Source organism: Coloeus monedula, assembly GCF_965178545.1.
Source record: "Coloeus monedula genome assembly, chromosome: 7".
In the NCBI taxonomy this organism is placed as follows: Eukaryota; Metazoa; Chordata; class Aves; order Passeriformes; family Corvidae; genus Coloeus; species Coloeus monedula.
In genome coordinates this window covers 34,556,361-35,133,076 of record NC_138787.1, presented here as the reverse complement: position 1 = coordinate 35,133,076, position 576,716 = coordinate 34,556,361, and the positions used below count along the sequence as shown (strand labels likewise).

The 576,716-nt window shown below is 41.6% G+C and overlaps 5 protein-coding genes across 9 annotated transcripts; 1 reads left to right on the top strand and 4 right to left on the bottom strand.

The window, feature by feature from the left end:
* Positions 1–11,739: 11,739 nt before the first annotated feature.
* NXPH2 (neurexophilin 2) lies at positions 11,740–47,165 on the top strand. Its single transcript, XM_082285463.1, has 2 exons — positions 11,740–12,034; positions 44,374–47,165. The coding sequence occupies exons 1-2, from the start codon at positions 11,981–11,983 to the stop codon at positions 45,115–45,117; spliced, it is 798 nt and encodes a 265-aa protein (XP_082141589.1). The 5' UTR covers positions 11,740–11,980; the 3' UTR covers positions 45,118–47,165.
* A 12,741-nt stretch (positions 47,166–59,906) lies between these two features.
* Positions 59,907–93,253, bottom strand: SPOPL (speckle type BTB/POZ protein like). 4 transcript variants are annotated; one of them, XM_082285212.1, is made up of 11 exons: positions 93,041–93,253; positions 78,074–78,208; positions 77,773–77,894; positions 77,352–77,503; positions 73,679–73,806; positions 69,488–69,665; positions 69,338–69,393; positions 67,671–67,793; positions 66,335–66,477; positions 66,197–66,250; positions 59,907–64,149 (listed from the first exon to the last, which is right to left on the bottom strand). In XM_082285212.1, the coding sequence occupies exons 2-11, from the start codon at positions 78,149–78,151 to the stop codon at positions 64,005–64,007; spliced, it is 1,179 nt and encodes a 392-aa protein (XP_082141338.1). In that variant the 5' UTR covers positions 78,152–78,208; positions 93,041–93,253; the 3' UTR covers positions 59,907–64,004. The 4 variants fall into 4 exon arrangements, 3 of the variants coding, with proteins under 3 accessions (XP_082141338.1, XP_082141339.1, XP_082141340.1); XR_014226580.1 differs by having other exon boundaries at positions 64,028–64,149; positions 66,092–66,250; XM_082285213.1 differs by lacking the exon at positions 59,907–64,149 and adding an exon at positions 64,164–64,460.
* A 129,929-nt stretch (positions 93,254–223,182) lies between these two features.
* On the bottom strand, positions 223,183–239,165 carry LOC309575042 (histamine N-methyltransferase-like). Its single transcript, XM_082285198.1, has 7 exons — positions 239,029–239,165; positions 235,344–235,540; positions 234,382–234,434; positions 230,889–230,996; positions 227,354–227,484; positions 226,713–226,806; positions 223,183–224,441 (listed from the first exon to the last, which is right to left on the bottom strand). Exons 2-7 carry the CDS (start codon positions 235,478–235,480, stop codon positions 224,086–224,088), a joined length of 879 nt encoding a protein of 292 aa, XP_082141324.1. The 5' UTR covers positions 235,481–235,540; positions 239,029–239,165; the 3' UTR covers positions 223,183–224,085.
* Positions 239,166–261,501: 22,336 nt separating this feature from the next.
* Positions 261,502–272,724, bottom strand: LOC309575187 (carnosine N-methyltransferase 2; the record flags this gene model as incomplete). 2 transcript variants are annotated; one of them, XM_082285478.1, is made up of 8 exons in its annotated part: positions 261,502–262,532; positions 263,527–263,620; positions 263,920–264,050; positions 264,158–264,265; positions 267,336–267,388; positions 268,933–269,071; positions 270,426–270,487; positions 272,527–272,724. In XM_082285478.1, 8 exons carry the CDS (start codon positions 272,550–272,552, stop codon positions 262,177–262,179), a joined length of 969 nt encoding a protein of 322 aa, XP_082141604.1. In that variant the 3' UTR covers positions 261,502–262,176. The 2 variants fall into 2 exon arrangements, with proteins under 2 accessions (XP_082141604.1, XP_082141603.1); XM_082285477.1 differs by lacking the exon at positions 272,527–272,724 and having other exon boundaries at positions 270,426–270,546.
* Positions 272,725–294,121: 21,397 nt separating this feature from the next.
* On the bottom strand, positions 294,122–537,093 carry THSD7B (thrombospondin type 1 domain containing 7B; the record flags this gene model as incomplete). The annotated part of the gene is made up of 28 exons (XM_082285365.1): positions 294,122–294,203; positions 295,943–296,030; positions 299,387–299,579; positions 300,541–300,646; positions 301,210–301,315; positions 301,708–301,803; positions 301,893–302,066; positions 302,408–302,567; positions 307,546–307,691; positions 314,079–314,196; positions 314,678–314,793; positions 316,186–316,327; positions 325,349–325,502; positions 326,156–326,289; positions 369,783–369,961; positions 385,105–385,368; positions 389,486–389,680; positions 416,796–416,899; positions 417,915–418,047; positions 423,614–423,729; positions 425,435–425,669; positions 429,108–429,299; positions 457,889–458,086; positions 459,681–459,836; positions 471,242–471,411; positions 477,484–477,735; positions 486,468–487,263; positions 536,955–537,093. 28 exons carry the CDS (start codon positions 537,091–537,093, stop codon positions 294,122–294,124), a joined length of 4,944 nt encoding a protein of 1,647 aa, XP_082141491.1.
* Positions 537,094–576,716: the final 39,623 nt, after the last annotated feature.

Sequence of the window (576,716 nt, the reverse complement as noted above, 5' to 3'; positions counted from 1 at the left end):
ATTTTCTGTATGGACAAACTATGATACCATCAAAATAAGCAGAATTTGGCATAAATTTGAATGGGAACCCCTAATGGGGAAATAGTTCTGGACCTAGAAACACGCAAGAAATTAAGGCACAATCTAGCAGAGGCAATAAGATAATTGTGCTGTCTCCAGTTAAAAGAACAGCCATTGAGTTACAGGTAATGATATCTGATCTGGACAGTTTCAAATGTTTAGGTTAATTGTCACCTAAATGCAGCTAGAAAACAACAGATCAAAATTTATGAGGAGTCACATTCTCACTCTCTGACCTCACTGTTAAGAAGCAAAAACAGGATCTACAAATTAGAAAGAGAATGAATTTCTAGAGAAGTATGTGAATAGGAAGAATCTGTATTTTAATTTTGGCAATGTTCATATGGATGTGCAACTTCTAGTGTCTGAAATCAGCTTTTTTAGGCTACTATATGTAACATTTTTCTGCGTCTGTGTCTGGAAAGGATTTAGTCTTGTCTTGGATAACCTTCTGGGACAAAATCTCTGGCAGCCTGCTGTGCCTGTATCTCGCAGTTTTCCTTCAGACCTCCAGCAAAAGAAGCTTGATACCATTAAAAAGTTCTCTTAAATTCTACTCAGACCAGCTGGTATTTAGTTAGGGCTTTTTTCACCCAAGAGGCATTATATGACTGCTCCCTTATAAGCATCCTTTAGCTCCACAGTCCTCACAATTTGTTTAGGTTAATAACATATACAGTGTACCAGACCTTCAGCAAGCTTCCACAGTTGTGCCAGATGCCATCCGTGGAAGATTTTGGCAATGAAGCACCTTCAGTTCAGCAGTCCAACCAGACCCAGTACTGAGTGCTGTCCTGATGAAGTCTCTGTTACAGACACAGAAACCTCAGGCAAGATTCAACTTTGGAAAATTGTTGGAAACCTGCTTTTTGTGGCAGTGCTGGAGGTGGAAATGCACTTTATACACCATATAATCAACATTACCACAGCTAGAAGGTTAGAACTGTTTCACATCAAGAACAAAATACTTCACTCTTCTGTTTAAGCCTTCCTAATTTTACTGTTAAATAAAATGTCTCAGGTTTCATCCAGCCTTTCACAGTGTACTATCTGACACCGCCTGCATTAGGCAGCCCTTGTCCTTATGCAAGTTCTTGTACCTACAAAACTATTTCATTTAACTGTTCATAAAGCAACTTCTCAGTCCTGACACTGCCAGAAGTTTCAAATAAGGCATCTGTCCCTCTTGTACTTTCCCTGCATTCACCAATGCTTTGGAAATGAAGCCACACCTCAAAAATCAGGCCTGGATTACAAAGAGGCAGCGCAGATGCAGAAGCCAGCAGTGATGCACCGAGCTTCAAAACCACAAAAGGTCTGAAGATTGTTTTTAATAACCTGGCTTCATCCTGAAGGAGAAGTAGGAATTAAAAAGGAGGAAAAAAGATGAGGCATGAGATAATCAGCTTAGATAAACCAAAGGCATGATTTGATTCAGTTTGCTCTGCAGTCAAATTATTGGGTACATAACGCACTCTGGGTCACTTTAGGCAACTTCTAACGGGCACAAAGAGATTTGGGAAGCAGGGGACACACCATGTAAAAGTACAAACCAGTTCCTTATTGTCTGATACACAAAAATGATTGCTAGGATTAATGAGCTACCAATCCAAGGCTTGAGAATCCAAGCCAGAGATGGCTTCAGATGTCTGCTGCAAGCAACATTTGCCAGCCAGGTAGATCATGTGAGGAGGCTTTTCTCTGTCCTTGGGACAGGTTGAACCTTGGTGCTGCAGAGCTGCCATCTTAGGTGTCCTTGTTTTCTTCTTAGAACTGTGTGGTTTTCCATGTTTTTTTTCTTTTGAATCCTTGAGCTGCCAATTATGCCCTTCTCACCAACCTTATCTCTGCAGTTTCACCTGTGTTTCCTTGCACAGCTCTATGCTGTGTAGGCTTTTCCAGCTCTTGCCATCAGGTCAGCAGGTTTCTCAGAAGTCTGAACTGGGGCTGCCCAAACATTGCTGTGTGCATGCTGGATCTTGGATCACAGACAGCTGAACCACTTGGAGGAGGGTTACAAGGACAACAGGCTATTCTGGAAAACTATTGACATTCTCTTATGAAGAGCCATCACTTTTATTGTCAGATCCCGTTGCTGCGAGGGAGCAGAGAGCAGCAACACACACTTAATAAAATAAAAGAACCTCTTTGCATCTCATTCAACTCTGACACAGCAGTGAGAGCAGCAGAGGATTCACTGCTTGGGAGCAGTGATCACACAAAAGCAGACTGAAGCATGTAACAGACCTCTCCATTTGCACTAAGAAGTTAAGCAACAATAAGCCTACTTAGGCCTGCAGATGGTTCAGTGCCTATAATGCCTGGCTTGGGTTTTAATGCAGAAATATCAAAAGCTGTTAGTGGCAATGCTGAATGACCTCCTGCCTACAGTCAGTGATTCGCTTTTAATACTGAACACGATCTACAGAGTGGCTGATCATATTTTGAGTCTCATTAGGTAGTCACAAATGGAAGGGAAGAGGCACTAGCTAACTCTCTCTGCCCTGGTGAGCAATTGCAGGATAAACCACTGCCAGCCCTCATGGATAAGAACCTGCACACTCTGAGAATGCAGCAGCAAGAAAAGTTTTGTGTGTGCAAACAGCCTAGGCAACATGTGCCAGATGTGACACTGCAGGAAAAGCACAGGAAATAAAAAAGTCATCATGGATATAACAACCTTATGTGTGACACTCTGTCTCTCTTGTGGGATGAAGAAATTTCCCTATCCTACCATGTAATCACATCTAACTGCATGACCCCACTGCTTTGTTCAGTTGCACAGCTAAAAAATTGTTTTCCACCTTTTCTCGGATGGAAAGCTCTAAAAATGTTCCAATATTTCAACACAGTAAATGTAAGCTAACTTCTAAATATAACTTCTATGTTATCCCAGCTATTCTTCTTGACCCCTGAAAAGAAATACATAAACCTCTGGACAACAGGTCAGACAAACAGAGCAGACATAAGCCTCCTCACCAAAACTATTTTTTCTCTTTTTAATGTCCCAGCACCCATCTACTCCTTACTGTAAAGTTTGTCTTGCAAAACCTATTCTGTTAAGCACTTGTATCAATTGATTTCATCCTGAATATTGGTTGCCACAGAAAATTAATTATGGCAAGTGTTTCTAGAAAACTGTCACAAACGCTGTCAGCTTGTGGAAATTGCAATTACTAAACAAGGATCCCTGGTAACTTCAAAGCTTTCTGACATAACCTTGAGGAAGTCGGTGTATGTCAGATTCCACCTGTCTATATTTATGTCCACTATTGCTCTGAAATGACTGGAGCATCACTACTGATGAGAAAGAACAGAGCACTACCTGTTTATACCAATGGGTTTGACTCCTATAAGGAATTTTGAAAACACTATTGAAAATTTCCACTTGCTACACCTAAATATTTGCAATCTGGCTACAAAGTGCTTTCTGTGATGTGAGAATAAGGAGGGAATTGCATGATTGCAAGAAATCCCAATCCTTTATAAATAATTTAATCCCACAAAGTTTATTTCCCTTAATCCATTACTTTATTGATGACATTTGCTGGCTGAAAAGTTACAGTAGCTCTTGGCTCCACTAATCATCAGATCAAAGATGGATGTTAGGGTTTTAATTTTGGTAACACTTCTGAAGATTGTCTTTTGATTTGAACCTAACTTTTCTCATCCACCTAGATATTTTCTTGTCTTCTTCCCTCCTGATTCCACTCTCAAAAGAAAAGAAAAATTGATCTGTCAAATCTTTCTTTCTATAACTCTGAAACTTTTAAAATTGGCAGAGGCTTTCATAGGTCTTTTCAACTTAGTTTTACAACCATAAAAAATTGACAGATCTCTGCAAAAAAATGAGAGCATGATAGATTTGTCAAAGATTCAGTGGATAAAAATGAATGCAACAAGACATATATATGCCTCTTTCTGCTGTAAGTGAAAGAAAAGCTCTTCAGAGTCACCAGCAGGAACACTCTGTTCCTCATCCCCCAGTCACACCAAGTTTACAGCTTTGTCTCCAGTGAGCAGAGGGAGGATATGTCCTGTTCAGTCCAGCAGCATCAGGCCTGATGATATTGATGATACCCCACGATGCAATTTTGGACGCCTGTAACCTCGAGGCCATCCTAGGCTGATTTCTACCACACTTTCCAGAACTGGGGAAACTTACTCTGCTCCAGTTCTCTCTCAGGTTATGTAACATTCCCTGCTGTATTAGAATTTTCATACAGGTTGTCTGTGCCCTCAGCTGGATGGTGAAGTCTGAGATCAACACAGAACTTCAGTGTGACCTTATACAGGAATTCCACAGGTCCCTCATAAATCACTGCTGTTTTCCTGAGAAACCCAGCTGGTCTCACTGTAACATTTTTAGAGATCTTGCCCTTATTGAGATGAGTTTCAGAGCAAAAGGCAAAGCAAAACAGCACTGACTGGAATATGGAATATGTGCCAAACTTTACTGCAAACCCACGGGCCTGCCCTGAGTTTCTGGTCAAATAAGAAACCAAAACAATTTCTCCAAGCCAGGTTTCCTTAAACCCCCATTTTTTTTTAATTTCAACCACCTAGTCTGCAGAGATCACAGACTTCTTAAAAAATATCCCAGCAAATGAAAACCAAAAAAACAACAATATAAACTACCTTGTTTCAGGGAAGACTCCAGAGGCCCTCTGATTTATTCCAATGCTGAACAAACCTTTGCAGCATCTCTGCCAGTTCTCCAAAACAACTGTGCCAGAAACTAAAGTCTGCCTTTCTCGCACTCTTCATCCCTAGAGGGAAGCAGTTTCTCCAGAGGGTCAAAGCATTGCTTCATCCAAAGATCCTCAGTGGTTCTGCTCTGGATTCTAAACAAAAAGAGGCTTGTATTGGATTCCCCACTCCTGAACAAACCTTCCAGAGTTCCCTCCTCCCCCAACAGCTCTGATCCCACCCAGGCCACAACTGAAAGGGAAGGTGGAAGGAATTGTGCTGACTCTCCACCTCAGCTGCCTAGACTACAGGCAGGATCTGGGAAACACAAATTCCTTCAAAGTGGCCTGACATGAGGAAATCTCAAAAAATTCCCTGTTTCTCCGGCATACAAAAAATGTCTTGTGAATAATTGCTTTGGCTTTGTGGAAGATGATAAGGAAAATAAAGAATTTGTGTCAATTTTCAAAAATAACCAATTATGTACTTAGCCTAAGAGCTCCTGCATTTGTCAACCTGCTCTAATTGTTCTGATAACAGAAGGCACGTTTTGGATGTTTTATGAACAATTTTATCTCTCGAGGCACGAAAGGCCACTGGGACATGTGCTGTGCTCTAGCCTGGGTAGGTTTAGAACAATAAAAAAAGAGTAACACAATCTGACATCTGCTGATAAACAGTGTGAAAATAGATGCAGAACACAACGTCTTCATCGGTGATCCAAGTCACTTATGTTGGAAATTATGTAAATAAAGGCATTCCTATTTTGGCCAATTTGGTTTAAAAACCACATGGGGTCTCTTTAAAGCATAATGTGGTATGTTTTTCTCTATCTTTGAAAAAAGTTAGTTGGGCATCTTATCATCCCTTTAAGCTATTTCTATCCCTTGCACAAATTATGTTAAAAATAGTATGTTTGAGTTGTCTTTTATAACGAGCCAGTGTTCACCTTGATATAAGTAATTGTACATGTTTTATATCAATATTTTCTTATCACTCCTTATATGAAAGGTGCCAATAAAAAAAAGCATCTTTTTATATAGAGATTATGACTTAGAAATGTAATAAAAATGAAAGGGAAGTGGATTTGGAAGCATCTACTGAAGAGTATTTTTTTCAGTACTAAATGAATGCAATAGCAAATTCAATCTCTCAAGTCACAGACAAAATTTTAGCACAGCTCTGAGACTTTTTTCCCCCATATTATAAAGCTGTATTTTTTTTTTAATAGAATTACACAGCAAATATTTTTGTCATAATGCAGATTTGCATCCTTGATCTGTTGGGTTAAATATAAAACACATGGTACAGGTTTATGGTTTATACATATTCTATGGGAAAAGAAATAGTTAAAAAATTAGATTCTCAAAAAAACCCTGAAAACAAAAACAAAACTTCAAAACTAAAGCAATTTTAGAACTTAGAACCTTAGAGATAAACTAAACAGGGTAGCCACAGCATAAATGAATCTCACATGAGGGTTCATTCTAAATGAGAAAATGTTCCTGTGCAAGAAATTAACTGATTAAATAATGTATCAATTTCTGATGAGCAAAACATATTAAAAATTTTGAAGGTAGAGAAAAAGCCCTAAGGGTGTTAATGCAGTCACCCTGCCCTCAAATGCTGTGATAGCTTTCTGTGAATATTTAGCAATGCAATAACTCTAGCTAGTATGACTTTTAAAAACTATTTTATTTAATAGTTCTCTTTAACCAGTTACAGACAACCCATTCTCCGTGAAAGCAGATTTTTCATCATTACTTCTTCTCTTTAATGTACCTTCCAAAATCTTTCCCATTTTCCTGTTCTGACATTTCTAGAATAGTTTATAAAACTTTGGAAGTTTAATTTGGGTTCTTAATGTCTCAGTGCCAAGTGCACTGGGCATAACTAGATAAAAAATAGCTTAGCATTTAAAGATAAGCACAGACCACCAAAGTAAGACAAAATATTGACAATCAAAGTTAATGGATTTATTAGAGGTCAGAAAGTGTAATAAACTAAGAGTCATAAAAAATCACATGAAAAAGCAGCCAGGACTCTTCAACCTCATCCAAAAGTACATGAAAAGGGAAAAACCCAAGGCATTCTCTCTTTGGAAGGAAATCAATCTCCCTCAAATTAATCTCCAACTTTAGTTTTCAATGTGAGTGAATATCCTGAATCTTAGGGCAAATATTACTAATCAAAGAGCAGGAGAAAATGGAAGTTACAACCCCCAGGTAAAATGGAATTCCAAAGGCTGATGTGCTCAGACAAGCAGAGATGTGGAAGTGGACAATCCTCACTCCTGAACTCTGAAATAACCAACGTAGGCATCTGCAAGTCCGACAGAGGAGATCAGTAATAAAGCTATGAAATCAGGAATGGTATAAATGTAGAACAGCAAATGCAAATCTAATCCCTAAGAATATGAGGAGAAACACAGTATCAGCAAACATGAGCTTTAGAAATATGCAAAGCTGTTGAAAGAAACCTGAAGGAGAAAAAAAGGCTTGGAAACACAGAAATAGAATATGGGATAGATTCATCTGGGTTTTGGGTTGTTTTAAGGGTGTTTTTTCAGAAAGGAAGATTATTCTAGGATCACAAATATTTCATTACCTGCCTTTGATTAGGTTACTAATTTTATAGACAAAAGAAATAGAGTCATTTATCAGCACTTCAATCAAAACATGATTGGATGTCATGAAGGGAAACAGATAGGCTGGAGAGAGGGTGATTAGGAAAAATTGTGAAGAGAGTAAGGTATGGTTTAACAGGTTGTGTTCGAGGTCTGGAAGGAAACAACTAATAGGGTTCTTCAAAGATTGTTCTTTGGGACCACTGCTATTCAATAAATTAATTAGCTATTCAATAAATTCATTAGCAATTCCAGAATAAATGGTAGGACCTTGCTATTGAAATATGCTACTCACACAGAGGCAGCAGGCAGGCAGTAGTGTGAAGTAGAATGGATAACACATTGGAACAACTTGAATAATCAAGAGAAAATAAGATGGGGATGCATTCTAGACAAGGAAAATACAGCCACACCATGTATCAAACATTCTCTTTCCAACACAGAAAAATGAGGCATTAACGATGTTCCACAAGACTCCAGCATCTAAATTTGGATGCTCACCCACAACTAACACAGGAAATGGAGTGCTATTGCCTGAGAGAGACTGCCTGGCTCACATGATTAATAAAATTTGAGAGGGATTCTATACCTTATAAATTTTTTGGGTTACACATTGTCATAAGGAGGAAGAGGAGCTCATTAACATAAAGTCATTGACTGCGAGAGGAGACAGATATCAAACACAATATATTTGAAAACTAAAGGTTAGAAAAAGGTTTTCAAATGCCAGAGGTGTTAAATTTTTGGAGCATGAAACTCCCCTACTCCTAACTAGCTAATTTAGAGGCTGATCTTAAAGAGTTTCCAAAAAACCCCACACTTCACTGTCTGCCATTAAGGAAGATGGACTGAATGACACAGGCAGCTCTTTCCAGTCCACTGTTCCCAATCGCTGGAAACAGAGTGAGGAGTCTTAGGACTAAGAGAAGTAAAATTTGATGTCAATGGTTTAAATTAACTCAGAGGAATGAGATCTGAGACTTGAATTGAGGTTGAAAACAGATGGGTTTGATGCTAACTAGAGGTTTAACTTGTTTGTGCAGACAAATTACTTCATAAAGGAATAAAAATTACTACTGACTTTTTGCACAAGCATTAGAGATCATGTGTTAATCAGATATTTCTCAATGTCTTGTAGCAGCCAAGATGGTTTAGCAAGATCCTGAGCTTGTCATTTATTTTTTCCACAGCTGGCTCATCAATCCATTTCTAGAGAGGTTAGGATTACTTCCTGCAGTATGCAACTATTATTTCCTGAGATGAAACAACTATCAGTTATTGTGCCTTAAAATTAGACCAGAAAATTTGTCCATCCCCATTTAAATGATATTTGAAGATCATGCTAACACGGCAAAGCAGTAAATGCAAAGCACAGGCCTTACATTCTCTTCTTAGCCAGACTACTGTGACTTTTCTGCAAAGTAATGCAAATAACAATAATACTTAGCACTTACTGTGCATGATGCTTCTCATCTTCAAAGCGCTTTACAATTATTTATTGCTAGTTAATCTGGAAAAAGTATGATTTCAGGCCGGCTTCTGGTAGCTTGTGTGACAAAGTTAATGTCATTTGAATCGACTCCGTTTGTATTTAATAGGATATAACTGCAGTACTTTAGTTTAAACGCTATTGTTCCATTAAAAGCCAATTACAGAAACTCAGCTTTCCCTGAATTTATAGAGCGCAGATTTTCTTTTTTTTTTTTTTTTTTTTTTTCAAAGACGAGATCTATCTAAATACTTCATCCGAATTCAGCCTTCACAATCCTGACTAATGGCTTAGGAGCCTTTTGAGCCGCTGCACAAAGCGATTCGCCACGAGCGGGGCCGCGGTACCGCCTGCGGGCGGCAGAGGGCGCCCGAGATGTGTCCATTCGCCACAGGACGCCGGGATCGAGTGCGAAAAACGCCAATTTCGGCGCCACAGAAAAGTACCATTTCTCAGTGTTAAACATACGCTTAGCAGCGGTTTTATATTCTATACGGGTAAATCCTAACATGTCTTATTCTGATCAGTATGTATTAAACAGGATATCGAATGGTGGCACAACAGATCGAAGACCGCTAAAATAACCTCGGGGCAACCCCACGCACAGGTACAGGCTGGGCGGAGAAAGGACCGAAAGCAGCCCCAAGGAGAAGGACTGGGGGGCGTTGGTTGATGCAAAGCTCAACATGACCCAGCAATGTGCTCTGGCAGCCCAGAAATTCTCCCGTGTCCTGTGCTGCCTCAAGAGCAGCGTGGGCAGCAGGTCGAGCGAGGGGATCCTCCCCCCTTCCACCCTGGTGACACCTCACCTGCAGTATCACATCGGCTCTGTGTTCAAAGGTACAAAGGACACGGACCTGTTAGAGCAAGTCCAGAGAAGGCCACAAAGATGCTCTGAGGACTGGAGCAGCGCTGCTCTGGAACCAGGCTGGGCGAGCTGAGGGTGCACGGTCTGGGGAAAAGAAGGTTCTGGGGAGACCTCAGAGCCCCTTTCAGTGCCTAAAGGGGCTCCAGGAGAGCTGGAGGGGGACTGGGGACAAGGGTCTGGAGTGACAGGACAAGGGGGAATGGCTTCAAACTAACAGAGAGCAGAGTTAGAGTAGAGATTAGGAATAAATTCTTCCCTGTGAGGGTGGTGAGGTCCTGGCACAGGGTGCCAAGAGAAAATGTGGCTGCCCCATTCCTGGAAGTGTTCAAGGCCAGGTTGGACGGGGCTTGGAGCAACCTGGAGTAGTGGGACATGTCCCTGCCTGTGGCAGGGGATGGAACAAGATGAACTTTAAGGTGCTGTCAAACCCAAACCATCCTGAGAGTCTATAATTCTATGAAAACAAACTTTTGAATACTGCTACAAAAAGTAACTACATTAATTCCATTATAATACATTGACTTGTGACCACAACTATTTCAGTTTTCACTAAATCTTTGAATCTACTGCAAATGAACTCATTTGAAGTTGTTCCCTTTATAGGTAGATTCCTTTGCTATAGATAAAGCATCTTGTCTAAACCCAAATGAGTGATTGTGACTTGTGGCTCAATCACACCCACATGATACATTTTACAAGACACTTCGCAGCAGAGCTAAGAAGGGAACCAGTGGGATATAACCAAACAACCACAATCACTATCTGGTAAAATCATGGCTGCTCTCAAGTGCCACAAGAGGGATTGCACAGCTGTTTCCACTGACAAGGATTTTAGCAGTTGAAAATACAAGGGTTGTCAAAATGTAACCTGAACACAGACCTAGTAAGATGAGGTTGAGAATTAAGACGAAAGTAATCTGCAAATGACAGGCAGGGTTTGGAAACTGAAACCACTACCTGCACTTCAGCCCAGCGGCAGAGAGCTCACATATCACATCATGGAATTACTGACAAGCAAACAGGGCACTGCCAGACCTGACACAGGTGTACCTGCTGTGGTGGCACTGCTTCAGTCCAGGCTGTGTGCGTGGCACGTGTTCCAAACCTGCCTGGGGTCACCATCCCACCCAGCCTCCTGCGCCCAAAACTTTATTTCCCCTTTCGAGGTTGCCACCTTACAAGGTTGTCATTCCTGCAGCTCAAAAACACAGGGCCAAGTGCTTCAGCCTGCTCATGGCTATCTCAACAATGGATCTGGCGAATATTCATTAAATTATGTTATTAAATGGAAGTAACCTCAGTGACTTCTCTGGAGATGGGTCCTGCAGCCCTCTGGGCTCCCCGCAAGCTCAGACACCATTACCCAGACCCCGCGGCCCTGCAGAACGAGCCCATTTGACCACGACCCTGTGCCCGCTCGAGGGAACGCCGGTCCCAGGTGACAGGTGTGTGCTGTCCCTAGGGCGGGCTCAGTGCCCCCAGGACAGCTTCAGTGTCCCCGGGGCAGCCTGAGTGTCCCCAGGCCGTCCCGCCGTGTTTACTCACATCTGGAAAGCAAGAACACGTCTGGCTTCCCCACAAGGACCGTGGCTGCCCAGCCGCCTGTGGGTGCCGGGGGGCAGATCCCTACAGAGGAAGGAGCTGTGACAGGGGTGCACTATAAAGCCGGGACCGGGGGTGGCCGTCGAGTGTCTCTTCAGCTGTGTCTGCTTCCCTACAGCGGCGGGGCCGGGCAGCTCAGGGCGGCTCCCAGAGGCGCACCCAGGCTCGGCTGGGCGGCCGCGGGCGGAGGAGGGGCCGCCGCCTCTTTAAACTTGCCGTGAGGGCCGGGCCGCCCCGCCCGGGGCAGCGGGGTCCGCTCGGGCGCCCCCCCCCCCACCCCGGCACCGCTCCCCTCAGCTGCGGCCCGGGCGGGCGGGTCCCTCCCGCATGGAGGGCGGCGGGGCGGCGGGGCCCGGCCGCTGGCTGTGAGGGGGCCCCGCCGTGCCCCGCGGGGGGAGCCGGGCAGCGCCGCCGCCTCCCGCCCGCCTCATCCCGCCTCCCGCCCGCCATGGCCGCCCGCGGAGCCGAGCAGCGCCGAGCCGAGCGCCGCGGCAGTGCCGGGGTCTGGCCGCTGCCTGGCAGCGCCCCGTGAGTGGGGACAGCGGGCGGCGTGTCCCTGCGCTCGGTCCTGCCCCCCGTCCTCCTCCCGGAGCGGCGATGAGCGAGACCCGCGCCGGGGGAGTCGCCGCCTAGACCGGCAGCCAGGATGGTGCCCCTGCAGCCCCTGCCCCTCGTCGTGGTCCAGGGCGTCCTCCAGCTCGTAAGTCTCTATCCCCGCGGTCCCCGACTCTCACGGGGGGCTTGGGGGACACCGGTGCTTTCCGCCGGGGAGCGCGGCGGGCGCGGTCCCCTCTGGAGCCCGGTTCCGAGCAGGCCCCCCCCCAGACCTGCCTCCCACAGCCCCTAACATATTCTTGGTTTTCTCTTTATTTTTCCTTCCTTTCCTTCTTAAAAAAAAAAAAAAAAAAATCTTATTTTATTTTAATTAAACGGGTTTGCTTTTGTTCGCCCCGTTTTGGGATGCGGGACATTCTCGTGCCCGAGCACTGCGCGGCCCCGGGGCCGGGATGCGCTGGGAGCCGCAGCGGCGCGGGATAATACCGCGGGCAGGGATGGGAGGGATGTGTGTGTGCCGAGCATCGCCGAGACTGCCCGCTCCCGAAAAGTTTTCTGCTGGCCTCAAGCGCCTTTTTTTCGTGTGCAAGACATAGCTGGGTGTGCAGGTAGAGTCACCTGCGCTCGGGAAGCTCCCCCGTTACTTTCGGCTTGCTGCAGCGCACCCCAGGCGTTTCCTTAGTTTTTATCATAAACTGTGGGACTTGCTGGTGTTATGCTGAATATTCCTCTGCATGCGGTGGGGGAATGCGGGGACTGACGTGGCGGCAAGGTGAGATGCAGACTGAAAAATTTGGAGATCTAAAGGGAGGGAGGCAAAGCAAGGTGCGTGGCTGGAGACGGGCGAGGAGCTCAACTTCTCCTACGCCAGCGCAATGCCTCTCGTTCGTGGGGCACTGATGGTAGGAGACAAATGGATTGATGCTCGTGTTCATGAGGCGGGAGAGATCAAAAAGAGAAAAAAACGTATTTGCAAAAGAGTTTGGCCATCTTCACTTTTATTTCGAAAAGACATTTTAACTGCACTTGCTGTTTTGAGGGGAGTTTTGGTGTTACTCTCGTAAATACCTTTGCTGCAAAAGTTATGCCTTTCTTCTCCAGCTGCCTTGGAAGCGAAAGTTTGTCACGAAGTAGTCAATAGGGAGTGTGTAATAAACCTTGACGGGATTAAACACCCTCCTTTAAGAACTGGAGTCTAGTATTACAGCGTGAGGTGATTGATTAGTTTTTGAGGAAGCTTATGTCAAATTCTAATCCGGTTTTGGATTGTGCTTGTCGTGTAATGTTTTTTGCTCCAGCACTTTATCATAGCAATGAAGTAGCGAGCTGCAGCCCTGCGATAAGGCGCACATTTCTTTCACACTCCCATCCTTTTGGACAGTAAAAGGCTGTTTACATTCTTCAGATTCTTGCAGCCCCGTTTCCAACTAAACAACACGCAGGGGTGAGAGATGGGAAAGGAGAGCAGCAAATGGATTACAAAGTTGCTGAGCAGAAGGGAACTAAATAAAAACTCCTTCCTCACACCTACCACCTCTCTCACTCACTCGCACCCTCCTTTTATCTTTTTTTTTTTTTTTTTTTTTTTTTTTTAAGAGCTATCAAAGGGATCAATTGAAACTTGTACCATCAGGGATCGGGTTTGTTATGCAACGTTTTATGGATGATGTTGGGAAGTTGCTTGCTGTGGTTTTACAAGCTGTGAGTGAAGGCTGACTGAAATAAGCAAAGTTGCTGCCTTGAATCAAACAAAAATCATAAATAGCCACTGCAGGTTCTCAGGTGAACGTGGCACTCAGCTCACCCAGAAGGATTCATTTTTTTCTGCATTCTTTAGATACAAACCAACAAGGCTTTGGAGTAAATTAGTTTTATAGTTTATATAAGTTAGTTTAAATGATAAAGTAAAGTAAAATGAGAATGTGTGAGATTTTTGAGGCATTTTAGGTGTACCTTTTAATGCTAACCTACTACTGAAAAGTTGTGTAAATGCATTTTGGCATGGTCTTGCCAGAATATCTGGTTAAAGTTAGAGCTTATTATAAATTAAGAAATATTTGATGTTGGTGGTAATGCACTGAATGCAAGTCTGTGCTATTCTTTGTTCTCTGGCCAGAATTTGGAGGTACTGGTGGCTTCCTGGAATCTGATTAGCAGGTTTAGAAAGGAGGCATTGGTTATTACTGATTCTTGACTTTTTCTTTTTTTTTTAACCAAAAATCAATATGGATGATATTAATACTACAGTGAAGGCTCAGCATTTCAGCCAAGAAAAAAAAAAATCCCAGATTTCAGTGTTGCAATACAGCAGCATTTCAGTAAGCCAGAAATGCTACCATCAAACCCTTCCTGATGGGGCAATCTAATTTTTTATAAAATCAGAGGTGTTGGAATGGGAAATATTTTGGCACTGCATTTCAGTGAAGGGAGAAGTGCTTTTTATTTTAATACATTGAACTTCAAATGCTTGCCTTTCAAATACTGAAGTGTGCTGTCTACTTAACTGCTTCTTAAAGATGTATAAATTTGGATGAAATCCATATGAAGCCTCACAAATTTGAGGAGATTGTCAGAGTGTCTCACTGAATTTCTGAAAGCAATGTTAGTGATTCTTTGTATGTTGTATCTAATGTTCAGTCAGAAGTTCATGTTTAGTACTTTTAATACAGCATAGATGTACTTTTGTAGGATGCTTCTAGATTATTATTTTGATCATTAGATGGGGTACCAGAATGCATGCAACAATAGCACATACATATTTCCTAAAATATTTTGCATATCTAGATATATTAAGCAGTAAGGAAAGCTGCTGTTGAGTCAGGTTAAGATGCTAACTTGCTCCTGTATAAATACATCCATTTTTAAAGTCAGGTTTACCTTATGTTGACAATATGGAGCAAAACAACAATTTGCAATGCACAGTCAATGCATGTCTGGGCTGTTATTGATAAGAAGATGAAAAATTGCTGTGTTGTGTTATCATTAATAGGTACTCTTGCTTTACTATTAATTTTCAGTAAGCTTTTCCAATTGTCACATAATTGCTGAATGCCCTGTTAGTTATCTTTTCGGAAGTAATGGAGTTCTACATGTTGAGAATTGAAGTGAGTGAAGCATTAGGATAGTGCAGTTTATAAAATGCCTGCTAGTGTTTTGTTAAGTCAGCTTTAAATACCTCTAAGGAAGGGGGGCTGCTTCTATTTCCCTGGGAATATTACTTGTCATTTAAAACAATTCTTGTTGGGAAAAAAAAAAGCTGTCGCTATCCCTGTGTCTAGGCAAGGTGTAGTTACAGACACACACACTCCCAGGCAGGACCTGTGGTTCTGTAGGGTAATCAGGCACTGTAACTATTGGTTTATTCTTGCTTCTCTGTGGTCTGAAATTAAGAAAGGATCACAGCAGCATTTTCCAGTACCTATAATCAAAGTTGCTTCAGCATTCTATCAATAAACTCTATTCTAACATTAGTGTTGGGCAGAGTTGTTGCTGCATTAGAAACCTAGGAATCAATCATTTTACAAACCTTTCAATGCAGTTGATTTTTTTTTTCCCCAACAGATGAGAAATAATTAGGAAAAAAAAAAAAAAACACAAAGGTTGTTAATTTAGGATTTTTCTCCCCAGGTTTGAAGTATAGCATTTGACATGAGTGAAATTGAATGACAGGTTGTTTGCCTTGGAATTTCAAGGGCTGAAATTAACTATAACCAAAACAGTTTTTGACAGTGAAACAAAATTTTTGCAGAGTTCTGTTGGGTTTTTTTTTAACAGAATTTAAGGTTCTGCTACAACTTGAGCTGAAAGAATATTTGCTATAGTACAAGATACCACTTCATAAGAAGAAATATCTTAAAAGCTGAGCTAAAGCTGCCTTTGCATTTAAAATAGGTGTACCCTGTGAGGTGTAGAAACACAGAGATATGTTCCTTCTGGCTACTTTAATTTTGTCTCCACAACCTTGCAAATGTGGTCCAGGTAGCATGCCCTTGCAGTGAGAATCAGAAATAGGCACCATGCAAGACTCTCAGCTCCATTTCAGAAAGGTAAATGCTTCCCTCTGGTCATCTTGAAATGCACAGATGAAATTCCATGCCCCCTTAATTTCAGGGAGAACTTTGTCATAAAATGTATTGGACCCAACCTTTCATTTGGCTTACTTTGGTAATTTTTTTTGGTGCTGTAGGCATTGTAAGCCTATGTCTCTTTCTTGGGTAATAAAGTAATGTGGGTAACTCAAGAATTGCGGGTAATTTGCAGCTGGAGACAGATCAACAATTGCTGGTTTCAGCATATTGGGAATTTATTATCCTGAACGAGGAGTTGTGTCTTAAGGTGGATGGGGCCAGGTTTAGTTTACATAGGAGTTTCACAAGTCAACCTGTCCTTACATCACATCTTTTGACCTAGTTCTGTAAAACTGGTAACTGATATTTTTCAGTTTGTTTGTAGGTTGACCGGGGCACAGGAAAATTACAGATCCTGTGTAAAATCTGTACAGCAAGACTTGTTTGACTCATGTCCAGTAGGCCACAGGATACCCCAGACTTCCCCAGCACAGGGCTCATAAAATCCAAGTCTCAATCTTTCCATCTGTAACACGCAAGGAATTTTTCTGCCATTGTAAAGCACTTTGAGAGATATCAGAGCTGTGTTGTAAGTGTAACAGACAGGGAAGTGAAACGGAAAGATTGGTGAAGCCCCAGTGCTAAAATAGGATGCTCTCATCACTCCCACCTTTCTGGTTTTCCTCCTGCACTTTGGTTTCTGCAAGAAGGGAACTCAGGAATGGGAGGTGAAAGGGGGCAGCAGAAACCAGTCGCTGACCTGGATATTAAGAGCATCAGAGAAGTGCAACTCTGTCCCAGGTACACCGAATTCCTCCTGCACTGTTAAAATTTTTACCCTTAATCAACACTTTGCAAACAAAACTGTACAAGAAGAAGCAAGAGCTGCTCCACATGACACGGGAAATTTGCACTGGGGTGCCAGCAAGTTGTTTGGGGTCTGCGGGTGAGGTGTTGACCTTTATTTGGTCCAAGTGTTGAATAAGGCGTGGTAATTCTTGGGCGCTTCTGGTAAAGAGCTGCAGTAAGGGAAGATCAGTGCTACTCTGTGCTGAATGGTTTCAGGACAAAAGCTGTGATTCCATAGGTGGGGATTGCGTCTTGGTCAGAAACAGAGTGAGCTGTTCTGGTGCTCAGGGAAGCCTGTCGCTTTGGATCGTTCACACCTACTTCTTTCTCAATGTATCAAAACCAGAGGCAGTGGCAAAAAAAGGAAGGGGGTTTTTGGGGTTTGTGCTCCGCCCTTCACACGACAGTGCATTTGCTCTGCTAATCTGTCTTCTTGTCCTGATTTTTGCCCACGTTAACACACCACTTCACTGTAGCCGTTATAAAGCACAAACACCGGCTGTAAAATCTTCCCTAGATCGTATCTTGGAGAACTGGATCAAATCTAGCAGAATTGGAAAACAGGAAGGTGAAAGTTCCCATTCACATGGCTGTTATAAATTCATCCTGAACGTGACTTACAAACACCCTATTTTGAGGCAGCTTTGGCCTTTCACTTCGAATCTTAAATATGTTTGTTTATTTCCCCAACCCCATTCATCGTTCCCATTATGTTTCCATTTGCTCAATTTCCCCCTGTGTTTGTAGCTATAGTTTGTGTAGTGTGTTTAGGTACTTAATGAATCAGAATTAAAGAAAATAAGGGGCAGACCTGCTAGGCAGTTTTAGCTTCCAGCAGAGCATCACTACTGTGTATTAAGTCCACTCTGCAGGTCAGGACTTGGAAAACAATGCTAATTCCTTTCCTGTAGGGAATCTCTTTGCGGGCTGGAGTTCTGTGTCGGCTGGAAGCTCAGTTGCACCTAACAAAGAGATTCAAGGAAAAAAGTTAGGAGTGGGGAGGAAATGAACAGCTATGAAGTTGGGTCAGCAGTTAAGACTGAGTTGTTTTGTCTTTGCAGCAGGGATTTCAGTGCTGGTGTGATGCTCTGCTCTCCCTGGAATGGCTTACTGTAAATATAGAATTGGAACGAGTGATTATAATTTAAGGTAGATTTAAAGAGCTGTAAGAGCTGTAGTTCTTGAGATAGGTTTTCTCTTTGTTCCAAATGACTGGTAGTAATAGAAGCTATTACTAGCTGGGAAGTGAAAATGAAAGAATAGGGAGAAATAAAAAAATAAAGCAAAGAATCTAATGTCTCTAAAATCAGGTTTTATGTGCATTGGGGCCAATTATGGTTATTGTATCATTACAGTGCAGATTTGAGGCTACTCCAAAAGCCCTCATTCTGCTTCTCCAGATCCAGCATGTTTGGTTTATGTTTATGATCAGTTGCGAATTTCTTGACCTTTTAGTACTTGTTTTAGGTGATGACCAGATATTTCTAATATCATCAATCACCACTATAAACACAACCTTAATTTCATCTTACTTCACCCATTATCTAGGAAAATAAAACACTGTGCATAGAAGTGCTTCTGTATTTGTTCTGCTATTAAGTAGATTTAAGAGGTTTTAATGGAGAAGGAGCTGGCTGTGCTTGAGGCTGACCTGGGGGGAAAAACGCCCTGGGACTTTGCTGGGGGAATAAGAGGTGAATGTGAGAGAGAAAGATGATGAATGTAAAAGAGCCCTGTGGGCAGGTGGAGTGAGCCTGAGAAGTTACTGCAGGGTGAGAAGGACAGACAGACTGACAGTAACCAGGAATATTCCCACAATAGCAGAGAGTGTGTGAAACCCAGGAGGGTGAAATATGGGACCTTGAAGTTTTTTGTCCTTTAATGCTGCCTGTTTCTCTTTTCCTTCAAGCACCTGCTGGTTGATTCTGTTGTTCATAACATGTGTTTACAAAGTTGGAGTTCCTGTTCCCAGTGGGAATTTCAGGGTCTCATTGCCAGTGGTTTGTTCTCAATCCTGTAGCTGTAGCTGTTACTAGTGAGTGTATTTCTCTGCCATTGGGAGCCTAAACCCAGACAAGGTGTTCCCAAGTTGAATTTTTTCCTTACTTCAGGCAGTTGGGTGGTTCCTAGAAGAAAACCTATGAAATTGTACTACAGGAATAGGCACATAACTAACTTTATAGTGCAATGTAATGTTCATGGCACTTTACAGTCAAGATGTGTTACATGTCTGTCATCATTGTTTTGGGAAACCAAAGAAACAAAATCGACCCTAGAGGAAAATTTCTTAATCTTCACCCCAGTAGACCAGAAGAATATTTGCATACCGACTCTGTCCTTCCCTGGCCCATCTCGGTACAAAGGCAAAGAGCTGCTGAATCTGATCTTAGCTCGCTGACAACAGGAGCATTTTTGGAGTGACACAACGTGGGTCAAGGCAGGAGTGAAGCCCAGTCCTTCAGTTTCTGGACCAACAGAAACTGTGTGGCAGGGAGAGGGCTAAAGCCTGTGTTGTTTTCTGCTCATTAACAAAATGCTAATCAGCTTTGTGGAAAGATTCGCAGTAGATAATGTTACTGTGGCACCACTGACTTACCGGGTGTGTTAGCCTGGGGCACTTTAGATTAGGTGATTGAAACATCTGACTCTTTTGAAACCAATTCAGTTTTGCCCATTGACTACTTTCAATTCTGTCACCATTTAAGGCAAGGAAAAGAGCGATGCTAACTCCTTGTGGGGCTGGGACAAATCCTGTGGTACAGCCGCTGCTGTGTGCCAGCCTCTGCTGCCTCCCTCTGCTGAGCCGCTGTGTCGATTTCCAGGCATCGAATTAGTCTTCCAGTGCTGGAAACATCCATTTTTGAGTTACTTCTGAATCAAACTGCACTGTCTTCTGTGCTGAATGACAAATCCATCAGTCTTCTTCGCATTCCCCTGGCTTGGGTCTGCTCACTGCTGTGAAGAAGTTTCTGGCCCTCCAGGGAGCTTTTCTAAGCTGCATTCTGCTGTGAGCTGCCTGCTTGCTCCCTCTGTTTCTCTCTCCCTCCGCGCTCCATCTTCCCAAAGTTTTTTTTCCGTGCAGAGGATGCTCAGTTCCTCTGGGAGAACCAGCAGCTTCCTTGCTTTCCTTTTCCTCCTGGAGATTGCCCCCTGATCCAAAGTACAGCAGCCCAGGAGCAGGTAGAAAGACTGCCTTCCTTTCTACTACTCACCTTCAAGTTTTTAAAATTTAAATATTTTTTAAAATATATTTTAAAACATTTTATTTAATTTTTTTTGCAGGAAACAAGTAGTTAGAGCTACCTTTCCAGAATCAATTAGTGGTCATCCGTTCACCCCTCGCTGATGGCTTCTGTCCAAGCTCTCTGGTAGCAGATCAATCCAAAGGTGTATCAGCTTTGGGTCCTAGGTTGTATAATGTATTTCCAGAGTGTTTCCATTTCAAATTGCTCATTTTTTAACTCATTTATCGTGATTCCAAGTCTGAGTGGATATCCACTTTTAAAGCACATGACTGGAATATGATGTGGGGATTGGTTTTTAAGGAGCAAGTTTTATAGAACTGTAGATGTTGTAGATTCTGCCCTAAGAAGCCTTTGTCTCTAAAGGGCATATTTTTCCCCTCTGTGTAGGGACGCCCTCTCCCTGTGAAGGTCATCTTGTGACAGTGAGCTGTGGTGTGTAGAGCTTAGATCCAGACCAAGAGATGCAACAAACTGCATTTCTACCACATTACCATCGTGGGGGCACAGAAGGTTTTTTGTTTCTTTATGCTTTTTCTTCTTCCCTCTAGAACCCATAATCCCTGATTTTTTTTTTATTTTTTTTTTTTTTTTAACATCAGTTTTGGTGAAATCACAGTTAAAGCATTTCCTTAAAGCTCTTAAAGAGTGGGAAAGCCGTTCTCATCCATCTCACTCTTCAAGTCTCTTCTTGTTTTTCTTCTCACTAGAATTCAACGTCCTGTTCCTGGCACCAAGCTAGGATAGCTTAAAATAATACCAATGTGTTGAGTGTCTGACAGGAGAATAAATGCATTGTTGAGTTAGGACCTATTTGATTTAAATTAAATAAAATGCCTCTAAATGTAAGAATGAAAAAACATGACATACCTCATTCTCAGATCCGTTTTATGGTGTTCACCCCATAATCCTTTTATTCAGACACGCGTGACATATGCGTTATCAGCAATGGGCAGCCTAACGCTGCAGTAACCAGGGAATTTAAACTCCATATTTTATTTAACAAAACCTTTTTGTGGGTGTTGGATGGGATCTGTTACTCTGCTTGCTTAGACTGAGGTTTCAGTGTTGCTGTTTTTAATATTTTATGTTGAACAATGAGGGAAGGAATGAATTTAAAGCAGCAAACTTTGTATTTATGATGACTAAGGGCACCATTCTGCAGAAATTTGCCTTCTGGTGAGTTTGCAATGTTCTTTTAATGAACAGCACAGTTATATTTTTTGTGGAATAATAAGATTAATATGGGGACAAATACAAATATAATGGTTATTGTATCTTCCTTGTGTTTTGATGGGTTGGATTATCCTGTCCAGTCCAGAGTAACTACTAGATTTATTTTTAATTTTTTTCAATAATGCTGGTAACTGTGAGGGAGCTGGAACTTTGTTCTGTTTAGATGTTGAAACTGTAGTCCCGATAATACAACTCAGTAGTCATTGAGTGACTTGTCCCACACCAGTGATATCCTTCCATGCTTTCAGGGAGTGTTGAGATTAAACTCAGTCTGTGATCAGTTATTAATAAAGCCTGCTGAACATGTGCCCTATGTCCCTATTTCTGACTCATCCACTACAATTATTTAACAGAAATTTAATTATCCTTGGATCGTCAGCTCTGATCCAACCGAAGTGTGCAGAATGGTTGAACAGTTATTTCAGTGATGGGCAACAGCATCACAGGAAGCTTGATTTTCCTAGGAAGTGGGCTAAAATATTTAAAATAGAAACAAGTCTGAAAGCCAAAATATACCTCCATTGCAATCAGAAGTTCACCAGGACTTCCTGGGGTGGCCACATTTTGGTGTTTCGGGCAGACATGTAGAGGCTGCAAAAGAGCTTTTAATCTTTCCTTGGCTGTAATGGAAACACAGGCTGTTGTATAATTCATTTGGTTCAGACTCCTCCTCAAAATACTCACCTCAAAAAGGAGCGGTGATCAATTTTAGTGGGGCAAAGAAAACCTACATAAATTAAGTTGGTTTGGGTTCTTTTCCTTGTTTCTTCAATTTGAGAATAACATCTTTAATAAATGTGGTCAGGAGTTTTCTACACACGCTTCTGGAAAATTCAGTCATTAAAAGATAACACAGAGGTTATCGATATCATGACTTTGAATTAAACACCTGCAGTTTGTGTATGGTGCCGGAGAATGAAATTCAGCCAGCTCCCCACAAAGAAGGAAAGGTCCAGAACGTGGATTGGAGGGATGCCTGCTTTCACTTGGACTAGCAGACTTTTTAAAGGTAGTTGGGTGGCTTAAGATAGAACAGCTTTTAATGACTAATGAATAAACAGGTGGTATCTCCATTCTCTCTGTGCAAATAAGTCGGTGCTCATCCCCTAATTAGGATGGCAGAAGGGAAAGTGAGCCTGGATGTCTCAAGACAGTATCAAATTTATCAGGAGAGACAGTATTGTACAGCAGGTGCTCAGTCCCTGCCCTCAACAGAACTGAAACCTGCTTGGATCTACCTTTTGAAAAGACACAATAGGTACAAATTTGTTCATTTGTTTTGGTGGGAGGTGGAATATTTACAAATTCAGTAAGAGCAGGAAAGTGACTTTTCCTCACCTACCTGAGGATGTTCTTGCTCCTGCAAAGAGACACTAGAAAATAAAATGTGGTGGGAGCATCACTGCAAGCGTTTTTGTCCTCATTTTGCAACCTTAGCCAAAAGTGTGTGAAAACCACATCCTGGATTGGATTCTTCAACAGAAATCGAGGAAGGAATGCCTGGGCTTGTGTCCTGGGAGAACCCATACATGGATTAGAAGCTTGGGTGCTTGGTGAGGTCTGCCCTTAAACCAAAGGGAATTTACAGTCTTAAAATGTAAGGACTACTTGGGTCATGTGTCTTACTGTGTGATTTTAGAGATTATAGATTTAGGCACCAGTTATGAAACTGGGGAGGAGCTGCATCTGCTGTCTGTCAAACTCTCCCTGCTTTTGTTGTTCTCCTTATCAGATGGATACCTGGAAAAGCTACCCAGTATCTTCCTGTGATGTAGGATTGCTGATCGTGAACACTTCCTAGTATTCTTTCTTAGTGTTTTTTTTAGAAGGTCCCATGATAATTCCTAGGAAATATTACAGCTGATGGTATCATATTGTTTAGTTTTTCCTAATACTATGCACCAAGTTTTCTTAGTTCCTTCCCTTTATGCTTAGCTATCTTCTTTTCTGTCACTCTTGAGGCACTTTGTTCAGGCTGCATTATTTGCCTGTTCCTGGGGACCTTTTCCTCAAAGAACTGCAACATTAGCACTGTGAGTCACCGCAAGTTTTGCCTCTTTATTGATCTTTTCTACTGATTCTGACTGTTTGGAGTAATTTACTTTTTTTTTTTCTTCTTGCCTCTTTACTGTTGATTTTCACAGAATATCTTACTGGAAAGATATGTGCTGACCCAATTTGCTTAGACAGTATCTTTTAACCCTAACACAGAAGAGTCTTGGAGATTTGGCAATTTCTCAGGTTAAGAAAATGGGCTAGATTCAGGAGGAAGGCATTATATTCTGACTAATTCTCTTGGAATATTTTTTCTACTTCAAATTGTGATGCTTTTACTGCCAAATTTTTTTTTTATGGGCCTGTGATGTGCACAGGTTGGATTTTTCCTGGACATCTGCAGCCAGCCCATGAGAATGGGACACGGTGTGTGCTCTCTGGATATTCTGAAGATGTGAACTACGTGACTGTATTAGCACCATGCATGAGCTCACAAGCACAAGCCCAAAAAGCAGGATGAATACAGCTGGGAGGTTTTGGTCAGCTCAGAGCTCAGGGACAACATTACCAGTCTCTCCAATGAATTATTTCCATTGCAAGCTCTTCAGGGGTATCAGTGCTCTGAGTAAAATTGATGGTGTCTGAAAAGAAAAATAACAGCAGGAAATGCAGATAAACAGACTGTACACCTAAATGTTTTGCTCAGTCTCTAATTTCCTATTAAAGAAATACCCCACATATTCCCAAGGGAGACGTTTCTTTGCAAGCAGTGACAACCTTTGTAGCTGTCAGTGTGTAAGAAAAGCTGTTGAAATATGCTATTAAAGAATCACATGTTCTGTTGATATAAACCTGATATTGCTTCAAATTTCCTATTACTGAAAGAAATACATTTAGAGTAGTCTGTAAAATAGTGCTTTTGCCTGGAACCACCACCTTTTCTCATATAAGTCATCATCTTTAATAGATAAGCTTTCCATTAAGAGCTGGAGAAGGTGCTAGTTTTTCTTTCAGCAGTTAGAAATAAGAACAATAAATGTGTGGGGGAAGTGCACCAATTTGGTTAGGAACATCAAAGTGTGTTCCTATCTGAAATATAGACAAATCAGTTCAGAGAAGGCTCCAAGTATAGAATTATTGACCCTGGAGGATAAGATACAGAATAACCTTCCTAGGCTGTACTTAGTCAATTTTAAGTAGTGTTTGCAAGGTGAGTGGTTGAACAGTCTCATCTCCCTCAGCAAAATATTAATAGTAGATTGCATCACAGCTTTTCCTAAAAGTTTTTTTTCCCCTTTATAAATTACAGTGCTGTAAAAGTATATTAATGTTCTATATATCTATTAATCTTTTGTAAGACAATATTAATACATCCAGATGATTGATGTAATTCATAAAAGCCCATAATTGTCTCTCTTTTTCTGATCTGGTTGCTAATTTTGTGATGTGGTCTCAGTTCTGGGGCCAACTGGTTGAGCCCTATCTTTGGTGTGTCATAATCCTGGAAGCAATGAGGTCTGCACGTGCTACATCCAAGTGTAGAAAGATTAACCCAGGAGATGACAGGGTTAAAATAATTTTTAATCTTTTAAAATATAAATATAAATACAAATCTCATAAGTTAACCTTTGAGATTCAATTCTTCTTTCACATGGTGCTAATTGTATGTCTGCTCTGTGACATTTTGAAACCTACCAGGCAAGAAAATATTCTGTTTTATTCAAAATGCTTTTGAGCCATCTATTCCAGAAGTGCACTGTCCTCCTGACAACTCCAATAGGAAGCAGTCCTGGCTGTGTTGCCAAGCAAGGAAGAACATCTCATCCTGTGACATATTCAGTATGTATATGTAGGACACATCCTGGGAAGTTAGCAGGTGAACACTGTCCTTTAAATTTACCACGCAGTACAGGTATGACTTGTGTCAAGGAATGTGTACATTAGAAACAAGGGGAAAAAATTGCTAAATTCAATTATATGCTGGCAGTCAAAGCCTATAGTTCATATAATCACCTTTGGTCCTACATCAACAACTGTCAACAATATATTTTGAAAATAACTTCTTAACGAAATCGGAAGCAAACAAGATTGTTTAAATCTTCTTTGGGAAGATTAGTTTCCAGGGGGAGTTATTCTGTTGTACTGTGATTTCCAGTAACTACGTCAAATCTTTTCAGTAGTGATAGTGATTATGAGCAGCGATTCAAAGTCCCATCTGTGAATTCAGTCCGCAGCCTTACAGAAGAACTGGACCCCCTTTCCTCCTGATGTCTGCTTAGAGTGTGACTCATTAACCACTGCCTTCTGAGCCTCAGGCCAGCTGCTTTTCACTCAGTCATCCCCTCATGAAGGCAGCAACATCCCAACTTGACGGCAGAAGTGCTTAGGAGGCTGTGTCAAAAACCCAGACAAAGTAGGCGACATTCCTCTGCTCTCTCCTCATCCACAGATTTTTTGATAAATATTTGGCAACCAGTTTAGTCAATCACAGTAAATTTAGTAAATCTGTGGTAAATCTATGCTGTTTATTCCCAGTCATCATCTTCCCCTTTCTTACCACATAGGACTTTAGAAAGGATGTGCTCCATGATTTCCCACGGGGCTGAAGCGAGTCTGAGCAGCTGGTAATCTCCCTGATTGTTTTTAGCCTTTTTGAAAACAGTCACATTTGGGGTCTTTCCTGGCTGTCAGGGCCCTCTCCCAGACTTCAAAAACCTTTCAAACCTGATAGCGAACAGCCCCACAATCACATCAACTGGTTCTTTGGGCACATTTGAATGACACCCAGCCATCCCTCCCTGCCATGTTTGGGTTCAGATTGCTCAGGGGACCCCAATTCCCTGCTCTCTCTGATAGTAAGAATCGCATAGGGAATAGAATAAAACTTCAGAGGACTTGAATTAGTTGTGCAAGAGCCAAATGGATTCCTTGGAGTTCAATATGATATCACTGAGACAGGCGCCGTTGGTTTTGTTTAGTAATGGATGCTAAATGATCATCAAGCCAAAATTTAAATAATCGTATGCAAAGGAATAGTTTTCATTCAAAATTTTGTCTCTAATTTAGCTAGAAGGACATGGATGGTTCACTTCAGGTCTCTTTAGGAAATTTGAGCTTTACTTAGAGAGTAGGTCTTGAGTTTGGTCTTCCAATATCAACAGGGAATTGCCCCACAGAGGCAGAAGGAAATGTTCCTCGTGGACAAGGGTGCCCAGGGTGGGGCAGCAATGTGCACTTGCTTGATGACTCTGGGGTCGTGCTGTAAGAGCTGCTTCATTCCCCACCTTTCTCTACAGTTTGAATGTGGGATACTGTTCTATGTTAGCAGTGTATAAGCTTCAACAAACATTTCAAGAACAGCGTTAGTGTGGGTTAGCCCCATTTTTTTTTCTGAGTAAAAACTCAAGAATGGTTTTCTTAAAATATTGATTATTAAACCCTTTTCTATGTTACATTTTAGCAGTGCCCACAGATAAAGAAATAATATATGCGTAAGGCAGACCTGGGAAGAAGATTTGTAATTCTTTGTAATTCACATCCTTCTGAATTCACTCAGAGTTTTATGGAGAGCAAGCACAGAGGTAAAACTCCAGCCTGTTCTTCGACTCAGACTAACAACTTTTGCTCCTGCAAAAATGATTCACATTTTTAGTCTGTTAGTTTGTGTCTTACACATTGAGGGCTTGTAGAAAAATAATTTGAGATGAACCTCAAAGCAGTTACAACATCTGAAAACTTATCAAATGTAGGGATATTTTTCAGCTATGGAAAGAAATTATCTTTAACCACGTCATTGAGCGCTTGCAGTTTTCTGCCATACAGGAACTTTGTTCTCCCCTCAGTCTGTGAGCTGATGTAGTGACAAGCTGCAGAGAGATGACAGATTTTGCTAAGGATTTGGAGTCTGAACACCTGTGCAGTGTCATGCATTTAAAAATAGAATGTGACAGCAAAACACATCAACCTTCTAATGTCCAAATGGAAACCACGGGGGTTTTTTCTTCAGCTTTTATCCAGAGAAATCACTTTCAATCATCACTGGCCAAGTGAAAATACCAAGCAAGGCTGTTTTGTTGTGGTCCAAAATAAACAGGAACAAATCAGAATGGTAAGCACAGGTGCACAGAAGATATTCAGTAATCCCCATTTCTTTCCCCTCAGTGCTGTTGTGCATCTCTGAGGGGGCAGGTTATTAATGGTCCAGAGCAATTTCTTCAGGAAACCCTCAGAGGCGGGTTAAGAGAGGGCTGCCACCAAAGCTGCTTTGCATACCTTGACTTCTGTGTGACTCACTCAACCCTCCAATGAATGTATCAGAAAAACAACCAACACTTTTTTTTTTTGTTTCCTATAATCTCTCTGGGAGAAAAAGAAGCATTAACCAAGGGCAAAAAGATAAAAAGAGGCTTGCTTGATTACCAGGTTGGATGTGTGCATTCTGCTCTCCTCAGGAGGAGCCTGCATCACTGGCAGTGTTGGAAGGGAACATCTCTGCTGCCCGTCTCTCTTAATAGTATCCTTGAAACGTTAATCAAATCAAAAGCACATAATCTTTTTTTTTTTTTTTTTTTTTTTTTTTTTAACAGAGGGAGTGAGATTTCCCAGTCTGCCAGAGCCTCTGAGCCCTCTGCCAGGCTGCTCTGCTCTGTTCTGCTCTAAGGTTGAACGTAATTACTGGGCAGCACCATGGGCTTCCCAGGAACCCAATCCATCCCTTTTTTCCCATTACACAGTGCTAATGTTTCAGCAAGTGCTCTTTCTTCAGCAAAACCTTTGTTTTCAGAGATCAGATGTTTTTTCTTCATGTTGGGTGCAATGATTTTGAGAAGTGGTTTTGGCCTCTTTTCTATCGCAGTTCTATTAGCTGTGTTTAAAAGGACATTTATTCAGTGTTTTGGGACAAGATTTTTATGTGATTGTATGAGGGTTAATTAAAGAGGGTCCATATTTAGCTCTTCTGTGCTCTCATTTATGGATGAGAAAGACAGAAATACACTTTAAACTCAGACAAGAATTAGCATTTTGGATGACAAAAGCTATCACACATGAATGGGTTGCTTCTTAAAATCAACAAAATAAATTAGACTCCCTGTTTAGGAGCATCTGGCACCCTTAAAACCTAGTTCATATAATGATGTCTCTGTTTGTTAAAAAGAATTATGTAACAATATGGTTGATTTATTTCAAGATGATTGGCTTAGCAACTTAATTGGACTATGCAGTATACCAGAGCACAAAAAAAAAAAAAAATTTAATTAGCTTATTTGTTTGTGGATGACTGCAAGCACTGCGTGTCAGGCTCGGCTCCCTTAGAGGTGAGCAGCCATCTGATCCTGTGAGGAACCAAATCTTGTCAGATACCACAGAAGCCACGCTCGCACCCAGGGAACAACTGCACCATGCTGCTGTTCAGGTGTTGTCAAAGCCCACAGAAACCTTTCTTGGAATCCAAAGAGTGCCCTGTGACTCCTGGCAGACGCAGGAACCTTTCTGGAGAAACAGCAAGGCAAAAATGTCCCTTGAAGAAAAAAACTCATTTTCTCCCTCTGTGGCCTCTCTTTTCCCTTGGGCTGATATTCCACCTTCCAGCTCCCAAATCCTATTAACATCCCAGAAAATTAGCATGCTGGATCCAGGTCTTGTATTCACCCTGGTGCAAAGTTTTATGTCTTTTATTTCCAGGATGGCTACTCATACATGAAAAACGTGCATTTGCAACAGCATTTGACTCCATCATGAGGTCATCACCTCTCAGCTGAGACAGAACAGTATCATTATTATCATTGTCATTATGATATTATTTGTTATGTCATCATGATATTTTTGTTATTATAATAATACAATAAACTTCTTAGTACCATAAGAGTAACATTTATTGTAATTACTTAATATCCAAGTAGTATTTTCAGAATAGTGCTTGACAGTAGTTCAAATATCTGTCAAGATCTCTTCATTTTATTTCAGTTCCAGATGCAGCTTGTGTCAGCCAAGGGACTGCTGACTTGTGGGCAAATTCCACTTAAGTGGAATTAATCACAACAGCTTAAGTTGTTTCTATACTCTAATTTTACACCAATTTAAATAAAATTAGAGGTGTGGATGTTGATTTTCTTGTGTTGTTGGGTTAAAATACTCTGAGTCCCATGTGCTTCCTTTTTCCATTTCTATAACTGAACATCAAACTCCCCACTTCTCTCCCACCCCACAAAGCACACAAAAAACAAGAAAACCTAAATTAAAATCAGTATAAGGATTTGACTTAAAACATAAAAGAAGAAATAGGGCTGAAATTCCGTACTTATCACACCCTGTACTTCCTAGATACAAGTGCACATCTGGTGTGTGAGATAATGTGCTGTTTAGAGACCATGGTAGAACACAGAAAATTGGAAATGAGTCTCAAGTCTTAACACTACATTCTTCACCACTGGGAGCAAGTAAGGCCCTGCTTTCCACTCTTTATGTAGGTTGTGTGATTTGATTCCCTCTGGTTTTTTGCTCTGTAAATAATATAGGCATGAAGGGAATCAGGAAAGGAATGGTTCTGTAAGAAGTATTTTGTGGGGAACAGCTGAGAAGGTTTTTTTATCAATTCTCAGACCATATACCAAAGTTAATTGTAATATTAGCCACAGGATAAAAAAAAAAGAAGAGATGCTCTGTTGGAGCCATAAGTAGAGCAATAAAAACATGTATCTTGTTCATTCACTTATCACATGTTATAAACCATTAAAGCCAAAGGCAGTGGTTGCCATTCTCTGCAACAGAGGATATTCTCTCAGGCCTCCCTGGTGCTACAATTCACTTTTGCCACATCCACACCCCTCAGTTATTTGTGTGTTCCTAACCTGTAGCTGTCAGACAGGGGAAGTTAAACCTGCAGCCGCTGTGCTTCCCTGTTACTTCCTACTGAAACTCATGGGTGTCTTCACGGGTCTGACTTCTGGTAGGGAATATTTTCCTTGTACAGTCATGCAAAATGCAAGACTTTTTTTACAGAAGAATGACATGGGTATAGTGTGTTTAGCTTTGGACTTATTGTACAGGAAATTAACTACTTCTCTAAATGTAGACCATCAGACCTGATCTGACCTTTTAGTACTTCCACACTTCCACACAGTGGTGGGAGCATCACAGCCTGGCTACGAGGCCAGGGAAGTGGCATCCCGAACCAGAGAGAGGAGCAAACCAGCAGCGTAGTGACTCTTCCTCCCCACTCCAACCTGTTTATCCCATGTACTGACCATGGAGATGAGAAAAAGCAGCCAAGTGAAGCATGTTGTTGTCACTCCAGAGAAGACATCTCGTCACAAGCATTGAGCAGCAATGAACTGCACATCAGAAGGTTTTGGACATTTTGATCCATATGCAGCTGTCTGAAATTTTGCAGAATTTCAAGCAAAGTGGAACCAGAGCTCATCTTATAGGACATACAACTTATCTGCACTAATGAGGTGTTGCACTTTGCTGGCTGGAAGGAGATCTGCTGAGATCCTTTCCTGGACCAGGATCTGGAAATACTAACTCTGTTCAGTGAAGTAACATAATCGAGCTCCTTGTTCCCTGAAGGTAGGTGATAGCAATCCTCGTTTCTCACTGAGCACAGCCATCCTGCTCTCCTCCACACATGGCTTGTGGACAGGAGAAGCTGCAACGCCTCAAACAGGAGCTGGAACATTCCCAGCCTCAAACCCAGCTAAGTAGAACAGGGAAACCAATATTTACCAATTTCTGAGCCAAAATCTGTAGCAGACTACTTTGCTTATACTCTGGTGAATTTGATGGTGGTGACTGGTCCAGATTAGGTTTGCACCAGTGGCTGATCCAGGCACACAGGGAAGTGGCACAGGGCTGTGCTCCATTTATCCTTATCCCTGCAGCATTGCAGGCAGGTAGGACAGACAAACAAGCCCTTCCTGAAGTGGTTCATCACAAGAACTGGCACTTCTGTAGCTATCAGAAGGTGCAATGTAATTTGATGTAACAAGTTTATTGGCCTGATCATGGAGACTCAGAGACTTATAAAATCACATTTTTATTACTGATTCAGTCACGCACATACATATTTATAGCTTTGTAATTGATCACATAGGGCAACACATTAAATTTTAATACAGGGAATTACCTCCTGTCCCTGTAGAACCACCTTTTGTATCCACAGGAGACAGTTTAAAACATTTACAGCAGAGTTGCTTTTATGTCTGTCATACACTTATTACCAGCTTTGGTCTAGGCAGTTACATTTAGATTTGTTTCCTTCTTTGATCTCCACAATCTGTGGGAAAACACACATTAGACACAGGAAGGATTGCGTGACTTTTGAAGCCTGGCATCACTTACACATCACCAGTTCTTGTAGCTTCTCTTTATCAGCTCACATCTCACATCTCTCGTTCTAAAACCTGCTCTTCCTAACCCCTGTATGTTTGGGGTTTGAGATTACTCAGGGCACTTGTTAACACTCATTCCCAAACCTATGCATGACCAGTGCTTTGGTTTCTTATACAGACTCAGAATGTGACAATTTAGTGAAAAAAACACCTCGCCTTGTCCTGTTCAGTCAATGTGTGAATTAAGCGGTTACCATAAGTCTTATTAGCAATTATGGGTCCTTCTGAACTGGTTTATTCAGCTTTTTAAATAGTAGTGAGAACTGACTACTACAGAGAGGTAGTTTTCCGAGTAAATCTTAAATTAGCAAAGTCTGTTTTGGAAGCAAATTCATTATTTGCCAGGGAGGGCAAGACTGTGGTCAACTGAAAAAAAGAATAGCTGCAAAAGAAAGGAACACTTTGGTTTTGTGCATGGTCAAGTCCTGGAGCAGGGAACAGTCAAAGGGGTTGTTAGGGAATGTGGACAGGAGTATCCATGGAACCTTCCTGGCTGAAGGTGTCCCTGCCCATGGCAGGGGGTTGGAACAAGATGATCTTTAACCAATCCCTTCCAATCCAAACCATTTTGTGATTCTATGATTAGCTAAACTTTTGGGGGAAAAAAAGTCTGCTGTAAGTGAAGCTAAACAAGCCAACAGAGCTGAGATTTCTCACTTGAGTGCTTACCTAAACTGACCTCAGGTTCAGCCCTTTGGGGATTTTTCAAGTTTGGGATCCAGCTGGCTGGATCCACTGATATTTGCATTCCAGTTTGCGTTATTTGTGCTAACACAGGGAAGACTTTCTCAGGTTATGCTTTTATACAGCCTTTCCTGTAAAACACCTTAGTGTGCCTCCGAAGAGAACACTTCCTCCTGCCCTGTTTCTGGGGCTGTACATTTTTGGGGGTGTATGTTTCAGACACGAGTGCTGTAAAAGCAACATGCTAAAGTGTCATTGCCCTCGCCCCCAGCCCCCCCAGATGATTTATCTGCTGTCAGGGCTTGTTTCACCAACTGCCAGCACCCTGCTAGTGCAGTTCTTTTACACAACCTGGAAATGTTATTCTTTATATGCCGATTGGAATACATCAAATGCGTCATGGAATGAGACCAAATTAATACTTGGGGTTATGTGCAATGTAATTCACAGTGAAAGATTGGAAGATGTAAAGATGTGTTGAATGTGCTCCCTTCTTGTTTGATACAGATGTGGAGCAAATAGGTTTGAAATTATATTTTTGCATGCAAATTACAGCAATTTGTATTAACTCCTATTGTGCTAGAATATAACATTTTCATCTGATCTAAGCCCTTCTGTCTTCAGATCCTCTTTGTGTTCTTACAGTGCATTTACAAAGATCTTAGATATTAATTATCTTCGTAAATTCCTGCAAGGGAACAAACCAGGCACATGTTGTGACATTCTTCCAGGCGAACTAGGTGTCAAACTCATCTCCCTTTGTTAAACACAACTCATGGATTTATTGTATCAGGGCAGATGACTGACCAACTTCTAATTAAGCCCTGTTAAAACTTACATGGTGACTGGATTTCAGATTTGAACCTTGTCATTTTCAAAGTGTCTCAAACCTGTCATTTTGTTTTTTCCGAAAAGGAATTCTGATTTTCCTCTTCTTGTGGACAAAAAAAAAAAATGGCTGAATGAATTAAAAAGGATTAAAATTGTGTTTCAATAGGACCTTACAGTATGAAGTCACTGTTATGAAGAACACAATGGCTGCAGGCGTGGCTGGCTCCTGCCAGGCAAAAGCTAATATTGTTTCACCTTAAAACTTAATAATCGGGCAGCCTCGGTCAATGATTTTCTCTTCTTTAAGAGAGTAATTCATTTAGGAAAGCAGCATGCATGCGTGTGTGTAGGCAGCAGTGAAATACCTCCAAGTGCCCCAGTGTGCTACCTCATGCTAAGTGGTTTGAAAAGGAAAAAGAATTTTAATTTAATTTAGAAAACTGCTGTGGCCTTCCATGCATTCAGTGGGGAGGACACAAGCTGTGAGCAGGCGTGGAAACAGGCAGCTCCAGCACAGCTCCAGCTTCCACACTGGCTGCGTGGTGGGCAGGAGGACAACCCTCAGCCTGGTCTTCATCCCAAACTTGTGCTGCCGTCCGGAGCAGGTGGGGGAAGGCTTGCCCAGCAAGGGTTTTGGTGCAGTCCTGGGGTGGTGCTCACCTCCAGGCTTTTCCTGGGCCTCCATCTTACTGAAAAGATGTGGAGGAGCTTCTCCCCCGTGTGTGACCCTCGCACTCCTGGGCTGCATTTCCAAAGCAGCCTTGGCCCCGTGGTTTGCCCTGCTGCGCGCCCTGGGCAGCCTGATCCACAACACCAGGCGCTGTTTGAGCAGCAGTGGGTCTCCCTGTTCCTCTGTGTCAGTACCAATCCAGCCTGCTCCTGCACTTCCCACGTGTTTCTGTCACAAAGCTTTTAAGCAGAAATATTTTTCTTAGGGAGATGCCATGAATGCACAGAGCAGCTCCCAGAGAGCTCAGGTCTGACTGTGCCACTCAGGGTGCATTAACGAAAGCACACGTGGGCAGCAGGATTTCCAGGAAGGAACATCATCCCTGAAGAAAAGAACAAAAGTGTTCTCTGGAAGAGAGCTTTTAACCTGAGACTATTAGTCAATCTCCTCTGCTCAGCTGATGGACTCTTGGATACACCCACACACTTCCTTCAAACAGCAGGACTCAGGAGGAATTCAAGAGTCACTGGATAACCCCTGTTAACTGGTTCTTTAGCAGGAGCTTGCCCAGGAACTTGGGGTGACCACAGCTTTCCTGGGATGTCAGTGCTGAAAGCACTTAGGGCAGCTCTTTTCCACTGGGAGCTTTCCATGCTGGGCTCTGTGGTGACCCTGCCTGAGCCAAGAGTGGTGCCAGAAAAATACCTTTTCATGCTTTAAACAGAGCATTTCCTCCCTAACCGTCAGCGAGGAAATGCACCCTCCGACAATACACACTGTGAAAGCTGAGGCAAAGGCCAGAAACTTGAGATTTGTTTCTGGTCACTCTCCCCTGGCTACAGTCGTCTCTCTTTAAAGGCAGTGGAGTTTGGAAGCACACAGGCTGTTCTCCAGGAATGGGATCTTTATCTCCATCATGTCACTGGCAGGTTGTTAGAAAATGCAGCCTGCAGTGAAGCAACACAAAAATCTTGTGCTTGATTTAAATAATGGTGTTCATTACCTATTAAAATGTAACTTCTTGCTTTCTTGCTTTAAAAAAAGATTAATTAAAATGTACAAAAATGCCATTCAGTTACATTTTATGCTTCATCACTCATTCCCAGAAGTAGTATTCAGAGAAGCACGGCATTCTCAGTTCTGCCATTAAAAGCACAAATGACTATCAAACCTGTTCTTTTCAAAAGCCTGGCTCAAGTATCACCATTGTTAGATTTTTCATAACATATTAATTTGGTCATTACTGTTTTGCAAGATAATTGTATCAGTGATCTAACTTTTGACAGAATCCGAAGTGGCTGAAAATAGTTCACTGCAGCACCTTTGTCTTTTAAAGGCCATTTGGGGCTTGTTATTTTAATCCTTGTGCAGCCTGATTTATCACTTCAAACATCTGTCAGCTGTGCTTTGTCTTGAAATTGATAGTGATAGTGTTACTGATTTTTCAAGAGCAGCTGGTAGAGGTTCATTAGTTAAGCTCTCAAAGGGAGTAGATAACTGTAATATTTTTCTTTGTTAATCATCTCTTACGCGTTGTAATAATGCAGAGCTTGAAATCTGTTAGAAATGCACAGCTTCTCTCTGTTTCTAACTCGTCAGAAGCATCCTTTCATTCTTTTAATCTGGCTCGATTATTAAAACTCTCCTCTTCATAATGCAGTAAAAAATTGAATAATGGCACATGAGTGGGGAGAGAGAAAAAACAGCCTTTGCTGTGTCGCATTTAGCACTGAGGGAGGTCATCGGGGTCTCAGAGTTCGCATCCAAACATGAATCAACTCCAGAGAGGAGATTAAGGGCTCTTCCATAATTGATTTTTAATTTAAACTTTACAAGGCATACAAAATCTCATGACAACTTCAGTAAAGTCAGGTTCATTTCTAACAGATACAGCAGTTTTCTGTTCACGCACTTGCCCTGCCACGCAAAACAGCCTTCAGAGTTAACTATAATTCTTAAAACATTTCCCCCTGCCAAAATCCCTGCCAGCCAGCCTCCAGCTGAGCACCACGGTGACTCCTGCCCGGAGCTTCCAGGGACCTGAGCATCTGTGAAGTCTCCTGCAGCTGAGAGCGTATCAGCGCTAGCAGCGGTTCCACCAGCAGCGCTCGCACACAGATAATTACCGCTTGAAATTAGTATTTTAATGAACTGATCCCGGCAAACATAAAGCGAAATCTCCCAGGCATTAAGGAAATAAGCAGGAGGGAAATTATTAACTGTAAAGTTCAGCAGACGGCTGGTGGGCAGGTGCTGGCTTGGCAGAGGGGCTGAGTGTTCCTGCTTCCCTTTGTGGGAAGAGGAGGCTGGGTTGGGGTTTGGTCCTGCAAGCTCACCTGGTTTTTAGGGACAGGGTTTAGTGGGACTTGGCAGTGCTGAATCAATGGTTGGACTAGATGATCTTTACAGTCTTTTCCAACCTAAATGACTCCGTGAGCTGCACCTGCAAGCAGCACAACTTCAGTGTAGATTGAAAACACCTGGCCCATCTCACAGGGTTTCCAGGTGAATAGGATCATCTTTTAAATGTCTGCTAAAAATAACTAAATGCCAGATCTCCCCCTTAAAAGCACAAGTCTCAGCCCCATAAGAAAATACACGTGGCCATAGCACCAGTGAAGCTCAGTGTGAAATAGATTATGAGAATTCAGCCTGAATTTCAAGAAAATGCCCAGAGTGACTGAAAAAAACCACTTGAGAATCAGCGGGGTTATATGGTGCTAATATAATAATAATCTAAGCTTTATCTACTGTATCTCAAGGAGATATTTTTATACAAGACTTTTTCAGACCCTTCACAGAAAGGTTTACATTTCTGTTACCTCCCCACCCTTCAAGAATGGATGCTTCATATGTAGTGAAGAACTAAAACTATTCAGTGATATTTAAGAAAAAACTTTAAGCGTTGTTCCCCTACAAACGTACAAATAAGAGACCTAATTTTTATCTCAAAGATCTCTAATTTAGATTTAATGGGGGGAAAAAACACAGAGTTGAAGTCTTCAAGATGAGAATTGCTGCACATTTTTTGGCAAGAAACATTTCTCAGAACAAATTTTCTGTTCTCTCAGCAAAAAGGTAGATCAATTCAATGCATGGATGTAATTTAAAAGCTATCTATGCTCTAAGCAATTTATCCAATTGCGGCTGGAGGGAACACTTCAGATAACCTAGAACTACTTGTCAGGGTTGTGAAAAAGGCATATTTTTGAAATAGGAAATCTTTGCAGGCTTTATTTTTAATTTTCACTCTTTTCTTCTGCTGCTTCTTCCTCCCAGTTTTGTTTCTTTACCAAAGTGCTGTTATAGTAAAACACTATTTTTGTTTGCTTGCACAAATTGGAGAATTTTAAAGTGGGGATTTTTTTCCCTGTAAAATATGATATACTGAGTTTGAAGTATCAATTTTGTTTAAAAAGCAGGCAATGAAATTGTATCAGGTATTGAAAATTTCTCCCAACATACCCCTTTTAGTTTTGTATTTTTGTCTGTGGGTTATTTGGATGTTATCCTCTCATATTCTCATTCAACTAAAGATTTCTACCTGTACCTTCCCTGGCCTTTAGGTAGATGCAGGTGTAGACGGAGACCTTTCTCCCTCAGATGGTTTGAGGAGGAATAGCAAAGCACCTTTCAGTGGTCCTGTCTGGCTGAACATGACTCCAGGTGTGTCCAGGTGGCCAATGGCACCTGGCATGTGACAGGAATGGTGTGGCCAGCAGGACCAGGGCAGTGCTTCTGCCTCTGGACTGGGCACTGGTGAGGCCAGACCTTGAGTGCTGTGTCCATTTCTGGGCCACTCAATTCAGGAAGGACAGTGAGGGGCTGGAGTGTGTCCAGGGAAGGGAACAGAGCTACAGAAAAGGAGGCTCTGGGGGTCGGGCTCTGCTCCCTGGGAACAAGGGACAGGACAAGAGGACACAGTCTTAAGCTGTGCCCGGGGAGGTTAAGGTTGGACATTTGGAGGAATTTCTTCACAGAAAGGGTGATTAGACACTGGAATGGGCTGCCCAGAGAGGTGATGGAGTCACCATCCTTGGAGGTGTTTAAGGAAAGCCTGGACGTGGCACTCAGTGCCATGGTCTGGTTGACAAGGTGATGTTCGGTCATAGGTTGTACTCAATGATCTCAGAGGTCTTTTCCAGCCTTAATGATTCAATGATTCTATTTACAAGCAGAAAATGTAATGGGGCTGCAAGGTTCAGTCATGAAGGCTTTCTTTCCTGCTGAAACGTCTTATCATTGTAGTTTTAACTACACAAGGCAGGGTAAAATTGTTAAAATCATCCAAGTCTATTAGTTATTGAACAGGGGATTTCTGACCACCTTGTACAAGTGAAAAAAAGTTGCAATAGCCTTTAAAACTTTTCCCCCTAACTTGTCTGGGGGACTTTGAGCAGTCTGAGTACTCTGCCACTGCCCAGCTAGAGATCAGTATCCCCGACTCCCTGCTCTACATTTTCCCCCCATAATGGATATCATTGCTAGATTTGGCATGCTGAACTCCACAGTCCCTCTTTCTCATCTGTTTCAAAATGAGAAATGAGACTTAATTTCATCTTTGCACCATAGTGTTTTAAAGAGTCAATCATTGCCCCAGGAGAGAGAAAACCAGGCACAAGAACCTGCTGGTGTTTATTTATTTACAGTTTAGCAGGATGTAGAACCTAGAAAGGCATTTTGGGTGCCTGAGGAGTGAGGGCACCCTCAGTTACAAGGTTCAGCCTCTCTTCTGGATATTCACATCCCACCACTCACCAGCAGCTCAGTGCTCTGTGGATTATAGAATCACAGAAGGGTTTGGGTTGGAAGGGACCTTAAAGCTCATCTCGTTCCAACCCCCTGCCATGGATGGGCAGGGATGCCTTCCACCAGACCAGATTGCTCCAAGCCACATCCAACTTGACCTTTTTGCTTCATTGCAAAGCAACTCCACAACATCCTGGAAAATAAGGCTGTGCCTGGATGGAACAAACATGGCACTCTTTTACAGTCCTGCTGAAAAATGTTGCTTAACTCCCAAATTCCTCGCAGCATTCCTGACAGCAATCACATCTGTAGCCATAAAACCCTCCACAGCCTCTATCTTTGAAAAAAAAATTTAATAATCAGTAAAGTTCAAGTTCAGCTTGTTGTGATGAATTATTAGAACTTATCATCATTTTCTTGGGGGAAAAAAAGACTAAAAGACTATAATGGAATACAATTTTATGGGTTTTTTTCCATTTAATTGATGATGGGCTGAGTTTTTATTAATATTTCTGGGCTCCAGTGTAAGATGCTGAAAAAGCTAATATGAGATCATTGTATCTGGTTAATGTGTGTGCTTTGCAAAATTGATAAGCCTTGTCAAGACATAAATTATTTAAAATGTGATAAATGTGTTGAAATCACTGAATTTTCAAACAGAAAAAGCAGAGTTATTTCTCTTCCCCACCACACACCCCCCTCCAAACTGGGGCTTTTGTGCAGCCACTCAATGAGGCCACGTTATCTCACAGCCTGTGAGGTTCCCACATCAGCACAGGAAACCCAGAAAACTGTCCTGTGCTGCTGCAGAGGGGGCACAAGTGTAAACACATGGGACACAAGTGTAAACACATGGGACACTTGGGCATGGAAGCAGCAGAGAATGAGGAGACCACTGGAATCCTCCCCCAGTATGAGTTTTTCACTGGTAAAACTGGAGGCTAGAGGAGTGATGGTACCCCTCCTCTCCAGCAGTGGGATAAAAAGCTCCCAGTGAGCAGCAGAATGGTGCTTCACAGTTGTTTATTCCAACAGACCAATTCATCCCAGCTAATTGCTGAGAGTTTTTAAATGATTCCTGGCAGGGGTGAAGCTAAAGGAATGATTGCTGGTGATTGATGAATAACCTGGATAAAATTCCCAAAGCACCAGAACTATTAACTCTTGCATGGGGACACCTGCTTTTATTTAGTGCCTTGCGCACAGAGAAAAGCACGGGAGTGAGTTCCAAATGAACCCAAATTTGGGCAAATGAAGAAAATAGAGCATTTACTGATACCAGTGTCTCATCAGTGTAAGCTCATTTCTCAGAAGTAGCTCACAGGGAATGTTATTTAACCCTGTGCTGCTCTGCCATGGTCAGGATCGTGCATGGAAGGGGGAGATTTTGAAGAGCAATCACCATCTGTCAGAGGAGGGCACAGGAAGAACCGAGGGTTTGAAGTTTAGAACTCCATAAATATAAACCACACCGCACCGATTGGAGCTGTTCTCGCCGTTTACGCAGCGAAACAAAACAGCAAGATGCTGTGGATGGGGCCAAGGTTGTGTTTCTTCCTGGAAAATATCTACAGGCTAATTTTAGGGTAAAACTGGGTGCCATTTTACAGCCTCAGTAACAGGGAAAAAGGTTAGGTGATTTCTGTCTGGAAATTGATGGTTTGGAGGGAATGGGAAAACACCGGTGCAGCGAAGGAGAACTCCAGCAATAGCCATCTGTTTAAATGGATACACTAGCTTCCCTAAGCTGGTGTTTTTCAAATACCCTACCAGCAGTATTTTTCACTATAAAGATGCATTATAGTGAAATGGAAAGATGCTGAGGAAGTAGTTTTTTCCAGCATGTGCTGCATTCTTTTAATACAGATTTTTTATTGCCCGGAAATTGCTAAGCAATGTGAATAAACAGCTGAACAAAGCCATCGGCCCTTCCTCACTAATGGCAAAATGCAGCCAGCAAGGGAAGGGCGTTGGGAAAACCAAGTGTTGGAGTTGGGTTCTCTTATATTGCAGAAAGCTTTGTTCAAAAGAGGAAAAAAATCTGCGTGCCACAAAGGTTTTACATTACAAAAGCACCAATATTATTCACATCTCTGAACAATGCCCCCTCGCTCCTGCTGCTGCAGCAGGCACTGAGCAGAAGCAGGCAGTTCTTTGTTAAACACCTTTTTAGTGAATATTTGCAAAACACAACCAATTTACGACCCTGAGCCACGAGGTCCCTTCCCCGCAGCCGAGGTCCCTTCCCCGCAGCCGTCTGAGCTGATAGCTCTGTCAGCTCCTGAATCTTGCCCCTGTATTGAAATCAGTGAAACAAGGCAGCACTAGGATGGAGCAGAGTCAAGAATTAAGGCTGTGCAAGACTGGAGAATCCCACAGCCTTGCAAAATACTTCAAAAAAAGAGGTGGAAAAAAATACTCAAGCAAAGTGTAAGGTACAGCTGTCTGCAGTGCCTAGGGATTGCTGTCTGGGCGTTAAACAGGAGTATTGCATCCTTATAATTCAATTTATCAATGATTTCACGTTCCTGTGTTATGAAAGCTGTTTTGTTGCCACATGAAATAGCCCAGGTCACTGTAGCTTCAGCGTTGTATTTCATTATCCCATGAGTAAACCTCATTTGGTGTAACACATACATAAATAAAAGTAGCAGTAGTCTAGCAAGGTGCAACTCTGCGATTTCACCATCATAGCCTTGAAATACTCATGCCCTGATACGTTACTGATGTGGCAAACCCTCCTGGCTTTAGCATGTGTAATGTTTCCCACCCTTCAGCCATCCCCAACCTTATACCCGCATATTTTTTCTTTTTCTATCAGAGCCTTCAGCAAGGCGCCGCTGGGAAAGCAGCGCTCTGCCATCTCATCTGGTGTGAGAGCCCCCAGAAGAGACATACACTGAGCACATGACTCAATGTCCCCTAGATCTCTTTGTAAAAGGCGAGGGGAGAAAAGCCAAAGTGCCATTGCACAGATTTCAATAAACATTGCAGAAGACAAGTAGCCCAGGAGGACAATTGAGGGTGTTCCTGTGCCCTTGCCAGAGGACAGTCAGAGCTGGGTGCAGACACCAGCAAAGCCAGAATCTCCTGTGAACCAAGCAGCTTCCTTTCTATGTATTTCACCTTAAAATTTCCAACCACTTTTCCCTCTGAGTCAGTTACTAACAGCAATACCAGCTGTAGGTACCCATGGTTTGAGTGGTTATTAGCATTTTAAACAGCACTTCATTTAGTCATGCAAATGAGGAAAGTTTCTGGTATTCCAGCACTGCCAGGCCCCTGGGCCCAGCTGTAATCTAGAAAGGCAGCAGAAAAGCCTCTTTTTGGTGCTTCTTAAGGCCTCAGGTCAGATTTGGGGTGGGTGACCGTATGCAGCACCTCTTGCTTCATGTGAGCAGTCACTTCTCTGCAGCAAGGGAGTGATTTCCCTGGTAGTGGGGATGTCCAGCGTTCTCAGCATCACACAGCTGATCCTGGGCTGGTGACAGGCTTAAGAGTGGCTGAAGAACCACACATAAACATGACAGAGCTTCACCAGGAGCTTTCCATCACAGCAGAAGTGATGTTTCCCCCAGCATCATTATGACAGCGCAATTTGGGCTGGTACAGATCAGCATCTGTCACTGTTTCCATTAGAATCTCCTATTTCCCCGGGTTCGTAGCTCAGCCATAAAAAAAATATAAGATAGAGGCAGGAAGTTGACATACAAGGTCTCTGGCTGAGAGTGATCACTGTTGTCTTTTCTTCCCCCGCTTTTAATCTGAAGAATGAAATAAGGTATTTCTGCAGAGACACACCTGGCCACTGCTTTTCCACACAGCCATGGATTTATTTATAGTGAAAAATAAGGGATGAGACAAGTGGAATGGCCTTAAGCTGAAGGAGGGCAGGTTTAGATTAGTTATTGGGAAGAAATTCTTTACTGTGAGGGCAATGAGGCACTGGAACAGGTTCCTGGGAGTGTTCAGGTCCAGGCTGGAAGGTGTCCCTGCCCATGGCAGGGGATTTGGAACTGGATGATCTTGAAGATCCCTTACAACCCAAACCATTCTGTGATTTTGTGATTTAGCAATTGTGATGGTCACCTTTCAACATTCAAGCTGTGAATGTTGCTACTGTTCCACATTTCATCTTAATTACTGCATTGGGGGTGATCAGGAAGGGCACGTGGCTGTGGATTGGGGCTCTAGTTTGGAGCCTATTGCTGCAGAACAGGCCCCAGTGAAGATTAAGGGCTTTGGAGTTTCTAATCTTCGCCAGATGATGAAATGAAAAATTGCAATTTATAGAAATAACTACTGAATATTGTAAAAACAGAACCCTGTGAGGAACCAGAGGCATAGGAGACCCTTTGGGATCAGGAGCAGAGGGAAAAGCAAGCCCAGCATTGCGGTTTTCCCTCATGAGACAGGAAGCACAAAATCCCACCCCACGCATTCCATGTCTGCACTCCATGTTTTGGCTGCTTTAGGCAAACTTCCACCCTGTAATGTTGCTGCTGGAGAGTGGAAACCCCATCCCTGCATTAGTTATACTGGGATCCACCACCTGGATCCTGGCACTGTAGGATCGGTGATGAAGTGAGAGCAGCATTTTGCCAGGAGGAAGGGCCAGCAGCCGTTTGTCACCGGGGACACAGGCAGGACAACAGCGTTCTTTCTTCTTCCCGTTTGAAGCATCTCTTCGTTCTCTTCACACACTTTGTAGGAATAGTTGCAGCTGAAAAAGTTTTTCTTTTGTACGTTAGGGTGATGGTGTAAGGCAGTCCTGAGCAGAACAAACCCTGAAAATGCATTCTCCAAAGCTTCTACTCAAGATTTAAAGGACCTGAAAAGTCAGATGATCATTTCTAGCCTGTTGAAACACAGATCTTGCTTCTGATCTCTGGATCATACCCTCGGGTTCTGCATTTCCAGCAGGACTTCTCTGGCAGAAAGAACACACCAGGGAAATGTGTGTCTACACTGAGTTGGGAATTTTTCTGAGACCTGTGTATTTGACTCTGAAATCTTAAGGCCATTCTGTCACTACCAAAAGGAGGTTTTGCTTTCTGATTGCAGACTCAGCTTGGCCTTGTCATGGATCTTAAAACTGAGCTGTGCTGTGTGGCTGGGAGTGCTCAGCACTTCTGGAAGGCTGGGCCTTGCTTAGCACAGGCAGCTGAGCAGCTGAAACCAGCACACCAAAAATAGGGCCATGTTCATTGAGTCAAACTACGGGCACACACATGCAGACTTAAGTTTGGATCAAATGGAAAAAGCAACGCCAGGAAAGAAAAATGTACTATGAACAGTTTAGGACACAATTACACCAACAGAACAGGATTTTAAGCCTAAATCAGCCGGAAGGTTAAGTGGGGAGAAAAAGAAAGGGACTGGAAAATCATCCTGTTCTATTTCACTCCATCTTTTAGCAGAGGGGCCACTTTGGTCTTTGGGGTTTCCACATTCCTCAGTCATGTTTTCATCTAACAAATCTGTGAATATGGGGCACCTGCCTGCTCTTGCACATCACAGCCATCAGCCTGTCCAGAAGTTTATCCATTTGTCCTTGTGGATGGCTCTTACTGAGATTTTTTGCATCTTCCATAAGCTATTTTGTGTAAAATCCTTGAGCTTCCATAGGGCAGTAGAAATTACTCATTACAGTGGTCCAGGCGACTGATTCAGACCCTGATGGTATAAAAATAAATATTAATGGCTCCTTCTGTGTCTTGGCCATTTTATTTCCACCCTTTACACAGCTCTCCCTTTCTGTTTTGGAGCAGGTGTTCTGTGACGCCACTCGGGTTGTACAAGCCGCGGATGTGCTGGACTGGGAAGACAAGGATGCTGCAGAGACACTGGTTGACAACGTGGTCCATTCCAGGATCATCAACCCTCTACGCCTCTTTGTTAAGCCATCTCCAGTGCTGAAACACGGCCAGGTGTCCTACTCGGACAGCATAGAAAACTTCTGGGATTGGTTGTCCAACATCACGGAGGTTCAGGAATCTCTGGCACGAACTAAACGCAGACCTATAGTAAAAACTGGGAAATTCAAGAAAATGTTTGGATGGGGGGACTTCCACTCCAACATCAAAACTGTAAAGCTGAACCTCCTGATCACGGGGAAAATCGTCGATCACGGCAATGGGACCTTCAGCGTTTATTTCCGACATAACTCCACGGGTCTGGGGAATGTTTCTGTCAGCCTGGTGCCACCTTCCAAAGTGGTTGAGTTTGAACCATCTCCTCAGTCCACGCTGGAGACCAAGGAGTCCAAGTCCTTCAACTGCCGCATCGAGTACGAGAAAACAGACCGCGCTAAAAAAACTGCCTTGTGCAACTTTGACCCTTCCAAGATCTGCTACCAAGAGCAGACCCAAAGCCATGTCTCCTGGTTGTGTTCCAAACCCTTCAAAGTCATCTGCATTTACATCGCTTTCTACAGCGTCGATTACAAACTGGTGCAGAAGGTCTGTCCCGACTACAACTACCACAGCGAGACGCCGTACCTGTCCTCCGGCTGATCCAGCCTGCGGCTGGGGGAGCACTGATAAAAACGAGCGTTCCCATTAACCTTTTGGAGAAGAATATGTTTTCCTATCAGGTTAAAAAGTCTCTAAAAACTGTAGCTGTGTTTGTGCTGTATCGTAACTAATCCGGCTGTTTATGTAACAATCGTTTTCGTTCGAGACCGTTGCATTTTAGCTCTCTCATCATTCGTAAGGGAACTGCGAGGCAGGCACGTGACAAAAATCAAACAAAATTATGTTTTTACTGAACATTGATCTTGAAAATCACTTTTTTAAATGACTCCGTGGCAGAGAGGTTGTCTTCTGCTTGCACTGGACAGCACATAGCAGGTCCTGTTTCTCATTGGGAACTTTAGGTGACAATAGAAAAAACAAATGATGAAGCAGCCTCAAAGCTGCTCATACTCAAACTCCAAATAAACAGCTCTCCCACTGATTTCATAAAGAATGTTACACAGAGGGCTCAAGTAGTAAAGTCCAAATACTAAGAGGAAGTGCTAATTCTATGAAAAAAAAGGAAAGAAATCTGCATTTTTATGAGTTGTAGCAGCTGTAGGTGTTCATTGAAGTGAAGAGTGAGCAGTTCTTCCTTCAGACTTCCTACCCATGGATATGCAATGATGTAATTAGACCTCAATGAGCTTTAGTTTATTAGACCCCACAGGTGTGCACATGTGGTGTACAATCCTTCCTCCCATGCCCACCAGTGGGTTTGATTCCTCTCACACATTCACACACACTCCCCAGTATTAGTTTTACAGCAACGGAGAATATATAAATACCCTGGAAAAAGATAATCTCTGGTTAGGTTAGCCTGGTCTAGTGGAAGGTGTCCCTGCCCATGGCAGGGGTTGGAGCTAGATGATCTTTAAGATTCCAACCCAGATCATTCTGTGATTCTCTGAAGTCTGAACTGTTAACAGGAGCTGGCTTTCAGCCAAAGGAAACAACTATTTTGCTATCCAGCCTCTGAGCATTAAAGTGCAGCAAGGAAAACACATCACAGCACAAGGATGATACCTGAACAAGCAGCTTTCTCCCTCTTGGCACCAGTTGTTCCCTTAGCACTGCACTGCACACCTTAAGTCAAAGTATCAGCCATGACAAAGAGAGAGAACAACAAAAATCTATGCACCTTCACCTCATAAAGCAGGTTTGAAACTGTTTAATATAAACACTCAGCCAGGCTTTCCCCTCATGCAGAACCAGCTCCCTACACTGTAGTTAGAGCAAGGGAGGCTCCAGCTGTGGTTGTGCGTCACCAGGTGTTGTCCCACCACAGTCAGGAGTGGTTGGCTCTGGCCACGCAGCTTCCAGCATCATCCCCTGTGCTTTCGCTGGGTATTGATCTGCTGCTGCCAATTTGCTCCCCTGGTCCTTTGTGACAGTTCGATATCACAGGTCCTCCAATCAGCCTCACATACAGGGTTCAAGAAGTTACACACAGCTCAAATAAAGCACTACTGAAATACTCTGTTTGGTGATGTGCACACAGATAAGTGACTAGGGCAGCTCGGAAGGACTCACTCATGAGATTAATTCTGATTTCCTTGGTAAAGACTCACACAAAAAAATTACTCTGTTAAAAATATACCAGTAACTGGGTGATTTGTTTTTCTCTTTAGGTGACAAATTTAAATGTGTGGTTTAGTTTGATCAATAATCTAAATGTTTTCCTTCACCTTATTTCATACAGTCTCTCCTGGTCTATAATGATGTTTTTAGTTTGCCTATTCCTGTCAATTCCTACAAGTTGGTCTACTTTGTATTCTGTATAGCGTGTCCTTGCCCCAGCTGTACATAAGCTTGGATTTATTGCTACGAGTTCAGTGGTTGGTGCTTTTGTAACTTAGCTGTAAGCCATGATTTTATTGCCATGTATTTTTACTCAGCACTGTAGGCAATTAAAAGAAAACCCTACATGCTATTTATTGTAGAGTATGTGGAAACCATGTATGTATATACACTTAAATATGTGCACATATACAGAACATATGTGTACATGTATTTGTATGTAAATAAAGGAAGTTTATTAAATCTGGCACTTGCTTGTGGCCTATTTGATTTTTGGTTTTAAATGTTGCATGTATGAAGACACAAAGTAAAACTAAGGCACAGCAACATGTCACTGAACATTTTTGCCCAGCTGGAGTTTGGTTTTCTAGGAGATATTTAAATGTGTGCTGTAGTGAGCAGTGTACAAGCCTAGGCAGAGTAGGGTCAGCAGCATTCTATGATACTTGAGAAAAGAAGTGCATGTTTTGACGAAGACTGTCATTAACTGTTTAATAATTGCACAAGGTACATTAAAAGTGGAGGAGAAAGTTAAAATTGGACAACATTCCCAAGCAGGAACACGCTGGCAGAGAGGGCAGCTCGCTGCTGATTCAGCCCTTGCTCAGTTCCTCATCAAAAGGGGAGCTGGATTTTCCTCCTCCCTGGCTGTGGCACCTCCCAGGCTGAGGTTTCCAGGCCTCAGGAAGACAAACCATGGGAGAAACCTGCCCCACTCTCCTCCCAGCCAGCCTGGCACAAGGAGGCAGCCTGGCAGCTGGAGCACCAGGAGAGGGAGGGAGATAATACCAAACTCCATCACACCCAAGAGGTCCTCACCACTTTTCTGCCAACCACAATACTTTACGAATGCGCTTAAAAAAGCAGGTGGCTGTTTTTTCTTTCAGATCAATTTTGAAAACATCAAAGCAAAAAAAAGCACTTACATTCTTATTGCAGTCAAAGTCTGATTAAGAAGAAATTATTTACACCCAGCAGGGTAAGCAAAATACAATGCAAGGATGACAGCCTTGATTAGGTTAAATGTCACGCTGCCCATGTAAACAAAACTAAATGTGACTTCATTTCACATGGAACAGGCCGAATTTTTAAAAACATTTTCCTGTGTAACAGGTGACTATTTCAGTCATGGCTCTTATTCAAAGGATTTTAAAACAAAAACTTGAATGATTAAATACCATTTTTAAAAAGTGTCTTGAGTGGGCAATGACAACTTACGACTGCAGTAAATTAACCCAGAAGTTTTTAATATATAGTCTTTATTTAATCCCAATCTCCACAGGATACTTTTGCACACATTTCTATCAATACAAATGTCATAGAATCATGGAATATCCTGAGGTGGAAGGGCCCCAGAGGGATCATGGGGTCCAGCTCCTGGCCCTGCACAGGACAGCCCCAAGAATCACACCCTGTGCCTGAAGCACTTCCTGAGCTCTGGCAGGTTTGGGGCCATGACCACTTCCCTGGGGAGTTCATATTAAATATATAAACTTCCTGCTACATACATTTCCTATTGTTCGCCAATCCAATGGATATACATTAAAAAATTCCAATAAAAAGCTCATTCATGACAAACATATAAAGCCTCAGCTCTTTTCTTTAGCCCACACTCTCTGTAGAGCTGCAGGAACCGTACACATCCAGAGTTTTTTTAATCATTCCCACTTGAAGAAGGAAGTAACAATTTGGGGTTTTTCTTTTTTTCCCCCTGAAGAATTTTGACCTCTGGACCTTCAGATTCCTAATCTCCCTGTAGCCCTCACCAGTGGTCACATCCCCCTGTGAGTTCTTCGGTGTCATCTTCAGCTCCCCAGTGCCTGGGGACCACGTGGCAGTGCCTGGCCCTCACAAGGAGCAGCTGTGCCACAGGGACCAGCAGTGCACAGAACAGCAGGGAGCTGAGCATGGTGTCCCAGAAAGCTCCCTGGGGTTGCACATGTGCTTTTTAGGGTGAATTTACCAAGTAATGGCAAATGAGCAAATCCCTGGATGATCCTGAGGCAACTGGAAAAACTCTCACAGCAACCAAGCAAGGGTGTTCCATGCAAAAAAGCATCCTGTGCTGCTTTTCTTTTTAAATTGTAATTCAAGGACATTAGAATTTGCTATTTGTTTTATGCTCTGTTGACCAGCATAATCAGGATAATGTTTTATTTATAGTATAATAATGATTCGTCATTAGTACTGTCTCTATTCAAATTTGCACAGTCGAAAAGACAATAACAAGCTGCACTACACTAAGTAGCTCAATGAAACACACATCAATCAAGCAGATTTTTAGCTGTAGGGTGTCTAGTTTGAAAAACCAGACTTTGCCATTCCCATCTCTCCCTTGTGAGCACCTCCTGCATGCGTCCGTCAGGAGCAGCGCCCTTCTTTGTTAAAGAACTGGCAAATAAAGTGGGTTTACAGAAGAGTTGCATTATCATGAAATATCCTACCTCATGCCAAACCACACCTCCCTTGGGGGGTTGTTGAGCTTGGGGCTGCAAAACCTGTTCAGATCTGCAGCCAGGAGTGATGGGAACTGAACAGAGTCCGCTGGACACAGCCGAGTCTGCTGCCACCAGCTCCATGGCACAGCTCTCCAGCCCCAAGTACTGGGGGTTGTCAGTCAGAAGCAAGGCCAGAGCTGTTGGTACTCTCAAGCAAGATCCCCAGCCATCCTGACTGAATTTTAAAAGGAAAGAAAAAAAAAAAAACAAACAAAAAAATGCTTTTCCAAACATGTAATTCAGTCTCCAACTCAGCACAAATCCAGCACCAGCTGCAGCCCAATTAAAAAGCAATCACAGTCAAGGGAAAACAGTTTAGTCAGAGAAGAAAAAATCCTACCTACATAAACAGTGGTGGGACTCAAAAACAGATGCCAAAAGAAATATCAGTACCTTCCTATTCAACAATAATGGAACAGCCACCCTCGTCAAACAGAGTCTCTTGCACAGCTCTCTCAAGCCCGAACAGAGGAAGAAAAGCACTCCACTGCTTCAAGGACTTTTTAAATGTATTTTTTTCATTTTCTGGAAAACGCACACTAAGAGCAGCTCAGTTGGTCAGAGCACGGTGCTCTGATAACACCAAGGTTGTGGGTTAGACCCCTTATGGGCCATCCACTTAGGAGTTGGTCTCAATGATCCTTCTGGCTCCCTTCCAACTCAGAATGTCCTGTGGTTCCTCACTCGGACATGAGAAGCTGAGCTCTAGTGAGTGTTCAGAGGTGATGAGCATTCCCTTGCAAGTCAAGAGCTCAACCACCTTTCCCAGCTACCAGGAAAGGAGCAATGTGGGAAGCACAGAGCTGGCACATGGGGAGACCATGGTCTCTTTTGGCTTGTCAGGAGGCCAGACTGGGAGTTCCCATCCAGAGCTGGGCCATGGGAGTAGGGCAGGGGCACCCCAGCACATGGCCTGATAGCAGGAGTCGAGCACGGCCACGATGGAGGAGCCACCGTGCAACAGCTGCCCCTGGAACACCTCCTCAGACACCCCAGTGCTTTCCTTGCCTCTCACGTTAGCCATCCTTGGAAAAAAAGGCAAGCTTTTTTGCCAGCCTGATGGCAGACCAGCACCTCACACTCAGTCCCCTCATCCTGCTCATCTGCCCTTGGCAGCCCTACATTTCAGCCCCCTCAGATGCAAATCCCATTTTGTTCTCTTGCCTCATTCCCAGACAGTTTGTGGCTCTTTCATCCTTACGAGCCAATTAAGCCTTGGCTACCTTATCTTAACAGCTCCAAATAAGCTGCTGATCTTCCTGAAAGGTGATCCATTATAATCGGTTCCAAACTGGCAGGAAAGAGAACAGTGACACATGAGACTTGGAGGTTATTTGAATTAGCCCTGAAATTTAAAATGGCCAAAAAAGACACCCCCACCTAAAGCTATCAAGGTGTTTGCTTTGAACTTCTAGTCAGTGTTGCTTCCCGGGAAACAAGATTTGGCATCTTTTGTGCTAGAGATTCTGCTTGGAGCAACCTGGTCTAGGGCAGGTGTCCCTGCCCATGGCAGGGGGTGGAATGAAAGGGTTTTGAAGGTCCCTTCCAACCCAAACCGTTCTATGACTGAAATGATAAACACCTAAACAGCCATGAGAGAAACATCCCAATTATGAGGTTGTAGATGGGTGCACAGCACTTACACCCCACCCTTCCACCCACATTTCAAAAGCCCCTGGTGAAATGCAACTCACCCCGAGCTGTTCTAGGGAATGACAGAAGTATCTCTTTAAAAAAATCAGTTCAGGTTTTCAAAACACATCAAGCTCATTTAACTTGGGCATAAGAACATGTTCTGGCTTAGCAGGAGAACTGCTCTGAGAGCAGCTGTCAGTCTCTTCTAAGCCAGTAGTTCTCCTTAGAAGAAGAGGTGGTGGAAGAGTGCGTCTGAAGCAGGTGATGCTGAGCACTGCTAACCTGGGAGCACAGAATATTTAACACGGATTTCTGAGCAGGTAAACTAAAGGATTAAAAACCATTTCAAGTTGCCATATTGAAGATGATAAGCAAGCCTATTTATTATATAGTACTTAGAGCTACTTAATTCCAATCCACTTCTCGTGTCAGATATATTTAACTGAGGCATTTCTGACTTCAATCATGGAAGATTTGGATTAGCCAAAGTACCCGGGGAAAACAAGATGCCTGCTCACCCCAGCTTCTTGAAGGCAATGCCACACAGGGAGATTGATCTGCCCCGAGGGAATAACCTCTCTCTTCCACTTCCATCACTTGGTTTTAAAGTAAAAACACTACAAATACCAGGCCCACAGTCTTTTGTCACAGCCAAGCACAACCTGACTGCTCCAAGCAAAAGCAGCAGCACAGATGAATGGTGTGCAAGGCTGCTCAGGCTCGAGGCCAGCCAGGCTCATCAGTGTCCAGACATTAAAGGGATACTTATACTTGGCAAAAAGAGGGGAGAGAGAAATCTTATTTTGATTCACCACCCCAGTTATCTTTAAAACAAGCACAGTCCCTTATTTAAGATACGAGTATTGAATTGTGTTGCCAGAAGCAGATTAATTGCAGCTTCCAGGAAAAAACTCTGAGCTTATTTCACACTGACTTTATTCCCACTTGAATTAAGTTCCTTATGCTACACCAACTCATTTGAATTTTTTGAATTGGTTTTGCATAGTATCATTTACTGATGTACTATCTTTAATTACATAACACACATACACTCTCCAACTGCATTATTAATGAAAGTGTTTTTAATTAAATGGCTCTCAGCATAATATTCAGTCATTAATTTCACATGCTCAGGATGTGGAGAGATTCTGTTCTGATGGTCTGGGGAAGCTCTGTACTTTAGATGAGGGATACTTGCAAAGCAATAGTTTTTGGGAGAAATTGGAATCATTATAGCACAGAATTACCTCCTCAGCAGCTGCTGCTGCAGTTCTGCTCTGCTGGGCATTATCTGTTCTTCAGCTCAAGTGCTGCTTTTGCTCTGCCACGCTTCACCACTGGTAATTTGAAAATGCCTCTCCCTGGATTTCAGGAAGATTCCAGGGTGAATAATCTCAAGAGTCATCTTTTAGGAACAATTTACACTTAGACAATGGCACTAAGTCTGCACCCACTGCAATAAAAAGTTTTGCACCCTCCTCCCTAATTATGGTCGCCCACCTGTCTCCACTCTTAACCTTTCAGTGCTCTCAGAAGTGACAAAGAGCATTCACACTCCTGGGCCTGGGACTTTTTTTTTGCCCGTCCACCACATGGAGACGCAGGCACACACATGGGCACATCCCACAGTCACTGCTGTGAGTGTCCTTAGTGCTCACCTGCTGCAGAAGTTGCCAGTTATGGCCAAGAGGCACAAGAACAGCATTTCTGCAGACTAGCACAAATTTACCATTGCTTCATGCAGAGATGGCAGAAGACCTCTTTTCCAGTCCAGCTTGGAAAAGAAAGCCCACCAAGGCAGTCCTGTACAAGTTTTTCTCTTCCTCAAAGTCTGTAGGAAGGATTAATTTTCACCTCGGTTTATGCTGTATATTTATTGATGAAAAGGAAATTCCATTTAAAAGAAAAATAATTTCTAGGATGGCATTTGTGATTATTTTTTCTTTTTTTAGAAGAACTCAAAGGGACTTCAGAGGAACAAGGCACACTATAGTACCTGTTTGATCCATGAATTTTTGGTGAGATTGTCCATCTTCCCCAAAGGCAACCGCATATAAAACTGGTTTTGAGTAGGATTCTTCCTGGGACTAGTGTAGATAGTCCTGGACTTTTGTTTTTGAGTAACAAAGTCCTTCTCTTAAAAAATCCTCTAATTTCTTAGGCTTAAAAGCCTTTTCCTCAGTGCTAATGCACGTGAGGAGGGGAGCAGCTCTTGCCCATCCCATTCTCCCAAGAGAAGAACATCCTGGATTACATCTCACTCACCAGTGCCCCTCTGCTTCAGCTGCATCTCCTGCTGTCAGTCACACTCTGGACTACTCTCTCAGCTATGCTGCCCTACAGCCCTGCCCTCCCCGAGCTCCAGGGTGGCCCTTCCAGCCCTGCTCCTTCAAAAGAAAAAGGGGTGAACACAAAAAACTTTATTAAAGATCTACTCAGTCAAAAAGATACCAAACATGGACCTCCAGCACATTTACAGTGGATTTTTGAGAAGAGAAATTACTAATATTTTTATATGACAAGATTAATGATAATATATGCCCACATTGCCAGCACTTCATGTCTACATAAAACATTGTGCCATAATGAAGATAATTGAAAGTATGACTTCCATCAATATTTAATTAGCATTTGGTGCTAACTCATTATTTCAGTGCAATTAATTTGACATCTTGCTGTATGGCCTGCACAGATTTCCTCCTAGAGGGTTGTTTTATTGGTGGGACATAAGTAACGTAAGACATGTGCACCTTCCCTGGGGATTTGAGGGGACTGTGAAATATGGAGACTATGACTGACATTTCAATCTACTGCAGGATACAAAAGCACATTAAAGCTCACAATATGCACAATATTTGGCTAAGGCATTTCTGCAATAAGGGCAATATTCTGCTAAACCAACACTTTCAGAAAACAAACTGCACCATCATCACACCAGGCTCTTCCACGTGTCTTTGTTCAAATCCCTTTTCCAGGCTGCAGAAGGACACCCATCATGTCAGCACACAGCTCTGGGGGCAAGGACCAAAGAAAGATCCTGTTCCCTTCCAAATTACTTCTGCAGTTCTTCCCAGGAGCAGTGAGAGTAGCTCTGCCACCCACCCACTCAGGAACAGGTTACTGAGCCCAGCACCCACAGCACAGCCAGCAGCTCTTTCTCACTGTTGTTTCCCTTCACCTACTCCCAGTAGCTGATACCCAGGAGGGGGGGACAAAATTAATTCCCCAAGGTAAGAATGGGAAGGAATGCTTGGCCTACTATGTGAAAGGGGCATCAAGTCCCTCCAGCCCAAATTCACTGGAAATAAAAGCACTCATCACCCTCTGCTTATCGATTATTAAATGAATCTTCTGTTCTGAATATTTGACAAAGACTTAAAAAAAAGAAATCACAACATAAGCAAACTGCAATTTCCCCATTTTTCCTCTGGCTGCTCAACTGCTCGTTCCTGCTGCCCTGCCAGGAGGGCACTGGTGTGGGAAACACAAGTGCCCTCCTTCACTTCACTCCCAGCTTCACTATTTAAGCCCAACTTGCTGAATAAAGAGCTTTTGACAAGCACAAACACAAATACCAGCTGTGGGCAGGTGAGCAGTGGTGCCTCAGCTCAGCCCTTTGCCTCCCTCCAAGGCAGCATTTCCCTCCCAGCTGTGTAAACCCTGTGTAGCTGCAGGAATAGAAGCCAATTCTCACCACGTTTAGCCCTACAAGAAGTAAAGATTACAAAACTATGACAGCACTACTGATGGTTCTGTGGTAAGAATCTCTACATACAGCTAAATAAGCTTATTTTTATTACTGATGCTGTCCCAGTACAGCATCATTGCTGAGCCAGCCCCAGGTTTCATTCTTGCTTCTAAAGAATGAAGACTATTCAGGCTGGGAAAAACTTCTTTCCATCTTTGAAATTCATGCACAAACACAAACCAGGTTTATTGTTAAAGACAATCTCAGTGCAACAGCACCTTCCCCTACATATTTTTATCCAGAGGAATCAGGAACAAATGTTTCGTTTGCTCTCTGCAAGCAAGCAACAAGGAAAGATTTGGATTCTTTTGACAGCACTGACAAAGTAAATACAGCAACTCCTCATAGCATGACTATGATCAAGAGCGTATATGTGAGTATTTGTTACACAAAATGGGCCCAACCTGAAAATGCTTTTAGTTTTATACCACATGGAGGACCCTCTACAGCTGATTATTAAAAAAAACCTGGCCCTTTAAACCTTTCTCCTTTAAAGTCATAAAATACCTGCACCTTTTACCTCTGCTTCTTTTTCTAACTGCCCAGAATATTCCAATACCTTATTGGAAAACTGCAGCTCCCTGCTAAGTGTGTACCTTGGTTACCAAATCAACACATTCTGAACACCCATACTATTTTTTTTCAGGATAATTCTTCCATAAAGCCAGTTTTTATACTCTGCTTAAGTACTTCAATTACAATTTGTACAGAATATTCAGCGGTGAATCTAACTGGGGCACACTGCCCCAGTAAACACCACATATTTAACTGAGTGGCAAAACAACTGCAATGAAGTATTTATTGATTTAAAAAGTAGCTGAAACTGTCAACACTCCATGTCTTTGATGTATATCTAAAGAAAAAGGATTTCTAGAGCTACCCAAAGAGATGATAATTCCAGACACAGAGACCCTGCCACTCTTGCAGGCTCCCAGGGCTGGGGCAGGTTTTGGGTTTTTTTAAATGAGTCAAACATTGGATACCTGCAGAGCAGCATTGAAAAGCTTGATCTCCTATGCAAACAAAAAAACCCAGTGACTTTCAAAATCTCGTGCTACTGATTTTAAACACAAAATTCGTATGATTATACATTCGGATAAATCCCTCCATGTGCCTGTGTCAGGGGTAGAACAAAACTTAATGACAACGTAAAGGAGGAGGCATATAGAGGCTCTAAAAATAAAATAAAATAAAATAAACACAAACCGACCTCAGAAGAGCAGATGCCCTCCAGGATTTACCCAGTTTTGCCAAATTGCAGATGTAAATATTTCCCAAAGCTGATGCAGACTCAAGGATGAGTTGAGCTCCTGCCAATGCACCCCTACATTCCCTACCTATCCACTAAAGAGAGAACATCTTTACAGGAAGGATTGAAGACCTGGGTTAAGCCCAAATTATTTATGTGGCAAGACCACATTAAACTCCCTAATGCATCCACAATAGTCTCCCTGTTCAACTGGAAATACAAAGCTGAAAATCTGAAAAACCCCAGCGCCCCAAAGTAGTAACAGACAAACCAGCCTCACCCACATACACAAATCTGTATTTTTTTAGAAACACTGGAGATTGAATATGCAAATTATAAGAATGCATTAATTATCATTAATCATTCTTTCACAAAGACTAGAACTAATTGGAGAAATAATTTGAGAAAATTGAAGTACATGACAGAAAGCATTAAGATTCATTAAGTTTCAATTCTCTGGTCTGTCAGCTTGTCAGAAGTAGATGCCTGCTATTCTAGCACTACTGGTAAAATACTGCATATTTTCCTAACCTAGTACACAATTTAACCCCTGTTATAGTTTGTCCTGAGAGTAACTACATCTGACACCACACATTTTTTGCTAAAAGGCACTGTCACAAGGAAATTTGCATCTCCATTTCTTTAAATCAGCAAAATTGAACTTGCTGGAATTTCACTATAAAGCACTTGCAGGTCCACCAGATATCTTGTATTTATTTACATTAGTTGAGAGGTGCCAGCATACATTCAAAAAACCCACAAGAGATGAACAGCAAGGCATTCGAAGGAAAAGCTGCATTCAAAAAATATCCACCCTGCTCCATACCTACACCTCAAATTCATCTTGACCAGAACAGCCAATAAATATGCAAATCCTTTATGTCCCTTTATTTGTGGTCCTGGAATAATCTTCCCCCATTTGAGTTGAGTTGGTACAAACTCTTGACCCAGCACGATAACCCCCAGTCCTGCTGTGAGGGAGGAATGAGGGCTTGGTGGTGTAAGAACTCCCTCATGTGTGTGTCTGACAAGAGCAGCCCATCTGCAAGAGGTGACAGGGACAAGTTCCACCATTCAATTGACATTTTTTTCTCCATTTAAAAACATATGGTGTGGGCTTTACAAAGACCACCACAGCTCTTAATCTGGGGATGGCACAACTACCAGAGGCAAGATTAAGTCTTTGCTGGCCACAGAAGGCAAACATTTTAGCTGTACACTTCAGTAGCAAGTAGGTGGTTTGTTTTAAAATTTCAAGACTCAACAAACACAGCTGGGTTAGAAAATTGTATACATAATACATAAAATTAATTTCAAAGCTTACAGAAAAGTCACCAACTTAAAAATATGGAAAATATGAATAGTTTATGTGGCAATTAAGGTTACAGGTCAGCCTGGAGTTCAAGCTTCTATGCTTACAGATTTCACCCTATTAGAATGTTTTTGCACACGCTTCAAAATTTACCTTTTTTAACTGAAATGGCTCAGTCAACTGCAGGGAGAAACGTGGGAAGTCAAAAACTGTAACTGCTTAAAATGCAGCACCAGTTGCCTCCATTCTGATCAGCAGCACCAAGTCTGACATGGTATAATTTATTTTCTGCATGACTATCACTGCCAACGCATGAAACATGCATAAGTTGGGCAAAGCAGAGATTTCCACTCATTATACACCTACCCCTGATTGAAACACAGCACCTGCACGAAAATATTGTTATGCTCCAAACTCTGCTAAGAATGCAAGACAAAAATGTTGGTGTCAAGTAACATTTTCAAAGAAGCCCCTGCTCCCTGCCTGACGGGATGATGATCACCAGGTATTGCTGCAGCTCTGAGGCTGCTTCAGAACACTTTAACCAAGAGCTCAAAACACTCCTGCTACTTTCTCTATAAGCCAAGGCCAAGCAAATTCTGCAAAGTTGTTTTTCCCTCCTGAGTTTCAAAACCACAAGCTCATTTCTGCTCTTTATACATGACTCATGAGAAACCTAGTTTTACACTTAGAGCACCAGCTTCACATACTGTTTAAAATATAACTTATTGACACCCCCTGGAATGCCATTCCAAAGCACTCAAGAATTCTCACTGAGCTGGGCCTGGGTCGGGTTTTTTTCCCTTGGTGCAGTGCTGGAAATGGAAAAAGCAACTCCTTTGCATCACACATCTGAGCTTCACTCAACTCCTTGTATTTTTTCCAACTTTCTCTGAGAGTACAAAGAAGGAATCTTCAAAACTGACAATAAAAAACACGTTCTTCTAGTGGAAAATTGCCAAGAAGTTTGCAGAAAAATAAACTGTTCAAGACTAATTTTAAGTGGCAATTAAGAGCATTTCCTCTGTTAGCACACTATCACAATGTTAAGAGCAAAGTTATTTGTGTGTAATGGAAGCAGCTGGATCTTTAATCCAATTTACTTAATAAACCTGGCAAGTAAAATTTGTAGTGGAATGGGTAATATTCCACCTTGAATAGTAATTGTAACTGAAGTCACCAGAACACAGAAAACCATTAATACTATGAAGTTTGGAATATGGCACAAAGACTCACTTTAATCAACTTTAATTTCTCACCTGACTGCTCAGGCTGCACTCTGAAATACTTCAACATAAAAGCACCTCTTCAGCACGTGGCAGGACAGGCAATTCTGTACAGCAAGAGATGGTTTTTATGCTATCAGCCTCTATCACCACTTGAGATTCAATATTTGAACTTTTCCCTTTCAAAGAAAGAGAAGGACATACACAGGACTGGGCCAACACTGTAAAATACTTTCAACAATATTCAACTAAAAGGAGAAAAAGCTTTTTATACGTGCTCAGTCTCCACACAAAAAACTGGAATTCACTATAGAAAGAAAACAGGTGGTTTTTTTAAATCAATGCTCATTGAATCAATTTTGCTGAATAACAAAGAAAACTTTTGTATGATGCAAGATAAACAACTCTGAAGAAAATCATCTTCAGAAAGGATAAAAATATAGCCTTCTAAAAAGAGAAATAATGGAGTTTCATATTCTTTTTTTACCTGGAATTTGAAGCTCAGATCAAACATTTGGATTGCATAAATAATTCTGATACCACTCACAGTGGTAGCCAGTCCTGTTCCCCTCAGAGGTTACTGAGCTGCCTGTGGGTGTGAGTTATGCCACTGTTGATATAAACCCCAGGAGGAATCTCAGACTGGATCATTTAAGTCAATTAAGTGATGTATGTTTTAAGCACACCTGGAGAATTTTGCATGGACCTACCCAGCCACACACTTTTCATGAAATAACTTACCTTGACATCAGCATTTTCAGGAGTTCAGCGTGTCCACAGTCACATCCACAGAGCAGCCTATCAATAGTCCCACATACCACTGGCAAGGTATTTATAACCATATTAAACCCCTGAGCTCCCCATACAGATTACTCTTACATACCACTCCTCCTGTAACAAATGCCAGCAGCATTCCTGCTGGAAGTGCTCATCAGCAGCCTGTGCTCTTTGGCAGGACAAAGGATGACGGGTTTTGACGGCAGGTGGAAGAAGAAAGCAGATTTCAAACCCACCAAGCCCATCTTCATCACCACAGCAGCAACTCTTCTTCCCACCAGTCCTGTCAGAGTCTGTGTAAAGGAAGACACTTCTCAGGTAGGCAAGTTAAGATGTTCAGAGCTTTAAGGCGTCAAAACAGAAAAATAACCAAGTTAATGGAGATCAGAGCAAGACTGCAAGATGATCCTCCCCAAAAGAGGCTTCCAAAAGCACAGCAGCATATTTTACACTAGACTGACAGTGCAGGTAAAATACCTTTCTCAAAGCAAAGGCAGCCATTGGGAACAAATGCAGATACACACAACAAATAAAGACAGACACATTCTGTATAAGTAACAACTTTATTGTAACTTGATGTGCTGAAACGCAAAAATATTTTCAGCAACAAGGTACAAAAAGTATTTCACCATTAACATCAGCTGATAAAAAAAGGCTGGATGGTTTGATACAACTGTTTACATATCTGAATTCTCTTTATCATTTCCACCCCAAAACAGGTCCAAGTCATTTCACTGGTTTAACTTCTAAAATAGGACTCATTGATCTTAAGCCTTCAAAAACCAGGTTACAAATACAGTGAAGTTCCTTGCAAAACACTTGAAATAGTGAATTCCCTTTACAAACATAGTCCATTTACTGTAAGCAGAAGCCAAGATACGAGACTAAGTGTCCTGGCTTAGCTAAGGAGCTGAGCTCTGCACTAAATATGCTATCGACACCAGACAAAGAGGACAGGTAACATTCCATTTGTCAATTACAAAAAAAAAAAAAAAAAAAAAAAAATCAATTAAGCTTAGGAATTTTAACCAACTGTAAAATTCGACAAAATTTGACAACATTTCAGGTAGCAGTACCTCACATTTGCAATTCACTGCCTTCTATGAAACACAGTTTCAAATACTGCACATGGCTTTTATTCTCCCAAGGGAGAAGCCTTGCCATGAGGATTTAAAAGGAATACAATCTCCATGTAGGTCTTCTACTGATCTCCTGTGCAAAGGTGAATTTTATACTAAATACTCAATGTTTAAAAAAACATCAGAACTAGAGTAACTTTGTATCCATGATTATCACGTTTTGACATATACTTATCTTGTAACAGCAATTACCACAATTTCACAAAAATATACCATTACTCAACTTGTATCTGTAATACTTATTCCACTTGTTTGTGTAGTTTGTACCTCGGTGAAATTGAATTTAGGAAGCAAGAATCAACATGCAACAGAGGTCAAATGCAACTTGTAACTTTTCCATCTCAATTGTGTACCAAAGAGCATTCTTCTTCACCTTTAAAAATATGTTTTACAAAGACCTTGCACCCTGTTAAATCTTCCCTTCATTGCCACAGTTTCCTAAAAAGGCACAATGTGTTCATACTTCTGCATGCAGTAAATGGACTAGGAAATAAGGATTATTTATTGAAGCAACTTCCACCCAAAGCATCTCCTTAGGAGAGGTTTGAATGGAGAAAAAAAAAAAAATATATATATATAATACATAATAGCATTTTAACAGCAAATTGAGTCCTTATTTTTAGAAAGTCACCCTTGACAAAAAACACCACACAGTCACACACACACACACACAGTCACACACACACACACAGGACACATGCAGGGTTCTCCCCAGAAAAGCATGGAAGTGGTGGTTCACATCTATCTGAGAGAGTAGTGTTGGCAAGCCAAAACATGGCACCTTCATACGGCATATTCCTAACCTGGAGGGAAAACTAGGAAAAACCCCCAAGACTTCAGCCTGGAAAAACCTGACCATTGATTATCAGATTGTTCCTGATCTGCTGCACTTCCAAGTGAGGCTGTAAGGGCAAGTTCTTGAGGAGTGGGGAATGAAACCGAGCTACTGAATCAGAAGGGGAAGGTTGTAATTACCAATGTCCCATTCCAGTGAGAACACTGCATGTGGGTAATTAAAGAGGTGAATAATTAGTGCACTCACTTAAGAATACAGCAACTGCTTTACCTTTTTCTCAAGATCGGACAGAACTTGAAAACATAAATAAATAAAGTCCAATCTAAACAGATGGATCAGCAGAGGGCTCTTTCCTGTTAGGGTAGCACATGGTTCACACTGCCTGGCTTGAGGAGGGGACACTCTCTGATGCAGATGATATCACAGCACAGTGTCTGACATTTTTTTGGTACAAAGTGTGCTATTAGGCTTTAAACAAAAATAATTTCTAGAAATCCTTAAGCTTTCCATCTGATTACTGTAAGTTGTTACTTTAGAACAGGCTGACCTGGGCAATCATTACAGCATTAAATCTTCAAGTCACTTTGCACGTGAGAGCTGTGAGTTTTACAGTGATGAGGATGAGGAGCTGTAGTCCCAACACATTATACAGTGCAGCAAAAACATCATAATTTTGGAATAAACACCTTCACCTCCTGTTGTGGAGAATGCTTATGAGACTTTATCTTAGATAAGTATTTAAAAATTGATAAATCTCTCTAAATATATAATGTGATGCCTTGTGTATGATTAAAATTTCTGATTTTACACTTTAGCCATCATAAAGATTTAGTTAGAGGGTAAGAAAAAAATTCATATTTAGAGGTTTTAGTCTTCAAAATGGGACTGGGCATTTTTTTTTTTTTCCAATTTACCTTTATAAGTGGTTTACTAGATGCCAAAGTATAAAATTATATATTCTTTCCTCTAAAAGTTTAATTCAGGGCAAGTCAGATGAATCTCAATGAAATGAGGATGGAGAAACAATCTGAAATTCTTCCTCTCTCCTCCCTGCATGACTTTTTTTAATAGGCAAACTCAAACCCTTATGCAAAGAGGTTTATAAGCTAGGTGAGATCTCCCATTCCCCACTGCAAAACCCAAGTCTTCCCCCCCAAAAAAAAGAAATACAGCATATTATCACTATTACAGTAAACTCAATGCAAGAACTCAGGGAACATTTAGAGTGTGCACTACTGCAGACTTTTCCTCCCAATTGTAAACAAAGCTATCAAACACTGAGGATGTTGATATTAAAGCTAAGGTTCATATAATAAAGAACTGGCCCGTGACAAGCAGTTTACAAATGTTTCATCTTTTTCACATTATGCAGAATTTCAATACCATCCACAATGCTAGTACAATAACTGAAATGCAAGACTGAGCAAGTCTCTGCTTGCAGATACCATCTGACATTTCAGGGAAATACTCCTCGATGTGTGCACAGCCTCCCCAGGTGTTCGTGGATGCTGTGCACATACGTCAAGATGGGAAAAATCCCTTCAAAGTTTTCACCATTCACATGCCTTTTTCAAATAAGCAAAAATATTCTGTTACTTAAATATGAAAGCTTGCAATAGCCACCTTCAATTGAGTCTTAAAAAGACATGCCTTTCTTTTCTAACAAAACTAAATCCCATGTGGCTGTGGGCATCTTAAAATGTATCTAAAAAGTTAAGCCACAATTACCTGTACCTCATTAATTCATCAAAAGCAAAATATATATGTACCACACAACATACAAAAGTTACACATTAAAAGTGCATATTCAGAATCCATTTGGCCCATTTCCTCAATTTACATTTGGTCATTCTACGCATCCTTGACTTTTCTATGCAACCACACACTGGGATATATTTATTCCATATACAACACCACTATTCCTTTTCACATTGAACTCTTTTACCTCTCGTTCAGTTCTGCATTAAATGTAAACTAATGATGGACCGGAAAGAAACACAAGCAAGAGGTTTATTCTGTGTTTCTTTTCACCGCTGGGACAGCTTTGACACACACACAAGAAGCATTACAAACTGTAATGAAAATACATTTTTGGGCCAAACCATTGCATATTTGCCCCCACAATGAAAAATAAATTATGTTCAAAGCAGTATATTGCCATAAATAGCCTGTAGGCATTTGCTGAAGGTAAACAGGCTCTCCCTATATTTAGCACTTGGCCTAGGGTACATGATGTGCCTCTGGTTCAAGTGCTTTTAATGAGAGGCCAGTCAAAACCTTCCAGTTAGCACAGGACCAAACTATAATCTTTTTTTTTTTTCTTCTGAAAATAATGGAAGATCCCTTTCAAAAATTAATCTTCAGTTATCAACTTTACTGCATTATGGAGCTAGTGCAATCCTGCAGAGCCTAGTCAAAAAGACAAGGCACATTAAAAAATAATAATAAAAAAATCAAGATACATTAGACTATATGGACTAGAGAGTCATTGAAGATAATTTAAGGCCTTTCAGTGAATTAGAGTAATCAGTCTAATTTAAAGCTGAGGATTAAACCATAAATTATCCATCTGAAAAGCAAACAATAGGCTTTTTCAGCTCCTGTTCTGTGGACACGGATAACAAAAACTCTTGTTATGGTTTGTGAAAACACCTCTGGACAAGGAGGAGTGGAGTCAGTCCAATTTCTCTAGAGTTCATGGAAGATTTCAGGACTGTTTTAGCCGTTTGCGTGGAATGCCAAACTGTGGACACTGTGCAGACGCCAGAGCGCGAAAGGCCTCGGCTACTAAGTGAGGGTGGGAGTGGATCATGGACTTCCAGCCTGCTGTTTCCATTATGTCTGTTGCTTGGCTGAAAACAGAAGCATTAACAACAGTCACACAATTTTACAAACCAAATGCACAGTGGAGAAGAGCAGGCAAGGCAGAAGTGCTGCAGAAGGGCAGTCAAATATTGCGGAACACACTGTGGGTGCTAGTGAGGATGCCAACAGAGAGAAGCAGCCATTTGCAATTTGGGTATAGAAATATAATCAGACATGGGACAAAAGGTTTTGCTCTACTCAGTAGCAGCCAGAGCTCAGCTAGAGAACTGTGTCAGAACAACCACCTTGAAATTGCTCAGGAAAAACAATAAAGAGGAAAACTGGAAGAAAATGAGGTCTAGTGCAGAGACAAAAAACAAGGGAAGACACGATAATCTCATTACATAAAAGGGCATGTTCAATTTGGGGAGAGAGAAGGATGACAAGTGGAATCAGCTGTAACTGCAGCAAAAAGGATGTAGTTCATCTCCTAGAAAGAGCCATGAAGGCAGATTAGCTGGCTGGCTCCAGACCCCTTCACCAGGAGCCTGCACGCTCAGTACCAGTGGAGCACGCTGAGAATATTCACTCGTTTTTCAGTGCAGATGATGGGCCACATTCAACAAAATGGCTTTCAATGGCCACTTGATTTTTAACTAACACAAAAGCAACAACAGATTTCAGCAAGTATCACACTGACACCCAGGAGATTAAAAAATATGTATTTACTCAGTGTATTTACTTTTTGGTGAAATAATATAGAAAAAAGGCAAAAAATTCACTTTGCACATGAAAAATAATACACTGGTTGGAATGCATGCCACACTGACAGAGGATAAATTTGTAATTTGGAACTAATATCTTGTGCATCAATCCCAAGTTCTTATTGCTCTGCATTTTCAAAAGCCTTCCATGAGCACCCCCATGCTGTTTCAGGAACATTATCAAGCATAAAGTTATCAGCTGACCTCTACACCACATGATCTCTAAAACACCTTTGGCAGATTTCTAATGCAAGCCTTTAATCTGCTACTGCAAGTCAGTGAAGGTAAGGGCATTGAGAAACAATACCAAAGTTCAGACTCCCTGGTGCCCAGAGTCAGTAAATTAAGCCAGGCCCTCTCATATTATTTCCCTGAATTACTGCAGATGTTTCAGCTGAAGCAAAGATGACCAGCATGTTAACTAGCAAACATTCAAGACAGAAGTCAGCTCAGGAACTTCCAAATCACTTGAGAAGAAATACATCAAGTAGTTACATAGTTATCATCCTGACTTATCTCTATTACTGGTATTTTACTTTTTACCTTTCACCCCCACTTCTTTTCCACATCATGATCAATCATTATGCCTGAGAAGCCTTTTTTATTTCAAGGAGAAACAATAATTTCAACGAAGTGGTACAATACAGCCTTTAAGTTCTCTGGAGACTCTCTGATGGTAAGAAATAAGTGCTCCACTGCCCTTATACTGTTTGAACCTACTACTGGCTATCCTGAAGCTGGCTGTCTTCCACTCTGTGATTCACTTGAGCTGCTGCAATCAGTGCCAGAGCCTGAGCCACACAGTCTCAACCTATTTCCAGTGTAGGCAGGAGCCCTTAGAATCAGAGGGACCTGACTGACGAGTTGTGTGGCCTCCAAAGCACTTGTGCTGGCATGTGGGAAGGTGCACAAACACGTCCCCGAAGGCAGAGAGAGCAACTGCCCTCCTTTCTGTGGAAATACTGCAGGCTCAGACTGACCCAAGCAAGTCTCAAAACCACACTGGGGTTATCACTCCTCCAGGTACAAACCTGGGTACTCAAGAGAATGGTTTTCTCTATAAAGGCTGCTTCCATCATCTCACAGCACTATGCCCCTAGGAGAGGGAATGAAAACCAGCTATTGTTAGGATCTCACACTGGAGGGCAGTTAACATTCCCTATCATTTAAAAGGGGAGTCACAATCATAACTGGGGTACCATCTGCTGAATCCTACTTTACTTACAGTCAGTGACAGGCCTCAGTAGTGTGGAAATGAAGCAACAGTTCTTAAGATCTGCAGTCTACTTAGCAGTGTTTGTACAGAACATCGTGGGGCAGGGAAACTTACTTGCTATTCCAGTTTTTCCCATCTTTACACCCAAGTTGTCTAAGAACACTGCACCTGCAAGAGAGAATTGTGCTAATATTGAAAAAGTACACCAAGCATGAACATAAATATATTTAGAGACTCATAAGCATTACTTGCCTGTTAATAAAGTCTATTGCTTGTGCTTTTAGCTGTTCAGCGCTGTGCAAATCTGCGAGGATAAGAATGTCAGCAACATTTTCTACCGAGAGGTTACTACAGAGTGCTTCCTCACACATCACCTTCAGCCGTTCCAGTGCATACTGGAGAGAGAGAAAAACTGCACTAATCATTCCTCAAACTCGTTCCTTCTGTCCTCATCCCTACAGTTCCTAAGACAGTTCCAGCCAGGCTTGGTGCCTCCCAAGCTTAACATCAAATCACTTCCCCACAGGTACTGCAAAGCACACTGTGCTGCACTGAAGAGTCCCCGGGTGTAACACAAGCATTAGGCTTGACACAAACTAATTAAAGACCTTGCTGACAAAATTTTTAATAAAACAACAAAAATAACTCATTTGGAAGTTTTTGTTTCACTTCTGCTTGGTAAGGGAGGAGGAGCAAGGAACCAAATCAGCCCCGAGCAGGTTCACATCTCTAAGTGAGGGGAAAGAAATGATACAATGGAGTTTCATCAAACTACATTGTTTAAAACAAATTTTAGTCCCAACTCATCTCTGAATTTCTTGATTTCCCTCATACCTTTGATACAGCCTACAAAAAATCTGATGTAAAATAACTGCATTCCCACATTATGTTTTGCACAAAAAACTGTGCTTCCTTTTTGAAGGATGTCACAGTCTGAAGAGGTTTCATTTTTATTTTCTGATATTGCAGACAATCATATAACTCTACCTTATAATGGTCTCTACATTTATCAGTTACACCCTAAATCAAGGCCAGCATTCAAAAAATAACCTTAATTGCTGAGCTGCTGTAAATCCCTTCATCTCAAAAAGCACAGCAGAAAAAGTATTTCAAAGAGCAACAATTTTAAGAGTAGACAAGATCCCAACACAGAAGAGATGAAAGATTAGAACTATTACATTTGTAAGGAAGACAAAAAGATGAAAGTTCTAAAGTAGCAGTACTTTAGGGAAACACAGTTAATTCAAGAACTTGGATAAAACTTCTTGAAGAATACAAAAAACTAATATACTTTTTATTCAAAAACCGATTTTCCAAATCACATTAATGGTCTCCAATTTATAAAAAAATATGATACTAAATAAATATCTGAAACACTTCTCTTTAAAAAAAAGATTTATCAGCCTTCTACTGCTAAAAAAAGTCTGTTCTTTACCATCTTCCTTCATTTCTGATGAGAACTGCTTCTCATGTTTTAAAAAAGCAAAATATATATCAAACAATCTGAAAATAAGATTTTTTTTTTTTTTTAAGATCAACATTCCCCAAGCAAACACCAGGTATGGGAACTTTGGAGTCAATTACTTACTTTGTCTGCAGCTGCCAACAAATTGTCAGCCATTTTTTCAAGGTTTGGTGCTTTTCCTGTGTAAATGAATCTCATCATTTCTTTAAAAACTTCAGGGTCTACATCATTTATTTCTACACGATTCTGGTAAAGAAGAAGAATCAATAAAAGTCTTTGGAATTTAGCTACAATTTCCAAGTGAATATCAAGTATCATCTGCATGCACACTGCAAGTCTTCATTCACCATCCATACAAAATCCTTACTAATTTAAGGTAACATTCAACAATGTTAAGCTGAATCAATGTTAAGCAATCAAAAAAGCTCTTAAAAGTTAGGTAGAAACCAGCTGGAAAAGCTTCAGCAATTCAAAGTAATTGCAATTTTTTTCCTAGAAATGCATAATTCTGGAGTCTATCACACAGACTGTACATAAAAATCAAGACACACTTTCAGGAATATTTAAAAACACTTCTGAGTTTCCAACCAAACAACAATGTATTTGGAATATCTGAGGTCAGAGAAGCAGACAGAACAAATTGAGCCATTCTTGGCTAGACTTAAACTGAGTCAACACAGCCCAGGTTTTGTTCTGAGAATCCAAAGAGCAAACAAAGCAGCACATTGAACAGCCACCACACAGCTGAAGATTGCCCTAACAGGGCCACTGCAGGCTTGACCTATCCTGTAACAGTATCCCCTATGAGCAACTAATGAAGTAGGAAATGATGTCAAAGATGTAGAAGCAAGAGCCAGAGTATAAAAATCCCAGGCACAGGGCATGTACATGGTCTGGTTTCCTATCAGTATGCAGGTGTAGGGCTGCACTGGAGATCCACTGCTAGCATGAAGGCAAGGGCCTGGCATGGCACATTATTCAAGCTGCAACATGCTTGGATTTCTTTCAGTCCAGGACCCTCAATAAAATGCTCCAATTCCAGCTGCGAAAGTTTCCAAACTGGAGAGGTTCAGTGAAGAGAAGTGACCCTCAGCTGTACCACAGCACCACATTCACCTGATGTACTTGTGCACACAAGTGGCATCTTGCAGCTTTCAAGACCAAATAATGATCACCTATCATAACCCTTCAGTGAGGTGATCAATTCCTCCCCTTTTCATGGATTCTGCCTATAACCAACCCATCTTTGATAATGCTTCTTCAAGAAAGACACAAACAGCTCCTCGCTGTGGGAGACATCAAGTGCATAAAAGCAGAGGCAGCGCTCTGCTGATTAGGTAACTACCCATCCAAAACACTTACACAGGTCAAGTGCCTGCAGAAGCTGCGAATGAAAAGAAGTGTTCCACTGCTTCAGGGCTTAACTCCAGTCATAATTCACCCCTTGTTTCTTGGTTACCATAAAAAAACACTTTAATACTCTACAGCAAAACCTTAGTCAAGTCAATCAGCTGAGGCAAAAAGGGGGCAGAGATTATCAGGTCAATTGCACCAGTAGCTAATGTTTAAAAACATTATCTAGGGCAGACACAAGCACCTGAAAAAATCCAAATCCTCCAGCACCTATCCACTCTTTCTACACAAATTTCCTCAGAATTCACCAGGAGAGGTTCATGAGTTGTCTCTCCTGCCCTCATCCTCCTCAATCTGCACTACCTCAAGTTTTCTGCAATGTTTTCCACTTCCACAACGTACAAATATTTACAGGTAACATTTTCAGTAATGCTTACCTTTTTGCTTTCCTCCATTTCATGTTCAAACATTGCATTAAAAACTGGAGATCGTGCTGCAGCAAGAAAAGTGACTATTAAATATAATCAAATGTTAAACTTACAGCAATTGAAATTACAAAATAATAGCAATACAAAAGTAGAAAGTACCTGCAAGGACAGACTTATGAGCTTTGAATTCTTGTCCTCCTACATAAAAACTGCAATCTGTAAATCTTGTTGTTTCCCAGAGATTCCCTAAATCTTCTGCTAGTCGACATTCAGGTACCTTCAAAGTGTTTGTATTAGACTGTCCTGATATATTTACTGAGTCTTGGACCACGCTTACCTAACAGAAAATCACAGCAAGACAACTCCTTCATAACTGAATGCCAACAATAATTAAATCACAGTACCTATTGCTAGAATTCCAACAATTCCAAAGCAAAGCAAAAAACAGTGAAGCTTCTGGCATTAGGCCAGAACCATAAGCTAATGCTTTACAGTTTACTTTTAAGTAACATTTAAACAAACAGGGCTTCACTTAGAGACTCTAATATTGTGTACTTATCCAACCAAAACAAAAAGAAAGAGCACAATACCACATACCACCTGACAGAAATGCCAAAGTAAGTAAGGACAGATAGGGTTCTTAGAAAACCAGTGGGAACAAAAAAAAGTTAATGCTGTTTCAGAGTTAACAGTTCAACACTTCACACATATCCGAGCAAAATATACACAATATAAATTTTTATACAGACCATCAGGATCACATGGTCACAGAATAGTTTCATAAGAACAACCCACAGATTTTTTAATAAGATATCCCTATTGTACTGACAGTTACGTTTATGTATTACCTGCAGTGTGATAATGCAAACCAAGTGCAAGTAACAGCTCCTTCATTTTTGTCATTTTACTTAGTCCAGGTGAGGCCTGAATCACAAGTAATTGTTTTCCAAACAAGATTAAAAGCCGTTACTTTCAAAATACAAGATGTAGTAGGTAACTTCAATAATGAAATGCATGCTCACAGGATGTAGCTTCTGTACAGAACCAGTTCAGAAAACTGAAATATGTGCTTTTGAAGTGAATATTCTGCCATTATTCCTCATGTTTAAGTCTTTCATATAGGAAGTAAACAGGACAGCAGCACTCCCTGCTGCTTTTTCAGTTGTATTCACATACTATGTCCTTTTAATCAGTGTGCTGGGGAAACAGAAGAGCTAAGCAGGTTTTGCTTCTCTTGTCTGAGAGCACAACCTGAGAATAAAACCTTTGTAAAGAGCCATACTACAACATCTTGATCACTTCATCTCCCAAATACAGAAAATTAGGATTACATATTAAGAGAAAATGCTGATACTGCTAGGATCAGGGCTTTGGTTGATTTCCAAAGGCATCTGGAATAAATCTGGGATAAAGCAAAAACAGCCCAGCTAAGCTTCACAGAAAGTTTGAGCACTGCAAACCAAACTCCAGACCAGAAGAGGAGGAGGATGATCCAATTATGACAGCAGCTTGGGGATATGAATCACTGCCTAATTCCCTGTATCGTCTCATACCCCCTTGTGAATACAAGAAATTCCTTTACATTCTTCCACCTTAAAAAAAAAAAAAAAAACAGAAGAAACCCAAAGCACAGCAAAATTTCCCTTTCACAGTAAGACTGTACATTTATAACAGCAAAAAATCTATAGAGCTATTTCCCAGTTTCCATACACAGTGATTTCAGGACATATTCATACACACAAAAGAAGTTTTAGCTTAGCCAAGCTCATCTTCTGTTGCCAGAGGAGAGTTATGTTTTTCCAGAGCCTTGACTCAATGTTCATGATCCCAGCTGTCCACACAGCATCATTTTGTTAGCTACAGACAGTGTCTAGGGAAAGTCACCTACACACTCTTTAAGTGCACTTAAACTGATTTCTGACCTTCCAAACTTCTGGTTTAGAATAGTTTCTACTATTCATTGAGAGATGTGCAACACAAGCATTTATTACAAATCATCTTCTTAAGATATATAACCCATGCAAGGTTTTAATTCAAGTCTCTCCCATCCAAGTGGCCTGGCATGTATTGTCTTTTAAAGATTAATCTTACTATTTATAGTTAATTTAAATAAAGCTGAAATCCAACTAAGTTAATCCCATATAACTACCGAAAACTTGTCAACTCAAACAAGTTCTGTGTGATCACAGTTAACAAGGATAATGTCCGTGATTTTCTTGATTTTGAATCTGTGGTAATCCAATAGTAAGGGTGATATAAGTGATTCCTGAGACTACTAAGCCAGGTAAGAGATCTGTGATAGCAGAGAATATGCTATTCCATTAGCAAATGGAACATCTGCAAGGCTTCAGTACTTTTGGATTATATGGGAAGGGAGAATTCAGTCAAACAGAGAACAGTGTGTCTAAAACACTGAGGTTGTATTTCATCACTAGGTCACTTGCTGGTGGCAGCACCAGACTTCACAAAGTATTAAACTTATCAGCCCTTCAGGTTCCAATCCAAGGGCATATCCAGATGATCTTGAAAACCTCTGGCAACACAGAATGAGTATCTTTGCTGCCAAAGAGAACCAAATAATCTTCCTGCAACCCAACAGGAAGAAGGGCCAACCAACACAGTCAGTGATCAGTTACCTTCACTGAATACCTGCTACATCTGACAAGTTTTATCAAGCCAAGTGCAGTATAGGCTTAAGAAGTGGTAAGCCAGTTTTCCAAACAGGAAACAAGTAGGAAGGCAAACATGGAAATTGGAATTTAACAGTTAAGTTGTGAAAGGACAAAAACTTCAGGCTTGTCTATAGAAACAGGTGCTTCAAACAACACCTGTCATTTCTAAGGACAGCTGAAGAGCTGGTATCACACATCCAAAGAAAGAAATTCTTAAAATATTTGGATTTCCAAGTTTTTCCTTCACCCTGAAACAAGCCAGAAGTTATTTTAACACACTTGCTGTGAACAACTAAATGTTTTACTTCATTCCACATTTATAATCACAGTAGGTCCAACATTTCACAAAAACTACTCACATTAAAACATCAAGACATTTTGTCAGTGATTAGCATCAGAATTTAAGTAACAGTGTTCTCTGTGGAAAATTCAGTATTTCTTCTACTTACATTTCTTAAACAAACTTAATCTCTAAAATTAGAGTGATCTATTCCAAAACCAAATGCTACTTTTAAGAGCTGCTCATTTACATCAAAGTGTTCATTAAGAGGACAACTTAAGAAGAGAAAATACTCAAAAGTATCTTTACAGAACCATAAAACACTTGTTATATCTGCTTTTATCACCCAAATAATTGTATTCAAAACAAATTTATCATGCAGCTAATTTAACTTGTCTAAGTGAAAATAAGATGCACTATATTTGCAGTATCTAGTCTCAAGGGCCACATTTCAATTATTCTTCCTACCCAGCATAATGACATATAATTAAATTGTAATCTTGCCAAGACAATTTTACACATTTCCTGTAAATACACAGATCAAAGCAAACTTATTAGCAGTTAGAGCATCTATCATCCTCCTAAGTCACTAATCACTTTATGGCAGCCCAGATAACCAGCCAATGTATATTCAACATACAGTCCACTTACACTGCTACTTTCTCTACTTTCCATTTCTAACACTAAGCTTTTTACTGAAATTTAATATGAAAATTTAGGTTATGAACATAAATGATATTACAGAAGAACGGACCCACAATACACCATGAAGTTAAATTCATACCACAGCTCTCAATATTAATTTTCAGTATCAAACACACCTTCTAGAAGATACTTGCATTTGCTCAGAAAACAAAATGTAACAATTAGCCCAAAAATAAAGTGTTTAATTTACTGGAAAGACATGTTCATTGGTTAAAGCCATCAATTAGGATATTACAGGAATAGAGATTCTGACAATTAGCAGGGTTTTCTTTTATAATGTGAACCAGTATGTGAACATTTCCTTCTGCTTATCCAGTGAAAACCAATCCTCTAATTCCAAACACAACTTCTTTAAATAAAAGTGACCTCAGTAAAACAGCATTTCTGTAGATAGCACACACTAGCTACCTTTGGCATAAATAATTCTACAGTTGATTCTGATGTAACTGTGACAAGTTCATGGAGAAGTCCAGCAGTTTACAAGTGATCGAGTCAACATTCTACACCTCAGTGTACAAGCACCAAAAAACAGAACAAAATGCAATGCAGACAAAGCAATGTATATTTTACCAAGCTTCTAGATTTCAGAAGACAATTTTAGAGCATGTTACTGCTTAAATAAACATAAATCTCTACTTATTAGAGCAGAAAACATTTTATTTAAAATTTTATTACTTAAAAATGAATACCCACCTCACAAAATAATGTAAGCTTGTCATCTGGTAGAAGACCATTAGCTTCATCTAGTAAAAAATCTCTTCGGATAAATTTCTTAAACCCCCAGTCCTTGCCTTGCACAAATCGATACGCTCTTTGGCTTTCTGATAAAAAATTGTGTACAAATACAGCAAGTTAAAGGAAAATATTAACAAATAACACCTCATTCCACATCAAGGCTAAGTGTTAATAAAAAAATGAATCAATTTCACACATTTGGATCACATGTCACGTTTCTAGAAAACACAGAACGGATTAAAACCTTTTTAATATTGTAATAGTGTTATTTTATAAAATACTTGATAGAACTTAGTAGAGCACAATTTGCAATTCAAACCATATCATCTCCTTAGATCTCTCTGGCACCATCCAGCACAAGGAGTTTTTTCAGTGAGTGTTTAAGAAAGCCAATGTGTCAAAACAGGAATTGTTCAGAGGGAAGCACCATTACAATGAATTTGTCACCACAAACCCATCCTGACAACGCTCTGCAGTTGTCATAACAATGTGGTTTGACTTCTTCCTGAAACGGAAAATCTTGTTTCACAGGTTGAAATCAGTTTAAAATACAGTAAAAGCATTAAAATAGCAAAACAGAAATAAAAGATTTCAAGTAGTAAACTCTTTTTTGTCATTAAAAGATATTACTTGTATTTACCTTTTAGCCCTAGTTACAAGAATTTTTTTTTAATCCATCAGATTTGCTGTGACCACACAACTTTTTTTTTCCCAGTTCTAATGTTCACAGCCAAAAAAGAATTCCCACAGTCATCTCAGTGCAAACACATGTAAATTCAGTAAAATCGCACATTTTACATGGCAGGTTCACTGAAAAGTGGCCACTTGATCCACAAATTAGCCAAAGGAAAGAGCACCACATACTTTAGCTCAAATAGGAGAAAGAGGTTATTTGGAAATGGCTTTGAGAATCTAAGTAGAATAAAGCACATTCTGAATTATATTTAGAAAGATTGTTCAAAATTAAGACAGCAAAAATACTTCTGAAATAAGACCATAGGGGGAAGTGGGGAGGGATCTCATGAAGAGTTCTTTAAGAAAGAACTTTCCTTTGATTCCAAGAAAGCTGGGCAAAAAACATGTCACCATCTCATTTGCTGTATGCAGAGATGCTTCAGCCTTCCAAAAAGCAATTTAAAAGTTTAAGTCAGAAGTTTGTAATAAAAGCAACACGTTTTTCATGACAGAATCTGTTAAAATATCATTCCTTCTACAACCTCCATCAGCAAAGCCAGACTTCCCTGTACTATTGACCTTGGCAGCATCACTGGAACACACTTGACCACGTACCACAGAAAACACACACGTGTCACACACTGCCCTCACCACCAAGAGCTGGAAAAATTACATTCACAACAGCTCTTCACTAGGATTGCATCAAGCAAAATATCCTATCGAGATTTTCACTGTATTTTCAGAATACAAACCACCTGGGAGCTGACACTGCAGGAGGTGTGAGGTCTCTACCACTGCCACTTCATCACACTCCCAGTTCAACAACCCCCCTGTTCACACAGAGCACAGAAGCAGAGGAAAATGCACTTACTGAAGTGCAGTGTGGGCTTTGAGGGTGACACAACAAACACACAACACTGTTCACATCTGAAAATCTGTATACCAAAGAAGAAAATCACATTTTAAAAAAATATTGTCTAGGCTTTTTTTTTGGCATCTGGATTAGTGTTTTCACATTTTCACCAACTTTTAACCTCATTAAACTGAGTGAAAAAGATTCAGAAACTCACGTTCCAAAAGGATTCAAAAATTTCTTTTTTAGATTCAGCCCACTTCTTTATTCTGCAGACTTAGATTTCACTCTTAGCAGCAACAACCAGTGTTAACCCCCAAAATTAAGAGCAAAAATAGAGCAGCATAAAAGTGCAAATGTATTTTTCTTCTAATAAAGTTAAAATGTTAGCTTGCTCTCTGTTTCATACACAGCTTCACCCCTTGAAGCAGCAGCCTATGCATGAATTATCAATTTACAAGGGACATTGGAAGTGGGGCATCATTTCCCTGTCTCAGTAAATACACAGCATCTACAGAAGCAGATGGCAAATGGCTGGAGAGTCCAAGAAATAAGACTTCTGTTGGTAATTTCCCAAAGTGAAAAGATATTTATAACTCCTGTGGTGCCAAACACAGCACAGATACTATTGCAGAAGCTGAAGACACACCCACTCATAGGATTTTTAGCACTGCAGGGGATGATGAACCAACAGAGAGCTGATGGGCCAGGATTTGGGTGTTTGCTGCAGCCCTACTGTCAGGAACAATCAGGTCACTGGATATGGGGGTCCTGTGTACAACAAATCAACAAGAACCCACAATGAACCCCATAAGGCAAAAAAGGACAAGCAGGACACAGCTAAAGACTAGAACAGGCTGCCCAGATAAGCTGTGGAGTCTCCATCCTTGGAGCTCTCAAAGCACCACAGGTCCAAGCAAACTGCTCAGGCTGACCCTGCTTTCACCAGGGGTTTGGGGCCAGCCAGCCTCCAGAGCTCCTGTGCAAACTCAACAATTCTGCACTTCTGTCATTATCTCCAAATAGTTTTTGATGCAGTTTCACATTTTATTACAAACACCAATCCACTTCCGGACTGTGTCAAGTCCAAATGTATACATTCTCCAAATGTACACAAGTGTAGCTTTGCTCCAGAAGCAGGAAGCTTGCAGAGACTGAAGAAACCACCTCCATCAGTGTAAGAGGATTAATAGAGTGAAACATGCATGTGAAACATATATATTTACCTTCCTTCCAAAGAGTCCAATAATTTAATTTTAACATTTGAACTCAGTTCTATGGATTTAATTTAGAGATTACAAGTGGGCCTAGTTACATAAGGAGAAATAGCGTGAACTTTGGCTATAAACACTGCAGAACTATAGACTTGCAGAACTTGCAACAAAACAGGGCCTGAAACATCTCTTAAGTCCTGGAGTAGAAGGGAAGAAAAGAAGAGATATTCTTCACAGACAGGAGTTGAAGCAGCACAAATTCAGTGCAGATCAGCATTAAATTATTCATTTTCACAAGAATCCCAGCTTTCCCAAAAAGCATTTCCAATGAAGGTTGTGCTCACAAGTTTGAAACTAAGAGCTTTCCATACATTTTTCATATCAACACAACAATTAAATCAAATCACCAGTTATTTCAAAGTCTTCTAATTCCCTGGGTACATGGCTCATGTTTTTAAACTGATTACAGTGCAAATCAGCTGAAATAGACCAAAATATTGTAAAGGATGTCTAAAAAAAACAGCCACGTATGCTTATCCTAATGAACTATAGAAATCAAACACTTCCACTGGAGCTACGAACAAGCAAATACACCTCTACTAACAGGAAGCAAGAATAATCTGCTGGAAAAACTAAGTGACAAGGACCTGGAATAACAGCAGTTGGCAACGTGCTGTAATTTATACCGCTCAGGATAGAATTAACACAGCTCAGTGATCAGAAACATGTGAAACATGAACAGGATTTTATAATTACGTTTCTAAAAGGAAATGAAAAAAGGTATTTTTAAATTTTATCTCAGTATTAAATTCTGCTCTCAACTGAAAAAAAATTACATTGCTGATGTTCTTCAGGATGCTCTTACAAAACCACATTAATATCCCCTTACCCATTGCTTTCGTTTCTTCTCTTTTAGCATTCAGCAGGGAAAATTTGAATTTTGCTCTGACTTCACTTTTTGGACAACTGACTAAAAGCAAATACAATGACAAATAGTCTTTGCTTTCATCATCTAATCCCTTTGGATTCACTCTCAGGCACCTGAAAAAAAAAAGAAGAAATAGTAATTTTTAAATGGTACCCAGAATAAATTCAGAAATACTTTTACAAGACACAGTAATAAATGCTACTGAAATAAAGATTTCCCTTGTGATTGCCGACACTCTGAAATTAGAACCAATCCATACCTACAGTAAAACTCCAAGAAGTGTCCAAGTTTTAACATTTATTTGTAATTTAACTTCACTTTTTTTGTGAGTAAAAAAAAACCCAGAAAAAAACCAAAGCACTTGCTCAGATAAAAACCTTACCACTTCATTTTGTCATTTGGCCCTGATGAAAATGTAGAACTCTTTAAAACTTCACCCATTTCTTCACGGCAAAAACTGAAGTTATTAATGGTCCACATGTACGAAAATTTTACTACTTTAACCTGAACAAAAGATCAGAAAATGTTAAGAAAATTTAACTTGCATACCAAGCATTAACTATGAGAACTACTTAGGCTGTCAGCTATAATTTTTCGATATGTCAATAACTTTAATTTGGTTTTTCTTAACAATTATTATGACAATAAAAGAAAATAAAGCCATTGGAATTTATGTAGATTACCTGTGTGTAACACCAGCTTTCAGCCACAGGTCCACTGGACATCTCCCCAGGAGGAGGTGGGGTGGGAACCCTTGACATTGCCACTTATTGCAGGTTTATAGTATCAAGAGAGCAATCCAAACTTCAGCAATTCTCCTAAAAAAAGTAATTCATACATTTTGTTCATCCTTTTTGAGGTGTGGGAAACACAAAAACTCCTATTACTGTGTTTACTAAATGATGCATCTGAAAATTAAACCTGAAAAGAGGACAATGGCTCTGCTGGGTGTCACACATTAACAACCACTGGAGCTCAAAACCTGCAGGCTGAGCCCTCACACAGTAATTTATAAAAATAAGCACCTCTGCATCACACACCACCACTAATGACATTATTGACACCCCCTTTGCAAATTACCACTTTGCCCACTCCAGAAGTGTTATAACTTTCTTCAGGCTCTTCTCCTTTGATTTGCAGAGTACCCAGAGCACTCAGTTATTAGTACAGTGCCTTAGTTTTCCACCCAGACATAATACAGAAGAACACTCAGCCACCTGGGAGTAGAATAGGTTCACGCAACCCTGAGATTTCTGAATGGAGGGTAAGAAATTAAACCTGCCCTTCAAGTAGTATTTTCTTTCACAGGTGCCTTCTATCTTTAACACCAACAGACACAGCTGAAGAACTATAATCAACCATGTGCTCGTTCCCTCTCAAAGGACAAAGCTGGAAAACAGCTTCAGTCAACTACCCAGCCCTGCAGAACTTTCCAACAACAAATAAAGTGATTTGGTTATGGACTACCACCACCTAACAGAGCACTACAACTCCTTCTGCCCATCAGGAACTGAGTCACTTGCCCAGATCCCTCACAGCTGGCTACAGAGCAGTCATTGGGCCTGGCTCATGAAAGAAGGTGGGCCCATGAGAGGGCAGCTCTGGCTTCCTGGCTGGCTCTCCTTCAAGGGAGGGTTTGCTCTCAGCTGTAGACAGCTTCCTGTCACAAGCACAGCCTCTCACTTAAGCTGCTCCATTAAACTGCTAAGAAGTGAAATGAACCCTAATCAAACCAGAAGATAGTCAATTATTTCTGCCACAAAACATTTTCTCTTAGTACAGAAAGTTTCTTTAAACACACCCTGCTATCACTTAAAAGCAACCATCTTTCTGCAACATTTGACTGCTTCACTGTATAGCTCTTTTTTGCTGTGACAGAACAGCATTCATTGTCTTCCTCAAAAGATGTGATTGCACATCACTAATCATGATGGAACTCTCCAGGGACAGAGCAACACTTAGAAACAAGGTTTTATGCAAACATTGGTAAAAAGACACTGCGAGAGCACATACAATTCAGTCATGATGTGAACAAGTTTATTATTCCTACAGGAAGAATTCTGTTGTGTGAATTGCTATGATCCTCACTGGATGTTTTCCCACCTGCCTTTTCTGGTACTGCTTCTCACTCACAGTATGAAGTAGCCTTTCCACATCAAAGCCTGCTGACAGGGGATTGCTCTGAATCACGTAAGTATAAGACCTTGAAAAGAAAGCTAATTCTCAGTTTTCACCAGATGAGGAAGCAGATGCTTTATAATCATATCCCTTAACGAATCTCTACCAACAGATCTGCTATGACAGGGTGAAAACAAAATATTGAATAGGTCTCCTGCAAGATATGGATCCCTGAGACATTGAAAACTAATCATAAATACAATTCAGCTGTCTTTAATAAATGAGTTTTCCCCAAATAAGGCTTGTATTTGTGGCAGCATTCAGTACTTCATTAGTACTTTCCGTAAATGAAAAACAAGCAGCATCCCTAAATTTAAGATAACTGAGCTTGTTTGCCTCATATTTTTTTAAGCAGGAAACACATATATTGTGCATGTTGTGTTTATAGAGTTTTTACTTACATGTTTACAATTGGTTTTGATTCTCTGTACAGAACCACCCAGAGTACAATTCCTGGGAAGGATACATAACCACTTCTGCTTTTGTAAAGCAAATATTAGCACTTATATTACCCTTATTTCTGGAAGCACATCCTAATCAGTGGTAACAACTGAAGCTGTTCCCCAAACGCAACAGATTTGACATAAAACCATATCCTGAAAGGGTTAGAACAGCTTACCTCAGCCTTACTGAACCCGCTTGCTGCTCCTCAATTCTCCAAAGCTAAAAGCAGGAAGAAATACAGCCCATTCCTTATTCTGTCATTTGCATGAGATGCACAGGACTGTCTCGTCTCTCATCTGTACCTCAATTCTTCAGTCCATTAGACCAGTCAGCTTCCAGTAACCATGAAGGAACAGCAGATCTGAGCCAAATTTGCTCTGAAGTGGTTTCTAAATTGGAAAAGCCTGAAAATAACTGCTGTACACAATCTCTTTTAAGAAAGTGTTTGGTGACCTTGGGCCAGCTACCACTAGTTATCTGCCCACTCCTGTCTCACAGCTAAATCATCTTGATTCACTGAGAATTTAATTCCAAGCAAAGGTAGTTATTTGCAATTATTTTCAGGTCCATCTGTTGCCTTGTCTCTGTACCTGATCTACCCAGGGCATCTGTACTTCAGAGGCTGCTTCCACCTGCTGCAGGGCCTTTATTTAAGGAAGACCTGATTTTACCTAAGTACACTTCCCAGGTCCTTTTGAATAGCCTCAGCTTTTTGTAAAGTTTCCCCTTTACAGTACTAGAACCAGACAACTGATTTTCATGACCTTCTGGTACATCTCTTAGGATCAGATTTCCACCTCACTTTTTTTGCAAGGATTTACTATGCCAATCACATTTTTAGACTGAGAAAACTGGCAGAAAGCAGTAACTTTAAATCCTTGATGCTGGGAGTCTGTGCTGAGGAGCTGTCTGTATTTTTTAGTACGCCTGGGCACACAACTTAAAAAAAACAAGGGACCAACCAAGACAAACTGAATAATGGAGAAGGAATAAACAGAGCATCTGATGCTCTGTTAACGTGTACCAAAACACAGGCAGAAGGATGGAAATGGTTTAGCAGCACTGCAGATCTGCCCCTCACTTTACTTAATCAGTTAATTGGGATTTGGGTGAGGTCATAGGGACATTTTTCAGAACTTCAAGGTGAGAAAGAACACAAGGTTTAAAGATGCTGTCCTGAAGTGCAGAGATGTTTTGAGAAGGACTTTTGCAGTCCTCAGACTGACAGTCAGACCATGCTGAGTGGCCACCAGTGGTCACCAGGGCAAAGGAGACCCTGAAGGTGAAAACAGAGATGCAAATACACACTCACCCTTTGCCCTACTGTGCTCTGCATGGGGAGGAGACTAAATACTACTTTGAAGACATTGTTTATGAATCATTGATTAGCCACTGTCATCAGCCCTGACAAAATGGTTCTTCCAAGTACCAACCCCTCATCACAGCCTATTAGACCAAATGGTTGGGAACAGAGAGAGCTGCAGTTCACAAAACCAGTCGGAGAATGACTGGGAGGAATTAAATCAGTGAAGGGCAGGAAGACAGGTCTGCTATCTGCAGGATGAAACAACTTAGAGGGACAATTTTCATGCTAGAACCTGCATTTATTACTCTGCAGGCCATCATGAACAAAGCAGCAGAAATGATGGAACATTATCAGACAATAGCTCCAAGAGTTTTCAGGCAGTGCTGTGCCTGTCTGGACAGGGCTCAACAAACCAGTCCGTGTGGCCATTCTGCCAGGCTGAAATGTCTGACCATCAGGGAAAACATACACTGGGAACAGGAAAATGAGCTTTAATGGATGGGGTAAATGAAGTTTCTGGCTTTCAAAAGGAAAATAAGATATATTCTTAAAGGGTGTCAAGTTCCTTTGTTTGGGTTTTTTCTAATGAAGTGATATATTCATACTGAATGTTGTACAGAAGTCAGTGATGATTTAATTCAGGGTTTGTGTTCACTGTCCTACTTAAAAAAAAGTAGAAAAGGTCAAAGGTTCTTTGCTTGTGCTTCCAGACCCCAAACACGATGGGCTTATCACTTCTTCTACTGGTCTGTTAAGGAAGGTACTGGCTTCACCTGATAATCGTTCTGCAAATAGACCAGATTCTGTTAACTCGGGATCTTTGAGGAGCTGATCCTCCTACAGTGAGCAGTAGGCAGAAATAAGATAAAAAAGGGGGATTTCTCAAAGCACATTTTATTTAGGAATTAGCTGAAGAGCTCTCCTAGTCAAACAAATACTTGTGCTAAATTTAAAGCCATCTCAAATTGATTATTGTTAATTAATTACCTGCACACAGAGTGTAAAGAAAGCACAGGCTACCTTCCAAAAAATGTACTTACAAAGATTTTCATCACAAGCTGGATCAGCTCTCTACTTTCCTAACTTTTAAAATGAGATCTTAAGATTCAAAGTGACTTCCTACATCAATAACATGACTTTCAAAAACATTGTGTTGTTTCCTTCTCTAAAATTGAGTATTTATCAACATTCTAAACGAAGTTACTTTTCAACCTCTCAGAGCTAGACAAGAGCACATTCCCAGTCTCTTACATCTTGTGCTGGAATTATCTCAACTTTTTCACTGAAAAAAGTGACTAGCTCATTAAGAAAGCACCACATACATAGGAAGACACAAAGAAGAATTTTCTACACCCCCAATAATAAGCCCACAAAACACTTCATAAACCTGTTTCAAGAACAGCCCTGTTAAGAGGATGTTGGGCCAGCTCTCTCACTAGGAGCAGCTCAGTGCAACAAGCAGATCCCAGGAGTTGTGTCAGGGCAGTCACAGTGGAGCAGGTGCACACGAGGTGTTGCACATTAACCACTGACCATAGCAATGGTTTATCTTGGTATTTCAGTGAGGGATTGCAGCCAGCAAATTGCTGGTAGCAATGGCTAAACAAACTGTCTTCTGCAGAGTACCCAACACACCCCGAAAGTCAAATCCAGCCTGCCAGAACCCAACCCACAGATAGTTCTCCAAGCAAATCAGTGACCCTGTCCTGCTCCCTCAAGAGCGAGAAGAAAAGCACATTGTGAACTGGGTGATCAGTTCCTGCTGAGCCTCTTCCTTCCAGCATCCCCCTTCTTCCCAGGGCTCGAGCCTCCAGGATCAAAGTGGTTCCCTCCTGGGTCACACCAACAAATTAAACATGCATGTACTGCATATTCCATTTGGATGGTGACAGTCTTTTCCTGAGCAGGGCAGAACACTGCACAAAACACAAAGCTGTTATGAATTAACTCTTTGTCCCTTCTCTGGAAATACTGATATTTTATCACTGGCTGAAATAAAGATCACCTTCTGAAGCTGAACTGACAAATAACACTCCATTCCTCCAAGTTTTTATTCCTAGTAAATACATAATTCAGAAACCAAATACAGTTTGTGAAATTTTCAGGGCTTGGTTTTTTGGGAAAAAAAAAAAAATCTGAAGTAAGTCTTTCATTCAGTAAAAATCCACTCAAAATAAACGGTTACAGAGATACTAGTCTAGTTACAGAGATACTTATTTCATTTCCTCTCATAAAATGATCACCAGAAAATAAAGTATTACATAGTATAATATCATTAACATGTAAGTGTTACATGTAAAACTATCTATCAGTATTTGTTCAGGGAATCAGTTTTGTTTTTCAAATTACAGAGAAGGCAAATTCTTGGGAAAAACACCATCATCACTTCTTGGCTGAGAAAGAGTACATTTATGAATATAAAAATGAAGGAAACAAACAAAGCCAATCAAAATAGTTATGTCTGAAGTGGACATTCCAAGGCCCAAGACAAAGTTACTCCTGCAGTCTACCATGTGAAGCAATATTCCAGCTGGATGACACAGTTTAAGGTAGCATCAGCTTATGAAGGCCAAACTATTTAAGAGTGAAAAAAGCCATGTCCCTTTCTCATTGATCACAGAAGGATTTGTGTAACAGCCACCCACTACCTGGCTCACACTTATTCAGTGGCATGAAATGCCTGTGGCTTGAAATTTTTTTTTTTTCTGTTTAAAAGTTTGTCTTATAAGCCAATTATGCTTACATAAATTCCTAAGATTTTTACTAGTAGTAGAAAAAAAAATGAACTTTGCAAAAAATAGGATTGTTTTTTTAATTAGGAGGATTTGTATCCCTTCACAATTGATCTTTTTGAAAGAACTGCTGTTGTATTTCCTAAACAGCTAACTATTAAACTAAGTTTCCTGCTGGATGATCCACAACACAGTAACAGATGTCTGAAAGGTCTATTAAACTCAAGCAGTTTTGCAATTTGTTCAGTTATTATCTTCTCTGAAAACAGACTCAAGATATACCTAAGAAAATTTAAATACTGTGTTTAGCATTTATTGATTTTAATCCCCATCTATCACTGCATCATTTGAGCGAACAGAATTACTCATCCTTACACAATTGCGATCACATATATACATCCCTAAGTTAGAAAACCTATAGGTTAAGGATGTACTACACTTCACATTATCTGTAGTACTTCTAACATGAAGAATTTCTCCTTTTTGGGGCAAAAGATGGGAACAGCAGTTGGACTACACACAGGAAAACCCTAAGACACTTACTGAAGAGGCAGCCCATAACAGTCACAAAGGTTTGAGGCTTTTTTAGAACATGATATTAAAAAAATGCTTATTTAAGTACATGTTTGCTCTGGAACCATGCAATAGCAACCAAGTTTACACAAACCCAAGCTCTGGGGCTTAAATCAGAAGCTCTGGCTGCTCCTGTGCGCTTCATGCTTAACATCTCACCCCTGCCATCCCACAGCTCTGCTGGAAGCCTGTGCTCTGCCAGGAGACACAACCAGCAGCCACACCACGAGCCAGTTCATGACTCTCTCCACACTGTTCCAGTGAGAAAAAAATACTACCATGGACTGGACTGTGACAGCTGAGAAACTCCACATACACCCTGTCACCCCTGCCCAGGGACAGTAAACTCCAGCAAAGAGAGGGCAGGCAGCTGGGGTCACAGACATCTCAAAATAGCTGCAACTAAGACTCTGGAATCTAAAAGCACATCCCCGTGGTGGTTCCAGCAGAAAAGCCCCAGCAAGGCAAAACCCAGCACACGGGAAATGCCCAACTTTTCAGGAGGGTGGTGGTGTAGCTATGACTGACAACACTGAAGTCAGCAGCTCAAAATTAGCAAGATAGTACCTATTAGTTGTACAAACTGAAAAGTTAAGTACACACCATTTTCAGGCTTTTCTCTAAATTTTCTTTCCCACCCTAAGCCTTTGAAAAATAAAGTTGAATTTTACCTCAGCTGAGAGAAAGCCCAAGTGCTCAGCAGAGCTAGAGCTATAACTGTCTAGTTTACATCAGCCAAGCCTACTGATAAAAATCCCCCAGCATTAGCCTTGCATTATTGTTCTGTAATACAGGAAACCCAGTGTGCTCTGTATTAGATATCCCAGACCATTCCCTACAGCAGTCATCCATACATTTCCCTGGAGAAGAAATGCAAGATTATTTCTTACAGCATTTTTCATTTTCATTGCCCAGTCTAGTTTTACTGGACCCAAAATAGGGGTATTTCCACCACGATTCCTCTTGGGAAACTATTCTATTCTATTCAAATAATCTATTGCTGTTGGGGTTTGTTTCCTGGTATACAGCCAAACTGATCTTTTCCCCTCCTTAGTTTCACTCCATTACTCTTACTCCAGCAAATCATTGGCACGTGAAAGTATATTAAGTGAAGACATTTTTACCCTAAATGCTTTAGTTACACACAATTAAGAGTTCACCAAATTGAAAATGCTAATCTTAACTTTCTTCTTTGCACTTGGAACAGAAGTCTGTATCAGCCAACAGAATGTTGATTTCAACCAAACAAGAAAGTATCTTTCCCTAGGAGATTCACAGCTAGTCTGGGGTGGTTTGGGTTGTTTTGGTTTTCTTTACTTCTAAAACTTGTAAGGTTTGCCAGAAGCACTGCCCTACACTCTTTGGAGACAGGTGTTTTCATTTGCTGCAAAGGAGCTGTACAGAGCAGCACGATGTTCTCCTCATTAACCTCTGCAGACTGGCAGCACCTGCAAAGCTCACATCGAATTGCTACAACTGCTTTCAGCAGGCAAAAGCTCACACTCACAGATGTTGTCAGGAGGGGGGCTGATCATCCATTTGTTGCCCTGTTACCTCTCACGGCAAACCAGTGGTCACATTTGTGCACACAGCTGCATCTTGGAGATTCTCAGAGTCACAGCTCATTTCAGGTCTGCTCTATGCCCGAGTGTCAGACCTTGAGAAAAAAACAACTGATACTTTTAAGCTAGGAAATCGAGAAAAAAAAGCCCAAAACTCAATTCTGCCAGAGGACCAAACTGCATTTGATGCTAATTTGCCCAAACAGTCTTGAAATTGAACTAATCCACAACAGCTGATTAGATACATCCTAAGAAAGACAAGAGGTAGAGCTGCACACACACTTGCTTTGGTGAATATGAAGCAGGAATCTCTAAAAGCCATCAATGCAAGCAAAACTTGACCTCTCAGAATTGGACTGCAGCTAAACTGGTTTAGACCCACAGAGATAAAGAAAATCCTAAAAGTTCATAGAATATCTTGAGTTGGAAGGACGAGTCCAGCTCATAAATTAGTCCAACAGAAACTGGCTTCTGAATTTCAAAGACAAGTACACCATTGTACAACTTCTACCATTCTATTGTTCAAAAAACACCCAGGCACTGTTTTGCTTATACTTTAGGATTTAAGAACCATTCAGATATAATCTGTTTAAGATCCCTTTTTCCACAACAAAAGCAATTCAAAGCTTGGCAGTTCCCTGTAAGTTTCCCCACGTACAGCACAGTCTTAGTTGCTCAAGACAGAAGAAAATTTCCCAAGTAAATAGCAAGGCAAAGAGACTGGCACAGGCCTGTTGGGGTGGCTTGGCTGTGGAGTAAATAGATTTGGTTTCATCTTGAGTGCTGTCAAACAAGGCAGACCAGAAGCAGATCTGAGTCTGCTGCTCTTTGCCTCCATCCACAGAAGACACAACCCTGCTGTGAATCATCCCAACGAGGCCATCTCATCACACACAGAGCAGTGCCTGCAGTGCCGCCACAGAAAAGTGCTCTCCCAGAGCACTAAAACAAACAGAAGGAAAAAAATGCAATTTACTATCAGGAAATCAAGAAGTCAGCCAACACCAAGTGCCGAGCCTCTCTCTACAAGTGACTCTGGAAACCTCTGAAAGCTCAGACACTGTAATTTATTAGTAACCCAGACTAACACTTGATGATGTTACTGCCATATATCTTTCCCCTCAGCACTCAGTGAGCAGAGTCTCACACTCGTTGGAGGGGATGGCACATTTCCAAACACAACTGCTATTTAAATCATTAAAAATTACGCCTGGCCTGTAAAACAATATTCAAAACCCCTGACTACAGAATAAAGGTGGATTTTACTTGATGATCTTATTAATATAACTAATCATAGCAACTAACTCTGGATATAAAGTTTGCCACACACAAATTTTGAGCATTACTGCCTATGGAAGATTTTCTTTCACTTCCATCATGCTTTCCTTCTCCCTCCCTCTGTTGTTTTTTTTTTTTTAAGGGAAAACCAACACTTCAGGAGAATGTTACTAAAAAGGGGGTTTTTTGTCATAAGCAAGACAGGAACTCCCCTAATCACAAGGCTCTCATGAGATGCAACAGTATTAATTCAAATCTTTTGGATCTATTTACTGTATTTTTTCCCCTGGATCAACCACCTGCCCAGTGGATTTTGCAAAACTCACAAAAAATGTATTTATGCAAACTTCTTCAGTATAAGAAGTTTCAGTTTCTTAGCAGCTATATCACCCATCGCAATTATTCTGCTGCCATTTTTTATTTAAAATTGTTTGCTATATGCACGTAAGGAAACAGAAAAAATCTACCTTGACATACTCTGCAGAGATCAGAAAAACACACTGAAAATAGATTTCATACATATTATTCCTCTGAAACCATCATATGCCAAGTGCAGTGCCAGACCCAAGAGTGAGATCACACCCACTTGGACAGTCAGGACAGCAATGCATTACATTAACCTGCAACCACACACATCAGCCAGAGATTTCAGACAACTTCGTCTCCAGAATAACATTTTCAGAACTGAAATAATATGACTTTAAATAAGCTCATACAGACTCTGCGTGGAACTTTCCAAATGCATGAAAAAACACCTAAAAATAGGAATAAATCCAGATGTACACAAATAATTTTGCTGCAATTAACTTTGCACACAGCACAGACACGTTAGTTAAAATGACTATTTTGTCCTGTTACAGCAACAGTTATTTGATTTGATATGCAAATATCAATGTGCCACTGGTACACCTGATACTTATAAAAAGGAGCTAAAGTTCAATATTTTCTTTATATATTGCTCCATCCCTGAAGCTGAAGCAAACTATATTAACCACCTGTTATCTATATGCGTTTCAAAACTGTTCTGGTTTTATCTTCAAGAGTTTAGATTACAAACAAGTAACTCTGAAATTAAACTCAATTAACAAGGAATCTATCTGCCTTAAAATTTAAGAAAAACTGCCACTAAAGAGTGCTGGTTTTGTTGCTGAGGTAATGTCTACAGATGAAGTAATTCAGAGCCCTATTGTGTTCTGTGCTGAAGACAGTAAACATGTGTCTCCTCTAAAGAATTTAAAGAAATTATTAGCTAATCTGAATAATTAGATTAATATATTAAGTGCTTGAAGCAACAAATTACTTGTATTTAGATTTCATTTCAACTTAACCCAGTGATTTTTAACTTAAACTCTGTGTATTGAAATCATCTGTCCTTCAGAGGCTACAGGCCATGTTAATGGAGAAACCAGATTCATCAATTAGAAACTGAATATGAATAAAGAAAGCCAGGAAAATGAAAACTTTTGTGAAGTTTTCCAAAGAAAAAGTCAACATGGAACAGAGAGCTAGAAAGTAGGACACCAGAGGAGAAAGTTACACCAGCTATTCCTCAGGCCAGAGGAGTTCTGCACCTACACCTAATTTCAGTTGTTCAGGAAACAACCACTGATGGCAATCACCCCAAACCCTTTTAGAGACACCCAAGTCTAATTAATTTGCTGAACATTCAGTACACAAGAAAACAAGGCATTTGAAAGACATCAAGTACAAGTCATAGCCCCCCCCATTTCCTTCATCTCCACTCACAGCCCTACTCATGAATCGATTTTGCAAAAGACTTGACCAACTGGTAAGTGAGCTCTTGGGAGAGGACAAACATTAAAGGAACAACCAGGAAGGAGGCCAAGAGAAAGCTTGGCTCCCAAGTTTCACCCAGTGATCCTTTCCACTGCACAACAATAAGAGGTTCCCACCCCATGAACTTTGGAAGTTTCCCAACTGCTGGAGACATTTACTCCACCAGCAGCAGCACTGCCTACGCCAAGAGCTACTCTGTTGCATTCTTCCTGGCACACAATTGCTTTTTCTTCCTATAAAGCAGCCAGGTAAATTACACATCAAATGATACTTCACCTTTGAACTACTTAAGAATTCAAGTCACAATATAGTGCAAAGAGCAAATGTCATGAGAACCGCGGTGGATGAGCTGACACAAACTGTTACAATTAAAAGTAGCATGTGTAATATTTTTCACCAAAAAATGAAGTGATAAATGGTTTCTGGGAGATGCAAGGCAGTATCAAGGATAAGTAATCTAATTCAGGGAATTTGGACATGTGAGCTCTCTGGGTTATTCCATGCCAATGACTTTCTGAAACAGCTGAAAGAGTATCTCACTTTCCACTACATTTCCCAAACGCTATATGCAAACACTCATCACAACAACGTTGACAGATGCATGCATGGTTGCAAAGTGATTCCTTGTACAAAACATAAAAAACCTTGTAGCTGATAAAGAATAATTTTAAACCAGGCTACCAAAAACCACACTGGAAAGCTATTAAACTTGGATAAAATAAAACCAACAGAGTTGAGGTTTATAGCTGAGGGATTTTAGGTTAAGCTCTTTCCAACACTGAACATACACTTCTGCCAAAATTCCACCACACAAGTTGAATAGCTAAAACATTACCAAACCCCCACATTTATGCACTCTCCGTAACACAGTTACACACACTTCTTAAGAAAAACACTGAACTAAAGCAAGCAACCATCTTCTCTCAGTTAAGAACATCTAAATTACCACCACTAAAATACCTCACAGAGTTGCAACAAATCTCCTCTAAGTACCGAGCACAAACCGAATGAGAGATTTCCTACTTCCATTTGAAGGGACAATTCCAATAGGAAGCCTTTTGATGTGAGTGGGACAAGAAGCAACAGAATGCCACAGGAACATGAACTGGAAAGTTTCTCAAGAAATCAAAGGAAGGAAGGTCTCCTGTGAATATGCATGTATTTTGTAGAGGGGAAAGGGCATCGTGGAATGACGGGATGGTCTGGGTTTGAAGGAAACTTGAAGATCATTTCATTCCAACACCCCCCTGCCATGGGCAGGGACACCTTCCACTGTCCCAGGTTCCTCCAAGCCCCATCCAACATGGCCTTGGACACTTCCAGGAATAGGGCAGCCACAGCTGCTCTGGGCAACCTGTGCCAAGAGCCAAGGTACAAGAGCCTCTTGGAGAGCACAGATAGGCATTAACCAAGCACTGAGGGAAGTGTCTTCTATTTCATCCTAAAAATGCAGGGCCCAGGACATACACAACAAAATGCATGGTCTTCATGCTTTGATTGGGAATACAGTATTTTGAAGATCCCAGGATTTTATGACTACAAGTATCAGGTTGCTGCTTCTGGGAAGTGTAACAATCTCACTTTAGACTTCCATAGTCTCAACCAGGTTTTGCTAAATACACAGGAAGCAGACTGCTTTTGACAAGGAGACAGAAATGCTCATAAGGAACATATGAACCTGTCACAAAAACTGTGAGAAAAAAACACCAAAAATATCCACTTGTCAACAACAGGAAAATATAACAGAAAAAAGCAGGCTGAGGTAGTTTTGTAAGGCAAGACACACAGAAGCCTACGCTGTGGGCCTGGAAACATTCAACAGCACAAATTCCTAATTACCACCACTTCTACAAGGGGGTGAGATGCAAGGAGAAAAAACGTGACCAGATACGAAGAGACTGTATATGAAAGGCTGGAAAAACAACAAATTCAGACAGAAAACCTGGGAGGAACAAATGAAGAGAAAAGTCAATGAGACCTAAGTGCAAGTCAACTGTTACCTATTGCTGTCCTCAGCTATTTCTTCTCCACTCTAACTTACGCTGATAATGACAACTGGTGTCATTCTCTCCTGTATATTTATGTTTAGGTGCTTTCAAAGGCACAAAAATCAACAGCAAAACACAACCGATAGAAAAAAAAAGGAAAAAAAGTAGTTTTAGAATATGTGATTTCAGTTGAACATGCAAAACTGTAAACAGCAGGCACTGACAGTTGAAACCAGTGACTAGGGCCAGGAAAAAAACTTGGTGGCTTTTCAAATTCATTTTATATTTGTCTATAGCATATACAAGTTTTTAATAGCAACAAGTAGCTTGCGCCGCCTATGTAAGTACAGAATGTAATTCTTTATTTTCACTGACAGTTTAAAAGCAGACTGCAAAGTACCAAAGTTAAAAGTTTGGCAGAAAGCTGTTTCAAGGGAATATAACACCAAGGATATTTCTGGATATTTAAAATCTCAGATTTCCAGAAGAGAGTTAAACGCGGTTTCTGCTGATGTACCAAAGCCTGACAAGTTTGCAGCTTTATATACAAAAGGCATATTGTTTAAAAGTTATTTTCCCTTTCCTGAGTAAATATCCCCTTACAGAGTGAGGGGGAAATACCATGCAACAGACACACACTGGAAATCCTTCACAAACATTTATGGTTGTCCTGGCCACACATCCCAGAAGGCCCAGAGAGAGAAGCCAGGTAAAATACTTTCAGAAGTGACAGTAACTGCTAAGTGCCCCTCTAAAAAGGGATATTTGTTTCCAGAAATAATAAAACTTCTAGTAAAAACAGAAAAAGGGACTTTTTTTTTTTTTAAAACCTTTTTTTCTAGTGGTTAAAACAAAATGCCTTGGCAGTCATACAAATGGTTTAGCTCAGAACCACTGTGGTAAAAATTCCTGTAACCATATGGGATATCTATCAAAATAATGCTTTCTGCAGAGCTGATAAGAATAAGGAAGGACCCAGCTTGACTCTGTCACAGATTGTTCTTCCTGGCAGGAGGTTCGAAACAATCCTTTTTGTTCAAATACTATTTTTATAACTCTTAACATCTCTTTAGAAAAGAACTGAAGAGTATTAAAACTGATTGCTGATTTCAGTACCCTACAGTTAAAAAAAATACCGAGAGCTCATCGATATCACCCATGCTGCTTCCTTTGTTTTGCTGCTTTCCATTCTTCACGGTCTTTCTCACCTACTCGTGCCCTCGAACAGCCTCAGTGTGATGCAAATTCCCCCGGACTCCCGGGAATTTCAGCAGACGACATCATCAGGTGAAACCCAGCCTGAGTCAACTTCACTTCCTGACCACGTCTAAGATGGTGCGCGCAGCCCGGTGAATCGAGGGGAGCTCTGCTCACACACCATTCACTCCCTGCCACAGCGTCCCTCAAACTTTGCCGCAGCCCAAAGACGGCAAACAACCTTCCAACCAGCCCCCCCATACACACACACCTTTTTTTTTCTTTCTTACAAGACGCGAACTTCCCAAAACAAACTGCACCGGGGGGTAATGAGGGCACGGGCGGAAAACACCGCGCTGTTCCGCGGGGCTCTCCGCGGCCGAGCGGCGGGCAGCGCTCACCCCGGGCCTGCAGGAGCCCGAGGCAGCGATCGCCGGATCCCTGGATCGCCGGATCCCCGGACCCCGCAGAGCCGACACCGCCCGCCCCGGCGGCCGCGGCCCAGCCCGGCCCTCCCGGAGCACCTCCCGGCGCTGCCCCGGGCCCGAGGGCACGACAGAAGCTTTTCCCCCCGCAGCCCCGGCCCGGCACGTACCGGATCGCGGTGCTGGCGGGGCGGCGCGGCGGGGCTCATTCCGCCGGGGCGGGGACGCTGTGACGGTCACCGGCGCCCGGCGGGAGGCGAAGGCGGCGAGCCCGGGCGGCGGCGGAGCCGCATCGTTGCCCGCGCCGAGTCCCGCTGCTCCCGGCCGTGCCCGCCCCGCGCTCGGCACCTCCCGGCTCCCGCACGGCTCCGCTCCCGCCGCACTTCCGGGAGGGAGCGGTCACGCGGCCGCGGGACGCGCCGCTTCCATCCGGGAACGCGCGCGGGGCGGGGCGGGGGCGGGCGGGGAGGGGGCCGGGCCGCCCGCGGGCTGTGGGTGAGCGCTCCCGGGATGCTGGGGACCGCAGCGGGCCATCGGGGCACTCAGGGCCATCCCAGCGCTCAGGGCCATCCCAGAGCACGTGGCGCAGGATTGCGTCCGGATGGGTCTGGAATATCTCCGCTGAGGGAGACTCCGCACCCTCTCCGGGCAGTCTGTTCCAGAAAGGTGTTCTTCCTCGTGCTCAGGTGGAGCTTCCTGCGCCTTCTCGTGGCCTCGTGTCCTCTTGCCCGTCCGGAAGGATGGAGCACCTCTCCTGAGGGGCTGAGACAAGGGGATTGTTCAGCCGGGAAGAGAGAAGCTTTGGGGTGACCCTGCAGTACTTGAAGGGAACTTACTGGGAAGTCAGGAGGACTATTTACAAGAGCAGGTAGTGACAGGACGAGGGAGAGTGGGTTCAGATGGAAAGAGTAGGTTTAGACCAGATATTAGGGAAAAAAATTTATTTTGAAGGAGGTGAGGCCCTGGCAGAGGTTGCCCAGAGAAGCTCTGGCTGCCCCATCCCTGCAGGTGTCCAAGGCCAGGCTGGGTAGGACATGGAGCAACTTGGTCTAGGGGAAGGTGTCCCTGCCCATGGCAGGGGGGTGGAACAAGATGATCATCGAGGTCACCTCCCAACCCAAACCATTCCATGCTTCTGTTTCTTGGCACTACCAAGAAGACCCTGGCATCATCTTCTTGGTACCCCCCTTTAGGTATTTATACACATCAGTGAGGTCCCCTCTCAGCTATTGCTTCTCAAGCTTAACAGGCCCAGCTCCCTCAGCCTTTCCTTCTAAGAGAAATGTTCCAGTCCCCCAATCATCCTCATTGCCCTCCTCTGGACCTCTGCTCTGAGGGGTCAGCAGGCTCCTCTGAGGACTCCTTATTTACTTATTTATTTCTTGTTTTGTTTTTCAGATGAAGTTGACCTGAAATTGAGACTCAGAACTTCCATCTGCTCCCCAGTATTGGAGCTGGAGCAGAGCCAGTCCTCAGTGACTGCTCCCCCATGTACAGGGCTGGTGTTGGGCTCTCAGCTTCTCACCCTGCCCACAGATCTGTTCCTGGCTGGCACAGGCATGGGCTTCAAGCCCTTCAGTCCACAGCCCCTGACCAGGACTTTTCTGTTCCCTCCGCACATTCATGTTCACATGTTCAACCACCCAGCAGTTCTGAGAGCTGCTGGTCAGATCTGTTTCCTTTAGAACCAGGTGAATTTCTCTACATCATTGAAGTAGTTGCTTCTAAAAATAAATGGTGCGATAATTTGTAAATTACATACACAGAACCGCAAAATTCCCTGTGGAGGGTTGAAAATAAAACTTAAGCAGTATGTTTTGCTTTGTTTTTCAAACAAACAGGGCTTTAAAGAAAACATCCTCTATAGAGACAATTAAGACCCAGTGACACCTTAATTGCTTCTCTTGAGAATGAGCACTAAGAATACACACACAGAGCATTGTGCTGTGTAAGGATACCCAGGCCAGTGAGGTTTCAAAATCGATATAACTGCATTAGTGAGGCTCAGAGCCCTGGATAATTCATCCTTCAGAGAAAACCTGCACTGACAGGGCCATACTGCTTTTGGTAGTACTAGTTCTCTCAAAACCATTTCAGGAACCTGTTCAGCACTGCACTGTATTTTCAGATGTCTCAGCGGTTTTTGTTTATTTGGAGTCTTTCACACCAGGCCTTGTAGGAAATAGCTTTACATCCGCAGTCAGGACTTACTCCATTCAGTGAGCAGGATTCTTGCAGGGAGACCAGGCTGTTTTCATGCGGCCCACTGCTTAGAAGAAAACACAGTAAACACTCGTCATTTGTGAGAAACACAAATAGAACACAGAGTATCAGGATGTTTGGGGTTGTGAACTGAACAGTTCAGTGATTGGAGACACTGTTGCAACTGGGAAGTGAAAGATGTCCATTCTTTCACAGGGCAGAATCCAGTCACTTACTGGAAATCAGGGATGCATTCCTAGTTGTAACTGAAGAGTCTGCAATGGGAATCTTAGGATTTAAATAGAGTAACTTAGCACATAAGAAAAACAGTGAGTCAAGCGAATCTTTGTATCTAGTAACCATCATCTCCCTTAAATCCCACTCCAGAGAAAGTCTGCAAAGATGAATCATTAACAGAAGTTGTGGAAAACATGCATATTTGCCAGCAGTCAAAAGGTGAGATTACATCTCACGCATCCCTTGGGCTGAAAAGTTCCTTTGCTCACCCTCAGATATACAATATTGTGGGGGTGTGGGCACATGCCACAGCAGGGTGTGTAAATTGTGACCAAGCAGAGCCACTACCACCTTCCAGATCTGGAGTATCCACTTGGATTTAGCAGAAGTTTAACTTATTTTCCTGTGCTTTTCACCCACTGCTTAGTCCTGTTCCCTGCTATTCCCCCGCAGATTCCCATTTTTGCACCCTCTCAGTGCTAAATTGAAGTGCCACATGTAGCATTGGTCTCTTGTGTAACATTAAGGTGGAATTCTGTCACATCAGGAGGCATCAGTGTGATTTGCATTTTGGCACCACTTAGTGGGTCAATTGAGATAAGTGACCCTTCATGCCAGACATTTTACCAAAACCAGAGTTTGTAATCTAATTAGGACAGAAAATGGTAGAGAAAAACAAGGCAGGGTGATGTGATTAAGCACACCTCCAGAAAAAAAGGTTTTGGCAGAGACTGGAGTGAAGACAAAACTTTCCTGGGTCCAGAGTGAATGCCCTGGTCATGCTTCCTCAGGCCAGGCAGGAGGACCCACAGGAATATATTCTTACAATATACACCATTTTCTGGCAGGACCTTGGTGGTATTTATACTTTCCAAAGCTTTTCATAGAACAATGCCATGTTAGTTTATTGTCCTAAATAAAACCTAACACTAAATGTATTTCGTTTCCAAATTACAGCCTGGGAAACTATTTCTAAAGAAATCTGAACAAGGCACCATGGCTGTTGTAGTTGCTTTTAGTTGCACACACAGCCAGCAGTGCTGACTCCTCTATTTAGACTGCCCATCACTTCTCATTATGAAAAAAATTCTCATTGCACATATTTGTGTGTGGGGAAGGGTTTTTTAATGTGAAAGACCTCTAAAATAATTGTACTTAAGAATTCTCCTAGAAAGATTAAGAAAGCATGTTCACATACAGCTATAAAAGGATTAGTATTTGGAGATTTTAAGTGCTCTAGTCTGGGCAGGCAACAGGGTGTGATCAAGTTTCAGGCTGTTGGGACTTTCACCTTAGATAAACCCTTCAAAATACAAATTCCATCTGCTGTAATATTAAACATCATATTTCCTGTGCTTCTATGTGAAATAGAGAATTTATTCTAGGCTATTGATGAGATTTCTTCACCCTTGCTTTGTGATACGAGGTGAGCTGAATTCAGCTGCTGCACATGGTGATGTTAACTCTCAGGGCCTGTAAATAGATTGTTTTTAGTATTACTCCCACAGATTTAAGGGAAGTACTCACATATGTAAACATGAATTGAAATTATTTGCAAAATGCAGTTGTGAGTGGAAGTCATTTTCTACCCAATAAGTAGTCACATTTCAATGGTGGAATTATATATCCTAATTACAGATTCATTATAAATCTCTTTGAGATATTTCTGGTGAAAGGAGCCATTTATACACATGCGTGTAAGCACATTGCTGCAATAGGTTTTTAAGATCCACAACAGGATTGTGTCACTAAAATAACATTTTTGAAAAAATTAAAGATGGGAATATTGATTTAATCTATTTTCTCAATCAGTATAATTATTTTATTAGCGTATTCTAGAAGAATTAATGGCAAATAACCCAAGAGAGGGCTATATCACATGCTTTCTGTTTTCTTTTCCAGCCAGTTGTCCAAATGTGAGCACTTTCTGGAGGAACCATGATAAATCCATAGCATCTTATTTCAACCAACCCAATTTATTTACTTTTAACAGAGCCAGCAGACAACACTGCAAATGTACTGCCAAGATGTATGGGTGACTTTGCATTAAGTAAATGCAAAGGCAGATCTAGCTGATATAAATCACAATTTTATGGGCAGTTTTAAAAGACTGAAAAATTTCAGCAGGAAAGTGTTTAGTCTTTTTATAATATAGTGGCTTCAGAATTTGAATTGCTTTTTGGAATTTAAAATTCCAGGGCATTAAGATGTCACTTAATTTAGAGTGACTTTTCCACCTTAAACTGTTTTGATATTTTCCTGGACTTCCTTTCTGAAAAAGAAAAGTAAAGAATAAAACTGCTAAGCCACAACAAACAACTGATTTCCTACAAGGTAGTGATACAGCTCTGAAATTATTCACTAATGTTTCAACAGAATAGGTCTTCACTTGAAAAGGTCAGTGTTTTGAAGCCAGTACTCTTCACTGTGAAATATATGCTAGTTGTAGCAGGAAGGTTTTAGCAAAGATGCAGTTTCTCCTGAGAGAGGAGGGTGGCATTGGAGGAGTGAAGTGCTCCTGCCAGTGGAACAGAGCCTGGCAGTGGGGGATGAGTCACAGGCAAGTCTCTGTTTTTCCTGATTCAGTGTGAATTTTGATCTTCTATCTTTGACCGCAGATAAAAACCACCAAGCTACTGTAACCACCAAGTCTTCTCTGTTTATACTTTGTATAAACAAACACTGGTTTTAGCAGAGACTTGAATTTGGGACTTCCAAACTTCGCCTGAGCTCAGCAGCTGCTGGGTGTGAGCTTCCCTTTCTTCTTCCATTAAAAACAAATAAATAGACACTGAAAATATTTTCGTGCAAAATATGAAAACATTTCAGTTTTCTAACTTCCATAAGACAGTAAAATGTCTCCCAAATAGTTTTAGTCAGTTTTTCAAAATATTTTATTTCATGAGGTGCTTATATGTTAATTAGTGTTAAAAAAAGAATTATTAAATAGAATTTGCTTTGTGTTGTCATGTTCTTTTCCCTCAGTTTCTCTTTCTGTTTGCTCTATTCACTGTTATGCCTTAAAATAAAAAATAAGGACTTCAAAGCAGGTATCCTATCTTCCTGTGGATATTTCTTTAATTCATAATGGCAGAAAACTTACTGGAAACTGGTTGCAGCACTGCATGACAATAATTTTTCTGCAGAATGATGAGCTGCAAGTCACTGATCATCTTTGTTTTATTCCTCCTCAGTATTTTCTAATGTGCTATCACCAGTTTCTTGTCAAAAAAACCCCCATATTCCTTTAAGTCATGCACACCAACAAATATTCTTATTTTGTACTTAGTTTTTCTTCATTCATATCTGCCTGAACTCCACAACCATGATGGCTGTGTAACCATGTGCTGTGTCCCAGGTTTTTTCCCCTTTACTCTCCCTTCACTGCCATTGCAGGGTCACTGAGGGTCACAAGTGAGATGGCAAACCAGGGGTATTATTTGATGTGCTCAGTAAGTCACAAATCTGACATCCACAACTGGACGTGGTAACACTTTTTAATATAGTTTCTTCAGGGAAAGATGATTTTTTTTTATTGCTTTGTAAAATTAATAGACTCTTTTTAGGTCTTGCTAAAGGATGAGAAAACCTCTTTAAAATTCTTTGCAAATAAGCATTCCTCTCCTTTCAAAAAAAAAAAAAAAAGTAAAATCAAACCCCATGGTTTTAAATGTTATGCCAGATTTGTCCTCCTCCACTTCCTTCTGCTCTCCAAACAGCGCTGAAACACAAAGGGTCTTCCCTTCTACAGACTTCAGAGAGTGAGGAAACTTCTTTTTGTACCAGAAAGCAACAATAAAGAGCAAATTTTGCTTTGTGGCTTATACATTTGGTAATGAAGCCAAATGCAGTCTTTTCCTTATTTCAATACTAAGTAGCTTTTAAAATGGCTTTAAAAGTAACTTTCATAGAGAGAAGGACAAGAAGTTCTGAATTTTATGAAAGCCCCAAACATCATCATTTATAAATGGAGATATGCCCAGCATCTGAACACAATTCAGTTGGCTCAGAGAGCCTATGAACAGACTCTCAGAAGAATCAACAGATTCTTCACTGAATGAAGATCAAGCTGCTAAGGCACATTTAGAGGAAAAGCCACACCTCAGTTCAGTTCTGTCAGGAAGACAAGTTGTTTTGAACTTTATCACCCTTTTTGGTTGTGAGATTCTGTGGTGTTGCCTCTCGAAACAGCCTCCTGCTTCCCAGCTGATAAACAAAGTCCTTAATTATGCTGCTCACAAGAGCACATTTCAATATTAATATTCCCCAAATTCTCTCGAGTTTCATGACAGGACTTGGCTTAATTGGCTCTGTGCATGGTAAAAAACCCTATATTCCTTCTAATGTAGCATTTTATAGGACTGAGCTCTTCTGCCATACTTTGCAAACCAAACATTTTTAGCATGGAGCACTAAGTACATAACTTTTAATAATAACTAAAATAAAGCAGCATTGTCAGTTCAGTAAATGCCTATTTTTAGACCTGTGAAATATGCATAACAGGCAACTGGATATTTACTGATTGTTGCACAATAATTTACCCGTGAATTTATGAGTTACACATTAAATTGCCTATTTTGTTCAGTTCTTATTCCACCAAAGCATCCTGTATTTTCTTATTCTTTTTGTCCTTATTGCACAATTTTTTGGGTAGGAAATCATACATATGGGAGAAATATTAAATTTAAAGCTCATGCCTTCATATTTTGCACATGGCTTGGCCTCTGTTATTTCAGGAAGTTAATTAATCTCTAATGAAACAGGATTTTACTGTGTATCATTTTCATTTGACCATAAATTGTTTTTCATATTTATTTTCTGAGAAATGAAAGCATTCTAATGGCTATTTTTTCTAATTTTTCAGTTTCACCATCCCCACAAAAGTAATAATTTACACAGCTTGATTCATCACCACTATCTATAATTAATCTGGTCATATGGTTTTAATAAAGTTAAATAGTTAAAGTGTAAGACTGTGACTATCTTCCAAAAAAATGTTAATTTTAAAGAGTGCTGGACCATGTACACTAGATAATAAGCAATATTAGATGTATATGTGTATAACAATATCTTTAATTGTCAAAATAACATAACCTGTGCAATAAGTTTGAGTTTCTGTAGGAAAATCTCCTAAGCAGAATGATTCCTGAATTTTAGTGCAAATATATGGGCTCACTGAATTTCATCTCTAAGAAATATTGGAGATGTGCATTAGAGATTCCCCATTCCTTGTGAATAGATGTAAGGACAAATGGCAGATTCTGAACACCAGAAAAAAAACCAAACAACTTTCAGGATTATTGGAAGGATCCCAATGCAAATGCTAAACCCCAAGCTGGGGACACAGAACAGCCCTGTGGTTAATTCCTAACAGAATTCTGCTAGATATTTGAAATTTTGATGAAGAAAACTTTTTTATTTTAAGACAACACAGGTTTTTCTTTTTTTTTTTTTTTTTTATTTCTTTTGGCATCTATTTAGATTTAACACCTTTTTACATATCTATGTGTGCTGTAAGTGCTGTAGTTCTCCTTAGCACAGATTTTGCACTGTTGGTGTTTTCATCCAGTTCATTTCTCCTTGCTGGCAAGTATTTAGTGTCTCTAGACATATTATGATTCATAAGATGAATAGCTTCCCCTTGTTCTGGGATTCAAGAGACCAGCATGGAAGTATCCTATTCCTAGAGCAAAATCTCAGATGAATAATGTAGTATGACAAGTGTATTACTCACTGATGGAGATCTGCTGGAGTCTCTTCAGCAGCTTAAAACTGCTGGTCAGGAAGAGGGAGGTTAGGGCAGACAGTGGTCTTCTGAATCAGATCATGTAGTGGAAAACAGTGTTAAAATCCTTTTGCAATACTGTAATTGGATGCAAACTTCATTTGAGATTTCAGCTTTCAACTGCTTTACCAAATTTACATAACACAAATGCTAATTAGTGATGAATATTTGAATATTATACAGCAAACTCCCATGCACATTATGCTTAGGTCAAAATCCCACTTATATCAAAAGGTGAAAGTAGCTTCTTTTTTAAAAAAAAAAAGTTTATTGGCACTGTTGATTTGGAAAGATGTGATATTTTTGTATTTACATGTGGGTTCATTTTGCATCTCTTCATTAAAAAAGAATTTGCCATAGTTTCCCCAAGCATATATTAAAAGCCAAACTTTCTTGTAACTCAAAATTCAGGTGCCTAATTGCTCTCAACTTTTTCTTCTTTCATACTTTGAATACTTTAAATTAAATACTTGATGTTTAGAATCAGATATTTTAATGTGATTGTTTTATGCCTGAGCATCTCTCTATTGAATTCAACAGAATTATTCATATAGAAGGTGACTCAGTAATGGTCATATCAAAAAAGCAGGAATTCCCTGTGGAACAATTGCAAGATATTGTGTTCAAATTCAGAAGACGTAAGTAATAGCTCCCTAGTGAGTCCCGGTGAAAAAGACCAGGTAGGTACCAATCCAGAGAGATATCTTGCATTTCAGTTGCTCAGTAATGAAATACTGGAATGCCCTTTGAATTTTAGTATTTCAAGGTATTATGAGGTAGATAATTAAAAAGGAAGAAGTCAAATATGATCATCCTGTATAACTAGCTTGGACTCTCTTTATTATCTCAAATTCATTGACAGTCATTGACAGTCATGGCTGCAACTCTAAAAAATATCTTCTAAGAACACAAGGATCAGATTTGTCATCTAAACCACCTGTTTGGCCCTGCAAGTTCTAAGAGAAGAGAAGATGACAGCAGCATCTCCTCAAAATGAAGAGACTCACGGGGAGCTGTGATCTCATGAGTGTGGAATAGCTTGAGGCTTTTCTCTGAGTCGTCTCTGCCTAATGGCAATTTTAAGGTCACTCCTGAAAATGGACAGTTTATTCTGGAGACAAGAAACAATACTTGGCAAGAAAGAAGCAGAGATCAATTGGCACAATACATGACTGTAGTCCAGTTAATCAAAGTGCCTTTGAAATACTTTTAATTTGCTGCTTTGGTACTGTGTTGTTCTAGAAATCAGTTCTAATTTTTCATCCAGCACTTTAGGAAGGAGTCTGAATTCCATAACATCTGGATAGAGAATAATTTCGTTTTAGTGCTTTGATCAGTCTTCATTGACAAAGCTTCATCAACCATTACTGAGATTGATTTTTTAGTTTTTATTTCAAAATATTTATGCAAGGAAGACCTTTCACAAATATTAATTCCTTGGAATTACAGCTAACTCAGAACCCAAAACAGAGAGGGAAATTTCCAGCTGTTGGTCTCAGTTAACATCACCTCACACTTGTTTCTAGTTCTTTGGCTGCTCATTTGCAAGGAGGTGGATAGCTCTTATCTCTTAACTGTGGGCACCTTGTCTTGAATGTTTTTACCAAAGCTTGGGAATTTGGCTCTTTTCTACCTAAATGAACAATCACAAGAGGAGCTTAAAGAACTGATTCATGAGAGCTCCTCATCAGTGCCAAACATATTTACTTTTGAGAAATGTGGATGGTGGTATTGTGTTTCTGTTCTTATTTAAAAGGGTAAGTCTATCAATACTCTCCTTTGAAATAAATGGAAAGCTGTTTTCCATTCAGCTGGCCTCTTTATCAGAGAATTAGTTATTGAATGGTCAACGTTGCTCGTTCGTCTCCCCGTGCACTGGGTAACAGAGTGCAGATACACACACAGCAGGGCTTTCAGAGCAATGCAAGAAGAGAGAGGGTTTGTGCAAACTCATTTATACAGATAAGGGAAGCCTCTGAGGACTTGGGCCCAGGGCTTCATAGCACAGAACTGCCAGGATGGGTCCTGGGGCTGGTTAGGGACAATGCTGAAAAAGGAAGAACTTGTGCTCCTGACATTACACAGTTTATTCATAGCAAATTTGCAGTTATATAGCATGGCATGCTGATTAAAAAAGCCTTAATTAGCTCTTCTGAGTCCCAAACAACCTTAGAGGTGCAGGCCCTGCTTGTAACTATTGCTAACCGTGCTCACCCAAAAGAAAGAAATTATGAGTGGTGTTAGTGCTACCCATGAAGCACTAATACCACTCATAATTTATATAATAAAATAAAAAAGGCTGAAGTTGAGCAGGAATTATGGCTGAAAACCTACAACATTTGAAGCTTTTTCGACTCCTGTGCTGTAAGGAGTCTTTCATGTAAATTGGATGGCATTTAGATGAGGAGTACAAGTTGAAAGACAGAAGAGTGTAGACCAGACAGTACAAATCTAAATGCACGGCTCAGACGTTTGCCACAGTTCTGGGATTTCTGTAAGTAGCAGATAAAGAACAACTCTGTTGTAAAGCTTGAGCTGTTACTGTTCAGCATTCCCAAGATGAAATTTGATGTCACTGAGCAGATTTATGGCATCCACAACATGGCAGGAAATACAATTAACAAGGCAGAACTGCAACACCTACAGAAATTGGGGATGGAAAAACAAATGAAGATAAAATTGCTTTTCTTTTTCATTTTTCTTATTCTTTTATTTCTGTGCTTTCCCACTGTGAAGCAAGGACATAAAATGATTGACACTGCTACTAGGCATAATGCCTGAAATACAGAAGTATTTAGTGTCTGGTGAGAACTGTGACCTAAGATAGAAAGAGGCTTCAGAGTGAAAAGGATCAAAACCTTAATAGCCATTAATGCAGAACAATCACAAAAGTTCAAGGTAAGGGAACAGGGAAGCACAGTAGGCAGGCACTGTCTGAGAGAGCAGACACTGACTCTTAAGGCAGAGAAAACACACAAAAAGCAGGAGCTAAAACACTCAGCCCAAAATATTACTTAGTGTTGTGTGGGCAGAGGAAATACCCCAGTGTTTGTTCCCTAAAGAAAATGGAAGCTGAAGCACGTGCAAGTACCCTCAGAGGCTACCAAGAAACACAAGTTGCGTGACTAGATTCTCGAAATGGACACTTCTTACCCAGAAAATAACATCCTGGGTGTTATTTTGCCACTTTGCTTTAAGACCAGTAACAACCTGGGTTCTGGCTGAGCAGCAGAGCTGCAATCTTGTTCCAGCAACACTGATAAGCCACTGACACATGACCACCAGAAGAGAACTTCAGCATTGCAGGATCAATGGACTGGCCATCAAAACATTCATCACAAGATGATGTATTGTTGTCTGAACTTTTTGACAACTGTCACAGAAATACCCTATCTTCCAGGAAAACTGCTTCCCAGAACAGCTGAGTAAATCTCAGATGAGCCATTAACTTGATCTACCACAGAAATGTGCCACTTTTTTTCTAAAATCAAGTTGAGTTAAATTTTTTCTGCTTTTTTCATTTACTTTAAAGTGACTTCTAAAATGTTTCCTAATGAAAAACCAAAATGAAATAATTATGTAACCTAGACACAGAATATTTCTTACAAAACATGTTGACTTCTCTCATTCCCTGATATTTTTGACTAATACCTAGACAAAATGTAACTCAAAACAACAAATAACTCAGTTCTCTTCAGTGTTTTGGCAAATAAAATATTTGGCCAAGGGAATCAAGGAACATGTGCCACAATAATGAAAAATTGTGCCTTAATATTGAGTAGCAGGCAGAATTCACTGCTCTGGAATAAGGAGCTGGTTCCACTTTCCACATGAGAGACAGGCCAAAGCCTGAGTTGCCAAAGCTGTCCAGGAGAACCAGAGGGCTTCCCAAACGTCCTCTGTTTGGGAACTTTGTGAATACAAAGCTCTCTGTGAATTCCTGTGTTACGTTCACCCTGACATTTTTACAAACCCCAGTCTTTGTTCTAACAGAATCTCACAAGTGACACAATTACAGAAGTGGACTAACAAACATTAAAACTGACAGAACATAAAATGTTCTCAGTTCAGTGGCTTGGATATAAGCTAAAAGCAAAGAAGACAGCACATGTTTCTTCACTTGAAAAGCTTCCCCCAGAATCTTCTTTCAGGGACAGATTGAAGAGACAAATTGTACTGGAGTTCTCCAATCTGTCACAGTAGAGGAAAGCTTCTGAGCTGTAGAGACATGCCTTCAAATTAAAAATATATCATTTCATCCAAGAATTTATAAACCTTTCTAGTTCAGTTGGGTTTTTTCTCTCCCTTTGAATATCAGAAATGCACCTTCTAACTCTTATACAGGTACAAACTACCCAGACAACAGTATCAATCCAAACCAAGCGTTGCAGCGTTGACTTTTTAGCATATTTTTAATGCTAGTTCTTTCTTCAAAATTTAAAGGTCAATGTAGTGCAAAGTGAGGGTGTGTTTTAATGGGAGCTCCAGGCTGAAGATGATCATCCATACCACAGGGAGCTGGAATCCAGGCTCAGTGATCTCACTGAAAAAAAACCGGTACAAGTGAGAAGTTATTGTCTCTCATGCAAGGAGAGAAATTTTGTGTAAGACCCTACAAAACAGGTTAATTTTAAGGGTAATGAAAAACTCAACCAATCTCTGACTTAAAGTATGTGGATTTATTTATCCTGGGAGATTTTTCTTTTTACGAGGAACCTGCATCAGTGCACAAGAATTGGTAGAATCTCATCATGGTCTGATATGATGCACATAAAATTGAAGAAGAACACTGTGTTTTCTGATCAAGTGATTCCTGTAAACACAACTTCCTTGGTGGCTGCCTATTCAGTGCTCATCTATGGTCATCTGTAGAGTTATACTTTCATATGAACTCTGTTCTAGCATGATGTCATGGGTCATAACCTTTACAGTTTGGTAAAGATCTTAAAAATTATCATTTACAACTCATTTTCTTCTTGTAATTCTTCTTGTTGGGAAATAAGTCAACTGCAGGTTTTATTTTCTTTTCCTCAGGGAAGGTTCATATATATTTTTCAGTTAAGCATTTTGATTAAGTGAATCACTGAGGCTTTCTGTGAAGTCAGTCACGATATTCATGTTTTACAAATGGGGAAGATACAGAACAGAGAAGGAAAGTGACTTTCATTGTGACACTGTAAGTGGCAAGGCTGGGAATAGAAACTGGAGATCTTTACTGCCAGATCCACTCTAGTAGATGGAGACCATTCCCTATGACTCCTTATTTTTCCATGATTTGCTTTTTAAAAGTCATTATCCTTGTGGGTTTGCAAATAGTATGATAAATGATGTATTAAATCACCTTTACCAATTTCATGCAATTTTATTGCAAAATAGTAGAAGGCGATACTCTGGCAGTGTTTTGTAGAAAATTAAAACAGAAAAAAACACCCAAAAACCAGATTTTAATTCTGGCTCTTTAGAATTTTCAAAAATTCTAAGAGAGTTCAAGGAGTGGGAATGTAAATTTCAGGAAATTAGCAAAAGCATTCAAAGAAATTGTTGTAAAAGTGAGAGTGTAGAAAGCCTGTAATGCCTCGAGGAAAAGGAAATGCGTAGTGGGACGTAACTCAACACCTTTCATTTGGGGCAATGATTTGAGGGTGTAGTAAATTAGGATTTTGAACTCCTGTTGCCCAATCAGAAAAGTCTTGTGTTCCCTCTGCAAACCATCATCTCACATAGATTGCATTTGCCGGTTAAGATGCTCTGTCTTCATGTCATGGTAGAAAACCTTTCTAAGCATCCTCATTGGTCTGGATAATTCAACAGGAGTGCAGTTTGCATCTGTGGCTGGTGTGGAACAGATTTATATTGCAAAGTGGTTTGATCCTGCAGAGATTTGGTTTTGCTGTTTGCAGTCACAGCCTGAGCCAGAATGAACAGTAATGACCAATCTGGAAAGAATCCCAAAGTCATCACTCCTTTTACCATGGTAAAAGTCTCAACCAGACATGATTCTGCTTCCATTCTCTCTCTGGCTACTTTTTTTGACCTGTCCCTGAACAGGGTCATTCTCTGATTGAGTTTAAAGATTTAGATAGAAGAACGACTTCCTGAGCCCTTACCCCATCTGCTCTTGGAGAGACCCAGTGGTTTCTTTTAAAAATGCACTCTTGCAAACTTTACACCTGAGCTTGCTGACCCCTTACCAGCAGATTATGTTGAGGAACCCCCATAGCACCTTCTGTTATTCTTAGGGGGTGGGAGGTAAGCTGGGTTGTGCAGAAAAGCTGCATGAAACAAACTCAGACCCTAAATAACAAGTTTCAGCCTAGAGTAAGATTTTGTGACTGAATTATGAGCCTCCTGTAATAGAAACTGTAAGGGAAATTCAAACAGGCTATTAATTGTAGCAGTGACAATATATTAAGATGAGTAAGATTTTCTAAAGGTATATACTAAGCAATTTCAGTTCTTTTTACTTGCTTCATTAGGAGGAAATTCTTTGCACATGCATTTCCAATAAATGTGTGTGCTGATTTAAGAGCTCCTGTATTGGAGTCAGTCACCTCTGCCAAGGCTCAGAAAACACCACGTTCCTAAAGCCATCAGGGTTGTACTGCAGTTACATGCTCCTCTCTGCCTTTGGCTTTCTCTAATCTTCATCTGACCTGTGGTAAATTCACGCTGACTGTTCTCACCCTCAAGGAAATGAAATAAGATTAAGGTTTCTAAGAGTATAAAGTTCTGAAAATAAATATCATGGTCCTGAAGCCTCTTGGCTGTTTTAGGAAATGGTACAAGTCCACTGGTCATGGTATTTTGTTCAGTTGACAGAACTGTTTTGTGGAAAGGCTGAAACTTCTCCTTTGAGAAGGCCACTTTTGGTTATTCTTGGTCAATGAAGGATTCCCTGAAATTCTGCCTGGAATTTCAAACCCAGAGAGAGAGAATCAACCCAGAATTATCCATGGCATGGTGGCTCTGTCACACAGCAAGAGAAGAAAGCTTAAGTCCCTTCTCTGCCTGATTCAGGTCAAGGATTTGAGTCTCAGTTGAGATCTTTTGTCATAGCACTCACTTCACCTGGTCCAATTTTTTTTTTAATATTTACATGCACTGGAACAGTTCTTTGGAAAGACACTGTAAAAAAGGAAACAAGGTTTGCCTTCTAATTAAAAAAAGAAATTCTGTGAGTCAGAACTCTTTTATCCAGATCTCATTCTTCAGGAGTGGATTGTGTGAAGTTCACAATATATGTGCATAAATATGTTAGCCACAAATCAATGTGAAAACTAGTGAAACTTTAACTTAGAAGTGATAACACTAAGCACAGAGTTCTACACTGAAGTAAGAACTGCATCTACAAAAGCAATTCTTGTCATTGAAAGAAGAGAACAATTTTGTTTCCATAAAGAATCATCTGCATTGGGCTCCTTCTAGCTGTGCATGAGATAAAAAGGTTATTTTATTTCCTTACTGATCCTCTTCTGTTCTTCATGTCCCAAACCTCTGTGCATGCTACTGTGAACACAAATTTGTGTTACATCACTGTAGAAGTGCTTGCCTTTGTGTGTCTGGATGCTTAGGTGTATTTGGGGAACAGGCACCTCTGCCAGAAACAACTGAGTAAAAAAATATGTATCAGCATAAATGGTGTCTGTTTTTCCTGAGTATTCATAGTCTCATGGGAAGTATTTCCACAGACTTCCTTTAAAAGAATGAAGTGTTTGGAAAGCCTAAAGGGACAAAAAATCATTTCCTCTGACTAAGCATCCCTAAAATGTTAAACATAATTTTCAGAATACACAAAAATATACGTTACTTCATTTGACTTGCTCCAGAAAAATTGGTTTTCTGCCAACCTCTTCTTCCCTTAGCTTCTCTTGTAAAGATATTTCCATTCTGAGACCAGTTGCAAAAAAAATAAGGAATCTCATCAATGGAATAAAATCAACTTTATAACAGATGAAACTGGACTATCACAAAAGAAAGAAAATTATTTCTTTTTCATGTTCTTCAGCATTTGATTTATGTTGTTATTGAAGTAAATCCAGAAAAAATTCTTATTTCTGTCTGTCCAGGAGCACATACAAGACAGTAACTCCTCACTGTTTTCAGCGGCAAGGTACCTTCAGTAGCACTTTGAACTCCAGGTGGCCCAGGAGACCTAAAGACTGAGAAATAAAAACTGTTATTAAATAACAGTTTTTATGTTATTTAATGACTGTTAATAAAAACTGATACCAGGCTGCCAGAACCAGTGAGGCTGTTCCAATATACACAAGCTGAAGCTCTGGCCTGTGAGAGGCAGTGGTGTCCATCACTACCAGAGCGCTGTCAGGAGGGTTTTACACTGGCACCAGTATAAAGCACCTCTGGGTTTTTATCTCTGCTCTGAAATCATGGAACTCCTTTTCTTAACTGCTTTTCATTACAGTTCTCTCTGGAAAAATACCAGTAATTTAAAGGTTAATAGAATGCTGATGTCACTGTAATTAGAGCAGAGGAAAAGCATTTTTATAATTACTGCTAATGCTTTCCTGCTGTTCAGCCAGTAAGATATGGCCCCAAATCTGAGATGGAAGGTGGGTGTAGAGATCTCTGTGTGAGCGAGAACTTGTGACAGGGTGATCAGACTAGTGCAGAAGTGATGCCTGAGTCACTGGGAGCATGTTGGAAATTGGTCATTAAGAAACCCACCTGGCAAAAACAGAAGTCAAAATGTCAAGGATGAGGATGTCATAAAAATGCAGTTTATGGCACTGGTTAGCTAAAAAAATTCAGGACATGGACAATCAAAAGTCATGTTTTGATTTCACTACACAGCATTACAAGTAATCCCATTAGAGTAGGAGTTTTACATTTTCAAAAATAGCTGTGATGCTGCAGAGCTGACCACGCACAGGAGCCTGTGGGAGTGACCTCTGGGACAGGGCTGGCAGTCGGTCACACCCGGATCATTATCCCTAAAGTTCTGTGCCTGGTCACTTCCCGTGGAGTGAGTTGGTGCCTTGAAGTGCACAGTGAGGTCTCTGCTCTGCCTCCCCAGATGGGAAATAGCATTTCAGAGCTCAGTGGAATAGCTGGGAGCACAGAGAAGCTCAGCTTGGGAGGTTTTCTGTTCCACTGATGGGAGGCCTCTCAAACTTAAATTTATAGTTATACAAATTTCTGTATTGTCAAAAGACCATAAAAAGAGAATAATTGCTGCATTGTAGTTGTTTCAAGAAATGTCAATTCCTTTCCCCATTTTCCAACAGAAGTTCAATATTAGTGGGTTTTTACTAGAAAAAGCATTTGTTTGCCTGCACCTAAGACCTTAAGAAAAAACTCTCTACAAATAAGGCTACCTTTAATGGAATTGCATTTGCTCAATTGCTACTGAAATTCCACTCTGATGGATGCTCTGATGAAGACACACTAACTTCCTTCTCTGACCCTCCTGGCACAGCACTGGGCTCAGGCACATTAGCTCTGTCCCTCAGAGCTGCTCCATCCAGCAGTAGCTCAGGCATCCTGTGTGCTGTAGTATTTTACAGTGCAGAAATGCCCCAAAAAACTCATCAATGAAGAATAAATTTTACTGTTGTTCTTTCTACTATCACATATTTCCCAGATTCCCTTTGGCAGCCCTGTCCTTAGTCGCCTCATGGTTTCCACGTGTCACAGGGGATGTGGATTGTAAGAAAAAAAAAGAGTTTACAAAAAAGCAGCTACATGTTTCAGTGCAGAGCTGGCATCCCCTGGAGGAGCTTGGGATGAGAGAAGCGGCATGTGCAGGTGAAGGTCAGAAACACCGAGAGGAGTTGGAGAATGTGATAATAGACAGGAGCAGATAACAGGAAGAGTTTCACTGCACGGGGAACAAGCAGGGCAGATTAGGAGGAAGATAAATAGGCCTTTGAAACTTCAAGTCTTCCCCTTTCCAATTTAACATATGAAAGTGAATTATATCTATATGCTTATAGTGATCTAAAACTGAGAAATAGCCAAGGCTCTTTTCTGACTTCTTTTCAGTGTTCCAGCAGCTCAGATTTCACTTTGAAACACAAGTGGCAAGCAAAATGCTCCGAATGGGAGCTGTACAGTTCTGAAAGGCATGGCCTCCAGAGATGATCACTACAGCAGCAAGTGTTCCTTTCTTGTATCATCTCTGCTGTGGTCAGGACTCTTGTACAGACTCTGAGTGTTGTACCAAAGTGCCCCTAAGTGATTTGAATGATTTGAAATTGCAAATAAGTTATAGTTCAGCTGCACCAACTCAAATGTAATACTGAAACTGCATCCTCAGGTATCTATTTCGGTACTACTTTTAAGTGAACTAAACTATTTGACTTTTAACTTGTGCTGTGGATGTAGTCTGCATTAACTTGTCATCATGGCTGAGAATCTGAGAGACCTGAGATCTTCATGGTCTCAGGCTTAGGACAGGCTTTTTTCCTACAGGCCAAATTGATTAGTAAGAATTAACACCCAAAGGCTTAGCATAAATTTATTATCTCTAATTCTTTTCAAGCTGTTTTGACTGAGCTGTTTTGACATAGAGTATGGACCAAATAAGTTAGACATTTCAAACAAAACCAGAAATTGGAGGAATGGTACCTCTTTTATAGACCCAAGAGCTCTTGACAACTCAGGTAATAAATACATAGGAGAATGAAGGATACCATTTATATATTGGCTCTTCAGAAAACAGGAATCCTCCCCCTCAGTAACTGTAATTGCTGTGATTCTATGCAAACATTAAATTAATTGCTTTAATATAGTGGGAAGATCACTGTTCGAGAGGTGGCTCATCCCCTCACTTCTAGGTTCAGTTTCCAGCTTTCCTAGCTGTCACTTCTGTTTAGACTGTATCAGGCTAAAATGAAGCTAATCACAGACATGCAGCGTGGCAAATCTGCTTGACCAGAAATTTTTCTTCACTCTTCTGGCAGGATTAGATCCTAACATTGTGTTAATTCAGCCAGGCTTTTCCTCTGATCAACAGAGTGACTAATGGTCCTGACTGTGGTGTTTGTCTCAAGGGCAAAGCAGACCGTGGCAGCCAGGAACTGGAGCTGTCATGTTGGGCAGTCAGCAGTGTTTGCATTGCTATAAAACTTAGCAAAGCTGTGGCCATGCAGAGATGCTGCTGGAGGGGAGCATTTGCAGGGGACCTGACATTTGCTCAGGCTCATGGAAAGGAGTTGTCTTCTTCAAGCTCCAGGGGAGCAACCCTTGGACACGGAGAAAGCTTATTTAGATTGTAAGGGACAGTTTGCCAGTGAGGTGGAAGCCATGCTATGGGTGTCAAAGAGCTCTCAGGCCTATCTGAATCCTTTTTTACATGTGTTCCTTCTCCTCTTCTTACTTCTGTCGTCCTCTGCTCCTTGTTCCCCTTGCTCCCATGACCTGAGATTGGTGAAGAAATGGTGATAATACACAGCAAACAGTTCTTTGTCAGAAAAGCATGTGCACAGATCTTGTCCTCTTCACCAGATATTTAATTTTAATTTGTTACAGTACAGAAAACAGTGGTGTATGGAAACCATATTGACTGACATAAGCTTCTCAAAGGAAAATCTGATATGCATTTCATGCACATATTGATGGAAAAGAGCATCTCATTTTCTCAGATAGCTAATGGCATAGAACTCTCAAGGACATTTAAAACAATGAGATTGTTTTGTGAAAAAAAAAAAAACCCGTGTGAGTTAGTTCACCAAATACCTTTAAAACCAATATGTGCTCACTATTGCTGGTCCTGGTTTTGGCTGGGAGAGAGTTCATTTTTTTCATTGCTCATAATATGAATCTGCAAATAACATTTTTACTTCATTTTTAAATGCCCACACTGTACTGCATGGCTATTTCAGCATCTTCGTGTGCAGTTTTTTTATTGAGGGCAGTTTGCCCACAGCAGCTTTGGCACTTTCAAGGTGAGTAAGCATAGTAATAAGGTAATGGTTTTGCTACTGCAATTAAAGGTGAAAATTATTTCTTTTAAATTTGAAAATACTTTCAGTGGATACTGGACATATACTCACAACTATATAATCAGTCCAAGAATCTACACTAACTTTCAAAGGTCAAAGCACTAGCATAAAGAAGGAAAATGAGATGTAATGTACCAGTTTCTGTGATTCCTACTTTCCTAAGTTTGCTATCAACAGCTATTGCAATAATGTAGTAATGAGGACCATTGTCAGCATAGGCAAAAAGATTCTGTACCTTTCATTGTAATATGAAACTCATCTTCCTAAGTATCTTTACATGCACACTTGCTAAATGCAATAGTCAATCCAGTAGAAACGGTTTTCTCCTTTACCTTTTCCCTTACATCTAAGCACCTAAGCAAAAATGTGGTTTTGATTGTTTCTGTCTTAGCACAATAGTTACACAGTATTTTTCATGACAGAAGCTCACAAAGCTCTTAGCAATCTATTAAAAAAACCCCAAAACCACAACAAACCATGAATGTAACACAAAGAAGAGAACAAATTAGCAAAAGCCATGGGATAAGAACCTGTTAATAATATTTCTGCTATTAAGTGACTCCTTCTGTGCCTTTAAACTTGCACTGTGTCCTTTGCCAAATGGCTGCTCGTTATGCATGTACTGGCTTTTACCTCTCTAGATAAAAAAATACTGCTGTGGTAGTATTAATAGTGCAGGCAAATGGTTTAATCACAGGAAGGGACAAGAAGTTTTCTTGTAATCGGATGAGTATCTTTCCCTGGTTGAAAATTTAGTTTGTGGCCATTTATAACCTTTCCATTTTCAGCTGAAACCTGAACCCTTGTTCTTTACATGGAGAATGCTGCTTTCTGATAATGTTCCCCTATAACTGAGAGGAGGGGTTGAGTGTTGAGCGTGCATTTACGGGTCAATATTAGGCCTCTAAATTTCTCAGGGAAACATTCCCTTCTGTCAAATTTTTTGCTGCAAAGTATGCAGCTCTACAGATCCCCTGACTTGACTTAGCTGGCTAACAGTGATCCACAGACCACACTTCAGGCACCACTATCCAAAACCAAAGAACAGTATGAAAGGCAAACAGTAGTAGGGATCTCTATCACAGCTGTGTTACGTTGTTCAGCTCTGTAGTGTCATGCTGTTTCTTGATCCCAGTTTGAGAGAATTTTCTTATCTATAAAATAGTAGTAGAGATGTCAAGTACAACCACTGTACTTGGAAGAACTGTTTTACTCCATGCCATGAGTGTTACACTGGGAAAAAAAAGGTGAAGGGCCATTTCATATTTCTCTAGGCACCAGTGAATATTTGTTTCCACACTTTCCACTGCAGAAAAATGGGTTTTTTCCTGGCATACATGGGCTTGTATCTGATTATTACAAAATATTTTTTGAATTTATGTTCCTTGTGTGCTTATTTATTATATAAGAAATGTTCAGTCTATGTCACAAAATTGCAGCCTCTTTGTCTCCTCAGTTTAGTGCAGCTAAGAAGAGGCAATTAGTCTGAGAAAATAAATGTGTGTTTCACATGAAACTGCAGCAGCTTGGAGTGCCCTCTGCTCACAGTCCCTTAACTAAGAATTTTTAATTTAGGGAGGTTGTATTAGGTGCACAGCATGAGCCTATATCATACTGAAGTGTCCTTGTATGTACAGGTTGTGTAGATATTCTTCAGTTTTAAGATGGGGACAAAAGTATCAGCCTGTGATCAGATCCTGTTAAATGGATCATGTTATTTAAGGCACAGGGAATGTAGCTAGTTACAGATTTTGATATTTGCAGTGCATTGTCTGTATTTTGCCTGTGGCACAGCATGCAGTAAGAGAGCTTATTGCAGGACCTAAGTATGGTACACGTGAAACTTGTCTGGGCCTTAATTTTAGTAGTGGTTCTGTCATTACTTTTCCTGTGCAAAGTTGTACTCCTTTGGCCAAATGAGTTTTAACCCGAATTGAAGCTCTTTCTCAGGAACAGATTTGCTTTAACCATCACTTTCATTCTTACTTGTGTGTGTTGGGCTGTGTTTTTTTTCAATGGCACCTGACTACCTCTCTCACTTGGCATTTAACCTTTTTTTTTTTTTTTGATAATAGATGTGTGAGAAGGCCTTCTGTGAGCTTCCAGAGCTTGCTTTCAAAACTCAATGAGTTCCCAGTCATACGAGCCCTCTGCAAGATTAATTCAAGCCAATAGAGGATTTAAAAGTGAAAGGGGAGAAAAATCAGGTCAGCAAGAAATATGAATAGACTGCTTAAATCAGTGGGAAATGCTGTGGTAAAAGACAGAGGATTCCAATTCCATTTATTATAAACTGGGAGGCTGAGATGCTTAATAGCAAGGAAGGACAGTATTGCTTGAGAATTGGATTGAATTGGCAGAGTACATCCAAACATTCTCCTTCCAACAGAATGATTGAATATGTAATATAACTTGGTACCAGTGCTTGGTCTCTGCTTTTTAGTAGGAAGACTGGGAACATAACTCTTGAGGAAAAGATCAGTGGTGTTTCCTTCCACCAAAGGGATGAACTATCTAAGAATGCATTGGATACTGTGTGTTTTTGTGATTTCTGTTTTAAAATAGTGGTGACAAAACCAAGGTGGACCTAGTTCATCACATTCTATTCTGAAAGGCCAAGATGAATTCCTGATCCAGTGATCAGTTCCAGAGTCCTAATTGCTGGTTACATACAGCTATCAATACATTCCAGAGTATGGTTTGTTTTCCGTTAAGTCCTAGATTCTACTGTAGTAAAAACATTCCCCACTGCACTGGAAATTGATACAGGCAGGAAGGAGTGTGACTAGGATACTCCAGGAAGAGTTAAATTTGAAACAAAAATCCTGGCTTCCCTTAAAACCTATTTATAAGAGACGTATCCAGTGTTGATAAAATGTGCTGTCATGTGGCTTTTGGATCATGAGAAGCAGATGTTCCCTGGGGTTTTGTCATCTCCAAATGAGATAAGTAATTTAGGCTTGTGATTGACTTGTTACAGACATGCAAAAATCACAAACACAACAGAACCCCAAACTTCATTGGGGAATCCAGTGACTTGTTCTGTATAAATATTCAGTGGTAGGAGATGAGACAGAATTTCTCGCTATGGCATTATGCATGCACCCAGCATGATGGCATTTTAATTCTCTTCTTAGATGGTACAGTGCTGTCACCCCATAGAAACTAGAAATTAAAAAGTCTGTGCCAGCCTGCACATTCCCCATGCTACATGGAAGAAAAGCTATCTGAAGCCTCAGAGGTGGCAGAGAATGTCTGGATTAAAGTTTGATGACAAAGGTACACATACCCTGAAGATCTGGCTGTTATCATTGCCATCTGACACTTGAGAGTGCTGCTCAGCAGAGTGTGAATTGATGACATGCTGTTTGTTTCTCCTCATGCTAACTCCCTGTGTGGGCATGGCTTGTGTGTGTGTATATATATATATATATATATATGTATGTATATATGTTAAAGTGGACTCAGCTATCATCATTACCTGGAAGTGGACGTAGAGCCATTGGAGATTCAGAAACTTGGAGCCCAGGTTTGTGTACAACTTATTTATGTGGAGAGACCCTCCCTAGGCAAGTTAAAGTCACTGATTATAAGTGTCCATGGAGAGGTTTCACAAAGTTAAATAAACTGTAGTAAACTTTGTTAAGTTTCCCATTTGTCCCTCAGTAGGTGAGTTCTAAATGTCTTCACCATGTTTTCTAACAGCCTTCCCAAATCCTTCCTGAGTCCAATTTCTTGATGTCAGAACAGGACTGGGATCTGAAACCACATCAAAGTTAACTTATGGGATTTTGCTTTGCTTTCCATAGTTATGGATGCTAAGCTTCAGTAATGTGCTTAGTGCTGTAAGAGGCAGCAAAACTGACACTTGGTGGCCCAAGGAGTGCACAGTCTAACAACAGACAGACAGTGCCGAGCGTGCTGGGAGACCTGGGGAACACACTTCTGAGAGAAGTGGTGCTTTTTGAAATGATGGTTGGGTGCCTGACAACATTTACATTAGCACTGGTGAGTATTCACAGCTTCAAGAATGATGAGAGTTTGGGGAAGGGATTTGACTCCAGCAGATTTTATTCTGCCACATGCAGAGGGATCGGATCAGTCGACCATTGATGGTGTAGTCATGTACGCTCCTTCCTTGCTTTCTTTTTTTTCCATGTGGTGTTTAAGCCTGCTTTTTGATCTGTGCCCCTTACATTCTGCACTCTGACTAACAGGCTGCTCACAAATGCAGAGGGGTTTGCGTCCTGCCAAATGTGTAATTACTGCAGTACTCCAGGCACCTCACTGCATACTAAGGAAGTTTTGCTGGCCTTACACTGATGTCAGATATTGCTGTACCAAAAAATCATCTTCAAGAAAATAAGCTTCTTTAGTCTATGATTTTTAGTAAGTCCTTCAAAGTAAAATTGATATATTTGGGCCCTTACTTCCTTTTCCTTAGTTATGTGGATATGTGTAGGATTAAAACTTCTTTCTCTATTAGTGATCTCTCTTCTAGTTAAATAAGTGTATTTATTGAAGGGACAATTCTATTAGTAGCAAAAAGTGTCTAAAGACAAAAAGTGAGAAATTTTCAAGCATACTAACAATGCGAATTGCTAAGCTGTTTTGGGGCTGACTTTAGAACAGAATACACATGAGGAAATAATTTGTCATATGCTTAACTTGTATTTGGAATAGATTAATGAGCATGGTATCTAAAATCTGGGTCATGCAGTAAAAGTGAAAAAAACTGACACACAGCCCAAGTGAAGTCAATGAAATTCTCAAGTTAGGAACTGGAATAGGCCTTAAGAGAAAACAAGAGATCTTTAGGGTAAAGCTGATGAATATGACACACTTCCTTTTGCTCTGATTCTTTTGCCCTGCTTGAGCTTTTGTTCCAGGTACAGATCCCAGGCTTGCCTGTGTTTTAGCCTTCTGTTTCTAGAAGTAGCTGAAGGCTCATTGTTTCCCATTGCAGATGTGTGAGAAATCAGTTCTCAGCACACAGTAACTGTTTGTTAATTGTGATTACTTTAAAGCAAATGGGTCTCCCTCTCAGAGTAGTGATGCAGTCCTCTACTAAGCCTGACAGGACTCATCCAGTGCAGGCTCTAACAAAGGAATGTATTGTTGTGTAAGGGGCAAATTAGTAGATCTATAGCTTTACTCAGAAGGCAGCAATTACTGTAGTCATGATTTGTCACTTAGTTTGTGAATATTAATTATCAGCTTCTCAATCTATTTCCTCTGAAATAGGCACTAACCACTGGAGATGACCAATTTCTATGGACTGGTTTGGGTTACCACTTTTTCTTGTGTTTCTGCCATTGCCTCGGGCCTCATCTGCACTGGGTGGCTTCAACAGAAACACTCTTGCTCTTTCGAAAGAGCTGCTGTAACTCATCTGTTCTTGGTTGAGAGTCCTCACAGAGACTGGTTTTACCTGCAGATGCTGTGCAGTGTTATAAATGAGTGTTTTGTTGCCTCCTCTGCAATGATTGAGTGGGAGTTCATTTACAGTGCTCCGCGGGATGCCTCCCTGGGATTGTGAAATCCTTAACATCAATGCACTTAGTCCTCTGCACCCCATCAAACTTTGTTTCACAAACTTGGTGATTGCTTTAGACTTGTGTATTGGTTTCTCTTTAAAAGAAAAAAGCAGTGGCTGTACAGTTGTCTTTTTGTTTTGTATGCTAAGCTACACTCTTTTGTGATTTTTGACTTGCTTTTTAGCAGAAATGGTGATTCCTGGGAGGCTGTGTTTCTACTTAGCTCTAGAAGCAGCGAGTTGATTTAAGTAGAGGTGAGTGTGATCTGGTGATGTGACGGGAAGGCTTTTCCCAGCACCACCGACAGCACAACTTCCCCAGCTCTGAAATGGGATGGGCAGCAGATCAGGGCATCCTTTTGCCCCAACATCCACATGCCTCATCTTGTTGCATTTCACCTTGTTGTGCTTGTAAGTGTCTCAGCTGGGTTTGCAGGTGGGGACTTGTTGAAGCTCTCCCTGTGCTCAGACAGCACCGGCTGCTCCGCAGATTTCCCATGGATTCCACAGCCCTGGACATCCAGCACCAGCAGCCCCTTTGTCAGCAAAGGCCAGAGAGAAAATACCACTACAAGGTGGGAACAGAGCAGGTGGCTCAGCTGTACAGGAATGAATCACCAAGTTCAGCCCCTGGCAGGGGCTGTGAGGGCTGATAAGGCGGCATCCTCAGCTGGAGCAAACGTGCCTCATTTCACTGTATCTCAGCTGCTCTCCAGAGTGAGGCACATCCAGCTTCCCGTGACTGGATTGCTGATTCACTATGAGAGTTCTGTGGGTTATGTGGAAAGAGGAAGTCCGAGGCTGTCAGGAGAAAAGGAGGAATCTTCATTTTTGGAAAGTGGCAGGGAGGACGGATTTTGAGATGTGGTAATAGAAAATAGAAGGAAAAAACATTGTTGTGACAGAATGTGGATCTGCACTGTTCTCCATTTGTGAGCCTTCATTTGAGAACAAATTGAGAGATGGGATTTGCAAAGTGGCTTATATACAGGTTGTGGTTTTACTAAATATATACTATTGTTGACCAAGCTTTCTTATTTCATCAGAAAAAATAAACAAATTTCAATCTCTAACAAGCCAAATTCAACATGAGATCAGATCACTGCAGCTGCTACAACTTTGCCACGTATATCCACAGAGTCAAGAGCTAGTGCTTTAAAAAAATGCATATTTTGCAGTTTTCTTTCATCTTGAAAATCAACAGGATAAAGATAGCAAGCATTTTTCTTTAGTAATTGTTAAGTGTCACAGAGGCAGTTAGGCATTCTGTAATTAGCTAGAGAAACACATATATCCTTATGCACTGACTCTTTAAAGTGTTTTATTACAGTTTGACAATCATTTTGGGATACTGAGTAAAGGTGCTTACACCCTCAGCCCTCATGGCCACGCCAAAGCAGGAACCAGCAGGAGGTTCAAGATCTTACAGTGTTGCAAGTAAAGGCAAGTAGTTTACAGCTGAGTTGTTTGTTGCTGTGAACATTTTATTTTCCTTGATTCCGAGACCATAAAATGGTACAGCAGATAAAGTATTTGATGTATATAAAAGATAAAGTCGGAGACTGCAGGGTGGGTCAGTCTGAAACATATGGACAAAAAAGGGCATGGTTGGTTGTGGCAGTAATCATTTTTTCTTCTCTGATTCAGGTGATCCTTACAAACTTGCCTGGACATTTTGTGGGAGAGAAAAGAGCTGTGTTGATGTGAAACCTCTACAGTCATGTCTCAGAGCTTCCCAGATCACCTAGATTTGTAGTGGGTAATGGGTTGTTATCTTCTCCTCTCCCTTGTCTTTGACTTGCAGCCTCTGCCTGTCTCTAGTGAAAACACCAACCTCACAGTCTCAGTTTGCTCTTTACTCACCCCAGAGTGGCTGCAGTGAAACAAAGTGGTCAGTGCAAGTTGTTACCTGGGCGTGCTTTGTTTTAACCTGTTGGCATTAGAGGAGTTTCAAACAACCCAGTAAATCTTCCAGCAGACCACCCCTCATAGTTCAAGGAATCCCATTGAAATGATTCCTAAGCTACCACCATTATTCTGGTTTCCAGCAACAAGTAGGCAGAACTGCTAGTGTGGCTGCTGTTCCATCACTTGTCCTGCTGGGCAGCTGGTCCCTGAAATTTTTGGAGACCGTGCAGATGGAACCAGAGAAGTTGGAACAGCTCTGTGCCCAGAGGAGCAGCCAAACTTTAGATGTCCAAAACCTCTCTGTCCCCACCATTAAATTTCTGCAGTGGTTTCCAGAATCCCAAATTGAACACTCAGGCTCTCTGCTTCATAGCTGTCTCCACTGAAAATCCAGCTGATGCTGGAAAGTGCATGTGTGCGTGTGCCATGTGCTATCTACCTGAAAGAAATGTGTCTGTAAGAGAGATGTAAGATTTGCCTTTTGAAAAGCCATTATCTGGAGAAATGAAGGGTGCTGATTTTACAGCACTAAGAGATCCTGCTGAATGGAGGGAAAGCAGCATGGCACAAACCTGTGAAAAGCTGGAAAGTTTACAAAGGACTGATCCCACAGCTCCTAGCGACAGCAGCTGTGCTGTGACATACAGAGTGATGTACCAGTTGTCTGATCCATAGGTTTCACTTCTAGGACTATTATTTCTTGGCAGCCAACCTAACGTAATTACGTATGTTTTCCTGCAACAAGTAAACACTTTATGTGGCTGAGGAAACAGCTGCACTACACTGAAGAGCTCATTTGCATAAATATGAAAGTATAGTCGCAGAATTGCAAAATTACATCTTGTGTAGGGTTAATGTCAAGGATTATAAATACCAATAGGGATTATAAATACCTATAATGCCCCTTTATTTAAAAGGAATTAATATTTAGCCATTTTGAACATTGAAAGACAGTTTGTCATCTGACTATTTAAAAATGTGACTATCTAGTCTAAAAATAACTTTGAATGTGACTCTGAACTGGAGATCTTTGCATCTTTCCTTATTTTCTGATTTGAGCTACTCTTCAGAGAGTGGAGAGGCAGAGAGACACCTTCAAAAAGGATTGCCAAGCCAGATAAAATTTGCCTCATTTTCTTTGAATTTAAACTAGGCTTCTTGTTTGTAAATTCATAGAGGAGTTTCTGAAGGAACCTGGTAAAACTTCTTGTGTGCGAACTACGTAATACAGGAACTAAACTCCAGGCTGCAAGTAACGTGACCTGGGGTACTCACTGAGTCATAACACAAAGTGCTTCCAGAAAAGACCTAGTGACAACACAAGTGCTTGTGCAAATATGTGTCTAAAGGAAGAGATTTGGTGGAGAAAAACTTAAAAGGTTTGTTTCAGTCCCTCACCTGCTTCACTAAGTGACCATACAAACACTTGTGAGGTACAAGATGTACAAACCAGAAAAGAAAGGCTAAAAACGTGGAGGATATGGACAGCACCAGCCCATACTTCCCTAAATGATACGTGGATTTACAGCATCACACTGGGACAGCTGAGTTCCTGCTCTGCGCAGGGGCAGCTTGGCAGGGAGACCTTGCGAAGAGGGCGCAGCTTAGGTGGTGTTTAGCCCAGTGCTTTAAAAGAGATTTGTCACTCATTCTGTGTCACCACAAGGCAGGGAGGCTGTAAACTGCACACACTTCTGTAGAGGGGACAGAAACCCCTGAGAACAGAGCTCCATGGGCTGCTGGGGCCATCTAAGCCCTCTCTGCCTCTGCCCCCAGAGCCTTTGTGCTCACAGCACAGTCAGCACACTGCAGTGCTGACACAGTGCAATGGGTCCAGCCAAAGCTCTTGGTGCTGGCCCCAGAGTGATGTGTTGTTTTGATTTCTTGAGTGGTTTTATGCAGATTTGATTGACGTGGTTGGTTTCAGCTGACAGATTCAGTTGTGAAATTTGTTCAGCTTTTAATGAAGTAAGAGCAGAAAAATGCTCCAAGTGTCATGACAGCATGGTGAGATGAGCTCTAACTCATCTTCTCATGATATTTCAAAATATGTTGCCACATTTTTCCTCCAGCTGTTTGTTCTGCCCATCTGCTGGATGCTGCCTTTCTTGTTGGCAATAGAAAATCCAGTCGCAGTGCCCAGAGGGTGATGAGGTTTTTTCTGAGTTGGTTTTTGCTCACAGTTTTAAGTCTTGGCGCTAAAGCAGCTCAAGAGCATGAACATGGACTGTTGAATGATACTGCATTTCCCCAGAACCTGCTGCATTTCTCAGAGCCTGCTCCTCTCCAAGAGGAAGTCCTGCTTGGTTTCATCCTTTTCCTTCCACCAGCCTTTGTGAACAGATCAAACATTAACCAGAAAGAAAATTAACCTTATTTTGGCCAAATCAGCATGGGCTCAGTGGCTTGAGAGCACTGTGAGAAGCAAAGGAAGAAGGAGAAAGAGAGAAGGTACCAGCCCTCCCATGGACAAGCTGTCAAATTTGCCTGTTTAGATTACTGATTCCACAACATGACCCCACTGTCACCTCCAGCAAGAAGATGGTAACCCAAATCCAGAGGGTGGAGGTGCCTAATGCTCTCAGGGCCATCTTTAGCTTTTCTGGCAGCAGATTGTTGTAGCTATTGAGTGACTGCTTTGCATCAGCACTTTGGGCCTGGAGAAGATAAACTGTTAACGCTGTAGCCAAAACAACCTTGTTACCTTGGGAAGAAGGCATTGGACTGTTACCAAAAATTTGGTAAAAATAAAAAACTCCTTAACACCAATGTAGCAGGCATTCTTTGTTTGTTCCGGATGCATGAGGGGATATCTCCTGTGAAATACCATAGAAACATTCATAGAATGCCTGTCCTCTCTAATATCCTTCTCTGAGCACAGAAACCACACAGCTGGAACACACATAACAGAGGTTCAGGAATGCATGGGATGGGGGGAGTAATAGGAACTTTTTAAACTGGCTTTGCTATTAAGGGTAAGGGTGAACATCCACATCAACTTGCATTCATCAGCTGCTGGCCATGCCCTCCCACCCATATATTCCTTGCCTCTTTCATCACCAGTGATGCACAGGAAGCTGATTCATCTAAAATTTCCTGTGACAAAAAAAAAGAAGAGCTTAAGGTGTGATGGAGACGCTCCCTTATTAGCATGCAAGTACGTGATGAGGAAATATTTCCTCTAAACACTGCTGATACCTCTGAGACAACAGCAGTCAGATGAGACAATCCATGGGACTTTTGACTATTCCCTTGGACCCAAACTGATTTTCTCACCATGTGGTTTAGAATGGGAGGTTATTGGGATGGTTTGGAAACCTGCAAAGCATCCAGGTTTGGTTTTGTGCTGAAGCAGACACACTGGAACCAGTGTGTATTTATAATAAGCTCAAAAGAGCTGTTGTGGCAAAATAAGAGACCAGTAAGAAGATGTGGAATTAAAGAAGAGAACAGGTGATAAATACGAGAAATGTGAGTTGGAGTCACATGTATGGAAGGTATACAAAGTAGCACTACTTAGCACGATGCCAGTAAGTTAGTGTAGACTAATCAAATGTACATATCATGAGGAAAGATGAGTGAAGTCATAGCAATTTTCTTGTTCCTCAAAAAGGGGAGCAGAAATCTGTATCAATCTGCCTCCTGGGTACTCTTACAGCTCTTACAAGCTGCAGGAAAGCGTATCCAGCTTCAGAAGAGGATGTTTGTGCTTTTCAGGTGATCTTGCCAAGACGAATAAACAAACAGGGCCAGGAAATGGTCTTTTTTGAATATAAACAGGTGTATTACTCAGTATGGGAAGACTGTCTGAGAATTGATGGAACCCTGTGGACTTGCTATGAAGCCTGGATGATGAAAGAATGATAACATATGTGAGAACTGAAGCTGGAAAAGCATGTCAGTTAAAAGTGAGGCTGGAAATGCAACAGGACTCTGTCTTGTTCTCCCAGTTGTTTGAAATTCTCAGGCATAAGCCTCTTAACACTTGCTGGAAGAAGACATGCTAAAGATTACCAGCCTGGAGGTATTAGGCTATGCGAGGCATTAGGAATGGTAATTACCATGACCTCATACATAAATAATCATTTAATAACACAGCTGATTTCTGGAGATGTAACAAGGTGCTGTCAGTGTAGAAAACACAAAAAGGAAATTTCTTGAAGAAGGAAATGCCTTCAGTCTAAGAACTATAAAGGAAAGAAACTTTGAAGAACAAAAAAGCAAGCAGTATCGTGTTCCATAAAAAGGCAGTGAAGCTGAGCAAGAGATGCTGCACAAGAACCTGTCGGCAGGTTTTCAGACTTTGTGAAATGCTAATGGTAAGCTCCTAAACAGGCAGGCCAGGGCTGGCTGGTACTGCAAAGTATCAGCTCCCACTAGACCAGCATCTTTTTGATACCTTTTCAGATCAGCTGTTTTCCAGTTAGCTGAAATACAAACATAAGGTCTAATTTTAGATATATTTGTGTTTGAAAAGTGGGACTTTATCCATGCAATTACTTAAAATGTCTGGTTTGTTATCTTGTTTATTACTCTGTTGTCCGAAATCTCATCAATTTTATGGTTAGCATCAACTCTGGCAGTGTTTCCAGAGCCAAATAAACTTCACAACAACTTTCTGGTGTAAGATGTGTAATAACTTGTAATTCATTGTGCAGTTTGACAATATTTATTCATAGCTTTAACATTTGCAACTTGATAGCCTATTTTAACAATACTGCTGAAAATGTTCTCAAACAAACATTTCTGTAACTAAGCAATCCTAATAAATTTACATCATGTATGGTAAGTGCATTTAATTTTTAATTTAAATTTAACTCCAGTTGGAATACCTCTGAAATCATTAATGGAAAGTCAACGAAAAGTCATGAATGTTATTAATTGTGAGTAGAAGACTATTTTTAGTCCCTGTTCCCTATGATCACAGAAGACTTGTTCTTAAAAAAACTTGGTTTTGAGAATGAGTCCTAGATCTGTGCTGCAGATTTCTGCAGGGAGAGGTATTTTTAAATTGGCAAATCATATCCAGTTAAGACAACAATTGAATATAAAACTTTAATACTTAATTGTGATATGTAGATTTTGCTGTTTAATATATAATTTTTTTCAGTTACATAGGAAGAGTTAAATGATGAACTATTGATTACTACAGATATTTACATTCCTGCACTAAATTTTTTCCCCTTTTCTCACCCAGCATTTAAGAAGTGTCCTTCTGAGGGCAGTACTTAGCTAGGAATGAACTATCCAAAGCTGTGGGTTAGTTTGTGGGGAGAGCTGCTTTTGTTATTTAGATGAAAGACAAGGTCTGTATAAACACATTCTCACACTATCCTGGGAGGATTTGCAATTAAGTGAAGTTAGTTAGATACAGAATTATGACATTTGGGCCAAATCTAGTGTTAATAGTTTCAGAATTTGTTTCCATAAACTCTTAACTGAGAAGCCACTGGGAGGGTTGGTGACTCTGCTGTTTAAATTATTTTGTTTCAGAACTCAAGCCATTCATGTCTGTTTAACACTGTGTGTGAATTCCCCTGAGTTTCCTTGCAGAAGAGTGAGGTTTTTGAGGAGTTTACATCATACTGTAGGAGTATTTTTTATTTTTTTCTAAGGACACGATTTTGTGTTGAAATGTAACTTCTTTATAGTTCCTATTGTTCACTGAATTTTCCAATTAGTGTCCACAGCAGCTGAAGCCTGTGAGAATTCCCTGTGGATTACAACATCGTGTTGAACTGCAGCAGATATGAAGGTGCTGTGTCAGAAAATATGGAACACTTTTCCCAAGTACACATCTGCAATTGAATTTATTTTAAAACTTGAAAGAGAAGTTGAAAATTAGGTTTTCTTACAGCTTTTTCTAATCTGTGTTTTTCAATCTCCCTCTTTTTGCCTGAGGATCGATAATATGTACTCTGCCCAGAAGGTACATTTGTTTGTTATAGAACATCTCACGAGCCATCATTTCCAAGCTGCTGGACTGCAAAGCCAAGCTGAGTGGATTCTTAATTTTCTTTTTAAATGTCACTGACTTCATTTCAGGTTTGTAGAGGCTTTTTCCCTACTACCTTGACAGCTAGCTTTCTCTTTGTAAGTGTCTCTTTATTCTTTTACTATTTCAGTATAACTTACAGTTGTCCACATAAAAATTGAAGGGCTATACTCCTCTCACTCCTTCCAGATAGAGGATTCCTGTGCTGTGATTCAGAGTACTAGGAGGTAGGCTGTTAAATAAATGACTGGTGGGGCTGGATGACTTTGGATGTGTTCAGTGGCTTATGAGTGACTCCAAAAACCTGATCATTGCTTCAACTCCCACCGGCTTAATGGAGGCTGGGTCAGAGCCTGCATAAAGCAGCAGGATGAGGTCTCTGCACTCCTCCAGTATGTGGCAGGACCACCACTGTAACCATCCAGTAGAAAGTGGGCAGTTGGACATGGTCTTCACTGTCCTCAGAACCCAAGTGACAGGTGGAAAACCTTGAGGTGAGGAAGACTCAGCTTTGCCTGATTGCATGCAAGCCTTTCTCTTCAGGATAACTGAGACACCTTAAAGGAGGACAGAGGGGTCCCTAAGGAGGCCGTCAAAAGTCCCTGGAATTTCTGCAGCCCTGTTTAGATGAGTCACACCGAATAGTTCCCAAATCTGGTACCTCATTCAGATGGCTCACCTTTCTCTGCAGATTGCATATCGTGATAGTGCAACTTTATTCACCGTTACACCTGCTTCTTTATCCTGTGTTTCACTGGGGCAGAAATAGATTAGAGGCAACCTACAAGTCACAGAGAGCAGCAGAGGGAGTTCCAGCCCCTTTTAGAAAAGATCAGAAGGCCTCTTCTTCTTCTGCCGCCTCCTCCTCCTCCTCCTCCTCCACCAAGCATCAGGCACAGTACAAGAACTCTTGAAATGGTATTTGATGGTTGTTACTACTAAATAAGTCACCACTAACATTTAATCAGTTTCTAAAGTCATGAATGAGACTAATGACATCAATAATAGATCATTCATTCATTTCAGAAGTGCTAAATCAATTTTTCTGGTATTAAGCCTGCAGAGGGGAAAATGCTAAATCAGCTGTAAAATACATCACTACAAAGTGTCAACTGGAATTCTAACTAGGACCCTTTGTCTTAACTTCTATTAGTAATTGATAACAGGGAAACATTAGTAGCACTCTTGACTCTAATGCTAATTCTCCTCAATTCAAGATGGCTGTATGATCTGACACAGCTGGGAGAGGAAGGGAAGAAGTGATAAAGGTGGGAAACTCCAACAGCTGATCTGTTCCTGCCAGGTTTTTGTTTTGTCAGATGTGTTTTAGAAGGTCCTGTCCCCTGCTCTTTGCATGGGGCTGTTCTCACCATGAGGGGCAGAATCCTTCACCAGTGGGTGAAGGGGGAAGGAAAGGCTTCTGACAGTGAGAAGTTCTTGCAATGCTAATACAAAGCTCAACTGATCCTTGTACTGAAAATAGTAAAAGAGTCAATACACAAACCCTGACTTTTATCCTTTCCATCCTGGATAATGGATCCTTTTTTGAGAAATATCTTAACTTTGAATCCTGCTTAATTTAAACAGCAAGCTGTATTAAACCTTTCTAAAATACCACTCAAGGCAGCTGGATTTTGTTGGTGGGTGAGGGAAAAGAGAGTTGCTTATCTGAAGACACATTCTAAGTACAAAGTGCTGTTTGAGTGAAGCAAGTGGAGCTGAGTAGATCTCGCTTTAGAAGCAAGTCTAGTTATCAATTTCCTGTACCACTTATTTACCCCAAGAGCACTCTTGTATTCTTGCATTCCACCCTGAAATCACAGTAACAGTTTGACACCTGGTACAGAACTCAGATGATAATTCCCAGAGGCTGGAAAACCTCTTCTCTTTATAAACAGAGTGATTGCTGAAATAGTTGATACACTCCCTTTGGCACCTGAACTTGAATTCCTACAGCATCCATTGACAGCAGACTAAGACTGTGGAGTTCACTCCAGTCAGGCCTTGGACTACAGTGTAAAAAAATGTTTCATTTTAAAATTGAGTTTGTGTTTAAAAGGCAGAAAATCACAATTGAATACTTGCATTCAGGCTTCTCCAGTTAAGTGCTTTCTAATATCTATATATCATATTTGCTGTATTTATAGTATTTATCCATTTCTGAACTTGGAATCCCACATAGTTCTATTTCTTCTAAGTTCAAATATTATTTGAGATACTGTAATAGCATTTTGCCTCTTTTCTTATTTTAAATAGGAACAGTTGCTGAGAAAACATCCAAAATCAGACAAGCAAAAAAAGATTTTGTTAGCTATCAACATCATTTCAATTTAAGGTGATATTTGAGCAATATCACTTGTGATTGTGACCTGTTTAAATAGAAATAACAGCAAACTAAGAGATATGGTAATTTTATTCAGTGAATTTTTTTTGATATTTGGAAAAAAAGATATTGAAGCAAACAGGATTATCTCTGTGCTTTGATAACTTCTGTGGAAATGATGTAAAACTACTTTCGGATATTTAGTATTTAGGAGACTTTTTAGTCTTGTAGGAATGTTAAAAATACAGCCAGTTTCATGCTCCTGTTTGGCAAGTTTTTGACCTCTATGTGTTAATTAGATGCAAAAACTCTTCTGTAATCTTGCATCTGAAACAGTTTTCTTTCAAACATGTGTTGCAGTGTAACAACCCAAGAGTAAGAGAGGAGGGAGCAAGATAAGCAAGAAATTAATTTCTTGGAATGGTCATAGAATAACCTAAATAATTAGCTAGGTAGAAAAATTACTATTGATTTGGGCAAGTCTGGCTTTGGACATATGTAGGCAGCTGCCTGGGGAAGAAAATCCCAGCTTTGAGCTGCAGAAATGAATTTTGCTCTAGGCCTGACTTGGATTGGCTCAAAGGTGGTAGAAGGACAGCTCCTTGTATTGGGTTTGCCTGGCAAGGTTTTGGAACTGAGGGGCTACAGGAATGGCTTCTGTGAGAAGCTGCCAGAAGCTTCTCCCATGTCTGATGGAGCCAATGCCACCAGCTCCAGGATGGACCAGCCTCTGTCCCAGGCTGAGGCCATCAGCAACAGCAGTAGTGCCTCGGGATAGTGCATTCAGGGAGGGGGAAAAACGGTGTGCAGCTGCAGCCAGAAGGAGAGGAGCAAGAGCAATCCTTTCCTTAAACAAATGCACATGCTGCCTCTTGACTCATCTGTCTCTTCTTACAGTCAGATCACAAGTTTTGGTGAGGGCCTCAAAGAAATACCCGTTCTTTACAGTTGTTTGGCCTTAAGGAAACCCTTCCTTGATGCTATACAGAAAGCCCACCCAAGATAAGGTTTGAGAGTACAAACCCCTTGGTATCCACGAGTGAGAAGCCTGCTCACCATGAATCAGGGTAGGGATTTTAAGCCTGGATCTGTTTTGTTGCAGGTCTGTTTTTATAGCTAAGCTCGCAGAGAGAACTTGACACAGTAGATCATTCTCTCTGTTAACATCTCAAGCCTTGTTCTGTTGTACACAAGACTTCATAACACAAAACTGCTCTTTTTTATTATTGTAGGTGAGGAATGAAATAACTTCACATCGGAGGTGTTCTTTCATCTCTCTCTTTTGACTCTCCAAGATGAGCTGGAGGACTCTGACTATACTTAAATCAGATCTGCTGTTGTGAGTGCATTTGGACCATCCATTAGAGATGAAGACTCCACAAAGGAGGCTGACAAACTAGCCAGGCACCTGATTAGGCACAGAATTATTTCAATGGCTAATCAAACGAATGAATCCTTACTTGATTACACTTCAGTTTTGTATCAGCTAATCATGAAACCAGAAAATACACTAATGGATGCTGGTTTCTGACAGCACCTGTTCACAGGTACAATTGCTGTAATTTGGGAAGAGGAAGGGAGGGGGCAGCACTAATTTCCTAATCAAGAGCTGAGACAAATATCAAGCTCTAATAGTTTTAAGCAATAGTTTGTTTTTCTCTAGGAAAAAACGGGAGCTTTTCCAGGACTTGGAGATAAGTCAGCAGTAAAATGCTGGGATCAATCTCCCACATTCCCCAGGGCACATTCTTTTACATGTATATGTAAATCTTCTCTATAACATGGTGAAAAGAGACTTTCTCGAGACATTCTTAAGAAAATGAGACAATACAACCTTTCCTTCACCACTCAGGTTTCTTTTCATACAGGCTGCTCAGCAGATATTAGCAGGGACAAGGAAGATCCCTGCAGAAAAACAGAAAAAGTTCATTGTATCTGTAGGTTTGCCCATGTTCATTTTCTTTTTGGTCCTCCTGGTGTCTCAGGAGATTTGGTCTCAGATACAAAGGCCACAAGCTGTCATATGGGGGAGATACCTCTGAATTCTCTCCACCAAGGTCTCTGACTGAAAATATATTAAAAACCATAGGAACTATTACTTGGAGGAAATCCCATTGTGCTGTGTGGTAGTAGAGAAAGCAGCAGTCCCTGGCTCAGCAAGCCCACTGTATAAAAGTGTATGTTTTCCTTTCACATAAAAAGGTAACAAAAGTGGAATATTGGAGCAAGAAGGGGGATAAGGAGCATTGGGTTCTGCTTTTAATATAGCCTGGACCTGTCAGTTCTTTGTTGTATGCAGAGAAGACTTTTGGTACCAAGTTATGAACAAGATCTGTCATCTACTCTCACAATGAATCCCACAAAGCAAAGCCATTCTTGAAGCTTTTAATGTCACACTTCCTCTGGTGAGGTATCTCATGAGAAACAGAGTGAAAATAAGGCTGAGCCCTGAATCCTGATAACTGGGTCTTGCCTTACAAAAGTCACCCTTCAGTTGCTGTGCAGCCTCAGTGTCACCAGTGCCAGGAGAGCTCCAGGACTTGGGGCTTGTATGCATCAGGCTGAAACTATTGCTAACAGAGCACAGTCCTTGCAGGAATGGCTTTAAAACATCTGCCAATCAATACTGTCCAGCTCTTTGAAGTACTCTTAGTTTAATGCTGCTTACCTACACAGTAAATGTCTCTGAAGTCTAAGCAGAGAAAATAGAGAGACCAAGGACAGCTGGATTAGCAGCATTAAGCCACGGTCAATCTACTGCCTGCATTTTAATAGCTTTTGCAAAAGTGGAATGCTAGATTTGCTGCTGTGTGAATCAGTGTAGATCCACTGAAATTGCCAGAACTCTGCTGATTTTTACAGGCTGAGGACTGCTCTCAAGATTTCCAGCAACAGCTGTTTCAGATAGTTGTGTTTGATCTGCCTTTTGAAATACTAAACCAGCAGAAAGATTGCATCTAAATTATCAGTGCTGGTTAATACATGAGATACGTAACAAATATCTCTTAAACAGCTCTCAGCTTCATTTCCTCATTGACTTAAAATACCCTCATCCTGGATCTTCTTTAACTTTTCATACAAGATCCTATGTTGTAAAAAAAAGTCTTGGAAAAGTCAAACATAGATAAACACTTCATTGCATAGGTATGGTGTTACCATTTATCATTTCATTGCTCATATGATATCTGTATCTGAAAATAATAATATTAATAATAGTAATTATAATAATAATCCTGAATAAAGAACAAAAAATGCACCATCTGAAGTGCTTAAAGTTATTTGAGGGTAAAAACTGAGTTGCTAGAATAACATCTGGTGCTGTATTTAGGATTTTTTCCTACGCTTCAGTTTAAAAGTGAGGAATAAAGGGTCCATCCTACAGTGTAATGAGTGCTTTTTCAGACCTGTTAAGTAAACCTCTGGCCCGTTTCAGAGGCATTAAAGATTTCCAGGTACCTCAGAGTAGATACTTGGTGTTTCTCAGGATCTCTGCACTGTATGAGCAGAACAATAGCTGTGTTCACCATCACAAACAGGGGCTTTTTATTTGTGACGTGACTTAGAGGTTAAGAAAACATGGACAATTTTTCCTGTAAAAACAGTAGTGATGTTCTGGAAGCATTTCAGAGGTCTAGGAAAGAAAATGTTTCTTTTCAAGCTGTCATAACTCATAGTCCTCCCTTCATATTCCTGGCCTAGTTATTCTTCAGGTGTGGCCTTTTGGCTCTTTTCTCACCTGAGGGAACAAGATGTTCTGTTCTGGGCAGATCATGGCCTCATGCACCCTGAACACCAAGTTTCCTCCCTGCTCTTCTCCCTGCCCTTTCATCTCTGGATGTCTCTTGGCATGGTGCTCTGGCCACTGTGCTAACACCAATCATCCAGTTTCTTCCAGAACTTCCTCATCCTCCATCAATACCAGGCATGACGTTCGAGGTCATTGCTGTCTCTGTTTCATTTAATCTCCTCCATTTATTTCAGGAGGAACTGGAGAAATAATTTTTCGGTTGGTTTTCCTAGAGATTCCTGAAACAAGGAAAGAAAGCAGAAAGGCAACAGATAAATATTAATTGACACTGTTTGCCTTCTCTCTCCTTCACCTTCTTGTCCATTAACAGAGAAATGGGAAGCAACAGGAGAAGGGAATGACTGCTAGTTGCAGATTCAAAAGGAATATGAAGTCCATGAGCACCCTCTGTTCCATACTTGCTCCATGCAGAGCAAATAGTCCACTGGCATGCTGACTGAATAATTAGCTTTACACAGTACCTAGCAAATGGTGGTCATGGACCAAACCCCCTGTGCTCACTGCTCTGTTAACAGAAGGAAAATAAAAGAATTAGAAGACAGTCACCACTACCAGAGCTTAAATCCAAGCTATAAGACAGGAGACACCAGATGGAGATGGACAGATGGTGAAGTGCAAAGCACCTCCTAAACAGTTGATAAGCATGAAGGCAAACAGTATCAGCACACCAGCTGTCTTACATTTGTCCATTAGAGATGTCAAGCCAAGGAATGGGATAAGAATGGTTCTGAAGGATAATGGGAGAGCTCTGTGCATGCTTGGGGGAAAAAAATATCCCAAGTGGAGATGGCAGCAGGGAATAGTTTGCCTGGAATCCCTGCTAACATCCAGAGGAGGCAGGAGTTGTTGTTTCCAGTGAGGGGTAGGCTGTGAAGGGCATGAGAGTGAGAATGAGCATTTCACCAAGAACTGAGACCTGTGAAGGAGCAAAAGAGAGGGGTACCAGGGTCACAGTGAGAAATTTGAAGACTTTTTGTGTAGATAAAAATGAGGCAAAAGTTGCACTTGCCGTACCAAAAAAAAAAAAAAAAAATTGCTGAAAACTGCAAGTCTGCATGATTTTTAGCATCTTTTTAGAAAGAAAAGGCAGTTTCACAGTTCTTGTGTAGAAAGGAACAAGGCTTTGGCATACCTCAGGCTCCCTTTCAGTGCTTGAGTGACAGGCAAAATACATCACAAGAGGCAGGAAAAGGAGTAGCAGGGTCACATGTAGTGGAGTAAGGAGGCTAACAGCTATATTTTAGTCATCTTTATTGTGACATAATAGCTAAATATTTGCAAGGAGATGCCAGGGAGAAAGGCCAAGATGGTATTTTGGGCTGTTAGAGACAAGCACAAGCTGGAGAGGTGCATATCTGTGCTATGTGGATGGCAGCCCACATAAAGACATCATTTGAGTCTTGCTCACAGATCTAAGTACCCAAGGAGAAGGGGACCTAGGTTGGGTGTTGGGCAACCCTTTGAAAATTTTGGAGTCCCAAGAAGCAGGACCCTTTAAAGAGTACCCTGAGTGACCACAAGGCAGTGATGGAGGTTGGGGCAGGGCAAGATTTCATGAAATGAGGTAACTTCCACTGTAATTGGCTAAAAAGTCAGGGAACTCCCTTGATGCTTAAATGACTCCACTGGGAGAACCTGGCCTTTCATAGATGATGTGGGTTGGTTTTTGTCATTTTTTTAATCCTCCATGGCATTTTCCCTTTTTTATGAGTGACTGCATAGCAGTTAGTCCATTTAACTGCAGCTGCTCACCCTTCTCCAAGGTGTTTTGAGAGCAGAATAGATTAGGGATTTAAACACAGGTGATAGCAGCATTGCTTGGAATGAGCAGAAATGTAATATTTACAACACAAGCATATTGGTCTTTGGGTGGATAAGTGGTTCATAAAATTCAGTGCAGCATGATGCGAAGTAATGTAGCCAATTACTAAAAGAATAAGCACAAAGATTGCAGCCTAAATAGGGAAACAACAAGGAATTCATTGAAAGAAAAGAACCCAGAACGGACTGCAGATAATAGAGTAAACCATTAGCACTCCTTCCTGGTAGCAATAACAGAAATGAAGAAGAGCAAGCAAGTTTTTAAAATATACTCTGGCAGTGTGGTGTATAAAGCTGCAGGAATTATTCCGGCCTGCTGCTGGTCTCATTAGAAAACAGTGCTCAGCTTCAGCCACTTGGTTACAGGGAGATGTTGAGGAGGTGCTGCAGGGCCAATCTGAGATGATTTAGTAACTAAGGCATGATTTATTAAGAAAGTTTCTACTTATTTCTCCTCTGAACCTAAGGGAAGGGAGAATTCTTATGCAAGCAGGCAAGATCCTGAACAAATGGGAGTGGGTCAATGCTAAAGTACAGGGGGCATACACAAACTTTAAATAAGAGATCTTCAATTATTGTTAGGGAAGAAAATACAAGCAGATTTTCAAACAGAAGACAGAGCTTTATGCAAATGGTGAGAAAGAAAATAACTCTATCTCAGGTCACACGAAAAATATTTGTGGAACTGACTACAAATGTGTAGAAGGGATTAATAAAATTCTTCCTCTTATTTTTCAAAAGAATAAATCCTGAGCCAAGTATTAGTTCTTGTATTTGTCACATGCTGATGAAGAAACCCTCATACAGTAGAGAGAGACAAAGAGATCTCTGTCAGCTGAGCTCCTAAGACAGCAATTTCATAGGGACAGTTTTGCTCTCAGCTACCTAAAACAAAAAAAAAAATAGTTGGCCTATCTCTCAAAGGAGAAAAGAATGTAAAAATCTACAACAAAATATCAGGTTCCAAATTTGTTACAGCTATACAGTGTTCCAGTATAAGCACCTGGAATTCCTTATATGGATTCCTCTTCTGAAAATTAATCAGAATGGAGCTCTTCTTTTGAGATGTAATAGGGAAAATTGTCCAGAATACAGAACCTGAAGAGCTGAATAAATTTAAATATACATGGCACCTCTGATCATCAAAATGTCATTTCTTTAGTTTATTCCCTCAGGTAATACTCACTGGTAGGCTTGTACAAATACCTTCGGCTGACCAGATGAATTAGATTTTATTTGTTTCCAGGCCTGCACTTTGCTCAGATTACCTTCTTTATTGGTTTACATTGGACCTGAACATCCTCTGGCAACACAAAAGAGCAGAAGATTGTATGTATGGACACCTTTTCCATATTGAGGAATGGTGCAGTTCCATCCATACGGTTTCTCTACCTCTGCCCCCAGCCCAGCTCGGAGCTTTATCTCTAATTAAGTAAATTCAGTGGAGGACAGAGAAAGGTGTACTGAAAAGGTGCAGGAGAGTGTTGGAGGTGGTGTGTACCACCTCAGAGTTTCCAGTGGAACCAGTCAGGCTTCCCTATTTTCCTTCAGCAATGGGATGGCTGGCTCTCCTTCCTTCTGGGCAAAGGTACTTCTAGGTAAATACAGCAACAAACCAGTGACTGACAGATCCCACCATGAGTGAGGAGAGAAAAGCCAGTGGTATGAATAAATCTTAGGAGAAATTATACAATACCATTTTGAGTAAAATGTGTAACAGCGATTGAATAGTTTTAAAAGGACAGTGTTTGGCAGAAGAATATCAAGATATTCTAGATTTTAACTTAATAAGCTGGTATCAAAGGTCTACACATGGATGGTTTGCATCCATTGAAGTGAATTAAGGGTGAATATAAGAAAATCAAAAGTATTGCTCTGTAGTGAATCCACCAGAGAGGACCCCCCACTAACTCTGTGAACTCTTCCTATGTGATATATCCCATTCACTTCAGTGGGAGCCTCATGAAGAAAGGTCTGAAGGAATCATCCTGACAGAATTCCTTAAATGCTCTCAAGCTTTTCCTCTCCAGCTGGTAAAAGTTTTGTTTGAGTCGCCGACTACGTTATTTAGTCTGGGGGTTTAGATGCAGCAAAAGAAAAATTACTGCTTGTATTAGAATTATGGTGAAATGTGTGTTTGCTCATCAACCCTGAGACATTATAGCATGGGACTGCGTTGTGTGCACTCAGTGTTTTCCAAAGATAGTTGTGGGGACAGTGAACTTGCTTGGGAATACTTGGAATGCCTGTGCACAAGTCTCCACAGCAGTCTCATGGGCTTGAAACCTGTTGCCATTCATTTTTCTGCTAATGGGGCAGACAACTTTTTCTGGGAACAGGAATGGTTACTAAAGATTAAAAATTATATTAAGATGCATTATTTAAAAAAGCAAACTGAGAATCTCTATTTATGGAAGAAAAATGTTGGGTAGGTTTTGGCAGCTCTGTGTCTGGATTTTTGTTTGGTTGTCTGGATTTGGACTGTAATGTCTGCAGAACAGCAGCAGATCACGCATGAGGGGATACTCCAACCACATGCACAAAGGTCAGGCTTTAAATGAAACTACAGCTCTCTAAATATTTTTGTTGCATGGAAGTACCACCATTAATTTTTTATTTAATTTTTTAAAACCCATAAGCCCCTTTTGCTACTGTTGGCAGCTGCAGAAGCCTACTTGCAAGTGAAATACAACATTTCAGCCTTTGGCTTCTCCTCAGCCCTGAATAGCTGTCTTACAATCTTCTCCTCTCTGTCGGCGCTGCCAGAATGGGACCATTTACACGGATCTTTTGTTTGCTTGGAGTGGCTGCATTTCCCAGCCAAGCGCTTCCAGGGGCAGCCGAGTGAAGCTCCGGCTGTTGAGGGAAGCTCCCTTCTCTCCCCGGCAGGAATGATGCCTGGATCTAGCTCCAGGAGCGGGGCACACATCCTGGCTGTGCGTGATCGCAGAGGATTGCCAGGGAAGCAGGTGCTGCCTGTGGTGGCTGAGGCTTGCACGGACAAGGCTGCTGAGTTCCCTTTTCCCTTGGGATCGGGATCTTGACATGGATGCTCAGCACTCAGCACTGGTACAAAGCCTTTGTGACACCGGGCAGGTCGAGCGAATTTTCAGTGTGATTATTCATCAACTACATACATCACTCGCTTTTTCTTAAGTACTTCTACGGATTTATATTTAAAAAAATCTTCGTCATTTTGGGGGGGTGTTCATTACAAAAGAGCTGTGATATTCTGTGTACTCATAAATATGGCACTTTTATATTCTCCAGGTCTTTTAACAGCTTTATGACGGATATGGACAGCTTAATGAAATATGAAATATACACTAAAACTATTTCTTCCCATGCAGTAAGATAATAAGATGTTACATTACTCACAGGTCCAATTTTAAATTTAAATATAACTTCATTTAATTTTACTTTGCAATCAGGTAAATTAATGAGAGAGAATCAAAACAATATGCTGTAATTACATTCGAAAATTACTCCTTCTGTCCTTCAAGAGTGTTCTTTCTGTTTAAGATATTGAAATTTGGTGTCTAAATATAAAATGCAGTAACATCTGGTTCTAATTGCTGGTTTAAATAATATAGACATTTAGACAGATATTTCATGCTTTTGAAAGGAGGCTTTTAGTAGGATATTCTGAGTCAAAGGTTAGAAAAAATTTCATGCCACTAAAAATAGCTAATATTGCATTTGTGTTCTAGATCTAAAGGATCTTTTACATAAAAGATTTTTTTGGCTAAAATATAGTTGGTTTAACTTATTTTGTTTGGAAAGAACAACAGTTTGTATGCCTTTTACATCTGTTCTTCACTGGTGCATGTGAACATAGTGCAGAAAAATGTTGGAACAGTTTATTTCTAGACCCAAATATTGTTACATCGTCCTCAAGATCTCTGATTTTCAGCACAGAATCTTACTCTTCTAAAATTGTGTATTTGAAGTCTTCTATTTGCTTGTACTTTGCTGCTCATCTTCCCAAGGAAAGAAGTTAGGAATATCGCCATCAATGCTAAAGTGATTTTGGAGTCAAGCCACAAAATCTTATTGACTGCGAAGGTGCTTTAATTGGGGTTTAACACAGAAATTAATTTAAGCATATGCAGAACTCTTAAAATGTCGAGAACCACCCCAAGTTTGCAAACTCTCAAGACTGAATTAATCTCATCTGTAGAACTACTTTTCCTACTTTTAGTATGGCAGGGCTTGGCTGAAAAAGTGGGTTTCTTTTGTTGTGGAGGGATTGAGTTTTGTGGCCATTCTGACCTTTCCCAGGCCTGTGTTTGCTTCCAATCTGCTCAGCCACCTGGATAAAAGACCTACAAATTCAACTTCATAGAGCACACACGACCTACAAATGATTCATTGTCCCAGGCAGCAACATTTATTAATATTCTTGAAAGAATCTCCTCCCTCCCCATCCCACTGACCCCAGGCCACCTTCATGCAAGCCTGCACTTCATTTATTGTCAGAAATCCTGAGGAACAAATCTAAGCAAAACAAGTTATGACCTGATCTCTCCCTGCTGCATAACTTTTCCACTTAGGCAGAGGGACAAATTGGAAAACTAGAGGAATTATGGAATGCAGTAGTAGTGCCTCATGCACTAAAAAGTCATAAGCTGATCAAAGGCTGAAAATATTGGAGTCCTGGTAAGGAAATAAATGCACTGATCCAGATGCTACATGTACTTTGGCACACTGTCCATAGACACTGTGAGATTTCTCACTCCCTACTACTAAAAACTCTCCCAGGCCTCTCTGGCAGCAGCTCAGATCAAGTATAATTTTTCTTTTCATAGCCAAAATGTAACATCTGAAATCTACACGTTGGGCATTCAAGGGAGAAGCTTATCCTGTCCAGCATGCAAACACTGACAGGATACATCAACACCTTTCCTATCTGGGCCATCCATGCTCCAATTCTGTGTAGGGTTTACCATTCAGGAAACTCCTCTTTTCCCTGTTGCGTGGAAGAAGGGGTTGCAGATGGCTCTGGACTTGTAATTCCATCTGCAGATCCACCAGTCATTGTGGTGTTGGTGCTGATTGCTAAGAAACCCCTGTCAGAATCTGTAATTGTAACAATTGTAATTGAACTTTAATACAGCGTGGATGCACAAGGAAAGATCTTGTGGGGGAATCAGAACAATTTGCATGTCTTACTGTTACCTCTAGATGGTTTCTCACAGAATTTTCCAAAGGCTGTCACTCACCAGGCCAAGCACCTTCAGAGGACTGCAGTTCTAGTGAGGGTCTTTCACATCTTAGGGCTTCAGAGTAAAACCTGGATTATTAGAGGCAACAGAAAAAAAACCCCAAACTCGTCCCTCTTTTGCTTCCACAACATTCCACTCATGTTAAATGGGACACTGGCTGGTGTATGATAGTTTTGCATCTTCCTTTAAAATAGAAAAGAATTCTAGCCAGAAGCAAGACCAAGAGATTCAAGAATAAGTACTCCGTTCCATTAATGTGGGCCATTTCTCTGCCATGGTTGTCTAAATTCAGAGACATGAGATGGCCCCTTTTTAGGAGATATGAAATCATTATGCTTTCTGCCTTGCTAAACTTCATGAGGAAGCTGGTAAATTATATATTTACCTTCTTCTGTTACTTCTAGTAAAATAAAACATTACTTTGAAATAAGAGAAGAAATAATAAATTGCGGGCAGCAGTTAACAACTAAATAAATAAATAAAATCAATTTTAAATACTCAGTCACCTCTTCCAATGTTTGTTTCTAATTCACTTTCTTTGAAATCTAATTGCTTAGACAGTCTTACTCCTGCAATTTTTATTAGTTACCTAACAATCATTCACATCCTTTATTTTTAATGCTTGTTGTGTTACACTCTGCTAATACTTTATTGTTTCAATTGTGGGGTTTTTTCCTACTTCTGCACAGGGAATACAGATTATTTTATTGCTTCACTGGGTACTAGAAAGGTCTGTCTTTTATGATTGCTGAAAATCTGTGTACAGAGCAGAAAATGGCACTGCATGTTTCAAACCAGTGATTTCAGTCGCTGAGGCTGTGGTAATGAATGTTGGTGTTTGAGTGCTCTGATAAAGATAACATCACTGCTGCAGGATGCACAACTCATCGTGTATTCCCATGCAGCAGCACGAAGGAAGCAGCCAGTGTTTTTCTGGGTTTTTATTTCTGCTTTGTTTGCTTGAGAAAAGTACAGAGAATCCTGTACTTAATGGCCATATTGGTTTAGATCCCTAGAACCTTGACAGCAGCAAAATTAAGTGCTTCAACCACACTAAAGCCACTGAAATCTAAGCTCATGCCTTACTTCACTGCACTAATGTCTTGGATTGGTGACTTTGTGAATAATTTGGAGATGCTTAAATTTACACTCAGTTGTCCATTTCCTTCTCGCTGCCTTGAGCTTTCTGTGCTAATATTTTAGTTCTTCATATGACCCACTCCAATTTTCTTGACATCCAAGCCTGTGTGAAGACCTAGACATCATTTAGGGAGGTATTTTAGGACACATTTAAGTTCATTCTTTCATAAGTCATTTAAGCTCCAGTGTAATTTTTACTAAATGCTTCCATCCCATTGAACACAGTGCAACTTTAAGCACACAGTTAAGTTAAGCAGTTTTGGTTTATGCTTTCCTGAGCTGGGGATTTAGGTGGTGGATAAGTTCTTCTGGGAGTAGCTTCTGTCGCTTACCATTTCTGGATCCTGGTGGCACACCCCTTCCTCTTCTCTATTTACCACCATCCATCCATCAGAGGAGAAGGTGGGTGCATTTCTCTATCTAGTTTAAGTCCAAGGCATTTGACTGCTTTGTTAAGCAGTTTAAATATTGGCTAATTCACTTGCTTTGATGGAAACGAAGGCAGAAAAGCTTTTAGAAGTGTTTAAATGCACCTGTTTGCAATGAGGAATTGGCTAATCTTGCCCAAATTAGAAGCTGATGATCAGTTTTCTTTCATTTTGATAAGTATGTTTCAACAACAGAAAAAATGGTTATTGCTTGAACACCTTGTGCATGTCCAGGCAAGGATCTTGGAAGGTGATGACCTCGGACAGGGAGGTGATGGTGCAGGTTGGGATCAGCACAGGCTGCACAGCTGTGCCTGGAAGGAGATGTAAGGTCAACATTTCAGAGCGTTCTACCTTGCAAAGAGTAGTAAATGCTTTGATGCTGGCTGATCAGTACTGTCAGTGCTTTGGGGACTGAAAGCAGATCTGTACTTTGTATTTCCAAGAGACTAAGTGCAGGATGCCAGGTTTCTATCTGGTTGGTTTCTGGAGAACTGTGCCTGAAATGAAGCCTTAGCAAGCTTCCCTGCACTCTGAAGACATGTTTGGATCTAAGGATTTCAACGTAATTAAGATCTGAGCACCATGTGAGTTTCTTGCCAGCAGGAGCTTTTATTAGCTGCTTTGAGTAGGTCAAGATTCAAATACCGCTTTTCATGTTATTTCATATATTTGACCTTCCACAACTCATGTTCTAAAGAAATGTCTTTCCAAATACATCTTTCAAGTGTAGCAATGTTTGTATCAAATTAATCTGAAACTTCTGTTGCCCTGAAGGCTGACTGAAATGTGGGTCAAGTCTGACATCAAGTGGTCAGATGCACTCCATTCCCAATGGGACTATTAACACAGGGCTGCTCCTGATGTCTTGCAAGAGCCTCCAGCTCCACTCTTTTTCTCCATGTTTTTTCTTCTGTTAACAGGATTTCTCAGTGCTCTCTTCCTTCTCCGCTTTCCACCAAGGTCATGGAGTGTCACTGCTGACAGACACATGAGGAATCACATTAGTCTTGCATTAGACATTGCAGCTGCTGTGTCTGTCAGCAGAATGATGGGATCGTGTAAATAAAGCCTTGTTGGCTTGGCACTGCAAATAAGACCTTTATTCACTCTGCCTTGTTTAACCAATATATTCTAACAGGATCTAGGTCTTTTAAAAAGCAGTCCCAGCTCTTGAGGCACCAACTCCTCCACCTGTGCAGACTGTCAGTCTTGTCAATAACTGCAAGAGCATTCATCACTCACACACCTCTTCTTGTTGTTTAAACACATTGAAAATACTAATTCCATTCATTTCTCATGACTCTGAAGAAGCTTAATAAAATTATTCATGCCATGATATAGGAGAGGAAGTGGGGATAAAGACCAGAGAGAATTCAAATCTTTGACTTGAGACCTTTAAGTTTTCCCAGTTGCAGGTCTTGGGTTCAGTCCCCTGGTGTACTGAGTTGGGACCTCCATGTTTTAGTGGTGTTTGTACCCACACTGACCCAGGAATACAAGATTCAAGTTCAGCTCCTTGTGCTCCCTTCCTCCAGGGTGAGAAGTTATCCTTCAGTAGCCGGAGGGACATTTTTCACCTCCATTCTCAGAGATCAGGAGACTTGCTTTTGTCTTTTCAAACAACAAACGACAGGCCATAAGCTGTACAATATAAACTTTTTATCTGCACAATTGATTCATTTGTAGCTGGAACGTTGGTGTGTTTCTATACCCTCTGCATAAAACAAACATCACAAAGGTCAGCGGTTTTTATACCTTGTAACTGAGTCAGCAATGCAAATAGGAACTTTCCATTTCTCCCATAAATGCCACAGCTTGATAAGATAAAACACCGTGTTTGTGCCTCTGGGCCTCTCAACTACCAGTTTGCACCTGGACACCTTTGTTTAAATTAATCTCAGAGGTAAAGTCTTCACTTCGGTGTCTTTTTTTTTCTGCTGCAAATTAGGCTTTTTAGTCTGGAGCAGAAGTTTCACAGGGATGTTAAGCTGCCATAGACCAGCTAAAAAATACAGCCCTTCCCCTGGTTCAGCATGGTTGTTTTTGCAGCTCCACAGTGTCCTGGACTGGGGAATTGTTACAGAAAAACAAAACAAAACAAAACTAAGCAAACTCAAAAACCCCACAAACAAAACCCCCTGCCAAGATTTCTGCACATCTCATTCAGAGATCCACTGTAATTTAATTCAGCTCTTAATGGTGGGTTTATCCTCTGTGAGCAGAGCTCCCTGTTTGAACTGGTTTTTATGATAAAAAGTTTTTGTGTGAGGTAAATGATCACCTTTCATGTTCCCAGCATTATCCTGGCAGCCCAGGTCACTGAGGAGAAGGGCTAGGTGATATCTAAGGTTTAAAAGGCCGAAAGTGTCCTTATCTGGGAAGAGTTCAGAAATGAAATGAACTAAGTGATTGAGCTCTGTGCTTAAAAAGCAGTGCTGTAACTTTTTTTTTCTCAATAACCTCTATTTTTATGTATTTGGATATGTTTCAGTTGCCATGAATCTAATTTTGAGTTCATTATCTTAAGTCTTCTATAGTTTCACTGACTAGATAAAATGATGTTGAATATGGTAAAAGTTAAATGCATGCTTGAACATTCATGGATTCATCCTAGTAAAAATTAATGTCTATAATAATTACTATAATTTAGAATAGTTTCTGCTTACACAGTGTGTAGTTTGTACTAAATCACACTATCATGAAGTCCCAAATCACACTGAGTAGTCCTAGCATTAGTCTTAGGATCCATACAACAGTCAGAAGATGGAAGCCTTTGCTCCAAAGAGCTGGCATTTTAGAGAAAATGGAGAGGATGCAGGATTCAAACAAATGACCACAGAAGACAGACTTCAAAATATCTCCACAAACACATTTTCAGATCAGTTTCTAAGTCTGAAGCCACAAGGGACATGAATGTCACAGCTGCACATTCAGTTCTGGGTAAAAATCTGTTCAGAGTAAACCTTTCTTTTACATCTCTATTATGGCTTCTAATTCTGATAAAATATTTCTACTGAGTCACGCAATAGGCATTTTAACCAGAGTTTTTCTGTTGAGTAAAGCTTAGTCTCTGCAGCAAATGCACTGAATGGTACTGTGGAGCATTCAAAAGGACATTTTTGCCAACCACCTATTGATGCTAAACTGATGGGTGCATGGAGGGTCACCACAGAAAATCAGCTCAGTGCCAAATGGCAGAGCTATGGCAAGCTACATCTTACAGGCTTTGCAAGGAGTTTTGGCTAGAGTTCACAATTGTAGAGTTTATTGCAGCTCAGACAAAATGTTCAGCAATTTTAGACAAATCTGGGCATTTTTATACTGAACAGACTATTCAGCATAAGTGTGTGAATCTTTTAGCAAAACAAATCATTCCCTTGTTTAAAAACAAAAGCAAAATGCTACATATGTTACAGAACTATACTTGCCATTCTTTATTTTAAAGTCATACACAAATAGCTTGTTCTGCTCTGATTAGCTTATTAGTTAATGTTGGATATGAAAGGCAGTTTTGGGGCATTGTCTGTCAACTTAGTGGAAATTAGGACAGTGAGTGCCTTCAATAGTCTTTGTTCATTAAACCATATCTCTGCAGATGTTCAGTGGTTTTTATTACTTTTGCTGTTCAGAAGCATTCTCATTTTTTTCAGCTAATGAGAAATGTTTGACTTTGTATATTGTTCATGGAGCCAAGGTTCAAAAGAGTGAGGTTTGTTCCTCAAAGACTGACACTTTTCCTCTGAATTTATTATACCCATAGGTGTTAGTGCGCATTTACAAGCCCTCTAAGAGTAAGATGAGCGAGTTAAACAATCTGTAGAAATTTTTGCTCTCAGGAGAGCCCTGAGAGCACCTTCCTGCAAACCAAGAAATTATTAGCCCCATGGGGAATTCAGCTGTAGCCAGCTGTACTTTTTGTGTGAAGAAGGGTTCATATGTGGGTTCCCTCTGCCAGATTTTAGCTTGAATTATTATAGGTGTTCACCAAAGTTAGCACGTCCCGTGTCTGCAGACAACTATTGAAAGGGCAGGTTATGGTTGTTGGCTTAAACCTCTGACATTCAGAGTCAGAGCTAACTGAATGGCAACTGGATGCTGTTTGTAAATGAAAAGAGTTCTCCTGGTGGGGAAATCTACAGCTGGCTCTGGCTGACACTGTGCTCTCATCACTGGCAGAAATGCTGTATTTATTTAGAAATTACAGCAAAGGCAGTTGTATGTATTTCAAATGTAGTTTGGAGTAATGGCCTGGCTGGGGATGACAAATGAGAGCTCTGTTTGATTAGCCAAGGAATTATACTTTATCTGCTTCTTTTTCACGAGCTTCCTGTTGAATTGATCAACAAGGTGCTAGTGCTGCTCCTGAAGACTAATTTCTTCTTCAAATCGTGCACATCGTTAGTCAGCAGGATGGATGGAAAGGCAGTGAGGTAGTTGTTTGTGCATCTAAATAGATATTCATTATGCATGTAACTCTATTTTGTTAGGATTCTTGATCTCCTTCAAACTCCAGGTTGTGTTTTTTTACTTAAGCAACTTTCAATTTGGTTAGAAATTTGCATATGTGTAGGTATCACTGTTCTTTCCGGATAATATAATCTGCAAATGTGTATGAAATTTAGAAGTCCATTTTCATCAGCCTAATCCATTTTGAACCAGTCTTATCTTGAAAGTACAGATAATAACCAACAAGAAAAGGAATAAAAATATAATACCTTTGAAATATGTTGCTGTTTATGAAAGGAAGGCTCATGTTTTTATCTTGCTGAGTGCTATCCTGTATTGTCTGTACTTACACATAACAAGGTATTGCAGTGAAAATTAAGATAACACTACAATGTGTGAAAATATTAGTTAGTAGTAATACAACTGGCTGCTGGTACAATATGCTCTTTGTGGAAACATAAAATAGACATGGGTTGATAGTACAAAGAAAGGGGCAGTTGCAGTAGCTCAGTATATTAAAAATGATAGCATATCAGATATGGCAATTACACTAGCCATCAATCTTCAATAGTTTGTGAAGAATGCTGCTAAAATGCAGTGAAGCTTTATAAGATTTGTGATCACAGAGTGTAAAATATAACAGATGCTACAATATTTAGATGCCTGCTGGCATTTACTTTTACCCTACACAGCTCATTTCAGTTATATGAAAATTTTATGTGCTCTGTAACCTCACTGAAATAGGTACATATTTATAAAGCAACTATAATGGAACAGAGCATTTTCAATATATACACAACTTGATCTGTTTAATAAGATAAAAAAGGGCAAAAATTGCCACTTAAATTAAATTACTATTAGTTTATTATTAAATTACTGCTAATGCAGCAGTTTTGATACATGTGATGCCTTCGGATCTGGACTCTCTGCCAGGGATGTGTCACTCAGAACTGGTTGGAGACTCCGTGCAGCCATTGCTCAGCGTGGGCTGGAGTCTTGTGGGGGTGATCACTGCAAGTCAAAGCTAATGAAATGAGACAGGAAAAGAAAGTTCTTGCAGCTTTCAGCTGGGAAGCACAGTGGACAGCTTCCTTTGTGAAATGTGAATCTTACGTAAGAGCTGCCAAGGCTGCTGCAATCTCTTGCAAGACTGAATATTACTGGAGGACTATGAAATCAGGGCCTAGATACACTTGCTAATTAATACTGCCTCTTGGAAGGGTGCCCAGCAGCACCTCCTGGTATCAAGCTGTGGAAGTTGCCATGCTTCTGCTCCTGTGGATGACTGTGTTTCATCACATCTCTGCGTTATTTACCTTTTCCTAGCTTCCCCGGAGGCAGCTGTGCTAGGAGCATTTAATAGCTGAGTATGTCTGATGTAATTCTGCTAATCAGTGAACTTGCTGTGCTAAAAAACAAATGCATTAACTCGAGGAGTGCTCCCAAGGCTTGACCTTGTAGATGTCTGACACAGTATTTGAGCAGGAGGAAGAATTCACTCAACCCAGACTTCCAAAGGAACACCAAGCCTCGCAAAAGCATTTGAACTGGCAGTTTGTCCATATGGCATTTGGCTTGGTTCCTTTGCAGTTTAGGGTTTCATGAACTGGTTTGCCATGTGGTAACCTGGCAAGTCTACAAGTGTTGAGCCTGTAGGACACCAAGAGGCTTTGGCTGTTTGTCAGGGAGGGATTATAATACAGCCCAGGTTAAAAAAGGCACAGTAACTCCTGTGTAGCAGTAAATTGCTCCTTTTTATCAAGAGAATTTTGATATTGTCAAGAGGAGTCTGGCTCTTTCTGAGGTTAGTGTCTGAAATGTTTCCTAATCCAAAAATTTGACCCTTCATCGGCACTGCTTATGACATTTAGACCATTTCTATTTTATCTTTTGCAGCAGCTTACTCTTTATGGTTCCTGTTTACAAATCAGATCCCTTGTCACACTTGGAACCAAAATATCCTTTCTTCCTCTAGCAGCCCATAAAATCTAATACAGCAGAGAGCTCATCACTCGGGGTGAGTCGCCTGGAAACAAGACACACTTGGGCCACGGGGAATATTTCTCCTGTGAGCTCGAGTTCCTTGAGCTTTAAAGAGCCACATCAGACTCTTCCCTCCTGCACCAGTGTGAGGTACTTTACTGCAACGTGACAACACACACGGTAACCAAGCTACACAATTGCTATTTGTTCAGGCTGTGTGTTCTGTGAATCAAAGCAGGATCTTGGAGTGGTGTCTCAAAAGAGGTGAAAAGCAATTTTGTGGTCAAACTTCCTATCTATCTCCCCTGCTCTTCCCATACAAACAGCACAAGCATTTAGCCATACCTGTATCTACAACATCTAAGGTCTGGCTTTTCTTCTGCAAAGCAAACAGCTGTTTTCTAGCCTCAAAAACCATCTTAGGAAGTTAGCAAGTGCTATAATTCCATTTTGGGCTTCTGCAAACTCACACAAATCGTGTCCAGATCAAACTCAGAAAGTTGATCGATTTTCCTTTGAGGAGACTTAAGTTGGTTCTGTACATGTCAGACAATATTGCACAGTATTCATTAGAGCAATTTTGAAATGTAATCTAAGCTTATTTGAAAATACAGGTATTTAACAGCTGTTTGTGGCTCATAAATATCAGATTTAGCACTGAAATTTGTGAAGTGTTTGATGTAAATGAACATGGAGTGTAGATAAGCAAACCAACTCAGAGAAGTTTCATCTGTACTATTTCTTGATGAATTAAAAGTATTCTCAAGTTATATGAAATACATGCAAATGTGGGTGTTTTTAATAGCCCAAGAATCAAAGTCAATATCTGAACTCATTTTGTCTCAGCTGGCTTATGAAAAATACAATTATGCACAGAGCTATAACATAGGTCAGAGCTGTCAAATGTCACTCAGCCACCTCTGGTGGCTGCAATGTGTGTGATGGCTGTGGTGCACCTCGTCGGAGTGGGAACAGCTCTGCCTGTGGTTTCTAGGGGCCACTGTGGCTTCTGGCTTGTGGGATGTCATCTCTGCCCTTCCCAAGGCTGCTGTCCCTGGTGCTCCATCTGAGCAGTGATTTGGCCAGGTGGCGCTGGCAGCAGCAGCAGATGGCATGGCAGGTGCTGGGCACAGAAGCTGGAGAAGCATTTGATTTCCTTCCGAGGTGCCCCAGTTCCTTCACCAGAGCTTTGTCCAGTAGAGGTGGAGGGGGGCTTGATCCTTGCCATCTACACTATCCCAGCTCCAGGGGAATTCTCCCTCCCAGGAAGCAAGTGATGTCCCTGCCATCCTGACCCACCTATCTCCTGCCTGCTCAAAGTACCACACACAACTCATTCATCCCATCAGTTTCCTTACTGCAACCAGCTACGACTAGTTGTATGTCTAGTAACTATTAGTAGTTGATGTATGGATAACTGGCTGTAACATATGAGCCTCATTACTACTCAGTTTTAGGATCTCTCAGTCTGATGAGTGAGATATCCATCTCCCCAGTCCTTGGGCTTCTTCCATGTCCCCAGTCCAGCCCCAAAGCCTCAGGATCTCACTCAACTCAGCCATTTCCTCACCTCTGCAAACCTCTGCCTTCGCAGCTGTGCCCCAGCACAGTAGAGCTGTCAGGGAGCTAATGCAGTGTGTAGTGCTCTTCTTCTGCATCTGCCAGGCTGGTCCCCTGAGCACCTTCCCTTTGACATCCATGGGTTTCATATGAGGCCTTTATTCAGATAATATGCTGCAGTAAATTTGTTCCTCAGAGGTCATGTCCCAGGAGGCACAGTTTGCCCTGCTTCACATTCCATGACAAATCCATTCTGAATCCTTTTATTATTAATAATAGACAGCAAATTCTGATCTCAGGGTTCCTGAGGTAGAGTCAGTGATATCTGTGTAATTTAAATCAAACCTGCTCTCGCAGGTCTAAGTGAGTTCTAAAGATTGTATCAATGTAATTTCCCTGTGCAGCTGGGCAAGCCAGAGCGTAATTAGAGATAAGAGCCAAGAGCCTTACAAGTGCAAGAGGTGTAACTAACCTTTGCTAATGAAGGATATCATGCAAATAGTATTTGATATTTGTGTGTATCTGACGCTACAACTGAACAAGGAGTAGTTGCCTGGTGTTTAATGATGGCTTCTGTGATGGCACAGACATTTCTTATTGAAAACGTGATTGTGATGAGTATTGCACAGATTCAAGGGAAAAAAGACTCTGCCTGTTGAATAACAGCAAACCTGCCTTCTCTTTAAATTAGCTCAAACCTTCCCACTCAAAAAGTGGGATAATATGTAGAATAATAACCACTTCCTCCACAGAGTGGTGGAATGGAGAATCTTGTTCTTTTTATAAGTTTCTTATGAGGCTCTGCATGCTCCCAAAATGCAAGTCAATGGAAATTAGCAATTGTTTCCTAAAGACAATTTTATCCTGAAGTCCCTCGTTGACCCCCTGTGTCTGCCATTGCTCAAAACCCGCTCTATGCTGCAGCAACTCCAGTAATTTGAAAACTTCAAAATCTGCATACAATTCCTGTAATTCTTTTTAAAGCTTTTCAAAGGGAGCACAAAGACTAATGCAAGTCTGCCTTAGGAGGGTTTGCTACTAGTAGGAAAGCTAACTTTAGTAAGGTTGGACTGTGTTAGTGCCAAGGATTTTGATAAGATTGTTAATGGCATCCCTGTGAGTCCAAAGGTTTTTGTAAAATCATCGTAACTCTCATCATACTGTAGATGTGGGCGTGATATGCATGAGTAAATGTGTACTTGAAGGTGTAAGGTACCCTGGGTGTATTGCACATATAGTTTGAACCATCAGCAGGCTCTGAAGCATTCCCCAAGATCGTATCTTCCAGTGACTATTGGTAGGATGGTGGTGTGCTAGACCAAGGAGGATGTATAAATCGCTATCGAGCTGCTAGACACTGTTTCTGAGTGTTTTATAAGAGTAATTCAGGTTGGAAAGGACCTCAGGAGATCTCCAAACTCCTGCTCAAAGTGGGATTAGCTCTGGGGTCAGATCAGTCTGCCCAGGGCTTGACCCAGCTGTTGACCAAGACCCCCAGGCCTGGTCCCCAGCCAATATTGTGTCTGGGGATTATTTGTGCTGGTCTTTGTTGAATTTCATAAGGTTTCCATTGGCATCTTCCTCTGGTTTATCTTATTCCTGAATGGTGGTGCTGCTGTGTATGCTCTGAATTTTTCTTGTCGTTTTTATAGATATCTTTTAATTTATCTATTTCCCTTTTACTTTGCTAATTTTAAAGAAGAAATCAAGTCATTGTTCTCAGAATGTTTCATTTCAGCCCACAGTTATGGGTTGTGGCCTGAAATGTGGGCATCTGATGAAGTTCTGGAGAAGTGTTGGGTCCATATGAGCAGCAGACTCAGGCAGACCCTCAAAACTGTCCTTGTGTGGCTGGATACAAATGTGTTCTTTGCACATTTCTTAGCTTTCCTGATTGCTGTCAAAAAGTAAGCTTCAATTTAAGTCCACCAAAATAAAGAGAAGTGAATTAATGACAAAGTAGCTAATGAGAAATGCCAGAGTTTCTAATAAATGTTAACAGAGAGGTTTAGTTTGATTTATTTTCTGATTTTTATTGTAACATTCATATAATCAAAGAAGACTGGTTAAATCCACTGTGCTTTTTGTGTATCACCAGTGGAATTGTTAGCAGACATCTACCTGCTGCATCATTAACTCTGTGTGTGGAGAAATAACCCTCAACCACCCCACACAACCTCCACCACAGCAGTGCTTTAGGCACCAAAAAAATGGAAAGTCAGAAGATCCCACTCCAACCTTTCGTCTTTCTCATCCATGGATGCACAAGTAATAGCAGGCTGAAGAATCCAACCAGAGATAATTGCATTGATTGGTGTTTCTAACCATTTCCAGCGGCCCTAAAATATTTGGACTTTTGTCTTCTACATGTGCCAGCCACCATGTTCCACACCAACAATGCTACAGCCTCAACATGTCAAGCAGTCCAACATAGCCAGCAGCAAATTATTAAAAAACCTTTCCTCGGCCCCTCTTTTGGATTGGGGGCACATCTGTGCACTGTCACTTGGCCTTTTGAGGCCAAAGAAGCACAACCTAACCAAGAGAAAAGGAGGCCGAGTAAAGTCTGTTGTGAATGACTCAATCTTGCATTATGAATCTCTGGGTTTTTTCCTCAGCCCTGGCAGACCTGAGTAGTTCTGGAAGCTGTACTCTCACATACTACAGAAGTACTATTTCAGTAGCAGAGTTGTTTGCCACTGCGAAAATTGTTGTTAAGAAATCATATAACAACCACTGCTGATCCCTAAAGGGGATTGCTTCTCCCACTAGCTATTATCTAAATTGAATGTTTTCTGGAAAGACGAGCTGAATAAATAAAATAACGCCAGTAAGACTGGAGTGCCAAGGATGCAAAGATTCAGACTCCTCCATTCTAATGTTAGTGGAACTTCACTGAACTCAGTAGAGTTATTCTGGCTTTAAACCTAAATGCTGGGGCCCAAAATGCTGCAGGGAAAGAAGCTGTCTGCTCCCATTTGAACAAGGGGAGGGCCACAGTGTGACTTCATTTACATAAACTGCCTACCAGATGGAAACACTTGGGAAAGGCAGGCACTCCCTGCCCCATCCCTCCTGAAATGTAGGACATGGGAGAAGGTTCCATTTGATAAAAGCATCCACCTGATTTCTTCCTGTAGCACCTTGGCAGTCACTGTATGGATTTTGATATTGCTTGCTTAGTGGAAGTAAATTGTCTAAGAGGGGAATGACGTTTCAGACCAGAGGACATAACCCCAGTGGCTCAAAGACTCTGTGCACTGCTGGGCCTGTACTGAGGACCCTTTTGCATTAGAAGGATTTCATGATGGAAAGAGCAGAGGTAGAGCAAGGTCCAGCCCTCTGGCTGCTCCATGTATTGAAGCCACGTGAGATCCCAGCTTGGTCAGGGCACAGAGTGTGAGAGCTGGCCTGGAATGGGACAGGCTGTCTGGGGGTGCCCCAGCCCCTGCCCTGGGAGTCAGCAGGAGAGGCAGTGAGGAGAAAGCTCCATGCTCAGTTTTGGGTTCTTCCCTGCAAGGAAGATGTTGAGGTGCTGGAGTGTGTCCAGAGGAGGGAATGCAGCTGGGAGAGGGTCCAGAGCACAAGGCTCATGAGGAGTGGCTGAGGGAGCTGGGGGGGCTCAGTCTGGAGAAAAGGAGGCTCAGGGGAGACCTTCTCACTCTCTATAACTCCCTGACAACTACAGGCTGTAGTGAGGTGGGTGTCAGCATCTTCTCCCAAGGAACAAGTGACAGGATGAGAGGAAATGGACTGAAGTTGCACCAGATGAGGTTTAGATCAGTTATTAGGAATTTTTTTTTCATGGAATGGGTTGTAAAGTATTGGAACAAGCTGCCCAGTGAAGTGGTGGGGTCACCATCCCTGAAAGTGTTCAAAAAATGTGTAGATATGGTTCTTGAGGACATGGTTTAATGGCAAACATGGTGGTGGAGCTGGGTTTGACAGCTGGGCTGGATGATCCCAAAGGTCTTTTCCAACATTAACACTTCTATGACTCTACTCTGAAGTTTTCAGAGCTGCAGTTCTGGTGCTTCACCCCCACAGCCTGAAGGCTTTGAGTTTGGGATCAGGGTAATGCATGGCTCTTGCAGCTGCCTGACCACATTTCCCTTGCTCTTGCTCCCACAACAGCTTCAGCAGAGGTCAGCAGAGAATTTGATATCTGATACAAATGTGGCTGCTTACTGCACTGTAAAAGTGTTAGGGGGTTTATTTCTATTTGGTTTTCTTCCCATCAACTCATCTGTCTGGGATCTCCATTTCTGGAAAGAGGCAGAGTGAAGAATTTAGTCTAATACACCATTTAAATTCCATAAACAAGACAAAAATCTAGTAGCGGACCTGAGAATATATATTGCAGCAATAAAACTTCCCTGAAAGAATTGCAGCAGCAGCTAGGGAATGCTAATAAAGGTTTCTTTGCCTGTGAAGCAACACTCACAGGCCTAGGTTGGCTTGATTTTCATTTAATAAAAACACTACATTAATATAATCATGATTATATTGTGAAGAGGAAACACTTTGGAAACTTTTTGATTCTCTTCATTAATTACTTCTGTCTCCAGCAGTACCACTGCACCAAAGAGATAAAAGGAGAGTGACTGATATTGAGTTTCATTTTTAAAGAACAAAGTGCATTTTTAATTGGTTTTAATATGTCAGCTTGCAGGTAAAAGATGAACTAAAAATATTTCTGAATTTTAAAAGAAAAGCAATTGCAAACTGCTGCCTTCTAATCAGGCCTGTCCCAAACCATACGTAGACCACCTGCAACGTGCAATTAACTGACTTGCTAATTGCACAGAGCAGTTTGAGGTGCTCAGAGAAGTGCTTGAGATGGACAGTGCTCTCCAGTCTGTGTATCCTGGCCAGGTTTTCAGCTGGCATTTAGCTTTCAGAGATAGGATCTAAAAATTGTTTTCAAAAATGGGATCTTTTATGTCTGTGAGTTCAGAATGTATAGGTTTTTATGGAGCATAGGAGTAATGTCAGCTCCTGCCTGGGGCTCCAGAGATCACAAAGGCTACGATGTAGGGCTAAAGCCAGCTGCAAATGTAGGGATAGCCAGAATTTTAGTTTTACTTTCCAGCTATGTGGTGCAACAAAATTCATTGCAAAGATCACGTAGAAGCTGCAGAGCCAGCTCTGAAAGCAGCACACCTAGAGAAAAATGAAAGGGAAAAAAGGAAGTTCTTCAGCATGAAAAAGGCTTTTCCCTACACTCTTCATGGAGCACTTTGTAGCTGAGGAAATGTGGAATGCAGCACGGGAAACCCTTGGAGGTCCAGCTGAGGTGATCAGGATGTGGATGTGCACCATTCATGGAGTGGGCTGGTGGAAGAGGCTGCACAGGCAGACAGTCATTTACCTTCACCGTTGTAATCCACTGCTGGCACTGTCCTGTCAGCCTCACGTGCTGCACTCTGTGAGTGGAAACTGCATCCCAATGAGGGCAGGGAGAGCAAAAGCTGGCCTGGATGTTCTGCTGCACCTCTGACACCTTCTGCTCTGGGCCAGGCTGCAGCTTCACATGGGCAGGAGGCTGAGCTGTGCCCCAGGTCACAGCAGCAGCATCTGCCTTCAGGCACAGGTATCTGCTAGAATTTCTGAGTTCTTTGTGTCTTGGAAATGAGGAAACACAAAGAGGTTACTCAGGAAACAGGACTAAACACATGCCAGGAATTCATGCTGGTAATATAAAATAACTGTCTTGCATTCCATTGCTTCAATGTTATTCAAAAAGAGAAGTTGTGGAAAAAAAAAGGGTATTAAAAGCACAACAAATATGAGGAACTTAATGTTTCCTTCAATGAGCCTGATATTGATGTTACATGCCTTGCTCCAGTTAAAGTCAATAGGAGTAGCTCACCAAAATGATTTATCTTCTCTTCATTTTATATTTCAAGTTGTTGATGTATGTAGTATTAATTTTGGTAAGTTAGCAGAGAGAAACAAGCTAATCCATGTGAGAAGATTGCTTCCTTTTGGTTCCCTGTCTGCCTGCCTACTGGCAGTTTCATGCTTAAGCCACTGATTCATTTTTTACCTCTCTCTTGCCAGCAATTATATTTCATTGGTGACTGTTGTGGTCTAGAGTTGGAGGCGAGGGCTGCTGCTTTATCCGAGAAGCAATATTTCATACAGTATATCACTTCTCAATGTATAGAATCTGGAAAACTAGTATTTTCTCATTTAATTTCCAGCATAATTTACTATGCTGGAGGAATAGTGCTGACAGCTTCTGCTGAGAATGGTATGTGGTATGTTTTGTATCTGAAGGCTCACCTTGTTACTGTGCCCTCTCTCAAGTAAGGCAAACGCATATTACATTTCTGAGCCAGCTCTGTAGTTCTTGGTCACTTCATTTTGTGGCTTTGCCAAAGTAGCAATGACTTACTGTTTACCAGGAAAAAAAATAAAAGTAAGCACAGAGCAGTGTAGCTGGTATCAATACAAATCCATAGTTTTGGGGGCTTTAAAGTCACTGAAACAGAACACTAAAATTGATGTCTGCAAAAATACTCTCAGTTTGGCTCTTTGTCAGCAAACTTAAAACTACCAGTTGCTATAGGTGATAGTAGCTGATATGTTACATGGTACTGGCACCATATAACACGTCTGTGCCATGAAGTGGTGTTGCTCAAGTTAAGCTGGATTTGCTTCATAGTAGGAATTTACTCCTTTACAAAGAAGGAGTAAAACTTGCAGATAAACTTGCGAAATAAGTGGTTAAAGATTACAGAGTTTTGAGATTGCTCTGGGTTTGTTAGAACAGCTGAAATATGCAGCAGTGCTGAAACCTTGGCTGACCTGGAGATCTGCTAACCAAAACCCTTTGTGAATTGGGAATGGTACTGCAAAACTTTTCTGACTAAACAATCTGTATTTATGTTTGTACACACTGTGTTCATGACACATTGATCAGCTTCTCTGCTTAGCTCCTCTCAACCTCTCTCACTGTTTAGAGACAAGCAATGTCTCTAAAGATTAAAAATCCTGTTATTGAATGCAATTTTTAGATCCCATCTCTGACAATTGAAAAACTGGCTGAGATACAAAGACTAGATAGTGCTGCTCACTGGCATTAGAAGCCCATTTTATTTAGAACAGGTTTTCATTGCCCTTCTCTTCCCCCCTCCAGCAACTGGAAGCTTGTTTGGAAATCTGTAATTGTTTTGGCTTAAGACAGATTTTGTGCAATGCGCCAGGCTTGGGACCCTGCTCAAAACTAAGCAAAGTGCTGAATTATATGTGTCTTTGTGATAATAAGGTATTAATCCCCAAACTCCCTTGCTGCAAGCTGAACATCTCAGGATCCAGCCTGCAGGGCGTGATGTGATGTGCAGCCTTGTGCACCCAGCACAGGAGGCAGCAGCTGGTGGCTGTTAAACATTGTTCATATCTTTGAATCTTGGCACTCCACTCTCTCCTGAAGGAGAAGGTGTCCATGGTTTTTCAGTGCCTTTTAGCTGACACATTTCAGTGTATTTTGGGATGTTTTCCAGCCCATGGAAGCACATCTCTTGCTGCAGCAAGTGTCCTTATCCACCTAAGTGATCCAAGCCTCCAGGGCTTTGCTCACTGTCCATCCTGTTCAGGGAAGCATTGCAGATAAGAGCAGGACTGAGGTCTGGGGAATTGCCATCACAGTCATTTTTTTCAGGAGAAAATTCACTTGCCATAAAATTAGAACATCCCAGATGAAAGTGTAACAGAGATTTTTCCCTATCCATCCTCCCTTCACTTCTAGGAAGCAGACTTCATGGCTTCTTGGCATTGTTGGAGCCTGCTAGGCAAATTTCTCTTACTGGGACACTAGAGACTGACCCAGGACTGATATATTTCCTGACCCTGGGGTATTTTGGGAAGCCCCACATTTCTGGTTCAGAGGTTCTGGTTTCTGGCATCTGGTTCTGCTGTGGTTTAGGAGATTTTAAGGGCTTTTGAAAACATTTGGAAACATTGAAACAATGTGAGGTTTTGATGGTTGCAAGATGAAATTTCTGAATTTTAATTTCTTGTATAGTGGTACCTCTCACTCCCTTCCTCACACAGAGTGAGTTGTTGCTTCTTTGTCTTGAGGCCAGGGAGTCTGGAAGCAGTGTCAAGGCAGAGTCATTTCTCAGGCTTTGCCAAAGTTGCAGCACCATATTTTCCCCAACTCAGTTGAATTTTAATTAATGTACTGCCTTTCTTCTCATGCTGCCATTATTTGCATAGAAATTAACTTTATGTTCAAGCATCCACAGTACAAAAATGCCCGCACCAGACCCTGTGAGGACCCTCCTAAATCTGTTATGTAATGTAAAAACCCCAAGTTAATGACCCCAAGAAGCCCTGAAAGCAGAGTTCAGCTTCTCAGTAACCACTGCTGTGAGCAAGGCACACAGCTCTGGCCCTCTTTACTCCCAAAATATCGAGGCACACAACAGCAAAAATCCCACCAGGCAGCCAGATTCTTACTGGCACCCCGGTCTCCGTGTCTGCCCTGTGGTAGCACTGGTCCCTCTTCAGCCAGTACAGAAGCACAAGGCAAATAAAAGCAGATTTTCTTCCAGGGATGAGCTAAGTTTGTAATAAGCACAGCTTTGCTCTCTTTGGCACGTCAGCAGTTTGTTGTGGTGATTTTAATATTGTGCCCTTCACTTCCCTGTTAAGCTGATGTAACGTAGCCTTGATTATTGTGAGAAATGTCCTTTTGCCTGCTGGTGCAATTAAGACCAAGACTCATTGCTGGGTAGATTTGGCCTTTTCTGTCAGTGGCTGTGATTTGTACTTGTCATATATTCCACTTTTTGTGATGGAAAGACACAGCCTGTAGCATTTAGAGAAATAAATTGGAACCTGTGTTTCCTGTATGTGAAAAACCAGAATAACCCAGCTCTTGATTTTTCTCTGTGGGAGATGGAGGAATGGCCATAGGAACTGCACATCTGAACTCCCAGGAATCTCCCTCGTGCATGTGTGCAGTGTGGAGGCACAGAGCATGGCTGGGGATGAAGGGGCATTCCCTGGCTCATTTTGCACTTCCCAGATCTTGCCCTGGGAATACTCAGGCACTGCGGCAGCAAATACACTGAGTAATTCAGGAGATGGATGGTGAGGCAGTAAGCAAATTGCTGCAGTTACATGTACACTGGCTTCAAAGCATCCTGAGTGGTCTATTAGATGTAAAAGTGCATTAGAGAGAGCAATTAAAATGGTAAACCTGCAAGGAAGAGTTGTATATTGTCGCTTTAAAACTAGAATTGACCACTTGAACACTATGTGTGGGCCACATCTCTTGCCTTTTATTGAGCCTTGAGGAATTTTAAAATATTTCATTAGCATTAAACCTGATAGATTCTTTCCATTAAGCAAAGTGAAGCAAGTATAATGCAACATAGCTGGTAGCATTAGAGTGGTGTGAATGCTAAAATATATAAGATGCTTCAGCTGGGGGCCCATTGTGCCCAGTTCATATTTTGAAAAGGTTTGGAAGCTTCTCATTAAAGATAATGAGAGTTTCCAGGTGTCCAGCAGCTCATGAAATGAAGGACTGAGTCCAAATTATTTCAGTGATATCTTGTTAATGGATTTCTGTTGTTCTTTGCACACATTTCCAGTAGATAAACTAATACTGGTTAATCAGATCTCTGATACTGTGAGCCATATATTTGAGTAAACTCAGATATGTGGAATAATACATTAAATGCAACTATATTTACTATGAATATGCTACAGTTCATACAGGGGAGAGTTACGATCTTTTAAAGTTTACTGGATGAGAACAGATTTTTATCTCCCAATTAATGGCTCTTACACATGAATTTCATCTGAACACTAAATCTAAATTAGCTGTTGTTTGAGGTGATTACATGGTTTGATTTTTTTTTGTTTCAACTGGACCATGCATTTCCCAGCAGCTTAGTTTGCTGATGTTTGATTTGTGGTGATACAGATCATATACAAGCTGGCTTGTTGTTTTTAATGAACTGGATGTGTTGTATAATGGAATTGCTAGGTTTGTGTTAAATTGCAGCTTTGGGACTCATTATTGTGAGATGTTATCTGCTTTGAACTGGCTTATTTTATCACAAAGAAAGAAATTGAATTTGCTTAAGATGGCAAATGCAGGAATGGATGGGTTGGTTGGTGAGTGTTTTGGGGCACCCTGTTGAGCTGATATGTATTTTATCAGATCTAATTCACATTCTGCCCAGAAGATGCATACACACCCCCACATATGTTGGAGTCCATATAAAAAAAAGCCTAAAACAAACAACAAGCACAATGTGCTGCTGGATGGTTAAATGCTGCTTTTTAGCCATTGGTTTTTGACCATTTCAACTGTAAAATCATGGGATCTTTTCCTTAGGGCTTTTTTGTTCCAATTTTCTGTACTGTGCATGCAGAAGCTAATGACACATTTCTGCCTGCACGTATTTAGCTTTTGCATGCACATATTTCAGCACTTGCACAGAAACACTTTGCAGGCATTGAAGTTTAAGTGTATGCAGCAGGATTAATTGTGTAAAACCCAGAAAATTGTGTTTCCTTTGACAACTGCAGGTTTGGGAGATTGAAGCCTCTGTGTGTCATTCTTGGCGTTTCCATTCCTTTGCAAAACACGTTGAGCTTTCAGCCTAATGTAAGGATGATATATGGGAAAATTAAATCGTTTTCTTTACTGTGGTAATTTTAGCTGTTCTCTGCAACAATGCATAAAAACACTGATTTGCATTGACAGAAACTATAGGCACACTAAAAACACATCCACTCAGTTTAAATAAATGAAAAAAAGGAGTTCAGTTCTGAGGTGATTTTAAGGGAATACTGAAGGAACGTAAACTGGTTATAAACTGGGGTGGCACAACTTTCATTTGGTTCTGCTGAGCTGCCTGTTAGAGCAGTGCCAGCTTCACTGAGTTTGGTGTTGGGTGTATGAGATGTTAACATGTTATAAATATGTGATGCCTGTGCTGTGGAGGGGCTGCTGATGTTCCCTTGCTGTGCCTGCACATCTACCCAGAGCACCTGTCCCTGCTTCTGGGACCACTGCCATGGCAATTGCAATTTTTTGTGTAGAGGCGTTTGACTCACTGCAGTTAGAGTTTTATGATAAATGAGGGGTTTTTTGATAGATATGGGGACTCAGATGTAAAATCTCACATCAAAGGTTGTTCTTTGCAATGCAGCAGAACTATCTTCTCTCCAAAAGAAAGCCAATTAGCAGCAATAAATATATTTTTTTCATAGTGGGCTTAGTAGCTCATATTAAATGGTTCTTCCAAACTCTCTGTGATCCAGCATTGCATGCTGTAGAGGTGGAAGAATTACTAGCAATTTGCAGTTTGCATTAATGTTTAGGGTGGATTGTAATGACAAAGCAGATATTGAACTCTGCAGTTAATTTGCTTTTGTTGAAATAACCTTTAAATTATTCTTCCCTTAAACAGATGGGTTTTTGCATACTGATGAGTGCTCTGTCCCATTCCTACCCTGTATACTGCTTTACGTCCTTTCTCACTTCATCTTGACCGCCATTATTTAACAGATGGGACAGTATATATCATGCAATATGCTTTTTTTTCCTTGCTTTCTTCTCCTGGCTTTAGAAAGTTCAATTTCTGCATGACCTTGGTTCTGGAGGCCTTGATTTACATTACATTAACAGCTTTATGGAGTCGCTTTATAGTTTGCTCTATTGCTGAAAAACAGGACACTTTTACTGACAGAATTTACTGTTCATTTTTTCCCAATTGTTTTTGGCATATGCTCATGTTTTGGTTTTTACATCACTGTTACTAGTAATTACCTTGCTTCCATTATTTTTCTTTAATAGAGGATAAATGAGTGTGTGGTATTTTTCCTTAGGAGAGCCTCAGTGTATTGGAGATATCTCTTACGATGGGGAGAATACCTCAGGCATGATTAATGGCATCATCATTGTAACATAATTTAGTTAGGAGGACTTATACAACTGATAAAGTGTCATGTACTTCCACTAAACTGCAATCTAAGTGAACTGTATTTCAGGGTTTAATATCCTCATTTCTGTCTTCTGTAAAGATATTACTGTAAGATTCATACAAGTGTCTTTATAGGCTCACGCTGTAAGCAGTGAAAGTTCAATCAGTTCTTCTCGCAGGAATCATAGTTTCTATAAAAAATGAGTAATTATAACTCAAAAAAAAGCATAAATTAGTTCACTAGATGCATTCATTGCAGGCTGAAATTGTGACTAGATGAGGTCTTTTGCAGAATAAAGACAGATTTAGTTTAAAATGAAGATATCTGTCCTTGAAAGATGAGAGAGAAATCAAGTGTTTACAGCACAGTGCCTATAAAAACTTGCACTGTAAGTACTCCATAGACCACATTTATAAATTAATCAGAGAAAATCAATATATAAGTTGGAGACTAATAAAGGACCCTTCCTTTGTAATTAGAAACATCTCTGTCTCCATCTACTTAATCCAGCTCCTTGGGCCAGTTGAAATACTGCGTTTTCATTTCTAACCTCTATGTGCTTTTATATGAAATTACCAAATTTTTATTAAATCTTTTCAAAACTTATTCACATAAAAAGGACATTTCTCTTGGTTTTCACTGATCACTACTCTTTTTTCTGGTGGACCTTTTTTCTTTGTTAGCTGAACTTCCCATTTGAGCCTTGCACATTGCAGGAGGGGTTTGTATTTAATTTCACCTTTCTTTATGGCTGAACTTATGGTTGAACCTATGTCTCTTCCCTCAGCAAAGGCAAGTTTCGCACTGGAGTCCCTTTCCAGGACTCAAGATGAACTCAGGATGAGCCCAGCACTACTTTTCCCCATCTCCATCAGCTAGTACTTCTTATTTTCTTATCACCCCACCCTCTGTTTTGTCTAATTTAGATCACTTCCCCTTTTTCTGAGCTGGCTATGTGCATTATTTTCCCTTTCCTTGTCTGTCCATGGTCAGCTGTGCTTGTAGACTCTCATATTTCAGATGGAGCTGTTTTGCCCAATGTGTAGCATGGTGGGGCCTCAGTCTTTGTGACAGCCTTTATGGGCAGCAAAAATAAACAGTAAATAGAGTCTCCACTAAATTATTGATTTTCATTACAGATTCTCATCTTGGTGCTCCAAGCAGCGTGCTTGTGCAGAAATATTTATTGTGCATATTAATTAGGGAGGAATGAACAAAAATGAAGAATAAATGATCACTGTGTAGACCCAGATACTCGTGCAGGATATTATCTGATCATTTCTGTACAGAAGCAGCACTGTGAAAGCTGTGGTTCATACTATTTCATCATCCTTCCACTGAAAATTTGAATGGGCTTAAAATTAAGATCCCCTTACATAATGGAAGTCGTAATGAAGGATATGGTTCATAAATTTCAATTGTTAAATTGTCTCAGTGGGAAAGGTGACTTGACATTCCCATATTTTAAGGATTTAAAACCCACATTCAACAATAATGGTAAAGGGTTTAATTATCAGCTTATATTAAGACTTGAATATGAGAGACATTTCAACTGCTCTCAGCTTTCAACTGAAGATTTCTCTTACCTTTCAAGACCCAGATTCTGCTGGTATTTTTATGGGGTGCCTGTTTGTTAATACTACATCTTATGGATAAACTTAGCCTCAAAAATCAAATAAAGAAGAAAATATGGAGCTTGATTTCATATTTCTCTTAATGTTCACATATACACAAAATAACTCCCAGGACCATGATGCATGTCAGTCCTTCTGAAGTACTTAAGGAGGCCACTTAATGGCCATTAGGCAAAGTAACCAGTAGTGCTCAGAGCAGGGCCACTTTTCCCTTTCCACTCCAACAGAAGGAGCTTTCTGTGGTGCCTCAGAGCTCAGTGAGTTAAAGATGGAAACATCCATAATGGAACAAATGTTGCACTTTCCTGTTACTCAACACAAGGCTGTTGAAGTTTGTATTTATCTCTGCTGTCTAGATTTGAAAGTCCTACTGTGCTAAAAATCTCCCCGTATGGCTCTTCTGCTTTTGGAAGATGGGGTCTGTGGTTTTCCCTAGGTTTGAAAAGCACTGATCACCTCAGTGCTGTTATTGTAATAAAAATAAATAGTAATGACAATAATAAAAGAAAAGTGATATTGTGTTTGTAACCACTGCTGTAACAGAGGTAGTGAATGATGGCCGTGTTTAGCCAGACTGCTGATGCAGGAATACAGAAACTGGAAAGATATCAACCAGACTGATTTAAGACCTGGAGAGAGCACAGAGCTGCGAGATTGATAGCACAGAAAGGAATCTCTTGGTTGAGGTCCATGGCCTGCATCAGAGCTTTTGGGATTGATAGCACACGGCACTATCAATCTCACAACAGCAAATGGGATGACTATGCTCCATGAAGAATGGGCCATATTAAACACCCTGACATCCATTAGATTGAGAACTGCAAAATGAGTAAGGAAGAGTACATGTTTGTGGAGATAATACAGTGCTGATTTTTGTGCAGTTTGTTTTGCTGCAGAAACAGCCTCACTGGCTATTGCAAGCTCAGCCCCTGGAAGTTGCAAGTCATGCTGGAAATAATAATAACAAGCATTAAAAAGCACAGGGAGTAGCAAATATGTAAGGGAGAGTGACTTCTTAAAATTTAGGGCCTGGTATAATGGGGCTTTGAGAAACCTTGTCTAGAGGAAGGTGTCCCTGCCCAGGGCAGGGGGTTGGAACAGGATGATCTGTGAGGTCCCTTCCAACACAAACCATTCTAGGCTTGTATGATTCTATGAAAACTAAAGTGCAAAAACTAAGCAACATAGCTCATTGTGGTCTGTTTAATACTTTTGATTTGTGTTTCACTGAATATTTTGTACAGTACATCCTGGCCATTTTCATGCTGAATCTTCTGTCCGTAAACTGGTGGCAAAAGAATTCCTTTGGTGTAACTTGTGCTCTGATTCTCCTTGTGTTATGAAGCTCATGAGACTGAAAGCTTTAGGTAGACATGTCTTGCTTCAGGTCTATGGTATTATCTGCATGAATTGGCTTGCATTTTTTATTTAACATTTTTATTTTAATACAGCCATGTAACCTCCTTCAAGAATCCCATCCTATATCACATTATTCCATCAGAAAAGTGTCATTTACTCACTCTAGCATTTCAAGGGATGTGGAAACTGCTTTTTTTCCCCATGTGGACACAGCTCCCTTAGCAAACATTGCTGCCCAGAACACTGGCAAACACACTGCTAAGTGAAAATAACCATCTCCTCTGTGAAATGATTCTGATAGCAGCAATCCACAGACAAAGACATTAAAGGACACAACAGAGGCAGTAAAAGCTGTTGTTGCCTTCCAACAGTAGAGAAATTAATGAATAGTAGAGGATTATCCCTGAAATTTGGAGGTGATTTGCTCCTCTAAATCCTTAAACTTTTCCAATATATTTAGATGTTCAGCATAAAATTAGGGAAGTAGTATCCAACCTCTGTAAAACAAAATTATTTTTAAAAGTTTTGTTTAGAAATCTGTGGAGAAAAAAAAATACTTTAACTTAAATTTATTTTCTGTAGTGTCTGGAGGAAAATAGAAATATTAATATAGAGAATGAAGTACCCAATTGTACTTGCTGGAGGGAATTTCCATCTTTGAATGATGTGGTACTAGATTTTAGTGTTCATGTGTGACATTACTTCTGTCCCCCTTTTTGCACTCTAACTATTTTACTTTTTTAGTAATTTCCTCAAGTTTTACTTTAGAAAGCTGCAGAATTGCTTATCTTATAGGTTTGTTGGGCTTGACTTTGATGGTAGGAGTCTTCTCTTAAACACTTCTGGAAGATAAGAGGGATTTAAAAAATGGTGCACCTGAATCAAGGAAAATTCTCATTTTCAGTGATTCACAGAAGCACTAAAATTAAAGTATGGTCTTTACAGACTATCTCTTTTGTCTGAGAAACCAGGATTTCCAGCAGGACTGATAAGCATTCTTAGATCACGCTAAATAAATCGGTTTGTTGTTTGCGCTTACTGTATTAGACAGATAGAGTTCTGGCTCGAAAAAGTATTTTAAAAAATATTCCATTTTATATGTTTTGCAACATTTGAATGATTTTTATAGGCTTGCTGATAGCTAGATGCAATTTTAAGCATGCCCACGTCCATGAAATAGTCGTGTTTCCCCCAGGGAAAAGTTTCTGGGGAGGGCTAACTGCAGCTCTAACCGTTCAATAAGAAAAATAAACTGTTGCTCTCCTGGTCCTTAAGGAAGACTTAGAGGTAATCACACTTAGGTTCTTAGAGGACTTTTCATAAAGGTCCAGAAGGGATTTCAAAGTCAAAAGTGAAAACTAAATATAACTGGAGTAATTCTAGTGCTTGTGTGTCACAGACTTGAGTAGGAATGTTGTGGCCGGGCTTATGCCAAAACACAGAAATTGCATTAGTGTCAGACTGTGACAGATTGAAATGATAGTCCTGTGCAGGCAAAGGCTGAGCTGGCATGGCAGAATATCCTCTTAATCTGCACTGAATTTCCAAGCAGTAACACCAACTAACAGCAAATGAGTGTGCAAAGTCCCACCTGAGCAGCACAGCTCGTTTAGGAAAACATCGACACGAGGGGACCTACCAATGACTAATGAAATTCAGCCCAGGTAAATGAATAAATAATGAAACCAAAAGCCATTCATAAACTGGAAAACGTGCTGATATCTAGACAAATAAAGCAATCTGGGTGTTTCTGCGTTAAAATAATCCCTAAAGTATTCATCCCAATGTGTACTGACAATGAAAAACAAATCAAGCAGTGGAGTGAATTGAATTACCCGTCTTGTGCGCTACAAATCATAAGAAAATCCAAGCACTTTTATTGCTCCATATGGTAGAGTTGGACATTGTCTAGAGTACTGTTCATAACACTGCTCACATCAAAGCAGGAAAGTTAAAATTGCTGGAGAAGGTGGATCCAAAACAACCCAGAAAAAGAAAACTGTTAACCTAATCATAAACAGAGAAAAATAGAATGACATTCAAGTTCACAACAGACAAAAGGAAACAAACAAAATGGAATCAAATTAATTCTAGGATCTGAAGGAAATTTGTGATTGAAAATACAGGTAGGGAATGGAAAACTGGGTGGATGTTTAGGCAAAATTCCATATCCAAACAAAATGCACATCTAGTCATATGTGTTATTCCAGACAGACATGTGCTAATGGAATTAGCACTACCTGGAGCTCTCATGCATGCCCAAATCACGTCACAGAGGAGGATGGTTATTGGATGAGCCGGGGAGCTGGGGTGGGTATAATGCTGACTCCAACATCAGTGCTGCTAGAGAGATTATCAGATCACAATCACCATAACTGATACTGCAAGAGTTATGAATAAATGCAATTAGAACAGGGTATTTTGTGAAATTAATGCTGATTTTGTCTTTAATATAAAATTCTACTTCTGCCTCTTGGGTTTCTTCACAGCAATACCCAACTTTACACCATATGTTCGCACAGCCCTGGAAACTGGAGGTGGTTGGATTGGCGGTGGGCATGGAGCTGGATCTGCTGCCTGCTGCTGCTGCTTCCCATGTTTATAATTCCAGGGATCCTCTCTCCCAGGCACAGCCCTTGTCTGCGTGGGGAGCAGTGCAGAGCACGTCCCGACCCATTCACCTTTCTACCTTTAAACTGGCAGGTGGCATCTGCCTTAAAAGAGTCTCCAGGCATCCGCTGCTTGGCTTTCTCTATGGTTCAGCTCTGTGCCTGAGGGAGGCACAGCTGATAGAGTTTGCTGATTGCAACTTGCCTCAAGACTGCTGAGTTTGCCTTTTTGAAGTTATAACCTCAGATTTAGGAACTCATGGACTAAAATAGCTCATCAAAATATGCAGATGGGAAAGAGATTACCCTCCCTTCCTGCTGCATGGAATGAAATTTGTAGAGTCTCCAGTTTTCTTTTTATGGAAGCATTTGGCTTATATACGTCTGTTAGAACTGGAATGAATTTTAAACATGTTTCCACTGAGCATAATTAAACATATTAGAGCTTCAATGAACTGCATTGTCCCATGCCAAACTAAAGACTGCAAGGAATAAAAGGAATTAAAATGGATGTCAGAGTGAAATGAAGTTAACATTGAACACCACCATTAAGATCAATAAAAAATTTGTTGTTGTTCAGTGTATTTAAAAAGGTTCTGGAGATGCAAAATGAAGAGTCTCATTGGTTAAAATTAAAACAGTGAAATGCTGCTAGGAGATCCCAGGTAATATAGCTACCTGAGGATATATCACAATTCTAGCAGCAGCCTGATAATTAAACTTTTGTCTCAAGTGCAAAACCTCTTCCATGTAACAGGATACTGCAGCTTGTGTAGGTGAAATGATGAATGGAAGCAGATATTTTAATTCTTTATTTTTAGACATTTTGCTAAAGAAACCAACATTAAGGGTCAATTCAGTGTATTCCTGTTTATTCCCAAAAGTAATATCTGTTTGGTTTTGCATCAATAAACACATTAATCAGAAGCAGAAAAATAGAAAACATTAGTCAATGATCCAATAAAATCCTATCATATGAACATAGTAATGAATAAAAGTTGATAGATGAATGAAGATAGTGATAACTGATAGAAAATGTAGCCTTCCAGTACACTGCTTATGGTGTTTGAATGAGTTTCAGAATTTAAGTATGAAAAATTATTCTAACCTATCTTATTTTTAAGGGTCCTCTGGAACTCTTACCATATAAATTTATAGCACAGTACTTAAATATTAGATGGTTTTATACAATTTTTTCCTGACATGAGGGAAAACCCCTGAGCAAAACAATGCACTGTACATCTGGGAGAAGCATGGGAATTTTTCCCCACCTTTATTAAAGATTCCAGGGATCCTTTTGCAACACAACATAACTGAAATTATCATATTAAGTGTTATTTGTCATTATAAAGGTGCTAATTTCCTCTTTGACTTCTTCTCATGTACCTTGCTGACTCGATTTTGCTATGTATTCTCCTCAGATATTTTAATTCCACATAAAAGCGAGAGGTGTTAACAGGAGTATTTAATTCTAGGGACGGATTTACCAAACTTTTTTGCTTGCCTAAACTGCATAAAGTTGTAATGAAGATGGAACTGCAACCAAGAAATCAGAATATTTATGGTTTAAAACACGAAAACTAACACCTGATTTGCTTTAATGTTTGAGGGAAACCTTCATGTGAACTCTGGGGTGTCAAGCTGTGCAACAGGCTGGATTGCACTGTGCTGGAAGTGCGTGTTTCCTTGCATCTAGGTGGTTTTTCATGTGTCCACCTGTCTGCTGTTATTCAGTGATATTTTAGTTTAATCCTGGGAAAAAAGGAAGCCTGGTGCCATCTCACTGTTTCAGTGCACACCTGCTGGCAACTTTTGAACGCGCTGTCCAACCAAAGCTGGCAAAATAATCGGTGATTGCTCGTTTGTGAAAATTGGTGGGTGAGAAAAGAAGGGAGACCCACTCACTCTGAAAAGAGGTTTGACTGTTAAGACATTGAAATGCTTGCACTGGATCACACAACTGTCCCAGTTACAGGAAGACTTTTGGAGTAAATCCGAAATAAAAATGCACACATGGCCAGGCTTTCTTATTTCTGATGACAATGATGCGTTTTGTGCTCATAGAGACTTATCTTGGCTTTTCCTTTGTACCCATGCACATCTAACAATATGCAATCTCTTTATATTCAAGCAAACAAGACACTGTGGTGTGCTAGGGAGAATAAAATCTGCCTTGTAAGATAGAGTTATAAACTGAAACCTGTTTTACATTTTCTGAGTTAAAATAACAACAAAATCTCTTCAAATCAAACCAGCTCACTTTAAATTAAAGATGCTGATCCAGTTCCTCCATCTCCTGTAAAACCTGACATGCACACACCTCTTATTTTAAATTATGACAAGTATTTGGTAAGCATGACTTTTTAGACTACTGGAGCATAAGATCTTCTGGTGGATTTTGTCACCAACACATGTTCTCCTAAAACTGTACTGATCCTGAAAAGCTGATGCAATGAATTTACACTTCCTAGAACAATCAAGTGAAAAATTTTCTTGATTGTATTCAGTGCAACTCCATTGACTTCCTGGGTTTTCTGTTGATTTATGTGAGTATGAATGAAATGAGAAAGGGCCCAGTAGAATAAGTTGTAGTTTACACAAAAAAGATTTATTGCAAGGACTCATCAAAAGAATTTTTCAATGTAATTTATAAACTGTTTACTGACTATAGCTGACCTTCAAAATTGCTATTAAATATTCACTCTAAGGACTACTCTGTATACTTAAATAAAACCTCAGTTTAGAAAGGTTGCCAGCACATTTCTACCTCGTGTCATTGTTTTCCTCCCAATTCCAATGTAAGACAAAATTAATAGCTAGAAAAGGCACGTCTTTTCCATTTGGAATTGACAACAAGAAGTCCAATATTTTTTGATGAATAGTCTTATTTTATGACTCTAAATGTCCACCAGTATCAGTGTGTTGGATTAGGAATATTTCATTCTTCCCCATTTCTATGATGTCTGTCTCCTGTCTCTAGGAATTTGTCCTGCCTACATTTATTGAAGTATGTAAGGCACTGTTAGTTGTGTACCACTTGTATGTCTGAGGTCCTCACCTTCTTGCATGTGCTAGAGTAGAATATCTTCTCTGCAGTGTTATTGGCAAAAAGTTTCCATGTTCCAGCCAGAATGTGATACTGCTGTGCTTTTGTAGGGTACAAACACCCTTGGAAACAATGCTAGGAGGTGTTAGCTAATCCTTTTCAATGATGTCTTTTTACAGCCTAATCGAGATAAACCCCAGGAGGGAAAGAGAGGTTTGCAAGATGGATCTGTGCCCCGTGTGGTTTTTCAAATAGATTAAAAGTCCATTTTATTAACAGAGTGCAGTGTAGTATGAAATAAACCTGAAAGCATATGGGCTTGCCCTGCCGGAGAGCCATAGGTTGGAGCTCTGCTGTGATTTTCCCAGTCCCAGCCTCCCTCTGCCAGGAGACCTCAGCAGCACTGGGCCAGCATCTGAACCTCTCCTGCTGTCCTCAGGTAGCAGCAAGGTGTTTGGGACAGTGATGCCTGAGCCCAAACTGGTTATCCAAAGCTGGAAAGGGTGAGGTCGGGAGCACTTCACTGGAGGTGGGATATGGGTTTGGGGGAGCCCGAGTCTTTACAGGTGGCCATTTCCTCTCTCTGCTGGGAAAAAGTGAGCTCACTTGGATATTTGGTTTTCTTCAGGTCCTGCTCTGTGATGGCTGTGGATGATCCTTGGGTGGAGTGCACCAGTTATCTGCAAATTAACCTCTATTAGGGGAAAATTTTTGTATGTTTTTCCCCCGTTAATAGAATGCTTTCTCTCTTGAAGAAAAAAATCAGTTTGACCTCAAGAGCTGCAAATGCATCTGAAGATAAGGATAAGTTCTGTTTGAAGCACCAGGATCCTGGGACATTCTCTGGCACTCAGCCTTTCTCTTGAGCCTCTGATCTTTCCTTGGCAGCTGCCAGGACCACGAGGGATAGGTTTTGCTTTCTGTGAATTGAATTGCCAAAACACGGCTCCTACAAAAGCCAGCCAACACCATCTTCTACCCAGACCAGGGGAGTGCTGATGTGAGCACCCATTCCAGCTCTTCAAAACATCTTGCCCATGCTGCAAACAGCCAAAGATTTCTTCACATGCCTGGATTTCTGTTGTATTTCTTAATACTTCCTCCAAGAGCTTAAAAAACGTTTTAAATTAAGTCAGTTGCAGCTGCTCTGTCAGGAATTCACTAAGCACTGCAGCCACTGAAGCAATTAAAAAAATGGCACAGAAGGTAATTAAAAGCCTTACTGGTTCTTGCTATTAGACTGACACTTTAAATGCCTCTAGATGTTTTATTGTGCCAATAACCTATTTCCCTAGTCTCGAAGAGAAATACAACTGACATCAGTAATTTAGTAAAGTATTCTACAGGTATCATAATGTTCCAACCAGAAATCTATATTAAATCACTGCGGTTTTCCGTTCTGCACAGTCCTCACCGCTCAGCTTAATGAAAGAGTGGTTATTTGTTAATGAGTATTAGAGCTTAGTCCCTCATTCTCGTTCCCTGTAGTGAGCTGTGTAATATTTGTATTACTTCTGCACAAAGAGATGTTTTCTGGTTATCATGAGTGTGCGGGCTGCAGGGAGTCGGGCAGAGATTGTCCTTTCTCTGAGCAACAGCAGAGCAGACATCCCGGTTTGTTGTACAGTGCCCTTCTCCTGCCCCAGGGAGCTTCACTAATGAGTAGTGCTGAGCAGTTTGTGACTGGCTGCTGTCCACAAGCTCTGCAAGGACAGAGTGGGGCTTCTCAGTCCTTCTCTGTCCTCAAGTCCTGTGTTTGCAGATTAATAGAAGGAGGTCCCTCCTAGACACTTGTGTCAGTCCCCACGGCCACAAAAGTCAGGCTGCCTTAGTACAATCCTTAGAGTAACCCCACCCCTACTACAGCCCCTTGTCTGTCGAGCAAGGGAAGCTGGTAGGATATTAAGCATTTTTCTAGCTTTCAACTCAAGGTCCAAGCAGACACTTTAATTGGATGCAGAGAAAATATTTCATTATAAAATTTTCCGTGATAGCCTCAAAATGTGAGCATGAGAATCCTTTTCCTTGTGCCAATGGACTACTTTTATTCATCCCTGATAGGATGTTACAGGAAAAACACATGACAGAGAGGAAGGTAACTGGAGGTTGCTTAATTTTTTCACCTTGATTTATTTTGTAGATCCCACTGGAACATAAAATCAGACCAGAATTCAAGCATATTACACTTATCTGTAAAGCATAGAGAAGTTAGACTGTAGCAAACAGCATTGTTTTATAGGTGTAATTATGTCTCAGGGTTTGACAGAAATTATTCTGATATGTAAGCACGAGGAGCAGCATTAATGCTGAGCTTTCAGCTTTTATTCCATTTTTTGTCTCCTGGGTCACCCTAATGCTGTGTAAACAGGGGTGCTTTGGAAGGGATTTCAGCAATAAACAAACCCACACATATCCCTGTGACTCGGGAGAAAGCCCACACCGCCTTGCTCACAGTGACCTCTGTGGAGCCTTCTGATTGAAACCCTGCTGATCCACGCTACACACCCCTACAGTCTGCATCAGCAGGAGTGTAAAATGGCAAAACTCTCTTGGCACTAATCTCCAAAGCCACGTCTAATTCTCGTTTTTAATGAGGCATTGAATTATTCCGTGCAGTGAGATGCCTGTCAGTTCGCAGCACAGCTCCGTGTGTGCTGTTGTGCCACCAGAGATAAACAATCAGTAGGACTGATCAGGCAGGCAATCACTTAAACAAATCCGAGGAGGGAAAATAACCTGCACATGCACTGCTCAGGATGAAACAGATATTTCGATTAAGCTGCATGTTGAAAATATCTGATAGGTGAATCCAGTGACTGGCAGTAACTAATTAACAGTGAGTTAGCTTTTGCATAAATGATGTACTTTCTAGAGTTGCAGTGTGAGGAAGGTCTAAGAACCAGAACATGGTCAGTTCCTCATTTTGCCACAGGTTTAGACCTGGTGTCCATGTTGTAAGAAGGCTTCAAAGGCACATCACAAACCACAACCCCACTGCAGCTTCCCTGTTCCCACTGCCAAGCCATCCTGCCTGTATTTGCCATCACAACCATGAGCACCACAACAAAACAGAGAGTAGATGTTTGCTTGTGCCCCCAGGAAATGGCTCAAGCATTGTTGGGGGTGTCTGGATTGCCGTGTAGATATCTTTGCCATGATCTCATACCAGTAACCCAGTAGTGATTCAAGCACTTTGGTCACTCAGATCTGCTCCATTGTTCTTTAAGTCAGTGGGTTTCTATTGAGTTTGAAGGGCAGCAAATAAACAAATCAGACAATTTATCACCTGTTTTCACTGCATCCTGGTTTAACTGCCGTTATTTAAGGCCATGTGATGGAAATATTGGTTTCTGCATCTACCTACATCCCAGCCAACCCATCATTTTCTTTGTATTTTTTAATATTCAAAGGAGTTCTCATCTGCTTTACAAAATATTTTTTTTTTTTTAAGAAATCAGCTGTCACAAAAAATTTCCTTAAATATCAACATTTCATTTAAAAAACCCCAATCCTTGTCTTCTACTTGGGTTACAGTGTATTGAGTGTCTTTTAACAAGACAGAGAGGGTTCTTTCTGGCAAAACCCTGCTGAGCTGGACTCCTGTGCTGTCATCTTTGTGTACAGAAAAGATCACTCTGAGAAATTCTGATTCTGTTTGAGCTCCATGCCGTGCCAGAACAGCACATCTGAAGTCACTGCCCAGCTGCTTGTGATGACTCTTGGTGCCAGAAGTTGCTCCCCTTCAGCCTCCTGGCTGAGCTGCTCGTGGGATTCCTCCAAATGAATCATTTAGCATGGGCAGCCTCAGCAATGACAGGTTCTCATCAAGCCAGAGGTGCAGCAGGGTGGGAGCAGCAGAGAACACATGTCCACAGCTCAAGGGAATGTGGCTTTACAGGGAGCAAAAACCTCTGGAGTTGCAAAGCTCTTGGACAGGTTTCTCTAACATGGAAGTGTGGTGTAAAGTCTGGTGCTCTAAAGCATAAGAATATTTTAATTAGGAAACACCTAGATGGCTAAGTTTAACTGAGTAGTAACTGAAGAGTGTTTGGGTGGGAAATGTTCAGGTGGTACTGTAAAGTGGTGAGGTAGTTCACTGGCATGCAGTGCAATTTGTGATTAAGGTTATCTGCAGTATCTAACCTTTCAGTAAATGCCAGCTGCATAATGGCTGTCAGTTTTCTCTCTCAGATATTAGGTTGCAGAAGGTTCTATCTGACCATAAGAGTCTATTTAATAAGACTCTAATGGGAAATGACCAGTATCTGAGTATTACAGATTAGAAGTGACAATGCTAATTGACTGCAGAGGTATCTACATGAAGAGGGACCAGAAAAATCATTTAAGTCTAAATGAAATTGGACTGATTTGATATTTGAAAAAGCATTACATTCCTCTTGTGTTTGGCAGTGTGGATTAATTGCTCCCTGTGTCAGGTTCCTATGTAGCAATAGGCTGAGATTGGTGGGGAGGAAAGAACACGAACTTGGGGGATTTAGAAATACATTAGTTTACTAAAATTAGAAGTACATGGGGAGGTCTGTATTGTATGTAATTTTTATGGTGAGGACTGAAATTATATCTTGCATCTGCAGTTTGTGATTGCTGGTGAAACAAACTGGGTGCGCAACCACATCTCTGTTCTGAGGATGCAAATTTAATTACCTTTTTTTCTTAGCTTTTCAAAAAGCATTTTGCAAATAGATAGAACAGGGAAATAGAAAATCACAGTTTTATTTTGTGAGGAGAAATTGATAGGAATCATAACAACAGGAAAATGATCATATGTGGCATATATTTATCTCAAAAATGGCTTAAAATCATTAGGTATCAGGAAATGCATGTGCTTAATTTCTGTATAGTTTGCTGTGCACAAAGCTTTACTTTCAATCAGAGGCTGCAGTACAAATCCATTTCTCTGTATGATATTTTACAGCTCTAAGAAGGGAATAAAACACACAGCATTGATTCCAAATAACATGTTATATTCATGGAAAAAGCAGCATTTTTATGTGCAGGTACATAAAGTGTTTTTGGAAAAAAGACATTAGACACCCTTTAAAAGTCCCAAGACACTGAGTAAAATTCCCTTCTAGTGTGGCTCTATGTGCTTTAGAATAGAATGGGAGAATAGCTGTAAAGATAAAGAAAAGACTTAGAGGTTCAGTACATTCTGTCACTGCCTCTATCCAAAAATTAATCAAGTTAAATGTTTTGTTTCATAAAGCAGCATATGAGCCACGTTGACAGATTTTTTTTTTTAATTTTTTATATAAAAATGAGTGGTTTGGTTCTCGGCTTGTTTTTAAAACCTACAAGAACTCAGGGAAAACCGCTCATGAATTCCATACAGAATTCAGAGAGTTAATAGAGAAAACAGTTAAGTATGTGCTTAAATTCAGTGTGTGAGCAATTCTGTTGAAGTTGGAGGAACATGTGGCATGGTTCAAACTTAATGAATCCATAAGTCTTTGCAAAATCATCTGCTTAGTGTCTCTGGTGGAAGATAAAGAAGGAGAGAAGCATGGTAATTTTACAGGAATATGCACTGAAATATGCTCTGCTTTTCACTGACCCTGCTGTATCCCCAGCTTATACCTGAGAATGTATGCAATGTGCTCTGTGGGACATTGTGCCAGTGCTAGGAGGAATATAAAGATGGGAAACAAACAAGCAAAAATAATTCTAAATTCTTTGAAATACGGTAATTGGGTTATTGTGCAATTTTCAGATTAAAGTCCAGGTAATTTATTTTTAAGGGTTTTTTTTTTTTTTATGTTCTGCTTATATAATGCATAGGATTAAGGCAAAAATGAAGGCTATTCTTAAAGTTCAGAATACAGGTTATGTTTACTTTGATGCAAGAATTGATAACCCATTCCTATAGCTGCTGCAATGTAAAATAATCATCCACAACTGGGTCATCCACTGCACGGAGCTGGGAAACACAGCTACAAAATCAGCATGAAGGTGAACCATAGAATGTGCTGAATGTAAATATATGGCCTAATTCTCCCTTTGTGCCAGTTTTAGGCCAATATAGCTGTTGCAGTATAAATAAAAACACAGCAGTAATTTCAGTGATTCCAGTGCAGCTGGTCCTTAGATAAGTGAAAATGTTTAGGCTTTCATTCTGTGATTCTTAGTTTGAAATGAAGTGTACACTGTGTTTCTTGGCTTTGTTTTTTTTCAATTAAAAGTGAATCAGGGTGGTGCTAAAGAAAAAAAAAAAGTGTGAATATTTATATAAATACTGTAACTTTGGTCAAATTTGATCATAATAGCCTTTGAGGTCTTTCTGTTCCACTCAGAGCTTCTTGAAGCTGGTCTGCATAATTCATTTGAATATGGATATCATATAGCTGCATATTTATGTTTGTTATTCAACACCCACGTTTGAAGCCATATCACTGCACTCAGCTCACTGGTAACTAGGCTGAGCTCAGCTTAAATATCAAACCTCCGTGTCAGGCTTCTCATGAGGAACCTGTGAACTGCCACTTGCTCACTCTTGATTTGGGGGGAAGCATCTTTGCAACCTGGCTGGGCTAACAAGGGATAGAATTGATACATACATGTTCTGCAAAGGTCAGAATTGACCATATTTTGTTACAGAGTAATGCACTCGTTCACTGGTGGATAACTTGGTGGACAAAGCCGTTTGGGTTTCTGTCTCCAAGTGCTCTGTTGCTATAACACAGTTTCTTTACCCTGTCATTAAATTCTGGCTTGCACAGGGATGTAACCATAAATTGTGTTCCCTGTGACATTTTATGGTGAGCAGCAGCCTGCAGAGGTACTGCAGAACAAAAATTGAGGCCCTCATCTCTATGCTCTGGTTAACTTTAGGACCCTAACACCAATTTGGATCAAAACAAACATTTCCCCACCTGCACACTCTCCCCTGCTCTTTGCTGGACAAGATGCCACACATCTGGAATCAGCTGGGCAAGTCTGCTCCCCTCCCAGGTAATCCCCAAGCTAAATCCTGGATGTTTCCCTGTCTCAGTTTAAAGCAGAGATAAGTGGTTCTTGCATGTCTTGCTAAGCTTTTGTGTTAGCACAAGATATGTTTGTAAAGACAAGAATAGACCAGCACAAGAGGGAGATCCACACGGAAGTGCAAGGCAGGGTTCCTCAAATTTGTATATATTAAGTATTGCAGAGACTTTTTAAAAAATGGCAGAGAAAAATCTTGAAATATTTTGCTTTCAAGAGTTTCAGTAATTTTTAAAAGCAATCTCTTCAACTCAATGTAAATCAGAGACGATATTTTATATTTGTCACTCTTCACATAGTGAAGGGGCAAGGAGAGGATGAATGCAAAGGTAAGAGAAGCTGCTTTTTCTGGAGATCACCACTATGGAGAGGAAATTATGTCTGCACATATTGCACAATTAGGTCCAGCAGTCAGCATATAGATAAATACTTTTTAGTACCACAAAACACAATAAAAAACAGCTCTCATGGGTTTTCTCCTGCTTTATTTTACTCAGTTTTGATAAGAAAAATGTACATATCCATTAAAAATATCGTCTACTTTTTATTTTTTGAGCATCAATATTTTGCCAGAATCATTTTTAACCTAACTGTAGAATCCATCACTGTTGATAGATATAAGAATGGCTTCAACTTTTTTTTTTTTCCCAACAACTTACCATTTTGACATGTAAAGAAGAGTCATTTCATAAAATTCTAAACTTTTACAAAGGTGAGAAATGGCAAAATAATAACAACATTTGTCTTCTGTCAAGAAATATTGACATGGTATTACTACAGCAAAATTGGTTTGTGTTGTGAAGTGTGTCTCACAGATAAATCAGATTTGAGACTTTTTTTAAGCTAACTAAATTGTACTTTGGTGGTGATATATTTAAGAATATCAAGACACATGATAGTGACTTTTCTCACCAAAGTGGGCTAAGAGCAGTTCAGTTAAAAAAAAAACAAAACAAAACATTTCCTGCTCTTTATCTGCCTTCACTTCTTTCACACTTCACTCTAACAGGATCCGATATGTCAGTAAGTGGGCAGTGCATGCCTCAGCCTCAGACAGGAGCAAGCAGAGCTGAGGTGACTCATACACAGATTTATGGAAAGATGCCTTTTCCCTGTCAGATTAAATAGATATCACTCCAGCATTCCAGGATAAACAAATTTATATTTCCACAAGATTCCAGTATGTGTGAGACGCAGGGTCTGTAAAACCTTTCCAGGCTCAGGATGTTCAGCAGGCTGAGCTGGAAACCTCTGCACTCGTTGTACAGCTTGGTGAAGGACTCGCAGAAGATTTGGGGAGTGCTGCTCCTCGTGGCTGTGCTTTGCTGGGAGCTGTTAAGCTGACATCTGGCAGAGCATCTTCTTGCCTCAGGGCATCCTCCACGCCGTCAGAGGAGGTGCTGGGCCACTTTGCCAAATGCGTGGCTTGAACTGGTTTCTTCGTGCCTTGCTCTGCAGAACACCAATGGCTTTCCCCCATGAACTCGAGAGGAACAGCAGCAAACAATTAGCAGTTCTTCAGTCCTAGAAAATATCCATCTGCTCTTGGCACAACTGTTTGTCAACATATAAATAGCTACACTGCCAGCAAATTGAGCAATTTTCTGCATCTGGCTCATGCTCCCTTTTCTCCCTGTGCAAGTGGCATTTGCATTTCAGTAATAGAATTAATATTTTCACAAAAACATCAGTTCTGACTGCATTATTTGAAAGGAATAATTTGAGAAAATTTATGGGAACACGGAGATTCCTTGAAATTTTTTTTGTCTTGTTTTTTTCTGGCACTGGAGTACCCTTTCATACTCTAAGAGGGGTAAAGGACATATCTGATGGGCTGTGTTTGATTTTGCATTGTGTAATTAGTTACCTGCTGGAGTTTCTCACAGCTTTCCCATTTGCTCCTATAAGGGCTAATCCTAAGAAAGAAAGAAATGAGTCATTCTGTGGCCAGTGGAACTTATGAAGCTTCGTTTCCAGCAGCTCCCTCCCATGTGGTTTCTCTAGTGTCTAATAGCTTGGTTGAGTTCACGCTGCAGGTTCTCCCACAGTAAGATACCCAGATTAGTTCCCTTTCATTTGACTTCCAATTTTCACAGAGCAAGTAGAAATTTACTTTAGAATTTACATAATGTGAAAATATGTCTCATTTCTTAAAAAAAAAAAAAAAAAAAAAAGAAATCGAAACACTGGCTTTAGAGCAGCCACCAAACTGCATTTTACTTTTTCCCAGTTAGCCAGTGATCACAAATGCTGTCAGCTGTGTAATGGACACAGTGGTGGTGTTTACATATCTGGAGCTGCCTTTGATCCCACCCCTGGGCTTTCTGAAACACTGCAGTATTTTTGAGTATTTGGAAGAGGCAAATAATTCATAATTTCCTCAAATATCAACAGATGCTGAGTGGGAAAACTACCATTTTCTCTAGAACCTTTGCTGTTTAGGTTGTATGTTCTCAGTGTGTGCTGCAGAGGATGCTTGGAATTCCAAGTCAAGGTATGGAAGCTGTCATACCTGTGACAGGTAAGGCAGGCATCCAGCCTAGATCACTTTGGGGGAAAGTTTGGGGTGGCCCAGGTTCCACCAGTGAAGGCAGGGCTGGCTGATGCACTTCCATCTGGCATCCTCCTTTCCTTCCAGAACCCTGTTCAACAGAGGGACCATGCAAGTGAAAGCTACTCTGTTGAGTGCTGGATCAATGATCCCTGAGGCTCATAATCTAATCAATATAAAACACAGCAAGTGACTGGCAGGTCTGGTTTACTGAGCTCAGTGCTTCTAACATGTTTGGCCTCTTGAAGAGTTTAACCTGTGGGGTTTGATCTTCTGCAACAGAGCTGAGTCTGGTTTTGATTTACTTTGTTTAAATCCACCTAAACTTCCTGGCTCCCTGTTTTCCAGTGCTCAAAGTGCATTTGGGAGAGCAGACAGAGCGTGTAGCTTTGTTTTGACTTGATTTTTAACACACTTATTAAACGTACCCCTGGAAGTCTTCAAGGCCATGTTGGATGAGTAACCTGGTCTAGTGGAAGGTTCCCTGCCTATGAGGGGAGGGTGGGAAGAGTTGATTTTAAGACCCCTCCTAACCCAAACCATCCTGGGATTCTGTGATATCTGTACTACTGATTTATTGATGGCAAACTCTTGCAGAAATAGAAGTGACAAGGCTCCAGGGGGTTCTCAGACTCCCATCCAGGCTAAACTGGAATTCTCTGTTGAGCAGTCAGGTGTTCTTGCATAAATGTTGACATATCCCAGCTGGCCAAACTCTGATCTCACACCAGTTTCATTCACTTTCAAACCCACTGGCTTCTGTGTTTCCTCTATTTTGAATTGGCATTGCTTAGACATTCCCATCTTAAGAATGAAATGTTCTTGTAAAGCAGTTTGGGAACTGAATGTTTCTTCCTCATGTGATGGTGTCAGAGATGTCTAGGATTCTGAGGAAAATTCCAGTACTGGACATGGTCATGTTGGTATCCTCAGAGTCAAAATTGCACCCTGAGGCTTCAGATTGAAGATTACCAGCTCCTGGTCCAAGGAGCACAGGACAGATGCACTGCCACTACCTTAACAAAGGAAGCTGTGCAAAAATAGAAATAAAAACGAACAAACAGAAGAAGAAGAAGAAGCATTTACTGCCTGATAATGACATTTTCCATTAGTCACTAAGAGCTTAGTGCCTTGAAATACCATGCCCTGGCTTTGCTTCTAGAAGTTGAGGCACATATAAATAGCACAGCAAATCATGCTGGCATGATGGGTACTCAGAGCTGTTGTTTAAGATTTCTCAGGTGTTGTCATTAGTTTCCTTTCAGGGGGTTATAAGTAGCATGAATTAAATAGATTTTTTGTACTCTTTCCACTTTTTAAATTTCCGTATGACAACTCCCTTTTAATTTCTCATTCAGGCCAGCAAAGCACAGTGCAGTTACTGTGCCTATGCTGTGAACAAGCTACAAACACACACACACACACAATTCTGTCTGTACAAACCAGACAGAACGCTACAGACAACATCATTAGCAAACAATACCAAACAAAAATTACAATATTTTTAAAGCTAAATAGTGTGGGTTTAAGGGATTTTTAATTTACTACGTTTTATTTCTTTTTGGTGGACTTTCCTCAGGGATCTTTAGGATTTACAGAGAACAAATGGTAATATTGTGTGCATTCTGAAACAAAAATCTCTTGTGCTCTGCTGAGAGAATAGACCTAGCTCTGTATGTGTACCTTCCAGAATAAACAAAAACCCCATAGAGTTTCGTTAATAGACTAGGTCTAAATCTGAGCTTGGTGAAAACTTCTGGAGTTATGGAATGCTCAGAACCAGGCAGACTCAAACCAGCTACAGCCCTGGAGCTCTGTCCGGCCCCAGCACAATCCCTGTCTGCTGGGGACTGGTGTGACAATGTCGTGGCTCTCGTGCCAGGAGATTGCAGTTCCAGTGTGTGGACACAGTGATGACATGGATCCTTTTCTACTAAAACCCTGTGCTAGAATCTAAGCCCAGAGTAATTCAGCAATTGTTAACCTAAATATGCCATCTCATGTTTCATTCAGGCTTACTCCAGCGTGGATGTCTCTCACTGATTGCAGCTGAAATGAAGACAAATCAGGCTTATTATAGTTAAGGGTTGTGAATATTTTTATTTTTGGGTTTTCAGTGGGCCTGATTCTAAAGTGGTAGCCATTTCCACCTGAGTAAATTGGGAGCAATCACCTTGCTCCTCGTCATCATTCACCCTGCAGTTAAACCAGACTCTCATTCACTGGAGCAAAAGGTGCCTGAGCTCTGAGCAATCAGCACAACATGGTGAAGTATTCAGCAGAACAGGGACTGAAACACAAGTCCATCGTTCCCCTAAGTGCCCCAACAGGAGCCTGCAGAAAGTGGCTGCTGTCACTTCTTGCTTTCTCTCTCTTCTCCTGTTTATATAAAACCTGAACCAGGGCGAGAGTTTCACTTCACCCAGGAAACAAAATTGGTGTCAAGTCACCATAAAATGGGAGATTTGTGGTTTAATCCCACTGGAGAGATCAGGCGTTGAACCAGATACCTGTGATCCGAATGAGTTAAGCTGCTGGAAAGGCTTTTCTTCACAAAGCAGGCAAGCTGGAGCTATTCAACTTGAAAAATGTGTGATGGGGATATGACAAAACTCTGTAAAATCACCACTGGCAGTGAGAGGGTGAGCAGCCACTTTCCAGTCCCCCTTCCAAAACAAGGGCAGATTTTAAACAAACTAAAGGAGATTTATTTTTTTTCCCCCCCACCAAACCCATGATTTAAATTTGGAGCTCATTGCCAGAAGAGGCTGTGGATGTTGAGGGTTTAAGAGAGTTTGGGGAAAACCTGACAACTGCATGGAAGCGAAAACTATTAAGGAGTAGGGAATATGGAGAATTCGTCCTTTGCACAGGAAATGCAGAAGTCACAGATTGGTGGAAGCTGCAGTCATGTTCAGGGGAGGGGATGGATGCTCCTACCAGAGCAATGAGCTGCACAGACAGAACTCCTCTGCTCCTGCTGGTGCCAGGGCTGCTGCCAGAGGCAGAGCAGGGAGCTGAAACACCTTTAGCCTCAGCACTACAGTGAGCTTTGCATGGATAAGGGGCCTGCGATGCTGGGATGGAAAATCCTCCCGGTTACGCACAGAGAGAGCTGCCACGTGCCAGGCAAACATGAAGTCTCATGTACTTCTCTGCTGTTCACAAGCAAAACTTGCCACATCTGCACATCCCACACCACCTGCAAGCCTGAAGGTAGAAGAAGGGTTTGCAAGCCTGGGATACCCTCAGCTATAGGCAACAAGTTTAGACCTGACCACCTATGTCCTTTATAGATCCATCCCTAGAAAACACTCCAAGGTAATCCAAAAATGCCAGAATAAAAGATGATGGCTGAACCTGTCTTACCCACTGGAACCATCCTACTCTGACAATTATTGGCTAAATGTTTTAATTTTTAGAAAGATTCAGAAGCATTTAGAAAGGATAGGTTTACCTTTGGTAACACGTGGGGTTTTATTTATGAAGTTCCTAGCATAAATAAATTCTGCCAAACACAAGACTTTAAAGATATTTGTGTCAGATCATGGTAAGAACAACCTTGATATGGTTTGCCAAGCTTTGAATTATAATGTATGTCATCAGTAACCTAAGTTGTTATAATTTACTTCTGACATTAAGATCTTGCTTTTGGGCATATAGTTGCAAATGTATCCTATTCACTTCCTTACTTTCTAAATGCCCTTCATGTTTCAGTAAGACAATCCAATCAAAACTAAAGACCAAATGCACTGTAAAACAAATCAAGCATACAAACAATTCTTAAGCCTTCCTCTTACACATTCGCTGGCTTGCCCAAGGCTTCTAAACTTCATAAGCTGTGTAATCATGAAGTACACAAAAGTTTTCAAAGGAAACATTTATACTATTTATTTTGTATGTTGCTCAGGTTGGAATTTGTAAAAAGAGAATCACAGAGATAAGAATTTATCATAAATCTAACCATCCTGGTCTAAGACTCACTGCTACTGAACACTCTCACTCAAAATGGCTCGGTCTGTTCCAATTTTCTTAAGTTACAATTCAAAATGCTAAGTTTTATGACGACAGCACTTTTGGGGTGACTAATTGTGCTAAGACATGTTTGAGCCCTGATGAAATAAAAGTCCCCCACAAGGAGAGATACTTTAATTTAATGATGGTCATAATGCCAATTTTCAAAGCTATAAAAGTCACTGGTTCTCTGTCTTTAGCCTTAGGCTGAATCCCTTATTCTGCACGTGCTTTCCATCAAAACCATTTCATGTTTTGCTCATAAGGGCAGCGCATGTGTGGTTTGGCCTTTTCCCACTTGGTAGAACAAACATAAAAGTTTTTTAGCAAGGACCCATGAAAAGCACTTAGAAATCTATGGCAGGAGTTTGGTCTTTATTAAAATTCAGTATTAACCTGTGCTCCAGAGGCACTGGGGCCACATCCCCTTTGCAGCACCGTGGCACTGTGAAGGCACAGTCGGTCCCTGGTTTGGCAGTGGCTGCCTGGGGTTGCAGAGTATCCAAATAACCCCATTCATTTCATCTGGCAACTGAAACAACCTCTGGGGATACTTGCAATCCCACCCTTAATGACTTTGTTGCCGACTTAAGCATGGCAAGGAGCAGCAGCGTAGAGATTTCCAGGACGGGGTCTGTATTCGGGGAGTCTGTGGACATCTGCTTGCAAAACCCTTCTAAATCTCTGGTAGAAATCATCCCCATTAAAAAAACACCAAAAAGGAGGGTCACGCACAGACAAACATAGCAGGGGGTGGGGCTGAGGGAAGCACAGGAATCCAAACCAACTTCCCCGGGCTGGGGTTTAAGCTGATAAAGAAGAGAATTAGATTTTCCTGGTGAGATAACCATCTCCCTGCCCTCCTCAGCTGCAATAATTAAATGAGTTTCAGTAAGTGTGACATAAGATCAGATCCCAAGAGCTCCTGCCAAGGAGCACTTATAAGGCATGAATTAAATAAAGGTTGAAGTACTTTTAACCAATCAGCCAGTTTCTCGTGGAGAGCCAGGAGCTTCTTCATTTAGGAGCCTGACATTTTGTTCAAGTTCTACTGAGCAGAACAGATCACACCAGTTAACGTGGTAATGAAGAAGTGATGGTGGTATTTGCACTTGACTCGAACATCAGCATAAATTCTCCTCCTTGTCCAGATCAGTACCACTTCCCTGAAATAAAGCATATTTCGGCCTCATTAACCAATTTAAGATCTCAAATGAAATGAGATCAATTTAACTTAAATCCATCATAACCAGGCTGGCTTAAAGAATTAGTTTCTCTGGGTCCATAAGGATACTCCCAGTAACTGTTTCTGCAAGGTCGTCTATTCTGAGTTTTTTAGGGCATCCAGTTACACACAAAATTTTAATTGTAAATACTCAAATTATATCTAGAAACTTCTGCTTTCTTTAGTGTTACTGCCCCCATGAAAACTTGCTCTATTCCTGCATTAGAGTTCAGGTAATAAATGAATTTTATCATTTAACCACCAACACAGAATTAGAACAATAAATGGTTTTAGAAATAATTGCTGCACTTTAGAATAGCCTTTATCTCAAACTATAAATTCCAGTTCTGTTCATACTGCACAGTTAAAACTATGCTTAAATATTTTAACTTTTCAACACGGTGGCCACCCAAAATGGACATCTGAGAAATAAAATTTTGTAATTAAAACCTTGAAAGGAGGCTACGTTTGCTAAGTTACTGGTTGTGAGAAATGTGATGTGGTTTTCAAAGTTCAGCCTGTTGGGATTACCCAAATAGGTGTAGTTTCTTCATAAATTAATTCATTTTCTCTCAGCACTGGTGTAGTCAAATGTTAAATTCAAAATAACCCGTCTCTAAGGGGTCACCTTTATGTGACACCCCTGTACTGATGTCATCAAAATTAATAGGAAAACTTGCCTTAAGCTTAATTGGTATTTTAATGCCTACATTTTTAAATTACTTGAACAATTTTTAAATTAAACTGGAGCATTAAAAATGAAGCTGCTCTTTATTTTTTGCTGTTTTCTTAATTTTAAAATATTGCAAAGATAATTGCAATCCACAGGGAAGAATGGTTTTTTTGTAAAATAAAAATAAAAAATCTTGTCCTCAATACTAGATGTTAATTATAAGAAAGAAACAACTGGGGAAAAAAAATGTGATGGGAAGTCCAAAGGCCAGCCATGATTTCACTGGAATGATTGAGCATACCAATTGTTTCCCAGATGTTTAGATTGTAATCTCATGGTGGATTTGTATTGCTTTCACTGACTATATCTTTAATATCTACATGGACCGATACTGTTCTGGTTGTTAAAACATTTTAGGAAACTTGCATCTTCCATCACCATTGTCACAAGTTAAAGGTCCAGAGACCTTAAGCTGCTGGTTCAAACTCATCTTCCCAAAGCAACAGAGTGAAAAAATATGTCTGGTTTTTACTGCTCATTTTAAAGAAAATAAAGTCAATGATGAGATTTTTCAACATCAATAAAATCATTCTTTCCCTCAGCTTGCAATGTTTGTGGACCTCTTCTTAACAGATAACTTCTGACATCTTTCTTATCTATGGATCATTTATTGTGTAGATGTGTTTTAGCATCTACCCTGTTCTTGCATCCTCACTCAGCACCCTGAAATTAGATAAAGCACAGATTTGTGATCACCAAGCAGTTTCACAGCTAGGGATGGAAGTGTGTCATTGAGCCTAAATTAATGTACCAATTCACTAAGCACTTTCAAGCTGTATGCCCACATTTTTTAGGGACAAGATGCTCAGTGATTGGAGTAAAACGCATTTTGGGCTCCAGTATAACCAAGCTCAGTCAGCTCAGCTCCCAGCTCACTCAAACCCAACCCACACCAAGCTGTGCTCACTGGAAATTAGATAACTTTCCACTGGTTGCTTTAATTTGGTCTCATTTGCCTTCAGGTGCACCAGTGCCAGTTCAGAGTGACTCTGCCTCGGCCTGTGGTTTTATTCAGCTTTATATCAGCAAAAGCAAGGCCAGAGTCAGACCCTGGCTCCTCTCCGAAGAGTTGAACCATTTTTGGCACCGTGCAGCTCTTCACACGAAGAGCCAGTGGCTCACAGCAGAGTACCAAGGCTGCAGGAGGCTTGCCCATTTTTGCTTCTGACTCCTTTGAAACTTGGTATTTGCTTAAAGAAAAATACACTGCTAGTGCAAATTAGATAAATGGATCCTTCTTCTTCTTCTTCTTCTTCTTCTTCTTCTCCTTCTCCTTCTCCTTCTCCTTCTTTCTTCTTCTTCTTCTTCTTTCTTCTTCTTCTTCTTCTTCTTCTTCTTCTTTCTTCTTCTGTCAGAAATTTCTTTTTCTTTTACTTCCAAGGGCCCAGCTTCTAAAGCAAAATAGCACACATCTAATTGAGTGGGTTGCTTGTGAAAATAAGCTCAGAAATTATAGACACCCTCTGAGTTTGTAAGCAAGTAAGATTCTTCAGGGAAATTTGCACTCCTCCATTTTTAAAAATCACCTGTCCAGTGATGCAGCACATGCCACACCAGTGTCTGCAGGGAAAATCCTCTGGGGCAGACTGTCCCATCCTTCACACCCTGGAGCCAGGCCACTGTCCCCTCCCTGGACAGGGAACAGAAGCCAGAGCCACTTGCTCCTTTTACATTTTCAGAAATGGGAGAAATTCTACAGCCTTCATTACCGTGGTACACACAGCAATGGTTATTTTGCTGGTTCCTGCTGCTGTTTGGTTTTTTTCCCCCCTGTTCTTTACCCAGCAAAACAACCTGGGCAGCTGGAGCCCACAAGAAAGGCCTTTCTTTTCTCCCAATTAATTACACAGCAATTCCGTGGTCTCTGATGTGGTTGCTGTGAACACTGATAAAACTTGAAGAGCTTTAGAACGTGTAACTTGCTGCAACCACTTTTTCTGGCTATTCAGGTGTGAATACCCCATCGAGTCAGCAATTACCTTAAACCTTTATTGTGAGTCAATGCAACATAAAGAAAGTATTTTTCCATAGTTATTTTTTATAAGATCCTGCCACAAGATGCCACTCCACATGCAAATTCACCCATGCTTGCTGGGTTTTATAGCATTCCTGGAAATGTTGCTCCACATGTTTTTCCCATTATTTAAGATGCTGGTGAGGTATCACAGTAAGGTTAGGATTTGGGAGGGAAGGGCACATCCACCAGAGATGCTCCTGCCCAAGCAGTCCCTGGTGGTACTGGCAGAATTTACCCTTTTGCACTATATTACGTCTTTTTGCATTTGTAATTATATGGCTCTTTAACATGCTGGAAAAAAAGGCTCTGCACTTAAAAATGCCACAGGAGTGAAGATTAAGAAAGCAAGTGCAGACACCCAGCTGTTGAAAGCACAGGCAGTATGAAATTGGGGGTGGGGGACAAAATTAGCATTCTCCTCACGTGCTCACCGCCTGCTCTAATCACAATGCAGGCATTATCAGCCAGCACTGAATCTTTGTATTATTTCCAAGTTTCCCCTATTGTCAGTCATTGTGACAAAGTGCAGGACAATCTGACACAATGATGAATCACTCCAGACATTGAGTTTTCACATGGCTGTCAGATGATCTCAGTAGGCTGTGACACCTGAAAATGCCACAAGACTAAACCCGTGCTGTACTTCAGAACAAAAACGGAGTTTGGTATAAACTCCACTAATTCAGGGCGTAAATATGGGAGCCTGGAGGGCTGGCTCAGCTTCCTCTTATGCAGGAAATCCCAGCGTTTTCATCCAGAGTGAATGAAACCAGAAGCAGGGCTCAAGATATGTTAATATCTCTTGTGTGCAAATCAGGAAGACATGTTGTTTAAAATTAAATTCCTGCATGGATGGATCTGTACTGTGTATTTGTTTAAAATACTTGTTCAAGACGTGATGCCCGTCAAAGTAGAGGGCATTTATCCTAATAGTTCCAGGTGCATATATAAAAATGAGTCCCTTGCAGTTTCTTTTTCCTGCATGGCAAAGTTATCTAGCAGGCTTTTTATTTCCTCTGTGGGCCAGGTAAGATGCAGCTGCACTGATAACTGATTGATATATAGTCAAATGCAAATTTGCTTGTTTAAGTACATGCCTTGCCTTCGTGTTTATTTGCTTCTCGGTGCTATTGTGAGCCTGGCCCAGAAGAACATTGCTCTTTCCCACATTATTATTCACGAAGGCAGCTTTCTGAGTTATTTCTGCTCCTGCACAATATTCATGATAGCAATTTGATACCTTAGCAGTTTCAAGGTTATCAAGTGATTGAAAATCCTGCTGCTTACTTCAAGGTGTAACATATAAACTGTACTGCCATCCATTCTAGTAATATAATAGTTTTTCTTAATGCCTTTCATGAACTCCTGATTTAAAGTGTAAGCTGACTTCAGAAAGGGTTTATCAGCCCCAGACTTTGCCGGTGCTGCTGGGCTGCTGAATTCGGCCCTGCGAGTTTGTATCTCTGCATGTAGCACTTAAGCAGGCAATATTTAATCTCTCGCAGAGCTATTGATACATCAGCTCCCGTGTGAGGACGCTGAACCGCAGCCATAATGAGAAACAAAGAAGTGGTTCTTTATCTCGCGTGTCGGAGGGCTGGCGCTCCGCGGAGATGAATCTTGCGGGAGGAATTGCAGATTGTGGATCACGGGGATTAACTTTGTGCTGAAGAGCCGCCACGGAGCCGCGTGATGCAGCCCCGTCTGTTAATGATGAGCAAATAAGTGCCACTGGACGCGTAACGAGGAGGCTGAAGAAAAGCCCATCATTTCTCAACCTGTTTTGGAGGCTCCCAGCCACCCACTGAATTTTGGCTGCAGATGAAGTTTGGGTGGTTTCCGATTGGTGGATTGTGCTGCTTGATGGAGTTTACACGGTGGCATCTGCTTAAGTAACAGATGTCTGTGCCACTAAGGTGCTATGTTCTCACTTTTTATACAGAAAGAAATTGCTTCTCAAAGAGTTTTTATTGTCTTTATGCAAATTAAAATACAAAATTCCTCTCCTTAAAGGATCCTCATTATAACAAGAACCTTAAATAATCATAAATACGTATGCAGCCTCATAAAATCTTTTGCTCTTTGGAAATCAAGGAAGTTCCTTCTGCGCTGCCAATTGTGCATGAAATTAATTCTTATTTCAACTACCAGTATGAAGACGCTAGCTTTTATTCAGTGAAGCCCCACCGGATTTCTAAACAAATAGTGCAGAATAGTTGTTTGTGCCAAAATATTTCAAGGAGGAAATTTTGCATTCTGTATCTTATGCGGTGCTGAAGAGTAAGATAGAGCTCTGTACTTATTCCCTAGGAGGCTGGTGATAGAAATATATACGTTTTTTATCTTTCCTTTGTCAATTTCCTTTAGTAGGCTAAAGCGTGACGTCTTTACAGATTCTTTTTTTTTAATGGGGGATTGAAATCTGTGAAGGACTCATGCCTAGAAAAATTTCCACATATTCCAGCCTGCTGTGAGCTGAGTGTTAAAGTCCTTACATTTCTGGTTCATCTCACCTTATAACTTTGTGAAGGTATGACACACCTTGCAGCACTAGATTACCCACCTTTCCTGTTTATTTCCAGTGACAGAGAGGGATGAAGGACCTTTATCTTTTGCTTTACCCATGTGTGGGTTAAGCAAGATGCACCTGCAGGCAGGATGAAAGGAGTGGCTGCTCAGGGAGGGAGGCCATGGCCCCAACCCATTGGCACAGGAGTGAGACCAGTCCCTGAGGGAGGCAAGACTGGGTGTTTGGAGATTTCCTCCTGTGGGCTGCACAGTTCAGGACAAAAGGAAGGCAAGGTGAATGTGATAGCACCAGAGCATCTACCAGCCTCTTCCAGGCCTTTTACAAAAAAAAAAACATTACGGAGTGCAGTCAGCTTTGGAAAGCACCTGCCTGTCACCTCATCACCCCCAGGCAAAACAAATCACTCCCCAAGGACTCCCGAGGTCAGCCTTGGCTGCCAACCCAGAGATGATTTGGCTGCCCCCACCCCTCCCTGCCATCCACAAAACTGGGCCAAGCTGGGCACAGGATGCTGCCTAGGAGAGTGTGTAACCACACACCTTTTCTTCTCTCCTCTGGGCTCAGCAATCACCAAACCTGTGGCAAAATTATTGCAGAGGGGAGCCTGCATCATGCGTGGTCTCATCGTGTGCTTGTGCTTTTTATAATATGCTGTTTTGAGGGAAAATAAATGGAAAAAGAAAGTGAAGGGAACAGAGAGATGATTCTTGTTTTTTCCTGACCTGTGGGATTTGATGCTTTCGGAGCCAGAAGACTGTTCCACGTTTCAATGGGTAAACCTAATTTTAAATAGATATTTCTGATATGACCTTTTCCTAGTGATACTTTTTTCACATGGCTAGCCAGTAGACTGAGTAAGGATGTGGTAGATGTGCAGTGGATTATTAACCTGGTGGCAACACCATTAGTAATAGAGGAGGGTGCTTTATTCTACTGCATCTGTTTCACAAACTGTACCAAGATAATCACATTCTTCCTGCATCTGCTTTGCTTTAGCTCACACAGATAATTCAAAGGTAATGCACCTTGTCTAAGCTAATTCTAAATACATGCCCCAAATACAAAAAAAAATGCTTGGCGGGTATTTTGACCCAATGCACTACATCAAATTAACCAAGTAAGCTGTAAATGCTTTGAATAAAATTGGACAAAAATTGGCATTTGTCCAGCCATGTTTCTGACTAGCAGTTGAGTTTTAAACTTTCTCTGCATGTGAATTTATATGAAAAGATAGTGCAACCTGTAAGTTGTTCAGGTGTTCCAGTGAGAGCTGTGCTGAAAGATAAAATGTACCATGAACGTTGTGCTCTCAGGTCTAAGATGAGTCATGGAACTGAGATGTGACCTTTCCAGATAACTTGCAGGATAATAAAATTGCCAACATGGGATGACACCTTTGGAATGATGCACCTGATGTAGAGGGACTCGGAGCCCTGTGGGTCCATCTCACTGGGACTTTGCCCTGTGGATCCAGACATTAAATCCTGAAAAGTGAAGTCATGGAGATGACTGTTGAAAGTGAGGTTAAATGAAATTAAGCAAAATTATAAGTTTAGTGAATGATGTACTTAATAAAAGCAGAATGTTAGAATCACAGAATCACAGAAAAGTTCAGGTTGGAAGGGACCTGAAAGCTCATCTTGTTCCACCTCCTGCCATGGGCAGGGACATCTTCCACTAGACCAGGTTGCTCCAAGCCCTGTCCAATCTGGCCTTGGACACTTCCAGGCTGAACAGCCCCAAGTCTCTTAGGCTGAATGAAAATCAGCAAGAGGTCAGAGCCCTGGAGGAAGCCTCACCTCCTGGCTGGAGCCGTGCTTGTCACACGCTGCAGATGTTAAATCCTGGTCTTAAGAAATACCAGTGACCATCAGTGTCAGCAACTCCTGTGAGGTTCTGTGGTCAGGTAATAATCAGAGGTGTCAGAAGCTTGAGATTACTCCATTAGAGCCAGGAAAAAGATAATTTATGAAGGCATAATTAGCATTTCCTTCTCCAACTTCATGCAGGTTTCTTGGAGGGACATATGTCCTCCCTTAGCACTTGGAACTGAGTGGAGTCTCCTCAGCACTGGCTACCACCTGTCATCCCCTAACACTGTGCCATATGGTTTCAGAGGGCTGATACTACATTGGACACCATTCATAAGCTTTCTTTCTTCTAACCACAGCCCATTTTTAAATGTTACTACTCCCAATGATGAGTATGATAAATCCGTTTTAAAAATAGACTATTAGCACTATTCCTGTTTGCAAATACTTTTGTAACAGATGTAATCAGTAAAGTTTAACTTGTGTTTGACTCATGTTACATTAAAATGCCCATCAACATAAAAGGAGAAATAAAAACGAGGATTTTTTTTAGCCGACACCCGAGGTAGTAGAGACAGCAGAGACAACTCTGAGTCCCTCCTAAACCCAAACAAACTTGGATGTAGAAAATTAACACTTGGAAACACAAGATGGCAAACACAAGATAGATCTGAAACACATTTATTTATTTGTTTCTTTGTTTGTTATTTTTTATTTATTTATTTATTCCTCACCTTTCAGTGCTAAAATAAAGAACTGGGCATTTGAAAGCAAAGGCAACAGGGTAGAGAAAACAAGTGAGTTTATCTCCAATAGAAAAATTATTTAGTGATATATAAGGAGCTATCTTCTTGTTGCACTAACAGTCATGAGCCTGTTACACAAGTTTGATCCGAAAAGGGTCCCTGTTTGAGATTGAGGGACTGCATCAAATGCAGGATGTTTGTCCCAGGGTTGAGGACTGCTTCAACAGGAAAAACACATCCTGGACTTGATCATTTGTCTCACAAACATTGTAGCAGTGAGGTTTGTGGATTAATTTCTATTTCAGGCCAGTATAAGTGTGACTTAATTTATGCCTATTTTATTTTCCGCTGTTCTCACTTGTTCATAGCACTGATTTTGCTTTCCTGCCTTTCTGTCTCTGTTACCCTGGTTTTGCTGTGTATTTTTTAACTCAAGATTTTTACAACTTTATAAATACTGTAATTCCTCACAAAAATTCAATAGAATCCCATCAGTATTAAATCATTTAAATTAAAATCAATATGTGATAGGACATCTTTGAGCATGTTTAGTGGCATTCAGAAACTGTAACCAAATGTAATCTTGCCTACAACCCTTGGTGCCTTATGTGGGAATTCCTCCTGGCCCCAGGAACAACGAGCAAACCAGGACAAAAAGCTGGATCCTTCTGCAGCTCATAGGAAATAGCTTTTAAAATGGATTGTGGAAACAGTCACAAAAAACACTGCCCTGTCATTGGGAATAATAGGCAACAAATTGATACAGTCATTAGGGAACTGAAAATGAGAAGTATAGGATACAGCAATTAAGCAATTTCAAGCCTAAATCATAACAGCACAAGAGAAACTCCCCAGATGCCTTTGCAGCCTTTCAAATAATCGTTGGATATGTTTTGCCAGAAAAAAAAAAAAAAAAAAAAGGAGTATAGGAAAAAAGGAAAAGGAAAAAAAAAAAAAGAAAGAAGGAAAAATCAGTGCATATGCTCAGGAAAACACAGAATTGCAAAATCAAATTTATGGGGGGAAACTCCCAATGGATGGAAGAGGAAAAGACATGTGAGGACTGCACAGTCCCCCAGGACAGTGGCACAGGGCATGGCTTTGCAGGGAGCTGCCATGCAGGAGCTGTGTGGCCACCAGTCCTGTTCCCAGGCCCTGCTCAGTCCCTCTAGAGATCTCCTCACTTTTGTGTGGGGTTTCTGTGTCCATGGTGGAGGAGATTCATCTTCACTGGGCGATTCAGGGGCCAGGAGGGATCTCCTCTGGGAAGCCATCAGGATCCTGCTGTTATCCTGCTCCCTGCAGCTTCTCCTCAGGCTTATGCTCCATCTATCTGGTCCCTTCATGGCAAAACACAGCTGGGCAGCCACAGCACCCTGAAATACCCACACCTGCACAGTCCAAACTGGCTGATCTGGGCAGCCTGGAAGCCAAGGAACTGTCCTAAGTGGAAATTTAGCAGTGCTGACTCCCCTTGTCTGACTCTCTGCTGGTGAGTTCATGTTTTGGGCACCATAAACAAACCTCTCTCCCCAGCCCTCAAAATCTGTGCAATTACTCAGATTCATCCTTCTAAGCAGTCGTGCAAGGGAAATCATTTGGTTGTCCTTGACAAATCCTCCAGGATAGTTTAGTATGGAAGCCCTGAATCTCGTTGCCTGATGATGAAGAGAACACTGGGTTTAAGAGGCTTTATATGGCTTGTGGTTTTTGTGATGATGGCCTGAGCTGAAGCCCTAACACTATTGTGTGGGTGAGCTTTCCTGAGCCCAGCCACATTTTCTGCCAAGCAACATCATCCTCGTGGATCTTGTGAGTTTGCGAGCTTCCTCTTGAAATCTTAAATGTGTTTCCAAACTAATTCCGTGACTCAGGAGGGCTCTGGCTGGGGCTTAGGGACTTCAAATACCTCGTATCTGTTGGTGCAATGTCCAGCGTGGTGACAAAATGGTATTTGTCCCTTACGAACTGCAAAGTTACTTTGTATATTCCCAGGAAGCACCGTGTCTTGGAGAAAAGCTGGATTCGCAGACACATGCCAGCAATCTGGGCAGTGTCCACGCAGGAGGTGCACACTTTCTGAAGGCATGGGACTCATTACACACAGACATATTGTTTTGTGTTCAATGTGAAATGAGATCTGCCAGAAATGTGTCTCTTCAGGACCAGTAAGACAATGACACAGTGGAGGGATGGAGCATCTGTTTAACTTCAACAGCAAAAGCAGGAAGTCATGGAAATTATTAACAAAATCAAACAAAAGAACCAAATGAGAGAAAGCTAACTATACGAAGTCCCAAATCTTAGCTCCAGGTACAGCAATCGTCTGCATACCTATTTCTTCCCATTTGCATGATTAATTGACGTCTTGTTAACTGCTCATCAGGGACACTGCAAATCAGCACGGAACAAAACAAACACTTCACAACAGAGAAGAGGGTCCCTAACTGTGAGTTATTCTGGAATCAAAACTGAGTTTTAAAAATGCATTTAGAGTCAACCTGTGTTACGTGCAAAGTAAATTGGAGACTGGAAACTTTTGCTGGAGAGTGCACAGGGCAGCCTGAGCTATGCTTGAAATGCTGCTCTGACTTTGAAACCGTAGGGGTGGTGTTGAGAGGAAAGCTGTGATTAATGAATTGGTGGCTGTGGGAACTTCCTAATACCCAGGAGGGTTTGCAGCACAGTCCCATGGCTCCCCTTGCAGAGGGACTGGTGCCTTCCCAAGCACGGTGCTTGGCCAGGAGATCAACAACCCCTTAATGCTCCTGCACATTGCAGCAGTGGCATTACGAGATTTTTCTCCCTGTTGCAGCCTGACAGTTCCAGTGGGAATTCTGGACTAAATGGCTTTTTTTTTTTTTCATGCACCAGAAAGTAATTTAATTTGTTTTCTCTCTTGCTTGTTTTGTGTTGCCACGGCAGAAAGGACAACGACTGATAAAGGGAGAAAGCGAGAGAGCTGCGGCAGCGATTTCCCGTTTTATTTGTGGTGACGCTGCGTAGCAAAATGTAAAAATAGATCCTGATGCTGACAATTTTGTCCCTTCTTGATCCCAGGTTGGTACTTTGGAGCTCTGTCTTCCACCCTCTGTGAGGAGCAGTGCCCGAGAAGAGACATCAGGCAAAGGCCTACGTCCTATGGGTGGGTAACTCTCAAGAAAGCGAAAACTAAAGAGTGAACAGTTTATTTTTCTTGGAGGAGACATCTTGGCTAAATCTTGTTCTCCTGAAACTGAAATCAAAGGAATGAGTCCTGTGAATGATGAGAGAGAGGGCTGGGAACTAGAGACATAGCCAAATCCTCCCGAGGGAGAGTATGAGAAATATCATTATATCTGACAACAGAAATACCTGGCTTCTCTTGGGATCTTTTCCAACTTGTACCTAATTTACATGACAGGTGAGCACTGAATCATGCTGTGTGAGACTTTTTGATCCATAAGAGCCTTACTGAAGGAGGCAGTGAACATTTCAAAATCAATGGCCTGAACAACCAGCAAGGTATCAGTGGTGGTGACTGACCACTTGAAAAAAGGAAGAAACATAGTGGGGTGAAACCTGAGCAAGTACAGGCTCAATGATACCATTAACTTTTCTTTTGAATGCCACTCTTACAGAGATGTACCTCCTATGCACTGCCCTGCCTGGCCAGGCATCATATTTTATTAGAAGAAAACAAAATAATTTAAACAGCATGTAAATAAATATTGAATAAGAACAATCAAATTACAAAGGAGACAGAGAATGGCCATGATTTCTTTTTAACTCAGAGGAAGTGTTCCCACACTACAGAGAGAAGCAACACGTGAGTATCTTTTCAAAAGGCTGACACTATTTAATGGCATAAATATGTCAGCCTTGATATTAAATCGTTTGTCAATTGTATTTTGTTGCAGGAAGCAGTGGCAACACCCGTGTTCATTAATACTGAGGGCACAATGCAAGCATTGCCACGCTGGGCTAAACTTTTGATGTCCTCGAGGGACTGCACAGCGAAGTGACTTTGATGGATCACAGTTGCACTTGAAGCCGAGCAAGGAAAGATTAGCGTGTCTCAGGCAGAGAGATTCCACTCACCTGATTTTTTTTCTGTTCTGATGAGATAATTTTTCTAATTAACCTTGATAACATTTCCAGACACAAAGGCCTATCCACACATAGATGGAAATACATTTTCAAATGGACGTTTCACTCCTACCCGTGTTTTCTAGTAGTGAATACAGAATTTTAACACCTTTGTTGCCAGCTGATTTGTTTGGGAAACTGAAGCTGAGCCTCTTTAACAGAAGCAGAAGTTGCCCTCAAGAGCCTTTGGCAGAAATCCAGGCTTCCATAGGCACTGAGGTGTCTCGTGTACACTGATGGAATAAAGGGAGCAGTGTGAATTTAGAAGCAACCTCACAGTGTCAGGTGTCAATTTCTGTTTATTCCTCTCTTGATCCTTATCAAGGAAGTCAGTGATGTTGTCCTTTTCTGAGCAGGCTCTGAAAAACTGTAAAAATATTTTGAAAACCAAAGCATGCCAGAAAGGGATCCTTTGGAAATGTTCAGTGTCTGACCTTTATCCCTCACACCATCCCACTTAGGAAGAGGAAGGACCATCTCATAGTCCCACTGAATTCACATGAAAATCAGCCTGGAAGCAAAATGAACCATTCCCCCTGCTCTCGCCTACTTTGCTCACTTTTCAAATGTGTCCAGCAAGAAATTTTTCAAAGCTTTCCTGAGTGCCCTTGCTCTTGTCTGGCTTTACACCAACACTGATTTTCTACTCTGTAGAGCTGTAAAAGCAGATCTCTGCCTCTCTAAAGGCCCCATGACACCTGTGAGAAAGAGCAAGTAACTCCATGGCCATTCTTTCACCACGTCCTTTGAACATGCTGCAGATGAGGTGCGGGAAGTGCTGCTCTGAAAGGCTTTCCCAGAGCTCTTGCTGCAGCTCAGGTTTTTCTCTGATACCTGAAAGATGCTAAATCTTGCTGAGAATGCATTATGAAAAAATCTTACATGTGATCTAGGCTCAAATGCAATGAAACTGAATTTATTGCTAACTACTCATCATTTTTCCAAGTCTCTGACTATGGTGTTACCAACAGAGCAGTGTTTAAAGGGGGCTGCAATGTCATTTCCTAAACCTTCATGCAGGCAGACTAACAGAGAATCTCTAACAGGTAAGAAGCTGCACTTTCCCCACGAGCTGGCAATTTAGATTTATGGAAAAGTTTTAGGAGGATATTTAGCCCCAGCTAAATAGAGTTTCAGAGAGAGCCAATGGATATGTGAGGCTTAAGACAGCAAATTCAAGGATATCACAACTCTTTTTTTCTCTCTTCAGAGGTTGTACTGGTACCACATCACCACTCTGCCTTTTCCCTTCTCAGAGAGGCTGCTCCCATTTTTCCTGCAGCTGGGTTTATACAAAGCCAATACTTAACTGTCCAGTTTCATGTGATTTTATAGGTCTCTTAACAATTGGTAAAAAATGCAATTGCTGTGGGTTAGCATGACTCTGTTGGGCAGAAATTGTCCTTTGGCTGAATTGGATTTCTCTAGCTGTAGTAAGTTGTTTGTGCTTTTCTTCTCAAAAAAGTCAATGCCACAGCCCATGTCTGAGCCAATTTTACAGAAACTGTAAAATGAAAGTGTTTTGTAACTAAAACATACCAATCCTCAGAAATCACTTATTTAAACCCCGGCTGTGCCATTGGCCTGAGCAGGCTGATGAGGATGTGTCACTCAAATCCTCAAAGACAATCTTCATGATGGTTCACAAAAGAATTAGCAAAAATTTCAGACTTGATCCTATGTGTATATATCTATTGCAGACATAGTTTGATGAGGGGTTTGTTTCACTTTGCTTATTTCTGAGGCACGCAGTCTTTCAACTTCATCAACCTTTGCCATAGCTTTTAAAGGACACAGGCAGAGAAAGAACAGATGGAAATAAGGATAATTGCTTACTTTGAACACTGAGAGAAATGCACAATGCCTACAAGGTCTCATCCAAAGTTAATGGAAAGACTATCAATCTATTGTACTTACACTGTGTCCACAGGCTCTGAGCAGCTTTCAGAAATTTAGCCTGAGGACTCCAGGCAGTGAGGAAACACATTTTTCCCCACTTCACTGAGGCAGAGACTTTTTTGTTCTTCCCAAGGTCACACACACCAATGGAGCAGGGATGGAAGGTGGGTATTTCAAGTTCTTTAGTTGCTTGATGGTGACCAGATCCCTCCTCACCTGCACCACAGCATCCCTGTAGCATTGAGCAGTCCCAAAGCTCCTCTGGCATCCCCCAGCTCACACAGTGCTCTGCAGCACTCTGGTATTGGTTATGCATTTCCCTGTCTAGGAAAGGGGATTTTGCACAACAGCCTAGGATGTGGAGGCCTGGGATGCAATGAAGACACTCCTGCTTTGTACAGTGCTTGGGCTAATCACAGCTAAATTTGACTTTACCACTGCCATGCAGTACATGAGGGGTGCAATTTTGTGTGGGATACGTGTACAACAATAACACAAATGGTAATTCAAACTAAATATGTACTGCATACAATGCTCGTGTCATTTCCAGGAACTACATAAAGATAGCATGAAGGGCTTAGCTTGAGGATTGAAATAGTAGGGAGAATTCAGAAACCATAGTTAAAGAACTTAAAAAGAACATCTGAGAAGATGAACTTTTGATAGGATTTATGCTGTCTGTGGGATTCTGGAGCTTTAATCAACAAAAGCAGCTTATTCTATCAGTGTCATGAGCAAGAGCAAAAAGGCATCATCAGTGAGGAACACTGTAGAAAACAATTTCTTTGGTTTAAAAACTTGTTTAGAGAAATCTGAGGCTACCCCCTTAGTCTGGTGACCATCTGGATGGATTTTGCCTTGGAAAGCCTGTTTTGAACTTGAAGCAAACAAACATTTGTTCACATGGTGGGAAAGAAAAGATTGAAGCAATGTGCCAGAACTGGAGAAGCCACCCATGCATATCAGTACATTTACCTGGAGCAAAATAAGCTCTTTGTTTTTGGGACATTATCTTCAGTCCCCTTGTAAAGGTCTCCTTGACCACCCTGCATGGTGTGGAAAGTCAGGGAAAGAGACTGATTTTTCCTGTATGTGATATCTATTTCTATAACACACAAATGTGTTCAGATCTGTTACCACAAGACTCTCACACGTTACAGGCTCTGGGGGGTAATTTTTATGTTCCCTAACACTATTTTTAGTCACCCCAAAAGCAGTTTTCAGTGGCAAATTCCCTGGGGAGGAGGTGCTCCCCTGGCTGGCAGCACTGCTAGCAGCTCAGGGAGCAGAGCACAGAGCACGCCAGGGGTTCTGGAGAGTTTTCCAGGAGCAGTGCCCAGCAAGGTGGCAGTGCCAGACAGTGTCACCTCTGCCTGGCTGGGATGCCAGAGCCAGACTCAGACATCTTGGACAGCTGCACCCAAAGCCCTCAGCTGGTGCTGGGGCCCTATCCAAGACCCATAAAGAAGGATAGATGGTAAATTCCATAATGGGAAGGCAGAAATGTTTGTTTTCCTTTTCCTTTATGGTTAGCTGTCATGAATTTGGGTGGCACTGCTTTCTGGATGGACCCCAGACAATTCTGTCTCTGTGCTGCAGCACATTCACTCAAACACTCATTAAATGAGCTGGCAGTTCAGGTGATGGTTGTTTCCCATTTCCAGCTATTTAGCATCCCTGGCAGTTTCTTTGATATCCTTCAACAAAAAAAATACCAAACCAATGGCTGCTAATATACATATCCAACCCAGAGAGCAACTAAACTTTTATGCTCTTTAGCATTCCCAGTTTTCAGCATTTACTAAACCTCTGAACCTGCCTCACCCCAAACACAAAGGCAGGAGGAACTTTGAATTTCGTGTTTCTTCTTTTCACAGCTTTGAGTATGGTGTAAGTAACCTCTCCCATAAAGTCAGCTGATATGATCCTTCATCCCAGACACGTATAATGTACAAATCCAAAAGTGATGGGTTGTCACATTTGTATGAATCTGCATATGGGGTGAAAAGTTTGAATATTTTGGAAGGATACATCCCCATACAGGACACTGATAAATTTGCTTATTTTTGCACCATCATTTCTCTGGCAGAAAGACAGCTGTGTTGCCTGACTAACATCAAGTAGTGTAAGGCTACTTTGCTAGTGTACATTTCCACAATCTAATGGTCATTTTTGCAAGTACAAATACTTTTTCTTCAAGACAATATTTCTTTTTTTACAAAACTACCTTGAAGCAATCTACCACTCACTCAGCGTTAAAAATTAAAAGCAAAGGTTTAAAATAAATGTGTTAAAATGCTTTAAATTCCAGTAAAATCTTGCTGAAATTTTTAGAGCTAATTAAGGGCACCTATGCAGGCACATACTGCCTTCCCACCAGCATTGCAGAGTCTGAGAGCTGAATTATTAAGAAAGCTCTTTTGCTGGATTTCTGACAAATCACTTTAATGTGCCAAAATTGATTTGGCATGAAATCGTCAATAGACCCTCCAGAATGCTAATAGCATTAAAGGCAGGGGCCAGGACTGACAAACTTGCTTGGCTGAAGCTGGGTTCATAAATTAGCAGTGAGGTGTCCGAGTTGAAGTCCCCTGCTCCCAGCTGCACTGTGTGTCTGTCGGTCCAGCTGAAGAGATTCAGCAAGTGACAAACGGGGGAACTGGGAATACTGGGGATGAGGAGAAAGGTTTATTTAGTGGTTTTGCATCTCACCTCAAATCTTCATCTACAAGCCTCAGATGCTCTAGGTAACCACCCCAGATAGCACCTAAATTAGTATAGTTTTGTTCTTTTTTTTTTTTTCTTTATTTTTGTAAGAAGTCCACAGACCTTGACTCTGAACCACACATCTTCCTTTTCATCCACCAAGAACACCAGCACAGCCCAGTGCTCAGGGCAGAGCTGACAGGTAAAGATCACTGACCTCTTCTTCCAGCCCCACTTTGAACTTTCCCCAGCTTCCACTTTCTTGTCTGTAGGACAAAAGTAAGCACTGTAGGACAGTGCTTATTTTCCATGTACTCTGTGAACATCCCTTCTTATATTCACCTACTTGCCCTGAAGCACAAATTAACTGTAGGATCTTCTTCCTTCAGCTAGTTGAGTTTATGAAATTGAGGAGTGCAAAGCAGCATTTGAACCAGGTCTTTAGGCAATAGGATACATTTGTGTTGTCTCTGTAAGTTTAGGGACAGAAGCCTCAGGTGACATAAATCTGCTTGCTTTAATGAATTTGAAATAATTTCCTTTGGTGGAGGTATTGATTCAGTTCAGCTGAGGTCCAGGCCTCTGCCATTTCAGCAGCAGCGTTTCCTAAAACAATTGGGAAAATTACAGTACAGAAGGAGTTCTGTAGCCAAGCAACAACTCAAGGGAGCTAAAACTGTCGTAGCTGATTAACAGAAATGAAAGCTGCTCAGAGAGAAATCTGAGTATGAATTTGGAGCACAAGAATTAATTGAGAAGGGGATTCTCTTTGTACTTCTTTTAGTAGGTCAGGCAGTTTATCCACTAAGATGCCTTTGAAGCTGCCAGCGAAAAACCATCACTGGAAAGATGAAACGAGCCAGTGAGTGGAGTCATCTGTGCGTCCTAAACCCTGCTATTCTGAGTGAATTATTTGCATGGTGAGCAACAGAAGCCGGAGCCAAAGATGGCCCATCACCCTTTCCAAACAGAGGGTGAGAAAGGGATAGCTCTAGGAAGGGATGAGTGAGGGTAAAGTGCAGCTTTAGTGCAAGAATGGGTGGGGTGCCAGAAGGCTGAGCTTCTGCTTCGCTCACAGAGCTGTGCAAACACTTCTGCTGTCCTGCAGAGAACACCAAGGCACTGAACACAAACTCACAGTGAGGTGCTCCTGTCCTGGGGTCACTCATTTAATGGTGGGGTGGGTCAGGTGAAAGTTTGTGGTCGTATCATGGTGCCTTAGTGGATGGCTGTTCACAGAGCCATGAATTCAGTGGGAGTTTTATGTTGATTTTACTAGAATGCAGCCTCAAAAGCAGATAAAGGCACAGGAACTGATCAGTAGCATACAGGGGAAGGACTGCAACTCCTGCAGAAGTCAATGAGAGGAAAGGTTTTCCCCAATAACATACAGAAAGGTATTTGAGAAAAAGAAATGTGCATTCAGAGCAAAGGAAATGGAGTGTTTGTTTTTTCTGGCCCCTGGCTGCTTGAAGATACTGACAGTAGAAAAATGCACATTTTAAAGCTGTCTCTGCTTCTAGTGCAGAAGAGCAATGTAAGATTTTTATCCCAAAGAGTGCAGAAGTAAAAGAGATATTAAGATCCTGCAGTCTGCTCTTGCTCATCAAAGAAGAGTTGTGGAAAATCATGTCATCCTCTGCCTCCAGCATCCAACCTTGTACCTAAGGAATCACTCACCCTTCACTGAGGATCAGTTTGACATAAGAAATGGAGGAGAAAAGAATGCAGTTACAGGACACGGCACGTTTTAGGAAGCTAAAGTGTGAAAATACTCCTTACTTTGCCCATGATTTTCTGTACCTATGGCTGGAAAACCAGTAAAAGGGGCTTTTTGTCACAATATTGTATTATGCTGTATTTATTGTTTTTTCCAGCCTAAAGTGCTTTGTGCGTGAGATTAAAAAGCTGCAAGTCTCAGGCCATCTGGCCAACCAAATGGATTTAGTGTACAGGATCACTGCCAGATGTATGCCAGTTGTAAGTTTAATTTTTGAACATAGAAAGTGCCTGGGGCTCTGTGTCTGCTAGTCAGAGGAAATCGTGTTCCAGTTTTCCAAAACAATCCAGATACAGTTCAAGTCTAGGTGTATGGTCTGTTCTCCTTCACCTGGTTTAAGGGCATATTCTTTGTTTCTCATGAAGAGAAAATGATGGCAAAAGAATTTTGAAGATATCTTATGTGTTACGTATGTTTGATCACATCTGTCTGACCTTTTGGAATAGCAGGAAACAGCAATAAGTTTTCTTAAGGACTTTCACTGAAATTGTCTAATTGAAAGATAAAATTTCACAGAATATTTTAGATTCATTTGCACTTATATTTATTTATAATCAACTTGGAGAATAAATGTTTTCAAGTATATAATAGTTTATAATATCTTAAAAGTGATGTTTAATTGATTTGATTTATTCTAAATGAGGAGCTAATGGAAAATGAGATATATTTTTAGCTTTACAGACTCAAAGAAGGATAAAGTGAGTCTAATTTTTTTATTTTGCAAATGTTCTCACATGAAAAGGTCTATAGCAGGCCTGGGATAGATATTGTGAAAATGAGGAAAGGAGTGAGCACAGATAGCCCTGGGCTTTGCAAAAGTTCTTGAGGATTTTGTTCAAAACACACCAGTGGAAATGCAGGGTGGAATAGGATTTGGTGATGGGAGACAGTGATTTGTGGGTCTGGCTCTCCTGCTGCCCACATAAATGTATTTCTTTGCAGCTGAAATCCTGAGGTTGAATTACTTGCTCCTAAGCAGACCTGAAGGCCCAATGAATCAGAGATAAATGTTTGGAAGACTGACTTATTTGCCAGGGCACAGTTATTCTTTGCTGTATGAAGGAGCTGCAAAGGAGGAGCTGGTGAAAGCCAGACACCCACAGCACCAGGGGCTCCTGCAGGGAGTCTCAGGACCTTTGAGAGGCACCAGAACTGGGACAATCCAGCCTACCACACCGGCTTGGTTTGGCAATTTCCGTCACAGCCCAGTCAAAATATATGTAGGCAAAACCAGGTTCAAATGTTTGGGAGAGTGGCAGCCACGTTGCTGGACAGTGCCAGGAAGCAGAGCCCACAACAGGAATTTCTTTGCAAATGTCTCTAAACCCAAACCTCAGTCTTCCCAAACAAAGGGTGCATTAGCTTTGAAATCAACAGGTGTAACTGCAATCATGCTCCTGGAGACTGATGGGAAGTTTTGGTGTGCAGCTCAGGAGGTTACCCAGTGGAAAGGGCTCCCTGTCTTTTTGTGTGCACATTTCCAATGAAAGGCCATAAAAGAAAAGCTGTTATTTGTAGTCTATTTCATTCCTGAAAGTCATTTTCCCTGTGACATTAGCCCCTTTTTTTTCCCTCCCACAGACTCATTTAGGGGGTGGAAATCAGAGGAACCAAACAAATAGTAGATTTCATAACGTAAGGAACAGCAAATTGAGCAAAAGGAGGATTATGAGGACTAAATCTTTTGTTCAAAGAGTGATTAAAAAGCATTAAGTTGGATGAAGTCAGTCTAGAGCTTAACTGAATGAACCTGCTGCTCTGTTTTTCTTCTGTTTGGTTTTACATGTATTAAGAAATTAAAGGAGTGGGAGAGGCCTCTTGAGGACTGCTTTTCAGAAAATAGGAGTTGAGCAAAATTTGAGCAAAATCAGCTGGACATGAGCTCTGTTTCCTGGTTTCCAGGCAATGTAAATTGTCCTGGCCAGCTGTGTCCAAGAGCAGCAAGAAAAAGTTCAGGCTCTTTTCCAGCAGAGGACTCAATTCACACTCAAATGTGTGTGCTGTGGGGATTCCTCCAGGCAATGAAATTCTGGGATTTGTGTCCTCCTCTCCCCACGGCTTAAGTGAAAACAGTTCCCCTGCCCAAGAGCAAATGCAGCTGCAGCTCATTGCTGAAATAGGGAAGCTGTCAGGGTAATTGCTATTTGCTTTGCATTCAGAATACCTTTTTTAATTTTTTTTTGTGGATTTGAGATTAAATCTGAATGATATGAGGGCATCCAGCCCTCAGGGTGGCTTGCTTAAAGAAAACTGTGCTTTTAGAGGAACACGGCTCCTTTGCGGGAAAGAGCAGAAGCGTGAAGCAGGAGTTGTCAGTGGATGCTCTACTGTAACCGTGGATGTACAAAAGAGACTAAACCCAGCAAATAGTCAGATTTCTGCACTCTGCTTGTGTGTGGCCTTTGGAAAGCTCTGAGCCTTTGTTTCCACACTGTGCTGGTACAGAAATATCGGGGGTGGAAGACAGAGTGCAGCTGTAAACATAAGGGAAGTTGATATATTTTTTTTCCACAGTGTTACTGTATTTACTGGCTTAATTGTCTTCTGCTTAGTCAGGTTTTAAGTGAATTGCTAGTTTGATTTAAAGCTAATTGCTAATTTCACAATCATCTGTCTCCAGCCATTTGCCATCATGGGCTCTTTGGTCTGTACATTTTTGTATCCTCCCAGTTTGGCCTGATAACATTTCCTTGACTTGAAATATTTTTATTTCTGGTCTTTGATGTCCTAAAGAACATGGTAATTTCCATCTTCACTTCTGGAAAGTGCTGCTCTTGGACAGCAGCTGTGTCCCATTGCTCTGCAATGTGGAATGACAGCTCATAACAGAGCAATGCAAAACTCTCCCAGTGCCAGCAACATTAAACTGAGTTGTACTTGGCAAAAAAATTACCCTGAAGCCTTTTTCTCCCCTTGGATATGACCTTCTCCCTGGATTCACACTTCTTTTTCTAATAAAGACCAGAAGAAGGACTGTCCCCTACAAGGCACTTGAACAGAGACTGGAGGAAAGCTCTTTTCTTTCCAACGGATTTTTTTTGCTGTTCCATCACCTTTCTTATTCTCTGACTATGTGAAAACAGGTTCTTCTTCCCCAGAGAGAGCTAACAAGTGATCTGGTGGCTATGGCACATGCCCAGGGCAGGAGGTACTGAATCCACAGTCTGGTATTTCCCAGACTGAGTTCTTGCACAGTGCTGGGCCTGGGGCGACTGATTGTCTTCTCTCCCCTCTTCTTCCTCTCAGAGCATTCTCTGAACTCTCCCCCTTAATCAGCCAGCTAACAAAAAGCTCCACATGGTTCTAGCCATGAAAGTTAAAAAACTGAAGCAGGGCTTGGAGAAGTCAGTTAACTCCAACCACAGGGGATACACATATTCATATAGGGTTTTTCTTTTCTCTCAAGTGCAGTGAATTATCATGGAATCATAATGTCCTCTCAGAATTGCTTTTCCAAGGGATGGTGTTGTATAAATCATGAAAAACAGACATGGAAAATATTGAGCATATCTCCTGGTCCAGCCATCTGCCAGGAGAAGATTGTTCCCTGCAGAATTTCCCCCACTGCTCTGCTGTAGCAAAGTACCACGGAGATGCTTTATCTGCAAAACAGCTCCACGCCTATTTACAGTCCTGCAGAACTCATTATCTTTAGTTACAGAGAAATTATTTTACTCCCCTGTTGCAGAATAGGATCCTTCTGTCCACAGCATTGCACGTTTGCCCACATCCCCAAAACCACAAGTATAAAACTTCATATGGGCTTGCAGCAAATTAATTAAATCAGGAATACATCTTATCCTCTGCCATCACGTAAACTTCCCTTGCATAACACATTGGTAACCAACCAGCTACCACTTGATTACTCCCCTGTGAATAATAGGCAGCACAGCAAAATGTTCCTGTGAGTTTGAAGCAGAGAAGGAGCATTTCATTACCTCTCCCTCTTTGCCAGAAGCTACCAAACAATAAAATGGAAAGGAGAGATATAGCTTGTGACATCTGTCAGTGCAAGTAGCCTTTGGTTCAACCTGGGCCGTTATAAATATTATATTTTAAGTATTAGCAAGAGCAGATTGGATTGCAGCAGGTCCAGAATGAGGCAGCCCGAAGGCTGGCAATAAAACTGGAATGCTTTGGAATAGGTATCTTCTGCTTTGCATTGTAAAAGGCGTGAAGAGGGAAGAGGGAAACCTTCCAGTCTGATTCAGCTCATCTGGAACATCTATTTAGAAAAGCCATTTTTGCCACCCTGGCAAAGATAGACAGTGCCTGCCTGAGCAAACGGTGTGACACAGGACAGCATCCTCACAACACCTATTTAATTACCCTCAGCACTCTTCTCTGCTTTTCTGGACTTGCTGCTCTTTGTTTAGCTGTGTTTGCATCATCACTGGCTATGGACTCAGTCCTCACTTCGGGCCAGAGCTGGGAGTGCAGGTTCAGCTTGCCCAGGCTTCATGGGTGAACCCAGTCACACTCTGAGGGACAGGGTCTGGAGACTTTCAGGTACTGAAAGATGAAAAAAGAGTTACTAACTCCTCTTGGCTTCACACAGTGTGTGTAAGCTCCTGAACTGCCATTTAGTTTTTGCTCTCATGTTTAGACATCACATTGATTTAAAAAATCTGGTTCAGGTCTTTGCATCTTGGCCCCCCACCTGTATTACGGAGAGAAAATTCTTTCTCCACCTAAAAATTTTTTAAGAAGAAAAGAAACTTCTGGCAGAGGCCACAAGTGCCCCAGCTAAACAGGAAAATTCACTACATACATTGAAATCCTTCAAGGGAACAAAGAAAATCAAGGAAGTGTGAATATATCTCATATTCCTTTCTGTTACTGCAATTTTAGGTGTTACTTGTAAACAAAAACTTTTTAGCAAAAAGTTTCATTTCTTAGGTTCATGGTGTTATTTTAAAAAAAAAGAGAGAGAGAGAAAATCAAAAATCCTTTAACATTTTTCCTCCAGCAATGAGAGTACAGAGCAGGCAGAAATTATTGAAGTCATGGGCATTTCCACACCAGTAAATAAACCCTTTGCCGTGGTGTACATGGGGGATTAGGAAAGAGAGATGCCAGAAATTGGCCTAGACTACATTTCCCTAGAGGCATAGAGAGATATTGAGGGAAATCACAATCATTCCATTACATGTGATTAAGAAATCGGGAAGTTTTTTTTCCTTAAGAATGCAACAGACTGGACAGGAGCCACCAGAGAAAGCTGATGGCAAGAAGAGTGGAGAGAAATCATTCTAGTCAATACTTGAGAAGCGTGGACTTGCATCATTTGCTCCACAGTATTTTTATTACAGCAGAAATGCTCATCTGAACAAGAATTGCCTTGATCACCTTGGGCAGAAAGATGTTACAAACAAGTATTGGCTGATGAGAAGCTCGGAGTGACTCAGCAATGTGCACATCCAGCCCAGGAAGCCAACAGAGGGGGGGATTCTGCCCCTCTGCCCTGCTCTCTTGAGACTCCATCTGGAGCTCTGCATCCAACTCTGGAGCCCCCAACACAAAAAGGACATGGATCTGTTGGAGCAAGTCTAGAGAAGAGCCAGGAAGATGCTCTGAGAGCATCTCTGCTCTGGAGACACACTGAGAGACTTGGGGTTGCTTAGCCTGGAGAAATGGCTCCAGGGAGACCTTAGAGCCCTTTCCAGTATCTAACAGGACTCCAAGAGAGCTGGAGAGGGACTTTGGACAAGGGTATGGTGTGACAGGAAAAGGTGGAATGGCTTTAAAACAACAGAGGGCAGAGTTAGATCAGATATTATGAAGAAATTCTTCCCTGTGAGGGTGGTGAGGCCCCGGCACAGGTTGTCCAGAGAAGCCGTGGATGCCCCATCCCTGGAAGTGTCCAAGGCCAGGCTGGATGGGGATTTTTGCAGCCTGGGACAGTGAAAGGTGTCCTTGTCAATGGCAGAGGGGTTGGAGCTGAATGATCTTTCTGGTCCCTTTGAACCCAAACCACTCAACGATTCTATGAAGTGTATATTTAATCGCCCTCTTGTTACTCTTTGGAAGGACTTTCCTCCCATTTCAAGCTGAAGATTGGTCTAAACTGAAGAGCACTTGGCACAAAAAGGCACTTGAAGTTTTCTGCTTAAGGACATGCAGTTGCACAGCCTCTTTGAGCAGCTTTAAATAGGTGCTGTGAAGGGCCAGTCGAGAGGCTGCATTATCATCAGCTTGCACCTGAGGGCAAACCGAAATACGCTGGCTGACCTTAGATGGATCAGAAACACTGGCTATCAAGCAGATGGCAGTAAAATATCCCTGACTGCTCTGCTGCTCTTAACCACTTCTGATGTTGTGCCTGCCAAGGCTAAGCTCTGCTGGCAGGACTGCCGTTTCCTCGAGGCAGGGCAAACCAGTCCCACGCCCCACACTGCAGTTATCGATGCCCATCCAAGGACTGGGAATGATTTTTCATCACCACCCCTGATTCTCCTGGGCTGTCATTTTGAAACACCCAGCTACAGCTCAATCATGACCCATGTTGGCTCCAGCAACTGACCCTCTCACAGGTGTGTCCTGCACATCTGTAAGAGCAGGGTGTTTGTCCCATCTTCCCAGGTGACACAAAAGTGCGGTGTGACATGTCCCTGCCCTGCCTGCTGCTGTACCTTGACGGGCTGCTGCCCAAAAGGCAGGGCCATGAACAACCTGCACTCGAGCACCATCCTGCTGGGATGCTGTCCTGTGCCGAGGCAACAGGTCTGGCCACACAGCCTCTTGTTGTCCTTTGCTACAGACAGCTGCTGTGTGGGGATGCATTTGTGTCCCCTGTGCAGCGTAGGGTATGCACAGTCTTTTCCCTCCCCTGACTTCTCCTTTCACACTCTACACTGCAATTTGTGCCTTGGCTCCCTTCCTAATGACTGTATTATTAGCTCTATTTTCATCTGCTCTCGGCTCTTTATTTCTCATAGAATTGTTTTGGCTGCTCTACATACCACAAATTGAGTAGCTGAACCAAGTCCACAAACCCTAACAGAGAAAGCACGTGGAGCAGGGCTCTGTGCGACCACCATCGTTGTCACCCTCACATGTGCCACCGCTCCTGGCCCATGCCAGCATCCCGACTGCCACCCTGCCATGCCTCTGAATGTGGCACAGCAAGGAGCAGGGTGGCCATATGGCCTGAGGCAGCTGGGCCATATGAGGCTCCATTTGTGACACCTAGTTTATGCTTCCTAAGACACAGAAGGTGTTTAATATGTTATCTGTCACTTCATGGGTTATTCCAGCCTTAATTACCAAGCCGGAAATGGTGCACAAAAGCTGTCCCCTTGAAGGTGCTCCCTGCAGGAACAGGGGCTTTGTCCCTCAGTCAGAGTCATTGGTGCCCGGGACATCTGAGCAAAGCAGCATTCCAGGTGGCTGGTCCTGCTGTTTGTCATCTCCCCATTGTCCCCTCAGCAGCATTCCAGGTGGCTGGTCCTGCTGTTTGTCATCTCCCCATTGTCCCCTCAGCAGCATTCCAGGTGGCTGGTCCTGCTGTTTGTCATCTCCCCATTGTCCCCTCAGCAGCATTCCAGGTGGCTGGTCCTGCTGTTTGTCATCTCCCCATTGTCCCCTCAGCAGCATTCCAGGTGGCTGCTTTGTCATCTACCCCTTGTCCCCTCAGCAGCTGGTCAGTGCTGTGGGGTTTGGGTACAGCTAATGGAAATGTGACTTGCAAAGGTGTGGGAGAGGTGTATGGGGTCCTCGATGGGTTTATAGAGGGAAAAGGATCTGTGGGACTCCAGTTTTCTCCTGGTCTTCTGTCACCTTCGGACCACAGAGTTCCCTTATTGGGGTATGAAAGGGATGGAGTCATCCTGAATTCACTTCTCACAGACTGGGGTTTTGGAAAGGCCTCGTTAATATCTGCAGATTCCCAAAATATGTCTCTGGAGATCCCTCACTGTGATCAGCATCAGGTATCAGCCCTGCAGCCTGCAACTGCACAGGAGCTCGCTGCTTCCCACTGCCCATACGCAGCCACAGTGGGAATTTCCATCTGCACTGTGCAGATTGCCTCTGGATGGAGGGAATGAACTGAGAGGGAAGGAGCCCTCAACTTCTGCTATCCTGGGAGCAAGGCTTCCCAAAGGTTCTATTTCCTTCTGGCTTGCTGGAAAATTTTGAGGGAACAAGGCGAAAAAGTATGTTAGAAGATTCCCTAAGAACAAACAAAACAGAAGCACCTCATTGCTTAGGGAAAAAGCAGGGAGGGGTTGGGTGGATAGAAGCAGAAATTGTCTTCATTTAGCTCTTCTCTTCCCACTAAATAAAGCCAAAAGCTGAAAAAATTAAACAGCTGCAGGTTTTGGAAGCAAAAGGATCACAGGCTATGTGTGTGTGTGTGTGTTGTTACAAGAAAGTATCACCTTAAAAGAGTTTTCTATATAATTTTACCCCCCTCCCAAGACAATCCATTGTTTTAGCAGCAAACTGAGATTGCTGGTAGACATTAGCCCACTTTCCAGCAGAAAGGACTCTATGAAAGCTGCACAGAGTTTTTAATGTTTAATGACACAAAATCAATTGGAAGTGGTTGATGGCTTCCACAATCCATTTTAGGAGATCTCTCAGAGAACAGGAGAAAGTGGGAGAGTTTCCATTAGCCCTGGAAATCTCATCAGCGATAGGAAAATGGTGATAAACAACCCTGCACTCCAATAAACGTATTAATAAACTTGTCCTCACTCATTTCTCATGTCTCTGTGAGACGATACAGTTTTGTCATCAGGAAGGTCGTATTTTGGTCTCAATTCCATCCTTTATTTGCACAAACACTCAAGCATCCCTGTGGTTGTGAGTGCCTTGAGAGAGCCACGGCTCACAGCTGCTGCCCCATGAGCTGTCCCTGGTGTAGGGACAGGAATCACAGAGGGTTAATCCCCCTGCCTCTTGGCTCTGCCTGCAGTGAAAGGCACCTTTGCCAAAACAGAGTGTGAGAAGCTGTTCTGCCCTATAGCTGGGTGGGAAGGGGCTCCTTGTGGAAACGTGGAGCTCCGTGTCCTGGATGAAGCCAAATTCACCCAAACACTCAAGGGTGGCCACACTCAAGGGCTGTTTGGTCAATGAGAAGGTTCCTGCTGATTTTGATGGGCTTTATGCCATTTGCCAAGCTTAATGCTGCATGGCATGAAATGCCCTTTTTCTGCCCTTGTTTTGCTCAGACTGGGGGAGTGTGGTGCCTTCTGCTAGCTGGAACCTGGAGGGTGGGGGGAAAGAAAAAGGGAAAAAAAGGTTACTTTGTATCTTTTAAAAAACCCAGGAACAAGCAGAGTTAGGAACAGCCCTGACTTCATCTCAGTGCAAAACAAGAGGCTGTTTTCAAGTGTTGCAGATTTGCCCCAGGACTCCAGCTGAGTGAAGGCAAGGCAGGGTTTGTAATGCACAATTTAACCAGTGAATTTGTAGATCTCAAAAGGCGTGCTTAATTTAATATTGTTTCTAATGGCTATTGTCTTCATGCTTGCCTGTTTCCCCGGTGTTTTTCCCTTTTGTAATTACTTGAATGGGCATTTCCAGGTGCACTGCATATATTAGCAAGCATTTTCATTTTAGTAATGAGTGAGATGCTTTCAGTGTTTATTTCTTTTTTGCCCTAATACTTACTTTATTAAAGATCCTGATTCTCTTAAAGGAAAAAAAATAAGCATTTACCACTCCTTTCTACCTCATTTACCTCTTCTACCTTATGATGCCCTCAATAAAAGAGGATTTAAATTACTTATTGGCCAGCGTTAGACCAGATTTAAACTATCAGAGAAAAATAAAACAGAAAGGGGATGCTTGGTCAGTCATAGAATGGTTTGGGTTGGAAGGAACCTTCAAGATGATCTCATTCCAACCCCCTGCCATGGCCAGGGACACCTTCCACTAGAGCAGGTTGCTCAGGGCCCCACCCAACCCAGTCTCAAACACCTCATGCCTCTCCTTACCCCTTATTGGGATGAGAACTAGGCACTTGTTGAGCTCAAAGCCATTCCCCTGAATGTCAGGACCTCAGAGCTCTTTTAAGCTCTGTAAAGGGCACCTTCAGTGCCCCTTTCTGGCCTGGTTACCATCCTTTAGGGTTCATGTGCACTTCTGCACTCCTTGTGCACAGCCTGGGGACCGTGGGGTGCAGGAGAGTGAGCCTTGCCTGGCCAGCCCAGGCTGCTGATTAACGCTGCAGCCGCAGGATTCCAGCATCAGCTGATCGCCTTCACCAGCACTGAGCAGCATTTATTATACATGCACAGCAGCCCTGTGCCACGTGCTAGTCTAATTTTCAGATTAGCTGTTTATTAGCATTATTATAAACATGGCTCTTCATCTCCTATTAAATGGCACTGCAGCCACCACGCTCCCGTGTGAAGCCTGTAAGGAAGCACTTGGTTCACTAAATTACCCTGCAAATGTCAAACTTGCTCTGTGTTATTAGCTGTACATCTTACATCCTCTTTATGAGGATTTTGTGTCTTGAGGGTGCCCTGTGGCGTACAGATTTTTTAAAATACAAACCAGTGTCATTTCGCTGTTTAAAAGAACATTTAATTAAACTGGATTCATTGCTTGTGTGGGGCAAGTTAAATGAAAACTAAATAGAAGGCATATGCTTACCTGTTATTAAGCAGAGTGACTGCTCCAGAGACCAAACTCTTTTAACACAACATTAAACTAAACTTATTTCATATGCACAGGTTAGCTCTGGCCTGCTAGGGCATCATATTTTAAGAGCAGCAGAATGGCTATGGGCACTAAAGAGCTTTTACCAAAACGTGTTTTTCAGGGAAGAAAACTTGCCTAAGCTAGACTTAAATATGCTAATGACAAAAATCAAAGCTTCGAGCTGATTCTGGGTAACCTTTTAAAAATTACCATTTCTATAGTGTCAGATGCAAATAAGATCAGCTTTGTTTATTATTTCACTAGCTGTAAATTAACAAGGGACCTCAATGAGTGTAAAAATAAAATTGGATGTATTTTTTTGGGCTTGAGTTGTTGGTCACATCATGGCTTTTTAATGTTCTTTAGGAAAACAAAAGGAATTATAATTAGAACTCCATTACACAATTTCCTATTCCCTACTCCTTTTATGTTAACGCTGTTGGTACAATCAGATTTTCTTAAGGGAAGCACTCACCAAATTCCCTTCCCAAGCATTCTAGGCTAGTTTTTGAATGTCTATTGTCCTCCAACCCATCCCTAAAATTCACCGTGGCTGTGAGCCTACAAAGCCTTCAGCAGCCATCCCCCTGTACTCGTGGAGCTCCCAGCTGCTTTGGTGGCCTCACCCATCCTTTGGAGGAGGGACAAGTGCTTGGGTGTGCACAACTGCATGGCCCTGGCTGGGTGCCCTGGCCCCCTCTCCACTGGCCATGAAGATGTCCAATGACCAGAATAAACACCTATGTCCTAAAAAATGGTGAGGTTTAACCCCTCTGCTCAGCATTCCCCTGGCCACGGGTGGGCAGCTCTGCTTGCTGCCCACAGTGCTCCTGGCATGGCTCCAGGGCATTCAGGGCTCCCCCGAGGGCTTGGGCTGCAAGTGCTGCCTCAGAGCATGCCCCTGGTTAATAGACCATTTTTGCAGGTGCATTAGGCCAGACATGTCCCCCTACCTCTATCTCAGTCAGCAAAAGCCTTGGGAGCACGGGGAGGGAAAAAAAAAAGGAAAAAAAAAAAAAAAGGAAGAGACCTTCCTATTTTTAGGTTGTTTTAATTGCTTTTCATGCTTTTCATAATAGCTGAAAGGAAATTCTTCCCTGAGAGCGCCACTTCCCCTCTCACACCTGTTCTGGGAAGACCAGGAATTCTCAGCCTCTCCTGCACCACAGCCCAGTCACAGCATTGGCTTTGCTGCTCCTGTGGTTGCCTCTCAAGCTCATCTTTCTTGTCTCCTCTTTCTTTCTTTTTTCTCTGCAAAAGAAACTCACTCCTCCCTGCATTGGTAGTGGGAGCATCCTTTCTCTTATCCTTGAGAAACTGAATTACAGCAAACAAATTGAAAGAAACAAAACACTCTTGGAGCAATTCTGCCTTCCAAATGGGACTGTGGTTGTCCAGAGGTTGAGCTTACAACTTCTGGGCTTTGAAACCGGCTCTTAAATGGAGACCCTGTGCTTGTTTCTGTTTATTAACACAATCCCCCCTTGGGGCACACCAGTATGGCCAGAGCTCTGGGGTGAGCTGGAGCCAGTATAATCAAGTGCAGGGGTGTAATTAGCAGCGTTGGAAGGGTTGCTGTGGGCAGATGGGAGCTGAAAAGGCTGCGCCTGTTGTGACACAGACTTTTATATGTATTGGCCTGGGAGTCCAAAGCAATGTGTGATGAATGACCTTACACAGGGATAAGCCGTTTGAACACTAAACCATGGCATCTGTGGCCCTTGCTTGGATACAGGGCAGTTGTACCCTCTCCATAAATCATCCCAGAATGAGGTTTCCCTCATAATCCGGGTTAACCTTTCCTGCTGTGTGGGTTAGCTACCCAAGAGTTCTAATCAGCTCCTCAGCCGCTCGGCCTGAGGTTCACCTGCAAGGTACGAAACTCCAGATTTCTTTGCCCATCATCCTTTGCCTTCCAGCACACCCCAGTTTCTTCCTTAGGGCAAGTGCTGTCTTCAGGCACAGCCTCAGAACCTCTGCAAGGCAAGAGGGAGGGTGGCCAAGACCTGTAGGACACAGAAATCCCTCAAAGTCCGTGCTGAAAACCCTGTCTTTGGCAGAGTACAAGATTCTAATTGTAGTTTTTCCCAATCCTATTTTTTTATCCCCCCAGACCATTACCTGGTGCAGCATTACAGCAGCCCATGGGTACCTGAGCATTTATCTCACAGTTTGCCCTCTGCCCTGGCAGTACATCCATCTGAGCAGCAGCTCACCTCATGTATTTCTGGAAAGATCCCAGTCCCAGGAATAGCTTCTGATGGAAACATTCTGTGTCCGCTCACTCTCAAGATTTCTTAGGCTTTGTTTTCCAGAAAGCTGTAATTTCAGGTGCTCTTAGCATCTGCTCTGACATGGCAAAATCCAGGAATGCTTGTTTTTTACACAGGTAGAACAAAAAGCCTTTTACTCAGAATTTGTTTCAGGGCATTACACGAACGCACCACTGCCTGTGTGTTCCTTGGGATTAAATGCAGGATGTTCCTGTGGGCTGTGCAAGCACTGCTTTCACTGGCCCAGTGCTGGTCCTGGCCTTAGCTGTCAGTCATTGTTAGGAAAAAAGAATGAAATTCCAGAAGGGGTTTAGTGTGTCAAATGGGTAACAACATTTCTGTGTCACAACGCCTCGTACAATACCTCCAGTGATGGTTGTTTCAGCTTGGATTAGAAGCTCTAAATAGTTGGACTGTGGTGATTATTTATTTAGTATTTCTCCAGCTCTGGTCATGGGTATGGACCCAGCAGTGACTATCCTGTGCATCTGATCTGTACAGGGCAATCACATGGGATAATTTGCCTCAGTATTTTTGCACCTATTTCAGCTCAGGGATGTCCTGCATGGGACACTGGGCAACCCTCCTCAAAACACTCCTCATCCATGACATTCTTGTCTTCTCTTGAACCCAGGTAAAAGTTTAACATCTGTTCCTCTTCCAGAAGAAGTCCCAGAAGTCACCCAGCTGCCATGGGTCAACTCCTCTTTTAGGATTTGTAGATCTGAGCAACAGCATCCATGGGGCAATTGCTGTCAGCAAACTCATCCATGATCACTGATCCAAATTTGTATCAAACCCTTACAGCCCTCTTCTCTAAATGCTCTGTTCTTCACATGAAAACAAAAAAAATTATTTATACAACAGATGCACCTAAAATACCCACCAAGATGAAGACTCAGTTGTGCTAGGCACTATAAAAACAAGCAGTAATGCCCCAAAGAGCTGTTTAAGTAAGGGACAGATATTTCAATTCTTCTGGGAAGACTGGTCACAGTGAATCTTTAAAATCTGTTTGTATTCAAAGAAAGGTGTTGGGCTTTCACTCCTTGAAGTTCTTGATGGCACACAAAAAGCACTAAACACAAAAGCTGCGTGTGACTTTGTCCCTCCAGCCTCAGGTAGAATACGTGTGCAGGTCCTGCCAGATACATCCGTGGACTCCTAAGCAGAAATTTCTGCCTGAATCAGGAAAATGAGGAGCTGGGCATTGCCCCTCACTTAAAACACCAGCCCCCAGTGGCAATGTGATCACAACACATTGAGAGGTTCCATAGAGAGGAGCCATGCCAAACCCTTGCCAGAAAAGCATATTTCTGACTGCCCTGTCTTCATGGATGTGCCCAAAACAATGTTTTTTAGAGCAGTTCGAGTCCCAGGCTTGCCCCGGTGCACTTTGAAGCAGTTTGTTCTAAGCCAGTCATGTTCACTGTCCTAATCTGACATGAAGTCTGATGGAAAAACCTGTGATCGATTATAGCAGCAGGACAAAGAGATATGAGAGGAAAGCAATGCAAAAGAACAGATATCAATCACTGGCTTGCAATGAGCCTAAAGAAGGTAGCTGGTGATATTCCTGAGTTTGAAGGCAGTGTAGCACATCTTTCTGCTGTTGTAGGTAAACACTCCCAGCTACAGCCTGTTTGTCTTACAGACAGACCGATTTGCTAAAAAAAGTGGATTTTGAAGTATGGATTTTGTTGGAAGGGGACAAAATAAACTATTGGTTTGTTACCTTGAAAACGGTGTAGCATGTAATGAGTGTTTGCAGCAGTTTCACAGCTGCTTATTACTCTTCTTTTTAAGCTTCTGAGTGTCGAGGGTTTTTTGTTTAGATTTACACTTTTTAATTGATTGAATGTGAAATATATGATAGAGCAAATTTGTATTGAATAAGAAACAGCAGACACAATCAACAAACTTTAATGTTGAGTTAGCTTTTTTCTTGTTGCTGGACAAGATCATACTTCAAAGCAAATTAAAAATGTGAAGTCAAATCCTGATTGCAATGCAGGCAACAGAAATCTTCCTGTCAGCCTCAATAAAAGCAGGTGTAAGTTTTCAGTATTAGTCCAGTCCATCCAATTCACATGTCTTTCTGTCTTTATCTAATCTAATACATGGTCGTGAGATAAATTACAGAAGGGTATGATAAATTGCATTGCTATTCATTTTTGGCAAGATCACCTATACACTGGCCACTAATTCATCTCCGCCAGGATCCATTGTAACACACGGGATCCTTGAAACAGCCTCCAAATACTGTCATTTCATTTTCTTTTAAGGAAACAAAGAGATTACATCTGCTGGCAAATAGCCTACTTACCCTCACCAAAATAAATAATACCTCGCTGTGACCTCTGTAAAATCATGGTTATAAAAGTATCAAAATGTATTTATAGCATTAAAAGTCACAAAGATATTAGGTCCTTATATCCTGTTTGAGTGGAAAACTATGATATGTTTTAGATTGAGGGATTTCAAAGTGGGAAAGGAAGATGTGGTTTAGATTTAGAGATTTCAATGAGCCTTTAATTTATTTATTCTGTGTTCCTGGGTGGTTTGCATTCTTTGCCCAGGTAATATAGATAAAATGCACAAAACTGGGTAAGAAATCTGCAGCACATTGTAACAATATTTTTCTTGTCCTTTTTTAGAGCAGTTCACCTCTCTTGAACAAAGCACCATCCTGATTCACACCACTACCACACACTCACACATCTCTGTTGGGTACTGTTCACATCCATCTGCAAGGGCAAAGAGCAATTTTCTTCCTATTAAAGAAAAAAAAAGGGGAGACCACCTCTTACCCCTTACACCCATCGGATCCATCCCTGCCTTCCTCATGAACTCCGCTGGGCAGCACCAGGACACTGCCACACAAAGCTGCTGCCAAGCCGGTTCATGGTAGACACCCTTGGTCCCACCACCAGTGTGGGCTGTTGGATGTGCCAGGGCTTCACCCTGAGCCAACCCCATGTCCCAGCCCCATGTCCCACTGCTCTCCTGCCAAGGAAGAGGGTGAGCTGATTGCAATTTTGGCTGGAGATATGTCAGTGCCCGTGCCCCTGCTCAGTACCAGCCCAGGAAATTTCTTTCTGCTCCTCAACATTCGACTGCAAACTTCTTCCTCCTCATCATCCTGCCATGAATCACTGAGAAACAGTGCCATGGACAGTCCAACAGCTGCTGAATTTCACCCAGGAGATCACTTACCACTGAGGTGCGGCAAAGGGATTTTGCATATCAAGATTTTAAAGAAATTTGGGGTGTTGTGAGATGAAGGACATTATTGGTGTGAAAAGACAATTATTATATTTACTTCAGAATCTGTTGTCCACACCTGGAAACAGTACTCAAAAAGAAAGCATGTATTTCAGGATGATGTGAAAATCTGGTCTGGTGAGAGGTAGAATTTTCTTGATGATTTCAGGGAGATGAAGGCTTCATCCTACACTATTTAGGAGCTGTTGAGGCATAATGGTTACGTCCAGCTAATTGGATACTTTGCTATAGGCCCTTGAGAAACGTGATAGACAGATGCATTCAGCTAGAGAGATATCCCTTGGTGCAGAGAGCTGAAGTCAATTAGGGAGTTAAATTGTGAAAGATTTGACCTGATGTCATTTATATCTCGAGTCATAATTAACACTTAAAGTTCAACTCTATAGCAATTTTCTATTAATAACACTTAAAACCTATATAGAGCTGGAAGAATTGCACAGACATGATGAAGGATGACTTGAGTGCATGCCTGAATTTCAGCGTTTGTAATTAATTCTCAAAACACCTTTGTGAGGCCTATGGGGAACATCATTTCTCTCCAGTTTCTCCTTTGAAGAGAAGCAGTGTTTACCCAATGGCTCCCCGAAGTCTCTGGCACCTGGAGATAAGGACAGAAACTCTTTCAGGTGCTAAACCAGTGAACACTCAGCTCAGCCCAGCTCCCATCTTTTTGTCTTGCTGAATTTTTAATTTCACCACCATCTTTAGAAATATCATGGACAAATTACTTGTCAAATGGCCTGGGCTTTCCAATTAAAATCTGTGCAAATGCAGAACCTAAAAATCTGTCACAAACACAGCTTCTGCCTCAAAGGTTTTCATATGGATGAAATATGAATCTCACTGGGGGAAGAAACACTCTCAGAGAGTGAGACCTTGTAAGATGGGATTCAGCTGGCTGCAGATTTTTATGGTCAAGTTATAACTGCCCGTAAAGCAGGGGTAAAATGGAAGTGCTGACAAAACTTTTAAACTACAACAGTGGAAATGGCGCCGCAATAATTTATAATCTACAGGCAGCTTTGGATTTATTATCACAATGACAAATGCACTGTCATTGTTAATAGGATATTTCCCAGCAAGGACTTCTTGTTATGCAAGCCAGGTTCACTATGTCATGCAGCATGATAGCAATAAAGTCTACAAGAATTTGTAATGAACTTCAATTACTAATAGATTATGGTTAATGGGAAATATGTGCAGCAAAGATATGGGTTTTTATATGCGCCTTCTGGTACTCTACAAGGCAATGATTTATGCTACAATTTCTGTTAACATTCTCCAGTATGAAAAAAAAAAAAGCCTAAATTGGTGGAAAGCCACTCCATCCATAACAAATATTTAAGATAATTTTGCACATCATGTAAATGAAGATGTAAAATTAGATATTAATCCGTTTCATTTTAGCATTTGTATTTTTATTAAAAATGAAGACTTTGCCCTACTGTGTAATGACATTAAAAATCCTATCATGGGCTGCAAGCATGAATTACCCCAATGCAGGAATGGTGACAGCAGCCGAGCTGTGAGTGCATTTGTTCAATTTGCTGTGGTAATTAACGGAGCAGTGAGAATATTTTTCTACGTATGATTTAAAGTAACAGCCCTGAAGCTGCTCAGGCAGATGTGTTTGATGTGGAGGGAAATATGCATGAAGTCTGGGCTCTTTGGAGGGGGTCAGCCTTTTTTTCTTCCCCTATTTCCTCCCACCCAGCCTTTGAGGCATCGTTCCAAAGCTGTGCCTCACTCATGGACATCGGGCTATTCCATTCCCTGCACAGCAAACCTCCCACGGGAATTCCTTTGGGAAATAATCACCTGACACAGCATCAGAGCCAGAAGCTCACACTTACTTATCAGAGGGACACAGGCCCAGGTGTTTGCCTGTTGTTTCAAAAGACTCCCTCCTCTTCCTCCCCCTCTCTCCCGCCTTCCTTCCAGCTTTTTTCTCCTGTACCTGCATTAGAATCTGTATATTCCAGGTTTATGTGCTCATGAAATGAAAAGAATAAAGAAAACGTCTCCCAATTTAAAAACAAGCACTGCTTAGAGCCATCTTTGAGAAAAACATAGAGAGGCAATGTTAAGGATTGCATTTACCCAGAGTCACATTTCATATCTAAAACGTATATTTAGCCAGAAAGAGGCACCCATGCATGAAGAGCTTTCAGGATCATTTCTGGTATATTTTTAATACAGGTATCCTGAAGCTCAACTTGATTCAATCAGTATTGTGCTGGTTTAATACCACTGCTCTCAATGAACCTCTCTAGAAAGCCTACAAGTTAATTTTGTAGGGGTGCAAGCCAGGAAAATATGGAATTGGAGTTTGACCTTTTTACAGGGATTTTAGTGGTAGGACAAACAGAACAGCTTCAAACTGACAGAGGGCAGGTTTAGATTAGAGATTAGGAAGAAATTCCTAAGGGTGATAAGGCCCTGGCACAGACTGCTGTGCAAATCCCAGTCCATGGACAAACTGTACTTCCCAGCCCTGCTGTGCAATAGCAGTATCTCACCGTACAATTAAGGGTGATTCTTACATGAAAATATGGTTCTCCACTCTGTTAGGAAGTTGTTTGAGAGATTTACAAAACATCCTTCAGTTTTTGTGGTAAAATGAGCATAAAATTGTGCTTCCCCACATTCATTTCCTACTAAATAATACTTAAAGTACTTGCTTCTCAAAAATGTGTGAGTGTGTTACAAATTTAAAATTAAAACTCATTTATCCCTTAAGGTGCTTTGCTGATTCATTTTCCCCCAGCCCCTTAACTCAAGCTGCTCCAAGATACAGAATGGAGTTTACTGTATTTTTCCCCCCAGTTTTTAATGACATTCTCCTCAGAAGCAAAACAGGGGAAGAAGCTCTCTTGTGCATTCACACTATCTTTTTTACGTGTGTGTGGTTAAATCCTCCTCTGTTCTCTCCAGATCAGCTCTGGTCCTTCTTGTCTTTCCTGCTCTCTCCCACGTTTTCAGAACAAGCCTCCTCCAAAACTGCTAAAACCCCTTCTACTCATTTTGTTGGGGGTTTTTTAAAAAGTCTGATAAACAATAAAACAGCAGGATCTGCAAAGGCATTTTATTACTGAGCTTTGTTGCTGGATTAGTGGTTTTTTTGTTTTGTTCTGGCATTTCTGTGGCTCCCTGAGATATCTCACCCCTGACAGAGTTGATGTGGCAATATTCAGCGGTCACCCACTTTGCAGGCACCATTTAGAAAAGGTCACTGACAGCCCAAAAGAGCCACGAAAATAAATGCAATTTTAATTTGTTTCCAATTAGAAATGCATGCAGCAATCTGTTGTAATCAGGGATTTTTCTTTCTTTCTTTCCTGCTCTGGCATGTGACCACAGCAGCTCACAGATATACTGAGGTCTTCTAGTGCAGGAGCCTGTGCACAGAACTGTGTAAAGTGGTAATAGATCTTGTTCTGTTCAACAGAGGATTATCATGGAAACCTTCTAAAATCCACCAGAATTAATATCTGAGCACCAGGAGAAGTTTGTGTTTCAAATAACTTGCCCTAAAATAAACATAAACGTCTATTACACCCAATATGATCTCTTGAAATCACTTCAAATCATTAATAATCTATATTGTATCAGAAATACGTGTGCAAAAATAAAACATAATTCCTTGCAGCTAAAGTATTACCTAAAGTAAACCATTTCAACACTGAATCAAATCATTTCAATGGCAGAAATCACACCTGTCTCAGGGGATAAATTGAGTATTCAGGCTATTAAATCCATTCAAGCGACTCTATTGTATCCCACTATGTATTGTGCCTTGTAGAGAGAAAACAGTTCTGAAAATTATAAAATCATTTAGCAAAACAAATGCATCAACCACAACAGCCTCACATGGAGAAGGGGCTGAGGAGGTGAAACCCCTTCTCACTGAAAACCCTGTACAGTGAATAGATTTATCTGACATAATGCCATTGAAAATGAAAAAAAAAAAAAAAATGCTACTGGAACCAGACATTTTAGTATCAGAGTTTATTTTTACATTTTCCTTGTTACAAAGCTCACAGGCCACTTATGGCCCTGCCTGCCAGGCCAGGGGAAGGCTAGGACCAGAAGCTTTATGTGGTTAATTAAAAATACAAAAAAAGCTCTGCGTGACTGCAGCAGCTGATTCCTAGCAAAAAATCTGCATCAGGGCTCACCACTGAAATCCACCTCTCCAGGGCACTTGTTACCAACCCTGTGCCTCAACCATGTTCCGTTGCCTCCCTCTTGTAAAGCCACTACGGACCTGGCACACAAATTGCTCGGTGGATACATCATCACAAAGTAAAACTACAGGAAAGGGGAAGCAGTGCCATTAGATGGAGATGCCTGCAGAGGCAGGAGCAGACAACCATTGAACATACAGGTGTGAGGCCACTTTCACAGCAGCTGCAGGTATGAGATCTTGAAGTCACAAGCTCAAGAAATCCCATCAAAGATCCATCCAATGTTTGGTCATTCTGAGCCTGCACTCCTGCCAGCTGCACCAAGAAATTGCATTTGCTTATTTGGTCTGTAGAGAGTTTTTAAATGAAGATGGTGGTACCACATGTAGTTATGGATTATTCCTTAGGAAATGGTTGGGTTTCTGCAGTGCCTGAGTGGATGGTCTGAGTTATAGCTGATTACACAACATCTGTACAATAAAGCACAATTTACTGCCTAGTGAGTTACACATTCATAGATTAGTAGAATTAATCAGGTATTAAAGCTCACTCATAACAACAGATGTTAATACTGATTTCTTAACAAATTCCAAAAATTATTATGGGTGTTGAAGTAAATTAAGCTATTAATAAAAGATGAAAAAATACATTTCAGCTGTTAACAGTTTGTATCTGACTTTTTGCCTTGGATCAGGAAGAAGAGGTTAACTCATGGGTCAATCACTATTACGCCCAGGTTGTTATTGAAAAACACCTTCCCATCTTTGTTTTCACTGCATCCAGGCTTTCTTAAGTCTTCCATTAGCTGATGCTTTAGTTCAGGGGGGGCAGTTTTAGCAAAGTCAAGTGTTTCTGTCAGGAAGTCCAGCAACAGCTCCCCATCTTTGTCCCCTTCAATAAAGCAGCTCGTTATGTCCATGCGGGATGGGAGCTCGTAGAGCTGGTACTTCAGCCCAGCTGAATCCAGCATCCTTGGCAAATCAGCAGAGGAAACATAAGAGCAAAGATCTTCCAGAGGGAAGGAAGACCCATACTTCTTCCACAGTGTTTCCCAGCCACTCTTTCCTAAGAGATAAACCACCAGAAAAACACTGAGTTAAGGAAAAACACTATTTGAAAGCAGCTTTGATTGCCTGGGTTTTTCAGCAGTTGTCGTCATTGCAAGTGGGAGCTTTCCAGAGCTGGGACATGTCCTGGGGCATGGTGGAGTTGGCTGCCTCCCTGCTTCTGTTCCTCAGGTTTGGGGACTGCAGGAGTGGGTGGACACCTACCCTGGAGCTCCAGCACCTCTCCTTGAGCCTCCAGCTGAGGCCAGAGCAGTTCACACTTTTCAAGAGAGGTTTTATAAAGCAAACCAGCTGGGTAAGTTGAAAAGTCCCCACGTAGGTCTTCACATCTTTATTTTACCCCAGCCTGGATCTCTGATTCAGTATTTCTGCTGTAAATCATTTCTAAAAGGATTACTCAGAATGACTGGACAGGATGAAAATAACTTTGAGCCTAATGAGCAGCTCTTGAAAGTTACAACTATAATTCTCCCTAGGTGCTAAAACCAGTTACTCGTGGTTTTGCAATTGCTTTATCTGCAAACAGTTATTTATAGTCAAATAAACAGTGGTGTTTAGAAGAGAGGCTACAATATTTTCTTTCACCTGGTGGAAACTGAACGCAGAGCACTAATTGCAGGAAATCTGCTGGTGTCAGTGTTGTGTGACTCAGTGCCATCTCTGAGCTGAGCAATTATCCCCTACCTGAACGCAGCATTATTATAATGGCTCTCGGAAGGCTCAGCATATGGCACTGCTTTTGTTTGCAAGGCGGTGTCAACAGATCCGCAGCCCCTGCAAGTCCTGCTCTGCCGGCAGGGTGGGAGCAGAAGGGATTGCAGCCTCCACCGACTGACCCCAGCCCTCTCCTACCAACCCTGCTCCCAGGCTGGCTTTTAACCAACACACCCTGATGTGTTTGTGCTGGAGATGACATTACCTTTTGTGAAATGAGCTTTGTTCTTTCAGTAACTCCTTTTGTTTCAGTGCTCATTTTCACTGCACTTCTTCCTTCCCCTCTCTATTCTCTTGTTTCCCTCTTGGTTTTTTCCCTCTTCCTTTCCTGTCTGCTGTTCTGAGTCCTGCTCCTCCCACTTTTTTGTTGCCCCCGGCAATTTCTGCTCCATCAGAAAACACAGAGTCATCTGGCCCAGAGAGGACTTCAAATACTTCTCATGAACTCAGCACTTTAATCCTTTTAATTTTGAATAGGTGCATATTCCTTCCTGTATTCACATTTTATGAATATCCAAAGGGACAGGTTAAGCAACTGGAAAAGGGTTTTAATTAACTATACGCAGGTAATCAACAATAGTCTAATATTACGATCTATTCTCGTTCAGCCAAAGAACATGAACAGGTTTTTAAAAATAATTTTAAATACAAATTTCTTGTTGTGAACTGCTTGAAAACACTTCAAACTAAAAACATTTCAGAAAAAAAGTAGTTTAAATAAATTCAGGTCAGAAGTGTCACTTCATAGCGGACCCTTCATGAACAAAATAAAAGGAACTTCATCAGTTTGCAGACGTGACCAAATTCAATGGGAAATTAAGCTTAAACCTCTGAACAAATAATGCTTAACATCCCTTTCAGAGTTGTTAGATGTGGCTGTTTACACAGCTAAAATTTCAATAGCTTTTGAGGCAAATTAAAGGCTTTCTAGAGTCAAATTAGACTTCACCATTGCACTATCTCTGGCATACCTTGCCCACAGTATTAAAAGATTGCTGCTTACTCTGTTCCAGCATTGTCCTGCTGGACTGACCACAGAGCACCTCTATGAGATCTGAAACAGCCTAAGAACGCTGTTTTGTACCCAAAATGATGATATTAAGGAAATGGGCAGTTTGTGAAGAAAATGAACCATATGTGCTCCAACACCTGCTGTATGGCACAGCCGAGCCCCACCGTAGCTGTTTACTTAATGCCACAAGGCTCTGGGAGAGAGAAATGCAGTGGCCAGCCTGGAAAGCCTTTTCCAGCAAAGAACTGAGGCTGAAGGGGCACCTGAGAGGGAGAGCTGTGGGATGGAGCCCCTCCTGCTGAGGGGCCTCTGCCGCCATCCGTCACCGGACAGGCTGTAGGATGGGGAAGGGCAGAGAAAGATGCTTTGTGCCCATGATAGGGGTTTTTTTGTCTCATAAAACCTTGGTCTTTACAAGCCATGCACATACAGACAGACAGTGCAGGTTTCAGGGGTTGTCTGTTCACCTCTGTGGCCTGTGTTAAACACAGGAACCCCAAAGGTCCTCACAGCCCTTCCCTGACTGAGTGGAGCAGCTCTCACCTGACACCAGGATAATGAGGAGCTTCGCCTGCTCTTCCAGGAGGCTGTGGAAATACCGGATAGTTGCTGGGATATCTCTCACATAATAGAGCATCTGGAAAAAAGCAGACATGCTTATAGATTACAGTGTCATCCTGGTGATTATTACTTGTACCACTCATAAGAGAAACCAAATGGGGGCAATGCTGGCAGAAAAGCAGGGACAGTGAGGCACAATAGGAAGGTGTGGGCAGTGGGCTCACACTGCAGGCTCAGGGCTCTCATGTCGTGCCTGCTCTCTGACACTCCCAGGACCCAGCTCATGTTCATTCATTAACCTGAAATAAAGAGATTTGCCCTTCTTCAGTGAAGGCTTCAGTGAAGTTGGAAATACAAAGGCAATTTCATGGAGAAGACAAGGAGCTTTTGAAGACACTAGCTAAAATGTATTCTTAGTTGACTGCCACCCACAGCCTGGTTAATAGGACTACTGTGCTCAAAGCTGCTTTTCATTTCTGCAGTTCATTTATGCTAAAGCACTTCAAATTACTGGGAAGTAAACTCACCTTTCTTCCCCTACAAGTGGATAATGAGGTCACATACTTCATGCATACTTTTAACAGCCGAGTCTTTGACAACATTTACTTTGCAGAGAGTCTTACCTGGATCATGTGAATGAAGTCCCACTTTTTAGTCTTCTTTTCTGCATTCACTCGACTTTCATATTCATAAGCTGTCTCCTTGTGCCAGGTAAACTTTATGTTCTCGAGGTTTGATGCCTGAGCCACACGCTCTGAAATAGAGGGGAAAGCAGGACAGAGTTATCTCAATTGCAAATATGGGGCTGCTTTACACTCAGAGCTTTAATACATCCAAAAGCCATATTTAGGTAGAGAGTTTTGGTACCAGTTTAACACAACAGTGGAATATCTAAAACCTTGAGCCCATATGTGAGGAGAAGGCTGTAGAGGGCTTTATAGGATGAAATCTTAAGTGAGTCTGGTGCTTTTCACTTGGCTCCCTCATTTGGGTTCCTCTGGTGTTTACCTGATTTAAAGAAAAAGTAAGTTCTTCCTCATGCCTGGCTCAAGCTGAATTAAAAGCTGTTGGCTGGGATGAACTGTTACCAGGCCATGAGCAGCACATTTCATGTTGTACAGAAGGACTGATGGCCCCATCACTTATGTGCCACACAAAACCCACGTGGCTGAGCAGAAGCCAGGCTATGGTGGAGGATTTTCCCCAAACAAAAACAGGTGCTCAAGGATGGAGCAAGGCAGAGGTTTCTTGAAGAGAAGCACAATTAAAAGGTTGAGAAGGGCAGAGAAAGCAAATGCCTTCTTCTAAATTTGTGTAACTGGGATGGTGGGAGAGGGAAGGAGCTTTGTTCCATAAGCAAGGACCCATGTCTTGACATTCAGCTGCTTTTGTGTTGGAACAATTTTGCAGAAGCCCACAGTTCTGACCAGCTGCTTCAGGCAAAAGGGATGACAGTGTTTTAAAGCAAAGAGCTTCAAGGAGTGACACATTGTGTGTCTTCAGACCTCAATACAGTGCACATCAGCAACTGAGGAAAGCAGAATTTCGGAGAAGTGGATTCAAAGAATAAGTTACACTGAGGGCCTGGTTCATCACTGCATTTCTTTGGTTTTTATGGGAGCAAAACTGAGAGATAATTTCATAGTGTAGGGATGCTGGAATACTAATGTCTGTCTGCTGGCATATGGAGCTCATCTCACTGAGTTGCTGCCTGGCGTTTGGGATTGCTCCAGGACAAAGCAGGCCCTGATTCAGTTCCTGTGCTTCCCTGGAGTTAGCATCAATTTAAAACTTCCATGGCCCAAGGGCAGGCTGAGCCTTAGCTACAGAACACATGTTCAGAACACGATTTGCTGGGACCAGTGCCTTTACACCACTTACGACAATGTTTCTCCTTTTGGGCTCTGATTAGGACACATCTCTGTCACACAGATGAGAAATGCTCCATCAATGCTTATCTCCTTTTCTGTGGCTGGAAATGGGCCACCCCTTTCAGATGCTGCCACTGTTACTCTGTTAGCTCCCATTTATCAGTCACTGGCCCCAGCACTGGCAGTTCAGATTTAATTTGCTGTTCTAAACTCAGGCATCATTCAACAGCAGATCCTATCCCCTCACCAATAATCTGGGGCAATCTGGTTCAATTTAATTGTTGGTCTGTCTGCAAGGAGGAGCTGGGAAGAAAACTGAATTGTTTTCCAGGCTGGGCCTTCAAAGTCCAGATTCTAGGAAGTGCAAACTGGTCATGGGATTTTGGTAAGTTTCTGCCTAAATATCCATCTGAAGCCATTATGAAGTTTTCCTATGTTTTCTCCTGGCTTCACCCTAGATTCTTTTCCCAGTCAGAAGCTGGTTGTGTACCTGATGGGTGCCATCAAAACTGGGCTGCCTGCAGTTGTGCAGTGGTGATGCAGCTCAGTTGTGGGGCCACCAACACTCCAAGCATGGCCACCAAGGGATTCCACCAGGAATGGAGGAAATCCACAGCCTGTCCATGAGGCTTTGAGGAAAGGTTCATCGCATGCCACACCCTAAGAGAAACATGAGTTTGTCAGCACTGCACATCCCAGTAGGAAGTTTCTCTTGTGAGCTTGGCTTCTCCTTCCCAAGGAGAAAGCATTTGGTGAGGCAGAAAACATAACTACTGAATCCTCAGAGGTGCGGATAATGTTTCTAATTCTCCGCGGAAAATCTTAGGCCTCAGAAACCTAATTAATGGTAGCTACTGGGGACATGATTAATTACCAAATAAGAGAGCTTAAAGAAAGAAATTCAGATGAATATTTCATTTCTAGTTTAACATAAAACTTAAAATAAGGACAACAATTTTATATTTTCTTAAACTTTCTTCTGGAAAGAAACTCACTGCAGTAGGATAGGACTGCCAGTTAATTGGTGGTAGGTGGTGGGACCACTGGGATGATTCATAGCAAATCCAGTCCAGCGTAGCCCAGACAGGACAGAAATTCTTTGTTCAAGTGCACAAACTGTCTCATAAACAGAGAAGATGCCATGCTGCCCATCCTTCCCCATTTCAGCCTGGAGCAAAAGCTCCGGGGATTTTGCACAAGCCATCTTTTAAAAGATCGGGTCTGTGTTATATAGATATAAAAAAACTAGGTTTTTCCCGAGGGCCTTTGGTGCTTCCAGTGATTCTGAGCTAGCTCACCGTAGGGAGAAAGGGATTGTTGTGGGGTTTTTTTCCCCTTTGACTTCCACAAGCTGATTCACACTGGGAATGCTTCATTTTTAAGGACTTCAGCAGGACCAAGACTGGAGATTTATAGTGTGGTTTTACAGCCTGGTATTGACTATGGTTTGGAGCGTTTCCAACAAGAGAGTCGGCTGATGAGGTTCATTCATCGCTGTCACTTCCATTCAGCAGCCACTCTCTGGCCAGGTGTGCTCTGCTCGGGACTGGTGTCACCTCCACACAACACCACAATCACTGAATCCCGGTCGGTGCTGACCCAGTGATAATCAAACTGTGCATTGCTATTTAATGCTCACTTTGTAGGGCAATTTGATCAAAGCACCCTCGTTAACACTCAATCCTCCTCGGAAAACGTTTCGCTTTCCTTCATGAATGCTGCTTAGACCTTTGGGCTGGGGGAAGGAAGGAATCTCTGAGCCCTAGAGCACACGGCAAAAGTCTCTCCTATCACTCCTGCTTTCCTTTCCATGTTTTCTAATTCAAAGCCTGGTAACTAGTTTGGTGCCCCACTGTGAGGTTTAGTTATTTGTTGGAAACGATTTTTAAGATGTGAGAGAATTACCATGAGACACTAAAATTTTCCCTTTGATGCTGAGGAAGGATCCTGATTCAATGCAAGTTGAAAGTAGAAAAATTTTCTGAAATGCAGGGATTCCACTTCATTGCCATACAATCACCCATCACTTCCCACCTTGTTTAGCTTTTAAAGTCTGTCTTGCCAAGCATTTGCCATGCAGATTACTTTGCAGAGAGACTAACATTTTAATGAGTGAACATTGTTGAGAAGCAATGATGGCAAAAAAGCATGAAATTGTGAATTTTTTTAATTTTTAGGAGACAGTTCTGACAAGAAGGCATTTGAACACGGGGTCATCCACGTTTCAACACTTTTTAATGCATGTAAAATAAGTAATGTAAATTTAATTTATATAACGTAAAAGTACCTTTGTACTTGGAGATTTGGTCAGCACTCGGCTCTACTACTTCATTGTTGATGGTGGCCTCGGGATATCTGGCTCGTATTTTTGAGAGGATCTGCAAATCCATCTCACCTAAGGAAGGAGGAGACACGAAACAGAAAGTGAAAGCAAAGCTCAGGCAAAGGTAATCTCCACCACCATCACATGCCCAGTTTGCAGACTGATTTCTGCCATTTATGCACAGATGCACTGCACAGGTCCATGCAGCTGCTTTGTATTCTCAGTAGGCTGTCACTGAAGATTGAGCTCTAGGATTTGAGAAGAATTTAAGTATCAGTCCCAGCTCTCTTCATTTCTCCTCTCGGACTGGCACCATCAGGGCCAAGGGAAAGCCAGACACAGTCATGCCTGTGGCTTGACCTCATGTTTTCTGGATGTGGTCTAACCTCGAGGGAGAGATCCCACACAACTCTCACAGTGCCAGTTCTGATGGTTCCAAGTCACCAGCAAACTTGGCAGGATTTCTCAGGAGTCAGTAGGAGCATTTTTAGCCAGATACCTCACTGGTTACAAGGTCATGTGGGGGAAGGCAAAGGGAATATGTGTTTACACTGGAATCAGAGACAATATCTGTATCTGTTTGTCTTTAGTGTCCTGTGAGTTTTCCAAAAAGAATGATGAATAGAGCACATACCATTTGTGTTTAGCTAACTCCTGTTTACAGAGTACCCCAGGGATGACTGTGTTTCATGTTTTTGTTGAGGAAGAGTTCTCTCTAAATACTGCTCAGGCCAGCTGTAATTATTTTATTGATGGATGTAACAGTAGATGCAAGATTTCAAAATTTAAAAATAGCTCTATCATTCTCAGCTGTCTCACCCCATCTGCAATAAAGGAAACTCAGGGGGATGGTATTTCTGACTGAGGCATGGGTCCAGGGGCAATATTCCACTGGCTTGCTCAATTTTCTCCAACCTCTCTTGTGCTTATTGTGCTTGGATAGATTTTAGGTGGAAAAAATTATAGTACAATAAATTAAGGTAAGAAAGAGTAAAACAGAGGGTAACTACACTGAATAACAGATCCAGGGCTCATGTTACAAGCAAATATTGAGCTTTGTCCTGGAAGATTTACTTGTACTTGCACAAAACTCCATGTTATAAAATTCCTTACAAATGAACAAAATTTTGTACTGAATGGAAGGCCACCCAGCAGAGTTATGGAGTGGAAAACCACCCAGCAAGTTGTGATGGGCAGATAGGCCCTTGCTGAGGGGCCTGCACAGCCTCTGCCCACTCTCATCATTTTCAGAGCCCCTGGACTCCCACCACTTCAGCATTAGCTCCATCATGCAGAATATTTGAGATACAAAAGGAAAACACTGGGCATTAAATTGCTCAATAGTGCCCAGAAGACATATTACACAAAGTGAGGAAGAGTTGCATTCTTTCAGACTTACGTCTTTTTCTTAAGGCAACCAGCAGCACCAACATTTACATGGCATCTCTGGAAGCATGTTCTTTGAGGGAGGGAAATTGAATTTCTGAGGCAGCAGAAATAGCTGCAGCTTTGCTATCACTGCAAGCCCTGTATTCTGTTGAAAAATCAGAGCAAAGCGAGTTGTCTGCAGCCTACCATGGTAAAATTGGGGAACACAGAATTTGTAATGAACTACTGCAATAGCTTGATTTTGGGTTGCTTTACCAACTTTCCATAAAATGATTTAGCCCTTTGAAAAGGCTGCGAAGGTCCTGATTAAAAAAAAAAAAATTGTATTTCCATATGCAGATAGCTTAATATATTCTCTTCCTCACTTGTGCGGCCAAATCATCCTTGTACTGTTTTTAACAAAAAAAACCCACCCCTTTGATTCATAACTTAATCCACAGCCTTAACTGACTTCACTTATCTCTTTTATATGCAAACAAGTGTCCCGAGGCATTTTACAGTCAGCTCTGTGGCAGCTTGCATTATCAACAATTTGGCAATTAGGCTATCCGAATTATTTAAACTCTCCAACACAATTACCTTTTAAAGGCTACCACTATGTTCGCCATTAAGTTTCTAATTAAACATTTTACGTAACGGAATTGTTTATAGCCCGGTTGGTACTTTATAGCAGCGTTGATGACTTTTATGGTTTTTAAAGGTGCAGAGTGCGGGGCGCTGGAGTGTGAACTCGATAAGGCAGCGGCTGCAGCGAAGGCAGGAGCCGTGTTGGGGCGGGTGTAATGGGGTGGGATAAGGCAGGAAATGGGTTCTTGTCTCCAGAGGTGGAAAAGCAGAGAGGAAACGCTTTCCTTCCGTGCTCCCTCCCTGTGAAGGGCAGGGGCGGGTGGGGTCGGGGCAGCAGCTCCATCACTGCCCTCGCACATCAGCCAGGATTCCCAGATGCTGGGGGCATTCCGGAATCGGCTCCCTCCTGACCTCAACAGGACCCGTGATGGGAACAAACCAGTGAGCAGATTGGGTTGGGTGATCTGGGGATTTCTACATTACAAAGTGAGCTTTGCCTGCACATTACTGATTGATGGCAAGCTGGACTGCCTCTGGCCAGGGAGTGAAGTACCCCACTAAGGAAAGTGTTCCTGATAGAAAATTCCTTCCTTCCTCTTTTTTTTTTTTTTTTTTTTTTTTTCAGAAGGATGGTTTCCTTTGGAGAGCAACATTCCTGCTCTGTCGCACTGCCTGTTGTATAACTAATGCCCGCCATTTATATACAATTACTGCATGGAGGGGAGACTTACAAAACTGAGGTTAGCCTTTGGCGATGGTATGACTACGGCATTTAAACTAGATTAACTGTTCATATAAAATTTAAGTATGGCGACTTAATGGGCAGAGAAGGAAACACGTTTTAATTATGGGGGCACTTAAGCAAGAATTTAATGAAATGAAGCCACTTGATCTTACTGGTATTGTTTTTCCACTCCCTGAACTTAGGATGAAAAACTTATTATTTCTGATTTCTTCTGGATTTCTTCTGGAGCTTATGTTCAGCTCCAGTGTTTTGGGGGACAGTAGCTCCAGGAGGAGCTTCTACACTGATGGTGGCCAGCAAATCCAGGCAAAGCAGAGCTCAGCCATGGCTCTCACATAGCAGTGATGGGAGTTACCACCTCAGTAAATAGTTACAGGTGAGAATAGTTGCAATGCAGGCAAAAATGCAATACTCTGAGGAATCTAAGACATTGATTTGTTTGGGAGGTTTTTGCTTGTTTTTGGAGTTTTTTTGTGTAGAAACCCTAAGAAGCAGTTCGAGCTTCTCTCTGCCTTTGAGGAGTGATGGTATAGAAGGAGGGGGTTTTGTGGAGGACATAGAAGAATCAGAGTGGGGAGGCACAAGCTGTTTTCAGATGATGTGGTCACACACCAACTAACACCAGCTATCCCCTGGAGCTGACTTTTCAAAGAAAGACTCATTTCCCACTCTACTCCTTTTGCAATTTTCAACCCTGTATTCTTTAAAAAAAAAAAAAAAAAGGTAAAAACATAAATATTGAAGTCCATATCATACCTGCTCCACTACCAACGCTTAGAACATTGATTGTAGACTTCCCATTTCCAATACTGAAAAACATTATTTATGCATTTTAGGAGAGCTGCCCAGTGCAGAGGGTTTCATGCATAATGTGAGACACTGGAGATCCCACTAAGACTAAAATTTGCAGGACAAAACCCAAATGTAATGTGTGTGTACACAGGCATGCCTGCAAGCGGGCAGGAGGGATCACATTCAGAACTCTGCCCTTTGGATACTCATGATCTCCAATTACTTTGGCAATTTGTAGAGGTGGCATTTTGCTTTTATTATGAGTGCATACAAGCAGAAGCAGGTACTCGCCTTCTCCGTGTCTGTGCTCTGAGGAACAGAGAACCGTCTGAGTCTGGACCAGCAGCTTAAAAATTATTTGCAGAAGTTTTGCATTATGCAAAATGGGGAGGGAGAGGGAAAAGTGTAATGCTCTTAAAATCCCTGAGTGAGGGTCTGGCAGAGCAATGAAACCCTGAGCCCTGAGAAGAGCCTCCCCAGAGCCAGGATTTGATGCTGGCTGCCTGCTCCCAAACCAGTTTGCAAAGCGAGGGGCCCAGCAAAGGACACATGCTGCCAGGCAAAGCAGGAGCATTACCCAGCCATCCTAGAGAAACCCTAAATATTACCTGAAGAGATTACTTTTAGAAAACTCTTTTCTATCAAGTTCGGTGCTGGAATGTAGTAGCTGTTAGCGCATTTCAGAGCTGATTCAGGGCAAGCTGGGTGTGTGCGCAAGGAAACAGTGCAGCCTAATCTCCTCCTTGCTAGGCAGCCTCCGGAGAGCCGTGTGTGCGACTGGAACCTGCAGCCAAGCCCCATCAGAGGCCGACAGACGGGGCAGGGAACAGCAATCTGCCTCTCACAGGCAGCCCCCCGAGCCCCGCACCACCGTGGGACCGTGGCCCTGGCTGTCCCTCATCCCGGGGCGGTCACCCCGGCGTTACCTCGCTATCACGCCCGGCAGCTGCCTCTCCACGAACTCCTGCATGCACTGGTGCTCGGTCGACCTCTCCAGGAAGAGGCGGAATGACTGGAGGTATCTGTCAGGATCAGCGAGCAAACTCCTCATGGGTGATGCCATGCTGGGGGTCCAGAGGCTGCAAGAGGGGACAGGCTGCTCCCTGCAGCTCTTGTCTCAAGTCTAGAGAAGGAATGAAAAGTGCTGGAGGGGAAAATCCAGTCTGTGCCCGGACTTTGTTCCTTATCGACAGCCCTGCCACTGCCGTGGAGCCTTACGTAACCTTGTAACAGAAGCTGTAAATGGGGTCCAAGCAGCAAAGGGTAATATATCATCTTTAATCTGGGCATAGCAAGTGCCAGCATTTTTTAACTCTGCTGACACAGGTCTCTGTTAAAACACAGTAAAAGGGTCTTTAGATGGTTCTTAAATACAAGAAAAAATCCTCTGTTTTGTGAAGGCATGGAGAGGCTCCAAAGGCTGGGCCTGGATTAGAAGAAAGTGCAATACTCATCTCAAGAGACGCTGGCAGATGTCTCTATCTGTTTTTTTAATCTTTTGATGTTCTTAAAGGGAATGTTGATGGTGGGGTGAAAACAATAAAAACCTTATAAATGCACTTTATTTTTCTAGTTCTTCTGAAGATAATGGTACAATTCCCATGGGTTAAGTAGTTAATTCACCAAAGCCACGTGAGTTACTGGAATAGATGCTGTGCTAAACCAGGCTTACAGGGAATCAGGAGCGTGGAAGGCAAAGCGTGTTACCAGGGAAGTGTCAGACTGTACCTTGAAAAGTGCACAAAGATGTCTTTATCCTCTCTTAAACTGCAGTTTAACTTCAACACAGCTTGTCCTAATTGGCAAGGAGAAAGAGGAACCCTCTTCCTCCTCATGGGCCCCATGTTTAAGGACGCACCACATTTCCTCAGTGTCTCTTACCATCCGCTCTGGCTTTCCTGAAGAGGTTACATCCCAGCCCCCTCTCGTCATTTTTGCAGCTCCCTTTGGACTGTCTCCAGCCAAACCCCGTTGATGCTGAAGTGCAGCAGCCAAGGGCAAAACCCTCCTACCCCCCTGATTTTTCTGGCTCTCAGCACAGCTGGGACAGCTTCCCTGGCCCCACTGAGACCTTGCACCCGCTGCCTTCACTCACCAGCATGACCCCTGGAATACAAACCTTGGGCTTTTTCCAGACTACTTCTCTTGTGCCTTTGAATTATAGTGCTGGCCTCTGTTGTGCTCAAGTCCCTCCCAGCTGCACATCAAATAACACAGTCTCGTCCCTCCTCCAAACCATGAGCAGAAACACAAGCAACAGGCTCAGGTTCATATTTGCCATTACCTCCCTTTCTGGCAGTGAACTTCTGACAGATTTTCTAACTGTGCAACCAGTTTTCCACCCACCCAATATCTGTCTCATCAAGGCCACATCTTCCTCACTTGTTTATGAGAATGCCATACACAATGGTGCCATCTCCTTCTCCCCTGTACACCAGCAGATAGATGGGCTTGGAACAATTTCCTCCTGATATATCCACATTGCCTGACAAAATGATACGCTGAAAAGCCTCCGCTACTGGAATAAGTAGTAAAGTAGGTAATGTTTATTCCAGCGCTGGGACGCATGGGGGATAGCTCCTCCAAAGTCATGCGTGCCGACAGCTGCACTCAGCCTGGTATATATCGGGTTACAAGTTCCATATTCATTAAGTTTCCCAATATGACCATACATATTCATTACCCGGCCCCGCCCAGACTCGCCTCGTATTACAATGAGCCCAAAAGTCATTGACAGCTGCGTTGCGCTTGTGCAGTGTCGTCTGGTGGTCCGTGGGCAGGGGTCTCTGGAATGAAGTAAGGGTCTTCTTCATTCTGAACTTTTCACCTCGCTTCCCTGTGCATGCTTTTTATGTCCCTGGCCCAGGTCCAAACTTCGAGGCTGGTTTGAGTTAGTTTTAGGTTTAAAAACAGGATCTTTGGTCAAGATTCCTTCCCTTTATCAATAGTCTCATATCTTCTCATCCTGCTTTGGTAGGCACAGTAAGTGCTGAGCAAGGTGTATGCACTGTTTTTAACAAACAGCTTTATAGCAAATCATTTCACCTCTGCTTCCCCCTCCTGTACCTGATTCATGACCATCATCCTATTCTCTTTCTGCTGCTTGAAGGACTATTTCAAGGGTCTGTTTCTAGGGACAGCCATCACGCTGAGCAGCAGCCCAGCTCCCTCACCTACCCCCTTTCCAACGACAACATCAGCGGCCCGACTTTGCCCATTTTCCTTCAGTACCTGTGACAAAGGTAACATCCAAGACATGTTTTGGTTTTGCAGCCCATGGGCCACATCTCCTCAAATCCCAAAGGTTCCTTGCAGGAAGGAGCATGGTAAAGGTTGGTGACGATTCACCTCCTCCAGCGTGTGCTGCTGCCAGAGCCACTGATAGTTCATAATCAATTAGCAATGCCTGATAATTGCTCTCCTTGGAGCAGTCTCAGAGACCTCTGTAGCAGGTCCTAAGGTTGATTTTCCACCCATATTGCCTCCAAGGCAGACTGGCTTTGGCACACTCACTGCTCCCTACCTTCTCAGGCAGCAAGGATGTTTTCAACCAAAAAAACAGCAAAACTGAACATTGTAAAGAGCACTAATGAAAAACACTCTGGTATAACAATGGTAATGAGTAGCTTTAAAAACTTTGCCAGCCTCTGAATGACAACCCCTCCTTGACCCAGATGAGCAGCACTCAAACCCCCAACAACATCTGAATTAACTGGGGAATCCAAGCAGGAATCTTTCCAGAGAGAGTAAGGAAGAAAACTCCTGCATGTGCTTTGGATGATAATTACTCACTGCTACCCCACCCTGAAAACACACTGGTGTATTCTTTGTTTACCCATTCCTTTGCTATGCCTGACTCCTCGCTTTTTATTTTAACTGCAAAAGGAGGCTTTGCTGTTTGCCACTAATCTATTTTTACTACCTTCAATTTCGAAAAAATATTTTGCAGTTTACAAGAGGAGATTTAGATAATCGACCCTTTTTTCTATGCCTCCCTCTACTTCCCATGATTTAATTTGCCAACATCCCCTGCTCAGCAGTCTCTAATGAGCAGCGGAGATTCATCTTCATGTTAGGTGCAGTTCAAGGAATTTGTCTCATTTCTTTCATTACACTTTTGGCTGTCGGAATTTGCCCCATTTATTTCATTCTATGTTCTTTGCAGTTTGAATTGCGGACAGTTAACTTTAAAAATTAGTAAAGAGACGGAAGGAAACGATTTTTTCTGAATTAGGCTGATAGAAACTTTGAGTAATAATATTCACTCAGGCATGTTCCCTTCAGTGATAATCCAAATTTAAACGTGGCTCTCTAAAAAGATTGAGGAGTTTTGAAAGCGGACACTGTTTATGCTGCGGTTACTTGATTCCGTCCCTGCTTTGTGCCGGTGCGAGCAGAGTGAAACCTGCTATAAACTCACCATAAACCCTTTAAACCCTCCCCGTGAAGCCAGCAAACAAAGTGAGCATACCCTAAGCTGTAACCTGTCTGCAGTGGGAGCTTGGGTTTATTAGCCCAGGATTACATGTGTCGCCGAACGCCAGCGAAAGCAGGATCCGTTTCGCAGGGAATCTGCTCCATCAGCACTTGCTGCCAGGTAGCCGTACTTACGTGGGGTGTCTGTGCCCCTCAGGATGTGGGAGTGATGCTGCTGAGCTCCTGGGATGTGCTCCCAGCCGGCCACCTCCCAGTCCAGCCACCTTTCTGTCCAGCCACCTTCCCCTCCATCCACATTCCCAGCGGCTGCAGCCGTCCCACCCCCGGGCCGGCGTCACGGGGGAGGTTTTGCTGCCTGAGGAAGGAGCAGAGTTACAACCTCATGTGGCAGCAGCTGCCTGGAGAGGCAGAGGGGCAGCGCCAACCCTGCCACGTCCACTGGTGCTCTCTTCGTGGTCCCCACCAGCTGTCTCCCAGGACACACTGGCACAGGCACCCTGCCGTGGGAACATCCAGACACAGAGCTCTGTCCCTGTGTTAATTAGAGTACAGATGACAAATGAAGTGCCAGTGGTATATAGAAAATGCAGCTCCTGACAAATTGGAAATAGTTGTCTCAGTGCCACAGCATGTGGCGATGAGCAACATCATTTGCAGTTTGCCTGTAGAACCCTTCCATTATAGATTACTTTGCTTTTTTAGCTGGTTTTCTTGCCAGCAGGTATTCTTCTTATCCCTTACTTTCCAGAGCTTAAGCAATTGGAAGCATTTTCCAAGGTGTGTGCACCCTCTGCAGCCCTGTTAGTAGCAGTTTTATCCCAAGGCACATAAGTATGGATAAAACCATTGACCCGTGTCTGCTATCACATTGTGATTTGGTGTTCAGGGCTCTAATAAAATATTTGCCCTATGTGTGCTCAAATTATTCTTTGTTTCTCCATGTTTAGCAAGAAGGAAATTTTTTAAGTTAAATGAAGAACTTTTCCTTCTGGACTTAGATAGAGAAATGAACTGTTCAAGGAGAAATGAGCTGTTCACATGACGAAAGTTATATAAAATAATACCAGCAATATTAATAACGATGCTTTCAAAGGCACAGTTACAGGGAGAATGGCTGCAGTTTGACATTTAGCTGAGAGTTTACTCAAATGAAGATTTCATAGCAACAGTTAAAACTGTTCAGCCAGAACGACGACTGTGCATGAAGGCAACACCCACTGCAATTTTTTCACTCTCTGTTCTCAGCACCATTTCCTCACCAGTTTGAGGGAATGAGATACAAAGCCCTTTACTAAGGTTCTCACCAGGAGCAGCAATGCCATGGTGTTTAGTACCTACCATATTCGATGATTCTGTGCTTCAAAGAGTGATGCTGAATCCACACAGGCAGAATGAGGAGACCAGCAACAGTTTTGCTCTTTCAAATCAACAGTCATGACTTCCTCACCCATGGCAAGGAGCTTAGAACTGGGTGGTCTTTCAGGTGCTTTTGAACCCAGACCATTCTGTAGTTCTCTAATTCTATGACTTTATTTTCAAGGGACTTTTTGAGGAAAACGAAACCCTAAGTACCCTGTCAGACACAAATCAAGCCAGCTTCTATTGGCTTGCAGTGTCCCAGCAAATGTCCCTTCCTGGGGAGCCCCATCCTGGCTCTGTCTTGGTGATAAGCACTGCTGTTCAAACATAGCTGAACAGCAAGATCAGTGGTGGTTGGTTTTCTGTGCAGTTCTAGAAATCTGTATTAATTGGTATCACCAAAGCTGTGCAAGCTGGTCTAAAGAAAATAAACTCAGTGCATCTGGCCCACACTTTTCTCCCTCTGTTGAGCATTAAATATGGGTTTTCCAAGTGCCAGTTGCCATTTAATATGAAAGCCTAAGTTTTGAGAGCCAAAAATAAAGATTATATGCATCTGGTGTTTTTAAGTGCTTTAAGAAAATAAAAGATGCTGCTGTTAATTTGCTTCTTTAATTTCCCCTGGGGACACATTCTGTGATCTTTAAGTGAAATCCCAGCCATTTCAGTGTGATGTGTGCTCAGTGCTGCCCTGGTGCAGGGACACTGGGGAGGTGGAGATGTTGCATCTCTGCCTAGACTTGTACCCAAGGCAGGGCTGTGCTGAGTCTGAGGCTCTGAACCAGCAGAGAAGGACAAGGGCCAGGATGGAGCCCAGAATCATTCTGTAAAGAGACACTGCAGAGAAGCTGGCCACACACTGACCTGGCAGACCTAAGGGTTTGTTCACTAAGGTGGTTGTACACTATTTAACATCATAGAACCATCACAGAATCATAAAATGGGTTGTGTTGGAAGGGACCTTAAAGATCATTTCATTCCAAACTCCTGCCGTGGGCAGGGGCACTTTCCATTAGACCAAGTTGCTCCAAGCGCCATCCAACCCCGTCTCAAGCCCTCTCAGAGATGGGGCAGCCACAGATTCTTAGTGTTTATTTATGAAAAATCACCTTCCTGTCCCATTCTACCACATGACCTCCTATATACAGCACTGTCCTAGATAGCAGGAGGCTGAGTGATTGAAAGGAAATCGTACAAGCCCCGAGAGCATTAATAGTTGGGAAATAATCACTATTGCATATTAAACATCTCTCTGTCATGGCAGCTCAAGGGACAATTCACAGCTCTGTAGATACCTGGCCAACTGTGAGGTGGAATGACACTAGAATATAAAGTTTTGAGTGACACAAGTCTCCCTGGAAACCTGGCAAGGACACAAGTAGTTGTCACTGGTACCTCAGGTGAGTCAAAAGTTGGGAACAGCCAACATCTGCAGATCGTTGCCTTCTGTGGAGTATATCTGCATGGGTTTGGGCTGCAAATTTATACTCCGGGAAGAAGGAGAAAGGAGTTAAAGGTCATGGTCTTGGTCCAACTGAATCATTGAAATCTTTTCCCCCACGTATGCTCCAAGTGATGCTGGGAGACACCCCTCGTTGGAGGAAAGTGGGAGGGGATCATGTCCTTCTCCAGGCTCCCAGGATGCCCACCAGCCATGCCCACCAGCAGCACAGAATTTCCCATAGAAGTGGAAATAGCAGAAAAAAAATATCCACTGAGTATTTAGAAGAGCTGTGGTAACTGGTGAACCAGTCAATGCCTTCAGAGATGAAAAGTCCTACCTGAGTTAGCAAAAAGCAGGGTACAAGCAGGGCATTAGGACTGGCTGCTCCCTACAAGACAGGAGATTAAAGCTGTGCAATGTTGATTTTACCTCGGAAGGGATGGGAGTGCTGGAACAGACCAACCTTCATATGAATGGCTCCCCTGGGGGAAGATCCATCCCATTGGAGCAGGGACCAGGGCCTGGAGTCACAGCTGAGAAAAGCTAAGCTCAGGAACAGGCAGGAGATGGATCCACATCCCCCCTGCCTTGATATAACACAGGACTACAGAGTATGTGGGTCAGATCTAGGAAACTGGAAAGAGGCAGAAGGAGGGGGAAAGGCTGCACAGGAACTACCTAATTTCTACCCTGTAATCAGATTTCAAAGCATTTGTAGATAGACCAAATATCTGAGCCCAGAGATCCAGGAGTTTATTTGGCTTACCTCTGGATCTGATGTAATCACACACGGCCAGCCTGATAAAAGCAGAAGCGAGACGTTGCTTAATGTCTGAAGAATTATTTCTGCTGTCTCCTAATAAAGCACGCTGATGTAAGCTGGGGATGATAACAAGAGCGCAGTGCTGGGCTAGCAAAATCTCATTTTTCAGGACAACTGAACTGTCAGTGCCAAAGAACAGACAGGTTATTGCTCATGCTCCTCCAAGGTTACTTTTATTAAAATGGAAATTTCCAAAGCTTTGCATGCACACATACATGGCCATGGGTGCAGACCTCCCTGTGAGGGAGAGAGGAGCTATGCCACAGCAACCCCTCCCTCCTGCAGCTCTTTAGTGCAGCCCTTACAAATGGGGTGCCCTGGGGGAGCTGAGTGTGGCTGTGTCTGCCCCAGGTCTGTATCTGAACAGCCCCGTCCTCACCACGGCTTTGGGGTGGGCTTGGCACGTACACAGGGCACAGCCTGGGGTGGGTGCAATGCTCACCCCACAGCTGCACCCCGTGAATTTCCCATGTGAGCTGGGTGAGGATTTGCTGTCCCTCCTCGAATCCAGCATAGGCATCACCAACTTAAAGATGGGCCTTTCACATTTGGGGCTGACACAGCTCTTCATACAAGAGGGATGCAGCTCTCCAGCCCCAAAGAGAAACGCGAGGTGAGAGGTGAGGTGAGAGAAGAGAAGAGAAAAGAGAAAAGAGAAAAGAGAAAAGAGAAAAGAGAAAAGAGAAAAGAGAAAAGAGAAAAGAGAAAAGAGAAAAGAGAAAAGAGAAAAGAGAAAAGAGAAGAGAAGAGAAGAGAAGAGAAGAGAAGAGAAGAGAAGAGAAGAGAAGAGAAGAGAAGAGGATTGCATTTGGAAGGACCCTACAATGATGATCTAATCCAGCTGCTTGACCACTTCAGGGCTAGCTGTACGTTAAAGCATCTTATTAAGGACATTATCCAAATGCTTTTTAAACAGACAGAAAAAAAGAAAAAAAGAAGAAAAAACGCAAAAATTAATACCTGGCTGTATTTCATATTTTGTTGTCATAATACACTGAGAAACTAGAATAGGCAAAATCTGAACTTGGCTGCTGAGAAACAATTTGTTAACAAATGCATCTTTTTATTTTCCGCAGTACATCTGAGGAACAGATTAAATTTTTACAAATATGTGCCTTATTTAAAATAATTTTGCTTTTCCTCCTTCCTGAAGTTAATTGAATCAAAGATTGTTTGTGAAATATCTCATGGAGCACTCCAAATTTCTGGCTTGCAATTAGTGAAACAAATCAGTGCTCTATTCCCAGACTGAAAAAAACCCCAAAATATCAGAGCATTTCAATTAGCAATTTGAAACTGAAATTCTTAATTGAATTGATCTCAGAAAGAATTTCAATTTGAAAAAAACCACTGGTAAGGGGATTTCATTACTGTGCCTGGTTTTGGAGGTGGTCAAGGATAGTCACACCTTCACCAAGTGGTGTTCCACACCAGAAGGGGCTGGTAGAAGGGGATGCTGCTAGAAATCATCCAGAGTGTGCAGCTCTTGCCCTGCCAAGCCACGAGCAGCCATGGACCACGCACAAGACTCCCAGCTCTTTGCTAGCCCTGAGTGCAGCTCATTTTTTCCTGGGGACTTCAATCTCTGCCAAGAAACTTTTTTCTGTGCTGAAGAAGCATGAAGGACTCAGCAAAGACCTGGCTGGGGTTATTGATGTTATGGGAAAGCAGAGTTATGCCAAGGAAGAGGAGATGGCTTTTTTTTGTGTGCCACTTTTGCTGCTGATTTAGGTTTTCTACACATTTTAGGAAGCAATAATCATTCAGGGCATTATACCCATATGTGGGAATAATTATTTTCTCTTTTGAAAATGCAGTGATATGAGGAGAGAACTGTCAGAAACATCCAACTACCTATAAATGAAAAATAACAACTTGGACATTTTTTTTCAGAGACTGTCATGAGGGGCTGCCCCTGGTACCAGGCTGACTCAGTGGAGCTTCAGACCCATGGATGATAAAAACATGAAGTGAGATAGAAGTCACGCAGCTCTTAATACCTGCTCGTGTTTTAATTAATTTTCACTTGTAACAGCAATAGTTGTTTTTTTCCAAAATATTACTGGCTCAGAAGATTGCTGTCTTTCCTATATTCATGCAATATCCACTTCCCATTGGCACCTTCCCCACATTACTAATTTCCCCTTTCCTCGTCCTCCTCTAGCTGTTCCCTAAGGAGCTGGTGTGACAAAGAAGATCTGAACAAGCCACATTGGAAAAGCAATCAACCAAAATTAGAAGGGCTTTCTTCTAGGCTGTGTTTGGAAAGGCATCATCCCCCTGAGCTCATGGCACTGCTGTCTGCCCATGCCCTGCTCTGACATGGCAGTGCAGGGGGAGCGGCAGCTGCCGTCACAGCATAACTTGACAACTGAATATTCCACTTGGAACTCCTTGGTGTGGTTCAATTGCCTCCTAAATCTCTCTGCTTGAAGTGCAACGTTGTCATGCCCTTCATATCTCTTCCTGTGGGAACTTATGTTAAGCTTTGGAAAAGGTTTAGGCGCACTCACCCCCCTCCAATGGCAGTAGCTGCTCACAGCTCTCATAATCAAACTCTTTGCATGAAGTTGTCTGTATCAGGAACACTTGAGATGTTTGTAAGCCACCACACATGCCAAAACCCCACATGTAAATTACCCTGACCTGGTGAAGAGTATCCTTCGGACAAAATTTATTACCTTCATGCCTGGGTGCTCCTGGGCTGGATGGCAGCTGGCAGTGCCAGCACAGGGGTGGCATCCCCGTGGTGTCTGTACAGCACAGAGTCCATGCACCACTTTGGGTACTGAACTGCCATGGCAACCTTTATATCTGAAATGCTCCACAGTTCTTTCTGAAGAGATTCTCCTTCCTGGGACAGAGGACAGCATCCTGAAAATGGGGCTTTGCACCCAGCAACCCCAGCACCTCCACACCAGTTACTTGCCTTTTCCTTTTCCCCTTTGCCCTTTTGCCCTTTTTATTTCTTCTTTCCCTTACGACCCACAAGTTTTTGCTGCTTCTGCCCACTTAATGACAATGGTGGCATGTTCTCACAGGTTATTGATGAGAAACTGTGTGGAAAGAGAGGGCCAGTGAGCTTTAGGAGTGCCTGTGTGAGAAGAGGGCTCAGCAGCTCTGGATGTTCTCAGGGGAACTGTGTGGCCCCAGACTTCCCCTTGGGGCACAGATGGGAAGTGAAGCTCAACTCGTGCTGGTTTTATTTCTCCCAAGTCTAACAATGGGTCAGAGGTGAAGGAATAAGAAAATAAAGATCAAGTGTTCCTGCAAGCAGCCTGGCTGGCCAGAGAGGGCTGCTCTGCAATGACCTTGGCCTGTCCAGCCCTTCATTCCCAGCAAGCACACCCAGCAGAGAGAGTTTTAATGGCACTGTGCAACTCAGAGATACAAAACAAACTGCATGCAGGACCACAGGAACAGACTGACAGTCAGTTTTGCAGTTTTTCAAACCATTGCTGACAATGATTTCCCTTTTGTTTTTTAAATGCCAGATGTTATGAGCAGCTACTGTCATGTGCAGTTAGACCCTGGGACTCTGCTAGTCCAGGTGGAAAGTGAGATTGTCTGCAACCCATCAGGGTCTGGTATGGCCAGAGGATCACAGAAAGGGCTGTATTAGAAGGGACCATAAAGACCACCTTGTTCCAACCCCCTGCCACGGGCAGGGACACCTTCCACTAGACCAGCTTGCTCCAAGCCCCATCCAGCTGGGCCTTGGACACTTCCAGGCATGGGGCAGCCACAGCTTCTCTGGGCACCCTGTGCCAGGGCCTCACCTCCCTCACAGAAAATAATTTCTTCCTGATATCTAAACTAAACCTGCCCTCTTTTAGTTTAAAACCATTCCCCCTTGCTCTATCACTACCTGCTTATGCAAAAAGTTGCTCTCCAAAGCCATGCTGTAGTTTGGCTTTGAACACAGCCATGCTTTAATTTATACTACTTTTTTTACTTCAGGTTGAACTAATATATTAATTTTGGAGCTGAGTGTACCACCTACTGCCAAAAGACATTGCAAATGTGGGATTTCACAGTGAAATATCAGCACAAAAGCACTGCTTCCTTGCTAGTACTTATCAGTGCGAGGTACATGGATCATGCGAAAGCCCTTGACATTCTGCTGTAACATTGCTCGGGTGAAAATGTACAAGAGCTTTTTGTGGATAGTGCTGTCATTTAATTTTTTTTAAATTACAACCTAATTTGGAGCCAACAGGAGCCTTGACTGGAAGCTCCTCCCTGCAGAGTCCATTCATGCTTCAGCAAGAGATTCTGAAAAGGCCATCTTAAATCTTCCCCAGAAGTAAAAGTACTGTTGATTCCCCCCCTCCGTGAAAAGCTATTCCTAAAGAAATGACAGTCATCTCCTCAAGCCTTAAACTGAAGGTGTATTTATTTGCACCGAAGCCAGATGTGAAGAACTGTGTCTGAAAAGGAATTTTGCAGAAGGTCATGTGTGGGATGGAAGGGGTGGTGAGGGATGCCTGCAGGGAGCCTGGCTGTCAGCTTGCACTGGTGGGCCTGGAAGGAGGCAGCTCAGTCCCTAATTGCATCCTTTGAGCTCCTTCTCCTGTTACAGCCCAAGCAATTGCCATTCCTGGCGTGGTGTCCTCACTCTTCACCTGCCCTCCTTATCTCTTTCCATGATCCCTGTTCTCCCTTCCCTTTCTGCCCTGCAGGCCTGCAACTGTTGCTGGAAAAAATATTTTTAGAATACCATTTCTATCTCTCCCCTCAATCCAGCTGGTGCCATTGTAGGCAGTTTCCAAGTGTCAATGCTTCTTTCAAACTCACATCCTCCTGCAAGATCCAGACACATCCGAGCCAGCCTGCTCACTCTCTCCTTTGTGCAGACTTTATATTGCAAGTTATTTAGACTCCCAGTTATTTTCCTGATTAAATAAACCCGGGACCAGTTAGTCTAAAGGCATCAGGCTTTTATTAGAAAGCTACATTGCCATCTTGTTATTTTGATCCCTACTCACCTCTCATCTTCCCACAGACAAAAGCCTCTGAGTTTCTTTATATAAAGGTGCATCGATGTTTTTATTGAGCAGGAATCCTCTTTGCAATCTCCACCCTGGGATGAGCCTGCTCTGCAGATCATATTTGGTGTTTTGCTTGGGTTTGATTTTATCTCTGCTCTGACAAACCCCTGGCAAAGTTAATGAAGGCAAAAGAAGCACTTCAGGATTTGCTCCTGATTTCAGTATAGGAGTCACCTCCTGGCCATGCTCTGGGCGCTTGTCTTCCTGTTGTAGTCACATCCAGATTCCAAGGGAACTGGAAAGAGTGGGGGAAGGCAGCAGGGAGTATCTTTCAAATTCGGACACACAAGGATGGGTACAATACATGAAAATGCAAAGAGAACTGAAATTGTTTACATTGCACCAGTTATGGCAAAGATAATTGATAAAATACAGTCTTGCTATAATTAATGAGTTTTACAACTCATAGCCCAGTGGAGAGACCTGGGCTGTGGATATACCCCCTGGCTCTGGAATGCTCCTGGTAATGCAGGGTTAAAGGTCCAGCCTCCAGCCTTCAGGCACGAAAATGTAAATGTGGTCCACTTCTGGCTTCCCAGAGGCAAACATCTGCTTCAAAGGGAGCTTAATAAAAAATTTTGGAGCCACTTTTTTTCCCGACAGAGAGTTTACAGCATGGGAACAAGCAAAAAAATTGTGAAGAGGGTTATTAATATTATTATTGTTGTTGTTGTTTACTATTAACATTAATTACTATTACTATTGCCTGTGGACTTTTTATTCTCTTAGTGTTATTTCTGGCAATTTTCATCAAGGATTTTCTCACTCCAGAGCAAGGGAGTGGGATCTTTCTCAGTCATTAAAACCAGGGGCACATCTCTGTCTCAGGTTCCTACAGCTGAGGCCAGCACTACAAAGTGCAGCTGGAGAGATGCAGCTGTGCCATCCAAAACACATCCTGAGCTGCTGGTGACATGAGAACGTCATGAAAAGCCTTGATAAAATGTGCCTTTTTCTTCCATTAATCAGCTCTGTTTAAGTTGGATATGACAGATTTCCTGAGAGAAGTAACCTACCAGACACCCAAATATTGGCTGTTTAATTTTCCTGAAGTTAATGGAGAGAGTGCCCATAATTACACGTGGCCTCCTGTAGGTTTTCAGCTTCTGTGATGAAGCAGGAGACAGCATTATGGCACTTAACAGCTATTGATTAGTTAAGCTAATGGACTGAGACTGATTGGATCTATTGCCACGGCCAGGGGATTCTGTGTGGTGTTTCTTTTATGAACTCGATAGAGAACACCTCTCAAACTGCAGGGTGGAGAGGTGGGGGGACCAGGGAGGGCCCAGGCTGCTCCTACCACACCGTGAGTTCTTCATCTCCGTGTGGCACCACACCCAAATGTCTTGAGACCAAAGCTGCTGTGTTAATCCTTGTCCCACTGGTGTACTTCTCATTTGGGATCTAATACAGAATTTTTGTGGGCCTTGCAATCATCTGCAAGAGATGGAAAATTTAAGAAAGCACAGAAATGTATGAGATACAATAAATGCCGGAGGGGCACTGAGGGAATGGCAAGAGTTCATTCAGCTAACAGAGTTCAGTCCTGGGCTCCCTAGGCAGCTTCCCTCCAACTATCCCACAAAGTCTCTCACATCATGCATGTTTTCGAGGTGATGTCATGCTGATCTTCAATTTGATAGCCAGTGCTGAAGGCCAAGATCACGTGGTTTACTACTGCATCTAAGTTTCCTTGGCATTACCGGGATACACCAAATCCAGCATTCCCACTGTTTATTTTTGATAGGCATTCAGCCCAAATTTATCTCCTAAAATTCTGTACCTCCTGGAGTGCAAGGGGGAAGACAGAAGCCATTTCCCTCGACCCAGACTAAAAGCTGATCAGCCCCTTGTCCATTCATGGAGACATCAAAGGCACTTTGCTTTGCAGGGCTGCCGCTGCCCCCAAAGGCCATTCAGGCTTCTGGGGACAGCTTTTCTTTGTGCCATTCCTCTGCTCCAAGTGGAGGCACACGATGAGTGCCAGACAGCATGTCTGATGGAAACTACTCCTGTCACCAGCTTCTAGGGTTTATTATGAGATTGGTGTTTTGGCTGACAACAACACTGAGGCAACCAGTTTGACTTGCACAGCTGCTGGCTCATTGGTGTGTAGTATTTTCATTATGTGTCGAGAGTGGTGTAACTTCAGCATGGTGCAGAACATATGGATTGGAAACTGCCTGGCTGAATCACTCAAAATGTAGGTAAAAACCCCAAAGACTTCAAAAGAAAGACTACTCCTAGTCAGAAAGATGAATTTCCCAGCTAAGGAAAAAAATATTAGGGACATAGCACAGCAATTAGGCATTAGAAAGATCCCTGGAGGACTGGCTCCCCTTTCTTTTTCCTCTCCTGGACCCACCTCATGTCAAAAGTACATTTATAAAGAATGAGCAATTATTTAATGGACAGACTAGGGTGTCCAGTAGGCTGTTTAGAAGTGCTGTCATTACCTATATGCAATGATGGTTGAGTCACATGCTTATAACAGCCATTTAACAAGACGTGAGTCAGTCAGACAAAATACAATCCTGATACAAACAGGACTGGGGGAGCATCACCTCCATGGCCAAGACCACCAGGCCCCATTGCCTGTCCATGTTAGGGGATGTTTGTGGTGCTGGGGGGATCAACTCTCTCCTGCTGCAACTCTAGGTGGACACAGGTGTCCCACAGGTGTCCCACAGGTCCCATGGCAGCACCCTGAGTGCATCTCTGCTGTCCCCAGGCACCTGGAACAGCCCATGGCTTGTGCAAGGCCACCTCACAGCCTCCCTTGTCACCTCCCTTGGGACACAGCTGGTGGCTTGGTCACCTGCCCCTCCCGGAGCTGCTGGAGCTCAAAGACACAGTCCATCACAATAGAAGAACAAGGTCTAACAAAAACCGGTTTTGTGAAGTTTTGCTGTTCCCTGCAGGTGGGAATGTGGCCATCCATCAGCAGGGCAATGCTGACCTCTGCTGCCGGAAACCAAAACTGTGGAAAACTACCTGCGACAACACAAACGTTGCTAGGAGGCTCTGATGGAGTGGGTACAACACCCGGGTGTAACATCATTTCTGTGTCACCTAACCTGGCTGAGCCCGGGTTTGTACCTCCAGGCCTGCAAACCAGAGCTTGATGAGATGCTATAAAATCCAGCCGGGTTAAGAGCTGGGGTCAAACCTTTTCCTGATGGCTTGGCAGAGACAGGAGCAGTGTCCCCACACCTGGAAGCCAGAGCTGATGTGTCCACCCCAACCAGCACAGGGGGTCTTACAAGTCCGGCTGCAGAAACTTCATCAGTGCTTTGCTCTGCTGGCTAGGAAACAGGTGGAGAGAGGATGTCACAGAGACAGAAGTGATGCTTCAGTTTCTCAGGCAGCAATTGGGATTTTCACATTTAGAAAATATTAGCTTGCTAAAACGTAGTTATGAAAATACAGTACATTCCTCCTAATTGTACCTGGGCTCCAGCAAAGAGGAGTGCTCAGAGGAGCACCAGACCTGGAGGCATTTTCTAGGGCCTTCCTCAAGGGTCAGTCACACGGCTTAGTATCTCCATTAATGATCTTTGCAGGAAAGGAAGATTGTGGTGACAAAAATGTGCTGCTGCCCCAAACCCAGGGGGTGCCTTCAGTACAGAGGAGAACTGGGATATGATACTGAGAGGAAGGGATGTCTTTGAGAGCTGAAAGTACAATTTGGGATGGCACAGAGCAACAAGTGAGGCACTGCTCTGGTCCAGCATGAGATGGGTCTGTGGTGCCACAGTGATACAACGAGGTGAAAAAGGCAAGGGGAATGCTAAGATATATCAGTTGGTACATGTACTTCCCATGGAGACAGGGAAGAGTGTAGTCATTTCTGAGTTAACTGAGAGCAGTTTAGTCAACCTGGGTGACAGAGGAGCTTTCCCCGCAGATATTGACATCAGCACTACCCTCCCCCAGGCACTGTGAGTGTTCCCAAGGCTCCCCCACTCACGTTATTCCTCCTGCAGTCCTACAGGTCTCCCCTGAGCTTGTTATGATGAACACAGTGAGCAGGGTTGAATCCATTTTGGCATTGCACCCTGGCTCTACACAATTCACAGAGTGTGCAATGCCTGGACTGGCAAGATCTTTTGTAAGGAGTTGGGGCAAAAAGTCAATGGGAGCAGCTCAGTCCTGCTTTCCCTGCAGGGAAAACTGAGAGGAGCTCTGCAGCCTCCCAGGCACTCCCAGAGATCCATCCCGAGTGCCTCAGCTCCAGTTAGAGAATAAGGGAGTAAGATGGGGTAGATGTTTTTGGATTCAGATCCACCAAATTTGGCAGGAAGACAGAAGTAAAAAGTCCAGGGGAGGTATAACTGAAGCAGTGGCATTACAAACCTATTGCAATTCTGACGAGCTCTCATTTGCTGATTACAGCTGCCATGAGAATCACCGAGGGCCTTTAGCTAGAAAAACTCTTTGTAATCACACCCAAAATGGAAAACTTTCGATTTACTACTGACTGCTGCACAAGTGACACAGAGCAAGGCATTTGCTGTTCCTGAGCAGTCAAGGTGTAAAGGCAGAACTCATAAACTCATGTGTTAACTCAAAACCCTTGGGGAGAGTTTGCCATCAGTCAGGTCTGCTGGTATCTGCAAAAGGTGTTTTATTTACTGCTGCTGCTAATCCACAGCTGGGCAAACAGAGACACACAGGAGTCGAGTGAATGACTCCTGTAGGGAAGAGTCAGGGGCTCAGCAAATGGTCACCAGCTGTCCAGCACATGGACAAAGCCAGCAGCTCTCCACCCTGAGTGAGCTGTGGCTGAAGGATGAGCCGTGTAACCCTCTGCCGCTCCTCGTCAGAGGCAGAATTATGTGTGTTTGTGGTCAAGGTGGTCTATCTTGGGATGTGTATTTCTTAGTCATTGTCACAAGGGCTAATTCATCTTTGGTAATTAGTTTCTGTGCCTGGGAGCAGTGAAGCACAAATAAGCATTTAACATTGATCTATTGCAGCACTTCCCTGGGTAAATAGATGGCTCTGGCGTTGGCTGGTGCTGATGCATCAGTGTCTTTTACGATCAGAGGAGTCACTCAAGCATCAGCTCAGCCATGAGCCAAAAAGCCTGTCGAAGCTTTTAAGTCCAACTCAGGGAATGTGTCTTCTCTGACCTGCTCGTGCTCTGGAAGACAACAACAGCACTTCCCCCCTTCTTCTCTGAGGCACAACCCAAAGTGCCCTAAAGGGGAGATGAAATCAAAGAAGAACACAGAAAACTGGAGCCAGCAGAAATGTCCTTTTCTGTTTTGAACCTCATGATGGCTTAGGTTCAGGTCTCACAGCCACTACACCATCTGCATATCCAGCTCAGGACCACAGTCTGCACTAATTAATCTGTTGACAGTTTTCAGGCAATTACATGTGATCATATGTGTTTTATTTTCAGATGAGCACCCCCTTTAATCCAAGCTCACCCATGGGACTACCAGGGAAACAAAAATGTATGTTAGTTGGTTTAGTCCCAGGCCTAAATGTCTGGCAAAAAATGAGCAAAGGAACTATGTTTTCATTACAAGAAATTATACCAAGACATTAATTGAAAAGAATGGATGAAGTAGTTTTTAGTCTACAGGGAATAGAAACAGAAATAATAACTAAGAAAAGCATTACTATACACTAAATATACTTAGTGGACTAGTGGACTACAAAATACCCATTAATCTAGAAATAAATTATAGACAGTAAAATCAGTTAGGGCTAGTATAGTTTTTCACTAATTAAATGTGTTATTATTATTTAATGGGGATGTGCTCTATTCTGTGATACCTAATTATTTGTCTGGAAAAGTTGCATGTTCACCTTTATAACTGTGAAATTAAAAATAGACCATAAAGTCTCATTTTGATTGAGACACTCTTCCAGAATATGGAAAGAAGTATTAGTTCAGTGCCCACCACCTGGATGCACTAGGCTGGATACGCTGGCTTTTCCACTACCATATTTAACAAAGTGCAAGTTAAAAACTATTCCTTCCTGCCACAAGCAGTAGGAGAAGTACAAGCAGCTTGCAGTGCTCAAAAATTATCCCAATTCTTTGTCTGAGGTATGAAACCGGGCTGCACAACTTCAAAGTGGTTAATTTTATCATGACCCCAGAACCATGTAGCAGCTGGAAAATAATTTCTCCCCAGCTATCAGCTCCATTGTCCTCATTAAAGATCTCTTTTTTGCTGGTTAAATTGGAGATGGGGAAGACTCAGAGCTGCTATTCATGATGACTTTACTGAATCATTTTATAGCAGCGGACAAGTTGAAGTGGCCAACATTTAAAATTTGGGAGTTTCAGTTTATCAGCTTCAATCCTAATTTTCAGGCATGTTCTCTTGTGTCAAGGCTGCAAAAATACTCAGTGGCATGTGTGAAAATCAGATCACTAATATGAGTTCCTAAAACAGAGGTAGGAGCTAGGTAGATAATTTTGTGTGCCCTCATTTGGAGATGGTCTCACACTTCAGAACCAGTTCTAATTGCAGATCAACAGGAGCTCCCAGTTCTATAAAAGAACCAGCACATCATAAATATATGATTTAAAAAATCTTCTTATCAATCCTTCCGACTTTTTTCCTCCCCCTGGATTTGTTTTAGTCTGACAACTTCTGCTTTGGTTGAACTTTCACATTGCTTTTCCCCTTTCTGGCACTTTCTTCCTTGACATCTCCAAAGCACAGGGAAAAGCAGCAAAAGAATGTCACAGTAGGACTTCCAAGCCTGTGGTATAAAGAGAGTCACAATTAAAAAAACCAAATGAGGGCCTGGTGCATTGATGAATAAAACATGCTTTGATAAAAGAATGTGCCTAAGTGCAAAGTATCATTATAACATAGTGGAAAAAGAGTTCTTTCCTCAGCCCAAATTTCTCAGAATCAGAAGAGAATTTTTAGACTACTATTACTGAAATAACCATCAAGGTGTTCAGCAAGGTAGTTACCCACCTCAAAAATACAGGTTATCAAATAAAACTCCATTTCCAAGTGTTTCAAACATGGAATTTTCTCAGCTACAAATTCAAAGGGAAGTGGATGCCCAGGAGCCTTGTTACAATTTGAGGAGTTATTAAAGAATGGGATGATCAGGAGAGAGCACAATGGCAGATCAGGCTGAAAAGTACAAACCACTTTTTTTTCTCTTCCTGACAAGTCAAATATCAAAATAAATTCACTTCAGGCACATTCACATCAGTTTTCATCAGCTTCCTCGCAAGACTTTTATTGGCACAAATGATCACAGGAAGCAAACTTCATGCTGAAACTGCTCTGCCCACCTGCGAAGGGTAAGTTCATTAGGAAGGATTAATTGGATGAAGGCATTATCTCCTTTGAGATGTCACCACTTAATAAGGTTCACTCTATTCAAGCCAACTCAGGAGTGCAACTTTCCACTGTCACTCTGAATAGGCAAAACACCATGCTTTTGTGTCAACTATTTTTATTTCCATTGTAATGAAACAACTGCCCATTACTAAATGATCAAAAGAAGATAAATGTTACAGCAGAGGACAGAAAATGAGGTGCAGGAGGTTCAAAGGACACATTAAATCTGCTGATGTGACCTGCTTTTGCTCAGTGAACTTATCTGTGAGCATCTCAACTCAGATGTACAAGGAAGCCTCGTGCAATGCTTTGTGCCAGAGTCCTGCAGCACCAGGGACCAACTTGTGCCTTTAACCAAGAGCTTTAGTCATTTTTGGGGCATTGTGAGACCCTCTGCACATTCATCACTGGATAAGAGCCTGCAGGAGAGATGCAGAAACTCACATCTTTTATAAGTGTCTAAAAGCATTGCCTCCTGTTTAAGTCATCTGACAGCGCCTCTACTTAGGACTGAGATTTAGAGCCATTTGCATCTGCTGTCAAAGGGGAAGAAAGACCTCCCCCGCCTGTCACAGAGGTGTCCCTCCATCTCTGCACCCCAGCAGGGACATCTGAGCCCAGATGGGAGTGATGGGGGCTTGCACAGGTGAGAGGTTTGTTGCAGGGTCAGTTCACCGAGGACATTTCCACTGAACAAACCCCATTTCTTTCCAAAGAGCAAAAACGCAAGCAAGAAAAAAAACCCCTTTGGTCTGTTCTGCATTCAATCCTGATCCATACACACTGCGAGAGCTTGAAGTGCAATTAATAATGTCAGGCCCTTTCACACTTTTAGAGAAGTTATTTATTATTACTATTGTATTGGCATGACACTTATCACCTCGGTAATAAAACCTCTCACTTGCAGTAATGGATCCAGCCTCATGAGCTGCCTGCAAGGAAAGGAAGGTTTTAAAGAGGGAAAACTGGTTCCAAGCAAGATGAAGTGAACATGGCCAGCCTGGGAAAGCTCATGGCAGGGCCCCGTGCAAATACAGGTACCCTGAGAACAGGGGAGGCCCTTAATTACAAAAATGAATTTTCTTTGCATTCTCAGCCTTAAATGTTTCTCTGTTCAATAGCCAAACGAGAGATTTTGGACAGCACATTCTCTCTGAAATAATTTCTAGCCTGATTTTGGAATCAGAAGGTGACAGAGGGTTTTGCAGTCAGGGTGTACATAGAAGTTGGCCAGATGGTCCTCACGTTAGAGGAAATTATATAAAAAAAAAAAGATATATCTTTCACCAAGATAAAAAGGGTGCAGAGGCACTTGAAATGGATATATTTGTTGGTTATCTTTGCAAAACACGTGGAAAGAAATTAGGGAAATGAATGAGAAAAGGCAAGGAGGAGCAAGGACTGCCTGGATGCAGCCATCAGCACATAAGGTCCACGACTGACAGGTTTCCAAAAGGCAGGGGAGGGAGGCTGGGGGAAGTACAAGAAAGATGTAGAATATTGACTATTTTCTATATTCCTTGCTTTCCTTCCTTCCCTTGATAGTACAGGATTCTGGTCAAGGAGGAGTTTTTGTCTAAGCCTGAGTGAAATTTTATATATTCCTACACTTTCCAGGGACTGACACATGAATAAACAAGGCCCCAGTTCCAGTATAAAGGCTAATTATGTTCAGAGGCAATTTGTGGCTGAGAGATGGAACTGGAAGATTTATTTAAATTCCCACCAAAACAAGAATGAATTTGGGGACTGTATTTGCTAGGGGTTAGGGGGAGCAAAATACAGCTCTCCCATACAGAAAACAAGAATTTCCTCTCCAATTAACCCCTTTACCTGGCCTTGTACTATAGGTTATATTAAAGCCCTCAGTTTAACATTTCAAAGCATCAGAAATAATAAACATTAACCAGTGGCCCAGGGATAATTTACACAAAGTGCAGAAAAGGCAGGCTCTGGCAGTGCTAGCTGTTTTAAGACATTTGTAATGGAGTGAGAGGCTCCCAATAAAACACCCGGACAAGCTTCATGTCACCTGAGGCTCTGAAGCAAGAAATCTGCATCAACATTTGGCAGGAACTGCAAGTGAGCCAGGACTGAGGTCAGCCATGACCCTGCATCCTCTGAGCAAAGGAGGAAAGTTTCCCTGGATTTGGCTGCCTTGGGATAAGGCTGTGGTGGGGGGAAGCCCTGCCAGAGAAGGGAGCAAGGAATGATGAGGCCTTGGAGACAAGCTGTAAGAATTAAATAAGCTCAGGAAGGATGTCTAGACCAAAACTGGTATTTTTGACATCACTGTTTTTGTGTATAAAAACAAGTCCTGGCCCAAGGGGTAAGTTTGGGTGAATAATTTTTAGTCTGAATGTTACTCAAGGATGAATTGTTTGATTCTCTGGTGTTAATTCTGCTTGTGTTGCATCATAGGAGTCACAAGGATTTCTTTGCATCTCAAAGTGGACAACAAATACATAGAATTGGAGAACAACCTATAGTTGACAGGAAATAGTGGAGAAATTTCATGAATTAAATTTATTAAACCTGCATAATTTTTTTCTGAATTTCCTCAAGTAACATCCCCTTTCCTCAAATAACAAGTGACATGATCTGCACAAGCACAAAAAACCAAAGTCAACATTTATCTACATGGAAACATCTGTAAATCAGTATCTTGTGGACTCTTTGTTCAGCACTGGAAGTGTATTAGCCCTTCTTCCAGAAGTGATAAAATCAAAACATTTCCCTTCTGGATGAGCATTTTTGATACATTTTAAAGTAAACCCACTCTTAGTCAGAGAAGCAAAGTGTCTGCAAAAGCCAGGGGCTGGTTTTGCCAGAGGGAGGCCAATGGCAAAGTTCCTGTAGAGTTAAATCCTAAAGAAAACAGCCACTGGAGCAATGAGCTGTAATCTTCCTTAATCCATAATATCAGCTGTTGACAGATACATACAGAGTGATTAATAGGATGCTAAAAAATGTTAACAAAGCAAGAGGGACTTAGGGACCGCTCTGAAAATTTCCTTATCACATTTATAAATTCACCAGTGGCACCATCATTACAATGTATGACAAAACATATGTTTTCTCTAGCAATTTGCTGGCAGGTCTAATTGAAAGTGTCATCAGACCACCGGGAAGAAGAGAATGGAAATGAAACTCCTGTTCTGCTCTTCCCTGTTCCTTCTCAGAGATGAGAAGAAAAGCCCCACTGGGATCCTGCCATCTCACATGTTCCACAAACCCTCCTCAGGCATGAGATCTTTCCAGCTGGAGCTTCTACTCCAAACATTTATCTTGGAGGGATTTGTTTCTTTCTTTATTTACTTGTTGTTAACAAGGAATTAAAGGAGAATGTGGGATGAACAACACATTTTCTGCCTAAGAGGACTTCCAACATCTAGCAAGATTTAAGTTTCTATTGATACTTCAGGAAAGGAATGGAGTCACTACAAGGAGCAATGCTCAATAATAAAGATATTTTTTAGACTTGGATTAGATATTCATCCTCAGTCTGAAAGATATGACCTTCAAAAAAAATTCAGTTTAAAAAGCAGGATGAGATATGACAAGGAGGTTACTATTCCTACAAAGGCCTCTGTAAGCTCCAGAAAGGTGAGGACAATCCTCCAGGTATAATACAAGCCTCAACAGATTTCTGTGGGAAAATACTGAAGGGGGACAAAATAAAGTTCAGCCTCTTTATTTTCGCCCCCTATTGAGATTAGGGTTATTCTTTTCAGTGTATGCTCCAGTATTTTACTGAGCTTGTTTTTTAATGAGATTATTCAGAAACCAGCTACAAGATTTTGCAGTTCCTGTGTTACCTTCACTCGCCTGATGATACTCATGAGTAGAGAAGCCTCAACACTTCAAAGGCAAACCATTCAGCCCCCAAGACTGTGTACAGGCCCAGTATTATCCATTATCCAATTATCCATCCTTGGTGTTATAAAGAGCTGCTCTCAGTAGCTCCTTTTTAGGGGACTGTAACACACAATCAGAGCTGTGCGTTGACATGGGCATATTATGAACTGGAAATGAGGATAAAATCTGCAACTGATCCATGGGAAACAGTACAGTTTGGGTTTTGAAGGCATTGATTCTACTGCAGAATCAGCTTACTGCATGGTTATCCCCAAAAGCATTCTCTTGGGGCTGGAACAAACTCGGAACTGCACAGCTCCCTCTGGGAGACATGGACTGGCTCCTCACTAACTGGGATCTGCCATGGAACTCAGGATGGAGTAGGACTCCCCCTGAACTGATCTCAGCGGGGTTAATTTGCCTCAAAGCTAAGGCTGAAGCAGCCTCTCACTCCTGCCATCCCCTTCCCTGTGTTCCCCTCCCCGGTAGCTGTCACTCCTGGGTCGCTGTCCGCAGACCTGGGCTCCAGCGGCAGCCGAGCTGCAGCACTTCAGCCATCGAGTGGGAGAAAAAAAACAACCCAAAAGCAGATTTTATGCATCCCTTGTGGAACCTGTGCTGTGCCATCATGACTTTTTTACAAACCAGAGCCCAGAATCAGAGTCAGAGCCCATGACTACAGTAGAAAAAAGTGTGGTCCCCAGCTGCTGGGATCAGGATGCGATGAGCCAGCACAGGAAGCTGAACGTATTTGTCTGCCTGACTCTGGTTCTGCTGCTTCAGCTCAGCATTTCCAGGGGTTTCGGGAGGTGGATTTATTTCGCTGGCTGCTGCAGCCCTCTCGTGGCCACACTTCTGCTGCTGGGGAAGCACAGTCTGAAATTCTGCATGGGAGGAGAGCATGTTTTAGAAAGCAAAACAAATAGTTATTAATGTTCACCAAAGAATAAATATATAAATAAATGGGGCATTTAGGATGCTGTTTATTCCAGGTGTACAAGCAGAGTTGTTGATAAACTGCTTGCTTTTGAAGAATCAAAGGAAAAGCTACATATAAAGCATTAAGCAGCCATGTTTTTAATGGGGTGCCCTGTTTAATCTCCCCAGCCTGTCACTAAACAGTCTGCTTTGAAGTGCTCCTTTTCTTTTGAGCATTTGTGCATTGATTTACAATGGTGTGGGTAAATTTTTTGCTCACAGATGGGTCTTGCTGAGTATCTGCTTATTGGAAATGTGTCTATCTACTCAGGAAACTCCAAGGAGGAGTGGAAAACCTCTTGGGTTGCAGAAGATCCGGGCACACCTCTATTGTGCCAAGTTTCTGCAAAGACTAACAGGCAGATTTTTCTTCTAAGCTTGAAAAGTAAGCCTGGTTTTTGGTACCTTTTGTTTTTCCTCTTCATCTACCAGGTAGAGACAGAGATATCACTACTGACAGGAAATAAACCATGGGAATTCATAGTGGAAGGAGAACAATGATGGGAGCAGTACTGAGAGCCTGTCCAACAGCCCAGCTGTTCACTCCGTGCCCTGTGCTGGGAGCCAGCACCAGAGAAGGAGATGCCTATGGAATAAACGGTAGGATGGATCAAAGGAAAAAGCTTGTGCACAGGTATGGGGTTCTCTGGAGCACGTTGTCCAGTTTTGATTGATGTTTCTGGAACTGACAGCAATAGTACTTGCAGGCCAGGGTGCCTCAGTCCTGCCAGGGAGATGATATCATGCCACTGTTTCCCATTGTTTTGCTCATCTTTCCCCTTACAGTAGTTTCAGGAGAAATGGCTGTGTTTCCAAAAGGTATGATAAAAACCAAACTTAAAAAAAATACCCGAAAAAAACAAAGGACAGAGTGGAGCCCCAATGACTCCATGGGCTCATTACCTTTTCACACAGGCAGTGCTGCCCTTGGCAGTAGCTGCATTCAAGTGGGAGGAGTGGGACAACTTTAGCAGGATCAGCAGGATCTGGGTGACAATGACATGGGAGGTCTTGCAAGCCACTGTGATGACTCAAGTGTTCATGGTGCTGGAAGAAGCCATTTGATCCATCCCAGGCCTCAACCTGGGCTCCTAGAGGTGTACAAGGGTGTGTCCTACCCATCTTAAGCATGGAAAAATCAGACACAGAGATATCTTCTGTGCCTGCAGGTATTTCCCATCTGATCTGGTGTTTTCTCCCCTCGGAGCTGTTTGCAGTGAGGCTGCTGGCACTGCAGGCAGCTTTTCCTCATGTGCTCAGTCCAGGGTCTGCACAGCACCATGGTGCCAAATGCAGAGCCAAACCTCACTGGCATTCTGTGTGGCATCTCCCTTTGGAGCTGGCTGCACTGGCAGCACCTCCTTCAGCCCTCTGAACAACCCAGGGCTCTGTGGAAGTAGTCTTAACATGTTAATAATACTAACATTTTAACCACATACACCACATTCAAGTACCATTGGTGCTGTTCTGCTGTGCTGCAGTGATGCTGCTCTGAGAGAGCCAAGCTGCCTCCCAGGGCTGCAGCACAAGGACAAGCTGCAGCTCACTCCCAGCTCTTCCACATCCTCAGGCTCATCTTTCTCACTTACAAGAAACCCTCAACGCTTCCATAAAATAGTACTTTGCATATTTTTTGTTTTTAACTAAATGACCTCTTTGCTCTTCATTTTCTGTAAGCCCACATGTGCAGAACCAGATGTGACGTTTTCGTTTTAAGATTGCTTTTATTTTATATGGAGACAAACAGTAGTAAGAAAGTAACAAAATTAATATCTGCCTGAAAGAGCACAGAGCAAGTATCATCCTGGGTTCCAAAATATGCTCCAAACAAAAAGGCTGATACATTTTTAAGACATGTCTATACTGCGAGACGCTGAGAGACTTGGGGCAGTAAATGCCTGTGCTGATAAAACCATGTGAAATAGCCTAGTGCAGAGCAACTTACAGCTCAGGCCTGGGTGCAGTGACATTACCTGGGTGCAAAGCAGCAGGGCCATCTCGCTGTTTTCCTCCTGGCACAGATGGAAGCAGTGCCTGGGTGGGTCTGTACACGGCCAGCGCAGGGGCTGCCACCTCCTCCCAGCTGCGAAGGTGGTGCAGACACGTGTCTGTGGCTGTGTAAACATGCTGGCTGCATAGAACAGTGGAAGTCCCACTGGAGGCACAGACGGGATGCATACTGTTAAACACAACTCCAGGTAGGCTTTTAGTGAGATGGAGCTCTTTGCTCTCTGGAAAAATATTCTCGTAGGGATGGGCTAAACAGCCAGGGTGCAATCCTGGCCCTGCCGACCTCGTCGGCACAGAGAGCTCATCCCAGCGCGGCAGGCGGCTCCCCTGGCGCTGGCTGGCAGGGGGAGGCTGCAGCTGACCCCCCTTCCCTTGCCTTCATCCTGCGAGCCCACCTCCTCCCTATGCTGCCCTTTCCCGTGCCCGCCGTGCCCCGCACTCAGCCCAGCTCGTCTCGGGGCTCTAGGACTCCACGACGATCATGCTGAGGTTGTTGCTGAAGATGACCCTGCCGTCCCTGGTGCTGCTGCACTCGGGCTGGCACAGAGCCTCCTGCAGCCGCCGCCGCAGCGCCGGCGGGGCCGTGCCCAGGAAGTTTTTTGTCCCCGTCAGGAAATCCATCATGCGGCCGCCGAGCGCGTCCCCCTCGATGAAGCACTCGGTGATGTCCCAGCCCGACGGGAACTCGTACACGCGGTGCTCCACTCCGAGCCTCTGCAGCACCTCCGTGATGCCGCTGGAGGTGATGTAGTGGCCGCTGTCGGTGGCGGGCAGGCAGTCTCTGTACTTCTTCCACAGGCTGGCCCATCCGCTGCTGTCTGCCGAGGCACCAGGGGAGGTTACTTTGGCAAAGCCAAGGCAGTCAAACACCAGCTAATGAACTATGAAATGAGCTGGAAAGGCTCGCTCGCTGCCGGCCCAGACCTTGACAGGAGCAGGAGGAGAGCTTTCCCCTTACGTGAGTCTGCTTACAAACATCTGTGCCTCATAAATTGCTAGTCTCCCTCAGCCCTCCCTCCGAAACTCTCCTGCTTAAAGGAAACTCCTGGGAGATGTCTCCAGCACCGAATTTGTTCAGAAGGAAGGGTACACACAGAGGTACCAACGTGCTGAACCTGGATGTCCGTGCAGCCTCTTAACTGTCCCTTGGCCAAAACTGCAGTTTTCATACATCAAACCTCAATTATGAATGCACATTGAAGAAATGTGGGAAAACAGCCCCAGAAAGCAAGGGAAACAGCCTACAGGCAATGGGAGAGGCAGTTTTAATGGGAAACATGGGAATTCATGCTTTTTCCACCACACTATGAGCAGGGGATTAATGAATGGCACAAGGGATAAAACATTCTATTTTTTAAAGAAGTGCCATCACATAGTGCCTCTTTTTTCCCATCCTACCATAAAGCCTGCAGCTCTTGGCAGCATCTGTTTTCCTGCTGGGGTCTGGGTCGTTGCTGTGCTAAGAGCCCCAAAGATGGGTCCACCCAGAGCTCAGGTTGTGTTTTTACACTGCTGATTTCACCATGAGGAAGGATTGACCCTCATTCATGGACAGCCACACTTCTCTCCACTACATCAGTTTCATAAGCAGGGAAGCAAGAGCACAAAGGCTGTGCCTAAGTCGATCCATCAGACACTGGGGTCCAGGGCTAAGCCCAAGATTGCATGCTCCATATGAAATTCAGCATTTGTTTTAGTCATTTACTGTAGAATAAACACTACTGGTATCCCCAGGTAAATATTTGTGACTCTCAAACTTCAAAGCTCTTCAAAATTCCATCAATTAAACAAAAAATACAAGGTCTCCCTTACCTGATAAAATTATGATCAGGAGTTTACCGTGATGGTCAAGGCAGCTGTGGAAAAACTTGATAGTATTGGGAATATCCTCCACACGGTACAGCATCTAGGAGAGACAGTGTCACAGCCATTATTCCTCCTCCATAGTGACCCTCCAAAGGCTTAAACCCTTTCTTTAGAGGTGTTTTAAATTCTGTCCCAGTTGCTTCCCAGCTTTTCCTGATTCTGCATGCACATTTAGGGAGACCTCATGGCACTGAGCATTGCCAGCTTTGGTGTTTGTAGAGCTGCTGCAGAATTGCTATGGGAGAGCTGTGCTCAGCTCTGGTCCTAAATTCAAGCACACAGCAGCACTGAAGGGAGTAGTTAAAGCCAATAATCCTGTGTCAAAGCAATGTCCATTACCTGGATCATGTGGATGAAGTCGAATTTCTTATGTGTGCCTTTCTCCTTCACCTGCTGTTCATACTCCGAGGAAGTGAGCTGGTGCCAAATAAAAGAAACATTCTGCAGGTCTGGAGCTTGATTCACCAGCTCTGTTTCAAAAAGTAGAAGAAAGCCATGAATTTCACAAAACAGCAGAAAAACCCATCATTCAAATGGACGGTCCTCACTATAACCCTGGGAGCAGGTGTAGCCTTACCTTTGTAAGCTGCCACGTGCTGTGGGTTGGGCTCCACAATCTCATTGTCAATAAAGACCCCTGGGTGCACAGCCTGCAGTATCCTGATCATTTTCAAATCCTGCTCACCTACTCAATAAGCACAAAGTCACTACTTTAGAAAGCAGGTAAACATGATGGAAGGATGCCAGTGCACCTGCCACCACTCCTGCCAGGAAACCCCCCAGCAGAAGTGAGGCATGTTGTGCTTTGTGGCTCATGCAGTGGCATAACCTGGTGATACTCTCACCATGGTATCATACTGCTTGAGCTAACAGAGAGGTACAGAGGAGCCTGAGAACAAGGCAGAGACAAGCAGCAGCACAAAAACCTGCTGAGAGCAATACCCTGGGTGGTGGGACAGACCAGTCAAAAGAATCACAGCTCACTGTTTAAAAAAATAACCATGAAACGTTAATTTGCAACAACCCCAGAAAGTTTTAATGGGTGCAAGGAGGCAGCTGACACAGCTGTGGAACTCCGACGTGCGTGGGGTGGTCCATGCCTTTGGGGCTGTCACAGGGACACAGTAGCTGCTGTGACACAGCCCCAAGTCCTGGGGAACTGCATCACAAGAGAAAAGACCCACTGAAACTCAGCATCCTGGATCCTCCCTTTTTGGGGATTGTCCACATGGTCTCAGCCCTGGGAATCAAATAACTGATGGTTATCTTGGAAACACAAGTAGAGACTCACATATTTGTGTGGAGGCGCCCTGCAAATTTAGCTGTTGGTGCTCCTGTGCTGCTGGGTAAGCTCTGGAGGAGCAAGCATCAGTCTGTCCTCCTGTTCTAGGAAATTTCCAGCCTTTTCTGAGGTGATACAGGTCACGCTGCTTATTTCCCAGAAATGCCATGACACGCCAAGTGTCTGAGTCTCCCTGGTTCACTTGAAACTATGTAAATAAACAGCAGATGCAACCACCTTGGTGGGACCTCTGCAAGAATCCTCTCTGTAGCTGATGGTGGGGCCTAAAAATAGTCCTGTCCTTGCAAATGTCACACAGAGAGGTCTTGATACGAGATACTGCATCCTCCCTGCTCTTTCAGCTGATGCACCAGCCATGGGAAGAGCCATCGTCTTTGGCAGGTGCTGCAGTAAATAGACTTCAAGGAGGGAAATATCAGCCATGCCAGCACTACAGAGACATCCAAGGAAGGAGGAGTCTTTTGAAACTGGAGAAAAAATACCCCAGGCCCCTGAGGAGCGCAGTGGCAGCAGGGCAGGGCTGGCCAAAGGCTCAAGGGAAGAGGCAGCGGCTGCATCCTTTGAAGGTGGGTGCAGGCACCAATACTGCTGACAGGAAGGCCGATCCCTATAGCAAGCAGCTGAATGATTTGTCACAGACCTAAATGCCAGTTTGTAAGTGCCTGGTTTGGGGAGCACCATCCCTTCGAGCTCCCTGCAAGGCTCAGGGCAAGGCCAGAGGCAGAGTATCACTGCCCCAGGCCCTGGAGCCACTGATGGAGGAAAATGGGTACATCAGCAGCAAGTGGCTATCTTAACAGCTGCTTAGGTTTGGAGGTTTTTTCACTCCACCTCTGTAAAATCCCTTAATCCACTGTTTGCAAGAGCAAACCTCAACCAAGGTGTCTGTAAAACCAAGCAGTAAAATACAGCACTCTAGGGCAGGAATTCCTCTGCTGCAGCTTGCCCTGCCAGCAACAACCCTGCAGCACTGACCACAGCAAGGCTGGGACAGGACTGGAACCTCTCTGCAACTGGCAAGTCCCAGCCCAGAGTTAAACCAGCCTTGAGAAAACATGGGCTGACTGAGCAAACATGATTTGGACCACAACACAGGCTTTCAGGATGTGGAGCTGGCCACTAATCCCCTTTAATATTTTCATCAACTAAACTAATTCTGGGGGCTCTGTGAAACCAGAGTCCACCTCTGAAAAGGTCAGGGATCAGATATAACCTTTTGCTTGGTGCCATCCCAGCTTACTCGCTGCCCAGCCCCAGAAGTTCAGCTCTTGCAGCCATGGGCAAGCTGAGGGGGTGTAGGTCCATACCCAAGGGACACTCACCCAGCAAACATAGGAAATTTTAGAGGTTTTATTTTGCCATTAAAACCTCCTCTGAAGAGGACATAAGGAAAATTAAGGACGATGCTAAAAGTTCATTTCCCCTTTGAGCTTTCGTGGAGTCAGAATTTCTGGTTTATATTACTTAATGAAAATAGAGGGTAATTGAGAACTGAATGATTTCTGCCTGCTTGGTTTCTCATATGCTCCAACATATTCCCGGTTGGGGAAAACAATCAAATGCTAATTTTCTCTTACTCAGGAAAACAAAACCAAAAAAAAGTGAGAAAAATACTTTCATTTGAAAGTAATAGTACTTAAAATTCAGCTGAAAATACTTTTTAAAGCAGAAGTAAACTCTGACAAATCAAACCAACACTTCTTTTCTCTACTCTTTATTTTCTCCCAGTTTCCCTGGGAGCAAAGTTGGCTGTTTCACCACTTTGTTTTTGTTGTTTTGGGCTTTTTTTAAACACAAATGCATTTAGAACAGCTTTAAAGCTATTTTTCCAAAGGATGGGTTTCTCTCTGGGGAAAAATATCATTTGCAGTTAAACCCTACTCATCACTGGGTAAAAGCAGTAACAAAAATCATGTCCTGAAAAAGCTGATGCAGCCCATGCTAGTGGTTGTGGCCAGGTGGTTTTGCAGTACTGGGAGCAGGGCACTGCCCAGCCTTGGCCTCTGGGATCCCTAAAAGCAAAGCAAAAGGAGAGATCCCCTAAGGGGGGATAGTCTAAGGCAGGATTTTGGGTGGAAGAAACATCTCCAATGTCTCTAATTCTTCTCCAGCAGGGTTTGCAGATGCTCTTGTACCTAACCAGAAGGAGGAGTCCTTGCACGGAGGCAAATAAAGCCAGGTGAGAGTCACCAAGGGGCAGAAGCTAAGCTAAAATCACACATATCTCACTGCCCAGAAAGAGCTGAGCAGCAGTGCTTCAGACGGGAGATGAAGACGGAAGGAAGGGAAGGAGCAGTCCCCTCATCCCAGCTCCCCTCCTCCTTCTGCCCTTCTGTGCTTCAGTGAGAAACGCTGTCCTTGATGCCTGAGCAGTTCTCATCATTGCCCATTGTTTCAGCATCTCCTGCTGCTCCCCACAGGGATCCCCATCCCCCAGCACCCCCCTCCTCACCTGTGCCACTCCCAACTCCCAGAACGCTGATGGTCGATTTTCCAGTGCCAACACTGAAAGGATAAATACACATGACTTAACCACGCTGTATCACACGACTTCATGTTTTCATTCTTACTGCTTGGATGACACATTGGCCTGGAAATTTTCATGTTATGCACATGAATTGGTTTAAAAATTTGAGCATCCCCTTTGAGCCCAGTGATAACCAGCGTGGCAGGAGCCTGCCCAGATCAGCCAGCTCATATTTCAAAGCACAGTAGGCACCAGGGTGTAGAGTTTCTCACCCTTTGCCAAGGAGTTTTCTTCTGACTATGGCTGGCATTGTGCAAAAAGGGAACCCCAGGGCAAAGAGGCTGTACCTGGCTGGATTGGCACTGCTGGGGAAGTAGGGACAAGGTGAGCTGGGGAAAACCTCAGCACCCTCAGGAGGAAATATTGGATGTAAAAACCCAGAAAATCAAAACCATCAGGCTATCCAAGTGATTGGAAATCATCTCTTATCAACATTAATCTTGGTTTGAAATTCGGAGGAGGCTCTGAAACTTCAATAATTTTTATCTTAAAAAAATTGCTCATTAAAAGACTCCAGTCACGTGCTTCCTAAGAGAATATTTAATAACAGCCATGCTCTGACATGATTTATGGCCTTACTCTGCTCTCAGGTGTGGATTGTGCCAAGGGATTGAGTTTCCCAAACACAACCTCAGGAGACACCGCAGCAATGATTCCACAAGAGTGGAATGCGTAGTAAGTCCTGAAGGGTGTGAGCAAGTCCAGGACCCTTAGCCATAATGAGGGTCAAGACCCTTTGACAAACACAAAATCAGCATCATAGAAATCCACAATGATTTTCCATGATTTAAATTCACAATTAAAATTTCTTAATATAATCGCTAATGATGATTATTTTATTGCTTATTTTATCTATATCTGTCTGATCTGTAGAATAAAAATTTGCCTGCCCAAACTTTTTTTCTCATTGGAGAATACAGTTGCTATAACATCCAAAAAATTACCCAGATTTGAAGGGGCTTTCTTGTGGTTTGGATCTAGGCTGTTCTGAAGCTATCTGCAGTTATCCAGCCTCAAGATATTACATCAGTACTTTACAAAACTGATTACCATTTGGTACTTAAGCAATGCAAATCGACTTAGGATAGAAATAAGGAGGTCTTAGGGGATTGGGAAAACCACAAATTAGCCACTAAGAGGGAATTAGAGATGTGTTTCTGTTTGGATGGATGTGATGAAGTCCCAAAAGCAGGGAGAGAGCATAAGAGAGCTTTCTTTTGGAAAAAAAACAACCAACCAAAAAAACCCAACTTTAATCCTCGGAAAATCAGCTAATGAAAAGAGGTGGACATGAGAATGAGGTCTTGACTCTTTCCTTAACTTAAGCTGAGAGGCACCACAGTGCATTAATTGAAACAGCACGTACTCTGGAGCCATTAAACAGAATATCCTAAAAACCACTATTAAGGCACTTAAATGTGAAAAGCATTAAAAGTTCATTCCTGCCCCAAAAAATCCTTCAACGTTTTTGCTGGCTCCCAGGATAACAGAGAGCTTTCCCAGCTCAGGGAAAGCTCCTTACCCAGCCACGATGTTGGGCATTTGTTCCTTGTTGAACTCGTCCATGCACTGGTGCTCTGTTGAGTGGTCCAAGAAGGACTTAAAGGCCTCCACATACTCCTCAGCTGTGAGGCTTCTCATGGAAGGGATCATGTAGAGCTCTTGAGAAACAAATATGGGTTGCATGTTAGAGGCTTCGAGGCACGTGGAGGGTCAAAGCACTTACCTTGTGAGAGAAACCCAACCCAACCCTACAGAGACCAGAGATTTGGGAAAACGATGCAGAGGATGCACTTTCCAACCTGTTCACACTCAGGGCTCAAAAATTATTCTTGGGTACCCTTTGATATAAGCATGTTTGCTAAATGGCTCATCATTACAGGTCAGCCTGAGGAAAATGTCTTCAAAGTGTTTAAGCCAGATGTGGAGCACTTGGTTTGCAGGAAGGGATGGAACAGGAGGGGTTTTCTGGAAGACTAAAAAAAAGGTGAAGGGGTCCAAACCCGGGGGCTGTCACTCGTGCCCATGCTGGACAGTGTGACTGAGATGGGCAGCTCCTGGCACACTTCCCAGGAGGGATGATGCAACACAAACACTGCCACCTGCAGCTGAAGCAAAAGTAGTCAACCCTGTGCATCTCATTTGTGACTGACCAGCGTGGGACTGAAAAGGGCTGCCAGGGAGCTGAATTCCCTGCTGGGAACTGCAGCTCATGGCCAGGAGGGCAGCTGATGGCAAAACATTTCATCTGAATGAGCTCGTGTTCAAATGTGGGTGGCTGACAGCAAGATCTCTCTCTCTGAGGCAAAACCCAGGGATACTCAAAGGATTGCAAGCAATTATTGCAAAGTCTCCCTTCCCTGCTGTCCCATCCCAAAGATAGGGCTGTTGCCAGGGCACAGGCTCTGGCCAGCTGCTCAGGGCTGAGGTGCAATGACAGGACTAAGACCTGAGGTTCGTGAGAAGATGCCCTGCAGGACAGAGGGCTGCAGTAGGAAGGCACTCCTAGTGCAGCCTCCACCTGGGAGATCAATGCTGAAAAGGCATCGTTCAGTGGGAAAAAAAATCAGCTATTCCTCCTAAATGAAATGAGGTTGAAGGACTCAGCAGTACATTTTCATCCTCATTTTTGCCTTTCAAGAAGCTGCTTTTTTATCACCTGCTTTCAGTCACCACTGATAAAAGAACTATGTATATCTCACCCAGGACAGTAATCTCAAACTGAATGTCTCTGCTGTTTCCAAAACCACGTCCTTGGCAGCTGTGTTCCTGGTCCAACCCTACTGGTGGTAAAGACATTAATGTCTATCCTCAACACTTTGAACTCTACCCTAACATAAAGCTGAACTCACCTGAATTGCAGCCAGTTAACCATCCTGTTTCTTCATATATATATGTATGTATTTTTTTTTTAACTATCTCTAACTCCAAAATAATTAAAACATGTTTGCAGTGATAGCAATCTAAGTGGGCATTTTACTTTAATCTCTTTTTTTCCTTTTGTCTCCCAAATACCTGAATTATCGTGTGGAGTTGTCAGAATCTCTGCTTCAAAGTTCATGCTGGAGAAACTATTCCTGTAAAGAAAGTATAGCACTTCAGTTATTTGAAGAACCTTGCTTTTTTGAAGCTGCATTCAAAATGCAGAACAAAAGGAAGATGCTCCAGGACAAACTTTCCTCTCCTGATAATCCATGTTTTATTTTGTTCTTTTTTACTAGAGAAAGCCAGAACTTCTTTGTAGCTGATCATAGTCATAGAATCCTGGAGTCAATAGAACAGTTTGGGTTGGAAGGGATCTCAAAATTCATCTTGTTCCAGTCCCCTGCCCTGGGCAGGGACACCTTCCACTATCCCAGGTTGCTCCAAGCCCTGTCCAACCTGTCCTTGGACACTTCCAGGGATGGGGCATCCACAACTGGGCACTGCTCCAGTGTTTGTGTGAGACGTGTTGTGGAAGTTTTCATACTCCTGAAGAACCATTAACCAGTTAATGCAGTGGCAGGCATTAGACTGACATTTTCCTTTCTTCATTTTCCTTTGACAACGGGCCTCGTACATAAAACAGGGCTGAAGTGCCACTGGCAAAAGGAAGGGATGAATTTAAATTGGAGCAAGGAGCTCACTTCTGCAAAGACAGGATTGGGATGAGGCTGCCTGTGCAAAGGGAAGAGTCACCTCCTGGGTAACCACATTTCAGTATTGAGATGCACAGCATGTCTTAGGGGTGATATCCTGTACAACCTGTGTTAGGCACACCAAAGCTTTGCTGTTAGAAAATGCTTCAGGACAAGCAGCCTGAGATAGCAGACTGCAGCCCAATAGTCTTCTCTGCCAAGGAAAAAATCCCAAGAGGAGGAAAAACAAGGCAGGACGTGGAAAAGTAAAGAAGGGAGTCTTGTAGTGGGGCTTTGAGATACAGATACGTAAGGACCATGCTGGCCATGTGGCAAGGAAGTGGCCCTGTGCAAATACTGCAGTGCTTCGGTCAGCGAAGGCAAGAAAAGACTGAGATGTCCCAGAAGTCTTGGAGACACTGGGGCACTGCCAGAGTCCTGCAAGAGCAGCTAATTTCATCTGAGTTCAGTGCCAAAGTCGTGTAACTTGCTTCCATGGGGTATGTCAAAGGTCTCTCTTCCACCACCTTGCCCTCACCTCTCCCCAGGAAAGACGTCTCAGAAGTTCAGCAGGAAGAAGCCAGAACTCAGCCCACCTCCATAATCTCCAGCTTGGCTGCGGGCCAGTCTCTCCAATTTCCACTCAACCTCTGACCTCTCCCATCTCTGCCTGTCAGAACAGAGGGCTATTTTGTCCCCTCAGCTGGGTGAACTCAGCAAGATGGTTTTCAGAGTAAATCTCCTACTAAAATGCTCAAGGGTAGTGTGGCTTTTCCTGTGCAGGGAGGAACAACTCTGGACATAAACTCCATTTCTGACCGGTCAAGTGTTTCCAGCCATGCCAGGAGACCGGGACAGACTTCAACACAAGCATTCACCAGCACAGATGATGCCAAGATCTCTTCCCCTGGCACTTTTGCCATTTCTCCGCAGGCAGGGGTTGGAATCTGAGACTGATTAACACGTTGCTGAGAAGGTGAAATGGGAACAAACAGACTTCCTCTAAAACCTGGCTTAAAATCCAGACCAGATCCTAAAATTTGTAAATAACATTTTGGGCTGGTGCTGCCGACCCCAGGACCCCAATAACCAGCAGCAGGACCAAGGCAGGGACTGCCAGGGAGTGGGATGTCCACAGGCAGCTGGTTCTGCCACAGCTCCCAGCCAAGACTGAGCTCACAAGGTTAAACCTCTTCCCTCCATGAACAGAGCTGGGTGCATTATGGACAGCAGGTGCAGGGAATTCACACTATTACTTTGAGTGATGCACCCCTTTAAGTTGAAAAAGTTGTTTCTAGGAACACAAATTGAAAGAACTTCTTCATAACTCATAAATTTCATTGTTCCTAAACTTAGGCTGCGGAGAGGCTAAGGGGGGAGACCCCATCCGTCCCAGGACACGGACACATCTGCTGCTACTCCCACCTCACACACACCCACCTGTGACACAGAGACAGCAGCTGGGAAACACCATCCCGCTCCTGCCAAAACCCACATACCTCTTCACCTCTGGAGGCGGCTCCATGGTGGGGGTGGATGCTGTGCAGGGACACAGGGGCTGGTGATGATCCTCGTGGGTCCCTTCCAGCTCAGAACACGCTGCGATTCCGTGAGCCGGCAGCCGGGCGCGGGGCTGGGGGCAGCCGGGCGCCCGTGCCCTAGGTGGGCATGTCCAGCCGCAGCCCCGCACGGCGCTCGGGCACCGCGGCCCCGGCGTGCGGCTCTGCCGGACCTGTCGGGACAGGCAGCGTCACTGGGGCAGGGACAGGGGGAAACCCGAGCCCCGCGGGGCAGGAGCGGGGCGCCGGGGCGGGCAGAGCGCGGGGCCGGGCGTCCGCAGCGGTGTCCTCATGGCGCGGGGGCTGCGCTGCGTGCGGGGGAGAGAAACACAGAAAGGGACACATTGAGACTTCCGAGCCTTCGGAGCCGGAGTGGCTGAGGGGTGCGAGCCGGCGCCGGGCAGACCGGGAGCTGTTTCCGTGCACTTTTTAATGTGCTGCGAGCCCTGCCTCTCCTTCCTGCTCGCCGCCCTGGGCTGGAGGGAACGCTCTCCTGCATCCTTGCGGCGCTGCTGCCTGATGGATGGGGGATGCGCTGGGAGATCTCTGCCGTCCCCAGGGAGAAGAGGAGCTCATTGGCTGCCCGGAGACCTGAACAAGTGATTTTTCCGTCTGTGACTCAGGGGCATAGCTGTAGAACCTCTAGCGAGCACTGCAGCCCCCGGGCAGTTTGGGACTCCCTGTCCTGCCCCACCAAAGGGACGGCGGGACCGGGCAGCCAGGACGGGGGGGCAGCGAGCCCAGCCTGCTCCCGCTCTGCTTGCTAAGCCGCAGGGATTAGAAAGCAAGGAAACTTTTTGGGGGACAGCTATCCAGGGCAGAGGTGGCTGGAGATCCCCACGAAGGGTTAACACAGCAGAAGGTGCGGCGGTCACCAAACACAGAAAATCCTGGGCGTTCCCTGCACTTGCCTCTGGATTTTTCCCCTACCCGCACCCACGGGACTGATGCTCCTTTTGCCTAAAATCAAGTAACAGGAGTGTAAAAAAGAAAGGATTTAAAGACTTTATATTTCCAGGTGAGGTCCACTGGTGGAAAGAATAGCATTACTATCCTCATCATTGCCTTTGCCTGAAGACAGAGGGGGGAACAGATTGAGAAGACGACAGATAAAGCCTCCCCTCTTGCTGAAATCCTCAGAAAACTTCCTGCCCCGCACAGATCCCTGAGACCAGGGACGTCAGGTGGAGATGCTTCACCAACAAGCGACCTGCCTTGGTTTATACCAGATTTGGCTTCCACATGGATTTAAGTTATTCACCTCAAGGCAGGTCCGCAGCAGCACGTTAAGCCAGAAACAACTGCATTGCTACTCTTCAACAAAATATTCAGAACATTTTAAGTGAGGAAAGACCAGAACCTCTTTGCTAGGTCTAAAGTGCGGATTTGGCTCCTGGTGCCGTTCGACCACCTGGGCAGTGATTTTACATCAGTTAGTTCAATCCCTCAGCATTCCCACCAGAGATGCCATCCCCCAGACACCAACCGCGCACCAGTGGATGCACCTGGAGTGTCCCAGCACCCGCAGCAGCCTCGTGCCCCCCAGCCACCTCTGCCTTGTCCCAGCTAAGTCATCCCGCACCTCTCCCCATGCCAAAGCCAGGGATGGACACCCCGCAGGTCCCGGCAGGAAGCCATACCTCCCCGGAGCTGTGGAGAAGTGCCCAGCAGCCAGGAGCTGCGCAGCCCTTGGAAACCTCCTTGTACATCCAGGGGCGCTGCTCCCCCTCCCTGCCGCCCTGTGCCCCCCCGGCTGCAGAGCCCACGTAGGCGCATGCCACCACTGAGCCGGCATTAGCCTCCAACAGCAGCCTTTGTTCCGCGGGGCTGCGAACAACGGGACATTGTGGGCAGCTGCCCGCGCCGGCAGGAGTTGGCAGCGGCGTGGCTTTGGAGGATGTACCCTCTGCCAGCCGTGTTTTCGGTCGTTCTGGCGAGCTCGTGACTAAATCCGCTCTGAACTCTGTTTTCCGTACAAACTGAAAAAGCTGAGTTTTGATCAGAGCTCGAAAGCGAGATGATGGCTGCAGCCAGAGCTGGGCTGCGGGCAGAGGAAAACAAAGCGACTGTTTTTCCTCCTACACTCTGCGGCTCCGGAGGTCAGTTTTGGGCTGATCCTGAAGAAATAGGTCATTCACTCCCCCCAGGGCAAGCCTGTCTGAGGCTGGTATTGCCCACAGCCCCGAGCCCCCCTCAGGGTTCCATCTCCATCAGCCCACCACAAGACGCTCGGACCCGCGTCTCCAGGCTGAGAAGCCTGGGTATCGAATTCCAATAAATTTACCTTCTAAATAGCAATCAGCTTTTAGGCTGATGGTTGTCAGGAAGGTTCTTGGCATTTTTAGAGTGTTGATGGCAGAAGGATTGGGATTAGATGGTTTTAAAGGTCCCTTCCAACCCAAACCAGTCTGTGATCCCATGTTTACTGCTTTGTTTTTTGAGACCCTTCCAAATCCGCCTAGAACAATCGACTAAAGCCCAGGTAATGTAACTCTGATTTTCTTGTGAGCAAAGCTCTTCTGTAGCAGTTTCCTGTTTTATTGAAAATGTTTTCATCAGTTAGATATTTTCAGTTTTCCAGACTAATCTTCTCAAGTACAGCAGTTACTGTACTCTCCTAGGTGAAATATTTCATGCAAACATGTTATTCCTCATCAAGCAAGTTCTGGCAGAGAGAAGGACAACCAACAACTTTGTAGCACCCATTTTCCTGACAGTTAACAAGATTTCTCATTAAAGGAAGAAATTTTGTTTTTCTTTAATCCTTTAATCCTGGGCAGCAGTAGATCTTGGACTCTGAGCAACAGTGTTTGTTTTTATATGTGTATACAGGATATTTGCCTATGAGAAAAAGAACATAATTTCTGATAAATACTGGAAAAAAGACACTGCAGAAGCAGAACTCATCCCTTCCTGGGGGAAGCAGCCCTCAGTGCTGCTGGGTTCCAGGCATGTTTCTGTTCAACCTCCCAAAAAACCTGAAGTATCTGTGTCTGGATTTTTTTTTTTTTAACACAGCCCTTACTGCATCTTTATTAAAGCCTGGATCATGGTACAGCTCTTCCAGACCTTTTAAAATGACCCTTTTCAACCCACTTGACTAGAGGTCATAACTCATGTAGTTGTAATTACAGAGCCAAGGTAAAGGCAGAGGGAAAGTCCAATACAGCTGCCTGCAAAAAAGGCTCTTTGATTCAAGGTGAAATCCAGCTTTGCTCTACAACCCATCCAGTATTGAAAAAATAATGTCTCTGAGAACAAAGACAGATATGGTAAAATGTGCCTTTTACCACTCCAAAACTCACATGTCTTCAGCCAGGAAGACAGAATTTTGGTTTCTCTGGCTGTACCTGTGCTGCTGCCAGTAGCATGTGCTGGGAGTCCAACATCAGCAGGATTAAACACATCCAACAGGAACAGCACTCCAAAACAGGGGTATTTGCAAATCCTGTGTACCAAAACATGAAGAACTACCAGCAAAAGAGATTTTGTCCCGAGCACAAAGTCAGCAAGTAGTAAGGCCAGAGACTGGTTCCTGAGAGGTTTTTGTGGCTCAAGAGAATTAATTGAGTGGGACAGGAAATGAAAGACCCGAATTTAAATTAGTTTTACTTACCTGCTCTTAAAGCCAGCCTGAGCCCAGCCATCACACCACACGTGAAGGGATCGGAATGCTCCGACCAGCTGAGGTGTCCCAGGAAAAGCCACTCTGCCAGGCAGAAATCTGGAATTCCACAAAATTGGAATATCTCTTGGAATGTACAAAGGATGATGAGTCAGCTTCTTTGTGGCTAAGCAAAGAGGAGAAACAGTGGGAGAGTGGGTATGAGACCAGTGGGGGATGCTCACCTTTCACAGAAGCTTTGGCTGTTCTTCTGTGAATCTTTCTGGTCTGTCCCCCTCTTAAAAAGAGTATCCTCATCTGAATTAACTCTTCTTTGAAAGCTGGGTCAAAGCTTCCTTTCCACTGGCGGTACATTCAGCCATCTCTCAAACTCTGAGGAGTATTTACAAAAACAGATCAAATCCAGCACCTTTGGCTAATCAAGTTTATCAACGTGGGTGTCTGTCATTGAGCAGGTTGCACTAACCGAGGACAGCATGTCCACACCAAGGCACTACAGATTGATTTTACCAAATGCCACTAGGTGGGGATGCAAGGACACTTTTCCACTCTCCGTCGCGCTTTGATCCCATCACGTTAAGCTCGAGCTGGTCTTTCCCACTCACAGGGGCTGCTGTTGTCTTTGCTTTTTCTCTTTAGGAGCTGACAGAGGTCATTTGGAAACTTATCACTCGCTGAGTTCTCATCCTGTAGGGATCAGCCCTTAGGCAGCAGTTACAGTGCAATTGCTTCTTGCTGAATATTGCTCTCTGCACCAAGACTCAGCAGAGGGAAGAGTGGAGGCTTTGCCTTTCAGTTTGTGGATTAGTCTTCTTTTATAAGGTGTGGAAAGGAAAAGTACTTCAGATTGAACACGGAGGGGGGAAATGGTATTCAGCAAACTGGTAATCTCTGAAAATGTCCCCACTTTGGAGCAGTTATTGTGGAGAAAAGCCAGGAGATTTCCTCAGGCTCAGTAGTCAAATCTCTGGGTAATTTCTTTTGCTTTGTTTTGTTACTCCTCCTTTGAAATCCACAGTTCACCTAGGAATAAGAGAGATAAAATCAGGAGAATTGGTTCGGCAGAGGCATAGGCAGGATCAGCCCTGCTCTCTAGGGCAGGAGCACTCTGCAGAGGTGCCCAGGAGCACATTTAGGCTGCAGGAGTCTGTGCAATGCATCAGCAATGCTGTGGGAGCGAGGAGGGCTCCAGTCCTACGGTAATTGTCAGCTCTGACCTCCAGTAACCTCGGCCTTCTGCAGCGAGCACCCACTCTTACTATTTTATCTCAGGTGTCAGGATATTTGGTGCTTATATTAATTCCCAGCTCCTGAGGTCCAGTGAAATGTGAAAAAAAAAAAAAAAACCAACCTCTTCTAGCAAATATTTAACAGCAAAATTTCGGCTTCAGGAGTGTGCTAAGGTACCCAAAATGCATTCCAGGCTTCAAAACACAGAAAATGCTTTGAACGAAATCCAAAAATTGATTAATTTTAGAGCAATTTCATGAATGCTTTCAGTGGTTGGCAGGGAGGGAGAGTGGGTGTCAGGGTGTCTTCAGGAGTCTGAGAAAAAAGACTCTGGTAAATACCCTGAAAGCAAATTAATCTTTTATCATAATGATCCATTCAGGAAAGTGAGAGAACAATCCAAATATTCAAATATGGAACTAATGCTGCCAGTTCATGGCAATCCATGTTTTAAGGGAGAACAGAGGCACTGGGGACTGTTTGGTTTTGAAATTGCATCTCCACTAATTGCTAAAAACTGATTGTTCTACTTCATTAGGCATGAACAGAAGAGCAGTTGCTTTTCCTGGGTGAGAGGGTGGAGAGGTTGCAGGGCGAGGGCTGAAGGAGAGCTGGGATGGCAGCAGGGGCCATGTCCCTGCACTCTCTGGCTGGGGACACCACAGGCCTGGATCTACCATCCCTGCCAGGGCAGTCCCAGCTGCTTCAGCAGGCACTGCAGATTCCAGCTATTCCTCTTCTGTGTTTTTTCCTCACTGCTTAGTAGTCTCCTCATGGTGACAACAAAATGTCTGTTTTCCAGGAACCCATTTGAGCTTTATGGATTAGCCATGGAAGGCACTTGCAGCCCTCCATAAAGCACGCTGACACGTTCTCTGGTGTATTCCCAACTTGACTGAAAAATTGATCAAAGCTGATAGAGTTACAGGGCCCTGTGTCCCTCTGCAATCTGCTGTTGTGCTGCTCAGCCCTTACAGAGCCAGCAAAGCCAAACCCTCTGAAAACCCAGTCTGAAAATTACACCTCCATCCTGCCCTTGGCTCTGCACCCTGGCAAGGGCCACGTGCCTCAAGTGGGTGCTGTGCAGGATGTGTCCCCCCTCCTCCCCCAGGTGCTGCTGTTTCTCCTGGAGCCAAGCTCCCCCCAGCATCGTGGGTATCCCCAAAATACAGCTGGGAGTGCCAGCAGGGTCCTGTCCTGCCACAGAGCACTGACACTGCAGTGTGCTCAGGGCTGGCACATGCTCCCCCCACAGCCTCGTGTGCCTCCTGCATCCCCTGTCCCATCTGCTCCAGCAACAGCTCTCAGGAGAGACTGCTTAATTTACAGGAATTTTTAGCAAACTCATTAAAAGTGGGCCTGCTGGAGAAGATGGGATGTCATGCAGCAGCATAGCTGCTGATTTCTACTGCAAGACCTCATCAAAGCCTTTTTCCTTTCTCTCCCTGTCTCCCAACAGCTCTTGGTTTTGTTCACTGAGAATATCAGTCCCTTGGAGCAAAGTCTGTGCCTCATTTCATCCCAAAATCTCCTCATCTTTGGGAGTGCAGCCGGGTGTCGGGTGTGCTGTCTCTCCCCAAGCTTCCTCTAGTGTGCTAGTCCTACAGAAACACTTCCTCTTTCTGCTTATTAATTACAGTTTGATTTCTGCTGGAATGCCAAATGAACACTGAACAGCAAATCCAATTCCGATTCAAAGAGCTTCCAAATGAGAGGTCAGGCGGGATACAAAGGATATTAAGATAACTGACAAGGGATCAGAAGTGGATGAGATAACAGAGGAGATAAGGCACTTGCCTCCAGTCTGAAATGTGCAACTAGAGCCAAAATGCTCTTCACCATGCTGTAAATGATCCCCACTGTGGTGCACTGCCAAATTCAGTTCGATAAAGCTGATCAATAAACATGCACAGATGAATGTACAGGACAGGACACGCCGGGAAAAGAGCACAAGGCTCTGTGCTGCCTTCAAGCCACAGACAGCCAACAGCTAAAAGACAGCAAGGGAGGTGCTTGGCTTTTCAGCTCTTTGTAGTCATAGTATCATTGAATTGTTTTGGTTGAAAAAACCCTTTAAGATCATCGACTCCAACTGCTAACCCAGCCCTGCCAAGCCCACCATTAAACCACGTCCCCAAGCACCCCATCTACACTTCTTTTAAATGCCTCCAGGGATGGTGACTTACAGCCTGCAACAACTTTATTTAAATATGGCTTTTTAATTATGTCAAAATTATATTATCATATAGTTCTATCAGACAAAAAAAAAAAAAAAAGTGCAGTAATGAATAGTTTCAGCACAGGCAGCAAAGAGGTAATTTTTAAATTGTCTATGTTCATGTAGATAGATATCCAGGATAGTCAAGAAAAAAAAGGGGGGTTATTTTACTGCAAGCATAAAGCACAGGCAACCTTCTATCACCTTGTAAAGTGCTGGATGTTGTCTAGTTTCTAAGCTGTGTGCTGTTGTAACACACCTCAGCAGTTTATTTATGTTTACCTGAATATTGACAAAAATAAAAGGATCTCAGAGCTGTTTGCTCCCCTGCCATTCCCTCCAGCTATGGCCAAATTCTGATGGGCTTCTTCCCGTGTCCTGCAATCTGCACAGATCCAGAAGGGGTGGACACCACATCTGCAGCACAGAGCAGAGCCCTCCCTGCTGCTCCGTGTCACTGCCATGGGGTGACCCAGGCAGTGGAGGGGTGCAGGATCAGCCCCAGCACCCCTTGGAGGCAGCTCCAGCTGCCTGCACAGGTAAAAGTGGGCAGCATGAGCCCTGGAAAATAATATCTTTTCAGACAAGGATGCTATTTAAGTCATCATTACAGCAACTGTAATTTTTATTGCACAAAGTCCTTCATGGCCACCGAGGTGACAACAGGTCCTGCTGGCCCCAGCTCCCCCATCTATCCTTGCTCTCTCATGTGGCTACAGAATCTCATTTCCTTTCCCCCCCCCAGTCAGATTTTAACCACTTACCCCTGAAAGGGCCCAATTGCTGAGTTGGGGGGTGACCCACAGCTCCAGGCAGGTGCGAAGAGCCTGAAGGACCAGCACCAAGTATTTCATTAACCTCCATGTGTCAAGACCACAACTGCTTCAAAAATCCCAGGAAACAAAAGCAAATGAAGCACCTCTGGTGAAAGCTGGACCTCTCTGAACTGAGCCACATTCCGTGGCTCATGCCATCAGGCTCATACTTGCCCAGCCCCTGCAGTCCATGCTGCAGATCTCGTGTCTGCCCCCCTGGAGTGGCCATTTCCCTCGAAGTGAATGTCCCTGATTGCTTGCACTCACATATTCCCTAGGGTGTGTATCCTAAACATACACAACATTTCAGGAGCTCCTGGAGCTATTTTCCGCAGCTTTTATGCTTTTCTAAGAGTGAGGAGGGAAGAGGCTCGGTCAGCTCTGACACATTCCCATCTGCAGGATTTAGTGGGATTCCGAGCTGTTAGCAAACCTAACCCAGGCCTAAGGTTTTCATCTCTTTTCCTTCCCCTCCTTACATGGTAAATATGTGAGTGAGCTTTCCTAAAGCAACAAAGATATTTTTGATCTTGATTACTAGCATCAGCTACAGGGAGAAAATTAGAATTCAGAATTTGTTACCAGCACTTCAATTATTCAGTGTTATCAAGTTGTCACCAGGCCTTTAATTATTTTTCAGTTTATATCTAATTTCCCACACTATGTTTGCTTTAGCAATGTTAAGGTAGATCTGCAACTGTAATCGGAAATGTCCGAGTCCTTTATGATGCTGGGGACTGGAAATGACAACGTTAATAAAATTCACACATCTCCTGTGCCACAAGCCCTCATCAATATAGTGTTGATCTGCAGCTGACATGCCATTTAATTATGCTCTTTTGGTACCAATAAACACTTACTAATATATTCAAAGTGAGTAAACAGGATATAACACTGACTGTGATTCTGCATCTGTTTAAAGACTGGGCACGAGACCGTAAAATTTCACTTTCAAAGCCTTTCAGTATTTGACTTTGCTTTTTGGACACTGGGAACATCATTCTGTACAGGGTATGTGCACCCAAGCCATGGGTGTGTACAGCCAGGACAGGGCTTGTATTGCAGAGATTCACAGAGGATTCAGCAGTGATTAACACCAATTATGCAGAGAGTTATCACTGTGTGCAGAGATCATTTGTCTTAACACACCAGGAAATTCTGACTCATCAAAACATTATGCAGAGAAGGAAGCTGATTGCAATGATAGAACTGGTGCAGCTCTCCCAGACCTCACCAGAGCCAGCAAAGAGGCAATTTGCCAAGTTTCCTACCCAGTCCAGGACACGAAAACAGTGGGATTATTACACCTGCTGTGGAGGCCCTAGGGAACTCTTCCAGCTGCTGTGCAATCAACAACACTGGATCTCTGAGGGAAGACACAAAACAGCCATTTTCTCCTCTTTTCCCCCAAAAGGCTGTTAGCAGTCAGGGCCCACTTTGTCCCTGATGTGCAGGCGATGTTTGAGGACACAGCAGGTGAGCAGCCTCAGACCAGTAGCCAAACCTCCCTTAGCACCCATCCCCAGCTGTCCTTCCCCAGGCCCAGGGCTCCCAGAAAAATGGGCAAAGCCTGTGCACTGTTGTACACAACCCTGGTCCTTGTTGTTGTTGTACACAACCTGATGAACTGCAAAATTAGGAGCTTGTGTCCAACCCTGCCCCATTTAACCCTGTGTTTGAGCATCCTGAAGCTAAAACACAGTGAGAAAAGCCTTGAGCAGGTCAGCACGTCCAGAATGGTGTCTCCCAATGGTCACCACCACAATTTTCTCTTTTGGCTGGTGTATGTGAGGCTTACAGGTGCCTGTCCACCATGTGCCCACTGCTGCTCAAATACTCTGCCATGACTTGCTTTCGGTCTAATGACACTTCTTGTCCAGAACTAATTAGCAGAAGTAGGAAATCGCCTTTCTAACTAGGACCTCCATTCCCAGCCTCCAGCACCTACTGAAATAAATTTTACATATTTGAGGTTTAAATCCGTGTTGGATCATTTGTGCTGATCTCCCCAAGATGAGGAAGCAAACGTTGAGAAGCATTGCCCAAGTGCTCAAGATTGTTGCATATTTTTTACTGTTCCTCCCTCCCCTAATTGAGTTAATGCCACACACAGCTGGGAGGGCATTTGCATCCCCAAAAGCACCAGGATGATCTGAAGATATGCCAATCTGGTGGCTTGACTCACAACTGGCTCCTCCCCCCAAAAAATACCTGTGCTGCACAGATGTGGATGATTAGCACCTGAACCAGAACTAACTTCTCAGAAAATTGTACTTATTGCAGGACAAATTGAGTCTGCTCTGGCAGAAGCCAGAATAATTGCTCAGGGGAGCATGGGGCTTATCCAGCAGTTAATTCATTATTTGTACCTGCCCAGAGCCAGGATGGAAACAGCAGGAAAGGTGGCAGCAAACAGGGCACAAACTCCAGTACTTCAAAACCAATTTGCTCAGTTAAAGGCTTATTGCCATCACGGCAAGGGGGCAAAACACCTTTACAAGCTCTCACGGGTGGCAAAAGAGAGGAGGGGCCAGCTTTACTGCTATCCTGTAGTTCTGTGATAAGCAGTACAGACTTGGATGCAAATAATGCTCCTTTTGGGGCTTTACCATATCTTTGCATGCACCAAAAAGCCAGAGTTAAGAGTTAAGAGTCGGGGCAGATCCCACCTTCATGACAATGCCAGGATAAGGCAGCCAGCACCCACCAGCAGCAGCTGTGGCTGGTCTTGCCATGTGTCAGGACTGATGCTTTAGAAAGAAATAGAAGGTTGGAAAAGGTGTTAAATCCCACCAGCACTACAAGTGCTGCAGGCACTGAGCTCTGCCGTCGTTCTGCTGGTGCTGATCACAGCAGGGCTGACTTCCCTGCCTGCTCCTGAAGACACCACTTTTTGCTGCTCTCAATACAGCTCCCCGAGGGACTGGGGCTCCTTCACAGCTGCTTGGGGTGACCCCACAGTGGCCTGTGTCCACTGGCTGCTTTGTGATCACCTCTGTGCTGGTGAGCCCCAGGAAGCTGCTCTCACCCTTCTCATCCCACCCTATCCCATCATAATGATGAGCCATTCCATGGTGCCAGGGCTTGACTTCTTCAAGGCTCTCTGGAGATGTGGGAAGTCAATTTAAGAAAAACAAGCAACAATCCATTCATCAGGGCACACAAACAAGCTCAGGCACGCAGGCCCTGTGTGACGCCCAGCCTGGCCTCGAGGCAGAGCAAAGCCGCTCTTACCTTTAACAGCCCTGACAAATTGAAATAGGATGTGTCTCTATTGAGCGTGGATATTTCCCCACTGCTTTTTCTTGTAGTCTTGACTGGCGCAGGGAATCACCATGAATCTTCATTTGCTTTGCTGCATTCACACTGGGTTTAAATTCTTAGCACTAAATCCCCACAGCGGGGGGCTGGAACTAGATGATCGTTAAGGTCCCTTCCAACACAAACCATTCTGTGATTCTATGTTGCTGTGAAATAGACACTATTTTGGCTAATGTTCCTTGAGATCTTAATACATTAGCTCTGCCAGATCTATTATTGCTTAATACTTTTACAGAATTTAATTATTTATTAATAGAGAACAGCAAGAATGCTGCCAATTCTTTCGCTCTCATGAAATGGAATGCAGAACTGCCAGGTGAGTGAGGCAATAGCCAGTGACAAGCACAGGGAAGTCTCAGAGAAGATTGGGACAGTGTGGTTGGGGCAGTCACATTGCTAGTGTGGGTGGCCAAGGTTTCTTCTATTTTAATTTCAGTTGAGAGAATGTATTAGTTAAAATAATCTTGGGCAGATTTATGCTATTTGTTCTGTGCCATTACACAGCCATTTTTGCTAAAACAAGCTATAATTAACCTGGATGTCCCCCTTGTATTTGTGGGTAGTGCAGATATAGTAATTTTTCTATTCCTTAAAAATGAATGCTTCCCACATGGAAAAGCAGTTTTCGTAACATGACCATGCTTGACTCAGCAAGGGCACCTGTGTTGCACCCTATTAGCACAGCCATCCTTTCACCAGTTCCCAACTGGAACAGAAGCAAAAGCAATATGAATTCACGGAATGCAGCATTCAGAGTAAAACCTGCAGAGCAAAGAATAATAAATCCAGCCACACAAACCACCCCATCACCCTCATCACTGCAGCACAGAAAGGTCTCTCCAGACAGCTGCAGCCACCACTAACATGAAGCACTGCCCTGTGTGCACAAGGAGGGTTTCTCTGCTTCATCCTCTGCTTGGAGAGCAGCTGGATGTATCCACAAGGAATGGGAAAATTCACACTGCAGCAACAGCTCTGTGTATGAGGAGTGACTGAACACATGCCAGGTTAGGGGAGGCAGCACTTCCAGGACTGTCACAGAATCACAGAATCACTGAGTTTGGAAAGGACCTCCCAGATCACCTAGTCCAGCTGTTAACCCAGCCCTGCCATGTTCTATAAACTCAAGTGCCATATCCACACACCTTTGGAATGCTTCCAGAGATGATGACTCCACCACTTCCCTGTGCAGCCTGTTCCAATGCTCGGCCACTCTTGGATTGAAGACATTTTTCCTAACATCTAATCTAAACCTCACATTCCTTGGACATTGCTTGTCCTTGGAGTACAGGAATGAGAAAGGATTTCACCCCCCCATAATTCTTAACAGTAGGAGGGTGTCAGCTTATTGTCTTGGTAGCAGGAGGAAATATCACAGCCAGGCATTTTTCTGTCTCAAGGGGTGACTCATGACATGACATGAGCCATGGCAGCTGAGCTGTCCTGTCCTACAGAGGGGACAGCCGGGGGCAGTGGCTCCAGCCCTGCCTGCAGCCGTCTCATCCTGACAGCACTCACAGCCCACCCTCACAGGGATTGCCCAGCACTGAGGCACTGAGGGGCCCAGCACAGCTCTGCAAGGGACCACCAGTTCCTCCTCTGCTCATCAGCAGATTCCCCCCTTGCCTGCCTTGGCCTTTCAATCTCCCCAGGTATTTTCTGCTCCCAAGCTTATGCTCATCCCTGGGCCCCTCACAAGGAGAAATGAGCATTGTGGGGAGCTGCTGACACAGTGAGGCTCTCACTATGAGCAACACATCACCTTCACAAGAGAACCCAGATGTTTCCCCTTGCTCCTGCTGGCAGAGCCACCCCGGGCCAGCCCTGCTCTACACAGCAGCAGCACAGGAGCCGAAAGCAGGTCCGTATTTTTGTAGCCAAGGTCTCCTTTCAGCTGGGCAGCAAATGACTCCTTAGGAAAGCAGGTCAGAAGGGACTTTGCACCATAACTATTGTGAAATTGGTCATTTGGTGAAGTAATTTGGGTGCCTAGCCCCACATCCACAGGCAGACAACACCAACACTTCAGCTCTCCCCGGTCGCGCTGCGATAAATGGAGCTGTCAGGTCAGAGCACGCCGATCCATTCTCATTCAAGCACCTATTTAATATTCATCATGTTACAGGGAGGCATTTTTATGTCGGGAAAAACACAAATGCTCTCCCAAAATGACTCAAGGGCAATAAAGAATAAATTGTCTTTAAACCTCTATAAGGGATGCTGAAGTCACAAACAAGGCATAAAATAATATGGAGGTGAAAAGTGCTTTTTCCTTATTAGGTTTATCTAAGTAAAACTAGGCTGGTAAGCTTGCTCTATCAAGCAAATGGATGTGGTAGAAAAAAGGAAATGAAAATTCTGATCCATATTCATTGTTTTGGTGTCATCAAGGGAGAAAAGCTCCACTTCAATTTTTTTTCCTCATAAAGCTGATCCAAAGTTTTACGTAAAAAAAAAGGTAAGCAAAGCTGATAAGAAAATGAAAGATAATTAATAGAAACAAAGCACACAGCAGACATTGTCTAATATTAAACAAAATGTGAAACACAGAACATGCTTGACTGCACCAAGGCAGAGATCCAGGCACTGACAGCATCTTAATAGGGATTTCTTTCCCAAAGCTCCCACTGCACTTCCAAAGCACTGGCCCAGCATCACTGCTGTCCCTGACCCATGGCTGGTAGCCACCAGGCCCTGCATCAGCAGCACAGCTCATCTTCAAACACAATAATCTTTAAGATTATCAACTCCAACCATTCCTCCAGCACTGCCAAACCCACCAGTAAACCACGTCCCCAAGTGCCACATCTACACGGCTTTTAAATAGGGATGGGAATCAACCACTGCCCTGGGCAGCCTGTTCCTATGCTTGACCCTTTGGGTCACTCTTCATCCTTTTGGTGAAGAGATTTTCCCTGACATCCAGCCCAAACCTCTCCTGGTGTGTCTTGAGGCCTTTTCCTCTTGTGACTTGCTACCCAGAGAGCCTGGTCCTCACCTGGCTCCAACCTCCTGTCAGGGAGTTGTAGAGAATGAGAAGCACTCCCCTGAGCCTCCTCGGTGTATTTTTCATTTCTACAGACTTGGTAAATCAACATATTTTTCTCTGTAAAACAACAGGACAAACGAGTTTCAAGTTACTCCCATACGGTACAGCAGAGACTCGGGAGGGAGCTGGTCCTACAGCCAGCACTGCATCCCATGTGCTCTGAGCTGCAACACTCTCATTTCACCTCAAATTTCACAGCATTTGGCTTCCACCACCTTCCCTCCCCCAAAATCCACTTCCTAGGTTCCCATGATTAGGTGAGACAGGGAGTTTTCTGGTTTTTCATTTTCAGAGACTTTAGAAGGAGTCTAGCAAAATCATTGCAGACAGCAGCTCTTCATTTCTAAACCATGCTCTGCTGGTACATCAAAAATACTGCACAACTTTGCAATATTGAAGAGGTGGGGATTTTGTTGGTTTTAGAGGCTGTTTTGGTCAATGAGGATTCACACTGCAAGCAGAGGAGTGACAGAGGAATGGGAGTTGGATCTCTTTGGCCTTTCTACAGCTCACTGAGGGCAATGAACAGATCTATTTTTTCCCCAACATCTGTCTTCAGTCCCAGAGGATCATCAGCAGATTTTTATGCGTGTAATCTACTCCTGCAGAAAACACAGAATTACTGGAGAGCAGTTTATGTAAATATACTCTCTCCTCAGAAGAGAACAGTGTTTCTAATGACAAATTGAGTGAAATCTCACTTGGCATGAAGCAAATAAAGTAGTAAATACTTCAAGTTACCACTCTGCAGTAATAGAGACTGCATCTAAAATTAATTACTGTGGATCCGACGTATCATACAAAGAAACGGAGTGACAGCCCAACCGTGCTGTGACACATCTGCATTACAGCTTTTCATCTCAATTCTCTCTTCAACAGGCTCCATCAGCTGCTTGAATTCAGTATATGAAGTGATATTTTCAGCCCATCCCTACCAGAGAAGCAGCAATCTCCCGATTCTTCCCAGCAATGAGAAACCTGCCTGAATGTCACTGCTGTCACTGCAGAGCGCGGCCGTCAGGCACGGGGCACAGCTTATAGAGATGTATGTGTCTGATGCTGCTCTGCTGAACCCATCAGGCACAGCCCCTTGCAATAGAAACCAGAGCTAGGACTGCACTGAGTTGTAAAAGCCCATTTTCTCTGCTCCAGGAGTGTCAGACACTGGGAGATGAAGCGGTTCACCCAGTTAAAAACATGGTGTGGGGCTGTTAGAGAAAACAAGAGATCTCTGTACATTGCTCTGGTATGACCTGGCTCTGCTGTGACTCTCCCTGGCAGTCCCTCAGTATGTCTGTCACTGGCAGGGATGGCTCATACACAGTGTCAAGGTTTCAGCAAATGCCCTTCTTACATCTCTCAAAACAAACACTTCACTGGTGCTTCAGCTGTGCAACAACACCCACAAGTTCTGTGTAGTGTTTGTTGGAACAAAAAACACTCTGTCACAGTGGAATCCCTTCTCCAAAGTCCTACTTTCAATTGCTTGCAGCACAAGGCTTCTGTTTCATCAGAGGAAAGATTTAAAACATCCACTACAAACAGGAAAAACACAGATGCTGACTGACACAAATGCTTTTCTCAAAGCATGGATGACCATAAATTGAAACTCTGTTGCATCCCATGATTGAAACAATCCTGGATTTCCATCCTCAGGTACACCCCAAGTACTTCACTAAGGTAAATTTTGATATATTTGGCGTACTCAGAGGACACAAGCCAAGAAGCTCAAGCCTTCCACTACGGAAGAGCAGCCACAGACCATGTTTCTCAGGGAACATTTGCATCTCTCCCTGCTCTGTCCTATCAATTGCTGGGATGTTCATCTCTAGTCCAGTCACTCAGTTAAATTGACTTGTAACGTAGAAAGCAAATGAAAATTTGTAATTAAATCACTTAATTTGCCACACGAGCTGTTTAAGGATCAATGAACTCACATACACAAAGCCCAGTGAAGGTGGAAAACTCTAAGCAGCAGATAACAACCTATGAATGGTCTGATCATCTCTAAATGAAGTCAATAAGAATCGTTTACTGACTTTAGATCAGACACACCACTCCCTTGCCACCTCAGTTACAACAGTGACAGAGAAGCAGCATTAACTATATGTGAATTCCTGCTAAACCCGAGCTCCAGAACAGTTACCAAAGGTTATTTGCAATGGAGAGAGGAAATGTCACATCATTCCTCGGCCCAATCCTGCTGCTGCACAGTGTTGTGACCACTGGGCAACAGCAGCATCCTGGAAATGCCATTTCTGGGCTGCAGTCATCTGCCTGGACACCTCTGCAAGAACAGCTACTTGAAGCCTGCTCACATGGGGTAGGAGCCTGATTGCACCCAAAAAATATAAAATTATGAATGCCATCTTCCTCATCTGCAAAATGAATATTGGGTGCTCCACTTTACCCATGTGCTGTCAGAAGATTCTTCACTGTATTACATCTGAAGAGTTTTTTCCAAATGTCATGTTGGTGTGTGACAACCCCAGCATTCATAACATTCAGGTGAACTTTCATGAAGCAAAGGAGAATAGTAACACTTTTCCTTATTGGAAGAAACTGAATCTGATTTTTCATTCCATCAAAACCTCTCTTCACAGGGAGGATAAATCCCATAAATTGCTTTAACCCATCTATCTGCCTACAGCCCATCCTAGACACAATTGTAACAAAGCATGTAATCAAAGTAAATGAGCACAATTACCAATAACTGTAAATATAGGGGTTTAGGTTATTTTCTCAGACATTTCATATGTGACCATTTTACCACTGGTTTGCATTTAAAAATATGAATAAACTCTCTTAGACTGCAGGATGAAAGGGCACACACTAAAATTTCACACAGAAAGCATCCCATCGCTGTGATTATTGTTATAACTATTCCTCCAAATCTACTCTTCTCCCCCAAACAGAATATAACCAAATCACAAAGCGTGGCTAAGTAATAACCTGTTCCAAGGCAGAGCAGGGTCCCTTGCTATCACATTTCACAGCAAGACTCTTCTTTCACTTCTACCAGGCAGGAACAAGAAATGACTGTGTGTGGTTCCATTTATCCAGTGGCACTTCATGCAAATGCCTCGGGTTTTCACACTGATGTTTCTAGTCCTGGTTATCCCGGTGGGTCAAACAGATTTCTCTAAGGCAACCTCACAGCTGTACAACTCTCTCAAGCAGTAACAGCTCCCTGACACGTCCCACCCCAGAAAAGGCCAGGAGGAATTACTTGGGACTTCCTTTATCTTCCATGTCTGACAGGAGCAGGAGGCACAGCTCGTTGCAAGCATTAGGGATCAGGTCGTGTGACACCGCAACAGCTTAATGGCATGGCGGGTGGCACAAGTCATGTCAGCAGCTAAGTGACAGTAACAGAGTCACCTGCCAGGTCGTGGCTCTGGGAATCAAGGAGCACATCCATATGGACAGCACGTAACAGCCTCAGCTCAGATAGATCTTCACAAAGGTGATATAAATCAAGCTCCTGTCCAGGACAGGTGCATGTCACAGCTGTAAGATGGGGAAGTTCATTCATTTAAATTACATTTTAAACCAGACAGAACCATAATCTGTCCTGAGGCACGTTAATACATCAGGTAGCCTGATCCATCTTTCAAAAGGTCCCGAGTGAGGCAATTTTTTTCTGCATTATGACCTCCCAACTGAAAACGAACCTTAAAATTGTATTTAAACTACATTTCTCCTTCCACTCACAAGTGCAAATTACATTACACATTTAGAAAAAATACAGAGGGCTGGAGCACCTCTGCTATGGAGAAAGGCTGAAAGAGTTGGAGTTGTTCATGCTGGAGAAAGCTCTGGGGAGACCTTAAAGCCCCTTCCAGTGCCTAGAGGGGCTCCAAGGGAGCTGGAGAGGGACTTTGGACAGGGGTGTGGAGCAATAGAACAAGGGAGAATGGCTTTGAAGAAGGTAAATTTAGATTAGATATCAGGAAGACATTCTTCACCCACAGATGCTTTCACTCACAATCACACAACACATACGGTGTTGATGGGATGCCTGAGCTGGGAGCAGAGGAATTACCTTCCTGAGGGACCAAGACCTCTCTCCTGTCTTCAGCATGGGACAGCACCAGCCCCAGCTACTTCAGCAAAAGGTTTAGAAATCCCAAATAGGCAGGAATTGGGAGCAATCCCTTCTCCATGTCATGACCCAGTTTGGACAATAAAAGGCAGGAATTGACTCCAGTGCTCCCACAGGAGGCTGGGAATCCCCCCCAGCAGGACATCCAGGACTCTTACAAAGAGCAATAACCTTGGTATCTGTCTGAACGACTGATTCCTGGTTTTGCACTATGCTGCATTCTCAGCCTCATGGACCCTGCAGGGCCACTGGTTCAATTTCACAGCTTAATTCAATCCCAAACTATCAAATACATGCAATTACCTTGTGACATTTGAATCACCATGCTGTCCAAGCTGGACAAGGAGCAGACACGGATTCGCACACGCGCCGGCAGGCAGCGCACAGCCAGCAGCCACTGCCTCCAACAGCAGCCCCACGAGCCTTCCCCGCTGTTCTATTTTATTGTACAAAGTCAAACAGGTGCACTCATTTCCTGGGCATTTCTGAACAACTCCCTAAAGGGCACCACTGACCTGCAACAGCTCTGCAGCAGATGTTGTCTCTTGTCCCCATCCACCAACTCTCAAGCAGTGCCCAGCCCCAGCGGGAACCGTGGCCAGTCCCTCTTGGCCAGAAGGTGCACAGGTAGGGACACAGAGCAGGAGAAGGGCCCCAAACTGAACCACACCCCCCAGTCCATCTCCTCAATATGAACACACTTTGCAGTGTTGCATCTGGAGCTCTTGGCCTCCCCCAGGATCTGACATCTCCCGCACCGGACACAGAGTCATTGAATCACGGAACAGTTTGGGTCACAAGGGAACTTAAAGGTTCACCCCCCTACTGTGGCCAGTGACACCTTCCACTAGACCAGCTTGCTCCAAACCCCATCCAGCCTGGCCTTGAACACTTCCAGGGATGGGGCCTCCACACCTTCTCTGGACAACCTGTGCCAGGGCCTCACCACCCTCACAGGAAAATTTATTCCTGATATCTCATCTAAACCTGCCCTCTGTTTGAAGCCATTCCCCCTTATCCTCTCATTCTATGCCTCTGTCCAAACGCTCTCCAGCTCTCTTGGTACTCCCTTTAGGTACTGGCAGGTGCTCTGAGGTTCCCCCAGAGCCTTCCCTTCATCACAGTTTGGACTGTAATTTACCCTGATGCTGAGGGCAATGACCAACATGTTGCAGCTGTCATTTTGGCTGTTATTACACCAACTTTCCCAGTTCAATGCCTTGCTGAACAGCATGCTTAATTGAGTTTATTCCTTCATTATTCAGAGAGTACCACTCTGCTGACATTGTGTCCCACAGATGAAACATATTAAGATCTGTCAGTGTTGTTCCTAATGGCGCCAGATCATTATTCCCCTTGTAATTCTTCCTCTGTAGATGTTACTCAATGGTTCCCTACAAGGCACTGCTAAAAAAAGATTAGGACCCCAATGTTACCAGGAAATACCAGATGCTGCTTTATATTCCATAAGCAGTTATAGCTCTAAGGTGGAAAGCAGGGCCAGCAGAACATCTTCAGGGCCAGAAACATGTGAGAAAATTTCCCCTCACAATTCCACCAGACTTTCTTTGTAATGACAGACGAGAAAAGCACATTCCTGACCCTGCCTGAGCGGCACAATACCATTTCAACTTGATGCTGCAGGAGCAATGCCAGATGGATGGCTGGGATCCCAACCTAGGAGAGGAAACCTGTCTACAATTCCATCATTTTTTCAATAAAACCATAACATTTAAACCACTTTACAAAGCTGTGAATAACAACACGACAAGATGAGCAATGCCTTGTGCCCCTGTCATACCCATGTGTTGTGATGATCCAGGTACCTTTGGATGGGGAAGGACCACACAGCTGCTGGGCTGGTAACAATTCTTCTTTTTCTCTTCTGATCATTGGAATAAGCAGCAGCATTGAGTTAAAAATAAGACCAAGCATTCTCCAGATCTGCAATTATTCTCTCGACTTGTACTTGTCTGTACTCTTTCTCCCACTAATCACTGCAGCACTAAATAATGCCAGGGGAGTCTGAAATCCAAAGCCAATCTCAGACCCAGTAAATGACTAATAACACGAGTTGTTTACACACATTTAATTCAACATACCAGAAGCAAATTCCTCACTCTCTTTAGCATTTTATTTGCTTATAAATACAAGTCAATACCACAAGATGGCACTTTCTTACTTGCAACACACACTATTATAAACACTTACCCTCTTCAAATGTTCCCAGATTTTTACGACATGTAACTTCTCAGTGGTTCTGAAACATTTAAAAAAGCAAGACCTTCTACAAACTGCATTTGTGTTTGATGCATATTAAATGAGGTCAGGTAATTAAATTCAAAAAAAGGAATTTATAAATATTTCAGATAAGAAAATTTAAATACAAAAGCAGAGTTTGTTTTAATTAAACTGAATAACAATTTAAACTGGCCATAATGTATCTACATGGTTTAATTTAATTTAAAATCCTTTTTAAACAATCAAATCCTCTAGCCATTCATCAAAACACCTATCTACTCAGCTCTTTAAAAAATATTCTTGGTTAAGAAACCACCTATGCTTTTTCATAACAATTCTTATTCTGTCTTGTAGGTGGAAATGAAGCAAAATCATATTCCAGACTAGAAAACAGGATAAGAAGGAAGAAACTTTAAAAAACCTGATAACTTCAGACACTTCAACTCATTCTTCCTTGCATTTCTCAAAATACATGATCTGGTTTTAAGTCTTTGAACGAAATGTAAACACTAGAAAACTCATTGTTGAAGTATGTGACGAATAAAGAACCCTGCACTAATATAGTGCATAATGATGCTGTGTCAAACTTGTCATTTACAGTAAATGTCACATTTTCCTTGGGATTGTCATGCCTTTTTTTTTTTTAACTAATTCCTTTTGATGTCTGTAGATTCTCTCTTGTTTGGTTATTCCCATTGTTCAACAGGAAGAGATGTAATTTCTGGTCTCTTCAGAAAAGTTTCAGAAGATCCAAGTTTTTGACTCCATTTTTTGTTAACAAAGAGGTGGCAAAATTCTCAGCTTGCAATACTTCTGTTCTGCCCAGGATATTATACATCAGGAGATTCCTCAAAAAACTGAGAAGTCAGAGAGTTCCAAAAAAGAAAGCAGTTAAGGCAGTTGATGTCTACATTTGGATTTCTTGTCTATGTTACATATCAATGTCTCCATCGTAGGCCAGGGTTAGAGGCTTCTGCTGTGGTGGAGGGCTTTGATGCTGCTTCGTTTTTTTGCTGCAAGAAAAGCATTTTGGAAGACAAAATTACAAACAGTAACAAGCTCAGAAACATCATCAACCCCCAAACTTCAATTAAAAAAGTCAACTTTCCACAGTGGCCACTGAAAGCTGTAACGGGGCGGCACCACACGGCCCCTCTGGTGTGCTCTCACGTGTGTGGTATGGACACACAGCCTGCCAGAAACGGGCAGCCAGCTGTGCTGCCCACCTGCAGAGGATATAAAGCACATTTGTCTCCCATCTCTTCTCACAGCTGACAAAATAAGGAACACCTCACAGAAAAATCAGAGCATGAGCTGCCTGGGAGTGGGATATTCTCATTTTTCTTTGGCACGGTATTGAGGCAACAATAATTAGTATTGAGAAATGCATTTCCTCAGCAGCCTCCAAGTGATGGAGAAGTGTGTAATGTTATTTAAAAAATCCTCTGTATCCTCTGCTGTGAAGCCACAGAGAAATGGAGCTACATGGCTTGGAAAATAAGGGAACTGCAGCTCCTAAGCTGTTATTTGAGCTTTTAACCCAAGAGAGAGGCTGAGAGAAAGACTAAGGGAGTGAGAGGGAATAAACTGTCGGATGAAAGAGGGCAGGGATGGTGTCAGGCCAGAGCTGTGACTCTCTGGTTACCTGCCCTGGTCTGACAGGGCCTGGGCCAGCTTGTACCAGGAATGTTTTTAAGTTCAGGCCAAATCCTGGGGAATTGCAGGACACCTGGATGCTTCCCACTTCTCCCTTCCTGTCCTCCCAGAGGCATCAAAAGCAACACCTTTCCAAATATTCAAAGCAGGGAGAGCAGCGCGAGCTCTGTAAGGCTGGGCTCACCTCCCCTGCCCGAGTAAGGCTTTGCTGGAGGAGGGCAGACACTCCTCACCCCCAGTAAAACCCCAGACCCCCTGGACTAAAGGTGCAGACCAGGCACCCTGTCCTTAACAATGGCTGGTGGGAGCAGCTTTAGACACAGGACATGTTTTCACCTGATGTATTCACTGCAAAAACCTATTTAGGGATTTTCTGAGCTGTAGCGAACAGCCAAAAAACCACAATTAACACCAAGAGACCCAATCTCCCATGAACTCTTATGCCATCTCTGAATCCATTTATCTTCCTGGCATGCACAGTCCTGGCAGCAGCAAGCTCACAAGGTAATAATGCACTGTGTGAAAAATAATATCTTTTGTTTATTTTAAACGACCATTTCATCAGATGCCTCCTACTTCTTTTATTGTGGGAAATAAAAATTCCATAGCACCCTTTCCTCCCCCATTCATGATTTCATAGATCTCTATTGTATTCCCACATCAAACATCATTTTTCAACTGAATGTCCCTATTCTATTTAGTCCTTCCTTGAGCAGAAGCCAGCTCCGTGTTCCAATCACTCTCCTTGCCTTTCTTCAGTTTTACTTTATCTTTTTTTGAAGAATACAATAAAACCCCTTTCTAATCCCAGCAGAAGTCTGAATAAATATAAGGGCCTATTGATAACCAAAAATAATTCTTTCCCTGCATGGCCACCAAACTTCTTCCCAATAATGGCTGTTAACATTTACAGTTTGGAGAGTTTTAATTACTCCGAGGTAGGGGCCAAATGAAGACATTTAGGCAGTCCAGCTTCCATCCTTTCCTGAAGCCTTGAGCATTAAATACCTGCAATGCAGTGTTGTGATGTATCTTGGATTATTTAAAAAAAAGCAAACTAGCTTTTATTTAAGGACAAAATACCTGCCATACTCACCACATCAGGTAGGATGTAAAAATCAGGAAAACAATGATAAAGAAGCCACCAGCTGATACTCCATATACCCATATCTTCAGTTTACCATCTGTTGGAAGACGAGGAAAAAGGACAGAGGTAGAAGAGGAGAGAATAAAAGACTTTATTCTAAAATACACAAAGTTTTAAGAGATCAAGTAAAGAGAAATTAGGAGCATCATTGATGGGGAACACAGCAAGGGCTGGCTGGGAGTAACCCATAAACCCTATATTTCTGATAGCAAAGAGGATTTCTGAAAAAAATCCATCATTTTAAAGACAAAACTTTAATGGAAAGGGGCAGGGACATGGGATAATTGGGGTAACATTCCCTCCAGAGCCCAGTGGCTGCCTTGGCAGAGGCAGTTCAATGCTGAGCTGACCCAGGCAGACACAGGCAACACCTGATGTGTTTAGCTGAGGGCTGAGAAGGGATGGGATTGTTCTCCATAAATACTTGAGGGTCAGTTGGGGTAAACACCAGCAAGCACGAGTGGAAAAGCTGCTTAGAACTGGGAAACACGCGGGCAACAAATGGGAATAAATTCAGCTTAGAATAAAAACAAGAATAGGCTTTGTAATAGTAAGAGGGATAAAGCTGGGAAAGGACTTTCTGGTTGGGCCACAGGAGCAGGAGACAAAACTGGCTTTAAGACAAGGTAAGGCTGTGAACTGGGCTGTTTGGGCTGCAGTGACCCAGGACCCCTGCAAGAACCCCTCCATGCACATGTGGGCTTGAGTCTGTTCAAACATTCCCTTGTCTCAGAACACTTTACTTGGACAGATCCTTATTTACAAGCTTTGCATTAATAATAACAGCAATTTTTGAAAGACCAATACTTCTGTTCCTCTCTCTGAACTGGCTGGACAGCTTTCCCTGTAGGGAGCAGCAGGTTTGGTACCTTTCCATGCAGCAGCAGCCTGAGCTGATTCACAGCAACAGAGCTGCAAAAACACACTGGAGGCAGGAACAGGAACCTGTGCTGTGCCCACAGACACGGTTTGAGAGAGGCCATTTCAAATTCAGTCAAGTGAGAGGGACAATCACTGAGCCTGGTTTTCATTTTATGTTTGAATGACGAATTTTTTCAAAGGGAAACACATTTAATCAGATCCCATTCTTTCTCATTTTTCTTCCAGGCTTTGTGGAAAGGGTGAGTACCTCTCACAGATTTTCTCTGCTCCATAAAACACTTGCAGACTATCTCCCATGAGAGAAGAGCTCTGTTCAATTCATCAGGTCCGGGTTGGTTTGTTTGGGTTATTTTGCTGAAGTCTAGGTATGAAATTTGTTGACCTCTCAACTGGAGATGGCCAAGAAACATTTAGCAATCCTGCAAGGGGACTGTCACAGCCACATAAAGGCGTCACAGCATGTCTGCTGTGAAGGCAGCTCTGCTCTCCATCCCCAGCAGAAAGGCACTGGACCATGTCATCTGACAATTTACACAATGTTATTTAAATTTTCTCTCAAGTTGAAGAAAAGTTTCTGTACCTGAACTCTGGCCTCTCAGAGTGTGGTTAAGAGAGAAAAGCACAGCCTGATTTGAAATCAGTTCTGTGCACTCCTGTAGAGCGTTTAGAAGAACAAAAACATCAGCCTCATTAAATCAAAATAAAATTAGTGTTCCAAACTGTAAACAGGAAGGGCAATCACAGATTAGCTGGAGAAGGCACACATACTTTCACTGACCAACACAATGTCAAGGACTGCGGTGCTGCAGGGTGTTAAATGCCATCCATACAGCAGCTCTCACCACAGACCTGCTATCAAGAGCAGAACAGGTAGGTAACAGTGATTTCCTCGCTCAGCCAGCAGTAACTACTGCAAACCCCAGACTGGTGAGCCTGAGAGCCTCTTTGAGGGGAGTAATTACACATTTTGTCGTGAAGTTAGACAAAGGGGAATGATTTGAAGAGCACCAGCCTTGAGAATGGGGTCTGAAGAGCACATTCAGACTGAGGAGTTAACTGCAGGATGCCATGGGGTTGGTAATACACTTAGAACACATGGAGCACCTTTATTCCTTTCCCATGTATTGTTTCTATAACATTTCTGCCCTAAAATTAAGCAACACCATGTTCTGTAAAAGTTCCTCAGTCACTACTTCTTTTGCAGACCCTGGGTGAGAGTTGGCTCACAGACGTTTCACTGAGGTAAAGCTCTCCAGAAGCTTTTGGGGCTGCAGACTCAAATGTAAAAAGACAAAAAAGAGAGGACTGCAGCACCTACCTGTGCCTCCCTCCCTTTTTCTAACCCCATAAAGGTACCAACCAAAGAGATGACACCTAAGTAAGACAACCTACAGAGGGTCAGGGATGTTGACAAAAAGGCAATTAACCTCAAACCTGTGACTCAAACTGCTGGTGAACTGTGTGGGTGAACTGGATGAAGGGTTTGATCGAAAAGCAGCCAACTTTAAAAGGCTTTGGACTGAGCTCTCTGAGCCCAGAGACTGTCAACGCAAAGGTTAACCACTGTCTGCAAATCAAATATGTAAATGTAACATTCAAAGTGTGCTCACATATATCAGACAGAATTATGGCCCCCTGAAGCCCCTAACAGAACCTTTCGTTACATGTTTTCTGAAGTCTCGTGTTCATTAGGAACTAATTGCAAACAAATGCAATGTCAGGTACCAGAAGAAGGGGAAGAACTGCACTGCCAGTATTTTATAACACAAGGAAAACAGATGCATTTCAGTAAAACCTGATGTGCCTGACACATTTGCTTCCCATTTTTAAAGTCTATTTGCATTTCAGAAATTTGTTTTGGATTAATTCATCTTCAAAACAACAGTCCAAATGGGAATCAGCTATTGCAACAATAGCAGACCAGTCTGAGCACATCCAGTCCATGGGTCCAAGTGGGAAGGATTTATGCTGTGGATGTCAAAAATCCACCTGGGACGAGCTGCTTGGGCACAGCAGCTTGTCTGCCTTTGTGGGACGCTTTTAATGTTTTAACTTCAACACTGAAGATAAACTCTACACTTTCTACCCTATTCTTTTAATATATTTTTGAAATATGGCAAGAAACAACCAATGTCTTCTTTAATGAAATCTTAAGCACTTCCTGCTCTGAAACTTCTGAAGTGCTAGTGATCAATATCTTTCCTAGTCCAAACATATTACTTCTAGAAACATCATCAGATAATAGTTCTAAACATCCCCCCAAATCACATATGAGTGTACTTTTGCAAAATATTATTGCTTCATTCTGTCTTTGCTATCTCTCAACATAAGAGATTGTGATTCCTCTGTACAGGCACGAAGGCATGAAAGACAGCATGCGAGCTGGAAACCAGGAGGTTGCTCTGCAGCTCCCAGACACAATCTCTGATGTTATGATCTACAAAGCTTGTACCCTTCCTCTACAGACACCTTCTAAAGACAATCTATTCTATTCATATTTAAGTTTTTCACCTGGATTAAAAGGTTGAATAGACCATCCTTTGAAAATGTCATGCATTTTGGAGTTGACAGGTTTATTTTTTCCGGCAATGGTCTTAACATCAGCTTTCTTATCTTCTAAACCCGGTACCTTCACGCAGTAATCCAGGAAACCATTTGATCTCATCACTTCCGTATATCCCCGCTCACAGCCGCAGACTCCCCTCTGGGAGATAAAAGGGAATTCAGCATTAAACCAAACAGTGCCCTCCCACAGAACAGTGCACACTGTAGGGAAAGCATGAACAAACTGCAAGGTATAACCAGCACACACCAATTCACCACCTCCAAACCAAGCCAGTCAGGAACTGGTGCCTGCAAGCCCATTTCAGTTCAAAAAAAACCAAATATGTTTGGGGAATTGGTTGAAGAAGAGTGAGTAATTATAGAGAAGTCCAACATATAAACATTTTCATCCCAACAGGCTTAGTAACAGGAATTTGTGGCAAGCTCCTCTTGTCAGTAACAACTTCCCCACTGACCCTGCTGGGCAATAGAACAGACAAACCAAAATCAATCTCCCTTCAGACCCAAACCCTCCTCATGTGTTTCCACTCTGGTATTTCACAGGGCTATCTAAAATGAAGCTTTCTTATGACCAAATATCCACTACCCTGGATCAGACTAAGCAGTTTCTTCTTGAGGTTTTTTAAAAGTCTGTGGTTTGCTAAATAGATACTCCATTTTCTGGATTTCTATTTTAAACCAGTTTTTTTTATATTGTTTTCCTTTGCTGATTGTCTTATATCTCTAATGTCTGTCTGAGGGTCTGATAATCTTGATCTGAACAGGTGATTGATGTTCCTTTATCTCCTCTTTTACAGAAGTTTTAAAAAGCCCCTTTTCTATAGAAAAGTACAACAGCATTCAATGAAAATTAAACCAAGAAGTCCCAAAACCCCTCCACAGAACAAACCCAGATGTGCAACACCACATAAATACTGCCATCACTCGTTTGTGCAGGTTCACGGTTTCCTTTCAGGATGAAATTCCCACAACTTCCTCCAGGTGGTACCACGGACACACTAAACTATCTTCTGAGTCCTGGAATGCAATCTAAGACGCAATCTAATTGATTAGATCTCGCAGTGTTAATTTCCCAGCCCTGCTCTGCATCGAGCAGTTACCTGTGTGCAGTAGGAGAAGGGTTTCCTGCACGCCGGGCTGCAGTGCCAGACTTCGGCAGGTTTCGTCCGAAGAGGACACCCTCCTGGAAAAGAAAATACTGAGTGCCTTCAAGGGCATGTTTCTAAATGTTTTCATCTTGGATCACCACAGTGTAAGAAGTGCTTGCTTGCTTATTTTATGTAGTTAAATACTAGTCTATTAAGCATATTAGCATAATATCTGTAGGCATCGCATTAATTAATTTGCCTTAACAAGGCAGGGAATTATTATCATACCCATCTAGTTAATGGAGAACAGAGATATACAGATTTAAGCAATTTGCCACTGGCCACATAGGAAGTTGGGGACAGAATCAGGAATTAGATGCAGATCTTCTGTGTCCTCATTAATGTCTTATCTACATAAAAAGACATAATCCACGTTAACGCCCTTGCCCATCCTCACTTGGGAAAGCCTGTGCTTCTGTAGGAATAAAAACACGTTCATGAGTTCTTAAATACTTGGCAACCTTTGCACCTAACACTTTTGTTATTATCCTAACTAGTCATTATAAATAGAACCAGACATGAACATCTGCATTTTCGTTTCCACTCTCTCCTCATTTACCCTGTGCATATTGAAAGACATCCCATGGATACGCAGCCCTACTGCCTTTGTCAATCTCTCACGGAGCTGCAAAGTTCTGGCCATGAATTTCCCTTTTCATCCTGCACAGGCAGAATTTGTAGGTCACGGCAACAGCAGGAATCTTGCAGTTTGAGTGACTTGAGATGCCTGTGTTTTGAAAAGAAGAGGAGGTACAGAAGATGGGGTCTCTTACACGCGTGTGATGTTCTCTTCTGCTCTCCACCGCCACAGGAAGGTTGAACTGAGGGCTGTGCAAGCCAGCCCAGGCAAGCCTTTATTATGTGTGCACTCATTTCTGCCCATGACCAGCTTGACAGTAAGGGCAATTAGCCCAAATACTCCTGTGTAATACATGTGTGACATTGAGCTGACAGCAAGGCTGGTGAGCTCCCACCTGTCCTTCTACACACAGATCCAAACTGAAATTCTGGAAGAGCGAGGAAGGATGCCCAACTCCCTCTGAGCAACAGATGCAGAAGCAGAAAAGCCAGTGTGGAGACGTTTCATTCCCAAGTGTGCGAGGCCATTCGGGGACATACCTGTGACATTCACTCCGTCTGAGCGCTGACACCACACCGTGCGCACGTTGTCTCGCCAAAGGCTGGTTTGCCACAGGTAGTCGTAACACTTCCCTCCTGCAACATCAACACCAGTTACTCTTCACCTTGCAACAAACCCAGGATAAATTCTTGACAGGCAGGAAGCAGCGCTGTGGCTGAGCTACCTGAGCAAGGCCGTGTTTCCATCTCCTGTCCGGAGCAGCTCTCCTGGTTCTCCGGAGACTGGACGATGAAGGCCCTGGATCGAGACTGGCGCCCAGTTGTCTCAAAGCTCCTGCCATTGATGCAGGTGAGCTCACAGGAGCTCCACTCTGACCACTCTGTCAGGTGGCAGTCACCTGCACATTGAAAGAAGAAATCACAGGTTTTCAGAAAGAATTAGCCTTGAAGGATAAGAACAACCTAAGCATACAACAGCTTTAATAGTGAAATATCCCTAGGACATCATGCAGTATTACAAAATATTTGGATTTTCTGCTTCACGGGGTATCTCATTTTCTCAAAAAACAAAGGAAGACTTTCTCGGGTGATCTAGAAACAGCAGACTGAGCATTTACCTGATCTGCTGAAGCACAGATTTGTACTGCAAGGGCTGACAGTACTGAGAGCTATGGGAGCATGTCCACCTCAGACAGCTACCACAGGCAGAAAATTCACTGTGACCTTCCAAACCCTTTACCTGGGCAAGGCACAGAGCAGGGTAACTGCAGCACGCTTTCCTTCGATGGCAGCTCACCACACAATTCCTTTTGTACTGGTTCAGATGTAGCAGAAACTGATGCATCATGCACTACACATGTGAGGTTCCGGACTTGCAATCCATCTCCACACTGTCCACCCTATGGGATGATGAAAGGGAACAGGGGCACACATCAAAGACATTAGCAGATGACAGAAGAAACACAGTATATTCTACATGAAAGTCTTCAAAGATACAAATTTGGTTTGCAACAGTATCCCCAGTTGTGAGACGGCAGATGGAGATCTCCACTACACACCTCTCTACAGAAGCTTGTAGGCAGGGGCAGGGCCACACAGGAAAGTGTGTCATTACCAAAGGTGTGGAAGAGGCTACATTCATAAAGGATTAATACCATCTTTGAGGTCTGTCCTTCCTGTCTTACTCAAATTAATGAATTTACTGATTCTTAATTAATGCCCAATTACATGAACACAGACACTTTCGGCTTCTCTGAAGAAGCCAAGAGCAGGGCCTGCCCGTAAGGAACAGACATTTCCTCTACCCTCCTTTGATGATACAGCCCAAGAAGAGCACTCACATGATTTAAACCCTGCCACAGCAAAAATCCTTACTGCACTGTGGGCTGTGTCATGTTCTAAAGGGAGCAGACAGAGATCACCAACTCGTGTCACACACCCGAGTCAGCCATCATCTGTCACCACTAAACCCCATTTGAACAAGCAAAAGGAGGCTCCATCTGAGCCACTCCATGCCCATCATCCCAGTTCTGAAATACCCAGGCATACACTGAACTACTGACAATTGACTTCCTTTAGTGGAAAATCAATATTCCTTGGCCAAAGTTATGATCAAGAGCTGAGGATGCTCTGAGAGTTAAAGCACCGAGGCTATTTCTAGAGGCTGGAATTGCTTCATTCTCATCAGATAAAGAGCTGTGATGCTGTTGAGGTGCCTCATGTCTGCATGATGCCTTATGAATGTGCGCCTGAAGCCTTGCGGAAACGGCACTTTACAAAATTGAGTAAACAAAACTCAAGAAAAAGGAAGAAACATGGCTTTTATATAACCAAGGGAAATGCTCCTTTGGATTTCTTGGCAGTGGATTCTTTTAAAATAATGGACTTCATCTGCAGAACAGAATGGCTCCTACCGAGTGCATTCATCCAGCAGCAGGTTTGCTAGCAGGAATCTCGAGAACGCCTCTCCTGCACACACCTGGCAGCTTTTGCATTCTCTCCCTCCCTTCTGTTGCAGATCCACAATAAAATGGAAGTAAGAGCATAACTAGCTGGATCTAAAGCAGCTGCTAATCTAAAGCATCCTAAAGAAGTATCAGGGTAGATTTACTGTATGCAGCCAGATTCCAAGTTTTAACACCATGGCTCACTTTAGAACTTTACTGCTCTAAATTACTGTTTCACTGCTGAAACTTCTGTTGTGGTCTGAGATTAATGGTGTGTGAAACACTCGTGCCATGGGTTAGAGTGCTTAGCAATGGCTGGTGGGAACAGAAGATGATGGGAGAATATTCTTGGGGGAAATGGGCACTAATCAAACTGCAGTATTTCCAGTTTGAAATGACTCCAAAGAATGACTAAATGACTGGAGAAGACAGAAAGGGTTTTCAAAAATATACTTCTTCTTCTTCTACAAACAGTATATAATTATTTACATACATATTAATATATAAATAGTAATAAGAATACTGAGAAATAAATAGGTCAAAACAATAAATTTTTTCAGTACAACACTTTCCACTATAAAAGGCAACAGGCAAAGTCTTCATTTTTCTATAACACTATATTGGAACTACATTCATATTTTCTAATGCTTAGAATAAAAAAAAATCTCCAAACCTATGAATTCTCAAAACAATCCTGAAGATAAAGATTTGCTTTTTAACAGCAGCTTCCACTTGCCTTCTTTCTTTCAAGACCACCAATGGGTTTTTATAATTGATTGAACACACTTAGAAGATAAAATATCACCCTGTCACTTACAGTAGAAGATGCTTTTTGGTATATTTGAAAAGGTCTTAAGCAATACAGGAGCACTGCATTAACTTCCTTATCATCTTCAAAATTATTCATGTCCTCAAAATTATACATTTAATTAACTGGTGTGGAACCAGAGGAAGTTTGTGGCAGCAATGGCACACTAAGGATGCAGGGAATAGCTGCTAATCAGAGGAGAACTGAAAGGAAACCATCACATATTCAAAACTCAGAGGATCAATTCTTTATTGTAAATGCTCTTCTTTGGAAGGTGTGATCCTCTGAGGTTTGCCTAGAACCAGGATTTGCCTCTTCAGTCACGATCTCCTTGCAGAAATATGTGGGAATTTGACTTCGACAGGGGATTCCTGCCATTTGTCTGCAAAAATTCCTATGCTGACCTTTCAGAGGATGCAGAACTCATCCTGGGTTTCCTAACTACAGGATGTATGTGTCCCTCCAGCAGCACCTGCATGGAGCCTCCACCTCTCACCCTGCTCACCCTGCTAGGAAAGTAAGGAGAAGGTTTACACCTCCTGTGTCAGACAGCCAGGAATCTCTGGAATTCAGCACACTGATGTAAGGCAGCATGTCCACAAGCCTTCTCTCACATCACATCTGATACTTCCCACATATAACACTAACAAGACAGGAGGTAACAGCCCTAATGAGATGCTTCACACAGATGCACCTTCAAGAAATGTTTTCCCTTTTTGGCTTTTACTGGGGTTCATGTGTTCACAGTTATTTTAGGTAAAGAGTTGATTGGGCAATGCTTTCACAGGTTGATGAGCATTTAATCAGGTAAAAGTCTCTCTAATGAGGGAGTGTGGCATGATCACATTTAAGGGAGTGCTTTTAAAACCATTAGAAAGGAAAGGTTCTTAGTCTTGTTAGGCATGTCAGCCAGCTTGTGTTTGATAATGCCTGGCTATTCCACTTATATTCCCTTAATGGAAAAAATGACCAACAGTGTCAGCCACTGCTAATTTTTTTTTTAAGCTGATCAGGGTAAACCACTTCAGCTCTAGGAGGAAAACAAGTAATGTCCTGTAATCCTCTGAAATTGGATGTACTGACCAGTTCCCAAGTTCTGCATTCCTCTGGATGCAAGGAAAATGCCCCATGCTGCCACAGGTGTGCCTGGGATGTGTGCAATTACTTGGGGAGCGATGCACTGATTTCCATACTGTGACAATCAGCAACACAGAACACTAAGCAGGCTCTATTCCTAACCATGAAGACACCTCTAATTATTCACATGAAGCCAATTTAGCATAAAATAGTCCTCCTACAATTAGGAATTGCAGTCTCAGTTATAATACAAGAAAAAAATATTTTAGCCTTATAATTAATTGTCCCATTTCTATTATTACAGAAGACACTTCACACTATGCATTTTGGCCTTACCAGAGGATGCTTTACCTTCTTTCACAAAGCATCCTTGAAAACAGGACTTCTGAAAGCTTTCTTTAGAATGCAGGCTTAAGCTGATTTTCCAGTAAAGCACAGGAATAAATCACCCTGTATTTATGAACTACATTTAATTCCTGAGCACCTCATTAAAGAGAAGTGAACATGAATAGAATGGCTTCTCTCCAAAACAAAGCAGAGGGGAGAGAAACTGCTCTGTGGTAATTGAAGGAGAGAAGCAGGCTCTAACTCACTGAATGCAGGGATGGTATCTGGGTTATGGAAGCCTGTGATTACTCGCTCGGAGCTGAAATTTAGCTGGGTTTGGGATGGGCACACTTTAATCTGCACAATGTGTTATTTATCTGGAGTAAGCTAGGGCCTTAATTCAGCTTCCCTACTAATTCTTTTATCAGCTTTGTTAGCTCCTATGGTTGAAGGCCTCTTCCCTGATGTTTAACGGAATCTGCTTACGTTAGCTGGACAAAATATCAGCTGATGCTACCATTTTGCTCTATTTATGTTATACATATGTTATACATATGTTTTACATGCTGAGTACAGCACATACAAGGACCACATTCACATCACTAGTTGCAATGAGTTGTTGATTATAGAAAATACAAATATACTTCTGTTTCTCTGATCTTGGACTGTCACTATCCAGATTTCATTTGTGAAAACCTGGGAAAATTCTGGGTATTTATTGCGCCACTCACATATTCACTACACGTCCCTCCACCACACTGAGAAATCACGTGGGTATTCAAGGCATTGGCAGAGCAGAAATCACAAGGGATGTGTGTCTTTATGTGCATTATTGGCTTCAATCTCCTACATGATACAATGTGGAGAAGCAGCCACAGATCTGGCACAGGTCCTGTCCCCTGGGACCAGACAGGGCTCATTTCCACCACACTTCTCCTACCTCCATCTCACCAAAGCCAGATTTAAGAAGCCTGATAAACTTCACTGTGAAAGATTCACCTCTGCTTAAACTGGGTTACCAACCAATAACGTTTTAATATTGGAAATGTGATCTAACAGATAAGGAGAGAAGTAAAAGTACAGATGGGAAGAAAAAGTCAATTCAAGCTTGATGGAAGTCACTGCCAGTGAAAAAATGATGGCCCCAGTGCTGAGCACAGGTGCCAAGGGTAGGGACAGCACATTGGAACTGAATCCAGACATTTTTAGATCATTAAAAAGATAGCCAGCGTAAGGAGAAAGTAGAAACCAGCCCTTCATACAATAACACTACTGTACTGGAGACCTGGGGGGGAAGACCTGCTGAACAGTCCTTCCAAAAAAAAAGGAAATAAAAAAAGATAAAAAAAGGCTAAGCTGCCTTGATGTCTAGTGTATCTATTTTCTTGTTAGAGATATCTTATGTAATTAAATTATAGGTCACCACAACTATGCCCAGTCAAACACATTCACTCCCTAAATCCCCTACAGTAATTCTATGAGCACACAGTACTTGAACCCGAATCACTACTTATGAATGGCTGCTGATGGTTGGAAGATGAGGGGCAGGGGTTCACAGCTCCTGAACTTCCCCCCTCTTCCCTACAGACCTTCACCAGCCACAGAGACACCTCCAGCCCATGACCAGCAATTAATCCCACAACGTGACGAGGGTTTTGCCATTGACCCCAGGCACGGGAAAGCTCTGGAGCCGTCGGGGAGCACAGGAGAAAGCCTTACCTGGACCATGCAGGGAGACCAGGGGCCCAGCAGCCAGCTGTAGCAGGGCTTCACTGGGCAGCTCCTGTGCTGGGTGAGCTGGCCCGGGCAGGGCCTGCCCTCGCCCGCTGCCCGCAGCAGCACAGAGCGCCCACGCACCATCTGGCCTAGGCGGGGGGACAGACAGCACACAGCCCAGGAGACATGCAGCGAGAGAGAGGGAGAGAGAGAGAAAGAAAGAAACAAAGAAAGACAGATTTTGTAATTTATCAGCATTCCTAGCTCATTTCCCACCACTAAAATCTGTTAAAAAAGCAATTAATTGGGAAGACTGTTTGTATAATAGGGATGTGATTGCTAAGTCTAAGAAATGCAGTCACTGATATTTTCAAGCACACTTTTTAAACACAGTTTTGTATGTTTTCCAAAGATAGTATTTGTTTATGCAACATATTTAAATACTTGACTAGATCCTGATTATTAAATATGACAGGAAAATAATTCCTATGACAGCAGCATTTCTACCATTACATATTCAATATGTTTCCAGAGATTTTTAACAAATGAAATTTCTTTTTATGAGCAATTATGCGGACCTAATTTGAAAACTGCAAACACTGTAGTGGCTATTACCATCCATAACCACTTCTACCATTTCCATTAAAATCCTATTTATTATTGGTGAAAACTTCTTCAGCCACTGAATGGAAAAAGCAATTATGTTACTACTTTTGAACTAATAAAACTGAATATATTCATTAAAGTTACAGCAATTCCATTTCCGCCTCCTTTGCTGTCCATTTATGTCCAGGAATGTTTTCACTCAAAATGTTTCAATTAGAATTCCATCTCCAATTAAAAAGAAAAGTGGAAAAGAAAAAGCCCTTATGCAGTGGGATGCAGAAGATTGTGCTGGGGATAAAATTTCTACCCTGTCTTTCAACAGGTGTAGATTTGAGTTAAAAACTGAAAGGTCTGGGCTGTAAGGGCAGACAAATACAACAAGGCAGAGGTGAGTGGTAATTGCTAACCCAGTGCAAAGGAAGAGATAAGGTGTTGTTGGAGCTCTCCCTTTTGGATCACTGCCCTTCAGCTGCTTTTGCGAGCAGAGGGGAGTCTGGTGGGGGAGCAAACACCCTGCAAAATAGAGAGGCTGCAACACCCAGCCAGATCCTTCTCCCAGATATTTATGCACACGATTTTTAATTAAGGATTCTGCAGGTGTAAGGCATATCTCTGATACCTGTCATCATGATCATCCACAGAGCAAGGTTTCCAAAAACATTTTAGCAAATAAAAATTAAAAGCAGACACACTTGGAAAAGGCACCTTAGCAAGCTCTCTTACCTTTATTCCCTTGCTCTGACCCACTGAATTCCATTTTTAAACCCATTAAAACCAATTTTAAGACTTCTTCCTTTTCCAGTTTTAATCCCCTAGACCTGAGGAGTTTGTAACAGAAGTGATGATAAAAGCTGTTACCCACACAACTGCATTCAGCCATCACGGAATCAGACACATCAGGAGATGGAAAATATCCTACCAGCTGAGAGGAAAGGAAAAAGGAAAGGAAAAAGGAAAGGAGAAGGAGGAGGAGAATGAGCAGGAGGAGGAGAAGGACAGGAGAGGAGAGGAAGGAAAAGGAAAAGGACAAAAAGGAAAAAAGAAAAAGAAAAAGGAAAATGAAAAGGAAAGGAAAACTCCAGTGGTTCACTGGGAGGTCAGAGCAAGGGAAGGGAAACCTCCCAGCCTGCTGTTGATGAACCCCACAACAGCTCTCCCTGGCCCAACTGGCCAAAATTAGCTGTTCCCTTCTCTCCAGCCAGAGACCAAATTTTCCTTAATGCTGAATGCTAAGTATTGGTGAGCAATGGAAAAGGCTCTTTGGGAAACAGTGGGAAGCCTATGGCTGCAGGGTTCTTGGGGCACCCTGCCAGGCACCAGCTCCCTGAATGGAGCTAAGGAAAAGGAGGTCTCCTAAGGTTAAAAGATCCAATTTCATTAGGAGAGACTTGAAAGCCTGAAGCATTCATCAAGCTGTTTTAATTAACTAAATAGTTTCCTTTTATACACTCTGTTTAACATGTTTCTAGCAACATGTAAATGGGAAGATCATTGAACAGAAAGAGGAATTAACAACCTTTCTTTCCATTTTGGTTTCCTCCAGTTGGTTATCCAAACTATTGAAACTCACTACAGCCCCAGTGGTCAGCAGGGGTTTGACTCAGTCTATCACTTTCTTTTTACACTGTGAATGAATCATTGAAGAAAGAAACTTCACTGAAACCTTCCTTTGCACAATGACTGCAGTGAGTTTCTTGAAGCTCTAATTTTTTTTACTCCAAAGACATTATCTAGGTGTTTGATTACCACTCAAGTAGCAGGAAAACTCAGTTTTTTCTTTTTGAATACCTTATCTTTTGCTGCCTGTGCAGAACAGAATCTCACTGGATCTGAAATTAATTTGCTTCCAATACAAACTCTAGAAGAGTTGAAGGAATCCTAGTTATTTTTTAAATTTTCCTTTGAATCGTTCTCTAATTTCCCAATGAATTTGCCACATCTCTAATTCCTCTGCTCTGCAATGTTATATGATACAAAAATTAGGACAGAAAGGATGCTGAAACTGAAAATAAATATTTCTTCAAATTCTCAAAAAAACAAGAGGCCAGTCTTGTTAATGCTGGTCACTTAAAATTCTGTTTTGTGTCAGCAGCAAGAATTGCATCTCAGGAACACAGGATTATATTTTCAAATTAGAAGAGTAAGATTTTTTTACCCCCAAGAAATTCTTGCCATTACTTGCACTTTATCCCCACAGAGTGATGTGTCACAGCTGAAACCAAGAAGATTCTAATTCCTGCTACAGTTCATCCCAGTTACAATGACCAACATGTTATAAGCAGTTTAGTGAGTTTGAGCAGAGCACACAAAACACAGCTCTATCAAGGAAGCACAAGACCAGAGCAGGGACCAAATTATTTAAATAAGCCTTGAAGGTCAGGTTAGGTCCAGTCACAAACAAGTGGGACAGGTGACAAGTAGGGCTTTTCATCCACTTCCCACTGCCAGTGCCACCAGCGGGCACGGGGGCATCCCCAGCAACACCTCCCACTGTCAGACAGGAGCTTGCCAAGTTCGAGTAGCAGGCAAGAAAGCATCACAAGAAGTTCAGAAGGCAACACTGAAAATGTTTTCCCAAATTGGTGATGATCCAAAGAAGAATATAACCACCGAAGTTTTTGGTTGTGTGCATCCTTGTGCCCCTTCACCTCTATCCCACAGGTCACTTTGGTGTTGGGGTTCCGTCTCCGCAGCCCGCTAAGGTCCCGCTGGGGGTCTGAGGACTGAGTAAGGCACAGCAACATGTTCAGCCCCGGTAAATCCTGTAATTTCTCTGATAAAGTCAGCTTTGTCAGAGGCAAAGCACAGCTGGAGGTGGTTTTATACAATTTAGCACTCCTGTTAGTGAACTTGAGAGAAGCCATGTAGGACTGGAAAACATTTATGTAAAAAAATTCAGCATCCTCATGTATTCATTTGCCTTAACAAAGGAAATTCAGTTTGTTGGGAATTATCCTCACCAAACATCTTTCCAGTAACTTTGATTCAGGCCACGGAAGCATCATCCATTAAGGCAGTTCTATACATCTTTTCAGAGGAGTACAGCAACTGATACAAGGAACCCTTATATATAACCCAGTATCAGCCTAAAGCCCTATGCAGCATCCTGAGCAGAGGCTGCCCAGAACTACAGCTGCAACAGGCAAACATCAGTTACACATCTCCACAGGCTCAGCGCAGGCAGGAAAGAGAGATCTGCTTTACCCATCACCATTCACAAAAATCAATATATTTGCCTTTGGCTGCTGTGTACCAGAACTGTGTTAGATGCCAGTGCCACATGCACAGGAGCACCACTTCATGTTTAAATGCATTATTCCATAAAATAGAACCTGAGTAAAGGTACCACCCATTAAAATATATCACATCAAACTGTTACTGGAAGAGAAGGAGAGAATAAAAACATTAGCAACAATCCTTGAATAAAAAAACATGTGAAAACACACATCTAGCAACACTAAATTTTGATCTGAATTATATTTAAATTATGTTTCTCTTTGAAGTCCTTTATAGTGCTTCTGCAGGCCCTTCACACACTCTCCAAAAAAAGCCAGAAAAGCAAAATATTGCCACGAGCTGATCCAGTAATGCTGCACTCAACTTGCTGTGAATTATTTCTGAGCACGGAGCACCTAAGCCCTGCATTTCAGCTGTACCAAACCGTGGGCAGCTACTTACTGGCAAAGGGAAGCAGTTATGAGGGTTTACTACACCCAATTCCCACAGTTTGTTTATTGTCATCCTTTGTTTTTCCTGTCTAATTTGAGGCTTCATCCTACTCCCACAAATGCCTGTGAGAAACTCAGGGTGACTTCAGAGGTGTCACAGTCCATGACCCTTCCGGCTGGAAACCCTCGCTGTGTTCCCCTGAAGCACCACCTGTAGATGAGTGCACAAGTGAAGTCTTCTCTGCTATTGCCATCATGCAGGAGTATTTACAACCCCCCAGAACTCAGTGAAGCAGCTGAAGTGACGGTGTTTGTGCTGTTGGAACCAGGCTAGGGCCACGGCCACAGGACTGTGCCAAGGCCCCTCCACCAGGGATGTTTGGTACCAGGGTAGATCCACACTTCAGAGTTGATACAACAAAAGTCAGATCAAGACCAAGGCTGCAGGAAAATCATCCATGTGCTTGGAATAATCTGGATGCAAAGTATTTTTGTTTCACTGATGCTCACGCTTTGGCATGAGGTTCAGAAGACTCTCGGGTCCCTGCAAAGTTGTTCAAGTGGTAGAGAAGGACTGAGCAAAACTTGGCTTCTTTGTGATACAATTTTTAAGACAGTTTTCCCAGCTGCTTAGCTGCCACAGGTCCACAAAAGAGTATCTCCAGCTTTTAAATCCATGTTAATCCACAGCAGTAATACAGTGGCCTGTACAAGACAGCTCTCTAGCCAGCAGTGTGACAGAGTTATGATCTTTGAGGACCAGGGACGACCCATAAACCGAGCCGAGCTTAGGCTTGACTGTGTGGCTCAAGCAGCCTCAATGAGGTTTGGCACCTAAAGCCAGGACACTTGTTGGAAGGTCTCTTTCAGCAGGGCACAGATGTTTCCAGCTTTCCTCTGGTATAGGACATGAAGTAACTCCTTGTATCCACTGGCAGCCATCAACTCTTTAACCAGTCTTTGGAATTTGCACAAGCATTTCAGGATCAGGGGCTGAATGCAAGACACATCTTCACTCAAGTACATCCTTTTGCAAACTAGGCAATATAAGAGCTCAGGATAAAAAAACCTATAGGTACTATATAGGGTAAGCTGCTCCTTGAGCATGCTAAAAGCCATAAAAACATTGCAACCTGCTTTTGCATTGTACTCTGTTTAAGTCAGTAAGTGATTGAACACTCAAAAAATTAAATTAAGTTTATTCAGCAACAGGAGCATTAACACTCCAAAATGGATTTTGAAGAAAAAAATAAAATTTGGAATTAATAGTACTCCCAGTGTGTTGTTGTTAAAACACTGTCCATGAATTATTCACTTTTGTTAAGAAAGCACTTCACAAACGGGCTAAAAGCTCAGCAAAGAAAGAACAGCACTAATCCAAATATTAAGCTTTTTCTGTAACACGCTTTGATCTCAGGAATCCATCTGAAGGAATCACTTTATGGAAGTTAAGAGCTTTCTTCTTTTTGACCTTAAGTGAATTTGATTCAAATATACATTATGGCTTTTGAATCTTAAAGACCATTAGCTGTACATCTAATGCACATCAGAAGCCTGGGAAATAAAGTCCCAAGCTTATTGAGAATAAAACCTTGAATGCATTTCCTCATGTCAATACTCAAAGGGTATTTTAAATCATGTAAGTCGAAAAAGGTCCTAATCCTTTCACTTTTTGTATGCTGGTGAGCACTACTGGCTATAGAAGGTCTTGCTGAAGTTACTGGGGTCACAGCAGTGCTAAGGGACCTGTGGATGCAAGATGAAGGCAGAGGTATACACTAAATGATGAAAAACAGTCTTTGTGCATTTTCTTCAATGGGATGCAATTATGTTACTAAAAGTTACTTCACCAGAGAATTTGTATTTATTTATTAAGCTCTTCAGAATCCTGTAACACTCCCCTCCCCAGCTCTTTGCTAGCTTTACATACTCCTCATCCCCAGGGTTAACATTTGCTGTGACTGAATTCTGAGAGTTTGAATTAATCAATAAATAATCCTCCAGATATCTGACTACTTGTTCCCTAAGTTGCATTTTTCACTTTGGACTGCTTTGAGAATAGCCTGCTTTGCTCAAAACACCCACCACCTCAGGACCTCAAGAGTGTCCAAAACCACCCCCGAAGGATTCGGGTGTGGCTTGAGGCTATCCCTGAGCTCTGTACCCCTATTCAGGGACTGTCTGAGCCCACTTGGGGCTGTGGGTGCTGTCTGTGCTGCATTGCTGAGGTATGTAAGGTCAGGAGGGCAGGTAGGGACTCACCGCCAGCGCCACACGTGTGGGAGCACTGCGACCAGGCTGACCACGGGGAGAGCTGGCAGTCCACGGCACACCCCACCATGCACCGGCTGCTCGTGGGCACAGGCTTCTCCAGGTGCAGCTGTGACAGGGAAACACAGGCATTAGCTTCCCCAGGCCCCAGCCACCTCCTGCCACAGCCCAGCACCCAGCAAGAACTGGCAGCAACTCTGCAGGACACCTGCATGGTGTTTACAGGGAGCTTTCCCGATGGTGCAATGGGTGAACGCGGTTTCAGTGTTGAAGTGTTTCACGTCTAACCACCCCTCAGTGTTTGGGTCTTATTCCAAAAGGATAACCCCAGACTTCTGGTAGTAGGACACAATCTCGCTGGTCCCCAGCTTTGGGATGGTTCAGGGTTGGCAGCCAAGCCCCCTGTGTTCAAGTCAAGGTGTGATACCAGCCACTGACACCCCTCTGTCTCCCAAAGCCCCCAGCTGTGTGCTCCCAGCACCAAACACAACTTTTCCACCATTTACAGGGGATGTCTTGGCGTGGATCAGAAGGCACCACCAGCCTTCTGGAAACACGAGGACGTCTGGGTGTGTCCCAGCCCTGCTCACCCGCTGGCAGAGCTGCATGCTGACGGTGGCCCCGTCGCTGCGCCGGCAGCTCAGGAGGCGGCGCCGCTCCCCGTGCCCACAGGTGGCATTGGCACCCAGCTGGCACCCGCTCCAGCCTGCAGACACAAAGCAGAGGGTGCACTGCTGCAGGTCACCTTTATACTCAACACAGAATCACAGAATGGCTGGGAAGGGAGCTTAAAGATTGTGTAGTTCCAATCCCCTGCTATGGGCAGGGACACTTTCCCCTAGACCAGGTAGCTCAAAGCCCCATCCAGCCTGGCTTTGAAGCCTTGAACATGGGCGTTACCTTCACCTACAGCAGCACTTCCCCATGTCAGGGCATCCCACACCCAAGAACAACCCCTCACAAAAGAAAGTTGTTCTCAAAGCCAGGCAAGTCTCAGAGGAGACACCACTCGTTTCACAGTCCAATACCGTATCCCATTACGACACTGGTACATCAGAGTGCACATGCTGAACACTGATAAAGGGTATCAGTTCAATCCAGTTGGCACAGGCACAAGACTCTATTGTCTGAAGTAAAATCCTGCTTTGATAAAGCAGCCGGGGAACTTTCTGAAGGGGAACTCTGGTTTAACCTGTTTTTGTCTCGAGGCAAAGCTATCCATTATTTAAAACTAAACTCTAATACTCATGAAATAAAAGCAGTATTTCTAGCGGAAGAAAATTAATATCTTATTACGTGTCTGAAATTATGTTGGTCAGAATACAACTAAACTGAAATAAGCTTTAAAACATCATTTAAAATAAACAAAAAGCGTAACAGAAGCCACTAAAATTTCCATACACCACCAATAAATAAGAAGGATGAGAAGAAAACCTATCACTTTGTGTCTTCCACCTCTGATAAACATGAACACATAAATGTTCTGCATTTCTGAAATGTGATGATAAAAAAGGCATCATCCTGCTGCCTGTGTTTCTAGGGCTTTTATTACAAACAGGCTGAGTTTATATTCATATATTTTATCTTGCTTTGTTCTCCCTTCCCACCAGCCCCCAAATTCCTCTTAGATCTCTCCTCTGTATGCCTCTCTCATTTATTTCAGCTGGTCAAAACAAAAGGAATTTTTCAATTTTGTTTTGTTCATTTGTTTGCAACAGAACCAATTGCTTCTAAGGTCCTAAAAATTACATTTTACTGGGAATATCCTATGCCCACCCATATAATCCATACTGCCTTCAAAGCAGACTTCTGTTGGTATTACTGGTTTCACCAGAACTGCGCAGATGATACTCTTTTAATTGGAATTTTGTAATTAATCCTGTTGATAACCCACTGAAAATCCCATTTAGGATGCTTTATTTCCAGTGTACCTGCAATGACAACTTACATAAAAGAAGAATTGTGCATTTGTCCACTAATGTGTAAAAACGTAAGTGTGTAGTTAACTTTATTGAAACCAACGATGGGGCTTTAACCAACTCCCCAGCAAACATAACTAAAAACACCTACTAAGGGTATATTGAAAATTTGCACCTACCTGTTAGGTTGTACTGGTATTGGAAGCAATTTTGGTTAAGAATACATGGCTTCATTTGTGAATCTTCAGGGCAGGGCTTTGAACTGACAGGAGACCTCAGCACTTGTCGGGTTCGGGTTTGCATAATATTTGGGTCACACACCTGGACAGAGAAGGGATGGACAGTACAGAGACCTCAGTAAATCAAACAGACACCACTGACCCCAGAAAATCACAGACACCACAGACCAGGGCTGTATATGCACATCCATGATCACATACAATCCCACTCCTGCACTAACAACACTTAAAAGCATATGAAGGAAAAGAAATGTGGTTCAAAGTTAAGAATCCAGTATTCCTAAAAGTCATCTTTTATCCACCCTGATTTGGCTATTTTAGCACTCCTATACTATTTTTTTCCATGTTTTTTGGTAAGGATCTATGGGGACAACAGGATAAAGACTGCACCATTTTGCTGTGCCCTGCTTTGCACCTCTTCCCAAGACTTCCAATGAAATGCCACAGTACTGAATAATGGACAGGATTTCTGGCACAATTAATGCGTTTTTAAGTAATATCTGATGTTACAGCAAAGCACTCATTTCAAAGAAGGACATTTGTAATTGCATATCAGTTATGATGCTGACAACAGGACGAGGTGACTTTTCAGAGTATGTGATACAAATACTGATGTCCAGCTGCCTATAAACCAGGATTTTCTTGTTTACATTTTCACAGGAATATGAACCAGCTCAGGCAGGTTTTCATTTCTGTTTGTGCATCACAGGCACCAAAACTGTTTGTTTTTAGCAGCCCTCGATCCTCACTCTCACAGCACTGCAGCATGGAGCCCTTTTCCCACAATCCAGCAACGGGAATGGGTGAGTGGAAGTGGTCACAGCAAACATAATGGAAATAAATCCCTTCTTAAAGGTATTCACTGCCATTTATTGAACAGGATGACCCATTTAACTCCTAACAGCTTCCCATTAGGATTGCTCAGGAACAGCAAAGAAAATAACAAAAAAGTAATGCATATAGAAATAGATTTTCATAAATGCTTGGGGATTTAAAACATGATCTTTCTATAGAGTGCTGTAATTACAAAAAATAACAGTTTAAAACCATGGGCTTATTACCATGCAACAAACAGGCTGCAAATACTGAACTCTGCATGGGGGGAAGCGTGGATAATTCCTGTATTGTGACTATTAAAGGGAAATGTAATGGCCTTGCAGCATAAATCTGGATCTCAGACTGCTGTAAACTGGATTAGCAGCACAGATGATAGCAAAACTGAACAGAATAAGTATCAGGACAAACGGGAAGAAAGTCTGGTCTGGTCTTAAAATACATTGTCAAGGCCTGTTTTCCTTATGTTTACACTATGTGAAGGAAAATCTATTATGTTTTTATTGCTGACACACACCTTGTCAAATCATTTTAAATGGTAATCTTACTTGAATACCCTTGGTCAGCTAAAACACCCAATTGTTTCTAATTATCTGAAAATTAAACCTATGCTAAGTGTTTACCAATAGTTTACTGCCTTTTTCACAACTGATCTGATTATCCATTCTCACAACTAACACTAATAACTTAAATGATTTGCCAATAAAGCAAAACGACTAAGGAAAAAAAAAATCAAAACATGTATCCCAGTAGCTACTCCTAATTAATGTTTCTCTGAATTATGTTACCAAAGGGGAAAAAAAAAATCAATGGATGCTGTGACAGAAGTTGTCTGTGCCAGTTCAGAAATACCAGCATTTGCTCCCTTCAGAATAAGAACATGCAGACAGAAAATATGCATCATTTGTAGATAAGTAAATTCTTTTAATAAAATAGTATTTTTCCCCTGTCCAGCATGCCCCCCGTTGTGCTTGATTATAGGACATTGATGCAGCCCAGTTGCTGTCACAGAGCCCCACAGTTTTCTGGGCTGGCACAACAATTTTCCCTCTCAGATATCCTCCTGGTAGGCAGCAAACCAGTCTAACAGGTCAAAATCCATCTGGTGTTTGCCAGGATCTGAACAAACAACTGTTTTACTGATTCTCTGAAGCCAGAATTCTCACTGTGTTGATGAGCCACGGTGCTCAGAAGCCAGAGCTGATGCAACAAGCCCATCACTTTTACCAGCTCTGAATAACAAGGAACCTCTGTAGGAAAAGCATTCATTTAATCAAGCTGAGGACGGGAAACATGCAAAAATTCGAAGTCGGCAAACTGTAACTAATATCCTGTAATATTATTTGTTGAATTTCTCTTAACGTCAATTGAGAAGTCAATTTAGTTTTATAATTGATTTTCTGCCCTTACTCTTTCAAGTTAACCACGTAAAAAACGGAGCCAAATATAAATGGAACTGAGTAAGCGGCAGGAGGCAATGACTTGCAAAGAAAAAGATGAAAGCTGGAATTTTCAAAGGAGCAAGAGGGAGCTGAATACCCAGCTACCCTCAAATCTCAATGGGCTTGGGTGCACAGCTCCTGCAGGACCCCTCCAAAAACCCAGGCTGGAAAAAAAAATGAAGTATTTATGACATGGCAAAGGTCGAGGAATGGATTGGCAGGCTCGGTGTCATTAGGGGATGTGAACAGTGAAAGTAAAAAAGAGGGATTGTTTCCAGTGGGGAGATGCTGAGGGTACTAACAAGCAATGCCTACGGGGCATGTCTTGTCCTGAATGTGGATCTTTAAAAATACTGAGAGCAAAACCAATCACCATCAATGGCAAGCCACAGGTTTAGGAGGTAGGACAGAAATGGCAGTCAGTAATTTACAGAAAAGGCAGCAAAAGAAAGAAATATTCCTTGAGTACTTAAAGTAAGAAATTACCATGGGACTAATTAAGATTTGGGCAAGATAACAGGTTGATTCTGAATATTCTCACAAATGAAGAAAATTACAAAACTAATTTGACTGTTCAAGTAATCTTCCACACAAAGTAGTAGTGAAGGTGCCATCCCAGTACATGGATCAAGGCTGGATCTGCCCTGGGGACCCAACTTTCTAACCACAGGCATATATGAATCTGCAGTTTCTGGGGGTTTAAATGAATAAAGCCCACTGTGATTCAGCAATGCTTTACTGAGTATCTTCATTTACAGCTCCTCTCTTCCCACTGAGTGGATGCTATACTTCCAAAGACATTATTCTACTTCCTACTGCTCTATTAGTAACTAGTGCTTTCACTGATGACAGATGAAGCTTTTAAAATTGTTTTTTACATTAAGCCAGCCATTACCTCCTGTAAGGCTATTGCAACTGGTTTGTGCTCAGCATCAGCCAACATTTCCACAGTGGAAGCATAAGGAAGGGCAGGTGCCTACAACAGATGTGTTCAGGAGTGGGAGTTGGACTTGTATTTCTGAGATCATCTCTTTATGCTCATGAAACTTATTTTTATGCCTGTGGTTATAAATCCCTTAACTGGTTTCCATAGTTGGAAGAATTTGGAATGTAACCATGGGATAGAAATGGGCGTAACAGCAAATGTTCCCTATTCTGGGAAACTGAAACCCACTTCTGACACCACCCTGACTAGAAATAAAGATTTATGGATCCAAGAAGGACAACGATTATGGGTGCCCACTGTGGCCACAAATAATAGGAGAGGAAACAAGTCCTAAGAAATGGAGGCAGCAGTGGTGCACGGAGGTAGAAGGTCAGAGGCCTGAGGAACTCTATGTACCTTCAAGATCAGGTGCAGATCAGTTTGGCTATTAAGTTTTACAGAATAGGTTGTTTGTTCAGATTCTTTGTTGATAACTGTAGGCAATGGAGGGTATAATTCTGGCATATGCATCCTTTGGAACTGCTGATAGGAATAGAATTAATTTCTGGATGAAAATAATAATAGGGTGCCAGCTCAGGTGGCACATTAATAACCTACAGCAGTAGGATGTCATACACAGACACAGTCGGTTTCCTTGTGGGTATAACTGCACTGTCCCAGCCTACTTTATCATATTAAATCTCACCATTTCCATTATTTTTTTCCATCAAGTATGAAAAAGTTGAGCTAGAGCCATGGATCTATAGGCCAGATTATATAAACCATGACAGAAACAAAACATTCTGAAGCAATGAGAAGTCCATAAAATGTTAAGGCAGGAATAAATCAAAGTTTTCTCAAGTTTTGAAAATTATAACGGCCATCATCTTGATTCTATGGGGGAATTCCTGGCACTATTGACTACTGCATTTTTTTAATATTTCTTTTAGCCAAAGCTATTTTTTCACCATGACCACTTGTCACTATTTAAAGCTAACATAAAAAGTGAGGGACAAAAACATACACAAAGGATGCACCCAGCCTTTGCTTCAGACAATCGCACGACTGACAAAGCACAGAAAGCTTGTTCTAGAAGAGAGGGGTATTAAATAAAATAAAGCTGCAAGGTTATGAAACTAAGTTCCAGCGTAAGTGCTGTTAACATATCACACATTATTATATGCTATTAGACCCTCTTTGTGATGGAATTTAAGAGCTGTCCATTGATCCAGACTTTCATATGCATCATAATTGTACACCACAGAGGCTGTAACCCATTACAGGGCCCTTTAAGCTGTTTAATTTATCAAGCAGCTTTTATAATGCATCCTGCACTATAAATAGCTGGCTGCATTATTTTTAACTGGCTATTCATAAGGAAACATACAACCTCAAAATAAGGTAAATACAAAGGCAGCAACCGTATTTGACTATTTTTAAGAGAGCAATGAACCGTTATATTGTTCACGCCAGTGTGGATGTTTTGTAACAATTTAACAAGCCATTTACAATAACACAAGCAGTCTTTTGAAATGAAAATGCATTTGCATAAATCTTCTTTTTCAGATGCATCCAGGTTCTGAAACCTTGCTTGCCTCCACACAGAAACATTACTTTTAAAAAAGCGATTGTTAACAAAGATTAATAAAAATAAAACAACAAATACAAAAACTACAGCAGTTACCAACTTTTTTTGACAAAGCTATACAAAAAAATCCAAGTCACAGCTATGCCTAAGGAGCAGTGCCAAAAAAAGTTCCAAAAAGGCTCAACCAGCATAATTCTCATGCTTGATCTGAATAAATTATCTCTTGGGCTAGAAAGACAACTCTGTGCAAGCCTCACTCTTCAGTCCAGCCTTCCCACTGCAGGTCCTCGGCCAAACTTACGTGCCAAACCCAGAGAGGTTGGGGAGTTTTCTCTGGAGGTATCCAAAAGCTGTCTGAGGACACAATTCTGAGGAATGTGCTCTGGGGAATCCTGCTTGAAAAGAAAGGACTAGATGACCTCCAGGGGTCCCTTCCAACCTTGCCCATTCTGTGTTCAGGTACCAGTTGTGATGAAGGCTTTGGTAATCCACACAGTGACTCCCAGCGTCTACAGGAGTCCACAAATTCTCTTCCAGTTGGCATTTCCAAACTGTAACAACTCCAACTTGTATTGACAAAGAAAGTCACTGCAAACCTGAGAGCTCCCTGTATCACTGGGTGACACTTTTAATCCGGTCAGTTGTGGCAGTATCACACTCCCCCCGCAGATTCCAGGGAATAATAACTCAATTGTCGCAAGTCCTGAGTGCGGCACATCGCCATTGATCCATGAGGAAAATGCTCGCTGGAATGGAGACAGCTGTTCTCACTCACTACACACGCAACCTCCTATAATTAACTAATTTCAGACCCCTTGGAATTTGCTGCTAGAAATGCCAACAGCTGAGGCAAGCGAGGGGGCCACTCCAATCCACAACGGGGGCTGCGACAGCCGTCCACCGCCAGAGAGCTAACGAAATAGATTTGAGGTAATTATTTCAGGGACTTGTAGCACCACTCACATATTAACTCTTTTTAAGAATGCTTTGATGAATTCAATTGAAGTCAATTAATTACATTTCCAAGTCAGATGAATACAAAGTCGAGACGCGGCAGGAAGTGTGTGTTATTCCATCCCTGAATATGTAACAGAGATGACAGGATTTCAGTTCCCAGATCGTTTAGCTGGGTCTTTGAGCAATCAAGTGATGATGTCTGACTGAACAGGCTATTGTCCCTGGAACAAACATGAAATCTCTGAAGAAAAATGCAAGTCAACCTAATTTCCTTGTGGGTTTGTTTTTTTTTTGTTTTTTTTTTTTAATTAGCAAGCTTCAAACTGTTATTTAAATGGCTTTAAAGGCTTGATATTTAAGTTACGTGGATCTTACTTAGTGACAAAGAACAAAACATTATAAGCCAAAAAATAGCCCTCAACCACAGGGAAAACAATTTTGAATTTCCTTCTCACAATAGAAAAAGTGAGAATAATAGGGAAGATTTAAATCAGTAACTATGCTTTTCTTGAATCCAGTATGGAGACAAAACCTCAAAGCAACCTTGAGGCATTATATATCTGACAGCTTCATTTCTGACCATTAGATGAAATATTAAAATTTACCTTTGTGTAGCTGTGTTAAATAGCACCATAATCAAGATGCAAGTAAGTAATTCAGTTGAAAAACACACATAAAAGAATTGTGGGAGCATCTGAAATTATAAAAGACCACAGAAGTGTTTAAAAGCAAAAGGGAAATGCAGCCAAAAAAGGTAGAACAAATACAGTGTTTTAGAAGAAAAACAGTATTGAAGAAAATACTTTCCATTGACAAAGCAGTCGCCACCTTTATGACTCATTGATTTCAACACGATTCAAGATCATTTACCATCCTGAAAGTGGAAAATTCACATGGGAAGAATATTGCTACAAGATAAAGCCAAGTAATACCCTCGAAAGTATCCAGAGTACAATGACATATTGACAAAAGGTACAACGGATAATCTAAAAGGCCTTTTTATATTCAGCTGATAAGAGTTAGTTATTCTGCTATCAGGATGAATTTATTATCAACACTGTAAAACATGAGCGGAACACCAAAGCGACTGGGAAATAATTCTCACCTGACCAAAAACTTAGGTAAATATCTCAAATCAAAGGGCTCCTCAGGCAGAGATGAGGCTGAAATTGTGATTGTTCATTTCTTACAAACTAGAATTTGTCAAGTTTCATAAATCCTCTTTATCTCCAGCAAGACAAACATGACCAGACCTACAGGAAGATTTCCTGGAATGGTCTTTGGCAACTGCCTCATGCGAGTGCAAACTATTGTGGTATGAAATGTAAATGTGCTTGAAAAAGAGCAGCCAGGATGCACAGTTTTGCTTTTTCATTGCAATATGATGTGATCTTTCAAATTTTTTGAAATTTTGAGTCCACCTATTTGTAGCTGTCTTAAGTGAGCACCTTTCCTAGTGGTGACTCAGGAGGTGGAAGGTTCATTAATCACCCTGGTGATGGCCTCACTCCCAGCCACCAGGATTCCCGCAATCCCTGCCCACACGCACCGATGACACACCAGTGGCCCAGCAGAGTCATTCTGCACTGACAGCAAGCCCAGCACTTGCCTTGGAGATGTGGAGCATGTGCAGCCTGGGAGGGACTGTGTTGTGTGGTTCTCTCTCAAAACCCAGCACAAACAGCCCAAGTAGCTGTAAAAGGGAGACAGCACTGCTGTAAACTCATCAAAGGGAGGGTTTTATCTGCCCATAAAACTTCAAGCTGTTTATTGCCTGGTATCTGGACAGAACTATTGAAACACATGCTCCATCGGCACACACTCATCTCAGTTTCACAACAAAGCACTGCAGAACAGCTTGTGGAAACATATTGTTCAGTTAATTGCATTGGCATGCAGATGCCCTCACATTTATGAATTAACATCCACCATGGCAAAGGGATGTACAAGGAGACACAGGGACTGTGGCATGTGGCCCTGCCCCTGCCAAGAGATGTGCTGCCTGATGGAGGGCAGCCCACGAGCTCTGGGCTTCCCTTTCCTGCTTCTGTGGGCTACGGAGGCTTCACCCTTGTCAAAAAAAGAAGCCTTCAGGCAAAAAGTCTGTGTGTCTTAAGGATATGAGGGTGCTTAAAGCTTCAAGAAGTCCTTCATAACCAACTGACTGCCATCAAGGCCCCTGAGAAACCCCCAATGGCCTCAAGGATCTCTGCATTATTCCACTGTGTATGAAAATGAAGAAAATCTATGTCTGAAAAAGTCAATGGCAAAGAAACAGCCCAACCACAGTGGGACTCTGAAAGGTATCCAAGCATTTGTATGGGTTGCAAGAATGTTATACTTCATCAAAGCCAAGCTGCTCAGGAGGAGGTGAACACAGGAAATGAAACACAAGATTTTATTTGACACGTTCTTACCGAGTATATTGACACGCTACACAAAATATTATGGAAGGAAATTACCTGTATCAGCACTAGTATAAATACCTGTCCAATAGCCACTCAACTTTTGGTAATGGCCCTGTTAACATGGGGGCAATGAATATATGTTTGTCACTTAAATACATCAAGCAAGTCTATTAAAAAACCCCTGCGAGATTAAATATGGCACCTATTTCAACAGTGATCAGGGAGAAACAATAGATCTGAAATCATGTGGTTTGAGGCCAGAGGCTTTTCATAATACAGAATTTGCAACTTCTTTTCATCTTGTACACTTTGGAAAACAGAGCACTTCGCAGTGGCTTGAATCCCTGCATAATTCACAAAGTTTTGAGTATTTTATGACATGACAAATTGTTCAGGCACCTTGCTGTCATACCCTTCTGCTGCTGTTGCCTCAAATCTTCCCCTGAGGTTTTGAGGAGGAGGAGACACTGGACAGAAATAGTGTGTGTTGGGAGAGGAGAGCTGTCATTCCCTCAGGACTGAGACCTGTCCAGAGGAGTGTCGCCCCCAGGGTTTACCAGCAGGTTGTCATGGCAGTTATGCACCACTGACAGAGGTCTCCCCTGCAAACATTTCCTAAGGCAGACAGCCCTTACTGAGGCTGGAATACTGTCCCTTCACCCACTCTGCTTGTGTGGGCCCTCTCCCACAGCAGACCAAGGGGAAGGATGTGTTGAATCAACTGTCACAGTAATAACTATGTGTTTCACTAACCAACTTCCTATAGCTCAGTCTCTGTAGAGACATAAATATCTCCAGATTCAACCACGCTGGCAGGATCCATTAAGCCTGACATCCCTCAGAAAATAATTTACTTTCCTAGAAAATAACTAGGCCATGAAGCAGCTGAAGGACAGGTGAAGACTGATGAGTGAGGAACACTGCCAGGGACACAGGCAGGAGAGCCTACCTGTGGACACGGGCTCCACTGTCCCCAGTCAGACACTGCACACTCACTGGGACAGTACAAGCTACACTTCTGCACTGTCTCTGGGACTTCAGCCTGATTACACAGGGCGCTGGGCACAGTCTCCATGCCATGGTCCTCAGCAGTGCTCACACACCTACACAGAAAACACACATTTTAATTACAGTATCACAGACAAGATGGATATCAACGAGTTTTCTCAAGCCCGTTCAGGACACAGACATGACAATAGCTACAAGCAGCATGGCTGATCTAAAAGTAGAATTAATATGGTAATGCAAACGGAAATCAGCTATGTGCATAACGTGCTTTTGTTACTTCATACAGAGGGATTTTAACTTTGATCGGCTGACAAAGGAGCAAACAGAAAATGACAACCAGCAAGAACAAATCTTAGTGCTCCTGCTAGTAACATCTGAACGTTTGGAAATAACTCAGCATTTCCCTGTGCCTGAGGAATGAATATTCAGTAATAATGAACGCCACTGTGGTGCATGCAGTGCTATTACTTGGGGAAAATGTTAGCGAATCAAAATATGGAGGCTTTGCACCTCAGGGAGCTTTATGTATACATGGCATTTAGGTTGAAGAATACTAATTTAAACATCATGCCGTGCTCCTGAAAAACCAAGGCTGCATCTCTGAAATGTTTTTCCTGTAAACCATGGCACATAAACACGTGTTTCTTTTAGTTTGAAATACACTGGACTCAGCAACACACTCACTGTCAGATGGCCAGATACTGAAGCTTTATGCAAGAACATATCAGCTCTTTTTGTCTTCACGCACCTGACTTTCCTCGTTTGTATTCCTTCTCCACAGTGGAGGGAATTTTGCTCGCTGTTGATTTTGCATGGAGACCACGGTTCTACTTCCCAGGAATACTGATTACACTCGCTGTAGCACGGGACTGCTTCATGCACCTGCCAGGAGAAAGAACCAAACTCTTCAGTTGAACTGTCCAGGTTAGCATGTCTGCAGAAACGCCTCAGCCAAACCCACAAAAAGGCTCACTGAAAAATATCCTGGCTTACACTCCTCATGCTAAGGCTGTTGTAATGGCTTTAAGTTCATTTATTCATTATTGACTTGCCAAGGGATTTTTAAGTATATAATGAACAGCAGCATGCATGCAGCATCTTAGGAAGCAGGATAAATAACAGCTATTTCCTGCAGCCAGAAGAGGAACTCCATTACAATTTCATTTGCTCTGCCTGCTCTCAGTATAATCTATCACGTGTCATTCACCAGGACCATATGTACCACATGCTTTTGTGCTTCAGAAAGTTCAAACTTAAAATCAGCACTCATTTACCTTTGCTTCTAACACATTCTTATAAGCCATTTACCATAAAATAATGAAATTTCATGCATCCTACAAATTTCATTTTTATGCACAAAAACGGTAAACGCTTTTTTGCCTGCAGGTGACTTATCTCTAACATATCTCCTAATCAAACACGACAGTGTATTCACCTGAACTATGGTATCTACATAGAGAGTAAAATACAGCCAAAAGCTTGATAAAAGGTGCCAGATACACAGGCTGTTAAAAGCAGCACACTGAGATATAGCACTTCAGCAGATTTCCAGGTTTAAATAAATGAACGCATCAACAGTTCTATTACAGTGATGAATAAAAGTTATTTATTTTGAATCTGGTTTGTCTGCAGAAGCTGATTTGAAGATACAGTATTCTCTGTTGCTTTGCATGAAGCAAAATGTGCTGCCCTGGAAAAATACAGTGCACTTAAAATTTCTTCTTCCATGCACCAAAATGTCCTCAGCCTTGCTGCTTTGGAGCCATTTCATTCTCACCATTAGAATAACTATAAACCAATAGTCTTCCTCCCAACAACCCCCCAGAAAGATTCAGCCACATGTTTAATAATTTATCGCTTCATTTAAAAATAGCAGATTATGACTAGACATGTTGTGGCCACAAGAATAAAGAAAACTTCTTTGTAACATTTTGGAGGTGGGAAGACAAGAAAATTGAGATTCCAGTCTGAAAACAAAATTGGTGTCCCATCAGAAAATCACCTTCATTTCAAATGGAAAGAAGACAACTTTCAAAGGATAACTCCTCAGGAACAGAAAATGTCAGAAACTAATTTTAACTGTGGGTCTGCCTATGCATAGTGCATAGGTTTAGCAGAGAAGGAAGAATAACAGATGCTGGAAAGTGGAAAATATGTAAAGGTGAAAAGACAGGAAAGAGGGAAATCAACGTCTGAACTGGTGAGGGCAAGGACAGTATGAACTAGTACGAGCATCACATTTCACACAGAGGAGGGGAAAGGGAGGGGAACGAAGTGGGCAAAGGCAGCCATACCATTAGCACCATTTCCCCTGCATATTATTAAGCACAAATTACAAACCTGGATGTGACTTTGAGCAACCTGAACTAGCAGAAGGTGTCCCTGCCCATGATAGGGGGGTCAGAAATGAGATGATATTTAAGGTCCATGTGAACTGAAACCACTCTCTGGTTCTATGAGGACTGTGCCCCGAGGCACTGGCACTTGGCCTAACTCCGGAACATACAGGTGTCTGTGGATTGCACAAAGCGCACACAGAGCCAAGCTTCCCACACTGAGCAAGCAGCACCACAAGCACTGCTAATTAGCTGAGCAGCCAGGCTCGTTATCATTAACTGGTGTACATGGGAGCACAGAGAAGAGCACTCACCAAGCCTGGGCTCAGCACCAGCCAGCGGGGTGCCCATGGGTGTGGATACAGTATTGCTGCTAGCAAGAATTTTCTTGCTTCTTTCTAAGCCCATGGGATACTTTTCTCTCTCACGAAGAGATTAGCAGAAGTTCTGTAAACTAGGAACACCTGCAACCTTGTAGAACTGTGTTTATGGTACAGTAGAAAAATATTTTGACAATGGATGTTTAAGATTTCTAGCCAATCCACCCAGGGGGTGGCTGATCCTTTGTCTGATTAGACTATGAAGAAAAAAGTCTATAAAAGAGTTTGTAAAATAACAAAATATATCAATCTTGCTGCACAATTCCTGCCCATTGGACCTCCTCTCCTCCCTATGGCTGCGGGATACAGTAATACAAGGGTGCTGGGACACAGCAGAAGCCACCATCCTGCCCCACCAGCCTGTCACCTCAAGAGAGTCACTGACTCCCTCAGCCACATCCCTGCACACACTGAGGACAGCAGCAATCCCTCTTGAGGAACTGCAAAGCCTTTGTGGTCCCACAGACATCCATTCAGGAGATGGATGTAGAGACAGGGAGTATTTATTAGTTTCCCTGCTCCACAGGGTGAAGGAAACACTACAGGCTGCCTATGTTGCCTGACAAAACACCCTGCTGCCCACAGGAGACAATTAGTGAGGGAAACAGGTGCTTGAGGCATGATCAGTTTTTTCCTCATCACAGAGGGAGTGAGCCAAGAGCCAAACTTGGACAAAACTGGCTGCCAGGGGCCCACCCAGGGAGGAGGTGCCTCGCAGGGCAGTGCCAAGGATGGCAAAACTTAGTAAATAAGTTTATTAAGAGCTGGATGGCCTGCTCCTGCTGTTTAGACTTCTGGAGAGGAAGCTGAGGCTGGGAGCAGGTGGGAGGTGATGGTGCCGAGCTGCCTCCCTCCCTCCACAGGCACAGTGGGGCAGCTGGGGCAGTCCAGCACAAACGGCAGCTTTGGGGATTTAAGATTCTTTTCCTTGCTCTATAAAATAACTCTTCCTCAGGGTTAGAGGATACCACTGTGAATCCTGCAGGTTCACAGCACTGCCAGCCTCTCAGCACTTGCCCTGCTGCCCGAAGCCAGGATGAGGCCAAGAGCTTGGGAATCCCATCTCATTGTCTCAGTGAACTCTGATTGCTCTGCCTTAACATCTGTTAAACCTCAGACCTCTCCGAACCAGCAAAGCCCACCTGTGGATAGCAGCAAAGGCTTAACATCAGGCATTTACTGTAAATGTGTTTTAGTGGTCAAAACCTCCTGTGGCAAGTACCTGCTGCAGTAACTGTGTAGGAAAACCAGACAGAGTTGGGCAGGCATGGGATGCCATGTGAGTGAAAATCTATCTGAGGAATCCTGTGAGCCAAAACAGAAATCCCACAGGCACTGACACAAATACACATAACGTGAAGTGATACTTCAAATGTGCCCATTCAAGAGCAGGAAGGATCACAATAACAAAGCCATTAACAGAGCACTTCTAGCCTGCTGTCTGTGTCAAACCAGTTCGATCAGCTCTCTTCCTCCTCCAACAGAGACAAGACAGACAGACAGACATCCCACTTTGTGCTGGAGGAGGGAGGACACACAGCACTGGCTGCATTTCCCTGTGGTACCTCAGATCCCTGGTGATCTGCTGCTGATCTGTGCAGCACTTCCTCTTTGGTCAGGATCCCCAGCTTACACTCACCACCAAAAAACCGAATTATAACTGTCACAAATGACCTGTTTTCCTAAGTGATTGTGCTGACACCACAGCACACCGTTCCTGTGAACAAGTTCTTCCCTCTGCCCTGTGTCAGTGCTGAGCAGTGCCATCTCTGGTAGCACCTCTGGGACACTGGGGAGATGTAAATAACCACCTGCATCACCAGGAGGGACACACTTCTGCAGAACAAGTTACAACAGGCACCAGTGCATGCCATTAAGCTTTTAGGTGGAAGTCTCAAGGAGATGTAAGATTTCCATGGCTGGCACTCCGTGGGAACGAGTTCACAAAGCTGTGAATACAATTTGTAACTCCATCTTTGCATTTAAAAACCACAGTGATGTGGCATGTGATCCTTTCCTCCACAGGACTATGTTTTCCTCCCATTTCTCTCTCCTGGCTTGCCATAATTTGTTTTCAATCAGCTCCAATTCCTCTTTTTTTTTTTTTGAATTTGGAAAAAAACCTACAACAAACCTTAAAGCCTTCCGTACCTGTTTTTGCTAGGAGCTGAGGTCAAAGAGGTGTGCTCTTGATTTTGCATTTTCAAAGGATTTTGACTAAGCGTTGCTGTTCTGTGGGTCCCACAAAACAGAGGACCCCAGCTTCACTTCTCTCTTCCTGGGTCCATGGGGACACCCCTGTCCTGCCCCTGAACAGACACTGGGACAGGGTGTGGTGTTCTCTCCACCTCACTCCTCACCAACCCAGGGACCCAAAGTGCCCAAGCCTGGAGGGGGTTGGGATGTGCTCCCATGGATCCCTGGCTCTAACACAGAGTACATCCAACCTTCCAATTCCACACAGTCTAGGTCTCCTGATCCACATCAAGTTTGCCATCCACTACCTCAGCTGCAGATACACAAGTCCATTGTCCAGCTATGCCACTTCTCTCCCCAAGCATAAAAACAACAGTTCCTTTGAAAATAACCTTCTTAATGCTCACCCCTCCCCAAGCTTATGCAAACTCACTATGGACAGTGCATTTACAAACCCCTTCACACTGAGGTCCCCAACACATGTATGGAGCTGTAGTACCACAATCCATGTCCTGAAGGACAAAAATAAAATTAATTCCATGTAATAGGCACAGGAACCCTTTGTTCTGCATGGCTCAACAGGGAGAAAAATGATGGAAGCTGCAGACACTTGGCCTGTGAGGAGTTGCAGAGATCAGTGCCCAGGGTGACCAGTTTGGCGTCATGCCTTACTACCTCAAGAAATAAACACAGTCTTCTGGCATTTTAGCAAATTAACTGCTTTCCTCAATTTTTATTCATATTTACATGCTGGGTTTTGGGCTCAATGAACCAAGGGCTGAAACAACGCCTGACTGAAGCCAAGGGGAGTTTTGCTGCTGCCTTTCACAGGATTACTGTATCACTCTTTGTAGTCAGAATTAACTTGGAACACGTCTTTAACACCTGAATCATCCCAAAATCAAGTTAATGGGCACAGTTCTAAATAAATAAAAGGAAGAAGGACAAAAGCTACTTTTTAAGAGACAGACTGCTAAAGCTTGCCCTCATAAAAGAACCCAGTTCCCATTCACTCAAAAGCAAACCCTGAGCCCCTGCTAAAGCATATTGATGTGGACAGTTACTTCAACAAGATATATAAATGTTAATCTATTTATTTTCTCTTTTAATAGCTGATACTTGCATTTTAATGAAAAATCCAAATATCTAACCACCAAAGAGCTTTGGCGGGATTTATAATGTTCTCTAACTTACATATTTAAATGTAGGTCAGGAATAATAGTGACCTTGCAAAGGACTTATAGAAACAAATGCATTTGCTCAGCTGATGTGATTCATTAAAAGAAATTCATACCTATCCTTCAGGTGGCCTGTCTGATGAGCACCTGCAGAATAAACTAGAACGAGGTTCAGCGCTTCTGAAAATCATAGTGACTTCATATTTCAGTGAACATCAAGATTTATTGTCCCTCAAGGTAAATATTGACTCTGGTTTTCCCTCAGTCGATATTTTAGCTTTCATGACAGTAAATCTTGATGTTCACTCCAACTAAGTCAATATCTGCTTATTATATTAGAACAACCAAACTGATCACTGTAGCAGTTGCCCGAGACCCTGAGGACTACCTCTGTGCTATTCATTTCTAATACAAATGGGCTAAATTCATTGCTAACATAGGTTCATTTCACATGGCTGCCCTTATATCAAGGTTACATTAGACCTAATATATTGAAACAGCCAGAACCAAAGAAATAACAACCCATTTTTAAACTATGGAGACCACCATGAGTAACACTAAAGGCAGAAAAGATTTCATACAGGAAAGACAGCTGACTTGCTCTGTTTTTCAAAGAGACTTGCTGGTAAAGGTTAAAACCACTCCCACTGAGACTGGACAGCAATTTGCTCACTTATAATACTTTCTGCATAACCACTTGTATGTTCTCTGCATATCCAGGCTGCAAGAGGAGGCAGCAGTGGGATGCCACCATGCAAAAGGGACCTCTCCTCCTCTTAGAGCTTATGGCCACCAGCTGGTGCCATGCAGGCCACAGCCAGCACCTCTCTTGCAACCAGCCTGACATGAATGGACCCAAACTATGGTGGGAAATACATTTCAAAAAATGTCCATTCATTGTAATAATCAACAAATTTGACTTCTACGTTGACTCCACCTTGTTCACCTAAATCTCTTTTTTTGGTTGAAAGATGCCCATATATTAGCTGAATAACTTTTATAATGTTCCAATAGTGCTTTCACATTCTGTTTAATCCAAACCAGATAATTTCTAAGCGTGAATTTCTTCTATTTAATTCTTTTGAACGGAATTAAAAATGGAGTACTTGCTTTGTTAATTACTTAAGTGCGTGATTGATTTGGCAGATCTAAGCACACACTTAAAAGCTTTACTGAATTAACTGTATAACTGAAGGACAAGTACTTGCAGATTAACAAACACTACATCACAGAAATTATCTCATTGAAATTTCAATATTAAATAGTTCTCCTTAAAATAAAATTGATTTTATTTCATCCTAGTTTATATACTGATCATGATTGCCAGAAATATGCTAACTGCTCACCACTATTAAACCTGGTTGAACAGTTAATTTTCAAGCAATTTAGATTTTGCAAAGCAGCAGCTTCACTGATGAGTACTTTTCTTTAGGTATTTGGATGCTGCAAATAGCCACCAAAACTTAAAAAAACAAAATTGCTCAAAATGACTTAGAGGACAAAAGTTTGAGCAGATCTTTATGTGGTAAGACTTCTAAATTATTGGAATTCCTGAATTTTGTATGCCTGTAGCAGATCCCTGCATAAATACTTGTGAAGCAAATTCAGCAGTTTCAGTTTTCATTTACACCCAAATCAAAGGAGTTTGTGTTTCTTACCTCCTTTGTGGTGTGGAGAAAAGAAAATCAATTAGAGCTTTGCTAAGGGTCTGAAAAGCCTTCACTGGCGTGGAACCAAAAAAACCTGAAACTGTCTAAAACTTTGTATCTGGCAAAAGGATGGGATCCATTTTATTTTAAATTCAGAGCCAGGGCAGTAATTGCAACAGCACAGACACAGAGTTTCACCAGTTCCCAGGGCCTGCCCTGTGGGCAGTACGGAAGCCCCTACAGAAACAGACCCCCTCACCATTACACCACTACTTCAAAAACTGCTGAAAAATTATTTTCTCTGAAAAGAGTGAAAACACTTATCAAGCCTCTGAAGTTTCCTCTGCTCTTGATAATCTATTTATAGCCCAATCCTCAAAACTGCTCAACTTTAATCCTAATTTACACATGATACAACTGAGGATGAAGAGCTGAGTGATTTATTAGAGGGTGGCAAGGGAGCCCTCGGGGAGTGGGGGATTCAATCTGGAAATGCCCAATTTCTTGTACTAACTGGATGATATCTAAGCTTAAAATCAGGTCCTGGAAAGTTCAGATAAAGACATTTCAGGATGAATCCATCAAAAAAAGCAGCACTGTAAAATTCTGCCTGCAAAATGAGGAAAAGAGGAGAAATTAGGAAAGCAGCAGGGTGTTTCTTGCTATAAAGACATCTGGATGCTCCACTTTCCCTCACCATGGCCTTTAGCTGCTTTTACTGCATCTACTTTTTTGCTGGTCTCTACAAAATGCTTCTAGTAAATTCCTTACCTTCTTTTAATGGATAACTAAATATTCAAAGTCAGACACTGATCTATTTCAAATTCTTAAGTGCAATGAGTGGAAAATGCCTTGTTTAAAAAGTTAATTGAGGCGACTGTCGAACCCCAGTCATTACAGCTCACTCTGATAGAACTACCATGCTGCTCAGCAAGGTTTATTAATTCATATTTACGAGTGGTAAGTGGTTTTATTTTCTGTGAGATTGGTGCAGGCACTAGAAACACCAAGTTGTAACATGGTAAAGCATGAGTGCTCTCTCTCAGAGATTAAAAAAACAAGTTGGCATCATTCAACATGAGTAAATAAGGAAAAAATATGCAGCTCCTGGCCCCAAACCTGCCTTTCTGGTTTTACTCGTGGTTTCACTGTCACTACAACCTCTGAGGAGCAGGACATAGCACAAAGTATAACCTTGCATATACTGGGTATTTATTTCTACCTGAAATAATCAGGCAAGACAATTTAGCCTCAGAGTTATACAAAAAAATGGAAGCATTAAAGTGGGAATGGGGGCTGAGAATACAGTCACAAATGGCCAGTTCCTGTGCCTCTGCTTTTTATTTTACACTTTAATTAAGTTTCATCCCTATCAAGAAAATATTGAATCCAGGTAAGATACTAACAAATGCCATCTTACTATGTTGTCAACTATGGGGGTTTAAAACCAGGCAGAAACTCATTAGTGAGAGTCTCAGTGCATTTTCGCAGATTTCAGGAGTTGTAGGTGCTGCTGGCTCCCTGTCACAAAGCTAGGCAAGCACAGAAAATTTAAGCAGATATAAACAAATCAATATCCCTTGTTTCTGAAACAGCACATTTTGCTGCAGCTGAAGTTTCAGGGGTAACAAACAAATGTGGCACCTCTCTGGATAAACCTGTTACGTTATAATAATGTTGGATCCAGTTTTAAAGAGAGGAAGAGGAAAAAAAAGCTGATTGATGAAGAAAACATCGAAGCCCCTTTTTACTGGATGAGAACAACAAGATGAAGACAGATTGCAACACCAACCTGAGCCTTCGTAGATGTCCATGTTAGCAGGGCATGACAAGCAGAAAGGAAAGAAAATTATATATTCATTAGTTTGGCTGCTGTATGATAATATTGCAAAAAAAAAAAAATCTGCTTAAAATAAAATTGCCACAATGTAATGTTGCATTCAATCCTTCGATTTCCCCATCTTTAAAAAAAAAATTACCTCAAGCAGAAATCAGGCATTTCTTTGTGAGTGAATGAAAAGCACTACTATGCTGAAGAACAAAGCAGAGTTCATTCAGCTTCATCCAGCAATCCTCTGGAGTTCATCACTGTGTCTCACAATCGAAGTTTAGGATAATAAAAAAAGTTTTAAAAAAATCTATGAAAATCTATGAACCTGAAATCTGGTAAGACACCACCCAATTACAGACTATCGGTCATAACAGACCGGAAAGGCTTTCAAACGTTTCAATCTTAATTGGGTGGCTCTGTCATCAGTGAAGCCTGCAGCTGCCATCTCCCACTCCTCTCATCTGACTGAAACACCCAACGAAGCCCCCACAGAGGTGTGCCAGGAGCCACCCCAGCCTGAGGACACGAGGCTCTGGAGCCTGTCCCCGCCACCACCGTGCTTCCCTGCCCAGCCAGCCGGTGCTCCCAGACCCAATCATGGCACTCCAGGCAGGTCAGAAACCTGCCCCGGCGGGATGTGAGCAAGTAATTACTCGATCCAGAAGCCAAGTCATCTGTCACATGAAATGAAATAAACGCCGTCACTAAACACAAACAGTCCCACAGAAGCACTTTCTTTGTAGGTATCTGGACAATAGGCAATTTAAAGAAAAGACCATCACAGCTTCCTGCTAAGTTAAAAATGATGCCTCGGAGACAAATCTCAGCCCCAGCCTTTCTTTTAGGAGATTTTAAATCATTTCAAGGTCTAAGAGCTTCAAATTGATATTCTATCAGTTTATTTTCATGTCTTAAGCAAGAATGAATTAACACGGCAAGAGCAGTCACGTCTGTCCTTACCATAGTATGATCTTGAACTGACAATTTTTCCACATGAGATTTAAAACCAGTTAACTGACAAGAACAATTTGATTGATAGCACTATAGACAAGAGATAGAAGAGACTGCGAAGTGTCAGGCAGTTGAAAGTTATGTTTTTTGAAAGACTCTTCTATGAGGCTACACCAAAGGCTGGGAAGCAGAGAGAACTGCAAACTGCTCCTGAGGCTTCCCGCAGTCACAGCAAGAAACAGTCCAGTTTATGTTCCTGCAAGAGCAGGAATAGAAATGCAAACCAGCCCATAACCTGATTGTTTCGTTAGGATGAGACTGTGGCTCTCCCCCCAGCCTGCTCAGCAGCAGGTCTCATTCCTCCTCAGCAGCTTCCAGACAGAAACGGATGCTCGCAGGCAGAGCGGGACGGGGGCTGATGGATGAGTGATAGATCCCATAGCTTCAGAGCTCGGAGAGATCACCCACAGCCTGATTAGCAACTGGAGCTGGAAGAATTTTCCTAGAAGAGCAAGATACTGCAGAAGGCAGGGTACGTGACAGCCTGTTGCACGGCCTGTTGGTGGGAGCTGTCTGGCTGCCAGGCAGGCAGACGTTAGTACCGCGTTTAGACGCGGCATTAACTCCCCTGATTTTCTCCGCGTAATTACAGGTGAGGCAAAGGCAGATCCCCCGGCAGCGCTGCACAGAGCCCAGCCTCAGGACCAGGCACACAAACCCACAGATGTGAAGGCAGCTATAACCACACCACTGCACACTTAAAAATCCTGCAACTGTTACAATCTGACAGTTTTTATTGCTATTTCTTGAAGGTGGATCCAGACAGAAAAGATTTAGGCCCACAAGAGCCGAGCTTTCTTCCCCAAATGTGTATGTTCAAGGAAAGTGATGTGCTGCAGAGAGAAACCATGCTTCTACCTGAAAGAACATCCATATTTAATAAACTAAAGGCTCCCTTGAGCCAGAAGTTAAATTCTACCTAACCTACTTCAAACATCAGAGTGCACATACACTGTCCCCAAGCCAAAAGATAAGAGGGAAGTGCTTGCAAGCCACTACCTTATGGGGTAGCTGATGTCCCTGTAGTTCAGGGTATCTTCCTCCTATGTTTCTGTTCCTTTCTTTCAGGGAATATGTATTTTCATATTCCTACATTTCTATCACTGACCTGTAGTTTGAGGTTAAATGCTTGACATGGACCTGCACAAATCCCCGCAAATCAATGCAAAGGCTTCTCCTGAATTCCTCTGGGACATGCTGTAGCAAGCAAGAAACATCTGAACATTTATAGGTGCTTCACTAAAATTTAGGGAAAAAAAAAGTGTTGATCATGGTGAATTTTTGCTGCAGTATGTATTTATTTAAAATGGACATCAATACTGCCTATATATTTCTGATTAATGAGAAGCTATACAAAAACCAAATAGAAGGTTTTTTGAATAAATCTGACAAGGAACACATCCCTAGGGGTGTTTAGGGGGGGGGGTTGGACTAGATAATATTTAAGATCCCCTATAACCCAAAACATGCTATTATTCTGTGAGGGAACAATAGAATAATTCTTCATGCTGCCCATGCTCTGTAAACATCAGCATCTAGTACATAACTATATTTTCTTGGTTTTAAGGAGTTTATGAGTATCTGACTACTGGCACCCTACCAGAACACTGAACTCCTCATTTGATCATGTACCAGAGGGTACTGTGCCCTGTAATAAGCACCACCAGTGCACCAAGTCCTGCTCTGTACCACCATTCAGGATGGGTATGTCAGGGCACGAGTGATTCAGCAGTTCTCACACCTCTACCATTCCCTGGAGCACCACCTTCATGCATCCATGATTCTGAAAACAATGGAGTGGAAAAGGCTGTTTCCCAAAAGAGTAAGTAAAAGGAGGAAATAGAAAGCAAATGCCTATGGAGACTACACAACCCAGCTGTGCTTTGCAGTGTGTTGTACACATGAACCACTCTACATGAAACCTTTTAGAGAATTAAATAATGCAACACAGCAAACAGCATGGGATATAAATTAGAGGACACAGTAATTTAAAGATCATGCATATGGTCTAAAAGAAAGTATTCACTCAGCCCATAGTAGAAGAGAAAGTAAGGAAAATTAACAAGGCAGAGACAAGAAACTGCTGTTGAATAGCAGATCTGAAAGGAACTGAAGAGTCAAAGAATGAGGGGAAACACCATTATCTATCAAAGGAGCCACACAGAGAAAGCCCAACACTAAAAAAAGGTCAATTTACAATAGAGGGAATGGCAGGAAATGCAAGATCACCAACAGGGTGAAGACAAAGAATGATGAGAGAAACTTTTTATGATAGACACTGACTCAGAAAGTCTGGCCAACAAGGAGGGCAAACTTGAAGAGACACTTGAAGTAACTTTTGTGTCAATGGGGTTATCCAGGAATGACAGGGACAAGAAGCCCAGCATCCGTCAGATGAGATGCCATGCAAGAGAGCTGGAGGAAGAAACGAGGAAAACAGTGACTTGCACAGCAGTCATACAAACTTTTATTCTTGGGAAAATATTTTCCTACAGCCATCATCTATAAGCAGCAGAAAATAACAAGGAGATGAGTAGCAGGCAGCACGTGTTTGTCAAGAACAAACTGTGTGAAATCATTCTGATGTTCTTCAGTAACAGGATAAGAGATGCTGTGGATAGGGATGAAATGGCAGGTATTATGTCGACCTTAGTAAGCCTTTCACACACCTTAAGGCTAAGGAAATATGGTTTGGATTAATCTAATACTCTGCAGTACAGTGCTGGAAAATCACATTCTGAATAGTAAAGTGCAAAACTGGCAAGAAACCACACACAGGGCTCTGCAGAGCTTTATGTTTTGCATCCAGTCATATTCCTTGTTTTCATTAATTTGGGGCTGATGGACTGAAAATGATTCTTACTGACTCTGTGGATGTTGCCAAGGTGAGAGAGACAGTGAGGAAACTGGCAGACAAGAAGAGAATTTAAGATGTGCTTTATGAATTGGTGACACGGAATGAAAAAATAGGTTGAAAGAGAGGTAAAGAACTGCAGTGAGCAGAGACTAACCAGAGAACAGTGAGAACACAAGATGAGAAACAGTCCCTCAGTGGTACCATTGTCCTGGATCCAGAAATTGCATAGAACCATAAAGAGAATGCGATTCAATGGTATAGTAAAATGATGAGACAAATGCAGAATTTGTAAAACACTGAGGTACCACTTCAGCTGTGGCACAGATTCATCTCGGGAAGCACATCCAGATTTAGGCACCCAACTTCATGAGAAAGCCGAAGGATTTGAACCAACAGGGGAACAACTGGTGACAGTAACACTATAAAGACCAGAATCAAATTGCCAAGGTGAGTGGTGGTATTTCCTCTGTTGCTTTACAGGCAAACATTTAAAACACCAATATAATTAGTTACCATCTATATGATGGCAGGTCTGTCAACAAAGCATGGTATCACTGTCAGATAAAACAGCAATGCTGAGCCATAAAAAGAAATAACTCTGCTGTATCACACCAGATGCAGAGTAGCAAAAAGACACCTGAGAGAGCTTTAAAGAGATCTTCAGCAGCTTGAAACCATCTATCTGCAGCATCACTGAGCTCCGTGCTGGCTTATTCAATGCTGCCTTGAATAAATCACAGATTGCCTGACTCCGTTTTGGAAACCAGGGGCTCTCTTATACCTCATAGAGGAACAGTGGGGAGGAATTGCCATTCTATTAAATATTAACAACACAGTTGTTGTAACACTGACTACAGTCCTAGCTCCTCATTGTAAAAGTAACATTGATAATGACAGAGCAGTTAAAGGAAATCCAGGAAAATAATTCAAAGTCTGAAACACTTGCCTAAAAGTAACAAAATGAAGAAACCCACTTTGGTTCAGATGAGAGATGGGAAAGAGGAGATTCAATTATTTTTGAGAATATACAGAGAGAATTTCTCTTAGAAGACCTCTTTTTAAGCTAGCAGGTAAAGATGTATGTTCCCAAGGCTGAGAGCTGTAGTTAGACAATTTCAACTAAAATTATAAAAAAAGGGAACTTTTTAAGTATGAAGGAAATTAACTACTGGATCAGTTTATCCAGGGTTATTCCTCCTCCAGCCAAAGAGTGTGCCTTTCCACAAACCTCCCCAGCTAGGCAAGGATTTGACTGCAGACAAGGAGCTTATCCTGTACAGGAGGTCAAAGCAGACCCCCATCATCATCATCATCGTCACCATCATCATCATGTACCTCTGGTCTTAGGATCTCTAAATGAGGAACTCCAGAGAAGACTCCTAAATCATGTATTAATCATCCAGTGAGCACCACATTTATTAAGCCACGCTACGTACTTTAAATATAAATTGCACATTGAAGTTGGAGGGATTCTTGTGTGGATTTCACGTACATTTTGAGAGGCCCTCAAAAAACCACAGTTCTACATTATAGATCAGAGGCACACTGGAGTTCAGCCAGTTCATGTATCATCCCATAAATGTTGATCCCCCAAAGGTGAGAATATTTTATTTACTGCATCAGCTCTAGTTACTAAATTTTAAGCAAGACAGGAGCTGGAATTCAGCAGAATATAATTTTTAGCTAGGTCACAACGGCACCAATGGCATCAGGATGGAGCAGGAGAACAAAACAAAGCAATTATTTAAATAAAGCAAACACTCCCCTTCCTGCATCTATTCATCAATGAATTCTGCCATTTCTCAACTGTAACTCTGGGGTGCGTAAAATAGATGGAATACTTGGAAATGCAAGTTGGAGTCTCCTGTCTCTGGATAGAGGCTTCCAGATCTTTGGTTTGCTTCTGAGACAGCTGCTCCTGCTGTTTTTTATTAATAAGACCTCTTGCTTAGCAATGCATCTCTGACCTTCCTGCAGGTCAGTGCATAGTACCTGGCACATGGGGAAATATATGCATGTATGCACGGATATCACTAGGAATAAACAGGAGCTGATTGACAGGAAAGTGAAAAGAAGGAAAACAGAGAGAGAACAGCTGGCAAAGAAGGGCAAATATTCATTGTGCAGAAGTGCATTTCAGGGGAAACAAGAAAAAGAGGAGAAATATGGTAATAAGGAATACTGGCAGTGACACAGTGAAGGATAAAGGCAAAAAGAAGACAAAGGAGAACACTAGAAGAGGCTCACTGTTTTATGAAGGCTTGACAAAGTATAACACAAAGCAAAGTATGTCTGAGGCAGGACAGAGGTGCACAGAGAAGCAATGACAAAGTTATCTGCAACAGGGAATACATGGAACCCTGCTGGGCTTGACCTGGGTCGTCTTTTTGTGGTTCGGCAAATCCTGTAACAGCTTCTGATCATGTGAGACACAAGCAATAGACAGAAGAGTTGGAAAAGCAGCAATGTTTAAAAGGCTAATGCCTGTATATCTACTGACAGTTTGATAGTGACCTCAGTGCCATCGTTTGCTCTACTGGCAACACTTGTGTGGTTATTTTCAGCTTAATTTACAAAGCCACCTTTGAAACCTTTGCTTCCAGCAAGCGATGCAGGTGTACGAATCAAGCTCCATTCGGTTTGTACCAAAGCCTCTCCCACAGTGCAGCTGCACACCAGTGTGTGTGTCCAGACACACAAATGTCAGAGAATCATGGAATCACTGAATATGAGGTAGGATGGGACCCTCAGGGATCATCTGGTCCAACTTTTCATGGCAAAAGCACAGTCTAGACAAGGTAGCCCAGCATCATAAAAGCGTCCAGCACTGGGGAAACCACCACCTCCCTGGATTATTCCAATGGATTGTTCTCACTGTGAAAAAAATTTCCTTGTGTCCAGCTGGAAGAAGTAATGGTTTTTTTACCTGTTGCCTATTCCACACAACTTCTTGCAAAAAGGGAGCCTCCATCTTCTTTGTAGCTTTAAATACTGGGACATGGAACAAGCCACATTTCACTGCCTTCTCATTTAGACTTAGACATGAACACCACAGCAAGGAAAGTAACTGCTCACTCAAAGAGCCATTTAAAAATACTTGAGCATAGCAGTAAATTCCTCTCAGTGTTTATTATTGGGACATCAGACAGTTTGCAAATTACATTTTTAATTGCCAAATGCTGACAAGTCTAGCCTATGAAGGACCAGCATAGAGCACACTGCTTCAGATATAGCCTGGTAGAGATCACTGAAAAATCCACTGCATTTGGAATAAATAATGGTTTAGGTTGGATTTTTGGTTGGTTTGGGGTTTTTTTTCAGATTATCTAATAGAACAATTGAGCTGCCTTCTGTTACCTTCTATCATATAAAAAAAAAAAATCCGAGAAGGAAAAGCGGCAAACAAATTCCTTCTTTTGCACCAAGGAAACGAAAAAAAAAAGTAATCAACTGTTATTTGTGCTTGTGCATGTTCAGACATGGAAATATTTTTCTTAATAAAAACAAAAGACATTACAATTTTGAGGAAAACAGAAACCTGAGGCAGCATTTTTCCCTTCTAAATACAATGAAAGATGCTTCTCAAGGACAATGACTGACAGAAAAACTCAGGCAACTGCTGGACACCAACAAAACCAAACCGTATTTCTCATTGTGATGGTCAGCAAAACAGGATATTCAAAATAAACATCTAAACCACAAAATTTATGCCCCTCTGTTCCTGCCTGGCTTCCTCATGCACTGGACAGAGGTCTCTGGAGCAGGATGTGCTGTTAAACACAAGGAATGTGAGCAGGTAGCTGTGATGCACTGCCAGCCAGAGGGCCCTTTGTAAATATCTCTGACATGAGATTCCCCACACAAAAGGAAAAAGGATTTATTTTCCTCACTCATCCAAACAAAATGATTATGCCTGCACCTGAGCACTGCAGAGTGAAACCAAAGCAACTAAAGGAAAATGCCTAATGGCACACTGGGCAGGAGCTGCATGGTTTCACACAAGCAAAAGACATCAGAGAAATCCCTCTTGCTGGCACTTGGGATTTCCACCTAAAATCAGGAACAAATCCCATCTCTCCCGTGGGGAACACCATTGGAGCCACCCAGCACTGTTGTTGCTGCAGCCCCTTACCCTGGGTGCAAAACCAGCAGCAACCCAGAGGTGTTGGCATGTGCAGAAGAGCATGAGGGACCCCAGCATTTACTGGAGAGAAAGGCAACTCAACACTCCTCCCTGCCTACTGGAAAACTCACTGTGATGCTTTCCAAAGATTACAGTCTTGATGCTTTTTGCATTCCTGGAATCAACAAGACACATCACCAGTGGGGAGGGCCGGGGCAGAGCAAATGCTGGTAACAGACACTATTGTAATGGCTATGCTTTTAAGACCTCCTGGGGATGAGGTGAGATGCCACAGTGGGTAAAATACACCTTTCCTCAGGAAACAATTATGGGAGGCTTAAAGAAGATTAGGTGAAGTACTGAAGGAAGCCCCTGATGGTGTATACAAGGGTAGCTCTAAAACGAAGAACAAACCAGGATACAGTGAGGCAAGATTATCTTTGCTCGGTACAGTAATATGTGCAGACTTCTTCAGAGCACATCTACTTATAGCAAATGACATTTTCAACAACTCTAATGATAAGAATGCATGCTTTCATTGGGAATTATGCCCTCAGACTGAATGCTTCCAGGAGCCTACCTCATTTTTTCCCAAAGCAATGTGATACTAAGCATTTGGACTTTTTTCTGCTCTATTGTCTCTTTTGGATTGTTTTCTTTGTTTTCATTGCACCACAAGCATGCCAGAAGTGCAGACACAGCAATAACAGACAGGGGATGCAAGCACATCTCAGTGAGGTCGTGTTCTCCATCAGGTTGGCAGGGCAGCAGAGATGCGAGCACTGCTCTGATACGGAAGAAATAACAAGACCATGAACGTGGTTATTCATCTTCTCCATAGTTCACTCCATCAGCAGAATTACACACAGCACGAATCCACGCCCAGGCCTCTGGTACGACCTAACAATCTTGAAAAATTCTTATAGGAAGACTTAGTTTGGTCCTGTGTCAACGGCTCTTTCCTTCTGAAAAGGGCACTGTGGCATTGGTTGATGAGCTAGGAAGACTTTTCCTTAGTCAGCCTCTATCTCCACTCTTTTAATTCCACCCCATTACCCTCACTAGACCCCTGGGCACCACATTGCATAACTGGTGTCTTTCCTTGATATTTACACCCTTTATGTGTTTGGGAACTTCCATGAACCCCTACGGACACCACTCAGCCCCAGAAGCCTTTTCACACCCGTACTAGGCTCTTCCCCCTCCCCTAGCCATGGGATGACACAGCTGTGTTAACCACAGCCCAAACTCCCACTCAGAGGCAGCCTGGGCAGCATAGGGGCCTGGTTGGCCCCAGCCCACACAAGCCCTTGAAGCCTTTAGCTTAAGCATACACAGGTTGAATCCAGACTTTGATGGAAAAGAGGAACGCACCATTCAAACATCACACTGCTTGCTCTTCCCTGGCTTCTTGGCCCATTTACTGTGCTCTTCCCAGGCATTAAGAGGGAAGGAAAGCTCTCTATCTACGTTTATTATGCAATTCAGTTCCATATCAGCATATTTAACTTGTTTACGCTGAACTCTGCTGCCTTAGCAAAGAACCACTGAGCAGAGTCTTAGGGGATTACACTCAGTATTTTCTCTTAATTAGGCCGCACTGGCTCCTAAGATGCTCTGTGCTGCTTTTATCTGCATCCTCCCACAAACTAGAACTGTGTATCTCAGTATTGAATAAATGTTTTTACTCTTCTCTGAGATAAACTTAAAGAGATTAGACTGCTCAGCTTCTCTCAGGTTCTTGCAGATTATTACCCATGACCTCACTGCCCTCATGTACATGTTCCTTATCTCCCTCCAACACTTCCTGGTTTTGAATGCTTCTGATTATGTGATAGAGCCTGAAAAATGGCCAGGGGCTCCCTCTGTGATTTGTTCTTCCTGAAAATGCTCTCATTTGCTCATTCTTTCCTTCACCTGCTCCTTTTTCAATAGACCATTTGGGACAATAATCCGAAAGCATTTATTGCAATTGGGCTGGTTTTCCAGAATCATTTGGTCTGCCAACTATTAAGATTCATCCCAGCACTGGATTTCAGAAACCTGGAGGCAAGGGAATGTCCAAGCTTTCCTAGAAGTCATAAGAAATCCAAGGACTAACCTCTGCTGCCTGACCTAGCTCTCCTTAGGCTGCAGTACATTTCTCTGTAGAGATGACGACTATTTAATCTGAACATCAAGAAAACGTGAGGCTATAAGTCACCTCAGAATCTTTAATCATACTTTCAGACCAAGCACTGGGAATCTAAGTGTCAATGGGACTTCACCCTGCAGACACCTTTAAGCCCAAAACACCATCATCCTGCCTGGGCTCCCTCATCAGACAGGTCAGCTGGCTGATGGGTACTTTATTCATGTTAAATCTTTATTTAAAACATTTATCCTTGTATATGTAGGGCATGGAAGTTCCTGCAGGAGAAGTAGGTCAGTGAGCTGGCCCTCAGTTCATTGGGAGGTAATTTCTGAGAGCAGACATCATAATGCAAGGCAGGGAAATTATGGCTATTTCAGGACAACAGAAGCCACTGACAGAGCCTGCCAAGATCAGCTGGGGGAGTTCCCAGCCTCTGGCACAGTGCAGTGGAGCTGTCAGGTATCAATTCATAACAGCAGGCAAGGACTGGGAGAGCTCAGTTTCCAATTCAGACCAGGATCCCTGGGCACCAAGGGCCTTCCTGAATTATTTATTTGGTTCAACAGGTGATCTTTGGTCTTTAGATTATCTTATTCTACTCAGCCACCTCTCTAATGTATTTTTTTTTTCTTTTTCAGCTTCTGCCCAACTTTCCCTACGAAAATTAATTTTCTCTCTGCTTCCTTTGCTCAGCCATGTGCTGAATCCCAGATGACTGTCCCTTCTTAGAAGAATATATAATAGGTGTCCATTTTCCCAATGGCAACATCTAATAAATGCACAGCTTAGAATCACAAGTACTAGAGATAAAACATTCTTGAATAATGTCAGTGTAACTTTCCAACTAGTTCAACAGCAGTATTAGTTCCAGTATGACAATGTCTTATTTACAAACAGTTATTTATAGGGCTTTCATCAAGTTACCTGGGATTTTTTTTTTCTTTTTACTGTGCACAGCTCCTTTCTCCTTAATATTCAGCGTAAAACATCTCTGAAATCAGAGCTGAAAAACCTCCTGGCTAATTTGATGTTTCAAGTGTCAGAACAATTTCCAGAAAGTACAAGAATTACTGAGGTCGAAAGAATCATTTCAACTTAAACCTCAATGTTCATTCAGAATGAGTTTTGAGATGCCCTTTGGGGATAAAATGTTCTAGCCCCAGTTACAATAAATGTAGCTTTGAATTTGGGTGACCACTCATGATTACTTGAGTTCCTGTTTGAACAGTTTAAGTGACCATCACCACGCCACTGGATTCAGTTCATTATTTTGCTCCTTGTTGTGTGGTTCACACCTCTTTTCCCATTCTGCCTGACAACAGGAGCACATCCACCATCAGCAACAGATCCCCAGGAGAACAGAGCTTACAGCTGAAGGCTGGTGGGTCCATAAACCCTCTCTAGATACTCACATACAGCACATCATTAATACACTCTGAGTGTTGTAACTTCAGAGGCTGAAGGAAGCAGTTCCAAAACTGGCACAAGGGCTACAACCCACTTTGATCTCGATTTTCACTGTGGGAACTAAAGGAGCCAGTAATTACCAACTCAAGTGAGGCATCATTTTTTAGCAACTGCTAACTCATGGTCCTGAGTGGACTCCTGCCTGTGCAGCCATCCAGGAGACACCCACCAGAAGTGCTGATAATTGGTCGGGCGCCAGAACAGCTGTCAGAAACAGCCCTGTCAGCGTTTCCTTATCAAATCCATCAGCATGGCAGCCAGGAGTTTAGCCCTCAGAGAGGAAAAGGAATGGGAAAGGCACTTATGAGCTTGACAGGATTTTAGAGTAAAAGTTAAGGGAAGAGATGACGGTCTAGGAGAGACGCACCAGAGGACAAGCGACTGCTGCAGGCCCAGGACAATTATATTGGGGTCAGCCACCACCAAGGCACCTGTCTGAGCTGCAGCACTGCACTAATGGAAGGCTCTCACTTTCCAGGCATCACTATGACATATTTGAACACAGAAGAAAATTGTCGAGCTGTATTTGGATGCCTCTGTGAGGATTTTTCTATTTCATGCTGACTTTCTATGGAAAATGAATTCAGATGTATTAAACACTTACTACATTTGCAAAGTTTTCTAAGTTGCCAATAAATGAGAGCTGTGTTTGGGTACACAAATTTTTCTGCCAGGTGTATCTCCCTGCCAAAATACCAGAGGTTCAATAATGAAAAAATACCAGAAAATGCAGCAGCTCTTCTTAAAATTGAGATATGTGGCCAGTAAAGGCAGCACTGTACTTCTTAAACAAATCAGAATTAAACAGCTCAAAAAAATGGTTCTGGCTACAGACACAGACAAACCCTTTAAAGCAGTAATCTACACTTGAGGACACATCTTTAACAAGCAATAAACTTACAGAAAAAGGTTCATGCATTTATGCAAGCAACTGCGTTACAGAGATCAAACCACCTCTGCAAGAAGAGCATGCGATCAAATTTATTTCCAAAATCAGTTTCATGCTAAGCTACAATCTCATTTACCTAAAAATAATGAAAGAGGAAGGGAAAAAACACCCAAAGTTATTATTAAAATGAACAGAACATTTACCAGATGTGCAGGCTCTCCACCTACCCTTTATCCTTCTTGACATCTGACACTTCTTTTCATTTTAAAAATGCACTAATAAGATAATGAATCACAACAATAAAACAGGTGGCATTAAAACCCTCTAATTTAGGCTTCTAGTTAAGGCATGTTACAGGCACTCACCTCCTTCCATTGACTAGGTAAGGATGTCAGCCTCCCAGCTTTAAAGATTAATGGGAATAACTCTACAGTATCTTTTTTTCCCCAATTTTTCTTTAATCTCCAGTTTAACCTACTCTAGAAGCTAAACCATTCCCATTCATCCTTTCCTTGTCATGCTTAGTGCTCCAGTCCCTACTTTAGCCAGTCCTACACATTCAGCGACGAGTTCAGTGAGGTTATTGCTTCTATCAGAGTTGGAAGGTGCACAGAGAAATTCACATGAGAGGCACAATACTCAGCTACCTCCCCTTTTTCCACCTCACCCTTACCTGAACAACACACAAAGCAAAGTCAGGAGCTGCTAAACTGCCCCACTCTGGGTAATTACTCACTTGTATAAACAATACTGCTGCCTGCCCTTTCCAGTCCCTCCTTGCTGTATTCCTACAGCCAGCCCTACGCCAGTGGTAAATAGGGTGCTTCGTTTAACTACATATGACGTCCCTGGATTCATCATGAAAAAGTGGGAAATGCCATGCCAGGTAATCGATGAGGGTCACCAATTGTCCATATTTAGCTTTATGGCAAATGAAGGAAAGAAGGGGAACAGAAAGAGGAACCAACAGCTGAAGAACCACACAGGGAGTGGGGGAAAGAACTCTGTACTTGTGGTACTTCAAGACATGGACAAGACCAGCTAAGCCATCAATAAAAACAACAATGAAATAAAGAACTATTAACACTTTTTCAGGAAGAATGGCAAGACCACAGCAGCCTTTGCCAAGAGAGAAACAGGCAAAGAGGGGACATCATGAAAAGAACTTAACAAAACCAGGGGTGTCATGAATTGTCAGACTAGTATCAGCAGGGGTATCACCTTAAAATGGCACATGGAAGAAGGTAAGGTTGGGCCTTAAGGAACTAGAGAGAGAAGTTCTTTCCATGCATTGAAGCAGTGTGGGACATTGCCCAAGGAGCACAGGGACCAGGGGACCACGGGGATGGCTGAGGCTGCCGTGGGAGGCAGCACAACCCCACAGCACATCCAGAGCAAGAACAGGGGCTCACCCTGGAGGGAGACAGAGGCATGGACGAGCTCAGTGGGCTGATGCAGAGCTTGTGGGGCTGCGTGGGAGCGCTGCCATTCCTGCAAGACGTGATCGTACATAAAAAATTCCCTCAGACAAACCGCCAGCCCCGGCAGCGCTCCCAGGCTCCAAAGGCTGCCCTGCGCCTTACTGGGGTCCCGCACAGGCACCGGGGGATTCTTCTCTTCAAGGCAAGGTTTGAGTTCACACTCCTTTGACTCTTAACACGGTTTACAAAGCCACCATGGAGAACCCAAAGCAACAGATTTACAAGCTGGGTGAGGTGAAAACGAACTGCTGCATGCAAGATACCACCTCTGAGGCAGGAGAGGGGAAATGTATGAAAACGTTTCTTGCTTCTGCCAAGGATCAGACAGATTTGCAGAGTTGGAGCCTGCTCTCATTTTATTGTTTTTTGGGGGTTTTTTTGCAATTCTATTAGAAAATCACTCCTGACTTCCAATGGTGTGAGATATTGCAGAATCAGATCTGAAACACACTAATGTCACAAGAATAAAGATTACAAATCTTGGAGGCACTTTGTATGCTACACAGGTGCATATCAGATTACAGCCACCCTGAATCTGAATTTGTTTTCTGATTTTGATGCTTTTACTTGTGCTTTCTGGTGTATATTCCACTATATTTTTTTTACTGCAATATTTCAGTAACTCCTTTTAACAAATTTATAGTATTTTTTGTTTTAATTTATGAAAGACTTCTTTTTTAATTAAAGTTCTTAAAACTTGCTGCCAAGGACTTTGAAATTCAAGGATTTGATTTAAGCTAGCAGAAAAAGGCATTCATGATCACATTGGGATCCCAGTTTCTTCTTTTCGACACCAAAGCGCAATTATATCTCTGTAATAGTTATGCTGAATATTAAAGGGAGTGATTATTACGGGACATTTTAACTATCTGAACATTAAAAACCTAAAAGCACTAATCATAATTCTTTTGCCATATTAAAACATCATGAGTAAAGCAGGAGCTGCACTAAAGCAATAGTCATTAATCAGTATTTAAAATAAGCCTGTTGCCAAATTATCTCTTAGGCTTAATTTCCTTGAGCAGTATCATCCCACAGAGAGAAGTCTAGAGTATAACCTGTCACATTACTGTTCTTCATGAGACCAGGCCAACACTGGCAATTGCTCACCTGTATGAGCTCGCCCCCACAACACTGCCAGAACCTTAGAGAGGTGGAAATGTCACATTAAATACCCACCTGCCTTCCGAGGCAGCCCATGGCTGCTCAGTAATGGAGGCAAAATTGAATGAGTTATTTTGCCCTAACTCTGCAGGCTGAAAATCTGAATTTGGTGCCAGCAGCAGAGCTGGATCCAAGGGAGGCCACAGAGGGCTGACAGAGCCAGCGAGAGCTCTGGAAGGCAAGGCTGAGAGGAGGGGAACAATTGTATTTCAGAGGCTGCTGATTTAGGGCAGCTGAAGGAAGGGAGCATCCATTCTTCAGGCACCAGGGAATGCCAGTTCCAGCTCCTTGCAGGGACTCTCCTGCCTGACCCTCATGTCTTGGTCCCCCATGCCCAAACAGCTGATCCCTGCTCCCACAGGCACAGGGAAAGCCCCACGGACTGGGGAACAACCCCACCACCTCTGTCTGCAGCTTGGCCATCAGTCTCAAATTCCCACTTCTCTCTGCACTCCATACCAATGAATAACCTGGCAAGAAAACCCTTAATAAAACATAATTAATCTAACCATTCTAATAAGAAAAGCTTCTCTGAGACTTAGAGGGTGCAATGTTATGAGGTAGAGCATATGGTCGTGACACAGGTCTGTGCCAGGCTGGGCCAAACTTCCTGAAGTTATGAGCTAAGTGCCAGTAGCAAAATTTCCCACCTGCTGGTGATGATGAACTTCTTCCTTCCCTTCTCCTTCTAGCTGGAAACATTCCCTGTGGAGGTACTTCCATCTGCAAAGGCAAAAGCCGTGCATCCCTGACTGCTGGAGAACACTCCAGAGTGGGAGTATCATCAGCAGGCACGAAGTGCCAGCCAAAACTGTCGTCCCAGGCCGAGCAGACGGGCAAGAGCACGTGCCCTACTCACCACCCAGATGTAGTGCTCCTGCCAGACATGTCACTGGTGATTTGTGTTTGTGAGGTGTTAAAAGCCTCAGGTTCAAACAAGGAACAAAAAAGCTGGTCTCTAATGCAAAGATGTTACATCCTACTTTATATATACTGCACCAAGGAATAACTATATCGAGAGCAGGAGTTAGCTGTCTCTTTGCTATGCCTTTCATAAGTTTGCTCCTTCCACTTACCCTCCTTTTTATGGGGCACAGGAGAGCTATCCCTCAGCTTGCCTGCTCTTCTTTCTCCCTCCCTTGTCCACAGCTAATTTTATCTCCCCCATGGCTTCAACTTTCATTTTCAACCAGCACTTAGGCTGTCATAGCTGAAACGTTCCTCTCCAGTCAACACATTATTTTAGCTCATCTCTCTCTCACTTCAGTTGTCCCCACTTCGCTCCATCAGCGACACCACTGAGGAACACTCACATCTGTTATACACTTCTTTCTGTTACACACTTCTTTATGCCACCCTCCTGGAATACTTAACTGGAATTAATATGAAATACCATTCTCTTCCCCAGATCTCAGTACTTTCTCGAGATCCATTCCTGCTGCAAGCCTCACCTCTCCCTCCCAAAACTGGCCAGACACGACAACTTGGTTGCACGACTCTTGGTAACACTGGGTGCTACTTATTGCACTTTTTCTTTCAAAAAATGACCTGGCAAAAACAGCATCACCATCCCATTGTGTTTACTGTTAACCTGCACAACCAAACAATCTCTGTACTACCACCCTTTTCACTGCTCTTTGATCCTTTCCCATTGTTTTGTGGTTTATGATGCTTTTTTACTTTTGGTTCAGTTACTGATAGGCTTTCCCACTTTTGAGAAAGAAATCTGCCTTCTGTGTGCATACAGCAAATACATCAGTGAAGACATTACCATAAAAGTGATAAGAAATAGTGCTAAGAGCTAGTTCTACTTTAATCCATTTATCCCACTGTGCCTTCCAGTAGTCAAAATGAAGGTATGTCCATGGGACCCGGCAAAGAATCAAATTTACATACCACAATAAGACATGAAATAGTTACAGCTGCAATTGCTTAAGGATAATTCAGCCTATTATACCCTTCTGTGTTATGGTGAAGTGTCTGGGCTATGGGTAAGAGCTGATGCATATTAATAAAAAGTGGATTTTATGTGACTAACAGAAGAATGCTTCACTAATTTTGAAGAGTCACAAAGAATAAAAGGACTCTCAAATTAAAAAAAAAAAAAAGGCAGTTGTCCAGGGAATTTGGATATTTATACTGGGACCAAAACAATGCTACTTTTAATAAAGCTGCCATCATTGCAGATCATATAAATGGCCCCTTTTTAGCCCAAAGCACCAGACAAACAATCAGCCCAACCTGGCAGTCATTACTTAGGCTTCATGCTCATTAGTTTTTTATCTAAACCATTCTGAGCTGATCGGATTTTCTCATGTGCTGTTTGAGTAAGGATCTGAATGCATTTTATCAGGGTATATCCATTAGCTTTGCAAATAGTTTACTGTCTCTCTAATAGTCAATACAAACAACACTGCAATACACAGGTTTTCTCTTCTAAAGGAGAGACTATTCCTCTGAAAACGGCTTTTACTGGCTGATTAAAGAAGAAATAAGTCCTACAAGGCATCTTTAAAGTGAGGAATAAAAGAAGTCTAACTCTTAGGTTGCACACTGTTTTAGAAAGCACTTTCATAATCATGGTCTCTCCTGTTTCAAACTTGTTATCCGATCAGGAGCACCACTTCAGGAACATCATTGCTATTTAGCAGCGAAGCCCTGCTTGGGTGTAGCTAGAATTTAATGTATGAGTGTCTTCACTGAAATCCATCACTCTACCAAATGACTGAGGTAGAAGACCAGAGGTGAAACGAATATGCAGACAGGACCACAGTTCCAGCTGCAGATAATTTGTCATTTAAGTGTATTTGGGATAGACAGACAGGTGAGACAGAACAGAGACACCCGCACTGACAGCGTCCATTTTGCTCTACTCTGACACCACATATTCCCAAATGAGTCCATCAAGTCTGACCTTTCAACATTCTACAGCTTGGGGTTTAAGTGGGGAAAAAAATGACAGTGGTATTTTCCAACAGGAAAAAAGCTCTTTTTCCTAGATTTGCACTATTGATAACTGAAGACCTTTTTGAAAACTGTTCATGTGGATCTGTCTTCATTATCTTTGACCTCACAGCTACCATCCCCAAAGGCAAATGTTTCCAGCAAACAAACGGCTGGAAGTTCTTTAACTTTTCTACACTCTCTCTTACAAATCTCTATATATCTATATTTGCTTGCTGTATTCAGTAGCTGCATCCAGGCCACTAACTTGTGCAGCTAATTTTTCCACAGTACCTCTGAGAAAATTTTTCTCAACATTAATTTTCTCCATGACCTGCTGGCCAGCATCATGCTTTCCTATTTACTTTTCATGTGAAGAAATATTCACGGCTAACATTTAATGACAAGGTGAAAAACATCGATCACTCATTAAACATCTCTGCATTTCCCACGTGGCACCTGCAGTTGCATACTCAAACTTGTGTTTAAAGGTGAAGACTGGCAAGACTGAACACAGTATCAATGAATCCATGACCAATCCCTGACCAAAGGGCAGTACCACACCACCAGAGGAGGAGGGCAACTTCAGCCTCTGCAAAGCTGTGAAACCAAACCAAGCTGCTCTATTGATTCCTGCACATTTCAACAGGATTTAAGTCATCTCAGTATCTTACATATGTATTTCCTTCCATATGACCACTGGAAGTTCTTACTGAATTTATGACATAAATGAGTGTTTAGGTCAATCAAAACAAGTACAGTGTACGTTCAACTTAGCTCATAATTTCATTTTTTCTCCAGTATCTTCTCTGTGTACATACTAACACACACACATTCTAAGTCAAAATTTTTACTAAAATACTTCTTTAGTTGTTCTACTGAAAAATTTAAACTCTTCCTAGAAAATTACAGTTCATGCAGCAGGAAGCAAATACAAACGTTTGCGTTTCCTGCTGAGAAGCAGCACAGTGTGGCTCTATAAGCCTTCAAATAAAGATGATATGTAGCTACCTCAAGTTTCTTCTTACAGACATATAAATCAGAAGGGACTTACCTGATGTCATGTAGATTCACCAGAATGAGAGGTAAATGAGACTCGGTGAATTAAATTATAGAAGAAATTTATCAAAACCAGGCTGAAATTGTCACGGGACCAGAAAGTAACACTGGGATAATACCGTTGAGCAACACACTACAGACCTCCAGAGGGGGATTTTAATATGAAAACAGTGTTATTGCACCACTATTTTTTAAAAAGACTTCTCATTTATTGCAGAACAAATGCTGCTAATAAAAATACTAAAATCAGATATTCCCAAAAGCAGTCACTGACAGTTTCATTCAGCCACTGAAACAAGGTGATGCTATTTCAGATTTTTTTTTTTTTTTTCTTCCTAGGGAAGAGGAATGAAAGAGCTGGTTATAAAAATAAATTTGAAGCATGTGATTATATGACAATTCCAAATGATTCCCCAGCATTAGCAGAACCCTTAGAAAAGACAGGCTGGCATTTTCAATCACAGCTCTTGGCTTCAAAAGGGCAACTTGTGCACAGTGAGGGACCCAGCTGGGAATTCACTGATCATGAAGCTGAAAGATCTGCCAGGGGAAGGAGACTGGAGATTTTCAGTCAGAGAAGCTGGTACTTGCATGGATCCACATCTCAGTAAGAAATAAATGCTCGAAGGCAGCGTGCCCAGTGCTCTCTTGCCGAGGAGATCAGAACAAGTCCTGCAGAGATGATGGAGAGGAGGTGAAGAAAGCACCAAAGGGAAGCCCAACCTAGGGTTTGGAAATGGCAGAGGAGGAGAGCAGCAGAGGCAGCGAGGGGCAGCTGCCACAGCCTGGACAAGGGAGCTGTTCTGAAGTTATTAACAGAAGTGAGGAAAGATGACAAATACTACACGAAGAGATAATCTGCACAGGAGCAGAGCTGCTACACACTGAGGCTGGAGTAGCTGGAGTCCAGACCAAAGGCAGTAGGTAACTTCAAATTACATTAAAATATGCTTCAATTCTCATTGATGTCAGTGATGATAACCAAAGTATCAAGGCTGAGATGGACACAAAGGTCAAGAAAAAAAAAAGTCTAGAAACCAAGTAATTCCATTCAAACTAGTGAATGAACTGGCATACAAAATTTCATGTGGGGTAGCACATTTAATAAATCTAACAAGACACAAACAATATCATACAATCAGAAATAATAAATGTCACATCTATATTTATTGAGGAAAAATAGTTTTCAGAGCAACTAAAAGCCCTTTCTTCTACACTTAGCAGCAGCAAAGCCTCAGAACAACTGTTAAGGAAAGAATAATCCAAGCCCGTGAAGTTAAAAGAATTTGGGGGGGGAATACCACATGGATTTAATACAGGTAAGGCACACTGATCTGACATCTTTCTCAGAGAAAAAAACCCTTCAATTTCCAGAGAAAGGAAATGAAATTGATCTTGGCAGTATGATTTTGGGAAAGCTTTAACGTTGTGTCACCTGGGAAGTTATTAGTTAAATTGAAGAAGATGGGGGATTAGTACAAAAGTTTTAAATTGGCCTGAAACTGCTAGAGGTAGGACAGCAACAGTACCATGAAACGGGGAACGTCAGGCTGGAGGGAAGTTATTAGCATCACTGCTGAGGGACTGCTCTGACAGCCAGCCTTGGATAATATTTCACCAATTATACTGGCACACAAATAGCTACAGCCCTGTTCAAATTTTACAGAAGAGAGAAGCTAAATGACGTTTTTATACAAGAGGAGTGGGACAGTGTGGAGCAAGATACACACAGAGGTGGACTGGAGTGTAGGAGAGAGGCTGCAGTTCAGGAGAACAGAGCACGGATCATGTATCTGGAGACTAAAAGCACCCAAAAATCAGCCTTGGGAAACTACAGGGGGGAATCACAAGATGAAACATTATGTAATGTGGCTGTGAAATAAACCAGACAAAAATGCAATTCAGGAAGGTTTTAGCTTAGAATTTCCCTAGAAGGTGGAATGCAATTACCAGTGTTTTACAAAGCCCTGCTAAGACCCTCTCTGGTGTGGTGTGTACAAATCTGGACACTTAATTTCTCAGATTCAAACACAAAGAAATGAAGAAGTAAAACAACAGGGCAATTTTGAGAATGAAGCTCATATTTTACAAGGAGTGGCTAAAAGGTTTCAATATGTCTAGAGACAGGAAGCTGTAAGGGATGTCTCTCTTATCATTAGAGAATAGAGATGTTTTTTTCTTATAAAGAAAATACCAGACAGAAGAGCTTTTAGCACTAATGGAAACTTCAGCAAAGATGAGACAGAAGAAAATACCCATCCACTCAGCCTGGGAATGATTTTCAACAGGAGAGGATGGGCCAGCCTTTCAGGAGTAATGCAGATTATCTGCCCAATGCCCAGGCAAAACTTAATAATGTTTTCTACTGGAAAATACAGTTGCCTGCAGTTTCTGTGACTGTAGTAAGTCCTGTGTCCTGTGAAAATACCACAAGTGTTTCATGTGTGAACTGGAATAGGCAGTGTGACACCTCCCCTCTTCCTCAGCTGATCACACATTAATTTTCCTTGCAAACCTTCAATTACAGAAGTGAACCAATAGACAATTATCCTAATGAAACCTCGAATTAAATGCAAATTAAATTCACGACCACTGAAAAAGTGATCTTTGATTGCAAGTAGGTAATGAATTGGTTTTTGTCTTTAGCAGCTCTTAACGGGTTTTCAGTAGTTCTGGGGTATCAAAGAAAAGATAAATTGGCTTAAGCAATGACTAATGTAAAGCTACTAAGATAAACGCTCATTTTTTACAGTCTGTTACCAAATATAATTAAAAAACCCCCACACTGAACCAACATATTTGTTCTTAGTAACTTCCTTTAGATGAAAAATGCTTCTTTTTTTTCCAATCAGTGCTGTTTTCAACAGCTTCAGTTTTGGAACCAAGCAAGGCTGGTGCGGAATCATCACAGAAGTGGCCCATTTTGGTTTCTATACAGGCCATTAAGAGTTTTAATCAATTGAATTTAATAGAAATAGGAAAAGGCCTAATAGAATATTTTAATGGAAGATTTTACCTCCCAGCAAAGTAGGAAGGATGGGTTAGTTACCCTTATACACATCAAACATAATAACAAAACCAGCAAGTTTTACATAGTAAAACTGAAAAGTGGAAGTCTTCCCTAAACAAAATCTATTTACACACTGCCAGTTACACAACACAAAGAACTGAAAATAAATGAGTCTTTTTCCCCCAAAGCATAATGGAGGGACAGAACTCTAACAGAAAGAATTTAAACTGAGGAAACAAAGCACAGACCTCTGACAATACTTTTATTTTACTTTAAATAGAATTACATTATCTCAGGTTATTCTGGCCTCACCTGGCTCTTCTGTAATAAATTTCTGGGAAGAGTACTCCTTTCCCTTGGATGCTTGCAATACAATCCTGAGAGCACATCATTTTTGTGTGACTCTGAGACATGCTCCAACCATTTGGTTTTTTTCCAATTGCAACACATGAATCCTTTTTTAAAAAACAAATGTTCCTCATTTCACCATTTCAATGGTGCTCCAACAGTGTTGCAAATACTATTGGACACATTTCAGGGAAGCATGTGGAGACTGATTGTTTCTTTCATTATTAACTCCATTGATAAACATTAGCTGGAGCCAAAATCATTATCTTTTGGTTGTTTGAATCAAACGTCATCTGTTGCCCATTCTGCAGATTGTATCACAATCCAGCAAAAACACGAAAATTCTTGGAACATGAAATGATTGACTGCCCTATAGGGAGCCCATTTTTTAGGGCTTCACAGCTAACTTGGATCCAAGGTCTCACCTTCACTGACTAGACCAAAAAAGGGGAAATATTGTTTAAACTAATACTGTGCTATTAAAAAAGCTGAGCTGATTCCAGATGTCTTAAGTTAATTGGAATTTACCTTTATTTAATTAAATGATAAGAGTTGGGCCAGACACATTTGGTTAGAACAGCACAGTAGTTAGAAAAACACTGGGTGGAAAACAGGACATAAAACTGGTGTTTGCATCTGCTGCCACAGCAAATGCCAGGGATTTATGGGAATGTTCCAGGAGTGAGGAGCTCCCATGAAGTGTCAGCACATCCACCAGGCACGTGGAGCTGGAGCGCACGTCCCATCTCCCAGCAAGAGCTGATCACCAGTTCAGGCACACACAGCTTGCTGGGGATTACAAGGGGAGGTGGAAAATGAGCCATGCAGAGCCTGGATCCAAACCCAAACTTCTCACAGTCGAGTTTCAAGCAGAGCCTTTTGGTACAGGATGCTGTGGGAAGAACTGCTGCCTGATGCTGCTCTGCATGAAGATGAAGTAACTCCCTTAACACCATTAGGAACTGAAAGAAAAGTGTCCCATCCTCAGTTGTGAACCAATGCCTGTCAGGCACTGATCATTCTTTGGATTTAATCACAAATTAGTTTTCACTCAAGTGCAGAGGAATCAGGTGCACAAAATCAGCATCACTAGGCTAAGAGAGATCTGCCTAAAAATGAACATTTTACTCCAAAACAAATAAATATTTTACTGTTATCAGAAGGACTTCAGAAATCACCTGTGTTCCCTTCCCTTGCCAAGCTCTCAGGTACCCTGGTATGCCGCATTATTATGACAGGGTGAAAACACAGAAATGCAGTTAAAGGAAATATTTCTTCTAACTCTAGCTGGGATTAATTTCTGAGGTTAGCATGCAGATATGACCCAAATACAACTTGTACTTCGAATTTGCTATGTGATAAGTAACTAGGCTGAAATGTTGCTGTTTGCATACAACTCCTGTGAGGATTCTTATTATGCAAAAGCCAAGACGTGAGAATGCTGATGAAAATCTGCGAGTCATTTATCAAACACTGGCCTGAAATGAATATTAAGAAAAACCTCTTTTATATGCAAATGTTTAACCCGACTTGAGTTTAATCATGACTTTCCTTTCTCAGGCCCGATGAGTTGTGCATGTACTGTGCACTGTAAGATACAATCTTACACATCTCACTCTCAAAAAAGCCCGTTGTTTTGTCAATGGTTGCTCTGGGAACACGCAGAATAGAAAATTAATCTTTTCTCACTATTTTACTCACCTGTGAGACTCCCCATAAAGCCTTTTTTGTCTTCCCACCTGCTGATCACTGGAGTAATATCTCCTTTGAATGGACCAAGTACTTCCATTCTCTCAACAAGACAAACTCAAAGCATAATTGATTTCTCCAATGGATTTTCTAATGAATATCTATTGTTACTCTAGTTGCTAAAGTACTCACTGGTTTGTGTTCCAACAAATACAAATCTGTTTATTTACTGCCCAACTTCACAATCACCTACAAACTGGGGAAAAGCAACATTAAAAAACCCATAGGTTCCCACAGAATCTGAAATGCTGGATACAAACTGGCAGAAAGAAAAATGTATGTTCCACACGGCCACTTGAGAGTACACAGAATTGAAATTAAAGAAACAGACTGGCTTTATTTTAAGAAATTTTGAAAGCCTGCACGTTGATAAAGAGCCATATGTTGGACATAGTGACCACTAAGCATTCCCAATAAAACCAAAACCAACTGAGGGGCCTCAGGAATGTCCAACCACTGCAGCTGCATGACCTGGAAGCATGGACTGAGGAGCAAAGATCTAATACTGAATGAAAAACATGAACTCCAGGTATTAAATATGACACTGCATAACAGCATCAACAAACAGACATAAACTTCTCACCAGTTAAATATACATACAATAAGACATTACAAAAGTAGCACATGATTAGATCTTCATTTCTTTTCAAAGTCTTGCTTAGAAGAGACTGCTAAACCTTTTCCACCTTATTCTTTTTACTAAGACTCTTCAGAACAAGAATGATGTATCTTTATGCCTGGTAGTTAATTAGAAAGTTCATGAACCTCATAATGTCACTTAGAGAAGGAAAAACTCGCACTTTTACTTAGTGAAGTAATTATTTAAAATTCAAAGTAATGATTTAAATCTAACTTATAAGAGCATAAAGGACATTTGAACTTAACAGATACTGGAATTTGAATGTAGACTGACCAGCAAAGCTGACAGATATTATTTGGTTTGGCATTTCTAATGGCCAAAGTTCATGCAACTAATGTTGCATGAGTCTAACGTAATGCTCTAAGTCTAACAAAATAGCCTAGATAAAAATCTTTCTGACTACCCAAAAGACATCTACAGTTTTTATCTAACGTGATATACAACATTTTCGACATGATTTTATAGCAAATCACTTTAGTGGGTTTTATTAATGACTCTAAAATATTATTTCAAAGAAAAGGCTGTAAAAAAAAATTGAGGAATACATTTTTGTTTAAGAAACAATGAAGCCTGTTCAGTGACAACACTGTAATTACATATGAAGTTATGAAGGAAAAAACTTAAAGGTAAGGTTAAGAGCAGTTGGGTGTTTGGTTACACCTCACATGGAGGAGAGGGGGGTTCCTGGAAGGACCCCACTGGTCTCAAACAGGACTGGCAGCTGGGACTCAGGCTCTTCCCTTCCATCCCACCAGAAGTCACACAAACCACAAATGAAATCACAGCCAAGCTGAACTAACCAACAGAGGGCAGCTGACTCACAGCTAAAGGGAACCCTTACTCCTGCCAAAACCCACGGCAAAACCCCTGTGCCATCAGTGAAATCCAAGCTGACCTCAAAACCTTTTACCTGAAAACTATAATTCCAGGACTGGACAAAGCTCTGCTAGTGAAGCTCTAGCTAGTGAAGCTAGCATGTGTTTTGAAATAATAAAGATATTTGAGAAAGAGGGAGACAAACCAACTGAAGTTCAAAGCAGATGAGTGCTCTGTCTCAAGCCAGCCACCCCTGCTATCACCACAAAACCTGAATTTTGTATAATATATTTATTCTTCACTAGTAAGCCATACAGAAAACAAAAAAAGGTCAGTTTTTAAATTGCATGCTGGTTATAACTTTAATTAAGGAAGAAACACAGCAGCAACCTATCAACAACAAAAAATATCCCCCAATGACCAAACTAAAACAAAACAGTAAAACTAGATGTTCTACTGTTTTGACAACAGCATGTGGTCCAGCACTAGAACCAAATTAATCCTCCATTAAAATCTACATAACCATTTTAAGCCTGCTTTTTAAATTATTAATGTGTAGCTAACATCTGTTCATTGTGAAAACACACATGAGTTGCATCCCTTTTAAAATTAATCTGTAACTCCAAAAAACTTGTAGACTACATTTGCCATCAAACTGTAATTGATGCTGGACAAACTTTATTAAGTGCACTAATATTTAATTATCTTTGGCTCTGAGTTGGAACTCCAAGTCAATCTGGCACCACCATGGGCCACATCTATTAGTGAATCCAAGGGCTCACAGAATGCTCCCTTCATAAAAGGATGCAAGTTTCCTGGTTAAGTTACAATATGGGAAACAGCTGACTCAAAAATAATATAAATTATAGACGGATTAAAAGCCCTCATAACTTTTAATTAAGCAATAAATCACAACAAACTGCACAGGACTGCTGATTTATGCATTCCTCCTGTGAGAAGCAGTAAATAAAATCAGAATGGACAGAATATACATCTTACTGGAGAAGAAGAATCTATCCTTTGGCGTTTCATTCATACATAAAAATCTGCTCACCTTTGGTTTTTCTAGTGGTGGCTAAAGCCTGCAACACACTTATTTATAACTCAAAGACAAGTCATGACTTATAGATAATGAACAAGAATTAGCTGAATTTGTGCATACTCATATTTACAACTCTTTTCCTGGTATCCCTGCTAAAGGAAGGACTTCAGGAGGCAGGGAGAGCCCCAGACCACAGTACAGGGGAAGTGTCTTGAGTTTTTCCTTTCTCTCCCCAAACCCACCTGAACGCGCCTAAAGCGTATTTCAGCTTTGGTTAAACAGCCCTCGCAAACAGCCCTCCCTGACACAGGAGCTGCTTTTGACAACCACTCAGAAAGGTGTAACTGGGCCTTGAGATCTGAAGTCTCTGAGTGGTTCATATTCCAGCCAGCAATCTGGTAATGCTGATGGTCTTGATGCTGTCACTTAAGGAAGATGCAAAATTCATGTATTCAACTTGCAGTTCAAGTGCACACATTTAGCTGACGGCAAGCCCGGCACAATCCTTCCAGTCATGTGGGGAGACATCAAGAGGAGGACAGAAGGTCATCTGCACTTTTATTCTGCTGTCTTGGAGGAAGAAACCAATTAAACAACATAAAAAGAAAATGAAGTCCATTCCTGAATCTATCAATCAGCTACAGAGCATAAAACAAAGCAAACCCAACAAACAATTTGGTTATAATTTCTGAGCAATGGCCACAAGAAACATCTGCAGCAGAAAAAATGTTAACACTTGTTAAGTATGAATCAATGAGAACTGCTCTAGACAGAACAACACAGCAATATGAAATACTTCAGGAGAGGCAAGAACAGGGTTATTTTAATGACCATCATGCAAGAGGCACCTGAGAGTTCCTGAGCTGCTCAGAAGCTCTGACAGATGAATTCACACAGCACACATCTTTATGTCCCTTCTCCCTCTTTGAGCAGCAACTTCATTTCCAATTTTTCTCTCTTATTCATAAAGGAGAGTCAGAAGAGTAGAAATTTTCTGCTCTGAATGCTCAGGGTATGTTCACAGAATGCAGGTGAGTCAGACCATGTTTAATAAACTCCTGTTCCTCTTAGGAATAAAGCCATCCACTGGAATGAGGTCAGCTTTAAACTGGGGACACACAGAATCTGCTACAGATTTATGAGAAAATTCAGTCCTTCTGGAGACACTGCTGTCCACTGGCCAAATGAAAGAAGTGACCAAAATCCTCATTAATAACCAACAGCCTCACACTGGTTTCTGAGGGTAATAGATGCTAAATCAGGCCAACACCAGTACCTAATTTACCAACTCAGCCCAACCTTTGTTCATGCTGGATGATCTGCATCGTGATTCAGATTTACACAGCAGTTCCCTACGTTGGACAGATCCAGGCTGCCTCCTGCTCAACACAGTCCTGTCCAACATCTTGCCAACATCTTGTTGCATTCACACTTCAAAAAGTTTTGAAGTTTTTACGTGGCAGGTTCTTAGAACTATAAACTACTATCATGAATTCCAGGACTTGACTTAGAATCTATTTCAAAAGAAATTTCCGCATTCATGCCTTGCGTTATAGCAAACAACGTTTTGCAACCAACAAGATCATATTTTGGAAATTAATTTTGTACAGAAAGGAGTTTTAGAAGTGAGTAAAGAAAAGAAAAATGTGTCAAAAATCTTCATTTAACTTGCCAAAAGCGACAAGGGGTACTTCTGTGTAATTGACTCTCTCTGAAGACTAAGTCATGTGCGATAAAATGCAAGATGCCAAATAACTGTTTCTCACATCTTCTATCATATGAAAAGGTGAAGATGTACCAATATTTTGTGTTCTGAATATTCTTGGGTTTGTTCCAATTAGAACAGAAACTAGGTCCTCATTTTAACTTATGCAGCATCTCTCCTTCCTTAACAATTGCAAACCTAAAACTGAGAACAAATTACAAAACTTTGTAGAAAAGAAATAAAGAAACTTCCTAAAAGGAGGAAGGCGAGGGGGAAAAAAAAAACAAACCCAAGATTAAATCCGCTGCCAAGGAATAACCAAGGCATCAATCCTTCTTGTTCTCCTGCTCCTAAGACAAAGACAAGCAAGAGTAAGTTCAGTCTCAGTGTTAGATGCTGTCATGCTGATTTATGGCACACACAGTTTGCAGGTCCGCCAACATGACATATTGTCCACGAGAGATTCAGCACAAACCACACTCTTTTCCTTAAAAAAAAAAAGTATTACCCAAACCAATTGAACTTTAGTTCCTTAAGTGAAATGCTAATACTTTCTCCACTGGGCCACCAAACCTTCAACGGCTGATTTTCCATTTAATTCCATCTCCTCTGCCGAGAAATCCACTTTGGGTATAATTCATGTCTTTTCCTACACTTTTCAACAAGCTATCACATTAAACAATAAATATTCCTTTCAACAACAAACATAGGAACTCTATTTGAATCAGAAATAATTATGGGTACATTCCTAGTTCCAGAGACAAAAACAAATAAATTTCATTTAAACCAAAAGTTCCTGCTTTGGTATATTTTTCATTTAAAACTTGGTAGGGGCTGTAGCAGGCAGCAAAAATGTAGTTTAATCAATTAGCACAAGGCTTCTAATTTTTGTGGATTTGAAAGTAATGCCAGGGAGGAGATTGATGTTGTAACATATTTAAGGTCACAAAGTGCAAATGTTCTCTCAAAATTACAGAAACCAGCATTACACCATGCATCAAGTCACTTTTTTATTAAAGAGAAGTTTAAAGAAGCTATCTCAAAAAAAAAAAAATCCAAGTGAAAAATACTTTTGAGGAAGTTGTTAAACGGCTCCATTCCTGGAGCTAATGCTTTTTATGAGTGGCAATCGTGAAAATATGTTTATATGACTCTTTACTCAACAGAAAACCTGCAGGAGGAATGAAAATCAAGTGCAGATAGCTATTGAAGCTGAATATAAAATTAATACATGCTGGGAATTAGAGTAGACACTACAGGGTTATTATCCTGGAGGAGAACATGGGAACTGGCTCGATTTCCCTTTGGAAGTGAAGCAACACCCACCCACATGGGGGACTCACTTCAGGCAGGTGAGATACTGCTCAGGCTGCACAGATTTGGCTGCTGCTTCTGCTCATTTAACAAACTAAATTGCAGTTTAGTACCAAAACTTCCAGTCACAGCAAGAAAAGTGCAAAGGGAAACAGGAGGTTCCTGCTATTTTTTGACACTGAAAACTCTCCCACATTAGTGCAGCAGGCAAAAAACTTGTCATTTTTATGATATTGTAAAACTGCACTAGAATCAGAGGACAGACGTGTTTTATGCTGTAATTCCTTCCTTTAAGGCAGAGTGGGAGGAAATCAGACCTTCTGAAGGTAAAACTGAGATTAAGGATAGGATTTTTGTTTTCCAGAAGTTAAGTCGCACTTGAAGCAAATGAGTGCTGATACCAGGGCCAGAGAAAAATGTAAGACAGATGATTCCCTGCATGGCACAGGAAGGGATCTCACACAGCTGAAGGACTGATACAGGACTGGGCTCAGGAATGAGCTAGTGGCACCTGAAATCCATGAGAGGAAGAGATTCTGAGTGCCTCAAAAAGTTCCGTGACTTTTCTGAAAATTAGAAATCTCTATTATAAAAGAAATTATTTGAGCAGGAGCTATTTACAGTTAGTACATTAATAATGATACTCTTGAAGACCAATTTCTAATGCTGGAAGGACAGGGTTATAAGTGCAACTCACCAGCCAGGGACTGGATGGAAGCTAATTCAGTGACAGCCATGAGAGATGCTGGGTTCAAACTTAACTTTTAACACAACAGCCTAAAAGTTTTGAAAATGCTGAAAAGAACTGTTTTCTCTGAAGTGCAAGTAGGATTAAAGCAGCCACTTTCTATGAAAAGTTCCAGAAATTCACACATCTTCACACCTGCTTCTGAGAGATCTGGTCTGCAAGTGCACCAGCAGCGTCCTTTCCCCTTTCCTTAAACCCTTGTATGCAATTTCAGGAGAAGTACTTGCAATTCTAATGTGCAAAGTGTCTCTATTTCTCATATTCTACAGTGAACACCAGAAAATGTCATTAAGAATAAAATATTCATTTTAATGAAAGCAGTAAGTTTACATTCAAAATACACTACATTTTTCTCCTGCTATGCCTGCCATTACAAATACTCCCAATCCTTTAAAAACATTTGCTTAAATATATACAGCATATACAGAGGGGATAAACTACTTGCTATGATATTTGTCCTTTTGCAGTATTGGCTAAGAGAGAGAGGGGGAGGAAGGAGAAGGAGGGAAAATCTTGACAAGAATATGTATGAGAGCAATCAATAAAAAAATAATCCTTGGAATTCATGAGTCTTGAAAATAAGATACGTTTTCTCACAGTAATCCTAAAAACCTATAAAAGAATATTCAAGCAATAAACCCCCCTTAACTCATATTTAACCTTTCATCATGTAGAACTACATATTAAATAGCTTAGCAACTGCATGCTGTGTAAGTGCATTCCAAGAAGAGCAGGGATAGAAAAATGTAAATGCTACACCTCTTTTAACATGCACGGCACAGCCAGGAACATCTGCCAGCTGACCCCCTAATCCAATCGGCTGTTCAGAAGCAATCACATCCCCAGATAAGAGCTGCACAGCCCCTACATGCAAAGCCCATTTTCTTTAAGAGATGGAGCAAAATGTAGTTAGCCAGCTCTTCAACCATTTTCAAACAGAGGTACAAGGAGAAAGTAATTCTGCATATTACATGGAGCTGCATTAAAATACTGTCATCTCTTCCCCCCAGTATTGTAATTTATCCTTTAATTTCACAGGGCAGCAACACAGGGTTTAAGGCTGAAGGGACTATATCAAATCACATGATTTTATCAGAATACCAAGAGCATTCAGCCCATGCAAATGTTTGGCACTCTATTAGAAAACAGCCTGGAATAAAGTCTTGAAGGTCTCAACCTCGTCCATCGCCTACGATGAGAAGAATAAATACAAAAAACCTGAATTAATTCTCCTAACTCTGAGTTTACTTCTCAGATCTCTTGCAAAAAGAGCGGGCTGCTTGAGAGGCTCTACAGGCAGATGAAGATATCCAAAAGAATGGCTTCAAGATACTCCAGAAGAGCCAAACTCTCTGTGGAATAAGGAGCACAAACTCCATGGAATATCATGCAGCAATGGGATACGTAATTTTTTCTGTATAAAATCAAATTTTTGCTAAAATATTCTATCTTAAATACACAAGCAAGCTGCTTTACACTGACTGGACAAACTCTTGGGGGACAGTCTTTTACAAAACAGTTTGTGTGACTAAAATTATTACTTATATTCATGAAATAAATTGTTTTGATTGTGCAAATTGTCCCTCTGTCCAAAGCAGTAGCTTTACTAAATATCTGTATTGGCAGAGCTCCAGACATGGTGGGAAATGGAAAGAAAGAAAGGATTGCTAGAATAGTGTTTCAAGTAACACTGTAGTTAGATTTATGTCAAATATCTAAAAAGCACTGAAGAAAAGGATATACAGAGGTCTGCCAAAAAGCCTGGACAACACCCTGCACAAAAAGAGGGTGAAAAGATTATCTGGCTTAAGAAAAAGACACAAACTGACTGAGGGATTTAATTGTAAGACACTGGAAAAATGGAGAGTTCTCCAAAGTAATTGATTAAGCAATAGCAAGACCCAACTTCAGAAGCAATAAACAAAACCAAAATAACTAAAGATACTGTAGAAAATAAAATGGAAATCATAAGTGAAATCTACTGGCACCTGGAGGATTCATTATTTGTTCTAAGTTACCTAAAATCTTATCAAATGCATAAAACACAATATAACACAGTAGCCAGTGAAAAGTAAAACTCAGCACCATGGTGATTTAGCTTTCCCATATCTGATACCAAACAAAAGCCAGTATTTACTGCAGCTATTTAATCCAGATTATACAAAATAATTAGGATGTCACATTTTTATATATCATGAATCTGTAGAGCTTTGCTCTAGGATTTAAAACCTGCCCAGACCAGAGGGAACAGCAGCAGACAATCTGCCTGGCAGTGGATTAACGATATGTGTCCAGCTAGCTAAGCAGCAGTGCCATCAGCTAATTTACCATCTGGGTAGGCAACTTGTGCATTCTGCAACGTGCCCAGGGACCTCAGTGTGTTAGATCTGGGCTGGAAGTCCAAGTCCAGTGGGTGCAGAGCAAAACTTCTGAAGCTCACAAGAACTGAGAAGCATTTGGGGAGGCAATAAACAGAATCATGGGCACGATGTGTGTATTTGTGTGCATGTCCAAGTGCAATACATGGACATGTACATAAACACATTTTCCTTATTAGCACAATTTCTTCTTACCCCAAAAGCTCTGAAATACACAGAATTGGACTCGATCCTTTAAATCTGAATTGGAAGAAGATAATCCATTTGTGTGCTAAAGCAGTTAGAAATAGCTTCTGTTTTATCCTAAAAAAACCCTCAAAAACTCACAGGCAAAGAAACAAAAGCTCAAAAAAAGCAAGCAAATAAAAAAACACCTTGAAAAAACATGAAGTCACAAACCTAAAGAAACAGACCTTAACACAGTTCTACATTATTTCTACTACAGCCTGCAACAGAAAGCCTCTAATGAATTCAGTGGGTTTTAGATCACGACGTATGCTCCTGGTAAAGAGGCAAAAAGCACCAACCATGTTTATATCAATACCAGCCATGGCACTTTGCAAGCACTGCACACCAATAAACTGTACAAAGACATAACTTCCAAGTTTGAACAATTTCTTTCCTTTAATATCCTCTGAAAGGCTTTTGAAACTGGCAACTCTAATGTGTGTGGGAATAGGCAACACATGATAGCAGTAAGTTTGCTATTAATGGAAGGAGTCTGCTGTGTCTGTGGGTAACAAACCCCAGTATTTTTTCATTACAAAGGAGCTTATTGTTACCTTATCACTTACTGTGGGATTTCACTCTGCCTCTCTGGTGATCTGTCTGATCTATTAAGAAAAGCACTGAGCTATGGACAACATACACTTTATAGCAGTTTTATATTTCTGTAGTCCCTGCTGCTTCTGTTAGCCTACTTCCAATGAATTTCAAATAGAAATAAGGAAAAAGAAGAAGGAAAAAAAAAATTTCCAAGGAGTATTTACCACGTTTCTCACAGGAAAATAAAATTAACTGTGAGGAAAATGAGGCAAGTTCATAATCAGGAGTTGAAAGTGGTGCTGCATTCCAGGACATGACTGCTGCAGGAATAGTTGTGCAGAAAAACAACTGAATCCATGAGCTCTAGCATCTACCAAATAAATCTCTGTATGATACCACTGAAGTACTTCTACATATCACATATTTTATACATATACATATTCATATTATTCATAACATACATATGAAGTTCCTTCAGCATGACTATTTCTATCCTATTAATTAATTTTCATGGCTGAATCTGAAATACAAGGCAGGCAAAACTAAACAGTACTTCATCAGTGTTAATTAGTGCTGAGAATTAATCAGCAAACGTAGGAAATCACTATGCATGTTGCAGAAATGCATACAGCATTAAGTAGCATTTCAATAGATGCTGATCTTCCTTTAAGAGTAGCAATTTAAAGATTATTTTCCTCTGATGGGATACTTCAATATTGAATATACAGAGATTAATGTTCAAGGGAACGTGTGCTGTGTTGAAGGGAAACGTTGCTAAAAATAGCAATTTTTACTTAACAAATGTTTCTACAGCAACCATAGTCTCAGAAAGAATTAAAAAGTTTTAAAATATCCACGACATCTGAGCTCTCTGATGTCTACACACTGTCCAAGTGGGATTATCAATCCAGGGCTTCCTGTGCTCTGGGAGATAACAATTTCCTCATATAAGAAATAGGGTGTTTCAGGTCACATTCTGCTGATACATGAGCATCTCTCCCTCACCCTTCAGGAAGGTCGAGGATTGCCTACAAAATGTGACCCAAGGTGTGGTCCCAGAGATAACTCCTATCTTTAACTTCTTCACCAGCACAGGAACTTTGGATCCCGACTCAAAACGCAGCACAGAGAGATTTCTGTGGGCTATCGGAACGCCGCTCACCTGATTCTTGAGATCCAGCTTGGGGCAGGGACGACCTCCATTGTAGGGCTTCTCCTTCAGCCACTTGGATCGGACTCTCACCCCCGGTCCACAGGAGGAGCTGCAAGGAGACCAACTGGACCAATCGCTTAATTTGCAATCAAACGGGCAAGGGACCGTGCAAGGTTCTTCAATGTAACCTAAACCAAAAATTTAAGAAAGGTTTTAATCACCGCAACCGACGAACTCCGATCCTCTGATGTAGCCTGTGCAACCAACACAAAACGAGGACTTCTCAAGGAGAAGGCATTTGGCAGACTGACAACACCATCCAACGCGAGGTTATGGCACTATTTGTGAAGAACAGCAGTGACTAAAATTAATTTCTACGTGGTTTAGTCCAAGGAAGGCAGTGATAAAAGGGAATGATGTAGAGGACACATGCTGGCAAAAGTACCTGTTGTGAAGCTGCTGGTCACCAATATGAGGCAATTACCTTCCCTATTAGACTGTGGCCATGATAAATTCTGGAGAATTAAGTGTACAGCCCAGTTCTGTACTCCTTCTGCATTACACTGGCCATCTCCAGAGCTGGCACAGGCAGGAGACAGACACAAGTTCTCTTCCCAGCAGAGAGAACCAGAGGATGGTGGAGGCCACAGAGCTCTTCTGGCAGCTCCCACCAGATGTGTGAGGGACCTGCCCGCCAGCTGCAGCAGTGTGGGATTCATTCTTGGGACAAGCAGGTGAAACCTGCTTCCCACGTCTTACAAGTTTTCTTTATACCTCTTTTCAAATGCTTTGCTTACTCTGGGTTTCAAAAATGGCATTTTAAAGCTTTACTTTCACCTTAAGCTGCTTTGACATGAAAGTCCTCACAAGATCATCATCGCTTGAAATCACAGCACCTGACATCTGCAGGACCAGCACCCTGTGAATTAAAACCCAACAGGTTCCTCCAAAAAGGCCCAACCCCACAGCTGTCTTAGGAGCTGGCATATGGGAAGAGACATTTTGAAGAGCCCAGCAGTGGCTGTGGAGCTCTTGGTGTGCAGAAGAGCAGTGGAAGGTGGCTGAACCCTGGGGGTCTCCAGGGAATTAGTGGCACCAGTCCTGGGTTGGCAGTGTGGAATAGTTCCTGCACCTTCCTGCTTACCATGCTGTGTTCATTCTCCCCCAGTTCCTATTATCTGCTTGTCATGTCTGTATGTATTACTTTAATTTAAACAAAAAAGAGATTTCATATTATATCATGAAAGCCAGTGGCTGCTCAGATCAACCTTTATTAGAGGCAGCTTCATCCCTCTGACAGCTCTGGCAGTGATGGTTATGGAAATAACTGAATTTCACCCCTACCACATTTCTGATGTTTCTCATTTTTATGCTCTTTATTTCTGTTTGGTTTTCATCACACGAACACTCCCTCTTGATTCCTCACCTACAGACTACCAAATTAACTCATTTTGTGACTCTTTCAGGAAGGGTTTCCCCCCTCTACCCAGGTGACAGTCACTGCAGCACAGAGGGGAAAAAAACAAAAAAACTCAACCCAGAAGCAGCTGCTATCCAAAACCCCCAGCCCCAGACTACCATGAAACACCAAGGTGGAGGTGTGGAGATTATTGTCGTTCAGAGCTGGATTTACTGGCTGAACCATGCCCAAGCCTGCTGCTCACTCCAAACCAGAACTGTGTTACAGCCTGGGCATCAATGCACAGCAGCAATTCGCTGCTTCCTTCCTGCTCTTCATGCTGAAGTCAGTATCAAGAAAGGTTTCAGGCTTATTTAGGCATCCATCCCCTGGAAAATATCTTCCTTCTAGAGGTACAAGAAATACTGATGTTGCTTTTGTAAACAGTGCCTTAAAAAACGGCAGCAGCAACAGCTCCTTCAGCTCAATGACGCTCTATTTCTCCTCTCTTGATTCCTGTGATGGTGCTGTTCCCTGTTTCTTTACGGCGACCACCCCACAGCCTGACAGCTGCAATCATTTCCCCACATAACTCACGCTGTAACTCTTCCCTAACGCTGCAGACCTGTGCCCACACGGTGTGCCCTGGTTTTCTTTGCTGCCTCTGATCTCTGTCTGTTGTGGTGCCTCTTCACTTGCAGCTCCAAAGCCACTGGAATTGGGTATCTTAATTATTTCTGACTGAATCCATTCCAGTGATACTGGAATGTTTGAGATATTTCAACTTGGTATGCTTTGTATGCTCACCTCAGTGAGACGACACCCATGCATACACACACAAATATTTCTAAAACAGACTCACTTTTTTCCCCCAAATAAAACTCCCAAATATGCCTCTAATATTCTGTTCCATCTGCTTAGGTTGCCACTCAAAGCAATTCATAATACATTATGATAAGTAAAAGAAATTTTCTCATGATAGATTTATGAGAAGCATTTCTTAGGCAGTTCTCCAAAGAGTTCTGTTCCACCACTGTATGAAATATCATCTTTCCTTGGGCTGTGTGACAGCCTGGGTAATTAACTCTCAACAGAAACAAAGAAAGTGCCTTGTTTCAAAGTAGGATTAGTCAGAGGGGTTATCAACTTATCAGAAAAGGCAAAATGGGCTAAGTCTTTAGGCAGCTCAAGATCTACGTCTATAATAAAAAGAAATATTAAAAAAACCAAAAAAATAAATAGAACACAAAAAAAAATAGAAGATGAAGGAAAAGTTATAATAAACAATCTTTCCTAGATATAGAAATAATCTGTCTAATATACAAAGAAGTTTTTTTACAATGAAGGTGGGGAGGCCCTGGCACAGGTTGCCCAGAGAAGCTGTGGCTGCCCAATCCCTGGAAGTGTCCAAGGACAGGTTGGATGGGGCTTGGAGCAGCCTGGCCCAGCTCATTCAGGGCGTTCACATGATGACCTTTAAAAGGTCCCTTCCAACACAAACTGTTCCATGAAGACTGAAGCAGCTGTTGTATCCCATCCCCAGGAAGTGCTCTGAGTTATCCCTCAGTGAACCATCCCGGTGCTAAGAGGCCGCTCTTTTCTTTTTGACTTTCCTCACCCGTATTTCTTAATTACATTAAATATAAACAAATACTGGCCAGCTACAAAGCACTACATTTCCATATAGTCCAGAGGAAGCTGATTCTCCACATTGAACAATGCTACAAAATCAAAATGAGAACATAACTTTCCTTCCAGCTCTTCTCACAGGCTGCCATTTCTCTTCTACCAATCACTTAAGGTTAATCCTATGCTGAGATACTCATGGAGCAAAAATTTCATTCAAACAAAATTCTCCAAAAATGTTCCTGTGATGCACCCTCTGCTCAGACAGAGAACGACTTTATGGCTATCTTTTTATGATAAGCAGTAAATAACATTGTGCTCAGCTCATCCATTCCTGAGAGACCAGGATATTTTATTTTTCTGTAGGACCCAAGCAATGACTTGCTGTTGTCAGGGGACTAAAAAGACCCACAATAATCCTAGTTTTGGCATCCCTAGAAAACTTGTAGCTTTGGTGTGATGTACAATACTAAACAAACAAAAAACCCCAAGGGCAATATGCTATTAAAACAATCCATTAATAAAGAATTCTACATTCAGGCTACTATCAAGAGCAATATTCTTACTGTAACAGAATATTAATAAGGAAATAACATTTTTGAGCTACTGTTGCTCAGCTTGGGGGACCAACTCAAGGCTGAGTTTACACAGCTGGTTATGTCAGTGTCATCGTTAAATTTCTCACATATCCATCACGTCCCCCCTTTTTCTCCCCTCTGCAAAACCTGGTACCAAAGAATTGTTAAGTTTCCAAAACCTTCTACAGAAAAAGATGTTCTGTGCTCCCCAACCCTATTCAGCCTGCTTTCCATGTGTTCTTAGATTATTTCTTGAAGCTTCCTTTAACCTCCTTTGTTTCTTCTTATTATTACTATTATTATTCCTCAAAATCTCAAACGCCGTTAAAATAAAGCTCATTTAATTCAGACAAAGCAGATGAGAGCCTCTGTCCTACCTGAACCAACAGCAGGCTCCTGAACACCACAGAGCTGGAGCTGCACACACAGATGTCACAGGAGCTAGTGACAAGAACCAGGTTATTTAAGTGGGCACTTTGAAACATGCTACTGGGAATTGGCAGGAAAAATTGATCTGGATGAGCAAATAAGCCTTTTCTATGTATAAGTGCTATTGTTTTTCTACAGAGACACTGTCAACATAATGGGATGAACAGATGCATTTACCTAGGCTGCACAGCTCATTTTACTATGATTTATTCATTAAGAACAATGTGCTTGTTGCTCAACAAGGCACAAATGGAGTCCCTCTCCTAAAGTGTCTCTAACAAACAGAGCACCCACAGATCACACAGGAGGTCATGGGAAGGCTCAGACACACAATGTGGTATCCATGGCTCACCTCAATTCTCCTGTGCAGCCCAGAGACAAAGCAACAGCAGGTGGATAAAGTGAGGACCATGGTCTGCTGGGTGTCATGGAATCACAATGGCTTGACTGGGAAGGGACCTTAAAGATCATCTCATTCCAACCCCCTGCCATGGGCAGGGTCATCTTCCGCTATCCCAAGTTGCTCCAAGCCCCGTCCAGCCTGGCTCTGGACACTTCCAGAGATGGGGTAGCCACAGCTTCTCTGGGCAACCTGTGCCAGTGTCAGAGAGGCACAAATACATGGTGCAAAAGCTATTATTGTCCCATTTTTGCTGTGCCACCCAGCAGAGCCAAGGCAAGAGGAGGCAGCTGGGTGATGGGCTGGGGGGTGTCAGTGATGCCACATGGGGCTGTGCTGGGAGAAGCAGGATATCTCTAGGTTTACAAGCAAACATCAGACACGCTTCCACCTGATTGTTGCACTTCCAAAAGATAAATTTGCTGCGGGTGTGAGGTCTGCACACAGCGTTAAACAACAGTGCCAGCAGCATTCCAAGAGGCTGGCTTAAAAGTGATGCGAAAATAAACATTTCTCCAGCAGCTTTGGAAACAGATGCACCTCTAATTGAATTGGCTTTAAACTCATTTGTATCCTCTCTAACATATTTCATGGTTTCAATTAAGAAACTTGTAGCAGTTCTACCCTTGTTAGTAAACCTTGAGGTGCTTCATAAAACTCAAGGTCATTACTGTGAGAGGGACAATTCTGTGCATCACCACAGCTGCCACTGGCAATAACACTGCTAATTTCCCTAGGAGTCTGTGGGACAGGAGAGATCACCCTGTAACAAACTAGGGAGCAGCAGAGTGGACAGTGACACAGGAGAAATGTTTCTAATTACACAGACCAAAGGTAGAGGGGTAAAAAATTGATTCATTTTGCAATTAATATTTACATTCGCTTGGTTACTGACTGTGAAATATCACAAAATAGCATCAGTAAATCCAAGCAGTGCTAAAAATCTAATAGCTAAAGACTTTATAAGGGACACAGCATTTGGTGGGCCAAGTTCTGCTCAGCTGAAGCTTTGGGATCTCCTGAAAGGCAAACCTCTTGCTTTACCTCAGGTTAACACCCAGCATGGAGCACAGACTGCAGCTCAGAGACTTAACTCCACCAGCTGACCATGTTCTACGGCTGAGGCTTTCCCAAAGTGCCAAGAGTAAGGCAGCCACTGGCCATGGGCCACGTGGCACAACCAAAGGCTTCAGAAGCTTGTCAGCTGCAAGAGAAGCACCTCATCCCAAAAAATCCCCATTCAAAATCTAAATCCTGCCTCAAGGGAGAAAATTATTAACTGAAGGGAACTAAGCATAGTAAGTCTGGGAGACTTATGTTGCTAAAAACTTGAGTTGCAGCCAGAAAGGATTTAATCTTGCCACAGAACAAATGTTTAATCTTCTTTTTTTATAGTACACAAGGATTTGAGAGATTTTATGCATTATTAGTTTGCTGAGAAATTTAGGAGATAATCTAATGAATACATTCAGTAAATGCACAGCCACTAGCAAAAATAACTTCCACATCAAATATTTTGCAAGGCTCAAATAATGGACCCTTAGCGAATTTATTCCCACTCGCTCAACAAAAGATGCACCCGCTCACGTTATCTCGTAGCAGACTGATTAGAGATTCTAAATAGACCAAAGAGGACTTGTAAAAAAGGCTGGTAAGTTTAACTCAACATTATTGTTATTGAAATTCATCCAAAGGTTGGTTTTATTGCTCAATTTCAGAGTCTCTTTAAATCCCGAGGAGGCAGTTGGGTTGATGCTGACTTTGCATTATGATTTCTAATTTCTTTTGATTTTGCATTACAGTTTTCTTCCTTAAAGAACTTGCAAGCATACGCTTGGTGTTAGATACAAGCCCTGGTGGTTGATATATTTAATCTTTTAACTCAATAAGGAAATCTCCATTAATTAGCACTTTCCTTGTAACAGATTGCAGAACAAGCTGAGAACTCTTCCGGAGAAGGAGCCTTGTCTGCTGCCTTCTGCGTACAAATAAACAGAGCAAATAAATAGGACTTCACAGTGTACATTCATCTCACAGGGAACATGTGATGCTGGAGGGCAGAAATCCACTGCACAGATCTGTCCAGGCTCCAAAACCAACTGTGGGAACGATGCTCCCTTTTCCCAGGTGAAGGGCTGGGCCGGCTGCTTGGGAGCCCTGACATCTTAACGAAGTCCTTACTCAAATAAAAAACCATCCACTAGGATCAATACAGTTAGGGGAATAGCTCAGCTGTGTTTTTCTGTATACTTTGCTTATCACTCTGCCACTGGGAAAATCTTCTGCTTTCTTTGAACAAAACTGAGTAGTTTTTTTTTTCTTAGCAGAGATGGAATCCTCTATAGATCAGAAAAGAAACTCAGCCCATTGTACTTTATTATGGATTGTTTACCATATATATTTTTCAGGCTACTCAATTCATAGTACAAAAGCATGTTTTTAAAACAAACCTGAGACTGTTTATTTTTTATTATCATTATATTTTTTCTAAAAAACAAGACTCTTTTTAAAGTCTAAACACAAACTGCCCACCAAATTCCTTTTCCTCCTACACCCGGCTTCTCTCAGAGGCCTGATGGCACAGCAGCTCTGAAAATAGATGTGCACTGCAGAGTGCTCTGAAGATCGATACAGACTTGGGCAATTTGGACCAGGCAGGAAGCATCTTCCAGAGCCAAGGGTCCATCACTGGGAGAAAGCTGCTGCCAAATGTCACTGAAAGTATCTACCCCCCTCAGTAAATCATATGTGTCCTGAAGGTCAATGGTTTCAGGCTCTGCTGGAGCACACTAAGAAACTCAATTTCAGAGTTTGGGGCCCTCTGTGGAGAGCATCTTTCTGCCAGTTTCTGAAGCCATGACATTGGGCACTGTCACCACAATATGCCACCTCATTTCTGCTGCCAAGCTGTGACCCCAAGACACAGGCAAGCCTCATTTAGACAACTTGTCTTGGACAACAACGTGATGGTTTTCATTTGACAGAATGGGACTCGCTGATGCATCTCCCTGCATCCCGATAATTAGGATGTATTCTGCATTACAATATTGCTTTTATTTCAGACAAAATAAACCACCAGATGACTCTGCAGAACACAGGAACACTAATTAGATCAGTGTGCAATTAGTATTATCAAGAGGGCTCACAGCAACATGATTTTTTTTTTCCTTTAAATGTGCATTCCTAGTTCTTTAATTTACAAACTCGAGGGGTTTTACCCAGTGTAAGGGCCTGTGTTCACGAGCAGGTCACACAGGCACTGGAAAGGCAGTGGAAGGTTGTGAGCCAGCAATGACCTCCACAGCCCTCTCCCCAATGTCACAGGAGGTGAATGACACAGTGACCCCTCCCTGCCACAGGAGGCGAGCAACACAGTGACCCCCCCAAATCAATACACTTAAATCAATACTCTGCCTCAATTCCTTCTCCCATTGACACTAAATGAGAAGCCCAACTGCACACTTTAATTATACTGGTGCTGTTTTAAGGATGCCACTAACCATTACCACCACCAGGAAGATCCCTGAGTGCTTTCCCAAAATCCAGGTAGCTGCTGCCAGGTCCCATCTGCTTGCATAAGGAGTTTCACTCCACCTATTTGAGGTCACCTTGCTGCAGAAGCATCTGACCTTAAATAAAGCTGTACTATAAAAAACATCTGACGGAAACACGATTTTAAGAAAGGGAACAGTCCTGGTTTTGCACAGCTCAGGCACAGGGCGAGCAGCAACTCATTTAGATGATGGAAAACCTTGAGAGGGAAACAGGACATTTCTGTGACACAAGCAGGCCCCAGCACAGAGTATTGATGTACTGAATTTCTGATAGACTTTTGTTTCCATTTTGCAGTGTGACTTTGAGCTCTCTGGTTGTGTAGTTCAATCTCCTGTGCTGGAGGACTTCAGTGAATTCAGAAGCAGAAGGCAACATAATCCTGTTAAACAACATTATTTTTAGTGGTCACTCCCCCATGTTACCAAATACAAATGAGAGCCAAGATTTCACAGTGGGAATCTCTGTCTGTAGTGAGGGATATTAGAAGATTTGCAAACCAGGCTCTCAGTAATTTAATTTACACCATCCTCATTTGCAAACCTTGGAGGACAGAGATTAAAGTGTATTTCAGGCCCAGGAATAGACGAAGGTAGGATAAATTCTCAACTACTCGTCAGTATCACTGGGATAATCCTTAGAGTAGACCAAGCTGAAGTTTAAGTTTAATTAAGTTGCTTCTGAAAATCTTCAGAATACGTCAGACATTAAACCCTTTAATGCTCACTGAACTCCACTACAACACCTACTATGTCTAGCTGCCACAGGGCTCCTCAACAGTGGTAAAGAATTGTCACTCTTCACTCAAAAATGATTTGTCATCCATTTATTTGCTTGAAAGTCCTGCTCATCAGAGCCATATGAAAGGCAAACAGATGAAAAAACGCTGCAAAAACCCCACGGAAGACATGACAGGAATCCTGTGAACTACCACCACATGTCACTTCCCAGTTCAGCCACACATCTCAGAGGGATCATGAAGCTCTCCATGAGCAGTAAAAGCACAGAAATCTTAGGACTAGAATACTAATCCATGAACAGGATTAGATTAAAAGGGTATTTCTTCATATTTCCAATATAGAATATTAAATGGAATGACATGTAGGGAGAGAAAAATGTTAATTCTAAGTCTGTCTTTGTATGGTAACATTTTATTAGAGCCTTGCCTCGTAACAGGCTGTATTTGTGACAAATGTGTTATTAAGGCCGAAGAGACGGGCCACATTTCAAAGAAATTCTCTTTCCATAGCCTGCTGCAGGAATTGGGGCAGGAGATCACCCAGTGCATTAACCTGCTATCACAGCTCTCCTAAAGCTCCCATAGACTATTTCTACACTGAGTCACAATTTCTACACTAAAAACATTCCTGAGTCCCATAGAAGAGCTTTAATCAATCTGTAAAAAACTAAAAAAAAAACCCTAACTGAGCCTAATAATAGAAACAAAAGGGATGGACATGAGCAAGGGTGGGCAGAGATGGTCCAGCAAGAGGTAGCTGACGGTGAATGTCAAACATGAGAAAGTCTGTTTGAGGTCAGCAAAAAGCCATTCCTTCATAAAGTCTGGTACTGCCACCTCTTCAAAGGGGTCATTTTATGGAATGCAGCAAAAAGCATAAAAGAAATTTGGGCAAGAAGATAAGCAATAAAGATGTGTATTTAGAGCCAAGGAGTAACAGCAGACATCACTCTGACTAAATGCAGCACTTACAGAGGATGCTGCTCCAAAAGCCAAGTCTCTAAATGTTTTTTCTTAAGAAGCATGCTTCCTTTCTGAAGGAAGATAAAGACCTAGAAGAATGTGCATTTCTGTGTACTAATGCCTCAGGGGAAGTCTTACCTTGCTTTAAATAAGCTTCTTTGATAGCTAGTTTGACCCATTCAGAAGTAACTTTTTTGATGGCTGTTTATCTTTGATTCTGTTGCCAGGAAAACACAGAGAACTCAATGTCTGAACAGTTGTCCTGTGATCCAATTTCATTTGATAAGTCTTTTAACATCCATAAAGGAAGAACCGTGGCCAAATTTTCTTATGGTGAACAGATTTTGGGGAAAAAAAACAAACAAACAAAGGGAAAGATAGGGAATAAATCAACATTCTTTGAGCACTGTTATGGGAGCAATATGTAAAAATCCTGTGGTCAAACAAGAAATGGAGGGCAGGTCCTTCCCAGGCTCTGTGTCTGTGTTACAGCTCCCCTGGCAGCCACAGCTGTAATAAAAAGTGTCACCACACACCCAAGGAGACATGTAGGAAAGTCGGAGAGAGTCCAGAGGAGAACCCAGCCAGGATTTCAGAGCTAAATTTAGAAGCTATTTAGCTGTGAGAGAGCAGAAAACAGTCAAAGGTGGCAGTGGCTTTGAAGAGTCCTGAAGTGGGGACTCGAGGGCAGGACAATCAGTCCTGTGATCCAGCCTTAATTCCCACGCCAGGGGATGTGATAGGCAGAAAATAAGGTGAATTTTTAGCTGAAACTTCTTCCTCGAGCAGTCTTTGAAAAGCTTTCTAGTAGTAATACAGCCATTATTAAAATCCAGCCATGTAATAAAAAGGCCACAGAGGGAGACTACGCTGGTTTTGGCTGGGCTAGAGTTAATTTTCCTCACAGCTTCTGGTATGGGGCTGTGTTTTGGATTTGTGCTGCAGTGTTGATAAAACAGGGATGTCTTTGTTATCTCTGGGAAGTGATTACAGAGAGCCTAGCTGAGTTCTGAAATTAACAGGTTGTACTGAAAAATGAAATTTCAATATAAAATGTCACTCAAACTAAGAACGAAATTAAACTTTGGACTATTTTCAAAAACACGGGGAAACGTCTGCTCAGAAAAGTTTCTGTTTCTGAAGATCTTCAAAATCAGGGATTTCTACAATTTCACTCTTCAAAATAAAATTCACTAGATGCGGAAAAATGTATACCACAGTAATTACTACAATTGATACACTTCCAAAAATAAACAGGCATCTAATCAATGTTGCATTTTTAACCTTTTCTTTTTTAAATTTTTCCCCCAAAATTGCTACCTTGTAGGAGCAGCAAGTTTGCTTTCAGGCCAGGATAGACATGACTCACATTCCTTTAATCTATTAGGCTCTGCTTATGGCGTTTTGAGCTATACAAATATAAATCTGCAGAATGCTTATTAAAATCTAGGGATTAAAAACTACCTGAAAACAGCTCATTTTCTCCTAAAATGGGGGATGTTAATCCCAGTATTTTCATTTTAGGATGGGTTTGTCCACCAGCAACTGGAGCACATCCAAGGAGACACTGCACTGTTGAAAGCAAGGAGGTATTTGAGCATTCCTGCTGCGCCCTTCATAAATTCAGAGATAATTAAAGCTTTTTAAGGTGAGTGCAGGTCACAGCTAACCACTCTGTGATTTAAAACCAGGATCTATGTGTCTGTTGTGTCTTTTCCCTCCAGGTTCCTGTTGTTGTGGGCACAGCAGAATTTGAATAGGATAAGCACTCTTCATAAATTCCTGCTTTCCATAAATCGCCCGTCGGATCAAAAGCAGAACCTCCATGCAAGAGCACAGAAATCTCCAGCCTTTGATTTGGAACAGATGAGGCACCCTATGTTCCTCTAAGATTAAAAAAACCCTGTTGGCATCGCACACAAGAAAGAGAAGCACAGGGATGACGGGAAATCATTCAAAACAAAGGAGATGGAAATTCAAAAATAGCATGAGCAGCTCAGATGACAGATTGAGAAGCGGATGAACTGCAATTAAAAGGACAATTTCATGGCCAAAGAGGATGCTCCAGACACCAGTTGGAAAATGGAGACCCTCTGGACCAGCAGTGAGCTCAACACAATATAAGCAGTCTTCTGATAGGAAGTAAAATTAGGCAAACTACCAAATTTTGTAATGTAGTTAGAGATAGTTACCTGTATCCATGATTTCATAAGTGCATTTCCAAATTAAAGGAAGAAAAACAATGGTGAACCAAATCTGGGAGAAAATCACCACCTCAACTGGAAAATGCAGATCACTCACTTCTCAAGCTTATTAAATGGGTGATCAAGGAAAAAGGTGACACTACCAAAAAAAAGCAGTTTATGATAAAAGCCAGCCATGAAAAAAAAATGGAACTGTACTTTTTTCCTGGAGAAAATATTAGTTATAGAAAGGAATAAAATTCAGAAAAGCCTGTGATTTGTATTTTTAAGCTTCTCATATCTAATGATCATGAGCAAAAACATAATTAATAGCAGTGAGGGTGGGTAAATCAGTCAGCTGTAACCAGTGTGCTGACTTCAGCTGACCCAAAGTGTTGACACCAGTCTTTCTCAGCTCTGGTGGGTCAAGCCAGAGGTCCCTCCCCACAGCCCAGGTCTCAGATCCTGACAGAAGAAGCTGTAGACCACAGGGAAGTTGATAGAGAATTTCCAAAATCTGTCTTCACTGTTTCTGGACCTTGGGATACTCTGCATGTGTATCTACACCAGTGGGGAGAAAATACTGATTTCCAGCAGATAATAGGCTCAGGACAGCTGGAGTCTAGACTGCTAGGAAACACAGATGAACAGACTGAATTGGGTTTTTGGTTAGGTTCCCCTCTCGCCCCCCAAGTTGCAAATGCAGAATCACTCAGAAAAGTCAGCGTAAGAGCAGGGCCTCAGACCCTGAACCCTTCTGAGCAGTTTATTTCCACACCAGACTCAAACTCACAGTACATTCACTTGACAACTTTGATGCACTCACATAACAGGTCACATTGACCAAGTGAAATAAACCCTACTCAAGTCTAAGTTCACAAGGAAAATGAAAATCACTGCAGCAAGAAGGCAAAAGCCCAGAATTTGCCCTCCAGAAAAACTACAAACTGACCTATTCTGTTCTACACCATTTTGTACTCAGGACGTTATCAAATCTGGGACAAATTTACTCCTACTCTAGAGGCACAATTTACATCCTTACATCTCTCTTTCTACATTTTGTAGTTCTTCAAAAGGACCCACCAAAGAACTGAGGTCTAAGCCTTACAACTTCTCACTTCTGTTCTGGCCCAAGGGAAAGGAAGGAAAAGCACTGCCCTGCAGAAGGAAAAGAGCAGTCAACAAAGAGAAGTCCAAAGACCTGAAAGGAGTAAAAGAGGAATCTGCTTATCCCCACCTCATAAAGCAAGAACAATGCCCAGATATCACAGTGATTGGCATTCAATATACAAGACAATGGATTAATTAGCCATAATCATGGCCGGCTAGCAAATGTTAAAAGGTCACTTGATACTAACGGTGAGCAAGACAAACTGAGCTGCTTAAAAAAAACCACTGTCATGAGTAATTTCTCAGGGCTTAGCAATTCTGCATGCTTCTGTAAATTGCTCTTCTCCATTATGGTTGAAAAGCATTCTGCTAATTATTAATTGGATAATGATTTGTTTCTATCACTAATTCAATAAGGTGTTCAGAAGTGCATTTTGAAAGTTCCCAGCTCCAGAGACCATAAATATCAGACTTGTCTTCATGTAACCTTGGAAGGCAGGCCCCAGGTGATGGAAGTGCAGCCTATGGAGCTTCTGCCCATTTTTAGTCCCTTATGCCCAAAGTCACTGACCACCCCTCTGCCTCGGGCCCTGTGCCAGGGCAGTGTCACGATCATTTCTGCTCACATAAAAAGCTCAAGACAAGAAAGCCAACAATAACCCCCTAGAGCTACCACTCCCTACTACCTCCCTAAGAGAAGCCAGACCATTAAAAATGCCACATAAATATCACTGGCAGAAAACAGGCTGCAAGGTTATTTAGAAAAGCCCCACACATAGACAGCCTCCCCTTTTTAATAGTGATAAAAAACCTGAGTTTCTCAAAAGAGCAAGTCACGCCACAGGCAAGCCTACCTTCCAAAACCCAGCAGCTCCCTTTTTGCAGAAGAAAAGGTAATGTGGGGGAAAGGTATACTACTCCTCCTTCATGGGCCACAGAGGCATAATCAATTGGTACAAAAGCACATTGTTGAAACACAAACCGTGGAAAGCTGCTTTATGAACCCGTGCAGCCAGCTGGAACAACCACCAACAGCTGCAAGAGGAACTTATTCCAGGAGGGAATCACTTCATTAGGGTGGAGGTTTTTTCCTTTTATTACATGCAGCTCAGGCTGCTGATCCCCATCATGAAGACCCCCCAAGAGAGCTGATTTCTCTGCTCCCTTACGCCCTCAGGAACATTCCTAGTGCCCACTGTGTTACTTCATCTCCTCCTGAGACATCGTTTCTCCCCCTCCCATCACACAGCTCATCAGCTCACATCCTGCTCTGTGGTGTCCCAAGCCTTTTGACTGTAAGTCAGAGAGCAGCAGTGGTTTGGGGGCAGGACGGGTACAGAAGTGGTTCCTAAAATAAAGGCTTATGTCTGTGGTAAGTGATAGGACAAGGGGGAATGGCTTCAAATGCACAGAGGGCAGGGTTAGATTAGATATCAGAAGAAATTCTTGACTGAGAGTGGTGAAGGACTAGCACAGGCTGCACAGAGAAGCTGCCCCATCCCTGGAAGTGTTCAAGGCCAGGTTGGATGGGGCTTGGAGTAACCTGGGATAGTGGAAGGGGGCTGAAATGAGATGATATTTAAGGTCACTTCCAACCCAAACCATTCTATGACTGCAATGAACTGCATATCATGGAAACTAGGAGAAAATATCCAAACGGAATGGAATTTCCCACTTGCTCTGCATTTAATTCTGCCCTCTTTCTGTTTGATACAGGCTACTTGATTATACATGAAATACAGGTGACAGCACCCTAGCAAGCAGTGACATGAAAATATACTCCATGAGTTTGAGCTTAACACTGGCAGATAATTGCAAGGAGGAGGCCACTGGCTCTTGAAGCCGTGTGTGCATGGCATGAGGGACAGGAGGTGACAGCACTGGGATTTTGTAATTAAATATAATTATCTCTAGAAAATTCCGAATTCCTTCATTGATAACAACAATGCAAACTTCCAAACTTAGTGAAAGGGAATAAAAATTTCTGGACAAGTGAAAGCAGAAGTAGGAGATATCTTCAAACAAAATGCTGATTGAAATAAATATACCTCCTCCAAAGCTTGTACTTTCATGGGATTTTCAGGGAAATAAAAGAAATGCCTCTGGTATTCTGGCAGCGTAGCCAAATTCAGCCCTCTTGTGCTTCATTTCCATTGCAGAAATGCCAGCAGAGCCTTACACTGAGGAAAACCTCAGCATTAAAGAGCAGTAAGAAGATATTCAAAGAACAGTGTTCAACACCCACGGCAAACTTGTGAGAGCTATTCCATCAAGCACACACCTCAGATAAGCTCCACAGCGAGCCATGGAGTGCAATTCACATGTGCTGTGGGCTGTTTTACATCTCCTTACCCGAACTGCTACAGCGAGATGGCTCCACCAGTCTGCCGGTCCTGTCATAGCAGGCGATGGCTCGCAGCCGCACGCCCTCGCCACACTCCCTGGCCACTCCCTGGGATGGCATTCCCGGCTGCAGCTCGGATGGACGCCCTCTGATAATGCAGTCAGACCAATTTCCATGGGGCTGGGAGGTGAACACCTCGCAGGGGCACGGCTCTGTTTCAACTTGAGGATAAACTTCAGTGTTCTGGCATTTGTCTCGCTTTCTGCTTCGCCCTGTTCCAACCACAGAAATCGGCGCGTTAGCTCAACATCTGCTCCTCTTGATAACAACACGTCACATTATTTATACTTGCATGAATTCAACACATTAGAACCAAGACAATCTGAATGTTAATATTCAGGGATGTTTCTGAAGCATCTATTAGCTGCTGCCAGTGCTCTGGTGTGCAAGGACAATGCACTGATCTCCAGGGGCAACCAGAGAACTTGGAAATACCGTTCTGATGGGTAGATCAAGGAGTAAAATACAAAGTCTTACTCTAGGAATGGTCTGCCCAGAAACCGCTTTGTAATTTCATATATTATCATTTTCCTCTAATTATCTGATGAAAATAAGTTGATTGTTTTGTCTCTATTTGTTCACAATCAGTGGTTGCCAAGACAACTTCCAGAGGACTCTACATTAGCTACAACTTCTTTGAGATTTCTTTACAAATTAGTTAGAGATGTGCTGTGCACACAAACAGTGCTTTGAAGAAAACAGAAGAAGATAATCCTCAGTAAATTATTAGGGCTGGAAAGAATTTCAATGGTTGTATTTGCTTTTATGTTTTCCTTTGCTCTGTTCCCTCAACAGGTTTTAGAAGAAGGCTCTTTCCGTAGATTTAGGAAGCAGCAGCATCCAAATAAACCCATAGTACAGCTCTCTGCAACTGCACTCTCCATGCCCTTCTCCTGCAGGACTTCAAGGCATGAGAAGGGGTCCCCAGGGCAAGAAGAAATCATGCAAAAAAAGAGAGTTCATGTTCCCTGCATCCCCACAGCTGCTCAAGGGAACAAATGTAGGTACACAGCCTCTAAAGATAAAAATCAATGCTTTCCTTGGCACAGGTGCCGTGGAACAATCTTGATGCTGGCTGAGCTCAGGAATGTTTTTGCATTTGGCATCTGCACAGAAGGGAGAATTCATCTTCAGCAACAAACTGCATCTGTATCCCATCCTCAAAACGTTCCTTGGGGACCTTGGATGCACTAAAAACACTTCTGCAGACGGTTTTTAAAGCTTTGATCCCAAAAGAAATGTTTTCTCTTTATTGCACACAAATAAGATACTAAAACCAAAAGATAAGTTATGTAACTCAACAACCCCCTTTCAAGTCTGGAACCCAGAGTCATTTCACCACACACAAGCTGGGTCTTGTTGAAATCTGTTTACATAAACCATGTACCTCCAAAGTAAAGGGCCCTGACTGCAGACCCTTAATATCATCACCCTTCAAGCCCCAGCTCTTTCAAAATTGTATTGCCAGACTTCTGGGGAATGTAGGATTTGCCAGCACAAAGGGATGTTAAATGCAAAGAAATCAATTAGTGCCAGCATCTTTATAGTTTGGTAGATAAATCTAGGTTTACACTTTTATGTATATATTTATGAGGAAATTCAGGTACAACTCCCCATATTTCGAGGAAAGTCTTTTAAGAAACTTTAAATAGACTGGGAGCTCTCTAATGGCATTTCCAGCATTTTCTGTTTGACAAGCCATGAGGAGCCACAAACTCTGCATGTTCAGTTTTATGTTCTGCATTGTGTTAGTAAACATGGGAATTTGGGATTTTCCCATGTTTTGCCATCATGACACGAAGCACAACAGTCTGAGGTAAGGATGCTAATAATCTCACACTAATGTGACTTTTTTTTCCAACTTGCCCTGCCATCTGTTTTGTTGCAATCTTCCCCCTAAAAGAAGTTGCTATGAAAGCCCTATTTTGAGGGAAAAGTGACATTGATCCCATACTCTTCACAAAGAAATATATTTAGAATTAGTGGTAGTGATATTTTTATCATCTTCACAGACTGCTTTAAAAATCGCTGCTAAAAATACCATCTCCAAATTTTTTCGAGGGCATAAACCCATCAATTAAATAGTGTTTTCTTTTTGAATTACATATTTCTTTTTTAATTACATCTCTGAATACTAACAAATATTATATATATTGAATATTATCAGGTAATACATACTGAACATAAAAATTATAGGAAACATTAAAAATACAGAAAGTGCTTTGTATCCATAATACAGTGAATTAACTGACTGTATTAATTAACTGAAAACTCACCTAAAAACTGTGTTTTCATTAACATGACTTTGAATTTTTATATGTTCTGTAATAAGTCTTTCACTTAAGTAATGACTAATTTTATATGTAGAGTCAATGAATTACAAAGTAAAATGAATAATACTATTAAAAATTGAGTGGAGGGCAAGCAAATACTTAGCAAACAATTAGAAGATTTCCACTAAATGACATTATTCATGAACTGTTATAATGAAGCCAAAGCATTCACTTGACAGAGACACACGCAGTGATGAACAAGAGGTACAATTCATACACAGAGAGAGGTGAAATGCAAATGGATAAAGGACACTTTTAACATCACAAAATACTTTTGAAAATAGCAATTTCCTTAAATCTTTGGACTGAGTTTCAACAGATGAGATTTTTCCCAGACTTTTGTCTACCTCTGTTTTCAAGAAGTTTTTATGCAAATACAAGTTGGCACCAATCTCACTGACTTCCCCTTCTGAGAGGGGCCCAAACCAAACCCAGTGTCTGATTCGGTTGACTCTTGCTGCTCTCTGGAGCATTGTCATGTCCCCACCTGGGACACTCAGTGCATGTTCACCACTTGCTTTGCAGGACACCTTCACTGGGCTCGGGCTGAGACCGTGAGCTCCATCCTGGCAGGAGGAGTGGAACCCAGCAAGGTCGGATAGGGAGAGACTGGTGGTGGTTAGTCACGAATGCAGCACAGGTGAGGAGACAAACCAGCAAAACCTGGTTTTTACAAACCATTTTTGGCCCACTTACTTGAACAGATCTCCATCTGATATACAACAGAGTAAGAAAGGGGATAGCTAGGGCTGTACTGTTTTCTAAGTTGCACAACGTTCATGAAGAAAAATCAGGTTTAAGTAAGCAATTATTCATTAATTTTTACATATTTTTTGTCAGATCAGGCACCTGTTATTTCGCTGGGGATCAAGGATTTCTCCAACTATAAACATACAGGCATTGGTATAGAGAATATTTTAGAATATGCCCTTTGCCAGAAACTACAGAGAATTGTGTAATACTGGGTTTTTATGTCAAAGATAAATCTTTATCCTTTAATGAGCCACTCTAAGGAATGGCAGCTTGAAACCAGTATAAATGTGTGCTGTAATTGTTAGTTAGTAAAACATAGAGAACATCCCAGCAGTAACAGAGTAAGAAGACACCCATGCAGCCAAGGACAAGTGAGTCTAGGAGGAAGGAGCAGTGGTGGCCAACATATTTTGCTGCCCTTCAGATCCCAGCTTTTATCTTGGCAGATGTTCTTACAGCAACTTTAGCTCTCTACTCCACAGTCAAAATCTTTGACGTTCCACCTCTGTTAAAGGAGCAAACTCAAGCCAGGTACACCATAGCTTTCAAACACAACACAGAAACATGAAAAGATGTGACTGTTGAGAAGAACAATAACAACAAATTTCTTGTAAACCTTCTAAGAACAGTATAATTCATTTTTATTTGATTTAACCACACATGTGGGGGAAGGCAACTCCCAGCAAAACATGCAGTTCCAAACTATTCACGTTAAGGAGTTTTAAAGCTTTTCAGTTTGGTCAGCATTCAAATAACACAACAAACCTCAACAGCAAGTACAGGAGACTGCTCCATCAAATGGTTTGAACCAGTGATTTTAATGAATACATATAAAAGATCAAACAAAGCTTTTCTAATGATAATGGGTTTTCTTTATTCATGGTATTAATTTGCCCTGTTGAACTAGGGCACACTGCTGAGCACAGAACTCCCAGTTTTAAACTTCCTTCAGAAAATCACACTGATCTGCACTCTTGTACATGTATTTTCTGCATGCTTCCCAGATTAATAGGTCAGATAAACTGGCACAAAGCCTGGTCGCTGTTTCATTTGGTTTATGTCTAAAACCACCTTTCCAATTTTTCTGCACTGTTCTTGTACTGGAATGTGTGTAAGGCTGGCAAGGATCAGGACCAGATCAAAAACCAACTGAGGATGGGAACTATTCCCACCACGCCAGCATCAGTCCGCCAACACCCCAGAGGCATTATCACAATCAGACAAATATTGTAAAAGATTATACCTGTGAGCGACCGCCTCCTGCTTCTGGTTGTGTCACAGTCAGAGGAGCACGCTGTGAATTTAGACCAGGGGGTAAATGTGCAGTCATCCTTGCAGGGAATGAGGCACTCCTGGACAAGGGCTGGCATCGCCCCTGCCCACTGCACGCAGTCACCGACGGCAGCAGAGCCGCCCTGCTCCGACAGGCACGTCACAGCTGCAAGCAAAGGGACACAAAGCTTTATACTCTTATATATATATATATTGTATTACACTCCTGGCAGTCAGTCCTGCTGCTCTGTGTGAGATTCACTCCCCTGGATTAACAGAATAAAGCTGATTTGGTTTTAGGGCATGGTTCATGTGTCACTCAGTGATGTGCTGGAAGCTTCACAAAACCATGAAGACACATTCTTATTTGACCAGTGTGTTATCTAAATGATGATATAAATTCAATATTTGCAAGGAGGCAGTCATTTTAAAGGTTGTGGGGACAGTTTAACCAATGATACATTGTACAACCAAGCAACAAAACACATAACACTGTGGCCATGTGCCAGTAAACATACTTGGTCGAGGCCAGGATTCACAAGCTGTGATGCACTTGCTACTCATGGAATTGAAACTGCTGCAAAGTGGTTAAAAAAGCCCCTAAAAACCATTAAAGAAAGCTTCCTTCTCCAAAACCATCATCTTTTCCATATTTCAGATTAAGGGAATGACTGAGCAGATGCTACAGCTAAATGCTTCTTGCAGCAGGGTATAAATACCAGGTCTGGCCCCTCCAAACTGAGCTCCCTAAATATTGTGATACCTCTTATACTCCCCCACTTTGTCTGTTGTCCTTTTTTAGAACTAATAATTAATTTTTCACAGTGAATATTGGTACTGTACAGCTATGACAGAGAACAAAAGTATTTAATGTATAAAAATGAGTCACAGGAAGCCTAGGATAAAACTTGCTAAATTCAGTGAATTAATAGTAAGTAATTATAACAAATAAAAATAGCCCGCACATCATGGAGTCTTTCATTTCATTAATAATAATTAATTCTCACAAAATCTCCAAGATTATAGGCTATTTATATCCTCCAGTGTAGGTTAAACAAAGCAAAGATAGGTCATGACTTGATTAAGGTAATAAACTCAGGGACAGCAATGAACTGAATTTGGCCACAAGAGTTTAGTCATGATGGGCTCTCTGATTCCAGGCAAGTCCACACATTGCATCATAAAGCTACTGAGGATGAAATTATTTAATCCAGATTTTACTACTGAACTTTAACAACCTGTGATATTATTTTATGACAATTGCTAAATAATTCAGGTTTTTGAGGATGCATATATTTTCCTTGTTGCCAGCATTTAATGTGAGTAGGAGTGCATGAAAAGAAAGGGGGAAAGAACTCTGTTTTCTTACAGTTAAAGGATTTACTGGGATGTAGCTCTGCCATAAATACACATGATTTTTTGGGTTTTAACTACAGTACTGTATGGGAGAAAGGAATGGGTTGGCAACCACCTGGAAATAAAAAAACCATCTTATTAAAATGCAATTAGATTTCTATGGAAAAAATCAGCATTTTGAAGAGCATGCAAAAGACAAGCAATTGTTAAAAGTCTCTTTAGACTCAAGTGACAGCAAATCAGCATATTAATAACCACCTCTAAACTGCTGATCCTTGCCTTTCACTTCCAATCCCGTGACCCTTCCCAGCTCCCAGCCCCAGCCGTCAGACTGCGAGCCCTTGCCCTCCTCAGTTACAGGAGCCGAGGACAGAGGTCGCGGCTCTGTGCGGGGACACGGCGTCATTGCCCTCCTCAGGAAGGTTAAACAAGCGACAGACTCCGATACCCAAGGTTTGTGCAGCCTCGTTACCTTCAGCAAGGACACCCCAGGTTTGGCCACACAGCTGTGTCCACGTGACACCTGGCCAAGGGGATGCAGAGCATCTCCTCAGCATCGCGACAGCTGCTGGCAGCTCCATCCTCCACTGCCAGCCCCACGCAGCAGGAGCCGTGCTTGCAGAGCAAACCACCCCGCTGCAATGTTCACTAGGTGCTGCGAGAAGAGCACACTTCGTTCCTGACATTTATTAACAATGGCAGTACAAGGGGTGGAAGTTCAAGGTATGGATGTTAAACCAGACGTCCCATTGCTGTGATCAGTTATTATCTAACCACCCGATCTTCTGCACAAACCACCACAGCTGCAGGCATACAAATAATTCACCAAGGTCCCTGAGCCTATCTGGATGCTTAAAGAGATGGGTATATCTATAAGGACATATGAAATCAGGGCAAATATTTGATGGAGATCATACAGCTTAAAGAAATTAGTGACAACGGAAACATGAGTAAAGTTAAACAAAAATAACAAATAATATAGTAGGTTGGATATGTCTACGCATGAAGACAAGGAGTTGAAAAGACTATATAATGCATAGTGTAGTGAGACATAACACCTAAATGAGGAGAGGAGGAGGATCTCCTGTGATTCTTGCCACATGCCTAAAACCTTGCTTGAGGTGAGCTGCATTAACTGAAAAAATAAATGAAATAATAAAGCAAAAACCCATTAGGGCATTTTAACAGATTAGGAAGGGGCAGGCATAAAGCAGCATGATGGACCCACTCCAGTGGTTCCATCAGGAACCAATCCCCTCGTTTCTGCTTGCTGCAAACTTCCCAGTTTACTTAGCTTTAACTTCTAAGAGAAAAAATATTTTCATATATAGGCACTTCTGGCAGGAGAATGAGAGAAATTTGTTTTCAGTGAACCTTCAGGAAAGTAAAATTATTTATCCTCGGTGGTTTCAAACTACTGATTGGTTTGGCTCATATGTGGTTTATGCTGCATAAAAAATATTTCCCCTTAATCCTCAGTTCTGTCACAATGGTTTTAAATAAACTCATACCACAAAGCCATTTCTGTTATGTCAACATCTCTTTTGTTTTTTCAAGTGGGATACCCCAAGAGAGCAAATGCAGTCCATTTGCAGCCTTATGCATTGAAAAAAAAAATCAGAGTAATAAATCCCTTCTAGGCATAATGTGTGATTTCTACCATCTCTGCAGCATTTAAAATGGACACAAACATATGAATAAAACAGCTAATAATAGGACACTGCCAGATAAAGGCTTTCAAGTTATAATATTGATTCCCACAAAGAGGGGAAATGTAGGATTTCCTTTTGAACTATTCTTTTTTATTACCACCAGTCAACCCCACCAAACCGGAATTAAACACTTGGGGCCAAACTGTGGGATGACATTTTAATGCAGTTCTGTTGATATAAAAAGAAAACTGCTGTCACAAAAAAAATAAAATCCAAACCACCTTCTCTTGTAATGATAAACATGAGATCATGAATTAAACTGAAAGGTAGCCAGGTTTAAGAGGCTGAAGGAAAATAACATTTTTTCAGAGAAGGGCTGGAATTGTTTAGCGGACTGTGTGGATGCACCTGTGAAGGTGCCAATGCACCACAGCGATTAATATGAGCAATGAAAATAGCTGCAGATGCAACTGCTTTGCTTCAAGGCATAAATCAAGTGTTAAATGTAGAGCTTGGGGAGCAAATTTCCCTTTCTGCTGCTACAGGGCCCCGCCAGGAGACTGAGCAAGGACTGCTAAGGGGATATTCAGTGTGACAGTCTCTGTCTTCTGGCTTTGCATTCCCACCCACAGGAGTGTGTCTGTGTGCCAGCATCTCAGCATATGGCACACAGAAGCATATGGGAGCTACATTCTGTAACTACATTTCTCCTAAATTGAAAGTAAATAACAGACACTTCTCCTATAAACTTTTAGATGGTGAAATCAAATGTTTGCACACTGTCAGATTGCAGAGGCATTGAAGGCATCCTTAGATGATGTTACATCATCACCAAAGGAGTGTGTCAGCATCAGACTGAGGGAACTCAGGTGCTCGTGCCTGACTTAAGAGCATTGGAGATGATCCTAACAAAAGGAATTGTATTGAGAATGAAATATTACAGGCACAGCATTGCATCCAATAAGGAAACATAACATAAATTTAATTCCTCTTAAGTAAAAATCCAATTACAGACAGCCTCTGTAATCATATTCATTTACCAAAGTTACAATCCATTCTCCTTCAAAAATGCATTCCAACAGGTTCCAAAGGGTAAAAAGCTAAAGACTGAGACTATCAAATATGAACCAGTAAGATTATATTGTACCACGGCACTTTCAATTTGAGAAAAGTAAATTAGTGTTTTCAAAACTCTGGAATTAAATGTCATTAGAACACCTGAAAACAATGACTGATAATTCCAGGAAGGTACACTCAGGCCAAACACTAAAACTAAAGCTATGCAGTAGTGCAAATCAAATGACTGGGATTAGTACATGAACAATAGGATGAGCTATGAGGCTACACAAGAGCTTTAATGCCAGGAGGTGTAGGCAAAGCAAGGTAATCATCTTCACTGTCTTCAAATTCCAAGAATGTTTGAAAAATCAAAGCCAGCATGTAAAGTCAAAGACATGGTTTTAATATAGCTGTTCACCCTCTTGTTCAGAAAAATCCTCATTTCTGTTGCATAATTATTCTTGGTATCCTTCAATGTAATAACATCATTTCTTACACATATCATTAGTGGTAAATGAAAAAGTTAAGGGATAATATATTAAAAAAATAAAGAATAAAATAACTTTAAGGGTCTAGACTTGCTCACTGTAAGTATAGTCCCATAACTCACAATGCCTTCATCTATTTTCTATATTGATGCTCCTTCATCCTTACAACAAGTTTTTTCAGAATCCCAGGTGGAACACTGATATTGTTCTTGGCATGTTAATGCAACCCCTAATTACAGGAGGCCAGAAGCAGACATAATAGATGACACAAGACAAGGCTCTGCTGAGACTCAGGTTGAAGTTTAAAGTCCTGATTCTATAAGGACATAAATACACACTTAATTTCATCCCTGTGCAGCCCCCTTGGATGCAGCAGCACTCCCTGCAAGGAAGTTTGGCCAAAGTTCTGGATTTACAGAAACACACCATAAGATAACCATTAAAAGTAAGTCTGAGGAAAAGAACAAATGATGCCAGGAAGGACATCACAGACACAAATCTCATACAAATAACTGAGGAAGAGCTGGGACAACCAGTTATTCAGCAGGAAAACTGTCTCTGAGGTCACAGGCTCCCCATTTTGTAATTATTAATGATATTGACAGTAGTGCTAAAGGGCTGACAAATGCCACCGAGCAAACAGAGCGCTGAATAAACACAGATCCCAACCAACAGGCTCTATAAACAAACAAGGGGAGCCCGAGATGAGCTTGGGATGCAATAAAGATGGTAAATACCAACTGAAAAGATAAAGGAAAGCAACTGAAATCATTTGCATGAAAAGGGGTGAGGGAAGAAATGGGCACAAAAGTTGGGTGCAGAGCATTAGCATGGAGAAGAGGTTGTAATGGGAAAGGGGAGAAGTTTGGGACAGAATTAGAAGGGAAGGAAAAAAGCATGCAAAACTGTGAACATCCTTCTCAATGTAAAGGTCCATGCTGTAGCTGCTCTTTAGGTTGGTTTCTCTCTGCAGCCTTTCCACAGTAAGACATGTGCATGGGGTTAATGTAGGCACAGGAGCCTCAAAAGGAATCCCAGCTGCAGCTTTCTGAGGGCCAGCAAGGTGGGAGGGCACCTTCAGTACCATTTAATGCCTTCAACTGGACTCACCTCTGTTCCATCTAAAATAACTCCTCAGAGTGCAATTTTTCTTTGATACTCATGGATGAGATGATCAATTACTTGGTTTGGAATACAGGACTGGAATTGCTGTAAGAGCTGAGCTGCACATGCAATTTTGGCAAGCTGTGTGACTTGAGGTTTTATTTTTCCTCATCTGTGAATCAAAACTGCCCGCTGTTTGAGGAGAAGCAGGAGACAAGTACATCCCTGTAAAGCCCATTCCTCCTCCCACCCACACACAGAATGCAGAACACAGGACTGATATATGATTGTCAAGCACTATTTTCATACAAGTGTTTTCTTATTCTAAGTGGTTCACACTCTGCCTGGCCAGAAAGGCAAAAATAATATGAGTTTTTAATGTTTCAAATTTACTTTGTCCAGAGAATAACTGCAATCTGAGTGCTTCCACATTATGCAATCAGTCTAAAGAATCTTTCACAATTTTTCCCTCTTCCCCCTAACATTATTATAGGTTTTGAATTGCTTTTACTTTCATTTTCTAGTAAAAAGAAAATCAATGTAAGTGCATTAGATGATTAATGATAGAAATTATGCTCCTTTCAGAGAACATAAAATACAAAAACATGTTAATTTTTTTCCTCTTTCTGTGGTCCACAATTACCAAAATTATTCAAGTTCAATTTCTTTGTGGCGCCTATCATCAAGTTATATTTAAGATGAATTATTTATTGCACAACTTGAAAATAAGACTAAACCATCCTGCTATAAATACACACATTGAGATGACAGTAAATACAGAGAATCAAACATGCCAAATAACACAGAAGAGAGAAAGTGGAAAATAAACACAACATTTACAGTATTTCTAGTAACTCAAGTTGGAAACTTACTTAGCTGATTAAGCAAGCACTGACTTTCTTTGCAGTGAAGCACAGATACTAAATCCAGAACACAACACCAACACACCCACATATTCACAACTGCCCCAACGTTATATTAAAAATATGATAGTCCAAGTAACACCTCAAGGCTTGAATCCACCCTTCCTCCTCATCTCCCCATTCCCCCCGCCCAGCTCTGGCTCTTCTGATTTTGGTATTCAAAACTCCCACTGCTCTTGGCCCCTTGCTCGGAGACCAGCAGCTAAAAGCTACCGGGACATACACAGGCCCTTCAACAACTTTCCAACCCATCCTAATCTGTATTCCCCACATGGAAACTGCTCTCAGAGTTTTCTAAAGTACCAATGGATTTTGTATATATGGTCCTGCATATAACTTTCCACTTCAACTATCACTTTTCTACCATAAAAAAACAGATAAGGATACTAAATGCTTTGAGGTCTGAAGTCTGGCTACTCATCTCCCACCTAAAACTGATAATATAACTGAAATTACTTTGACAGAAGCTAATAAAAACGCATACTCAAATAATTCATGTTATCTAAATTAAGTATCTTTCAGCCATCATACAGTACTGTCCACCTCATGAGAGAAAAATAAAGATACTGGACTTGAGATTCAAGGGTCAGCACAATCTAAGTACAGTAAAGACACTGTACTTAGATTAAAGGTAAGAGAGGCAGAAAGAGATTGTGAAAAATTTCCCACCCACCGCCTTGAAAAATGAAATGCTTGAGGGTTTTCAGGAGATTTACCCAGTGGGAAAGCTAAGTACGCATATTGGAATCCCAGTAAGAGCAAAGTCACTCTGATGTGTGGGAGTTCCATGCGTATGTACATATATATATAAATTATACATCCAGAAAGGCTTTTCACACTTCCTCCTAAACATTCCTACTGTGCAGGGGAAAAGTGTTTTTTGGAAACCCTATGTCAGGGAACCCATTCTTGGGCAGGAAAAAAAAGAAAAACAAAGAAGACAACCAAACAAAACCAGAAAGACACCCAAATTCCCCAGAAGAGACTAACAGTCCAAGAAGGGAGTATTTCTAAATTGGCCATACAAAGGACTCTGATTCCCATATGTATAAGGAGTGGTATTTCCCCTGGCTCTTGCTAAATGAACTTTTTCTTTGTGTGAACATAGCAGATCCAATAGCTTTGCCTCTTAAAAATAAAAAAAATTACACCCATCTTTCCACAGGTTTGCTGTTCAGATCATTCTCACTGCTAGCAAATTCCTTTTTACTCTTCTTTTGAAGCTAACAGATCTAAAGGGACTATTTGTTTTTTCCTTCTAGCCTCTTAAAAACAAGCCAGAAGATCAGAGAAGATGCAAAGGGAGATATCTTACAGGACATTGTGATTTTCATGCAGTGATCCTCTCTTCCTTTCTTATAGGCAGAAGAAAAGAGAAACATTTCTTATTTGGCTGCTGCTACTCATCTTAAATTTGCACTAAATTATTATAACTGAGGGTGGGGTTATAAAGCAGATTGTATTCCTCCTGAAACAATGGGAAAACTCACAATTATTTCAACTGGAAAACAACAGATCCTATTACACTTTCTTTTTACTGATTCTTCTACAAATAAAGCATTTGTTTGCAAGCATTTGTTTCTAAAGCAATTACACAATCTAAACACTGACTGATCACAATAGGATCGTTCATGTATAGCAGATACAACATTTGGACACAGAAAGCTCTCTATCATGATTCCTTTACCATTCGTTCAGATCATATAATTGATGGTTTACTTAACTGAAAAAAAGCAATCAGATACAATAAAAACAAATTAATACAATAGAACATAAATTGCATCAGACCTAGAAATAGTTTCCACCCTGCTGAAAGATTATTAGTATTTTAAGCTAATCTTCATTCTGGGAAACCACAGTCTGGGACACTGCACTATGAACTATGCCACATTTTCTTTTATTACAGTCTTTCCAGTACAAATTATTTTAATCTTGGCAATAATAAATCACCAGTTAGATTCTCAGCTTATACCCTCTTTTCACCTGTGAAGTTTTGTTCATCTTTGTTGGAGCTCAGAGCAGTTTCTCCCATAAAATTGCTCTCTGTGTGAATCTTTCTTGATGCAGAAGGTTTCTGCCACCTGTCGTTACACGATCAGAGGTTCAAATTGAGGAGCACTTAAAGCAGGGGAAGGTCATCTTTGGAAATTAAGTTGGAATAAAATTTTGTAGAAGTGGAGGTGGCTATTCATACTGTGCCACTGCAACAACAGCGGACCCACCATTTACCTCACACGTGCCTCCTGCCTCATTTGAGAGTGGCTGCTGAGCCACAAGGATTTATCACCAGCTTCCACCTCCTGTAAGAGCAGAAATGCCCTTCACAGCCCTGTCCACACAGAGCAGCAGGGGCTGTGCTCACCTGTGGAGAGGCAGGACCCAGCCAGACAGGGAGGACATCACTGAGGAGCACATAGCGACCCAGACCTCAGTGACACAAAACCCAGAAGAACATCCGACCCTTCCAATCGTGCCCAGCACTACCATAACCCTTAAAACCAAGGAGACATAACCAGAGAGACTTCCAAAATTTCCCAAAGAGTTAATTACTTCTTCCATTTTAGAATAAGTTATTTAGGAAATAAAATTCAATGTAAAACCAACTCAACACTTTGAAAACCCATCAAGATTCACATCACATTTCCTTTTCAGAAGTGGGAACTGATATTTGGAATTTTAAGTGTGTATTTCAAAGAAACAGTAAATAGCAGCTTTTTAATTCATCAGAAACCCAGAGGAAAGGGAACTTTCCATACAAATGTGCTGTACTTGGGAGACCAACTCTTGCTGTCGCTATAATGAAAGTATAAATACAGCATAGCAGGAATTCATAGTAATTTGTTTCTATGAGCAAGTTTGACACGGCACAGCCAAATAAATTCAGATTGTACAGCTACACAGAAGTGAGACATTCTCTGACCCACTGCATTTTGCCTTTCCTCCATCATTCATTGCATCAGACCTTTGTCTCAATTTCTCTCTAAACCTTTGTCTTGTCCTATTTGATGGCCCACGCTCCAGGGTTATATCTTATCAGTTAATTAACTTTTAGAATGGAAACACAGCAGAAATGACTACATAAACTTTTGCTCATATATATATCAAAGCCGATGTCAACCAGTGTGGTTCCTGTGTACCTAATCCAGGAGACTTATAATAAAATCTCATCTTCCATTTATAGCCTGAGGCAATAGTAGGTCTTGCAGAGAGAAATGCGAAGTGATGAGGTTTAGTAGAGCAATAACATTGCTCAACAGTTTAAATATTGGTCTAGGTACTGAACTTTATGCCAGGAGGTTCTGGCATTACATTATTAAATGCCAGTATTTCATCCACGGTTTTCACTTACTCAGAATAATGCATAATTCATTTCAGAAAAAAAAAATTGAAATTTAAGATTTTTTTTCTTCCCCCACCACCCCCTCAAAAAACCTCCTTAAATGTAACACTACGTACAACAGAACAAGGCAACACTAATGGGGAGTTATGGAGATGGTGTGTGTGTATAATATATGCGTTCTTCACTGCAAATTAAGGAACAATTTAGCAACAACATCCTAGAAGCAACGAAAACCATTGCCTTCATTCAGGCCTATAAGGTCAGTGCCAACAAGGAATAAAAGAGAAATCAATTAACCTGAAAGTTTGAATCAACAAATAAGGAAGAGGAGGATCCTCAGAGGCAACTTTGATTTTTATTTTACTGACTCTTCACCTCACATCAGCAGATCTCACTGATGTGCACTAAAAAAAAATATGGGGTAAGAAGGAATTGAACAAGAGCCAGTGTTTGAAAATAATTTTGCCCACAGTTCAAAATCTCAGTGAAAAGCCCAGCAGTGGAAAGGATGAAACACAGAAAAAGAATGAAGAATCTGAATGGGAATTGTAGCCTGACAGGCTGGGAGCATCCAGCAGCCCCTTGCTCAACTCCAAGCACTCTTCTTCCACCCAGAGAGGATCACACACTCGAGCTCCTGACTCCTGTCATTTCAGAAAAGCTGTGTCATCTGGCATCAAGCTGTATCTATATATATATGTCTATATATATATATATACACACATCTTATAATTTGCTGCGATTCTTGATTTTTTTAATTAATTTTTTAAGGGCAGGGTTAAATCTAAATAGGTTTATTAAGACACTTTCTAAAGAAAGTTTCACCAAGACCAGTTTTTAAAAGTCAAGAAAACTTCTTATCATTTTGTTTCAATAAAATGCAAGAGAACACACTGCAGATTTAGATTACCATATCAGCACTTTTGATTTACTCACCTTTTCAATGTGAAGACAGGCAATTCCCATATATAACTTTATTCCAAAGCTGTGACCTTGACTTCTACCAAAAGTTCAATTGTATGGGTATTGGTTTTGAGGCAAGATGAAGGAAGAAAGGAGTTCTCACAGATAAGATAATAAACTGTCAGCTGCAGTTCATGAAATACTACTGTTTCAAATAGATGATCTGATTTAATATATGTTGACTGTCAATTCAAAAATTATGAGTAGGTCATTACGTAGCATGGTGACTACAGAGCTTGAATTACTCTGTTTCATAAAGCATTAGCTGTGTGAACCAAAGACATTTTCACAGCCTTCCATGTAAGGAACCAAAGTAACAGATTAATCCTAAATTAAATGAAATACCACATATTGATGGTGTATGGTTAACACACACAAATTTGAACTTTGTCTAGAGGTAAAGAAAAAGGTATTGAAAAGTACTGTTGGTGGAGTTACTGATAACATCAAGATGAAAAAAAAAGCTTTTCTCTAGTTGTTGAAAATAATTAAAGGAACGAATAAAATGGCTAGTATAACTATTAACCCACTGTCCTAAGTACTCATACAACTGTAAAAATACAGTGAAGTTTAAAAAAAACCCATCCCAAAACACATTATCTCCTGAGAGTGATGAGAATTGTGCACTTGTATAAACTACAGGATGTAATCTCCTCCTTTTTCTCTACTTAACTTAGTAAATGCAGTTTTTTCTAATAAAAAGAAGGAAAGATGAGCTACCAGCACTGATGTATCTAACAATAAATGAGAAGTCTTGATGAGACTCCCATGTTTTCCAATACAGTAAATACACAAAAAACCCTTGAGATTCATATGTTGCTTTGAACAGATTCTTGTATCCTACATTGTCCAATATAACAACAGCTTGTTTCACATTGTTACAAGAAATTAACCTAAAAAACGTTAAGTGCTCACTGGAAGTAGGGACACAAGTTACATCTAAGATAAAAGTGCAATACTGGCAGATCTCTCACAGCAAAAGGATGAGCAAAGATTGTGAAGAAACAAGGAAAAGTTTAACTCTCTAATGTTTCAAATGCTTATCTACCTTTCCATCACTTATGCCTAAAATGCAGTTTAATATATTTTCCATTACAGTAAGAGTCTTCAGCAACAACCTCAAACAAACATGGTAAATGGAATCACCTCCCAAAACCAAATTATTCTCTACCAACCTAAAATCGGCTACACCTAAAAAACCACTGAATAAACAGCAAACAACAGTCACCTGCTACCAGTATTAAACAATTCTTTGCAGAGTAACTTACATGAGGAAATAAAGAAGTGGGACCTGATTTCTGTCCCCCACAGGCTGCCCAACTTACCTACACTCTGTGAAATACAGAGGCAGTGCCTGATGAGACACCTAAATCCCTCTCCCAAGTTGTGATGGCTCCTCCATCATCTTCACATTACATTTCAACTTAGATAACTAAAGTGTCACAATAAGAATATATTTACTTAAAAACTAAGAATATATTTACTTAAAAACAGACTGAAAATGTTTACACAGTTATCACACTAACGTATATTTTGGGGTGAAACCCTGTTGTAGCCAATATTTAACAGGTGAATTCACGTGACTGGAATAGTAACACACATACAGCTCTTCTGTAAGGGCATGTAAATGATGGTGACATGTTGTATTTGATGCATAAATTTTACATCTTTTCCATCTTTGGAATGGTCTATAGAGAACAACTGGTAAAATCTGGTGTGTCAAGGTGGAGACAGAGTAAATTGCACTCAGCATAGAGCGTAAGCCATGAGCAGGAACCAACGGGGAACAGCTGGGATGGGCAGGTAGACAAACACATTCCTACACATATATTTGCATTAAAGCTAAGTAAGGCATCCTGGAAAGCTGGCAGGACAAAGGAAACTGAAGAAAAGTGCAGCTCAGAAAAAAGAGAAAAGCCAAAGTGAATGCTCTCCTATGAGGGAATGGGCACAACCAGACTGGGGATAATCTGGAGTATGAGAGGTCAGCTGAGCTCAGCCAAAAGCTGTTCACTGCCCTCAGAACAACAACAACAACAAAGGTGAAAATTAGGTCAGGTTCTTGCAGATTAGCAGAAGGCTGCAGCACAAGCATGAAAAATCAGAATTAGCAATGGGCATTAAAGGTAACAAAGGATCCTCCTGCAAATGTCCTGGCAAAAACCAGACACACTCTCCTACCCACCTCCTCAAAACCTGGCCCAGATTCACACCACCCTTCATGGGGTGCATCCCTGGGAGTGGATTTCCTTTCAGGGACAGGGCTACCAAGGATAAGCCAGCTATTTCAAAAGTGTCTGTCCTAATGAATCCTGGCTCTAGCAAACTTAGAGAAACTGATCTTGATGTGTCAAGAGGTGAGCATCAGCTTATTTTTGATTTGCACAAAAAATGCTGGAACAAGCATTCATCCAGCAGGGACAGCTATACCAAAAGAAAATAAAAGTTAAATACATCAGCTTTCTGTAATAGATTGATGGACATGGCAAAATAAAAAGAATGGCCTTATTTTACAATAGTCTGCTTCCTTGAGGACAAAAATCCTAAAAATGCTCAGCACCGTGAATCCTAAATATCTTCCCTAGTAATTAAATTATATTGCATCAAAAAGCACACGCCTCCAGCAGTTTGATTCGGATGTGCACACTCTAACCAGGAGTAACTGGGGAAGCAAAGATTGGGTGGAGCTGACATAAAAACATGTAGAATGCTTAGCACTAAAGCAAACCTCTGAAATGGAATAGAGCCTTTTGCTTTATGATAATCTCTGGGACGGATTCATCACTGTTTTATTACTGACTTTTGTTATTGTATCTGAATACAGTTTGATTTTATGAGATCTTAAATATTACCTTTATAAACATTTCATGGGATGTTGACTCTCTATCTGCAAATTGCTTATTTGCTTATTGTATCTGTTCATTGATGCCACTGCAATAGCTTATTTTTGCATTAGCTTCTTTGTTGAGTCTAGTTCATCTTCTGAGAAAACCCAGAGATGAAATTTTTAATAAGAAATCCTTTAAAAAAAAAAAAAAAGAGAGATAACTGCAACTGGTAAAGACATTTTCCCTTATAGTGTTCTGTTTGCAGCATAATTCAATCAGGGTGTTTATGCCAGTAACTGAGATTTCAAGAAAGTACTTTGTTTATCATTTAATCAATATGATTTGAGCAACCCAGAAGGATTTTTAAATAGTAAGATAAATTCTGTTCATTCCTCCTGCAACTTCACCCGAGTTTCAGACTTGTGCTCAATAAAGGCTCTCCTCACATCATTTCTTTTGCTTCCACCATTCTGACTGTGCAAACTCAACGCCAATAAAAACCTGTGGCTGAATTCCATCTATGGAACACATTAACTCGTTTGCAACTAATGGAAGATGATGATGACTGCACTGGGAGAAAATACAACAGGATCACTGGGCTCCCCTCATCAGCCTATTTGACAGCTCTACTTGTGTACACATCACTTATTCCACTGCAAGCCTGAACATTTACATTCCACAAAGCATATAATCAAATTTTATTCAAATACAGCCCAAGAACTAAGCGTATTTAACTTCTGGAAACACATTAGGTGATTATTTCTTTCATAGTAAAAATGTAATACTTGCAAAACCACAGAACCAACTGCAAACTGCTAATATGTTTCATTATTACTAACTCTGCCCCTTGGAGACACCAGCAATTAGGGTCAAATGAAACTCCATAATCCTTCTAAATTTCTTTCATGGTTGCCTCCAGTATTTACATTTACCTGTGAAATTCATCTCACTGGCAAAGACAGGCATCTTTGAAAGGCTTCAGATAAGACAATTTGAGCAGACACATTTTGCCCTGTTTCTCATCAAAGCATTTAAAACTACAAAGTTTATACTTTTATATCGGATTTGCAGAGTATTAACATTTAAATAAGCTTTAAAAAAGGGCCAGATACATAATCTAAACCAAAAAATTAATAAAAACCAGCCATTTTCCTATAAACCCTACAATTAACCATTATGATGAACAGAGAGAAAGCAATCTATCTCACCATGCCATAGAGCTGATGTAGCTCTTCTTTTCACACACCACACAAGTAAATTACTATGAGCAGATGTGCTTAGATTACAGGAAAATTTATACTCCATGAAACCAGGCACTGAAGATATCTATTTATTTTGAAGCACAAATTTGTCCCAGTTTGTTTGGAGGTTTCCTTGCATGCAACTTCATCAGCAACATGGCCCGCACAAAACCCATCCAACCTCACAGGATCGAGTTCTGCACTGCTTTTGGTGTGTTATACTAACCAAACATTTCAAAAAGGTACTGAAAAAGCATCTACTGATCTAAGCAACTTCTTACAAACAGGGCAGCTCTGATTTGTCCCACAAATTCTCCACCGTGCCCTGAACAGGGAACGTCTGTGACCACACTGTGTGTTCTGGGGGTTAAAATGCAACAGAAGAGATAATTGCAATTGAAGAGTCAAACAGAGAGCCCAAACGCTCTCAAGAGTTCACATCTGCAGTAGCTGCTCACTTCTGCAGGCCCACTTACGCTTGAATTTCTCAAATGCTGTTAAGTGCCTATTATTAAGATGCCCTCCAGGAGCACAAGGAATAAATGAGCAGCAGCCAAGGCCCATGGTCAGCGAGGGCAGTGGCTGTGGAAGGCCACGTGTTCCAACCACACGGCCGCGGCTGGGAGCGCTGCCCCGGCACGTCCCACATCCCCCGAGGATGTGCTGATCTCCTTCACCCCGAATTAAATGGATGCTGAAGTAGATGGCCTTGGACAAGCCTATTACATTTTAATAGGTTGGTAAGATCCCCTCACACTGCCTGCCTCGAGTTCAGGCAGTTCCTCTGCCTACACAAAGGCCAGGACAAAAACTAAGATACAGAAAGTTGATATCTAAAAGACAGTACAAAAGAGATAACTCGGAGACATTTCAATCACCTTGGGGCATATCACAGAAAACAAATATATGATTGCAGTGAAACTTCAGTGAACTGTCAAAAAGAAACAATAGTACTGACCGCAGTTGATCAGAAAAGCAGTAAAAAGTAACATTTGCTACAAGGCTTCACATCCAAGATCCAAATTTAACACTACAAAATATCCTACTTCAGGAGAACTCTGTCAAATATCAGAATATATTATTCAAAACTTTCCTTATTTCACAAAGCCAATATCAGCAATCCTCTAATAAATGATGCACGCATCTGGCAAAACCAGCAGCTGCCAGCAAAAAAATTGACTTTAGAAAAATCTTTGTTAGAAGGTGACATATTTTTCATTACTATCTATTGCCATCAAGGTATAGAGATGGCTTTTTTGTGTGTAGTAATTTTATTCCAGGGGAATTCCAATTTTTTGGATGAAGTTTCACTTGATTTATTATAAATAAAGACGATGGAATCTTCTCCTGAGTCTTTTCAGAAGGAAATCAGTGACGATAAGGGAAGTGGAGAAGGGTTGCTTCCAACAGGAAAAATGTTTGGAAGTATTACTACTGCAATCAGACTTGGTTTAGAAAGTGCTAGACCTACCACTCAGCATTTCTAATATTTCTAAACATATTTAGAAACAGTGCCAGCAGAAAAGAGCACCACTGGACACCCAAAGCAAATGTAATATTGACCAGTTCACAGGCACCTGCTGTATTCTCACAAGTGCGAGCACTTCATAAGCATCCCTGTCACTTCCAGTTACTCTTCTGTCACTTTAGTGCACCTGTTTGAAAGAGACATGCTGGGAATTTTGAAAGACAGTTTGAGTCAAGGTTATTCATTTATTCTGAAATTGAAAACTCATGTCTAAAACCTCTACTGCAGACATAAAGCAATCAGAGTAACATTAATATACAAATTCTGAGTCAACAAACATGACATCAGGATTCCTTTTACACTTTTGTGGCATGTCACTTCTTAAAAAAATCTCGTGCTTGAAGATTTACAGTAAGCCATACTGATGGGCTCTGCCATTTAGGATGCAAATATTCGTGGTGAATATTAGTTCTTAATTATTGAACGAAACCTGACTCAATAATTTCCATTAAGAAGGGTTTTCTGAGTAACACAGAAAAAGGGGAAACACAGACTGCAACTTTTATCAAGTTTCTCTAAAGGAAATTCCCCAGACAGGTCAAACCTTAGGAGTCTGACAATGAACAATATATGCTATAAATCAAACTCTGCATTCCTTTCAACATCTCCATTTTCCTTTCACCAACAGCTGGGTTTGTTTGTTGATTTGTTTTTCTGTTTATTGGTTTGGTTTTTTGTTTATTTTTTTTTTCTGGGCGTGGGGAGGTTGTTTGCTTATTTGGGTTTGTTGTTTTGGTTTTTCTTCCAGGAGGTGAGAGGAGGAAGTCCAAACAATTGACAGAGCCCTTGAATGTTTCATTCATTTAAGCAGGATCAGCATTTCAACCCAGAACTGCCTATTTCTCAAACTAAACCCCTTTGGTACTACAATACTGTAAGAATAAACAACTGGTCTTCATCCTTCCATTTAATGGCTCTGGAATGTCTCACAAGCTGATAATCCACTTGACTGAGATCATTATGGACAAGAAAGAGGTTACTTGGGTAAAGACTGTAAGAGTAACATCTCTAGTGTTTTCCTGACAATGAATAGTATAAAAGTATTTTAATAAACTTGCTACAGTATAAAAGCTTTTTAATATACTTGGTTATTTTTGGACATGCTTCAAGCTTTCTTATTTAAAATGTCTATTTGAAGAAAAGTCCTCCTTAAGGCCATTTTCAAGAGAACCTGGATCTTATCCTGCTCAGCTCAGATGAATTTTTAACAATTTCCCTATGAACCGCAGAAGCTTTGGCATGAATTGTCTTTGGAGTTGTAAACAGCACAAATGTGACATGCAGGAAATTAAAATTTTATAAAAGCAAAAGTAGATCTAAATCAGTACTGAATGAGCCTGTCTGCACATGGTGAGGTGAACAAGAGGGATGTGAAAGTGTTATATAAAATAGCAAACAAAAAAGGAGACCAACCAGGACACAAATGCCTCAAGAACAAAGGATGATTCAATCAAATTAAAAATCATCAAGAAACTAACATAGTTCACTCACAGCAGGGTTACCCCATTGAACTGAGGTATGCCAGACACACAGAGAGGCTAAAAACCAGCAACAGTTACATGAGCTCATTTAAAATATTAAGGATTAGAAACCCTCATGTTTCAGGCTGTAAGTGAAGAAAGCAAGAGTTTTAGGATGAAATGGCTCCTGTATTTCTGACACAGAGCACACAAGACTGTGTGAGCAGGCCTGCTTACAACCATCCTGTGGCCACAGAAGAGATTCCTGCTCTAGTCTGTAGCATCCTCTGCACAAACCATGACGTGTCACCACCCAGGCCTCCGGGTCACAGAGTACAAATTATTCAAGATTTGTGTGCAAAGCCTGAATCAATTGCTCATAACTAGGATTTTAAATCAGTGGCAGCTAGTGGTAAAAACAAGTCATAATTGGAAGGGCCTGTCTCCAGTTTGAGGGAGAGATTGCTCTTCATTATGTCTCTCATTATGCCTTTCATCCTCCTGAGCAAGTCTCGGCACAGTTTGGTTCTCCTTGGACCTCTTTCATCTACTACACTCTGTTTAATGACAATCCATCATTTAAAAAAGGACCCCAAAAAGGACTTTCGCCAACGATAGCTGCTTAGATCATACAGACTCCACACCAGATAAAAGAAATCTTGGGAGACCAAAGAGAGCTGAACTTAATCAGAGGGATGAAAGACAAAATGAAAATCTATCTACCCTTACATTTAAAAATGGAGTTTCCTTCAGAAAAGATGATCTCGACTCTCTCCCTCTGTGCCTGTTAAATATGGTGTGAGCACTGTCAGATCCTGTGGGACTTTTATGACTGAGATGCTCCAGCAATTCCTGTAAATTGTACACATTTGGATGGTGCTGTCTGAGGTGACCCAGCCACTTCCTATTGATCTAAAACCCTTTTCCCCCCCTTCTTCCCTCCTTCCTCCTAATCAAGGCAGAAATACATAGCCTGGCAAGCTTTGATGTCCCTCTGCTTTACCTCTCGTTATTTTGATCTTTTAACAATCCCTCTATTGGTACATGCCCTTAGCATGCATTTTCAGCGTCCGAGCCTTCTGGCTTCAAAAGACTGTTCCACTTGATTAAGGCTTTTTGTTCCTTTCCCCGAGAAAACAAATGCTGTGTGTGGTACTAAGATGCTGATATTTGTTTTGTTTACCAGATAAGAACAGTATACAGTTAAGCTAGAGAGCCTGCTTATTCCCTTCTACAGAGTGGAATATACTGTCCTGGTTTTGAAGGAAATCAAATGCATGTAACTTATCTGATGCAGTCTTCATCATCTTTATTTTACAGGAAGTCTACAGATCATTGAGTTGCCTTTGGATAAAATGCTGCACTGTAGATTGCTGTCAGGACAAATTCTCTAAGAGTCTCCTCAATTTTTATGTGGCTGGCATAAGGCTACAGTGACAGAAATGACTCGGAGTCTCTCCTGCTATTAGTTCACGTCTATAAAGTAATGTCATGCCAATTCTCCTCCTGCCTATGAAATATTCTTAGAGCAGCTCTACCTGAGGTGGAAGCTGGGCAGACCCAGGCTGAAATATAGTTTTAAGTGTCCTCTGATGCCTGCTGACATCCCCCATTAAAAACAGGAGGGCAGTCCACCATCACTCTTCTGTGAACAACCTGTCACTGGCAAACCAGTATCAATCTTTCTTCCCCTTGTCCTATCAACTCACACCCAAAGAAAGAAAAATTGGTCTAGGGGAACACATTACCTGGAAGATCCATGGGATGTAATACAATATGAGGACAAATTTCCATGCCCCACTGCAGTGCCCAGCTGCAGATTCCAGCCGTGTACATTTGTATAAACACCTCTGCTGCAGCACCAGGTTTTAAGAAATTGGCCCAGGATGATTTCTATGCAAGCAGGTGATTTTATTTCTCATAAATTAAACTGCAGCAATATCAAAGGCAGCCGAAATGCTCAGAGAGATTGATCCACCCTACCTTCACAGAGCTTCCCCTCCTGTTCCCAGTCAACTCTAATACTACAAAACTGAAATTAATCCCTTGGAAAATCTCTCTGGGAGAGGATATCTTCCTCATGCCACTGGTGCAGGGAAGGCTAAGAATGCATACATACATGCATGCATGACATTAGTATGGCATTTTTGTCTCCTCCTCTACTTTTCCTTGTTCCCCCCTTTGTGAAACACTGTCACACATTTTTGCATGAAGCAAATCTACTACCAAATCTATAGTTAAACTCAGACTTTGGGAAGTAATTTAAAGATCAAAGCTAAACGGTAAACTGACAGAAATCTGACACGAGCAATCTGGACTCATGCAATCCCTCATTCATACTGCAGAGATCATTCTCTCCATCTCCTGTGTGCTGATATATACAGTTCATCAAGAATGAAGATTAGTTTTAAATGCAAAACCAAAGGTAAATGTTCATTAAGCTCAAGAGATTTTAATTTGTTCAGTGCTATTCACCAGAGGTTGACTTCTAAATACTTAATTTCTTTCTGCTAATGAAATTTGGGTATTTTGAAAAAAAAGGCTCCTAATCTATTCTGAATCTATTGGCAAACCAGGAACTGGAATTACTCAGGAGAAAGTTTCAGTGTTTTTATCTGACCTCAATTGTTTGTCATTACTTATAGTGGCAGAAGGTGTTACAGAACAAAAATAAAAGGGAGGATTGCCTGCTGAATCTATTCTGTTTTATGAAACAGAAGAATAAATTTCAGGAACTTGGAGATGAGAAGGAAAATGTAAGCAAAACATGATTTTATGACAGGTGCTTTTTTACAGCAGGATAATGGCACTCATATAAGACTGAATTCCAGACTTTCCTCTGCAGTACTGCTGCCCACCTCTCTACACTGCAAGTGCTGCATATGACTTTTTTTTCTTTAATGAAATGAAAAATTTCACTTTTCTGATTTCAGAGCACGCTCAATTTATCCAACATGTATTTTTGGTCTGCCCTTCAAAGTACTCATGATTTGCAGTTACCCAGATGTGTTACAGATGTGCTCTCTAGTTCATCATCCAGACTGTTAGTGACAGCACTGACAACAGTCCAGGGTGCGTGTGTCCCGTGGGAAGCTGTCAGGATCTGATCAGAAGCCATCTGAAACAGCCTTCCTGGCTGACAGCAAAGAGCTGATAACAGAGCTTGGAATGGGTCTTTTCAACAAGTTGCACAAGCAACTCACCCTGCATGTCTCTAGGTCATACTCTCATACTGCACATGGGAGGCTGTCACATGGGACTGGACTCAATGTCTTCCTGAAGTCAAGAGAATATGATCTGTGCTGCTTTCCACTTACATTATTGCCTGACCTCCAGCCCACTGCCTTGTCAAGGAAAGAAATCAGATTATCAAAAACAATAATAGTGAATCAATTCTGGTTTGGTTGTTTCTTACCACCTTGCTACTCTCCGCGTGTTTATAAGCTAAAATTGCATTATCAGCAACAAGAGGATAACAATACAACACATCCTTTGTGAATTTGCAATACGATGTAGAGTAATTATATCTGTGAACTGTTGTTGGTGGAGCCCTGGGCAGACATGGCTGGCAAAGAGACCAAGGCTCTTCGTCCTGGAAAGGCAATCTCCTTCCTGAACCTCAGTGCCGTCCTAGACAAACTCTGCTTCACAAACTTTCTTTTCAAACAGATCACAGACAAGTCTCACCTCCTGTCTTTACCCTGGTAATTATTTTTCCCCACAATTATTTGCTCCCAGTGCCACCAGCTGCCAGGTAGGTGCCTTCCAGACCAGGATTCTGGCTGGGACCAGTCAAGTTCAGCTCACTGTGCCCTTTTGTGTCCCTGCAACCGCCTGTTACACCCTGGACTAGAACCAGCAGAAAAAACACTGACCAACTAATGAACACCCAGCATCACTCAGAATAAGGCTCAAGGTGCCATTGTCCTACCTGTCCTACCTCCCCCCTAATACTGGAGGGAGCTGCTGGTGACAGGTAAGCTGCTGTCAGATGGACAAATTGACACAGGACTGCACCACAGAGCCCTACTCAGAAAACATCACCAGTGAACTGAAGCAGTCAAGTCTCCACCACATTTACTATCATAATTGCATTCCTTGTAAACTTCAGGTTATCACATTGCCTTCAGCCTGTAAATTGTCACAGGATCCTAATATGTACCTCCTGAAATTGGTAATTCTGTGCAGAAAGCATTCTGCAACTCAAATCACAATGATGTGCTAATTTAGCTAATCAGCAGTTATATTAACTACCTACAAAACAAACAGGGAATAAGAACTGTTGGGTGACTTATGAGAAAAAAAAATATGGTAACACTGATGTTTTTTTGATGGCACATCTCATTATAAAGAGGTTACCACAAAATAATTTCAGGAGAAACAACAGTGTACATGGCCATTACAGGGTTACTGATAGATAATACATGAGATAATACAGCTAAAGGATACCTGTTTGAAATATTTGTGTAGATGCAATCTTAACAGGCTATATCTAAACTCATCCTTTCATCTTGCTTCATATGATGCATTAACTTGGTCACTATTAGACTTGTGATCACAGTACTGTCTATATTTTATGTAAGATTTCACTGGAACTATCACTGCATTTAGACCCACTCAGGAAACTTAGATAGAAGATTGTTACCATTTTTTTCTTATGATGATAAGCTCTTGGTCTGAATCAGTCTAAAACCAGTCTTGTCTGCAATGTCCCTACAGCTATCAGAAAGCTCCAGAGCAAGAGCCAGAAACCTACAATGAAGGAGACAGGAACCTTGAATTGCTTTAGTCTGGTGCTGCCTGCATCCCACGTTTTCACTGTCAATTCATACATCAACTTTTCAACTGTAACAGATTATATTTAACACTAACCATCTTAGCAAAGTCCATGTGGTGTGAATTTACAACCCAGCTAAAGCAGGAAAGGAAATACATCCTGTGTGGTCTGACAGCAGAGCAACCAAAAGAAATACACCACTGAGATGCTCAATGGGGCTGTCCAGGATCGATCCATCCCATGCCCTCTTGTGAGACAGGGAGAGTTCTGCTCTCCAAAGCAAAGGAGTAGCTTCTTATTGCTGCATTGGTGAGTCTGCATTGTTGTTTTCCTGTACATGAATCAATAAACTATCTCTAAAAATATTTCCTGCTCTGTGTCACAGCATTTCTGTATTCTTATGATGGCGAGCTACAGCTCTGAGAAGGACTTACTGTCTCATTAACAGGGGAAAATATGGTCAAATCCTCCAAATGAATCAAAGCAAAGTGGCAGGAGCAGGAGAAATAAGACATGGCACTTTCCATTGCTGCAGCTTTTGGAAAGTAACTTGTTTTTTTATCATCGTGTTGTCAGTGTATTTCCAGGACCAGTTTTTAATGCAGAGTCTCATTAGACCCGTCTGCTCTTTAATACGTGTCTATTTACGGTACCAATGGCGTTTGAAGCAGCCTTCAAAGACACTTGCTTAAAAAAGGCTTTCCATCCACTAATTAAACCTTAACAATCCCTTATAACGAGCAACACATTTTTTCCCCCAAAATTGTGTACTTCCCAGGTGGCTCTTCATGTCAGCACTGAAAGGAGAGGTCATTCCTGAAGGATCCTCCATCACAAACATCTGAGAACAGGAAAGTCACCAAAGTGCCCCTGCAGAAGAAGGTATTCTCATGGAAGCATGGAATGGACTGAACTGGACACCATCCAGCTCATGTCGTTCTGATCTCCCTGCCATGGCAAGACACCTCCCACTACCCAAGGTTGCTCCAAGCTGCATCCAACCTGGCCCTGAACGCTTCCAGGGATGGAGGCATCCACAACTTCTCTGAGAAACCTCTGCCAGGGCCTCACCACCCTCACAGTTAAGACTTTCTTCCAACTCTACTTCTTGTCACTTTAAAGCCAATCCACCTTGCCCTGTCACTCCATGCCCTCTCCAGCTCTCTCAAAGCCCCTTCAGGGCACTGCAAGGGACTCCAACATCTCCCTGGAGCCTTCTCAGCTCCAGGCTGAGTAACCCCAACTCTCTCAGCCCACCTCCATAGCAGAGGTGCTTCAGCCTTCTGAGCATGTCTGTGATTTCCCCTGCACCTGCTCCAACAGGTCCACATCCTTCTCATGTTAAGGACCCCAGAGCTGGATGCAGAGCTCCAGGTGAGGTCTCACCAGAGCAGGGCAGAGGGGCAGGATCCCCTCCCTCACCTGCTGCCCACACTGCTTTGGATGCAGCCCAGGACAGGTTGGGTGTCTGGGCTTCAAGTGCGCATTGCCAGCTCACGCTGAGCTTCTCATCAACCAACATTCCCACATCCTTCTCCCCAGGGCTGCTCTTAATCCATTCTTCACCCAGCCTGTATTTGTGCTTGGGATTGCCCTCACCCCTGCGCAGGACCTCTTCTCACAGCAAATTAGTTCCTGGTGGAGGCAAATGACAGCTGTACAGCAACACAGAAGTTTGCAAAGCTCCTCATTTACCGTTAGAAATGTTGTCTTGTGTAACTGTCAAGCAACAGCAACATTCCTACCCTGTTTTACTTGAGTGCCCTGTCTTGGGGGCATTTTGCCAATCATGCCTCAATTAAGTTTAAATAACAACTATATTTATTAGTCCTAAAGGCTACCTTTCCCTTTCCTATAGGACTGCTTGCTGAGTAAGTTAGTCCACTGAAGCTGATGTGAAAAATGAAATGCTACTGTAATTAGTGTAATATCTTTCCAAGATAAAACCATAAGAACTGCAGCTTCAGACAGCTGTCATCTGGCTATTCTGCTTATTATTCACAGACAAACTCTGATATCTTCTGCATATTACACGGTACGTTTACATGCAATCTCAGTGAAAACACTCATGGAACAGGATCTCTAAGTATCTACCTCAGAATGTAGCCGAGAGAAAGAACAGAGCTTGAAAGTCATTTCAGACCTCATTTTCCCTCAGCACAGTCATTGTCCCAAATAGGTACACATAAACACATACTGTTTTTCTTTAGAAGCAATTTATGTGAATTCAATGTTCTTATAAAATTGGCTAGATATGACAGTCACTGAAAACTAAAATCCTCTTTTTTACATGACAGTCCGGGTACAGAGAGAAAAAAAAAAATCTAAAAAATGGATGCTCCAAGGAACAGCGAGACTGATTATCTTCAGAGGTAAAAGGGTAATTGCTGTCACATGGTAAAAAAAGGAACCAGGCAAATTCATATGAATACTCTTTGGAGAAGAAGCCCTTACTGGTTAAAGATGCTGCACATTATGTAAAGGAAATTACTGTGTGGAGTGGTGGTGATGCCTCGAATGCAAGCTCATTCACAGATGCCTGAATATTGCAGGAAGGCATCATCTATCTCTTACACCTGGGATTCTTCTGCTGATGGCACAGATTCCCCTGAAAACACCCAGAGACTCACAGTATCATTCATACAAGGTAATTTGGGATGGAAGGGACCTCGGAAGATCCAATCCCTGCTCTAAGAAGGACTGACCTCAAAGTTAGAAAAGGCTGCTCAAGACCTTTTTTGTTAACTGTTCAGTATCTCCAAGGAATCTACAGTCTCTCTGGGCAACCTGGGTGTTTCTCTCACTCCAGCCTATGATTTACCTTCTCTTAATTCACTGTGCACCTCTGGGAAGTGTGGCTCCATCTCATCTGTGAACTCCACACTAGACACTCCTCCAGACTGAACAAGCCCAAATCCCCAGCCCCATCTCACATGCTAATTCAGAAGTATATCCAAAACCCCTTCCCAGTGAAGAATGACAGGATCAGAAATCCCCCAGTGTCAAGGTTTATAAGATGAAGAGCCCCTGCAAGGCGTGTAAGCAAACACCTCCCTTGGCTAAAGGGCTGTTCCCTGACAGCACAGAGCACCTCTGCACACTCCTGAGGAGTCCAAGCAGCAGCAAGGAGAGGTATTAACAAAACCTTTATGACAGTTTCCCTTACTAAACACTTCTACAGGTAAGGTACAGAATTGCTGAAAACCCAGCAGATTCTTTTCCAGACACAGTATGGTCAGAGTCAGCAGCTGGGTTTGATCTCTCTGTGGAGATCGCTCCCCTTGTTCATACAAAATATCTTTAAAAATCTTCTTCCATGGGTTTCATCTGAGAACTCATTTTCCTGAGACCCCACTCATCTTCAATAATACCCAGCAGAGTGGTTCTATCACTACATGTAACTATGAAAACCGAAGCTGTTACAAAAGCCACAGTTAATTACAAAAAGTGAATGCAGCACTGAAACGATTTTTGCTTAAACCCACCAAGGTATGTTTTTCACGATTACCCTAGAACAGCACATAGCCTAGGTAATTATTGGAGGGCTCTCCACAGAGTAAAAGCAAGTGTGATACTCTTCTACTATACTTCTAATTCTGTCAGAGTATGATTAACACAAAGTTCATGCACCTACTAGAACATAAAGATTACCATCCCTTCACACAGAGACTGAACAATACAATTTACAGATTTGAAAACCTTGTGGAAAGGTTTGTGGTCAAAACCTAGTTAAAGATATTTACTCCTTTGAGTTTCAGTTTAAAACACATTTCTTCTTTCAGATACATCCCACATACTGTCAGGGCTTTTCTTTCTTTTCCTTTGTTTCCAGATTATATAAGAAATTCATTTCATCTTTAAAGAATAGCTTCTAGCTTTGTGAAGGAGTAAATTATTATGTCAAGTTTCCTCAGTTAGCATACCTGTATAGCAATTTTTTTCAATAAAAATAACCTTTTGTAAAAGGTTTCATTGTATTTCCCAGGAGACTGATAACAGCCACATCTCCAGCCATCTGCAGCCACCACTACAGACTCTGATGCATACTCTGAAAAATGACATTCTTCTCAACACTTCTGTTCAGACAATGGGACCACTAATTTCTAAATGCTTAATTATGCCAAGGGCAGAAGCCCAAACCCTTTACCCACGTTGAACTTCTTCAACAGTCTTAATGAAAATCAGGCCTCAGGCAAATCATTAGTAAAATTCAAAATCATGAGGAAATTATCCTTTCCATTTTTAGCACAAAGAATGGATTACTTCATAAAGGCCTATAGATAATTCATTTAAAGCTCACACGCTTCAGCTTTGGGCAGAAGAGCAGGTTAAGATATTTGAACATCAAGCACAGATATCCCCCTATACTCCACAATATTGCGTTAGTGGTACTTTAAATCCCAGCACAGCAGAACTGTATAACGGATGCAGTTCCCAAAACACTTTATGTGTTAAAGTACTTCAGTTAGTTTCCAAATTATCTACTGCAACAGAGCAAAGACCCTACTTAAATGCTACATCCAAGACCTCAAACGCTGCGGGGCTGGATGGAGGAATCTTACCCCTGGACTGCAGCCCGTGCCCACACGCCTCGCTCTGCCCTGGCAGGCCCTGTCGCACCGGCTCTGGCACCAGCACGCAGGGGCTCCAGCGGTGGCTCTTCCACCTGCAGCAGGAACAGCAAACACTCAAGTGGTTAGAACTGGAAGACAGGGAACACAAACCCAGGCACAAACTCTAGCTACGAATCATAATATGCTGTGGGGACTTTGGAGTCGCAAAGCTGTAATTACTCCTGAAATAAGCACTGGGAACTGAAATTCAGATGCCAGGTTCAGCTTCTAGGGAGCTACATCCTCCTCCTACAACATTCCCTTTTCTCATTTTTGCAGGGCATGGTTCAAAGTGACGTAAGATACATAGGAAATAGCTCCAGTGGGCTTTGTCACCAGGCTCTCCTCCTGTTCTCATACAACTGATGATGTCCCCAGCCTGCTTTCCGTGCTCACAGATGTGCCAGCCAGCAACACCGGGAAGCGGCTTTCCACGGCACCAGGCAGAGCAGAGCGTTGTGTCCCCTGCCTGGCACCACCTTCAGCTCCACACTCTGTTCCAGGACCACCTCCTGTGGCATGTACAGGCTGGAGATTCACGAGCAAAGATATAACGCTTTTCTATTTACTAATATTGCACAACAGATGGCCCACAGAATCTTAATGAAGAGCAGTGAGTAGATGCTCTATTGTATTACTTGTCTAATCAGAACTTTGTAAGTGTGTACTATTCACTGGAGGGAGAGTACCAGGGGAAAAGGCAAGAGTTTCTGCAATAAGAATGCAATTATGATTAAGGCACTCTAGGGCTTGTGGTCCCAAAATAGCTTACATTGATTTTAGATACAATGAGGGGGGAGCTCCCAGTAACAGCTTCCTTACACACATCAGACCCTGAGGTTACCATTTCTAGGAGCTCTGTCTGTTGGTGGTTGTTCTGATGATGCCAAATCTACTGATATCTCCATCTGAACTCTACTCTTACACATTTTGCAAGGTATATTATCTGTTCCAAACTCTGCATTTTCCAACATTATGTTATTTTCTGGTGAAAATTGTGCGGGACAAGAGTCCTTTCTGGGGAAGTGGACACCCACTAGAGACTTATTCCAAGCTAACAGTTTTTACCTATACACTGGACAGGTGGGAACATCTTCACATTCTCTTTCCTCATACAAGGTGTCCGGACACGCCTGTCCCCCACTGGCAGAATCCTGAAGGATAATCCTGTACCGGGACTGCTTAACTGCAGTGGCATTGTCTGAAAAGCAAAGAAACAAGTTGTCTTCCAGGCACAGCTGGCACCCCAAGTTAGTGATTTAGCTGGCTTGGTTAGAAACATGCTCTGTGTTTCATTTATATTTTGAAACTGTGAGCACTCTGTAACATTTCCTCTGAAATTACCAGTAGTTCAGGAGGACAGCTGCTGGAAGGTTGATAAATCAACAGCCTAACAGATGCATCAAAAAACATCTATTTAACAGAAGACCAAATCAAGTAAAAAAAAAAAGTAAACAAGAAAATAAACACCTTAACCAGGGAAAAGAATAAAACCAAAGAAATAAACTGTCATAATAGAAAGTTTTGTTTCTGAGAACACATTCAAGTGGTCTCAGGCTGCTACCAGTAACCCATCTTTATGGCTCTAGAAATTAGAGATGATAACTTCCTGATAGGAAAACCATTGCAACCAACAGAGGCTAACTCTTTACTTAACCTGTGTTGATGCAAGATCAATCCATCTAGAAACACAGTTCACAAAATCCATGGCACAGAATGCAGCAGGAAAGACAAGAACAAGATTTATCTATTTATCTCTACAGCTAAAGCAAACACAATCCTTGGCTGTGTAAGCGGCAAGTGCAAACTGAGAGCTGGTTTAACCACTGCATATAGCATTTGTATTTCTCTGGATACTGACTCACACTTCAAAAACAGGTGCTAGAAAAGTAAAAAGGGATCTCAGGAGAACTCCTTAAAGGATTACAGACCACGTAAACATCTTTAAATAGTGGACTTAATCAAGTTTGTCTGAAAGAGGAAGGCAATGTGCCAACAAACCCACTACGAGTACTATTCTTCCAGCTCAGAATATGGGCAAAGCTGCAGCAGCAAAATTACAATGGAGTACAAGGAAAACTTAAAGTCACACCATGAACACAAAGTACAAGCACAGAGCCAAGAAAAATGTTGGCTTTAGAAATACCAAGTCATACAAGCCTTCAGTGGCAGATGTGCCACCACCGTGAGACCACTGCAAAGGGACACTGGACCTGGCAGGAGGCTGCTCACCATGGCTGCTGCCCTGGGGCAGGAAAAGCACTTCCAGAGAGATCCCACTCCTGCTTCTTTCACAGCCACTACCTAAGGCAGCTCTACAGCTTCCTACAGTCTCCTTTCACATGTCTGATTTGGTGCCTGTAAAGCCCCACAAAGAGCCTTTTCTTAAAATCTAGCCCACACCATCACTCCTGTAAATTAAACTGTTTTATCTTTTGTCCACTACATGACGAAAAGAGTTTATCCCTGTCACCTAATGTATAACCTTTACAAAATTGCAAGGCCTTGCATCCACTCGAAGTTTTCCCTTCTCTAAACTAAGCAATCCCAGTCCTTTGTAGGTCCAATTCAATTCCCTCTCATTGCTCACTTTCTCACAACACTGTGCCCAAGGACCTGCAGCCTCCCCAGGGCACAGCACAGTGACCCCTCAGGGGTCTTACATACACATACAACGTGCCAAGGAATTTGACAAGCCCAGTATGAGTTTTAGCATTTCTAACTGCTGACTTTTATTCAGGAGGGAAGGCTCACAGGATCTTATCAACGTGTATCAGTACACTGTAACGGGCAGTAAAGGAGACACACACAGACTGTTTTCACTGTGATACCCACTGTGAGATTTTTAAAGCATCTGAGTACCCATTTAAGAGTGATTTAATTTAAGCCACTGTTCCTCAGCTTCCTGATAAAAGTTTATTGTGTCAAAAATCTACCACTTCCCTTAATTAGAACAGCTACACTGTCAAAATAAGAGGAGATTAAATTTATTGGGGACAATTTGTTCTCAATAACTCCTTACTGGCCAGTTTATTACAATCTGATTTTTGAAATGTTTACATCTTGAGTAATAACTTGTTCTTGTGGCTTTCCACATAATGAAGTTAGGATGAGTAATCTACAATTTTCTTGACCTTTCTTTTTGGGGGAGTGGAGGTGAAGGGAGAGTTTTGGTTTGGTTTGCCTTGGTATTATTGAGTTCTAGTTCTTTAACACTTAATTTCTCACCCATAAGACAGTCACGCGATGCTCTGGAATTACTTTACTACTTCCTTCTTATTCACACAACCTCACTGACATGGGAATAGCTACCCAATGGAAACACTCCTTAGTCCATTCTTCTCCTGGCTGCAGACAGGAATCAGTGGCAGTAACTGCACATTGCCAATATTGCACTTCTCTCATTTCTCAAAAAAGTACATTTCATTCAGTTTCCCTTTACTTTTAATCCATTTATGCAATTTCCACTACCTAATATCCTCTAGCTTAGTTTGCATTCTTGATTTCTTGTTTCTAATCTTTGTAAAACAATATGACAATGCAAAAGGAAACAAGATCCTGAACAACCCTGGTAGTAAGACAAAAAAGGGCTTCTCTAGAGGTGTGTGGTGTTCTCTCATCATGGTTTGAACCTTGAGCTTGCAAATCACAGACCTACACATGCCTTGCTCCCCAGTGCTACTGGCTTGCTATTAGCACAGTTTCAGAACAGAAATTACAGTCCAGTAGGGCTTCAGGCTTTTGGACAGGCTGTTTTGGAGCTTCCAGGTCTTCTGCACTCCTGTCTGCATAGAATGTGTTCCCAAGAGGTGTAGATACCAATTCCTGCAGTTTTTTGAAGCCTATCTTTTTCTTTTTTATATGTCTTGTTGATATTGCCATCCTTCACTTCCAAGAATCGTGAACTCTGTCATTTTGTGATGATTTTCATTCAAATTATCTACCACCATTAGAATCGTACCCATTTCCTTCCTATTAATCAGGACCAAATCTAAATGAGCTTCCCACAGTAATTTTCTCCACCTCAAGAAACTAAATTATCCTCAACATTTATTGCACCTTACTCAAACCCCATTTTCAAAATTGAATTTCCTCACTGGCTTTTCTATAGCATTCCTTACAAATGTTAATAAGCATAATTTTTATATTTTCAGTTTAAATTGCTATAGCCTGATTTTTCCAGAGCACTAGAACTGTGGAGGACCATCCTTTTAAAGCCAAACTGATTTCAAGCATGGTCTGCCCTCCCAAAAAAAAATCAGGCCTGAAGATCTGAGGACCATCTTAACTTGTGTCCTTGACTTTGCAACTCAGGTAATGCTGTTGAGAACTTCAGGGGTGCCTTACCTCTGCTTCCACTCCCCATCCCTGTGCCACCAGACTCCACTCTCCTTCCTTACAGAGCCATAGAACTCCTACCAACCCACTCTTATTCCTCCCTGGATCTTGTATCCTTCCTTCCTCTGTCTTTCACCCCCAGGGCTTCCCTGCCCAGGGCTCAGAGAGCTGCACCACCATTCTCAGGCGAGGGACAAAAGCCCTTTCACTCCTGGAACATGTGCTGTATCTGGTCCAGCTTCCACAGAAAACACTGAGCTTCACGCTCTGCTCCTGACCAGATGGAAAGGCAGAATCTGGTCAACACAAGACTCTGCTCACACAAAAAACAAGGACAATTTTTCTGAGATTTTCTGAGATTTTAGCCACCAAAATCATTGCTGTGTCAAACATCATTGCAGAGATAAGAGCTCTTAAGTCTTTCACTTTGACCAGCTCTAGCTGGGTGTTTATGAGGATTGGAAGTGGCAGATCATGGACTGACACAAGGTAGAGGCCATTGGAATTTCTTGTTGTGGCACACCATACATTTTATGCACTTTTACCCCATCTCATTTCAAATCTGATTTAAGACATGGGGAGAAAATAGGACAGCTACTATCTAACATTTCATGTAAACTTGTTTAGAGAATTAAGTGACTGTGAAATTTCTAACCTTCCTCCTGTACCACCAATGCCCAGAAGAGATGAGGTACCATCTATTTCCAGAAGGGAGATGAAAAATTTATTGTTAGTTGCTTGCTTTTTTTAAACTCCCTGTTTTACATCTATGCTGACAGACCAGGGAGCACCTCACCCATGCTGAAAGCAGTTACCTCTCCAGGCCACCTTCACCCTCAGAAAAGCAGAGGAAAATCTACCTGCTGCTCATTCAGACCATTTCATATTCTGAAACCACCCTACTGATTTTCTGATTCTTTATTCAATCCATCCTCAAAGACCAGGTAAAACAGATACATTATAGAGACTGCAGTAGACAGTTGCCACCTTTAAGTATCTGAAATGGCAGAGAATCAATAACTTGCAACAACCTCCCAGTTCCTGCCTCCCCAACAGGTGCTTGGATTCGGGGGCACTTCCTTTGTGAATTATGTTGTCCGTCCATCTGTTACTGCCCTGAGGTTCAGTGCTGTCTGCACTTCTGAGGCAGGAGATAATCTTCTGCCAGAAGACAGACAGTTGTCTGATGACATTTAAATGTAGGGAAAATGTCAGCTTTTTTATTGTCAGATGGTAAACTCAGATGTATTTCCTCAGATAAACTACAGACAGCTCAACTAGTAAAGTTTTGTGTAAAGCTGATTTAGTGATTCCATGTTTGTCTAAGTTCTGATCTTCTGCTGGTACACAATTAATTTTAAATCTGCCAAGCAATACCTGTTCCTGCTTGATCTGATTAGTAATTCACCATCTGTATATTGCTTTCATTAAATACAACTTTTCTATGAAAAAAAAACAACACTCCTAACAACTCATGTATGTATAGTGGCTTTGAAATTTCATTACCGTGCTGAGGTTTTAATTGTGCAATGCAAATTAAAAAAAAAAAGAACCTTGCAATGCGGCCATATCAATAACAGATTTAGGAAAAAACAAACTCCCTCATCTAAGAAGTTTTAATTTAGAATTATATTAAAATGATAACACTGCCAAGGAGGTTAAATAATTAATTTCTTCTCATTTTAATTGTAGACTATTATTTAATAAACAAAGTAATTTACCAGGTAATTTATTCTACTCCTTCATAGGCAGCTCATTTAAAGTCTAAAAATAAATTGCTAATTAAAACAGGATTCACTGTTTTAGAAAGCAACTAATTTTCCTGTAAAATCTAACAAGGACTATGATAAAGCATTCACTGAGAATCTTTGAAGGGCAAGGAAACTTCCAACAATAATGAAATATTCTGATAACTGAGCAGACTTTCATCTGAATAATTAATGAAACACACAAATTTGTCAGAAAACCCAACAATAGATGATTATAAAGAAACTTCGTTGTACACTCAGTGCCTCAAAGTTAACCAACAAGATTAAAGAGATGTTTGGCCCTTGAGAAAACACAAAGCACGAGAGGTACTTGCACAACCCTGTTATGTACAGCCAGGTTGGTCAAGAGAATTACATTTCATATGTAAGCAATTCCATGTGCAGCCATACAGCATAGGGGCCTTGGAATTCTGACTCTGAAGGCAGAAACCAGAAGGAACTTTTCCCGGCAGAGAGAATTTACATCTCCCAAGCTGTTCACAAGGATCCCGCCTGCCCAAGAACATCAGCTCAAAAAGTCAAGGTCCAGAGTGCTCACGTCCAAAACTCACGCAGATTAATACCCTAAAAATTATTAGACTGGTGTGAACTTCACCTGCCATATGTTTCTAGGCCAATTCCCTAATTTTTCACCAAAATTTTGACTTCTTAAAGGCTTACCAGGCTGACAGGCTGTGGGACAGGGTGTCCACTCACTGAACAGGGTAACAACACAGTCCTTCCTGCAGGGGAGGAGACACGGCCGCACTGCCTCCGGCCGGATGGACTCGGGACACCTACAGATCCAAACACAGGTAAAACAAAAGAAAAAGTTAAAACCATGGAGAAAGATTCTATTCCTAAGACTTTCACAGGGCTGTGAGCATACTGTCATACCAAAGACACCGCTTCTGGCCCGAGCAAGCCTTATTTTTCTTCTTCACACTCATGCAACCCAGCTGAATTTAGTACATTTCAAGGATTAAAAAAAGAAGAATAATTTTTTTTTTTTAAATGGGGAGCTCAGCTTGATGACTACAGGCTAAATGTAACTCTGTGACATCAAAACCACAAAGCTCATGGGAGTAAAACAGATATATTTATTACCAAAGAAACAGAGTAGTTATGTTTATAAAGTAGTCCTGTTATAGCACTATATGCAACAGCCTTCAAACCATCTGTCTGTAAGGGCTGATGACATATTCCTCAACTTTCAACCCCCAAGGAATACAAAAATAGTTTCAAATGAATACAGTAAGAAGAGCACTGTGATTTTCTTCATTCATTTTTAACTCCTACACAGAAAACGTGTCATACATATACTAATAAAAGTTTAAGACACAGTTAATGTGTAAGGACTCAAAGAACAGAAAAGGGACAATTTTATGGGATCAGGCAGATCTTGCATATCAAATGGGTGAACAAGAAGGGAATTACTCTTTCTCACTCCTTATTAATTTCTATTAAAAAGATCACTCAACAATACTTAGTAATGCATGCAACCCAAAATGATCCCATTTGAAGGAGGAATATGCCACTAATTCCTACAAGGAAAAAACAAATCTTAAAACCATGATTCAGCTCCTTAAGTGTTTACTTACCCCCTTCAGTTCCATTTCCTCTTACACCACCTCAAAAGCGGAGAGGGCAAACAACTATCTTAGGCATTTTACAGCTCTATAAACAGTATGTTTAATTAGGTAAAGTTCAAGCCATCAATGCATTTGAGACATACATGAATACTAGATTTCTTTCCTTTTATTTAATTAACCCCATTAACCTCCAGAATTTTAATTAACTTTACTAAAATCAGCACAGTCTGCTTATACAAACAGGATTGTTTTGAGAGCTGCTATAAGAAAGGAAACTCAGTTCTAAGTCTCTAGACTCATTAATGGTGCAAAAATAATTAGCAACATCTTGATTTTTCAATATTAAGGAACACATCTGTGCTACTTATTTTCCTCATTTAGTAAAGCAAAGCAAAATTTGGGATATTTCTACTGCAGAATACGTAATTTTGTTGTGTTGCTATCACATAATGGAAGTTATATAAACCAGCTGAACAATACAGATCACACATATGGTACTGCCTTATTGGAGTGTAAATATAATGCAAAATCTATTTACTTTTTCTATTTTATTAGAGCCCTGCTAATAATGCGTTGCTGAACATTATATTCAAATGTATTTCATATTTTCCTCATGCCTGTCCTTCAGGGAAAATATTTGCAGAAAACTGTAAATTAGAGTAGCAGAGGAGCTACAGCAAAAAATCTCCACTACTGAAAGTGTGCCTTTTGTCTGGATTTACATGGAAAGTTAAAATGGGCTGGATATTTGGTTTCTTTACCTCTTACAACATAGTAGTGATGGAGTAGTACTGGAAAATTAGTCCTGAAATGAAATTATTTCAATCCTGCAGAGTCCATACGCTTGCAGAAAATGCCTTTCTATATAACGTATTTTATAAATAAACACTAACAAGCTTTTTTTAAATACCTTTTGGGAGTGACCTGGCCAGAGCTGCTCTTCATGCAGAAGACTTTCCTTGTCTGTATGCCCACCCCACAGGTGGCTTCCCTGCTCCAGCTGACGGTGGCGTTGAGCGCAGTCCCCAGCACGTCCTCGGAGCAGGAGCTCCAGGGAGATGCTTCCCAGAAGAAATGCACGCACGGGTGCTCATTGCAGGCACGCTGCTCCTGCAGGGCTCGCTCAGGGGGACAGGCTTTTCCACCTGGAAAGGGTCAAGAGAACACCATATCCTTACCTCATGGCATGTGACAAAAGGAATACATCGAAACCTTTTTTTAAAAGTCAGGTTTGCACAATACCTTCTCTTTTTTCCCCCCTAAAAAAATAAATAAATAAAGCTTAAATAAAGCTGTTGACCTTTATGGCTGCAATAACAACCTTCTAAAATATTGTTTCCTCATTAAACTAGCCTTGCATAAAATTGTATTCCTATGTATAATGGAAACAGAAATAGGCAAAGTATATTTCTGAGTTACTTTATTGATAACTCCTACACACAGCCAAGTTAATTCCGTTTAAATGCCAGTATCACTCAGCAAACACGCAATCAGGTTTAAAGACAAATTAAGCATTATTTTTATGTTCATTCTCCTTGCTAATCTCCCAAGGAGGAACATCTCTCTCATATTTGGACTCCACGCATTGCCTTAAAGATTTGAGCAGGAGTGGATGCTGAACTGTAATGACAGCAGCATGTATCAAATGACACCCACATCTGCAAATCAAGGAAGGGGGAAACTTGAAAGACACGTTTTGAGTATGAAGCCTTCACTTCTCTGAAGCATCATCCTTCAAACTCATGTCCAAAGATTTTGCTAAACTGCTGCACTTTGTCAGCAACTGGTGACAAAGCCCCGAAGTACAGGAGTTGGAAGAGTCTCCCCAGAAGCTGTAACACTACAGCCAGCAGCTTGAATTTATCCATAAAAGCAGATCATCATAGCTCAAAAGCTACAGAGTAATGCAGTGAAATTTAACAGTAAGCATTGTCATTTTAGGAAGAAAGAAGCAAAAATTACTAAAATCAAAACTATTGTCCTCCAGGAGGGAGAACTCGGACAACTTGGGACACAGCCAAAGTGCTGCAGGTTTTAAAAGAGCTGAAGTGTTGGGGCCAGACACCACGAGGTGCAGGGCACCTTTACACCCTACCAAAATCAACCAGAGATGAAGGGATGTCGAAGGGATGCCCATTTCCTTGCAGCACTGACCCTCCTGAAATAAGGTAAGGCCCCAAATGGCCACAATGAATAGCAGTGAGAAAAGAAAAAGAGAGAGAAATTACCTAACCCACTGGATAATCATGTCACATTACCATTCATCCTTTCAAGAAAATGGACTGTTCCACACAGTGCTCAGTCTCAGAAATGTTTAGTATGATGATGGAGTAGAAAATGCCCCAGGTAACTTACTACTTGAAGAATTTTACTTGGCAGGAAAAATGCAAACCAGTTATTTTTCTTGTGTGTTTGAGACACATCTTAAAAATAGATAATTGTAACAAGCAAATGGCAAAATGCCTGATCCATTTGGAATGAAAAAAACAAAATCTAAAGAAAATATCCAACTCAAATTTTGAACTTCCCAGGGAAAAATCAGGGTGGCTTTTTCTCAATATTACGTTAGTTACAATATGTTCAGGAAGCTTTCCTAAACACAAGAGAGTAGTAATGAGACAGTTTTAACTTAACATAGTAAGAAATGGCGCATCCAAACTTGCCTGCAACACTGCAAGCAGGAGATGCTGTTTATAAAGAACACAAGGACCTGCCCACTTTCTGCAGTTCATTGACAACTTTTGTACAAAGAAAGAAAGACAACATGCCTCTGCCTGGCCATTCCAGGAGCCATTTACAGATTTATTTTATGATGTTCAGCAGCTCCTGTAATTCATTTTACACCTGCTGAGAATGCCTGCTCTGCAATCTCCCCTCGCACCAAGCTTCAGAAGTTTGCTGCATAAAGAATTATCTTTTAAAACCTGATTTAAATCAGGTCCCCCAAGTTTCATCAACAGCTTCCTGGTTGTCATATTCTGGGAGCAGGTGAAGAGCTTGGAGAAAATGACCCAAAATTTCCATATGTCCTTCAACAGCAGAGCCTCAGCTGACACTTGCTTCATTGACAGAGGCCACACGAAATGGCCCTTGCAGAGGTACCAGAGCTCTGTAGAAGTCAGGTGCTCAGCTGTGAGCTGGATATGAAAAAGGTAGAGAAAGCAGGTAATTTAACATTGCCTTAATGTTGATAATGGCATTAACTCCACTTCCACTCTCCTGAATTTCAGTCACTGTCTATACACAGATGTGTGACTCTGCACAGCAAACTGTTACACCATTGCTAAAGATGCACAGAAAAAGTCAGGGAGTTTGATGTTAATAGTTAATTATTCCTTCCTCAGAAACTCCAAGTATGCAGCTCAGATTATATCACTTTAAGGTTAGTGCCTTTCAGGTTGAGATGACAGTGCTTCTTTACTTCCAAAATTCACTCCTTCACAATTTCACTCTCATAATTCCATGTTTTATCTGTTATTTGGATTTCATTACTTCAATGGAAAATATGAAACCAACTGTATTTTCGTTTTAATTATTCTCTAGCTCATAGACTTTTTTAGTAGTAGTTATTATCATTCAATCAACAATTATTTCCATCCTGAAGGGCCCCAATTTTCTTCACAAGTGCTTATGAGGATGTTTATGTGAATACAGACCTTTCACATGAGTAATGGTTTGCAAGATCAAGTCCTTACATTAGCCCAGAAACAGTGGGTGGCTTTAACGATAATTTACAAAATAGCACTTAAAAGAGCTTGTCCTGAACTAGATTTGCATCTGAAAGTGTTTTGCTGCTGCATTAACTGCACCTAGTTTTGGCACTAGCAGGTATTTTGTGTCAACAAGTCTTTAGTCTATTGGACCTCTTCACACTTTATGAATTTTTATGCACTTGATCCAAGACCTTTCAAATCCTGTGTGATAAACTAACACATAAATTAATTACCATATGTGTAACTGTATTAAAGATTACACTTCTAGTACAAAATGGTTTGTTTAAATAGCTGTATCACTGATGTTAATATGTAAAAAAAACAGATACATGATGTGTCCATGAAGATCCAGAAGAAATGACATATATTAATCAAGAGGTATTTACTGACTAAAATAGAAAAACAAGCAGGTCAACACATTCCAGGTCTACATTTCAAAAAAAAAAAAAAAAAGTAGGTCCTTTTCCATTTCCTCATTTTTCACAGCTCACTGGTTTTAAATCTTGACTAATATGTTCCCATATAAAGACACTTGCATGGTGAGTCTGTCATGCAGCAATTTTACTGGTAGAGGATGAAGCTCTTCAGAACCAAATTTACATCCAGACAGGCCCTCAACAGAGGCTGAAGTAAATAGTTTTGAACTGTGAGAATTTCTCCAAGTGAGACATGACAGAATTTCTCCAAGGGACACATGAATTCCAGCCCATCAAGATCTCCTAGTCTTTAGGCAGAGACAAGCATTCACTATTATCCCTGATTCCTGTGGAACTGGGATTAGCTCAGATCTAAAACCAGTTTGGCTCAGGAATGCGAGTCCGTGCATTAAAGGAACAAACAGTGATTAATCCAGGAATGTTCAGCACTCACCCTCAGCTGGAAGGGCCAGGATGGACCTGCTCCTACTTTGACTGCCCTCGGTGTTTTTGCTGGAGCAGGAGTGGGAGCACGGGGACCATGGGGACCACTCACTGACGACACAGTCCCTCGCACAAGGGACTTCACAAGCCACCACCTCGGGCCGGGGAAGCTCTGAGCAGAGGTGATGTGGTACTTCTTCACCTGGAGCAAATGAAACAAGACAGACATGGAGGGAGGCACAGCTTGGTTCAATACCCACAGCCTGCATCAAACTGACTTCATGTCAAACATCCACCTGCCCATGGAGGAATATGCTACAGAACAGCATGTGGCGAGGCTGCAGGCTGGAAAGTGTAATACTTGAACAACTAACTTAAAAATTTATTCAGGAAAGCAAAGAAGAAAGAAATGTGTTTCAAGCTCGGTGTGTGACATCTTGGCTCTAGTCCGCTCTCTGAAGCAGGTAAGAAAAAGGAATGAGATAATTTCATCAACAGAAAGCTGTAATATATCAAATATATCAACAGAACTAATGACTGTTGCCCCATATTTTCTAGCAGTCTCTACCTACAGAACCTATTTCCCACAGTACAAATTGCATGGGTCCCCAAAGAAGTCAGATATCTTTTTTCTGCAGGCCAGAGAAGTATCTGGCAGATGTTTTGGTCCTTCCACTTCAGCCTCACCAGAATGAGCCACTCCTGTTTCTGACTCTTGCTTCTCACCCAACAGCTAGGAGATCTAAAATTATCAATCTGTTGGGCCATCCCCACCCAAGGGAGAAATACTTTCTGCAGCAGATGAACCAAGGGACCTGGACCAAAACCTCTCTCCTGAGGAGAGGCATCTTTTCAAAAGCCCTTCCAATAACAAGGTAGGACAGTGGGGACTGGTGAGGAAAAACCCACCAACCAAAAGAACCACTGCCAGAATGAGCAGCAAAAGAAGGCACATCAGGAATGTCATGAGCAATACAAATCAGGGAACTGTTGTTTTTAGAAAGGAAAATAAAATAAACTTTTTTTTTTTAATAATAAAGGAAAAGTCTGGAAATTTTAGTTATTATGTAGAATTTGCAAGGACATAATGATTCATAAAAATCCGTAAATTATAACTCTTTTAGTACTGAATTACACCTAATGTCTTAAAAATGTATTTTAAGTGACAAACAGTCATGACTGACTTCATTACACTGTTCTATTACTTAGTATTTCTGGATACTCATGAAATTTCAGCTACATATCTGAGATTACTGAAACCTCAACTGTTTATAAACAAAAGAGTCACACCAAGTCCTACCTCCTCTTTTGCCCTCATAATAGTTACAAACCTCTCCTTCAAGGTTTCTTTGATTATGAACCTAGGGAAAAAACATAATGACTATCCAGGCTTAATTATTCTTAAGAAAAAAACCTAAAATTTATAATGGCAGAAAGTGCCTCTTTCACCTCACACTCCAGAAACAGGCTCCGTAACAAAGCAGCCCAGGAAGCAATTATAACTGGGAGGGCAGAAAACTGTGCTGCTTTTACAAGAGCTCACATCTCTGAGTGAGTAAATAAGAGAGGAAGGCTGAGAGCACATAAAGCTGTCAACAGCACGGCACTATTATCTGCAGTTGCATCCCTAAATGAAGACAGGCTCATCGCCCTCGAGGCACAGATAAAACTTTTCAAGCATATTATGAGAAGGAACAGCGGATCCAGCAGGCAATCAGACTGCAAGATACGGTTAAAAATACTTTAGTTTTATACTCCCTTTCCTTCGTGCTCACCTGGAAAGGCTCAATGTGCCCAGTTTTTGCAACACCCCCCCTAGACACAGCCCCCATCCATCGGTGCTGCAATTGGCATCCCAGGAAAACCTGTATCACCACTGCTGCTTTGAATGCTCACCTAATGCTGAGAACTACCTTCAGAAAAAAAACCAATGTGAAAACAGCAAATAAACCTGTAAGACTTATTCCAGTTGTCTTCCCCAGTCACTTAAGCATCAAAATCCCTGCCAACATTTTGACAGCTTGTCTGTACGGCAGCAGGTAATGGAGGGGAGGCCTGGGCAGGCTGATTTAGGAATCAATAGTACAGCAGCAGCAAGAGATTACGTGCTTTGCTGAAGCAGGGTGCAACACCTGTCCTCCTCTCCCATCACCAACAGAGAAGCACGTGGACTGCCAGGGACAGGCTTCAGAACCAGATGGGATGAGATGGGACACTGGCCGTGAAAGTGCAACCCCCACCCCTCCATCCACACCACAGATTATCTGCTACCTCAGGGCTTTAGGGCCAGAAAGTGCCATGATCTTCACCAAATTCTGAATTGAGCCCAATTTTTTCCACCAATCAGACTGTGCTACAGATCTAAGCATCAGAGAAGAACTATTTGTTGAAAGTCAAGAGAGCCTTTCCACTGATTTAATCCAACTTTAAAAAGCCAAGCCACTCCTCTCAGAAGATGAGTGCCCCTTTGGGGTGGCTTCCTCTACCCATAGGTTCAAGTGCCACATATTGCAGGGTGACGGCCCTGTGGGGAAGGGAGGCAAAGGAGGAAAATACACTTTCAACTTCTTCCTTCCACAATTTCTTTTCACACTGGATTTACAGCAGGTGACAGCAACAGCACCACTGCAAACAGAGGCTGTAATTCGCAGTTCCTGGGCAAAGAAAGGAAGCTTTGTGCTTTGTTAGAAAGAGTTTACCACCGGGTGCATGAAGGTACAATTCAACACTCACTTTGATTTACTTTATAGCTCTATTCTCCGTGTTCAAGTTTAATTACTGCCTTCTATTACTGCAGAAGGGGAATTTCTTCTGTACCAGCTGCCTGGCAGAGAATTCTCAGAAAACTACTGTATACTATAAAGGAAGGTAATAATCTTTCATTTTCCATGAAAAATACTAGAACAGGATATAGCTGAAGTGTGCTTTATGCATTGTCACAGATTTAAAGGGAATGTTAAACTCTCAAGAGCTTCCAGACTGTCCACTCAGTACCTTGAAGGTGTAATTCCTATCTCACATCTGCTGAATAATCTTTCTAGATCTTTCCATAATCTTTACATGCACAAGCACGTTCTGTGGGGCCAAAGGGGAGATGCACCCAAATCTACTGAGGGAGATAGCAGAAGAGCTCCCCAAGCCACTCCATCTTTTACCAGATGTCCTGGCTATCCAGGAAAGCCCCAGAGGTGATTGGTGACTGGAGGCTGACAAATGTGACACCCAGTCACAAGAAGGGCTGCAAGGAGGATCCAGGGAACTTCAGGCCTGCAGCTTGACCTCAGCACCAGGGAAGGTCATGGAGTAGGTCATCTTGAATGCTATCACACAGCATGGACCAGGGGATCATTCCCAGCCACCATCCATTTAGGAAAAGCAGGTCCTGTTTAACCAACCTGATCTCCTTCTATGACAAGGTGACCCACTGAGTGGATGAGGGAAAGGCTGGGGATGTGCCTTCCCAGACTTTATCAAAGCCTTTGACACCACTTCCCACAGCATTTTCCTGGAGAGACTGGCTGCTATGGCAGTGATGGGTGCACTGTTCACTGGGTAAAAACCTGGCTGGATGTCCAGGCCCAGAGAGTGGTGGGGAATGAGTTACATCCAGCGGGGGCCAGCACCAGTGGTGCTTCCCAGGGCCCAGCACTGGGGCCAGCCCTGTGTAACATCTTTATTGAGGATCTGGACAAGGGGATTGAGGACACCCTCAGCGAGTTCACAGACAACATCAAGTTGGGCAGGAGTGTGGATCTGCTGGAGGGCAGGAAGGCTCTGCAGAGGGATCTGGAGAGGCTGGATCAAAGGGCTGAGGCCAGCTGTGTGAGGTTCAACAAGACCAAGAGCCAGGTCCTGCATTTGGATCACAAAACCCCCAGGCACCTCTCCAGGCTGGAGGGTGTCCAGTGGAAAAGCATCTGGGGGTGCTGGTCAGCACCAGCTGAGAGCACGAGCACAACCCACACGATCCAGCTTCTGACCTGGCTGAGGTACAGACACTGAAACAGCACCCTCAGCATTCCCGGAGCCCAGCTGATCCCCCTCACACACTCTTTATTTCATGCCTTAAGCACTGATTGTTCTCAGCCTCGCTGAATGCTTGCTTTCCTAAAAGAAGCAGTAGTTAAAAAAAAATGTTACTGTTTTCTATTCAAAATGCTTTATTGCAAGCACCCTGACCAACTCTAATGGCATTTTTTAAAGTGATTGCCTTGTACTTGAATAGTTTAGTGATTATAAGGCTGAATACTCAAGATATACCCACCAGATAGTATTTTACAGGAAAGATTTAATCCATTTTCTCCCATGTCAGGGTGTAATAATTACAAAAGAGAAGACAAGCATGGCATTTTTGTAAATATATTTGCTAACAAAGTAGCTCATTACCTAAGGTACTGGTCCCTCACTTGAATTCTTTAACAAGGTAACAGAGAAGCACCATTCCAAGTGGAACTTTTCATTCACCTAAAAGCAACTGAATTCTTCCCAAAATGAGAAACAAAATAAGGAATGACCTAAAATCCTCCTTGAACTAAAGAGCTTGGGTTTTATCCAGAAACTTAATTTTTTTTTTTTTCCATTGTCTTTTGCATTCCAGGAGAAGCCACTCCCACAGTCCTGAGTAATGCACTCCATGGTGAGGCACTGAACCAACAGGAATGTTTTGTTTGGCGTCAGTCCAAGATTAAACTGCACCTGTCTATTTCACACCCTGCCTTGCAGCTCTGGTGCATTGTCTCATTCTTCCCAGTGACCTGTTGTGCCCATCTCCCGTGACACAGTTCTTAATTACTCCTGCCAAAGACATCCCTCCTGGCTCAGGAAAAAGGGAATGTCCACTGCACAGGACACAACTAATGCAGCAAAAATAAAATCCCATCAGGCAGCAGGAATCGAAAGATCAACTCAATAACAAACCAAGTGTTCTCCTTTTGACATTCAATAATATAATACCATGCTCGTTTTTTAGAAAGAAAAATCACAAAGTCACTTTGAAGTTTTCAGGTTTGAACACGTGGGGAGCCTCAAGTGACCTCCATGATGGGAAAAGGACCAAGAAGAAGGAATTGTATTTCAGACCGTTATGCACGGCTACATAGAAGTTCAGAAAATTTATTTTTTGCACAAATGACTGCCACAAAAATGCTGCATATTTAATGACAATTACCAGTTTGCCATCGATATTTCTCCTTGTAGCATTTCAAATTATTCAGTGGAAATAATGAAGCTGTCACCTAAAATACGATACATATCATAAAATTTTACGTCCCACTTAAATCTCAGAAAAGAATGACAATAAACTTTGATTAAATACTTGTCTGTAACAGAGTAAGATGTCAACAGGCAGCAGTAAATTCAGAGGGATTCCTATTGACTGCATGCCAGTTTGCTGAGAGCAACTGCATGCAGAGAAACTGTGTGCTGGCAGGATCCTGACCTGGGCATCTCATCAACTAACGAAAATGTTACATTTAAACGCAATAAAAATCAAATTACAATAGGAGAAATTTCTTATAACCATTCCAAACATCTTTATCTCATCACAACATTACAGATTTATTTCTTTTCCCAGGTTGCACAACCAGCTTTAGAGAAGAAAGCATCCAGGGCTTGCCGTGCTCAGTCATCTCCAGCAGATGAATGTCACACTCCACTGAAATCCTGGCTCCTGGCTGACTTTGCTTAAAGCCAGTCAACAGGTAAAACACTGGAGAAGAGAGGTGTCAGTTTGTCAGGGAAAGCAGTGGTGTATGGAATAAATTTAATTGCACTGGTCCATCACTATTATCAGAACCCCACGGAGGGGAAGGGGATGCAAAAGTGATGAAGAGGAAGGGAGGTCAAGAGCATGAAAGAAGGTGAAGCGGTGAAATAGAACAAGCCAGTCACGACAGACAAGAGGAAACAAACACAAATAAACTAGGACATTCTTTAGGGGAGAAAAAAACCAAAAGAGAGGTGACAATCCTTAAGGTTTTGAGTCAAAAGACTTGGTCAAAATGCAACTACAAAAACATCTTTAACCACATAATGCACAATGAAGAAAAAGGGAATAACAATGCAAGAGTATAAGGAAAAAGGAAAGGAAGACCAAAAGTACAAAAAATGAACAGAGGCAATGATAATGAGTATGGAAAAGAAATGTATGTCTGGAAATATCTTACAAAATCTCCATAAAATCAAAAGTCTCACCCAAATCCCTGCCTCACTGGCCACGATCCTGTTCCTTACCTATGTCCAAGTGTCATTACAGAGGTCATGAGAAAAAGATGATGACGAGTACAGAAAAAAAAGCAGTATCTAGTTTTCCTCCCTATACATTCTCTACTGCAATTTGGACTGCTTACCCACAATTATTTTCTCTCTTTATGTAAATGCACTTAAGAAAACTGATTTGCGACTCCAAGGAAGCTCCACAAAAGCTCAACACAGGTGAGGCACGTCACTGAGCAGCTGCCAGGCCTGCAGAGAGGGTCCCAGAACAGCTCAGTACAGCATTGCCACACTCAAGGTTAAAACAAGCAACACACCTGCAGGAGGTCACCCACAGAGAGACCAGCTCTGGTGTGTCTCCTACCCCACACAAGAAAGACAAGTTGTCACTTAAAGGAATTTGCTGCACCTTCACCTGCTGAGCTTGGGCACGGAAGCAGAATTAGTTGTGCCTTGTGGCTGTTTGCACAATCCCTCCTGAATGAAAGAGAAATGGCTCAGGTGGCAGCTGAAAGTAAACATGGGTTCACTGTATCCCCAGAGAAAAGCACAGCAATTAGGGCTGCTGTTCCTAATAACTAACATAGCACAGCAATCTGAAAACTTAAAGTATAAGAACGTAACATAATCTGTATTAGTGTTCTGCAGGGCTTTTCCCCTCTCTTTCTTTCTAATTTTTTCATTTTTTTCTCCATTATCCTTCTTCCTCCTTGTAAATGAGGGAATCTACACAGGTGGGTTGATCAAGACTGATTGCAATTAAGATTTATTGTTGAAATTGCTGCTGTGGTATAATTGAAACAGGTGTCCCTCTGTTTCCTTCTCTGTACTGCTTTGTTCCAAATGCTAAACAACACAAAATATTGTAGAAACCAATTACACAAATAAGTCAAATGTATTAAAATATTATAAAATATACATCTAAGTTCAAAACTTTGGGGAAAAATGTATTGTGGACTTGTTAATTCCAACAGTGTACAGAGTCCACTCCATCTTTTATCTTTGAAGAAGAGTAATTTTAGTGGAAGCATTCAGGCATTTTAGTCCAGAAAAAAAGAAGGTGGCATTTTATTCTGAATGCATCACACCCATAGATTTCCAAACTTTTTATTTTTGATGACTTGAGGTGCCATCTTCAATCTCAAAACTTGAAAACAAATTACAAGGGGCTTATTACAAAGGGCAAACTAATTGTGCTCTCACACAGCCACTGACCCCAAAAAGAAAACTTTTGTGTTCAGACATGGAAAAGCGCAAAGCTTTTGTACCTTCTGGTTTGATTATTATGATTTTTCCTCAGATTATGCTACTCCTAATAATGAAGTGCTTTGCTCGTTTGCTCATAAGCACGAGAAACCCATGACTGACTGTTATCCAAATGGTATTCCCAAAGTAAATTGGCAATTTGCAATGTATTGGGAATAGCAGACCCTTTTTCTCCTGTAGCCCCAGAAGTGAGTTCGCATTAACATAGGACACTAAAAATTCGTAAACAATAGTGCAGCAGATGAGGTTGATCTAAGTTGGCAAAAGTCTTGTTTTCAGATACAGGGAATGCTAATGATAATAAATAATTGGAAATACCATCTGGACTCTTTAAAAAACATCTTTCTCCAAGTCTGCTATTGAATCTCTACAAAAAGAGGATCAATGCAAAAGAAAATGAAAACAGTAAATTAAAATTAGATTTATGCCAACTACTTAAAACTAAGAGCTCATTTAGAAGCAGTTAACACAAAAATGTGTTCTAGTTCAGCTGCTGAGTCTGGCCTAAGCCCATAAAGCAACTCTGAGAGCTCCCACTATCCATCAGGAAACGTTCAGAATCTGCAGGACCAAATACTAGGCTATTTTTTATCTTTATTATTACTACTATCTTTTTCAATTTTGTCTCTAATTGATCCACAAATCTCAGAACTGAGCTTTTAAAAATTGCAATAAAGAAGAAAATACACCCAGTACCACAGATGATGATCAGTCAAGGGTCCAGATGAATGTCTGAGAGCTGTTCTTGACCGAAACAAAACAAACAGCAAGCCATGACCTTCAGCTCTTGAGGAGAACTTCCCACTGTACCCACAGGTTTAGCCAAGTACCAACAGTGCCTGTAAAGTGCATTACACATTTTTCAGCTGGGTTCAGTTACTTCTGGCTAATGTATCCTGACCTCTGCTTGAACCATTTTTACATAATAAAGCCATGAATTTTAGACAGAGTGTTTAATTCCCACTGTATTTTGCATAGATCATTTAGTACTTAAAATGGGGGTAAATCAAATGTAGGAAACACAATATTAACAATATTTTCTGTGTGCTTCCACTTTGCCTATGAGGTGGAACTTTAATTACTTCATTAATAACAATGCCTGCATTTTCAGTCAGTAGTGCATCATTCCTCTAGTGCCATTTAAACTGCATTTGGTCTCTAAACGGCTCCACCCCCTGGAACTGGTTCACTGATTATATTGGAACAGCAGCCTCATCCTGCTTACATCTCAGCTACCATGGCATCAACAGAAGAATTTAAAGGCAGAAACCACTTATCATGACCTAAAATGGTGGTTTAGAAAAGTGTCCTGATATTTTCTGTCTCCAGAAAGTTTCTATCGACTCAAAGGTGACAGTTGATTTTGGGAAGAAAAAAAAATACCAAAAAAAAAAAATCCATCAGTGTTTTCCCCAAATATTCAGTCCAAATGGTGTAAAAAATACTAAAAAAAACAAATAGGGTACGTGTGCACCTATGGCTGCTGGGTTTTCCCAACTTGAGTGATAAAACTAAAACCTGAAGACTGTATTAAAAAATGTCCATAAAAAGATCATTACCAATGCTTTGGTAGTGCCCTCATGGTGTGCACTGGGCTCACAGAAGGAGAAGAGAGGGAGGTGACAGAGGACAGCGTAAAGGGACAGTAAGGGAAGAAAACCCAGGAGAAGGAACTGCCTTTGTTGTCAAAGGTTCACGAAGCTGGGGCTGTCTCAGAGAGGCTGAAGGACCATGTGCTGAGGTGGGAGCTCAGACAAATGATGTTTGCTGAGTTCAGAGCCCCTGAGCCAGAAGCTGCCCTCCCACACTGACCCAGTCTTTATTTGCTCCAAAGTAGAAAAGAAAACAAAAAATATGAACCCCAAAGGGCACAGACTGAAACCAACCAGTCGTCCCCTAACAGGTTTTCCAGCTCCTGTTGGAGAGCTGCTATTTTAACTTTGCTACCAGATTAAAGAAAAACACAGAATCTCTAAATGGAATCAAACCAACGCACCTCACCCCATTTTTAAACACCCCAAAGTGTCGAAGCTGTCAGGAGACATTTGGACAAGCTTTTCACATATAAGAAGAGAAACTCAAGAAGCAAAGAATATCCGGCTAAAATTTGGTTTTCTACCACTAAATTTCTTTGTGTGAAAAAAGCAATAACCTCTCTGCAACTTAGAAAATATTTTTGTTCTGATTATTCAGCTATTAAAATAGGAAAGTGTCGTTTTATGACAATTGCTTTCGGCAGGAGATATTTTACACTTATATTTGCAAGGAATAGGAATATAAGGAAGAACAATATTAAAACCTTCAGCGTTAATCTCTATTTTCAAAGCTAAGCACATTTTGACAAACTTTCTAATAGACACTGTTCAAAATTCATAACATATATGAGCATGATTACATAATTCTAATTTATTTTTTCTCCCTCATGCACAGCAATAAAATTTTACCTTTGAACTTATATTTATTACAACTTTTACTCTATGGAGGGCATGCAGGCACAGAAATATAATAAAGCTCTGCTAATTCCATACATTATTGAAATCCTAACAGTGTAAATGGTATCTTACTGTCTTCATGCATACTTAAAATTTCAATCCAAAACCTATTTCATTAAAAGGGATGGTTAAGAAACAGTATGTGTTTTTTATACATTTGTAAATTAATGTAGCAGAATTATATTTTATATATTCAGAAAAAAATTATGTAATACTAGTGTTTGTTTAGGTGTTGTAAGCAAAAACTTGATAGATGCTAAATAATTGAGAGCTCCATGCATCAGACTCCTAAGCACTACAAAAATACAGAGAGAGGAAATGCAAGAGAATAACCTTTGCACACCCATGGGCTGCTGTAAATTGGGTTTAATTCCAGCAGTAAAAATCCCATTGACATCCCCAAACTGGGAAGTGCACAGCTATGAAAAATCACTTTGAACTTAATGAAGCACAAAAGGAATTTAGAGCAGGAAGATTGGGGGTCACCCACAAAACAATGATACCTGGCCAAGGAAAACATCAGGACTAACACACAAGAGAAATTTGGGGCATCTCTTAGCTTGGTGAATAGAAGAGCAACTGATCCAGCAATCCAAGTGAGTAAGGGAGCAGCTCCTGCAGTCAAGTACATGAGAAAGTGTAAAAGTTGACTCAAACTGCAAGTTTGGCACGAGCTCCTTTCTCCTCGCAAAGGTCACTGTGCACATTAGCTGCAGCTCCACTGATTAGCAGCTGAGATAGCAGCGCTCACACACTCCTCAGAGTCATCAGGAAAAGAGACAAGGGGATGACTTTCTGCATGCCATGTCCTCATCACATTGCTGGTAATTGTTCAGTCACAGATAAGGCACAAATCGGGAAAAAGCAGCAGAACAGAGTCCTCTGAAAACATTAACAGAAACAATAACCTTTACGTTTGGCACTGAGGCATCAAAAATGATAGTTATTATTACTGTTGTAATTACATGGCTGGGACTCAGAAGAATTGCATTTTGCTTCCCTGGAAACACAGCCACGTGTTTGACATCTAAACCCACAGGAACAGATCTCCCCACCACAGCCAGTTTGCAGAATGCCTATGGAACCTGAAGACACACTGCCAAAAATCTTCCAAAGAGCTCCCAAGCCCATGGGGTTCTCCTGGAGGCAGACTATGCCAGCTCTTGATTTTGAGTCAAATTTAAGCTACTGAGCCATTCTGTGCCACAGCAAACCCAGACGAGGCAAGTTAAAAACCTCATGCCTGCATGAACTCCCTGCACCAAGCAGGGAGCAGAGTTCACCACAGCAAACTATGATGGTGTGTCTCTCCTACGTGAAGCTAAACTTTCAATATCAGCTACCCCAGCTACAGAGCCAGAATTCAAGAAAATCCTCAGAAATGGGGTCTCAACCATGTCTGGTTTAGAGAGGAATACTCACTTTTAAAGGTGAGGAGAAATACTTTTCTCTAAAACCAGATAAGCAGAGCAAAATTTTTACCTGGTCTCAAGCAGTTAGTTGAAACATATTCCATTACAGACTTGAAGTCACCTCACTGGCAACACAACCTCCCAACATATTGAAAACCAGCAGGAAATGTTGAATTAATACATATATGCTAACAAGCACTCCTACAGCCATGAAAGTTTAATCCAGTTTTTCACTAGCTGACACAGTCCCCCATGGCTGCTCTGTGGTTTTGAAGCTCTGAGACAAGGGAAGAACTAGAAGGAAAAGGCTGTAGAGCAGGGAACCACAGAAAATCAGAGGGAAAAGTCTCTGGAGAAAGCCCAGAGCAGAACACTCACAGCAAAAGAGGCAAGGCAGAAATGTTAACAACTGGGGTGGGATGGAGGAGGGAGAGAAAGGCAGGAATGTGAGGACCTCAGAAGTCAGCCTCTCTCTTCAGCAGTTGTGGGGCTACATTTGGATGATGTGTAGAATACTTCTCAGCAATATGTAAGATTTTAACATTTATGTGCTGTGTATACAAAGAGATGCAAACAGAATGAGTTTTCAGAGAGTGCAATACTGGCTGGCTGCACAGGGCACGTTATCACACACTGGAAAAAAAGAACTTCTACACACCATTGGGGTCTTACCAATACATCTTAATGTTCTGGACCATGACAAATGATTGGATAACAACTCTTACTCCCCTTGTCATCATCCATCTTCTTAGGAGGCTTATTTCTTCAAATCCTGATGATGAACCTCTGTAGTCACTTATCTGAGCAGTGAAAATTTATTGCCTTTACTAGAAAATGAAAATTCTCTTCCAGGAGAACTGCACTGGACACAGAAAGGGCAAATTTCCACCCTGGAGTATACAGATGCATTTTCTTTCTCCTTAGTGGAAACTATATACATTTATCCAATGTCAGGATTTGGACCAAAGGGTATCTCCTCTGTTAATAAGAATGGCTAATTTCCAATTAAATAAGCTTACAGATCATAGAGATGCCCTAACGAGAAAAAAAAAAAAAAAAAAAAAAGATGAGGCCACATATTAATCCTGCTTTCACTGCACATATTTAACAGGGCTGCCAAAGCACAGTCTCCAAAATACTTACTAATTACACTGGACTGCCTCCAGCCGCTGTCACTGCCAGGGAATGGGCAAACTTTGCAACAAACCAAACCACCAAGAGTTCAGAGATGATATTATTATTTTGGAAAAGCCTTGAAGGGGTCAAGAAACAAGAGAATAAAGTAATGCAAGGCTGATTTGGACAGAAAATAGTCTGTGGACTTCATAAGCAGCTGCAGAAAAATATTTTGGCACAGTTGGGAGCAGCTCCCAAACTGGCAAGCTTCAAAAGTATACACTAGACACTCCACAGCATCATGTTGGAATTAAACACACACTGTCCCCAGCAATTACAGAACCTGTAGTGCAGACTGAAGTGTAAAAAGAAGAAAAGTCACAGGGCAGAAGTCTATAAACTCTGCTGAAATAATCCATACATGCCATCTTTTTTTTGTGTTCAGTGGCAAGATACAGTACCCCAAGGGTGGTTGTTCCCAGCACAGTCAGAGCCCAAACACCAAAGGATGACTGGAAGACCTGAAGGCACATCACTAAGAAAATCAAGTTCCTACTTCTGTCAATCAATGATGAGAAGTAGCAAATGTGTGCAAGTGGCACATGACCCTCACGAGAAACAGCACCAGGAACAGTCTCTGCAGCCTTCTCATCAAGCTGCAGTTCAACCATTAACAGCTCGAGTCAAGAACCTCCATTCCAGCTTTATAGTGCAAGAAGGGTTGAAAGAACTGCAGGTGCCCAGAGCGACACCATAAATATTGATCACAGTGCTCATTCCACTTCATTAGCCATGGAGCACACAATGGTTCCCACGGGAGAGAAAAAGGCAGGTCCAATTTTAATCACACTGTCACACCAAAATGCAAACCTTGTGGAATATTATTTTAATTACTGCTGCTTATTCATGCCAATTTTAACCTATTAAAAAAAAAAGTGTTTCTGGACAGTCAACACTCTGAGCTGCAAGAGAGGTACATCCACACTACATGAATCAGCTCTCTGTAATGATACCCAAGTGAGCTCTGCAATCAGCAAAAAGCAGTTTTTCAGCCCAGCACCTCACCCTGGGCTCCTCAGAAACACAGGTCATCAACCAGCAGAACTTTTGCTGCTGCAGCTGTGGTGTTCCTGAGCTACAAACTGGTGTCTGGCAATGCAGGGGCCCTATAAACTCAGTACTTTATGCAGACTGATTTACTGTGCTGGGCTGACCCTGGCTGGGCACCAGGTGCCCACCAAAGCCACTCTGTCACTGCCCTCCTCCGCTGGGCAGGGGAGAGATTATCACAGAAGGTTCACGAGGTGAGATAGGGCACGGAGGGATCACTCACCAGCTACCATCACAGGCAAAACAGAGTCCATTCAGGGAGATTAGTTTAATTACCAGGATAATGAGAAATAAAACCAAATCTTAAAACACCTTCCATTCCCCCCCTCCAGGCACCACTTTAATCCCAATTTTCTCTTCCAGAAGCCACCCCTGTAGCTCATTTGCTACCAAAACCTTGCCATTCAAAGCCAATACACCTACATAGTACAGTACATAAATCCTAAGCCATTTAACCTTCAAAAATATGTGTCTGGGAACACTGCCAAAGAATATTTGAAAGGGATTACAGAAAATGTATTAGTTGACACTTAAAATTAAAATATGGATTTCAACTGAAACTCTATGTAAGGGGGACTTTTCCCCCCAGAATCTGTTAGTTAGCAGCCATGCTGAACAAAGGGGAAATTGTACAGTCAGCTCAGACTACACAGGGCAAGCTGATATATTTTAAAAGCCACATTTTTATCTACTGAAATAAAACATTTTACTTTTTTATTTTTCTACTTTAATCAGAATATAACCTCATTAAATGACAGTGTGTGAAAAGAACATATAAACTAGTAAGAAAATATAAAAACTTTCTGAATAATTTAATGTTTATTGCTTTTAGACTTTGATATTCTGGTCTTTACTACTTAAATGCAGTTTAAATGTATTACTTGCCACGGCCTTTACGTTAAACCCAGTAAGTCTGCAATTTGTGATAAAACTCCTTATCTCCCTCTTTCTGAACCTCCGCAGAGATCCAAGGTTAATTTGCAGATAATATTACTTCATGAAATAATTATCTTAGTCTATAGTACTTAAAACAGCTAAATTCAAGAAAGGTAGTTTAGCAAATGAAGCTGTTAGGGCTGCAGGATGAGGCTGCTGATGGGGCACACACATCCCCACCTGGCAGCACCTTCAGTGGCGGGCAGAGCTGGGGCAGCCATTCCCCCAGAAATTCAGGACAGGGATACTCTGTGTCAACTCACATGAAGGATCCAGACCCATCCAACCTCCCCCTCCAAGCCCCCAGATGCCAGTGGCAAGGCAGCCTCTGCCTTCCTCTTCACAACCCCAGCACTTGCTGAAAAATTACTCTCTCCAGCCATTCTTTCTCATCCTGCTAATTTTTCCAAGCATCCTCCTATTAAACTATACAAATATATTCATTTAGTAAACATCCCATTAACCAGGTCAGCATACAGTGTTCACAACTTATTATGGAGCAGCACCAAATCAGTCACAGAAGCAATTATGCAATTTTAGAGCAGACAACTCATTTTAATCTTCATATGGGGCTGGGGATGTACATGCCAACGTTCATTCACAGGACTCATTCATTTCCAAGTATTGTATTCCATTTGTTTCACCCTCACTTACACAGCACTCATGTCTTTTGATTTGTAAGTTTAGTGGACTGTCAGAAAATATGAGCTCAGTGCTCCACCCTTCATGTCAGGGATTTTTTAATTGAATTTAAGGGTATTTCTATGCTTCTAGTGCCTGAGGGCAGCAGGAGAAGCTGGGCTCGATATTTAGAATCAAGACCTAAATAAGCATTAAAAAAAAAAAAAAAAGAAAGAAAGAAAAAAATACCCAATAACAAACATTAAAGAAGTGAGGATCTTTCCAGAACTATTTAAAATAGGTGGTTGTAGAGAAGAGAAATCAGAGCTAAGAATCTGGGATGCTACAGTTACAACACAGGGGGGGGAAAAAAAAGCCTGTTAAAATCCCAGCTTTATTTGAAGACATACATTTATTGAAGCACCTTGGGAAAACGGGATGCCATATAGTATTAACAAACAAGAACATGCTCTGTCAACCACATGCAGCACCACAGACATTTTGAAGACCTAAATAAATAATGTATTAGAAAACCTAGCCTAGGCTGAATTAATTCAGATTCCAATGATATAAATGAACAGCAGTAGTGGAATTATTTCCCTGGGACTTTAGTCATATATAGCATTAAAAGGAAAGGCCTTAAGATACTTATTGATAGGCAAGGAAGTGCTATCCTTAGATCTATGCATGCCCAGGGAGCATTCTGCCCAACTTAGAGTCTCAGAGTTTCCAGGAGAGTTACCAAATCACTCAGCTTTATTTGCAAACGCCATGAAATAGGCACAAAACACCCTCTTGGCTCTAGTCCCCTTTGACACAGCACTAAGTGTACAACAAACAGTGCTGACTTGGTATAAAACTTGGGAAATCTGCTGAAACCGGGGCAGGGGGGTGATGGGAATTTTGCATCTGGCAGCAAAAAAATGGAATTTGAACTTACAGGATCATCTTGGTTTCTACAGTATATTATGGGCAGCCAAGACCCACCTCCCCTCTGCTTCAAGCATTTATGGAGCCTTTTCTACAGAACTGCCCAACACGCCGATTAAATTCACGAGGACTTATCAGTTCTGCTGCATTTTCACCACAAAAATGATGTGGTTGCTTATGTCACAACCACATTTGCCAGTAATGAATGGAAACAACCCCCAGATCAGGGACAGACCTAGGTGCAGTACCAGAGGAGATGTGGAAAGGGACCAGGTGGACGTCACACCACCTGGAAGTGATTTTGGGCCACCAGCAAAGCCCCTGGGCTCACCCAGATGCAGAAAATTCCCTGCTCACTTGCTAATGGCAGATAAGGATTCTCCCTCCCTCCAGAAAAGTCACTTTTCAAGCTCCAACAGTCTCACTCCAGATGCAGTGCCTGAATCCCCATGGACAACACTGGACACAAGACTAATCCAAGAACTTAGTGGGATTGTTTTTTCCTTTTCAGGGGTATGAAAGGAAAAGCAGCATTGTCTGTGTGCTACTGCCCCAGTCCACGTGGGTGTGTTGGCTCACTCTTATCAGTTTTTTCTCTTTCTGGTCTTGATAATTACCAGGTTAATGTGAGGGTTCATTGGTAGCAACACCATCAGGCAACTGATGGCAAAATATAAACCACAGCTGCCAGAAAGGAGCTGGGCAAATTCATGCTTACAGTCCACATCTCCTTAGGAATTTTTTAATAATGCATCTGTTTTAAGAACCATGACAAAAGGTGACACTAAAATTATACAGCAGGGGAAGACCAGGCTTCAAATTGTAAAATGCATCCCAACAATCCAGGACGATCCAGTTTCTAAGGAAACTCCACCTCAGATATATATGTTCTCTCCACAGACTTGGCTCTGACATCTGCAAGCTGCCTAAAGATACAAACTGAACAAGCTGTTTATTTAGAAAGGGACTATGAAATATCTTATCCTGTTACTTGTTTAACTCCCCTAAACAAAGGAGTACCTAATTTGAGGCAATTACAGCCGTACTTCACAGACAGAAAGAAAAACATCGTACAATAGAATTTTAAATTGTTCTCAATCTCCTCACAGAGCTAATCTTTCTCGACTCACTAATTCACATTCACTCCAGCACTTCACAAAAGCTCCCATTTATTAAATACGAGATTCAATTCACAGATAAACAATTCAATAATGTAATCAACACTTAAAAATAATAGCTTGGCTTCAAAGTTTGGGGAGAATTAGGAGTTTTCCCTCTTTATAGCTGTTCTTAGCATCATTTCCTGTCACAGCTTCAGAGCCCAAGTCCTGTAATCAAGGTCCTCTGAACTTGTATTTCCACATGAGTCAGATCTATGTGAGGATTGAATCCTGTCCCACAGAACTCACTGAATTCTGTGGGAAATCTGCCAACAGGGAGATGCTGAAGAGCATTTAGGAGCACATCTTATGGCTGTTTTCCCTGCTCTCCAATTTCTCTAGTACTTTATCACATGTTTTTTTCTCTTTCCATTACTACCACCTGACTAATCACAAATTTCTGCCTAATGAAGAGCGCTGGCATTACAATACTTAATTAGAATTAAGAGGAAGATTTACTTTAAAAACCTGACCAACCAATATGCCCCAGAGCCAATCTCAGTAGTGCAGAACTACCCCAAAATTTCCACGTTCAAAATTCTTAATTAAAAGTTTGTCAAACTTCTTCTTTTACGGGGGGGGGGGGGGGGGGGGGGGGGAAGCCTTCCCCTCCAGCATCCATTAACCTCAAAACAAGTGACTAAATTGTTTTTAAATCAGCTCTACTTCATGAACAGCTTGATAAAAAGAAACTCAAAGAAAGTACAAGACTTATCTTTCATTTCCACTCAACAGCCTTCAAAACTACTGTACAAAGGCGGCTCTTGCAATCACTCCTGTCCAGCACCGAAGGAATTCCAGCTACAGAAAAAGCCTTCTGTAGGGCCACCCAGCAGGAGAGGATTAAATTACACAAAAAAAGCCCTGCTTTCTTCCCTCGACTAAAGGGCTGTGGTCAGAGATCAATGGGAGAAGGTGTCTATTGAAGTTAGTGGAATTATTCCCTTATTTAAGCCTCGGGAGAAGGTTGCTGCCAACACCCAGAGCACAGCACAGAGCCAGACCCCAGGTGCAGCTCCTGCCCGAGGAACAAGGAGCACTGAGACCTCCTGGCTGCAGGCTGCTCCCAGCCTTTCCTCCTACCCTGGCTGCTCCACATCCATCGTCTCCCTCTCCCCAATCCTTTCTGCAGACTGAGCTGCAGGGCAGCCCCCAGCCCCACACTCCCACTTCCTGCAGATATTCACTACCGGGTCTCAGTCTCCTGTCTGAAGAATCAGGTTTAGTTTATTTCCATCTCCTACAGAACTTAACTGGCTTATTTTGAAACATTTTTTCTTCCATGAGTCATATCATGTGATTTGCACTGCATCCCACTAAACCTCACACACAGAATGCAATAAAACACAGCCAGTCACTTCTTTACCCTAATGATCTCCTATTTAATTTAAGCCTTTTATACTGTTCTGGCCATTTCTCTTAGGAAAAAAAATCTTGGCTAAAATAATTTTGAACTGTGAATTGGACAACTTTGTCTCTATTAAGAATTTGAAAAATATCAAATGTGCCAAATACTATTTTCTGGCTTGTTTCACCCTGGCAACCTAAGAATATCGGAATTTGCAATTGTACAGTTTATCCATCAGCTGAACACCAGAAAACTTTGAGACCTTTTATTAATGTAAGCAAAATGCCTTAGAGACTCCACTTGAAATGAGGAGGATAAAAAGACGACATAAAGCATCCCCATTTCTTATATTCCCCAAGAAACTGTGAGTTTTAAAGTCTTAACATAAATGTTACCAAATCATGATCAAGGAGTGAGGTATGCCATCTATAATATCTACATATGAGGAACTCTTCCTTCAGTAGAAAAGCCATGAAATCCTTAATCCCTTTTGGAACCCACTTAATCCAAAAAGCCAGAAACCTTATGGATGAGATGAACCCTCACTATCACATCTTCCACCTGCTCCTCCTGGTACCTTCAGCCACGTTTGGGTCACAGATGCAGAATTTTGTCTCCTCCTTCCCCTTTCATCCACTTAGTTATTTCAGAATTTGTGATCAACTTACCTTTTTAACACAATTCTAGAACAATCCTATTTTGCTCACATTTCTTTCTGAATCAGAGTTCCCTAAGAAATACAATAACTCTCCAAAAAGAATATGAACTACATGTATGTGAAGTTCTGCTTAGTTTAAAGAAAAAAGCCAAGCAGGTATTTTATGCTTCATTTCACTGAGAAAACAGAAATTGCTGTTGGTACTTACAGGTATTTTTCTAGTTTCTTACTGAAACAACTTGGGGTTTTTGTCTACAACAGGGGCAACACCAAATAAAACTATTACACTATTTCATTTCCAGACTTAAAAAATTAGCTGTAAATACTCCTGCAGTTACAAAATACAATATAAGAACCTTCCTTTCAGTCTTATAATCAAAAGGTTAGAAAGCATTAAACTTAATAAAGACCTCCTAGACACTAAAAGTAGTTCATAAAAAGATAGTTTCAAACTATACATATGCACTAGCCTGGTATATAAATGCTAATCCTTCTATGTAGATTCTTCAAAGCACTTGCACCAAAGTAACAGACCTACAGGTCACACACACACCCCCTGCTCTTTAGGTAACCTTTACCACAAGCTCAGATCAACGTAGGTCAAACTTATTCCTTAACATTTAAAACAGAAAGGGCAATACAGAGTTTGCCATATTAATTGACGTTTATATTTTTCTTAATGTTATAGTTCCCATTTCTGAAAGGACTACCTCGACCCTTTGTTCCTAACCTACAAGTGTTTGAAGCCCAGGTTAATTTTTAAAAAACATAGGACCTGTTGCTCCCTCTCACCAGTGAAAGTGGGAGCTGGGTATTTGAAAATCCATCTCCTCTCTGCTGAAACAGCCACGGGGAAGAAACAGCCTTTGCCCTCACCATTTTAGCACTGCTCTGAAGTCTTGTAAAACATCTTTTGGAGACAGAGGGTATCAAAAAGGAGCATTCAATACTAAAAAGAGCCCTGGTTTTGCACAGCAATTCATTTGAGGGCATTCTGCACTGACCACAAGCTCACACTCAGCTGGCACAGAAAAAAAAATAACTTCACAGGTGGCTGTAACACCTTATACTGTCAGCACAGGAAGGATGAAAGCTGGCTTTATTCCTAATAAACTCCACTGTATCTCCATCAGCCAAATATGAGGAGCTAAAATTACCACTGGATACCAACTGTAGCTGCCTTTTGGATGACTGACACAAGACACACCACCAGCATTTGAAACAGCACAGCTTAGCCGGAAATCATGCAATGTATTTGCACTCAAAGATAAAGAAAACGAATCAGAGTATGCTTGAGTTCAACCTCTCAATTCAAGCCCACAACCTTGCACCTGTCCAGCATTAGATATTTCAGCCTATACTTTAGTGAAATATTCCTGACTGCTAGACAGTTATTTACACACGCATAGCTACTACAACAATCATTTATAGACTTTTCCATTTCTGTCTTCCTTGGCTGGTGGGCCACAGGTTTGCTCTAATCTTGAATGAAGCAAAACTGTTAAAGTGTGACTAAGCAGAGAAAGCTCTAACTTTCCCACAGTTTACCTTAAAATTAACCTGAAGCTGATCTTCTGTTTCTTTTGCAGACATCAATTTCAGTAGAGGATTCAAAGACAGTAAAGTCTCCTGAACATAGCAGTATCTATTCTCAGATTGTCTGTGAACCAGTCCTAGAGCAGGGCACAATCTGCATTTTGAGTTTTTAAATGTTTCCAGCAGGAGACAGCAAATATTTGGCATGGTACCAGCTGCTGGCAGGTAAGGCTTGATGGAGGTAACTAAATCCACTCCACCTGGCTCGTTAACAAGCAGCCTGCTCAAAGAGAACATCAATCTTTATGACTACAAGAAACACTGGTCCCAAATCTAAGGAACAACTCACACACCATACTTCAGCATTCCTCAAACACTCATAATACTCAGCCCTGCTACTACACTGCAACGTCCTCCTTCCACCAGGGCTGCTAAATGAGAAATATGCATCTTTTTTAATTGATACAAAGCTTTACACGTAGCCTTTTAGAATCTGTGTTTCTAAAAGTCAGGAAAACAAACTGGTTTGGGATCAGCAGCTCCAGTGATGGGGTATGGTGGGATATGTCATACATGAAATCCCTATTTGTGCTTGGTCTTTGCATATTAAGTGCTTTAAATAATTAATTTTGAGTTAATTATTTTTAAATTGAATGTTACAATTAACCCATCAGCCCAGGTACAAAAATCCAGTTCCATTATCAGTGTTTCTATTTGTTTAAAGTTTATTAATAGAGTTGCACCCTTCCCAGTTAAAATTTTCCCAGTTAAAAATCACAAACTTGCCCCTTTTCAAGCTACAAACCACTGGTACACCATAAGAGTTACCTTTCCTGTGTTTACTGTATACTTTTACAAGTGTTCTGAGGTGTGTTGGATGTATTTTAATACTTTTTGTAGGTGTTTCACTTGCATTTTGATTCCAAGGCCAAACCCCCCACCCAGTCTTAATAGCCAGCAGCTATTTTTAGCTACAGAGCCATTACTCTGCAGGCAAGTCCATGGCAACCTGAATACCTGAATTTTAATGAAGGTATTGTATTCCCTTATCTCTAACTGATACCACCCCCCTTGACAACGATGAGCCATTGGTGGACGGAGATGATCCATCAAAGGGAAAGCACCAATCGCCTTGGACCGAAGGGGCGGGCTGGGGGCGGGCTGTGGGTGGGCTGTGGGTGGAGCAAAAACTATAAAAAGGATGAAGCTGAGAGGCGGGCTCTCTTCTCTCTTCCCCTCTTGCTCTCTCTAGACTAGCTGTGGGAGACATCGGTGCTGGGCATTAAAAGCCTTACCCCTTTTAAGGGGCTTTTAGTAATTTTTTTAAGTCAACCCAGCACTGCAAGTTTTTTTCTCTACCTGAGGTCTAGTGCTGTCTCAGCCAGATGATCTCAAATCCCTGTGCTCCTGGGGCATACCATCTACCGAGCCATAGGATCCCAAATTTTTATATTTTTCTGATTTCTGTAATTTTTCAATTTTTTCTGTTTTCAGTAAATTAATCTTTTTAAGAGTTGTCTCATTTCTCACAGGATACACTTCAGGAACTAAGAGGAAAGAACTTATTTCAAACTTATTTTTGGTAAATTGAACATGGTAAATCTGTTCTCTGAGAAATTAAACAGAATCTGCATTAATTCTATATCATTAATCCACTGGAAAATGAAAAATCATGAATTCTATCCAGGTAAGAACTTGGCTTTGCTGAGATTGGACTCTTCTCCTACATAAGTGATACTACGACTTGTGTTAAAACAGGACTGTCAGGTCCTTCAGGGCTGCTTCCCTCATGCCCTGAAGGAAGAAGAAAACCACCTGTCCTGTGCCCTTGCAGTGCCTTCCTCCTGCAGGATTTGGGCTCAGCTGGTGGGGATGCTCCTGCCCCTCGGGATGCTGCGCACAGAGTGGAGCAGGGATCACAGACACTCTTGGGGACCACGGGACACACTGGGACTGCCCTGGAAGCACAGGCAAGCAGCTGAGCAAACCACTGTTAATATTCTACCCCCAAAGAGTCATCAACTTCTCCAAGTGCAGAGCTTCACTGTCAACCCCTGGCAGAACGTAATATTGGATCTTAAAATAACACTGCTTTGATTACCTTACTTCCCTTTACTCCTCGCTTCAATTCCAACAGGATTTCAGTGTCTGCTCTGGCAATTGAGTTGTGTGAATAATGGATTTCTGTTTGGGCACTGAACCAAAAAAAAAAAAAAAAAGGAAAGGAGAAAAGGAGAAAAGGAAGAATAAAATAATGTTTAAAGTAGAATTGAAGAGACTGGGGGAGGATTTAGGAAATAAAAAATTTCAAGGTAAGGTAAAATGTTTGCTTAATCAGAAAGGAGTATTTTGCTTCTGTTACCAACCTCTTTTAAAAATATTTTGAATTTTTAATTTTGTTTAACACTAGCTCATTTACAAAAAAACTCCCAAAAACATTAATCATTTAATCTAAAAATTACTGAAAGAAATTTTTTCTCTGAAATATTGTTCTCCAGTTTTACAAATAAAACAGCCACATAGAACAGAAACTTGGAAATAGGTGTATTTCAACCCAAACATGTCCATTTTCTGTGAACTTATTAACACTTAAAAACAAAAACCCTCTTATCTTCTTGGTAAGTGCCAGGTTCTAGATTGCAACTGCCAAGAACCAAAGAGATGGCACAGGGAAATAAAACTGTTGTGCTGAAGCTCCTCTCAGCAGTGCTGCCAGAACCCCTCTGGCAGCAGGGTTTATTCCTAAGCTGCCCCCTTGGCAGATGGTCCATAGCAGGGAGATTCACCTGGTACAGCCACAAGTCCTGAGACCTGCCAGGTGTTATCATTTATCAGATGAAGCTGGGAGGGGTGCACAGACACCCCCAGGGTGCCTCAGAGCACCAGGTGAGGCAGAAGGTGCTGAAGATGGTGTTTTTGTGACAGGTCCCAGGACCAGTCCTTCGGGTGCTACGGGGGGAGAGAGAGAGCAGCATCCTGGGCCCCTCTGGACTCTGATCCTCTGGCTCAGCACCTGCATCTCCCTGGCACTGCATGACCTGTGCATGAATAAGGGAGAGATTATGAATAAGACTAATCTTGTAATTATGAATAAGAGAGATTATTCTGCCCTGTTATAAATAACTGTCCTCAAAATGAAGACAGCATAGATATGTAACAAGTTTGGATTGCCAGGTTGGACAGGGCCTTGAGTAACCTCATGGCATCACTGCCCATGGCAGAGGGGATTGGAATGAGGTGATCTTTAAAGTCCCTTCCAACTCGACCCATCTCTGATTCTATGAATTTCAACTCCCACAAACCAAAGAAACCCTGACACCCAAGCTGATGGTACAGAAAGGCAAATACTCTGCAGCTTTTGAGCTGTGCTTACATTTGTTAACCAGGAGTAGAGTAGAAGAGCCTGAATCCAGCAAAACCACATGACCTTTGCATTAATCCCTGTTGTTGATCTAATAATTTCCGATTAAAACAATTAAGCCTTTGGGTATGACTTATTTCATATATTTGATTACTTAAGACACCATGCTGTTCACTGTCACAGAGAAATTCTCTTTGCTACTAATAGTTCTTCTGGTAGGAATGTGAACAAGCAGAAGCAAATTAATAAATGATGACATGGGAATTCCAGCAAAATAGATTGATGACTTGTGGGTAGGATTCTGAATAATAACATTTTACAATGTGCTCTACTCAAGAGCACAGCTAATAGGCAAGAATTCATTTATGGCATTGTCAGAAACATTTATAAAATGCTCGGAAAATGAATTGTTACTTTTATGAGTCATACTTGTTATTTCATGAGTTTATTGTTATAGTTGCTTTCATGAATGTTCTCAGGTTGTACTCCTTACCATAATGACTACTCTGCACAAGCTGCATAATAGGCATTTCTAAAAACAAGGTCTGGTTCCACATTTGTCTCGTTTCAATCTCATTTTCTATTATTAATGCAGCCTAAAATAGATATGGAAAATAACAACAAAAAGGGTGCCCAAATTCCTTCATCAGACTGAACCCAGCAGGTTTATATATTTCTTAGCATCTAATTCAAACAACTATGAAATTACCTCTGAAGGGAAAACTGCTCCTGTGTGGATTGAAGTTCTATCTGCTGACCCTGAGCCAAGCCCGGCTGTCTGCATGTCCCCTGACTCACCACACTCAAAGTGCTTGTACCACTTAAAAAGACAAAAGAAGCAAAGCACACGAAAGATGATTTTGGTCACTGTCTTCAAAAAATGAAACACAATATGCTTTGGCTACTGCACAATTGCATTTGAAAATGAAAAAGTTTTGAGCATGTCCGTGTTTTGTGAACTGGAAAGTTTTCAGGGAGTTCCTTTCATCTGGTCAATGCACAGTAATGTCTGTCGGTTCTAATCAAGGCTGTCCGAAACCAAATGTCAGACACTTGCAGCAATCTGCCCAAAAATACATTACTAACGGGCAATTATTCAATTCCTGCTGAACAGCCGAAAAAAACCACTCTGAGAAAAATCACCACTAATTCCTGAGGTGTCTGTAAATATGAAGAGTTTTCAAATAAATTCTTTTATCTGAATTATAGATCAATGCAGCCAATGACACACTTACACAATCCAATTTTTAGTACAATCATCAATTTTCCTATACTGTTCTTTTGGATTCACAGACTTTCCCAAACATATCCATTGACCTTCACTAGCTAAATAAAAAATATCATCCTGAAAAATTTTGTTTAGAAGAAGCATACAAAAGAAGTCTTTCCCCATTCTGTGCATTACTTCACGTTATTTAATTTAATTTGATTTATTACACTACTGCCTTTTGTTGATACAGAAGAGAAGCACTCAAGGGACACGGACCAGACACTAGGAGTACCTTGCATGTGTTCAGTAACTTATTAACAGAGATTGGAGACACTTCTAGGAGGGAGCAGACACCTAATAATGACAAAGTAATGAGATTACTATTGTCTTCTCATTACTCCTCATCTATGCTAAAGTACTGCAAATCACAAATTACAGACTCCAGCTACTACATAAAACCCTGCTGTCCATAGTATGCGCTCTGTGGAACCACTTCATTATTACAAATTAACCTATTTAAGAAACAAAAAGCCATTTCTGTACCTCTAGGCTGAGCACAAGTGTTACATCACTGAAGTTCCTGCAAGCCCTTTCACAGAAATGTTGTTTTGACAGGAAAGTCTACAGAGAAACCCTGCATATCAGAGCTTCACCCATCTGGGACATGCTCCCAAATTGTCCAAGCTCCAGCTCCAGCCAGCAGCAGTTTGTTACCTGGGTCAGTGCCCCACAGTCTCACCAGAAAGGATGGCTTTTTAACATGGAAAGGAAGGACACTACAAGGGATTCAAAGGTGAGGCTTCAGTTGGAGAGAGAGGTCTGTTAGCCCCTGCTCCCCACTCACCTCTCCCACAGCCTGGGCTGGCACCATGGACAGTACACGGCAGAAAGAAAATGTGCTGACCAGAAGCTCCTTTTTGGCGAGTGAACAGACTCCACATGGAAAAGGCCTCCTGTGTCTGACCCATGGAGAGCCCATCATTCCACAGCCGAGCACAGGTGGCAAAGGACACAGGTTTAGCCCCTGAGGATGGAGGGGAGAAGGTAGGAAAGGACAAGAAGCCTGATTGCAAACTCTTCTGCAGCACAGCTGACACCAACAGCACTGACAGAGAAACTGCTTGTGAAGAGAAGTGAGCACACTGCAGCAACACGAGGAGAGCATCACATCACAAAGTCTGGCATTTGCATGAAAATGACGGCATTTTGCCAGCAGGGATACAGAGACAACCCAAAGTACCCTAATCAACACAACTCCAGGCCCAAATGAACTGTTAAGATGATGATACACTGGATTTTGGCATTTAACAGGATCCAAAAAAATTTTTTTTTTCATCCCTTCAGGCATTCAGTAGGAATACTGAGCAAATAATGCCAGGCATGGACGACAGAATGACTGGATAAATCACTGGATTTTAGGAGACAGAGCTGAATTCAACAGAAGATGCTTAAGTAAATGAAAATAGCAGCACACAACACAGCTTCCAGCAGGGCCGTTGCTTGCACAGAATACTGAATTGTATTGTGTACAATGCCTGGCATGGACACGGGCCTTATGCTATTTCACCTGTAAATGACACATATCAGATTACCACAACTCCCTCCTGACCTCCTACTGCCAACTAACCAGCTAAAACACATTAAGCAAAGCTGACACTTACTCCAACTTTTATCCAAAAAAAAGCAGACTACTTTTTGAAAAGGAAATCTAGGTAAGAGAACATTACAGAAGGAAATAAATAAGGTTATGAACAAAGCAACTATGTTAGTGAATTGAGAGAAGAAGAAACAATTTGACTCTTCTTCCAACTTCTACTTTAAGGATTCTTCCAGACCTCTCATACTCAACCAAGACTTGAGAAAAGCTTGAGAGTAGTATTAAGCAGTGATTCTAACCTGCCTGGTAACCTGGATATTTCCTGGTGAAACCTCAGTTTTAAGTGGACACTGATCACATCTAGTGACAATGTTTGCCTCAGGCTGGCAGGGTGGGAAGAATGGTTTGGTTTTTTTCTGACTAGAACATCCACAGAATAATTGAAATGAAAAGGGTATTGTGAGACTTCCAATACCTTGTTGAACAACTGAGTGAAGAACAGACACTTCAAAGGCCTGAGTTCTGAAAGATCATAGCCACAGAAAACAGCTGATCAGAGATCAGCAGCTGCAATGGAACATGCTTTCTGTCCCCGGCACAAGTTGGGGCACAGAGATGGATGCTGGCACAATTTTAGCAGTGTGAAGTACATGGTGCTCCTCAGCAATACTATACTCCATCTGCACACATCCTGCTGGCCTGGACCTACAGTAATCATCACACACCAGCAGAGACCACTCACACAAAATTCAGAGTGAGCTCTTCGCTCTCTATATTCTGGCTGTGTCATTTTATAACAGTTGAAGGTTTCTTTTTTCTCCCCATTCTCGCAAACTAACAAGGAAACCACACAGATTTAAATATATTTCAGGAGAATCCACGCTCTTCGGACAAAGCAGCCATTATTTCTTTCTGCCAGGTTCTAATGCCTCGTAAACAACACACTATTTTAACCACTTACCAATTAACCACTCTTGTTACCACCTTGAAATTGTTTCCTGTGATCGGTCCCAGCACCATGTAAAAGAGGAATTCTCCATTTCAGATACAATATCAGGCTCTAAAGTTGCACAATTTTGCCACTTTTGAGATGATAGCACAGTCTTGCTGTGACTAAGGACTGCAAAATTGTGCTCCATGTAATTGAATCTAAAGATCTGACAACAGTGACCTTATCACGAAATGAACCTTTTGGCTGAGGTTCAAACCATACACAAGAAATAACATCTTGCTGGCTGTTTGTAAACGTCACATAAAAATGTACTTATTCATTATTAGCAGCTCGTACACTGAACACTCTGCAGGTCTCAAACTGCTGCCAAGGGAAGGATTACTCAGTACAATCATTTCATTTACATCTTCGTCTTGCATTAATTTTGGCAGCACAACCGAGCATCCCTGCTTGTGGCTGTAACAGTGTTATCCCAATTAGAGAAATATTCAGACCACAGGCTAAAAACTGAGGATAGAAGTGGTTCTGGGGGCTGGACTGATATTCTGAATGCCAATAGAGCTGCTGACCTCAGCGAGAACCCTACTTTAGCACAAATATCCCACTTTTGTGGTGATAAGGCCAGCAATGACAACACACAACCTGCACTGATGAGCCATCCCCCTTTTGGATAAAATAGAAAGCACCAGGCAAAATCCTGGGTTCTATCAGCCCCAGGCTTTCAAGAGCAACACAGTCAACTCAAAAATCTGAAAGTTTCTTAAAAAAACTCAGTAAGGAGCCACTGTACATAACCTCAATTACTCTGCAACAAAATGTCATTTTAGGAGGCACAAAAAACCATAGGGCTTTTAGGAGCACAGCCCAGCTCACCTTTCCTGCTCTTGCAGACAGCCTTCAGCACGCGGTGTCCAGGCCCACATTTCCCACGGTCAGTCACACACACTCCCTCTGAAACCACCCACTCGTGACACCGCGCGTCTTCACAAGGAATGGATTCCACCAAGTGAGGACAACCTGCCAGGGTGCCCACCGGATCCACGACCACTTGCCTCTGTCTCATCCTAAAGCCTGGAAAAAGCAGAGCTGAATTAACTGGACAACAGAAAAAATATTCATACAATCACCTAGTAGCAAGAGGACTATACGGGGTATCTGGAGCTGGGGGATTTAAAGACAAACAAGAGAAAGATATTTACAAACTGGATTGATTGGGACAGCACTCGGCTGTAGGTGCCCACAGCCCAGGCATGCAAAATCTAACAGTGTGCAAAGAATTCCAGCAACCCACATTTTTCACATTTCTTTTTCCCTTTCATCAACATTAGATAGAAATACATGTCAGAATATCGAAATTTGCCAGTGATGCATATATTAATGTAATAGCAGCATTAAGATAAAAAGAGAGGAACAGTTAAGGAACTGAAGATATAAATGACATCTATATTCTGTCTGGGAATCCACTAACGAAAGGATTTGTTTTGAGACACAGTAGAGCAGTTTACTAAGAAATTAGTATTCTGCTTTATGAAGGTGTAAGGTTTTCTGATACATAATGCATATCAGACCTCTTTGAAATGACATCCTATTAAACTGGAAGACTCAAATGTGAAGTGGAAGAAAAAGGTTACAGAAATAATCATAGAATTGATTACATAATCTACCTCCTTCTGAATAAAACCAAAAGTCATGTTGCTATATACAATGCAGAACTAATACACAAGTATTTTTCAGTGTGTTCTGTTATGTAAATGACATAGAATTCTAAGAAAAAAGCAGAAAAAAATACATGGGGGTCTTTCCTCCGACAGTCTCGGAGCATGGGGAAATACACAGCATGAGTAGAGGCCACATGGAAATGCTTTGGTCATGAAATAGAAAAGAAAATAAAAAATAAAAACCATCCCAGACAATACAAAGATCAAACTTCCAGAGTTCTCAAATGAGCAAAAAGAAATTATTCAAAATCATTTAAACGTGAAATGCTTTTGCAAATATTTATGGTTTTTATTATTTCTCTTTTTGTTTGAAAATTTTTGACCAGTTCAAATCATTTCACAAACTTAAGAAGTTGTCAAAACAGTGTAATTTCCAAACAATAATATCCATTCCTTGACATGCACTCCAAGAGACATCTTTGCAACTTAGAGTCTTAGGAAAGGCTCTGCAAGGAATCTCAACATGTTGCAGCAACAAACATGTAGAGCAGTCAATTAAAATCCAGGGGAGGCTGAATTACACTTGCATATCCTTCTTCCAGGAATTTAAACCAAGCCCAGAACAATGAGAACATCGTCTTGGGTCCCCCTGAGTCCAGATTTCAGGGCTGGGGGATACACCTCCATCCTGATACCTCGCCCTGAAATCCAGGCATGCAGCAGGACTTCCAAGGGGGATCAGAGAGGGGCAGCCTGGCAGCTGCTAGCCCAAGAAATCCTCCTGCACAAGTTCAGTGAAGGATAAAAGGGCCTGAATCAGCTTGAAAAATTTTTTCTTCTCACGCAAAGAATGGCAAAAAGCTTTTAAAGGTCAGATTCCACTACACACATCCAAGAGCTTCATCCTGCATTAGACTAATTTTTCTAAAAAACACATTAAGCTCCCAATGTTGAATGCAACCCCAGTGTTTTTGCAGTCTTTGTGCAACATTCCATTCCCTGCTCACCTCTCCCTCCATGGCGGTGCTGGCAGCTCTCGGGCAGGCAGGGACCCCACGGTGACCACGAGGACACCGCGCACTCGGCCGGGCACGGCAGGTGACACAGCTGGGAGGTGGCAGGGGCAGGGCCCTGGCAAAGCTTCCCATCAACTGGTCTGGCAACTAGGAGAACAAAAAAAAAAAAAAAAAAGGAAAAAAGAAAACCAAGGCTGTAACTCTGTCCTGCTGGCCTTAGTTTTTCAGAATGCACCAAAATCCAGTGATTTTTCAGGGTCTTATCTCCCAGAGCAAAAAGGTAATCCTGTGTTCAGAAAGGCACTTAAAAGTTTTATCTAAACCACCCATATTCAGCAAGCCAGTTGAGACTATGCTTAGTGATAATCATGTGCTTTAAAACTAGATTGAGTGCTGATTTTCAGCAATGCTGGAGCAACAAACCAGGATCTAATCCCCACTTTTATGGCCAAGGAGACCTCTTCAGACAGACTGAAGAGAAAGCTACCTAAGAAGGAAATCCACAAAGCTCCCTCTGCAATTGGGAGCCAGACAGAGGCAGATGAGCAAAACCCAAGCACAGGGGACTCTCCCCATTCCCACGCCCTTCAGGGCACTGCCATCTCTGGATTATGGATGCAGTGCCTAGACCTTGGAATTTTCTTCACCTATTTCCAATAAAACTGAGCAGAGCTCTTGGATTCTTCTATACAGACATACACATGAAGCATCTTTCCTATGTGGGAGGAGAGACATTTACTCGAGTTGCTGCACCCATGGATCTCCAACCCTCTTTATCCCAGAAATGAGACAATCCCAAGCCCTGCCAAGCACCAGTTTACTTGATACTGACAATAGATTTGGAAAGTTGACTCTCTTTGTATTTTCATTTATCGTAAGAGATTTCTAGATTCAATTAACTTCTCTCACCTTTTTATTCGGGGCAGAGGGAGGAAGGAAAAGAAAGGGAAAGACTCTTAAATCTGTCCTCTGAGTCATTATATGATATTGCATTTTAATTACATTATGGGCTGAATTTGGCTGCCTCTTTAGATAAATCAATATCAAAGCAGTCTTTCAAAAGGCAAAGGCTTGTTTGAGTTTACTCTGCCATGGCATTACCAAGACTTCATTTATTTTTATAGCTACTGAGTTTGTTTTATCCTCATTTTTATTTTTCATGTCTGTTTTTCTTTGCTTCCATGCATGGAATTGATTTGAAAAGAACTTATAAAAACAAGCTCAATATATGAGTAATCTTTTCTTTCTCTGATATTACACCATTTTCTTTAAAATTAATCATTTGAAGAAAAACACAACTTTTTTCTTTTTAAACACAAGACTTTAGTGCTGAAAATCACAAATTTTGATTTGCACATCCTGAAGCTGACTTTAGACCTATCAGTCTGAAGTGATATTCAGACCAAATATCAGTGTTTAGGATTCCAGCTCATCAGAATAACAGGATTAAACAACAGTGTGACTTAATTCTAAGCGGAAAGATAATATATTTAGCAAAAAAGACGATTTTCTGAATGATTTCTGAGACACTGTAAGGCCTCTGACATGTTCATTTAAAGATTAGAATGAGGTGGCATAAATCCAATTCACCTGAATGCTCACATAAAGAGACCTTTTCTAGAGACCTTGAAAGGAAAGTGACAGACAGAATGAGATAAATATTAGAGTTTTAAGGATAGGAGTATTTATTTTCCCTAGAAGTCTCATGCATGGCTTAACCTGCCTCTCAGCACCAAGCTTTGCAAAACTGTATCAGTTTTCTGAGAGTTCATTTGGAGAAAGGAAAGCAAATAAAACTGAGTACAAATGGTCAACCCAAGGAATAAAGTCCAGTCCTGCTTTGCTCTAACTCAAGGTGTCATTGCCAGGAATGGCTCCTCCCTCCTCACTGAGTTTTAGGTTGCTTCTGTACTGAATTTAACTATTTAAATGTAGAAGCCTAGATACAGCTGGATGGTTCTCCTTCCTTGAAAACCAACCAGTGTGCTCAACATTATTTTAAATTGATTTTGGATTAAAAAAAACCCAAGAAAAATGGATTACAAAAAGTTAAAGGAGCTACCAGCCATCCCAGACTCACGGATGACTTCTTCCCATTCTGATGGAAATCCCTGCCTTCCTCTCCACGCCAACCAGCCTCCTGCTCTTCTTCCTTCCTTGGGCTGATGCCCTATTTAACTCTAGCATTTTTCCCAGGACCAGCATCCCGTTTGTCACTGGAGTAAAGCTGCCTGTTTGCTCAATTCCTTAAGTAGTTCTTTGCATTCTGTAAAAGGTAAATCAGAAAATACCATTCTAATCAAATATCCAAATACATTCCAAGTCTGTTCCAGCTTATACTCACTCTACACTGACTGCAATCCTCCAGTCAGTCTTCAGGAATAAGACCAGAACAAAAAAACCCAAGCTGTAATGATAAATGCATATAGCATCCTTTCCCAACACCTGAAAGGTACAGAGACACAGTTTCCAGCCAGAGTGACAGGATGGACCAGCAGGGTCCTCTTTAAAACAGAATTTCATTCCTTCTTCAGCCATTTGATTAAAAACTCTGATTTCAATCTGGTTTATTTCAAAGCTTGATATGATCTTCTACTGCCATTCTTTTATACTCTAACAAATTTGTCTTTTCTTTATTGTAAAGGAATGATAAGGGGGACTTTTCCTGTGAACCTTTTAAATGCCAAAATTCTCACACACTGCAGCCTCCGAATGGCACAGGTAGCCTGGCTGGGGATGTCCTATTCAGGAGAAAACCTGACATTATGCCTATGATAAATCCACACAGCTGCCAGGAATGTCTTTAGGAATGAGCCAGCTTTCTGATTTCGTTCAATAATTGACTCTGTGGTGGCATTTTCCTACATTCATATAGAAAAAGTGCTTTTTGTGTAATTATTTTCCTTGGAACAATATTAGCCATGTTTTTGGAGGAAGGTGAAAGGCAGAAGCCAGGGTAGCAAACAGTGGGAGGGGGAGGCAACATCTCTGATTCAAGTAGCAGCTTATTTATGATGCTTGTTCCTACCTTTTAAAATCCTGTGTTCTTCCCAATCTATAGAATACACTTCAAAAAGCAATCAAGTACTAATCTGGGGGCCTCTGAAACATTGCACATTGCTATAGCTGTTATATTGAATCTATCCTTTATAAATGCAACTGCAGCTGTTCCCAGCACCAGTGTCTTGCCTCAAGTTTGAATTTTACTATTTGCTGTTATTTTCAGGTTATTGCTACCAGCAGGAGATAATAAATTGGGTTCTAAAGTGTCTTGTTTCCTTATATATTTTTACTGAGGTAATGATTTGGAGGAAGAGTGGAAGAGGAAATCAGCTCTGATATGATTATTTCCATAATGTAATTTTAAGCCAATAAATAAATTATCTTTGAATACAGTCATGTGGACAGATACTTGCAGGCACACATACCAATACTATGTTAAAGGCAATGCTGACCAGACAGAGGCAGAAATGCCTAGGATGGCATTTTGTTTGCAGGGGGTCCTGTCAAACATGGTTTTTCAACTCCTCAGGAGGTAAATAACACTTTTTTTCCTGGACTTTAACTACATTTCCTTTTTACAATGAAAACCCAAGTGTTTTTCATACCAAAACCAAAAGGAGACTTTGCTAAATATCACTAATATATTTGGAATGCATACAAATATTATCTGGTCTGCCTCTTACATACTTTAGGTAATATTCAATTCTCAAGGAAATAAATCCAAATGTTTGCCATATGGCAAAATTAATCCAAATAAATTATTGCCATGATACAAGGCAGGTATGAGAAAGGGGTGGCATATCCTTGTGAAAGTTCTTACTGCCTTTGCTGGGACTTATAAACCAAAGACACTTGGATCAATACAAAGGGAAATTACTTGAGAAAACCACAAAGGAGCAAGTTACGTTATAAAAACACCTTCATGTGAAAAACACAGTAGGGGTAAACCCAGCACAACATTTGTAAGTAATTTCTCTAACCTGAAAGACATTTTTATAGCAAAAACAAAACATTACACAAGGGAGAAGTGGTGAATGCAATCTGACCAAGCCTGGAAATGGCACCAATCCCAGTCCCTTGCATCCCTCCATTAAGGAGCCTAATGCACCCCATGTCTTATGGAAAGGGCTCCTTTATGCTTTGAGGAAGAATCCATTCATTTTGAAGCCACTAAGCACAAAGTTGGAGGCCTATTTTCAATTAAAATCTATTTAATAGGCAAGGAACAACGTATGAATAGAAGGCTAATCACAGCATGAAAGAGGGTTAATAGTAGATTGCCAAGAGCAACAATGGTTTAATGCATTTCAGAACAATAAAAATCCCCACAATTTTATTAAAGTGACACAGATAAAACGTATCCCTGTGTCCTCTCTCTGCTGTTCAACAGGACTGTGATCCCAGCTGGGATACTGCATTGTTTTGCTACAGCAGAATTTGTGGAGATTAACAAACTCTATGTATCCGGCAAAAATTCAGAGTGAACATGGGGCTCCCCACCAGGAGCCACATGACTGAGCAGATCAGAGGTGACAATTCATTAAGAGTGTCCAGGAAAAACAGCAGAGGCAACAGGGATGCTGGGATGGTAGTGAATGCAGTGATGGGAAGGAAAAAAGGATTCTGCAGGATATTTGAGCCTTTTGGCTGTTATCCAAAAAAAGCTGGAAATCACTGGGGCAGACCACCAGAGAGGGTGAGAGAAGAAATACAGAAAACAGGGAAGAAAATCCATGAAAACTTCATGAAAGCCTTGTAAGAGTGTGAGCATTGCCGAGTTCAGCATTCACACAACAGGAAGGAGAAACCTCTTCTGTGACTGCCATGAGAAAAGCACCACTGTGGATGTGCCTGGATGTGCCTGGATGTGCCTGGATGCGTTTGGGACACCAGGACGTGGCACAGGTGGCCCGAAGCTAAGCTAGTGACACGCTCATCACGGATTCCAGGAGCAGCAGGGCGGATCCCGGGAGCAGCCAGGCTGCTCCACACAAACTTCATTTATCTCCAGTGTCTCCTGTTCCACACACCTCTGGCTTTGTTCTCTCTCCCCAGTGTCCCAGTTTGTGGTGTAGCCTCACACATGCAAATCCTTTTAATTTCTCATCTCACTCCATGTTACTGCCTGAACACAATGCAGCTCCCCAGCCTCAGAACAGCAACAGGACAAAATTACACAGAACAAACCATCACTGTCTTGAATTGGAATTAATCCAGTTTCAGTGGAAGGGAATAATTATAAAAATACACACACAATTAAAATGTTAGCTTTCAAAGATAAAAGCCTGGACTAAAACCTAGTATCTCACATGAACTAACTGGGCAGCATATTATTTGCTGTGTACCACAGCCAGCTAAACAAACGAAAGCATTTATAAAGGGATAACTATTCATGGCCATAACAAATAGCTTGTTGACAAAAAAAAGGCCTATTATTTATAAGGCACCTCTTAAAAGGCTGACTTCTTTCACTGTCAAAGTCTTTTTAAACATTACTCTCTTCACTTCAGTTTAATTAGTTTTAAGATATGAAAGAACTGAAAATATTACACCTCTGAAAGGCATTAGGGAAAATGGTTTTTTCCTTAATGGATTCAAACTCAAATTTTTGAAATACACATTTAAACACTACTGTCAAGCACTACAATAATCTGAATAAAATCATTTCCTCTCCTGCTTCTACAGGGTTTCCCCCAAAGAAGCCAGCTGTTACATATTTATTTTTCCATTATGTGAGTTGTATCTCATAAGTTCTGCTCAGCATTTGGTGAGCTTACAGATCAATAACTTGGCATCCCAGCAATATAAATCTGATACAGACTTCCCTGAATATATTTCACACTCCAGAGATGTATTTCTCATCTTTTCAAGCCAGTACAGTCATCCCAGTGATAAATAACTAGTTTGGGATAAGAGGGATCCTTGGGGTGGGAGAGGTTCCACCTGAGAATCTGCTTTCTGTGGTTCAGGTCAGCTAAACCCCAGGCTGGATGCTCCTGTTGCTGTAACAGGCACAGCTCAACAAAGCTTTTTTCACCCCACTGCTGACCATCATTTCTCTCCCTCCTACGGTCCTAGTCAAGTTTTCTCATTACTAATATATTCTAACCTATTCCTTTTCAATTTCATAAACCAAACAAGGACAACAGGATTTAAACATCAAAGTCCTAAAATTCTAATTTCCATAGAGTAAATTAATCTTCTCATTCCTGCAGCTTCACCAGCATAAATTCACAACAACAGAAGAAAAAAGTGTGCATTTAATACAGGGCTCACACTCCGCACAGGGCTCCTATTCACTCCAACAGTGCATAACCTGCATCAACTCCTATGGGCAGCTTATCTCCATCAACACAGGCCTTTCCCAATGAATATGCAGGATGGCAACAGCTGTAAACAACAACAACCTGCACAACCAACTTTTAGCTCCTAAAGAGTCGGACCTGGTGCTTCACAAGACCCCTGGCACCCAAGGGGATGGTGGCACATCCAATTCGGACTTTCTGCTGGTAGTGTCCTCTTCCCAAAGATACTTCCATAGTTTACTGAACAGGTGCCACATGCACCAATTTGAAACACTAATCCCCCAGGAGACACACATTGGAAGGTCATGATTCAGAGCAGAACAAAGAACTCACAGGGAAATAGATGTGGCACCCTCATTAGGAAACAGAGCGTACAGAGCAGGGGAGGTAAAACAGCACATTTTGGAGCTAAAAAAGACAATAGGGCAGAAAGAAAGGGATGAGGATAAATGGAGAAGAATACAAGATATGAATGAAAGGACTTCTCAAATTAATCTCTGTGCAACAACAAGGAGGCTCCAATTTCTGAAAAACAAAGCACAATGCCAAAATATTTCCCATATGGGAATCAAGAAGAGTATGAAAAAATTCACTCCTCACATAAGAAAGGAATAGACATTTTTGTCTATCAGCAGTAGGGAGAAAGCTCAATATTTTGAGGAAAACAAGAATGTATAAAGGCCATAAAATAATAGTTTTGAGACTCACAGAAGTAGGACTTAGATGAAAGTGCAGGGGACCACTTTCAGCTTCAGACCCATTTGTGATTCTGTCAGTAAAGGAGCTTGTAAGACAAAACTACATAAGGGAATACACACAGGGATGGATCAGAGCGTAACCATTAGACCTGAAAAGGTACTTGAGTATTTTCCAAGTCCTCAGTTGTAAATGGACTAAAGGAGATTTTGCTGCTACGGCTGGCGATGCACAAGTTTATAAAAAAACAATCTGATGTAAAATGAACTAGGTGGAATTGCATCCTAAAAATAAAGCAAAAATTAGTATAGGCTGGGGAACTGCAGTGGAGTAAGTCAGGCAAGGTATTATGTCTACTAACAGGTGAGGGTTGAATCTCTCTCAAAGGAACCAGGGGTATAAAAATAATAGGGACTTCTGTAAGAAATAGTTTTGCAGGGTAACACTAAAAGCTATCCAAAAATAATGAAGGCACAACTATGCCACATACCTGCTATTGAAATTCAAGCTCAAATAAAAATAAATATATGGAGACAAATATGATAGAGAAACTCATTAAGCAAGAAAGTGTAAACAAAACTTTAGAACCTTGTACAGGCATGAGAGTTTTATGTGGATTTTCAGATGTAAAATAACAAAGATTAAGAAGATAGGAACCTGCAATGATTTCTGGTGAGAAGGTAATAAGAGGTACATTTTATTAGCCAAATTTACTATGCTGAATAAACAATAAAGAGGACTCAAGGAAGTGAAGCATTATTTCATAAAGGTCTTTTCAGTCCTATAATTAAAACTTAAGCAGACAGGCTCCAAAAACACTTTAAGAAAATTCTGAAAGTGAGAGGTAAATTGGATCTCATTCAAACAAGTGAAAAAGGAAAAATGTCAAGATATGTAAGGCACAAATTTTATGAAAGAATGTCAGGGCAGACAGATCCCTAGTTAGAAAACTACAGAAAATATAGAGAGAGAAGCAATCCCAGTCACTAGAGACAGCAGGCAACAAATCCAGAGAAGAGAGGAAATACTTCTGGAGTATTTTATAAAGACTGCCATCTCTCAGACTACTGATAAAGAGATACAGTTTCTAGATAAATCCAAAAAGCAAAATTAATTACAAAACAGAAGGATAGTTCCTGGTCTTCAGAAAAGACAGTAAGAAATTCCTGAGGCAGAAGATGAAATCTAGGAACTTCATAGGTTTAGTAACTGAACATAAACACAGACACCAGTACCAGATTCTAAGAGGAATTTTCATTCCCATATCACTGGAATAATTTACTGTGATTGAGAGGAGAGTTGTACTGCCAAACAAGGACAGGTTTCATAAACTGATCATTGCAGAATATTCTTCCTTACCTTTTCCAGATGTCTTTTTTGTTGGTACACTGGGGATTGCTAGTTAGTGATGTTCACCCAGATCAATTAAAATTTATTATGGGGAAACAGATTTCAGATAAAATTTCATAAAACCACTAAAATCTTATCTCTTGTTGTAAGCCCACTTACAGAAGAGAACAAAACACATGTGTCCTATGGCAGCAGTGTCTGGCTTGGAAAATAAGTTGAGGATCTGCATTTCTGCTTTGCTTAGAAGAGTTTCCATATGAGTGAACAGATTTACTTGAAAAAAAGAGAGGTACAAAGAAGGGTAGCCACCCTTCCTACAGTTTGTTCCAGAAATGGGATGCCCGGGCTCAAGGATTAGGGAGTACCCAGACAGGAAGAGAAGAAAGGGCTATACTACAACTAGCTCACTTGCATATTCTGTGCTACTTTTGTGCAAAATGTGTCTCCTCCTTAAAAGACACATCGTTTCAAACATGCAGATTTGCCACTTCCACCTCTGGACAGCAAAAGAATAATGATCAACTTGAATTACTAGGTGACAACCTCTCTCTGAAAATTAAGCATTATAAATTTAAACACGTTAAAATTCAATGAGATAATTAAAAACAGCAGGATCTGTTGAAAGATAATCACGTTAAAGTTCAGTCTAAGTTAACAAAAGCCTCACAAGTGAGGAGGGATGTGGGCTCCTTGGACAGAACAGCTAACATTAAAAACAGCACAGTCTCTACACTTAGGTTACCTACATACACAGGACCACAGAACTACACGTCACTTTACACCTTTACCAACGTAAATTTAGATGTCACAGCTTCAGAATGCAAGAATATTACCAAGGGCTTCAAAGACTGGAAGATCTGCCTCCAAATAATCACCCATATTAAAAGTACAGACTTCCTCCTCAAGGCTTAGAAAACATAACTTCACTTGGGTCAAGACAGGGATTTCTTAGTTAGGTCGCTTCTTGGGGGAGGAAAGTATGAAATCTTATCAATGCACTTCTCAAAGTAATACCTGAGTGAGAATTTTCCATTTTCAGTATCTTCAAGTTGGAATCTTATAATCAAAATACAGAAAGCTTTCAGTAGACTTAACCTTCTGAACAAATGATATATAGTGACTCAAGAAAACAGGTGGTCCCCTTCCAAACACACACATTTTAATAAAAGAAGAAATAGATGGGAACACTAAGCAAATAAAAAATGGGAGAAATATCCTTGGGGGATAAAAGAGCTTTGAGCAGTATGTATAAACACATCACAGATGGTACCTGTCTCCAACTAGGATTCAACAGCTTTTATCCCAGAATGCTGCTGGAGAGACCACGGGACAAAATCTTCTCTCACATATGTCATGGGCCCAGGTCCAAATTCTCTTTGGAAGTATCCAGAAGAGTAACAACTGTGATGGATTGTAATATCCCATTAGACTCGCTTGTTTGATTCCTGAATGATCCCTTTAAGGACACTCAAGAGGTGAAGAAAGAAAAATTACTGTGCTTTTGATGGTAGCAATTAGACACTGTATTTGCTTATACATAGAGGATTAACTTCCTCATCTTCTCCTCATCACTGAAAAATTGGTACAGTAAAATATGAGATGCCCTAGTGATGAATAAAAGTATTCTGCCAGTTCTGATTGCCAGAAGAAAAAAGCCAAAAGATATGTCATTCCTTATCTATTCAAAGAACAAAAATTAGTCAGCTAGTAAATGAGACACGCTGAATATTACTGGATGAGGAGGGATAATAGGGAAGGATTTCCCTGCTCCCATTTGCATGTGACTGTGCTGACAGTAGATGGGATTCTCACTTGCCAAGCACTACTGTACATCTGCGGTACAGCTTTGAAATTACAGTAATCATTTATTTATACCTTGTACAATTGCTCTGCACATTCGGGGTTTTTCAGTTGCCTATATGAAATTACTTTTTTTAAAAAAGGTGAGAAGTGTAAATACAAGGAAGGGGTATCCCAGGGTTTGTTCTTAGTTGAGGAAAGGGCCTGCAACTTTTAAGCTGAACTGAACTTTGAGCAAGGCACAAGCTGCAGGTGGGTCACACACTGGATATGTAGCACCACTCCTGTCATGACATATGTAAATGTTTAAGGAATTCAGAGGCTCTCCTCTAGTCTTCTGGAGAAATTCACAATTTTGACAAAGAATAAAGTGAGAATGAATTCAGTTCAAGGTCTCTGCTCACCAACCTGCCTCACAGTGGCTGCAAGGACCACAGGAGTACTCAGAAGGATGAAGAAAGTCAATAAATGCCACACACCTTTCATCAACAGCACTTTTCTAACTCTGAAAAGTCCCCTGCATCACAGACTTGTGTGGAACAAGAGGAGAGGGGTTGTGTTGGGAGAGCAAAGTAGTGCCTGGTGTCTGGGAGAGGTGAATCAGCCACTGTGCATGGACTGAACAGAGATTAAAACAGGTCTGGTTTTCTATAACCTCAGCATCTGTGAGGGATGCTGGGACACACACAGGGCATCCAGGAAACATTTGCTTTGCCTCTGTAAGTAAATAAATCTAAGATACAATATTGTGTTGTTATTATCTTACATCTCTGCTCAAAAACACATTCTGCAAACGCACCACATCGAGTAAATAAAACAGCCTATGATGAATTATTCATTGTGAATCTGTAACTACTTATTATTCTTCTAAAAGAAATATAACTCACTTCCAGAGTCCAAAACCCATCTGTCTGCTCAGAAGTTGTGACAATATTATTTTTGCTTTCCCCTTCAAATCACAAGAAAGATTGTGTATCAATCTGAAGCAGAGGCTAAAACCGTATCAGGAATGGTGTGTGACAACCTGCTTTATATTCTAAACTAAGACTACACTACACATAAATGCATTCAGCTACCAAGGGGCTGGGTTTCCTGATGTATGACAGAGGAAGAAAAGTCAACTCCAAGCAAAATTTAGTTCCTTCATCCTTTGTAACTCTCCCAGCGCAAGTGAACATCAGAACTGGCAGCAATTCATCCCAGAAGGTTGTGCCTCCTGGCAGTTCCTCAGGACTTCCTCTGGTGCCAAGTAGCACCTCCCTGTGTGAGCATGGATAGAAGGAGGACATCAGCAAGCCAAAGGCTATCAATAACTCCACATTACCTACTTCTTTTCCTCCTGTTTCTCCTACTCAGATCTACTCAGGTCAGCACTTCAGAGGGACCCTACACACACACCTTCTTTCAGCCGGTGTGTCCCCAGTTCCACGAGGATCTGGACACAGTAGACCACCCGGGTTTGGATCCCACCTCCACAGAGCCCTGCCTGCTTCTGGTGTCGAGGGTCCTGCTGGTCAAGGAGCAGAGACACTTGGCAAGCTTTCCATTCAGAAGTCCTCCAGGCAAACCTTTGGGAATAAAAAGAGAACAGGTAAAATGAGTTTTTCAAAGACTATGGGGGAGGGAGACATACTTTATTAGGTGACAAAATACAGTTGGTTTAATCTTTATAGCAGCACTTTCCTATCCAAAACAGGGAAGAATGTTTGGAAACGTTTTGAGTGCTAAATTTACATAGGTTAAGTATGTGCTATTTGTCTGGAGCACTAGTGTAAAACTTTTGACAGAGCACCAATCTCCAAAGCGTTCTGAAACACTAAATCATCCTGACAACACCTGTGAGCACGGCGTAAAAAACGAGAGAAGATTAAGCTGTTTGATTAAGTGTGAACAGTAGTTTTCAAACATGTGGATCAAACCACCAAACCACCCCTCTCTGCCAAGAGCTGAACACCTCGCTCTGAAACACACTTAACAGCTGAAATCCTGCATACATCGACGGAGCTCCAAGCACTTGCAGCTTTTCCACACAGGGCAGCTTTCTAAGTGCGTAAGGTACTGCCAGTTCCTTCAAGAGATTGGCTAAAGCATCTCAGTTAATTCCATTTTCCAAAAGTTGTGATGCACAGCAAGCTCTAGAAAAAAAAAATACTTTCATTCTATATTCCATTCACACCTAAAGAGCATTAAAGGTTTTCAAGGAATTATAACTTTTTGGGGCACAGGTAGATGAATGCTGTACAGACAACAGTTGTTGCTGTGTACCAGCTTAAATGCCAGGAAGAACTTCTTAAAACCACAGGGAAAACTGTGCTGTGTATCCGTGGAAAGCAAAAGTTATTTCCCCATCATGACTGAAAATGTAGAGCATATTTCTAACACAACTGTTTCCACAGGCAGAATTCGCTTTGATTCACAGGTCACAGTATGAGGGGAGTAAATAAGAGCCCAAAGTCTTCCTGAGCTTCCCAAACACAAATCTTAGGCAATATTATTTTTATAACCAATCTGTTCACACTCGTGCTGCTTTATGCCTCCACTCCTCTAAATTTCCTAGTTTACTTTTACCACAGAATCTTTGGGTTTTGTGTAATGAAACTACGTAAAATAATTTCCTTCCTTTCTTCTCAAGACAAATGCTCTCTCCTTTAACAGCAGATCCACAGTTGTTAAAACTACATATGTTCCTTAACTGCTGACTGATCACTGTAAACTCAAACACAGTGGGGTGTTTCTGCAGAAAAAGCCTTCCATACCATAATTCCACATATTGAGTATCTGTTCCTGACTACAGCTATGGCAAGCAAACCTGCATCTCAAAACTATATTTTGAGCACACATCAGCATTCTCTTAACTTATGTTGTACATGATTTCTATCCACAAAACACTTCCAAATTTTGTAACATCTTCATGGAAAATATTTGTGAATACTGCCAGTCACTTCCATTTACAGATGCTGTTCTGATGAGCTGCCATGCCCTCTTATATAACTCACAGCATCTTGTGCAAATCTGGATACACTCACAGGGTTCATTACCCTCAAAGAAAATAACATAGAACAAGCTTTTCACGTGACAAGTATCAAATACCTAACTCTCACATCATATAAAGCACAGCCATGAATTCTTCTTCTCATTAGTTCCTTCTGGGAACTCCTAATCCCATTTCTTGGACCTGCAGTGTTAAATGCAACCGTAAAGGCAATGAAAAGTGCTCTTCATCAAACAGCAGGTGAAGAGGATTCCTCTCCTCCACATCCCTTCAGAACATTGTGCTTTTCAGGTCTACACTTCCAAATCAAAACCTTAAATATAAAACACAGGCATCTTGCCACAGACAGGGAAATAGTTGTTTTAAGGAAGTGTTTCTTAAAACAAGAATTGACTAAGGAAAAACTCATTAGCAGTATCTGGCTTAGGAAGTCAGCTGTGAACGCTGGATCCTAAAGACTCATTTCCAGAGGTGTGAGCATCTGCTTCTCCTATTCAGCATGAGCTGCGGGAGTTAACACCTATGAAAATTAGGCCATTGGTGATTAAAATTATGCAAAATAACTAAATCTGAACTCAGAGAGATAATTAAACTTCATCAGCTCCTGAATTAAAAAAAAAAAAAATCCCTTTATATATTCTCCCAGAGTAACCTGTGTGTGAGCAGCGTGCAAGGACGGCTCTCGGCGCTCCGCCAGCTCCAAGCCTCAGCCCTGTCCTGCTTTTACCTGCACATGTCCTCAGCTGTCCAGTGCTCCAAAAACAAATCCTGACCTCCAAGCATTAAAAGAGACACATTTGCATAGCCATTAACAAGCCCACTACCCCTGAAGGTCAAAGGGCTGAAGAGTAGCATTGTTACCCCTCCCAAAGTGTAACTCCAGAGCCTACTAGCACAGTTCACTGCATTTCCTCTCCAGTCTCTACTACTTCACACTAATGCCTTATCTTTAATTTGGGCATAATGAACCTCATTTACAAAGTGATACCATCATACCTGTATCTCAGCAATAACCTTAAGCCTTTTCTAAAAAATCAAATCTTAAAACATTCCCATTTCCCACCATTTAACTTCTGAAAAGCTTTGAATTTCCAACAAAGCAAGGAGAGTTTCTTGCTATATCCCTGTCTCGTAACATAGCAACCACAACCAAAATGAATGATATGAAGACATAATCATAATTCTGGAAAATCTATCTATTCCCAGCGAACATGAAAGCTACACATCAAGGATGAAAAAGATATAATACATTGTTTTAAAACTGATGACTCAGTGACAGTTATGAAACAAACAAGGGCTCAATATCTTTCTGATTTATAGTAACCTCTTGGTCTCTTTAGTCTATAGGACTTATGCTCTTAGTGTTTACACAAGTTTTATACCTGTATATACCCATTCACTTTAATTGAATGATCCCAAATTTATATCACAATAAAACAAAGTAGAATCACCTTCCGTGTGTTGAAGCTTTTTAAGCACTTAATCCTTTCAGAACAAATAACCAAAGGTAATACAAAGCACAAAGCTCTGGAGTTTTACATGCAGTTAAAGTGTTTTATTTTCCTGTATTTAAACTATTGATTATAGAAGTTATTGTAAACTTCAGGCATAAAATTAAAAGCCCTTCCCATTTAACAGCAAATTTACACCTGTACCACCTACCTGTGATGGGACCTTTAACTTGTAGCTTTGCCATGGACATAAAGGTTATACTTAACAGAGCAGGTCTGAGGCTTAAAGTATTTTTGTCATCTCTGGGTCCTTTTAGGAGACTGGAATATAGTTTCTCCCCTCTCTGTGTGGAGTACAACTCTGCAACTGCTACCTCTTTAGCTGCTGCTTTTTTATGCCAGTGGATGTAGCTCACACTATGCATCTCTCATTCAGTCATGGGGCGCTCTCTGTCCCTGCATTAAAACACAGCCCCTAGAAAATCATAAAGTCACAGACTGGGTTGGAAGGGACCTTGAAGATCATCTCATTCCAACGCCCTGCTATGGGCAGGAACACCTTCCACTATCCCAGGTTGCTCCAAGCCCTGTCCAGCCTGGCCTTGGACACTTCCAGGGATGGGGTAGCCACAACTTTGCTGGGCAACCTGTGCCAGTGACTCACCACCCTCACACAATGAAGAATTTCTTCCTAATATTCTTCTAAACGTAATATTAATTTCTTCCTAATCCCATTCCTTCTGCTCAGAGACTTGTTGTGGTCTGTGTCCCAGCCCATTTTCCTTGCTGTGGGTGGAGCATGCTTTGGAAAATTCTTGCCCTAAAAATAAAGCTAAAGGAAAGACTACTTGTTTCCAAATCAACCTAAAAATAGTGAAGATTTCTAGGAATTGGGAAAGTAAACAGGAGTCTCATCTTAAAGGATTTACAAACTAATCTGATTAGGCAAACAGCAAAAAAGAAGGAGTGGTATGTGTTGAGACCAGAAAAATGAAGGAGAGCACCTTTTATTTCTGCTACTGAAGCTCCTTAAATTCATCATCTTCTTTTAAGGGGAAGAAAGAGAAGATCATTGTTTGGTAAACCTCAGCAAACCAGAGACGAAGTGGCATATATTTAAGGGGAAAAAAAGCATAATCTTTTTAGGTATTACCCTTCAAATAGAATGTAGTCAAATAAGGAGAATAGGAGCATCTCAGGTTTCTTATATTATTTCACAGGATTAACACTACATCTCTCTATGCCTGAAAGCTGCTGCTTTCCAATCTGAGCTATTTCCAGTATCTCAGCCACCAGTTCCCAAGGACCAACACCAAACCACCAGACTACAAACTGAAACATGGACCAATAGTATCCTCTACCAGCTGCTGAAACCTAAATAACATACATTTTTGACTTCTGTTCATTAATACAAAATCCTGGTGCCCACAGCCTTACATCCAGTAAACCCACAGCACATACTGCAATATTATGGATTTTCATTCTCACTTGTTTCTTTATACTGAGTGAATCAATCAAAGTCTAGTAACCAGGCACTGCTGTAAAATTCTTCTGCACAGTGTGAGAAGGTCATAGCCTACAACCTGCATTTTGAGATATTACATCCCTGCAAATAACAATTAACTAAATACAGGAGTTGTACTTTCTAATATTTTCAGTTAAGTGGCCCTATTAACCTGCAAGTTTAATGTCATTTTTCTGAGCTAGCACATTAGGCAGCTCATCCTCGCTCATGCAGATACTGCCCTGGAGGTGTTGCCTCAAGGTAGGGAGGCATAACAAGATGGGAAAGGTCTCAGAGTTCACAGGCTCATGAAAATCTGGGCATAGCAACAATACACTGAAAAAACAACAGATTTTCTTCTACAGAGCAAGAGGCACCTCCAAAAAATTATCAGTGTTATGCAGGTTCTCACCTTGTGGGCTCTCCTGGCTCTACACAACCATTTGCCCTTCAATACAGTGCAATGTCAAAAAGGGGAAGTGAGAAACAAGGGGCAGACCCACGTCTGTTCACTGCCTGATTAACTTCCAGCCAGTCTCCCCCAATCAGGTGTCACCTGCACCCATGCTCCCTGTACAAAATCAGCAAGACAATGTGTTAATCTATTGTCTTTGAAATTGATGTGCGCTTGGGCAGGAGCAAAAATCACTCTGTAAGAGCCTTTCCGTAGGATGTAATCAAGCAACAGAGTATATTTTTTTTATACTTCCTCTCTTCTGCTAGCAGGGTGCATAAAAATGATCAGCATTTGATTTTGAATGAGCCCAATGATACAGAGACACTTTTACAGGTGACGCCTTCCTAAGAAATGTATCTTGCGAAGGCTTTATAGAAGGTTTTAGCAGTATCTGGCAAAAGCCCCAGAAACCCATGACTTGAGCACTGAACAGATCTCCTATTAAACACACTCATTCACAGACAGGGAGATTTGTCTGCATGCATATAAATTTCTATCAATCCCAAAGCATTTTACAGTCAATCTCAGAACATGTCACACAAAAAATCAAGCAATATTTTATTTTCTTTGCAAAGCACACTATCAATCTCCTCTGTTAGCCTGGCCAAGCATAATGGCATGGGCTTGCAGACCAGAAAGGTGAGATCCTCTCCTTCATGCCACAAACCAAGCAAACTCTCAGGGTTTCTCAGTTTCCCATTTCAAGAAGCACCCAGAGGGAAGCTGAGTAAAGTCCAAGCTATTACCTCCAAGCAGTTCCCATTTTCCTCAAGCAAGACTGGGATTTTTTTATGGGGAGATGAAGAGGAATCATTAAATCTTATGTAAAAATTACAATTTCAAAGCCAATAAAAGCCAGCCGTGGAGACCTGCCCAGTCTCTGTGCAGCTGAGGAAATTCTCTGAAACAGCAATCAGTACAAAAGCCCTTTCAGAGAACAAGAGCAACTGCTCTCAGTTTTTAAAATATGAAAATGTACACCATATGGGTGTAATTCAAATTTATTTCTATATATAACTGTAATTATTGTAACAGGACTAAGGAAAATAGCAACAATTAAAAGAGTAGTAGTGACAATCAATAATACCACTAATCATAGTTAACAATGACGAAATCGATGATCTCTCAGACACAGAGAAAGCACAACATGCGACCCTCTGCACGCACAGACTGAGCAGGGAGGATCCGCAGGGGCTTCTTTACTTCCAAAACCTGGGCTGGAAGCTCTGGCCATACCTGGGGCACGGCTGCAGCGGTGCCTTCCCTCCTGTGCTGCATGCTTCCCTCTCTTCCAGCTCCGGGCACGGCTTCCCGGCGCCCACGGCCACGCTCCGCACGCTGCGGCGCCGGCTCCGGAATCCCGGGGTGAGGCTGCCCCAGCCGCAGCTGCGCGAGCAGGGGCTCCATGGGGACCACTCGGATGGGGCGCAGTCCTTGGGGATGACACAGGACTTGGAGGTCATGGGGACTGGGTCTTGCAGGCAGAGGCTGCGGTAAGAACACAGTACAACAGCTGAGAAGGTCTTGCTTAATAAACTTCTTTTCCAAGCCAAACTCCCCAGGAAGAAATCCATGGTCATTCAACCAGAAGATCTACATCAACATCAGTGCAATGGAGATAAGAGAAGTTCCAATGCAGGGTACATAACACATTTCCAACGAGCTCTGGGTGCAAACTTGCATGCTGAACAGTTTGTAAATAATGTATTGCATTTATCTTGGGTTAAAACGGTGCACAAGGCACTATATTTGCTCCTGTGTAGTTAGAATTTCACTGTTTATCCTGTATGGAAAATAAAATCCAAGCCCAGGAGAAATACTGCTACTGGTAACCATTCCAACATCCCACACACAGGACTAGATGTCATCCATCCATCCATCCATCCACACCTCCTGCTAAGCAACTCTGCTCTTTTAAAAGATAATTAGTCCCACAGTAAGAAGGTCTCGGTTCCGTGAGGCTGTTACCAAATATGCTGTCAAACAAGGTCAGAGGGTTTTCCAACCCAACAAACCACCAGAGACCCAGGAATGTTGCAACTGAGGCTGGATTTTGGGACTCAGTTACTCCTGCTGACATCAGGACATGATCTCATTCATTCTGTAACACATCGAGACATCGCCCTAGGCCAAATACAATGGCAAACCAAATTCTAAGGGCTACCAACTGATGAGATTTGGTGTCAAGATACAAAGTCCCAGAATAAATTTTTGAAGAGCTCCAAAGCTGCAACATCTTTTCACAACTTAGCAAATATGGCAAATGCAGCAAATACTTTCGGGAAAAGACAAACCTTCAGACTAAGGCACACATCCTTCTTTGCTCCTCCACTTCTGTCTCAGACAGCTAATGGCTCTCCTGCTCAGAAAGCTGTTCTGGTGGAAGGTGTCCTGCCCATGGTAGAAGGGCTGGAACTGTCTGATATTTTAGGTCCATTCCAACCCAAACCATTCTGTGATTCTAGAAGGTCACCTCTCCTCCCCCAAAATGGGAGAAAAACCTTTCTTTTCTCAAAAACCTTGGACAGGTGAGATAACAGAGTAGTAAAGGATATACTGAAAGAGGACTGAGGGATGAGCAGAGGTACCCCTGACGCATCATGAAGGACAGGATGGGGCAAGAAGAAAAAAAATATCCAGAAAAATGCAATCACCAGGAGAAAAGAAAATGAGACTTTCTGACTTCTGCATAGTGTTATATGGACAATGTAAACTGGCCTCTGAAATTAAGACCACACCTGATGAACTCAGTGTGAACTCTAATTTTTCTTCTCCAGCCTCCAGCTGCTTGTGGTCAAGCTTTTGCCAACTGTAAGGAGCAAACACAGGGACACTTAAAAGGTGTGAAACCCAGAGCTGCTGCCAGGGAAGCAGCCACTACCTCTCCTGCTATTACTTACAGCACAGTCTGACCAACCTACCTCCCTCTACAGAAAACAGACTGGGGCAATCATGTCAGGATTGCTGGGCAGCCTCATGGGGGGAGCAGAGAAGATAAAGGGCATTCACCTGCTTCTCTACTCTAGAAATTGATCCCCTTTTCATAAGGGTCAACAAGAATATTCCCACTGACACACATCAAGTTTGACTAGACCCTCAGCCACCAGCAAAATACAGCATTTAGTGGCTTCTATTTGTACTTCAAAGTAAAAGAAAAAAAAAGCTGTAACAATTTTTTGTCTGTTTCTTCAACCAGAATAAAACTTAGTAATCTCACAGGTGCTGTGAAGATGAATTTACTGAGGTGTATTTAAACAACTTCAAAAAGTACAAACAGTCTGTGATGTAGCCCCCTCAAAATGAAACTATTCTTGCTCACAATTGAAAAATGTGTCTCATTTCTCTATTACAAGTCAAATGCACCTGATTGCAAAGCTGTCTCTGGTACAAAACGTCAGTGCTATTGAAGCAAGGTCTGAAAAGTAATAATCTTACATATGTACTTACTAACCCAGGGATTTTGAGTCTTTTTGGGGAACATTAGGTTAGGTGCAGACACATGAACAGTCACTTTATTTCCCTTTCAATACTTTTTCAACAGGGGAGCCACTCATGCCACAACATTAACAAGAAAGACTAGTTCCTGATTTTGAGTAGATAAAACAGTAGCACATAAAAGACACTGTTCTAACTGATGGTACCAGAAAACTCGAGTTTATCTAAGAACACAGAATGGGGGGGTAACTGATCTTACATTTTAAAAAGCGATCCAAACTCCCCATTCAGATACAGCGCAAAAAGCAAAATCCACTTTTGGGGTTGCACCACTGCAGAAGAGATTTTAGTCCTGCCTGATCTTTACTGAAACACCAAACAAAATGTAGCCTTTAAAAATCTGGACTGGAGTCTTCATTCAAATGAACTTTGCCAATCCCAGTTCTTAGCCAAACAATACCTCCAATAACTCCCCTAATGGCTTCTCGACAACACTCTGTCTGGGAAAGCCATCCCTGCCCAGAAACCACCCTTGCATTGGCAAAAGCCTTTGCCAAAGGCTGAATAGCTGTTTCTTTCCCCGAAAATCCCCCCACTGCTCCTGCTATAAAAGGCAAGATGCTAACTTTGTTGACCTCAAGGTGAATGAGACATGGAGCTGGCAATTTCCATCCTGCTCAAGTAGGCTTTTGAGGGAGAATTACAAGCAACTGCTGAACAGAAAGAAAATTAATTAACTTGTACCTACTCACTCAGAGGCTCCAAGTCAAATTAATAGTGACACCGAGCAACACAAAGACAAATGTAAAAACACTCTTTTGCATGAAATTCAGACACAGCCTTTCATGTCGGAGATGTATTTAGGACGATCTAATACAGATAAAACCCAGACCTTCGAGACACTCACAGATCTGAGGCTGCAAACCAGACACAGATTTGTGCTGCTGTGGCTGTATCCAAACCAGCAGGGACAGGAAGGAGGTCTTGGGGACAGGAGGTACTATATCAGCCCTGTTTTTAAACTGATTTTCAACATATTAATGTTTCAGGTTAGATCTTCTACTTGGGGGTCGATCTGGTAACTGTGATATAGTAGAGTACTTACACAACTGATGCTTTTTTCTATGTTACATGCTTGGATTGACACTGTAAAACCACAGGAATCGTTTCCCAGCCCACGCTGCAGTGCCTGCGGCGTAGGATGGATCCATTAGTGAGCAGCCAGCAGCAGCACGGAGCCCAGCTCGCTCAAGTGGCACAGTGCCCTCTGAGCCTCTTGTGTGCTGAAGGGCAATAAACCACTTATTAGAGAAACACAAAACACTAAACCAAAGGAAACCTACTCATGCTTCTTTCACACTCCCAGAGTCCTGGAGCAGAATAGCAGACGAGGAGGGAAAGCAGCCCTGGTACCACCCTGACTGTGCAGCTCCACATCCCCATGGCTGTGTCACTCCATGGAACAACACTGCCTGTCTCCTCCATCTCCAGGCACACACACACCCATGAGACACAGGATTTGTGCAGCCCCGAGCTGAACCACAGCACCTTCCTGCTCTGGACAAAAAGTAACTCACCAAAAATAGCACATTTTCCAACAGCTCGGTGCCTGTGCTACATGCCCTGCAGTCACAGAGCCGTCACATCCACCACAGGGGAATAAGTGGGAACAGGTCCATCAGCTGGAAAAAGGAGCACCACCACCCAGGAGCTAAGCACCAGTAAATCAGGTAGGGCACAGCACAGGAATCATCCCTGGATTCCTTTCCCAACCGTACCATGGCATTCAGAACCACAGGTGAATGCATTTCCTTACATTACAGGATGAGACAGCTGGTTGTTGCTAAACCTTTCACTCTGAAAGGATCATCTGCAAAGCAATTGGACACACTGAGAAGCTGTCACCGTGGCCATGCTGCTGGTACAGAGCCAGCATCAGGAGGACAGGGTACCACTTCCAGGCTCTCCCCCAGGAAGGCTCCTGGGAAGTGTCACGCCTGACCAGGGAACTCATGTTCAAACCTCATGCTGCAGAGCAAGATAATCCTGAAGTGAGCTAAGTCAACAACCCATTTCCATTTTTTTCTCTTTTTTAGCAGTGTCTCCTATTCTGTAATGAAGGACCTAACCCTACAGGCTGCTGGAACACACACTACCTGCTCTTTGCACTCAACCAATAATATTAAGGTCTCATAGCGGACAGAGTCTTGCCATGTTTCCAACAGCATCAAAGCACTTATTTATTTCCCTTAGAAATAGGCAATCAATGTTAACAGGCACACTTTTGAGAATTCCTAATGTATTTTTAGGGTCCTCAAGAGCTGCCAGGGCTATTTTGGATACCATATATTCAATCTGTGCAGCAGAGGTTTCTTTGGCAGAAGAAACATCAGCCCCTTCTGCACCAGGGTGGGGAAGATGGGGAATATTTGCCTGCCCTACAACTGACCTGAGGGAAAGGGAACTGGGAACCCAAACAAGCATCAGAAAAGATGTTTACATTTTGGTGTTTCCAGAACCTAATGCACCAAATACTCTGTTTTAATTAAAAATAAATGCTGGCTTACATTTGCACTACCTTGGCAAGCTCTGAGATCTTGGGGCTACAGAGGCAGCTGCCTCCCAGCACAATCTGGGAACAGGAGGAAAAACACAATTATTATTGGATACCACTTCTAAAATCATCGAACCACAGAATCATTAAGGTTGGAAAAGATCTCTAAGATCCTTGAGTCCAACTATCAACCCAGCACTGCCAGGTCTGCCACTAAACCGTGTCCCCAAGTGCCACATCCACACACCTTTTGAACCGTCCCCTGAGCAGCCTATTCCAATGCCTGACCACCAAAATGTTACTCATGGAAATGAAAGAAGCCATCACTGCTCCTTTGTTTCTTGTGCTTTTAAATAAAAGGAAAAGAAATGAGAGGCAAAACTTTTGAAAAGAACATTAGAAAAGAAAATATCTTTCTTCTCCAACAGCTCAGGGACTTGTTTTCAAGCCTGAGCACTGAGGCTTGATTCCGACATCTGCCAGGAGGAATGTGAACACAGGATTCCTCTCCCAGATCGGAATCACAACCATCAAATAGCATTTTACAGCACAGCATTTTCACCTCCAGACTGCAGAATTTTGTATTCATCCAGAGAACAGAAGAATGTCAATACTGGAACTGCAAACACTTTTTTCCTAAAAATGTACAACAGCAAAGTGGTTAAGCACAATCCACTAGGAAATGGATAATGGAAATTTAAATTACAGAGGCAAACAAAAGAGTTGAATGCTGCTCCACCTCTGCCTTGACAGATGGGTTGTCCCATGACTGAGTTTGACCTGAATTTTCACTTCAAAAGGCAAAGTAAACAGAAACCCAAATCCAACTCTATTATATCACTGTTGTCATCTTACACACTGAATGAAGAGTTTAAGAAATATGTACATAAAAGAGTCCTAATGCAAATAATAAAAAAATGCTTTGTAACTGTTTGCTCCTGACTTTAACTTCTCAGTATGCTTAGCTGAGCACACACACCAGGTTAGAAAATGGGGTTAAATTTATTTAGGATTTCAATGTCTAACTATGCAATGTCTAACTAATTTATTTTACTAAACTGCAATTTAGCATCTAACCTAAACAACTTTTGTTCCCCCCCCCCCAAAAAAAAAAAAAAAAAAAAAAAAAACCCAAAAAAAACCAACCAAAAACAAAAGGAAGGAATTCAAGTGCCTTTGTCTCACTATTCTGTAGATTTTTAGAACTGTGACAAGACAGGAAACCAAAAGGAGCAGAAGTTCTGTCACACTCATTTCTTGCATCTTTTTCTGAGATTTATATTTTTTTAATGCATGGAAGTGCTTATGTTTGAATCTGTTATTGGATGTAAGACTTAAGGCAAAACTGAAACATTTTTCTGAACTAAAATGAAACCTGAATTCTATCTGAAATTGTACCAAAAAAATTCCAACTTTTCAAATAAAGAAAGTCTTTAAAAGATTCAAATCAAATCTGTAACACCACTCTATTTTGATGTTATTCCTTTTATTTTCATGAATGTAACGTTTCTACACCAAAATCATTTCTGAGCAAAAGTGGACCTGTCTCGAAGCCTATTGATGTTCTGCTGTTCAATTGTTGTCATTTCAGGTGTTTTCAAAAAGGTCTGTTCCTCCCTTTCCTCTTTGTCCCTTTTCCTTCCCTTTTGAGAAATGTGGAACCTCCAGACTAAAAAGATACTTTATCAAAAACATCCCCAGCTCTGTTTCCCTGACACAGCACACCCAGTCTTCCACAAGCTTATGCTCCTCTCCAAGTAATTCCTATTTACAACCCTGCAATCAGACACCAGTAATTTAAACAACCTTGGTAATAAATTAGGCATCTTTGCCATTTCATTATAAATTAGGAGGCAGGATGAGGACATGGCCCCTCTCCTCCTGGTGGCCCTTGGTGGTGGTTAGCTGACCACTCCTGTGGCCTGCAAGAACTGGGCAGCAGTGGAAGACAGGTGATGGCCAAGCCCTGGCAGACCAGCAGCTCTGAGCATGCTGTTAAAGCACATCTTGGGATATTCCTGTCTCTTGCCTCAGCTTTCCAGAAGTTTAATTTACAGTGGTGCTTGCATAATAGCAGTGTTAGAAATGGGAAATGCTGGCCAGGAAAATGCAGGAGCACAAATAAGGCACTTCTTTGCTGGTTTACAGCAGACACTTGGCTGCCTGCCAGTCCCCACTACAGGGTTATGCAAATGCATTTACTCTTCTTTATCAGTAGCCAAAATATCATCGCTGTTGTAAAGCAACATCTGTAAGATCGGCCCGCTCTTCAGAAGAATGGCAGCAAATCTGCTGCACAACAAAACGAGGAGGACACTACCAGGGGATGCTTAAAGGGAGTCATTGTCAGGAGTATTTGATATCTGTGACACTCCAGCCCTGGAACTAAACATGGATCAGATTTTGGGCTGGATTTTTAGCTTTGAATTTTAGGTCCAAAAGGAGACAGGAAAAGTGTGTGAGTGTCTGGATGCCGTAACATGACATGACCTTTTCTCTTCTACTCAATCAATGGGCTTTGCTCTTGCATTTGGAGTAAGAGTAAAGGATGGGTCAGGCCCAGCTCTGCAGTAAAACTGAGACACAAGCTCAGCAGAAAAAGACTGCCAGGAGGTGGCTAACAGAGCTGTACACTCCCAAAAAGGGGGTTAGATCAGCAAAAAACCCAGAAAGGAACAAGGCAGAAGACCGCTTGATCAGGGATAGTCACTAAAAGTAAAGCTCCCAGCACCTCTGCACTGTCATCCAGAAATTCAAGGTATAACACAGAACAGAAAACATTCATAGAAAGTTTCCTTTTCCATTCTTAGAGCAAATCTAGCAGTGATTGTGAGAGGGCAAAGCAAGTGAAATTTTAACAAAATCAAGATCCTCCTCCCAGAGCCTCTGATAAGGAATGAGATACAAGAAGCAGAAAAAGCTTACAAGTGTTGACAGACATAAACCTGCTGCTGGTCACACTGTGGAATAAATCACAAGTGACTCCATTAAAGCCAAGCAGCCACATGAGCATAAAATCTGTATATTTAGAATCAGCATATATTTAGAGACGAGTAATAAAGTCAAGATGTCAGAAACTGCTGGAACAGTTCACAAAGCCTGACTTTTTTCCAGCTGATAAAAAAATGCTCCTATCTTGGCTATGGGTGTAATAGGAGCGGGCAAGAAAAAGGTTAGAATTCATATTTTCACCTCAGTATGTGTGCAAAAACACTGCAGAAATTAACAGGGGTAGAGAATTGGATGTAAAATAACCCCTTCTCTCTGCTATTTGAGTTTGTGCAGGTGCCAAGAGCTATGGATTACTGAGAAACAGATTGATTTCCGAAAAATTCAAGATCAGGATTTTTCAAGAACTTCTAATATCCTTGAAAAACAGAACACAGTAAGATCTCCAGAAATTCTGACTTTCTCAGAAGTCAATCAATTCATCATTCATCTTTAGCTACTGGCACCTGCCCAAGTCCAACCTGAAGTCAAACAGCAGAGCTCAGCTTAAATTTAAATGTGAGAAATAGAAAGAATAAATCTTTCCAGTATTTGCTGCACATTACTGTAACATTCACATTTGAATTACAGCAAAGCAACCTATATAGACCAAGAGAAATCATTAGATAAAACATTAGATAAGGACAGAAATCAACAACCTCTATCAAAGACAGGCATGCCAGTCACCTACCCTGTACCAGCACCCAAGTTACACCCAGACAGGAAGGCTCCTCAATAAGGATGACAATCCCAGGTTTACTCACTGATTTCTTTCCAAAATATACCTTCTAGCATATTCACAAGGCCAAACTTTTTAGACTTATTTTATCCTGTATTGATTTGTAAGAATGAAGGAGTTTAAGCTGATGCAATCTTTGCCTCTTCTACCAAACATATGCAGTACATGACTGAGAATAAAACCTCGCTCTCCCACAGCCAGGGCCCAGCAACAGCACAAAGTGATATATAATTCCATTTCTTCAAAACAACAACAAAAACCAAACCAGAAGAGAATTATTAAAAATATAAAATGTATTAAACAGTGTCAAGTCGTAGAAGAACGCAAAATCTTCAACATATGCTAGAAAGGAATTAAATCAAGAAAAAGTTCATAAAGAAAACACATTAAAAACTCCACCTAAAACTCAAGAATGGGACTCATTCACTGTGGTGCTGCCAGGCAGAGCCAGCGCTCCATCACACAAATCCAGTGGGGATGAAACAGAGCAGGAACCACCCTTACCTCAGCGCTGCATGTTTTCCATCGCTCCTTACACACCTGACCTGCCTGGTTTGGTAGCCAATCTCCACCTCCCCAGCATGGTGGTGGGGATGAGAGCCAGGAAGTCCGGATGTGCTTCGCTCTCCAGAGTCCGAACCCAAATCCAGCATAGTCCTCTCCGCCAACTGCACGTCTTTAGGATGGGGCAGCCGGCATTCGCCCCACGGGCCCACGTGGAGGCTGTAGGTGTGCTCCTCCTCCCCGAGGGGACAGGCAGGAGCTCCACAGGCTCTGGATTCCGTCAGATTGGGGCACGGGGCACCCCCGTAGAGCGGAGGGGCGATGACCGCCCGTGTCCGGTGCTGCAGGCTCTTGGCGCAGCCCGTGCCGCACGGGGACCAGCCGGAGAACTGGGACACGACGCAGTCCCGCGGGCAGGGCACCAGGCAGGCCTGCTCAGCGGGCGGCTGAGGGGTGAAATACTCACAGATCTCGCTGGACACCACGGTCCTGTTCAGCTTCTGCAGGCAGCGGACGCTGCGGCGCTGCAGCCCGTGCTGGGCGGTGACACAAACCTCGGCTCCCGCCTCAGCACCCGCAGCGGGGACGAGCCCACACCTGTCCCATCCCGAAACCTCCCACTCGAACAGCTCCAGGTGCCAGTCGCAGACCTTAAAGCACCTCCTCTGGCTCTCGGGTTTGTCCTGCTGGTCGCAGTTGGCGTGGAACGTGGTCCAGCCCTCGGCGTGGGTGCACCAGACGGCCCGGCTGCGAACGCCCCCCGAGCCGCAGTCCCCGATGCAGCGGCCCCAGTGACCTGCAAGAGAAGGGGTGGTGAGAAACGCCATGGAATGCTCCCCCCACGGATCTGTCCTGACACCCGACAGAACACTGTACAGTCACAAAACCGTAAAGTCATAGAACGGTTTGGGTTGGAAGGGATCTTAAAGATCACCTCAAGATTCCAACCCCCTGCCACGGGCAGGGACACCTTCCACTATCCCAGGTTGCTCCAAGCCCTGTCCAACCTGGCCTTGGACACTTCCAGGCATGGGGCAGCCACAGCTTCTCTGGGCAACCTGTGCCAGGGCCTCAGACCCCTCTGCGTAAAGAATTTCTTCCTAACATCTCCCCTAAATCTCGCCACTTTTAATTTAAATATGTTCCCCTTTCTCCTGTCACTATCTGCCCATGTTAAAAAATATGAATCATATATAAAATATAAGCCATATCCTGTTGTGTATTAAAAAGCAAATAACTACCAGCTGGTCCCTAAAATTGGTTAAATTCTTCCTAAAGGCTGCGAGTCGCTTCTCCCAGTGTACTCACATCATTGAATCACTTGGAGAAATTTGGGGAAAAGAGAAAATGCCTCACAGTGCTTCAAATTAAAGGCAAGCCTTTAATTTCTGCAGCACTAAAATTCATCCCAAATGAATATTTAATTTCATTTGTACAAATTAATATAAAAATGATCATAAAAGAACAATCATCTAATAGGAAAAGAAAGTCAAGTTAGATAAGAGGAAAACAGTCTTAATAGAGCAATTAGTCAACGGAATAAACTGCACTGGGAAGCAGCAGAATCATCATCCAAAGGGATAAAACAGTGAGGATAAATACACGAAAATAATCACCCTCAAGACACACTGTCGTTTCCACTTGCAGCACGTGGCACTATGAGAGGTGGCAAAGCCATCATTCAGAAGGAGAAATTAAACCAAAATAAAACCCAGCAATGTCATTTTCAGTTCTGGAGCACATGAACATACTGAAAGCAATCAGACAAGGCTAAATAGGAAGATTTGTCTGTGAAAATATTATTCAATAAAAATCCACCAAATCAAAAAAATAATGAGGGCTATAAAGTACAAAATTGCTGGCAAATTGAAGAGCAAAGGTAGAGAAAAGCACTCAGGCCGAATCTTAACTATTAAAGGGATTTTGATGATCATCTCAAGGGGGTGTTATCTCATTCCTAAGTTTAAAAACTTTCCAATACCTCATAAAAGAGCCATTTTGTTCAGTACAAACATTGCATACCTAATTCTTGCTTGAAAATACACTGCAACTGCCCTATCTTTTCTATTTTTTCAAGGCAGAAAATGAACTTGCAACAAATAAGTCGATTTATATTAACCAATGCTACGGCAGTCAATTTTATTTTAAATTGGTTTTAAAACTACCGGAATCAGTTACATGCTCATACTACAAAAACAAACACACATAAGAACCAAAACCAGTTCCATAAGAGCTGCAAGTATAATCCCAGGTATTTCGTTCAGGCGATGGCGGTTTCGTTGGCAATCCCATTGCTCTTTCTCCGTGAATAGAGGAGTTGATCCTCCAGAGACAGAGGCTTGACATTGTGTAATGAAAACTGAAAATAAATAAACAAAAAAAAATCCTGATCTCTTTTTATTCTTAGGAAAGGAGGGAAAGCAGATAGGAGCTGGATATAGCTGAGCTGCTTTCCCAATAGATCCCATGTTCCTCCTGCAGGCGTTCCTCCTGCCCCATCCTCTAGGCCAGGGCTGCAGCTCTGCCCTCGGTCAGGCACCTTCTGCCGTGGTGGACAGGCTAGGGCAAGAGGGGATTGCAGAGTCCTCAGGGTTTAGACAGCTCCAGCTTTTGCTGAATCCCTCAGGATATGTGCAAAAATCTTTGTCCTTTTTATGCCTCTGTTTCACACCAAAAGGCATCAGCCCAAGGTAAGGACTCAGTCATGACAGGTACCTTGAATGGGAAAAGGCAGCATCAAGCTCTAGTGTGCTCTACAAGCTGTCGTACACTAATGACAGGCTTCCAGCAGAATCCAGTGTGCTTAAAGATGGAATAATAAAAAAAAAATATGATCTTTAAATATGCTTTTGAAGTTCAGTTACAGGGAAGAAGTCCATTGACAACTTCAACTTTCATCCTTGATACTTCATCTTGATCTAACAGAATATTCTTTTCTAATGCCACCAAGATTTGAAACCAGATATCAGATTATGTAAATACTGCCATCTAAAAATAATAGTCAAAATTCAGACCCCAAGACCTGGGCGGCTTTTTATTAACAGAGAAGAGCAACAGTGATTAAACATCACAACATAATTGTATCATGAACTTACTTATTTCTGTGCAGCACCTCAGCAAAGACAGTTTAGTTTTTTCAGATGTGGAAGTTTCAATACAGGAAAAGTTTCATTTTCACCAGGTTTATTTAAAGCAAAAATTCAAGAAAAATATTATTTCCCTTCAGCATTGAACAGAACAGTATTTTACTCATCAATAGGACCTTGAAACACATTACACCAATCAAGAATTTACCACTTCTTAAGATAGTGAATTGAATATAAAATAGCATTAAACCCCCCCATGGAGAAATGCCAAGCCATTGTGGCACAGGAAATCGTTCAATCATCAAAGCCACCACTGCTCTTTCCCTACTGCACAGAACTTGTCTCTTCAGTACTTTTTGTACACTCCTGGGTGTTGCTCATGCACTGCTCTACTCATGAACAGCAGAATTAGCACTCCTCACATTAACAGGACAGAGAGATGCTCAGCTGAAGCCAGAAGCAAGAACTGGTCATTATTTAATGTCAGATGTGAATTTAGAATGAAAAATTATGGAGAAAAAAGTAAGCAAGAACTTGTAAGCAATTACACTGTCGTTAGACACATTACAATTTGCAATTATTCCCTGGCAAACATGCTAAAAACAGAGCCTGCTCTTGGCATTACAAAAAAAGAAGCATGAAAAATAAGGTTAAAAATCAGATGCAAAACTCATTACTAGAGATTTTTTCACTTCCTGACAATCTCCACAGGATGTGGCAGTAAACTTATCCACAATGTTTCACTGCTTAGTTAAATATCCTGTTCAGTAGCTTAAATGAGGAGAAAGCTGTATATACTTCCTAGTCAATAGTCTGCTTTGTAATTAGAATCAAATTATTTTTAGAAGGCTCATGTTAAACTTACACTTTTTTCAAAATATATCTGAGTCAATTAAAAGAAACATCTCACCACAATGTGAATTATAATATTAACTATGTTCTAAGCCCACTGGAATTCAGGCATCAGAAGCCTGATCTTCAGAAACATGCTTTACAACTCCCCATCTAGAATGGAAGGCCACTGGTAATTAAAGAAGACTAAATAAAACAAAATGAATTTCACAGTGATCTGTCTATAGAAAGTACAAAACTATGAAGAAAAAGGATTGGTTGTCTGTCTCCTATCTATTGTAACCTAATCAGATAATGGGTGGATGTTTGACCCCATCACAGCAGGACACAGATGGGAGAAACAGACTGTGGATGTACATGGAGACAGGGAGGCTCCAAGCTGGGTGTAAGGAAAAACCTCACTGCTGTGAGGATAACCCCAGGAACAGGCTGCTCCAAAGGACAACAGAACCTCACCCTTGGAGGTTTTCAAGATCTGACTGAAAGTTCAACCAGATGACCTCCCGTGGTCCTTTTCAACCTGGGTTTCTCTGTGTAGGAGCATCTAACTGATAGCAAGGCTTTCTCCAGCAGGATGCAAAAAAAATGTTTTTCACTAATAAATACCACTGAGATCTGGCCAAGTACCAATTAACACACAACAGCACAAGTAAATCCATTAGTCAACCAAGCCAAAGAGAAGTTCAAGCAAATCACTATTTCCAAAAACAGTAAGTGAAACAAAATTAGCTGGGCTTGCAAAAAAATGGTAACAGACTGTGGGGTGTCTTTGTTTACGAACAACTGTGAACAAAGACATCCTACTGTTTCTTCCAGGGCATCTGTAACACTACAAGCAATGACATGAAAGGGATTAATAAGTCCAGACAATCAAAAAAAAAAGAAAATCAAAGCAAAATTACACCTTGTTGTTTGCCATCTTTCATCAGCCAGAAAGAGCTGTCCTATCACCCCACACAGCTTCTCTAACCCCTTTCAAAACATACAATAACACAACAATTGGAGTTTATTTGATGCACTGTGCACTGCTTTTTTTTTCCTGCCTTCAAGACCTACCTACAACTGCACCATAATTGTGTCTGAAAGGATGCAGTGACATCTGCTCTCTGACAGACAGGTCACACACACATAAGGCAAGCAGGCTATACAGACAATAAGTACACTTTACAGACAAAATAAAACACCACAGAACACCAAACTTAGAAGAGGAATCCCAATAAGAGCTGCTTAGTAATTATGTTATTGCTTAATAAGAATTGCTAGAATAATTATGCTCTGTTTATTGTGATATTTTAGCTTAACTGAAACCATTTCACCATTGGTGAATTCATTCAATAGTAAGCATCTCCCACAATGACTCTGTTCCTGTTGCTATGCACTGATTTTCAAACTTAGCAGAAGATGAGCAATCAGTAAAACAGAATATTGGGTTAGTGATATGTATCAGATAATAGATATGCTTCAGTGAAGGAGCACTGGAAAAATTAATGGACAACCACTGGAATAGTCCTATTTTCTGCCCATTTTTACCTTCTCTTTCAGTTAAAGTATCAAATTTAGGAGCAATTGTTCTAGGCCTGAACAACTTGCTTTTGAACAGAATCTCCTAATTCTTACCCATCATAACAGAGACATACAATTCATTAATGCCAGTCTGAGGAGTAACTCCAACACATGTGATGTAACTCCCCAAAATCCCTGCAGTGACCACTTTAATTGAATACTTCTGCTTGAAACATCCCATAACTCCTCTGGATGTCATCCTTCCACCAGAGCATGGTTAAGGGAAATGCGAAGCTCCAACTCAGCCCCCGTGAATTTTGAGAACAGGTAAAAACTGACTCAGAGAACACATGAGCCTTATTCCTAATGGCACTACAGCTAATTAATCTTCACTATTAGTAAGAGACAAAAAATAAATTCTACTGAATGTGTTTCCTCAGAATAACTGGTTGTTTTATGAGAAGTTTTTATGAGATTTATGTAATTTTAATGTAATTTTATGAGAATTATGCATGTTTTATGAGATTTGGACATATATTTATTTCTCATAAGCCAAAGCTGTTGAAGATCATACAAACCACAACACAGTTTCTTGTAATATTTTTTTCTTGGCATGATACAAAGGCATTATGGTTCTTGGAGCATTATGCCAAGAAAAGTAATTATAAAGATTTAGATAAGGATGCTACAATCAGATCTTTTCTTGCAGACTAAACAGGCTAAAATCTTTGGAGTCTAGGACACCAGATCTGGGATGCTTCAGTATTTTATAATACAAAGTAATGTTAGTACAGCTGTAGTTGGCAGAACTGCCCATTCCCTTGCTTTCTGAAAGAGCCCTCCTGTCTCCTTGCCCTGCACCTACTGCATCATCTCAGCCAAAATACAGATTATTTCCCTTGCCTATCCTTAACTGTCTCAATTATTTTGCTATTTATTATTAACAGCAATTCATTAAATCCCTTTGTACTATAATCCGGATGAAAGATTCTATACAAAAGACTATTGTTCTATTTGCAGTGTGTCATACAGGGCATAAAAAATTCCTCTGATTCCTGGGATTCATTTTAAATATCTGCAGCACTTTTTTAAACTTTCATGACCTACACAAATGAGCAATTCAGCAGCTTAGTTATTCATTTTATTTTAGATCTGAATAAATGTGAAATTTAGTGACTTACAGCCATGCAGCAGTTTGTTCCAATTTTACATTTCGGGTTTTTCCCTTATTATCTACATGCTGTAACACTCAAGACACACTCCGGCAAGAAAGACATTCTGCAGCAGAATGCAATGAACACTTCTGCTTATGAAAATGCAGTGATTTACTAACCCCTTGGCAGTGGAAGACAGGACTTCCCAATATTAAGAACTAATGTAAACGGCATTAGCTGAGCTACTCAATCATGTGCCCACACCCTGGAGACAGCCCAGGGAAAAATATTCTTTCCTTTCAACTCTCAATTAAAAAATAGAAAAATAAAAAATAGTCCCACACATTCTAAAACATTTCTGTAATATTCATCCAACACATTTTGAGGGTCTGTGGGAAAAGGTTTCTTGCACTGACAGCAGTGGATATTAGGAGATGAAACCATAATGTATATAAGCTTACGTATTCAAAAACAAAAAAGAATAAATAGATGTTATCAACAGATTACAACTTTTAAGTTGTTTACTGCATATGAGATTAAAACCATCTCAGTACTGGACTATAAATAGCTATAATCAAACTCTGGCCTTTTTGGAATTCCAAACATCTATGGAAACCAATTCTGTTTAAAACATAATAGCCTTTGTAAGGTGTTCGTAAATGTAACCTTAAGAGCAGAAGTGTTTCTTCAGTCACTTCACCTCGACTCTGGGGTTTGTAATCCCCAATAGGAAGTGTTATTTCCCAGTGGAAAAAAAAAACCAGAATCAACACAGGACAGGTTACACAGCATCTACTGTAACATAAACCACCAGTTTACCAGTGGGGGCCACGGGGAAGTCATGGGCATTGCTGGACACCCCTCTCAGCAGCACCTTCTTCTGAGCCCCCAGTGATACTTAAATCTTTTCTCCAGTCCATAGGAAATCTCAAATCCCTTCAAGCACAATGAAACAAGAAGTTGAGGAGGTCCACTCTGATATTTGCAGGGAAGCAGAAGGAAGAGAGAGAGATTTGTGAATGGGGTTATTTCTTACCTGCCTGCAGGAACTGGTTGATTCAGAAGTCTCTCCAGTTGGATACAGCTCCTTGCACCACCACTTTCACACCAGCAAGCTTCACACTGGATTTTTTCTGCTTTTCCCATCCCTTGCCTTCCCCTCGCTGCCCTTCACACAGGCAGTCACTCTGAGATATTTTTCAAGCATGCAGAGCCCAGGTTTCACCCCATGCCCATGTTCTGCTAACAGCCCAGCTGGGGTACACTCAGCTCCGGAGAGTCCACCTCATCTGCATCTCCACATGGAACCTCAGCAACCACCACCAAGATCATAAAATCATGGAATGGTTTGTGTTGGAAGGGACCATATAGATCATCTCATTCCAATTTCCTGCTATGGGCAGGGACACCTTCCATGTAACAGTAAGTCCTGTCCAACTTGGCCTTGGACACTTCCAGGGAAATGGGGCAGCCACAGCTTCTCTGGGCACCCTGTGCCAGGGCCTCACCGCCCTCACAGGGAAGAACCCATGCAGACAGTGAAAACTGGCATGAATGGACTCCTGTGGGAGCCACAGCAGGAAACTTGCTGTTACAGGTTCACTGCTCTGAGACAAGGCCTCGGTGGGACAGCTGTGGGGAGGTGCTGGCAGCAGTTCAACCTCTGCTTATTCGAGCTCCAAGACACACAGAGAAGTCTTATTTTAGTCCTGTAACAATTCATTATCTGCAAACACCAAAGATAGAGCCCAACCCTTCTTCCAAATTGTGACAACTGCAGTTTCTAATTTTCTTACTCTTCCATGAAGCTTAAATTACATTTGTTCATTGAAATAAGAGCAAAATTAAAAAATTGTTTCCAAGAAAAAGTTGTGAAATAATACAGCAATCTGCACACCTGCAAAACCTTTCTGAAGTATCCAAATTTACTTCAAAAGCACATTATCACAGAAATACATGCATCCCCCTCTAGACATCACTTTAAGGGAGAACTAAAATTTTTCTGCTCAGCTTCATCCTGTTTCCAACTTACATATTTTATAACCCACCACAGCCCAGAAGCCCACAAACATTTGCAGCTGCTACAAAGATCAATATGTGATGGCAAAGGAATCGAAATCCAGAGTTGCACATCGAGGTGCTACCAAGTCTGGCTGAGGTGAAACAGAGGAGCTGCTTTACCTGTCCCTCAGCCTCCTGCAGAGCTGATGTGCCCACACCTACAGATGTGTCCTCCTGGGAAAGTTCTCCAGGTGGAACCTCTGGTGAGCCCCACTTGGAGCAGCCCCTGTCCCTTTGCTCTGGAGCAAAAGTGGGGCTGCCCACAGTGCTTGGAACAGGAAAGGTAAAATACAGACATCATGTACTTCCACAGAAATACCTTCTCAACCATATGGGCCACTCATTATTCCTAATAAACATTATACAAGAACTATACAAGGGGCAGGAGTCCCATGGAGTCCAACTGCTGCTAATTAGTATTTCTGCAAAGGTGGAGAACACCTATAATAACAATTCCCTGGCAACAGCATAATTAATTCATGTGAAAAGTACTATTTTTATACATGTGTATGACCAATTCTATAAAAACTGGATAGAGGTTATTGTAGAACTCAACAAATTGCTTTTACTGGGCATTTTCACTTTATTTACAGTCTATATTTAATTATCCTCTTTCAATTATTAATAATTAAATTTCCATTTACTCTAGACACTCCATATTCTTGAGGAAAAGTGTTTTGGAAAAGCACAACTCGCAATGTTGTTTGGAAATAGCTGTGCGGGAATAAACCAAAGGAGAAGCTATGCCAAAATTTGGAATATAAGTGTTCTCCAGTAGTAAATCTCCTTGTCCCACAGACACTGGGAGCACTGGCTGCTGACTGAAGGGTGGCTGAGCTATCTAAGAGGGACAAAGAGCTCCAGTTTCCAGTGCATAGCAGGGTGAAAGGCTTTACAGTGCCAGTGGTTTTCCCTTCAGGAAAGAAGGACAGGTATATAGCACATACTAAAATAAACAAAATAAACAAACCCAAAACCAAACAAAAAAAAAAAGATAGCTAAATCCAGTTCACAAAAGTTCGCTTTGGAGGGGGGAAAAATAATTAATGTAATAGGAAAGCAAGAACAAAGACATTAATGTCTTAATTGAAATAAACTCCCATCACATCATAAATTCTGCTTCTTGACAGCAGAACAGAATAACTAAAATGCTTCAGTTTGCACTCAGGGAACACAATCACATTACCTTGTTCAGGCTTGCAGGTGTTAAGATAAGAAAAATCTTGGGAATCTTGTGCCAAGAATTACAAAATATAACTAAGCACATCATATCTGGATGAGTATGTGAAGAAAGAAAATCTCCATCCCATCTGGAGGCAGATTTTGCCAGGCATCGTTCCAAACGACTGCACATGCAGGTAAGTGAGAGCAAAATATGGTCAGATTAAGATCTGAACATCAGGCCAGACAGTGATCCAGGGGTCTTATGAAGGGGTTGTATTATCCCATGAAATTTTCCACTGGTTTTACTTTTTAACTTAGTTTTTTTTTCCTTTTCCAGCTGAGATTGATTCCATGGAGCAAAAGTCAGTAATGCTCTGAGGATAAACAGAGAAAAGAGTACCATAGTTTGGGCCACAAATCTGTGTCAGGCCCAGGAGCCCAAGAGTTGCAAATCCTGTAGGGTGCTAAGCCACAGACCAGGCTGGGAACGAGCACATTTAGGGGAAGGGGCAGAATTTGGGATGCATTTTTTCAATATCTGCACTTCTGAAATAAAGAAAGCTGAAAGCAGAACATCAGTTCCAGTAAGTTAAAGATGGAAGTGTTCAAACATCAAACTGCACCCTAAAGTTACTTAGGGGTCAGCCTTACCGGACTGGTAGGTCTTTGCTACCTTTTTGGCAGGTGTTTTGCCCACACTATCCTGAATTTATAGTGGTTTTACATTTCTGAATAGTCTTCATCTACTGCTGAAATCCTAACAGATGGAAACCCTTACTTACATTTTCACAAGCTTCAGCACAGGGGATAAAACCACCTCCTCTGAGACGTTTAAACAACTGATAATACATGATCCTGAGGATGGATTTGGTAGCACAGCCCCACATTTCTTCCAAAAACCACTACCAGATGTGGCAGGCAGCATTCAGGTTTTCTGCTGGAGTTGTTTGCTTAGCAGAGATGAACAATTTTGAACATGGAAATCAGGTCACTGTTGCCATAAAAGATCTCACGCCCTGACTTTTTGAAATAAAAGAAGGGTGACATGGGAAAGTATCAGCTACAGATGCACATATGCTGTACGTGTATTTCACATCCAAACACAAGCATCTGCTATCACAATGTTAGCCCACACTTAGCGACTGAAGATTTTTTAGAAACAGACGTTCTTACACATAAGTAATCATTTAACAAGGTCTCAGAAAATGCAGCCCTTAATAGATGTAATTAACAGGTTAATGATGTGCATAGCATGCATGCTCTCAAAAGCAAAGATTTTCACATTAAGCTTGTTTCTGTTTCACAGAAGCAGCTTTCTGTAGAATATCTGTGCTAATGTAATTACACATCTGGCACTTCTGCTGCTTTCAGTTGCAGAGATATTTACAAACAGTGCTAGTAATTTGCACAAGAGCATCTATCTGTTCTACTGTTTTACACTACAAATAAAGATATTTGCATGAAAATCCAACTGCAAAGAGATCTCTTTTGTACTCCTGAGTGGTTCTATTGAATATATAAAATGATCATTTAGCCTGCACAATAAATCTAACACTTACACTAATGTCATGACTGCCTGAGATGCCTGAATAAACTAAGCGTGCCTCAGGTTCACCTTGATATAAAGGGGTCAACTGAAAAATTTAAATTAAACATCAGCTCTGGTAATCATCTTTGGTCCACTGTGCCACCACATGGCAAAACTAATGTTTTAAAATATAATTTCTTGGCTATGTTCATTCATCATCCTCACTGTAACTGGGAAATGATCGAAAACCAGGCTAGAATAATGGAAATCCCATATTATCTCTACCAGTATTGTCAAGATAATGCAGTGGTTATTAATTTAAATACGCCTCAAAGAACTATCACAACTTCAAACACGATTCAAGAAGATAAAAAGCCATTCCTGCCTCAAGCTGCTTTCAGTTCAATTTAGGTCACAGTTAGGTTCATCATGATAGCACCTGAAATCCCTCAACTTACTAAATATTGACAGAAGATGTTGCTGCTCCAGTGTTTAATCAAAGGAGAGGATGAGCCCGAAGTCCTGATGGGTGTTACTGAAAGGAGATGCTATCAAAGGAACCTTCCAACACCTCCTCAAGCTCAGGAATGGCAGAAAAGATAAGCCAAGACAAATATACCTTTCTTCTTTGTATGTTAAGGCACATCTGATTAAGAAAAATCATAAATTATTTAATAAAAGGAAAAGGATATACGTGTGAAAGTGCATAATGTACATAACTGATGTCAAATATGTACGTACGCACAGACAGACATATATATATATATGTGCTGTGAGATATTTATATACAAATTATCCCATTTTGATCACACTTTGGAATCAATCAGTGTTTTCCTGCTCAGTCTGTGTTCCAGCACACCAGAAGCACATGTAAAATGTCATGATTGCCATACCACAGGTGCTGAAATACTGGAGCCAGCTCCTAACCCTTCCCACAGGAGACACTTCCAATGCCTTGGAGGTCATGATGGAGGCTGTGGATGCTTTTGAAAATCAGATTATGACAGGCAATGGACAAAACACAGAAACGTGGTAACCTTATTATTCCAAATCCCCTGAGAGTAATGCAGACAGGTAGAATGAGGAGTGATTTTGGGGAACAGGGCAATAAAAACACTTAGCTAATAGTCCTGAACCACAGATTCCAAATGGCTTTTAGTTTTGCTGCTTTTATATGAGTAAGCTGTTTCCATATGAACCAGCTCATTAGCATGCCCCAGCTGGTTCATTAACCAGTAGATGAAGATTCAGTATCACCACAAGAAAACAATAAACTGCTACAGAAATGGAGGGGGCTATCTGGGCTCTTCCAGAAGGAAACCCAACCCTCGGTCTTCTCCCCTGGTTTAAAGAATTACAAAGTTCACAGCAAAGTTTGTGTAACCATCCACCAACTACAGGAATCTGTCTACACCCTCAGCAGATGGGGAACACTCAGCTGTAGACAAATCAGACTGGTACTTCTGTGAAATAAGAAAAAATCGGCGTTCCCACTAAGGATACTGATATGACTGCTCTTAATTGAGTTTTAATTCCACTGGGAATTCTTTAATTCAATCAAGCCACTTGGAAACAGTATTCTATTACAAATGTCTATTCCTTTCTTATGATTCCCACAATAAACTTTATTCAGAATATTCTGAGGTAAGTAAAGCCAACTTGATTTGGGATCCTTTGACCAGTAAACCATATATTTTACACACACAAAGAGAAATGACTGGTCAAATGCAAAAATCAATGAAGAAAAGGGAGCTAAGAAAATGCAATCCATATTCATTACATGTTTAAAACATTTACAGCCTGCCCTATCTGAAGTTTAGAAATTCAAGATATTCATCATCTTTGAAAATTGATCTTAAATGACTTGTATTCCTTCTGCGATGATGCAGAAAGATTTTTAGTTTATATCTAATCTTGATCCTGCTGCACATATAGAAAGTGTGTTCCAAAAAGCATAAACAGAAAGCATAAACAGAAAGGATGTATATGGCCAATAATCTGCATAAACTTCAGGTCTTTGTAAAACAAACAAAAGTACAGATCTCTTTAACCAATATTTACTGTTCACAGGATGCGTTTTTCAAAAATCCTTTCTTAAAGCTGGTATGCTAAATTTAAATTGTTGCTACTTTACTGCCTTAAGAACAAAGAAGAGGAAAATACCTCCTGACCTCTTGAGCTTGATCACTGTAGGGCAACATAGGCTGCATCATCATAGGTACTTTTACTTAAAGACCAGTTAGTTTTGTTGTCCCACCACTCTTCCCAAACCACTTCACGGTACCATATTCCCATTCTCCCAAGCATTCTAACTTAAACCAATAAAACAATCTTGACAGGCAAACTAAGCAAGTAAATACTTTTCCACATTCATTTTCACTCATGCAAAAACACAGTATTAATGATTATTCAGTCACCATTTCCATTTATCTAAATTTGCTTGGTTATAATAGTTGCTGCCCAAAGAATTTTCCCCTGATAATGACGGATGTGTGATCACACACCATATCCACAGATAGCCTTATTTATTTCCACAAGCCATCAGTTTCCACCGGACTATGAAAGCAGAAGCTTCCCACCATGTGTCCAGAAAGCCTCACACCAAACTCTGCAATAGAGTGAGAAAATAAAATAGTGTATGCACCCCTACATTGCCCTGTATGTTCTTGGCCTTTCAGGACAGCTTCCCACAGGATGCTAGAGAAGAAACCATCAACACGAGCATCTTATTCCTCCTGGGGAAAGCCTCCAGATGCTGACAATGCATCATCTCCCCAGGGTGACAGCCCAACCTGAGGACGTATGGGAGCAAGGTGACAGTAACACCAGGAAAGGTGTACAGGGTGGGAATTGTGTAACAACTTTAACTGCATTACTCTTCTCCTCTGTAAAGATTAGATCTGCACTAACAGTGATGACCCTCTTACAGCTTCAGCCACACTACCATTAATTAACTGGCTTTACCTATCTCTTCCTCCATGCCCAAGAGCAAGAGGGAAAAAAATTTACCTTGCGACACTTTGACTCATATTAGAGATGGACTCTCCTTCTCAGTCCATACAGATCTGTGTATTTTCATTCCTGCAGCTGCATCCCAAATCCTACCAGGACTGCAGTGAAACAGGACAGGCAACCATGCTCTCCCAGACCAGCCCAAGCAGAGCACTGTGCCAGAACACCGGTAAACACACAAGTGCCTGCTGTAATACAACAGATTCAAATCTTCAGCCTTGGGAATAAATCAGCCTCAGTAAGTAGAAATAAAGATGTTTTGCATCATCCCTCACAGTCTTCACATTTATAGGTATTGCAATGTTTTTCCAATACTTGGAAAAACAAGACGCTATGGCTCCCCAGCTGCAAAGTTCCGAGTCTTGGGTATTGCAACAGACCTTAATCTTTCCAAATAATTCATTTCATTTCAGATATAATAACTGAAGAACACTATGCATAACAAGGACACTTACGATAGAAATAATTTTTTTAATTGAAATTGAAAATTTTTTAATTGAAATTTTTTTAAATACCAACTAATCAGAACATTTTATAAACTCTTCCTTAGATTAAGGCTGTACTAAAGCCCTTCTCAAGTTTCATATGTGAATGAACCCATCCATAAAAACAAGTCTGTAGGGCTTTCTATATTCATAATTTATGGGAAAACAGATTTTCCCCATCGAAACTTTGGTGAGGCTTGAAAACACCTTTTTATGGTCACCCTAAAAAACCCTCTGAAATCATGCAATTATAATGAAATTGCTTATACAAGCTACATCAAAATATTAACTCAGCATCAAGAATATAGATAAAGAGCACACAGCAGTAACAATGGCAAGTGTCATCAGGCCAACAGGGATTACAGCATTCAACAGCTGGACCATTAGAACAAGACACTGGGTGCCAATCACACTGATAAAAAATAAGGGGGGTTTTACTGATCACCATGCCCCAGAGAGGAGGAAGAACAGCTGCTATTTCCTGCAGAATCCATCATGTTTCCTCTCTTCAGGGAATTCAAGCCCCAGACAAATGAATTGGTTGGGCAGGCACACGAATTCAGTTTTTTCCAGTCTATTTTTACGTATGTGTTTGTCAGCTCAAAGAGAAAACCACTTTTACAGCAAGACTAAATATCTCTCCCTACAACATCCATGTTCTTCACTCAGGGGCGCTGCAGTGTCAGGAGCAGCAAACACTCGACAGAAGCATCCATGGCATCATCTTCAAAAGAGGAACAGGGACAAACTGGTCTCCATTACGTCAGCAGACAGAGTCCACATTCCTACTCCATTCTTCATTTATCTCTGTCCTACATTTTGGATGCCAAACTAATTGCTAAGTTTCATTGATGAACCTCAGTTCACCAAGAAACATTTTACAGTGACATCTTTGAATTTCCAAATGGATATCAGGCTGTTATATAATTTCTTTTAAGATGTCACAGGAAAGAACTCCGTATCGACTTGGACTTGCTTCCCACTGATGCCCAATCCATATTACAATAATAATGTAAATTATCTCTAAGGAGTGGTTAGCCACTGTGGTCAGATCACACTGCAGGCAGACAAGCTCAACCAATACATAAACTGTGAGGGAGAATGGTAAATGTGCTGATTATGTAAATGGAATTGTTTGAAGTCAAAGATGCAGGCCTGTATTTCACTGATAAAATTTGTAAAATAGAAAAAACCACTGCGTAAGCAATTAAATTTAACTTTTTAATCAATAAAAGGGAAACTGGGACCTAAATCCACTTTATAGGATTTAGGAATCAAAGTCTTCCTGCAACTCAAAGACAGCTGTGATGCCCATTTAACTAGAGGGGAACTTAATGTAAGACAAAAATGTCACATTCTATCTTGATACCACACACAAGAGAGTCATGTATCATTAGATTAAGATAATTTGGTGTAACGATGCTCCTGATCTTTAGTTCTGGCTGGCATTCTTTGTCAATAAAGCTGTACTCTCAATACTTTTGATGGCAGCATCTCACAGGAGTTTGACAGATAAGCCTGCCTGTCCTTGTTAATGCTTTGGATTCATTTTTTGTAGGTCCAGTATTTCTGCAAGGACTCCAGAGGTAGGAAGGATATTGTGCCTTTAAACTTGAACTTTCATTTCATTTCCGTGTTGGCAGAACTTGGGTTGGTACCAACATGCCCAGAGCTGCAAAGCATCAATGCTCCCACCTTGTCCTGTGAGGAGGCCACACAAAAACCAAACGTGGTTGCCCAACACGGAGTCAGAACATGGCTTTGATTTCACTGCTGGCTGCCAAATACAGAGTCCACTTCATTTTTCTCTTTCTCCTCATTCATTCATTTCATACAATCATAGAATAGTTTGGGTTAGAAGGATTTTAAAGACCGTCTCTTTCCAACCCCTGCCATGGGCAGGGACATCTTTCACTAGACCAGGTTGCTCCAACCTGGCCTAAAATGCTTCCAGGGACATCCATAACTTCTCTGGCAACCTGTCGCAGTGCCTCACCACCCTCACAGGGAAGAAAGCTCATTTCCCTATGTTGCCACTCAAACATGGCACGATTTGCCACAAAACACAAATTCCTCCACTTCACAGAGCTCCAAAAATTCAGCAGTTTCTACAGACACTGCTTATGCCAAGCTTCTTCTTTACCATTACACACCTGTGAACTGCTGTTCTGTATTTCACCTGACACGAACTGCAGCTTTATCCATTCCTCTGCTTTATAAAGCACTGTGCAAGCTCACAGTTTTACTGAAACGACAAATACCCTTACTGGTGACATTTCCACATGTGAAAAACAACTGGGAAATATATGCAACATGTGCATATGAACACACATTCAGAGGTGTCTACTGATGCAAGAACAACTGGAAGCTAAATTTACAATACACAGTTGGGGCTGCAATGGTCAGGCTTCAGTCTGAAAAGCACCAAACAACTACCATCTGCAAGGCCTCTGATAGTTCACTAATTAATGATCAAGATTGCATTTGCTTCAGCATAATTTTGTGCTTTTATATGGATATCTTATTTGATTATAATTATCACAGACTGGAGAAGTTTATTAGGGCCAATCATTTCTTAATGCAATTAAAACCCCAGGGGAACAATACAAAGTAATTTTTATTGGTGAAAGTGATGAGAGCTTACAACCAAAAGGGAGCCTACTTATTGATCACAATTATTCCAAATTATAAAATTAAAACAAATTACATGAATTTTCCAATTGTGTTTTTTTTGCTAATACCTGAGTTAAAAGAACTAGTTTGTGTTATAAGTGGCAGAATGAGCTGATCTTTGGGCTCCTTCTGGCTCCTCTGTATTCACCTCTTTGGGGAAGGGATTATGCAACCTTTTTTTCCTCCTGGATGAAATCACCCAGTCTCAAAACAGCTCTCTGGGCTACTGCCTCTGATTCCCAACCCTGTTAACACAACACCTCTAATTCTTTCCCTTCCACAACACTGTGACACTCCCCATTAAAATGAGTCCAAAAACCATTTCTCCACAGCACAAATAATTATTTATTCTTTCACCCAAAGGTATTAACATGGAGATTGGAGGGTAAAAACAATAAGAAGTCTCTATGAGTGGATTCTATGTACATACACCTCATCCTGTTCTTTTATACATTTTTAGAATACCTCTACCTCAGCACTGGTAAAACAAATTATTCTCTTTCCCATTCTGTCATTCTCTCTCTATTGTCATCCTAAAGGTGTTCCTTTTCTTTCTCTGCCCAGACAAGAGCCTTTCAGGGTTTAGTATGCTCCTTATTCCAAGACCTGCTTAAGAAAAGCAATACATAGCACACTGATGGGTGCCAGAATGTGATTTATTTCCATTTCACAGTTTCCCCTGAGAACCCAAGTAATCACTGTGAGAACATCTCATCACTGCCACTGGTTTAGTCCCATTTGCTCCCCCTTAAGAGAGTCTTTTGATTTAACATTTCGCATTTAACGAAGATAATATTACAGCGTGTTCCAAACTCCACTATAGTATTCTAAAAGATCTTCATTTTTGAGAAATAATATTTAGCTAGTAAATCTACACTGGATGACTGTCTGTTTCCAAAGAATGTAGACAACATTCCACTATTCCTTACACCACGCTATTTAAGCATTTTGTAGTTCTGATGAACGAGACCCAGTATCTGATATGCCATACAAAAACTGGAAAGAAACTACCCTAAAAAAAAACCAGAAAGAGTTCTAAAGAAGATAAGAAGATATTTTACATTTTCTTAGCAAAAAATGTACCTAAGAAAATAGTCTGTAGAGGAATAAAAGGCAGATCAGGGAAATACGAACCAGCATTATCTAAGTGAATAATCTTTCTCCAGGCAGCTACACCCTTCTGCTGGGATATTTACACCAGGAGAGGCTTTCCACCAGCAGATACACGCAGTGGCACCCGGAGCCAGGACATTTACTCCAGGAAAGGCTTTCCACCAGCAGGTACAAGCAGTGGCACCCAGAGCCAGGACACCTTCACTGCCATCAGCCACCTCACGGGAACCAAGGAGAGTCACAGAGGCACAGTGGAAAAAGGCTGACTTCTATACATATCAGCTTCCTCTGATTGTTCTTATGAATTACATAAGAGAAATACCATAAGAGCCAACTGTGACTGGCACAGAACAATTTTCCTAAGTGTGCTTAATAGCACAGAATACAGGCATTTCTTCCTTCATCAATATTCCACTGCAAAAGCTTTTCTCCCGAGGCTTAGAGAAATCCTTCCTACCCTAATCCTGTTTTCCAGTGACAACTTAAGAACTGAAATGGCAATAATTTCCCGTCTCCAGTGCTAATTCACAAACTGCCAGACCTTTTTTTTTCCCTCCTCTGTTCTACTCACCCAGAAGGGCTCCGTATCCTCACGGAATATGAGTTTGGACTGTTCAGCTCAGTGAGAGGTAGCATGGAAGGGTAGAGAAGGATAGGGAACCACTTCTTCTTAAATTATACATTTGTCCAGCCCCACTGGACACCCAAGACTGTTGTTGTACCACAGAGCAGTAGTTTATAGTTATTTGCAATATACAGAATACCTATTAATTTCAAATACTTATTAAAAAAAAACCCCTTCCTCTAATAAATCAGCACTGCCTGTGTTTGTCAATGTATTTGCAGCAGCTCATACACCCAGCGAGCCATGCACTGGCAACAGCATCTGGATTAACCACTGTTGTGCTGTTAATCACACTTGTCAATTATGAACTCTAACAACTAGAGTGCTGCTTGATCTTTAAACATTTCAGAACTAATAAATTAGCTATATATATATATTTATATATGAAGAGGTCTAAGAACAGGATACACACTCGCTTCAGACTTAAAGTCTCAGATAATTCTGCACAGCAGACACTTTAAGGGCAGGTTAAGTATTTTTCTTTTTTTTTTTTTTCAATGACTGGTGCCAGTTCTGAACCAGAATACTATTTCATCCCAAAATGGAACACTGTACAGCCTGAGTCAATGCCTGTGAAAGTCACTGGAAAGCTTAGATATATTTGTTCTGTATTTTTACGATAAAAAAGCAAAAGAAAATTCTATGCCTGCAGTATGACTCAATGTCAATTAGACACTAACACCTCAGGCATTTTCCTTCTGGTTTGATACTCAATTCCACAAACGTAAGTTCAAAGTGAAGAGTTTTTCCAAGCCCACATTTGGGCACAAGATGTGGTCTCTATGAAATGGAAATCACCTTGTAGTAGTGGCTATTGTAGAAACAAAAATGAGCCAGTGTTTTCAAAGAGCAAAATATTATATCTAAATGTCCTATATAGACAGTTGGGAATTTGCAGCCAACTACAGCCCTGCAACTTCACTTTTGTTATGTATTTTCCATGAACTGGCTTAAAGGAGAGTGCAGATGGAGGAAGAATCACACATAACTAATTTTTATTGACTAGATGTCAGGACTTAGAGACAAGCCTATAACAGATGCTTGCGATATTTTTGTAAGAACAAAACACTGCTGCTGAGAGGATGGGGTGGCTATGAACATGCACTGACTGGTCATAAAGGGCCCTCAAGGGAAGAGCCTTCCATGGTTAATGGAGAGCAATCAGCTTCTCCAGCAGCAAACTGGGAGCACCCAGGTCATGGCCACATGTGGATCTTCTGCCAGAGAAGCTCCTCTTTCAGCTGTACACACACAGCTGAGGTTAAAGATAGTCTTTCCATACAGCTCTGATTTTTCCCACTGTTTCAGCAGGTATCTGTACTTTTAAGTCACTTTCCAAAAAATATTCTGTAGGCATTTGGCTCAGAAATTCCTACTTTCAGGAGGCATATCCCATTAATTACCTGGAATGTTTTTAAGCCCTGAGAAGTAGATACTGAAATTGTCTGTTGAGCCAAAAAATGCTGAAAACTGGGCAGGTTCATGGGAATAGGTGGAGAAAGACTTAATTCACTACAAGATGGTAAATCAGGTTAAAAATGAAAAGGAAAAGCATGCACATGCCTTTCATTATGAACAGCTTTCTGAGCAGAAACCAAACTGTCAGAGCTCCTTGAATCTGAGTTTAAATTGTAATTTTCACCTCTGCAATCTCTCCACTACCCATCCACACCAAAGATGAATCTTCTAATTAAATAGCACAGATTTCATCCACAGTGCTACCCTAGCAATGCTATTCTCAGTCTCTCTTTGCCCCTCAGAAAAAGTGCACTAACATTCAACTCTTTTTAACTTACTGCCCCAATCTTGCAAGAAATATTCTACCAGCAGACATCAACTGGCTGCACCAGTATAGCAAAATCCCTGACTCTCCATCTTAAATTGATTCTTTTCTCCTTCACACATATAATCTCTTAAGCCCTACATTCAATATTTTTGCACAGCCTATAATGGGATCCTAGACATACACAGCAGCTCCAAACTCATTCCCTGCTCTTCACCATGAAGTGCATCTCAGTACAGAGGAACAAATACCTCATTTTAACTAGAGATCCAGGGAAGGGAAGGAGGTCCCACACAGCCATGGTTGCAGGGGACCGCCTGAAACAGTGAAAACTGGCTCAATATAAAACTTTAACCATTCATCTTTTGTGTTTCTATATCCACTCCCCTTAGCTGGAGAAAGTACACAACATTTGCATCTAACCTGAGGCAGAAAACCCTAGAAAATATTTATGACAAAGTAATACTTGTATTGCTCAACCAAATCTATAGTTATAATAAATAAAGAGCTCTTACAATATTCAGCCTTATTTTGACCATTGTTTAACCTTTTCTGACCAGTGTACAGCAGGAAATAACTCCACCCCCAAGAAGGTTGATATGCATTTTTAAAGTTCATTTTCCTCTGATTTCACTCAATTCCAAATTCTCCTGTAACGACAGGTGCCACAAGAGGAAACAGCAACTTTTTTTAATTGGTCCTCTCAGCCTAGCAGGAATTTTCAGAGTGCAGGATTTTTTTCAGACAGCATTTTTATGTACTATATTTTCATCATTTAAGAAGGTCTGGAATGTTGCAAGGATCATTATCACACGACGAAGAATGTTAGGCAAAGCTTTTTATCTTGGTTGCTATTAAGTGCCCTTTTATTGCTGTATCAATCAACTAAATGATTTCCAAAGTCTGGTGTAAAATAGCACGTTGGTGGAGCAGGCAAAGCTGACAGTGGGTGAAACTGTAATCTGTTTACATCTTTGGACTTGATGGCTTATGCTGCTGGTGAGGCATTTCCTAAATCTTTCATTATTCTAATGACTGGAAGACAAAATGAAAATGAGTAAGAGGCTGTCTGGTGTGCAGGCAACTCCTTAAAAGCTTTGAAAACCAAAAATAGAGCCCATAAAAACAGTACTAAAAGAACTTTATATGTTTGAACTGTAGGTATGGGGAAGCAAAAGAGGGAGACCAAACAACTTTGGAAATAAATGGAGCGAAACTGTGATGATGCAGATGGGAGGGAACCAAGAAGATGGAAGGATGATCCTCCATGTGGTTTTCATAAAATAGGTGGGGGAAAAAAATGGATTTGGAGTTAAGAACTTCAGATTTCAAATGCAACAAACATAATTATGGTTTTCCATGCTAACAGCAAGGCCCAATACTGTTCCCTTCAAGCAGTTCAGCCCTTCTGTCACGACTGCAAGATGAAGCACAAGCAGTTGCTTTTATTAGACATGGTCGCTTTCTTCCCCAAAAACTGAATGTTCAGCAAAAAGTAACAAACTGCTGTTTATTAGTACACTCCATGAAACATTACAGTGCAGGGAAAAAAACCAACCCAGTAAGTCAGGTGCATTTCTTTAACAAACTGCATCATGCGAAACACTGAATTTATAAATGAACAAGTGTATTGGCTCTGGCTGAGATGCAGCAGTTTGAAAGTTTCAAAGCAGCAGTTTGAAACAGACGGGTCACTGGTTATAAAAGTTTGCTACAGATGGAGAATTACTACAAATATTTTACCACTTTACACTTGGATCAAAACTTTGCATAAAATACAAATAATTTTCTCTCGCAACATTGCTCTGTTCTTAAAGAGAGACATTTCTGCAATTATTTTGCAATGTCAGAGAACTTTAATCCTCCAGAGAAATGCCCTGGATATCCTGAAAAGACACATCTCTGTTCAAAGCTTCCCTTTCCATGAAGGAAAGAACATCCAGAATTTCTCATACTCTGCCCACTGCATCACATATTTGCCACCACACTTGTGTGAGCACAAGCCCTTCCACACAGCAAGAGTTTGCAGAAGCTTAAGCCAGCTGCTACAGCTCAAGTAAAAATAATCTCCTGCTCTTCCACAACTGGTCCTACAGCCAGTGCTCCTCAGGCAGCTACTCACCCCATGGCAGCAGAGTGAAGACCTGGAGATGTCTGTGAAGGCTTCACCACCAGCCCCACGGCTGGAACGAGGTCTGCATTGTGGGATAACCCCATCTCAAAATGGGGAAGACCTTAGGATGCTGCCATTCTGGAGCTGGATTTCTCCAAATGTTATTCCCTTGATCTAAAGCTCTGAGCAGGATGATTAGGAGCCCTGAAGCATGCAAAGCCCAGCTGTTCCTCACAATGCAGGAAAAGCCCTCCTTAGACCATTTTACAAGCTACCATTTTTTTATCTCTTTCCCTCATATAGATCAGAGACTACATGTTGCTTTTCATCAAGGGCCTTTTATTAAGCCTACCACCAGTTTTATCAGTAAATTTTACTGTATATAAAAGTTTCCTGTACTTCACTGTACAGCTATCTTGTATTTGATTTTATCTTTGACTGGATGGGTTGTTCAGAAAATTTCAGATAGGACACCTGCTTTACAAATGAATTAACAAATAGCAATAGCTTTGGAAGATCACAGGTAAAACAGTATAATGAGACTCAGAGGTTCAGTTATTTTACTGCTCCTGAAGGCAACTCATTCTCACCAGGCAGTGGTTCGACAGACTGTCCTTACCCCTCTGAAGTATGAAGGACTAAATGCCTGCCTTTATTTCCTGGGCTTAAATGTCATGGGAACAGGGACAGAAATTATAGTATGTGCTTTCATTACTAAATTTTTGCAAAATTACTGAACTACAGGTTCTATCAAAAGAAACTGCTCCCCAGCAGGCACATCCTGCTGTAGCCATCTCCATGACTTCCTTACATTCATGACAAAAACAATTTTACAAGGGCTTGTAACACTGTAATATTTGTATTAAAACACCTGGAATACACAGAAGCACACATTACTCTCCTGAAAAGTCAAAAACCAAAATTTTCAAAGCCAAATGTTACTATCTATCAACTCCAAATTATTCCACAACCTGAAAGAGAGTAGCATGAGCAAATTCAGAGGTGTGCTGCTATCAGAGGCAGGATGATACACAGAGCTTCTCTCCCCCTCATTCCTCCAAGTAAAGAAAAAAATGTAACTCCCAGAGACTGGGAATAACATTAACCTCCCAAATCACATGGAACAGCAGCAAACACAAGGAAACCCCAAAACACCCAGCCACCCACCCCCAGCAGGGCATGAGGTGAGATGCCCTCTGACACTACAGAAGTTCCACAAAAAATGCATGAAAAAATTATTTTTTTCACTGTAATATATGAATGTCTAACACTAATGGCAGTAAATCAGTAAACATTATTTAAATGGCCAAGCTCTAACAACCTTCATCCCTTAAAAGTGTTATTTCAAAGCCATGTTTGCTCAGATTAACCAAGGCAAGGGTACAATGATGCAGGTGAACTTGAAGTACGATGAGTAAACACAGTAAGAGAGTCTAAATACTAAAATTTTTGAATTACAGGGTAGTTAGCTGCTTTTTCAATGTATTTTGTCAAGCTTTTGGCTCAGGCTAATATACAGCTGTGGCCTTAGTAAGAGTAATTCATTCACCATAGACTTCAGCTTCAAATGAGGAAGAGTCTAAAGTTTCAGCTTAATAATTCATTCGCAATTTTTAAATACTGCATCTATAATATCAATATTTTAGCACTTTAATCATTGGGAAGCTGAACACATGCTTAATTTGAAGTTACAGAAGGAATGATGTGAGGCAGACTATGGCTGGCACCTCAGATCTACCCTTGGAAAAGATTTCACTTGCAGACACGGCTACCCAGATCCGTTGGGGTGAAATGCTCACAGACTGGATTTTGAGTGTTCTATTCACACAGATGCGTGAAACAATCTGTGAGACATTTAAAGATATATTTGTGAGATTGGGCTGTTACAAAACCAGGATTTTAATGAAATATTCTCAAAGTCACTGCGCTTTAAGCATAAATTTCATTTGGTTTACGAAATAAAGGTACCACAAATTTTCTGAAGTATGGAACTGTGCAGCTTTTGGTTCCCAGATACTGAAATGCTTTGGGTCATGAAAGGCACTTTTGGTAAATGCCAGTGAAAGCTTCCCCAAGACAACAGTTTCAGCACACACACTGGGCATCTCCCTCTGCCCAACCAGGGGAGCTTTGAGTATAAAACTGCTAACAGATGGCAATGCTTTACTTTATAAAGCTGATTCCAGTAATTAAGAATGTGAATTTTTCCACTTCATCTCTGCTGATGCAAATCCATTAGAAACCTTGATATACAAAAGAAGCCCACTTCTTGTGACAATTTAAGTGTGACTGCTCAAAATTTGTCACAGACATAACAAGTGTTATCTGGGCTTCATCCAACATCAATCAGATTTGCTCAAAGAACTTAACATCACTTCAACCCACACTGCTGCTCTTCTTTAACCAAAAACAAAAAAAGAGAAAGTTCACATGCCACCATTGTAGATTATTCTCCATTTACTGCTCTGAGGGGTAACACAGTTAACCAGTGCCCATGTGTGAGAAAAGTGTCAAATTGGGGCTTTTTAATATATGTGCTTTAAATAGTACCTTCACATTTATGTGTCTATTCTATGACATAAAATACACAAAAAAGAAATTTTCTTCATTACAATAGTGCTACACATCAGTCACAAATTATTAACCAGTATTTTCTGACAGTTCAGTCTGTTTCAATTATTTATTATTTGGCACTTGCTTTACATTTTCTCTTAGATTGTACTTTTCCTGTCTTGTCAATAGGAATTCATATTTGCTATTCAATTTACATAATGTGTAGGCTCTCCTGAATCATCAAAATAAGCTGAAGTAGTAGGAAAGTGACTTACATGAATATCAACAACTCCTGTTTTTCACTCCTGGTGACATCCATGCAGAAGCCAAAGTATTGAAAAATAATACCAAAGAGAACAGGAAAAGAAAGGCTGAAGGGCAGGCAACATGGTAAGAAAACATCTGGCATCAGGTAAAATAGGGTAAGAAAAAGGGAATTAATAGAGGAGAGGGTTTTCCTTGCAGCACACACATAGGCACGTGCTCACTGGTACTGTATCCAGCCAGGGGGGTTCCTACACATGATTTAATTTGGACCACAGGGCACCTCTGCTGATCAGCAAAGGAATCCTCACCCAGCTCTAAACAGCTGCAAAGAACAGACACCGCAGCCACAGTGCCAGAAAATAAAACTTAATTGTTTAAAAAGGAGCCAAAGCACTGTGCAGCAGCTGAAACAGATGACTCAGCCCAAAGGGGTGTCCCCATTGTCACTAATACCCAGCTAAAATTATACAGGTGTCACCACAGGGAAAGCCAACAAAGTAAAAAGTACTTTATTGACCACTTCTCTGAATGATATGCTGCACCTCATCACTCCTGCCCCAATTTTTTTTGCAATATATTTAGGTACAGAAAGACAAGTTCAATCTTTCTGGTAGGGAAAAAAAAAGTGTATTTTACGCTTTTCCAAATTTATCAGGAAATAATTTTTTTATGCAATGACAAAAGGCACAGTTATCTATGCTGAAGTGTAAAGCAGTACCAGACATAGCAATCTTCACTGGCAAAGAGAGTGTGTTCCACTTTTCTGCACAACTCATTACTGACAAAACCCCAAGAAAATCTTTATAATGTTCTGTTTCTCATTTCATGAATTTTTACAGCTAATGTGCTTTCAGTCAAGAATAATGTAGTGATTAGAACAGAGCAGGGTAAGAATATCTGGCAATGTAATACCTATAGAATTTAATGAATTTCTCTCCACCTAGAAGAAATTTATTGATCACCAATTTTTTTTTTACCAGCTTTAGATCAATTTTTACATCATTTAGCATAAAGTTTCTAGAATTAATTCAGAGAAGGTACAGATAACAAGCTTTGAAGGTAACAAGATATTGATTTGTGCGACTTTCTATGCTAATTTTAGGATTTGATCACAGCTAATTTAATTTGACCGGTGCTTTTTTTACTTTTAGATATCTACAAAATAACTTGAGGATGAAGATTCCCTTTGACAATAACTTCAGAAGACTCCATCAGAAAATAAAATCAGGAAAACTTACAGGGTTTTCTACTCACTTGTGCACACACACTCAGGCATGGATTCACACACCCGCTTGTTTAGTGACAAAAAATACTACCTGGAGTAATCTGCCAAGACATGAGGCCAGGGAGGTCTCAGCATGGAGCCACCTTTTGATTAAGAGTCTCCACTGAAAGGATAACTTTAAAAATATCAGGAGTAAAAGATGCATTTTGCTTGGGCAGTGTTCAGCACTATCTCGTGTCAAATAGCTTTGTGTGTTAAGCACTGGAAGCCAAATTAATGCAATTTCCACATTGAAATAGTTTAAGCCATGATTTTACACACTGGAGCTTTCACATTCCTTGGCACTACCTCTGTGTTTCCTGGGACACCACAGCACTGGACAAGCCTCTCGGACAGGGATTTGTTAAAAGCATAACTCCTGATCTAGGGTAGTAACTGTTTGGCAGCCAAATTAAATAAAATCTAGAAACCATCTGTTTTAGAAACTTTAATGATTAATTTTAGAAAGATGTTCTAAAAATGAGATTATTTTTGGCATAGCATTTATTTGTAAGACATATCACTAGCAATCCAGCATTTTTCATACCAGGCTTATAACTACATTTTCCAGTTATCCATCTGGGCCCTTTTCAATTCAGTGGTTTAATTAAAACTCAATGGTATTATCAATCTGTTGCATTTTTCATTTTGATGGTTATTACATTTACAGTACAGCAGGAGTACAAATTAGAGTAAGAAGATAAATCTCATCTTAAAATTTCATTTCTCTATCTTCAGTAACTTTCCTTGTCATAATATTTTCTAGCTCATTCACGTTCATAAAACAGTTTTAATGATCTATTTTTTTTTATTACAATAAGGGGAAACAGGAAAAAATTATTTTTCAATAGCTTGACACATCTCACAGGGTATTTCTCATCACTCATTCCATCAGTCTGGTCAACAGATGGGCATTACACAGCAAGGTTAGGAAAAGGTCCGTGATGGGATTGATATTAAGTTTTCTTTTCACCCCTTAAACATGTAATTTGGCAGCAGGCAGCTAAGTACATATTTAACAGACAGAACCAGAGATAGAGATGTAGGGAAAACGTAACAGATTTCCCAAAGAAGAGAATGGGGAAACAAAAATTGCAACATTGCAAGTTGCAGGAGATTCAATTAATATTTAAGAAGAGCATGGCCATGCTTCCAAACTACCTGCACAGTCCTGGAGGACTTCAGCTTTAGGATGCAATATCCAGGGCTTTAAGGAGTCTATTTATCATCTTTGCTTTCGCTTTGTCCAGCATTCCCAGCACATCCTCTGTTTCCTGGGGAGACAATTCCCCTTTCCATTTCGCAGCTCCAAGCCTTGCAGCAGAGCTCCTACCATGCCAGAGCTGCTTGTCTGGCTCTGAAAATGGCAGGGCATTTGGAGCAACACAGTTAAAGATTTATTAAACCAAATTTTAGAGCTGGCTTTGGTACTTTTGATTGCTACTGCAGTTATGCAAAAGGGAGAAAAAACTATTTTGGGGTCCCATGCTCAGTGCCACTGAATCCTTCAGGTTTTTAGGATGAAACATGCCAAATACTGCCTATGGTATGCAATATGAGAATCAATAAGAGGAAAGGAAAAGAAAGGAAAAGAATATTCACCTTGTATCACTAGATGATAGACAGCAATCTTAAAACCTTATAAAAATATAAGGCATAATTCAGTTAAAAAGCAAGAACTGTAAGGAAAAGGAATATGATTTGTTAGCACAAAGGATATGGTTAGCAAAACCAAACACACTTTCAGCATATGCCACAGCAGGATCATGATGAATTAAATTTTGGGTCTTGCTGCTCTAAGATGCTTGGATGTCAGAAGCACAAATTGTTTCTAGAGCCAATTAGACAGATTCATAGCAAAGAGTTCATCAGGGCTATGAAGATTATTACCCCTCATAATGGTGCAGCTCAGGGCTCCCATCTCCAGCTCACGGCTTCCTAAAGCTCCTGGCTGCCAGAAGGGGAAGGGGACACCAAAAAGTCTCTGTATTTCTCCTATTTTTACAGAGTGGGCCCAGGCAGCCAGCGTGGGCAGTGCTGGGGACAGAGACAGCCACTAGGGCACTCGGGGCTGGCCACTGCTGCTGCTCTCTGGGACTCAACTGAAAGAAGGGGAAACCAAGGTTTGCTGAAGGTCAGTAAGAAACATACCTTTATTCTCACATACATCATCTTCTGGCCTTACACCAACGAAGAAACTACTAAGAAGCATTTATCTGATTAATGTTTTCCAGCAATCAACCTGTCTGCTGGGACACCATTTGTCAGAAGTTGTGCCTGGATTTGTGGTGTTCATCATTTCGTTTCCGCAGACCTACACAAAGTCAGTGGAAATTACTGCTGACTCAAATGTTGGATCAGAGCCAGTGTATCCACAAAAAGAAGTGGTTATACAGCTTAAGGGAGGAAAAATTATTTAACTGCTTGGTCAAATGAGATTCCAGCTTGGATACTGATCTTGATTACTGAAGGAGAACAAAGAACAACACAGTAAACTCTGAAAGGCATCATGAAATCATGATGTCAAAAAACAGCCGGTATCATAACAAGGAATGTCATCCCAGGCTTGAAGTCTGGCTTTTCCTTTTACTGTCAGCAGAGGGTTCCTTTGGCTGAATCTTTATAAGAGCACTATTTTAAAAAATAAAAGAAGTTTAGGTAACACTATTTTTCAAGAAACACACGCAAATAGCAATTTTGCAGCTGATCAGTTTTGACACACCTGGCTATCAAAATGTTCAGCCTTCTATGAAAAGCCTGCAGTTCGCTGAGAGGAGCTACCATGAGTATGTCTTCAAGCTGACATTTCCAACAAGGATTTTAAAAGCACCTTGGCAGTACTGACTGTACCCATCGCCCCCAGCCAACACCCACAGGACACATCTTACTCCACACACACACAAGTGTCACTCACTTCAGCCAACTCATGTACGTTTAACTTTGAAAAAATGCTAAAAAGCCAAAACAGAAATTAATCTTAAATGTACCCATAACTGTTCCAGGGTCATACAGTGGGAGCACTGACTAGTTATCTTTCTGTATGAGGTATTCAGAGGCATGAAAAGGGCTTGGCACTCAACTTGCATTAACTTTTGATATGAGTCAGACACCCAATTATCCTTTGTGCTGTTGAAAAATCCACCCTCGTCTCTAATTCTTGTATTTGCATAGGAGTTGACATCTATTAAAACAGCATTAGGTATGCAGTCAAAACAACATAACACTTCAAAAAATTACTGGGAGTCACAGTTAATTGCCTGTAAAATATTTCTTTAAAAACTCAGTAATTAGATTCAATATTTCAGATATCTCTTCCATAGATTTTGGGGTTGGATATTTACCAGGAGAGCCTCAGCTACTGGTATTTTCACCAGAAATAATAGAAGGAAACTACAACACATTAGTAGTCCATGCTTTATGAGTAATTCTGACTTAATTGCAAAATCGTAAGTAAAAGAACTGAAGTGCCTACCAGTTCAATATCTATTTACACTGTTTTTAAAAGGGTGATGTCTATACACTTGAAACAATTTTGAGCCCAAATCAAATAGAAGAAAATCTACAAGAGATGTAAATGATCATTGCAAATTACTTTATGAAAAAGCTAGAAAGAAGCACAAGCTTGTTAAAAAGGATCACAGAAATCCAAACATGCAAAACATAAAATGGTAAAAAAAAAAAAAAAATTAATACAGATTAGCCTTTAGAACTTCCCACAAAATTTAAAATAAAAGATAGGAAAGCTGGTTAGCATCAAGGCTAAGAAACAGATGAGGTTTCAAGAATATCAGGAGCTAAAGGAATCATGCCAACAATAGGATTAAGTGCCTCTTGGGTCCTCTGAAGTCGCCATTAGACAAGCTCTCCCCATCCCTCTCGAACGCTGAGTGACCCATTCCCTGCCCTGGATCAAACACTTTGGTGTTCCACCGTGCCCTGAAGGACACCCAAGTGGCCAGAACACACAGAGATATAAAGTACTCCTGAGCAGTGCCCCGACTGCTGCTCCTGCTCCAGCCCAAGCACACACATTTCTGGCTGGAAACTCCAGGCAGCCCAGCAACAAAGGCTTTTTTAAAAGATATTTTTTTCCTACAGTCATTTCTGATGTGGTCATGTTTCAAACAGTCTTGTCTATGCACAAAGTGCAGCACTGGCAAAATACTGGGAGAATATCAGTACCACACTTCCTTCCCATCAGCAACAACTCTGAGCACAGAACTGTGCTGCACAGTGAACACAGAGAATAAAAGAGGAAGAAAAGGTAAATTAGCAACAGATCAATAACCTGCCAAGAAATTATCTGTTTCTTTAATAAGCCAGAAATATAACCTGATATCCAGACTAATATTTTGGCTTGAAACTGAGTGAGAGACTGGAGATTACATCAACCAAACCAAACAAAACACCAAAAATTTATCTGAGTGCTCCATCGCTCTGCGAGTACTGCAGACAAACTGCCTATTTACCCAGAGGAAGCCAGCTATGGACATGAGTAAGTATTTCTTCTTTGTTAAAATGAAAACAGTGTTTGATCTCTTAAAGCAAGGTATAATACAGCAGAAACTGCAAGTGTTTTCTCATCTATTCTTGAATACCTTTATAAATGCTAAGGCCACTTAGCAAGTAACAGAAATGGATGCAGCTGCAAAGTGAATGGAGATAAGTGGTGAGATAAGCAGCCACAGCTGTATCACGCTGCTTAGAACATTAAGTTAAGGTAATCCCACAGCTGGGATTTAAATATCATCTGCAGAAAAAGCAGTTCCAAGAACCACTCCAAGATGTAGTTTATCAGAGTTTTGTACATCAGTGTGGGCACCCAAAACTGCCAAAAAAGGTGCCCTGTCCAGCACTGAAAAAGATGACCATGAGCCATCAGCCAGATTAAACAGCAACCAGAGAACTACACAAACTTCTGAAATAAAGAAAGAAATCAGTTTGAAAAGTATTTTTAAAAGCATTATTTTTGTTCTTATAGCAGAGGAGAGGCAGCAGTGGGAGGCGGATCTCACAGGGCACAAGATCCACATCATCTGTGGGAGAAGACCTCCCACAACCAAGGACTGGGATGATGATTAGAAACTTTTGGGGATCATAACTTGAAAGGTGTTTACAAAGTTGTATTAAACCTCTTGTACTGCAGCTCATCTGGTGCATTACTGATATTGGCCCTGAGCACTGCTTGCTGGTTAATTATGTCCCATTAATAAATCAATGAAGCGCTTGATCCTGATTTGATTCATGTTAGATTATTTGAGCAGCTCCTCGCTGCAGCAGGAAGGTATCACAGCCTTCCCTGCCTGTCTTTCTGACAAATTGAGAAACAATATCCTTCACAAAATTCATACTGTCAAACATTTTATTGCTAATTCAGCCCCTTGAAGGAAATTACTGATCAGTTTGAGGACTGACCAGGGAGGAAAATATTCCCCCCATGATTTTAGAGGGAGCAAATCTCTTTGCATGAGCAAAAATAATGCCATGTTGACTTTAGGCAAGCCTGACCACTCTCCAGATACATAAAAGTCCACTGTGGGTTTGGGCAGCTGAAGAGTTTTAATATCAAGTTTATTATTTCTTTCATTAAAGAATTTATTTCAGAATAAGCAGAGGCCTTACAAAACTATTAAAACCACAGACATTCTCTCCTGTCTCAGTCTGTTCCCTGAACTATTTTCCCCCCAAAGCAGACAGGCACTCACAACAGCACAAAGAACACCTGGCAGATCACAGCACAGGAGGATGCCTGCTACAACAGCAGCAGTTAGCAACTCCCAATTTGTTATGTTGGATTTTATTGTTAGTTTTCTGCTGTAAATTCTGTTTTCCTGCAATTCCACTAAGCCTAGGTGAACTATGTACCACTTACCAGAGTTTAACTCTCTGCTGACTGGTCCCCATAAATAGCATTTGGTGGCACAGCCATGAATTCAGAGAAATGGGAAAAACAATCCAAGGGAAAGTATTATAAAAGAAAAGTGACAATTACATTTCCTTTTATTGATGACCCTGAGCACAGTAACGCGCTGGCAAACATCCTTCTTCCCACTCTATCACAGCCCTCAGCGCAGTGTGTCCTACACCACCACTAACCTTCATTTCACCTTTTTTTTTTTTCTCTTTTCCTGATGGATGCAAAGCTGCACAGGGACAGGACAGATCCACACAAGAGCAGGCAGGAAACAGGGCTTGGGCTGGCAGTGCAGGGGCAAAAGAGAGAAAAGAGATCACAGCTCCAGGCCACTCTCACTCCTTCACTTTCTTTAAAACTATCAAGAAGCTAGGTGGCTGCATTAAAATTAGGAAGGATGCCCACCTGCCCTCAGTAGTTAGTATGCTTCCAAGGAGCCACTGAAGTCTTTTGGGAGAGATCTCTTTCTGGAAACAAGATCCACAGGAGTTTGTATGCTTGAGAAGGTGGAACCTGACCTGAACGCAGAGAAGTTGACAGGGAAAAGGTATTTCCTGGAAGGTAAATGTATTTATTCATTCTATGGCCTTTCTACCTTCTGTTAAATTTATGAGCTTTTATGTTCTATTATATTTTCAGCATTCAGCTCAAAAAACCACAGTCATGGCACAGAATGAAAAAATCCCATAAAGTCAAAAAGCATAAAGAGAGATTTAACGGCCTCCTCTTAATTTTTTTTCAGCTCTGGGATAAATCTTTGATGCAGGCTGAATGTCTCAGCTACTCTCCAGTAGGGGCAGAGGAAATGCACACCTGGAACACCTCCTGAAACTGCTTCACAGCTCCTGGGCTCTCATCACAGCCCAGTCCAAACACATTCGAAGCCCAGGCGCAGAGATGCCAGGGATGGTGCCTGCTCCCTGCCCACCCCACCAGGATCTCCACAGGCAACAGCAACAGGGTTTCTCCGGAGTCTCTATGCTGCCTGTGCTGCTGCCACCCATAAATTCCCACGTGAGTTCTCTATGCAAACACATCAGCTCTGTCTGATCTGTCTTCAGTAGCTGCAAAATGCCGAGCTCTAATATATGACACTTTTGAGCTGTCACACACACACACAAAGCCCTGGATGAGGCCAGGCCAGTCTGCCAAATAAAATCTGCTGCAAAATCTTCTCAAATTAGGAAGAAAAAAGAGCAAACAACCTACTTTATTTAGCTTTGGTTGTTCTTCTCTCCCAAAACTGTGAGCTATAAATTTCCCCAGAACAGAGCCCATTAACACAATTTCTAACAACCAGTAACACCACTGGTACCACGCAGCTGTCACCACCGTGCCTGCTAAAGCTTTATAGACTGCTCACAGAAAAAAACTGGAACAGCACCTGGGGGTTTGGTTTTGCACCAGAAGAATACAAGACTAGAACATAATTATTACGCTTAGAAAAATGATACAGGAGCTACCCAGCAGATATTTTATCTATGATCCCACCTGGTTTCCAGCTGAAAGAAAATCAGCCAGCCTTAAGAAAGAGACTCCAGGATGGGTCACAATAAACTGAATAGGAGAAAATGAAGCTCTGAAAATTAAGCTTTAGAAGTTTGTAATCGTCATCTATGAGAACAAACTTCATCCTTCCTTGCTGCCACAATTTTTGTCTAAGCAGCTGTGACAGTTGCAGCAACTCCTTTACCTATACCTGAAGCCATGTTCATTCTAAGAACATACATTTCTCTGGAGATTTTACATATGTAGAATAAAGTACCTAGGAATATACATATCACTTGGGTTGGAGGAGAAACTGGAAAACAATGCCAATATTTCATTTTAATGTCACAAAGCAAAATCCTCGTTCAGGAAGCTTTTCAGAAACTCGATTCCTGCTCTTCAAGAGGAAGAAACTTGGAAAAGGAGTTTCAACTTCCAAAACTCCATTCTTATCCTCCTCATCACCTGCACATCATTTCATTTGGTGGTGTTATACAGGAAATTCTGCTACCCTCATTTTGAACAGAATCACTGAAATACTGACTAGCCATAAGATTTTAAACTGAAAGCATGTTTTAAACAAAATGGACTATATACAAAAGTAACCCAAAAGACTGGATTTTTTTGGTTTTTCCTATTTAATTTTTTTTGTCTTCTCCTCACAAGAACCACTCAGACCTCTTGGTGCTGTGTACAGTCCAGTTCAGCTCTTTTCTCACTGTCTGAATGAAGTTGGGCCAAGAGCATCTCAGGTGTATGGTGCTAATGCAGCAAGGTCTTCACTGCTGTGCAGCAAATGGGAAGCAACATTTGAGTGTTCCTGACTCTTCTAATGTCACCCAGCAATACAGATAATGGCATGAAATGCACAGTCCTCGAGGTTGGCAGAACAGATGGAGCCTTAACCTTTATGAGAGACTCTGGTTACACAGCTTCTGCATCTTAAATAATTTATGGGATCTGATCATATGGGAGCTTCAGCTGTGGAAACAGACGATGCTGAAACAAGATCTGATCCAATCTGTTCATTTGCCAGTGTTCAAAACCTGGGAAAGGTGAACAGGTCGCCCTGCAGCCCATGGCGCTTGCAGACATGGGATTTCCAGCCCCATACACTTGTTTATTCCTGTTTATTGCTTTTAACGTAACCCAGCATCAGCTTGTGGTACACTACATTTGCTCTAGCTAATCAGCTTTAATCCAATTTTGCTCTAAAACCAAGCAACTTTTCCTCAAATTACAATTCAGATGCTCTGCAGGTGAAGATGCAAGTTAGACAATCACTGCACACGTTATCAGACAAATATTTAAGCAAAAAATAGTAGCTCGCTCTTAAGGTAGAATATTTACAAATGAGTACAGTGGTTCTATGGGATTGAAATGGTAAACAGGACCTCAATTTTAGATACACTGAGAGGAAACTTTAGCCTGAGAGCAGCATTTGTGCTGATCCCCAGGGCAGACAATGCTGGCACAGGAACACTCGGGGGGCTGTAGACACAACACAGAGCAGAGCAACCACATAAATGTGCCCATTTGCTCTTCCACAGAGCAACAGAGCAGGGAGAGGCAAGTGAGGAAGCAGCACAAGCACGTTACCCAGGCCAGGAATACACACAACAGCCCATTTTTAGTATGCCTTGTCAAACAGCTGTGGAAGTCTGAAAGCTCCCCAAAACCATTTTAGGAGAAGGATATTAAAGCAAACCAGTCCCAGTTCAGATGACTTTAAAATTCCAGGCTAAATTCTGCTTTATAAAAGCTGATTCATGAACAGACCAAATATTGCTGTTCTGGGATGCACATCAACGAGTAGGGCAGATGGTCTGGGGTGGCAGCAGCTTCACTCATCTGATTTTAATCCATCACCACAACCCTGTCAGAGCCTCAGTCACGTGTGCTTCACTTAACTCACTTGTTCGGTTCACGCGAGGCATCCAGAAAAAGCCCACTGAACAAGATGTACAGCTCATATTTACTACTCAACCTTGCCAGCATTCCTGCTTTTTTAAACAAGACTGGAGAAATAAATTTGCTCTTGGCTGCGAGAACCTCTGCCAGGTTTTCCGTCCTAACTGTGTTTTAATCGGATCAGCACTTAAACTTTTCAAAAAACAGTATTTAATGAAAACAAACAGATGTACAACTGCCGAACGTCACCGGGAGACTGTTAACATGTGTCATCACCGAGTTTTAATAGCAAAACTAAAAAAAAACCAAAGACTGAGAGTTATGACAGGGAAATATGGTTGCTATAGGAGTGCAGCTTCCACAACACAACACTCCCAGCAGAGAGGAGCTCCCACGCACAGCCCGAGCAGGCATCCATGCTGGAGTTGGCGTGCACACTTCAGCCCCCCAGCTCCCACAGCCCCCTCCTGCTCTGCCACTGCTCACCCTCACAGCTGCTGCAGGGCAGGCCACTTCTCAGACTGCTGATTCAACAGAAAATCCTTCCAAATATAGGGGGAAAATATAGTTTCCTTCACGTCAGGCTTCAAATCGACTCCTCCAGCAGCGTGACCCAACCTGAGCCCCTGAGGAGTGGGGATATGGGTGGAAACCTCTGCCCAGGGGAGGACACATCTCCCTGTGGCAGCAGTTCCATGCTGCAACCTCCCACATAAATACACCCACCTGAACAGGTTCCAAGCCACCAGCCAAGGTGTAGCTTCTTCAGAGGATAATTCCACTTCCAGCATGCTTCAAAATACCCACATCCACATTATGATCCCTATTTCTAAGAATAAAGCTGAACAAAATGGTTTCTCCCTCTACTTCCCACAGGAAAGCAAAGCAAAGAGCCCATCTAAACTTTCTTTCCTTTCTTAATGAAACTCTTACTGATTTTTCATCCTTGTGACTCTTTGCCTTGGAGCAACTTCTTTTAGCTGCAGGTTGACACAATTAATTTGTATGTATGCTTAAGGGAAAGTTTATCAACAGAGTCTCCAGAAAGATACTAAAACGGTTTTATGAAAAAGCTATGAAATTTTACATATGGCATTTACCAGCCTAATTTAACAAGAACAAAAAAAAAAAAAATCCAGAGTAATGCATGACATTAACAATCAGCAGATTCCTGTGACATCCTATGCCACCTCTATGCAGCTGTCAGTACACAAAGGATAACAGAAGTCAGGCTGAATAAATTTGTGCTGATAAAGATTAAAAATAAAAAACCACCACAAGAGACATTCATTCAGATATATGGATCTTCCACGTGTTAATAGCTACCCAAAGATAAGGAGACCAGATCACATGTGTGTGTATCCATAGAATAACAGGACAGTTTCTGGCACTAAAATGTGTACTTGGGTTGGGCATAAAGAAACTGCTAGGATTTAATGAATAAATAAATGAAAAATCCATCAGCAATACATTAACAGACAAGACAGCTTTGCCAATACCAAAGACATAAAAAGGAACAAATCTCTGATAATTTATTCTTAAGCTAAAATTTTCCAGCTGCTTCAATTGCTATTTACATGGGAAAACAACTAAAATGCTACAGACCTTTTAGTTCTCATTCATGCAAAATACAATCATTTTACTGGTTTAGGGAGGGAACAAAATTATGGGCCCACAGGCAGCATCCAGGATACAGTAACTCAAGTAACTATTAGTCAGGTTTGTCTCTAAGAAAAGGAAATATCCTTTTGCTTTAAAGTTAATCTTTTGCATTGTGACTAATATTGTCTAAATGGCACTGTCCATAAGTAAAGTACTGGCTAGAATTCATTCCACAAGACCTGAAAATAAGGATCTTTCACAAAGTATTTGGGCTTCTGGGGAAAAAAATAAAAAGGAAAACAAATCAGGCCCTATAAAACTTTTAGAAAAGAAGTTAAGAAGTTGAATCATCTGTCACTTTATCAGTCCAACACCTGTTGTCCTTGAGAGGTGAAGCAAAAGGAAAGCTTGATGGAAACCTCTTTCCCATGCCCTCATGTCTGCCTTTTCATTAAAGTATCAACTCACTAGTACTGTCCTAATGATGGTAACACAATTGTCCTTAACTACTTCCCAAATTACCTGATTAAGGAAGGAATTCAATAGTGTTTCCTAGGTAGTATCAATTAATCCCCACCAGCAGAGATCTATAACGGAGCCTGCAGCGCGCTGCCCACACAGCCGGGAGCGAAGCAGAGGTGGGGGAGAGAAGGCAGGGCTGGTCCCAGGAATGACACTGAACAACAAAGTGAGTCAGTCAGACTCCCAGCCTGGATTGTGTCAAGGGAACAGAAGTCCTTGAACTGCACAGGAACAAGCGCAGGATGCAGCCAGATGAGATTACTTATGCAGGATGCTTATTCCACTGAAAGACAAGCGGCAACACCAGCACCAGGAGCAAAAAGGGGATTTCAGAGAGATAAACAGATTGAAAAAAAAGCATGTTTGATGCTCATGACAATTATGTCTTCTACTCCAAAAAGGTTTAAGAACTGTAAAAAGTTACTAGGATAAGAAAAGGTTAGGGAAATTTTTTAACTCTCACTAAACAGGCCATACCAAAACAGTGAGATTAAAAGAAAGAACATTTATAAAATCCTACATGAAGCAAACATGAAAAGGTTGCTCAGCTGCAAGATAACTGAGTAATGTAACCTTTCAAAGCAGCAACGAAAAGCGATTAGACCATCCCTTGGATTGAAAATGATTGATCATGCTGCCGGTATTGGAATTGAAGTTGACTGTAATGCTTTTTATGTAATTGCTTTATTGAATGCTGCATAGCTTTATTTGGCAATATAGTCAGAACACTGCTAGTTTTACCAGTTCTTTAGCTCCTGATACACCACAGACACACAGTTACAACACATTTATCCCAATGATATTGGATTAAATGGCACACACTAAGGTTGCCTCCTGACCTTTCAGTTAAGGTCTATGGGGAATCTTCTTCCTGCAGAATCATCCAGTTGATTTGAGTACCAGCAGCTTTCCATCCTCTGCATCTGTTCGCTGGTTTATTCCATAAACTATATCAAAAAAACTTAAATCTGATTTGGGGCCCTGTGTGCCGTAATAATTAAATCATTCTGAGGACTTTGAAAGCTGGCTCATCCATTAAAAAAAAAAAAAATCAATCAAGGACAAGGAAATCACAGTGAAGAAGATAAGTAAGTAAAACTTTCTTTTTTATATTGGAGCACATTAAAATATCTATGGGAAAAGCAGTGGGGGTGGGGAGTTGTTTGATTTTAACCTTCGTTTTTATCTAAAAAAACCAGCTTCAAAATTTAAATGTAACGGCATAGAATTACTTTTTCTCACCTGCTTTTCAATTTCTTTGGTTTATTATCCCCTGGTATCACTCCCTGCTCTTTGGAGAGAGTCCTGGCAAAGGTCAGCAGTCAATTAGCCATCAATAAATACCCAACATGAGAGTGACAATTTCGGGCTGCCTGAGCTCCCATTACTAAACCAAGCAACATGTTTGAAAGCTCATAACAAAAGGCATAAAGTACTTTGGAGTGTACCGAACATAACTATAATGTTACCTTTAAAGCAGTAAGTATGAAAAATATCAAAGGAGGTATGTAATACCAAGTTTTATCATCTATTGCACACGTATATTGATTTAACCGAGACACGCTCACTTATCTACAAAGCAAAAAATTGGGTTTTAAGTACTGTACTTTGCAAGACCCTTAGGGCACAATAACATTACTGTCATCATTTACTCTGACTTCCCTGTCTCTCATTTGATCCGTCCCCAGTCTTTTCAAAACATTGCAGCTCTGTTTCTATTTCTGCCACCACGCCACTGTCCTTGGCTGGATGGCAACACTGTAATTATACACGGGTGACATAAAACACAGGCAAAAATTAATGCATAAACACAGACACACAGAGAGGCACTGACATCTAAGCAACATATTTAACACCCAGACACATGGATAATTTTCCCAGTGCTGTGCACACAAGGATGTACTCAGGGTTTTGGGAAGGTTGTTTCGCACAGTTTCTCATGTTTGAAATTGTTTGGGGACAATCCTAAAAACAAGATCATCTTGGCATTTTGCAGAGGAATGCAGAAGATAGAGGATTGATAATCTCCTTAAGAGGAAAGTGGGATCAATAACAGTTAAAAGTTTGGATAAACCCTCATTATCACACTCCTACAACTTCAAAACGAATCCAAGCAAGCCTCCTGTTAAATGCAGACACAACCTCCAATCTGCAGAATCACAAATTTCACACTAACAATGTTTTAAATCAAGATACAGCTGTACAGGGGTTATGAAATATTTAATGTCAATTGAAAAACAGATGTACTGAGTTAGTTTAACTTAAAATACTAAAGTTTAGGTAAGTTCTTCTAGTGATGCACCATATGCATTTAACATAGAGCTGCAATTTACTGAAAATTTACGAAATTTTCACAAACAACTTACTGAAATTCATCTTCACTTCTGCTTGGATACAGCATTATTTTATTAATGCAACCAAGAATATTAGGGGAATGACAATAAAAACATCAGTGCTACCTTATGAGCACTATAGTTAATAACAGAACTTCTGGAAAGTTTCTGGTGTTTAATCATTAAAGCCTCCTTTTAATCATTGTCTGTAGAAACTCTAATTCTCTACCCCATCCAGACAGCTGCTTCAAAACTCTGCAGCTAATACACATCTAAATTTATTAAATGCCTAGAAAATTAAAAGTATAGAAATAATTTTTTCTGTACCCAGTGTCTCCACTGTGAAGATCTTCAATAGACAGAAGAAAAGTGCTTATTTTGCTTAGAAGCAGATGGGTGCTATAAATGTAATTAATGGGTCAAAAGATGTTAAAGATGTCACAAGTACTGAAGTTTTCCCTTCAGCAGCTTCAAACCTGTGAAAGTTATGATTATAAATATCATCATGTAGAGAAGTAAAGCATGCCTCATGTGTAGGTAGATATTATTACACTGTTGAAATTTGAAGGTCTTTGGATCTCGGGGGTGACAGGATAAGCCCCAAAGGACGCCAAACACTGAAAAATTTCAGGTGGTAACACAATAAACACCCTGGATTTAACCACATGGCTAGCACACCCAGTCATGTTTCATATTTCTGTTGACTTATTCAATGGGTCAATAAAGTCCTGATAAAGACTAAAAGAAGTACCTAGCTTGCACATTTAATTTTTAAGCATATTGAAAATATAATACCTTAAATGTCAAAATTTTTCAGGGAGTCATACAGCATGAACTGCTCTTGCAAATGAAGCGTAGGAACACTTTTAAAGCTGCTGTTGACTAAGCCAGGGAATACAAACCCTTCATTACCACTTAATTCTGTGCAGGGTGTAAACACAACCCCGAGCTCGCTCGCCGTTACTTGGGTTGTGCTGGTGACATCAGCCCCTCCTCAAAGCTGAAAGTCTGACAGCACTATTTCACAGAGCCATGAAGAGCTTTTAAACAGATTCCGGGAAAATAATATTAAAACCAAGCAGCAAATATATTGCTTAAGGTAACCAAGGGAAGTTGCCTGGTCCTGTCCCTGGGATCAGCTGGGTACCACAGCACACACACTCAGCAATGTGGGCTCCGTGTTGGAGGCGCTGGGCTGGCTCCCCTTTGAACATATGCCCTTTCAAGTGAAATTAATCACTCTCTTTATCACTCCTGCAGCATCTGGAGCCATAATCATTACCCAACTGCTGGGAAAGAAATGAAACCACTAATCGCATGGGGAGCAGGGCTTAACGTTCAGAGCAGGAAAGTTTTTATTAAGTTCTCATTTGAAAAGTGATTTTTCATGGCTGGCCTTCCAGGACATGCCACACAAAAGCTGGATCTGCTTCAGCAACTGTCTACAACTCACCCCTAGCATACAGAACCAATGTACTTAGAACCACTATAATGAGGGTTTAACATGCTTTTCCAAACTTAGCTCTATAATCCTAAATCACTATTACACACAAGTACTACACAGAGACACATTCAACCATGAGCTTTAAAAGGTCTCTGGAAGAACGAACTGCAGAGTTCTACAAAGAGTTAGAGACCAGGCAGTGTCATCAAGAGCAGGGACCAGACAGTGGCTCTGGAATCACACCCTGCAATTGGACTGGTCTCAGCAAGAATTCCCCAGGCAAACTGAAGCTCCTACACCAAAACTCCAGTATTAAGCAGTCATTCCATCGTATCTATCCTCCAGCTGAAGGTGATTGAATTCAACAATGCCAACACTATGGAAATAACCTGGATTACCATGAAATATCCCTTCTAACTTCTCTATTTCACGTTCCCGGCTTTTGCCATTCAAATTTTTTGAAACTAAGAAAGAACACAAAGAAATTATTTTTTCTTTTTGAAAAGAAAAGAAAAAAAGAATAAAATGATGACGGCAGGACTAGTCTGAAAAATAGCAGAAGAAAAAAAGAAATCTAGGGAATAGGGGTATCAGAGGGCAGACTTCCCAAACCTCATGAAGAGTCCCTAGAAAGAGTCAGCAGGATTACATGCATACTGAGAACATCATGATGTATTTTAGGGATTTCTAATACAATTTTGTTATTTTCACCCATAATTTTGCTCTTCACAAGAGCTGAATGAGGAAGTGATTACCCCTATATACCGAAATCATTCAACTAAGTGGCGAAGTAAAACTCTTAACTTAAGAGATACTTATTTAAAAAAAACCTGCAGGGTTCTGAACAAGGGCAGCAGAATAATTAAATCTAGTACTCCACTAAAACAGGCTGAAAATGTGATCATCCATTTTTAATGCTCTGCCTATACGTAACAACAGAAATCTTTCCAACAGCTGCATTCAATTAAAAAAATATTAACCCCAAGGAAAAAATACAAAAACATCCCCATCTGTTTTTCTTGCCACTCACTGAGCTTCTTTTGTGACTGAAATATGTACAACAATACAATCCAACAAAGTTGAATGAAAAGTGCCACAATTCCGATAACAAGCTATCTTTTTATTTTTTAAAATGAACAATTTAAAAGAAACCACTTTTGCAGATTTTCCCCTGTGACCCCTAGCTCTGTTCCCATAGTAACTATTGAGGAAAGAAAAGGATAAGAAGCCTAACATACTTTTCCCAATACCAACAAAAAACAGAAAAAAGCACCTTATTCTCAAAAACTATTATTCTCAAGAAGAGAAGAGGGACATTAAAAGATTAGTGTGAATCTCCTGTGTAATCTAGTTTAAACCACCACCTACTGAACATCTGATGCTGGTTGACAATGTTTGTTAAAGCAGGCAGCCTTATTGTAAAAGAACTGCTGAAATAGTTCTGCAAGCCCAACAATAACAAAATGACCGGGCACACGCCGTAGAAGCGCCCCCCTGAAGGCAGCCAGCCCAGAGCCAGGCTCAGCACTCGCCTCTGCCAAGGAACTCGTATTCCAAGCACATCAAGTGTTAACTTTAGCCTTTACTTCAGGGTTACTTCAGTTCCTCCTCTGCTTGCCTTTTTCACTGGACTGGTACTCAGTGCTGCCCGTACTGCTGGCTGGAGTGCTTTTCTAGGAAAATACACTAAGCCAAGGATTCCTTCTTTAAGCAGTGCCACCAAGAACCTCCCTCTGCTGTCTAGAGTTCCCCACAGGAAACCAGAACTAACAAACATGCCGAGTTTTACAGACAAGGAAAAACAGCACCAGTAAGTATTTCTGTGTCTCTAACCAGCATCCCAAACTCCTTCAGGAGCTATTTCAACACCTCTGATGCTGGCTGACTCTTTGTGTCACAGGTCCTTCAGCCACGTTCCACACACCGAGCTTTCAGCCCGCTGGGATAAGCACAGGACCCAGGTGGGTGTGCCATGGGCTGCCGTGGCATTCCTCCAACCCAGCAGCAGACCTTAAGCACCTGGAGGAAAGACCAGGCTGGAAAATGATGTTCCAGCATATAAAATCTTCTCCAGCTTTTATGGAGCTCTTCTGGTGTACATTTGTCTCGTTCTCTGCCAAACTCTCCAGTATTTCCTGTCTGAGGACACAAGGTCTCCACCAACTTTGAAATGTCTCACCCATCTAAATACGAATTGAACAATTCCTGCAAAGGGTTATAAATTAAGGCAACAGGTGCATTCCAGGACAAGTTGAATTCAGTTGTTGAGAAAATAAGACCAGATGATGATATCAATATCAGAAGTGAAATAAGACGGGTGAAGTGAAGCAACAGAACCATATGTAATAAAATTTTAAGATTCGTGGAACAGAAGGGTTGAAATGTGGATAGGAAATGGTAAGGAACAAAGACAAAAGAAAACCAAATATTTATCAATCTGAAACAGCTGCACTTCTGTTTGAGGAAAATTAGATTAGCTTTGAAGCCACCCTTAAAGCTTCCCAAATATCAGTGACTAATATCAACCAGCATATTAAATTTTGCTTCTAATTAAATTTTGCAAAACAACTTCCTTTAAATCTTCAAATGCTATTGTTTTCTAAAAATGTTTTGTAGAAATAGAAGCATAATTTATGCTGTCTCATAGAATACTATTTGTAAATAATTATTTTAGACAAATTTAGAACTGAAGTATTATTTTTCATTTAAATCACTTTTTTAATGGCTACGTAATACAACTACGCCAGCATATTAAAACCAACTGCTTCAAATGAAACTGTTCGTTACAAAGTATTTTTTATTAAATGATTCTGAGATATTATAAACCAGACACTTATAATTACAATTGAAAAATGTCAGAAGGTGAAAACTTAATTGAGATTTGATATAATTCTGAGGAGCAATGCTAAGGAAAGATTTCACTTGACCAACCAGTTCTAAGAAAATAAGTTTACTCGCAGGGGTCCAGAAGCTTGGTATCCTCAATTCATAAATACATTAGCAGCAATGACCAAAAGAAGAATTACATCAATTAAAGAGTCGTCTGGCTCAGGAAATGAGGCATAAACTGACCATGAACAAAGTTAAAGGTAAAAACAAGATTTGCCATTTTATGGCAAATGTCCTGGTTAGTTTGAGAACAGAACTTAACAGGTATTTTTTTAAAAACTACTAATTGCTTCTGCTGTCAATACTACAAGAATGCAATCTATAACCCAGGAGCATCACTTCAGTTCCAACCTCCTAGCATAGTGAAGATCCTTTGAATCATACAAAGTTTGATTAAATCAAGGCTAAATTTCCACTGGAAGGTTTCAGCATTTAAAATTCCATCCACCAAGGCAGCGTAAGAACAACCCACAATTAGAACATTTACCACACAATGAGAAGTTTGGAAGCATCAGTTAGATTATCATAAACCTTCCAGACACCACAAAAAGATCACTAAAAAGCCATTTGTGCTTCGTTCATGAGCTGCTGTCCTATCAAATAAAGGAACCACTTAATTTAGGACAGATAATCACTCTTCATTTTGTTGAGCTTTCCAAAAAACTTCACTTGTTGCAGAGCTATTTTTGAGTCTGCTTTGAGCAGGTTTGAGCTCTACCATCCTTTGAAGACCTGAACTCCTTTTAACATTTGGCGTACGTAGGTAAAAGCTTGTCTTTTAAGACATAAGGTCAAAGGCACTTCCAAACCAGCACTTGACCTTCCTGAAATTACAATCTTGAGAAAGGGCATTTTTTGGCGGTATTATCTGAGAACAGAGAACAAAAGACCTTTTTCGTTGTACCAGGGCTGGCTCACCCACACTCACGGGTGGTTCAAAGGTTTCTCCACATTAGAAGTTGTTCTCTGCAAAGTTCATTTTGTCCCTTTTCCATTATGGATCATTTTCAAGAACGACTAAAGATCCAAACCCATTTGCTAACCCTATTTTAAGGACGACTTTTAAATACAGGTAGTAACTCCCAATTAAGGTTTTTATATGTTCACCTAGGGCAGGAGTACTTATGGCTCACACACCTGGCTCCCAAAAGCCCACGAACTCCAGAGGTTTAATGGTTTCTTCCTCAGGTAAAAATCTCTCTGCTGTGATCAGAATCATTACAAACCCATTTCCCAGTCTGATACCTCACTTTCAGTGCTATTCCACTCATATCAGGGAGTACGCCCCTGCTGGGCTAAACAGCCATCCTGATTTATTTTTTGTAGAGAAGGAAAAGTCACTGGGACACAACACCTGGGTTTCTAACAGTCCCCTTCTTCCCTTCCATAGTAGACAGAGGATTATTTCCATGACAGATAGCATTTTTACCATGCTTAAAGAACCATGTTCCTAAAAATCAGGGCATTTTCATCCTACAAAAAACATTTTTACAATATTTGCCCAATTAGAAAATAAAGTCACGCCATTGCTTTAGCTCTGAGAGCCTTTTATGGGCTATGTCCCTTATATCTTTCATTCTGTTTGTATTTTGGGGGAAACAGCACATGCCTGAGGTATAGTTTATGGAGGAGCTGAAGACATCAGCAGTGAAGGGGAGCCAGAAACCCACCCAGGAGCAAGAGCAAGAATCTCTGGGAAGAGACACTTCAGCACCTTGTAATCCTAATTATCAGCTCCTCTCCTGTAAAGCACCTAAAATATTTCCTGTGTTGCACATATTTTACACTTAATTCTGACTTTGGAACTAAATTTTAGAGCTTCACCAAAAAAAAAACAAAAAAAAAACCAAAAAAAAAACCCAAAAAACTAGAATTAATCTGTGGGCTCATGTGTGTGTGTCAATATTCTATACACAGTTTTAAAAGCCTGGATGTTTTAGTGATGGATGGCCATCACTAAAACATAGGCATACTGGCATTGCAGAAATTCCAGGAACTCTTAAGATTACTCAACTGTCGGAGAAAATTAACATGGTGAAATATGCAAATTGCTAATTGGCAACTGCATTAAATACTATTAATTTACAAGAATTTAGGTCCAATTAAATTTAGCAAATGTGAGAAAATTATTCAGCTATCTGATGTCGCTGAGTAATTTAGCTGATATGATTATTGCTTTCATGTTTAGTGGCCACTAAATGAGTATCTGACAAGAAATGTCTGGAAACCAGAAGATACAGTGCACAGATATTAATTTATAACTTCTAGAAGCCAAAAGCTCAAAATAAATGGTTTTAAGACAGGCCACAGATAAGCAACATGCAAGTCATAGCGCTCTGAATAGCTGAGGGAAGAGTATGTATAAAATTGCCTCTCACTGCCAAGTTCTCATGTTTTAGAATTACAGAGCCTGGGGTTTTTTGTAGATGCAGTGATATCAGTGCCATCGTTTTCCTCTAGACCAAGACCACCAGGCCCAGCATGAAAATGTAGGAGTCTTCATTAGACAGTGTCAAGGATTTAGCTGGAAAAAAGTCTGTATTATAAACTCCAGTGATGATATGATTTTTTTTTTTCTTTTTTTTTAGCCCCATGCATATTAAGGATGCCTCCCTGGACTTCTGTGTGCTAGAAAATTTATTTCAGTACATATAAATTCATTTTCATAAAGTCAGAGCTTTCAGTAGCATAATCTTATTTAATTATAAAGCATGACATTTCAATAAGAAGTTGAATTTCTCTCCAGCAGGTAAGTAACTTGCCATGCTAACAACAGACAACTCAAGATTTAAAAACAGAACAGATCATCCCCTTTCCCATTATGGATTGCTCATTTCTCATCAGATTGTCTTATTAAAAAAAAAAGGACAACAGCTGCAGGTTTTCTTTCTATTGGAATGGATATGCTCAGTTTTTATTTTAAAAGTTCCTTAATTTTAGGTTCGCTGTGCTGTGCTTCTAGTCACATTTTATTATTTTGTATTGGGCACAAAAGTCCTCAAATTGTGGGATGATTTTTTAATAGGTCAAGATCTCCATGACCTACATCCCAGAGTATTATTGGTATCTTGCCACAAGGGATTATGTTAACCCTTCTACCTCTCCAGATCCACCTATTCCATTTAAGCCACCATCCCTCTCTTCCCAAAATACTTCCTTTTAATCTTCTGAAAGACACACCTTTGTGATTAATCATACCTGAAAAACCTTTTCTGTTCAGGTATGAAAATGCATACAAAATCAAGCCACACCCTGACAGCAGACTACCATTTACTGCCCATTGTGTTATTTCTTAGGACAACTGCAAAAAAACAAGTTTCAGAATTTAGAAATATTGCTGCTTCACTACTACTTCAGAGAAAGCAGGGGCTTCATAAATAATATTTTGTTTCTCAGCACAACATAATGTTTTGGGTGAACATACTATACATTTCAACCCAGAACTAAACATTTGGGGGTTAGATGTAACTAACTTTCAACAAAATACTTCAATGGGAAAAAAAGGGGGGGGTGGTGGTAATGTTTACAAATATTGGAGAAAAATCTTTTCTCCTCAATCAGGACAATACAGTTGGCTGAAGCTCACAAGTTATTTTCATTTAGAGAACATATCACTCGAAGTTGTTTGCTACCTCATGTCACTCCATCAGCAGAGAAAGTACATCAAAATACTCTTAGGATTTGAAGTTTTTAAAGTTACTCTCGAGAGCTCAGATATTTTTAACCCACTGTGGGAGTCACAAGAACCGGCAATTTCCTCGTGCATCTGGAAGACGAACCTTTACAACAAGCCCGTTGTGGGGCTTTCAGAGCATGGTGCCCACACAAACCTGGGCATCAAATTTTCTTAGTTCTAAATACATCTGCCCCAGATGCCTTTGAAGCATTGAAACCTCCTTATTTTCAACGGGAATCATCAAGTCAAATTAAAGTTTTATGACTTCCAATGTACATCCCTAAAGACTGACAGTACGACGTGCTTTGGAACTGAAGAGAAGACAGACAGCACTGAAGGCTCTAATTTGTCTTAAGGAAACAACTCTATCTTTCAAAGCTTGTTCAAAAAATCATGTAAATAACAGAGAAAAGATAGTTGTTGTTTATTTCCTCCTCATCTCACATGCTAGACAGTGTAAAAAAGAAAAGTCTTTAGAAATCTAGTATCCTACTGTACTTTACCAGCCCTTCCCCAGCCTCCCATACCAGCAGCCAGGCAAGAAGTTTGTGTTCATCATATCAGAAGGACAGGAGTTCTCCCAGAAAAATTGCCTCATTATTCCACTAATTCAGTATATTACCTTCTACAGAAAGGTAATTAAAAAACAAATAACCAAAATACCAAAGAACCTCTCCAAAAAAAAAGGAGGGAAATCATTTTTCCATCACATTTAATCGCTCTGTTGCTCAGTCACAAAAGCCCAAACCTCAAAGGGATCCTGGGCAATGAAACCCCTGGCTCAGTTGGGTATTTTTGATTAAGCACTTTAAGTAAACATTTCCCAAATTTGACACTATTTCCATTTCATTGAACATTCTCTGTTGTTGTGTGCTGTGCTACAAAACAAGCATCTGCTGCTTCATGTTTGGTTCTGTGCAGCTGTACCACCCCATCTCCTACCCACCCACTCCAGCACCAAGACTCGTGGTGCTCCCAAAGCATCTTCACAGGTTTCCACACCTTGTGCACATTCAACCACTGCAGTATCCAACCTGACTGATGCACAGACATAGTTCACTAAATGTACCAATGGAATTATAAACAGATCAACCAAGAGCATGGACTTCTGACTCAGTTCATCTGGAGAGACGCTGGTGTGCACCTTGCATACAAAAATTAAAAGAAAACTATTAAATGTTTCAAAGAAAGCAACATTAGGATGATGATCCAGTAAAAATACACTTAGATGAAAAGCATTAAGAAGTCCAGAATTATGTTCTGGGTGCATAACTGAAACAGATATGTAGATTACTAATGTCAAACATGTATTAACTCCTTCTATTTTTCAGATTTTAAAAAAGTTAGAATAGAAGACATTATCAGAATTTTTTAATTTATCATTAAGCTAAAACAGAATGGAGAAAGGACAATCACTCCACCCTTGAATACAGCAAATATCTAGTAGAGAAGCCAACGTATCTTTTTCCTACCTGTTTTCCAGACAAACTGGTGACCTCTCCTGGCTTCCAGATCAGCTGTTTGCAACATTAAGAAAACAAACAAAAGGAAGGGCTTCCCCAGGCTCTGCCATGCCCAATGAGGAGAAACCCAGTTCTGTTGTAGAAGCATAATTCAGATAATTCAGTCTCTTGTATTCTTTGGTCCTAGAATTAACAAAAAAAAAAAAAGCCAAAAAGAGAAGGCTTGTTAAAATATTTAAACCACCAAGGCAACAGGCTCAGCCTAAGGGTAACCTGGCAGCCACTGTGAATTTCCCAGTCCCTGTGAGCCAGATTTGATGAGGACGAGTCTGTTACAGGCGCTTCACTTGGAGAGGGAGAAAAGAAAAGGAGGAGGGGAAGAGAGAGACAAAGGGCCAGCTCCCAGAGGACCTACAGTCCCATCCTACAAAGCCACTGTAAATGCTTTTAGCAGGTTCTTAAGAAGAAATCTGCCAGTGCCAATAAATGGCAAGGGATCCAGTGGCAGTGTGTGGTGTGTCCCTTCTTTTCTCTATTTAGCTTCAGCAAGAGTGTTATCATGATATAGGCAGACTAAAAAAGTGAGAATGGATTCCATGTACAAAATTCAGCTCCAAATCCAGACCACACGACCTACATTTAAGATCCAGGCCTGGAAATGTTTTAGTTCCAAACCCTGTGTAAACATGGGATACACAAGAGCAACATCAGAAATGCAGCAGGAAAAGCAGGGTAACAGGGGTTGCTCATTAGCACATGATGGACCAGCTTGAAAGGGAAAACCAGACACTACACAGGCATTTCTATGGAATTTGGGACACTCATTCAAGTCCCTTGGGATCTTTGAGCTCCAGATCAGCAACCAGTTACTCCAGAGAGGTCTCTCTGACTAAGGGATTTTAATTACAGCTCCCCAATACTTCAGACAAATACCAGAGGCACACTGTGAATGAGACAGGAATGGATGAAGTCCTGCTGCTGCAGCAGTTTTAGACCACACAATTCATTAAAATAATCACTGAGTGGTGCTGGAAGCAAGGAGTGTTTCTCTGGGTCTCCATACAAAGCAGGAGACCAGCTCCTAAATGCCAACTTCAGCAAACACCCACATTGTTTATACACTACAGAAAAGCTCCAAACAACAGAGATTCAGAAACTCACACAACAAAATAAAATCTTAAAAATTCCACTTCAGTCTAGTAATTCCAATCTCTGTGTCTCTCATTCCACAAGATGACCAACTAGATACTTAGTAAGGCAGATTTTACATGAGTTTCAAGATATTTCGGATTCATCCATATTCAGGTGGGAACAATTTGGAAATCTCAAAAAACATTCATGTTACTTCCACATCAAACAAGTTTCTGATGTAAATTTACATATTAATTTTTCTGACACAACAGCTTTTGTATTTATGCCGTGTATTTATACCAAGCTTCAATTCTCCACAGAGTTCTACTTATTAGCGATTAATCCTACTTTTATAGGTTAAAATGTCACATCCGTACTTGTGTAAGGATGGAGATAACACCTGTCTTCAAGATTTGTCCTCACGGGCATAATCTTGTTGATTTTCATTTAAATTATCAGCTATTAGAAGTTCAGTCCAGAAAATTCTATTACATTCCTAACCTTATGAAAAGCGACATTGTCATAGCACATAATACACAGCATCATTCTTGATAAGAAACTGAAGATAAATCTGGAAATTGTACACACTGAATATACAGTAGAGCTTTTAATTTCAGGCTGTATTCAAATTGCTTTGAAACAGTTTCTATCATGATAAATTCATGCAATTACATTTAATCAGATCTTGACTAACTACAGTGGGAGATACAACGTAATATCTGTTATCTGCTTTAGCTCATTCTTGTGTTTCAGATGAACAGCATCTCACGTACAACCTAAAAACCCACCAACCTGACCAAACACAGTAATGTAGGCAAGGACCAGATTTATGCTTTGCTCATGTCTTCTGGGTTAATTTTATTCAGAATTCACATTTAATTCAGAAGGTAACCCAAGCCCCAACACCCAGGTAATGTAACACAGACCACAAGTGGCCTCGTAGGAAGCACACAAGCTCAGAAATCTTGAGCATCATTGAGAAATCCGATGCAGCAGCAAGGTCCTGGGATGTGGGGAAGAAGGGCCCTCAGACATCCTGCAATTCAGCATTTTTTACCCATCAGGGTGGCTGCTCACCTCACACAGAAGAGCTGAGGAGGAGCGACTCGCCCAGTGCCTTCAGCATCGCAGTCACCATCTATGACGGTCGGAAACCAGAGTCACTGACTTTCTGTCAAGGGAAAGAGAAGGAATCAGTGACACTGGCTCCAACACCATCCGCACACAGAGACACAAAGCCAGGAAAGGAATTATTCAGATGCTCAGATTTCAGTACTGGAGGGGAGCCACACGCCCAGCCCTGCACAGACAGCACTCACTGGACTTGCAGGGCAGCTCTCCAGGGCCAGAAAATGCCATAAAAACAACACAAACAGGCAGGGGTGTGAAATGGGCGAATCCAAGGAAACCTCAGATAACAGCTGATAAAGATGCTGAGATTTTTAATGAAGCACCAGTAGTGCTCACGAGCTGCTTTCTCGACACAGTGCCTTCATCTCAGCATTCTAAGGGTCAGCAAACAGCAGCATAGCCCTGGAAGCAGCAGCCTCCTCCCCAAAACAAGGGTTTCACATGTGTTCATTCTTTGGGCAGGACTACAAAGATAACTGGCTGCTGCTCCCCACGGAGCAAGAACAGAGATTACATTAAGTCAGAAAAAACAGAAATAAATTAGACACCATGACATTGATTCTAATCTCCCCCACCCCAGCAGAGCTCAATAGATTCCACTGATTTACACCCCAGCAAAGCACAATAAAAATTTGTCTGTGTATCTAGGTTTGTGTAACACAGTTTGGAACAGTAGCTGTTCTGTCCTGATACGATAAAAAATTATTGCACAGGCAACATATGCTATCTACAGAAACATGAATAAATTACATTATGAAGGCCACCAACACTTCACATCAAATTTAGTTACATGATATCTCAGCTCCCAAATGTGTCAGCATGGCTAGCTGTAAACTGGCAAATACAGACAAAAAAGCAGAAAAAAAAGAAATTAAATTTTTAAAAATTGATTTCATCGACACTAGTCATTAAATTGATGGAATTGCTTAAATATCATAAAACCATAAAATGGTTTAGGTTGGAAGGGACCTTAAAGATCATCTCATTCCAAACCCCTGCTATGGGCAAGGATACTTTCCGCTATCCCAGGCTGCTCCAAGCGCCATCCAACCTGGCCTTGGACACTTCCAGGGATGGGGCATCCACAGCTTCTCTGGGCAGCCTGTGCCAGGGCCTCACCACCTTCATATTAACATATTATTTCCTAAATATGTTCAAGATATGAGCTTTAATCTGAAAAAATGTTTAGTCAATATCCTTTATAATCCAGGCCTGGCCAATTAACAGTTTGCACTAATGAATTCTCTTGAAATTAAATAATGAGGTGCTGCTTCGATATTTGGAGGACTAGTCACAAGTATCTTTGTCATTTTGCTTGGTTTGTATGGAATCTTGTTTAGGAAAACAAGGATATCATGCATTAGCTGTAATGGCTGGGAATATACAGGCAGTCTTGAAAAAGCCATTGCAAGTTTTCTAATGGTCATAACAACGCATTTACATTTTCTAATCCACTGCTAATTCTCTTAATGACAGGATTGAATAAAACTAGTTTTGAAAAGCAAACTTATTTTAGAAACCTGCATTTCTGCTGAAAGCATGGCATTCCAGTGACAAAATGTTAGAAATAAATAAACATGCATACAGCTGACAAGAATCTGATTTCTGATCAAAATTCAATTTAATTCTCAGCCTCAATGAAATATCCAGCAGCCAAATCCTGGTCTAATTCATGCTTAGCTAGGGAGGGGAAAAAGTCTCCGGGAAACTTTTCCCATTTTCCAGCCACTGCTGAACAGTCAGAGGCAGGTTTTTCCAAGTGACAGGCACTGTGCTAGTCCAAGACACATTAGAGGCTTCGAAATCATCCGACAGTGAAAAATGAAAGACTCATGGCCCAATTTTGACTCTCCACTCTCACATAATGCATTGTTAGAGAAGGGACCAGTTGCTCTTTCTCCAAGTTTCCACAGGACAAGGGGTTTTTCCAGTCCTTCCGCTCCATTTCTGTGGTTCAGCCTGACTCTGCTCCAACATGGATTTACAACATTTTTAATACTGAATTTAGAAAAAGATCATCTTAAACTGTTCCAAACCTGAGACACGATTTCAGCCTTGTCATACATCAGTTCAATTCCCCCTGACTTCACTGGGAGTTGTGACCTTTCCCATCATGGGTAAATCTGACCTACTTTTTGGTATGAGATGGGAATGCTGACAAGAACACCTGGATATCTCTCTCCATTTAAAACACATGATGCAATTAGAATAATCCCAAACACTTTAAATAGCAACAACTAAAAAGAAGAGCCATTACAGATGATATCTGTGGCTATAAATCATTTGCCAGGTGTCTAGCACAAAGATAAGCATCATTAATCATGAATAAATTTTCTTAATACAAATGTAAGCAGTAACTGTGCAACTGTTTGCCTATTACACACAAACCCATTGCGTGTGATATTCCAAGATAATCTGGATGTTTATATCATACTCTTTATCCTCAAATAAAGTCTGCCTTGCCTGCTCAGAAAGCTGTTACCCAAAAAGCTAATTCTATTCTGTCCTACAGCAGCAGAACTCTGGACTTGTAGCAGCAAAGGCTGATCACCACAGGCAAGAACTGTCGCCCATCCCTGTGGGAGAGATTTCAAAAAAACCACTAATGCTAGTGCTACAGGCATGGAGTTTAACAAAATGAAAGTGTTTGGAGTCACATTAGTCAAACCAGGAACAGGTATTCAAATGTAAATACCTATGTGCCCAGTCTTTTATTTAATGATGAACATAGCTACACTAAACTTCCCTTACACTTTCACACCTAAAACAAACCCTATACATTTTTCCCCTTACACATTCGGAGGGAGACAGTCTTCTGGTTAAGGCAGAGGCACCCAAAGTTGACTCCACTTCCAACTCTGTCAGAAACTTCCTGTGCAAAAAGTCACCTAAGGTCACGCTCCGACACTAATACTTGATTCTGCAAGCGCTCCCCGTGATTTCAGCAGAGTGACTTTGCATATATGAGAATGGCAGCTTGATTTTCTATACCTCCACTGCCTCACCTCCAAACCTTAACTGAGAATATTTGCTCTTCTTCCAGGAGCATTTGAGAAAATCCTGGATAAAACAGAGCGAATGAGCAAGATTTACACATCACGTTGACAGCTGCCTGACAACATTTTTATCCTAAGTGGTCACTTATTGGGAATCCAAACATTAATCTCCACAGTTCTCTGGTAATTTGCTACAATAACTGTGAGGGTAAATAATGCCTGAAAAAGTATTTGGTGTTCACACATCTTCACAGAGAAGATAATTCCAAACAATGAGCAGACAGTCTCAACCAGCCTGCTCTGGCTGCGAGGAAGCCTGCACAACCTCCAAATCAACAAACCTCAACAGACATTTCATGGTCCATCTTCAGCTATAAACTTCAACAACCTTTCTCAGCTCTCTAGTGCTGGAAAGCTCAGTAAGTCATCACTATCATCACCACTTATATTTGAAAGTTTGGGTATTTTGGAGATGTTTATAGTCAAAACAGTAAGAATCTATTACTTTCCCTTTTTTCTTCTATTCGATTGTATCCAATTCTTGTTCCAAAGCTGTAGAAGATCCTGGGAATTAAAAACAAGAATATGCAATTACTGTAGTGCCAGTGAATTGCTTCTTAACTTACATCAACTTGTCTGGGGTAAAAAACACGAATCCTAAGTTTTCCTGCTTCTGTACATCCTAAAAATGTAAGAAAAGCAGGTTTGAATTTAGAAGCTTAATTATAAACTTAGCTAAGTGGATTATAATGAAAGATGTTCCAGCAAGGGAACTCAGACTGATGCATTATGACTACATTAAAGAAAACACCAGAGAATAGACTTTCCATCAGTAGAACGACTTTAATTACAACAATGCTGGAGCAGAACTGTTCTGTTACACAATGGTGCTCTTACTTCTCCTTCACTCTGAGTACTTCCAATGGACTCCACGGGAACACACTTGACTTTCAAGAATATAAAGTGAACGGGATTTTCAGACTATTACGAGAAACCCAGTTCAGGAGATCAGTGAAATATAGATGAAGCAAAACTTACTTCATTTGCACACAAACATGGATGGTTTACACTCCCTCAGAAGGGCAGGAGACTTCCAAGTCAAGGATTCAGGAGTCTGTGCAAGGCACCATCCTGATAGTTCTGTCCATGACACAGCCACCTACAGCCCCCAAGCACACTGAGAGCAGAACAAACGATGCTCAACAACCAAGAGCTCCCCAACATCTCCCTCCACAAACTGCATTCAGCGTGACCGAGTGTGCAAGTGCCCAGGTGAAATCCAAGCCCTGGGCTTCTCAATGGGATTTAACAGCCACGGACATTTTGGTGCTTTTGGTGTTGTATCTTAGCACTCAAAGAAGGGTAATTTACCTTCACAAATGTTCTTCAAGCCATTATCATACCCCTTGCAGCAGGAAAAAGTACAGAGCAATTAAGATCAAAATGCTCAAGATTGTCAATAGGCTTCTCTCGTGAACTCAGGCATTGATTTTTTTCTGAGCAGCAGAACATAGAAAGTGTCCAACAGCTTTTAAGTAACCTTTTCAGGCTGCTCATGCAGTTTTATATATTTAATTAAATACAAAAACAAAGGCTGCAGAAACTCAAACCAGCCATCTCGTCAACACAACAACAGTCACCTTATAAACTAACAGAGTCCCATTTTTACCCTACATAATTTGGGGGGGTTATTTTATCTAGGTTATGTCTATAACCCTCAAACACTACAGCTGAATGCCTCACGCCAGGCTTCTCAGCCAGCACAGCAGAACGCAGCCCGGAATAAGCTCAGTGATTTCTTCACATTATAGCACATCCTTTCTGTAACAACAAAACTTTATAGTTTTGAGGGACAAAAAAGTTTCTTTTTGTTTATTTTTCAATGGATAGAGAAAAGTTTGAGTCTATTATCAATACACTGCTCTGCTGTAGCTTTTATCATTGGCAATGGATGAACTGAAGGTCCTTTGAAACTCAGCTATATCTAAGAATTGCTGTCACAGTTGCACAGATCTTGGATTACTGTTAAATTGCAATTAAACAAAGGCAAAGGGAGCTGGCACTACTTCCAACACCATTTCAGTAAATGCTATTGCAAGTTTTTGTTCAAAGAGGATTACTCTCACTTCACTGGCAAAGCACTGCATATAATGCACATTCAGCAGTATAATACCATTTAAAAACTAGTATTTGAAATTATTTTCCTTCAAAAGGCAAACCTGGAAATCAAACTCAGTAGAGAGCAAAGCCCCTACTTTAGCAGCAGGACCATTCACACAGAAAACAGCAGAAAGGTTCAAAGTCACCAATTACAAGGCAGCAGAGTTTCAAAAAAAGAATAAACAACCTCATAACCTCTGCTGCTGGAACAACAGCAGATTTCCTGAGCATTCCCATTAAAGTGCTTTCAGTTCAGAAATTAAATTGCTTTACTGCAGTGATTTTCTTCTGCATTCTGATATTACTTTATATTATTTGACATTAGTACAGCATCACGGGCTGTAGGTCGGGGGTTTTTTCTCTCCTCACTGGGATATGGCCACCACGTAGAGTTTATCAATCTTAAACACAAGGTCAAAATAATACAATCAAGTACCACCAGGCACATGAGCTCAGCAAAGACCTGGGCTCTGCTTAGCAGGGAAGGACCATCTGCTTCCCTGCCACAGGACTGGCATAGCTGAAGCTTATCTCCAATTTAAATTGTTATATTCTACACTTCTACACATCGACAGAGCAACTGGGTGCATGCACACACCCAAACCCCTGACCAAAGAAACAACTGCAAACAGTCAGGAAAATCTTACAGTTTTAGCCTGTTAATCAGTTCTGGGGAGAGTATGTGGGCTTCCATTTTGAACTTCTAAACGCTGGTGACTTTGGCTAAAATAGCCAGCCAAACATGCAGAGGCCACCTTCAACACTTCTTAAATGTATAATTTTCCTTCTGCTGTAACACACAGACTATGAATAATTTCTTTTCCACAAGATCTGTACCTCTATTTGTAGGCAGTCATTACTATTTTGCCATTTGCACTACCTAGCTGTAGCCCATACCCAAATGACGTAATAAGAAGAGACACACACATACATCCACAAGATAGATCCCATTTCAAAAAACTCATTTCCAAAGTGCTGAAATAAACATTTATTCCAATGCATCCTCTGCCATCAGCTGTTTATTTCAATGCACCAAAGAATAAACTTGTAGGAAAGGAGAAAATAAAGAGCACAACACACAGCAAACACTGAAGCACTCCAGAAACACACAGGCTCTACAGAGTTCATCAAGCACTGGCACTGTACCTCTTCATTTCCTATCAAACATCGTCCATGAAGTCTTGTGATGAAGTCTCCTACAACAAAGGCTTCATCATTTCTACAGAATAAAATCCTGTATAAGTCAGGTCCCATGTCAGAATATGTATTTTAAATACTTACAGCTAGATTTGTCAAAACAAATTAATCAAAAATATTTTGTGATTCCTTAATACTGATTCATTGATTTTCCTTCTATTTACTTTGCAACATTGATGTTAAGCGGCCCAGGCAGACAGTATAACAAAAGGGTTACGAAAACTATATTGTTTAAATGAAAAATAAAGATACAGTGAAGGCTAAAAACACAGGGGGGAAAAAACCCGAATATCGGTACACAGAACCTCTAAAAACTGCTTCCTGAGCACACACACAGATGCCAATGTGTCCACACTGCACTCTGAATTCAGCTTTCACTAACTGCCACACAGACTTCAACTCACCTAGAGCAACACAGTGCAGTGGGACGGGATTGTACTGAAGAGCAGCATCTGCTTTTTAGGTGGAATTCATTTTCAGAAATGCACGAGCTGCTCCTTCTACCAAACTTCCTCACGCTGCCAAGCAAGGGACTCCAGGGAAGGTATCCAGACCCCCTTTCTCCTGCCAGGGCAGTATCCAGGAAGAATGTGCCTCTCCAGAAGATGCACACAGCAGCCAAGTGCCACACCAGCACATCCCATCTCTTCCTCCAGAGTGCAAAAAGCACCAGGCAGGCACTCCAGCTCAGTACCTGGCTTTAGGATGTGTGCCTGAAACTCAGGCATTCCCAGGCACTTGGCAAGAGCCACAGAACCAGGTGTAAAAATGTGGTTTTTCATACCAAAACCCATTCATAATACCTGCACATTTATTTAAAAGTGATCTTGCTTTCACAGATTAACTACGCATGGCAGCAACAAAAACTCCAAATTGCCGTACAGGCAGTTAGAAAGAATGACACTACCCTTTAAAGCAGTTGGAGCAACCAGCTGAGTAAAACCATACACCCAGTCAAGAGTTCTGTGATTCTGTTACCTTTTCCATTCCCATTTCTTTTCCCCTGTTGCCAGCTATAGTTCCTCACTCTATTTTATGATGTTGGAAAGTCTAATCTCTTTAGGGTGAAAAATATATTTGCCCTGAACACAATATAATATGATTCACACAGGCGTCCCTGACACTGTTGCAGTGTTGATACAAAAAATAATCATAATTATATGAACTGATAAAAGACCTCATTGTAATATTATTTAAGCAAGGTCAATCGCCCATGCAGGTTGCTCTTACCGGAGTTCACGTTACATCACTGGTCCCATCATCCTGACCTTCCCTGCTGTCATCCCCATCACAGTTCAATTAACAGAGGAGTCCTGCAGTGGCTTGATGAGCATCTGCTGCCTCTACCCGGCAGTAATTCAATAAGGATACGCCATAGGAAGAGATAATGAGAAGTCAGCCCAGTTGTTCTGTCTCCCTCCAGGAGAGCAGATCAGTTTGGTTTATGGGAAAGAGCGTGACCTATGAAAATTATCAGTTAATTTTGTATTTCAGAGCTCCAACATGCAACTTAAAGTGTTATCTGGTTTCTCTGGTGGTGCTGCCCACAAGGATCCAGAACCATTTTTCCTGGTGAGTCCCTGATTAACAACCCTTCCCACACCAAAAGAATTCACCTTTTCGAATTTTCTCTCTGCCAGTTCCACCAAAGGAATGGTTTCTATTCATGCATTCAGCAGTGGTTGGTCTGAATTAAAAAATTAAACACCTGAGCAGAGAAAACAGGCCAAAACTGCTGCTGAAGTAATTCAGGCAGAATGAAATTCACACACACATCAAACCTGGATGAAACACTTCCACAAAACCAAAATCTCCTGCGCTGCAGATAGTGTCGGCCTGGGTCTTCTCTCCCTGCCCCACAGAACATACTCCTCAATGGTGCCCAAATTTTGTTTCTTCCTCCATTTCCTTCTGCACCTTTCCAGCAGAGACTTCCCTTAACTTCCACCTATCATCTGACTCTCTACTGTTGCTTTAGGAACATTTATTCCATCTGTAAAAACTCAGAGCCACCTACAGTTCCTTCATCTTCCACCACTGGATGTCACAGGGACTGTGGCTGAGGGATATGGCTCTGTGTGGAGTCTTGCCTTGTGTTTGTGGTGTCCTTATGAGTTTTGCCGCTTTATTTCAACAATCTTATTCACTGAAATAAGACATTAACTTGATTTCAGATACAATTTTCTATTTTACATCTCCTTAATATCTTTAAGGCACAGATTTACTGAAGATGATAGGCATGAGAGGAGAAAAAAGGAAGATATATTTCCTCCCTGAGTTCTGCGAGGTGATCAGTGAACCATAGTGAATTTACACAGCTGCTCATTCCCACAGCTCCACATTCACGGCTTCATTTCTCTCAAGATCAGCTTCATTTGAGCCATGTCCTTTCCCATCACACAATTATCTGCATTGCCCCAAAGACTGCCTGCCTGCTCTGACCACTCTTTCTGCTGAGTACAGTCATCAGGGCAGCTCATTCCTCACTCATGGGACAAGACAGCTTGGCATGTCCCTACTTCAGTCCACCCTTCTGCTCAAAGTAGGGCCAGACAGCCGTGAATCACACAAGATACTCCACACCGTCCCCAATTGTTTTAATTTTGCTTCTGTTCCCACCAAAGAGCTCAGCCTGCCAAGCTCACACAAACTGACATGAGATCTGAAGCTGTGCTTCACCTTGTCCAAGTCCCACAACCAGGACCTTCCCCCATCTCAATACCATTCTCTTTTCTCCATTCAGTCCTGCTATCTCTTTACTCACCAGTTTCACCACCTGCTGCACATCTCCTCCTGGGTACCTTGTCCTTAATCCTCATATCCTTCCTATCCTTTGCCCCTAATCCTCTTCTATACTAAACTAGTTGATTTCTTCCAAAAGGCAACAGATGGAATTTTATTACATCTACCACCTTTTCTCAGCTTGGTTTCTTATCCCTTTTCTCACCCTACAGTATTTTGTTCCTCCTCCTAACTAACCCTTTGCTCACTTGTATTTCCCTTCTATTTTCTGATTCTCTGGGGGTCATTTCTCCCACATATTCTCCTCTATTGTTTTTTGCCTTTTTTTTCTCTTGTAGAAGCTTGGAGAGGAAACACTAGACATACTACATTTATATCCAAAAGAGGATACTATAAGAATTTTAGAGTTACAAATAATCAGCATTTAAGAAATCCTGGAATTAAGGTTGCCTCGCAGGAATGTATTAAGATAGTCAGGTTTCACAATTACATCTATTTTTACCATATTACTTAAGTCTATAATAAAATGCAATTTAAATCTATCTTTGACTTCTTTTGCTTTTATCTATTCATCACATTTGCTTTCAACCCTCTCTTAAAGCCTTACTCATACTTCTCTTTGAGACAGGCAGAAAGTACCTGTAAATCCAATAACTGCAATTGCAGAAAATGTTATTTACTTCACTCTTAGCAATTAACATTAAAAAAAAAAATTATTTAAATATATTAGGTTAAATAACTCAAAATTTAATAACCACAGCTTCCATTTGGTTAAAGAGAGATTCGACACAGCCTATGCAACAAATGCTACCAGAGAAGTTAGTCATGTTCACTGGCTACTTTTGATTTAAAGCTGCATCTCAGCATTAATAGCAAAGCAAAACATATATATAACAACACATACAGTTGGTCATACAGGGAACACCTGTAAGCTGCAAGCAAGGAATATAAAACACTATTTCAGGACAAGGATGGAAAACAACTCAAGTGCCAAGACAGGCATAGAGGGATATTTTAGGAACACAGCAGTAGGAGGAGGCTGCCCAAATTCCACTGAAGTTCCAATCATCCATACTTAACTTGCATTTTGTCCACTGAAGTTTGGGATGGTTACAGTAGAAAACATACAAAAACACATTTGTCATACTAGCCAAGGTAAACTCATCAGACTTTTGCAGGTTCATATATTTCCCTGCTCATTTCTTCCACTTTTCCTGATTAGCTGAATTAATAAGTCAATTAATGCATAAAGCTTTCTGTAAAAGCACACCCAGATGGATGTTTACCAGACTTCAGCCTTCTTTTCCATGTGTTTCAGAATTTAAATAAAAATTGAGCCAACCTTCAGGAGAAATCAGTGCTGGCAGAAGCTCTCTTTGTGGTTCACACTAAGAGAGATTAGCAGCTTCTGCAGTGAAAAAGCTGTGCTTGAACCTGAATAAAATCTTCTTGCTAACTGAAAGTATTTATGACTTCTTTTACAAATACTCTCAGTATTAAAACCTGCATCCACTCCCAGAGGCTTGTATTCCACATTATTTGAACTATTTTACATTCCTCCAGCATTTTCTTCCTTCAGAAAGATGGGAATCTGAACTAAATACCGGACTTGATAGCAGCAGTAATCCAATATATCTGATTATGTTAAAAAAATCTAAAATTAAATTAGAACTTAAATGGCAGAAATAAATATATTGCAAGCCCTGGGCATTTCTTTAAAAATTGGCCTACCAGGCAATAATACTTGGCAGAGGCGGTACAAGAGCTGGGTCATAATTCTATGGATACTTTTTTCTTTATGTGGTAAAACTAGCAGGGAAGTGGGTTACAACTGGAGTTAAAACTCCATTTACTATGTAATTTTTACTCAGTACATGAGCCCTTTTCTAAAGGGCTGCAATCGCTTGGCGTTATACAAAAAGATCGATATGTAGAAAGTAGAAAATGTCTCCTGTCCTACTTTCAAGAGTGGGATTTAGTCATGCCAGCAATTGTTTCATAGGATCATTCCAACTCTGAGATAAAGGGAAGAACAAACTGGAGAATTTTTGGTGCTGTGAGAAGACTCTCCTCTGAATTACAGGAAAACACACATTTGCAAATATAAATACGCTTAAAATCATGGGCTCTGCTTTTCCTCTATTTGTTACTCTTCCCGCTAAACAAATTTAGCAGTGATTTGGATTTGGTGTTAATGAATGCCGAAAGCAACTTGGCATTCCCTTGCCAAGGACTTCCATAAACTGCAGTTCAGCAAAACAAAACAATCTTCTTATCGTGTGTAAGAGCTCAATTAAATCATCCTTTTAATGTAATCCTATTTAGTGGCTCTCACATTTTCTGTCCTGATGCTAGTGATGTTAATGGCTTAAAAAAAACCAAGGAATACAAATATACAGAGGTGGAAGGGAAGGACAGAAGACAGGAAAATGCAGCTTCTGTTTCACTGAAGATCATCTGACGGGGGAAAAAACAAAACAGCAAACCAGAACCAAAGAACCCCAAACTCAGAAGCATGGAAACAGCTTGCACAGAACATAAAATCCAACAGTTTTCCTGGACCCCAGTCCAATCTTTCAAACACAATACAAATCTGAGTTGAGAAAAACTGCTCCAATCAAAGACTTCCAAGCAATTTTCCAAAGTTTGCCTGCTTCAATCTGCAATACTTACTTAGAGGTCAACACCTTGCTAAGGAAATCAATGATTATTACAACAAACATTCAAAAAACCACACGAGAGGGCTCTAGAACAGCCCTGAAAGGCACACAGCTCTTTATGCAGAAGCAACTAATCTCCCAGAGTACTATGTAAATTGGCTAAGCTTAAAAGTTGCATTTAAAATTATCCTCAATATCCATTACAAAAGAGAGGTACCTACCCACTGATAAATTAGCAATTGTAATAAGGGACTGTAAGGCTAAGGGTAAATTGATTGTTGTTCCTAATTTTCTCTTTATTTTAATCCAAAACTCTCCAAATTGCAAGAAATAAAAGTACAGGCGAGAGGGTGAGCAAAAAGCTTTTGACTGCATATAAAACATCTAAAAATAGTGCTTCAGTGTATTTCCATATGCTGGAAGCAGCAGTGAGTATCATCTGTATAAATCTATTCCTAGCAGAGGTTTTCAGCAGCATCCAAGACTTGAGAATCAATTGTAAATTTGTATTTTAGATTAATCAATAAGAAAAAGCACGAGACACACTTTAAACAATATGCAGCATTTAGCAGGCAGATACAGCTATGCATCACCTCATACAAAATAGATAGAGACATTATTACAAGCCATACAAGACATTATTACAATATATTACAATATATTTTTAATCTTAAGGAATTTATTTGGGAAGAACTTAAAAAACTGCTTTTAGAGAATCACTTGACGGGGTCTGTTAGTGGTGGAAGACACTGCCAAGGCTGTGGGTGCAGAATCTAGCTGGTGCCGGTGGCTCCGTGGGCAAGGCTGGAACCCACACACACACGAAAGGGAGGGTTTCCCGCAGCTCCCTGTGATGTTCCAACACCTCCAGCAGCTGAAGAGCTGCACTGGAATATCAATGCATACCCTACCTTCAGATGAACGAGCTGTCAGCACAAGGCAGAAAAAAGGCAGGTTCATAACTACATAGAACATAGAGAAGCTGCAGATTCCCTTGCCAAGCCCACCTGGAGAGAAGGTGACCCCACCAAAGCCATGAGGACTCTCCGAGCTCAGGTCAATGCTGTCAGACTCACTGAAGCAGCTGTCACTCTCAACACTCAATAGTCCACAAATCCCACAGGAATAAGTGACAGATGTCACATCTCCCAAGAGTGAAATGATGATAGTATACACTCAGGAACTGATGGCCAGCTCAGAGGTGCTTCTCTTCTTTGCTGGCAAGATTGATGTCTGGTGTATCAACAGGGGAATAGCACTTAATCCATGAGGGAACATCATACAGACACTGATAGACTATCCTACACCAATAAGAGAAAGAAAAAAGGAGTTTTTCTCCTTCTCTATTTCTGGATTAGGCCAATTACTATCAGATATTTGAATGATGACCCTGGGAAATGATTCCATCTCAAACAAAACTTGTACCAGCATCAGAACTAGGTTGAGCAAAACCATCTCATTCCAATGCCAGTTTGTCAGATTGTTGAAGCAGTACAAAAGGATCAGGGAACCACCAAGACCCCAAACCAGGACAGCAGCAGTGCTCCAGGCAAGGGAAGATCTTTGGGTCAGAGGCAGCAGGACTCTGACTCTCTCTAAGGTGCACTGCTTGAGATGAAACCTCTCGAGGCCTCCTAGGGATGGATGTGCCAGTAAATAGTCATGTACCAGCTCCACTAAATCTCCTAAACATTTACCTGCATCATTTTGTTATCTCTTGGCAGCCTAACACAATCTTGCCATGCCATGCACACTCCACCAGCAAACAGTGAACCTTTATCAGTGATTTGAGACAGAACAAATGCTTCCATTTTTGTGATATTTCAGTGGACACTTCATGCACCCAAACTGATATACAGACACTGGAACACAGGGAAAACTCTGCTCATTTCCTCACTTCACACATTTGCTGTATTAAATATCGTTTATTAATGCAAAACAACTTGTAGAGAAAAATAAGTCAAAAGTACTGACTTTCCCTTTTTTCTCACATAGCATTTCTCATCAGAGAAGACCCAGGAGTTGCTCTCAGAGCTAAAAATAAACATATTATTCTATGAAAACAGGTTAATTAGGAATGCAGTTACAGAAGTAAAATTATTCCTGCTTTTGTACATATACACTTCTCTAAGTGCCCTCATGCAAGTCTATACCTTAACAGCTCTCCAGACACACCCACCAGAATCTGCTCAACATCCATGCTTGTTTCCATCCTAATAGAAAGAAGTTTCTGTAAATTCAAAATCTATTCAAAGGTTATTTGCTACTGTTTAATTAACTTCTGAACAAATAGAGATACCTGTTTTCCTCCAAAATTTGTAATTTTATTTTCTCTAATGAATACTGCCACTGTTTAAGGAGATCACTGTGCACATCCAGTCTCACTTCCCACATTAAACAGACCAAAGACCCATCCTGAAAACACATGTATCCAGGCCATAACTTTCACTGAAGCTATGATACATACTTTAAATATGGATATCACCTTGCTTTGAAAGTGTTAAGAGTTGGGAAATAAGGAATTGTGTATTTATGTAAATTCTTCTTGCAGTTAAGCACCATTTACAGCTATAAATTTGAATTTTAAAGTACCAAATTAAGAAACAAACAGGTATGTAAGCAGTGAACCCTGTCTCTTCTGTACCCTTCCATTCCAATACAGCAGTACGAGTCTGACTGATGGGAAAAAAAATTACTGAGGGGAAAAAAAACATCATTGCTTTTTAGCAAATACCCTCAAATGTGACCAGTGATTTCAGGTGCTCCTTACAGGACACAGCAAATGGGCTGGGATTGCAGAAAGCAGGTGATGAGACACTCCAGAAGCCAGACTCTTTTACAGGCATCTTAGAGAAATGACAAAGAAATGTATCCAAAATTATTCACATTACATACACCATTGCAAGTTCTCTTCTGATTGCCTTAGGGGGGTTAGAACAGCAGCCTGTGAAAAATAAGCGTCCATCAGGCTCCTTGTGATTTCCAGACACGCTCAAAAAAAGGGTTGTGCTTCTACATAATCCTGACATGCTAGGTGTTATTTGGGGATTTAAAAAGACATTGTAAGGATCCTAATAAAATCTATTATATATTGCTATAGCATATGAAAAATACTAAGATAGATTAAAAAAAACCCAGCTTTTAAAAAAGGTTTTAAAAAACCCAGCTTGTCTAAGCTTTTGTAAAGAAGTGACTCCCTTCTGAAAGGATCCAGTTCAAAAAGTCTGTACTAAAGGAAAGAGAAGCTGAAGAGAAAGGAGAAAAAACATCCAAAAAATTATGTCTAGACAAATCTGGTGCATACACTTCTTAATTAGTGTAATATATATGAATTTTTCATGACAAAAAATTTGATTTCTTCTGAAGAAGAAAATCAGTATGAATTTAAAGCTTTCTCTAAATCTTTCTTTAAAAGACTGCAAGAAGCGCTAGATAAACCCTGTATCAAAGGAATTTATGCCATTTGATATGAAGTATTACAATACTGGACCTGAGTCTGCCGTCACTGAACTCAAATGAAATTTGTTAGCAACCTAATCCACTTCAGAAAAAAGCTGCTTGGTTAAAACTTGTTTTACTTTATTTCCAGAAGGAATACTGCCTTTCTGGATAAAGCCCTGGACCATGTAATGTATGCAGATGAGCAGTCATATACATAAAATACACTCATTAATGTACTTACTGAATGTGTTTATTAATAACCCCATTTCCCACAGCCTCTTAGAAATACCATAACAAGAAAACACGTATATATTGCAGCAAAGTGCAAAGATGGAAGAAAAAAATCCATCAGAAATCAAGTTCACTCGTTTGTTTAGCATGACTCCTCAGTCATGACTGCTTCAGTGCCTCAAACAGAATCCAAGTGGCCTCTTGTATATCAAGCTGGGTTTCTGATGCAAAACAAAATATTAAAAAAATTATCAAAATGAAATCTGAACAGCAGCTACCCCTTCTTGCTAAAAGTTATGATCTCATTTTAAAAGCAATTAACTCAAGTACTATCCCATCAGGGTGAAAAATGTAAATTTTTATTTCCTTTATGGTTTTACCTGATTAAGAAGGTGTCTCATGGATGTACCGAACCCTGGATTCGTACAGATGCTCCCTAGACACTTCCCTCCAGTTTCCAACATAACCTCAGCTGTTTCATCAGCTCACCAATGCTTCCAAGTCCTTCTCACACCCCCCCTCTGCACACAGGTAGCAGCAATAGATGGGATGCCCACCACACATGGAAGGCCCACCACACGTGGAAGGCCCACCACACATGGGATGCTGCAGCCTTCCCATTCGTGGGAGCACTCAGTTTGTGTCTGCTCCAGGCAGACACCAGCTCCTATTCCACAAACAGAAATGTAATTGCCTTGGACACACCTACCACCATGAAATCTGGTTCAGACCATGCAGCAGAACTGAGGCACGCACAGTCCAGGCTAAAAATAAAATTTAATAATACATTACACACAAGCTCATAATCAATTAGCATATATAATTTGGCAACACATCCTATATTATTTGATACGAAATTGATTGTCTGCAACTGGCATCGTACAAGACCTACAATTAAAATTAATCACTCCTACTACAACAGGAAAAAAAAATTCCTCCATAAATATTCCTCTTACAGTGCACCACTACTTTGTTTCTTTTCCTTAAGGACCAGATGTATACATTGTGCTATTATATCCGAATCTGCTTTATCTCAGAAGAGGAAGTTTTGTGTCTTTCATGGTGGCAACATAAAATCTGCAGACATCACCTTGAATGCATCCTAAGGGATGCTCAGAAAACCAACAGAAAATTAAAAGCACCTCAACACATCTTAATGCTTTGAAAGAGCACACTGTGGGGAGAGGGAGCAAATCCCCTGATGTTTTGCATTAAAACATCCAGTACAAAACTGCAACACAGGACTACGGCAATGAACCCTGAATGAGCATCCAGGCCAAGGTCTAGAGCCCCACAGAGCCACGTGGGCACAAATGGTTTGAAGTAACATCCACTTCCAGATCTGCTGGTAGAGGTGAAGCTCAGCAGACAAAAACCAAGCCTGGGTACTGCTGGGGTACTGAGGGAGGCAGCAGCAAGAGCCCCGTCCTTGGACACCTGCAGTTATGGGATGGATGGTGGAGCTGTCACCTGGATGCCCTGGAGCCTCCTCGCTAATGGGACCGCACGGATCCTGCTGCCACCCCAGAGCAGGAGCTCCACGTGTGAGCAAAACCCAGGGTTTGTCTCCACCAGCCCCGACTGGCACTCCTGGAGTGCCCAAGCACAACCTGCTCTGCAGCTGCTCTCCTGCACAGCCGCACCAAATCGCTTTCCCTTTCTGCTCACAGCAGTTAAGCAGCACACAGAAAATTGAATTATAAGGGCAGACAAACAATGCATCACACACCACAGCGCTAGGAAATCTTCCTGTCTTCTGAAAGAAACCTACTGCTGAAGCCTTAATTTGAGGGAATTGAAAGCCTCATAACAATTTACATTGGATTAAGGTTCCTGCCCAATTAAATGCCAATACTGACAGTCCTAGATGAGTTCCCATCTTATGAGCAACCATCAGCCACATGCTTACAGGCAACAACATGTCAGAGCACACTGCACTTTATCTGCCTTCCCTCACTGCAGATTATGTTCCTCAGGGGATGCAAAATCTCACAATCCAACTACACCAGCTGAGAACTACACTAAATATTTCAAGCACCTCCAATAGCTGATGGGCACCTCCACTCCTCTCAAAGTCTAAGAGCACACCAGTTTCTTCAACTTGTGGGTGACATGCACAGGAAAAATCAGCATCTCTCTGCAGTCATTCTTAAGATGTCCAGCTAAGCCACTGGCCACTTTCCCACCAGCCAGTCCAACCAATTGCTGGAAGGCCACTGGCTCACATCAGCTGGAGCAGGCGTCCTTCGGTCTCATCCATCCTCCCAAGTTCATAGAAATGTTCTTCCAGCTTTTGAGAGGCCATAGCCCTGGTGTGAGATGGCATTCTCTGAGAAGGAAGAGTCCCCCTACTCCCTGAGCAATGAGCCATCCCTTGCAGCAGGATCTGCCCATCACCACTTCATCAGCAGCCTCAGGCAGGGAACAAGGTGTCAGGCTGACACTAGTAAAGGTTTCCTGCTTAATGGTCATATTTGAAATGTGTCACAAAGGGAAAATATCAAAGTGTACCTGAAATTTTAGTCCATCTTTAGCTGCAGATTCCTTTCACAGCATCTTGGAGCTACCAGCTGCGAAGATGAATTCAGCAGCGCTTCTGCCCTGCAGAGTTCCATTACCAAACCAATCCCTTCCCGCCACCATCCCATCACACACCACGTCTGAGCTGGAGACCAGGACATGGGGTAGTGTCAGGCTAAGCAGCTGATACTTCTTTCCTGGGGATGGAGCTGCTCAGAACAGTTCTGGCTTTTATCTCCACTGCCTCTCTCCAATCAAAGCAAGGCTCTTCATCCTCACCTGAGCCTGCTGCCGAGACAGCTGTGCCGATTAGGAATACCTCCCATCCCCCATTCACAGAGCTGGATTACACAAATGCAAATGTTACACAAGAACAGCCTCTTCTCACACACTCTCACAAATGTAGGTATCTCTCCCTTCCCTTCTAGCCTTCTTAATTTCCATTTCATTTTTAATTTGCATACTCCTTCCAGCCTGGTTTTAGCCCATTTACCACACTACAAATGATTTATAAAGCTTAACAGCAATCATGTATCATTGTCGACATACATATGTTTGACTAGACTCACAGCAGAGAGCTTGTTTTAGCTACTCAAAAACTATTTGCTATATAACAACACAGATGATTCACTTGATACCAGTGTTTCTGATAACGTATTTTCTGCACTGAGAGCAAGGAACCACAAAACAAATCTGAAGAAAGATCTGGCCACTTTCAGTGATAATTCACTGCTTCTCTTTCTTGCAGAAGCCCTGATGCATTTCATGTTCCAACCTCTGTGACACCTCTCAGATGTTCTGTCTGAGAAAGCCCGGATGGGCAGAACCTATCCTCAAGAGTTCTCACTGTGTTCTCCTTTCTGTAACTAAGCAATATAGACCATCTAAATGGGCACGGCCAAACTATGACACAAGTTTGCCAAAAACAATCAGTTAGTCCTTGAGGAGACTCAGGCTGCTCCTGGGACAAAATTCCACTCCTGAAAATCAGCTTGATTTCATGATCAAGAGCCATCACCTGCGCTCCTGCAATTCACATGTGTTACCACCTATCACTCCTCAGCACGGAGCAACCATCTCCTGTGACCTTGAAGTTACCTCTTCCTCCTGAGAGACACAGAGCAACAATTTCATAAAGTGGTGGCAACTTCTGGAACCCCAAATCATATTGATTTTTTCATGTCTGTCTTCATACATCTGTAATCCCCAATGACTCCAACATCAGTATCAGACAGCACAAGCATTCATCTTTCAGTTTGCTGTTGAGTGAAATGCCAGCAGCTGACAGCCCCTGCTTCATGGGCATTTATCTGCAGTGTAAAACTGCTAAATAGAATCTGATTCTGAAGCTGTCTCAGCTGGAATTTTCTTATTTCAACACCTTTTTCATTACTTTATTGGTTTAAAAATACTGGTGACTACCAACGACATGTTTGAACTCTCACTTCTCTGCAACATCCTCAAGTCCATCTCTAAAACCGTGTCATACTGCTGGATGTTCCTGTGTTGGCTGCACCTGGGGATCAGAAGCATTTTTGTCCCTACAACCCCCTGGTTAGCTACAGTATAACCCAAGCTGTCTGGGGGAAATGAGAGCAATACCACAGAACATGTACAAAACTTTCCCAGCCTTTTCATTTGCTTAAGGTTACCAGTCCCTCCAGTACCATTACCAGGGCTCTTAGCAGTACTGGACCTGCATTTCTCACATCTGGAAAAGCACCAACAGCCTCTGCAGTCACTGAGCATCTGAGGCAGCATAGAACATTTAAGGCTTTTCCTTTTCTTGTTCTGGGCCCTTTAATGACAATCCTGACACATACTATGTATACACTGATAAGAAGAACTTGGTACCTCTATGCTCTCCTATTTTTGGCAGTCTTTTTCTTAAGTACAGGTCTACCAGCCACCATTCCTTTCCCTGTCATGGCTCATATTTACTTTCTCCAAACTTCCTAATCTAACTAAAATAAAATAAAATAAAATAAAATAAAATAAAATAAAATAAAACAAAATAAAATAAAGCCAACCCCCAAACCTGTATTTAATACAGACTGAAGAACCAGCTGCTTGCACAGTCATGGACAGGAGCAGTTTGCATATCAGAGCTTGAGAAGCACTTTTCAAGGAGACTCCATCTGCAGTAACTAACTCTTTTAGAGCTCTAAAGCAGCTTTTTCCTTCACAGGAATGCAGGGAGGGGAAATTCAGCCTGATGGGCTTACTGCCAGTTTTTGTTCAATATGTGCATAACACACCACTGGTGGCCATGGTGCAGTTGTAGGTGTGTATCACCCCTATTTATGAGATAGGATGTGGCTCTAACACCCAGTTCCTCAGAAAAAAACCACACACAGCCCTTCTGCTCCAGGATGGAGGGGAAGAGGGCCAGGAGGAAGGACATACCTTTCTCACCTCTTACTCAGCCCACAGCTCAAAACCTTCTCTTCAGCAAAACCAGTTCTTTTTACACAGGTTTGACAGCAGCAGCCTGAAGGCAGGGTATCCATAATCCACTGTGCTCAGATCCATGTTTCAGTGCCCAGCCAACACATGGACCCACCCATCATCTGGGCTTCCCAGAGCTGCCATGAGTGCTGGGACACTGCTCCACAATTTCAAGGAGCTCACGTAAAAATTGATTCAGCAGAAGCACAGATATCTGTGTTTGTGCTGTCTATAAAAGACAAGCTGAATGATTTCTGATGACCATCTGTTAGGAATGGCTATTTAGCATTCCCATTTTGACTGTTATTTCCATCCATTATTTACCAGACCCTGAGCTGTATTTGCCAATGGTTAGAAACATTACTTAAATTACAATACAGCATCACAACCACTTCATTACAATGTGGCATTTTGTAATATGCAGATATGATAGGAGAAGACAAATTCAAGCTTAAAAGCTATTTTGTACTGAGGTACAGCATTAAGCATCTGACTCAGGGAGTAGAGACTGACAAGTACATGGGTGAACAACGATTTCCAAAGGGATAAGAAACTGACCAGCATCCAAACAGCACATGGCAAAATAAAATTCCAACATCCTTCTCTTCTTTATCATTTGTTGGCTCTCATCTAATATTCCTCAAAATCCCATTCATAAAGGTTTAAGTTCTGCTGCATTGCTTCTTTTTTGTCTCAGTATATGTATTACAGCTTGCTCAGTATCTTCTACTCTCTTTCTTCCTAATTTCATTGCAAAAATATTAGCAAATTTTCCAGGAAGAGGAATAACTGTCAGAACTGGAGTGTAATCCAACGTATTTCCACCTATGAGGATTAAACTATGTTTGACCCCCATGTGGTGGGCTTGATGTGGTTAAGATTAATGAGATTATTATTTCTAGCCGAGGTACAAGGCCTCCAGTTGTTTCACTATTTCAGCACTAACCACCACACTCCTTCTGCAGTGTTTGATACCCACAAAATAATTGTGAGTAATTTTTCAGGAAGACATCATGAGTATTACTTATTAAAAAAAAAAAAAAAAAAAACACAGAAATCACTGAGATGAAAAGGAAATGGGATAAGTTAGAGCCACTGGCCTTAAAGCTTTTCATTTGACAAACTTATATTCCCACAAGATATTGTGCAGTACAGCACCATCAATTGCTGCTGTTCAGCTGCCCTCCCCCAGGGATGTGGGCTTACAGCTCCAAACACCGGCACGTTAAGGCACAGACAGTCCCCACAGATCCTCACAGGGAAGAGAAAACCCACACACGTAGACAGGCTCCTACAAAACGAGCTCTTCCAAGGTGTGTAGGTCTCTGTCCCAACAGACTTCTCACAGCATCATTCGGTACTTGTTAATATTGAACACAGACATGGCTATTTTAGAGCAGCTGCAGCCTCACAGAAGTGCACAGTGAGGGACCAGGTGATGCTCTGCTCCACCACTCTTGAGCAAAGCCTAACAACTGGTCAAGGAGCTGTGTACGTGCTGTGACACCTATGCTCAGCAGAACAGGGAATGCAAGACTCCTGACAGAGCCCAGCTGGAGGAAGTCAACCACTTGCTTAAGGTGAAACCAGTTTTTTAAAGCATTTCAAAGCAGGGACAGTGGTGAGTTCCTCTGAGTAATGTGTGTCCAGGAAACTTCATGTGAAACCTCTACCTATGCAATAAAGGGTTCATACCATGTAAAAACCTTGTACACCCGTGTTCCTTAGGAGTTATTTAAGGGACAGGACTTCTGGTCTACAAAGACACTTGAAAGAAAGAAGAGATACACATCTTTGGAATCTCCACATCCTAAAAACCCAGAGTGTAATCTCACTTTAAGAGCTGGTACAAATTTATACTGAAAAGATCTTTTAAGTTCTCAATATATAAGCTTATATAAGATGGACTTTAAAACAGCAGCTTTTATAGTACGCACTTCAGTTCACCAGAGGTAATGAGTAGACATTTTTAACAAAGTTCATTATAAACCCTTTTAAACATGAACTACATTTGAACTTCCATATCTTATATGGCAATGATTCGCTTCAGTTATTCTCTTAATCCAAAGAAAACGGATCAGCCATAAAGACCTCCAAACCAGGTAATTAGAGCAAATGCTTTAAATTGAGGTAGAGCTGCGGAAGTCAAACTTTAGGCTTTGGTCTGATTTGAGGAAGTTGGTTTTGCTGTTTTGTTATACATTTGCTGAAAATGTATAACGCAGAAGCATGACTTTCTCTAGTTCTGGTCCCCAGCCCTGGAGCTGGTTTTCTGAGCTTCACTGATGGACATCACCAGCCCAGGAGCAGGACTCCCACATCAAGGGAGCAAGTGCCTCCAGAGGAATGTGTTGTTCCACCTCCCCAACCATGCGTGCACTCACCTTCTGCTCAGTTCACCAACAAAAGTACTCAGGGGAGATGCTGCACACCTGGCATGAGACTCACAGCAGAGGCAAAGGAACCACCTCCCCAGGATGAGCCAGGCACACAGGTACAGCATCACCAGCTGCTGCACAGGGGCTCCCCTGGCCCTCTTTTATTTTTATGGCAAGTGAAAAGCAGCTTAGTGTCCTACAAACCTCTGCCACATTCGCCAGAGCACAAGGGTGATAAAAATGACAGAGTTACTCTTGGGGAAAAAGATTCAGAGAAGCCACAAACTGCTAAGGGCTTCTGGGCATAAGTGTGTGGGAGAAGGAATACAGCTCAAATTCAACAAACCACACCCTCCCTCACAATCCTCTCCCCCCCCCGATTTTGGGAGGAGAGGCCTCAGTTCCCTATATGCCAGCAATTAGAGCAAATATCACCTGTCCCAACTACAAGAACTGTCTGGAAAGGTTTTGCTGTCACCTTCAACAGAGCAGGATCAATCTTATCAGATGTAAATTCCCTGGCTGAGTGGTAACCACAAGGTGACATTCCCTAACTGAAGTTGCACAAAGCACTTTGCAGTAATCAAACTGTGAAAGTAAATAAAAATACTTTCAAAAGTTAACAACTTTTTCCTTTGACATCAGCACTCTTCAGAAATGCTATGATTATTTTTTTAACATTAAGAGCCAATCAGACAGATATTACAAGAAGAACAGACTTGGAATTTAGCTATGAAATTTCCTTGAGGGAAGGAGTTAGAGACTTTAATATGAATTTATCTCTTACTTTTAGCATTGAATTCAAGGTTCAATCAAACAGAAAATAAAAAGCAAGTTTCCTATTACTTCCATAGAGCCTTTAGTTAAAAGAAACAATCTTTAACATTTAACAGAATATAAAACTAGCCAAGCTAGAAACACATCTTGCCAGTGCTCCAGCAAGTGGTAGTTTCCCTCATTAAGCACAGTAATGACACATTTGTGAGGTCTCTATGCCCACCACTAAGTATGCAGCAAGTTAATGAGACTCTGCTGGGGGCTCACAGCCTCTGTGTGTGAGATGTGGCTGATGCTGAGCTTGGCACCTTGGCCCTTACTGCAGAAACACCCATCAGGGAAACGGAAGGGAAGATGTATAAAAACTTCCCACAGCCACCTTTAGCTATCAGGAACAAGGTAGAAGACACTACATTAGAGTTACTGATCAATTCTGCAGAATTGATATTTAATCAGTCAGGAAGTGATTGCACTTGGTGCAACTGGGAGGCCAAAGCCTGTCTGTAAATGATTTTGTCAATGACAAGGAAGAGTCTTTAGGAAAATTTCTTAAATTTTATCCCCTTGCTTAGACTAACCAAAAGAATGCATTTATATGTTCTTTTGGATCGAAGGCAGAAGGAAGGGGAAACACAGCAAGCAGAGGTGGGATGGTATGGATTGTGCAGGGGCAGGAATACAGCCTCACAGGCCACAGTCCTGAGCTCTTGACAGTCACCTCCAGAGCAACCAACAACTGCAATTAAAATACCCATATCAATGAAAACTTAAATGTATTTGCATCTATTCATACCTGTTATCTGCAAAATCTACTGCAAGTGTTTAACTTACTGCCCTGTTTATAACACGGCTTAATTAGGCCCCAAGGGTGACTTTTAATCTAGTTTACACCAAATAAATCCTAAATCACCAGCATTAGCTCAAATATACTCCAGAGTAAACAAGGTAAGAAGTTATACAAAATGCCTAACACAAACATTTTTGTTCCTGGGTTTGTAGTTGCCAAAATCTTCTATAAATTCCTCTCAAGCAAAGTTTTAAATTGTTTTTTCTCTACAGACTCGATTCGCCACTTTGCAGTGCAGTCTATAACCTGCTGGTTTAACCTACAAAAACTGCAGGTACAGGGCACTGCGGCTCTACAATCACAGAACTACTGACAAGAGGGAAAAATTAATCCACACTGAGTGCCATACTGCTGCTGACAGACTCCTAATGGTTTAGTTGGCTTAGGTTAAAGTTTGTGTAGCTGTTTCTGTGACTCAGTGCAGGTGAACCAGCGCTGTCCCCCAGGACACCTCCAACACAGCCATTGCTCAGGTGCACAGGGCAAGGGCTTCCTCCTGGTGAGGGTCCATTCAAGAAATCAGCTCTTGCCTGATATAAGCTCCCTTTAGGAATGATTCCCAGCTGCAAGTGAGATCAGAGCCCTGTTTGCATTTTGCTTGGGGCAGATAAAGGCAGGGGACACATAGGGATCCACAAGCTCCCTTCATCCCTGCTGTGCTTCCCCAAGATGTGCCAGCAAAGCTACGGCCTCCTCCAGTCCTGCTGCCAGCAGCACTGCCTACCACCTGGAAAGGCAGGAGAAGGTGTTTGACATGCTCTTTCCCTGTGCCCCAGAGAAATTGGGCATTATCTGCCCAATAAACCTGGTTATCTATTGAACAGACAAGCCAGAGTCCTGCAAGCCTCTTCAAAATCAGGTTGGGTACATCCTGACAATTGTATTAAACAACACTGCCCGATTCATCTTTTTATTCAAAACCACTCTTTACAGAAGACAAATGAAAAGCTGAAACAACAGAATCCCTCATTGCTCCCAGCATTCTTCATTGCTAGCAAAACTGTTCCGGTAACAGTGGAAGACAAATGAGATTATTTCAAGGCTGCAGGCATAAATTATGAATATAAATGCTACGGAACAAGTTCCTTCACACTGCCCCTTCTCACACGCGGCCAGGGAAGCAAAATGCGGGCAGGGAGATGAACAGGATAAAGCCAAACAGCATTTTAAGTTTTGCCCTCAGCAACTAACACTTGGTGCATATATATATATATGTGTGTGTGTGTGTGTGTGTATTTCTATATTATTGTATTTTTTTTTTATTTATTTTTAAGATTGTGCCCAGGCAAAACCCCTGCTTTCAAATTTTTCCTCATTTTTCAACATCTGGGCAATTAAAATTAAAGGAGAGGTTCAGTTTACAGCACTATAGCCCTGGAGTCCCTCATTTTTCAAAAAGTTTGCTCTGTAAAGCCTGAAACACACAGTGCTCTGAGGTTTTTTCCCATTATCGTTTTTCAAAGCTTGGCTCTGGGTTTGGTTTGGAGGGGTTTATTTCTCTTTAATTTCTATGCTGAAGTGCTGAGAGGTACAGTAAGGATAGGTGCACACTGTTAATATTGCTACTTCTCAGTGGATTTATTTGAAAAACAGTAGAAAGGCTAAAATGAGTAAAGACTGTAGTTTTCCTCTTCATTAAACTTCTCCTCATCCATGCATAAACACCTAATTCTCCACTGAGCTTCCCAGAGTATTAAAGTCATTTGAGAAAAAACGCAGACAGCATCTTACTTACATTTTGTTTTACAAAAACAGTTACAGCTCTGCAGCAGGACAGCAGCAGCAACAGGCACTGCCACCACCCTGCTTGGAAAGGAAGGCTACCCAGCTGACAAACAGGCTGGAAGTGCTCCAGCAGAGAAGACAAGACAACACATGACCTTCTCTCAAGAAATCCAATCACAGACTCACAGCAGGGTTTGGGTTGGAAGGGACCTTAACACTCATTTGTTCCAACCCCCTGCCATGGGCAGGGACACCTTCCTCTAGACCAAGTTGCTCCAAACCTCATCCAACCTGGCCTTGAACATTTCCAGGGATGGGGCAGCCACAGCTTCTCTGGGCAATGTCTTCCAGTGACCTTTGTCCTGTCACTCCAGGCCCTTGTCCCAAGTCCCTCTCCAGCTCTCTTGGAGCCCCTTCAGGCACTGGAAGGTGCTTTAAGGTCTCCCTGGAGCCTTTTCTTCTCCAGGCTGAAAAGTCCCAGCTCTTCCAGCCTGTCTCCACAGCAGAGGAGTCTCCTCTTGACTTGCCCCTTGGCCTTGGACTCGTTCCATAACCCCTGCACTCCCTCCAGGAAAAAGCAGCAGGCAAGGAAGTTAATGAACTCTTGTTAGGACAGCACACCCAGCCCTTTTGTAGGGCAGCTTCTGAATACTGAGCACACAGGGGAAGCTGGAGGAAACAAAAACACTCCAATGGGCACAAGGACACCAAGCCAAGGCACCAGGACAGAAATGTACACACAGCACTGAGGCTCTCCAGAGTTAACTCATGAACCCATCCCAGGGGATGTCCTACTGCAGGAGGGGGGGGGCTCCAAAAAATAAATTGTTTTATGGTTGCCAGTGCTTAAGTATAAGCTTCCACTGTTTTTTTTTTTAACTTCCACAGACCTGCTGTCAAGTTTTCCCCTCTCACAGATGAACAGCAAAATCACTGCTATTATAAAGTTGTTTTAAAGTTGTAGCTCACTTTGGAACACACATGCTACTTTGATTCTGACAACCATCGTAATCACAACTTTCTACACTTAAAATGTATCCCTGGATTTAACGTTGTATCTAGAAAAATAAAGCAATAGCTTAGAATTAGGTTTAATCCATCAGCCCTTTAGTTCAAGGCTGGCTGAACAAAATAATGAACATGTGGTTATGGAAAAAACAATGCACTGAATGATTATGGATTGGAACCTGAAAAATGCAGTACTTTCAATAAAATGTTACTTCTTAAAATCTATCAGTTGCATTGATTATACAATCTTACAGCATTTTTTCCTACTTAAATATTAAAAATCATATTAAAAAGTTGAGGCATTAGTTATGGATGTTGATTGCTCTGTTCTAAAGTCAGCAACAGTTGCTCTGTTAAGTTTCCTCAGCCTCAGGAAATGTTTACCCATTTGACTTTCACCACGCCATTTGCACAGAAAATAACAACTGCCACAGAAACAAATCTAGAAAAATAAATTCTAAGAAATATTACGTTTGAGAATTTTATATTTTATGCGACAGCTGGAGCACAGCAATGTTTTGAATGGAAGCAACAGTCAGTGCCTTTATCCAGATATTGTGCTCATGGATCCCAGCCTTTACTCAGATAAAAGGATTCCTGTGATTATGTGAAGCATGGACTATCATTAAGATAAACCAATAAAAGCCAATTAATGCCAAAACATACCACACGTGGTTTCTATACAACATTTCTTTGATTGCTACACACAAAGGTAAACTGTTAGTTCTAGCAATTAGCAGTTTTCATGCTTTGTTAAGGTAATGGCACTAATCCAGAGCGAAAAAGGTAATTGATGAAGGAAGATCCCACCATGGCCATTAGCAATCCAGCCAACGAATTGCTGCTCTCCTAAGAAATCCACTGTAGCAGTGCACAATCCAGGGATGCTTTTTCACGTAAAATTTAAGTATCACCCATCATATCTAAGATAATGAGGCCATCTCTACCATCCCACACCTCCTCCAGCTTCCAATAACCACATGAACTACTCAACCTTTGCTGTTATAGTTCATGGTATTACCCCAGCTAAAACAGCTTGCTAAAAATCACACCTCTGTAACTCTGAGTGGACCATTTATCTAAATTTAATAATTTCAGTGCAGGTTCTGTCACCAAGGTTTTGATGTTGTTTTACACCAAAAGTTAAAAGCAGTGAAAATCCAACAGTCTCCAACTCACACTGGGATCTGTATTTAAATCATGAGAGATCAACTTAGAATCACAAAATGGTTTGGGTTCAAAGGGACCTTAAAGATCATGTCATTTCAAATCCCCTGCCATCAGCTGGGATACCTTCAAATAGACCAAGTTGCTCCAAGCCCCCTCCAGCTTGGTCTTGAACACTTCCAGGATATCCAGCGCTTCTCTAGGAAACCTGTGCCAGGGCCTCACCACCCTCACAGGGAAGAATTTATTCCCAATATCCCATCTAACCCTGCCCTCTGCCAGTATGAAGCCATTCCCTCTTGTCCTACCACAGCATGCTCTTGTCCAAAGTCCCTCTCCAGCTCTCTTGGAGCCCCTTCAGGCACTGGAAAGAGCCCCAAAGTCTTCCCAGAGCCTGAGGATCAGTCATTAACCTTCTTCCCAACAGTTGAGCACTGGCTCAGCGCAGCTACCATATGAGATGTTAACAGTCATGGTTTCTTTGCTAAAGGTTAATCACATCAATTACTTTTTTCTAAAGCAGAGATAAAGATCTATTGGACTGTTCATTGCTCCTCTCTCAAAACAGAGGGGAGATTGCTGAGAAAAATCTTCAGTTAATCACCTGGAGGAATGAAAAAGCAGAGAATTTTACATTATTAATGAAAATCCAGGCAATTAGATAAGTAATAGCCTCCTTCCACTGCACAATACAGTTAAAGTTGCTTATAAGGCTTCCTGACAGACCACATTTCAAGCCAAATTAAAGCAGCTTTCCCAGTTATAAGTCTTATGCACTCGGGAGCTGCAGGGTTCATTTCTGACTGTCATTAAAACTGAACTGGAGTGGTTTATTTCATCCTGCAACTTTTTAGTGTTCTGGCAGATTATGAAGGTTATCCTTCCCACTTATATTTTACATCAAAAACATGAGAGAGATGCACCTCACCGCAGCTCCTTATTCAAAATACGCAACTGAATCTCTGAATATTAATCCAAGTCCTAGATCTGAATGAAGCCAAGAAGGGTTGATATGAATGCAGGCATCCCTCATCCTAAGTAAGTCTAAATGTCCACCCCCATCCTACCAGCTACAGACTCTCCAGTGAATTACCAGAAATTCTGCTGGGAACATGAAAAAATTATTGAAGAACTTCAATCAAGCCCAGAATATTTCATTAAGCTGTCTCAGTTGCAATTAGAGTTTTCAGATAAAAAAGTACTTTACATAAGGATGTTGGAAAAAGTTTTAGACATTCAAAAGATGGAATGTGTCCCTATGGGTGTACATATGCAATTCAGAAACTGGGAGGAAGGATTCATCTGTTGTAAAATCAGAGGAAGAACTGAAACTCACTCTGCAGTACAAAGAATCTTCACAAAGTGAAAGATCTCTTAACATAGTATTATAAAAATAAATATGAATCTCGGGTAGCCTTTCCCACTCAGTGGACTTCAGTTTCCCATATGAGGAATGAGCACAAGTTCAGTTTGCTGTGTTAAACAATTCCTCTTCTATCTGGCACACAACAGTCTTCACTGAATATTCCTGGGTCTGTGCTATGCAGCCTTGTTCACTTGTGACAAAATTCAAGATAATTTAAAATATAAAAACAATTATCACACACACACTGATAATATTCAGAGGAAATACACGATGCCTGGTGAAAAAAGAAAACCTAACAAAAAAGAGTGTGCAAATCCTGTACGTGAAGTGCACTCTAACTCACTGGTCTTTAACAAAAAGCATTTTATGTAGATCTGATGCTCTTCGCTCAAAAACAACCAACAAACAGAATAATGTAACTACTAAATGTCAGGATGTGACATACTGGCAGAATTTATAGCATGCTAGCACGCTTGTACAGCACTATGTTCATTTTTAGTAAGTCTTGCTACTTTTTACAGTAACTTGCTACTTTTTACAGTAACTTTTTACAGTAAATAAAGTTCCCATCCCATCCTTTAGGTCAAACACCCAGATGATCCAGAAACATGCATGACCCCATGTGCTACAGAAGAAAGCCAAAAATCTCATCTTTGCTCAAGATGAGCATGCTTTCCATTCCTGAAGTCTCATAATCCAATTAACCCAAGCCCACACCTGCTGTGACCTAACTTTAACACACTGTAGACAACATAACCAAATTCCACAAAAATCTGTATACTCAAAGTTACATGCCAAAGAGTGAAACTCCCTTGAGTACAGCAGCAGACAGAGAGAGATTTCAGACATAAAATTTCTCAGACTGAGATGCCATTCCAGGACATCTCTCATTATTGTTTAAACCCTCAGTTTCCAGGCTAAAATAATTTTTGACAAATGTGTGTCCAGGTCAGCTGTTGTCACATCACTCATCTTGAAATGTGGAGTTGATCTTTCCTTCACCCTATCAGTTATTTATGGAGGGGTAGGAGACAGGATGGAAGAGGGACGATAAGCAAACAGGGCAGAACCATCACATCGCCTCTCACAATGTCTGAAATGACACATACACAACATATTCCCAACACACACATTCCTCAGAGGATCTTAGGAACAACTGCTACAGTTCAAAACAAAGTTTTTGTCCCTGCCCACAACAGGTGGGATTGGACCCAGGTGGTCTTTAAGCTCCCTTCCAACCCAAACTACTCTGTGACTCTGTGATTACTGGGACACAGAACTTAAGCTCGAGAAAACAACCCCAAACCCCAGGGCGTTGGACCAATCGATAGCACAACACAGCCTCACACCACACATACATTTTGATTTTCCTGAGGCTTTGTGGACCTGTGACAATATCACAGGTGAACTCCAACATTTCCACATCTAAAGCTCTGCCTCGGCATCCTTTACAGTGCAGTTACCTGTTCTGAACTAAATCTATGGAGTGTTCAAAACAGACCTGAGTGTTTTGTCTGATACATCCCTTTTATTTTTACACTTTCTCCTCAACATGCAAGGACTTCTTCACACATTGTGAAAGAGCATCTTCACTTCTTCTGGTAACTATCTGCTTTAAAGTCGTCTGTAAAACTGACAGAGATTTATCACCCTGAACCATTTCAGTTTGCATGGGTTTAATACCAATTTTCATACAGACTTATCACACAGAAGGAGTATTTCCTGCTTTCCTCCACGTGTTCTACAGACTTCCCAAACTTCCAGGACTCCTTCTTCAGAAAACAGAAGTCAGAAACAGGTCATCAATGCACTTATACATAAAATGGCTCAGAAGAGCCTGGTGTAGCCACGTGATTATCAAGGGCCCTTTCCCCGGACCAGCAGTGGTGGGAAACACACCAAAAGTCTTTTTATTTAAGTCTCTTCCTTCCTTCCAATTCGTTTAGCAACAGGTCACTCAACTGCCCAAAAACAAGTCTTTAAGTGCAAATACAGAGTTTTATCATTTCTTCACCACTCCACTGCAGTACAGCTGGCCAATTAAATATTTAATACAAAAGTCCTCAATATTTAATTAGGGACAAATAGCATTCTTTTGCACTTTCCCTGAATTTGAAAACAACCTTTCCTATTCTATCTACACATGAACATTTAATATGACAAAGATGTATTTAAAGTTATTAGAAGTCTGTTGATAACAATATTACAATGAATTAACATCTTGTCAGACTGCTGCACATTACAGTCTTACTACTTTATCCAAAAATGGATTAAAATAATAATTTTGCTGGTTTCAATCAAGTAACAAGGAAAATACACTTGACTATTTGGGAAAATATGGAAGAATTTTGAAACAAAACGTTAAAGATGGCATTTATTCTCTCATAGCATGTTTATAGTGAAAGGTACCATTGAAAATACTTCAAATACTTACTAAATAACTAAATCTGGCATAGCACATTTATAGTGAAAGGTATTATTTAAAATATTTTAAATACTGATTTAATAACAAAACATCATATAAACTTTTTTTATATGTCATGGCTAGTATTATTTAGAGATTCCTACTTATTTTGATGACAGTGCCAGGTGCTGTAACACCAGGAGGCAATTCACCATTAAAAATGGTAGCTTCCACCACACAAAGCTTTAACAAGAGAGATTGGACCTGTTAGTGTCAGAATTCTTTGCTATTGGGCAAAAAACTTCCAATAATATTGATTATGCAACTAACACAATCAGACAGCAATCCATGATATTTCCACCCAGAATCAGAGGATAAAGGAGTCATTTCAGGGCTGCTTCACCTCCCTGACATGTATTTCCAAGGACAAGTACCTGAACCTTCACTATCTTTATAAAATCAAATTCAAAAGAGTTTCTGGAGGCAACTTTTTTTATTCTAAAATGACAATCCTACACACTGGAAAACACAAGTAATTAGTAAATTATCTAGTACTAGTTGCAAATCAGTTATCTATTTTTCCCACACATATTTTAATTTACATAGGTCTAAATGAAAACAGATCATACAGGCACTTTACAACTCTTAAGAAACCTTGGGGGTTTTAGTATAAAGGCAAAAAACCTCCCAAACCACTCAGTTTTTGCTGTTTCTCTGTGTTCATGTGATAGGTGCAGTTTTGGTACTTCACCCACCAGGTATCCAGGATGGTCTGCAATTGGAATGACAGCCAGGACAAACCTTCAGCCTGAACTACCAGGAACTGCCAAGAATTTTGAAGACATCTTTTCAGCTCAAGAATCAATTATCTTCTCTGAATTCAACCTTCACAACATCAAAGACAACATTAATTTTAACATGAAATACACATCAAATAACATTAGTGCATCCATCATCATCATCGTCATCGAGCAGTGTATTCTCCTCGCTCAATGTCAGCCTGTTCTGAGGGAAGGATCCCTGTCGGAGGTTACCAGGATGGAGCTGTGACAGAGTAATGAGGGAATTGATTAAGAAACACTTCAAGGTAGCACTAGGTCCTTGCCAGCAGCTCTTTGAGGTGGCTTCTCCTCACAACAAACCCTTGGGCAGTCAAAAAAACACACATTTGGCAGCAGCACTTTGTAGGCAGAAGAAACCAGGGCAGAAGCAGTTTCTCACCAAAGCCCCAGGAGAGGGATGCACCCTCAAATGCATCTCCTGCACCTGTTCAGCACTGCCTCCAGCACAGTGCTCACCTAAGACATCTCTGCTGGTAGTGAGCCCCAACTCCCTTAAGCTCAATTGCTCCTCTTGGCTCTGTAATTCATGTTTTTCTTTTCATCCTACTACTTACTACATTATTCCAAATAAGAACAATCTTGAAATAATGTCTGTAAAAACAAACAGCTTAAATATGAGGTGATGGGACATGGGACATGATTTCCCAGGCCAAAGCAGACAGCTATCTGGGTCATTTATTTTCAGGGGATTTTTTTTTGGTTTGGGATTTGTTGGGGGGAATTGAGGGGTTTGTTTGTTTGTTTGCGTTTTTGTTTTCATTTGGTTTTCATTACATGTATGAAGTAGAAAGTGTACTCATGCCTTAATACATTTGAACAGAAATTGCCTTATAAGCCAACATATTGTTTATACTGTAAATTACTAACCTCTTCTTCCCCTTTCTCCCCTTAACAGTGAAATTACAGAAAGAAAAACTTCGATTTTATTAAGTGTAAACATTTACACAGGGATTTCTGCCACCTGCCTTACTGGAGTTGAAGACCAATCTTCCACACTGCTGAGTAGCTCTTGTTTTCGTCCATATAATCAAAAACCATTATTTAATCTCCCAAGTCCTATCATACAACCATTTACTTCTTCTATTAAAGAAGGCAAGGCCGAACAAATATTCCCAACACTTGGTGGAGAGGTTTGCAATAATCCTGAGCTCCCCACGGGATCTATTCTAGGGGTAGCTCACTAAAACACTGCTCTCCCACACTGACAAATCTCTCACAGAAGATGCTCCAATTCTCAAGTTCCAAGTCATGCGGGGCTTTTAAATTCTGTTTACTACCTCGAAAGATTTCTCTGAACAATTTTACAACCTGCTTCAAGATCTGTGATGGCATTTAGCTCATTCTGGACTTTTACAGCAATTTTCCACTTGTTTTTAAACAGCCTGGCATTACCTATACCTACAGCACAGTGTGTGATGCTTGTTGCCATGTGCAATTGCTTCTGCAGAGCTGAAGTTTCTTTCCTGTAAATACCTTATACATTATTTAATAGTATATATTGATACCAAAGTACCTATATATAGTATCCTTATAAATATATTATTAACTCCCTGCTTTACAAGGGCTGGCTTCAGTTCATTCTCATCTCTACAACTGCTGCCACCCAAGCATTGCCACGGTCAAACTCTAAAGTAGCAAGAAGGAACCAAGAAGGAGAAGGTGAGGTGGAAACATGAGCAGACACATTCCAGAGTCAGGCAACCAACTCCTTTACAGATATCATTAAGCCTCTGTAGAAGAGTAAGTATTTAGACATTTATTTTTTTGCATCCAAAACAATAGTAAAGCAGGGCAAATGATGACAGATTAAACTAAACACAGTAACAATTCGTATCTATTAAACAGATTATGCAAATTCAGTTGTATTTAATGTTATCACACCTCATTTGTTTTAGTTACTTCAAATATTCATGTTTTAACAGAATAATTACTCAGAAATTCTGGCATAAATACAGGCATATATTTAAAGAAGCTAAAGATGCACAGAAAGAACCTTTTTGGACTAATGTGCAGCTCGCCACAGTCTCTGCTCGTGCTCCTGCAGGAGAGCCGAGGATGTGGCTGCGTGCGCCGTGTCAGCTTGGCACGGGAGCAGAGCTCCTCCAGGGAGCACCGATTTATCAATCCAGTCGCTTGTGACACCAGCAGCAATCCCAGCACACAACAGCAGCCATCACTCCTCTGCAACTACGGAATATTGAGACATAAAAGAGCTAAATAAGTTAGAGATGCTCTGTTGAACACCGAGGGCAGTCTGCCTTGCAGGATCCTCTTCGCTACCTACAGCATCCCTCACTGCTCTGGAATTGTTCCAAGTATATTCCACAGATCAGACAGAATTGTTCACTTTTTTTTTTCCTAACCAGAAGTACTTCCTCATTGTTATTTCAAGAGAACAGAATTTTAGAGTCATCCTGAAAAACCAAAAAATACCATATACTGTCAGAAAATCTATTTCTTAGATTTCCTTACTTTCCCTCACTGTGATGTTGGCTGTATTTTTGGAACTACTACTGAAAAAAAAAAAAAAAACAAAAAACCACCTTCCAAGGCTAGTCAAATGAAACACCCTTGTAATGTAAAAAACATTTCCCTCATAGCAACAATAACTTCAGACCAACCTAACTGGGGCAATTTCAAAGTAGAACACCGCAGCGGAAGACCCACAGACTGCAAGAGGGGAAATAGGAAGATGAAAGTCTTTTCCTACTTTCCTTAGATTTGCTATCAGTTGTCCTTGTAGTTTCAACTGCCTCAGGAAAAAGGATTTCATTTGTTATTATTTGTAAAGCATACTAAATTTTGAAACAATTACAGAAGTCTGAACGTTATTGCATTTTAAAAAGTGGATGTTTTTCAAGGGACTTTTCTCTGTTTACTAATAAGCTGAAATGTTTAGCATCTTCGCACCAGCAGTGCTTCCCCATTTTCTGAGATTATGGAAAGGTTACAGAACATACACATGAAAAAACTTTGAAACCCAGAGAGGAACAAGTATATACACACAGCTCTTCCCTCCATAGGAATACCAACATGTGAGAGTCATTTCTTATACAGTATGAGGCACAGAAATTAAAACTGCTCATCAGAGAACTTGGTCCCTCCCACGTACTTTTTAATATTATCACATAGAGTTCAGTCCCATCATGATGCACTTGTTATCCACTACTCAGTACTGCAAAGGATTTCAGGGTTTCTAATATTTGGGCTGTGGTGTAGACAGAGCATGGCATGGAATGAAGGCTTTCCATACCTTCAAAAGAAATTAAAAATTCCATTTAGCTTTATTTTCAATTATTCTGCAGAAGTGTCAAAGGCCTTTGAAAATATAGCCTTTTCTGTTTTTTAAAGCTCCATTAGCACAAATGTCTCCATCTGAGACACACACCAGCGTGAATGGTTTTCCATCTCTAAGTACTTGCAGGTAACTAGGGAAGCTACATAACTCTGAACACTTCAGCTCCAGGGCCTTAAAGAACTCAAGGTAACACCAGAGGTGGGGGGAAAGAAACAAAGACTGAAGCACAGCAAGTATTTCTACATTAAATCATAAAATTATTTGCCTGCGCCCACACTTGCAAACCAGTAAAAAACCAATCTAGGCTCCAGAACCCAGAAGCTCCCAGCGATGTGCTCAACCCTGTTAGGCCACATTAACTCAGTTTTAAACCAGAAATGACTGCCTCTGAGTGCTGCAAAACTAAATCAATCACTGATTGACTAGTGAGAAGGTCCTTGATTTATAGTGTGCCTGAACTGACCTGAAGTAAGTGGCAGCTCTGACTAAAAGAGAGGATCAGTGAAGCCAGAGATTAAGCTCTGTTTCAATAGAAACAGCCTACCAGGATACCTTTCACAAATGAGCAGATGTTTTAAAAACTTTTTTAAAGGCTGTGATCTTGTGAATTACTTAAGAAAAGGATGGTATGAAAATCTGCAATACCAAAATAATAATACAAGCTGGAAAAAGACTCTACTCTTGCTTTTTCATTTTTCCTTAAATTCTTTCAAGGCACGTTGATAGTCTATTTCCAGACAGTGCTTCTATACAGGGGGAAATTTATTTAGAGCTTAGGACAGGACCACTAGCTTTTGCATTCCCATTTATATCAACAAGAAACGTCATACTGACTTCAGTGGGTTTCCCAGCATTTTCCCATTTTGCATTTCCTCTTTTGGACGTATCCATGAAAAAAAGCAATGAGAGCAAAAAGGGGCACAGAGAATGCGAACAGAGCAGAGAAGCTGTCAGCCCACTGAAAGGTCTCATCTTGTGGTTATATTTCATACACATTTATCTTACAGAAACTAAACTTTATTACCATAATTTTTCATTAGAATAAGGATACCCATGTGTTACAACTTCTCACGGGTTATATGGCCTGGGTCAGTCACACCACACCAGGTACCTGTCATTGTGACATGGTCTTAACCAAGGACCAGTAGTTAGCAATGAGTATTTTAAGTATTTGTGTCTGGAATCATAGTTTCTACACAACAGGGTACAAGATTCAGTAGAGGAGACCCCTTATACGGAGACAGTCAAGTCACCAAAGAGATGCAGGAGAAAGGTTTTATCCTTCATTGAGGCAAGGAATAA

Excerpts from the sequence above, each read along its gene's own strand:
- NXPH2 (XM_082285463.1), top strand. The coding sequence starts at position 11,981 with ATGGTGCCCCTGCAGCCCCTGCCCCTCGTCGTGGTCCAGGGCGTCCTC. Across the intron at positions 12,035-44,373 it reads TCCAGGGCGTCCTCCAGCTC|GTGTTCTGTGACGCCACTCG; the intron begins GTAAGTCTCTAT and ends GTTTTGGAGCAG.
- SPOPL (XM_082285212.1), bottom strand. The coding sequence starts at position 78,151 with ATGTCAAGGGTTCCCACCCCACCTCCTCCTGGGGAGATGTCCAGTGGA. Across the intron at positions 69,394-69,487 it reads TCATAAGTCTGTCCTTGCAG|CACGATCTCCAGTTTTTAAT; the intron begins GTACTTTCTACT and ends TTCTTGCTGCAG. Across the intron at positions 67,794-69,337 it reads AAATGGAGGAAAGCAAAAAG|AATCGTGTAGAAATAAATGA; the intron begins GTAAGCATTACT and ends CTTCTTTACCAG.
- LOC309575042 (XM_082285198.1), bottom strand. The coding sequence starts at position 235,480 with ATGGCATCACCCATGAGGAGTTTGCTCGCTGATCCTGACAGATACCTC. Across the intron at positions 230,997-234,381 it reads AAGCGTTGGTAGTGGAGCAG|GTGAGATGGATTTGCAGATC; the intron begins GTATGATATGGA and ends CTCCTTCCTTAG. Across the intron at positions 227,485-230,888 it reads CCAAATCTCCAAGTACAAAG|AGCGTGTGGCTCAGGCATCA; the intron begins GTACTTTTACGT and ends CCTCTATTTCAG.